At 49.7% G+C, this 534,689-nt stretch overlaps 9 protein-coding genes, 1 non-coding gene and 1 pseudogene across 19 annotated transcripts; 4 read left to right on the forward strand and 7 right to left on the reverse strand.

Moving 5' to 3' along the window:
• Positions 1-216: 216 nt before the first annotated feature.
• On the reverse strand, positions 217-8,620 carry LDLRAD1 (low density lipoprotein receptor class A domain containing 1). The gene is made up of 6 exons (XM_060005272.1): positions 8,600-8,620; positions 8,045-8,096; positions 5,297-5,425; positions 2,843-2,980; positions 966-1,094; positions 217-365 (listed from the first exon to the last, which is right to left on the reverse strand). Exons 1-6 carry the CDS (start codon positions 8,618-8,620, stop codon positions 217-219), a joined length of 618 nt encoding a protein of 205 aa, XP_059861255.1.
• A 9,519-nt stretch (positions 8,621-18,139) lies between these two features.
• On the reverse strand, positions 18,140-43,170 carry TMEM59 (transmembrane protein 59). 2 transcript variants are annotated; one of them, XM_060022453.1, is made up of 8 exons: positions 42,860-43,170; positions 37,615-37,720; positions 36,016-36,110; positions 33,283-33,435; positions 31,596-31,677; positions 30,638-30,722; positions 27,922-28,030; positions 18,140-18,776 (listed from the first exon to the last, which is right to left on the reverse strand). In XM_060022453.1, exons 1-8 carry the CDS (start codon positions 43,052-43,054, stop codon positions 18,621-18,623), a joined length of 981 nt encoding a protein of 326 aa, XP_059878436.1. In that variant the 5' UTR covers positions 43,055-43,170; the 3' UTR covers positions 18,140-18,620. The 2 variants fall into 2 exon arrangements, with proteins under 2 accessions (XP_059878436.1, XP_059878445.1); XM_060022462.1 differs by having other exon boundaries at positions 30,638-30,719; positions 42,860-43,169.
• A 334-nt stretch (positions 43,171-43,504) lies between these two features.
• TCEANC2 (transcription elongation factor A N-terminal and central domain containing 2) lies at positions 43,505-80,394 on the forward strand. 4 transcript variants are annotated; one of them, XM_060005295.1, is made up of 5 exons: positions 43,505-43,621; positions 44,230-44,373; positions 57,003-57,144; positions 71,413-71,606; positions 79,385-80,394. In XM_060005295.1, exons 2-5 carry the CDS (start codon positions 44,272-44,274, stop codon positions 79,571-79,573), a joined length of 627 nt encoding a protein of 208 aa, XP_059861278.1. In that variant the 5' UTR covers positions 43,505-43,621; positions 44,230-44,271; the 3' UTR covers positions 79,574-80,394. The 4 variants fall into 4 exon arrangements, with proteins under 4 accessions (XP_059861278.1, XP_059861291.1, XP_059861282.1 ...); XM_060005308.1 differs by having other exon boundaries at positions 43,525-43,576; XM_060005299.1 differs by lacking the exon at positions 43,505-43,621 and adding an exon at positions 43,691-43,814.
• Positions 80,395-125,511: 45,117 nt separating this feature from the next.
• CDCP2 (CUB domain containing protein 2) lies at positions 125,512-144,733 on the reverse strand. Its single transcript, XM_060005320.1, has 6 exons — positions 144,655-144,733; positions 136,671-137,018; positions 133,470-133,805; positions 132,091-132,444; positions 128,549-128,727; positions 125,512-125,838 (listed from the first exon to the last, which is right to left on the reverse strand). The coding sequence occupies exons 1-6, from the start codon at positions 144,731-144,733 to the stop codon at positions 125,512-125,514; spliced, it is 1,623 nt and encodes a 540-aa protein (XP_059861303.1).
• A 9,607-nt stretch (positions 144,734-154,340) lies between these two features.
• On the reverse strand, positions 154,341-177,846 carry CYB5RL (cytochrome b5 reductase like). Of its 2 annotated transcripts, none has more exons than XM_060022477.1 (7): positions 177,830-177,846; positions 172,300-172,575; positions 171,258-171,406; positions 168,422-168,509; positions 165,084-165,188; positions 161,002-161,205; positions 154,341-157,180 (listed from the first exon to the last, which is right to left on the reverse strand). In XM_060022477.1, exons 2-7 carry the CDS (start codon positions 172,489-172,491, stop codon positions 156,977-156,979), a joined length of 942 nt encoding a protein of 313 aa, XP_059878460.1. In that variant the 5' UTR covers positions 172,492-172,575; positions 177,830-177,846; the 3' UTR covers positions 154,341-156,976. The 2 variants fall into 2 exon arrangements, with proteins under 2 accessions (XP_059878460.1, XP_059878470.1); XM_060022487.1 differs by lacking the exon at positions 154,341-157,180 and adding an exon at positions 157,916-158,904.
• A 151-nt stretch (positions 177,847-177,997) lies between these two features.
• MRPL37 (mitochondrial ribosomal protein L37) lies at positions 177,998-199,411 on the forward strand. Its single transcript, XM_060022498.1, has 7 exons — positions 177,998-178,399; positions 181,556-181,739; positions 181,834-181,949; positions 191,337-191,522; positions 193,860-194,017; positions 197,091-197,294; positions 199,171-199,411. The coding sequence occupies exons 1-7, from the start codon at positions 178,054-178,056 to the stop codon at positions 199,246-199,248; spliced, it is 1,272 nt and encodes a 423-aa protein (XP_059878481.1). The 5' UTR covers positions 177,998-178,053; the 3' UTR covers positions 199,249-199,411.
• An 8,347-nt stretch (positions 199,412-207,758) lies between these two features.
• On the reverse strand, positions 207,759-372,284 carry SSBP3 (single stranded DNA binding protein 3). Of its 4 annotated transcripts, XM_060022512.1 has the most exons (18): positions 372,106-372,284; positions 371,015-371,087; positions 370,731-370,792; positions 368,083-368,167; positions 257,738-257,827; positions 235,814-235,894; positions 234,865-234,924; positions 230,629-230,695; positions 230,438-230,514; positions 221,972-222,036; positions 221,213-221,261; positions 220,562-220,597; positions 220,023-220,077; positions 218,632-218,702; positions 210,845-210,923; positions 210,579-210,607; positions 210,363-210,464; positions 207,759-209,517 (listed from the first exon to the last, which is right to left on the reverse strand). In XM_060022512.1, the coding sequence occupies exons 1-18, from the start codon at positions 372,159-372,161 to the stop codon at positions 209,488-209,490; spliced, it is 1,167 nt and encodes a 388-aa protein (XP_059878495.1). In that variant the 5' UTR covers positions 372,162-372,284; the 3' UTR covers positions 207,759-209,487. The 4 variants fall into 4 exon arrangements, with proteins under 4 accessions (XP_059878495.1, XP_059878500.1, XP_059878510.1 ...); XM_060022517.1 differs by lacking the exon at positions 235,814-235,894 and having other exon boundaries at positions 372,106-372,279; XM_060022527.1 differs by lacking the exons at positions 368,083-368,167; positions 370,731-370,792; positions 371,015-371,087; positions 372,106-372,284 and adding an exon at positions 273,502-273,594.
• A 5,419-nt stretch (positions 372,285-377,703) lies between these two features.
• Positions 377,704-378,083, forward strand: LOC132420674 (transcription and mRNA export factor ENY2 pseudogene; annotated as a pseudogene).
• A 77,066-nt stretch (positions 378,084-455,149) lies between these two features.
• Positions 455,150-507,302, forward strand: ACOT11 (acyl-CoA thioesterase 11). Of its 2 annotated transcripts, none has more exons than XM_060022550.1 (16): positions 455,150-455,563; positions 486,142-486,343; positions 487,322-487,391; positions 493,257-493,317; positions 494,084-494,182; positions 494,650-494,785; positions 496,248-496,404; positions 497,606-497,725; positions 499,160-499,304; positions 500,739-500,798; positions 501,605-501,667; positions 502,000-502,083; positions 503,116-503,249; positions 505,197-505,328; positions 505,928-506,054; positions 506,930-507,302. In XM_060022550.1, the coding sequence occupies exons 1-16, from the start codon at positions 455,150-455,152 to the stop codon at positions 507,083-507,085; spliced, it is 2,160 nt and encodes a 719-aa protein (XP_059878533.1). In that variant the 3' UTR covers positions 507,086-507,302. The 2 variants fall into 2 exon arrangements, with proteins under 2 accessions (XP_059878533.1, XP_059878543.1); XM_060022560.1 differs by lacking the exon at positions 455,150-455,563 and adding an exon at positions 461,651-461,708.
• Positions 471,824-471,930, reverse strand: LOC132416006 (U6 spliceosomal RNA). Its single transcript, XR_009517444.1, has one exon. It is a non-coding gene; the product is annotated as a U6 spliceosomal RNA (small nuclear RNA).
• On the reverse strand, positions 507,166-520,176 carry FAM151A (family with sequence similarity 151 member A). Its single transcript, XM_069540328.1, has 8 exons — positions 520,062-520,176; positions 518,447-518,593; positions 512,865-513,122; positions 511,717-511,876; positions 510,051-510,275; positions 509,164-509,303; positions 508,276-508,419; positions 507,166-507,915 (listed from the first exon to the last, which is right to left on the reverse strand). The coding sequence occupies exons 1-8, from the start codon at positions 520,174-520,176 to the stop codon at positions 507,242-507,244; spliced, it is 1,863 nt and encodes a 620-aa protein (XP_069396429.1). The 3' UTR covers positions 507,166-507,241.
• Positions 520,177-534,689: the final 14,513 nt, after the last annotated feature.

Raw genomic sequence — 534,689 nt, forward strand, 5'->3', positions numbered from 1 at the left:
ATGGTAGTGAGCTCCCCGTCACTGGAAGAATTCAAGCAGAGGCTGAAAAACTTGAAAGCAGGAGAGGCAATTCCTATTCAGAGACAACTGTGTGTAGATCCCACTACATGATCTCGAAGGCTCCTTCCTGCCCTTGTGTACTTGGATTCATAGCACATGTGACAGGTTATCAGTGCCATTCCAAACCAGCCTCCCACTCTGGCCTGGGTGACCCATTCAGGGTCCAGGACAGGAGTACTCATCAGACCAGTCAGAGCAGTGCTGCACGTGATCACGGCAGAGGCTCCTGGGGATACAGCTGCAATATTTGAAGACGGTCGAGGGACAGCGCCACCAGCCAGGGCCACAGGGCGGGCACACAGTCACTGGGAAGACAGAAGAGCAGCTGCTCTGTCCTGGAATGCCCCATGCACCAGGGCACTCTTTAGCTCTGGGTTGAACACTGGGGAAGAAATTGAAAGGAAACTCTGGAGCAGTGAAAGAACTCGTCTTAGAGTCAGGAAACCTGGGTTTACACCCAAGCCCCCTTCCTATCACTCATCATATTAAGTCACTTCTCCTCTCTGGTCTCAGTTTACCTACATATAAACTGGGGCCAGCGATTCCTGCCTTCCTTTCCTCACAGGGTTGTTGGGTGGTGCAGAGAAGATGAAGGAAGCCCAGGTTCAAATCCCGGCTGGGCCATGTACATACTCCTTACATGACTGCCCTCTGGGTCCCAGTTTCCTCATCTGCGACCCTGAAAGCAAGTTTCCCACCACAGAAGAATAACTCTCCAGAAGGAGCCCCTTGGAGTGGTAGTGAGCACCCTACCACTTGAGGCATTCAAGGAGGAGTGGAAAACTTCTTCCTAGGATGCAAGAAGGGGATGCAGGGGGAACTTCGGAGATTCTCTCTGTTTAACTTCTGCCCTCTGGCCACTGCCTGGCCACCTGCCCCAGCCAAGCTTGTGCCCAGACCCCTACCTGGGCTCAGTTCATCTGAGCAGTCCCCACAGTTGTTGATCCCATCACACTTTTGGTCTGAGTAGATCCAGGAAGCAGGGTCTCCGCAGTGAGCCACGAGGAAGCCCGGGAAGCTCTGGGGCGTGTCTCCTATAGAGGGAGAGATGAGGCAGGAGGAAGTCCACATCTGGCTGCAGCTGCCTCAGGACTATCTGGAGGTGGATTGTCCTGGCCACGCTGGCAGCTGTCAAACTTGGGGTCACTGCCATCTATCCAGGAAGGGCAAAAGGAGGTTTCTTGGGGAGGAGGTCGTCAAGGAGAGAGGAGGGTTCTTTCCCTGTTCGCCCAATAGAATGCCCAGAGCCACTTCTCCCTTCTCAGCTCTTGCGCCTTCCCACTCCACACCATTGCTTGCTTTATTCCTCCCTCCAGAAAAGTCCTCCTTGACACTTGTCCAAAACCATTCCACCTGCAAGTCCAGGTTCAAGTTCCTTCACCTCCAGGAAGCCTCCTCCGACTGGAACATAACAAGAATAAATATGAAGCCTTGCACTTGGGTCCCAGAACTCAGGGAATGTGGGATCACATGCTTTGTGAAAGAGAGTCAGAGTATCTTTCTTGAAAGTGGGTTCTGTGTTAGACAGCAGTGTGACAGGTATACCAAAAATTAACACAAACTCAGGCCACATCATTAGAGGTATAACCCAGACTTGGGCGGGGAAAAGCCTTTGTTCCTTGGACTCACCAGAGCCAGCCAGGAGTGTCATGGATGCTTCTGGGGCCAGTCCAGGGAGAGGGACATGGGCATTTGGTATGTGTTCTGTAGAGTGCTGGTGGAGTGGGGAAGACCAATCATAAGGGGGTGACTGGGAGTTCAGAGGGTGGCCCGGGTAAGAGGACACTCATGGGGGACAAGAAAACAATCTCCAAATCCATGCAGTGACATCATCATGGGAGACAGATTGAAATGTGGTTCTTGGGGGGCAGGGGTTAACGAGAGGGCAGAGTTGGAACCAACCAAGGATGCTACTGGGAGGCAGCCCTAAACTCAGTACAAGGGAGACGTTCCCATGGAAAAACCAGGTAATGACGGGAGCAGCTGCTTCAAACTGTAGTGAGCTTCCCATCCTGGGAGTGTAAGCAGAGGCAGAGGGGATTTGGGCATGAGCTGGGACATGGACTAGATGACCTTTAAGATCTCTTCTGGTCTTGAGGGTCCATGATGCAATGACCCTTCCCCCGTAAGCTACCCCATCCCACCACTCCGACTCACCAGGCTCTCTCCCTCCTCTGTGGCAAGTGCCACACTCCTCTCTCTTGAGAACTGTCAGGTCTCTAAGGTCTGGGACTAGACCTTCCCATTCATTCACTCATTTCATCATTTATTCAGCAAATCATTCTTGATACCTCTCTGTGCAGTGCCCTGCACCAGGCACTGGGCCCCAATATCAAGCAGATTAGGTTTGCCCCATAGGAGTTCACAGTCTGATGGGGGTGGCAAACATGCCAATTGAGAGTGACAACCAGTGTGACTAGGGCTGGGGTGCAGGGAAGCACAGGAGTTGTGAGAGCCCAAACGAGGGAACGTAATTTAGTTTGGGTGTCAGGGAAGGCTTCCTGGAGGAGGTAGCACTTGAAATCTGCCTTGAGGGTTGTACACAGGTTCTCTGGACACGGAGATGCACAGAGTGGAGGCATCTCCTAGTGTGGGTACATGTGTGTGCGTGTGAGTGGGACGGGGGGGGGAAGATGTTCCTGGCTGAGGGCAGCATATAAGCAAAGGCCTGAGGACATCAGGGTACCTGGTATGTTCAGGGGTGGTCGAGCTTCAGTATGACTGCAGGGAGAGCTGGAGTTGGGGGAGGCAACTCCCAAGGGGCCCTGGAGTAACTACTCACGGCACAAGGCCTCCTCCTCGTCCTCGCCGTGGGCACAGGTGTGGACGCCATCACAGACCCTGCTGGCTGGGATGCAGCTCCTCCGGTCGTGGCATAGGAAGCCCGTCCTGTTCATCTGTGTCACACAGGGCTGGGCCCCTGAGTGGGCAGGGCGAGCCCCGGAAGGGTCAAGGGTGGTGTTTACAAGGGCATCACCAAGTTCTCCCCACTGAGCCCCACCTGAGCTGGGGTGAGAGGCTGGGGCAGTGGGGAGGACACTGGGCTCAGCGTCAGAGATGGGGTCCAAGCCCCAGCTCAACCACTTGCCAGCTGTGTGACCATGGGCAAATGACCCAACCTCTCTGTGCCTCAGGTTCCTTTCTGCAAGATAGGGATCATAGCACACACCCCACAGGACAGTTGGGGAGATTACATAAAAGCCTCTGTGTGTGGGCTTCCCTGGTGGCACTGTGGTTGAGAGTCCGCCTGCCGATGCAGGGGACACGGGTTCGTGCCCCAGTCTGGGAGGATCCCACATGCCGCGGAACGGCTGGGCCCGTGAGCCACGGCCGCTGAGCCTGCGTGTCCGGAGCCTGTTGCTCCGCAACGGGAGAGTTCACAACAGTGAGAGGCCCGTGTACCGAAAAAAAAAAAAAAAAGCCTCTCTGTTTGAATAACCCTAGAGAGAATGCAGAGAAGGTCATGGTTTATTGAATGACTGTCTCACGGGGAGTTCCTGAGGGCAGTGCTCAAGTCAGTGAAGTGGCTTTCACAGTGGGGCTCCTGGTGCAGGTGAAGGTGTCAGAGGCAACGTCCTGGGGCTGGCTGGGGACCGTTATGCCACAATCCCTTACATCTGGGACAACTTTACGGGCTGCAAAGCGCCTTCACATTTTTATTCTATTGTTTCCCCAAAAACTTCTGTGAGGTGTCATCATTAGCCCCATTTCCTAGATGAGGAAAGTAAGACTCAGAGAGGTGTGACATGCCTGGCCACACGGCTAATAACCCAGGCTGCTGCCTCTGCTCTTTCCTGAGGCCGGGTCGCCTCCCCAGCGTCCAGGAATGGTGGGGACCATCTGAGTGTCTATCCTTCTGAGAGTCTGCCCTTCCATCCCACTGCGGGGAACACCCAACCCTGGGGCCTCCCCCAAAGAATTAGGGGAGAGAAACCGACAGACGGACTGGGAGGTCCGGCTCTTCAGGCTGTGCATGTGTACACGCATGAGTGCAGGTTGGACGTGGGAGCGGGTTTGTGCCTGTGTGTTTGTGCACATGTGAACCACGGCTCATCTCCTGGAACTGCCTCAGCTAGTGTGAGGGGGCCGACCCTCAGAGACAGTTACATTGTCACACACACACAGCTGCTCACACAGACATACATCAGTACACTCGCACATATACAGACATGTACACACACGGGCACACACACACAGATATGTACCTGCATACACAGACGTGTGCATAGATACCTGCACACACACGTACACGCACACATAAACACACAGACGCACAGGTACATACATGCAGGCAGCTCCTTGCGTGCTCATATCTATCCCCAGCGCCCATGCTCAGGCATGTGGGGTACTGTGGATTTTACCCCACTCTACCTGTCCCCTTAGCACCTCCTGCTAGGTGACAGAGGCATCTCTCAGAAAGGTAGGCCTGCTGACACCCTGCCCCCAGCTTAATCCCCGCCCATGGCTCTCCGGATGGTGACCTCGCTCCCCAGTGCAGCCTTTGAGGCCCTGGACCTCGGCCCCACCCACTGCTCTGTCCTTCGTGTCCACTGACCTTCTCCTCACATTTCCTCCCATCCCAGGGACTCTGCACAGGGTGTTCCCTGTGGTTTTCCTGCCACCCCTTCCACTAATCAATCCCACTTTCCCTTCATGCCTCAGCCCCCTTTCACTGCTCAAGGAGCCCTTCCTGACTCCTGGACTGGGTCAGAGCCCTGCTCCAGACTCTCAGAGCCCCCACTAACCCTGCCTTACTGTACTTATTGGATTAACATCCGCCTCACTCTCCAAACTGTTAGCTGTGTGATGGCAGGGTTGGTGTTGGGGCTCACCACTGAAGTCGGGCCTCAGGGATATGTCGGACAGGTCCCTGTCCTCTGTGGCGAAGGCAGACATGCAGATGGATGGCACCACCCAGGGTGAGCAGACTCGGGGAAGAGGAAGTGTGAGAGTTATGGGAGCTGAGACAAGGCTCCTAAACCAGGCAGGCAGGGAGGTCTTCCTGGAGGAGGTGGCATCAGAGCTGGGTCCTCTCAATAGCTCATGCTTATAGATGTGCAAACGGAAGCTCAGAGATGTGTATATGTCAGTGTCTGTGTGTGTCTGCACATGCACCCTAAGGAACTGTCCAAAAGTCATTTCATGGAGAAGCCAGGCAGGGTCAGTTTTCCCCCATCTCTCTGTGTCCCCCTCTCCTCCCAACAAGTCTGACCCACCCTTTCTTGCCCACCCTGACCTGGCGTGCGAGGTGGGGGTCCAAGGATGGCGACCAGGGCAATCAGGGCTGCAAGAGTTGCCAGCAGGAGCATCAGGAAGGCTGAGAGGCAGGCCCCTCGGCACGAGCAGCAGAAAGGGCTCCGGTCTGCTGTGTGGGGTGGGAAACCAGTGATGGAGCAGCCAGTGCTGGGGCCCAGAGATTCCCTGCCCTGACTGCTACTAGTGGTCCCTACCCACTGGGGTCCTGAAGGCAGGACAGGCTTCCCTGGAGGAGAGGGCTCCCAAGTCCACCATTATGTTCTCGGCTCTGCCTGTGGGCCACCCCCACCAAACACCTGTCTCTGGCCCAGGTCCAGTTGCTGGTGAGTGGCAGTCAGGATGAGGGTCCCAGGTCTCTGCTCCACCCCCCTCACCCTCCTGTCCTTCCATGAGGCTGTCTCCTCAGGAGGAAGAGAGAGACGTACACCTGCGTATCAAGCCCCTACCGTGGGGCAAAGACCAAAGCAGGCCCTTCATAGCCATTATTTGTAGTTTTCAAGACAACATTTATTTTATAAATGAGGAGACTGAGGCTCAGAGAAGAAAAGGTTCAGGTCACCTTGTGTGGAGCTGGGATGTGAATCCACACTTATTTGCTGCCCAAACGGGTGCCCTTTCCACATGCCAACTGATTGCTCATTCTGGAGCCCGTCAGGATGCTGATTGGAATCCCAGCTATACCACTTTCCAGATGGGCCACACTGAAAAGCCACTTTACTTCTCTGTGTCTGTTTCCTCAAGTGGAAAATGGGGGTCATAATGCCTACCTTAGAGTTGTTGAGTGGATTAAGCTAGGTATTGTATCAGAACAGTGCTTGGGACATAGTAAGTGCTGTAAAGGTTTTAGCTACTATTCATATTTATTGAGCATCTACTATGTGCCATTCTGTATCTGAAGTACTGTGGAAATAGGTGATGTCCTCCTGCTTTAACTGATTTCGATCCTTTAATATTTGCTTGCTTGTGAAATAATGAAACAAAGTCTTCTTCGGATCCTACTAGATGCCCTGCTCTGTAGAGGACACAAAAGCAGTCACAGCTCTGATCCCCTTGCCCTCCAAAAGCTTGTAGTTGCACTTAGAAGACAAGATGTAGACAGGTAAAAAGAAGAGTGTGGGCACTCCTGCTGTCCTCTGGGGCACAATTATCTCAGAGAGGGGGCAGGAAGGGGTCTGATGCATCTACGTCCCCAGGATCCAGCCTGGGGACATAGTAGGCAGGCACACAGTAGGTGCTTTCTGAATACTCTGATCTAGAGATCCAGGAAACAAGGGAAGGGCCCAATTCAGGTTAGTTCAGGTCATTTCCATATAATCCATTCACATTTCCAGAGCTGCCTACTCTGTACTCAGACTATACTTGTACACCAGCTGCTCACAGAGCCAGGCGGCAAGTGTGGTTAAGAAAGCGTGAACAAGGTGTCATGGTGCTTGAAGGCGGGTGGGATTTCCACAGGCAGGCGAGGGGAAGGTGCGAGGAGAGAGCACTCCAGGCAGAGAGCGCCTGGATGGGATATGGGGGACAGCAAGTGGCCCTGTGTGTCCGGAGCCTGGAGTGGGCATGCACTGGGAAGGGAGACGATAGCCGATCTATGCTGTAGGAGATGCAGCATAAATCTAAAACCCATATTCCCTGCAGCCTTAGTCCGTGGCTCCCTTGTAAACTCAGGTAACCAGGGAGACAGCGGGAAGGCTGGCAAGGAGCAGCATCCTGGTTGGCCAAGCAGCCAACTCCTCAAACATTTGTGCAGCACAGGCCGGGTGGGTGGGGTCACGGGAGAGCCTCGGGGCCCACGGCCAGATGAAGGCTGCACTTCAAAGCCTGAAAGCCCTTAGGTGCCGATGCCCCAGGGGACAGATGGGGAAAGGAGGCCATTTTCCCACATCATGCCCACCGTGAGCCAGGCTTGAAATAGACAAGCGCCAGTGTGGAGCAGCAAAGGCACCGGGGCTCTGCAACCAGAGGGACCCTGATTCGAATTTGAACCCTGCCTCCCTCCTCCCATCCGTGTGGGACCCCAGCTTGGCTGAGCTACCTTCACCTCCCTTCACCTCAGCTGCCTCATCTGTTATTGCCCCCTAAGAGGAGCCCCTCTCAGAGCTGTCCTGAGGGTTGAAACAGGCCCTGCGATGCCGCGCACATAACAGGGCCTTGATCCTCGATCCTTGATAGTTATTAGTAGTAGCTACCTCTCTGGGGCTGTTTCCTTAAGCGATCAAATGAAGGCCAAGATTGGAAACACATAGCAGTTCTTAATAAATGTGTTCTTTCCTTCCTTTATTCCACAGAGGTAAAGCAAGCTGTCCTGGTCGCAAGGTGAGCCAGTGGCCAAGAGCAGGTGCTAAGTAAGTGCATAATCCTGCCTACTTTATCCCTCAGAGGTAAAGAGAATCACCAGGCCACCCTCTGAGCCAGGGACTCGACTCCAGAGCTCTTTCCTCTATAGGTTACCGGGGGCGCTGTATGTGGCTCTGTGCCTGTGAGGTGGGCAGCACACAGTAGGTGCTCCACACATGCTTGTGCAAGGAGAGAATGAACCACCCTGTTAAACAAACGGCTGTCATCATGGTTGGCCAGGATGCTGGGAGCAAGGGGACATCAGCAAGGGGACAGAGGTCTGAGAGAGCGGGAGCCTTAGGGAGCCCCCTTTGTGTCTCTGTAGCAACGGCCCAGCTTCAAGGGAGCCCCACGTTGGGGAGGGACTGGCCCCAGGCCCTCCGTCCTTTACCTTGCCTTCTGGGGAGGGCTTTGCTTCCAGCGGCAGCAGCATTGCCATCCCCCTGCCCAAGAGAACAGAGTGAGGGGTGGGCTGAGGTGAGGCGAGGTCCAGCCTCAGGGAACCAGACTGAAAAGTCTTTCAGATGTGTCACCAAGAGCCTCGGGGGAAACCACGGGCCCTCCCACTCCAGCATGCTGAATGCCCCAAGCTCATCACGTCCACTTCACGTTCCCACACCCATGCCTGTACTGTGCCCTGGAAGGCCTTTTCCTCCACTGTCCACTTGGCAAACATTCATCCTTCAAACCAGCTCAGGCGGCTCCCCTTGGAGAGGATCCCTCTGATATCCCCTCCCATAATGTCGATCGTTCTCTCCCTTGGCCTCTTCTCCCCTCCCAGCACTTATCACCTGAACCGTGTTCCTGGTTCACCTGTTGGGTCCCCGTAGAGAGCCTCCAGGGTGGTGGAGGACCGGAGTCACCTCAGTGTCTCCCCTCTTTACTGCCCACCCTTAGCCTGAGGTTGGCTCCCCCTGGTCAGGAGCTGTCTCAGGGCAGCTCTTACCTGGGGGAAGATCTTGTTCATGTCTCCGGCTCCCGGCTCCAGTCTCCGGGCCCTGGGTGGGTGCAGAGAACTCAGCGCAGGTTCCCTACCTGTCACCAGGGGCAGCCTGGAGGAGGGATGACAGCAGGCCTCGCCTGGCCGCACCCTCCCTGTGGGCAGGCCCCTCCCAGGCTGCCTCCCAGGCTGCGGAAAGGGCAGCAGGGCCCTGCTCCTGCCTGGCCCTTCCCCACTCTGCAGTCTGACAGCGACACTCCAAGGTTGGAGTTCTCATCCCCATGTTATAGGCGGAGAGTCTGAGGTTCATAGAGGGAGAAACTGCCCTCAAGTCACACAGTGTGGGTTTGGTGGGGGCATTAACCCAGGAATTTTTCAGGGTGTGATTTTTCCTCCACATCAGTTATGAGACTGGAGGATATCAGGCCCCGCAACTGCATGAAGATCCAGGCAGAAATACGCAGGATTAACGTTCCAGTGGCTAAAAAGCAGGGGTCATTTTTTTTCATTGATGTTTGTTCAATTAAATATGTAACCTAGGTGGAAAGAATATGCATTTCCCACTAAAATTATAAAGCAAATATAATTTTAAATTATTTTCTTTAAAAAAGTGGCCATGTACTTTAAATTTTTCCGGAGATGATGCCTGTGATGGGGGAGGGGTGGGGGCAGGTTGCTTCCCTGAATAATGCCTTCTACCAATTCAGCTCATCCCTCTGCTGAGGAGACCAACAACCTGGGAGCTTAAGGGTCTGGTTGGAAGCCCTGGACCAAGGGAGGAGTGGTGTCCACTTCCAGAAGTGAGCTTGGGGGCTCCAGGGAGGGTCCCTCTGTACGTAGGCTGCCTCTGATGCCCATGGGTTGCCTAACCTGTAACCAGCCTTTTCTTTTTTGTTGGGATATAAACTACCAAGTCCAAGGGGATGGGGGTGGAATGGACAGACTCAGCGGCAGCGCTCAGAAGGCGGCAGCGCTGGGAAGGGCTAAGCTATAGGTCAGGGGAACACGATTCTCACGCGGGCCCTGCCACTGGCTCTGCCGTGGGCAAGTCATTTCCTTTCTCCGAGTCTCAGTTCTCTTGTCCAGAAAAAGAAGGAATTGAACTGGATGAAGAGGATGTCTTAGTTTGGGGATCCCCATAATCAAACCTAAGACCAGTTTTGAAGGCAAGCAGATTTAAGAGGGAGCAATCCCAGGAAGCACCGGGGGAGTGAGGGAAGTGAGGCTCCAGTAACAGGAGTGTTATCACACTCATCCCACTGTGGGCAAGAGGAACTTTCTCTTGCTAAGGATTTCGGGAGAAGATGCACATCAGAGTCACCCCACCCGAGGGTAAGGGAACTGAGGTGTGCATTTGCCAGTTCTTGCCAGTCACTGGCTGAGAACTGCTGGAGGGTATTTATTCCTGGCACCCCTTGGCCCGCCTTAGGCAAAGAGATGCCAGTGTTGGCAGCTGCAAGCTAGGCTGATGTGCCCTGAAATGGAAAGGGCTGAGGGGTACGGGCAGGACCCTCATGGCATGTGCTGAAGATGCATCGACATTTTACCTTGCATGCCAGCTCCAACTGATTGTTGAGAGTGTCTGGAACATGAGGTTCAGAAGGATTATGAGGTCAGGACTCAGGATTTTGTGATTGAATAGTGATGTCTGCCATGGGTATAAGAATGGAGAGTGGTATCATGCATGATGACCATTTTGCCATTCTGGGACCAACACATGTCCTTCAACTCTGGCTTTCCTTTTTTTTTTTTTTTTTGATAAATTTATTTTATTTTTATTTATTTCTGGCTGCATTGGGTCTTTTTTGCTGCTTGCGGGCTTTCTCTAGTTGTAACGAGCGGGGGCTACCCTTCGTTGCGGTGCACAGGCTTCTTATTGCAGTGGCTTCTCTTGTAGCGGAGCACGGGCTCTAGGGCACGCGGGCTTCAGTAGTTGTGGCACACGGGCTCAGTAGTTGTGGCTTGCAGGATATACAGCGCAGGCTCAGTAGTTGCGGCGCACGGGCTTAGCTGCTCCTCAGCATGTGGGATCTTCCCGGACCAAGTCTCAAACCCGTGTCCCCTGCATTGGCAGGCAGATTCTTAACTACTGCGCCACCAGGGAAGCCCTGGCCTTTCTTGACTGTGATTCTTTAGTGTTCTTTTATGAAAAGACTCTTCAGGGATATGAAATTTCCCTTCCTCTGGACTCCTGCTCCAGTCCAGGTACAGCCACACCTGGCTGTGCTGGCAGCATTGTATCTCTCCAGGGCTCAGGCTGTCACCAAGAACCCTTGAGTGAAGGGCAACAGGGGGTCCTGGAAAGATGGAGGAGAGGCCCTGGTGCCTCAATCCCTGAACTTCCTGGTGTCACAGCCAGGTTATATTGAGGAGAAAAAGGACTTGGGCTGCATTGTACAACATCCACCTCCACCCTGCTGGGCTCCCTTCCCTGCTTGGGCCATGGCACACCTGGGTAAACTTCTAGCAAGAGTGGGAACTTTGGAGCTGATGGTCCAAATGGTCCCATCACTAGTTGTGTGACCTCTGATACGTCACTTAACCTCTCTGAGCTTCAGCTTTCCCATCTACCTCTCTAAACTTCTTTTCCACTCATTCCTGAAGAAAGGTGGTGCCCTAGTAGATGGACCTCTTCGTCCTCCCCACTCAATACCCAACACTGCACCAGGCTCCCTTGGCCCACCTGCTCCAAACTCTCCCTTCTTCCCCCCTCCCTTTCCCTGGGAAAAAAGTTTCAAAAACTTAATACAGAAAACTTGGAAGAATAATGTATCCACCATCCAGAGATAAAAATCGTTAAAATTTTTGTCATTTTTGCTTCAGACTTCTTTTTCCATCAAGTATAGCAAAAATTGAAGGTCTCTTATTTCCCCAGTTTTATTATTCCTTCCCTCCCTCCCCAGAGTCAACCAGTTTCCTGAATATGCCTTGCATGGTTCTAATGGCTGGTTTTTACACACTCTCTAGACACACACATACACATACATCTAGAATCACAGTGCAGGGGCCCCTCAACTTTACCAGATATGGCCAAACTGCTCTTCCAGGTGGCTGTACCAATTTGCGCTCCCATTAGCAGCATGTGAGAGTTTCTGTCTCCCCAGTCTGTCTTGAAAGTGTCAGACTTTCCAACATCCATCTCAGTGTGGTTTTTTTTTTTTCGCTGTGTTGGGTCTTCGTTGCTGTGCGCGGGCTTTCTCTAGTTGCAGCTAGCAGGGGCTACTCTTCACTGCAGTGCACGGGCTTCTCATTGTCGTGGCTTCTCTTGTTGCGGAGCACAGGCTCTAGGCGCGCAGGCTTCAGTAGTTGTGGCATGTGGGCTCAGTAGTTGTGATTTGTGGGCTCTAGAGCTTAGGCTTAGTAGTTGTGGCGCACGGGCTTAGATGCTCCGTGGCATGTGAGATCCTCCTGGGCCAGGGCTCGAACCCATGTCCCCTGCATTGGCAGGCAGACTCCCAACCACTGTGCCACCAGGGAAGCCCTCGGTGTGGTTTAATTTGCGTTTCTCTAGTAATTCCTATGGCCACCACCAATTGCTAACATTTATTGAACACCTATTTTGCCACATGCTGTACTACATGTGTTACGTATATTAACTCATTCAGTCCTCCCAACCACAGATGATGGGAACTATTATTATCTCCATTTTACAGATGAGGAAATTGAGGCACAGAAACAATAAGTTACTCGCCCAAGGTTCACAGTTGAAAGGAAGCATAGCTGGGATGCAGACTTGGGTGGCTGAAAAGTTCACACTCTACTCCTACTTATCCCCTCACTTCTCAAAAGTGTGGTCTTTGGACCAGCAGCATCCTCATCATCTGTGAGAGATGGGGTCTCACCCCAGAACTACCAAGCCAGAACCTGCATTTTAACAATGTTTTTCCATGTTATGGAAAAAGCCAAACGAACTTTTTGGCCAACCCAGTATATTGGTCATATGGATTTCTTCCCTGGTGAATGGCTTTTTCCTATCTGTTGCCCATTTTTCTATGGGTGGTTTATCTTTTTCTTATTGATTTATGGATTTCTTTATGTTGGATTTGAATCATTTGTTGCATGGATCATACATCTCTCTCCCAGTCTGCAGCTTGTCACTTGCTTAGAGTGATTTTTGCTGGCTCCCTCCACTTTTCTAAATCCATCTTTCTTGCCCAGAACCAGGCAATAATCTCACTTCATGAAGCCTTCTTCGACTCTCCCCCTTACCCTGGATTTACCTTTCCCTATATTCCTTATGGTCAAGGGCCCCATCTTACCCTGGCTGTGGCTAGCGGAGACCCTCTGCACATGAGATCAGTAAACCTCACCTTGAGTCAGGCAAACCTGAGTTTTTATCCCGATTCTGCCAAATTAATGCCTACCTGATTTAAGATGGCAAGTCACAGCCTCTCTGTTTCCTCATCTGAAGAATGGGGATAAGAATACTTACCTCAAAGAGTTGTGGTTAGAACGAAGCGAGTGCACATATGTGAAAGGGTTCTGCACCCTGGGAGGGTGCACTATTGTTTCTGGATGACTTGGTTTGTTTATAATTACAAAGAGATCTGCTTGGGGGCTGGGACTGCTTCATAGTCCAGTGCCCGGCTCTGGGTTGGACAATGCTAAGTGGGCACCACAACTAGATTGAGCCAGGGACCTGAGAGATCAGCTTCCGTAACTGCCTAGAGGTGAGGCCAAGTCCCTGCCTCAATATTTACCACTCCTCCCCTGTGCCTTCCATAACTCTGAGACCCCTGGCTGGCCACCTCTCCTCTCTGGGACTGTTACCTCAATTCTAAACTGGAGATATTAAACCCCATCCTGCTTTCCTAGAGGGATGCTGTAAGGACCCATTTAAAATGACAGAGTGCTATAAAGGGCTTTGCAAAAGTTATGGGGAATCAATAGATAAACTTCATCATGAAATATCTAAGTAGACACTTTTACAAGACAGCTTATAATATTGCTTAGTGCAGATGATTCAAATTTTATTGATGCTTACAGACTTAAGTGTTATGAAATATTCAGATGTGGGGCTCCAATAATGACTGCATGGTGGTATATCCTGAGGTAACATTATCAAGAGCTTTGGTTGAAACCTCTCATTTCTAATCAGTTGTTGATTTCTTTCCATCCAAGCCTTCAATTATTGCTGCAACGTTGCAAAATAATTCAGGTATGAAAAACATACAAGAAACAGTAAAATGAACCCAAATAATTTAGAATTGAAGAGGCAAACAAAAATATTTTTACTCTTAAAACGACGAAGTAAAATTAGACAACCTCTAAACCAGGGGTTCAGTGAACTTGGATGAGAAAAAAATTAAATATTTTCACTAACGTCTAACTGAAATATAGCATTTCCTTCAATTATGAACATAGGCAATAAATGACAGGACTGTTAGCAGTACTGTGACTTTATCATTAATAGAAATCAGATTTAGATATCACAGATGTTGCAGAGATTTCACAACAGTAGTTTGAAATTACTTTGAAATTCCAATAGATTTAGAACCACCAGTAGGCCTTATTTTATGTGCTAATAAAGAAGTACATATATATATAATTGCAAAATTTTGAAAATACCTTAATAACTGTATTTTAATATAGTTTATTTTGCAATCCTACATACTTAGTTTTATGCATGTGAAAACATTATTCTGAGAAACAGTCCATAGGCTTCACCAGATTATCAAACGGGTTCATGGCATGAAAAAGGGTTAAGAACACCTGCTCTAAACAGATAAGTCATTAACATCACAGGAAGAGAATACTTAATAGTGAAATATGTAAAGCTGGCTTCGACAATTACACATTTCAGAAAAGGTATATAAACTGTACTTCAGAACTTACAGTATTGCAAGGAGTCAGAAAATCCACACTAATTGTACCATCTAGCTTTCCACAGAAGGCTGCATTTCCCACTATCTCAATCTTTTATCTCTGTCACTGTACATACCTCCACCCCCAGACTCTAGTCTAGAACAAGTAGTCAAAGAAAGAAAGATAAAAAAGGTAGCTCATACTGATGATACTCATATGCAAACATAACCTGCTCAGCAGCTGGAAATGTGGTGGGAGGGGTTCAGGAGCACCTGGGTTAGTTGAGGCTGGGCCGGCAAACCTAGAATTTGAGGACGGTGATAAGTTGACCAAGTATTGTGGTTTAAAAATTTAGCCCAATGTGAAATCTGGTAAGAAGCTTAGGAATGCATGGGACAGCCTTCCCAGTTTGCTTGGAAATACTCAGATTGTGACTGTGACCCAAAGACTAGGCTTACCATCCAAACAATAAGGTGGAGGAACAGACAGCCTTATACATAAAAGCTCAAAAATACACGTGAAACACAATGAAATAGGATTACTGGGCGTTCAAAAACAAAAAGAAAACCCTGGGAAGGGACTGGAATTTCCCATTTCTCTGTGGCTGGATAAGCACAAAATTTAATAGACCCTGGTGGTTACCGTAGAGCTAAGACATTGCTGGCCTCTGGACTCGCCCCTCTGGTCTATCGTGCACGCTGCTGCCACGTGCATCGTTCTAAAGCACTGCAACTCTTGCTTAAAACCTTTCTATGCTTTCCACCTTGCTCAGGACCAAGTCAGGTTTAATGAGGTCCTTTATTATGTGATCCGCCAAGCCCTATCTATAGCTATACCTTTGTATGCTCTGTGTCTGCCTGCTAAACAATTATTGTTCCCCACCCTCCTGCCTCTAGGTCTTTGAGCATACTGTCCCCACTGCCTGGAACACTGCTCCTTATATTTTGTTTGGCTTCCCTTTTCCCTCTAGGTTTAAGCTTGGTTATCACTTCCTCCCAGAAGTTCGGGGTCCCCTCACAGTACTCCATGCTTATCTGGTCACAGCACTTACCACATTAATAATAGTCTGTCTCCCTCTTTAAAATCTGAGCGACCAGAGTTGGGCACTGGGTCTTGTTTGTTGTTGCAGTCCCATCTCCCAGCATGGGGCTTGGCACTCGGGCTCTCAAGTGGTTGCTGAATGGTTAAACTGTGGATCTCTAATATGGTATCTCGGCAAAAATCACTACCGTGGTGTGGGGACTCAGCTGAGAATGTTATATAGACTGCACCAAAGGTTGGGGGGCCTGATTAGCTTTATCGAAAAAGGTCTAGAACCCTCTGATTCTCCACATGTAGTCCTAAGATACTTCAGAGCCCACAAAAATTATAATATATTTAAATATATTTAAATATACATTCAAATATATTTAATATATTATATATTTTAAAAATCATAATGGAAATGGCACATTTACCTAAGATAAAGCCACACAGACTAATAATAAGGGATAAAGTTTTTGCTTTTGGCTCAGAGTGAAAGTACCAGGTTTCACACGCTAATGAGCAGCTCAAATTCACTGATAATACATCATATGAATTTCTGAGATAAGATTGAGACCAGATAATCTGGTAATTTCTGATTTACAAAAAATATATCACATATAAAAGGTATTCATGAAGTTTTGTGAAAAGATTGGGAATCTTGGGCCTAAATCATTCATTATGGTGATTTCTACTGTTTGTAATTGCCTGAATCAGTGTATCTCTTACACCAGGGACCTGAACCAAGCAAGAAGGACCTTAGGAGTCTGGGAGGTTTGAACCAGAGACTCAAGGGTCTTGATAATTTGCCTAGAACCAAGGCAAGCTTCCCAAGAAGATGCTGTGTGGTAGGAAAGAAGGTGATACGTGTCTAATGGAAACAAGTAAAGTTGGGTCCACCCAAAGGGCTAAACTGTTACTTTAGAAGGGGCCAGTTTCTTTGCTTTTGTTGCAATTTTCAAGTCACATATTTTTATGCTGTATACCTTTGGGGGGTGGTGGTGGTGGTGATTTTTCTTTTCTTTTTTTTAAAAGTAAAACTGGGGCTTCCCTGGTGGCAGAGTGGTTGAGAGTCCGCCTGCCAATGCAGGGGGCATGGGTTCGTGTCCCGGTCCGGGAAGATCCCACATGCCGCGGAGTGGCTGGGCCCGTGAGCCAAGGCCACTGAGCCTGCGTGTCCGGAGCCTGTGCTCTGCAGTGGGAGAGGCCACAACAGTGAGAGGCCCGCGTACCGCAAAAAATAAATAAATAAATAAATAAAAATAAAAGTAAAACGTCAGTCTGGTTTAATCATGTGAAAATAAAAAGGCAGGACACAAATATTTGAGTGCCTGATAAATAACAGGAAAGATTGGGTATTTCCTCACACAAGGAATTGTCTCTTACAAACAAGAGGGGAAAGTTTGTCTAAACTTGGATCAATGCCTTCAAGAGGATTGAGGGTATCTCAGGGGTATCTCATTCGGGAAGCAAAGAGAAACAAAACCAAGGGAAGGTGGAAGAGCATAGGACAATTATACAGTTGCTCTTTCTTATCGAGATATTCTTTCGTATTGTTTTGTTTTTATAAGGGAGGCCTTTCCTAATAGTGGGCTCTCTGACTCCTATAAATCTGCAGCATTTTGAATATATTCCCCTCAGTTGGCCTCACTGGGTGCATTGCAATTAAATGTGTGTCTGATTAATGAACGTAAGTGTATACCATGGGTGGTAAATAAGACAACTGGACTTATTTTTTTTAAGGTAAATCCAATCCATTTCTCATGTTTTATAACTGTTTTCTCAGAAAAAATCAGAAAGAGACTGCCTGACATACTTTCTAACCCTCTATCTTCCAAATCTAGACAACCTACTATTTAAAAAAGCAAAACCTATATTTTGTGACCAAAGCCTTACTTGATTAGTTAATTGTATTTTCTTTTGACTCAGAGAAAGCTAATGACTAGGCTGAAGGCAAGTGTGTGACTCACTCTTTATTCAAACAGCACTACTGCAGTTGCCAGTAATGCCCATGTGAGGAAAGTATTGGTTAGCAAAGTCATTTAACATTTCACGTCTAATGACACTGAATCACATTAAGACTGTGGTGTACTATGTTACTTGATGTCACTCTTATTTTTGTATCTGTATTATTGACAATAATAATAAAGGAATGATAATAACAGTTTTTGCAAAGTGAATTCTATACTTAATTGTACAACATGAGAGTCTAATTCTTACTATCAAAATGAAAAGCTTGGGGCTTCCCTGGTGGCGCAGTGGTTGAGAGTCCGCCTGCCGATGCAGGGGACACGGGTTCGTGCCCCGGTCCGGGAAGATCCCACATGCCGCGGAGCGGCTGGGCCCCTGAGCCATGGCCGCTGAGCCTGCGCGTCTGGAGCCTGTGCTCCGCAGCAGGAGAGGCCACAACAGTGAGAGGCCCGTGTACCGCAAAAAAAAAAAAGAAAAGCTTTCTCTGATAATATCTTTAACTTATACTTGATATGCTTTCTAACAGAGAAAAATAGTTCTTTGGAAAGATCCATCCAACAAAAAAATCTATAGCCTGTGCAAAATAACATAAAATGCATTTGTGAATCATTTTTGCTTTAATTTGCTCCCTGATCATCATATAGCAATAAACAGACATAGAACATTTCCTCATTATTTTCTGGGTTGGGTAGGGGTGAAAGAGAAGATCTGGAAAATTAGTATATTAACTCAAATTTCAGCACATAATTATTCAAATAAAATTTTAATGATTTCAGTTCAATACAACTGAAAATGTAGTGTATTAAAGGGCATTTTCTACTAAATTTCAAATTACAGATTGTGGGCCATTGCTGAGCAGGAGTGTCATATCCTACTGAGTATTCAACTTATTAACTAAGGTGACTGACATGGTAGGAGGTGGGGAAAAACAATGATCAGCTCACAGAATTTGGCTAAGAAAGGAAACAAACAAAAACAATGCAAATAATAATTAAAACAGCACAGATATTAGTAAAATAAAAATACAACCCCAAATATCCATCTCTTAAATTACTAGAAAAAAATTACAGGTAATATTACAGCAAATACAGTCGTCACAGATTTCGGTAACTTTATTTGCATTTAATAGTGATTTTTAAGTCCTATAGCCAATGAAACCATTTTAAAAAGCACTATGAGGAATGGAAATTTAGATGTCTATACACTTTTCTTAAAAAAAAAAAAAAGCTTATATTTCTGAATGAGCAAGATTCACTTTTGCAGGTAGAGGCCCTGCTTCTTCATGATCTTCACCTTTAGATCTAACAACCACAAGAGAAGAAGCTGGATATCTGTTTAGCTTTTGTTCATTCACGAATTCCAAGTCACCATAGATACTCAGCTTCTGCAAAAAACAATCAATGAACATTAGCAATTTGGATAATTAGGAACCTCTCCAAGTAAGTCTTCAAAAATAGCAATTTAATCTGTGGGTATCTGGTAAAAAAAAATGTTCTATAAACGTCCTCAAGAATGCTTTTACTCAAAGTGTTACAGATATGTGATTCAGTTCCCAGTGGATGGCCAAAGAAAACTTTTCCACATGTACTGACTTAAAATACTTAGAAGTTAACAACTGAGCATCAAGAAAAATTGCTCAGGTTTAAATGGAGTAAGTGTGGTCATACAAGAGCATGGATTCTGGATGTTTGATGCCTTAAGTGATCAATTCCTTTAAGATCTTAGCTCTCCAACCAAGTGGTCAAATGATTTGGGGTTAAGTTTCTCTGCTACTAAATGTTCTAAATTAACATATATGGAAAATGGTATGTACTATTTTAAAAGGCTGTGAGTAGAACAAAGAATGCACATGAAATACTTTAACACTGATAGAAAGGTCTTCATCAACATATAAAAGCTCAAATTATTACTAACATATCCAAGAAGATAGATACTAAAACGAAAGAATGAAAGCATAACACAGAATCAGTGCAAATGTCATAAAATTCACTGAAGTATAATGGAAATGTCTAATATCTTTTGAGAGTAGGTCTATTTAGATATAGGCCTATCTCCTAAAGGAAAAAATAGAAAAGGAAAAGTTTTTACTAACAAATGGGATAGATTTTGTTGTTAATGCATATGGCAATAAATCTCTGATTCTGTGAAGTGCTGACATTATTGACAGGGAAACTGACTATATTAAAAAGATAGACCGACACAGAAGTACCTGATGTTGGAAAGGTGCTTTTAGAAGAGCTGAATAAAGAGCACCTTCAAAAGTTTAAGTATCTACAATACCAATACATGCTACAACATGGATGAACCTTGAAAACATTATGCTAAGTGAAAGAGGCCAGTCACAAGAGACCACACATATTGGTCGTCTATGGCTGGTGAAGATGCTTGGGAGGAAATGGGGAGTAACCACTAGTATGAGTTTCCTTTTTGGGGTGATAAAAAAGTTCTAAAAGTGATTGTCATGATGGCTGCTTACTTGAACACATTTCAGATGTGGTCTGCTGTCTACTGTTTCAAGGCAGTAACTATCCTGCACCAAGGAGGTGGCCCAGTACCTGACACTTTTCCAGTAAGAGAATATTTTCAAGACAAATTCAGTGGTTGATGGATTGGACATGGATCTGATACACTAAGTCCTCCTTAAAACCCAAATTAACATGTGATAATTTGCTCTGGGGCACAATGAAAGAAAAACTTTCACAACTCTATTTAACATTTAAAAACCTTGAAACAGTGACCAGGAACTGTTTAAATTATTTCAAACATCTATATGGAAGAAGCTATCTAGAAGATCAGGGAGAAAGAGCAAAATTCGTGCAGGGAAATGGATGGGAGCATATGGATAACCTCTAACCAGTATGTTTAGTGATTCTGTGGCTACTCTGTATTCTCAAATTACTAACCAAATACAAGGGTACAACAGAGGTATTTTCAAAAGTGTTACCTTGGGAAGTTTATTGCTCAAGTATCCTTTATGAAAAAAATTACTTAATGAGGTCCAGCAAAAGTAAAGAGAAAATCAAGAAAGAAAATAACATACAAGAAACAGTAGCAACTGAGATGACTTAGAAAATGGGAAGAAAGCCAGAACAAAATAAAAATGGGTTCCATTAAGCAGAGATATATGGAAGATCCTCCTGGGAACACTTTTAAGTAATTCAGTTTTATATTTGCCAGTGTTTTAATAGAACCAGTGTTCTACTTTGAATATTTATATAATCATAATACTGTAAATGCTGCCTAGTGGATTTTAATTTTTCAGATCAACCTATGAAAGTATATATACAGAAGAATGAGTATATTTTATTGTCAACAATCATAATAATTAATGAAAATTGAGACAGTATAAAAAGGGAGAAGGAAAGGCAGTAATGAGGAATCAACAGAAATTTGTAAAGCACTCACTAAATGTATACAAAATAATAATATACATTATAAAAACCAGCAACTGAGGGCTTCCCTCGTGGCTCAGTGGTTAAGAATCTGCCTGCCAATGCAGAGGACACAGGTTCAAGCCCTGGTCCAGGAAGATCCCACATGCTGCAGAGCAACTAAGCCCATGCGCCACAACTACTGAGCCTGTGCTCTAGAGCCCGTGAGCCACAACTACTGAGCCCATGTGCCACAACTACTGAAGCCCGTGCGCCTAGAGCCTGTGCTCTGCAACGAGAAGCCACCCCAATGAGAAGCCCGCCCACCGCAACGAAGAGTAGCCCCTGCTCACCTCAATGAGAGAAAGTCCGCGCATAGCAATGAAGACCCAACGCAGCCAAAAAATAAATAAATAAAAGAAATAAATTTATATATATATATAAAAAAAAAAACCAAAACCCAGCAACTGAAGAGATGGAAGTGAGACAGTATAAGGGAACTAAACTCATCCTTTAGTAGGAGGACATCAGATAATGTCTAAAATTGATAAAACAAGAAATAAAAGATAAAATTTTTAAATGGCAACTGCTTGGAAAAATTTTTAAAAACTATTGACTGGTTTATCTGAGAAGTGAGGAAGAGGAAGTCAATTTTATGTCACATGTATTACTTCTAAAAGTTAAAAATAAACTCAATTAGTATGTATTTGGGCTTTAGGCCTGCCTTCGCCACTAACCAGTTATGCAATCTTAGATGTACATAAATCTTTTCTAAAACTCATTTTCTTAACAGAATTTAGATTAAAAAGCTATGGCATTTACATAGTTTTCTGATTGTCTCTCTTGAGACTTAAAGCTTCTAAACAACAAGATTCTTGGTCTTTTTTTTTTTAGACAAATAATGTTTATTATAGTTTAAGACATGTTTCACCTACTATTTAAAAAAATTAACCTAATTTATTTTTGGCTGCATTGGGTCTTCGTTGCTGCACGTGGGCTTTAACTAGTTGCAGTGAGCGGGGGCTACTCTTCGTTTCAGTGCACAGGCTTCTCATTGTCATGGCTTCTCTTGTGCAGCACGGACTCTAGGTACGTGGGCTTCAGTAGCTGTGGCTCATGGGCTTTAGAGCGCAGGCTCAGTAGTTGTGGCGCTTGGGCTTAGCTGCTCCACAGCATGTGGGATCTTCCCTGACCAGGGATCGAACCTGTGTCCCCTGCATTGGCAGGCAGATTCTAACTGCTGCGCCATGAGGGAAGCCCCCACCCTACTTCTTGAGTCATTGCAGCCTTTAACATTCAACTTTGTTCCACCTTCATGTTATTCTTCATTGTACCTCTAATCTCTTGAACAGGGCCTAGCACATCATATGTTATCCATAAGTGTCTGTGATTTACTAACATGAATGTTATTTGAAGTCTTCTAAAACCTTTCTTAACTAACCATTTGAAATCAGATGACCATGGTCTTGACAAATAAGAAAAAAGGATGCAAACAGATAATGAGATAACACTGAGGCAGCATTTGTATTATTATTTGTGGCTTTGGCAATTTTCTGAGGCTGCCTGGTCTCTAGAAAGGAATATCCAATATTGCTGAACCCTGTTTTTATAAGTCAGGTTTGACCTGCCTGACAAGGACCACTATGAATGACAACTCTTTATTATCTTAAATAGACAGCTCAACAAGAGAAAAGCATTATTTCATGAAGTTTCAAAAAAACATCATAAATGTGAAAGAACAGGGAAAAACAGTGGAGAAAAAAGGATCAAAATCTTTGTAAGTCACTCAAAATGATACTGCTTTAAGATCAACAAATGCCAACTCTTTCTGGCATTACTATCAAATGGTATATGATGAGTACCTACTATATACAAAACAGGCTAAGGATAAATTATTTCAGAACTTTCCTAAATAAAAAAAATAAAGCTGCTCATAAGTTTCCAAGACCACATTCCTGGCCCTTATTAGCACCATTTTAAGCTTTATTTGTAGTGAATGAAAAGGAAGCTTTTTATATTTCATGTTTGAGCTCAAGATACCAGGTCCATACTGAAGAGAAACATTCTCTCAGCAGGTCTATGATTTCCTATAAACACATAGGATTATATATATAAATAATATAACAAAATATAAATAACATTGCTCATTGCTTGTATTACTTAACATGGAGTCTCATGTTACTATGGAGAGGGGTCAGAAGTAACTTATGTTCCAATAATAAAATCAATGAAGAGGTTTTATGAAAGTAAAGTTTAAAATAGGTGGCTTTTGATTAAGAAAATGTGAATAATTTCCTAATGCTAAATTCTCAGTTACTTTTACAATAAATAAAGGAGAAAATACCAGGGAAGGAGTATTTACACTGCTATATTTTACAATAAGAAACAAAACATTAATATTGAAATAGTTTATACAGCTTGTTTTTTCTCCTTTTTGTTTTGGCTGCGCTGTGAGGCATGCAGGATCTTAGTTCCTCTACGAGGGACTGACCCCACACCCCTGCAATGGAAGCATGGACTCTTAACCACTGGATGGCCAGGGAAGTCCCAGTTAATACAACTTTTTTTTTTTTAATATATTTAGTTAATTAATTTATTTATTTTTGGCTGTGTTGGGTCTTTCTTGCTGTGCACAGGCTTTCTCTGGTTGCGGCGAGCGGGGGCTACTCTTCATTGTGGTGCACGGGCTTCTCACTGTGGTGGCTTCTCTTGTTGCGGAGCGTGGGCTCTAGGCACGCAGGCTCAGTAGTTGTGGCTCATGGGCTCAGCAGTTGTGGCTCGCGGGCTCTAGAGCGCAGACTCAGCAGTTGTGGCACATGGGCTTAGTTGATCCACAGCCTGTGGGATCTTCCCGGACCAGGGCTTGAACCCATGTTCCCCGCATTGGCAGGCGGATTCTTAACCACTGCGCCGCCAGGCAAGTCCTATACAGTTTTCAACTGTGAAAAGAAATCCACTAAAATGGCAATATGAAATAAGTTCTGGATGAGTGATTTTTTTCCTGCTTCTTTATAGATAACTTTATAAATTCTATACCAAGTATGTAGAATTTTTATAATTAAAAATACAGTTGAGTGCTTCCCTGGTGGTGCAGTGGTTGAGAGTCTGCCTGCCGATGAAGGGGACACTGGTTCGTGTCGCGGTCCGGGAAGATCCCACATGCCGCGGAGCGGCTGGGCCCATGAGCCATGGCCGCTGAGCCTGCGTGTCCGGAGCCTGTGCTCCACAGCGGGAGAGGCCATAACAGTGAGAGGCCCACATACGGCAAAAAAAAAAAAAAAAAAAAAAAAATACAGTTGAAAAAACATTATTACTTAGCTAAAGTGTGGTTTCAGATACAAAGTAAAGCCTAAAAGCAGTGAATTCAAATAAGTGTTTTCGATATATTTTTCTAGAAGATGTATCTTAGGAAAGCATAGGCTCTTTGAGGGTGTCACCATACTTTTGATTGTTAAGGACAGGAAGAAGAGTTCTAGAGAGGGGAAAGAAAGTGACACCCATATGCAGACATCAGGAGGGAATGTAATAGCTGCCAACAGGACTCCATGTGTGGTTCTGACGCTTTAGGCTTTATGATCCAGGGGCCTGGGCATATGTGGGAACAACGAGGTGTTCTACAAACAACTTGGAAATAAGGGGAAAGAACTTCTCACAGAATTAAAGCTATACAATCAAGACAAAATTTATCACAGCAGAGACAACATCTAAAAGGAAGAAAAAGACCAAGAGTATTCTGAAAGGGAGGGACAGGTCCCCAGGTCTGTAAGATGTAACCAAAACCACAACGTGAAGCACTGTTATGTCTAAACAACACCAGAAGAGGAGATCAATTCCATAAGTCAAGTAAGGAGATAAGAGAGGAAAAACCATGAAATGTCCATCTAAGAACTGTTTCAGTAAGAGAGTTTGAGCATCCTGACTCAAAAACATGAAACATGTGGTCCCAGTGGTGTTCAACTTCCTAGTGTCAAAAGAGGTTACACAGAAGATGAGCTCCTGATACAAGTAACATAATCAACTTCCCTAGTGATGACTCCAGGTTAACTAAAAAACTTAAGGGTACTGGCTTTGGAGTCAGATGACCTGGGTTTAAATTCTGGTTCTACCACTTACTAGTTATGTGACACTGGGGCAATAATACATTCTCTCTTTCAGTTTTCATATCTGGAAAAGAGGATAATAATAGTAGCCATCTCACAGAGTTACTGAAAGGACTAAATGAGCTAATTCATATAAAATGCTTAGAACGGTGTCCAGCAGAAAATGCTCAACATTAGTCAGTAGTCCTGGGAACCAGAAGCCAGGTAGTGGTGATTTTATCAAGGTAAATTCCACCTGAGGCCAGTAATTCAATCTTTCCAGGAAATAACCACACCAATCTCTACGCGTATCTTTCTTTTACAAGGGGCATCCTAGAAGTAAAGAGAAGGAATTGTGCTAATGGAAGGAATAAAGTACCACAGTGTCAATAAAGATTTACTACTCTGCGTTTGTAGCTTTGTTGTCATGAGGATTTAGAGTGCATGGGGCAGTTCAAAAGCAAGTAATAGGCAAAGGCAATCCTATGTAAGATGTGTAATTTCAACTTTATCAGGAACAATAAAATGATTAAAATATGGATATCAGAACTAAACAAGAACACAAATAGGTAATTAGCAAAAGGATGTTCAGATCATATCATAAACAGATGAGTTCTACAGAAATTTACCCACTGTCTAACACTTCCACAATTCAACGTTCTTCCCAATCCTGTCTAACTTTATTCATTTGGTTTAATTTCCTAATTTAAGTTCTTTTAATCAAGTCAGCTGCTTACAGTCCTCCCCTGATAGTAGCTTATTCTTGTCTGTACCTGGGAATATTGTCCACCCTCCTGTCTCTGCCAATCCATACCATTCTTCAAATTTCCCTCTTTTCTTCTTTTCTCTCTTTTTCTATTGCATTCTGGAGGCATATGAGAACTAAAGTTTATTTCAGTTGGATCTGATGTCAATAGAATTTATTATCTTATGTTTAGTTATATAATTAATTTTCCTTCCTTGAAAGCTAAGTTGAATCATCAAATTAGACTTTTTTTTTAAGAGCTCAAAAGTCATTGTTTTTATTTATTTCTATTTATTTATTTAAACATCTTTATTGGAGTATAACTGCTTTACAATGGTCTGTTAGTTTCTGCTTTATAGCAAAGTGAATCAGCTATACACATACATATATCCCCATAACGCCTCCCTCTTGTGTCTCCCTCCCACCCTCCCTATCCCACCTCTCTAGGTGGTCACAAACCACTGAGCTGATCTCCCCTGTGCCATGCAGCTGCTTCCCACTAGCTATCTATTTTACATTTGGTAGTTTATATATGTCCATGCCACTCTCTCACTTTGTCCCAGCTTACCCTTCCCCCTGCTCACATCCTCAAGTCCATTCTCTACATCTGCGTCTTTATTCCTGTCCTGTCCCCAGGTTCTTCATAACCATTTTTTTTTTTTTAGATTCCACATACATGTGTTAACATACGGTATTTGTTTTTCTCTTTCTGACTTACTTCACTCTGTATGACAGACTCTAGGTACGTCCACCTCACTACAAATAACTCAATTTCGTTTCTTTTTATGGCTGAGTAATATTCCATTGTATATATGTGCCACATCTTCTTTATCCATTCATCTGTTGGTGGACACTTAGGTTGCTTCCATTTCCTGGCTATTGTAAATAGAGCTGCAATGAACATTGTGGTACATGACTCTTTTTGAATTATGGTTTTCTCAGTAGTGGGATTGCTGGGTCATATGGTAGTTCTATTTTTAGTTTTTTAAGGAACCTCCATACTGTTCTCCATAGTGGCTGTATCAATTTACATTCCCACCAACAGTGCAAGAGGGTTCCCTTTTCTCCACACCCTCTCCAGAACTTATTGTTTGTAGATTTTTTGATGCTGGCCATTCTGACTGGTGTGAGGTGACCTCATTGTAGTTTTGATCTGCATTTCTCTAATGATTAGTGATGTTGAGCATGCTTTCATGTGTTTGTTGGCAATCTGGATATCTTCTTTGGAGAAATGTCTATTTAGGTCTTCTGCCCATTTTTGGATTGGGTTGTTTGTTGTTTTGATATTGAGCTGCTTGTAAATTTTGGAGATTAATCCTTTGTCAGTCGCTTCATTTGCAAATATTTTCTCCCATTCTGAGGGTTGTCTTTTCGTCTTGTTTATGGTTTCCTTTGCTGTGCAAAAGCTTTTAAGTTTCATTAAGTTCCATTTGTTTATTTTTGTTTTTATTTCCATTTCTCTAGGAGGTGGGTCAAAAAGGATCTTGCTGTGATTTATGTCATAGAGTGTTCTATGTTTTCCTCTAATCCATTTTCTTTAATCCATTTTGAATTTATTTTTGTGTATGTGTTAGGGAGTGTTCTAATTTCATTCTTTTACATGTAGCTATCCAGTTTTCCCAGTACCACTTATTGAAGAGGCTGTCTTTTCTCCATTGTATATTCTTGCCTCCTTTATCAAAAATAAGGTGATCATATGTGCGTGGGTTTATCTCTGGGCTTTCTATCCTGTTCCACTGATCTATATTTCTGTTTTTGTGCCAGTACCATACTGAAATTAGACCTTTTTTCTGAAACAAAAATCCTTTACCTTAACAGTATGTTTCTTGAGCCAGTTAAATTTTAATTACCAAGAAAGTCAAGACAGTTTTCCATCTCTCTCAGGGTATACCAGAACACATTACTCAAAATCAAAAGCTCTAGTCTTGCTGCTTCTAAAGCAGCAATTATTCCTTAACATTTGTGGCAATGTTAAATTTAAAACTTTAAGTAGTTCTACAAGTTTTCTTTCTTATATATCACCTTAGAAACTGATGTCACTGGGTTTTTTTCAGTCTCAAAGGTCTAGGGAGAAGAGAGACACTGTACTCAAACCAGGCGGCATACACTGGTCATTATGGTAGTTAGCACCACAGAAAATTGGAAGGTGATTCTTGTGCTGAGAACCTGTAATTCTTATGTGTGCCAATCTCGGTGTGTGATTAAAACCACCAAATCTTCTCTCATTCTATTAATAGAAAGGCTTTGCGTTTCTAGCTAAACCAATAAGGCATTAAAAAAAGTAAATCATATGGCTCAGTCTTCAAAAGGCCTAAGAGTTAGAATTAAATTTACCTCAGAGGGAACATACTGCTCCACAGCTGTAGCAACGGTTGCACAACAAATCCAGAGCAATACCATCACGGAGAGGACAAGAGTCATGGTTAAAATCCACCCGGAGTTACTGGGGGGGGAAAAAAATCAACAATTAGTTATGTTAAAATTGCATAATATAAAAAATAGGAGGCTCTTAACAATTACAGGCAATCAATCTTGTGTACTTATTTAATAATATAATTAAAACTTTATATGTACTACCTTTAAAACTATTTTAAAAAACATACTTAGAGAAGAAAATATTATAATAGCTATTATATTAGGGTGATATGATGTCCTTTCCTCCATTACTCAAGTTTCTATAACATGGCTATGTTACTTTTATAAATTAAAAAATCAGACATACTGGCTTTCTGCTAAATATATGAAATTAAAGCAAATTACTGTTAAGGGTATTTTTAAATTACTAAATGAGATAAGGCAAATCAAAGTGTCCTATAAACTGTACAGTGCTACACAAATGTCATATATTATTTTGCAAGGTATTAAGATAATACTTGCTTTAAGAAAACCCAATGTTCCAAAGAATTAAGGTACAGAATAGGTAAATTATGAAATGATCATTTGTCTTATAAATGGATTCACAACAGGCTTCCAGAAGTTAGCTTCTCTACTACATTTCAAATATTTAACTTAGCACAATTTACTTGAATTTCAACTTACAAGAGCATATCTGTTATGAAGCATTCTGTATCCATTAGCACATATCTTAAAAAGAGATAGTTACATTTTTCTTATGATTAAAATATCTTAGGGTAGAAGGCCGGTTACAAGAATCAGCAACTGGAGTTTTTTCCATAAGTGCCCTATTGTTTACTAAACTATAGATTAAGATTTAAAGAACAAGTGAAGCTATTTTTAAAACGTTAGATTTAAAAGAATAACATAAAACATGACAAAATGTTAAAAGGCAATAAGGCATCAATAAGATGCCAGGTAATGCAGTATTAAGGATAAACTGTAGGGAATTCCCTGGCAGTCCAGTGTTTAGGACTCAGTGCTCTCACTGCCGGGTCCCCAGGTTCAATCCCTGGTTGGGGAACTAAGATCTGGCAAGCCGCGTGTCATGGCCAAAAAAAAAAAGAATAAACTGTAACTTAAGATTAGATAATTATTTAGGTTCCATAAAACTTATCAAACTGCAACAAAAATCCAAAATACTGAGAGAGAGAAAAATTGCCTTTTTTTCTGTACAAGGTCAAAAGCAAGTTTAGCAATGAAAGGAAGGGAAAATTTTAATTCTCATTTTCTTACCCAGTCTTTAAAGAGTTTATTCAGTAAAAAGTATTAATTTTTAGGTTCTAATAGAACCCTACTGATATCTGATAAAACCTCTCAAGAAACTATTTCTACTCTAAGAAATTACAGGAAGCATGTAGCGTGGGCTACTGAAGTGTTACACTTGAGACAGAATAGTCCACTAGAGTATATACACACTTGTTCACCTCTCTACTCAAGTGCTTGGTCTGGTATCTGACACAGAGTAGATAATTATCACCAAGTGCTATGGCCTACCGTCTCTTTCTCTCTCTCTTTTTTTTTTTTGGCTAGGGGTGGGGGGTGGTTGCAGGGAGAAGGCTCTTATCACAACTCCTTGGAGGAGTAGAAGCATGCATACTTTGATAAAACCCTCCTCATCCTCAGAAGGCCTGATATTCCTTCCCAGGAGGGCACAAGGTAACAATTACCCTCGCCTGCCCACTTTCCCTTGCCACCCTTAAGAATCCTTGGCATGGGTACTTCCCTGGTGGTCAAGTGGTTAAGAATCCGCGTTCCAATGCAGGGGACGCGGGGTCAATCCCTGCTCAGGGCACTAAGATCCCACATGCTGAGGGGCAACTAAGCCTGCGTGCTCTAGAGCCCGTGCGCCACAACTAGAGAGAAGCCCACGCCGCAACTAAGACCCGACACAGTCAAATAAATAATTAAATTAAAAAAAAAAAAAGAATCCTTGGCATGGAGATGACACTCAGTATAGAACACAAAGCCCTCCTTTATCTGTAGCCCTTATCTACCTCCCCTAGCCTCCTGTGTGGCCATATAGATAAAACAAAAATCCAACCCCCAAACCATTTAGACACACAGTCATCCCTTGGTATCCCCAGGGCACTGGTCCCAGGACTGCTGCCCCCTCCCATACCAAAATCTGAGGGTGCTCAATTCCCTTATATAAAGTGGTGTAGTACTTGCGTATAACCTATGCATATCTTCCTGTATACTTTAAATCATCTCTAGATTGCTTATAATACCTAATAAAATGTAAATGCTATGTAAATACCGTTGACCCTTGAACAACACGGATTTGAACTGTGTGGGTCTACTCATATGTGAATTTTTTTCAATAAATATTAAATTAAAGCTTAACTGAGATGCCTGAAGAAGCACATATCGTAACATAAATCAAAGACTCCCAATAAGAACAAAGATGCTTTTGTGCTGTGAAAAAAACTACCCGCTTGGGTTTGATTAAAGTAGTATGAGAATTACCTTTTAAACAAACTAATAAAATATCCAAAAGTACAACTTTGGATTTGGTAGGGAAAAGGTAAAAGGTAAAAAAAAGTTTTCTACTCTTGAGCAGCTAATATAACTTTAAAATAATAAAAAGGACTGCATCTCTCTAATACAAGCCAGATTTTATCTCCTATATGCATAAGTGAAGATGAATACATACAGAGAGAGACATCTTAAAAAACCGTCGCGTTCTCCATCTTCAAGATAGTTCCTATGTGCATGTGAACTTCTCATATGAAGATCTGCTGAAATAATAAGGTACAAGTTTATGATATCCTATATTCCAAAAGCTAGTCTCAAATGACTGCTTCTAGATATATACACTGTACAGATATCCAGCTGCTTTTGTAAATGTAATCTGACATATTTTATAATGAATGCAAGTTCCTCTGGCACATTAAAAATCAACTGGATATTATACAACATTATGAATTTCCTATTTTACTTTCAAATTTTTATTGACATTGATGCTTTCTATTTAATTACATTTCTGAATGTAATAATAGAATTTGGTTTGTTCAAATCTAAAGATGGCCTTGTGTTATGTTCTGTCATTATCCACCCACCAAAATAATTAAAAAGTTAATAAAATCAGTATCTAAAATAAGGTATGAGCTAGCACATTTTAAAAGGTAAGCAGTTTTAGCCTGATGTTTTCTATTCCTATAAGTTTAAATTCACTTCTAGCATAGAAATAAAAATAGAATAAAAACATATTTTCAAGGTAGTTTCACTATTTGGTTAGTTTGTTGGGAGATACCAGAATCTCTCATTAGTTCACACTCAAAACATCCTTCAAAGCAAACTAAATGTTTTTAGAATAGTGATTCTAAAGTGTGGTCCCCAGACCAGCTGCAACAGAATCCAGGAATTTGTGAGAAACACAAATTCTCATGTCCTATCCCAGATTTAGTAAATTGGAAACTTTGGAGGTGGGGCTCAGAAATTGCTTTAACAAACTCTACAGATCTTAATGCATATTAAAGTTTGAGAACCACAGTTTTAAAAATTATTTATTCACCTTCCATTAGTGTAAAAACAATCATACAACCAATTCTAACACCACCAGATTTGACTGTTAATGTTTTTAATCCCAAGCTACTTAAAATAAAACTTACAGGACATTTTGCTTAGTGACGGTTCTTTCAAATTTGTAGGCTCCTGCTCCAACTGTGGTGCATACTGGATCTCTGGCTTAGACTAAAATGATAGTGAAAGCAATTAAGTCATTTGTACTTCTTCTTAAGCTTTTCTCAGTAGGAAGTTCGATAACATATCATCTCTACAAAGATTCAAATTGAGAAAAAGTAACAGAAGTATGGTATAAAAAATAAAACATGTTAACCACAATATATTTTAATTGCACTTGCTAAACATTAGATCCAGTGCCTTGCAAAGAAGCAGACTTATAGCATCATCAAGAATTTAGTCAGTTTAATTGCCTGACAACATAAAATATATAAATAAATAAAAAAAGAGGGACAAATTACAACATAGTACATTAAGTATCATACCACGCAAAACTGAGTTCTAATTCTGGTTGATCAGGAATAATTTAGCAGACTGCCAAAATTTCTGGTTAAACACATATTATCTCTATTCTTTCTCATCTGAAACATTCCATTCTTCCCTAAGTATGAGTAATTCATAAATTATAGCTCAGTGCTCCATACTTTACATCTCCTATGTAGCACTGATTCTCTGGAGTGGCGTTTTCTCCATCATAGTCACACTTAAGTTGACATAAAGAGAGGAACAGAGCTAATCTCACATCTAGTCAGGAATGAAGGAGGACTCCACTCTGAGAGTCAACTTAAGCTTTAACTTAAGTAGCTTTCAGACACAGAACTTCTTCATGAACTTAAAGAGAGAAAACTCCTTCTGTGTTTTACATATTACCAAATTAAGTACAGGGTACCCAAGACTCAGGACAATGCTAAAAATCACAGACTAGCCTTATAATAAGCCACTCAATTGGCAATAATAATTAAAGGGTTTACTTTAATTATTACCTGAGAGAAAGCATCACAACATAATTTGTTGGCTGGTAAGTTTGAGGAATTTAACAACCAAATTAAGAGGAAGACAGCATGGTAGGGTGGTATATGAGCCTTGGAGCGAAAGTAACCCAGGTTTGAAGCCTAATTCTGTTATATTGGCAGCGTGACCTTAAATAAGTTAGACTCACAGTTTCTTCATCAATAAAATAGTGATAATACAACCTCATGAAGTTGTTTGAAGATTGGAGATAATATATGTAAATACCTAGTACACATGAACCTTCAAAGACAGCAGCTATTATTATCATATCACATGGTAAATAATGAGGTAGGAGAAAAGTTACCTCTCTAGAAGGCAATATGCTTCTTCAACAAGCTCTCTTATAAGAGTTATGAGAAAAAGCACTATTAACAACTAAAAATTATGTTCTATTGCTTTTCCCTAATATCCATATATGATATAAATACACACCATTATTTATATTCAAACTACATTAATTTTTCTTATGTTTCATATCTAGAGGTTTCATTTTTATCAATTTAACCACTCTAAAATTTAGCAGATTCAGAGTTCTTATAAGATAAGGAACAACAGGCTTTAAATAGGTTTCCAATGGGCAGAGGGAGGGGTAAGTCAAATTGGGTCCTGATGCCCAATGTTTTAATGTAGGTTAGTAAGTAATTATTATTTGACGATAAATATTTGTAAGGGACTAAGTACATGGCCCTATACTAAGACATTCATTTAAGACATATACATTACTACTGTTGGTATTTAAATGTATCTATGAAGCACAGTCATCACCTGGAATATAACTATTTTTCCATCATCAGCTTGAAGATAAAAAGTCCACGAAGAGGTTATGAAGCTCTGTGCAGAGTCCATCATATCACTCCAGAATGACCTTACCAGAGTTAGAGGGAAGAGTAGATGCATTTTTGGCATCAGGGACATGAGCTTAAAAAAAAAATTAAACCATGAGAAATATATTATTTTTTTATATATGTATATTCAAGAGAGCAACATAATCAAATCCTTATTGGGACAGAATATAAACCATTAAGTGATTCTACCACAGTCATCAACATTAGAGTAAACTCTTCATTACCTATGCAAATTAACTATGAGAAGCTTAAAATCACAGGATCTTTTAATTTGCGACCAAACACACTTTAAGCTACCTGTCACCTCTATCAAAATAACAGGCTTTTGAATTAGGTCCAAAAATGTGGAGAATCTTAAGATTTGATTAAATAAGGATTAGCAAGTCCTCAAGAGGTAGAAGGGGAAGGGACAAATCATACTATTCTCATCTTTAATGCTTTCATGTAAAATAATCCATGCTATAATGAACACCAATGGAAAAAAAAAGAATATATGCATAAAATGTAAGGTACCTGATAACAGGGCAGAGTGAGGGAAGTATTTATGGGCTGACTATATACAGTAAGCTACTGATGAGATTTTTACATTAATTGGTATCACCTCCCCTCCAATTCTGACTTCTTGACTTATTTAGCAGCAGTGGGCCCCTCTAGAGCACAAGTGTGGGATACAACTTGCTGAACTCTAGGGATAGCTTTGGTTCTGCTATATTCCAAAAGAGAGGCAGTATGGGGTATTAAGAGAGAAGAGTTTTTAGAATCAGAAGATCTGTATTCATGATCCAATTTTCCCACTTAATAGCTGTGAAATCATTCATTGATTAGTTCACTAAACAAGCATTCGTTAAGATTATAAATTTTAAGATGTTTAAACCATGTGTGTTTATTTATCACTGTATATCTGTGTTTAATCTGTATAGGACAGAGGTGAAACACAGGGTGAAACATGTGTATGGGGAAAGGCACATAACCCAAACTGGGGTCAGAGGTGGTTAAGAAGGCTTCGAAAAGGACACGACACCTGCCCTGAATCAAGAGGATTCACTGAGCAGATGGGGAGTAGAAGGGACAGAGGCAAGAAATAATGTCATATTACAAACATTAAGGACTGTTCAGTATGTACATAATTAAGAGAAAAGGAAATAAATATGGGTCTTAAAAATTAGAAATTATTTTTAAAGTTACTCATAAGAAAAACACAAATTAAAACTGTAATAAAAGTTGTACATTGCCAAGGACTGGGAGGAGGAGGAAAGGAGAGTGACTGCTAATGGGTATGAGATTTCTTTTTTTGATGATGAAAATGTTCTGGAATTAGGTAGTAATGATGGTTGCACAGTTTGTGAATATACTAAAAACTACTGCACCGAATACTTTAGAAGGGTGAATTTTATAGAAATGAATTATATGTCAATTTTTAAATCTGATACAAATTCCATGGAGGGCAATTTTGCTCTATTTCTCAAAATTAAAAATGCATATACCTCTTAACTCAGCAATTCTACTCCTGTGATTTTATTATAGATATAAATGTGAAAAATATGCAACATCATTTATAAATTTAAAAAATTAGAAACAACCTACATGTCCACAAATAAGGGACTGCTTAAATGATACATCCATACAATGAAACATGTATGCAGTGAAAAAAAGTGAGTAGACATTCTTTATTACTTATATTTTAGAAAAGAAAGAATACATGTATTCTTGTATATATATAAATTACCTCTGCATTGGTAACCCTGGCTACATTAATGGAGCAAAATGGAGTGGCTAAGAGATACAGGAGTAGGAGACTTTTCACTATACAGCTGATCCTGGAACAATGCAGGGGTTGGGGTGCCGAAATCTGTGTATACACACAAATTATTGTTGGCTCCCCATATCCGCGATTCTGCATCTGAGAATTCAACCAACTGCAGATCATGTAGTGCAGTAGTAATATGGGTCAACTTTTTTTTTTTAACCTTTTGAGTTTTGTGCCATGTGGCTGTACTTCTTATGCCAGAGTTAATAAAATTAAAAAACTTTTCCCAGTATGTTTGGATAGAGTATGAGGGGTGGGGAATTATAAGAGATGATATAGAAGAGGTAATCAGGAGCCAGGCTGTGATAAGTGGTTTGGACTTAAACCTGTATGTCACGGGGAGCTACTGAAGTATATAAGATAGGAGAATGACATGACGAGATTCCCATTTAGAAAATAAATATCTGGACACAGAAAATAAATATCTGGACACAGACTAAAGGATGGACTAGAGGGGGCTGAAGTGGGAAAATAGATCGGAAGTTAATTTAGTAATACAGATGAGAAATAATGATGATTTGCGTTAAGGCAATAGCAGATGGGATGAAAAAAAGGAACTCTCAATTTTTCTGAGCCTCAGTTTTTTCATATGCAAAATGGGGATAATACCGTCACTGGACCTAGAAAAAAACCAAAATGAGATTATAGGTGTGAACATACATCTTAACAGTAAAGCATTATACAAAAGTAATTAATCAATTGACTTTTCTATTTGCAAACATATAATTTGTTTGCTGAAGACTAATTATAAAATATAACACTAAAATAGGATCATGTGGGCAATATACATTTCAATACAAAGTGCGATCTAAGCAGGCATTTCTGAAAGGCAGAATTGTTTCGTACTTGTTCTTGTCTCAATTCAGCAAATGGCAGCTGATTCTGGCAACCAAGGTGACAAGCATATTGCTCATCAGATTGGGAATATGCTTCTGTACATGCTGGAAGAGAAAAACAGTCAAATTACAAGAAAAAAAAGAGAAGGAGAGAAAAAAAGGGAGAGAACATTGGCATCTTATAAAGAAATTTTATAAAGAAATTTATTATACTTAAAAAATATTTCATCAATATGAATTTCCACATTTGGTAACGGTAGCAAATGTACTCTTTTAATAAAACCCCATATCTTCTGCCTCCCACAAGTCAGATCTTCCAGGTATAAATCTATTAATTACATACTCAGGCTCCGGCTACATGATGACATTCATATGAGGTGATCCTCACAGCTAAGGTTTGCATAGTGGAAAAAACACTGAACTGGCATCCTGAAATTCTGGCTTCACCACTTGTTGGCAGTGTATGTGACTTAGGTGGAGCTATTTAACCTCTCTATTGATTTCTATAGGTCTAAAACTGAACTACCACCACCTATTTCATGGGGTTGAACAAAATAATATACTTTAGTAATTTACACAAATATATGATATTACTGTTAGGAACTGAATCACTTAGTTGAGAAGCAAGGGTATTCACATGGCAAGGAAAAATAAAACAAAGCAATCAGTCTAACATCCTAAATTCTGAGAAAACTGAACTTAGAAAATGTTCTACAGCAGGATTCTAAAGTTGGAATGAGTCTCTACCATATATACTCTTCATTTAGTTCACTAGAGCCATTTCTTTCTTGTGATATAACACTTTACCACTATAACAATTTTATTTTTCTTTCCACCCAGTCATGCATTTATAATATACTTCCCAAAGGTGCTAGATAATAAACTGAACCGCATTATGCACATATAAAGATGGCCATTTAGGAGACTGAGCCATAAAAAAAGTTTATGATATCACAGAGGCTAAATGTGAGTACTGGCATAGTGATAGGGAGAAAGGCACCTCCTGCTACACTGAATAAACAGTGTAAGGTAATGAATGGAGAAAATTCCATTACAGTTCTTTAAAAAGCTAAATGTCATTTTTGTCCTGATTACAGGTTTATTTTATTAAACACATCACTTTTGGCAAAAGGTAAGAATAGTGGTTTAAGAGACGACAAAACTCTGGTTACTTCTTTTATTGGCATGACCCACAAAGAATACACTATTAAATACTGAGTCAAAGGCCTGATTCAGTAAAAAACTTGGAGCTAAGTCAGCTAGCCTATGAATGAAAGGCTTAGGAAAATTATACCATCCATTGAAAAGGTAGTGATGAATTATAAGAAGGGTAATTACTATTGCAATTGTCTAAACCAAATGCTTACTTAAACAAAGGTGTCCTATCCACAGCATAAAATAAACATTGTCTCAATAAACAGATGAAATTTAAAACCCATGAAATTTCTAGCAGTATCTACTAGAAGTTTAACTTCATAATAATTAAAGTATGCTGGATGAATAAACAGTATGCCTGTCATTTTCTGAGGAAAACACATAAAAAGCATAACACAACTCAAAGAAAACACCAATGTTATATACTGCTGATGTCATTAGCATAGCATCTTACCAGATTCACATTCCAATTTGGTCCGATTTAAATCAATTCCATCATCCACAAATTGACAAATTGAAAACAGCCTGCAACCTCTCTGACATGCGTACAACTCCTCTTCCTAGGGAGTTCAAGAACAGGGAGGATTACCAAAAACTAGCATCTTTCCTTCGGGGGGAAAATAGGTCAAAAAGAAAGCAAAGTTAATAGGGTTTATTATAATTGTCCAACAAAAGATTTATGACTGAAAGAAAAATGATAGGAGCCAGGTAATACCAAGACCTTTGCCATACAAAGAAGTTTTAGTTCCTTATTTTTTTATTTTTTGCGGTACGCAGGCCTCTCACTGTTGTGGCCTCTCCCGTTGCAGAGCACAGGCTCCGGATGCACAGGCTCAGCGTCCATGGCTCACAGGCCCAGCTGCTCTGCGGCATGTGGGATCTTCCCGGACCAGGGCACGAACCTGCGTCCCCTGCACTGGCAGGCAGACTCTCAACCACTGAACCACCAGGGAAGCCCTTAGTTCCTTATTTTAACAGTGACATCCAAAATAAATAAATAAACTAACAAATAAATAACAAAAGTGATATCCAAGAAACAAACCTAGTGGGTTAAAAACATCACCCTTTTCCCATATTCCATAGTCATATTTTGGGGGGAAAAGTTGAAAATAACAGTGACATAATCAGAACTATAATAGAGGTATAAATGAGTAAACAAGTACTTTAGGGACCAATGGTGTACTTCTGCCACATAAATATTTATATGAATCATCAGGCTTATCAGGAAAAGTATCACGACTAGCTTCACATGGCAAATAGTGCCATAAAGGCCCCCATAAAGTGAGGTATACATCTAAAAAAATGCTTAAGTGAAAGGATTTTTTTAAACTTGGTTTACCTGAACTGAGAACACAAACAAGGCCAACATGTGACATATGGGAAAGGCCACTGGAATCAGCCAGACTTGGAATAAAACCTTTTAGGTCAGTGTGTACAAGTTATTTTACCTATCTAAATCTCAAAAAGGAAATAAAAACTATAAATTATCTCCAAACCCCTCAATAATGCCAGAAGACAGCTATTCCTAGTGCAGTGCCTGGGACATTGAAGGTGCTCAATAAATGGTAGTAGTGTCAATCATAATAACTGGTTTTAAAAATAGAAAACAACAGTTATAAGCATCATTGTATATGTGTGAGAGCTCAAGATAGGAAAGACTCGTCGCTGGAAAATGTGAACTGCTTAATAAGACTAATGACAACGTCTTCAACAGGCTTTTCTTTGGTTAAATGTATAGTATTTGAAACAAACCAGTACATGTGGGGGAGCCCCCTCAACTTACTGTGTAGTTCACTGTGTACAAACTGGCAGGCACCTAATAAGGAAGGAAATAGCATGTGCATATACCAGTTAGCAACCAACGGAATACAAAGGTATGCATTTCTTTCCAGCAGGATTAGTAAAATTTATGTAGCAGCAACAATCCATTAAGAGGAGATGGCTGCAGTCTAATATTAAACAAGTTTTATTACACAACTTTGAAGGTAGTGCATTTTTGGACTTCAGTTCTAGCTGCATTTATTGTTACAGTGAAATTGAAAGAGTTAGCAATTAAAATAAATTTCATACCTGAGTAGCTTTTGCAGGCTTTGTAAAACAGTGGAAGAATTCTCTTACGTCTTTGGAGCACCACATATTTCCTTATATTGCATAGGGGAAGCATGAGCTCATTAGTATGAGCTATACTGCATACCATTTCATTTTCAGATATGTTTTCATGTGTTAAACCAATCCAATAAGCCCTCCAGTACCATTTTCAGAAGAGACTGTAGCATGGTGAAAGAGCCTAGGTTCAGGAATTAGGCCTGGTTAGAAGCTCAGCCTCACCACTTATTCTGTACAACCTTGGGCAAGGGACTTAATCTCTCTCAGCCTCAACTCCTTAGTTGTAAAACAGTGACCAATACTCATATGCCAATCTTGAAATATGATGAGGATTTTATTTTATACTTTATTATTTTATTTATATATCTTATATCTACAACATCATTAATATTATGCTATACTAACTAATAAGTAGACATAACATTAATAATATATTTCATGAGCACCCATAATGTGCCAGGCATGGTGCTAACACTTAATGTATCATAGGATACCTGGCACAGAGCAGGCACTCAATTGGTAGCTATTAAAAATCATAACCTTATTCCAAGTAAGTGTTTCATGTTCTAGATAATATTTCATGCCCTATGTATCCAAAGTGACTGGCAAGCTTATATAAAATAGACCTTCCCTAATTTAGAGCACAAGGAAATGGTGCTCCCCACCAAACTGAATACCAGCTAAATAATTAGAAGGAAACTTAATGAATCCTCCTTAAAGAAGGAATCCTACTATCTATAGATTTTACATGCATATTCTTATCCTGAGCTAAGTCAGGCTAACTATTCTCCCTCTTATTCAGCATTACTAATATACTGTATGTACCAAATTGGTTTTATGACATTGGGCAAAGGAAATAACTATCTATTGCCATGTGTTAGGCACTGTGCTAAGAGTGCCATGTATACTATCTTTAATCCTCACACTTGCTCTGCAAGGTGTGAGGTGTTTTGTTTGTTTTTTTTTATAGTTGACAAAATGAAGTCATGGTAAGTTAAGTAATCAGCAAGGACACACAGATAGTAGAAGTGAAGCTGGGGGTCTTCCCTAGTGGCGCAGTGGTTGGGAGTCCACCTGCTAATGCAGGGGACACGGGTTCAAGCCCTGGTCCAGGAAGATCCCACATGCCACGGAGCAACTAAGCCCATGTGCCACAACTACGGAAGCCTGCACGCCTAGACCCCGTGCTCCGCAACAAGAGAAGCCACCGCAATGAGAAGCCCACGCACCACAGGGAAGTGTGGCCCCTGCTAGCCGCAACTGGAGAAGGCCCACGTGCAGCAACAAAGACCCAACTCAGTCAAAAATCAATCAATCAATTTATTTTAAAAAAAGTGAAGCTGGGAATGGAACCCAGGTTTGTATGGTTCCAGAGCCCACACACTGTTAAAAAAATGACCAGGCTAGCTCTATAATTATCTTTGTTATTAACATGACTTATGTCTCCTGCATTTGGACCCAGACAAGTTAAGCAATTATACTTTTGAAGAAAGTTAAAGGGTAAAATATAATAATTTTAAGTATCTACTTACAAACAAGTAAAGTATCCTACTTTCTTGCAACAAATAATTAATTCTGAAAAAGAGTCATTAAAATGAGAGTTCTATCTGCCAGTCACAAATACCAGACCAAGAGAGGGTACAGGACCTTGTAAATTCATCTAATTTCTTATAACACACCCTGCTTTTTCCTGAACTGTAAAGCACAATAATTTGAAGGAGGACTGACAGACATCAGTGAAATAAGTAAATTAAATATTTGTAATAATATAACTTCATTAATAGAAGGCAGCATAATACAGCCAGTTTTAGGACTGAATTCCTATTACTCCACTACTTCCTGGCTATGTGACCTTGGGCAAGTCACTGAACCTTTCAGAGTCTCGATTCCCTCAACTGTAAAACCCAACTTTGCAGGGTGAGAATTGGAGATAATGGAGGTAAATCTCCCATCACACTGGCTAACAGAGAGTAGACAGTTAATCAATTTTAAGGCCAGGACACACAGGGAGCCAGATGATTTAGAGTTCCTGGGGAGAAGAGCTTTACTGAATAAATAAAAAACACTTAGATATCACATCAATTGTTAGAAAGTAGTGGATATTATAAAAATACCTAGAGGTTCCAGAAATGTTTATCCTTTTGAATTGTTTATTCAAATATGTATTCAAATAACTACAAATTTGCTAGGAAAATCTCAGAAAAAACAAAACAAAACAACCAACACATCCAAACACTAGAAAGATACAAAATAAGTCTCTGCCCAATTCCAGGACAAATCAATATTAGTTTCCTCATACAATCCTCTTACTTATGAGAGGTTTATAAAAAGAGAAAAAAATAATGTATCCAGGAGCAGTACACATGGATTTGAAAATCTGGAAGTCAGAATTCCTCATTTCTCTCTCTTGACTGCTATATTTGTCTCTGACTGAAAATTTGATAATCCCCTCTCCCACACTTTTTCTTGAAAACTGATAATCCTCAAGCAATGTAAAATCCAGCAGTAAACAAACATACAGGCAGTGACAGCATTTAGAACTTCAGAATTTCAAAAGCCTGAAAGCACTTGCCAATAAGGAACATCCTAAACCTGTCACTTTGTAGTTTGAGAGAGCAAAGAGGGCTAGCCACACAGTTAAGCATACAGCATAGGGAAGATGAAGGAAAAGCAAGGGCAAAAAGACTAGCAAAAGCTCTCATAAAGAAAGGCGGGGGAGGGAGGATGATATACCCAAATTATATATTTGGAAGGGTGGGGGAGTCACCACGCAATTTAGGATGTTGAGTCAACAGTTCTTTAGAAGCTGCAAAACAACTCGATTAGTGGAATGGAATTAAAGGAAAGGCAGCACTTGAGGGTGGACAAGGAGGGGAGGAAGGGTCACTCTGTCCATAAGTTGTGATCCCCCTACTAAGGGCAGTCTCATTTCTTTCCCACTCCACTTATTCCCTCTGTCTTCTGCTGCACTGAATGGTAAGTTCTCTGAATGCAGCAACCTAACTGCTTTTTCTCTAAGCCATTCCAGTCCCAGTGTGAGCGCCTTGTACAGTTACTCAACACAGGCGGAAAGCCCTCCCTAAGCGTCTCCCAACTCCTTGATGTATTTCATACTATGGTGGAATTGTCTACTTGTTTGACTCCAGGAACAGACTGCAGGGTCCCAGCCCAGAGAGGCGCTCAGGGAACAGGGGTTAAGAGTTAACATTTTGTGGGCTGGCGTATCTGCAACTGCCCCCCTCCTCCCGCCGTCCCTGGAAGGTGAGGACCCCGCATTAATCATCTGGATACTCCTCCCCCTCCGAGTGTTCGTCTCCCCTGCTGCCCCTCAAGGCCCCAGAGGAAAGGGGTCGTGTCTTGCTTATTTTTGTGTCCCCAGCCTATTACAGGGTAGGTGCGGCACAAACTTCCGGTAATTACAGCAGAAGCGCGGTGCGGGTAAGATTAGGGGAAGAAAACAGGAGTTACACAGATGGGAGACAGCGGTTGAAGGGTGGATTCAACAGTCAGGTTTCCAGTGCCGACAGAGGTACGGGAGAGCGGAGAGATGGGAGGCCACGGAAGGGTTGTAGCCCGGTTTGGACGGGCCCTACCTTGGGGTAGGTGTGCAAGGGGTAGGTCAACTGACAGGCCCGGTGACAAGACGCCGTATCACCCAAGACCGAGTCAAAAGCTTCAGCCGAAGCGGTCCCCGAGCCTCCGGTCAGGGCCATAGTCAGCAGCAGCAGCAGCAGCGGCGAGAGCCCCAGTTGGGCCCTGACCCAGAGGCTCCCCTTCGCCGCCGCCATCTTGTTTGCCTCTGTCACAGCACCTCAGCTTGTTGCTGTTTTCTTTTCAGGTTTCCTCCTCCTTCCGGGACCAGCCCCTTCCCTGTCCCGCGGGCCACTGCTTCCGCCTTTGCCGTCCTCTTAGCTCCGCCCTGACCCGCCCGAAACTGCCGCCTCTCGCCCCACCTCTAGGACTACGAACTTCTAGATTGGCGAGAGGAAGTGGGTCCAAACATCGCGAGTACTAGAGCGAAGCGACTCCTTAGCTTCGCGAGGCACGCTGGGGCATGTGGTTCTCCATAGGCGGGAGGCGCACGGTGGGTTGGGAAAGTTGGTCTCGGAGAACTACAGCCGCCCTAGGTGCGCCCGAGCCCGCCCCTTCGCGGTGTATTCTGGGGAATGTGGTTTGGTTCACACCCACCTCCTCCACCCACTGGCGTCGGTGTTCTTCCGGCTGGCTGAGCCTCTAACGAGAAACTGCAGCAGTGGAAGGAAGCGTCGTTTAGTTCTGACCCCCGAGGTCTAGGCTTGGGCCCTCAGAGGGTGCGTTCTGGAGAGGCCCAGCTGCTGACAGGGCTGCTTTTCCTGGTGGGTCTCATCTCACATGACATCGTTGTTAGGCTTCCCCTTCCTGGGCTCCTGAGTGCTGAGGGCAGAGGAAGGTGGTGGTTCCCTTTGCTCTGGGATCAGAGCAGGACAGTCGTGGTTAGGGTCCTTTGACCACGGAGTAGTTCCTGGAGATGACTGGTTGCTGAGAGGACCATGCTGAGATCTGGAGGAGGTTGTTGGTTATTGGTTACTAGGGGAACCCTTGGGGTTGTGGCTATGGTGCGGTAATTACAGCTTCATTGAACCCGGGGGAACTCTAACCCTGCCACAACCCAACCTAAGTTGGAAGAGGCTTTAGAAGTCACCAGGTTCAACGCCTGGCCCAGTATTGGAAGCCCCTCTACAGTGTGCACTTCTGAAAGCTAGACACCTCCTAATTCAGGAAGTAGACCCATCATTGTATACAGTTTTCAGTTTTTAGGAAGATGTTTCTTTTTCAGGAGGAAATCTTCCTGTGAATTTCACCCAAGAGTCCTAATAATTCAGGAATGCTTCCAGAGTGTGTAGAACCCAATTGTGTCACTTTAGGGAACACACATCACAGAAGCTTTGATGACGTTTTAGAACCTGCCCTCTTTCTTGAGCAGAACACGGTGCAAACACGTGAAGGTAGTTGGAGTCCCCTAGCAATGGATAAATTCGTCCTTCGAACACCCAGAATCCAGAATAGTCCTCAGAAGAAAGCTCCTGGAGGAAAGATTTACAAGCAGGCCACGATTGAATCTCTGAAGGTGAGAGGGGATCTGGGAGTGGAGAAAATGTGCAAAGGACTGTGATAGCAGGAGGTCTGGAGGAATTCTACTATGGAAGACCTATGAATTACCTATTTCTGTGCGTCCTCCCCAGAGTGTTCCTGACCACTCCAGGTTTGTTTCCGTCATACCCTGTTTATCAATTCCTGCGCTATGTTACACTCTTCTAATTACTTTGGCTTTGTGGTATGTTTTGCTAGCTGGTAGGATAAGCCCCCTAAGTTATTCTTCTTTTGCAAAATTTTCTTGTCTATTAAATGGAATGTTAAAGTACCAAATATGATTTTGTGTTCCCTGTACAAACTCAGTAAGATTGGGTGATGATACCATACCCTCATATCCTATTGACCAGAACCGTATCACGTGGCCTTTACAGCGACAGCTGAGATTGGAAGAGAGACTGTTAAAATAGACTCTTTGCAACCTCAAACTGTCTGATTTCTGTTAGCAAGGAAGAAGCAAGGAATAGATACAGGATAGACAACCAACACTGAATCAATGGATATAAGTACCCAATTAATGGTAATTATTACTTCACTAAAAACAAACAAAAAACCGTTTGTAATTAGTTCCCTTTGTCTTCTTGAACCTCCCCTCCTACATTACTGACTTTTTCTTTTCGGTTCCCTTTATTGCTTCCTATTTTCTCAACTAGACTACTAATGTTTGTGCTCCCCAGAGCTTTGTCACATTTTATGTGTTTGGCCAGGGTGATCTTATTCATCTTAAGGCTTCCCATGCTGCTGACTGCCAAACTTGCACCTCTAGACTAGATCTCTGAAGGTGAGAGTGAGATCTGGGGCTAGAGAAAATGTACAAAGGACTGTGATAACAAGGTGGCCTCCTGAGTACTTGACTGATATACTCAGTTGGATTTCTCTTCTAGATGTGCCACAGGCTTACCAGACCCAGATTAGAAAGCAGTAAAGGGGAGTATAAACAAAAGCCCTGGGTTCTAGGCCCTACTGTGCAGCTGTGTGATCTTCAGTAAGTCATTTCCTCCTCTGGGATCTCACTTTGTCCTCATCTAGAAAATGTAGTGTTTGACCTACAGCAGTGTTTCTTCAAAGGAACACTGTTGTCCTTTGAGGCAAGATAATTGTTCATCATTTGGAACTGTCCTGTGAGTTCATCATTTGGAACTGTCCTGTGAGTTGCACAAAACACAGTTTACTGTCTGTGCAACACTGTCAGTTGCACAGACAGTAAATGTCAGTAGCAATGTCCCATTGTGATGACCAAAAATGCCCTACATATTTACAAGTACCCCTTGGTTGAGACCTACTGAGCTCTAGATGGTCTTTAAAATCTCTCCTAGTTTTGCAGTTTTGTGACTTCCTGGAACACATTCAAGGTTTTCAACTGTTTGTCAGGGTATCCATGGATAACTGTACACAGTAGTGATTCTCAGTGAGGGATGGTGGTGGGCAGGATTGTGATATCAGACTGTCTGGAAGAAAAAGAGGATGGTAGTAATTGAACTACATGTACACTCACATACAAATACCCAGATTCTAATATACCTTCACCTGACCCTTCTGCCCTTTGTGTCCCCACGTGGGCCCCAGTTGAGAATCACTGTGTGTGATGATGAGAAAGAGCCAAGTGAAGATTATGGAATTAGAATAAACAATAGGCATATGGAATAACATTCTCTTTAAATGCAATAGTTTTTCTTCCAAACCTGTTTTTTATTCTCCTGTATTTATTTTATATCCATATACCAAGAAACTGGAACTAGAAACTTAGAAACGATCCTTAATTCTTCTCTCTTATATCTAGTTTTCAATTCTGTCTCCTAAAAATCCTTTTTGCCCTTAACATCCCCCACTTTAAATTCAAAATCTTGTTGAGGGCTTCCCTGGTGGCGCAGTGGTTAAGAATGCGCCTGCCAATGCAGGGGACATGGGTCCGAGCCCTGGTCCGGGAAGGTCCTGCATGTCGCGGAGCAACTAAGCCTGTGCGCCACAACTACTCAGCCTGCGCTCTAGAGCCTGCGGGCCACAACTACTGAAGCCCGCACACTTAGAGCCTGTGCTCTGCAACAAGAGAAGCCACAGCAATGAGCAGCCCACGCACCGCAACCAAGAGTAGCCCCCGCTTGCCTCAACTAGAGGAAGCGCTTGTGCAGCAACAAAGACCCAACTCAGCCAAAAATAAATAAATAAGTAAATTTATTTAAAAAAAAAATCTTGTTGAATTTAGACCAGTGCCATGGTCTGTTAACTTGTCTCTGTGCCCTTGGCATCCCCTGTCATTCCAGCCTCCACACTTACGCCAGAGAAATAAGTCTTTAAAAAAAAAAAGAAAATCTACTCAGGTCACCTCCCTGCCTGAGGAAACCACTTCCCTTAGTGGTTTCAAATTACCTTTTGATAAAGACATTTCTTTACGTGGTACCCAAGGCCCTCTTGTGACCTGGTGCCTGCTTGCCCTGCTGCTCTTCTTATTTACATTCCATGCAGTGTCAACCACTCACAATTTCCCAAAGATGTTGTGTTCTGTCATACCTCTGTACCTTTGCTTATGCTGTCCTGTCTGCCTTGAACGGCTTTTTTCTCTTGTCTTGGAGGCAATATAGTATAGTAATTAAGAACACAGACTCGAGCCAAACTACCTGTGTTAAAATCCTGGCTCTGCCACTTAAACTACCTGTGTGACCTTGGACAAGTTAACCTCTCTGTGTCTTTCCTCATCTATAAAATGGGATTAATAATAATATCTATTTTATAAGGTAGTTATGAAGTTTGAGTAAGTCGATGTATGTAAAGTGCTTGGAACAGAGCCTGGCACATACTAAATACTATGTAAGTGTTTGCTGTTATCAGGTACTTTATGAAATCCTTTGTTCGCATGACCTAGTCAAGAGTTTCCTCTGCTATAAGGTCTTTCCTAACCACCCTCTGTCCCCCAGATACAGAGCCAATCTAATCTCTCCCTTCTCTAAGCCATCCCTATATCTTAACATGCCTCTACCATCGCACTTACTTGTGCTATATAATAAGTGTTTCTTTACATGCCTGTGTCCCGCTACACTCTCAGCTTCTTGAAAGACTATGTCTTATTGGTTTTGTGGCACCAGTAGCTGGCATGGGGCTTGGCATATAGAAGACCGTGGTGCATTTTTCTGAATGACGAAATGGTTAGTTTTTGGTTTTTGGTTTTTGGCTGCACCCTGCGGCATGCTGAATGACCAAATGAATTAAACTCTAAAAGCCTTGGCATGGCATGTGAGACCCTTTCTATTGTTCTGTCTGAGGTGCCATCTCACCTCATCTCTTATAGCTCCCCCTTCACGGGAATGCATTCCAGCCACACCCCATTTCCTGCTCTTCTCTATCTAAGCTATTCTCTTTCATGTCTCCAGGGCTTTGACTTGATGTTGGTCCCCTTTCCTGCATCTTTTACAGAGTGAATTCCTACCCATTTGTCATCCCGCTCAAGTGAATCTTAGATTGTTTCATGAGTACAGGGACCTTGGGCATTTCATTTACCTCTCCATCCTTGGACCTGTCACAGTGCTTGGCACATACTAAGTGGTCAATAAATATTTGTTAAATAAGTGAATGATGAAATGCTTCCTGGGTCCTTTGTGGGGAATTAATCTTTCCCTCTTCGATACTCTCTTGGCACTTGGTTCAAATATCTGTTGTAGCACTTACCTTACTGTATTGTAATTATCTGATTACCTGTAGTTTCCCCAATCTATTATGAACTGTTAGGACTGGGACTGCAGTCTCTTATGTTCTGATTCTGCTTGAAGACCTAACACAGTGCCTGCTACATTGTATGTAAAAATGTTTTGAATAAACAATAATCATTATTTGGGGATGCCCTTGCTGGGTCTGGATAGTAAGCTACTCCACCAATGTTACTGTGAAACAACTTTATGCTCAGTACTGTGCTAGGTACTTTAGGGAACATAAGAAAAATTTAAGATAAAAGTATGAGCCTTAAAATAAAAAGAACCCACCTGCCAATACAGGGGACATGGGTTCGAGCCCTGGTCCGGGAAGATCCCACATGCCGCGGAGCAACTAAGCCCGTGCACCACAACTACTGAAGCCTGCACGCTCTAGGGCCCGCGAGCCACAACTCCCGAGCCTGTGTGCTGCAACTGCTGAAGCCTGCGTGCCTAGAGCCAGTGCTCCGCAACAAGAGAAGCCACTGCAATGAGAAGCCTGCGTACCGCGATAAAGAGTAGCCCCCACTTGCTGCAACTAGAGAAAGCCCACATGCAGCAACAAACACCCAACGCAGACCAAAAAAAGAGTTAAGAGAGGAAAGAGCTCAGCATCTGTTTTAGTGGTCAGAGCACCTTAAAGAGATGGAAAGATTTGGCTAGGTAGAGGGAAGTAGCGACATATAACCATTCAGTAAGTGGTACTTGCTGTTCTCTTTCGTTTATGCATGCACACATGCTTACTTTCCTGTGTATACAATGGCAAATTAAAAACAAGTTGAGTTAAATATGAATTCTAGAGAGTTAACTAGGTCCACGTTCTGCCAAGTGACTATTCTCACACACCACTATCATGTTTTAATGACAAGAATCTGCTGAATATTCAAGCCTCAATTTCCTCATCAGTAACATCAGAAATAATATTTAACCTGCAGGGTTGTTATGAGGGCTAAATAAATAAATGCATATTGAAAGGGCTAAGCATTGTGCCTGGCACACAATAAAAGCTAATAAATAGTTCCCTCTTTTCTTGTATGGAAAAAAAGAGGCTGTGTAGTAAAACTAGAGCTGAGAATGATGATGATGATGATAGTAATAATGATTCCTGCTTACATTTATTGAGCCCATTTCTGTGGGCCAGGCATTGTGCTAAGTGCTTTACATATATTAACTCTTTAACTTCTAATAATAGCTCTGTGAAATGGATGGTTTTATCATTTATATTTTACAGATGAAAAATCTAAGGCACAGAGAGATTAAGTAGCTTGTCCAAAGTTATGAAGCTTTCAGTGGCAGAACTGGGATTTGAACTAGAAAATCTGGTTCCACAGTCTGTGAACTAAAGAAAAGTGGAGGTTTCTGAATGCCAGCAGAGGAGGTATAAAAATCTTGGAATATTAGGACCATTGTACTTCTGTTATCAGCATATTACAAGTAATTTTGCCATAGCCTTATCACATTCAATAAAAGTGACACTCAATAAGCTCATGTGGTGTACATTTGAATAGTAAAGGTTAATTTGGTTAATCTCTTCTTTCTTCCTAAGGGAAAGTGATTTCTTCTGTTGGTTGCACTAGGAGATTTTTTTAAATGCAAAGATTCTGAAAAGATGCTAATTATTTTAGGTTCTGCACTTAAGAATGCTTTATAAATCTTTATACTCCCTTTGTAGGATTGACTAGCCAATATGTTGTCCCCTGCCCCCACCAGTGGAATGGTGCCCATTTTATTGCTTATGAGCGAAGCATTTTCCTTAATTGGTTTTACCAAACCTGATATTCCAGCTATCCACAACTGTTAAGACCAGATGGTATTTTGGAGAGCACCTTTTCTTTCTGGCAGTAACCATTCCACTACTCATTATAGCTTCCCCATTCATATTTTATTTCCACTTCCCTTTTTCCTCTAAATAATTCAGATAAGAACTTGCAGTATCCATTTTGGGGTCCATATGTGGACAAAAATAGGGAAACATTCTTTGTATGTATATGGAATTCTCTGGAACGGGCTGCTATATTTTTCTATTTTTGCCCTAATATTTCAGATCTGAATACTGTACTTAGTCCTTGAGGGTAGATATAACTTTGTTCAATTACATCTACTGCACACTGGGGATAGAGAGACAAGTAAGAAATTGTTCTGGCCCTCAAGTTGTTCATAGTCTAATGGAGAAGACAGCCTTGTAGATAACTATTTGCAGAAAGTACAGATGGGGCAATTGAAGCCTGTGCAGATTACAAACTCAAAAGGGAGTTTGGTCAGATGCGGTTGGAGAGAGGCAAGCAAGGCTTCATACAGGAGGTGATTCTTGAAGAGTCTTTCAAAATAAGTAGGTGTTATCATGTGGTTCAGGCAGAGGAAGAGCATCCCAGGCAGAGGATGTGAAATACTGTGGTTGTTTAGGCAGCTTCAAATAATTTGATGTATGTTGAGCCAACGGTGAGGCTGAAAAGGATTTCAGGAGCCAAGTCATGTTTGTTAAGACCTTTTATGCCATACTAAAGAGCTTAGGCTTCTGTAGTTCCATATGCTGGAATGATCGGATATGAAAACCCCAACCTCATTCCAGCCATGTAGAAATGCTCAATAAAAAGTCTCCTGTACAGGGACTTCCCTGGCAGTCCAGCAGTTAAGAGTCTGCTCTTCTACTACAGAGGGCATGGGTTCCATCCTTGGTCGGGGAACTAAGATCCTGCATGCCGCATGGTGCAGCCAAAAACGAAAAAAAAAGTCTCCAATACAGAACTGAGCTTGAAAAGAAGAAAGAGAAACACTCAGGTGCCAGGAAGAAAGAGGAAATCCAAACCCAGAGCTGGAGATAACAGGCATACCTTGGAGATATTGTGGGTTACGTTCTAGACCACTGCAATTATGCGATTTTTTTTTGGTTCCCAATGTATATAAAAGCTACGTTTCTGCTATACTGTAATCTGTTAAGTGTACAATAGCATTATGTCTAAAAAAATGTACATACCTTAATTTAAAAATTGCTAAATAATTATTGCTAAATAATGCTAACTATCATCTGAGCCTTCAGCGAGTTGGAATCTTTTTGCTGGTGGAGGCCTTGCCTCGATGTTGATGGCTGCTGACTGATGAGGGTGGTGGTTGCTGAAGGTAGGGGTGGCTGTGACATTTTCTTAAAATACGACAATGAAGTTTGCCATCAATTGACCCTCCTTTCATGAATGATTTCTCTGTAGCATGCAGTGCTGTTTGATAGCATTTTACTCACAGTAGAACTTCTTTCAAAATTGAAGTCAATCCTACCAAACCCTGCTGCTGCTTTATCAACTAAGTTTATGTAATCCTTCATTGTCATTTCAACAATCTTCACGGCATCTTCACCAGCAGTAGATTCCATCTCAAGAAACCTCTTTCTCTGCTCATCCATAAGAAGTAACTCGTTATCTATTAAAGTTTAATCATGAGATTGCAGCAATTCAGTCATATCCTTAGGCTCCACTGCTAATTCTAGTTCTCTTGCACGTTCCACCACATCTACTGTTAATTCCTCCACTGAAGTCTAGAACCCCTCAAAGTCATCCATGAGGTTTGGAATTAGCTTCTTACAAACTTCAGTTAATGTTGATATTTTGACTTCTAGTGAATCATGAATGTTCTTAATTGCATCTAGAACGGTGAATTCTTTCCAGAAGATTTTCAATTTACTTTTCCATCAGAGGACTCAACTATCTATGGCAGCTATAGCCTTACGAAATGTATTTCTAATCTATTTCTAGATACGTGTATCCTAGAAATGTGTTTCTAGGACTTGAGAGTCAAAATTACTCCTTGCAGCAGAATGGATGTTGTGTTAACAGGCATGAAAACAACATTAATCTCGTTGTACATCTCCATCAGAGCTCTTGAGTGACCAGGTGTATTGTCAATGAGCAGTGATATTTCGAAAGGAATCTTTTTCCGAAGTAATAGGTCTCGACAGGGGGCTTAAAATATTCAGTAAATCATGTTGTAAACAAATTTGCTGTCATCTAGGCTTTGTTGTTACATTTATAGAGCCCAGTCAGAGTAGATTTCACATAACTGTTAAGGGCCCTAGGATTTTCAAAATGGCAAATGAGCATTGGCTTGTACTTCAAGTCACCAGCTGCATTAGCTCCTAACAAGATCGTCAGCCAGTCCTTTGAAGCTTTGAAGCCAGGCATTGATTTCTCTCTAGCTATGCAAGTCCGAGATGTCATCTTCTTCCAATATGAGGCTGTTTTGTCTACATTGAAAATCTGTTGTTTAGTGTAGCCACCTTCATTGATTATCTTAGATGGATCTTCTGGATTACTTGCTACAGCTTTTACTTAGGCACTTGCTGCTTCCTTGTACTTGTATGTTATAGAGACGGCTTCTTCCCCTAAACCTTATGAACCAACCTCTGCTAGCTTTAAACTTTTCTTCTGCAGTTTCCTCACCTCTCTCAGCCTTCATAGAATTGAAGAGAGTTAGGGCCTTGCTCTAGATTAGGCTTTGGCTTAAGGGAATGTTGTAGTTGGTTTTTTTGTTTTTTTATGATTCTGATTTCTCTCCTTTCTTAACTTATCAATTATACTTCTTTATTTTTTTTGAATTTTATTTTATTTATCTTTTATACAGCAGGTTCTTATTAGTTATCCATTTTATACATATTAGTGTATATATGTCAATCCCAATCTCCCAATTCATCACACCATCACCCCCCCTCCCCGGGAATGTAGTTAGTTTGATCTGTGCAGACCACTAAAACATTCTCATATAAGCAATAAGGCTGTTTTACTTTCTTATCATTTGTGTGTTCACTGGAGTAGCACTTTTAATTTCCTTCAGGAACTTTTCCTTTGCATTTATGACTTGGCTAACTATTTGATGCAAGATGCCTAGCTTTTGGCCTGTCTCGGCTTTCAACATGCCTTCCTCACTAAGCTTAATCATTTCTAGCTTTTGATTTAAAGTGAGAGACATGTTTCTCTTCCTTTCACTTAAACATTTAGAGGCCATTGTAGGGCTATTAATTGACTTAATTTCAATATTGTTGTGTCTCAGGGAACAAGGAGGCCCAAGGAGAGGGAGAGAGATGGGGAAATGGCTGGTTGGTGTAACAGTCAGAATATTTATCAGTTAAGTTTGCTGTCTTGTATGGGCATGGTTTGTGGCACCCCAAAACAATTACAATAGTAACATCAAAGGTCACTGATCACAGATCATAACAAATATAATAATAATGGAAAAAGTTTGAAATGTTGCAGGAATTACCAAAATGTGACACAGAGACACAAAGTGAGCAAATGCTGTTGGAAAAACAGCATCTGTAGACTTGCTCGTTGCAGGGTTGCCACAAACCTTCAATTTGTTAAAAAAAAAAAATGCAGTATCTGCAAAGTACAATAAAGTGAAGTGCAATAAAACAGGGTATGCTTGTATATAGTTCCATGCAAACCAGGTACAGAGTTTAGGGGCTGGGGTTTTAGGGCCAGTATGGGGACAGCAGATAAGGCTTCAGGCCACATGAAGCTGGGAGTCAACACAGGGCTACTATGCTTTTGAAAAATGAACTAGAAAAATTCCATCCACCAGTCCAAGGAATCAGCATGAAGATTGTATCATCTCAGGGTTTGAGTTCAAAAAGAGTTGACCATAATAAATTAGAACCTCACACTTATTACTATGTGTGTATGTATATTTTTAACTTCGTGCTATCTGCAAAGCTGAAAAATTAACATGAAAACTGGCCCAGAACCAGGGAAATCCAAAGGCCTTGGCAAAGGCAAAGGTGAGATTTCCCTGTTAAGACACTTCACAACCTAGAGTACACAGGACTCCTGTGGAAAACAGTCTCCATTAAAGATGAATTCATGGTCAAAAATTACAAAACTCTACAATAAAATAAATTACCAGGAGGGAGGATGAGCAGGCAGATGTAAATAATAGAATTTCTACTCCAAGAAGCGGAGATAACAGTCTGAAAGAGACCTTAAATATGTTTAAAATGTTCACAGGATAATGAAAGTAATAGAAATGATAAGAATAGGATAGTATGAAAAGAAAACAGGCAGATTTAGAGAAAAAAACAATTTGTCCAATGAAAAAGCATATTTGTTGACAAAGAAACACATTGAACAGGTTAAAAGTAGGTAAGTCATAGCTGTGGAGAGAAATGCTGAATTGAAAGCTAGATCTGAGTAAATCACTTAGAATGCATCCCACAGAAATAGAAATATGACAAGTTAAGAGACTTGAAGGACAGGCAGAGACCATGTATATTTCTAATAAGCGTTTCAGAAGGTAGAGACTTGTGAGGAGGATACTGGTATAGATTTCATTGAGTATCTTAAAACTTGTAAGGGCAAACACTAAAATGATAGAAATAGAATGTATAACTTCCAAGCCATAAAAGAAAAAACAAGATTAAAGAAAACTCAGGCTGTTAAATAAAAGATAAGAAAAGAAGAAAAAAGCAAAGAGAAAGTATGTCCAGTGTATCAGTAATCATAATAAATGCAAATGGATTAAACATGCCTATTAAAAGATAGAAACTCTCAGATTGGATAGGGGAGGAGGAGCAAAGTAAAGCAGCCATAGGCTATTAAAGCATAATGACCCAGAAAAAAGTTGAAAGTAAAGGATGGAAGACATATGAGTGTATAATAGGCAGGAGTTCATTGAAGCAATGTTTATAATAGGGAAAATGTGAGGGGGGAAAAAGTCCCTAAATATCCATTAAGGGACTAGATTTTAAAATTCTAAGACATTGTATATAAAAATAATGGAATAATAGTCAATACTATTAAAATAGATCAACTGGGTTTATACGTATCAGTATGGATAAATCAAGAAATTATACTGAGTGAAAAAAGCAAGCTGCAGAATATTATATTTACACCTTCTTCCTACTGAAAATATCCCTTACCTGGCTTCATCGATTTATTTGTCATACCATTTAACACTAATACTATTTTATATTGTAACAGATCATAAAAAAGGGCTCTGTCTCAATTTTGGCTAGGGCTCCTAAAGGCTGAGAACAAAGGAATAGCTATAAAATGGTGTTCCCAAATGTTATTCTAGACCATCTATACAGAACTTGTGAAGGCAGATAAACTTGTGAAGGCAGACCAGTTTTGGAATCCTGAACCTATCACCTACCGTAGGCAATAAAGAAAGTTGAAGGTAAAAAAAAAAGAAGGTTGAAGGTAAAGAAAGAGAGGAGATAGAATTCCTTTGGATAAAGTGGGAGGGCTATGGTATTTTCACTTGGAGAACGTGACCTCAGTTCCTGGAGTTGGTGGACACAGAGACCAGACCTGTGCCTGGGAAAGTCTAAAAACAGGGTGGCAACTGATGCCACAAGAAGGAGAAGTGGCTGCTGTGGGAAAGCTGTTATGCACAGAGTTTTTCAGGGCAAAGATGTGGGCATAGTGGAGAAAATGCTAACTGGCCTGGAGTTGAATTAAAGGCGCTCAGTTCACAAGGATCCTTGGAAGGGCAGTGGGACCCCTACAGAGAGAGTGGGTGAAACAGTTGCCAGAAACTGGAGACTTAGGGTGGACCTGTAAGCCGCTGGCTGGAAGAGGCCTTGCTAGTGTTGTGGGAACTGCAGGTGAGATCTCAACCATGGGAGCTCTCCACGGAACCACAAAAACGTCTCATGAATATCTGCCAAGTCTAGAGAGCACTGAAACCTGATGAGCGTAGCATCACAACCAAAAATAAGGCTTCTGCTTTCCCTTACTGCTGCTTTTTTTCCCAGTTTCGAACCTGGAAGGGCCAAAGACCAAAGCAAACAAGCAGATGGGGGAGGAGGAGAAGCAGAGGTGGGGAAATAGAGAAGTCCCCAGACATCCCCTTCTCCCACCACGGGCAGCTAGGCTAGACCCCAGCCAGGGAGGGAGTTGAGACTTTTTGGGTTGCTTTTTATTGAACTATTACATGCATGTAGAAAAGTAGACAAATATGTACGTCTTAACAGATTTTCACAGAGAGAACACACCTGTGTCGCCAGTATCCAGATCGAGAAACAGGACATTTATCAGAGGCCCCTGTGCCCCTTCCCAGTCCCTACCCGGGCCCACCTCCCCAGGGTAATATTGATAAAAGCAAGAAAAAATTTTTTTGTGTGCAATTATAAAAGCGACTTTATTTTTTTGTCTCCCTGTTTACTTAAAAAAAAAATTCTTAGTTGAAATAATTTCAAAACTACAGAAAAGTTGCAACACAGTACAAAGACCTTCCTCATCCCTTTCACCCAGATTCCTTAATTGTTAATATTTTACACTTAATGGTAAGATTCGTGTCAACTTTAAGATAGTGGTTTCTTCTAGAAACGGAAGGAAGGGAATGAAGGGCGAAGGGTGTAAGGAGACTTGAACTTTACAGTGTTTTATTATTTTATGTGTAATGACAAAATGTTAACTTTTTTTCATTATAAATAGTGAGTTATTCTCTACCTTTTTATGTGTTTAAAGTTTTAAAAAATTCTTCAAACGAGAAGGTTTGAGTTTTACCATCTAGGAGGTAGGGAGCTGTTGAAGTGTGCTTTTTATTGTTGAAATAAATATGTCTTTATGACTTCTCTGCTCTCTGTCCTTGCCTATGAATTAAGATACTTAAGTGAGCTATAAGGTTGATTCACCTCAGCATCGTTTTTCTTTTCTTCCCCTCCTTACTGCCTCTCAGTGCTAAGTGCCCAGTGGTGTCTGACATGGTAAGATTAAAACTTGCACTTTTCCTAATAGATGTAACCCTCTTCCTGGTTTGCAGTAAGCAGGAGCTGCTTTTAAGCAATTACCCATCATTTGGGGCCATCACATATATTGTGCTTTGGTTCAGGTCATAATCAATAATTCATATGTCAATAGGAGCCCCATTAGCTCAGGTGAAGGCAGATGTCTTTCTAATGAAAATGTTCCATTTTCCAAATGACTTTTCTTTTTCTCAGAGAGTTGTGGTTATAGAAGACATAAAAAGATGGAAAACTATGTTGGAGATTCCTGATCAAACCAAAGAGAATCTAGTTGAAGCCTTAGGAGAATTAAAGAAGAAAATACCCTCCAAGGAAGTGTTAAAATCAACAAGGATAGGTATGTTCCTTCCGAATTTTATAAGTGCTTATATTTTATCTCCTTCTTTCTCCTTTCCTCCCTCCCTCAGACATTATCTATCATATCAGTGCTTCTCAAACTATCTGTGGTAAGAGATCATTGTTTAAAAAATTCTCCATTGGTTACAGACTAATACTTTTAAAATATAATAAAAATTACCAGAAAAATGAAATTAAAATATACAAAATGTAAGCCCTACTTTTTAAAAAAATTATAACAATTTTTATAGAAGTAGAAGTAGAAGTACTTTGTAGAACAAAGTAGAAGTACTTTGTCAAAGTTTTAAATGCTTGCTTCAGTTTCTGTACTTACTGCATGAACTTGTAACTAGCGTGATCTGTGGATAACGTTTTGAGTGTGCTTGATGCTTGGGTGTGCAAAAATGAAGAAGACATGATTTGTGACCTCAAGGAACTTAGGGTTTGGTGGAGAAACAAGCAGGTAGACAAATGGGAGTAGTAAAATAATATAGGTTAAAAATAAAAGCATATAAATACTGTCCATGGTACCATTCTGATCTGTACAAGGTATATGCTGGCACAGAGGACAGAGTAGTCTTACATCTGGGGAATTCAGAAAAGGCTCCATAGAAGAGGCGACATTTCACTTAAATCTTGGCTTTTCCGTCTTGAGTAGAAATAACTTCCAAAGCATGGTTTGTAAAAACAAAATAATAGCAACATTTGCTGCTACATCATTTATTACAGCATTGGAGATATTTTAAGAGGTAAGTCAGGAACTACGTTGAATTACCATTTTAGTACAGTACACAACTGTGAATAATATGCGAGGGAGGGCCAACATGTGTTCCTCAAGCTGCTCCCAAGTCCCCAGGGAGTCCAGGGTAGTCGTTCACAGCTGCTGTTCTTGCCCTCACCAGTGCAGCCATTGCCTTCTCTGCCTCCCCTTGACCTCTTGTTCATGAGAAGCAGGAGAGAAAGCAGCTTCAGACTGGCGCTAACAGCTGGCAAGAGCTGTGTGAAATTCCCCAGAGGTTCCCCCAAGAGTCTTGAGAGTTGCACCCCTGTAATATAAACCAGAATCTGAGAAAATTAGATGCTTAAAGAACATAAAACCCTATCATTATAGCCAAGGAGAGTCTCCCATCTGCTGCTAGATTTTCTCTTTATAGGTTGTGGTCACTAGAGGGCAATAAGACCATTCATACGAGCAGACAAGGTATTTCCACCAGTAGAGGGTACTAGTGGTTAATATTTTATGACATGTATACATGTACATATGTGTATGTATATGTTCATATTTAGGCACACCACAAATACCACTTACAATCAGATCTTAAATATCAACATAATAGTCTGGAATTGTCCTACAAATACAGAACAGATGACAATTTTTAAAAAATCATTTCTGTTTGTCCTTTGAGTACCATTGTGAATATGCTTTCAAGAAAGGGTGTGTCTGATGTTCAGAGATTCCAATTCAAGAATCATAATGAAACCACAACAAGGGGGTATAACTTAAGAGGAGCTGGAAACCATCCAACTTTTGAGTCTTGACCCTATCCCAGGCCTTTCCATAACCTGAGGTTGTGTGGAATATACGGGTTCCTTGGTCAGTTGCTAGCCTGAAGATTCATTTGGATCATTGCCTGAGAATGTTTATATTCTTCCACCTTTAGCCTCCTGCCTGTCCCTATCCTGTGGGCTGTAAGGGACAAATATTTACTGAGTACCTTCTTTGTGCTAGGAACTATGCTGGCATAATGATGAAGGAGACAGATACTGTCCCACCTTTTTGGAGCCTGCAGTCTAATGGAAGGACAGGCAATTTAACAAGACTTTATCATACAATGCAATGAGTGCTCTGATGATGAGGAGAAGTTAGCCCAAGGAGTATATGTGTTGGGAGTAGAAAAGATGTTAAAGAATGTGTCAGGCCTGGGTATATCACGTGAGCTGTACAGAGGGCTGGAGGTGGGAGAGAACACGGTACACTGCAAAAACTAAAAGAAGTTTTGTGTACTTGAAATGTAAGAAGCTGGAGACAGAGTCTGGACCAGATGGAGAAGACTCTTTGTAAGCCATTCAAAACTGTTTGGTCTTAGCATGCGTATTAGTTACCTGTCCCTGTGTAAAAATTATGCCCAAATTTAGCAGCTTAAGTGTCTGTTATCTCACACAGGTTTTCTGAGGGTCAGGAATCAAGGAGCTGCTTATCTGGGTGCTTCTGGCTCATGGTCTCTTAAGAGGTTATAGTCAAACTGTTGGCTGGGACTGTAGTCATCTGAAAGCTTGACCAGGGCTTGAAGATCTGCTCCTAACTCCTCACTTATGGGATTGCTGGTAGGAGGCCTCAGTTTCTCATCACCTGGGCCTCCCCATAGGGCTGCTCATGACATGGTGGCTGACTTTCCCCAGAATAAGTGATCCGAGAGAGAATAATCAAGATGGAAACCATAGTGTCTTTTATCATCTAATCTTGGAAGTAACATACCATCACTTCTATTATATTCTGTTGATCACACAGACCAACCTGTGTTGGTACAATTGGGAGACAACTACACAGGGGTTATGAATACAAAGAGGTGAGGATCATTGGGGGCTATCTTGTAGACAGGCTATCACAGCATGTATTTCTTTTAATTTAACCTAGATATATTTTACTTCCTGGACCTGCAGATTTATGTTCATTTGTAGAAGTTTTACAACCATTATCTCTTCAAAAGCACGTCTCCTTTATTCTCTCTATTTATTTGTTCTGGCATTCTACAATTAGAAATTTGTTAGATCTTTTATTTTCCATGCCCCTTAGCTCATATGTCTCCTTGTCTCTCAAAAAATTCTGGGCAGTTTCTTTAGTGTCCCACTATTGTGGGACATCCAAGAGGAAATGTCCAACAGAATGTTGGATGTACAAGGCTAAAGCTAAGGAGGGACAGCAAATATATACTTGAGAGTCATCATCAGCATATAGTTAGAAGCTGAGGCAGTTGCCCAGGGAGAGTATGTAGGAAAAGCAAAGAGCCAAGTCCCAAATCCTGAAGCACATCAATATATGAGGCTCACAGGAAATGGAGAAGGTGTGAGCAGGGAAATGGGAGAGAACGCTGTCATGGAATGGGAAGGAGGGCTTCTGAGAGGGGATTCGTCAGCAGTGTCCATCGTTGTCAAAGGGCCAAAGAAGCGAATTCTAAAAATTGCACGTTGGATTTTACAAAGTAAGGTCATTAATGATTTTTGGTAAGGACAGTTTCAAAGGCAAGGTTAAGGGCAGAAGCTTGAGGAGTGAGAAGGAGGTAAGGAAATGAACTGTGAAAACAGACAACTCTTTCAGGAAGTTTGGTATTGAAAGGAAAGAGAGAGGTGGCAATATCAGAAAGGAATGTGGAATTGAAGAAAGTTCTAATTTTTAAAATAGGAAAGAACCTAACCTGTTGAGTGACAGGTTCGTAGGGAGACCTTATCAGGGAGAATGGACCAGACTTGGTAAGGATTGACTGTGGAGATGAGGTTGCCATGATGCCTCTCATTTTGTTGTCACCCATACCCCCTTTACTGGCTCTCTCTTTCTACCTTCGGATACACTTAAATCTTCTCCTTTAATTGTCTGCCATCTTTTCCAGATACCTCGTTTCACTTCTTCCTTTTATAGCCAAATTCCTTTAAATATGATTAATAATCACAACTCCCATTTCTGCCCCTTCCCCTCCTTCATTAAATTATTTCCATGCTGGCTTCTGCCACAAACACTATTCTTCTCTCTAAGGACACAAGAGATTTCATTCTATCCAAATCCAGTAGTCTTATCTCAGTTCTCATCTTCCCAGAACTGTGAACTTGAGACCATTGATTACTCTCTTTTCTGTCAATATGAATGATACTGAACTTGTTGCCAGTTCTTTATCTATTTTTTAAATGTTTATTTCCTTCAAGCCCTTATCTGAGTTTGTAATTACTTATTTAATTATTTACTGAGTTATTTTTTGTTTACTGTACAGTAACTCTATGCCAGCAAGACCATGCAATATATTTTATTCACCAATGCATTTCAAGCATTAGTGTGGCATATAACAGATGCTCAGGATATGTTCATCAAATTAATGAAAATGACAGGGTCAAACAAGATTTTCTCCATGGCGCTTTCTAGCTTTCTTTATTCCTGTTTCTCGCCTTTCTCTGTTTCTTCCGTCTTTGTCCCCCGTCCTCTCACAGGAGGTACTTTTCCAGAAAGCTCAGACCTCAGTCTTTGGCTGCTGCTTTAGAGCACTTAGCCAGAGGCCGTCCACTTCTCCAGCTTAACTGAGGCCTTAATTCAGAAAACTCCTGGGTGTGCATCTCCTGTCCTGATCCATTTCTGAATCTTAGATTTTTAGAAATACTGTTCCAATTTACATTGCTACAGTTTTCTTAAAATCTTACTAATTTACTGGGTAAAAATAGCATCTTGTTTTCATTTGCTGTATAGAATGGATTGTTTTCTGTTTGTTTATTGGCACTTTGTCCTTTTTTTGTGAATTGTTTGTGTTTTTTGTCCATTTACCGTTGAGATCTTATAGTTTTTGTTTTCGGTTTCTGAACTTTATAAATGTCAATGTCATAAACGTTTAAATCCATTTAGCTACCTCAGTTTATAAACAAGGAAATTCAGACTCAGAGAGATGAAGTGACTTACCCAGGGCCATATAGTGAGTTAGCACCAGAGATGTAATGAGAATCCAGGTCTCTTGGGGCAGTGTTCTTTCTTGGTTAGCAGACTGCCATTGTGCCCTGAATCCCAGCCATATGTGCCTTAATTTTACTGGACCATCTCTATGGGTTCTGCCATCTGCTCAAGCTCACCTCTTTTAAATCAGAATTTAGTGCCTTTTCTTGTGTACTTGAAATGGGAGTTTTCTCCTAGTATTTTCAGTTTAGTCAGTGTTTGCTCTGACATAAACTCTTTAGGTGCAAATGTCCAGCAGGCAGTTGGAGATGTAGGACTGAAACTCAGATGAGAGACTAGACTAAAAATATGTATTTGGAAGACGTTCGCCTGGAAGCATTTGCTTAAAATCACTTAAGTGGATGAATTCTCTGAGTAAAAGAAAAGATTAAAGGGCTGAAGGATTGAGCTGGGGAGAATATCCGTGGCAGGGAAATGGGAAGAGGGAGAGGAGCCGGTGAAGAGGCAAGAGTGTAATTAGAGAGAGGAAGAGAACCAGGGCTGTGCAGTGACACGCGGGCTAAGGAGGAGAGTGGTTTGTTTTTTTTTTTGTTTTTTTGCGGTACGCGGGCCTCTCACTGCCGTGGCCTCTCCCGTTGCGGAGCACAGGCTCTGGACGCGCAAGCTCAGCGGCCATGGCTCACGGGCCCAGCCGCTCCGTGGCATGTGGGATCTTCCTGGACCGGGGCACGAACCCGTGTCCCCTGCATCGGCAGGCTGGCTCTCAACCACTGCACCACCAGGGAAGCCCAAGGAGAGTGTTTTGAGAGGCAGGGGAAGTGAGTAACCTCACTGTTCTCAAGTGGTCTGGGAAGTTGAGGGCCAGCTGGGCAAAAGCCTTTGGATCTAGCACCTAATGGGGCCTCTGTGTCTGAATACCTTTATTATAAAGGAAACCAGTGGGTGGGGATATTAAGTAAATGGCTGATGAGGCGGTGGAGTTAGACCTTGCACTCAACCTGGTAGGCAGGCATGCCCCACTTCTGCAATACTGTAGGTATAAATATTCTGGGAGAAGTTTTAAGTCCATCATATTGATCTGATTTTCATTTATAATTGATTAACAACAAAAAACCTTGTACTTACAAAGTGCTTTCACATCTACGACTTCATTTGATCCATATAACAATTCTATAAGGTAAATATTATTATTTCTTCGTTTTACAAATGAGAACACTGATTTCCTCATTTTACAAATGAGAACACTGAGGCTTAGAGAGTTTAAAGTAACTTGCCCCAGGTCGGGAAACCAAATAATAAGCGACAAAGCTAAGGTGGACTTATGCCATGTCATGCCACCTCCTGAAACCCAAAGATGCACCTTTGTCCACGGCAAGCTCTTACTTGTCCTTTAAGACCCAGATGAAACATAATCGTCTTGGTGAAGCAAAAAATGTTTGTTGAATGAATAAATGAGTTAGTGAGTGAGTGAATGAATGGGTATGTGATTTGACTTGCCCAAGTTCATGGGATAAGTTAGTGGCAAGGAACTTTCAAATGGCCTTCTGTTCTTAAGTTGTCCCATAGATTCAGCAATCCTGAACTGCTGATAAGCTCCTGTGTTCATTATCTATGAATAGTGCCATAACAAATCGCCAGAAAATTAGTGGTTTAAAAAGCACAGATTTATTATCTTACATTTCTATAGGTTAGAAGTTCAGTACAGGTCTCAGTGAGCCAAAATCAAGGTGTTGGCAGGGCTACATTCCTTTCTGGAGACTCTAGGGGAGAATCTGTTTCCTTGCCTTTTCCAGTTTCTAGAAGCCACCTGCATTCTGTGGCTTGTGATTCTCTTCCTCCATCTCCAGAGCTGGCAATGGTGGGTCGAATTCTTTTCACACCTCATCTCTCTGACCCACTCTTCTGTCTCTTCTGCCTTTAAGGACTCATGTGATTAGATTGGGCTCTCCTAGGTAATCCAGGCTCATCTCTCCATCTCGGGGTCCTTAACCTGAATCACATCTGCAAAGTCCCTTTTTCCATGTAAGGTAACATATTCAGAGGTTCTGAGGATTAGGGCATGGATGTCTTTGGGGACTGTTATTTTGCCTACCACAGCCCTCCAACTACTCTGTGCTCTTTCAGGTTCTATGCTCTTATTCATTCTACTGCTTGTCAAGACTCTGGACGAGAATTGCCTCTTTCATGATATTCCCTGGCCCGTTTGCCAGCCAAATTGACTCCTCTGTCCTTTTGGCCCTTGGTTTCCCCCTTCGATACTATCTTAGGACCTGTAACACTTTGGTGCACTGTTTTTGTTTAGGTGTCTTCTCCTGTGCTTAGACCTACCTGGAGCTCCTTGAGTAAAGGGCTGTGTCTTGTTCAACATTCTATCCCAAAGTCTAGCACAGGGCCTGTTACTTACTAAGTATTTGATAATGTTTGTTAAATGAGCAAAAGACCGCTTCCTGCAGGGAATTTGTCTTAATGTGCTGGGATGCAGAAGCCCCGAACTCTTAAACCCAAGGGACTTGACCTAGATCATAAGACCAGCCAGAGGCACTGCTTGCTTTAACATAAACTTCATGGAGCAAATAATGACTTTTTGCAGATCATTAACTTCCTCGATGTAGCTACTGACCAACTTGTGACCTTGGGGAAAGGTCATGGAGCCTCATTTTTTCCATCTGGATCAGGAGGAGGTAGGACTGTATGATCACTGGAGGCAACAGTATAGGGTTAATACTTGAGCTCTGCAGCCAAACTGCCTGCATTTGAAACTTGTCCCTGCTTCTTACTTGCCATGTCCTGCACAAGTTTCTTAACCTCTTAGTTCCTTAGTTCTTTACCTGTTAGACGGGGAATCATTATAGCACCTCATAGGGTTGTTCTGAGAATTCATTGACTTAAATGTAAAGCATTCAGTGCAGTGGCTAACTGTCATTATTGTTATCATGAAATTCCCTTTTTCATTTAAAGTTTGTCATTCTGTCTTGTTTTTTATAGAAGAGGGTTCCCTAGGCCTCCTCTCTCCTCTTTTCCTGCCCCAGACTCAGTGCCTTCCCTGCTGTTACTCTTCCTTCTGTCACCCTCTTGCTTGCAAAGCTTGCATCCCCCAGGTCTCCTCATAGCCCCCTGCCCTTCTTGGGGTGGTTTCCCTGGTGCTGGGAGAGCCTCCTGACCAGTCCAGGTGGGGCTCCTGTGGGAGTATCTGTGAGGTGTACTGCCCCCTGCAGGCCAAGAGCAGTGATTCCTTTGCCCTGGCCTGAGAGTCGAAGACTTCTGCCCTTTGGCTCTTCTGATTTAGGAATATCAAGAAGGTGAACAACATTATCTTAACAGAACTTTATTGGACACTCTCTCTGTGTGCCAGTCCCTAATAACAGAGAAGGACAGGGTGTTGGGGCATTAAGTATGCAGGCTCTGGGGTCAGGCTGCTGTGCTCAGGTCCTGGCTTCCATGCTCACTAGCCATGAAGCCCTGGGCAAGTAGTAAGCAGGAAGGGTTCTTAGCAATGGGTAAGAATTAGAAACTTTTCATTCAGTTCTTTACAGTATAGTTCCATTATTTTGTTTGCAATTGTGTGATTTTCCCAATCTACTGCATCCATATTGAAATGTTAGTACAAAGCCAATTTGAAAGCCAAATGTAAACTTTTTTTTCTTTGTAATGTAACTGTTTGATTCAGTTCCGCAAACATTTCTTGATTGTTTTGTGGTAAGGCACTATGCTGGGAGCTGGGAATCTATCTTGGAGTAAGGAGTAAGGTATGGGGCTCTGCACCCAAGATGTTTACATCAAGTTTAGAGGGAAAAGTGGCATTTAAACCTTCTAGGCAGAGAGAGCAGTGTGAGCTAAGTACAGAAATGTAAGAAGGCCAGACAGCCTGACCCTATCAAGGACATGCAAACTGCTTTCTATGGCTAGAACTTAGCACCTGGAGGCCAAAGGGGTAGGAGGGCTGGGACTGAGGAGAGGAAGGAAAGAGAGAGATATGGTGAGAGGTATGGCCAAAGAGGTTCCAGGTCATCGAGGGCTTGAATCTATACTTAGAAATTAACTTGAGGACAGAGGAGAGAACCATTGAAGGGCTTCTGGTAAGGGAATGATGTGATTAAATTGTGTTTTTAAAAGGTTAATTTGACTTTAATATAGAGGATGAATTGGAGAAGGCCACTCTGGGGACAAAGATTGATTAGTAAGTCATTGCAGTAGACGTGTGGAGAGGTGATGAGGACCTGAATCAGGGCAGCAGGGAGAATAAAGAGGGACATGAGGAAAAGGAAAAGGTGCAAGAAATGTTAAGGAGCCTAGGGACTTCCCTGGTGGTCCAGTGGTTAAGGCTTCGTCTTCCAATGCAGGGGGTGCATTAGCTCCCCCACCTCTTTGATCCCTGGTGGGGGAGCTAAGATCCCACATGACTTGGGGCCAAAAAACCAAAACATGAAACAGAAGCAATATTGTAACAAAGTCAATAAAGACTTTAACAATGGTCCACATCAAAAAAAAAATCTTAAAAAAAAATGTTAAGGAGCCTAAAATAACGGGTGAATGCTAGTGCCATGTGTGACAAGAAATACAGGAGGAGGGACTGAGGGGGATAATAATGAATTCCATTTTCCATTTTAGAAATGTCGAGCTAGAGGTGCTTGCAAAATAAGCAGGTAGAGATGTCCAGTAGGGGACTGGATATTTGGGTATTGTGCTCAGTGAGAGCCTTTAGGCTAGAGATATGTATTTGGGAGTCATCTGCTTGCAGATGGTAGTTGGACCACAGGAGTGGGTAAGATTACTCAGGGAAAACAGGTGAAGAAAGAAGAGAAAAGGCCAAGGACAATGTCCCAGCTGGGGTTCACAGGTAATTAAAGGTTGGGCAAGGCATGTACAGCCAGCAGAAGAGATGGAGAAGGAAGAGGAGAATCAGTAACAGGTGATATCTCAAAAAGCAATGGAAGAGAATATTTCAGAAGGAAAAAGGCAGCAGTGACAGATGCCACAGAGGTATCAAGTAATGTCACGATGGAAAAGGTCCATTGGATTTGACAAGAAGAAGGACTCTCTGTGGGACTTGTGCATCTTCATTTCTTGTATATAAAGGTGGATCAACAGTGCCTGTCTTGGGGAGAGAAAAGGATAAGGTGGGGAACACATGAAGGGAAGGATCTCTATTCCAAAGAAACCTGAATGCACTTCTAGTATAGCATATCCCGTGCTGTTAGGATTGCTTACAGGTTGAGCCAGCCCATGAGATTGTGAGCTGAACTGCATAGATACATACAGTCCCACTGCTCAGAGGAGACCCTTGTTAATAATTTCATTATAAATTCTTTTAGACTCTTTTTCTCTGTGTATAAACAAATATATGTGTTTGTTTATATATATATATACACACAATTGTAATTTTAAAAATAAATATTGGCTTATACTGTGCATGCTCTTCTGAGAATCTGAGTAAAGTAATCATCTTTCCATGTTACTACACGTAGAGCTATTGCAGTCTTTTTTTCCTGTATTTTTTTTTTTTTTTTGCGGTATGCGGGCCTCTCACCGCCGTGGCCTCTCCCGTTGCGGAGCAGAGGCTCCGGACGCGCAGGCTCAGCAGCCATGGTTCACGGGCCCAGCCACTCTGTGGCATGTGGGATCTTCCCGGACCAGGGCACGAACCCGTGTACCCTGCAGCGGCAGGCGGACTCTCAACCACTGCGCCACCAGGGAAGCCCGCTATTGCAGTCTTTAATGGCTGCCAAGTATTCATTGTTTGAATGGACTATAATTCATTTAACAGATTGGACCCTTAATGGTGAGCTTGTAGGTTGTTTTTAACTTTTTGCTGCTGTACACAGTACTGTAATGAATATTTTTATACATAAATCTTCTTTGCACACTTTGGCAGGGCGAGTGTAGGTTAAATTCCAGGGACGATGTCTCATTCATGTCTGTATCCTCAGCACCAGGCATTAAGTAGGTGCTCTGTAAAAGTATTAAAATGCCCTGAATTTAGGTCTTTGAGGTCCTGCAGTGTCTCATTTACCTTTGTGTTTTTACCATCCACAACAGTGACCAACAGCACAAAATATTGTTTTCTGAGTGAATAATCTCAAGGATATGGAGAACTCCAGCCAGAAAAGGAAAGTGTTGAGTAGTGACTTCAGCTTTAAGTGGCATGTGTTTCAGAAGCACCTCACTAAGCATCGCTAACTAGGAAGCACCTTGAGATATTTCTAATGAGGGCTCTGCATTCCTCCCCTTCACCTTCTTCCTTGTGATGAGTATTGATGTACTTCTTTCCCTGGTCAGCAGAAAGACTAGATAAAAATTCCTGGGAGATAATGGGATAGAGAGAGAAGTTAAAGAATCTTGTCTTCCCTTCAAAGTTACTTCCAGGATGCTCTTCACAGAACCTTTAAAGCAGGGACAGTTTCTTGTTCAGCCCTGCATGACTAGTACCTAGCGTACCTAGTACAAAGAGTAGGCCTTCAGTCGACATGTGAGGAGTAAATAAATCAAGCAAGTGTTGAGCTATGCAGTTGGTGTGATCTGAGAAATTTTCTAAATATTTTGACCATTTTCCCAAAATTGAATTCTTTTCCATTTCCTTTTGTTCATTGATGCCTCTTTTATTATATATTAATTTTTATATACAATAGGGTTTGTTCCTGAGCTTAATTAATTAATTATGGCCGCGTTGGGTCTTCGTTGCTGCGCACGGGCTTTCTCTAGTTGTGGCAATCAGGGACTGCTCTTTGTTGCAGTGCGCAGGCTTCTCATTGCGGTGGCTTCTCTTGTTGGTAGAGCACGGGCTCTAGGCGTGCAGGCTTCAGTAGTTGTGGCACATCGGCTCAGTAATTGTGGTGCATGGGCTTGGTTGCTCTGCAGCATGTGGGATCTTCCTGGACCAGGGCTTGAACCTGTGTCCCCTGCATTGGCAGGTGGATTCTTAATCACTGCACCACCAGGGAAGTCCCCTGAGCTTCACTTTTTATTCCACAGATCTATCCATCTGTTGTTTTGGTGCCAGTCCATATAATTTTAGTTGCTTTATAATATGTTCCAATAGCATATAAGGCTAGTTATACCTCATAATACATAAGAGTTTTATGCTATTACTCATTTGTTTTATGCTATTACTCATTTGTTTTTCTAAAATAAGTCTAAAGCTATTTGGATGTATTCTAATAAAAGCAGCCTTCTAAGATTTTTTATTGTAATTACATTAAATCTACAAATTAATTTCTATATTGACATCTCTGTACTGGTCTTTCCATCATATAATATGGTATATTTTCCCCTTTCATTCAAATTTTCTGTTATATATTTTAGTCAAAACATATGTATTTCCTCATCTGGGTTTCTCATTCCCCAACATTTACCAAACACCCACTCTCCCGATCCCCTCTCCTGCCCCTGTTTTCTGCTGGAGATCCAAAGATAAACGTGTCACAGCTCTTGCCCTCAAGGAGCTCTCTTTGGTGGGCAAGAAAGATAACTGATCAGATAATTACAACTAATTATAATAGTTATTGTGATGAACAGGAGCATGAGGTGCTAAGGAAGCACAGAGGAGAGGTACCAGCCAAGACTGGGGGTTATTATATTAAGGAAGACTTCCTGGAGAAGGGGACTCCTGAACTGAGTCTTAAAGGCAGAATGTAAGTTAACCAGATGAAGAGAGAAGAAGGAATATTCCAGGCAGACAAAATGCTCATTGGAGTATATGTTCAAAAGTAAAGAGGTGAGAAAAATATTGAAGTGTCTTAGGAGCTGCAAGTAGCTAGAGTATCGATGACAGTGGGGTAATAGCTGGAAATGAAGCTAGAAGGTAGATGGGAAGGTGGCAGATAGTGAAGGTACTTGTGTGACTAGATAAGAATTTGGATATAGGATTGAAAGGTTTAAGTGGTGGAGTGTAATGGTCAGATTAATGTTTTAAAAAATATCCCTGAAAGAGAAACGAATAAAGTTAAATAAAGACCACTCTGGCTGCAGTGTGGAAGGTGGCATTAAGAGGCCAGTCAGGCTGCTGGAGTCATCTGGAGGCGACATGCCCTAAGGCAAGGTCAGTGGTGACGGGATGGAGTTTAAGAGTGGTTCCAGAGCTATTAAGGAGATAGGCACATACACAAACAGCACATGGGCATGCAACCCCCTCTTGTTAATGAGTTGCTAAGTGGTTTATGGTTTTTACTAGTTTAAGCATGATTTTCCCCCTATTATACTGACTGTTTATTGCTGACATAAAAAAGCTATTGATTGTTTTTAAAAGTATACCTACCTTATATTCTAATACTTTTTGAACTTTAATTCTAAATGTTTACTTGATTTCTTTGGCTTTTCTATGTGTTTATTTTTATCTAAGTACTTTTGCATATGATATTTTTTGACCCTTTCCTCTTTTTCCATTTTTATTATGAAAATCTCAAACATTCACAAAAATAAAGAGAATAGTACAAACCCCCATAGGCCTTTCACCTACATTCAGTAACTATTAAGGTTTGGTCGCATTCACTTTATCTTTCCCTTTTTTGTGTTTTTGTGCTGTTACTGAAGTATTTTAAAGCGGAATCTCAGACCTTTTGTCATTTCAGCTCTACATACTTCAGTATGCATCTCTAAAACATATGGATCTTTTCTTACATGGCTACAATGCCATCATCGTGCTCAACAAAATCAACAATAATTCTTTGATATAATTGAATAACCAGTGTATATTTGTATTTCTTGTTTATATCAAAATATATTTTAATTGGTTTATTCCAGTCAGGATTTGGATCACACATCACATTTGATAGTTTGGACTCAAAAGACTCTTTTAATCTTTAGCAATCCATAACCTTACTCCCATTTTTTTAAAAGTGCCATTGATGATTGAATGTTGTCCTGTAGAATGTCCCACATTCTGGATTTGTTTCTTACGCTGTAATTTAACTTATTCCTCTGTCTCTCATATTTTCTATAAACTGGAGGTTAGCTTTGAATGACTAGTTACTAGGGTTATGGTTCATCTTTTCCTTGGGAGGAGGGTGTAAGACTACTTCATAGGTAGGGCTGTGAAGTGCTACCTCTATCTGATAGTGCCACTCTTAGGGATGCTAAGATTGATCAGTGGAGATGATGACACCTCATCTTTCCATTGTACATTTCCCCATCAACTTTTCATTGACTGATTTCATCCACTGTTGATTGTCACCTGAATGAATTATTTCATCATGGGCCACAAAATTTTTTTAAATTCTGTCAATTTTATCACATTTATTAGCTGAATAAAGAATATTCTGTCAATAACTTAGGACTGTTTGGTTGTCCTGAAATATAATATGTACTGAAAAGACAAGATAAATGCTTAATTCGTTTTCTTTTATTGCAATTTTTGGATTAAGGAGTTGGTACCTTAGGTGTTCCATTTTAAGTATCTATTGATCGTGCTTCTGTTTTATGACTTATTTCATTGGCTAGCCCAGTGATTCTCCGCCAGTGATTATCTTGTTATCTCAGCCTTTTAGAAACAGGTCTTCATTTGCACAAGAGCCTTTACATCCTTAGGTGTGTGAATGACTTGCTAAGTGCCACACATTAGTCCTTCCAGTTCTGTACCTTTCAGAAGAATACAGAACAACCTTTTCTTTGGTTTCTGTTCTCTTGTTCCAGGTCACACTGTGAACAAGATGCGTCAACACTCAGATTCAGAAGTGGCTTGTCTTGCCAGAGAAGTTTACACTGAATGGAGAACTTTCATTGAAAAACACAAGGATAGACCTTCTATAGAAGTCCGAAGTGATTCCAAAACCGAGACATTTAGGAAAAACGCCCAGAAATTACTCTCAGAAGCCTTGGAATTGGAGGTAATGTCCTGGTTGGAATGTGATGACTAGGTACTCTGGGTTAAATGACCTTCATATTTTCATAATGAGCTTTCATAGTCTTAAGTGCTATGGCTTTATTCTAACTTTTTTTTTTTTTAAAGATTCTGGATTTGTAAACGTTCTGGGGGACAGTATTGTATAAAGAGTACAGGCTTTGGAATTAGCAAGACATGAATTAAAACCCTGGCTCTAGTATGTGCTGGTTGTGACACCTTAGGCAAATCTCTTAACATTTCAGAGACTTGATTTTTTATCTGTGAAATGAAGATTATAATTCCTACTACCTAAGATTATTGGAAAGATTAAATGAACCATATATACAAAAGAATAGGACAGTGCCTGGTGGTTAGAAGTCACTTAATGAATGTTGGTTCCTTCCCATTTAAAATTCTTACCCTAACAAATACCATATGATATCACTTATATATGGAATCAAAATATGACACAAATGAACTTATTTACAAAACAGAAACAGACCCACAGACACAGAAAACAAACTTATGGTTACCAAAGGGGAAAGGGGTTAGGGGAGGGATAATTAGAAGTTTGGGATTAGCAGATAAAAACTACTATATACAAAATAAATAAACAACAAGGTCCTACCGTATAGCACAGGGAACTATATTCAATATCCCGTAATAAACCATAATGGAAAAGAATATGAAAAAGAATATATAAAATTGAATCCGTTTTCTGTACACCAGAAGCTAACACAGCATTGTAAATCAACTCTACTTCAATAAAAATAAATAAATAAAATTCTTTCCCTTTCCACTGAAGCAAAAATTCTGAGATGGACTCTGTTACGGAATATCAATGGCAAAATACATAGCTGTCTTTTGAAAAGACTGTACTCCATTTTCGGTCAGCACTCATACCTTTAGTTCTAATGTATATAGTCAATTGCACAATCCCTATCATCTTCATGACCAACAGTTAGAATGGTGTTAGTGGTTTGAGGTACACATGCTGGAAGAATTTTTGCTCATTAGCAATAGTATTAATCATCATCAAATAAATCTTATAGGTCAATTAATATTCTGTAAAAATCAGACATATAACATCCATATTTTTTCCTCTTAGGGTATCCCTAATAATGTATCCTTAAAGAATAACTTAATATTATTAACAAAAGAAGCAATTCAGAAGTCTGATTTAAATACCTGATCTGTCACTGCATTCTCTGAAAAAATATTTTAACCTTTCTATCTGTTATGTATCCACAAAAGAAAGGCAAATCGGCTTGTGGTATATTATTTACTTTTAAAAAATAAAGTTTGGGGTTTTTTAATACAAACTTATGATAGAAAATGAAAAAATATGGAAAGGAAAAATAAGATCACCATTGAACCTACCATCCAGACATAGTCTTGTTAACTTGTTAATTTTGGTGCATTTCCTGTTTGGTAAATTATTGTAGCTCTTTGTTTTTTTTTTTTTAAATAAATTTATTTATTTATTTATATTTTTGGCTGTGCACGGGCTTTCTCTAGTTGCAGTGAGCAGGAGCTACTCTTCGTTTCGGTGCGTGGGCTTCTCATTGTGGTGGCTTCTCTTGTTGCGGAGCATGGGCTCTAGGCACGCAGGCTTCAGTAGTTGTGGCACGTGGGCTCAGTAGTTGTGGCTCGCAGGCTTTAGAGCGCCGGCTCAGTAGTTGTGGCACACGGGCTTAGTTGCTCCGTGGCATGTGGGATCTTCCCGGACCAGGGCTTGAACCCGTGTCCCCTGCATCGGCAGGCGGATTCTTAACCACTGTGCCACCAGGGAAGTCCCTGTAGCTCTTTCAATGAATACTGGGCAAGTTATGATTATCCCAGACTTATTAAGAGCCAATTATGTACCAACTGTTCCATAAGATATTTTTATTGATTATTTAAATAACGTTGCAGAAAATTGACAATTATCCACATTTATGTTGTATTTTTAATCTTGATCAATATCAGCTAGTGTCATTTTGTATATACTTTTCTATATATTTCTGTTCTTATATTTATAATTTTTAATGTCTATTTGATGGTTCAGTGAATTAATATACTGTGTTTGCTTAACTTTTCCCAAGGAAATATTAATATGAATATTAAGCCCTTGGAAGAGAGAAAAAAAATATGAAGGTTGTAAGTCTAATTTTCTGGAGTATCGATTAGCCAACAAGACTCGCTATTTGATGTTTTAAAAGAAGTTTATTTTTAAAATAAACCAAAATTATTGCAGAAACATAGAGTGTGGGTATATAATATGTAGTTAATGTGGTGGTAAATACCAGTTCCCTGTGGTATCTTTTTAAGTAAATGATAATAATGAAGCTATGCTTGTAAGGATTAATGAGCAGTTTGCCTGCTATATTAAACTCAATAATAATTATCCTTTTAGTTTATCCATTAATTATCCTTTAACTGGCACATCAAGTGGTAAGCACTCAAGTGTTACAAAGCAAAGTTTAAAAAGTGATACATTCGTTAGTGCTTTCCAGTGTAATTGGAAAAAATATCAGATTAAGCATAGTTGAATGGTTTTGTTCCCAAAGAGTAAATTTTAAAAATTAAAAGTGTGCATCTTAGCCATCTTCCTTGGCCGAAGAAAATCAATCTGTTTTCCCTGCATAAACAACATTTTATAGTATTTTTTTATCAGTTTGGTATGTCAGAAAATACAAATACAAACACTTTTTACATAAAGTTAACTCTTAGCACCCATCATCATCCGAAATATTTTCATATTAGGGAACCATCTAATCCAGTATCTGGTCTTTGACAGTAACCAATGTTGAGTGCATTCAAATCAGACATCAGATCTCCATAAATGTACTATATCAGGCAGTAGTAAACCATTGGATAAGTTATTGGCCCAATAACTAAAAAGCTTTTGCAATTTGATCTTAGCATGTGTTTTTTCAAATCCACTCATTACATTTTTATAGAAAATAATGTTTCTATGTTATTTGTTTGGTCTTATCCTTTAGTAGTGAAAGCCACAGATAAAGAATATACACACACAGCCCAAAAGTGCATCTCTTTATTACTCTACACATCTTGCTTTCCAGATTCATGGATTGTTTCCTTGTTCTTGGAATAAAGGAATAGATGAATAAAATCTCCATTGTTGAGACCCACACTCCATTCCCCTTTACTTTCTCCCTTCCAGATCTTCTTTGTTCTTCCCTGTCTTTTAGATCTTTCCTCATATGAACGTCCCCTGTGGTGTCATTCTCTTACTTCCCCTTCCTCATTATCCACTCTCCTTCCTACCTCACGGCCTGTGATCATTTTCCTATTATGTCATTTAAAAAAAATGAATCTGATTCTCAAAGTGAGCCTGTTATCGTTAAGAGTTATGAAACACTGGCTGGTTGGCCCAGTTGGTTGTCAGATGGTGCTAATGAGATCCAGGTCAGGGGTACATCCCCATATGGGACTGTTAGTTTTTTCTTTGTTTAATGGCCTCAGACTGTACCTCTGGCTTTGACCAGCTCTTTAATAAATGTATTCAAGTGGTCAAAAAGGAGTGTGGGTATATATGTACAAATCCAATCATGCTATTGGAAAACTCATACAAAGTTTGCTTCTAGTGGGTATTCAGTTCACCAAATGTTTAGTTCTACTACTACTAGTGCCAGAGGAGAATGAAAACATGAATGAGTTGCAGTCCTTATCCTAAGAAAGCTTACTGTCTCCTGACTAAGAGCCTGTAAATGACTGACTAAGTACGAGGCAGGATGAAATATGTCTGAAATAGTGTTACTAGCAAGTGGTATAAACACACAAAGGACAGAACAATGAAATCTGATGGGGAAATCTGGGAAGCTTTCATGAAAAAGCACTTGAACTAGCCTTTGTAAGAGTGGTTGGATTTTGCTAACTAGAAAATACATATAAAATAGAAACATATTTCATATGCTATGTATAGGATGTTACTAAAAGAGCAGAAAAGGAGGGAGGTATACATGGGGAAAGAGGAAATTCATTTCACAGATATTTACTGAGCACTTAATATGTGCCAGTACCTATGCTACTAGGCATGGGGAATTTAGAAGTGGATCCAAAATGGTACCAGCCCTGGAGGGGCTCACAGTCTCTGAGGGAAGTAGGCAAATGAATAGTCACAATACAGTGTGGGAAGTTCTGCACTTAAGGTATACACATGAAGAAGAGCTTCTTCCCTTGTTTTTAAAGAGCTTAACAGATGTGGCAGACATCACTAATTGATTATGGCAGCATTTCTTCTGAGTCCAGAATCCTTGACAAAAGACAGCTCTGGGTGGATGTGTTTTATATCTTCACCCAGCAATTGCCAGTTTGTCCAGGATTGGACAACTGAATAACACATACTCAACGCACAGGTACAAATAGATAAGGAAGGCAAATCAGATTCTCTGTCTCTGGGAAACTGAACTGGGAAATACCAAGAAGCAACAGTGGGAGTTTTGAAACAGAAGAGATATTGGAGGAGTTATGAGGAAGCAGAAGCTATGGGTAGAGATGTGTAGAATAGGGGGAGAGAATAAGGCAGTTAGAATTGATAAGTAAGGCAAATGGAGAGGAGGAAAAACATTTGAAAAAGAGACCAGGCAAATCATGAGAGACACAGAGAAAGGATATGGTCCGTAAATAAATCCCTAGGTTTCTTACAGCATTCTTGTTTCCATTCATACACATGTATCTCATAGTAAAACCCCTTTTTCTCAAAGTCTCAGTAAGACTCTGGTCCTTTCACCCAAAAGGGCTTACCTAAATTACCCATTACCTAGATTAGAATCCATTGGGAAGGACTCTCAACTTGGGTAGGTTTGGATTATCCAAAGGCAGTTATAAGGTAGGCATTCTTCACTTCGTTCAATGAACATGTTACACACAAGGATGCATGATGAATCATTTTCCCTTATGATTTACATTTTAATATTACAAATGTTTTTCTTCATTTCTTCATTCCGATTGACCTTCATTTAACAAGAAGCATGCATGAGAATTGCTAGCTACTTGCTTCTTATTCCCATCACATTGCTGGTATAGCACCTATCCTGCTGCCCCTTGGTTTTCTGTGTACATGCCTCTCCTTTCTAGGCTGTGACTTCTTAGAGGGTAGGGGGTCAGGTGTTTTCTGCTTGGGTATCTCTAATACCTAGATCAGACCATACTCAGAGTAGCGACTCAATAACTATTTGCTGAATGAAGTATGAATAAGTATCCAGTTCTGTGAATTTCAAGGCACTCTCAAGGTTCTTTTTTATATATACTACAGTTTGATGGAATGGCCATGACTTATTTTTGCAAATGTACACATACCCTTCTTCCCCTAACAACCACTCCCCTCAAAAAAAGAAAAAAAATTTTTTAAAAAGCCTTTTTTCTTGCCTGTCGTATTAAGTGAATCTCTAAACAGTCAGTGACTAACCATCCTCACACTGGGACGAGGAACCCTCATTGGGGTGAGGAGCCTCTTTTGCAAATGTTGCTGGACAAATGCTGGGCAGATGGCCAGCCACCCTTATAGCCTTGTAAAGTAGTCTGGTACCTGGGCTGCCTCAGGCTGGGGGCTAGTTCAGTGCCCACCCAGGAGGCCATGAAAAGCTCAAGGAGTCTGGGTTCTGGAGAGCCATGGCACCACGTCCACTCACTCCAGCACCAGCCTTGGAGATAATCAGTCAGTCATCAGGACCCCAAACTTCCCTGAACACCTTTTGTCTGTTACACCTAGGCAGATGTCTGGACCTGGATATTCATTCTCTCTCTCCCTTTCTCTTTCTCTCTCTCTCTCAGTCCTGTTCTGTTCCCTGCGTGGTCCTCATTTCTTCCAGGTTTCTTTATTATATTCATTTTGGTCTGCTGGTCTCTCTCTTTCGTTAGGACACTTATCAAATGTCCGGTGATCCTTTTTTTATTTTGGTGCATTTTTTCCTTAAACTTTTCCTTTTTAAAATATATGTATAGGGCTTCCCCGGTGGCGCACTGGTTGAGAGTCTGCCTGCCGATGCAGGGGACACGGGTTCGTGCCCCGGTCCAGGAGGATCCCACCTGTCGCGGAGCGGCTGGGCCCGTGAGCCATGGCCGCTGAGCCTGCGCGTCCGGAGCCTGTGCTCCGCAACGGGAGAGGCCACAACAGTGAGAGGCCCGCGTACCGCAAAAAAAAAAATAAAAATAAAATAATAAAATAAAATATAAGTATAGTACATATATGGAAAAGCACACAAAAGATATATGTACAGCTCACTGAATTCATCACCAAGCAAGTGCCCACCTCACCTGGCCTGATCCTTCTCATTCTCCAGCTCTCACGTCAAATGCCGTTCCCTCCTGAGGCCAGGAGCTGCCCTCCAGGGTCGGGTCCCTTTGCTGTAGCTCTGTGCCCCAGAACTCGCTCATATCCTCTTTCCCAGCCCTCGGTACACTTGCAGTCCCTGCTTCTATCTGTCTCCAGCCAACCCGTGCTCTCTGTGGAGTCAAGAGCTGTGTTGACCTTGTTCACTGCTCTTTCCTCAGCCCAGGCACATAGTGCTGAGTAAGTATTTGAATGTGTGGTAGGGTGGGGAGGGAAAGAGTTGAAGGGAAAAAAGCAAATGAGAGAAATTTGTTTCCTGTTTTCAAGGAACTCACTCTCAGGGAAGACAAACTCAAAAAAATAGATCATTATAATATGTTATGAAAATGACTAAGGGAAGCTCGGGACACTGTGGCAGCCCCAAGGGGAACTTTCAGTCCTTTAAACTAGGATTTGCTTTTTTGCTTTTTGTTTTTTAGCTAAGCTTTGACACACAAATAGGAATGAGTTTCCTAGGGAAATTGCACCTTGCTGAGGAAACGTGTACCTGCGCAGAGGCATAGAGGTGTGTAAAAGCAGCTGAGGTTGTTCAGGCTGGGCCAGGGTCAGGACCAGGGAGGCGAATAGTGAGCGACGCACCTGGAAAGGAACGAAGTGAGGGGGTCTCTGACCAGCAACCCGGTCTGGCCTGGATCCAGATCGTGTGGGCAAAAGTCTCAGACCTGTCCTGCTTTCATTAGGCCTGTGACTTCAGGAGGGCTTGGGCCTGAGCCAGACCACCCCAGAATTGCCACAGGTCCTATCCTCTAGGCCCCTTTCTGCTTAGCTGACCCTGCAGAGGTCTCTCCAGACTCAGCTGGTCTCTCTGAAGGTTAAGGGGGCAGTGAGTATGGTGAAAGGGAAGAAACATGGGTGTTGGAGTCGGGGGCTCCGAGTTAGAGTCCCAACTCTGCCTCTTAATAGTTGTAAGATCTGGAGCACTCCTTTACCTTTGAATCTGTTTCCTCATCTATAAAATGAGATAGTAGGAGTTGTGAGCAGTAAATGTGAAAAGTGATTTATAAACTGCTTTACACACATATTAGGATCCAGACCCATTGTTTTTAAAATGCTATAAGGGGTTAAAAGTCACTTAAAAAACAAACAAAAAAGTATAAACTGTTATACTGATTTATTATCCTTGGTCTTCGTTTCCTGGTTGGTAAAGTACAGGGCCCAGGGCCCAGAACCCATTGCTTGGTTCAAGCCAGTTTCCTGTTATAATGGCAAATATTACCACCCGGCAGGGGTTGTGAATGAGGTCCCTGTCACAAAGCACATGGCCTTGTTCCTTAATTGCCAGGGTGGAATTAATTTGCTCTTCCTGTTTCTTTTGTGACAGGAAGTAGATGTCTTTGAATTTCAGTTGATTAATGGAGGCCTCTGAGCAAAGTGCTCCAGCCTCCCTTGCTTTTAATCCTTATGCAATGCAAGGCCCTAATTTGATAATTTTGCTGTTTTTTCAGATGGATCACCTACTGGTTGAAAATATTGAACGGGAAACGTTTCATCTCTGCTCCCGCCTCATTAATGGGCCATACCGGCGGACAGTGAGAGCCCTGGTCTTCACATTAAAGCATCGAGCTGAAATCCGGGCTCAGGTGAAGAACGGCACGCTGCCAGTCGGCACGTTTGTACAGACCCACAAAAAATGACCTGAGCATGGTTCCAACCCTGGGCTGGGCAGAAAGGAAAATGGGCCTTTCTCTGCCATTCAAAGACTCTTTTGAGTTTGGGCGATGGCTGATGCTGGCGGTGCTGAATTTTCCCATGGTGCCATTCCTTCAGACAGAGGATACAGAGAGCCCTGGGAGACAGACCTGCAGGAAATGCTTCATTAGCTGGAGTGCGCGGGTGCTGCCTAACAGGATGCGCGCTTGCTGTCGCTAGGAAGCGCAGTACGGTTGCCATCACCCAACACAGTGAAAGGGTGACGGATTCCACTGTGAATATGCCAGGGACACCTCTAAACTTCCTCCGTGTCAGGCAGATGAAGTTACTACTTTATTTTGCCACCCTGCAGGTAACTGAAACTCAATTACCACAGCTGCTCACTCAGTTCCGTCCCCCTGAGTTTAGATAGCTCCAGTGCCTCTCAGAACTCCCCTGTCTGTACTCTTTGCTCTACCCCAGGGGTGAGCCTGCCGGAGCCCGCCAACTACCCCTTCTTTCCAGAACTCACTTATCTGAACGTTGCAGCTCTCCCTGGAAGACCTGCGTTGGTCTCCAGAGCCCCCATGCTGAGGCTTCTAATGAGGAACTGTCCTGAAGCATCCCCACACCTTGGGGTTTATTTGAATATGTTGGCTCTCTCGGTTTAGGGCTCTGTAGAAGATACATAATGAAATTGCTCTTGAAATGAATTACTGTAGGAGAAAAATTATATACATATGTATTTTCAAATGAAATACCCGTATATAGACTTGCTTGAACAATTTTGTAAGTGATATTTGCTTTTTTAAAAAAGTAATAATAAACTGGGGCTTTTTTGTCCCTAAAACCAAAGGTATGGCTTGTTCACTGAAAAGTGTTTTGGGTTGAGAAAGAGTATAGTTGGTGAAAATAAAGAATGATTGGACAGGAATCTGAGGGAGATAGCAAGACCCAAAGGTTTTTTAGGTTAGGGGAGACTGGAGCATGTTTGTAATCTGAAAAGAAGGCGCCAGTAGAAAGGGAGAGATTTAGGGAATTCCCTGGCAGTCCAGTGGTTAGGACTCTGTGCTTCCACTGCTGGCGGCCCGGGTTCGATCCCTGGTCGGGGAACTAAGATTCTGCAAGCCTCGCAGCGTGGCCAAAAAAAAAAAAAGGGGAGAGATTTAAAATCCAGAAAAAGAAGAGATGGATTAAAAAGGAAGGACACCCTCTCTCTCACACTCACACACACACTCAGCTTTTTTCTGACACTCTTTTGACAGTAAGTTGCATACATCACAGATCTTTACCCCAAATGACCAATAAACAAGAAATGATGCTTAGGGACTTCTCTGGTGGTGCAGTGGATAAGACTCCGCTCTCCCAATGCAGGGGGCCTGGGTTTAAGCCCTGGTCAGGGAACTACGTCCCACATGCATGCTGCAACTAAGAGTTCACATGCCACAACTAAGGAGCCTGCCTGCCGCAACTAAGACCCGGTGCAACCAAATAAATATTTAAAAAAAGAAAAAGAAATGATGCTTAACCTCAAAAATATTCAAGAAAATGCAAAATAAAGCAATAATACAATGCCATTTTTCACCGATAAAACTGGAAAACATTTTAAATTAGGACACAGGGAGGGGGAAGGGTAAGCTGGGACAAAGACAGTAGCACTGACATAGTATATATGTCATAGTATATGTACTACCAAATGTAAAATAGATAGCTAGTGGGAAGCAGCTGCATAGCACAGGGAGATCAGCTCGGTGCTTTGTGGCCACCTACAGGGGTGGGATAGGGAGGGTGGGAGGGAGACACAAGAGGGAGGAGATATGGGGATATATGTATACACATAGCTGATTCACTTGGTTATGCAGCAAAAACTAACACAACATTGTAAAGCAATTATACTCTAATAAAGATGTTAAAAAAATAAAATGCCAACTTCTGGTGAAGATGTGGGGAAATGGTCACTTTTATACACTGATGGTGGGAATATGAATCACCACACCCTTCTTGGAAAATAATCTGCCGATATTTACAAATATTTAAACATATATGTACATTGACCCAGCAGAAAGTTTTCCTAAAGTAATACATACAAGGATGTTTTGTGCAGCATTATTTGTGTGTGGGGAAGACTGACAATGACTAGTCATTAAAAAGAATGGGACTTCCCTGGTGGCGCAGTGGATAAGAATCCACCTGCCAATGCAGGGGACACGGATTCGATCCCTGGTCCGAGGAAAATCCCACACGCCGCGGAGCAACTGGGCCCACGTGCCACAACTACTGAAGCCCGCGCGCCTAGAGCCCATGCTCTGCAACAAGAGAAGCCACTGCAATAAGCCCGCGCACTGCAACAAAGAGTAGCCCCTGCTCGCCACAACTAGAGAAAGACTGCGCGCAGCAACGAAGACCCAACGCAGCCAAAAATTAATTAATTAATTAATTTTTAAAAAAGAATGAATGACTGCTGTATCCATTGACCTGAAGGGTTGACTAAGATGTATTGTTAAGTGAAAAAATAAGAGATTTATAGAGAAATGTCTTTAATAAGAACCCAGTTTTATAAAAAGGAAACAAAAAAATCCTATATATGAATGTGTGTCTTTGTACAGGATTATATGGACACAGAGAAATGTATGAAACGATATATATCAGGTCATTTCCATTGGCTGCCTTAGGGAGGAGAGGGGAGTCAGAAGATGGCATGAGAGGAGATAGGAGTTGGGGAAGAAAAAAGTGTATCAAGATGAAATCTGCCAATGTAATGATGTTGAATATACTTGTATGATTTTGTGTGTATTTATGTTTATATTTTTGTTCTTTTAATGGATTAAGCTTATCAGAGATTTATTTTAGAGAAATTTAAAAAAAGAAGCAAGGACAGAAAGAAAGGAACTAACATTGTCTACTTTCTAGGTGCTAGATACTTTTTCTAAGATAATTTGTTAGCATTTACATTGATCTTTATATAGTTTTTTAAAAATCCTGTTGAATCATCTTGTTGTATTAGTAGGTATTGTTTCAGTTTTTTAGATTTCTTTTATTCAGCAACCATTTGCTGAGTACCCATTCCATGAGGCCTTGTGGATACCTGGCAGGAGCTACAGATGAGACCCTGAGGCTCACCAAGCAGAAGTATCTTGTTCAGTTTCCCACTGCTAGTGACTACGGGAGCTGGAATAATGATTGCTCAGCACTGTGCTAGACATTTGTAAAAATACCCAATTAAAGGTGAGAAAATTGAGGCTCAACAGTGGTTTAGTAACTTACTCAAGGTCACACGGATAGTGAATAGAAGATCTAAGATTCAAAACCCAGGTCTATGCTCAACATCGCTAATCATTAGAGAAATGCAAATCAAAACTGCAGTGAGGTTTCACTAGGTCCCATTTGTTTATTTTTGTTTTTATTTCCATTTCTCTAGGAGGTGGGTCAAAAAGGATCTTGCTGTGATTTATGTCATAGAATGTTCTGCCTATGTTTTCCTCTAAGAGTTTGATGGTGTCTGGCCTTACATTTAGGTCTTTAATCCATTTCTTTTTGTAGTGAGGTGGATGGACCTAGAGACTGTCATACAGAGTGAAGTAAGTCAGAAAGAGAAAAACAAATACCGTATGCTAACACATGTATATGGAATCTAAAAAAAAAAAAAAAAAAAATGGTCAGAAGAACCTAGGGGCAAGACAGGAATAAAGATGCAGACCTACTAGAGAATGGACTTGAGGATACGGGGAGGGGGAAGGGTAAGCTGGGACAAAGTGAGAGTGGCATGGACATATATACACTACCAAACGTAAAATAGAAAAGCTAGTGGGAAGCAGCTGTATAGCACAGGGAGATCAGCTCTGTGCTTTGTGACCACCTAGAGGGGTGGGATAGGGAGGGTGGGAGGGAGGAAGACGTGAGAGGGAGGAGATATGGAGATATATGTATATATATATATATATATATATATAGCTGATTCACTTTGTTATAAAGCAGAAACTAACATACCATTGTAAAGCAGTTATACTCCAATAAAGATGTTTAAAAAAAAAAAAACTGCATTGAGGTATCACCTCACGCCAGTCAGGATAACCATTATCAAAAAAGCTAGAGGGGCTTCCCTGGTGGTGCAGTGGTTGAGCGTCCGCCTGCCAATGCAGGGGACATGGGTTCGTGCCCCGGTCCGGGAAGATCCCACATGCCGCGGAGCGGCTGGGCCCGTGAGCCATGGCTGCTGAGCCTGCGCGTCCGGAGCCTGTGCTCCACAACGGGAGAGGCCACGACAGTGAGAGGTACGCAGGGTACGCAGGGTACGCAGAGGTACGCAGAGGTACGCAGGGTACCTCAAAAAAAAAAAAAGCTAGAAACAATAAATGCTGGAAAGGGTGTGGTGAAAAGGGAACCCTCCTACACTGTTGGTGGGAATGTACGTTGATACAACCACTGTGGAAAACAGTATGGAGGTTCCTTAAAAAATTAAAGATAGAACTACCATATGACCCAGCAATCCCACTACTGGGCATATACCCTGAGAAAACCATAATTCAAGAAGAGTCATGTACCACAATGTTCATTGCAGCTCTATTTACAATAGCCAGGACATGGAAGCAACCTAAGTGTCCATCGACAGATGAATGGATAAAGAAGATGTGGCTCATATATACAATGGAATATTACTCAGCCATAAAAAGAAATGAAATTGAGTTATTTGTAGTGAGGTGGATGGACCTAGAGTCTGTCATACGGAGTGAAGTAAGTCAGAAAGAGAAAAACAAATACCGTATGCTAACACATATATATGGAATCTAAAAAAAAAGGTTCTGAAGAACCTAGGGGCAGAACAGGAATAAAGAGGACATGGGGAGGGGGAAGAGTAAGCTGAGACGAAGTGAGAAAGTGGCATGGACATATATAAACTACCAAATGTAAAATAGATAGCTAGTGGGAAGCAGCTGCATAGCACAGGGAGATCAGCTCAGTGCTTTGTGACCACCTAGAGGGGTGGGATAGGGAGGGTGGGAGGGAGACGCAAGAGGGAGGGGATGTGGGGATTTACATATACATATAGCAGCCAAAAATTAATTAATTGTTTGTTATACAAACAATTTGTTATACTTTGTTATACTTTGTTATACAGCAGAAACTAACACAACATTGTAAAGCAATTATACTCCAATAAAGATGTTAGAAAAAAAAAAAAAAACAGGTCTATTTGCCTGTATATAGCCTCCCAGGTTGATTTCATCCACTCTCATGGTTTCAGGCATCTTTTACATGCTGATGACAACTCCAGTTTGTATCTTCAGCCCATCCCTGTCCCCCAAGTTTCAGACCCTGGATGACCAGGATCAAATTTGAAGGGCCTTTTGAGCACTAGGCGAAGGCGTTTGGACTGATTCCATGCAGGAACTATGCAGTTAGTTTTCTGGTTAAGGGGCTGTGTAGAAGAGAAGCTGGAGCAGGGAGAGAGACTGGAAGTGAGAAGCTTCATTTTTAAACAACCAAAAGGTTCTGTTAACTTAGGAACCTGGAGTAAGTTGAAGACAAATTGCTCTCTGGCTGAAAGCCTTCAGTGGTGATAGTTGGAAACTACAATGATTACAGAGATGTGCTTTGGAGATTTGGAAAGCAGACTATGTTATTTGTGGCTGTTTTCTCCTTGATGCATGTGCAGAATTTCCATGAACACTAATGGAGCTATTCTGAGTGCTTGCTGAAGGGAAGGAGGCTTGCAGACATCCATGCAAGCTTGCCCACCCACTAAGAAGCACCTCTGAGTTCCAGCCTCTTAAAAATGAAAGGGTCAGCTCGTGAAATGAGGTGAGGGAAGTTCCTGGGACCTCTGAGTTGCCTGTAAGCCTAGGCATGAATACGGTTTCTAAATGTGTTCAGTTGCTAGGGGAAATTTGGGAGACTAAATACCATTAGAATCTGCTCCAGCAGCTTATTGATCCTTTTCTTGTGGTCGTTAAATTGGAGGTCCTGGTCTTTGGAGTAGGGAGCTTGTCTATTTTCATTCACTCAACAAAAAAATGTTGCCCAGCTCCTGTGTTCCAGGGACTAGACTGGCCCTGGGGAAACTGCAGTAAATGAGATACAATTTCTACCCTTCAGGAACTCTTAGTTTGGTGGGGAGACAGACAGGTAGGAAAATAATTACAGTATAGCCTATTAAGTGTTTACTGTAGATATTTAAAATGTTGAGGAAGTGGAGAAAGCAGTGATTAACACCATTCTAAGGGAAGGAAAGTCTTCACACAGTTAACGTTTGAACCACATCTCGAAGGGCAGTTATGAGATCAGCACAGGGGTCAGTATGTGTGCAAAAGCACAGAGGGGTGAAGTGCATGGCTTGTTTCAGTAAAGGCAAATAAAATGGATGGTCGAAGCATAAGGGTCTTAGGAATGGAGAGAAATGGGATGAAAAAAAGCCTGGAGGGCTTGTGAAAGAGTTTGGACTTTGGCCTTCAGATCATGGGAAGCCATGAGAAGTTTCTGAGGAGGTGAGGGACCTAATAAGATGTGTGTTTTAAAATGATAAAAATGTTCCTGTATAAACAGATATTTAAGGAAAATATTTAATGAAAAAAAACACAACTATTTAAGGCAAAGGAAAGAAACACTTGAGATTCAGTAAATGAGAGATTTTTTTTTTTGACAAATGAAGTTTAGAGTTGACCAAACAGATATCATTAGAGTCCCAAGTTTGAAAAATGGCAGAAAAATGAAAAAGCTGAGATAATGCATTTACTGTGTTCAGTGGTGAAGGAACAGGCAGCTGGCCTTCGTTCATTTATAGAATATCAGGTTTTTAAACTTGTGCTTGTCAACCTTGGTTTTCTTTTGCTACAGCCTTAGGCCTCAGAGCCTCACTCTGAGATTTGTAATGTGTTTTGGATGCGTTTATCACAGCCAGATGGGCCAAGGGCTTAGCTTGTTACTGCCCATTATTGCTATCGAAGGGAGTCCATCCAGAAAACAAGACTTTGGAGCTTCGATTAGTTTAGTGACACTGCCTTGGTTTCAGAAGAGAGATGATTTGATTGGATGACTTTGTATTTTCTTTTAAATCAACCAAAATGATACAATTGCTGCCAGGAATAGGCTTACCCATAAGCTAAGGAGGTTGGTCTCAAGATCCAAGAAGACCAGGATGTCCAATCAAATGCTACTTTTTCATCTTGTTAAAATCTTTGATTTAGGGAATTCCCTGGTGGTCCAGTGGTTAGGACTCGGTGCTTTCATTGCCGAGGGCATGGGTTCAATCCCTGGTCGGGAAACTAAGATTCCACAAGCCACACAGCATGGCCAAAAAAAAATAAGAAAAATTCTTGGATTCAGGGCATATTTACTGAGTTCTCATGTGCCAAGCCCAAGGGTCAAAGGGATAAATAAAACAGTCTCTGGCCCCAGGAAGCTCACAGTCTAGTGAAGGAGACAGATAAACCATTTTTTAAAAGGCAGACAATTATGAATTATGAATTCAAAAAGTGGAAATAGGCCAATTAACATATTAGAAGATGCTCAACCTCACTGGTAATCAGGGAATGGCAAAGATTAATGCCATCTTTAAAGACCTAAAGGATGCAGGGATAGTGTTCCCTTTAACTCTCTATTTAATTCACTGGTCTGGCCCCTACAAAAATCAGATGGATCCTGAAAGACAACAGTGGACCACAGCAAGATCAACCAAGTGGTAGTTCTAATTGCGGTTGTGGCATCTTTCCTAGAGTACATTAACATGTTCTCAGGTACATAGTATGTAGCCAATGACGTAGTGAATGTTTTTCTTTTCCTTCCCTATCAGAAAGGAAGATCAGAGTTCGTATTCACTTGGAACAGACAAAAGTATACATTTAGTCTTGCTCCAAGACTGTTAACTCTCCCGCTGTCTTACAACCTAGTCTGGAAAGACCTGCACTGCCTAGGTATCTTGCAGAACATCACACATGTCTACTGTGTAAAGACATCAGCTAATTGGACCAGACGAGAAAAAAACAGCGAGTATATCAGAAGCCTTAGTGAGACACATGCATTTCAGACAGTGGGAAAAAACCCTATGAAGTTTCAGGGGCCTGACATATCAGTGAAATCTTTAGGGACCTGTCATTTGGGATAGGCCAGGCACATTCCTTCCAAAGTAAAAGACAGTATTGCATCTACTCCCCCATTATGAAGGAAGCACAATGCCTGGTAGGCCTCTTTGGGTTTTGGAGGCAGTATATTCCTTCTATACCTGGGAATACTGCTTCATCCCATATACTGGATAACACAGAGGTTGCCCATTTTGATGGGGACCCAGAGTGGGAAAGCTCTCAGCAGCAGGTCTAGGCTGTAAGACAAGTAGCCCTGCTGTGTGGACCATATGATCTGGCAGAACCCATGGTATCTGAGGTATCTGTAGTGGGAAAAGATGCCTATGGAGTTTATGACAAGGCCTAGTAGGAGGGTCACAGTCTAGACCCCTGGGGTTCTGGAGCAGGGCCATGTCATCTGTAGCCAGGAATGACACACTTTTCAAAACACAGCTCCCAGGGACTTCCCTGGTGGGCCAGTGGTTAAGAGTCCGCCTTCCAATGCAGAGGACGCAGGTTCAATCCCTGGTTGGGGAACTAAGGTCCCACATGCCACGGGGCCTGGTTCGCTGCAGGGTTTTGGTAGAGACAGATCGTCTGACCACGCATCATCAAGTTGACCACGCAGCCGAAGCTGCTCATCGTGAGCTGGATTCCTTCAGATCCACCAAGTCATAAGTTCAGACAAGGCCGGCAGCAATTCGTCATGAGATAGACCTGGCACAAGTGGGATTGGGCACAGCAGGGCCACAGGGCAGAAGGTAGCTGCATGAAAATGTGGCCCAGACACCTATGTCACCCACCACATTTGCACCAGTGTGTCTTCCTCAGCTCACCTGTGATTGTCTGGGGAGCTCCTTATATCCAGCTGCAGGAGAAAAAAAGCCAAAATTTGTTCATGAGTGAGTCGGCTCAGTACATGTGAGCAAGCCAAAAATAGACCATTGCTGCACTGCAGGCCCCACACAGGGGTGTCCTTGAAAGACAGGGGAGGAGAAAATAGTTTCAGTGGGCAGAGCTTTGAATAGAACGTGTAGTCGTCCACTTTTTGGAGAAAGAAAAGGGACCCAAGGTTAGACTATTACTGGATCTCATGGGCAGCAGTGAATGGCTTGGCTGTTTGGTTAGGGATCTGGAAGGATAAGACTGGAAAACCGGGGACAAGGAGACCTGGGGTAGAGCATGTGGATGGACCTATGGAAACGGGCACCAAGCGTGAAGGTCATTCTATTCCATGTTAACACCCACCAGACAGTGTATACCATGGAAGAAGCATTAAAAAACCACGTATGTGCAGTCGATATCAGCCAGCCTCTAAGACCACCCCAGTGCTGGCAAAAGAGGTGCCTATAAACAGAGTAACCATGATGGCATGGAGAAAGGGCAAGTATGGGCCCATTAGCATGGGTTCCCTCTCACCAAGACTCATGTAGCTATTGCCGATGCTAAGTGTTCAACCTGCCAGTTACAAAACCCAACTCTGAATCTCAGATATGTTTCCTTCCCTTGAGGAAAACAAGAAGCCACTTGACAAGTTGATTATATTAAACCCCTTCTACCCTGGAAAGAGCTGTGATTCATCTTCACTGAAATAGACATATATCCTCGGTATTGCTTTGCTTGTAGGGCTTCATCCTGTGTAACTCTCCAAGGGTTACAGAGTGTTTAATCTACTGGCATAGGATCCCGCATGACTCTGCAGCAGTGGGCACACGGCCATGGAGGCAGCTCATCCCTTCAACATTCTGCACTATCCTTAAGCTGCCAGCTTGGAACTATCTGTAGAAGGCACAGCTGAGGTACCAGCTCAGAAACAATACCCTGTGAGGACAGGATGTCGTCCTCCTAGAAGCAGCATATATTCTAAATCAAGGACCATTACACAGTGCTTTGTCTCCAATAGGTATTATAGAATACATGGGTCCAGAAACTAAGGGATGAAAGCAGGAGTGGTCTCTTGCTTACCATCACTCCCAGGAAACATCTATGCTTCCTGTCCCCACAGCTCTGGGTTCTGCAGGTTTAGAGGCCCTGGTTCCCAAAGAGGCAACTCTTCAGCCAGGGGAAACATCAAGATGACTCTTGAACTTTTCGCCGTGTCTGACACCTGGGCATTTTGAGCTCCTGGTGTCAAGGGACCAGCAGGCAAAAAGTAGAGTCACCATTCTTTCAGGCATAATTAACCCTGAAAATCCAGAGGAGGTAAGGCTGTTGTTAAGCACTGGAGAGCAGGGAGGTATATCTTTGGTACTCAGTCGATCCATTTGGAATCTTTTTGGTACTCCCTTGCCCAATACTTACAGGAAATAGACAAGTGCAGGGTCCATGGCCTGAGACGGATAAGGTGACCACAGGCTCAGACGTCTCAGGGTGGAGGGTCTATATCATGCCACCATGTAGGTCACTGAGACCAGAAGAGGTGCTAACCAAGGGTAAGGGGAATCTAGAATGGATAACAGAAGTGGAAGATGATGTTAGTTGTGGTCTCAAGACCAGTCACAGTGGTGAGGGTTGCAGTTTGTTCCACTAACTTTCCTCTGTAAGTTTCCCCCAGGAAAAAAGGCCCACCAGAATCCTGGAAGAGATGCTCCCAGAACTTAAATGAAGAAGTGGGGCTGGATGCACAGGTGTGGGCTCTAGAAGATGCTGTTCTATGCTGCCCAGACCCCCAACCCTATGACCGATGCACCCATTCCCCTTCAGCTAGCAGCTAGCGGGGGATTCCCTCAGCTGAAGAGAGTTACCTCACCCCAGGTCAGACCCCTCCCCCAGGGCAGGTTGATTAAGGGTTATAAAGGCCTATTTCCGCTGCCCCAACTCAGCACAGCTCTGAAGGACCAGGGCTTCACAGCTCTGTGGCACCAGCTGAGGTCTTACTACTGCGGTGGCAAAACTACTGCACCAGGTCTTACTACTACTGGTCTTACTATTGGTCTCTGCCTAATCTTGCTCCTTTCCCTTCCACCACCCAAGAGCAACCCCTAATAACTCCCTGTATGCTAATCTCCATCTCAGAGACTCCTCCCTAGGGAACTGGGCCTGCAACATGTCTCTTCTAGTTGTTGGTAACAACTCTTAGAGCAGACGTCAGCAGACTTTTTTAAAAAAGGACAGATAATAAAGATTTTAGACTCTGTGGGCCATATGGTCCTTGTCACAACTACTCAACTCTGCCCTTGTTGTGCTAAAGCAGCCATAGACAGTATGTAAATGAATGGGAATGGCTGTATTCCAATAAAACTTTATTTGCAAAAGCAGGCAGTGGACTGCATTTGGTCCATGGGCCTTAGCTTGCCAGCCCCTGCTCTAGAGAAATAGTTTTACATGTGCACAGAGTAGGCAAGTACAAAGATTTTAATTGCAACATGGTTTGTGATAACAAAATTTTTGGAGCAAGCTAAATATACATTAGAAAAAGAAAGGTTAGAACTAACTGCTGAACAATCATCAACAGGAAGACACAGGAACTTACCAGAAAAGATACCCCACATCCAAAGACAAAGGAGAAGCCACAATGAGACGGTAGGAGGGGTGCAATCACAATAAAATCAAATCCCATAACTGCTGGGTGGGTGACACAAACTGGAGAACACTGATACCACAGAAGTCTACCCACTGGAGTGAAGGTTCTGAGCCCCACATCAGGCTTCCCAACCTGGGGGTCCGGCAATGGGAAGAGGAATTCCGAGAGAATCAGACTTTGAAGGCTAGCAGGATTTGATTGCAGGACTTCGACAGGACTAGGGGAAACAGAGATTCCACTCTTGGAGGGCACACACAAAGTAGGTGTGCATCAGGACCCAGGGGAAGGAGCAGTGACCCCATAGAGACTGAACCAGACCTACCTGCTAGTGTTGGAGGGTCTCCTGCAGAGTTGGGGGGTGGCTCTGTCTCACAGTGACGACAAGGACACTGACAGCAGAAGTTCTGGGAAGTAATCCTTGGCGTGAGCCCTCCCAGAGTCCATCATTAGCCCCACCAAAGAGCCTGGGTAGGCTCCAGTGTTGGGTCACCTCAGGCCAAACAACAAACAGGGAGGAGACCGAGCCCGCCCCATCAGCAGACAAGCGGATTAAAGTTTTACTGAGCTCTGCCCACCAGAGCAACAGCCAGCTCTACCCACCACCAGTCCCTCCCATCAGGAAACTTGCACAAGCCTCTTAGATAGCCTCATCCACCAGAGGGCAGACAGCAGAAGCAAGAAGAACTACAATCCTGAAGCCTGTGGAACAAAAACCACATTCACAGAAAGATAGACAAGATGAAAAGGCAGAGGGCTATGTACCAGATGAAGGAACAAGACAAAACCCCAGAAAAACAACTAAATGAAGTGGAGATAGGCAACCTTCCAGAAAAAGAATTTAGAATAACGTTAGTGAAGACGATCCAGGACCTCGGAAAAAGAATGGAGGCAAAGAGCGAGAAGATGCAAAAAATGTTTAACAAAGATCTAGAAGAATTAAAAAACAAACACCTAGAAGAATTAAAGAACAAACAAACAGAGACGAACAATACAATAACTGAAATGAAAAATACACTAGAAGGAATCAATAACAGAATAACTGAGGCAGAAGAACGGATAAGTGACCTGGAAGACAGAATGGTGGAATTCACTGCTGCAGAACAGAATGAAGAAAAAAGAATGAAAAGAAATGAAGACAGCCTAAGAGACCTCTGGGACAACATTAAATGCAACAACATTCACATTATAGGGGTCCGAGAAGGAGGAGAGAGAGAGAAAGGACCCAAGAAAATATTTGAAGAGATTATAGTCGAAAACATCACTAACATGGAAAAGGAAATAGCCACCCAAGTTCAGGAAGCTCAGAGAGTCCCACACAGGATAAACCCAAGGAGAAACATGCCGAGACACATAGTAATCAAATTGACAAAAATTAAAGACAAAGAAAAATTATTGAAAGCAACAAGGGAAAAACGACAAATAACATACAAGGGAACTCCCATAAGGTTAAGAGCTGATTTCTCAGCAGAAACTCTACAAGCCAGAAGGGAGTGGCATGATATACTTAGTGTGATGAAAGGGAAGAACCTACAACCAAGATTACTCTACCCAGCAAGGATCTCATTCAGATTCGATGGAGGAATCAAAAGTTTTACAGACAAGAAAAAGCTAAGAGAATTCAGCACCATCAAACCAGCTCTACAACAAATGCTAAAGGAACTTCTCTAAGTGGGAAACACAAGACAAGAAAAGGAGCTACAAAAACAATTAAGAAACAATTAAGAAAAATTAAGAAACAATTAACAATTGTTAAACAATTAAGAAACAATTAAGAAAATGGTAATAGGGACATACATATCGATAATTACCTTAAATGTGAATGGATTAAATGCTCCAACCAAAAGACATAGGCTTGCTGAATGGATACAAAAACAAGACTTATATATATGCTGTCCACAAGAGACCCACTTCAGACCTAGGGACACATACAGATTGAAAGTGAGGGGATGGAAAAAGATATTCCATGCAAATGGAAATCAAAAGAAAGCTGGAGTAGCAATACTCATATCAGACAAAATAGACTTTAAAATAAAGAATGTTACAAGAGACAAGGAAGGACACTACATAATGATCAAGGGATCAATCCAAGAAGAAGATATAACAATTATAAATATATATGCACCCAACACAGGAGCACCTCAATACATAAGACAACTGCTAACAGCTCTAAAAGAGGAAATCGACAGCAGCACAATAATAGTGGGGGACTTTAACACCTCAATTACACCAATGGACAGATCATCCAAACAGAAAATTAATAAGGAAACAGAAGCTTTAAATGACACAATAGACCAGATAGATTTAATAGATATCTATAGGACATGCCATCCAAAAACAGCAGATTACACTTTCTTCTCAAGTGTGCATGGAACATTCTCCAGGATAGATCACATCTTGGGTCACAAATCAAGCCTTGATAAATTTAAGAAAATTGAAATCATATCAAGCATCATTTCTGACCACAATGGTATGAGATTAGAAATCAATTACAGGGAAAAAAACTTAAAAAACACAAACACGTGGAGGCAAAACAACATGTTACTAAATAACCAAGAGATCACTGAAGAAATCAAAGAGGAAATCAAAAAATACCTAGAGAAAAATGACAATGAAAACATGGCGATCCAAACCTATGGGATGTGGCAAAAGCAGTTCTAAGAGGGAAGTTTATAGCTATACAAGCCTACCTCAAGAAACAAGAAAATTCTCAAATAAACAATCTAACCTTACACCTAAAGGAACTAGAGAAAGAAGAACAAAGAAAACCCAAAGTTAGCAGAAGGAAAGAAATCATAAAGATCAGAGCAGAAATAAATGAAATAGAAACAAAGAAAACAATAGCAAGAATCAATAAAACTAAAAGCTGGTTCTTTGAGAAGATAAACAAAATTGACAAACCATTAGCCAGACTCATCAAGAAAAAGAGGGAGAGGACTCAACTCAATAAAATTAGAAATGAAAAAGAAGTTACAATGGACACCGCAGAAATACAAAGCATCCTAAGAGACTACTACAAGCAACTCTATGCCAATAAAATGGACAACCTGGAAGAAATGGACAAATTCTTAGAAAAGTATAACCTTCCAAGGTTGAACCAGGAAGAAACAGAAAATATGAACAGACCAATCACAAGCACTGAAATTGAGACTGTGATTAAAAATCTTCCAACAAACAAAAGTCCAGGACCAGATGGCTTCACAGGTGAATTCTATCAAACATTTAGAGAAGAGCTAACACCCATCCTTCTCAAACTCTTCCAAAAAATTGCAGAGGAAGGAACACTCCCAAACTCATTCTACGAGGGCACCATCACCCTGATACCAAAACCAGACAAAGATACTACAAAAAAAGAAAATTACAGACCAATATCACTGATGAATATAGATGCAAAAATCCTCAACAGGTCTTCCCTGGTGGCGCAGTGGTTGAGAGTCCGCCTGCCGATGCAGGGGACACGGGTTCGTGCCCCGGTCTGGGAAGATCCCACGTGCCACGGAGCAGCTGGGCCCGTGAGCCGTGGCCGCTGAGCCTGTGCGTCCAGAGCCTGTGCTCCGCAATGGGAGAGGCCACACAGTGAGAGGCCCGCGTACCACAATCAAAAACCAAAAAAAAAAAAACCAAAAAAAAAAAAAAAAAATCCTCAACAAAATACTAGCAAACAGAATCCAACAACACATTAAAAGGATCATACACCATGATCAAGTGGGATTTATCCCAGGGATGCAAGGATTCTTCAATATATGCAAATCAATCAATGTGATACACCATATTAACAAATTGAAGAATAAAAACCATATGATCATCTCAATAGATGCAGAAAAACTTTTGACAAAATTCAACACCCATTTATGATAAAAACTCTCCAGAAAGTAGGCATAGAGGGAACCTACCACAATATAATAAAGGCCATATATGACAAACCCACAGCAAACATCATTCTCATTGGTGAAAAACTGAAAGCATTTCCTCTAAGATCAGGAAAATGACAAGGATGTCCAGTCTCTCCACTATTATTCAACATATTTTTGGAAGTCCTAGCCATGACAATCAGAGAAGAAAAAGAAATAAAAGGAATCAAACTGGAAAACAAGAAGTAAAACTCACTGTTTGCAGATGACACGATACTATACATAGAGAATCCTAAAGATGCCACCAGAAAACTACTAGAGCTAATCAATGAATTTGGTAAAGTTGTACAATACAAAACTAATGCACAGAAATCTCCTGCATTCTTATATACTAATGATGAAAAATCTGAAAGCAAAATTAAGGAAACACTCCCATTTACCATTGGAACAAAAAGACTAAAATACCTAGGAATAAACCTACCGAGAGAGACAAAAGACTTGTATGCAGAAAACTGTAAGACACTGATGAAAGAAATTAAAGATGATACCAACAGATGGAGAGATATACCATGTTCTTGGATTGGAAGAATCAATATTGTGAAAATGACTATACTACCCAAAGCAATCTACACATTCAATGCAATCCCTATCAAATTACCAATGGCATGTTTTACAGAACTAGCACAAAAAATCTTAAAATTTGTGTGGAGACACAAAAGACCCCGAGTAGCCAAAGCAGTCTTGAGGGAAAAAATGGAGCTGGAAGAATCAGACTCCCTGACTTCAGACTATACTACAAAGCTACAGTAATCAAGACAATATGGTACTGGCACAAAAACAGAAATATAGATCAAGGGAGCAAGATAGAAAGCCCAGAGATAAACCTACACACCTTTGGTCAACTAATCTATGACAAAGGAGGCAAGGATATACAATGGGGAAAATACAGTCTCTTCAATAAGTGGTGCTGGGAAAACTGGACACCTACATGTAAAAGAATGAAATTAGAACACTCCCTAATACCATACACAAAAATAACCTCAAAATGGATTAGAGACCTAAATGTAAGATCAGACACTATAAAACTCTTAAAGGAAAACTAAGGAGGAACACTCTTTGATATAAATCACAGCAAGATCTTTTTTGATCCACCTCCTAGAGTAATGGAAATAAAAACAAAAATAAAGAAATGGGACCTAATGAAACTTAAAAGCCTTTGCACAGCAAAGGAAACCATAAACAAGACAAAAAGACAACCCTCAGAATGGGAGAAAATATTTGCAAATGAATCAAAGGACAAAGGATTAATCTCTAAAATATATAAACAGCTCATGCACCTCAATATTAAAAACACAAACAACCCAATCAAAAAATGGGCAGAAGACCTAAATAGACATTTCTCCAAAGAAGACATACAGATTGCCAAGAGGCACGTGAAAAGCTGCTCAACACCACTAATTATTAGAGAAATGCAAATCAAAACTGCAATGAGGTATCACCTCACACCAGTTAGAATGGGCATCATCAGAAAATCTACAAACAACAAATGCTGGAGAGGGTGTGGAGGAAAGGGAACCCTCACACACTGTTGGTGGGAATGTAAATTGATACAGCCACTATGGAGAACAGTATGGAGGTTCCTTAAAAAACTAAAAATAGGGGCTTCCCTGGTGGCGCAGTGGTTGAGAATCTGCCTGCCAATGCAGGGGACATGGGTTCGAGCTCTGGTCTGGGAGGATTCCACATGCCGCGGAGCAACTAGGCCCGTGAGCCATAGCTACTGAGCTCGCGCGTCTGGAGCCTGTGCTCCACGATGAGAGGCCATGACAGTGAGAGGCCTGTGCACCGCAATGAAGGGTGGCCCCCGCTCGCCACAACTAGAGAAAGCCCTTGCACAGAAACGAAGACCCAACACAGCCAAAACTAAATAAATAAATTTAAAAAAAAAACCAAAAATAGAATTACCATATGACCCAGCAATCCCACTACTGGGCATATATCCAGAGAAAACCATAATTCAAAAAGACACATGCACCTCAATGTTCACTGCAGCACTATTTACAATAGCCAGGTCATGGAAGCAACCTAAATGCCCATCGACAGACAAATGGATAAAGAAGATGTGGTACATATATACAATGGAATATTACTCAGCCATAAAAAGGAATGAAATTGGGTCATTTGTAGAGACGTGGATGGATCTAGAGACTGTCATACAGAGTGAAGTAGGTCAGAAAGAGAAAAACAAATATCATATATTAACGCATATATGTGGAACCTAGAAAATGGTACAGATGAACTGGTTTGCAGAGCAGAAATTGAGACACAGAAGTAGAGAAAAAATGTATGGACACCAAGGGGGGAAAGCGGCGGGGGTGGTGGTGGTGGTGTGATGAACTGGGAGATTGGGATTGACATGTATACACTGATGTGTATAAAATAGGTGACTAATAAGAACCTGCTGTATAAAAAAATAAATAGAATAAAATTCAAAAATTCAACAAAAAAAAGAAGAATGGTTAAATAAATTGTGGTACATGCAGATTTTGGAATACTATACAGCACATAAAAAGAATGAGTTTAGATCTATGTAACAACATTGTACAATAGAAATATAATGTGAGCCACATAGGTAATTTAAAATTTTCCAGGAGCCACTTTAAAAATGTAAAAAGGAACAGATGAAATCAATAATAGATTTTGAGCCCTATACACCCAAAATATCATCACTTCAACATGTAATCAAAATAAAAATTATTAATGAGATAGTTTACATTCTTTTTTTGGTACCAAGTCTTTGAGATCTGATGTGCATTTTACACTTAGAGCACATCTCAGTTTGGGCTACCTGCAGATGGTCTCCTACTTACAACTGGCTGACTTAAGATTTCACGACTTTAAGATGGTATGAAAGCGATACATACTCCGAAGCTTGAATTTTGATCTTTTCCCAGGCTGGTTATGTGCGGTGGGTCCTCTCTTGCGATGCTGGGCAGCAGCCGCAGCTCCCAGTCAGCCACACGACCACGAGGGTGAACAACCAATACACTTACAATCATTCAGTACCCAGACAACCGTTCTGTTTTTCACTTTCAGTATAGTATTCAATAAATTACATGAGCTCTTCAGTACTTCATTATAAAATAGGCTCTGTGTGAGGTGTTTTTGCCCAGCTGTAGGCTCATGTCAGTGTTCTAAGCACGTTTAAGGTAGGCCAGGCTAAGCTCTGATGTTCGGTAGGTTAGGTGTATTTTTATCAGGAAGCAACCCCATCGTTAGTCAAGGAAGATCTGTACATGTTCAAGCACTCAGTATCCACTTGTGGCCAGTGGCTACTGTATTATGACAGCACAAGTCTGTAAGTACCGACATGGAGACACCACTGAGACATATTGTTACGTGACAAAGGGAAGTTACAGAATAATATGTACAGTATGATGCGTCTATGTAAAGGGAAAAAAACTATTTCTATAGGAATATATTGAAAAAAAAGAGAAAAAAGAAAAAGATGTATACAGCTATATACCCTAATTAGGGAGAGGCTTTGAATGGAGTGGGGCTGGTCTGGGTGCGGGGGCGGGGGGGGGACTTGCTCTCTCCTTACAGATTTTTTTTAAAAAATTTTTATTCGGGGATAATTTTAGACTTACAAAAGGTTGCAAAGATAGCACAGGGAGCTCCTATCTGCTCTCACCCAGTTTCCCCTCTTGTTAACATCATACATTAATGTAGTGCATTTGTCAACATTAAAAATCCACTATTGATACATTACTGTTAACTAAACTCCAGACTTCATTCGGATGTCGCCAGTTTTTCCCCTCATGTCCTGTCTCTGTTCCAGGAGTCAGTCCAAGCTTGAGTTGCGTTTAGTCATGATGCTGCTCCAGTCTCCCCTACTCCATGACAGTGTCTCAGTCTCTCCTTGTTTCCCATGACCTTGACAGTTTTGAGCAGGGCCGGCCAGGTATTTTGTAGAATGTTCCTAAATTTGGTTTTGTCTGATGATTTCCTCATGACTAAACTGGGGTTATGCGTTTGGGGGAAGAATACCACAGAGGTGAGGTGCCCTTCTCGTCACGTCACTTCCGGGGGTACATGATATCCTCAGACTTTATCACTGGTGATGTTAACCTCGACTGCTTGGTTGAGGTGGAGTTTGCCAGGTCTCTCCCCTGTGAAGTTTTCTATTTTTCCCTTTCCATACTCTATTCTTTAGAGGCAAGTCACTGAGTCCAGACTCTACTCAAAGGTGGTGGGAATTAAACTCCACCTCCTGGGGGAGGGTGGAGTGTCTACTTATATTATTTGGAATTCTCCCCTATTTATTATTTATTTGATATGAGTATGGACTTTATACTTTGGCTTGTAATCCAATCTGACTTTTTTCAGTGAATATCAACTCCTGTATTGTATTTCTTTTTAATGCAGAAAACATAAACAATGATGCTGTGTGAAAAATAAATTCTATGACTGGTGAGACTTTTTTCCTCCAAAGCACTTCATGACTGCCTTTGAGTAAAATAGTCATTGGCTTGTTGCTGTTCAACTAACAACTTTAGGCAAAGCTATTTCAACTCTCCATGACTTAATTTCTGCTTCTGAAAGAGGGAATGTTTCATGAGATGGAGTCAGAGGCCAAGAAAGGGATGATTTTTTATGTTTATAGGTGTACAGGTGTTTTGTTGTCTATTAATAGACCTTAAGTTCTTAATGGCAAGGGTTATCGTCTCTTATTTATGTTGGAAAATGGACCCAGAGCTAACAGCCTTTGACAACATTGTGTAAACATAATTAATATTTATATCCCCTATCATAATCCCAAGTAGTTCTCCTTCCTTGCTCTTTCATCTCTCTAAGTGGGATTTGGTTTTCCTGTTTTTCCTCAGCTTTTTCTCCGGTGGCTGAAATCCACCCCAAGGCCTGGCATTCAAGGCCCTGCCCTAGCAGGCGTCTGCTGGCCTCTTTGGCCTCATGCTTGTTCCTCTCATCCACCTATAACCATGGCCACACTGATGGGCTTATCACCCAACAAAAATGCTTACGGACTATCTCCCTCCTCTACGCCAGGCCCTGTGATGGGCCCCAGGCCACAGAGGTGAACCGGATAAGGGCTCTTTATCACAGCTCACAGTCCAATGCAGGGACTGAGTCATTGACCTGTAGCAATCTGATGTACTAGAGCGATGAGTGGAGGACTGTGGGAGCATCGTGGGGAGGGAGCTAACTGTGCCTGTGGAGTGGCCTGGTCTGGAGCCAATCAAAAAGGCTTTGCCAAGATGCTAATTTTGGAGCTGGGCTTTGATGGGTGTATAGGAGTTTACCAGGTAGTGAATGGGAGAAGTGGTATTCCAGGTACGAGGAAAGGTAGCTTAAGCCAGAGAAAGATCAGAGAACAGGGAACAATAATAAGTGTCATGTGGCAGGAGGCAAAGTGCATGAAGAGGAAGAATGGCATGGAGTGAGACTGGCGAATGAGGTGGGGGCCAATCTATGAAGGGCCTGGATTCTGGGCTGGGAGTTTCTACTTGGAGAACTTTAAAGATTTTGAGATGAGGAAATACCGAAGTAAAATTATAGGTACAGGGGACTTCCCTGGTGGTACAGTGGTTAAGAATCCGCCTGCCAATGCAGGGGACACGGGTTTGAGCCCTGATCGGGGAAGATCCCACATGCCATGGAGCAACTAAGCCCGTGTGCCACAACTACTGAGCCTGCGCTCTAGAGCCCGCGAGCCACAACTACTGAGCCCATGTGCTGCAACTACTGAAGCCCGTGTGCCTAGAGCCCATGCTCCACAACAAGAGAAGCCACCGCAATGAGAAGCCCATGCACCTCAATGAAGAGTAGCCCCTGCTCGCTTCAACTAGAGAAAGCCCGCGCACAGCAACGAAGACCCGACGCAGGCAAAAATAAATAAACAAAATTTAAAAAAAATTATAGGTACAGTATCAGGGGCTTACTGCGTGGGTAACTGTTAATTAACAAATACTGAGCACCTACTAATATTGACCACCATCAGGCACTATTTGTTTCCCCCTCCACCTTAATGCGAGCTCCAGGGCAGGGACTGTGTCTGGTTCCTTTCTGGGCCCTCAGCATAGTCTGCTACAGAGCAGGAACTCAGTCCACATGCACTGGATGAGTGTGATTGGAAGACCAGGGGAGATCCTGGCCTGGGTCCTGCTTGGGATCTCCCCTTGCAGGCCTGGGGCCAAACCCTCCCTCAGCTGTGGATTTCTCTTGCTTCTGACATTTGTGCTGGGTCAGTAAATCTCTCTACATTCCAGAGTCGCATCCCCTCCTGCCTGATGCAGAAAGCAAGTCTCCCTGAGGAAGCACTAAAGGTTGGATTGCTTCAGAGCCAGAAAATGATCGTATGGCCCCTGGGAGGTTCACTTCAGAGGAAAGCAGCCCATGTGGCTTTCAGGGACATGATTTGAGGCCAGCCCACCAGGGAAAATGCCCAGAGCATTGTCATGGGGGCCTTGGGGCCAGTACTTGAGCTAACCAAACATCAGGATTTTTAAAGCGTATTATTTTGGAGAGGCTGTGTGGCAGAGGAAAATCAAAATAATCAAAACCCCAGTCGTCATGGAGTGAGCTCCTGCTGCATGCTAGACACTGCTATGTACGCCACACTCTGTATCTTTTTCACATTGTTGCCTCCAAAAGGTAACCCCGATCCTAACTCTTCCCCCATCTCCAGTGCCAGAGCCTCTTACCTGGTCTCCTGGGGGCACTTTTGTCCCTCCTGTAATGGATTCTCCACCCAGCAGCCAGCATGAACGTCTAAAACAAACTGTAGGTCGTGCCACTCAAAGCCCTCCAGTGGCTCCTGTCACACAAAGTCCCTACTGCAGCCTACAAGGGTCCCACGTGACACCAGGGGTCTCCATCTTGTCTCCGACCCTGGCTCCAGTGCTCTGGTCTCTGTCCCTCAAACTCGCTGACCGTGGCCCTTCCTTGGGGCGTTTGCATCCGCTGTTCCCTCTGCCTGGCGCACTCTGACAGGCCCGGGTGACTCACCTCCTCAGTGAGGTCTCCCCTGGCTACCCTCTTGTTAGGTCACTCTCTGACACATTTTTTTCTTCATGGGATTTAACCCCATCTGAACTTACCTTAGTCACTTATTTATTCATTTGTGTTTTCGCCTCTCCCATCAGAGCGCACGCTTCATGGGAGCAGCGACCTTGTCTGTTTTCTCTCCACCGGGTCCCCTGCGCCTGGCCCAGGGCTTGGCCTCCATCAGGGCTCCGTACATATGTGCTCAATGAACGGCACCTCCAGGCTGGCCCATGAGGGCTCGCGCAGCCCAGCGGTAGGGCCCTTGTTACCCAGGAAGAGCTCCTCTTGAGCGAGACTGACAGATGGAGTGGAGCCCAGAGCCAAGGCGCCGCTTTTATTAGTGAGATGCTTTTGCTGGGAATAGGATTAGCATAAATACCGTCCGGGCAAGCGGATAAGGAAAAGCTCTCTTAGCTATGCTCCAGAACTCTCCTTCTGCGGGGCGAGTCCAGTTCATGGCTGGGGGTGCTGCTCAGAGGGGTCAAATGTGGTGGGTGTGAGGGTCACAAGCAGAATCCTTTTCAGTCCCCTCCTCGCTCTCCCCCTCCAGTCCCCTCTCCACACTGACCTCCAGAGCAACCTCTCTAAGAATGCTTAAAATCCAACCTTACCGCACCAGGGGGAAAGCCTTTTACTGGCCCCCACTGTGCCCGGGGGGAAGGCCAAATGCCTCACAATGATAAAGGTGAAGAGGTGATGATGGTAGGTACCACATAATTCTCTCAAAACCCTCCCAACGGCCCTGCAAGGCAGACCAGTCTCATTGCCCTCATTTGTCAAATGAAAATCTGATGGCTCAGAGAGGTTCCTTGATTTGCCCAAGGTCACTCTGCCCACCAGCCGCAGAGACAGGTGCCAAGCCCAGGCCTGTGGACGGATGGCTTGACACACATTCAAGGCCAGCCTCCCCCTCCAGCGAAGCTGCCGTGATCCTCCAGGTGCCCAGGTGTCAGCCTCGCCTGCTTCAGCAAGAAGTCCAATCAAAGGTAGACATTTGCCCCGTGAAACTCCTGTTTTCTGGCTAAGAAGCATCCCTAGTTTTAGCCTCTTCCTCTTCAGCTCCATCAAGGTTTTCACCTTTGGTGGGGAGGGAGTCATTTTCCACAAAGAAACAGAGTTCATAAAAACTGCTTTATACTAACATGTATAATAACTATAAAAGCTAACATTTATGGAGGATTAAATGTCAAGACTGTGCTAAGTACTTTATATGTATTATCTCACTTTTTGAAATTCTATTAATGTATTTGAAAAGGAACCCCCTACACATGATTAAAACAAAACAAAACAAGAGATTACAAAAGAGTATATGGGGAGAAGAAAGCCTCCCTCCCTCCTCTGCACCCATCTCCCACTTCTCCTCCCAGAGGCCACACTGTACCACCCAGTTCCTTGATTATCCTGAGAGTTCCGTCAATTACTACTATCTCATTTAGTCCTCTCAACAGCTCTTGGAGGTAGGCATTATTATCCTTGTATTACATATCAGGAAACAAGTTCAGAGACAGGAAGCTACTTACTCAAAGTCACACAGCTTCAAGTGGCAGAGCTGGGACTGTCTCTAACCCTGTGTGCGTTCAACCCCAGGCCACCCTGCCTCCCACAAGGAGAAAACCGGAAAGTTGAGCTGAGAAGCGTCCACTGGGCAGTCAGCTGGACGGGCCCACTGACAGGCTTTTGCCCCACTTACTGGTCTTGCAGCAAAGAATTCAAATTTGGGCCTCAGTAAAATGACAAATTATGACCTGTCACAGACCTTCGAGGTTACTGACCTATTATTCCAATCCTGAATAGCTCTAGTCATCAGTCCTTGCTGTTTCCTGCCTCCTTGTACCTTCAGGCCCTTGGTTTGCCCTTTGGAAGTGTCGGCCCTGACAAGCTGCTCAGTATAAGCAAGGCCACGTGAGACAGTGAAAAACTCAACTGTGCAGCTTCAACCCCAGCTTGTGCCTCAGCTCTGCCCCTGACCTGCACTGGGGCGGGTGACGTCACCTCTCTGTGCCTCAGTGTCTTCACTTGTAAGATGGGAATGATTACATCTAACTTAAAAGGTCTGAGGATCCTCAAGTGAGGTGATAAAGGTCGAATGGCAAGTAGCAAAGCCTCATGCAAATGCTGTTACTTTTAATAACAATAAAAGCTGGAGGCAATCTGGTAGTCTAGATAAAAACAGCTGGCTACTTTCACAACTGCTGTCTGTTCACTTCTTTTCATCCCTCCCACCAACCTGCATCTGTCAAATCTGCTACAGCTTATAAAATCCTTTTGGTCTATTGTCTTATTAGTCCGTGCCCAAGCCCCGAGAGGCAGAATGCTACAGGAATGATAACCCCCAGTTTACAGATGAGGAAACCGAGGTTCCAAGAGGGGTAGTGCCTTGCCTGAGGTCACAGAGCTGGTGAGAGGAGGTCCTCACACCCGGCCATGTCTCTGCCCCACCCTTGCCCACAGGAGAGAGCCTGTGTTCCTTAGCCTGGCACCAAAGCTCATCTGGATCTGGACCCTGCCCTCCCCCAGCACATGCATCTCTCAGCACACCCCGTTATCTTCCAAGTGTACCATTGTTCCTCAAACATGCAATGACCTTTCTCAGTCCCTTGTCTTTGCATCCAGTGTTCCCTCTGCCAGGCTGCCTAGGGGACTCCGGCCATCCTTCATCAATTCCTCCTCTAGTCCCTGTGATGGGTGCCCCACACAGTAAGTTATCACTGTTGTTAACATCACTACTGGATGGACCATTTTGCAGAGCGATCCAGCGCCCAGGCTTCGAGCCAACCTACCTGGGTTTAAATTCTGGCTCAGCCACCAGCTAGCTAAGGGATGCTGGCAATTTACTTAACATCTCTGTGCTATATGTTCTCAACTATTCTCATGAGGGTAACCTCTGGCACTGTTGTGAGGAGTAAATAATATATGTAGAACAATAGGCACAGGGTCTGGCACAGAATAAACACTCAGTGTTAGTTATCATTGTTATTGTCTATTATTGGTATTCAGCTATGCCTACACTCTCCCTGTCCCTGTGCTGAGCACAACAAGCTGACTCACACACCGTGTCTGGCTTCAGAGCCCAGGGGAGGAAAGAGGCGTGTAAACACTCCATGACAAAGCATTCGTTCTGACCAAATCGCTGTTTTGCTTAAACCATCCTGTGTCCCTGTTCACGGGCCCTGAGTAGAAAAGCATTCTGCAACCACTCCTTCCCCGCTGGCAGTGGCCTGGGTCCTCGTGCCGCCCACTCTGTTGGGTGTCTCATCCATGGGGAATGGCTTTGTCAGCTCCCCTTCTCTCCATGTTAACCCCAGAGCCAGGCTGCCCCCAGAGCCAGGAAAGAGCCACCCGCAGTACAATTTATCTCCTTGGGCCGCTTCCCCAGCTGAGATCTGAAGGCTGTGCCTGTCACAGTGACCCTGCAGGCTCAATTACAGATCTGCTTCTAGGCTAGACGGGGGGCAGGAACCTGCCTAGATTTGCCAAACAGCCCCATGGGAAAGCCACGGGCCCTATCAAACCTGGGACCTCAGAGAACTTGGGGCTCATTTGGCTGCCTCACTTGTTACACATCAGGAAACTGAGGCCAGAAATGGGGGGGGGCTTCCAAGCTCCTCTTGGGAAAATGGGCCCAGTGTGAAGTCTAATGTGGGCCCCTGAGTACTGTCAAGGGAGCTTATTTTACTGTACGTGAGCGTATGACTTCATTATTACCCAAATATCTTTCTTTTTTTTTAAAATTTATTTATTTTTGGCTGCATTGGGTCTTTGCTGCTGCGCATGGGCTTTCGCTAGTTGCGGTGAGCAGGGGCCACTCTTCGCTGTGGTGTGCGGGCTTCTCATTGCGGTGGTTTCTCTTGTTGCGGAGCACGGGCTCTAGGCACGTGGGCTTCAGAAGCTGTGGCACGCGGGCTCCAGTAGTTGCAGCAAGTGGGCTCTAAAGCGCAGGCTCAGTAGTTGTGGCACACAGGCTTAGTTGCTCCACAGCATGTGGGATCCTCCCGGACCAGGGATGGAGCCCATGTCCCCTGCATTGGCAGTCGGATTCTTAACCACTGCTTTACCAGGGAAGTCTCAATAGCTTTCTTTCTATATAACAAAATATTTTATATGGAACCATGCTTTAAAACTTAAACCTAAAGCAAGACATTGACTGCCATAAACAAAGACCATATTCTGTCCACACAAACACATTAAGAATGTATTAGACACTGAATTGGGCAATTGGGATTGACACGTATACACTGATGTGTATAAAATTGATGACTAATAAGAACCTGCAGTATAAAAAAAAAAACCAAAAAACAACTAATACTAAACTTTCTTTGGGTTATTTGTATGGGAATATGTTAATATAAATGTTTCAGACATTACATGAAATTTCAAAAAATCTTATATGTTCTGGTATAATGTTATAAGTCATAATTTTAGTTATAAGTCATAATTTATGACATAAAAATATAAGTCATAACTTTAAAATGTATATCTCAGAAAAGACTAAATTTCCTTATCAATTGCATTATTATAAACTTTCATCAAATCTTTAACCGTGGTCATTTTTAAGTCTTTTGTCATTTATAGACAGTTCTGGGTGTACTCTGATGCTTTTGCAAAAATGTTCCTATTAAAGGTTTTCATTTTAAGGAATTCACAGAAAAGACTCTGACAAGTACAGGTTTCTGGTAGCTGACTATACTGCTGAGCTGAATGAATGAGCATTTTCAGAACTCTAATGGAAAACTGATGAATTCATAAAAGTGCTAACAAAAGATCAAGATAAAAAAAATTAATTACATGGGACTGAGTGAACTGATGAGGATGACTATAATTTTTGTGACTTTCTGTTTGAATAAAATAAATTAAAAAAAAAGAATGTATTAGACACAAACTAAACATTGCCTGGCTTCACCGACCTGTGATTACAGAATGGAGTCCCATTTTTGTCCAAAGGACAATGATCTTGAGCCTCCTTCTACATAAGCGGGAACGCACCCTTCTCAGAGGGTCCCCCGGCTATTCCTGGGAATCCCCAAGAGTAGCCAGAAGACAGCCTGTTGATGGCAGTCATCATAAGATACTTGCCTGTTCTTCCTCTGCAGCTCAGGGCTACATCTTCATCAATATCCTCAACTAGTGACACCCTTGGAAGGAACCCACTGCTGCCACTCTTCACGGCGCCTGCCGTGAGGACTGTGTCAGGCCTTAAAAGTGCCCCACACTGCCTTTGTTCTGGGTGCAACCAACCATTGGGGCTGGGCCCCTTGGCCAGGTCCCTTGGCACCCAGTCCTACCAAGTGCAGGGAGTGGACCCCCAACCCCTTGTGGATTGAAAGCTTGCCAGCTAAGAGTGCTTGGTCAGGCCACCTCCCCTCTGAACCTGAGCCATCTCAACAGTGGCATAGAGGTGATAATGTCCACCTGGAAGGTTTGTCAGGAGGATCACATGAAGCCTATATACATGAAGCCTGGCACATAGTAGGTGTTCAATAAAAGGCAGTTACCATTATCATTATTATACTGTCTGAGGCTGGGTTTCCCCAGGAACTGTCCCTGAAACAAGGATTTGAGACGAGAGGAAGCACCTGCCGACATGTTGGAAGGTGAGACAAGGAAGGGAAAGAAGTGGAGGATGTTATCAAATAAGTTTCTGATAACCAAGGATTCCACCAAGGGATTCTGGATGATAGTGTAGAACGCGCCTCAAAGTTGTCCCAGTCAAGGAGCAAGGGAGCTGGGATGTGTATTCGCCACTCATTGGCTGCGATCTGCTGTGCTGTGTCTGTGTTGGTCTCTGTATGGCAGTTTGAAGCCCTAGAATGTCAGGGCATTAGACAGTCAAGTGAATCCATGGTAGAGACGAGAAACAGCTCTGGAACAGAGGAGTCCTAGCCCGCAGCCACTCAGTGAGGAAGTGAGAAGCCAGACCCAGAGCCCCGGTGTCCACATTCTTCCCTCAGCTCCTACCACCGATGTGGACATCACCTCTGGGCTAGCAGCAGGTGGGAGTGGGGGTCCTGTGAGCCATCTGGACTTAAGGCCAGCCCTCCCTCTAACTTTAGGTGCTCCTGGGGTCTCTCGGCCTCTCCCAGATGCCTTTCCTCTTCCCATCTGATGTGCCTGGGGCTCATGAAAGATCTCAGCTTCAGAGAAGAGAAGGAAAACTATTATGGATCCCTAGAAACTCTGGCAGAACAGGCAGAAGCTTCTAGTTCTACCTTCTCCACTTACCTGCTTCCCAGGGCCACTTAAAGACAGGGGACCCATCAGTGTTCCCTGAGGTAGGGAGCTCTTCCCTACGCAGAGCCAAGGGGCCTGGGTCACATTCACAAGTAAGGGGGTCCTGGGGAGAGTCGGGGGGTGGGGGATGTGCAGCTAGTGAGGATGCAGTAGAGTCACTGCAGATTCTCCAGGAGCAGCTGTTCAAATGCCTGAGAGCGGAGGGGACTCAGCCAAGTCACTCAGTCAGATCCTGGCTTCCTGACCAGGGCCTAGGCTGACCAGATGGGACCTTGCAGCTCACCCTCTCCACTCCGAGCACCTCTCCTGCAAGGGCTCTCGGGATTGCCCCAACTTTGCACCACTGCAAATCTGACTCCACGCTCACTGGGCATTGACCTTCGCCTTCACCATGTCACTTGCCTGTGTCACCAGTGCTCTCCTCCTTCCTAAATATAAGTCAAAGCTGTTGGATCTTAACAGAATGATGGCTGGCTGCAACATCAGCACCGCTGACCACTTCATCCTTGAAACACATTCCTCTCGATTTTTCCAACATCATATTTTTCTGGTTTCTCCTCCTGGGTCTCTTGGGCTTCTGTGGATTCCTTCATTCATTCAGCTAGGATGTATGTGGTTATTTTTATGTGTTAGTCATTGTGCTTCAGCCTGGTGAGTCAGTGGTGAGCAAGATGGTCAGGACCTGCCCTCAAGAGCACACAGTATAACGGGACCCTCAGGGTCCTGTTCTGAGCCTCCCCACATCTGCTACCTCCCCACTCCCTCCTGTTAATCTCAGCTACAGGTTGATGACTGTCAGACTCCAATCTTCTGCCCAGACCTTCTTCTTGAGCTCCAGGCCCACACCTCTCACTGCTTGGAGGACATTTCCATCTGGTCCATAAGCAACTCAAACCTGCAAGGTCCAAACCAAATTCATGACCTTCTCCTCAAAGTTCTCCTCCCCTATAGCTTGTCTCACAAGCAATGAACTGGGGAGTCATTTTGAACTCCTCCCTCCAGCATCTTACAACCATCTGCTCTCTATACCGATGCAGCCCTTCTGTCTTCTCACAGTCAGTGACCTAGGTCTGCATCACAGACACAGCCTCCAGCCCATCTTCCTCATCCAGTCTTGTCCCCTCCAAACCATTGCATGGACATAGCTAGAGGGATCAAAAGTAAACCCAGACAGCCCAGAGGCCCATCAGTGGATAAATGGATAAACAATCTGTGGTTTATACAGTTGGCCCTCTGTATCCACATGTTCTTCATCTGTGAATTCAGCCACCTATGGATCGAAAATATTTGGGGGAAAAAAACTCCCAGAAGTTTCCAAAAAGTAAAACTTGAATTTGTAGAGGGCTGGCAACTATTTACATAGTACTTACATTGTATTTACAACTAAGTCCATTGGATTAGATAATATAAGTAACCTAGAAATGATTTAAAGTATACGGGAAGATGTGCCTAGTTTATATGCAAATACTAGGCCATTTTATATAAGGGACTTGAGAGTCTGTGCATTTTGATATCCACAGGGGTCCTGGAACCAATCCCCACAGATACAAAGGATGACTGCACCTACAATGGAATTTATTCATCCATAAAAAGGAATGAAGTATTGATAGATGCTATAGCACTGATGGACCTCGAAACCATTAAGCAAAGGGAAAAAAAGCAGACACAAAAGGTTTCATATCGTATGGTTCTATAAATGAAATGTCCAGAATAGATAAGAGTCCATAAAGACAGAGTGCAGGTTGATTGTTGCCAGAGGCTGAGGGGAGGAAGAATGGGAAGAAACTGCTTAGTGCGTAAGGGATTTTACTTTGGAGTCATGAAAATGTTTTGGAATTGGATGTTGGTTGCACAATAGTGTGAATGTACTAAATGTCACTGAATTGTTCACTTTAAAATGGTTCATTTTATGTTATGTGAATTTCACCTCAGTAAATTATTTTTTAAAATACCTCCTCACACACATTAGGATGGCTAATATCAAAAAAGCAAAATAACAAGTGTTGGCAAGGATGTAGATAAATTGGAACATTGTGCATTGTTGGTGGGAATGTAAAACGGTACAGCTGCTGTGGAAAACAATACGGTGATTCCTCAAAAAATTAAAAATAGAATTACCGTATGACCCAGGAATTTTACTTCTGGGCATATATCCAAAAGGACTGAAAGCAGGGTCTCCAGGAGATATTTGTACACCCATATTCATAGCAACATGATTCACGATAGCCAAAAGGTAGAAGCGACCCACATGTCCATAGAAGGATGAACAGATAAACAACATGTGGTACATACGTACAGTATTCAGCCTTACAAAAAGAAGGAAATTCTGCAATATGCTACGACATGGATTAAACTTGAGGACATTATACTAAGCAAAATAAGCCAGTCACAAAAAGACAAATACTGTATGATTCCACCTATATGAGGTGCTCAGAGTGGTCAAACCCATAGAGACAGAAAGCAGAATGGTGGTTGCCAGGGGCTGGGGGCGGGGGGGGGGGGGGGGCGTGGCAGGGAGAATGGAGAGATCTTGTTTAATGGGTACAGAGTTTCAGATTTCCAAGATGAAAAGAGTTATGGGGATGGATGGTGGTGATGGCTGCACAACAATGTGAACGTATTTCATGCCGTGAACTGCACACTTAAAAATGGCTAAGGTGGGGCTTCCCTGGTGGTGCAGTGGTTGAGAGTCCGCCTGCCGATGCAGGGGACATGGGTTCGTGCCCCGGTCTGGGAGGATCCCACATGCCGTGGAGCAACTAAGCCCGTGAGCCGTGGCTGCTGAGCCTGCGCGTCCGGAGCCTGTGCTCCGCAACAGTAGAAGCCACAACAGTGAGAGGTCCGCGCACCGCAAAAAAAAAAAAAGGCTAAGATGGTAAATTTTATGTTATATGTATTTTACCACAATAAAAAAATTCTTTTTTTTAAAAATTCTTTAAGTAAATCTGACCTTGTCAGTATCTTTTCAGTTCCCTGCAAAGGCCCCATTGTTCTGAAGACTAAGTCCCAGCTCCACAGCTTGGCAGCCAAAGCCCTCTATGACCCGGCTCCCTACCCACTTCTCAGGCCTCATGTTCTGCTTCTTGCCACACACATTCTTTAGTCCACATTCTAGTTATAGTTTGTCACACCAGCCAACCATTTTCTCTAACGCTCTGGGTGCCCTGCACATGCTATTCCTTCTGCCCGGGACACTTTTCCCCATTTCTTCAGGCTCACATGCCATCCTTTAAATTATGCTTGGGGATTATTTTCTCTAGGAAGACTTTTTTTGCTCCACCGGTCCCTGGTCCAGGGCCTCTGGGCTCCCCTTCATCATACGATACTCATATCACAGTACCATCCATTTGTGTGTCTATCTCCCCCTGCCCCCCGGCTTTGTGCTGAAGGAAAACCCTGATGAAGTTTTGTTCACCTCTGTGCAGGAGTCAGCAGAGAAGAAGGAGTATTAGCGTGGAGATTACTGAGGCGGTAAGCTCTCAGGCTAGGCATGTGAGTAAGACAAGAATACAGGAGGTGGAGCCAAGCAGGGTGTACAGAGGAGGGAGCAATCCCGTCCCTGCCATTGAGCCCCGAAAGCTTCTTGGAGGTAGGGGCGTTTGAGAGGGCAGCATTTCTACAGACAGAGATGGAGGTCTTCGAAGAGTGTGGGTAAAGCACAGCGATGGGAACCCGCTTGGCATGGAGGAGCAGAGAACAGCAAGTCATCTTAGGGCAGCGATTCTTCATAAGGCTTTCAGAGCTGCAAAAGTCTCCTTACAAATGAAGTCACGTGAGAAACCGATACATTAAAACAGATGCAAGTGGATCAGCTCTGGTTGAGGTAGACTTGAGGGGTCTGAAAGCCCTATTCTTTACCCTCACCACACACACCATCGTCCCAGCCACTACACACACCATCGTCCCAACCACCACACCATCATCACAACTATCACATACATAAATACCACCAACACACACACCATTCTCACACACACACACACCATTACACACATATCCTCTTTCTCTACAGAACGCAGTTAGAAAATCAGCAGCAAACCCATGCACCTATGGTCAACTAATCTATGACAAAGGAGGCAAGGATATACAATGGAGAAAAGACAGTCTCTTCAATAAATGGTGCTGGGAAAACTGGACAGCTACATGTAAAAGAATGAAATTAGAACACTCCCTAACACCATACACAAAAATAACCTCAAAATGGATTAGAGACCTAAATGTAAGACCAGACACTATAAAACTCTTAGAGGAAAACATGGGCAGAACACTCTTTGACATAAATCACAGCAAGATCTTTTTTGATCCACCTCCTAGAGTAATGGAAATAAAAACAAAAATAAACAAATGGGACCTAATGAAACTTAAAAGCTTTTGCACAGCAAAGGAAACTACAAACAGGACGAAAAGACAACCCTCAGAATGGGAGAAAATATTTGCAAATGAATCAAAGGACAAAGGATTAATCTCTAAAATATATAAACAGCTCATGCAGTTCAATATTAAATACACAAACAACCCAATCAAAAAATGGGCAGAAGACCTAAATAAACATTTTTCCAAAGAAGACATACAGATTGCCAAGAGGCACGTGAAAAGCTGCTCAACATCACTAATTATTAGAGAAATGCAAATCAAAACTACAATGAGGTATCACCTCACACCAGTTAGAATGGGCATCATCAGAAAATCTACAAACAACAAATGCTGGAGAGGGTGTGGAGAAAAGGGAACCCTCTTGCACTGTTGGTGGAAATGTAAATTGATACAGCCACTATGGAGAACAGTATGGCGTTTCCTTAAAAAACTAAAAATAGAACTACCATATGACCCAGCAATCTCACTACTGAGCATATACCCAGAGAAAACCATAATTCAAAAAGACACATGCACCCCAATGTTCATTGCAGCACTATTTACAATAGCCAGGACATGGAAGCTATCTAAATGCCCATCGACACATGAATGGATAAAGAAGTTGTGGTATATATATACAATGGAATACTACTCAGCCATAAAAAGGAACGAAATTGGGTCATTTGTAGAGACGTGGATGGATCTAGAGACTGTCATACAGAGTGAAGTAAGTCAGAAAGAGAAAAACAAATACCGTATATTAATGCATATATGTAGAACCTAGAGAAATAGTACAGATGAACCAGTTTGCAGGGCAGAAATTGAAGCACAGATGTAGAGAACAAATGTATGGACACCAAGGGGGGAAAGTGGCAGGGGGTGGTGTGCTGAATTGGGCCATTGGGATTTACATGTATACACTGATGTGTATTAAATTGATGACTAATAAGAACCTGCTGTATAAAAAAATAAATTAAATTAAATTTAAAAAAGAAAAGAAAATCAGCAGCATAGCAGGTACAGGTAGAGCAATGGATGTAAGCATCACTCTGAGAGTGATGCGAGCTGGTCATCAGGGCCTTGTGGGCAAGGTTGAGGAGCTCCACCTTCATCCTGAGGACAGTGGGGAGCCATGGTGGGGCCTCAGCAGGAAGATCTCCACTGCAGTGTGGGGATAGAGTAGAGGGTCCTGCAGCCAGGATCAGCCTGCCCAGACAGAGGCCCTAAAGGACGGAAATGGGACCCTCACAGCCCTTCCAGTGCAGGGTAGGTAAGGAGTGTCCTCAGGCTGGCATGGCAAGAATTCTCAGGACCCAGAACTTGGAACCAAGTCCAAGCTAACATGTTTACTCATCCTCATGCTGTGTCCAGACTCCATGGTCTGCCCATGGTCTAGATGAACCCCAGGCAATAGCTGGAGGCAGGGGAGGCTAATGATGGCAGTGTAGTGGCATTGGGGATGAGAGAGACAGGAGCAAACTGGAGACACGGGGACATGGAATTGACAAGCCGGATGTGGGAAGTGAGGGAAGGGGAGGGATCAAAGATGAGCCCAGGTATCTGTCGGGTGACTCACTGAGATAGGAGCACAGGAGGAAGAAGAGGCTCGGGGAACGTAATGATTCCATTTGAGGCTTACGGGGTGGCTTTGCCTGTGGGGCAGCCTGGAACTGTCATCTAAAGCAGCTCATGAGGGGACTGAACCCAGGAGAGAGGTCTGGATGGAGACACAGGCTGGGAGTCACCAAATACCACAAAGATGGTACCAAAACCCCCAGGAAAAACAAGATTGTCCAAGACCCTACTGGGTGAGGGCAGAGGCCTCCTCTCACCCTTCAGACTTAGCTAAGCTCCTGGGAAGTTGTCTCCACTACACTGGCTGTTTCCCCTTTGACACACTCATCTAGGAGACTAGCAAGTCCAGTTTGCCCAGGACTTCCCTCATTCTAGAACTGAAAGTTCCACATCCTGGGGAGCCCCTCAGTCCTGGCAAACCAAGGCAAGCCAGCACAATTGGTCAGCTTTCACATATCCCAGTTTCAAGGATTTGGTCAGTGTAATAGGATTTAAGAGTCAGGGGAAGGAGAAGGATGCCAGGAGGATTCAGGGCTGTGTTTGGGATGTTGGAGAAAACCCTCTAGGAGGCATTTCAAACCTTTTTCCTTCAGGGAAACTGGCACAACCCGGATGTAGTGGCTGGGTCTGGCTCCAGGGGTGGTTTGGCCTTCCTGGTCCCCCAGGCCACGCTTCCCTATCACCATTCGTCCTCCCCAGGGAGGCCATCAGTTTCCTGGTGATGCCACGGATCCCTCCTTGCGGCTCCACAAGGTGGTGCTGTGCCCAACGCCAGCCCAGGACTCTGCCGGGTGGGCAGAGGGGCTTCCCGCCCACCCTCTGGGCTGGCTCCCCCATTCTCTCCAGGCCTCGGGCCCTTAGGAAACGTCTGGTGGAGGAAGACACCCCAATGCACCCACAGTGCACACAGGGGTTCTCTCTTCTCTCTCACCAGGCATGTACACCACACTCTCCTGCCCACACAGGCTCCCCAAATACCCCAAACCCGACAGCCCTGCGGGAACATGCTCGGCAGAGCCAGGAGGCATCTGAGGGATCACCACTTCCGGTCCCGTCTAGTGATGCACGCACACACACACGGGAACACCCCTGTACGTGAACACATGTAGCTGTCTCCTGCAGTCAAGTGCCCCTCCCCTCGCTTCCCTCTCAACCTCCCTTTCTCCACGACCCCCTCACAGCCCTTTGGTGGGGATCAAATGAAACGCTGGAGGAGATGGAGTTTCATAGAGCGAAGCAGGTCGGGCACACATGAGAGTGCAGTGGGGGTAATGTTAGACACACACATATATTTCCAAACACACCTGCACACGCAGCAACATGCAGCCTCTCGCACCTGTGACCCAGCCACACGCGAGGGGAATCCCGTCCAGCCGCACGTGTGAAGGGCAGCACAGGGACTCAGACACACAAAGTCGCCTGCTGCTCAGCACTGCAGGCCTGGTCTGGACACCCGACACCCAGCGGGCCCCTCCCTTCCAGGGTCCCTTTCAGGTTTGAAACGGAGCTGGCAAAGAGAGCCCGTGCCCAGGCAGTGTTTCCCCAAACCTCCAGACAAGCCCCCAGCCAGCCTCAATTTCAGCTCTGCATGGACACGTGCTCTTGAGACCTGTCCCCCACCGCCAGCCCTTGTTCTAGCTCCCTCCACTGGCTGTGTGACCTCAGGCAAGGCCTTCCCCTCTCTGGTCCCTCCTCTGTTCCCTGAGACTGGATTGCCCTCTGCAGACCTTAACGGGGCTTGGGGGTCCTGGTGAGAAACTTGGGCAGTGGGGGACACATTGCTCTGGAGGGTCCCATCCACCTAAATCGGAGCTCCCTTTCCACCTCTGACTCTGGGCGACCTTGGGCGTGCTCTCCAGGGGTGACACTGTTAGCAAGGAGTCTGGCACACGGCCTGGCACGCCAGAGGCAGATGGGAAATCTTTGCTTCCTTCATGATAGGGAACCAGCATTTTGTGTTGGGGTTTGTGCGGACAGGGACGACTGTAAAGAGAGCATTTCCACAACCCTGCCAGAACTAGAGTTGCCTAAGGACAGGGAGCTGCAACCCAAGGAGAAGTGGGTGAGAGACTCAGAGCCCACCTGAGCATGGGGCTGTGGCCTGGGCGTCCATGTTGTGTGCATCCATATCTGTGTATGTGCGTGTGTGTGTGCACACACGTGTGCAGGAGGACATCTCTCCGCATGCCTGAGAGCGTGTGCAAAATTTCTCCAATGAGCCTGTGGCTTGGGTTTGAATTCCAGAGATACTTCTGGGCTTTGTGCCTTTGTCCAAGTTACTTCACCTCTCTGTGCCTCTGGTTCCTCATTTGTAAAATGGAGATTATTAGGATAATACAATTTAAATGCTCGCACAGGCCTCAAGGGATTAAAGAGAAGATACATGTAAAAAGCAGTTTTTAGCCAAGCACCTGGTGGCACACAGTTGGTGTTCAAAAAGTTGTTAGCTGCTATTTCATACGCAGCCCCAGCACTGTGAACTCATTCATTTATTCATTTTTATTCATTCGCTGACTCCATCTCTATGCCAGGCCAGCCCTGTGCTGGAGGCTGAGGACATAGAGATGAACTGGACAGGGTCCTTTGACCTCCAGGACCTTCCAGAATGACGGGGGAGACAGATCTGAACACTGACAGTGACAGCAAAGCAGATGTTGAGAGAGGCAACTGGAGACAAAGGAAAGGAGAAGGGGGCCCCTGGGATGGAGGGAGAGCACCTCCCACATCCCCACACCCCCTGTGCACCAGCCCCCTTGGAATACTCCCTGTTCTGGAACTGTCCACCTGCTTTCCTACCTCCAGGCCTTTGCTCACTCTGTTCCCTCTGCTCAGAAATCCCTTCCCCCCGTTCTACCTGCTGACTGCTGTGCATCTTTGAAGGACTCGGCCTCAGTGGCACCTCCTCTGTCCCACTCAGACCAAATGCCTCCTGGCTTTGCCCACCACCCTCATCAGGGACGAGCCATCTGGTCGATGTGTGGGCAGCAGATGCAGCTTCCTGCGGCTGCTTGTTTCTAACCTTAGATCTGTCATCAACTCTCAGTGTGACCTTGAGCACATCACTTCACCTCTCAGGCCTCAGGTTCCCCCTCTGCAAAATGGGCAACACCTTGGGACTTCCCTGGTGGCCCAGAGGTTAAGAATCCGCCTGCCAATGCAGGGGACACGGGTTCGAGCCCTGGTCTGGGAAGATTCCACATGCTGCAGAGCAACTAAGCCCGTGCGCCACAGCTACTGAGCCTGAGCTCTAGAGCCCACGAGCCACAACTACTGAAGCCCGCACGCCTGGAGCCCGTGCTCCGCAACTAGAGAAGCCACCGCAATGAGAAGCCCGCGCACCACAACGAAGAGTAGCCCCCGCTTGCTGCAACTAGAGAAAGTCCATGCGCAGCAACAAAGACCCAATGCAGCCAAAAATAAATACATAAATAAATAAATGAAATTTTTTAAAAAATGGGCAACACCTCATTCTCAGGACAGGTGTGAGGATCAAAAAGACAGAATATTTGGAGAAAGCACTTTGCAAACTGTTAAATGCTGGGCACCCATCCAGGGGAGTTTTTATTCAAACAGCTTCCTTCCCTCTCCTGGGTGTGAGCCAGAAGGTGTGTACACCCCACAGGCTTGGGCTGTGACAACCTGCAGCTCAGGTGTGGGGCAGATTCTGTTTGGGGTTTGTTTGTGTTTGATTTCAAAGACAGGGAAACTCCCTCACCCAGGTGATATGGGTGGGGCCTGGTCAACAGAGTTGCCAGGGGAATCCCAGGGGTTGGGGGCCCTGATCGCCCCCACGGTGATCAGGTGGAAACTCACCCCCCAGGATGGAGAAGGGCCATGAGACTGCGCTGCGGGGATAGAGTGTCCCTTGGAGTCAGGCGATCTGGGTGTGATTCTGGCTCCTCAGGGTAACCTTAGGCCAATTGCTTTCTCTCTGGGCTTCGACTATAAAGCCAGTGCACAGGCTTTATGATTTGGGGATCCCCAAATGGGGACCAAGAGCTGACGTGGCCCCCCAAGATCCCCCAGGCCTTGGCCTCGCTGTGTGGGAAGAATTTCAACAGCCAGGCTTTGTCCCCACCTGCCTTTCTGGGCTTGTCACCTCCATTCTCCGCTCCCACTCTGTGCTGTCCCACCTGGTGAACTTGGGGTTCCCTCGAGGCTCCCAAATCTCTGATCTACAGCCGTGCCCTGCCTGCCTGAAATGCCCTTTCTCCCCTTTCAGCTGTTTTAACGCCTCCTCATCCCCCAGGACCCTGCCCAGGCATCACTGCCTTCAGAGGACCCTTCCTGCTTCCAGGCAGTGTTGGGGCCCCTCTTCTGGCCCCAGCGCTCACCTGCTTTGTGTCACTGTTGGTTTAGGAGCAGGTTACCCACACCACTCACATCGCCCTGTCTCCCCAGCAGCCGTAAGTTCAGGGCCAGGCACCCAAAGGCATGAATAAATATCCCTGAATTGTCCGCTCGGTACAAACAGCAGGAGGACCATCTGGGAGAATCCATATGGTCTGGTTTCATGGAAAGATCCCCCAGCAGGAGCTGGGCTCAAGTTCCCCCTCCACCACTTACCAGGCAGGTGGTCTCTGGTAAGCTCCTCAGCCTGGCTAGCCTCAGCTTTCTCATCTGTAAAGTGGGATAGTCATGAAGAATAGGGTGGTTGAAGCACCCATGTCCCTGGGGGGCTCAGTAAGCAGGAGCAATTGCTACTATATCTCCATTTCTGCAGCAACTCTGAAAGAGATGGCGTCCAGGCTCTTTGCAGTGCAGCTCCCAGAGCTGTAGCCAGGGATGTTCAGTATAGCCGTGGGGTCCAGGCCCAGGTGGAGCCAGGGTGCTGAGATCGCCGGAGCGGCCTTCTCAGAGCCTGGGTGGGCCTGGAGGAAGCCAGCAGAGGGCAGTGAGCCCACTGGTTTTCCAGGAGGGAGGCCAGCTGGGGCGTCGTTGACTTTGGAGGGGAATGTAGAGTGGTCCTGGGAGGCCCTGAGGCTCAGTGTCCAGGACAGCTGGGCCTGGCTTCGGGCGCTGTGTGTTCCGGGGCCTGCAGGGACGGAACAGCAGGCCAGGGTAGCCAAGGGCTCCTGGAAGGCTCCACCGGGAGCAGCCTTTGACGAGGCAGCCATGATGGGGCAGCAGTTCGTCAGGACCTCTCTGGGACCTCAGGAGCCCCAAGTCGTTTTGTAGCTTCAGGCTGGGACTGGTCAATACTTACCGAGTACGTGCTCTGCACTAGGCACTGTGCCCCATAGTGTTAGTCTTGCTGGACTCTGAAATCAGAACTCCTGATCTGAGGCCTGGCAGCAGCACTAACTAGTGATACGACTGTGGGTAAGACACCCACCCTCTCTGTCCAAGCTCCTCTCCTGTGAGGCCTAAACAAGTTGATCCATGTGACGTGTCTAGAACAATTCCTGCTGTCAGTATTAGCCTTCACCTAATGAGAGCTACACGCTGTGACCTCAAGCAAGTTACTCAACTCCTCAGTGCCTCAGTTTCCTCATCTGGGGAATGGGCCTCATAACAGTACTCATGCCTCATAGCATTATTACAAGGATCAAAGGCACTAATTTATGGAAAGTGCTTAGATTCTTAGAAGAACGCCAGGCACAAAACGCTCAGTATTAATATCTAAAATGTGTTTTGTTACAGCTACAAGCGTGAGTTCCAGTTGTTATCTGTTTTTCTCATTGACTCTCCTCACCTTCTCTACTGTAAGGTCTGGGCTCTGCAGACAGACCTAGCGCCTGGGTTTCAATCCTCCCTCCACTGTTTCTTTGAGGAAATAATAATAATAATTACTGTTTAGAGAATTAAAGGAGAAAGTAAATGCAAAAAAAAAAATCTAGAAAAATGCCTGGAATAGAGTAAACTCCAAAAAATGCTTCTACTATGATTCCCAATTCACAGATGAGGAAATTGGGATTTGGAGAGGTTGTGGAAGCTAGTGGCAGAGCTAAGATGGGAATCCTACTCCCAAGTCCAGCTCCTGACACCACCTGTGCCTCATTCCTCTCTGGACACCAGAGCCTTGGCCCAGGTCCTGGCTTGTGGTGGGTGCTGGGGAAGTGCCTCTTGAAGGGGACCCAGAGAACTGGTGGATGGACAAACCAAGGTTACTTGACCAGGAAGCGGCAGAGACAGCCATGAAGCTAAGGTTCAGCTCACGGTGCTAAGCTGGTTTACCCCCCAACAACCTGCGTGGTGCCAACAGATTAAGAGCCCTTCTACGTGGTGGGCTGTGTCCCAGGAGAAGACATCAATGACAGCTAAGAGCGTCATTGATGAAACCAGTGGGTTTCATTCTGAAGCCAAGGACACAGGGGCTGCTTCCATCATTGTTCCGAGAGAAGCAGCTGGTGTCATCCAGGTGCCCTAAATAATAACTTCCCAGCTTGCCTTTCCAGCTTCGCCCCCCGGCATCCCTCCCAGCCCCTGCCCGCCGCACCCTTCCTGCCTCCCAGTCATGATGTGCTCCTTCATGCCTCTGTTAGCACATGCAGTTCCCTGTGCCTGGATGCCATTCCTCCTCCTCCGTCTGTTGAGCCTCCTGGCGCCATGAGTCTCTCTGGGCTCCTCTAGCACAAGTTTAACCCTGTCTTGTTCCCAAAAGGCTTTGAGAGGAAAGTACTTGGCTTATTTCTGTGCTAGTCTCCAGATCCACTGTCACTCTTCTCCACCCTGCTCTGTTCCCCTCCCTCTGGGTTCAGCCAGTGAGGAGCCCACAGTCTCCCGGGAAGACTAGAGGGCAGGAGGAGCCAGGGGTCCCCTGGCTGGCTGTGTCCCTCCAAGCACAAGTCTCCTCTCCTCACCTTTCAAGCCAGAGGACAGTAAGGACCCCACGGTTACCTAGCCCCAGGTTCTGCACACTCCCCTGTGGTTTCTCTGCACCCGCCCGCACATCTGTAAACAGCCCCTTTATTAAACACGCTTCAGACTCCTGAATTCAGTGGGCTATCCGCTGGTTCCTGCCAACCCTGACTGACATAGCTGGTACCGTCCCTTTGAGCACTGTGTGCCTTACAGCTGGCTCGTCCCCCCAGATGTGAGTTCCTGAAGGGAGGAGTCGTGTCTGAACCAGTCTTCATCTCTGCGCCCAGATGCAGTACACAGAAGACATGGGAAGTGTCCTTGACTCAGAAAGCACCAAAGTACCCGTACTGCCACACACGTGGGGTCGAACGAAGGGAGTTGTGTGAAATCGTCCATTCATTCACTTGTTTGTTCGCTCATTCAACCACAAGTGCTCACTGAAGGCCACGTGTACCAGGCTCTGAAGAAGACAGACTTCACGGAGCTGGCGTTGCACTGAGGGGAAGCGGGCGTAAACAGGCAAAAGTAAGCGCACTCCTCACATCATTTCGGGTGACAGTTCATTCTGTGAAGGAGACAAAGCAAAGCAAAGGGGTACCAAGTGACGGGGTGGAGGTGCAGTTTTAGATACATGGTTGGGGGCCCACTGGGCAGAGAAGGTTGTGCAGGAGCCAGGTCAGGGGGCGTTCGGTGCAAGGACTTTCCACACAGCGGGACCAGGAGCGAGCAAGGCTGTGGGTGGGAACGACCTCGGTCTATTGATGAACAGCAGGGAAGCCGGGAGGCCAGGGCAGGTTGGGTGCAGGGGAGACTCCTAGGAGTGGGTGGGAACTTGCTTTCTTGTAAGGCCCTTCCAGCTCTGGGATGTGAGAAGAGCCCAGGGCCGGCCAGCAACAACTTCCTGAAAGGTCCAGGAGGAGGCCCCATGTGGGGCACACCCCCTTGTTCTCTCAGTCCTCACAATGGCCTCATGAGGAGGGTTTTTCTACCCCCATTCCACACATGAAGAAACTGAGGTTCAGAGAGGTTAAGCAACTTGCCCAAGGTCACATAGAGTCAGAGAAAGAACTGGAAAGGAACCCAGGTCTGCCTGACCTGCAGGCCAGGAGAGGTTTTCCCAGGACCAGCACAGCCATTTGCCAAGGGCTTCCTCATCAATAATATCGGCCCTACAGGGACAGGCTGGCAGGAGAAACCAAAGCTCCAGGCTGGGGGGAGGCACATCCCAAGGCCATACGCCAATAGAGAGGGACCTGGGGTCTAAGCCTGGCTTTTCCCACAGCCCCCTACCCTCTGAAAAGGGGAAATGGTAGGTGAGCTGGAAACCTGCGCCATGCCCGCCCCCTCCACCCCCCGTGCCCGATACCTCCAGGGCCAAGGCGCACTGGCTAATGGGTATCATTTCAGCCCTTTCATTTCTGGAGACACTATGCTGTCATAAAGACTGTCATTTCCTGCAAGATGATCAATGCACTGGCTGCCCAGAGGGCTGGGAACGGCAGTATCTGGGCACGATCGGGAAGATAAAACCATCCTCTCTTTCTCTGCCATTCCAGTCCTTACCCAAGCAGGTACAGCCCTCGTGTTTCAGAGCATTGGCCTGGGGTCCCAAGAGGCCCCAGATCGCTGCATAGTCCCCCCAGCACAGGGAAGAACTGTCCCTCTTAACCTAGTTTCAACATGTCATAGCCATGTGACCTTGGGCACAGCACTTTCCCTCCCCAAACCTCAATTTCCTCATCTGTAAAATGGGGGCAACTATGTCTGCCTCACAAGGTGGCTTAAGTGGGAGGATATATCTTAAACCCTTGCCATGTAGGGGTGCTTAAGAATAGTAGCTATGAAAGTGATGGTGCTGGGGGTGATAGCGATGCCTGCCACATTTTGGAAATAGGGAAACTGAGGCCAGAGAAAGAAATGGGCTCCCCCAAGGTCACACAGCAAGTCAGTGGCAAAGCTGGGCCTAGAACTTGGGTTTCGAGGCCAGAGCCTTTGCTCATTACCATTGACTCATAGGTCAATGGTAATAAGTGAGTTTTGCTGACTCCTTCCATGGGCGGGCACTGTCATGCATTATCTCATTTAATCCCCACAATGGACTGATGAAGTCAGTGTTATTATTATTCCTACTTTGCCGGTAGAAGGCTGCAGCTCAAAGAGATGAGGTGACCTGCCCAAGGTCACACAGCTAGCAAGTAGCGGAGCCTGAGTTCAACCCGGGTGGTCTGTCCGCAGAGGCGCAGCTCCAGCCTCCGTGCTGGGGCCCTTGAAGATCAGCTGCTGAGGGTGGAGATCGAGTCTCCCAGCTTTGTGCGCAGACGCCCTTGGCCCTGCCACAGGCTGGCCTATCGTCTCCCCCATCTGATGACCTGATGAGGACAAGGCAAGCTTAGTTCCCGCTGCCACCCCAAAACCCAGCTCATGGGCCCGGGAGGCAGAACCCCACCCAAGGTCATCCTCAGAGAGTATATGCTGTGTGTCCAGTCCTGCCCAGACAGGGAAACTGAGACCTGGGAAGTTTATGAGGTGTTCACAACTCAGGCTGGTGAAGGAAGCCTGGCTCAGCGGCTGGAGGAGTCTGAGAGCAAGAAGTGGATGGGAGAGGAAGAGGCTGGGGCCTCTGTTCCAAACACCCCAGAGTCTCCTGCTGGCTCAAGACCCTGACAGACCTCTAATTCATCATGTTGCTATGCCCTCACAACAGACCTGGAACTTTGGTCCCATTCTGCAGGTGGGTATATCAAGGCTCATAGCATCAAAGTGGCTCGCTCAGGCTCACTCAATTAAAAAGAAGAGTGTGGACTTGAACCCAGTTCTCCCAATGTGCAGGCTACTCTTTTTCCCTTGCTTGATTCATTTCTTGCTATATCAGCTCTTTTCTCTCTAGGTCTTTTCTCTGCAAATTACCAACTTCTCTGCCCTCCCTGTCCCTGATTTGGCTACACTTGACTGTAAGCCTCTTGAAGTCAGCAATCTCTCTTGACTTGCTCCCCTCTGTATGCCTGGAGCCTGTCGCAGCAATAGGCACAAGGCTAGAAACCAGTGGATGTTTGTTGGATTGTTGAAGGGATTGTAATTGGACTACAATTTTTTAAATTGATGTCAGTGGTCGGCACGGTCAATTTGGAGATTTTTGTTATTATGAAAGTGATTCATTATGCAAATATAAAGGTGAACAGGGGAAATTCATGTATTATAAATGTATTTTTTGTTTATTTTTCATTAACAAGACTGCTCCACTTCTTTGGCCTCTCCCCTTGCAGAGCACAGGCTCCGGACGCACAGCCTCAGCGACCATGGCTCATGGGCCCAGCCGCTCCGCGGCACGTGGGATCTTCCTGGACCGGGGCACGAACCCGCATCCCCTGCGTTGCCAGGCAGACTCTCAACCACTGCGCCACCAGGGAAGCCCTCCACTTCTTGATATATAGGGCTCTGGGGAGTGCTGGACCAATTCGCATAAGGATGCCAGAGGTCTTCTCACAGGGAAGCATTGGAAATCCAACCCCTGGTCACTGTGGTGTGAACTTAGAAAAATGTGGGTGGACTGGAGTAGCTCTGAGTGAAGTCCAATGGCAGGAGAAAGTCCAGAGGGCTCAAAAGAGAGCTCAGCTGGAGGAGAAGGATGGGCTAGTAATCTGGGCTCAACATCAGGGTGAGGACAGAGACACATGGGACTTCAATCAGTTTTTCAGTCAAGGATCATGGTTTATTTAAGGAAAAATACCAACATGAAAGAGACACCAGTCCTCAGCCTCCAGCCTCACTACTGAGCATAGTATGGGCCTGCCTGTGGTTTATACTCTAGGGGTCTGTCCATCCGGTGGACAGGCATCCACCAGGATGCCCAAGACCAGTCTTCAACAGCGCCACCATGTGGCAGGGGCTAAAGCAACAGCACTAGGTGGGGTTTCAGCTTCCTTTCTCTCTGTTCCTGGAGTTTGGAGGCAGGACTAATCTGCTTTAGATCAAGTCCTCAGGGTTCCTGGATCAGTTCAGGAGAGTGGAGGCCCCTGGATGGATACCGAACTTCCTGCTAATGAATGCTTAAGATGAACAATTAGTCAGAACATTAGGAGGGGTCTTATTGGTATCCTGAGCTGGTGAAGCAGTCATACAAGTTATAGAACAAATCAGTTTTATCAACTCTGTCGCCAGTGACCACAACTATCTATGCTGACAAATACACACAGCAGAGTTCTTTTCTATAGCAGAAAATCTTCAAAATTAATAACAACAACAACAACAATTGCACACACATGCATGGCATGCTATAGTTTACGCAGCTCTTATCCATCCTCTTCTCTGAGCCTCACGCCAGCCCTGTGAGATAAGCAGGGCAGAGTAAAGGTCCCCAGGAAACTGAGGCTCAGAGGGGGATAGTGACTTGCCCATGGTCATCATAAAGTCAGCAAGGCCTGGTCCTGCCCCTGTTGTAGGGTGCCCAAGCTGCCTCCCAGGGATGCCAGATGCCACTTCCCTACCCTCCCTGCTTACAGCAGCATCAGGACCACTATGGCAATGACCATGAGGACTCCAGCCAGGATGCAAAGGCCCAGGAAGATGATGTCACTGGTGTCCTGGGCCACCATGGCCACGGGGCCCTCCAGTGCCTCTGCCTCGTCCCTGGGTGGTGCCTCCTGAAGGTGCTCTGCCGTGGCAGCATAGGGCCCAAGCCAGTGGGAGCCGGACAGCAGGTGGACAGAGGCCTCCTTTCGCCTCGGCTCACAGCGGACCTCGTATTCGTGGATATCCTCCTGCCCACCGGCTGAGAAGTCGATGTACAGCACGCTGACGATCACTGAAGTGTTATTTCTTCTCTGTGGGGGTCAAGGGGCACTTGCTCACACCTGAAGGGGCCAGGGCTGACCCTGTTCCCCTGGATGTGTAGGCACTGAGTGCCAAGGGGGCACAACTCCAGAGCCTGGTTTCCAGTCCCAGCTTGGCTACTGACTCCCTTCCCACTCAGAGCCTGTGTCCCCACCTGTAAAAGAGGCACTACGACGGTGTCTGAAAAGACAATATATACTTGATGGGTCAGTGCTTGCTCTGGCTTGAAGGACGTGGTGTCTATGAAAGACAGTAACAGTAACAACAGGGACATTCGCCATGTTCCAGGCTCTGCATTTTAAGGGCATTATCTCATTTAATCCTCACAACAACCTTCTCTTATTGGTACCATTAATACCCCCATTTGCCAGATAAGGAAAATGAGGCCCAGAGGTTAAATCCCTTGTCTGAGGTCACGCAGCACACAGTTGACAGGGAACGTATTCTCTTCCAGATCTGCCTGATTCTTAACTGTGCTCTTAGCCATCACACCTCACTCAAACCAAAGACTGTAGAACCAAAGGGGAATTTCAGGACATCTAGTTCAATCTCCCTTCCTTGGCAATTTACAGATGTGGCTACTGCAAAGGCAGTAATTTGCCCAGAGCTAGATCCAGAAGCCGAGTCTCCTGCCTCCCAGTTAGATGCTCTGTCCCTGGTGTTACTTGACTTTCCTTATGGAATCGTTTTGCCCAATTATGTCTGCAGCAATTATGTGTCCCTGTGGCTGAGTGCTGTTCAGCCCAGTAGCACCACCCTGGGGTTGGGAAGAGCCATTGAGGAGTGTGATGTGGGGAGCCCGTCACACTTCTGCCCTCCCCACCCCCATGGATGAAGGAGGCAGGACTTAGGACGCCCTGAGACAGTGGAGTGTTTGGGCTGGGGACTGAGGGACAGCATTGTGACGGGCAGTCTGGTGTGGTCTGGATCGGGTGCTGCAGTGATGCTGGGCTACTCTCCCCACCCACCCCTAATCTAGAGCAGCCGTTACACTCCTCAGGCCGCCCAACTGCCCCGTCCAGTCATGGCTCTTCTGAGCTGAGGCTTCTCTAAAATCCAAAGCTGCCCAGAACAGAGCAAACGGGCGTGACCTGCAGGAAGCTGCCATCGTTGGACGCTGGGTGGTCCTTTTGGGGAAGGCAGTGAAGGGGAATCATGGATCTGGAGTTTCATGGACCAGATGACCTTGGGGGTCTCTCCCAACTCTGGGCTTCCCAAAAGCTCTGAGTCCATGTCCCCAGAGGAGCCTCCTGCATTGTGCCCTCAGCCTGTCTACCACCACACCCTCTGAGGAGAACCGGTGTCCTGGACTTTTGTGACACAGAATCGGAAAAAGAAAGGCAGAACCTGGGAGTGGAAGGGGACCTAGCGAAAGGGCCGAAGTGAATCCATATAATAAAGAAGGGAGGGAAAAATCACACAAAACAGGTGTGCGGGGAAGTTTCATGGGGTTTTGATGAGTGAGACTTGAGGAGGAAAGAAAGTCCACACGAATGTGGTGTTACGGTCATGAAATCAAGTCTCTGTGGTTCTTAAGAGATGCACAGATAGGCTGTCATGGCTTTTGGCCATTTGAACTGTGCATCTTTGAAAGCAACTCAATGCAGAGACTGGTCCTCATGGGTCTAGGACTTACAAGTGTTACACTAAGAATCCATGAGTCTGAGGCTCTCAGTTTTTATGTTTCCATGATGTTGATGCCAAGATTCTACGATTATGTGGCTCCAGGTTCTAGTGGTGGTTCTGTGACTTTGAGACCTTGAGTGTCTGTGAGTTCTTTGTTCTAGATTTCATGATTCCTTGCTTCTGGGGTTCTCTGTCTCCATCATTTTATGACTCTATGGAACGTGGTTCGGCCCCCAGAGAAAACCCCAAGGGGACTTAGGGCATGGTGTAGAGGTGAAGGCAGATTATCCTGGCAGCTAAGACTGACTCCCACTTCTCCTCTGCTCAGGTGAAAAGGATGATGGCCGCCAGGAGGCTGGGGAAGCAGAGGGTGGACTGGAGGGGCCAGAGGCATACATTCGGTTAATGTTGGGTGGTGGGGAAATACGGTTGCTGGAAAGCACGTGATTTCTGCCAAGACAGTCTAACGAATCCCCAGATTCGTCACCAAGGCTGGGGTGTTGTCCCTGATGGAGACCACTGTGCCTTCTCCGCCTTTCCCCTTCCCAACCTGTCCCTGAGAATCCAAACGTCCAGGGTTCCCGGGCCACTACCAGGTGACTCTGAGGGCCCCAAGCCTGGGTTCTAGGCCTCCGAAATACAAGGCTAGTAGAACTTCATTTGTACACCTCGTTGCCTTTGGAGGGAGGCGGATCCTGTCTCTTGAAGGGCCCCTTTGTTTGGCGGAGCCCAGCGAGGGATTTGGATCGCAAGGTTGGGGGGGGGTGGGCAGGAGGCAGCAGCACCCAAACAGCTCTGTGCGTTAGAGGGGTGGGGGCCGGGTGGCCCTGGGGAGCTCCAGGGGGGAGGGGGGGCAGCAGGAAGGCCCCCAGGAACAGTCAGTTCACAGGACCTTGAGGGAGGGGCCTCCAGTAGGGGCTTTTGGTCGTCACCAGCTTGTGCAGCAGGACACCCCTTCTCTGTCTCCCCTGAGTTCTTTGCTGTGTCTACACTGAGCAAGCGTGTTGAGGTAAAATCAAGAGGGGCTGAGTTCTGCATCCAGGCTCGTGCACGCCCTCCTCCCCCAGCCCCTACCTGAGACTCAGTGCCGCAGGTGTCAAAGCGGGCCTGGATCCGGAAGTTGCTGCCGACTTCCTGAGCAGCGCAGCTCCGGCTGCCCAGGTAGACTTTGGTCCGTTCTAACGGGGCCACTGCCTGCGCGGAGATCAGGATCTGGAAGTCCGTGCGGGAGCAACTCACGTTCATGGGGACCACTGAGGATGGACGGGAGTGGGGAGCTGGAGGCCATGGGGGCAGGCGGTCTGACCCCCACCCTCTCCAAGCCCCTATCCAAAGGGTGGTGGGTGGAAAACCGAGGCCCAGAGAGGGGATGGCTCTTAAGCAGTCCTACGAGGACGTTTTACACGCGTTACTCCATTTAACTCCATCAAACTATGAGTTCCAGGGCAGGCCCCCTGCCTACTTCTCAGCGCCCTCTGAGCCCAACACAGGGCTTGGCAGGTGCAGCGAATGCTGAATAAACGACTGACTGACTGAATGAATGAATATTCTTAATCATAATGAAAGCTATTATTGGCTGATCATGTTTGCCATATACCAGGCAATTCATTCAATCATTTAAGAAGTATTTATGGCCCACTATGTGCAGGCGCTATTCTAAACACAAGAGAAAAACCAGCCACAAATGCCTACCCTCTTGGAGCTCACATTCTAGTTGAGTGAGGAGGCAGTAAATATGTAATATACACCTAAGCGTCAGAGTAGTCCGAAGGGAAATCAAGCAAAGAAGAAAGACGGGGAGCGAGGAGAGCAGAACGTGTGTGGGTGAGGGTTGCAGTGGCTGCAGTTTGAAAAGGGTGGTGAAGGAAGCCCCACTCTCCCTCCTCATGATGACGCCTTGAGGTGGACATGACTAAACGCATTTGAAAGTTTGGGAACCCGGAGCTCTGAGAGGTGAAATTGTCGGCAGTGGCTAAGCCAGGATGTTAATCATTGCGTCTGTAAGATCCCACAGTTCCTGGTCTCTCCACCTTATGTGGTGGCTCCCTGCAGCCCCTCCCAGCCAGGCCTGTGTGACTCTAAGTGTCTGGGCTCGTGCGAGCCTGTGTGTGCGTGCACGCGTGTGTGTACGGAGGCAGTGCGTGCTGGGGCAGGGGGGAGGGTAGGGGGAAGGAAGCTGGGTGGCTGGCAGGAGGAAAAGGAAAGAGCTGGTAGGCAGAGGCCTGGAAGTCTCAACCCCTCTCCGGGAAATGCCTCAGACATATATCAGCCTCTGGTGTCTGGGCAGTCGGGGATTTATGGGCCTGCCGTCTCCCACGATGATCTTGGTGATGCTGAACTGTGTGTCACCCCTGATTGATGCCGAGGCTGTCCTCCAGCTGGGAGGCCGCCTGCAGCCTGGGCCACATCTGGAGCCTGGCCCAGCACTAGTGCAGTGTCTGACCCTGGGCTCCCACAGCCATCGGGGAGGTGTCTCTGGAGGCACCAAAAGGAGAAGGAGCTTGTCCAAGATCACACACAGCTGGGAGAGGACCCAGGACCAGAAATAAGATCAGCAGAGTAAAAGGGACTTCTCAGCTCCTTCAGTTGATATTTTCATTTTACTGAGACCCGCAGAGAGAAAGCGACTTGCCAGCTAGATGGGGCAGAGCCCCATGGCACCTGGCTCTCTGAGTGCACTCTGGGAAAGGGGTCACTCTAACAGAGGGACAGCTCTCCTCCAGGTTTATGGATGGAGATAACTGAGGCCCACAGAGGGAGCGTCTGCCCAGGTCACTTTGCTGCCACTAGCTTGCTGCAGCTCTACCGTTTCCTTAACCATCCCTGGGCCCCCAAACTCCTCTTGCACATGGGTAAGGAAAGAGGAAGAAGGACTTCCCTGGTGGCACAGTGGTTAAGAATCCTCCTGCCAATGCAGGGGACACAGGTTCGAGCCCTGGTCCAAGAAGACCCCACGTTCTGCAGAGCAACTAAGCCCATGCACCCCAACTACTGAGCCTGCATTCTAGAGCCCGCGAACCACAACTACTGAAGCCCGCACGCCTAGAGCCTGTGCTCCGCAACAAGAGAAGCCACTGCAATGAGAAGCCTGCGCACCGCAACGAAGAGTAGCCCCCGCTCGCTGCAACTAGAGAAAGCCCGTGTGCAGCCACAAAGACCCAACACAGCCAAAAATAAATAGAAAGAAAGAAAGGAAGAAAGAAAGGAAGAAAGAAAGGAAGAAAGAAAGGAAGAAAGAAAGAAGAGGAAAGACTTTTTTTTTTTTTGGTTGCACTGTGTGGCATGCAGGATCTTAGTTCCCTGACCAGGGATCAGACCTGTGCCCTCTGCATTGGGAGCATGGAGTATTAACTACTGGACCACCAGGGAAGTCCTGAGGAAAGATCTTTTGAATGCAGACCAGGACTGAGACACATAAGGGAAAGAAATCCACACTCATCAAGGATGCCCTCGGAGGCAGGCACTGTGACCTGTGTTACCTCATTTCATCTTAACGACCGCCTATCTAGAGCATCCATCAACTCCTCCCACAGGTGAGCACCGTTGGATGGTCAGTAAATGGCAGCATTTGGCTGAGGCCCCCGTCCGTCTGAGCTCAGTCCTGGGCCTCCTCCCCAGGCCCTGCTTAGCCACACAAAAGGCAAGGGTGTGAGTTCTAGCCTTGGCTGTGCCACTACCCGTGTGACAGCAGTGAAAGTTGTTTCCTCTCTGCACCTCTGTTTCTGCACCTGCACAACAAGAGGCTCTAGCCTCGTCAGGCAGAGGGCAAAATGGGTCCAGAGCACAGGCATTTCTGGGACCGTGGCCCAGGGAAGGATGATGAGAGGAGGGGATAGATGATAGCTGCTGTCAGCTGGCAGATCTAACTAGCACTATGGAGGATGGAAAAGCTGAGTGCCAAGTTCCCTAGCTCTTCAGCTAGGCATGGCCATATGACCAAGTTCAAAATAATGAGAACAAGAAGAAGTCTTTTGAGGGCTTCCGAAAATGCTTTTACTTTCCTGATAAAGGAACATTTGTGGCTGGCACCTCCCTTACCTTCTTCCAGCCTTGAACATGGACATGATGTCTGGAGTTGTGGCAGCCATCTTGTGGTCATGAGGTCAAGAGAATCCCAGACATATCAGCTGGGACACTGTTGAGTCCCTGAACCAATACAGCAGCTGCCTAGCTCTAGGCTTCTTGTTGTGCAAGGAAACCAAAGGTCATTTTTTCAAACCACTGTCAGTCAGGACTTATGACTGTACAAGCAAGGTTGGTCAGCATCTCCATGATTATATCAATTGTTTCCCATAAATAGTATTACCATATCTTGTGTATTATCCCTGGATACAGAGGATTAATCATAGTACAAGAGAGGCCAGGGGCCCATGGAGGAAGGTGACAGATAGGGAGGAATTAGGAATTGTGGATTTAGAAGCTGGAAAAATAGGGCACTGTAATAGTGAAAATAAGCAAGGGCCACGTTGATATAGCCTCAGAGGTCCCAGGACGGGAGTCCGCAGTGGTGCAGCCAACCGAGAAGTTGGTGAGATGGAGGAAGGAGGCTGCAAAGACCAGGAACCCCGGCCTCACCTTCCCCCACCAGCACGCCCATACCCTCAACCCCAGCTGACCTCCAATGTAGGCCACAGAGAAGCCCCTGCGGGTGGTGCTACGGTCTGTGTGCAGCAGAAGCAGGAGCTGGTTGTGGCTCGAGGTGACCGGTGGTGGCAGGTGGTGGCCACACCAACTGCCCAGCAGGGGCGCCTCCTCGCTGGCCCCGTCGAAGGCTGCCAGATGGTCAAAGTCACAGGTCTTGGTCAGGCTGTTGGGGCCCTCCAGTTCCAGGTCCAGGAAGAACACTTTGACCCGGTAGCCAAGAGGCAGGCGGATGGTCCAGTGGCACCGGATGTGGTTGGGGTAGGAGCTGGGGTACTGTGGGCTGGAGAAGTTGCCCCGCACTGCCGTGTATACCTCCTGGCATTCTCCTGGGTTGGGGAGAGCAGGACAGAAGGAGCAATGGTGAGAAGGGTGGAGACTGTCACCCTCTGCAGCTACAGCTTGGGCAGTAGGCGCTATAGGGTCCTTAAACCACCCTGGCAGGTTGTGGGCACCATGGCCAGAAAACCAGACAACTGATCCCAAAGCCTGCTTTAAACTGAAACTAGCTGAAAGCGGAGACTGTCATTCCAATTGGTAAACCATTTCATGAGTGTTGACCCTGATAGGAATTCAATAACAATGCCTAATACCTCTCCTCGGAGTTGAGTCCAACTTGGACTTGACAGACAAGGTGGTTCATGACCTGACCTTGCCCTTTTTCTCCCTGCCCCTCATCCAGCCCTACCTTCCAGCCTCACCAAATATTTCCTAGTAGTACAAGCACACAAATCCTCTCTGTCCTCCGTGCCTCTGCACATGCTCATCCCTCTGCTTGGAACACTCTTCCCTTTCTTCTGCCACTGGCTAACACCTTCAAAGCACTGCTCAATTCTCTCCTCCTCCAGGAAGTCATCCATGATTCTTACTGTTAGACAGCACAGATTACAGTGCATTGTCATTGTCTGTTTCCTTCTCTATCTCCTCCACTAGACAGTTTAATTCCCAAGGGTTCATTCATTCATTCATACAGACATTAATTGAACACCCTCTATGTAGCAGGTACAAAGATAAGTCCATAGGAACTCACAGTCAAGCAGAGGAAATCAGCATGCAAACCAGGTACAGAAGTGATGTGTTAGATCATCGCTATGAGAAAACTTCTCTAAGGAGTTGAAGGAAGGGAATAATTCTGAGTGAATCAAGGAGGCTTCCCAGAGGAGGTGACATGCTTGTGCCTTGGCATCGGCCAGACGGGAGAGGGTGTGCTAGAACATTTCAGGCAGAGAAAAGCAGGAAGTGTAAGGCCCAGAGGCAGAAGAGTACAACCCCTCCCCACCCTGCCACAGGCGTGACGGGGAGGCAGGAGCCCGGCACACACAGGGCACTCAGCGTGCAGCTCCGGCCCTCCTACCTGAGAAGTAGTAGGCCTTGAAGCCCCGGCCCCCGATGTTAAAGTCAGACTTGAAGACCACCTGCAGCTCGTGGCCCAGCGACACGAGCGTGGGGGGCCTGGAGTTGCCGCAGTAGTGGTGCCCATGGGCGGGGCCGGGCCCCCCAAGCACAGCCACGTAGTCGTAGGTGCACTGCTCGCTGCCCTCCACCTGGAAGTCCACGAAGACCAGCTTGACGGTGGCGGGGCCAGAGGCTCGGATCACCCAGCGGCACTCCACATTGTTGGGGTAGTTGTTGGGGTGCTCGGGGCTGGTGAGGACCCCCGACAGGCCCGTCAGGACGCCACCACACACATCTGCAAAGGAGCCCGCTTGAACCAAACTTTCTCCCTCCCTGTGGCTCCCCCATCTCCTCCCTTGGGAAATGCCACGCCCACAGGTGTTCACGGGATTCTTGTCACCACCCACTGAGCGCTTGGTAAGCGACAGGCACAGGCCATCTTTCTAGGCCATCACCATAACCCCATGAGGAACGCACGGTGGTTTCCCCCATTTTACAGCTGAGAGACTGGAGGCAGAGAGAAGTTAAATAACTTACTTGTGCGAGTTGGGCTTCACCTAGACTGAGCCCAAGACAAGGATTTGAGCCCAAGTAGTTTATCTGGGAGAGACAGAGGACCTCAGATGGGCAGCGAGGGAGAGAGGGTGGGGGAGCGGGGGCATTCCCCAGAATCGAGGCTGAGGGCCGCTGGGGGTAGAGGTGACCTGCCAAAGCTTCGGAAAAAGCCCTGAAGCAAAGAGATGTGGAGATTGGCAAGAACCATTGCAGTGGCAAGGCCCCAAGGGACAGGGCAGGACCCTGACAGCAGGTCACCCCCTGGTATCAGGGAGGGCAGGATTTGACTAACTTCAGAGTCTGTGCACTTGACCTTATCAGTCTCACTGTCCCCTCCTACCAGGCTAGTGGAGCATAGAGGCTGAGGTACCTGAGACCAGGAACATTATCAAATCTCCCGAACAGATGAAGAAACTGAGGCTTAGAGGGAGGATCTAAAGGAGTAGAGATGGGCTTGACGTCTGAAGACAGGTCTCCTCTCAGCTCAGTCTTCTATTGCTGTGTGACCGTGGACAAGTAACTCAGCCTCTCTGAGCCTCATGGGAATATTAGAAATCATAAGACCTGTTCAGACGGATCCACCAGGCTCAGACGCATGCAGAGTTTAATAAGTTTCTGGCGAAAGCCCTTTAGAACCCAGTGTAGCCAGTACAACTGGGAGCTAGGTGATAATGAATGCCAGGACTAGCTAGAGGCCACCAGCAGGGAGGGGCACACTCGGTTGTGTCTCCTGAGACTCCAGAATCCCACTCCGTGGCATGGCTGTGTGAACGGAGCACTGTGCTGGGCGGCTCAGGCCTTGACCTCTTGTCCCAGTTTCCCCTTCCCAGATGTGTGACCTTGGGAAGGCACATTCCCTCTCTGGTCTCAGGTGTATTGTTTGTCAAATGAGAGGGCAGGTTTTGACAGTCTGTGAGATCCCGTCTGCTGTCAATACCCTTAGCAGAGACTTTCAAAAACGTGTTCTGGGGCTCCACGGTAGCCCCAGGGCATCTATTTGCAGACATCTGGTGTAAATGTCCTTTTTCTGTATTCAAACTATTTTTTAATTCAATGAAAGATAGCATCCACAGTCACATATCTTATATGTAAAAATTTAACTAATCGGAGGCCATCAATATGTACTTATGTTTTCAATGATTGGCTTATAATAAGTAAATGTTAAAAATATGAACTTATAAATGCTTACAACAAAAATGCTGCCTTTGGGACTTCCATGGTGGTGCAGTGGTTAAGAAGCCGCCTGCCAATGCAGGGCACACGGGTTTGATCCCTGATCTGGGAAGATCCCAAATGCCACAGAGCAACTAAGCCCGTGTGCCACAACTACTGAGCCGTCGCACTACAACTATTGAGCCCTCGTGCCACAACTACTGAAGCCCATGCGCCTAGAGCCTGTGCTCCACAACAACAGAAACCACCGCAATGAGAAGCCCACGTACCGCAAAGATGAGTAGCCCCTGCTCACCACAACTAGAGAAAGGCCACGCACAGCAACGATGACCCAATGCAGCCATAAATAAATAAATAAAATTTATTTTTTTTAAATGCTGCCTTTATCTCTTCTACATATCAGGGATTAACATAAGGTTCCATTTGATATAAGGGTACTCCTGTTTTTAAAAATATTGGAAAACATTGCACATGGTATTATAACTTTGATACCCTATGATTCTAAAAATCTAGGGATCTAAAACTGCACTGCTATGATTAGATCGGTCTGTGGTTCTTGTGTTTTACCATTCTACAATACTATGCCTCCAAAGCCAGTGGGAGCTGGTGTCTGGCTTTGGAGGCATAGAACTGTGTGCACCCTCGCCCCGGCCCTGATTCCTGTTGGTGAACCCTGCGCACCAGGAGCCTCTGTGGAGCCTATTGCTTGAGCTGTTGTGAGGAAGGCCTTTGGTTTTGGCCTTGGGAGAAGGTAGGAAGTCTGAGTCTGTGCAGAGAAGCCTGAGGAAAGAGGAATGAGTCAAGGAGAAAGAAAGGCAAGGAGGGTGAAGCCTCTGCTCCCCTCACTAGCCTGAGGGGTAGGCTCCAAGCCTGGCTGGGGGAGGGAGGGGTTAGGGATCGCTATATAGGAGGCGAGCTCAGGAAAGGCTTTGGGAGGGAGAGCGTCACCAGCTCCACGCAGACGCTCATGCACCTTCCACTCCGAGGACATGATGGGGAGGGGGAGAGAATCCTGTGCCTGTGACATGAGATGCCACAGAGGGATCAGCAGCAGTGGCAGTACGGTGCCCCCTCCGGTGTCCCCTCCAGTGTCCTGATGTCATGTATGGGGTGAGAAGGACAAGGATAGGAGAGCGCGAGAGGCCTCATTCCTGAGCACAGTGAGACCATCCGAGGACTCCCGGAATAACGGAGGGATACGTGGGGAGTGTTGCCATGAAGGTGGGAACACACAACCACCAAGACTACCAACAGAAAAAAAAACCACTACCAACAGAGGCTGCCTTTGTCCCATGAGCTATGAGAGCAGGGGCATCCAGATTACAGAGCAGCCTACACGCTAAGATGCTGAGACCCTGCCCGTCACCTCACCCCGCCGCCCTCCCCCCATCCCCACCCAGGGCCACCCTCTCCACTGCCAAATCCCCCTTGCCTTTCTGGTAGCCTGCGGAAAAGCCTCGGCTGGCCACATGCTTGTCTGAGTGGAAGACCACAGACATGACGTTCCAGGAGGAGGCGAAGGGCGGTGGGGGCACCTGGCCGCAGAACCTCCCCAGCAGGTTGCCCTGGTCCCCAGAGGCCCCATTGTAGATCTCCAGGAAGTCGAAGCTGCAGGTGTCATGGTACTCCAGGTCGAAGGCGTGGAAGGTGAGCAGCACGGAGGAGCCCTCAGCTACCACAATCAGCCAGATGCACTCCGTGTTGTAGGGGTAGAGTCTGGGGAAGTTGGGGCTGGAGAAGTTTCCAGAAGGTGCTGAGAGCACACCCCCACATTTGACACCTGTGGTGAGAGGCAAGAATGTCTCAGAGTCAGCCCTGGGGTTGTGGGTAGTGGCCCAGCTCCAAAGCGGGTTCTTTGGGATGGGATGGGTTCTTTGGGATGGGATGAGGGAGCATGAGGTCATGGCCCTAAGTCAATTCATTTATTCATGTAGCTGTTCATTCATTTACTTATTCTTCAAATACTTGCCAAACATTCTTTTATTCATTCAAGAAATATTGTTTGAGTGCTAAGCATTGTTTTAGGCGCTGGGGTTACAGCAGGAACAAATAGACTAAAATTCTGGTGGGGAAGACAAACAATAAAGATAATAAGGAAACTATAGAGCATATTAACTAGTGATAAGTGATCTGAAGAAAAATAAAGCAGGGAAAGGAGACAAGAAGTGTCAGGTGAGACTATAATTTTAGGCAACTGCTAGGCACTAGAGATGTGCACTGGGGAATTCGAAAATTAAAAATAATATTACCTGCTCCCATCCTGAGTGAAAATGTGCACAGAGTACTACAAAGTTAAAACTACATTATTTTTATTATTATTATTATTAATTTATATTTTTGGCTGCGTTGGGTCTTTGTTGCCGCGCACGGGCTTTTTCTAGTTGCAGCGAGCAGGGTCTACTCTTTGTTGCAGTATGCAGGCTTCTCATTGCAGTGTCTTCTTTTGTTGCAGAACCCGAGCTCTAGGCGCGCAGGCTTCAGTAGTTGCGGCACGTGGGCTCAGTAGTTGTGGCTCGCGGGCTCTAGAGCTCAGGCTCAGTAGTTATGGCATGCGGGATTTGTTGGTCCGTGACATGTGGGATCTTCCTGGATCAGGGTTCAAACCTGTGTCCCCTGCATTGGCAGGCAGATTCTTAACCACTGCACCACCAAGGAAGTCCCCAAAACTACATTCTTATATGTACATATTTGCTTATATTTTGAAAACAATGGAAGGAAACTAATAAAAATTGTTCTCTGACACAGGAAGATGTAAGCCAAGGGGAGGAAACAGGCGCGACTGCTAGACCTCTTTAAAGGCAATTTATTTGATAATTTTAACTTTATAATCATGAGTAATTTTTAATATAATTTTTAAATTATCGAAAATATTTAAGTAACCCATATGCCAAACTAAAACAAATAAGCTTAACTATATGTCAAGTTGGAGGCACATTCACAGGGGAAAAATGATTTCAAACGATGTTGAAATACACTATTTTGACTGTACCTTCCTAGTGGAATAGATCCCAAGAACAAAATGAAACACAAAGAAATATTAAACTATATTCAGTAGACTTACTATTAGTGGTAATAGTGAATACTGTTATTTTACAATATTTTAAATATTGGAGTAAAGGAAGTATGTTAATGTCAATAGAAACTAAGATTTGCAGTGTAAGAGGAGAGCGATACAAGTATAGAATTAAAAAACTAAGCAGAACTCTTGAGATCCTTAATTTGAATTGAAAACATCAGTACGGATTTGATTTATTTTTATTTCTAAAAATACTAATTTCCTAGCTTTGTTCATTAAAAACCCTAAAAGCGGGGCTTCGCTGGTGGTGCAATGGTTGAGGGTCTGCCTGTCGATGCAGGGGACACGGGTTCGTGCCCCGGTCCAGGAGGATCCCGCATGCCGCGGAGTGGCTGGGCCCGTGAGCCATGGCCGCTGAGCCTGCGTGTCCAGAGCCTGTGCTCCGCAACGGGAGAGGCCACAGCAGTGAGGGGCCTGCGTACCGAAAAAAAAAAAGAAAAAAAAACAAAACAAAACCCTAAGAGCAATGATATCCTGGTAGTATTTGTACCACTTGGACTTAGATTAGGATTATTATGTCCAACTAAATTAGCTTAGGATCGTTATGTCTAACTAAAATGAAGCAGGGCTCCTTAAAGAAATAGTTAGTCTAGGGCAGTAAATATACAAAATACACTTGGGATATCTTGTCACACCAGAAAGTAAAGAAACTATTGGAACTGCTGGGATTGTGTCAAAAGACACAGAAACCTTCTTGAAGGGGCTCCCACTGGCTAAAGAAGGTATCATTTGAGCTTCAAAAAAATTTATTGCAGGGACTTACCTGCAGTTCAGTGGTTAACACTCTGTGCTTCCAATGCAGGGGGCGCAAGCTCGATCCCTGGTTGGGGAACTAAGAGCCCACATGCCGCCGGGAGTGGCCAAAAACAAAAATTTATTGCAGTGGCTTGAAACCCATCAAATATATAAAAATGAATGAATTCATAATACAACTAAAAGAAATTAAAAAGGAGCTTATTGATTTCCTTTAGAGATTGCTCGGGCATGAACTCGTTTTCTTCTTGCTACATGAAGAAAGAATTAAGCATTTACTTTGCCTTTCCTGTTACAAACTATATATATCAGGATAACCAAATAGCTGACGAAGAAAAATTGTTATTTAAAGAAGACTACAGAAAGAATAACAACATTAGAAAAATGTAACTTTGCAAACCTTAATGGAATCATCATTATCGTTGCCTGTTCTAATCACTGAGAAAAAAGGTAAATGATGAGAGGTAAAACCTAGTTGGTTGAGTAGGTAAATATTTTCTGTAAAATTCTTTCACCTTTGCTAATGTTTGTAAATTTTTATAATTAAAAAATGCCAAAAAAGTTACCTTTATAGGGAACTTTATAATGGATGGATCAGGCTAACAACCCCTGAACTCACTGACCAGTCTCAACGTCAAAGTGAAACACTGAATAATCGGTGCCCTAATGAAACACCTGTAACATCTTCTTGGGGGGAAGAAAAGGAACCTTAATCTAATGGAGTCTCTGGATCTGTCTATAAGTTAGAGTGAATATGGAAGCTAGAGGAACAATCTAAATGACACCGTGAGGACACATTCAGTCAAGTCCAGAATGTGGGAAATTCTAATGACCCAGGTGCTTCAACAGTAAATAAGGTGGGGGAGGGGGAGACACAACTGTTATATTAAAAAAGACTCAACTAGAAGGAAACATAGGAGGTAAGCTCCTTGACATTGGTCTTGGCAATAATTTTTTGGATTTGACACCAAAGGCAACAAAAGCAAAAATAAACAAGTGGGACTACATTGAATGAAAAGCTCTGCACAGCGAAGGAAACCATCAATAGCGACTTCCCTGGTGGCACAGTGGTTAAGAATCTGCCTGTCAATGCAGGGGACACGGGTTCTGAGCCTTGGTCCAGGAAGATCCCACATGCCATGGAGCAACTAAGCTAGTGTGTCACAACTCCTGAGACTGTGCTCTAGAGCCCGTGAGCCACAACTACTGAGCCTGAAAGCCACAATTACTGAAGCCTGCGCACCTAGAGCCCCTGCTCCACAACAAGAGAAGCCACTGCAGTGAGAAGCCCGCGCACCTCAACAAAGAGTAGACCCCGCTCGCCGCAACTAGAGAAAAGCCCATGCGCAGCAGAGAAGACCCAACACAGCCAAAAATAAATAAATATAAAGAGGAAGGCTTTCAACGCTTCTCCATTAAAAAAAAAAAATGAGTAGAGGACTTCTCTGGTGGCACAGTGGTTAAGAATCTGTCTGCCAATGCAGGGAACATGGGTTCGAGCCCTGGCGCAGGAAGATCCCACATGCCGCAGAGCAACTAATCCCATGCTCTACAACTACTGAGCCTATGCTCTAGAGCCTGCGAGCCGCAACTACTGAGCCCATGTGCTGCAACTACTGAAGCCCGCATGCCTAGAGCCCATACCCCGCAACAAGAGAAGCCTGTGCACTGCAACAAAGAGTAGCTCCCACTCGCCGCAACTAGAGAAAGGCCGTGCAGCAACGAAGACCCAACGCAGCCAAAAATAATAAATAAATAAAATAAAATAAATTTAAAAATGTAAAATAAAAATAAAGTGAGTAGAGAAATTGAATAGGCAGTTTTCCAAAGAAGGCATACAGATGGCCAACAGGTACATGAAAAGGTGCTCAACATCACTAATCATCAAGGAAATGCAAATCGAAACCTCAGTGAGATATCACCTCCCATCTGTTAGGATGGCTATTATGTAAAAGACAAGAGAGTAACAAGTGTTGACAACGATGTGGAGAAAAAGGAACCTTTGTGCACAGTTGGTTGGAAGGCAAACTGGTGCAGCCTCTATGACAAACGATATGGAGGCTTCTCAAAAAATTAAAACTAGAACTCCATATGATCCAGCAATTCCACTTTGGGTACATTTCAAAGGAAATGGAAACAGGGTATCAAAGAGTCATCTGCATTCCCATCTTCATTGCAGAATTATTCACAATAGCTGAGATATGGAAACAACCTAAGTGTCCATCAACAGATGAATGGAGATACATATGACATGGAATATTATTCAGCCTTGAAAAAGGCTGCTATTTGCAGCAACATAGATAGACCTCGAGGGCATGATGCTAAGTGAAATAAGCCAGACAGAGAAAGACGAATACTGCATGGTATCACTTATATGTGGAATTTAAAGCGTCAAACTCATAGAAACAGAGAGTAGAAAAGTGGTTGCCAGGGGAGAAGTCGATTAAAAAAGAGAGAGAGAGACTGAGAGAGAGAGAGAGAGAGTGAGGGAGGGAGACTTAAGTCAAATATCAACTGAAAGCAATGTGTGGACCTTGTCTGGATTCTGAGTTGAAAAAAAAAATCGCAATGGGATTTTTTTTTTTTTTTTTTGCCGTAATGGGGAAAATTGAACATGAACTGAGTATTAGATAAAATTAAATAATTATTATATCATTATAAAAATATTGGGAATATCTATATCTATATATCTATATCTATCTATCTATCTATCTATATATCTGTTAGATATACTCTGAAATATTTATGGGTGAAATAGTGTGATATCTGAGATTGTCTTTAAGTTTCTCTGATCTGCCCCCCTAAAATGGGGGTAGGGGTAGGACAGAAGAGCCAAGAAAGGCAGAATGTTGATAACTGTTGAAGATGGTTGATGGAGACATTGGGATTTATTATACTATTTTCTCCACTTTGTGTGTGAAAATTTTCATAGTTAAAAGTTGAAAAAAATGACCTTCTCAGTGAGGCTTTCCCCAACCATCATATTTACAACGGAAATCCTCTCTCCATCCCTGTACCCCTTCTCTCCCTTTTCTGCTTTATTTTCTCCATAGCACCCATCACTGTCAAATGTACTATTTATTTCCTTATTTGTTTGGTTCACTGCCAAGTCTCTCTCCACAAAACTGTAAGCTCTATGAGAGCAGGAATTCTCGTCTGTTTTATTCTCTGCTGTCTCCCAAGCACCTAGAAGGGCTCCTGGTACAAAGCAGGTGCTCAGTGTATATTTGCTGAGTGAATGAATCAGTGAACAATCTTATATCATCCTCACAATATCCCCATAAAATAGGCAGCGCAGGTGTTATTGACTCCATTTAACAGATGAGAAAACTGAGGCCCAAAAAGGGAAGTTACTGCTGTAGCTGACATCTCCTGTTTTGTTCCACCCAGCCCTCATTCCTTCACCTCTTGCGAGAACATGCCCTCAATTTTAGACACTGCTCCCTTCCCTTGCCTCCATGTGGTAACCCTCCCTCATCTTTCCCAGGCCCACAGGAGGACACAGGATCCTAGCTGGGCAATCGGGGCCCTCAGCACTGCCACAGTGACTGGCCTGTGGGGTGCGCCTGTGCCACCAGAGTCCTGCTGCTGAGTGCCTGGATGAGAACCCTTTCCTCCCTGGTACCTAAGCTGGGAGTGAGAGCCCTGGGTGGACCCCGCTCAGGGCCCATTGAGAGAGCTTGTCAGCAAATGGCAAGAACCATGTGAAAAGAGGGAATGTCCCAGAACCCAAGCTGCCCAGCTCAGCTATACTCCCGCCTCCCTGGCACCAGCCACTGCATTTCTCTTCTTGCTTAAATTCATCCAGATTAGGTTTCTGTCCCTTGCAACCAGAAGCATCCTGAAGAATATACTTAACCGAAGTTCCTGTAAGAGACACATTTGCCAAGCATGTGCCCTGTACAGGCCTGTGCTGACTCATAACGGGCCCCTTCCTGGGGAGTTCCCAGTTGTGGGGTAAGATGGGGGGAGTTAGGCAAATGAGACAAAGCCATGTGGCGTGATTGTGCTGGGGCCACACGGGCTCTGGGGTCCAGAGGGAGCGGGGGCGGTCTTGCCAGGGCCAGCACTGTTGGGGGAGGGACACAGGGGAGTTGATGTTTGAGTTTGGCTAGAAGGAGCAAGAAGGCTTTGTGAGTTGGGGAAGATCTGGAGGGAGGAAATGGCATGAATAAAGGCTCAAACTCACAATCACTTAGCCTACCTGAGCCTCACGCATCTGTGAAATGGGGATAATGACCTTGCTGGGCGGCTGTGAACACGGATGAGAGAAAGCAGTGCAGAGGCTACAAGATGCACACCCAGCTCACATCAGGGCTCCCTGCCTGGCCCTGGGGACAGGCCAGGGCGGGAGCAATGTCTGATTCATGCCTCTATGGCAAGAGGACAGAGGGACATCCTGTTCATTGCCTGTCCTTGTCCTTCCCCCAGCCTTGCCCACTGGACGGGAAAAGCCGTGAGAAGGTTGGAGCAGAGCTCCTGGTGGCCCAGGAGGCCCTGGGTCCCAGCACAAGTAGAGGTCTTGTCCGGCAGGCACCCTGAACTCCAGGGTCACCCCAAGGCCACTGAAGCCCCAGTGGCTAGAAATGGGAACAGTTAGCTTCTCCCACCACCCAGGCATGGGGTGAGACACCTGGGTGCCCAGGCCATCTCTGCCACCAACTAGGTGACTGGAAAGTTACGTGTCCTTCCTGAGCCCCCCTTGAACCTGCAGGAAGACAAGGCACTGGCAACCGCTGGCTGAGCCCCCGCTACACACACACCCCTTGAAGACGGCCCCGGTTTCCCAGACAGGCACACAGTGCTCAGAGGGCTGGAGCGGCACAAAGCGACCCGGGACCAGGGTGCCAGCAGAGGGTTCTAAGATCCCCAAGGAGGGAGTTTCTGAGGCTGATGAAGGGATACGGAAGTCTTCCTGGAGGAGGTGGTGTTTGACCTGAGCTTCATGGATGAGCCAGATGTTCTCAGGTAGAAAAAGAGAAAAGGGACCTTCCAGGCAGAGGGCACAGCGGGTGAAAGCCCTGAGGGTGAAGCATCTCCAGGAGGGGGTGTGATCCTCTGCCAGAGTATGGGATGCCCGAGGGACTCTGGGAACCGAGGTTGGATGTTATATAGAAATTGGAGCCAAACCTGGGAAGGCACTGAATGCCTTTGATTTCACTTGGCTGGCGATGGGAAAGTACATCAGGCCCTCAGGAGGAAAATAAGGACTCATTCCAACAACAAATCTTTAATCGTTCTCTGAGCCATTCCCTTCGTCCTTGGTAAACATGTAATCTTGGACAGGTTACTTAACCTCCCTCTTCCTCAGTTTCCTCCTCTGTAAAAAGGAGGACTAATACCCACTTTGAAGCTGGTTGTGAAGGTTAAATGCATTCATACGTGGAAAGCACCCAGCACACAGTGGGCACTTGATAAATATTGTCTTTCCCCATCTCAGAAGCAATACATCTTCAACTCGGCCAACTGCCCCCAAAAGGACCTTCCGCTTTCTGGCCTTCCACATGGAAACCTCCTGAGACCCCGCTGCTACCTGCCACCCCTCTGCCCCCCTCCAGGTTTCCTGCCTGTCCCCAGCAGCTCCTACCTTCCATGGCTTGGGCCCTGGGGACTGGGCTCAGCAGTGTCACTGCCAGCAGCAGACAGAACTCCAGCTCTGCCAGCATCTCCTCGCTGGGGGCCCCGCAGGTCTGCCGAGCTTGGGGCAGGCCAGGACCTGAGGGTCTGGAGCAGGGGAAAGAGAGGTGAGGCTGAAAGGGCCTCCAAGTTAATGGTGGTGTGAATAATTCATCAGCACCTTGAATTAGTAAGCTGATCCCCAGGTGCTTCCCTCACTCCACCCTAAGGTGACGGATCTAGTGTCACCAGGTTGACACTTCGGAGGTCTGCACTGGCCACACTGGATGGGGAAGGGAAGCAACTTAGGGCTGGGAGGGAATTTGGTGGTGGAGAAAGGGCACGAGTTTGGGGGCTAGGCAGACCTGAGATCATCTCCCGTCAGCCTCCAATTGGCCAGGTGACCTTGAACAAGTCATCCAACTCCTCTAGGTCATCTGTCCAGTGGTACCATTCAGCCCTGCCTCTAGGGCTATTGTGGAAATGAAATGTGGTAACATTCGCTAAAGCACACAGTGAGCGCTTGCTCTAGGTTCCCCTACCCCCACCGATGGGGGAGCGGGACAGCGTCCCTCAGACACGCTTAGATGAGCTCAGAGGGAGAGCGAAGGGAAGAATGCAGCAGCGACAACAGAATGGGAAAATCGTATAGGATAACTCCTAACGCGGTCATGGATCTGGGCCATAGTGTAAATTCTGGCCAAGGATATTAAATGTTCACCTTTTTATTGATCCACAAACCTGGCTTGAACATCACTATGTGCCAGGCCCTGTGCTAGGAGCTGGGCCGCAGCAATACCCTCAGGGGCGCCGTGTCCAACAGGAAACAGGATCTTTCAATTTCCTCTAGGAGCCCTATTTGGTTCAGTCCGGCCCAAGGCTCATTTCCTAAGCTCCTTCTCTGTGCAGAGCCTGTACCAGGCACAGGGCATCTGAGGTGAACATGGCATGTTCGTGCCTCCCAGTGAGGAGTCTGGGCTCTGGCTTGACAGACAAGGGCTGAATCCAGGCTCTACCCGTCACTGCTGGGCTGCGGGGGCCTTTCTGAGGCCCAGTCTCCTGGACCATGACAGGAGAGCAGGGCAGTGCCTGCAGTTTGTGGAGAGGATTAGATGAGATAATGTAGGGGAAGCCCAAGCCAGTGCCTGGCTCAGTGCATAGGAGGAGTTTTATTGACCTCTGAGGAGCTCAGACGTTCATCTTCCAGACCACGTGTTGCCTCTGGCCCAACCTTGTGTCAGGAGGTCCCCAGGGAGCCCTTTGCTGCCAGCACGGGAGGGAGGCCACCTGGAAGATGTTCAACCAAGAGCATCGGGAATGGTCAGGCCTGAGGGATTGGCTTACTGGTGGGGCCTGATTGGCAGGAACAGAGGTTCTGTGTCCTGAGCTGTCTGAGGGGACCGGAGCTTTTATTAAACACCTACTGTGTGTATGAGTAAGGGCGCTAACCCAGCACCTGCTGAGTACTGGGCACGGTGCTGAGCCTCCCAGACCTGTGCTTGTGTCCCCCAGTCTCAGAGGCACATATCAGACTCTCCATCTTGCGGAGGAGGAAGCTGAAGTGCAGAGGGTTTGAGCCACTGTCGTGGGTTGAGTTGCTTCACAAGAAGACCCTGTGGCAGGGAGTTGAGGACAAGGCGTTTATCTGGGAGGTGATCCCCAGAAGCACAGGTAGGGGAGGGGGGCAAGGAGAGGGGAGTGAGAAGAAGCCGATTCAGGGTATGTTAGCCAGCAGCTGACCACCGTGGGCAACCGAGGCTCCACCCCCAAGGGCACCTCTGGGAGATGGTGTTTCAGTGAGGCAGGAGGAGGCAGCATGTTTGTCCACCACTGCCAGCTGCCCCTGGGGGACGGCCGCTCGAGGCCATCCTCTCCCAGGCATTTCCAACCTGCCTGTGAATGCCCCAGTGTCCAGGGGTCGCAGCAGAAGCTTGGGAATGGTGAAGGCCACAGGGTGTGGGCAGGGCTGTGACAGCATCCACTTGTTACCCCCTGAATCCCTCATCTGTTAAGTGTTTGTCCCACCCCTGGAACAAGCGCCTCTCTCCCTGCCCGCCCGTGAAGCTCCAGTCTCCTTTCCCTGCCGTTCTCCCTGCCCCACCTCGCGTATTCCTCACCCCATCTTCCCCCTTGGGCTGAGATTCCAGGCTCAGGGTCATCCTGCCCTCCCTTCATGACATCTGCTGGACAAGCCCCTCTGGCCACACTCTCCGCCGGGTGTCTGGACCTCTGGGCGCTGCTGGGCAGAGTCCCGTCACCATGTAGTCAGCATTAGCACCCATTGTTCATGGTCTCCAGCCTCGTCTAGGGTCTCAGCTCCGCCCCCCAGCCTTTCCATGTTTCCCCAGGTGACTCTCTCTGTGACTCTCCACAGACACCATCCCAGGCGGTCACCCGTCTCCCCGAGACAGTGCATCTCCACCTCTCCTGCAGATGACCCCCTCCCTTCCCATGGAGGGAAAAAGGGAAACAGTAAAGCAGGAGCCCCTTCACCTTACAGACCTCACCTTATGCTCATACATCCCTCCCCGCAGCCTCTGGGGAAGGTGTTCCCACCTCCTGTCCGAGGCCAATCCCTCCAACCTGTGCCGGGAGCCCAGCCCTCCCACTGCTTTGGGCACCTAGCTCTCCAGTAGTTCTCGCCTCCCCCACATCCTTAGAGCCTCTCCTGCCCAGCTGGCGTTCTCCATCCACAGTTAAGCGCATGCAGGTCTCCCCACCGTGGCTGGGGATACAAACCGTTTCCATGAGCCTGTGTTTCCCTCCAGCTCTCACCCTACCCAGCTGCTGGCTTTCACTGCCAGGCTTCTTGAGAGCAGTGTCTGTACTTCTCTCTTCCATTTCTCCCCTCCTCTCCCTCTTCCAAGGTTTGCTGGGCTGCATTCCCCTGCTGCAGTCAAACTATGTGTCCTGGTCACCAACAATTTCTGGCCACTAGGTCCCATCAGTGTTCCCCCTTTCTCCTAAATAAACCATGTGCTTTCAAATCCTGTCTCAAGGTCTGCTTTTGGGAGAGCCCAAACTGGGATGCACGCCCACTCCTAGAACATCACTGGCAAGAGGAAGTTAGCATGATTCATCCCCAAAGACCAGGCATTTCAATTCCACAGTGCTCCAGAATTTGGGTTAGCAAGAGCAAGGATGGCCGTTGGGCTGGCAACCACCATAGCGCCCCTCGGGTTCCCCACAGCTCCCAGCTGAACTTATCACCGCCCCTCCCCCAAACTTGCTTCTCCCTCGGGTTTCCTATTCAAGGTGGCGGCACAACCAACCCACCAAGCCAGAAACGACGCAGGAGCTGCCTCGACTTCCCCTCATCCCCATATTGGCAGTCACACTTGAGTCTGGTCACCACTCTAGGCCCTGACACAACTTCTGAAACCATCACTACCCTCTCCCCATCTCACCGGCCTGTGTGTCTCCACTCTTGCCTGTTCCTTGCCCACCCCACCTACTCTCTACTCTGATCTTTCTAAAATGCTAATCTGACCATGTCAGCCCTCTGCTCAGGATAAAATCCAGAGTTCTCTGCTTGGCATTCATGCCTCTTCAGGACACCCCCCACCCTCCCACACATGGAGCACATCTCAGACTTTGTCCTCATCCTGAGCGTCACATCCCAGCTACCTGCATCTCTCTCACTTCTCCTACACACTGTGCCCTGAGCCTGGATTGCCTTTCTTTCTGCTCTATCTTCCCTTGACAGACTTACTCATCCTTCAGAACATTGTCATCTCCTCCAGGGAGTCATCCTGACCCCACCCCAAGCTGGGAGTGTGCCCCTCCCTGCGTGCACCCCTAGCACAGAGAGGACAACCCATGCTCTGGCCGCCTGGTTTTTCTGTGAATACCCTCCATCTACTTGGGTTTTCATCCCACTGCCCAGCACAAGCTTCACCCAGAGCACATCCTTTCGTCGTCTCCGTCCCACTGCATGTCCTCCCCCAGCACATGCTAAGTGCTCAGCAGCCATTCATAGATTGAACTGCTCAAGGACACACAGCTAGGAAGTGTCCTTGTCTATTTGAGCCCATGTTCCTCTATGTCCAAAGCGTATGCTTTTAACCCCGCCCAGTGGAGTGGCAGGGTGGTCTGGTGTTGTGTTTAAGCCCGGAGCCCCTAGAACCCGGACCATATGGGTTCAGATCACAACTCTGGCAGTTACCAGCTGTGTGACCTTGGACAAGTCACTTTGCTTCTACAGACATCATTTCCTTGCCTGTGACATTTCTGCCAGGCGTTGTGAGGGTAGGTGGGTGGGGACCTCTGGCATGGGAGGAGTGCCAGCACACAGTAAGCTGGGAATGCGTGTCTTCCCTTATCCTGTGTTCCAACTGTGTGAATGCCAAAGGCTGCACAGAGGACTTCCCTGGTGGCGCAGTGGTTAAGAGTCCACCTGCCAATGCAGGGGACACGGGTTAGAGCCCTGGTCCAGGAAGATCCCACGTGCCGTGGAGCAACTAAGCCCCTGTGCCATAACTACTAAGCCCGCGTGCCACAACTACTGAAACCCGCATGCCTAGAGCCCATGCTCCGCAACAAGAGAAGCCACCGCAACGAGAAGCACACACACTGCAATGAAGAGTAGCCCCCGCTTGCCATAACTAGAGAAAGCCCATGCGCCGCAGTGAAGACCCAATGCAGCCAAAAATAAATAAATAAATAAGAAAAATATTTAAAAAAACAAAACAAAGGCTGCAAAGAGGCTGCACAGACCCCAGGTCTCGCACATGTCTTTCTAACCCATCTCTCCTTGAAGTCACCTCTGGGTGGGGCCTCCCCTGCCTGGCTGCCCCTCCCTCCAATCAGCAGCCTGGCCTCAACTGCTCTCCCAGTCCCCAGGGGAGGTGGTGGAGAAGGAACAAAGGCTGCCCGCCGCCACCCCACCAGGGTCACTGGGGAGTGCCTGTGTCATCCACGGGACCGTCACCCTGGGCAGTCGGGGGCCTTCCAGTGTCTTGCTGTGCAGACTCCCACGGCTGAGCCCTGAGGACCCATCTCAAACTTCCAGGGGTGTCTTGGCGTAGAGAGGACCCTCCTTTCTGCAGCAGCCTAGAGCTACTGGACACGGAGCTGTCCCTGAAAGGGCGTTGTGAGTATGTCCGGGGGTGGTGTGCTGCCTTGCTGTTTCTGTCGCTGCGCATATTTGTCTGTCTCTGGGTGCACCTGTGTCGCCATCTGGTCACGCTGTTTTCTTGGGCTCATGAGCCCACGTTAGTGTCTATGCATGGGGCACCACGTACGTTGATCTCTTTGTGGGTGACTGTCCATTGCTGAGTGAGAATATGCCCTTTTGTGACTATAGCCACTCATACCTGTTCCTTTGCACACATCTCTGATGCCCCTTCAACACTCACTGGCCAGATGTTGTGCTGGATGGGGTGGTGGGTGGGGACGGCGCAGGCTACAGTGCCTGCCCTCATGCAACACCACTTTCTCCACCAGCTGTTCTACCCCGTGAGCATCCGTTTCTTTGCCAATAAAACAGGGAAGCTACTGCTCTCAACATGGTGAGAATTAAGTGAGATAACTTAGTGGACACTGTTGATGTGCCACCTCTGTCACCCTGGCCCGGCTGGAGGAACACGCACCGGGGGTTTCCTGCGTCTCCCTGCCTGGGGGCTTCTCTGGCTGCCAGGCTGAGCCCACACCTGGGAGGCCACAAGAGTAGGGAGTTGGAACAAGCCTCAGCCCCAGAGAGACAATGGCTGTTGGTGGATAAACACCCCAGCTCCCTTGTCCCTGGGTCGGGTAGTTCTGAGTGCCTTCTGCGGTCGGTGGCAGGACCCCGGCGGATGAGCTCCAGCTGTGCGCGGGAAAGCTGCCCACCAACACACGCTGTGCTGACCTCCCTCCCCACTCCCTCGCCGTGCTTCCCTGGATCCCCTCCCATGTAAACTTCTTGCATCCACATCACCGCTCAGAGTCAGCTTTGCGGCACAACCAGCCTGAAACAGATGACTCAGACCTGGCGCTCAGGAGACCTTCAGCAGGTGCTACTTACCTCCATGCTCACTTTTCCGGAATTGGACATCTTCGAGAACACAGTCGCGACTCCAGCTGAACCGCCACCTGCGCATCAGCATCATCCAGGAGCAGGTGCGGACCAGAGGCCTGGGGATGCAGGGAGTGGGAGGGGAGTCGGGGCCGTGGGCGCTAGGGCACCTACCACAGGCTGAGCCCCTTGGAAGCACGGGACTACAGAGTTGTACAATTACGTTCTTGTGTCCCAGGTTCTACATTCCATTGTCCACCCCACTGTTCAGACTCAGGGCTCTATGTCCAGCATACAGGCTTCAAGCCCCAATTCTGTGTGCGCTGTTGCAAAGACTCCCCACCATCACCCCCCTCCTCCCCTCCCTCCATGTCCTCTTGTGGGTGGCCAGGCCAGAGGTGAAGTTCCTCTGGGTCCGGGCGCGGGAGTTGATACAGGCTCACCTGCCCAACAAGCTGGCCGGTGTGGTCTACCATCCGGCCCTGTGTGCCCACCTGTGCCGAGATCCAGGACCTGGTCAAGACTGTCACCCCGCCCTGCTACAGGCTGGTGGGGAGCAAGGGACAGGACGGCGTGGTGGTCTCCAGCGGGTGCCTGTGGGACCCGCATGCAGACAGCTTTGCCATCTCCCACTACGTGAACCCCACGCTCTTCAGCATGGCACTGGTGCATGCCATCTATTTGGAGTGAGCCCTGTGGGATGAAGGGTCTGGGACCTTCATGGGGCCCTGTACTAGAGCCTGGCAGGGAAAACTCGGTCCCATCAGTCAGTGACCTGGGAAAGCAGCACCCACCCAGGCAAGGCCAGCCGCTTCCACAGCTCTTGGTCAATGAAAAGAAAATGAGTCAGGTGCCTCTACATCTGCCCTCCTCAGGCCACCCAGACCACACACACCGCTGAGTTCTTTTGCGTCTGGCTGGAATTATGTCATCCACGTGCGGCTCCTGGCGGGCTGTACAGATCAGAAGCTCTGAGGGGCAGCTATCTATGTCTTTGATTAATAAAAAATGGGAAATAAAATAATAATGACTTAATACACGCAATTTGGGATCAAAATCTTCCAAAGCATGGGGAAAATAATGAAAAAGGGAGTTCTTTTTTTTTTAAATAAATTTATTTATTTATTTTTATTTATTATACTTTTTTGGCTGCCTTGGGTCTTCATTGCTGCACGCGGGCTTTCTCTAGTTGCGGCGAGCGGGGGCTACTCTTCGTTGCAGTGCATGAGCTTCTCATTGCGGTGGCTTCTCTCGTAGAGCACGGGCTCCAGGCACGTGGGCTTCGGTATTTGTGGCTTGTGGGCTCTAGAGCGCAGGCTCAGTAGTTGTGGCGCATGGGCTTAGCTGCTCCGCGGCATGTGGGATCTTCCCGGACCAGGGCTCAAACCCATGTCCCCTGCATTGGCAGGTGGATTCTTAACCACTGCACCACCAGGGAAGTCCAAAAAAGGGAGTTCTTGATAGTGAAAAGTTTGAGAACAGTGCTGTCGTCCAGAGACCAGCATGAACCAGGCACTGCTGGGGAGGGCCTCCAGGGAGCGGACAGGAAGGGGGCTGGTTCTCACACTCGCTCCGGGCCAGGCACTGTGCTTGGGCATCACATACGTTTCCCTCATCCTCACACAGTCCTGGGAGATGGTGGTACCATCTCCACTTTATAGATGAGTAAGTAAACTGAGGCCCAGAGAGGCCAAGTTACTTGCCCTGTATACCTACAGAATCACTAAGAGATTTGAACCTAGGTCTGCCTCACTTAAAAAATGAAAACAAAACACAATAAAACAAAACAAAAAGTCCAAAACTGTGGTGTCTGGAAAGTCACTCTGGTTTGAGTTTACGAGGAAAAGAAGAGGGACAAGCAGAGGGAACAGCATGTAGCTATGGCTGCTGGGCACGGTTTATACCATTGACTGTTGTGACTAATCAGGGCACAGGGGAGGTACTCACTGTAGTTTCAAATGAAAGACTGAAAAGCTTGGAGGCATAAAAAGGCACAGCCTATCCTGAGGTGGGAGAGAAGGAATGAATGTTTTTAAGCCTCTAGTTTCTGAAGTACTTTGACCAGGAATATTTAATCTTATTTTAACAAATCTCTAATTATGGAACTATTTCAAACACAGACTAAGATAGAACATTAATAAGCAGACAACGGTGAACCCATCACCCAGATTTACCAGATGATCGTACTCTGCTGTATTCATTTCAAATATTTATATAGTAAAGTGACACAGATAAAAGCCCTCATCCCGTCCCCTCCCCCTCCCTTCTCTCGGTCAGAGGTCACCACTATCCTTGAAGTTGGTCAGTCTCCTTCCTGAGCATTTGGTATTATTTTGTGTTTTTAAACTTTCCAAATATGGCTATCTTACTGTGCCTTTCCTTTTACAATTTGGTTTTCACTCAATCATTATGTTTTTAGGATTTAGTCTATGTTGATACATGTAAATCTAGTTTACTTACTTCAACTGTTGTATGGTATTCCGCTGTGAGACTACATAGAACAGTGCCTTTCTCCATTTTCTTACCGATGGACATATAGGTAGTTTCCATTCTTTGCAGTTTCAAACAGTACAGCAGTGACAGTCTTTAAACACGTCTCCTGGTGCACCCTCGTGTCACATACAGCCTTTATAACAATTGCAGCATGTACCCCTGCGTGACCTTGGAGAATTGTTTAATGTCTCAGAAGCTTAGTTTCCTCATCAGTAAATTGGGGTAATAAAATAGCATGCATTTTGGTGACAACTGCATGCTTCAATGTAGGTGAAAAGCCTTTTGCAACCTGTAAAGGACTCCATGAAATGTTAGCTGTTTATCATTCAGGTGTTTGACATCCAGGATGTACTGAGCACCCTTCCACGCTGGGGACACAATGAACAGGGACGACCCCTGACGTGCTCACATGCATAAGAGACCGCTTGATGGGTGCAGCAACAGAAGAACGCGCAAGACTCTACTCAGTAACCTAGCCTGGAGTATAGAGGCAGGCAAGGCTTCCGAGAGGCAATGACACTAAGCTAAGTCCTCTAGAGACAAGGAGGCTTAGGCGAGTGGAAGATGGGAGGGTGGAAGGCTGGCCCAGGCAGATGGAGCAGCAGATGTGAAGGGACTGAAGGACGCAAGAGAACGTGCTTGGAACGTAAGAGTTGAAGGGAGGGGTAGTAAGACAAAATGAGCCTGGAGAGGTAAGCAGAGCCACGATGCTGTACCCTGAGGGCAGCAGGGAGCCACTGAAGGATTTAAGCAAGGGAGTGATAGGCTCAGATCTGCGTGTTAGAAGAAGCAGTCTGAATAAGCTCTGGAGAGCTGCAACACTGGACTCACACTCAACAACTATCCTACACTTAGATCTCATGTTAAGTATTGGGTTGGCCACAAAGTTCGTTCCGGGTTTTCCATAACATCTTACGGAAAAACCCGTATGAACTTTTTGGCCGACACAGTGTTACCACTACAATTTAAAAAATTGGGTCTGGTCACAGTGTGAAAGGGGGTGTAGGGGAGAGGCCGGAGGTTGGAGGCTGAGGATGGGAATGCTGCAGGCAAAACATGATGAGGGCGGAACCAAGGCAGCCACTGATTTTGCCACCAACACCCTGATAGCATCACCAGGAGAGATGGGAGGAATGGGCCAGCTCACCCTGAGCTGGGAACCTCACCCTGATTCAAAGAGGTTCATGCGCACACACTCCACCTAGTCCCCTTCTTGGACTCACTTATCATCTTTCGAGGCACAGGACCCAGCCATGAGCTCTCAAGTTTCCGGATGGTATGAGCCCTTTGGCATCTTGGCACCCAGGGCGTGGCTGGGTCTTCACCAATGTCCCATACGGAACCCCACCAGCATCTAGACCGCACAGATCCCACATGGAGTGAGGGGAAGGGGAGGGTGACACATTCTAGGGTAAGAGGGGCTGTTGGTTACCGCTGGATAGTAATAGCTAAACATCAAATATCTAAAATGGGAAAAGACAGACATACAAGAACTGCCCCAGACCCCTCACTCCCTAAGTGGGGACCACCTACCACGCCTAACTGTGAGAGGCCTCTACCCTCAGTGCAGCGGTGCGTCCTGGCCTCCCCTAGGCCAGGCTAGAGCATTGGCATCCATTCTCCTAGCGCTCCATACTTCCCTTTTTAGCACACTCATCCCTTTAGAATTACAACTTTAATTTCTGCCTTCCTTGTCGGACTATAAGCTCCCCAATGGAGCTTCCCAGAACCGCACCCACCTTGTTCATTGTTCTTCCCTCAGTGCCTAAGAGTCTGGCTCCTAAGAGGCCCTCCAGGAGTATTTGTGAGTATAATCTATAGGACGTACTGAGGGAGGAGAAAGGGTGGAGGAAGATGCATAGATTCAGAGGCCCTGAGAAAGAAAGTGCCTTGCTCAAGTCACAGGAGAGGCCGAATGAGATCACAGTTCCTGCTCGGGACCTCCGCCTCTCAGGGAAGGGCCTCCCCACTGATTATGCTATTCTGCAAAGAGGCTTTGCAGCAGACCAGCATCTCCTGAAGCAGTCCATGGAATGCTGGTCTCAAAGTGTTCTCTAATTAAATAAGCTTAGGAAACTCTGGGTTAAACAAAATGGAAAACGTTTCTTCACCACTGGACTTTTCAGAGCCTTTAATATGCTCGTGTGCACGTGATTCCTGGTGAAGGTCACATGCAGTATTCCCCACATCTATTTGACCATGGAATTCTGTCTGTGAAGCTTGGTTTCAAACCTTTGGCACCATCCCCCAACTGCTTGCCATAATTATTTATTGAACATGGCACAGCAAGGCGATTTGTTGCAACTTTTTGGGCAGTGCAGGAAAACTCTGTTTCACAAATGAAAATGACTCCAAGCTCCAAGATATAAATGGGATAAAAACAAAACTGTTCTGGTCGGAAGGGGGCCTGGAGATCCCACCTGGCCATTCCTTCACTGCTGTCAGGCCAGGAACTGTAGTGTCCTGCAGAGCCCAGTTTAAAAATCACTGGTACTGAACTCTGAGGACAAGGCTCACATTAGAGACCTGGCTTCTGACACTGGCCTTGCCATGAGCTGTTTTACCTTGGGCAGGTCACGTGGCCTAGCTGGGCCTTGGTTTCCCCATTGATACGATGAGTCTGGTAGATGGGATACTTTTTGGAGTCCTGAGCTTTAACCTCTGATATGATGAGGGCTGTGATTCTATGACTGCAAAATTCCAACTCTACGATTCTATGGTTCTTTGATTCTGAGATTCCACGGCTTAATATTCCAACTCTGGGACTGCCTATAGCCAGCCTGAGCTGGTGCAGCATACTGGAGCCCAGGCTATAGAAAGCAGAATTCATGAACTGCGGTGCACTGTCCAGGATTGCTAAGTTCCCTGCGGAGGGCATGCCCCATGAAGGACGGAGGGGGTGGGGTCTGGAGGAGGTGGGGCGGGGGGAGGGGGTGCCTCAGAAACAGCAGCAGCTCAGTGGGCAGAGCAGGGAGAAGGACCCAGGTCTCCGGACTCCTGCTCTATCTTTAGATCTCCATGGCAACCATCACCAGGGCGCTGCAGCTGAAGGCACGGCTGAGCTGGCTGCCTGCAGGAGGGGGAGGCATTTGCTTCCATGGCTCTTTTGCTGGGGAAAGGACTCTGGGCTGGGCTCTTGAGCCAGGAAAAGGAGACTGAGAGTGAAGCCTTTTGCAGCACAAAAGACCTGGTGCCAAAATAAAGGTAATCTAGGGCCCCACCTTGTTCTGAGACATGCTCAGGTCGCAGAACCCACGGCCTTCATTGTGTCAGGCTCACGGCACTGGAGGTACATACAGCAAGTGCCTCCTCTAGCCTCCGCTATGGTCATTCCCTAACCAGTGAGCACCTCACCTGAGCCAGCCCTGAGGTCACAAGAGACACACATCTCCAGGGAAAGCAGGCTTTGGCACAGGCATTACAGGGCAGGGCCCAGTGGGAGCCCCTCTCAAACCCTTGAAGCTGAGGAACCAGGAAAGCCCCTGCTAGTCCTTCTCCTGCCAACTCCTACCCAGCCAGGACCTGGCTCCCTCCAGGGAGTGCTCCCTGACTCCCGGCCCGATACTCTCCTCCCCAAGGTTCCTACAGCTCCATCTCCCTCCTCCCAGTAGGATGCCTGTTTGAGGGAGTCAGGAGCCGCGTGGGGTGGATGAGAAACGGAGGTGTGCAGAGGTAAAGACATTTGTCCCAGGTCACCTGGAGAGTTAGCGGCAGTCTTCCATTCATGTCTTTGGATTTCAGTCTGTGTCCCTTCCTGCGTCCCAGTGCCAGGTCCCTGGCCTGAGCTTTAGAAGGGAGGCCAGGCCTAGAAGAGGAAGTAGGAGTCCTCGGCCAGGCCTGCGCTCAGCAAGTACCCAGCCACGTCCTTGGTAAACTCAGCTGAGCCGCAGACCAATGCAAACGGCTTTCTCCGACAGGAGCCGACCAGCTCTTCAATCAGGTCCTGGCCCAGGCGGCCAAAGTGGGTCTTGTCCCGGTAACTCCAGGGAAGCTGCTCTAGGGAGTTCTCCTGGGAGGATGAGAAACAGTGGGGGTGACTACTGGGGGTCCTCAGAGTTCACATGGCCAGCTCCTCTCTGGCCAACAAGGACACTGAGGCAGAGGGGGTGGGAAGCCAACCTTCACCCAACCCCACCACGGGCCAGGCACTTCCTCACACTGGGACTCACATCACCCTCACGGAAGCCTGTGGGTAGGTAGTCATCCTCCACAACAGCTGATGCACAGGGAGGAGGGATGCCTCTCAGGGCACACAATGACAGGGGCAGCAGCAGGACCAGAACCTGGGGCCACTGCACCTGTCACTCAGGGGGGATGTTTTCTCACCATGACTGTGGGTCTCCTAGCATCTTTCCAAGGTTATCCATCACCATCACCCTCGGAGCATAACTTTTGTTCATTTAAGATTTCAATTAGCTTGTTGAGTTAACAAATGTTTACTGAGTGACTCTGTGCCTGGCCCGGTGCTAGGCAATGGGGATACAGCAGCTGCCCTAAACAGACAGGGTTCCTGGCCCCATCTGGCTGTGTGTATCAGAGATCCCGGGCTGCAGTGCCCTAACCAAGAGAAGGGTTTATTTCTCTCACATGAAAAGGCTAGAGGTAGTATTCTGGGGGTGTGCAATGCCCCAGGCTCCTTCTCTTTCTGCTTCTCTAGACTTAGCTTGTGGCTTTCATTCCCAGGGCCACAGAAGAAAATCTCCACTACTTGGAAGAATATCTTTTAAGTAAACATTTTATTGGAGTATAACACATGTATAAAAATCGTAAAGTTTATATAGTTTGGAGAATTTTAACAAAGAGAATAAACCATGTAACCAGCGTCCAAAACAAAACAGAACCCGCAGCAGAACAGGACCATCACCTCTGCAGACCCTATCGAGATGAACTTCTGGTTCCCGGGGCCAAGCAGCGAGACAGGATGGAGAGAGAGGGGTTGGGGTTGGAATCCAAGCTTTGCCACCATTTTCTGGTGAGGAGCCATGACTTCTCTGAGCTACTGAGATGAGCGCAGCGGACGGGGAAGCGCTGAGAGGGCCTCCATGAATGCAGGCCTCGAATCTCAGGCGCACTCACAGAGCTCATCGGACCCCGAGGGCCTCTGAGGACAGTGCTGTGCTGCTGACAGGGGACACTCTCTGATGATCTGCATCTTCTTGCATGCCCTTCGTGCTCTGACCTGCCCAATGGGCCCTCGAGGGCAGGAACGAGTAGGGCCCGTTGGCCTTGCCCCTCCTTCCCAATGCCCGATCCCCCTAGGCCAGTTAGGTTCAGTGCAGCTGACCTTGACTGTGCACCCAGAGATGCATGGGGTCTGGTTGCTGCTCAAGTGGGGAGGGGACCCATAAACAATGATGATGCAGTGGGGTGGGTGCTAGGAAGCAGAGCCTGGGCCGTGACAGCAGAAACACCTACACCAGCCTGGAGGCTCAGGGAAAGTTCCCAGGATGGAATTACACCTTAGCAGAGAGATGCGAGGGATGAGTGGGCGTTAGGTGAAGAAGTGGGAAAAAGTGTGCCTGGCAGGGGGAACCATACGAGCAAAGACCCAGGAGCCAGAAAAGCACAGAGCACTTGCGACCACAGGCAGACCAGTGACACCAGAACGCAGCATGCAGCCGGAGTGGGCCGGAAGGCGAGGCCGTGGAGGGCTGGCACATAGCCTTGAGAGCGGTGGGGAGCTAGGGAAGGACAGGAAGCAGGGCAGTGATGTGGTCAGAGCTGCCCTTCCGGCTGCAGGATGAAGGACAAATCGTCAAGGAGCGGCTGGAGCAGGGAGATCCTTGATGATGCTGTCGCTATGGCCCAGGCAGCACCCGGAGTGGAGGAAGCATGGACAGGCAGGAGGCACCCCTCACTCCACCATCCCTCACCTTCCCCAGCTATTGACAGCCAGCCCACTCACCTGCCCAACCCCAGGGCACTGGCCTCATCAAAGCCCCGGCCCAGGGTAGAAGGTCCCCTATTGCTGGTGAACTTTAACTCTGCCCTCAAGCCTGGGCTCCAATGCCATCTCCTCTGTGAAGCCCTCTCTGCTTGCCTCCAGCACCCTGAACACCCTCCACAGCACCTATCCCTGTGCTGTCTTACACTGACAAGCAATAAGAGCATGGCCTGGCCACCAACTTGCTGTGTTACCTTGGGCAAGCTTCTTAACCTCTCTGTGTCTCAGTTTCCACATCTATTAAAAGGCAATGATGGCAGTATAAGCCTCCTAATATGGTGGTGGGGATTAAATGAGTTAGTACACATGAAGTGCTTAGAACAGTGCTAGGCACAGAGAAGGTGCTCGATGAAGGGGAGCCCTTGTCAGCTATCTCCGTGGCTGTCTCCACACATATAGATGAGCACCTGGAGGGCAGTAAGAGGTCATCTTCATTTTTATTTATTTATTAAAAAAAATTTTTTCGGCCGCCCTGTGTGGCATGTGGGATCTTAGTTCCCTGACCAGGCATTGAACCCCCGTCCCCTGCAGTGGAAGCACAGAATCTTAACCACTGGACCGCCAGGGACGGCCCATTTTCATTTTTAAATCCCTGGCACCTGGCACGTGGTGGGGGAAAGGAAGGCTGGCCAACCGCCAGGGCAATTCTGCCAGGTGCCTGCCTTCCTGCCACCTTCCCCGACCAGCTCTTAGGCAGGGCTGAGCGTGCTCCCGGCAGGAGTGGCCCTTCCCTCGCCCCTCTCCCCTCGGCTGGACCTTAGCCCTCTGCTTCATCCCTGACCTTGGGCGCTGCTGTCGCTGCTAATGTTCACCAAGCACGACCCTCTCGGTGTTCACGCCACAGAGCATTCTGCCCCGTGCACAGGCCTGTGGACTCTGGCCCCGGGCACCTCAGGACCTCTGGTTTCCTGACACCCTCCCCCACCCAGCCACAATGTCGAGGATCGTGTAAGTCTTTAGGGACACTCTAAAGCTGTCTCAAGAGGAAACTGATGACAAGGGTGCTCCAAAGTACAGGGTAATGAGGCTGACCCTGACCAAGAGAATGGAGGGGAGGCACCGGCAGGGAACCTCAACCCAGGGCATGCAGGAAAGAGAAATAAAGCTACAGACCAGGCGAAGGCCAGTGAACAAAGATAGCTGAGGGCCTGGCTTGAGGTGAGGTGCAAGACAGCCCTCCACGCTGCGGCCCTGTGGGGAGGGCCCAGAGGGGCGGCTTGAATGAATGGAGGGGATGGGGAACCAGAGGGAAGAGGGCTCAGGAGGCAAAGCCGCTTCCAGCTAGAGTGGCTGTAACTTGGAGGATCTGAAAGCAGCTTTGTTCCCAGGTGGGAACAAAGTGATGTGGAAAAGACCCTAACAAATGCAGTGAACTGGACCCGGTTTACTCCACCAGCCATTGCCCGGGTGAGTGCCTACTCCATGCCTGGTGCTGTGCAAAGCACTGAAAGCAGGGTGATCCAGACACGTGGTCCCTGCCTCAAGGAGCTACCACAGCCAGAGGACGTCTGTGCCTGGCCCACTGATTCTACAGCCAGGCCCCCCGCCCATACAACAGAGGATGCCAGAGGGTGGATGGCAGGCAGCAAACCATGGTGGGTGAGAGCTGGCGCTCTGGAAGCAGACAGTCTCGGGTTCGTATCCTGGCTTCACCCTGTCTGGCAGCACGACACCAGCTGGTGCCTTCACTTCTGAGCGTCAGTTTCTTCATCTGCATAATGAACACGGCAACACCTGCCTTCCTTGCCAGGCACACACTGGGGGTTCCACCAGTGGCAGGGATGACTATTACAGCACAGGGCAGAGAGCCCACAGCATGTCCTCAAGATGGGTGCAGGGGACAGTAGAGTCTCAATCAGGGAAGGAAATCATCCTCCTGGGCTCACCTGGCTGAGTACAAAGAAGGTGCGGACATTCCAGAAACGAGCCTGCTCCCGGAGGAAGGTTTTCAGGTAGATGCCCTCAAAGGTCTTGAAGCAGCCCACCAGGGTGATGAAGGTCTCATCCTCTGCGTTGTCTGTGATGCTCTGCAGGATGGGCACCATGGGGGCCAGGCCAGTGCCAGCAGCCAGCATGAGGAGCTCACCATACTAGGGAACAGGACGGTATATGACAGGGGTGGGCTGGGAAGGGGTCTGACCCCAGCCATCCACTACGGGGGCTTTTCTTGGGCTTGTCTGAACTGGATGGCACTGCCCTTCCTGGGTGTCCCACCCATCTGAGTTCGCCTCTCTACCTCCTCCAGAAAACCATCCTTGCCTGTGAAAGGCTATAGCTTATGAGGTCTATGGAACAGAAATCATGGAATCTGGAGGCTGAAAGGGAACATGATGGTGCAGTCATCCTGCAAGTGGCTTGGCTGCCTTCTGAAGCATCCCCTCGGGACTCTGCTTACATACTTCTGCTGATAGGTAGTCCACTACCTCCCAAGGAAGTCTGCTCCATTACAGACTGACTCCCCTTGCCAGGGAAGGCTTCCCACCTGACACTGAGCTGACACCTGTTCCCACCAAAGCTTTGCTCTCCCACCGCCATCCCAGCCCTGCCCTCTGGGCTGCTTCCTCTGCCCCAGGGCAACCCTGCAGAGATCGGAGGCCCCTGGCTTGGACCCTGAGCCTGCTCATCTCTGGACTAAATGAGATACTATACCTCAGTGCCTGGCACAGAGAGCCAGGCAATCAAAGTGAGCTCCCAAGAGGCACCTGTTCCATCAGCTCCCCATCACCAAACCTGTTTCCTGGCTCTAGGCCTCTTTAAGATCAGTGCCTAGAAGGTTAGTGCCTGACCCGCACAGTGTGGTATTCACCGACATCCTTCTAGAGATTAGGCCTCTGTGCACAGTCTGAGTGTTCACCAGCTTTAGTAACAGCCACTGCACACCACACTACTGCATGGAATGCTTCCTGGACTATCAGGAGCCTGGCAGATCTGCAGGAAAACCCCCAGTCACGCGATCTGGGCACGTTCTTTCACCTCTCTGAGCCTTGGTTTCTTCACTGGTAAGAAAATAACAGCACCTCCCTAGAAGAGCACCTATCTCAGAACTGTCATGAGGATTAAAGAGATGACATAAAGTGTCTGGTATGGGACTTCCCTGGTGGTGCAGTGGTTAAGAATCTGCCTTCCAGTGCAGGGGACACAGGTTTGATCCCTGGTCCAGGAGGATCCCACATGTCGCGGAGCAACTAAGCCCGTGCGCCACAACTACTGAGCCTGTGCTCTAGAGCCCACGAGCTGCAACTACTGAGCCCGCATGCCGCAACTACTGAAGCCCGCGCACCCAGAGCCCATGCTCCGCAACAAGAGAAGCCACCACAGTGCAACGAAAAGTAGCCCCCGCTCACCGCAACAAGAGAGAAAGCCCACGTGCAGCAACAAAGACCCAATGCAGCCAAAAAAACCGAATACATAAAATAAAATAAATTCTAAAATAAAATTAAAAAAATAATCAAGTGCCTGGTATGGAGCATGGGGCTTAATACAATTAGATTCCTTCCCTCACTGAGCCCTACTGCTAGCCCATCATCCTGTCCTGTGTTCATGCTCTCCCAGCCTCCCAGTCACGGGGTGTGCCATGCTCCCCCTTTCTCCCATCACTGCTCAGGCTCTCCTCTGGGGAGCCCTCTCTGAGCCAGGGGCAGGTGAGGGGTCCTTCCTGTGTTCCCACAGCCCTCTGTGCATCCCTCTTCACACTTGTCACACTGTGTTGTTGTCATTTATTTGTGGGCCTGTCTCCCCATCAGACTGTGAGCTTCTGGAGGACAGGACTCATCTGACCCATCTCTGAGCCCCCAGGGTCCAGCACTGGCCTGGCCCTGGGTGAATACCTATGATAAGTCTGTGGAATGTCTCAGGGCTGACGTGATCCATCTGCATTGAAGATGACTGCAGAGTGGCAAGACTGGGCTGCATCCCAGCATCCTCACAGGAGCAGAGCCAAGCCTTAGCCACAGTTTCAGCAGCCAAGTGTTCATGTGTGACACACCATGTCTTTTCCCTCATGGCTGGGCCCTACACCCTCCCAGACAGGAAGTGCAGGGCTTTCCAGTGGGGTCTGTGGATGCCAAGGTAGTAAGGTATGCCAAGGTATGTCCAGGAAGATGGCCTGCAGGTATTCTTTATTTCTTCTTTTAGCTTCTTTATTTATTTTTTTTATTTAAAAATTTTTTTTTGCCTGTACCAGGCAGCATGCGGAACATCCCCGACCAGGGATCGAACCCGTGCCCCTGCCAGTGGAAGTGAAGAGTCTTAACCACTGGGCCACCAGGGAAGTCTCTTTTAGCTTCTTTATATCTGCTGAATTTTTTTTTGGTAATGAACAGGTACTGCATTTGTAGTAAGGAAAATACCAATAAAAGCTATTTTTAAATTAAACAAAAAGAATGAACCCACAGACATAGAAAACAAACTTATGGTTACCAAAGGGGAAGGGAGAGGAGGGATAAATTAGGAGTTTGGGATTAACATATATACACTACAGTATATAAAACAGATAACCAACAAGGACCTGCTGTATAGCACAGGGAACTATACTCAATACTTTGTAATAACCTATAAGGGAAAAGAATCTGAAAAAGAATAGATGTATATGTGTGTGTGTGTGTGTGTGTGTGTGTGTGTGTGTGTGTGTGTGTACATATATATACACACATATATATGTATGTATAACTGAATCACTTTGCTGTACACTTGAAACTAACACAACATTGTAAATCAACTGTACTTCAATTAAAAAAAAAGAATGGAGAGGAAAAATGATTTGTTCTTTTCCATTTGTTTTTGTTTTGCTTTGTTTCCCTAATTATAAAGGTAACAGGTACTCATTATGGATAATTTGGAAAACATAATGAAGAAAATAAAAATCACCCATAATTTCACTACCCAGAGCTGCTAACATTTTATTGTTTTTTTAAAAAAAATATTTTTTCTGGGGACTTCCCTGGTGGTCCAGTGGTTAAGACTCTGCACTTCCACCACAGGGGGCCTGGGTTCAATCCCTGGTCAGGGAACTAAGATCCTGCATGCCATGCGGTGAAGAAACAAAAGAAAAGAAAAGAAAGAAGTAGGAAGGAAGGAAGGAAGGAAGGAGGGAAGGAAGGAAGGAAGGAAGGAAGGAAGGAAGGAAGGAAGGGAATTCTTTAAAAATATATATATATTTTCTGTGCAATTTAACTTAGTTTCCTAACATTGTATATTCAGTTTACCTAGTGTTTGTCACTTGATCTTACAGCTTAAGCATTAACATCATTTATAAACATAATTTTAAAATCCAAGATAATAGTCTATCACGTATCTGTAACCCAGTGTACTTAACTGTTCTGTTGTTGGATGTTCAGTTGTCTCCAATTTCTTGCTTTCATAAATAAAGCCACCATGAACATGTGCAAGAGGCAGCATTTTGGATTCTTTCCATAGGACAGACTTCAGAAGTGGAAGCACTGGGTCAAGGGTGTGAAGATTCCTAAGACTCCCAGTGCATACTGTCAAACTGCTTTCCAGATATGCACCAACCGATGAGAAATTACTGATTCTTCCTGGGAATGTCAGGGGAGGATGTGAACATGCCGTGAAGATGAGGGGAAGAGCCTTTGGGTTGGGAAGCAGGGGGTTCCCAAGCAGTGAGCCACAGGGTGTATTTAGGGAGCGGTCTCATAGTCTTGTAAATGGAACGTGAAACTGGAAAGATATCTGAGAGTCAGATGGCATAAGGGCCCTAAATACCTAGCTCATAGTCTGAATTTTTCCAAGCAATGGGCAGGCAAGGATGGTTCTGGAACATGGGCAGGCAGTTTTGTTTCTTAGCACCTATTCCCATCTCCTCCCATGTCCAACCCCAAGGATACTCTTGGGATTAGGTTTGGGCTCAAGAAGAATGGCACAGTGAGATACTATGGCCTGAAACATGAGAACCACATTCCTGAAAGCTAAGCTGGGAGGGGTCTCCTGAGGACTCAGTGAGGGCACTGACCTGGTTTGGTTTATAGAAGAAGCCTCCAAAAGGTCCTCGCCAGAAAGCCGTGTCTCCTGCTTTCCAGGACTCCACATACTGGGACATCAGCCCTGTCTGGTAGCACTGGGAGGAAACGAAGGGAGACCTCATTAAGACAGGCACATGTTGCCAATACAAACCACATCAGCCTCGAAAGTGGAGCCCTTCCTGCACTCCCAGTGCTTTCCACGTGTTGTGTCATTTAATCCTAATTATCCATGAAGTTGGTACTGTCGTTCCCCGTTTTCAGATGAGGCCAAGAAGCTTACACAGAAGGTAAATGGTAAGACTGGGATGAGAATCCATAAGACCTACGGCCTTAACTACAGAGGTCTCAAACCAAATAACTACAATGGCCATGTGGGTAACAGAACTGAGTGAAGAGCTGGGTATGAGACGATTGATGGCAACTAGCAGTCTCAGCAACAGGGAGACAAGAGTGAGTGGTGGGGACTACAGTAAATTGGTGAGTGAATACTCTTTCTAAAGGAGGAAACCACTCTGCAAATTCCAGTACACAGTCCGTGGGGCCAGCGATGCCAGATCTTCTGACTCTCTAAGAGGGGCAGGAAATCCATATTTTTGTGAAAATTTTCCCATTTTTGAAATGTTGGCAATTAATTCAAAATTTTAAAACACCGTGCAGGCCAAGACCAAATATATTTATGGGCTAGAGTCCGCCTCATTTGCAATCTCTGCATATCCCTGCACTGTCTTCTGGCTGGATGAAAAAAGTGAAGATTGTGGAGGGGATTCCTCCACGGGGGAAGTGCACACTGCCCTGACTCTGTCAGGCACCATGCTGGGGCTGCAGGGGAGACAGCTGGACCTTAAGCTCCATGGAGGCAGCCAGTGCCTGAGTCATGGAAAGGACTTAAACATCTGAATGAATGAATGAACCCAGATTCAGGCCCTCCCTTTAAGGAGCTCACAATCTAAGAGGGACCTAAGTCTCAGGCATATAAAATGTAGAGACCACCTAACCCCCCGTGAGAAGGATGAAGTGCTAGGAGAGCCCTGAGGAGGTGCAGTCACTTCCAATGGAGTGGGATCGAGGACAGCTTCCTGGAGGGGAAAGCTAAGCTGGACCTTGAAGACTGGGTAGACTCAAACTCACTGGGGATGCGGGAAGGAGGGCAGAGAGAATTCTGGGCATCAGGTGTGGTATGGTCAGGGGTAAGACAGCCCAGGAAGGGTGTCTGGAGAAATTATAACCAGGCTTGAAGGAGAGACTGGGCTTTGGTCACCAGACATGCTTTTAAGCACCCACAGCTACTTCTGGTACCATCCCTGCCTTCCTTGGGCACCACATGCATAAAGCAAGGCAAGTCTTCTGCTTACCTGAAGAGGTCTGGGGGGAGGCTACAGTTTTTCTCCTAAGTTGCTGGAGGCTATATTTCAGCGCACACCTTGTTTTGTGGCCCCAGCCTCAGGGAGGCACAGCCCCAGGGGTGGCCTTAGGGGCCCTATGCACAGAGAGCACTCAAGGAGAAAGGAAGGATTTTTCTGTGCCTCTGGCACCCACACGGAGCCTGGCACACAGTAAATGCTCAATACACACTTGTTAAACAGAACTGACACTGAACTTGTTCTTCCACTTGAGATCATATTACCCCAGGGACCTTGGGACAATGACATCATCTCTCTGGGCTTCAGTTTCTTCATCTGTAAAGTGGGGAGAATATGATCTACTCTGCAGGGTGATTATGAGGTTGAAACGAGATAATTAAAATAAAGAGCTAGAAGCAGTACCTGGTGCCCAGAAGGTGCCAGAGAAATGAGAGCTCCTCCTTTCCATCTACATGGGAGGGTAAACCTTACAAAACCCGCCTGCCTTCCCAATTTGCAAAGACATTTCCAGATCTTCCCAGCCAGCGGCTTAGGGATAATTAAGCATCTCTCTAAAGAGAGGCTTTCCGGTAAATGAAGGAGAAAATCAGCCTTGCAGCTGGGAGAAATCCAGCTGCCCTGAAGAACTGTCTCCAGGCTTATCCTTTCAATAGAAACACACCCAGACAAGCAGCTTGGGGAAGCAGGCCATTTGGAGAGGATTTGTGGAATCTCCCAGACAAACAGTTGCGTGGAAAAGGGATCCCATCCAAGCTTATGTGTGAGGGAATAAATACTCCAGCTCTGAAGGCAGGCGGGGATGGTTGGGAGCCAGAGACGGTGCTGGGGACCTGGAGTCAGAAGGCCAGGGCTCACCTTCCAGCTGTACTTCTTACTACCTGGGGAGCCTCAGGCCCTCCTGGGGCCTCAGTTTGCTTATCAGTGAAATGGCGATAATTCCTGTCCTACAAGGGAGACAAAGGATGTGAAAACTATTCCTAAATATAGGTGTTCCCTAGGATTCCATTTGGGAAATGATCTAGAGCTATGTATTAGGCTGACCCATATGAAACTGCTGTTTCTGTAAGTCAAAAATGTTAGCATGTCAGCAATTTCATGTAGTTCAACCTCATTGTTTTTGCACATAATTGGACCTTCATGACGTCTTATACATTTGTTGCCTATTCCTTGGGTCTCTGGGATATTTTGCATCCAGCCCACTTTGTTCATCTCATCTCTGCCGATTTCCCCACCCATCTCGGCTGCCCCTACAAGCAACTCTCCTCCCGCCACTCAGACTGGGTACAGTTCCCAGAAGACCCTGCTCTATTTCACCCCTCCCTGCCTTCGGTTATCCGTCCCCCTGGAATGCCACTGCTAACTTGTATTCCTCCCTCAAGGCCCAACTCAAATGCCCCGACCCCTGCCAACCCACCTGCGAGATGATTTCAGGTTACTTTGGCCCCCAAGGTCCTCCATGTCCCATCTTTTGCCTACAAAAGTGTTCCAGGACAAATGACTAACAGTTCCCCAAATCATGCCTCCTTTGCCGCCATCTACCACCTTGTACTGTCCCAGTCTGGCCCCTATCTGAGGGCGGGCACCGTGTCTGACTCTCCCTGGACACCCGTGCCCAGCACACAGTAGGTGCACATGACGTGGTTCCCCTTTTCCCGGTTCAGTGCTTACACTTCATCAATAGGGAAGAAGGTGAGGAGGAATGGCTTTACTTTTCTCAGTCCAAGCCTGTTTTCCATAAAATCTATCAGGAACATGCCCTCTGTTGGTGGACCAGTGGCCTCCTTTCCCCAGGAGAGGAGGAGATGAGAAAAGGTCTCTTTCATTGTCCTTGCTCTTCCCTCAAGCCAGCCTCCTCCCATGTGAGCGCTGGCTTTTCCCATGTCAGAGGGCAGTGCCCCACCCAGACCAAGCTGGCAAATGGAGGTCCAGTCCACAGCCTCTTAGAGCATCCGTGTGAGTTGGCTCACCTTGATTAAAACTTCAAAGTATCCTTTTGCGTTGGCAGGGCTGATGGGCGTATAGGCTCTCTGAATTTCTAAGCCATCTACTATCCCTCTGGGAAAGAGAAGCACTCAGTCAGGCAGTCAGCCAGTTATTCAACAAACCCTTAGAGTACCGAATCTGTGCCAGGCTGGTGAGAGTGAAGGTGGGGGCCCAGTCATCCCCAGGGGTCCTCATTGAGGGGCAGGCAAGATGGAGCAGAAGAAAAGAGCACTGGGCTCCCCCCACTGCCACGTGCTGGCTGTGAGACCCTGGGCAGGTCATTTAAACCCTCAGCTGCCCCTTCTGTAAAATGGGGACAACTGTCTATGCCCCTGCTGTGTAGCTCCACAGGGGTCACAGATGAAAAAGTGCTTCAAAAAGTACACTGATGGGCTTCCCTGGTGGCGCAGTGGTTAAGAATCCACCTGCCAACGCAGGGGGCACGGGTTCAAGCCCTGGTCTGGGAAGATCCCGCATGCCATGGAGCAACTAAGCCAGTGCACCACAGCTACTGAGCCTGTGCTCTAGAGCCCGCGAGCCACAACTACTGAAGCCCACGCGCCTAGAGCCCGTGCTCGACAACAAGAGAAGCCACCGCAATGAGCAGCCCGCGCACCGCAACAAAGAGTAGCCCCCGCTCACTGCAACTAGAGAAAGCCCGCGCACAGCAATGAAGACCCAACGCAGCCAAAATAAATAAATTAAAAAAAAGTACACTGATGATGTGAGCTATTTTAGGACATCACTGGGGTTTTTCCTGACCTCTCCTCGACCACAGAATGATCAAGATAAAAATAACTATATTTAACAAGCGTTTAACATTTATCAAACACGACCGCATGCCAGGAGCATCAGAAGTGAAAGGATCCTCAAGGGTGCCCTAGTCCAAAGCCTGACCGCATGCATGAATCCCCTCCAGTGTTATCAACAAGGGGGCCGGGAGCACGACCGTGAGTGATAATAAGAGCAGCCATGTTGTAGTAAATGCCTAAGATGCACCAAGTATACTATATGCAGTGTCTCATTTATTTCAAACAATAACCCAAATGAGGAAACCAAGGCTTAGAGAAGGGATGTCACCTGCCTGAGGTCACACAGCTAGAATTCATCTGTAGCTGTGTCTGCCTCCAGGTCTGGGCTCCTTACCACTACTCAGAGCTTCCCTGGAGCACCTAAGCACTCCTCTCTTGAGCCCTACTCTGTACAAAATTTTCTTCTTTGAGATATGCAAAGATTAAAAAGGCCTGTCCCAATGTATCAAAAGTTGGGCAGAAATATTCAATAAATGCTTACAGAAAAAACAAGGAAATAACAAACAGAACATATGGCATGGCTCAGATGCAAAGGGCACTGTGACATTTGCTATGACAGGGGTAAAAGTGACAGGCACTCTCACCTAGGGAACCTCAGAAGGCCTTGAGCTCAGAAGGTCTTAAAGGACAAGCAGGCCACTAACAGGTAACAATGGGCAGGAAGTAAAGTAATTCCAGGCAGAGGGAACAGCCTGGGCAAAGGCTTAGAGGTAGGATAATGTAGGGCAAGCCAGGAACTGGCGAGTGGACCTCGGGGCTGGAACAAGGGGCATGTATGGGGGTGGTTGGGGGGGTGTGGAGAAGAACTTGCTGGGCAGGAAGGCTGGGGTCTTGGGTTACAGTGCCACTGGGGAGGCACTGTGGAGTACCAGAAGGGGGCTGAATGAGGAGGGATGTGGTCAGCTGCATGTGTTAGGAATGTCACTGGAGTGACAGAGAGGGGCCAGACTAGAGGCAGGTAGTTCTGGGCATCCCTGACTTATGGATGGAGGGTTGCTTGGGGCTGTGACCTGTCCTGTGGCCCCTCTTGTCCACTGGAACAGTGACCTTTAAGGACCGTCAGCCAGGCCACAGGCCAGAACAAGCTGGGCACAAACACCAGGGGTCAGTGCGAGGCAAGTACTGGCTAGACTTTCCGTCTCCTTTGATGGCTCTGCCTCCTCTTGCCAACACCATAAATGCTGGAGTTGTCAGGGTTCGGTCCTACCTCCTTCCCTCTTTCCATGCCCCACATGCTCCCAAATGCCATCCAGGCATAACAATATACCTGGATGATTCCCAGATCCACGTCTGCAGCTCAGATTTCTCTGCTGAGCTTCAGACCCAGAGAGTCAACTGCCTGGCAGCCACCTCCATCTGGAGGTCCCAAAGGGTCCTGTCCCTGTGTAGGTGGAGGTGGGGATCAAGGTGGGAGAAGAGTACAAAAGTAAGCTGGAAGGAAGAAGGAAGTTCAGAGGAATGAAGGGTGTAACTCAGGAGGCGGGCTGTTTGGGTTTGAATCCTTATTAGCTGTGTGATACTGAGCAACACTCTTATTTTCAACAACAGTGTCTTCTCTATCAACTGGTGCTAATCATATGAGGTTAATACCACAAGCTCTGGAGCCACACTGCTTGCTTTCAAATCCTGGCTCCAACACTTCCTAACTGTGTGATCTTGGGGAAGTTACTAAACCTCTCTGACTTCAGTTTCCTCTCGGGCATGACACTGGTGTCTACCACACAGGATTTTGTGAGGGATGAATGAGCTTATACATATGAGCACACAGAACTGTGCCTTGGATACGAAGTGCTAAAAAAGTGTTTGCTGTTACTGTTGTTATTATTTATTATGAAAATGCATTATCTAGTTCAATTCCAAGAGCCCTCTGAGTCACGTACTACTATGTTTATTCTGAAGATGACAAATGGAGGTTTAAGGAAGGTTAAGCAAGTTGCCCTAGACCACACAGCTAGCAAATGGCAGAGCGGGGCTGCAAAGCCTGGGTCCTCCCACTACCTGAGTGTACCGTAGGATGAGGTGCTGGCCAGGCCGCAAGCCGAGCCGGCTGTTCCCAGGTAATGCAAACCGGACAAGGTAGGTGTCCTTAGTGAGTCTGTCCGTGGCACTGATGCAGAAGGCTAGGAAGGTCTCTGGGCTCAGCTTGGAGGGACAGCTCTGCAACAGGAAAAGATTCAATAGCTAGAAGCTGGGACTCAAGAGACATGCAAGCATCCATGGGCAACCTCCCCACAAGGAGAGGCTATCAAGGCCAATAAGTTTTCTCTGTAGTAGCGTAGTCCCGCCTCACTTCCTTTCAGGCTCTAAGAATGCCAGAACACTTTACATTGAGCTCACCCTGCTCTGAAGCCTTGTATGGCTCCCCTCAGCCCCAAGATAAAGTGCAAGGTCCTTAACTGGACACTCAAGGGCCCTGTGGATGGGCCCCAAGTCTCATTTTATCTCCCAGGCATCAGACACCAGACTTTTCTCTGTACCCCAAGAATACCCTGCGGCTCCCTACCTGTGAGCCTTTATTTGCTCGAGCAGTGCCCTCTATCCAGAACACTCATCTCCAATGTACGAAAGACCTACCCATCCTTCAAACCTGCTAAAATCCAGATCTGCACAATTTAGAAATTGATGGGACCTAATGGATGATCTAATCCAATATCCTTATTTTATATGTGGGGAAACTGAGGCCTGAGTGGTAGTGACTTATTTGTACAAGGTCACACCATGAGCAGGGACTCAAATTCATGTCTCCCAAGTCTCAGGCCACTGTCCTTAATATTCCACCCTACTGCTACCTCCTCCGGGAAGTCTTCTCTGAATGCCACGACTCACAGATCTCCCTCTCCTGTAAAATGCCCACACCCAATTCACTCCTGGGACCTCCCCTAGCCACCTGCCCCATTCCCCATTCACCAGCTCAGGACCAGGCTTTGAACCTGGGTCAGTCTGCTTCCATTAAGCTCACTCTTTTCTCTCTGCTGTACAGAGTCAAAGGAAGCTTCCGCGAGCAGGTACACTGCACAGGGCTGAGGCCAGGTGACGCTGCTCCCCCTCACCTGTGTCTCTTCTCCACTCAGCAGGCTCCTGTCCTTGCTGGCTCGGGCTGCCTCCCAACTTGCTAGGTCTCGCTGGTAGAGGTCAAACACGCAGGGTGAGCAGCCACTGCCGCAGCACTGGGAGGGCAGGGGCTCCACCGGCCGAAGCTGCAGCCAGGCTTCCTCGTCGTCATCTTCCTCCCCCTTGTCCATTGTCAGTGGGCCTTGGTCAGGCAGGAGGTGTGGGCAACTGGGTGCTCTTCCCAGAGCAGGCCCAGGTCCTCCTCCCTTGCCAGCCTGGGAGAGGGAAAACATGTGGTTACACTCTGGTCACCTCTATTCCGCTCATTCTCCCTGAGGCCTGCAGGTGCCAAGCTCTGTGTGAGCACTGGGGACAGGGATGAATCAATCCTGGGATCTGCTGCCTGGTGGGGGAGGGAGGGAGACAGGGCACAGCGATCGGAACGGGCAACCATGGTTTCTTGACCTCTTCGTGTGCTCTGAGGACTGCTGGATTAAGATTACATAGAAAATCGCATTGAATTTTTAAAATATTTTAAATGATGAAGTACAACATTTATGTACAACTTAATATTTATAAAAGTTATAAAAATAACTTTTTATACAGATAAATTATACAGATAAATTATAAATAAAAATAAATAAAAGAACCCTTTCGTAAGCACCACTCGCTCAAGTAAAAAGAACCTTGCTGGCATCCCAGAAGCCACACATTTGTGTTCCTCCCTGATCACACCCCCGCTCCCCATTAACCACCCTGACTTTTTTTTTTTTTTTTTTTTTTTTTGCGGTACACGGGCCTCTCACTGTTGTGGCCTCTCCCGTTGCAGAGCACAGGCTCCGGACGCACAGGCTCAGTGGCCACGGCTCACGGGCGCAGCCGCTCCGCGGCATGTGGGATCCTCCCGGACCGGGGCACGAACCTGTGTCCCCTGCATCGGCAGGCAGACTCTCAACCACTGCGCCACCAGGGAAGCCCCCCGCCCGACTTTTGATATAATCATTCCCTTGTTTTTCCTTAGTTGTGCCACCTTTATTTGCAACCCTATCCACTATTTATCAGGTTTGCTTAGTTTCTACCTTTAAACAGAATCATATGAATGCATTCTTCTGTGTCTGGTTTCTTTCACTCACCACTGTTGGTGAGTCACCTGTCAAATTGCTGCATCTCATTTAATCTTTACAACAAGGCCAGTCCTGGAGGTGTCATTTTATGGATGGGAAAACTGGGGTCTGGAGAGGTTTAATAACTTACCCAGGGTGACAAAGGTCCCCAAATGATGGCACTGGGACTTTAATTCTGCTCTGTCTGGTCTCAGAACATATTGTTCTTCAATTACAGGAAAACAGGAGGAGGAGGAAATCATGATGGTCCAGGTGAGAGGTAATGAGGACCTGGACCAGGGGAGCTTCAGGGAGGATGAGAGGACAGTGGTCAATTAGAGAAATCCTGAAGCAGTAATTAACAGGACACAGAGACTGATGGATGTGAGGTGAGCAGGTGAGGGGGATAGAAGGGACATCCAGGTGTCTGGCTTGGATCCGTGGGTGGATAGTGGGTCCAAGAGAAGCTGAGTTTTAGGGGAAAGAGGAAGTGGGGGAAATGGCTAAGTTCAGTTTGAGGTACACTGAGTGCCTGTGGGACATCCAAGGGCAAAATCCAGCTGCCAGTTGGATTAAATAGGTCTAGGTACCTGAGTCTGGAGATGGAGCTCTGGGTAACTGACAACAAGGGAGGGATGAGTGGGTAGAGGAAGAGAACAGGCTGGAGCCTCTGAAGGCCTGCTTGGCTTCCTGCTTCCTGCAGCACTCACTGCACTTGGTCCAGCCCTGGTCACTGTAGGTGCTCAATAAATGCTCTTCCAGTGAATGAATCTCTACCCTATAGCATTTCACACTGTTCAGAAATTACATGTTTACGTGGTTTTCTCTTCTTTTGAGACTGTGAACTCCTTGAGGGCAGAGACCTGTTTTTTATTCATTTTATGAACTAGCACAGTGTACATTTAAAAATATGGATGTTATATGAAAGGAAGAAGGAAAGGAGCTTGGTTTCAGGGCCATTAGGTAAACATTGTCTGAAAGAAAGATCAGGGAGGAAAATTTAAATGGTTATGATTTATTTTGAGATGTTTCTGTGAGGGCAGTTTGGGATTTATCAAGGTTCTCTGTCTTCATATGTGGAACTATACAGTTTATATAGAAATAGACTTGGTCATCTCACCTGTAAGGAAACTACTCATTGAAAATTCCACAGGCAGGGACTTCCCTGGTGGTCCAGCCGTTAAGACTCTGTGCTCCCAATGCAGGGGGCCCGGGTTCAGTCCCTGGTCAGGGAACTAGATCCTGCATGCTGCAACTAAAAGATCCCGCATGCCACAACTAAAGATCCTGCACACTGCAATGAAGATCCCACACGCAGCTATGAAGATCCCGCGTGCCGCAACTAAGACCCGGTGCAGTCAAATAAATAAATAAATATTTTTTAAAAATCCACAGGCAAATCAAAGTAAAAGAGGGTCTTCTCTCCCTCTTGTCTGAGAACAGAACTTAGGGGAAGTCTGATGTCCCAGAGCATTATTTGATGTAAATATCACTCCTCCAAAAGCTCCAGTCTTAGACTTCCCTAGTGGCGCAGTGGTTAAGAAGCCGCCTGCCAACGCAGGGGACACAAGTTCGAGCCCAGGTTGGGGAAGATCCCACATGCTGCGGAGCAACTAAGCCTGTGCACCACAACTACTGAGCCTGCATTCTAGAGCCCGTGAGCCACAACTACTGAGCCCGCGTGCCACAACTACTGAAGCCCATGCGCCTAGAGCTGGTGCTCTGCAACAAGAGAAGCTACCTCAATGAGAAGCCTGCACACGGCAGCGACGAGTAGCCCCCGCTCGCCGCAGTAAGCCTGTGTGCAGCAATGAAGACCCAATGCAGACAAAAATGAATTAATTAATTTAAAAATATAAATAAATAAAATTTAAAAAATAAAAGCTCCAGTCTTTGATTTCCTCCTATTCATTCCTGCCTCTTAGACACTTACTGGGCAGGGGCTGCTGAATGAGGTGCTGGGACACAGAGGTGACTGACACTCATCTCTGTCCTGGAGGAGTCATCCACTAAACAGATAAGAACCGGGATAAGATAGAGGCACTGCCTCACTCAGTCCTCTCGACAGCTGTACATAAGTAGGCCATGCTCTTCCTCATTTCACAATGGAGAAAACTGAGGCCAGGAAGCAGGAGTGGTAAAGTTAGTGCACATACCTGGTCTCTTAAGACTCCAGGCTGCTCTTTCTCCCTGGATTTCATGCTCTAGAGGGCAGAGGAGAGTGTCTTCATCTCCAATTCCCAGTGCCTGGCACTGGGCTGGCACAGAACAGGGACCCAACTTGCCAAACTGCCACGGAATTTTATAGGCACCCTGGAGCTTCCCAAGGGCCGTAGCTTCATTCGTGCATAAAGTGCTAGAATCAAGGTGTGCGCCAAGTCTGTGCAAAAGCAGAGGAGCAAACCACCACACCTACTAGAAGACAGTGAAGTCCTGTTTCTTGGTTACCAATCACTTCCCAGGAGCCCTAACCTTTAAGATCTTTCCCACTTTTCCTGCTTTCCACACCCATTTACACTGGAGCTTCCCATGGGCCCAAACGATGTGCTTCCAGTCTCCCCCTACACCATCAATCAGCACACCTCCCACCAGCTCTGATCACAACAGTCCCCTGCTTAGCAAGCTTCAATAGCTCCCCACTGCCTACAAGATACAATCCAATCTCCTTGTGTGGTGCCCAGTGTTCTTCTGATCAGAACTTGTCCAAATTCTCTTACCACTTACTATCATTGGTTTTAGAAGGGTAGTTCCTCTGTGTGCAATAAATCTTTCTCTTATAGAGGAAAGGCTGCTCTTTAGAGAAAAGAAAACCTGGTTCTACTGCTGGTTCTATGATTTCAGGAAGGCTTAGCAGGTTGAGAACCCCTTGAGGGCAAGCAGTTATCTTATTCTTTCTGTATTCTACCACCAAGCACAGGCCTGGCATATGCAAGGCTCAGGTGAGTGGTGAGTACTCAGTTTACATATAAGGTCTGGGAGCCAGGCGCAGTGCTAGGTGCTGGGATACAGCAGAGGTTAATAAAACAGGGGCTCTACCTTCACAGAGCTTGCAGCCTAGCTTGGTGTCACATCAGGTCAACCCATTTTTCTTGCATGTTATGTACCAGGTTTGTATTAAGAGTGAATGAGATCTGATTCCCTCTTTATGCTGACTTCTTACTCCCAAAAGGTATTTCAGAGATAAAGTGAGGTAAGTGAAGGAGCCCTATTGACTGTAAACTGCTGTACAGTGTGAGGGTTATTTAGCCTTCTTTGCCTTAAATTTACTTTCTCCATGTTTTACTAATCCCACTTTCCCTAGTATTTTGGAAATTAGTAGAGAAGCTGGCCACGTCAGTCATGAATTTTAAAGGCCAGGTTCACATCTTCTCTCAGCCTCTACTTTTTCAGTCTAAGAAGCCAGGCCTTGACATGTTGTTGCCTCTGCCTGGATGACACTCCTCACCCTCAGGCCTTGCTTCAAGGTCATCTGCCCTCAGAGCCCTCCCTGAACCACCCCCTTCTCATTCTCTAGAAGGTACCCTATTTGCTTATTCATCACATCATTATGTATTCATTCATTAAACATATATTTACTATGTGCCAGGCACTGGTCTAGGAGCAGGTTTCACAGCAGTGAAGAAACAAAATCCCTTGCACGCATGGATCTTATATTCCAGTGAGAGCGTGATTAAATAAAATCAAAATAGAAAACATGTTATGTTAGTGTTAAATACTGAAGAGAAAAATAACTGGGGGAAAAGGCATATGAAGTGTGTGTGTGTGTGTGTGTGTGTGTTGCAACTGCTATTTATTTACTTTACTTGCTTTCTGTCTGCATCTCCCACTAAACTGTACGCTCTACATCGCACACCTGTTTTATTCACCAGTGTAAACCCGATGCTCAGCAGTGCCTGACACTCAGTGGGCATTTGATAAATACGTGCTGCGCAAGGAGGAAGGTACACCTCCGCCGCTCTGGCCCTGCTTCTAGGAGGCGAAACGCGACATTCCGAGGAAAGGAACTCACTTTGGGCGCTTGGGAGGAGGCGTGCAGTGCAGCGCGGTCGGTGCGGCGCCGGCGTGGTGCAAGGGCCACGCTCAGGCTCCGCGTGAGGGCTGGAAAGGCAAGGAAATTTACGGCGTACCCACCGCGCGCTGGGTGCTGAGCTAGTTAGGCGCTAGTGTAGACGCTAGTTTAGGCGTTTCTATCGCTATTTTTACAGCGAGTGACTTTAAGGCTCAGAAGGAAGTGCCCTGCCCAAGCTAGTTTAGGCGCTAGTTTAGGCGTTTCTATCGTTATTTTTACAGCGAGTGACTTTAAGGCTCAGAAGGAAGTGCCCTGCCCAAGCTCCAATTGCTCGTTAAGCGATCAAGGTTGTCCCGAGTTCAGGCTTGAAGTCCTGAATCTTTTCTCCTAGTCCCCCTGCCCATCACAACCACTCACCTACCCTCCTGCGCTTCCCCGGGGAGGCAGGCAGGGTTCCACCTGTGGGAAATCGCTGACGGCCTGCAGGGTGGGGCAAGACGAGGATGCCCGGACGATGATTGGTTAAAGTGGCTGCCACTCATAAAACGAGTCTGGGCGTTCGGCTCCTTTCGTTCCCAGCAGGCCTTGAGCGCGGGAAGATGGCGGCGTCCAGGTGGAGGTCTTGAAGAGATCGGATCGGTATGGCGTTGGCGTCGAGGTCAGCAAGGCTGGCACTTGCTCGCCCCGGGCGGCTCGGTCTTGGGAGCTGCGGGGCCCCAAGACGCGGGGCGTACGAGTGGGGCGTGCGCTCCACGCGGAAGCCCGAGCCTCCTCCCCCGGACAGGGTGTACGAGATTCCTGGGCTGGAGCCCATCACCTACGCGGGGAAGATGCACTTTATGCCCGGTCTGGCGCGGCCAGTCTTCCCGCCCTGGGACCCTGACTGGACGCCCCCGAAGTTCCGCCGCTTGCCCCCGCTTCACGAGCACCCGCTGTACAAAGACCAGGCCTGCTACGTCTTCCACCAGCGTTGCCGCCTCCTCGAGGGTGAGGCCCCAGGACGGGCGGGAGGGGACCTTGGTCCTCTACCCAGGACTGACCCCGACCTTCTCTGGCCTTGGGCAAGACGTTGAAACTCAGTGGGTCTCGGTTTCTCCGTCTGCAAAGTGGCCCGATATCGATTCTCATCGTCTGCGAATTGTTAGGATTAAGTGAGATGTAAAGAGCAGTATGTGTGAGGGAGTATTAGAGTTTTAGTGGCCAAGTGAAAAGATCTGGTTTCTAGGCCTAGTCCTGCCCCTCACCCTCTGTGTGATTTTGGGCAAGCGACTGAAGCTTCCTGAGCCTCCATTTCCTGTGAAATGAGTGGTTTTGACTAGGTGGTTCACATTGACCCAGCTCTTGCACCCTGGAGATGTAACTATGTTTGAGAACTAGTTGGAGGGGGATTATAGTGCAAAGAGACAACAGAAACGGTACTTAATCTGCAGGTCTATCGCCTCATTTCAGGCTAGTCAATCAAGTTGATTGGTAATTAGGATTGGTAATTGTGACAGAGGGGAAGTGATTTGCCAGTGATCTGCTTACAGGTGCACTGTGCGTTACTAGTGAAGCCAGGGCTACACCTCTGGTTTCCCAGGTCGATGTCCTTTGTCAACGGTCAGAGCTGAGATGTTTTCAGGGAAAGGATCTGGGCCTAAAATCCATCTAGTCCACTTCTGCTCCCTTTCACTCTCACTAAGAACAGGTCAAAATGACTTTAGCCAAAACCATCTGTATGTCTGGGGCAGTACCGGAAATTATGTTCCAGAGTCCCTGGAGGGGGTTGTTTATTGAGAGTCCTCTTAACCCATTTTTTCCTCCTCATTCTTCCTTAGTCCCTAAATCAGAGTGGGTTTAGGACAGGTCCTGAAAACACAAAATGGTCCAGGTAAGTGGGAGCAGAATTTTCCAGTAAGTAATTAGGAAAGAAAGAGACCTGGCAGGATTTGGGGACTAAGCCAGATAATAAATCCTAGGTTTGAAAAAAACTTGTCAACTGGCTAGCCTCTTAAGCTGCTCAAACCCACTCCTGAAAGCTGTTTTTTGGCCTTTAAATACTTCCAGTATCCTCACAGGGTGCTGTGAAGGACCTCACAAGACTTGGCACCCTTGAGTGACCCTGGTAACATTACCATGTGGATGAAATGCATTAGCTGTGTCTTAGAAGTTAAGGTTAACTTGTTTGACTAGGCTGAAAACATACCCTATGCTTTCACCATATGTAGAGAGGTTCTGTAAAGTCTGTAATAAAACTGCAAGATACAGGGCTAGAGAAGCAGATTGGGGTAATGGAGAGATCATGGGCTTTAACATAGACAGACTCAGGTTCTCCTCCCAGCCCCATCGCTTACAAGGTTTGGGACTTGAAACAAATTCCTTAGTCTCTTGAGTTTCATCTTCCATTCCATAAAATCCCATCCAACTTGTAGTTAAAGCTCCTGGCACAGAGTAGATGGTAATGTTCAGTAAATGGCAGCTCTTACATATTATTCATATACTAGTGAACCATAAATTCTTAGTATTTTATCCATTTTCAAGTTTAAGGAACAATGGCAGTGTTGGGACTAAAAGTCAGGTTACCCGACCCCCAGTCCAGGGTTCTTTCTGCTGCACCACAAAATCCAGAAGTTAACATTTCTAAATATTTGTGTTTCTGATGTCTTATGAGCCTTAAAGTGAAAAGTCTCATTACCTTTCATTTATCACCACAGAAGAAATTGTCTGAGGGTGTTTCCCTCAAAGTGTGCTAAGTTTGCTTTGATCCCAGACATAGTTTTTCAAATGAAGATATATCTCTGCGTCGAGTGATGTTTTTTCAACTGGGATGAGTAGCCTGCACCACAGCCCATCCCGCTGAGAGTAAGGGGGTTAAATTAGTTTTTAGAGACTAAGCACTCTGAATCAGATCTTTTAGTTTATTTATACTCCTTCTTTTCCTAAAAAGTATTTTGGGCATCTTACAGAAATTTTGTAGCACAGCCAGATTAAATTAAAAATAGGTGAGGGGATCAGCACAAAGGAAAAATGAAACAGTGAATACAAAAAATCCATTCTGTGAGGTTGTACTTGTCCAGGGGAGCCCCAAAGTTGACTCTCAGCTTGCTAGCAGTCAACAAATGGTACAGAGATGGGGTCTGCTGACTAGGCCAGTTGCCTGTTTCTATAAATAGCTTATTATAGTGAAACCATGCACACCTGTTTACTTATTACCTATGGCTGCTTTCGTGCTACAGTGGCAGAGCTGAGTAGTTGTGATAGAGACACTGGCCCAGAAGCTGAAAATATTTACTGTCTGGCCCTTTAAGAAAAAGTTTGATCCCTGGTATAGAGAAACATTGTGAGTTATGCAATTCACCGTGTCCAAAAGACAAAACAGTACTCTACCCAGGAAAAGCCCAACCTTCCTGTCAGAGGCCAGGGAGAAGTTCAGAAGGTCTCAGGGAGGACCCTGCATAATAAATTGAGCAACATCCTCAGTATGATTCTTTTGACAAATACAGCAGTACATTTCATAGGGCTTCATACAAAAATCTGCTTATAAAATATCTTGTTACAGAATCTCAGAGTCAGATGCGAAAGATTATCTCGTGCTCCCAAACTCAGGGCTCCTCAGGTTATTCATGATCCAGAAGTTATTTCCATTATTTCCAAAAGCTCTTTCCCTTGATAGAGCAGTATGCACTTAATCCTGGGCCCATATCTATTAAATGACGTATATTTGGCAGACATGAGCTTTTCCAATCAGGGACTAGGGTGTCGGTTAATAGAAAGGATCTAGGTTTTGAGAGGTTGGCATCTATTGATGTAGTCCTGTAACCTGGGGTCTGAATTCTGCAGGTAACAAACAAATCCTTGCCTGCAAGATTCAGCCTCATGATCTCAGCCATCTTAGTGGCTGTTTGAATTCCTCCTGAGGCAAGTACTCACTGCCTCAATCAACTGTTAACTTCTTTAGATGGTCATTCCTGAAGCTGAGTTGAAATCTGGCTCTCATAGCTTCTGCTTTTTATTTTAGTTCTGACCCCTCAGATGTCGGAACAAATCCCATCTCTCTCTCAAGGCTGCTCTTTCCCCAAAATGCTACCCGGCAGGGATAAGCATCTCTTCCTGAATGACTTTTTTTTTTTTGGTTTTGGTTTTTTGTGACTGATGACTCTAAAGGTGTAAAGCAGGCTCTGTGGCTTACCAAGACCAAGTTAATAGAAGGCCTTCCTGAGAAAGTGCTTAGCCTTGCTGACGATCCAAGGAACCACATAGAGAATCAAGATGAATGTGTTCTGAATGTGATCTTTCACGCTCGTCTCTGGCACTCTACTGAAGACATCCCCAAGAGAGAGACGTACTGGTAAGTCTCCCCCAAGTCAGTAAGGTTTCCAACTGATGGATCTTGGAGTCAGCCTGTTGCTTTACATCTCCAAATGTCTCTTCTTTTCTCCAAGCCCAGTCATTGTGGACAGTCTGATACAGCTGTGTAAATCCCAGATTCTCAAGCATCCTTCTCTGGCCAGACGGATCTGTGCCCAAAACAACATGTTATCCACCACCTGGAATCGAGGTTGGTCCTCCTGTATAGCAGAAAGCCTTTGTCTGTTCATTGTCTTTCTGCTCTTAGCCCCATCACCAGCTTATATTCCCTTCCCTGCTGCCATACCTATTCTCACTCCCATCCTTCATGGTCCAGTTTTGTGGCTCAGACATTGAAATGACATCCTCAGTGTCATTTCATTAGCCATAACCCAGCCTTTTTCTTTTTTTTTTTTTTTTTTTTGCGGTACGCGGGCCTCTCACAGCTGTGGCCTCTCCCGTTGCGGAGCACAGGCTCCGGACGCGCAGGCTCAGCAGCCATGGCTCACGGGCCTAGCCGCTCCACGGCATGTGGGATCTTCCCGGACCGGGGCACGAACCCGTGTCCCCTGCATCGGCAGGCGGACTCTCAACCACTGTGTCACCAGGGAAGCCCCAGCCTTTTTCTTTTTTAATCATTTCTTTTCAAGACTTAATTCAAACCATATCTGTTGAGTGCCTCTCAGTGCCTAAATGTTGAAGATAAGGAAGTAATAAAACATATAGTCTGCACTCCAAAGCTCATATTCTACTGCAAGAGCCTTCTTACTCCATTCATGCTTTTCTCATTTTCCAAATCCATTTTCCACATAGCTGCTAGAATGATCTTTCTAAAGTGCAGGTTGTCTTATGTCCCCTTCCCTGTTTCAAATCCTTCATTGTCTAGCAATAGCTTGACCATTTATTGTGGTATCCAAGGCTTTCTGTGATTTGGCCACCACCTGGTCTTTCTAGTCTTATCTCCTGCTCTCCTGCTCCCACCTCCATTCCCAATTTACACTTAGCCACTTGCAGCTTTTTGGCATCAAGCTTTGCCTTTGCATGTGCTGTACGTTCTGTCTGGAATGCTCTTTTCTTCTTTCCTCATTTGACTAAATTCTATGTGTCTGCATGACTCAGCTCAAGCCCCCTTCCCATGTGAATCCACAGGTTAGTTCTGTGCTCCTTGTGTCCATATGCCTACTTTTATCATAACACACATTATTACTATATTGTGATTATTTAACATCTGTCTGCCCCACTAAACTGAACTTCTGATGATAGAGACTGTGTCATATTCATTTTTGTCCACAGTGTCTAACAGTTCATGCCACACAAAAGGTGCTGACTGAAGGGACGGGTGAATTAATACCAAACCTCAGATGTTTTAGACAGGGATGTTCTGAGATCACAAGTTCTGTCTTTGGTGAATGCTGGAGCAGAGAAACCAGCTGTGGAGTAATTTGGGGTTTTCAGGACATCTGCTTGGTCAGGTTTCTCCAACTTGCCCTTTGAGTATGGACTTCCTGGCAAGGAGTCAGCTTTGTAGAGGTAATGGCACCACTAAGGAAGTTAGTGAACCTCATTAATAGAGGAGTACTTGTTGGCCCATTATCAAGTATTACCTCTAATTAAACTGCCCCATTTGGAGCTGTTGCTGGAGGAGGGATGTGGAGGGAATTGAATTGGAAACCACAGTAGCGTGGTCTGTGGGGAGAACCTAAAACCCAAGGTTAGGAGAGGTCCAGGCACATTTATCTTCCTTTGACATTATGTGTGAGGAAACAGGAAATACTTGAGAAAACTGTTCTTGAGGTGTGGGTATGATGTTTGCATACCCAGTAAGGGAGGACACATGCTAATTAAATGACAGTGCTGTTGGCCAAACCAGTTTTTTTTCCCCACATCTTTATTGGAGTATAAATGCTTTACAATGTTGTGTTAGTTTCTGCTGTACAACAGAGTGAATCAGCTATATGTATACATACATCCCCATATCCCCTCCCTCTTGAGCCTCCCTCCCACCCTCCCTATCCCGTCCCTCTAGGTCGTCACAAAGCATCAAGTTGATCTCCTTGTGCTATGCAGCAGCTTCCCACTAGCCATCCATTTTACATTTGGTAGTGTATACTCTCTCACTTCATCCCAGCTTCCCCTTACCCCCCACCCATGCCCTCAAGTCCCTTCTTTTATGTCTGTGTCTTTATTCCTGCCCTGCCACTAGGTTCATCAGTACTGCTTTTTTAAATTCCATATATATGCGTTAGCATGCTGTATTTGTTTTTCTCTTTCTGACTTACTTCACTGTATGACAGATTCTGGGTCCATCCACCTCACTACAAATCACTCAATTTCATTCCTTTTTATGGCTGAGTAATATTCCATTGTATATATGTGCCACATCTTCTTTATCCATTCACCTGTTGATACACATTTAGGTTGCTTCCATGTCCTGGCTATTGTAAATAGTGCTGCAGTGAACATTGTGGTACCTGTATCTTTTTAAATTATGGTTTTCTCAGGGTATATGCCCAGTAGTGGGATTGCTGGGTCATATGGTAGTTCTATTTTTAGTTTTCTAAGGAACCTCCATACTGTTCTCCATAGTGGTTGTATCAATTTACATTCCCACCAACAGTGTGTGAGGGTTCCCTTTTCTCCACACCCTCTTCAGCATTTATTGTTTCTAGATTTTTTGATGATGGCTGTTCTGACCGGTGTGAGGTGATACCTCATTGTGGTTTTGATTTGCATTTCTCTAATGATTAGTGATGTTGAGCATCTTTTCTTGTATTTGTTGGCCATCTGTATGTCTCCTCTGGAGAAATGTCTATTTAGGTCTGCCACCTATTTTTGGATTAGGTTGTTTGTTTTTGTGATATTGAGTTGCATGAGCTGCTTGTATATTTTGGAGATTAATCATTTGTGAGTTGCTTCATTTGCAAATATTTTCTCCCATTCTGAGGGCTGCCTTTTTGTCTTGTGTATGGCTTCCTTTGCTGTGCAAAAGCTTTTAAGTTTCATTAGGTCCCATTTGTTTATTTTTGTTTTTATTTCCCTTGCTCTAGGAGGTGGGTCAAAAAGGATTTTGCTGTGATTTATGTCATGGAGTGTTCTGCCTATGTTTTCTTCTAAGAGATTTATAGTGTTTGGCCTTACATGTAGGTTTTTAATCCATTTTCAGTTTATTTTTGTTTATGGTGTTAGGGTGTGTTCTAATTTCATTCTTTTACATGTATCCATCCATTTTTCCCAGCACCACTTATTGAAGAGGCTGTCTATTCTTGCCTCCTTTGTCAAAGATAAGGTGACCATATGTGCGTGGGTTTATCTCGGCTTTCTATCCTGTTCCGTTGAGCTATATTTCTGTTTTTGTGCCAGTACCCTACTGTCTTGATTACTGTAGCTTTGTAGTATAGTCTGAAGTCAGGGAGCCTGATTCCTCCAGCTCTGTTTTTCTTTCTTAAGATTGCTTTGGCTATTTGGGGTCTTTTGTGTTTCCATACAGATTGTAAAATTTCTTGTTCTAGTTCTGTAAAAAATGCCATTCGTAATTTGATAGGGATTGCATTGAACCTGTAGATTGCTTTGGGTAGTACAGTCATTTTCACAATACTGATTCTTCCAATCCAGGAGCATGGTTTATCTCTCCATCTGTTTATGTTATCTTTGATTTCTTTCATCAGTGTTTTACAGTTTTCTGAGTACAGGTCTTTTGCCTCCTTAGGTAGGTTTTATTCCTAGGTGTTTTATTCTTTTTGTTGTGATGGTAAATAGGATTGTTTCCTTAATTTCTCTTTCTGATCTTTCATTGTTAGTGTATAGGAATGCAAGAGATTTCTGTGCATTAATTTTGTATCCTGCAACCTTACCAAATTCATTGATTAGTTCTAGTAGTTTTCTGGTGGCATCTTTAGGATTTTCTATGTGTAGCATCATGTCATCAGCAAACAGTGACAGTTTTACTTCTTTACCAATTTGTGTTCCTCTTATTTCTTTTTCTTCTCTGATTGCTGTGGCTAGGACTTCCAATACTGTGTTGAATAATAGTGGCTAGAGTGGACATCCTTATCTTGTTCCTGATTTTAGAGGAAATGCTTTCAGTTTTTTACCACTGAGAATGATGTTTGCTGTGCGTTTGCCGTATATGGCTCTTACTATGTTGAGGTAGGTTCCCTCTGTGCCCACTTTCTGGAGAGTTTTTATCATAAATGGGTGTTGAATTTTGTCAAAAGCTTTTTCTGCATCTACTGAGATGATCATATGGTTTTTATTCTTTAATTTGTTAATATGGTGTATCACATTGATTGATTTGCGTATATTGAAGAATCCTTGCATCCCTGGGATAAACCCCACTTGATCATGGTGTATGATTCTTTTAATGTGTTGTTGTATTCTGTTTTCTAGTATTTTGTTGAGGGTTTTTGAGTCTATGTTCATCAGTGATATTGGTCTATAATTTTCTTTTTTTGTGATATCTTTGTCTGGTTTTGGTATCAGGGTGATGGTGGCTTCGTAGAATGAATTTGGGAGTGTTACTCTCTGCAATTTTTTGGAAGAGTTTGAGAAGGATAGATGTTAACTCTTCTCTAAATGTTTGATAGAATTCACCTGTGAAGCCATCTGGTCATAGACTTTTGTTTGTTGGAAGATTTTTAATTACAGTTCCAATTTCATTACCTGTGATTGGTCTGTTTATATTTTCTAATGCTTCCTGGTTCAATCTTGGAAGGTTGTACTTTTCCAAGGATTTGTCCATTTCTTCCAGGTTGTCCATTTTATTGGCATATAGTTGCTTGTAGCAGTCTCTTATGATCTTTTGTATCTCTGCAGTGTCAGTTGTAATCTGTCCTTTTTCATTTCTAATTTTATTGATTTTAGTCCTCTCCCTTTTTTTCTTGATGAGTCTGGCTAAAGGGTTATCAATTTTGTTTATCTTCTCAAAGAACCAACTTATAGTTTTATTGATCTTTGCTATGGCCGAACCAGTTTTTAGACAGATAGGATCATCAGCCTTGGTCAGTTACCATCACATTGCGCTTTGTAGTATTTGATTTGTATTTCTCAAAACCCAAGCACCACGAGGAAGGTTTGACCCCATGGAGAATCCCTAGGAGGCCATTCTCCGGGAGTCTTTCCAGATGGCATTTGGCCTCCTGTGGGGACCTCTGTGAAGGGCATCTGGACACATTCACAGCGTGCAGTCTTGCTGCTCAGTCAGATGTCAGTTCATTTCCTCATACACCTATGTGTCCCTGTGGCAAATATGCTAATCTGACTTAAGTGAGGCTTTCTGACTGGCTCTATTTTTTTTTTTACTCTGAGCTGTTGAGGGCAATCTGGCCCTCTTCCTGGATTTGGTAGCCTTTCTCCTTAGCCTGTAGTTTCAGTACTTCTCTCTCTCCATCCCTCCTTCCTACCATATCATACTCCAGTTATCTGGATTTATTTCCCTAAGCGCTGCCATGGAGCAGCATGCTCTGTGCTTTGGAACATGTTACTCCTCGTTCAGTAGAACAGTTTCCTCACTTTTCTTTGCCTGGCAAACTCTGACACAGCAGTTTTCAACCAAGGGTGGTTTTACCCTCTTGGTATTGTCTGGAGACATTTTTGTTTGTCATAACTTGAACCAGACCTGGGGCTGGTAGTGGAAGTTCTATTGGCATCTAGTGAGTAGAGGCCAGGGATGCTGCCAGATACCTACAGTGCATAGGACAGCCTCCCTCACCAAAGAATTACCTCATCCAGAATGTGAAGAGTGCCAATGTTGAGAAGCTCCGCTCTTATCCATCTTTCAAAAGCAAGTTTAAAGGCATTGCTTCCCTCAGGAAGCTTCTCAGGTATCCCAGAAGAGGTCCGTTGTCCCCACCTCTGCTCTCTCTGAGTGTGGTTCATACTCTTGTTGTACTCCCTCGCCAGCTCCGTGAAAGCAGAGAGTTACTCTCACTCATTTCTGCGTCCCCAGCTTAATGCAGGTGCCTGGGAGGGTCTGAACCCACAGCCTCTGAGCCCACAGAGATCCCCAGGCCTCAAGGCTCACTGGAAGGAGAACACAGGAAGAAGAGTGCATTGGTCAGTCCCTCTCTCAAGAAACCCGGGATTAACACCTTAACAAATGTTTTTTTTCTTTTAGGATAAAAACTATTCTTAACTAATCCTTTTTTTAAAAATTTTTAATTTTATATTGCAGTATAGTTGACTTACAGTGGTGTGTTAGTTTCAGGTGTGTATCAAAGTGATTTAGTTATACATATATCTATTCAGATTCTTTTCCCATATACGTTATTGCAGTAGGTCCTTGTTGATAATCTGTTTTTCTTTTTTTCTTTTATGGAAAGAATTGAGGGAGGCTTCCTAGAGGAGGTGATGATTGAGGTGAGGTCTTTTTTATTTATTTATTTATTTATTTTTGGCTGTGTTAGGTCTTCGTTTCTGTGCGAGGACTTTCTCTAGTTGCGGTGACCGGGGGTCACTCTTCATCGTGGTGCGCAGGCCTCTCACTGTTGCAGCCTCTCTTGTTGTGGAGCACAGGCTCCAGACGCACAGGCTCAGTAGTTGTGGCACACGGGCTTAGTTGCTCCGCGGCATGTGGGATCTTCCCGGACCAGGGCTCAAACCTGTGTCCCCTGCACTGGCAGGCAGATTCTCAACCACTGCACCACCAGGGAAGCCCCTGATTATCTGTTTTATATATAGTAGTGTGTATATGTTAATTCCAACCACCTAATTTATCCCTACCCCCCACCTTTCCCCTTTGGTAACCATTAGTTTGTTTCTAAGTCTGTGAGTCTGTTTCTGTTTTGTAAATAAGTTCATTTGTGTCATTTTTTTAGATTCCACATATAAGTGATATCATATGATACTTGTCTTTCTCTGACTTACTTCACTTAGTATGATAATCTCTAGGCCCATCCATCTTGTGCAAATGGCATTATTTCATTCTTTTTTATGGCTGAGTAATATTCCATTGTATATATGTACCATTATTCCATTGTATATATGTATCTTTTTTATCCATTCCTCTGTTGATGGATATTTAGGTTGCTTCCATGTCTTGGCTGTTGTAAATAGTGCTGCAGTGAACACTGGGGTGCGTGTATCTTTTCGAAGTATGATTTTCTCTGGATATATACCCAGGAGTGGGATTGCTGGATCATATGGTAGTAGCTCTATTTTTAGTTTTTTAAGGAACCTCCATACTCTTCTCCATAGTGGCTGTACCAAGTTACATTCCCATAAACAGTGTAGGAGGATTCCGTTTTCTCCACACCCTCTCCAGCATTTATTGTTTGTAGACTGTTTTTTTAATTTACTTATTGTATTTATTATTTATTTTTGGCTGCATTGGGCCCTCACTGCTGTGCGCGGGCTCCCTCTAGTTGTGGCAAGCGGGGGCTACTCTTCACTGCGGTGCACGGGCCTCTCATTGCAGTGGCCTCTCCTGTTGCCGAGCACAGCCTCCAGGAGTGTGAGCCTGAGCATTTGTGACACACGGGCTCAGTAGCTGTGGCTCGTGGGCTGCAGAGCGCAGGCTCAGCAGCTGTGGCGCATGGGTTCAGTTGCTCCGTGGCATGTGGGGTCCTCCCAGACCAGGGTTCAAACCCGTGTCCCCTGCATTGGTGGGCAGACTCTCAACCACTGTGCCACCACTCTGCAACCACTGTGTGAAGTCCCTGTTTGTAGACTTTGATGATGGCCATTCTGACTGGCGTGAGGTGATACCTCTTAATAGTTTTGATTTGCATTTCTCTAATAATTAGTGATGTTGAGTATCTTTTCATGTGCTTTTTGGCCATCTGTATGTCTTCTTTGGAGAAATGTCTATTTAGATCTTCCCATTTTTGATTGGTTTTTTTTTTCGATATTGAGCTGCATGAGCTGTTTGTATATTTTGGAGATTAATCCCTTGCCAGTCGCATCGTTTGCAAATACTTTTTCCCATTCTGTGTGTTGTCTTTTCGCTTTGTTTATGGTTTCCTTTACTGTGCAAAAGCTTTTAAGTTCGATTAGTTTCCAATTTGTTTGTTTTGTTTTTATTTTCATTACTCTAGGAGGTGGATCAAAAAAGATATTGCTGCAATTTATGTCAGAGTGTTCTACCTATGTTTTCCTCTAAGAGTTTTATAGTATCCATTCTTACATGTCGGCTTGTGCAGGCTTCCTCGTGGGAGGGACTGGTGCTCGCCCACTGGTGGGTGTCGCTGGGTCTTGTCCCTCTGGCGGGCAGGGCTGTGTCAAGGGTGTGTTTAGAGGGGGCTGTGGGCTGAGGAAGACTTTAAGCAGCCTGTGTGCTGATGGGCGGGGCTGTGTTCCCGCCCTGTTGGTTGTTTGACTGGAGCCATCCCTGTCCTGGAGCCTGTGGGCTGTTGGGTGGGGTCAGGTCTTGGCATCAAAATGGTGGCCTCCAGGACAGTTCACGCCAATGAGTACTCTCCAGTACCTCTGCCACCAGTGTCCTTGACCCCGCTGTGAGCCACAGCTGCCCCCCGCCCCCCCCCCCGCACTTCCCCAGGAGACCCTCCAAGATCAGCAGGTAGGTCTGGCCCAGGCTCCTATGAGGTCAGTGCTTTTTCCCCTGGGTCCTGGTGCACACAAGACCCTGTGTCCGCCTTCCAAGAGTGGCATTTCTTTTTCTCCCAGTCCTGTCGAGTTCCTGCAATCAAGCCCACTGCCCTTCAAAGCCAAATGCTCTGGGGATTCCTCCTCCTGATGCCAGACCCCCAGACTGAAGAGCCTTTTGTGGGGCTCAGAACTCTCACTCCTGTGGGAGAACCTCTGTGATGTAATTATTTTCCAGTCTGTGAGTTGCCCACTCAGTGGATGTGGGATTTAATTGTATTTCGAATGCACCCCTCCAACCATCTTGTTGTGGCTTCTTCTTTGTCTTTAGAAGTAGAATATCTTTTTTGGTACGTTCCAGTCCTTTTTTGTCGATGGTTGTTCAGCAGTTAGTTGTTTGTTTTGTGTGTGTGTGTGTGTGGTACGCGGGCCTCTCACTGTTGCGGCCTCTCTCGTTGTGGAGCACAGGCTCCGGACGCGCAGGCTCAGTGGCCATGGCTCACGGGCCCAGCCGCCCCGCGGCATGTGGGATCCTCCCGGACCGGGGCACGAACCCATGTCCCCTGCACCGGCAGGCGGACTCTCAACCACTGCGCCCCCAGGGAAGCCCAACAGTTAGTTGTTTTGGTGTTTTTGTGAGAGGAGGTGAGCTCAGGTCCTTCTCCTCCACCATCTTGTTCTCATGTCCCCTTCTATTCTTTAGAATGAAGATCACTAGATTAGGAATGATGTGACCTTCATTTCAACTCCAGTCCTGTTACATGCTTGTTCTGTGACTTCAGCCAGGCCACTCAGTCCTTTGGATCTGATGTTCCCTTGTCTACTCCAAGGCCCAGCAGAGGCAGAGGCAGAGGATGGCACCCAGACATCAAGTGAAGGAGGCTCACCTGCTTACGTGATAAGCGCAAGGATGAATTTCCAAAGTTCTGTTTTCTGTGATGAGGCAGATCAGATAGTAAAGCTGTGAAAGACTTGAGGAGCATGGCAGGATGAAAGCTTTAGACTTTGCCTAGCTAAGGCTTTAGACCAGGTTAGACTAATCGTTTTTCTCCCTCTTTAGAGTCTACTCTTATTCAGGTCCATGGTTCCAGTGGAGCCCAACTGAATGCCAAGGATCCTCTGCCCCCCATAGCCTCCCAAGAGGAAGTAGAAGCTACTAAGAATCATGTTCTTGAGACCTTCTATCCCATATCTCCCACTGTGGGTCTTCAGGAATGCAATGTTTATGATGTGAACGATGACACAGGTAAGTATCAAAGCCTTTGACTTTAGGCAGTGTGCAGATGAGGGACAAGCTTTCTCCAAAGAGAAAGGAAACACTGAGTACTTAGTATCTGCTAGGCACCTCATGTGTATTTTCTCCTAAGAGCCGTGTAGCAGCCCTGTGAGATAGGTACCAGTAAACCCCATTTTATAGGCAAGGAAACTGAGACTCAGGGAGGTTTGGATTGGCTCAAAGGCTGACTTTACTTTTGACCCCTGAGAAGTAATTCTGTTACATCAGTTGTAATGGGTAGCTTGAGGGGCTTTTGACCAGGCATCAGGTGTTTCCTTTATTCATAGTTCCCTTGAAAGGCACCCCCTCTCTGTGTACCCTGTAAACTCTGCCAACCTCCTGCTAGGATGGAGGAAGCCCCACAGTCCTTGAATGGGGCTCTTCATCCCACCTCCGTCAAACAAAGCACCACCACCTCCCCAGTGAGCCAAGACAGAAACTAGGGAGTCAGGCTGCGCAGGCCTGCAGTTCCTGCCATCCACTCAGTCATTAAGGTAGCACCTTTCTCCTTAACCTCTCTCCATTCCCACAGCTACACCTCAGTCAGTCCCTACTGTCTCTCATCCAGCCTATTACCACAACCTCTCGACAGGTTAGTCTGACCCAGGCTGTTTTCCTCTCTGGTCCCTCTAGTTCACAGTTCCAGAGTAGCCTATTGTTTGTTTGTTTTATAAATTTATTTATTTATTTTTGGCTGCATTGAGTCTTCGTTGCTGCACGCGGGCTTTCTCTAGTTGTGGAGAGTGGGGGCTACTCTTCGTTGCAGTGGCTTCTCTTGTTGCAGAGCACGGGCACTAGGGCGTGTGGGCTTCAGTAGTTGTGGCACACAGGCTCAGTAGTTGTGGCTTGCAGGCTCTAGAGCGCAGGCTCAGTAGTTGTGGCTCATGGGCTTAGTTGCTCCGTGGCATGTGGGATCTTCCCGGACCAGGGATCGAACCCGTGTCTCCCCTGCATTGGCAGGCGGATTCTCAACCACTGTGCCACCAGGGAAGCCCCAGAGTAGTCTTTATAGAACACAGATTTAATTCCATTGCTCTCCATGCCCACCTCCCCATTGCCTGTTGGATAAAGTTTGAACTCCTTAGCTTATCACATGAAGGCCTTCACATCTGACCTCTGTGCCTCTCTCCAGCCTCATCTTTGTCTCCTCCCCCACAAGCCCCCTGTATTCCAACTGTGGCTTTTCTCACCACCATTCTTTGGCACTTCCTTTTCCCTCTGCCTGCACTTTTGACCATTCACCTCTTTTTGTCTTCGTTTAATGACTACTCATCTGTCACAATTCATCTTAGGACTCACTTCTTCCCAGAAATGCTCTGCAACCTCGCAGTCTGGTCCGGGGCCTTTCGTCTGTCCTCACACAGCCCCCTGGCTTCCCTCATGTCTTGACATGTCCCTCTGTGTGGGTGTGATCAGTTTTCCTGTCTGTCTCCCCTCTAGACTTGGTGAGCCCCTCAAAGGCAGTGCAGGGACCACGTGGGCTCTGTTCCTGGTTCCTGTGTTAGAGCTTGGCAGAGAGTGAGTGCTGAGTGTTGGGTACTCACACGTGCGGAGGAACTGAGGCAGACAGGAAAGTCATGTCTCTTTTTCTTAAGTAGTGCTCTCCTCTGGGATTTTCAGAGCCCACACTTTCCCAGCCTCTTTCTGCCTCTGTTTCACCCACTTTCGCTAATCCAGGTCAGTCATTCTAGAAGCCCCCAGCCTCCGAGGGTTTGCTCATGGCCATGTAGGGGAAGCAGTGGTGACCTGGCAGGGTTGTGGGTGAGATGAACAAGTGCTGAACTTTGATGCTCAGCATAGTGTTGTGAGGTATGAGGCAAGTCATTTGTTACTAATAATCAAGTATTGAATTTTGCAAGTGATGTGCTTTTTAAAAAAATAATTACCATAGATTTCAGGTTATCCTTCTAATATCACTGTCATCTGTGTGCTTGAATGAGCGAGAAAGGGGGGGAGTTAGAGCTAGCCTGCAAGAATCACCTGGAACAGGTTGGCAAACATTTTCTGTAAAGAACCAAATGGTATTTTAGGTTTTGCAAGCCACGTATGGTCTCTGTCACAGCTACGTAATAGACATATGTAAATGAGTGGGTGTGGGTGTGCTCCAGTAAAAATTTTATTTTCAAAAACGGGCCAGATTAGGCCGGCAGGTTGACGTTTGCCCGCCCCTGAGCTATAGTGATAATATCTACCTCTACTGAGTCTCTGTCGTGCCTGGCACTAAGCTGAGGTCGGGTGACTTTCCTGAGGCTTTGGGGCAGGCTGATTAATCTTTTCTACCCCTCCACATGATGGCATGTCTTGCAGGATTCCGGGAGGGTTATCCTTACCCATATCCCCATACCTTGTATTTGCTGGAGTCAGCCAATTTACGACCACACCGCTTTCAACCAGATCAGCTGCGGGCCAAGATGATCCTGTTTGCCTTTGGCAATGCCCTGGCTCAGGCTCGGCTCCTCTATGGGGTACGTATGTGGAGAAGACCACCGAGCTGCCTTACATTGTGTTGGTTTCCTGCCTTACACTACTCAAAGGAAAGGGGGCATGGAGGGATTTATTTTTTTGCTTGACTGAGGAGTTTTAGGGAGAGGCACTTCCACTCACCCTACAGAGATGAGCTGCCATCTGCTGGGGGCCTACGATGTGCTTGTCTTTAACATAAGATGCCTCATTTTTTGTATCACAATAACCCACAAAGTTTCATTGCGATCTCCATTTTTCAGATTATGCCTCTGAATCCCAGGGAGGCTTGTCCAGAATTACACAGCAGTAAGTGGTGGAGAAAGGATTGGGACTAGGTAGACCCAACTCCTAAGGCTTCAGCTGTCTGCTCCAGCACACTGCCTCTGTTCTGTACTGTTGGAGCCCAGAGCACAAGGCTCCATCGGGCAGGCAGGAGGAAGTGAAGCAGGAGATGGCCCTGCCCGCCCACTCAGGACAGGTTCTGAGGACCCAAGATACCACTTGGATGGTAGCCCTTTGATTCTAAGAGGAGGTCTCAGGGACCTAGATGTTATAGAATGCAGACTGAGTGGTTGTCACACAGTGCTGTCCCATGATTGGAGGAAAGCCTGGCGGGGGAGCAAAGGCCTCCAGGAAGGGGATGACAGTATGGGAGTCCCCAAGCAGGCCTGGGACACCAGATCCCTGGCTTTTTGTGTGTGTGTTGTGGGGCGAGAGGGGAGGGATGATGTTGAGGGCTGCTGTCGGGCTCCCAGGTATTGGTTAGAGCCTAAGGCCCTCCTGGAGGAGTGATGAACTTCAGAATGTTCTGTTTCCCATCTTACTTGGTCTCAGTGGGGTTGGTACAGTGTGGTTAGCCTAATGGGATAGAGAGTAGTATGGACCTTGCCTGTGTTGAGCATCTGCTACGTGCCAAACATTTAGTTAGGGCTCCTTACAGCAGTGGTTCTCAAAATATGGTCGTGGGTTAGCAGCATGAACATCATCTGGGGACTTGCTGGAAATGCAGCTTCTCAGACCCATCCCAGACATCCTGCATCAGAAGCTCTGGGGGTGGGGCCTGGCAGTCTCTTTTAACAAGCCCTCCAGGTGATGCTGGTACAAGCTCAGATTTGAAAACCACTCCACTAAAATTTGAGAACCATTATTTAATCCTTGTAGCAACCCCCCACCCCGTGGCAGATACTATTAGCTTCATTTTAGAGATGAAGAAACTGAAGCTCAGGGAGGCTCAGTAACTTCCCCAAGGTCACACAGCTAAGAGATTAGCAGCTGTCACATCTTTATGTGACCTTCTTGTGTCTTTCCAGTCTTTGGGAGGTTATCTTAATTCCCATTCTCTGACATACTTTCTGAAGGCTCTGGAAGGTTTGGTAACTTGCCCAGGATCCCACAGCTAATGAGTAGGGAAGCAAGCATTGGAGCCCTGATCTCTCCAGCCTCAGAGGACATGCTGCCTCCTGACTCTGGGCAAGGATAGGGAGGCAGAGATAGTCACATGCCAGGTTCCAGGCCTGCAGGCTCATTGTAGCTTCTGTGCCAGCAGAGCATGGGTAGCATTGCTGTCACTAATTGCCACCCAGTTGGGTAGGAGAGGAGGCCTCCCCCAACCCCTCCAGGTACAAATTATTCCTGGGGATGTGAAGTTGAGCAATTACGGGAAGAGCCTCTGTGTAAAAGGTAAAATTGCTGAGAAATTTATGTACTACCTGCAGTTTTATTGATCTGTAGAGGGAGATAAGAGTCAATACAGAATTCTCAGCTAACACTTAGAGGTACTTTTCTTTTTTATTTCTCATGCAGCTAAAAACAGGTATTTCTAAGGCCAACAGTCCCAGTGTGGCCTACACTGAGGTCTGACATTAGCTATTCCTAATGTCAGATTCAGCCCTGGAGCAATGAATGTAGGCAGCATCTTTGAATCAAGGATGCTTTGCTTCATGGGGCCTGCCTATTGAATCTTTGTCCAGTGGATAGCAGTCACCACACTGGATTCCTGCAGGCTCAGTAGGGTGAACATACGATTTGTCATCCAGACTGGTATACTTTTGAGAATGGCAGAGGAGCTACTATCAGATACAATGGGACACTAGGTGTAGACCAGAACAGTAAGATTCCAAGTGATTTAATAGCCTGGGGTCTGATCCTGGGTAACCTTGAGCAAATTGTACCACCTCTCTGAACCTCAGTTTCCTCATCTGTTAAGTGGGTATATACCACTGGATTTTTGAGATTAGAGGTGACTTTATATAAAACTGGTGTGATACCTGGCACATGAGAGGCCTTCAGTAAATGGTTGCTAGTAGTATTACTGTTACCAAGTGGCACTAATTGAAAGAGGTGATCAGCAAATGTGCTGACTGGTGGAATCCTGGGGCCGACACAGCTGGAGTAGACACTCAGGAATCTGACACATACTCAGAGTTGCACTGAGGGGCTGAAGCTCGGGTGGGGTGCCTGCCAGTGGGCTTAGGGCATTCCAGATGCCCAGCGCTGAGGAGTAGAGTAAGGCAGATGGAAAGTGTGACTGGTCTAGCACCAGCCATTGTAGGTGCTGATGCCACACATCGTTGTGACTTCAGATGAGTCACTGCCTCACCCCGTCTGTTTCCTCAACTGTCAAATGGAGTGAGAACTGAATGAGATTATATATATTATGTGAATTGACCCTCCAGGTTAACATTTGATAGACGTCACTGTTGTCACCATCAGGTTACGGCCATGAGTTTGAGGGGTTCGCCGTCATTAACCTCCCAGCTCATCCTTCTGTGCAGCTTGCCTGGCAATCACCTCTCAGTGGTAGGAATTAGTACTTTAATGTGCTCAAGTTGAAGAGCAGGTACCCCGGGGCCACGAGGCATCTGAGGCCAGGCAGAGCCAGGCTGGGTGCGGGCGAGAAGGCCTGGCCCTGGACAGTGCCCTCAACTCCGCATTCTCTTTTCAGTGTCCTGCGGGGGGAACCACTAAAGAGGGGTGGGTTTATTTCAAAGACCAGAACTAGAAATTGCCTGGTTTGTGCTGCTCCTTTCACCCCACCATTTCTGATTTGATTTACTTGTCCTCTTTTCCTCTTAGAACGACACTAAGGTTTTGGAGCAGCCAGTAGTCGTGCAAAGTGTGGGCACTGATGGACGTGTCTTCCAGTTCCTGGTGCTACAGCTGAACACCACAGATCTGGCCTCTGATGAGGGTGTCAAGAATCTAGTCTGGATAGACTCGGATCAGCTCCTCTATGAGCATTTTTGGTGTCTCCCGGTGGTCAGAAGGAAGGCAGTTGTGGTAAGTCCAGCCGCCTCTGGCCTGGTGATGGGCCCAGGGCCAGGACTCACCCTCCCCAGAGTGAGCCTGGCTTGGGGTTGACGGGATGCTTGTGAGTGGGGCCCCGGCTTTAGGGTCTTCATGCTCAGGACCTCTGCCTGGAGGGATACTTCAGCCCTGCCCATTACCTAAAACAGTGCCTTCCACCCTGGGCCCCAGCCCGCTCTTCACCTCACCTCCCGTGCTCCCCAGTGCCCACCATGCCCAGCTCCTTGTAGCTGTCCAGTACGCGCCGCTGCCTGAGTAGCTCAGGATCCCAGTAGGTGCTGTTCCCTTTACAGAGGAGGCTGCTTCCTTCTTGCTCCCTCCTCCCTCTCCCCCACCCAACCTCCCCCATTTCTCTGTCATCTGCTTGTCCTCTAATTGTCATTCCAGGTTTAGCATAAAGACCCACCATCCCAATCCCAGCCTTGCTTAAGTACCTTGGGTGGGTTCCCATAGCCCCTGGGTCCCCCCAATCACAGCGCAGTCACGCTGCTGTTCTATAGTTATCTGTTTATGTGTTCTTCTCCTCTGCTAAACCGAGCACTGATTTCCTCAAAGGCTGAGTCCATGAATGATGCGTTCATTTCATTCCTCCATGGCGTTGTCGCTCACTGCTGCACCTTCAGTGCTCAGCTGACAGAGAGCAGGCCTGTGTTCTGTGTAGTGGGCAGTGGCAGTATCTAAATAGCATCATAATGTAGTATCAGGCAGTGATAAGCACTCTGAAGAGACAAAACAGGACTGGAGGATGAGACAGAACAGAGTGGGGTGCTGCTGGATCTGTGGCTGACGAGCCATGTCCCACACAGGGCCTCAGTAGATTTGTTGAAATGTAGTTGTTGAGCCTTTGAACATTATCTGTATGTTAGTGGAATGATGAGTTCTCCAGTGTCTGTCAGTATTGTCTACCCTTGAAATGCCTACTGGTCTGGTCCCTTCTCTTTGGCCCCAGACACCATTCATTGTCCCTCACCTGTGCGGCCACACCAGCCTCCTCCGCGTCCCTCTGCTCTTAGTTGTGCTCTCCCTCTCCCCTTCACGTCTTCAGGTCCTCTTCTTTCAGCCTCTTCCTTCCAAAATAGTGGCTTAGTGCCAGGCCTGTGCTGGTGTGGTCACGTGACTCCTCCTTACCTGTCTCTTCCCGCACCCACCCCACCTCCACCATCACGGACCCTGGGCTCCAGCCTCACCCTAGCTCTTCCCACCTTCATTTGTGCCTCCGGACCAGTGCATATACTGGCCTCTTTGAAGTCTCCTTTTTTCTTTCTGGCCCATTCTGTTGTACTTGCCCTTTAAGACTCATTCATACATGCTCTCTTCCATGTATGGAAGTCAATGTGTTAGTTATTTTCTCCCCTGTTTTCTTAGCATCTTTTTCCTACTTCAATTATGAGGCCCATCACCTTGTATTATCACTATTGCAAACCTGGCTGGAAGCTCCTTGAAGGTGGGAGCCAGATTGAAGTCATTATTGGGTTTCCAGCACTGGGCACAGCTCTGATACAGAGAAGGTGCCTGATAAATGTGTGTGGAAGGAGTGAGGGATTATTGTCCCTGGCAATTAAAAGGGGCAACAGAACATTTGTTTGTGGTGGTTGAGGTGAGCAGGATTAGGGATCAGGGCAATGTCAACAGACGATTTGGCTGAAAGGTTCTGGGATGCTTTGTATCCTCCTCGCTAGTCCAGCGCCCCCGGCATCTCTTGGCGGCAGCTCCCCAGCGCTCCTCCTTGGTCGTGAGAGAAAGAAACAGTTATTATCCAGGCACTTAGGATTTGCATGAAACCTACCTTTGTTTTAATTGCTGCCATTAAACCTAGTAGCAGGATCCTAATGGGCTGTGTTCTTTCCAGGAACCTGTTGGGCCGACTGGTTTCCAGCCAGAGACATTCAGGAAGTTTTTAGCTCTGTATTTGCACGGTGCTGTGTGAGTCAAGGACCGTTCTGAGGCCTGGAGCTCCCTGTGCCCCTCTCCCCCTGAGGGTCCTGCGGCCTGGGTGGTGCCTGGGGCCTGCTCGGAGCCCAGTGCTCCTCTGGCTGGTGGTCTCACTGACAATAAAGAGCCTTCTGGTGCACTGGAGCCTGTGCTTGTTGTGGGGGTGCCATCGGGGGGGGGCACCCACAGATGCGTGCGGGCCCTTGCCATGAGCCTGCCTCCGCACAGGTGCTGGCCCTGGAGCCTGACCTACCCCAGCTTTGTCCGTGACCCATCTTGTGACTTTAAATAAGAATCTTCATCTCTCTGAGTTTCAGTTTCTTCATCTGAAACTTGAGGCTAATGTGACCTACACTGTTTGCTTCATATTAGGTGTTCTGTGATGGTCGCTAGGTTCTATGGCATTACTTAAATTGTGGACACATTCCACAATGACTGCAGAAGATCTGAATAGAATATTCAGTGTAAATTTCTCACTAGTACCTTGGTTAATGGACTGAGTACATCCCTGGTTCAGCTGGCCTCTGTTCAGATAGCATCAAGTCCTGCTCTGGGCCAGGCAGCTTATACACAGCATCTTGTTCAGTCCTCACAAAACCCTTGCAAGGTAAATGTTTCCATATTCAAGAGAAGTGTTGAATTCCTACTGTGTGCCGGGCAGCATTCTGGGCCCTGTAGATGAGGAGGTGCAGATAGTGTAAGGAATTGCTGAAGGTCACGCAGCTGGTGTTGTAGGTCGACTCCCCTAGGAAACCCGGAGATGGAGATTTGCAGGTGAAAGCTTGGGGAGAGCCTTGAGGGTCAGCACGTGCGGGGAGTGATGATAGCAGCACCGGGTGGAGGAGGGACTGAGCTCAGTGAGTTTGCACCTGAGGCCTTGGCTGGTTCCCGGCTCCGTGGGCCCCCTGGAACAGAGTTGTCCTCATGGAGCCGAGGTGCTGAGCCTTTCTACAAACACCAGTGACTTGTCAGCAGTCACTGGATAACACTGCTCCCAATTCGGGAGAGACCTCGGGTGAGGTGGCTTTGTTGGGCTGAGTGCGATTCCCGAGGGACTTTACTGAGAGCAGGCAGCCAGGACACTTCCTGCTGTGGGAGGATCACTCTGAAGAGGGGTCCGGGAGCCCATGTCACCTCCATCCATAACAGTGCTGTTTCCAGCCCCGTGTCCCTGACTCCCAGGTTGTACTCCTTCCACTTTACAAGGTACCTTTTAGGCTGGGCAGGGCAGGGTTTACTGGGAAAAGGACAGATTGGGCTGGTGGTGGTGTGTGTGAAGGGGTTACTGGGGAAGGCGGCGGGTGTGCAAAAGCAGGGGGGCGAGAAAGATCCTGGAGCACTGGGGAGTGGTTGGAAATGGGGAGCGCAGGGAGGGTGGGGGTGAGGCTGGAGGGGCAGCTCTCAAGGGCCTTGAATGCTGGCGCTTCAGGCTTCCCCAGATAAAATTTGTCCCCCACCCAAGGCAACTCTGGTCCTTTTCCCCAAGGGTAACCACAGCTTAGAGTTTCTCGTGTAGCGCCATTAAAATGTATATGTATAATAAGGATGTATATATGTACATTGCTTAGTGTCATCCTATTTATAGACCATTCTGCACCTTCCTTTTTTCACCTAATACCTTGGCATCGCAGGATCTTGCCCCATCAGCACATATGAGCTATATTGTTTTTTTGAGCAGCTGCATTAATACCTGTCGATGGACATTCGAGTTATTTCTAGTTGTTAGCTATTACAAATAATGCTGCAGCGAGCATCCTTGTTCACGTATCTTAGAGTACTTCTGCCAGCGCAGCCATTGGATAAATTCCTAAGCAGAATTGCTGAGTCAAAGGGATTTTTTTAAAGAACACTCTGTGGGCGTGTGGAGGGCGAGTTGGCAGGGCGACTGTACCGAGTAGAGCTGGAGGCCACTGCGGTCATTCTCGGGTGAGTGGTGGTGGTGGCTTGAAGCCAGGCTGAGGGGGCGGAAGCCCCCTTGCTACTGGTGGGAGAATGGGGAGTGAGAGGGCGAAGCCAGCCTGGGTCTTGAGCGTGTGGGTCAGAGGCTGCAAGTAAGTGGGCCGTCAGCAGGTGACCTTGCAGCTTGAGAACTGCCCTGATAGGGTGCCAGTGTTACAGGGCAGGCCTGGGTGCTCATCCCAGCCCCTGGAGTGAGGACAGCCCTAGTGGTTGGCCTTCGTCTGTCCTCTTGGACCTTGCAGCTAAGCTGTGGAGCTTGGCACCCTCCGCTCTCTCCCTTCAAGCACCTTGCGGCTGGTCTGCAAAGTGAGGCAGGCAGGACTGGCGTTTCTATCCTCCCCATGCAGGTGAGGAGACTGCGGCTCAGACACCACGTGGTGTATTGTGAAGAACTGGGAAGTTCATATGTGATGACAGCTGCTTCCTCCATAGAGTTGTGCCTACCTCCCCAAATCCCAAACGCCCACCTACCTCATCCTCCCCACCCTCTTACCTTCCTCGTTAAACACAGGGAGGGAGGAAATACAGGATGATTTTCAGGCCCTATTTGGCCTTAGACTTGAGAACAGAGTACTCACCTAGTCAGAGCCAGTCTGGGAGAAGGAAGCAGGAGGACTGTGTGAGGAGGGTGGACGGGGATGTCCCACTATTAGTATAAAAGTCGCCCTATAGGGACTTGGACTTTTAAGCAACAGGCATTTGGAACCAAAATTTTGACACTGGCATTATGAGCACGTGTGAACGTGCTCTCATTTGGTCATGTATTTAAGTGTCATGTTGATCCATTAGAAAGCTCAATTCATTTCTGGCAGGCATCAGTGGACTGGGGAACGCCATTTCCAAGAGTCTCCTATATTCTACCTTCCACTCAGATCCTGAGTTTCCTCATCTGCAGAGTGGGAATAAAGCACCTCCCTTTCAGGTTTTCCCTACTTTGGGATTAACAGGCTGCATTTGACCAGGAGGTTTCAAGTAGATGGGTCTAGAGGTTTTCAGAAGCTCCGTGAAAAGGTGGGATTACTTCGGGGGGCCCTTTAGGCCGTCTCTGTCCTCTCCCAAGGCTGACTCAGGCTGGCTGTAGGGCAGGTGCTCGCCAGAGGCTCTGTGACTTGCTGGGCTCTGTCCTTCAGCAGCAGGCCTGAGACTGGCGTAGGAGCAGGCCAGGGTCACCTCAGGCTTTAGACAGCATCTCCCTGCTTCCTCTTTTGTGGCGGGACAAAGTCCCTTAAAGTGTGTATGTGACCTGGGTGTCTCATACCATCTTCCCTTTAACATGAATACACAAATCACTGTGACTTATGGGGCCTACCTGCTTGGCTGCTGGAAGACCACCCTGTTATAGGGACTCTCTCCCCAGAGATGTCTGGGAACCTGCAGAGAATCCCAGTGTCCACTCCTCAGCTCAGGATGATAAGCTCTCAGCCACTTGGTTCGTTCCACGGGTGTCTGTGAGCATCTAGTATGGGTTAGGCATGAGGCAAGGCCCCAGGTAGAGAGCATGGAGCAAAACAAGGTCCCTACTGTCATGGAGTTTACATTCCAACGTGGGGAGACGGTGCAGAAAGGAAGGTATGTCAGAGGATCCGAAGGCAAGACTCTGAGACGGAGAGTTGTGGCGGCAGGCTTACTGGGGCACACTCCCCAGAGACCCATGAGCAAGGGAGGAGGGCGTGACTGGGCAGGGGGAGCTGAGACCCCCGCGGGTCCTCTAGAGAGCTCAGTACCGGGTGGCCCTTCAGAGCCATCCCAAATCGAGGCCAAGTGGTCCCACGTCAGCCATTGGCCACTGGCCACCGCCTGGGAGGAGGTGAAACCTTGGGTGAGGCAGTCCCCTGGGGACCAGGGCAGCACCCAGGAAGGGACACCGAGCCACCAGCAGCTGGGGACGGGGTGTGTTGGCCCTTACCTCACAGGGTGAGGCCTCTGTGAGAAGGTAGTGTTTGAGTAGAGGCTGAACGAAGTGTGGGGCAGGCTGGGAAGGCGCTGGGGAAAACGCGACCGCTCTGAGATGGGCGTGCGGTTGGTGTGTTTGTGGAGTAGCGAGGAGGCAGGGAGGCCCTGCTGGAGCACTGGCTCTGCCACCAGAACCCCACCCCGAACCCAGCCTGCAACCGCCAGCCCGCCCTTCTCTGCAGAGCTCGCAGAACCGGGCCTGGGGTGGTCTTTGGCAGAAGGAATACGAGTCACATCAGCAGAGTCTATGGAGATCTCTCGTAGAGGTCATGGAACAGCTGAAAAGCTGGGAGGGACTTAGAAGTCAGAGTGAGCTGGTTCTGACCCCATTTCTGCTCCTGAGAAGGGGTTTGTTTATCTTTCCCTCTGCCCTCCACCTGAGAGCCCGGAAACCAACGCCCCCTTGCCCAACACAGGTAGCCCCCTCTTCTTCCCCTCCCCACTGGCTCGCACAGTTCCAGCGATGCGGAACTTATTACCTCTCGAAGCAGCCTCTCACTGGCTGCTAAGCATTCTCACACTCGGGAGGAATGTCCTCCTTTAGCTTCAGTTCCGGGGTCCCAGCTCTGACTGCTGGGGCCTCACACCCCATCTGCTTTCTGAGCCAGGGGAGATTTGAAGCTGGGAATAATAGGCCTCAAAGCCAAATAGCCCAGTGTCTACCTCCCACTGAGCCTCTAAGCCATTTCTCAATCCACAGCGTACCTCAGCCACCTGCTCCAGGCTGTTATCACAGAGCAGGGACCCAGTGCTTCAGCTGGGCTGAGGATGGCAGGGTGGAGTGAGGCCAGCCTCTCCCCTGTTCTGGACACTGCTTTGGCTGTTGCCACCTGAGATCCTCAGTCTATCCCATGCCAGATGACCTGGCCATGTCTCCTCAAACCCAAAGCCTGTATCCAGGGGGCGGGCTTGTTGCCCCGGGCAAGAGTCTAGCCTGTCAGGAGCAGCGTAGCCCCGCCCAGCTTTCTGTCACCCACCCCACAAAACACATCTGTCTCCTCATCCTCAGCTGGGCTGATGGAATCCAAGAATAGGCTAGAATTGGGGACTGAGCCCTGAGATTCCCCACTACAGACCTCTAGGGGATCCAGCAATTCAGCTCCTTTTATAAGTCCCTAGTGTGTGCCAGGCCTTGTGCTGGGAGCCAGAGATACAGAATGAGACATGGTCCTCCAGGAGTTCCCAGCTGGCGGGTGGGCAGTGACAGAGTAGTCAGTCTCCTTTGGATCTGCTGAAGCCATAAAGGCCACCTCTTTCCCCACACCTGAGTACCTCCCCACAGGTGACAGCATGCAGTGGGGAGGAGTGCAGAAGTGACTGTACTCAGCAGGCATCCACTCACTCTGTGAACACTCCCTGAACACCTACTGGGTGCCAGGCCTCGTGCTGGGTCACTCACTCTGGGGACAAACACTCAGGCATGGTCCCAGGCTTCGAGGAACTCCCAGTCTGATGGGGGAGGCAGACGTTGAACCATTACAGCATAGGGGTCGTGGGGGCTCAAAGAAAGCCTTCACCTCAGCCTACAAGGCTTCCAGAAAGGCGGCCCACGTAAGCTGGATTCTAAAGGGCAAGTAGGACAGGCGTGCCGAGAGGGAAGAGCAGGAACAAAGGCCCCAGTGGGCAGCGATCCCTAAGGAGTTCTGCATCACTGGAGCATGCAGTGCTGAGGGTTGAGAACGAGCAGGAGAGGCCCGCAGGGCCTGAATGAGGCGAGGAGCGCGCCCCGGATCCCAGGCCGTGTGCGGCACTCTCCTCTCTGCAGCTTTCTTCCCGTGGTATCCGGGCACCTCACTCTCCTCACTGCCTCCTTTGCTAGTTCTTCCTGTTTCCCAGGGCCCTGGGCCCTTCTCCGTTCACTCTGCAGATGAGCTCAGTCTCATGGCTTTCAAGAGCATCTGAAGGCCAACAACTCCCCATGTCTCTAGCCGGGACCTGCCTGCTTGACTTCTTTACCTGGATGTTGAACAAGTGTCACCTCAACCTGCTCTTCCCGCAGCCCCCCTCACCTCGGTGACGGGCATCGCCAGCCTCCCACAGCCGTTTCGTTCCCCGCTGTATCCCTAGTGTTAGGACAGTCCTGGCATGTAACAGGTGCCCCATAAATATGTGAAGGGATGGATGGAAGAGTTTAAGGATGCTCAGGAGTGAGTGAGTGAGTTAGATCTTTGTGGGATTGGAAGGGCTGAGATGGAGGCAGGAAACCAAGCTGGTAGCTGAATGTCCAGGTAACAGATGCCAAAGACTGGGGCTCCATAGACACCTGCGAATGGAGAGGAGAGTGCCAGCACAGGGCAGGATGGACCCTCTTTCAGCACCCCGTCGCTTGGTCTGGTCTTCTGTTTCCAGCGCTCCCGCCCAGTGAGCCCAGGGAAGCCCCAGCTCCACTCAGTTCAGGGCAGAGCCCTCACAGAAGCCTGGGATGTACTCTGGGCTCAGGCCCCTGGAGTCTGTGGAATCCTCAAGGGACAGCAGAGGCTGGGAGTCAGAGATTACCCAGGGTCACCCAGGGCATCAGGCTGAATGGCCCCAGCTGAGCCCAAACTGGAGTCCTGCTCTGGCTCTGTGCCTTGGTAGTTGCTGACCCACCCCTTCCAAGCCCCCTCCACACACACCTGTCCCCTGCCCCAGGCAGGCCCTGCCGGCATCAGCTAGTTTGCCTCAAGGCTCTCCTTTTCTGGATCCAGGGAGGGGTGCCCAGCCAGGAAGGACAGGGCCCTCACTTTGACCCCCAGGCTGGCTGGCCTCTAGAATTAGGCACTTGTGGGTAGTGATGAGTAGTAGGAAAGCAGCTGCTAAGCTGGGGCCTTTGGCCTGGCTTGTCCACTCCTGCCCAGGTTTCAGTGATGGGCTAAAGCCCTCCTCTGTGAAAGCATAGGAATGACACCCACCTTCTGCCTCTCACTCCAAGACCCTCATCCTGGCTGCAGAACCTGGATCTGGCCCGGCCCTGCTCTCAGTCAGGCCTGGACAGGGCAGGGTGGTGAAAACACTGGGGGGAACAGGAGCCTGTCCTCTCCTCAAAGACCTCTTGCTGAGAAGGCCAACCCCAAACCAGCCCTCATCAGGGCCATGAGTGTGGCAAAGGCAACTCTGGGGGTGCTGGGGGGAATCACAGGCTGAGGGGTGTGTTAGGGTGCCTGGTGTTCGAACCCCGCGCCCAGCAGAGGTGGGCAGTGAGGCACACAGCAGGCTCTCATTACAGGCTGGGGGCCCTTTCCTTCCTCTCTGCAGGGGCCCCTGTGACCTGGGCTCCCTTCTCCAGGCCACTGCTCCCACCTGCGCCTGAGGCCTGCTCTGGGGAGCACAAGGGCAGCGAGGGTATGGAGTGGGTGCTTGCCCGTCATCTCCACCTTCTTTGCTCAGCACTGGGGCTGGCACGTGGCAGATGCTCAGTGCTGGTGAAGAAACACCTCTTCAGGACTGTCAGTGCAGGTCAGTAACAGCTTGCGTCTCCTCATCTGTCCAACAGTGATGTTTTCCCAGTAGTTCAAAGACGTCTGTGCTGAGGAAGAGCCTAGGAAGCCTTATTCCCCGATGAGGACGGAAGGACAAATGGAATTTTCTAGGCCCTCCCAGCTACTCCTCATACCCATTTAGATGCTCTCCAAAAGAGCAGTACCACCAACAGCTAACACTGCTGCTCTTACTACTTAAAAGGCACTGTTCTAAACACTTTACAAATGTCAACTTATCCTCACAACCACCACATGATAGGTAAACCATTATCCCCATTTTATAGATGAGGAAACTGAGGACAGAGGTTATGAACTAACTAACTTGCTCAGGGCCACACAGATCCTGCAGGATCTGAAACTGGTCCCTTCAGACTTCGTAAAGGCGGGCTAAAGCCACACTTTGCTCAGACATCGTGTGTTTCCCTCCCCTCCTGCTGCGGGCCTGGCCCAAGAGCTCCAGGGAGGCAGAAAGTTCTACTTTCTAAATGTTGTTCAAATCAGCATCCACAGCTGCTGACTTGGTGGGCTTGCAGTAGTTCTTGCCTAGACAGCAGCTGGGACTGGGTCTCCCCAAATCTGTCCAGCCCCACTCAACCATCTTCCAGGATGTGGCCTGCACCGTTTTCAAACATTCAAGTCAAACTGTGCCACTCTCCAAATCTTTCAAGGGCTCCCTGTTGCCTTGGAGGTGAAAAAATAAAACTCAATGCCCCTGTGGCCCGGCACCCTAGGACCTGTGAAGCAAATTCCACCTGAAGGGAGAAAGCAGGGCATGGCTGCAGCCCATGGGGCCAGCCTAGCCGATGCTGACTCTCCACTGAAAACAGCACACCGGGAACCTTATCCAGAAAAATATACTCTGGCAAACCAGAATGCGTTTGTGAGATGAGAAACCGCACTGCCTTTTAGAATGTCCCCGAATATTTGAAGTGAGACAATGTCCTCCCAACCATCTTCCCCAACTCTCCACAGAAGATTACCATGCCCAGGAAAAGAAGGCCGACTCCTGAAACAGCACAAACCAAAATCTTGCCCTGCACCAGGAACAAAAATTCTGCCCAACCAGTTGCCTGGCATTTTGTAATCAGTATAATGAACTCCAACCCATGTTCCCCCCAAACATGTCAGGAAGGGCTGCGGAAAAAAGATGTCCCTTTAATAAAACGTTATCAACATATATCGTACACAAACTACAATGTATCATAATTACTTTTTTTTCCTCTCTTAATTCAGAACCAGACTACAAGGTAAGAAAAAACACAGAAACAGCTACAATGTTCCCAATAATCCGCACAAGGTCTTTTTTCAGGCAGATGATATCTCACATAATATGATATACATGGATCAGAAAGGGAGGGACGAAAACAAAGACCAGCTACAGGGGGGGAGGAGGAGGAGGAGGGGTGTAAATGTACAAAGAATTCTGGTGTCTTCAGGGCAAGACACAGAGGTTTCGATGGGGGGTGGTGAGGTGAGGGAGGCCACAAGTCACCCCTCCTGGGAGGGGACAGGCTCCACTGTTGCATTTGTTGGTTTTTGAAAATAAAAACAGGACCGGAAACAGCACATCTGTTTGGTTGCTGGCGTCCCCCCTGCCCCCCACAGCTATTCCAAAGTCTCTCTGTCCAGTTCCAAGCGCACACAGAGCAATTCTGGTCAATATCCCATTTTTGAAAAAGAAGAATCAAGAGGGGAAAAAAAAAGAAAACCCAAACTCCAGCCCTCCACTGCCCGCACACAGGAGGACGACGATTCGAGGAATGAGAACGCGGAGGTCACAGTTTCCATGTCCCAGGTCATAGCCATCCTGTCGGGGCGGCCTCCCCCACTCCGCTCCAGGCCACCACCCCGCTGGCAGGATTCTCACTGGGAAGACTGGGGTGGGGGCTGAGGAGGGGGCTGGAGGGCGGGATGCTGGGCGGGGAGAGGTCCAGAAGAGAGAGGAAGCAGTCCTGGGAACACAGTGCATGCCACTGGGTCGCAGCACAGCTCCGCTGGGGCGGGATCCTGAAAGCGGTCGGTGGTCTGGCCCCTCCGGCCACGTAACGGGGGAGGGGGTCTGGGGTCGAAGCTGTGCAGCTGCTGTCGCCACCTCGCCAGGAGACCAAGCAGAAACAAGACAGGTTCCTGCCCTTCCCTTGCCCGTCAGCACAAACCAAAAACCCCAAGTGGAAAAGGGTGACTCCTTTTTTCTTTCCCAAAAAGGCCGTTTGAAAGAAACCACCGATTGTAAACTGCCCAGTTTATTATAATTATTATTATTATTTTTAGATGGCTACAAAGACAGGTGAGATCTCACACCTAGACTAGCTTTCCTGGTGGAAGGGCTTGGGTACAGACAGACAACAGGGCTTGGGTTTTTGTTTTTTGTTTTTCATTTTTTGCTTTTTTTTGTCCTTTTTTTTTTTTTAAAGAAGAAAGCAAAGAGGTTGATTGGGGTGGGGGGGGGGCTTGCTAGAAGCTTCCATTTTTAAAAATTTTTCCCCCAAAAAACCCCCCTGAAAACAAATTAAAAAAATCCCAACAACGGTAAAACCCCCAACAAAAAACAACAAAAATGTGTCATGTACATAAAAGGTCCTTTTGGGAAAGGGCAAGGGGTGGGATTTTTCTGGTCATTGACTTGAAATGTATTTTTGAGTTTTGTCCTTCATGTTTTATGGAATAAAAAGTTCGGCCTTTTTATTGCATGAAACTAAAATTGAGAAAGGTTGGGGGAGGGGAGGGGGAGGGTTGAGGGGGAGCAGGAGATGCCCCTCCCCCAGCTCCTGGGTAATGACACCTCACTTCTTCTTGCATAATTTCTGGCACCTTCCCGCCTGCAATGCCGGCTCTCTCAGCGTCTCAGAGAAGAGGAGGGGGGATCACACACTCATCGTCATGCTTGGAGAATACTGGAAGGGGAGAAGCAGAGAAGGGGGGTCATGAGGGCCAGGGTGTGGGAGAGCCCTGTGGAGATCTGACTGCACAGAGCTGGACTGGGGGTGGCTGGGCTGAGACACCCATGGTGGCACTGGGTGGGCAGGGGGCCAGCAGGCGGGACTTAGGAGCCACCTCTTGGCACCAGCCTGTGTCCCTGACTCCTCTCCCCTGGCCCCTTTCCCTCTCCAAATCACCCCTTCTTTCCAAGCAAAGCAGCAGCGGCCCCTGCCGTCCCCTCATGGGGCCACAGACTGCAGAGAACCGGGGTCTGACGAGCCGGAGCACAGACAGGGTGCCCTGGGGTGGGAGCCGGCCTGGGGTTCTCAAAAGCTGCTTAACCATGACATCGTTTCTTCAGATGACACTGTAAATAGAGGCCCAATGTGAAAAAGGAGACGGCCAGCTCCTCTGCACCGAGACCCCCGGAAGTCACTGGTTGCGTGAAACTCCTTCCCCAGGACAGGAGGAAATAAGACTGGGACAGAGACCCAGTGGGCCAGAGCCCAGGGCTCGTCCAGCCACGTCAGCTTCTTCATTGCTGGAGGCGCTGCGCCTCCATGTGGATGCTTCGGGAAGGTCAGACTCAGGTAGCAGGGGTCAGCGCCAGGCAGTGGGGGAGGGGGGTGGGGGAGGTGAGGGCTCTGCACTTTGTGTGGAAAAATAACCGAGGTGAAAGGCCCACGACACAGCTGCCAGGACACTGGCCCAGCAGGCAGGTCTTGGTCAGGAGACTGAAACTTAAATCAACAGTCCCCAGGCCCCAGGGGATACGGTGAGGACCCAGGGGTGAAATGAGGGTGGTGGCAGGCACACTTACATTGTCGTTCTGGAAGGAGTGGAGGAAGTTCCCTCCTAGCTCACCGTCGTCTCGAGGGGTGCCTGGAGGATTGCTAATGCCACTTATGTTGTTAGGAGAATTCTGCAGAGAGAGCAGAGGAGGTAAGCCCCCGTGCCCCCAGCAACCTGCCCCCCAGATGCGGGAAAGGCTTTCTGGGTGGTGCTGTCAGGGAGGAGACATGGAATACACACTCACTTTTGGAAGTCCATCTATGTCACCTGACCCTGAAAGGAAAAATGAATCCAGTTCAGTTTCTTGCCCACCCTTCTGTGCAGGGGCCTCCAAACCCTTCCGCCCAAGCCCAAACATCTCTGCAAAGAGAATCTTCTACTTAGGCAACATCTTCCTCTTGGGATCTTCCTGTGGGGACCCGGCCTAGGGGAGCCAGGAGCCAAGGCAGAGAAGGCTTCCCGGGAGGGTCGGGCAGGGGGCAGCATGACGAGGTCAGGGCGCTGACTCACCTAACGAGCCGTTCATGTGGTGTGGCTCCATGCCACCCATGCCCCCCATCGGGCCGTCCGAGCCTGGACCCATCGGGAACTGTGGGAGAAGCACAGAGCGTGGCAGCTGAGCGGGCCCTCGGCTCGGCCGCAACCCTCGCAGGGCTCCCATGCCCAGCTGCATCCCCAGGGAGCTTCCATTCTGGCGGGGCCACTCTCACACACTCAGGCATTTAACACCAGGAGGCCGGAGCTGGTGCCTCCCCTCGGCCCTAGGAATTGTGCAAGGCAGAGGCGCTCACTCCTATGCACCACGGGAGGAAACCAACCCAGAGAGAGAGAGGGACTGGTCCAAGGCCACCCAGAGACAGCTCTCAAACCAGGCCTGCTGGATCCCATCCCGGGCTCTTTCCATCCCTCGGGCAGCGTGCGGGGCTCGCCAGTGAACCTCACCCAGACGGAGTGACCAACTGCCAGGCCAGGAAACAAAAACATTTGTGCTTTTCCTCCCCATTTTACAGATGAGGAGACTGAAGCACAGAGTGGACCATGCTTTGCCCACGATCTCCCAGGTAGGAGAGATGGAGAAGCTGCGGCTGGACCGTGGGCAGCCTGGCCCTGGAACCATCACACTAGCCTCCTCCAGGCTCTTCCTCAGAAATGTGTGGGGAGCTGGGGCGTGGGTGGCAGGACCTCTCTTGCTGGGACTGTGTGGGGGAGCTCACTAATGAGCAGAACTGACGGCGCAGACAGACCAGACACCAGACGTGTAATCTGCTCTACCCGCCTTCTCAAATCTGTCTGGAACTAACCCCCCGATCTCAGCAAAACAGCAACCAAAGGCCAGAGGTCACATCACATGGCCACCAAGGGATGGCTGAGCCCAGTCTGGAGAGCCAAGGCCCAGGGATACAGACTGGATGCCAGGGTGGACAGGGGATGAAGTGGCAGAATGGAGGCCTGTGCCAGGCACTAAGGACACAGAGCTGAGTCACACCTGGGCCTCAGTCTGAAGGAGGAGCACAGCCACGGACACCCAACTTCCCCACAGGATGCTGAGATCCAAAGAGAGCTGCAGACAAAGCACGGCTGCAACTTCAGAAAGAGGCACTGAGGAAAGGGCAGAGAAATCAGAACAGGCTGCATGGAGGAGGAGGCAGAGCGTCAAAATAATTGAGGGATAGAATCTGGGCAGGCAGAGATGGACCATGGCCTTGTTCTCAGCAGGGGTCCTGCCTGAGCACAAGTAAGAGGCCTCCTAGCAGGTGCCAGCACGGAGTGGCTGGAGCAGGAACTGATGTGACGAGACTGCAGGGGAGGGGCTGGGGCACCAGCCGCTTCCTCACTCCGCCTCCCACTCACACACCCCGTGGGTGCAGGATCCTTGCCTCCCCAGTGGCCTCCCAGGGCCACTCACAGGCTTTGGGGCACATTTTGCCATCTGGCAACCAATTTCATGCTTATGAACCCAAGTGATAGGAGGATGAGGGTGACCAACTTTTTAAGGAGTCAAACCCAGACACAGTCACACCAGAGCAAAAGAATCCCGAAATGTGACAATAAACAATTATGCACATGTGTCATTACTGTAACATACATATATTTAAAAACAGGCATCTCTTAAATAACATGTCAGGTGTATTTTTGTTGATCTTTTTAACAGCTTGAGATATAATTCACATACCATACAAGTGACCCATTTAACGTATGCAATTCAGTGGTTGTTAGTGTATTTATATACACTATATAAAATTGATGGTGCAACCACCACCACCATCAATTTTAGGACGTTTTCATGACCTGCATCCATTAGCAGTCACTCCCCACCCCGCCCCCCTTGAATCCCCAGGCCCGCTCAGCCATTAATTCATTCTGTCTCTACAGATTTAACTATTCTAGACACTTCATACAAACAGAATTATATGTGACCTTTGTGGCTGGCTTCTTTCACTTAGCAAAATGCCTTCAAGGTTCATCCATGTTGTTGCATGTATCACGTACTTCATTCCTTCTTACGGCCAGGTAACATTCCATTGTATGTATATACCACATTTAATTACCCATTCATCAGTCAATGGGCAGCTAGGTTGTTTCCACTTTTTGGCTATTATGACTAGTGTTCCTGTGAACATCTGTGTACGATTATTGTGTGGACATGCTTTCATTTCTCTGGGGTAGATACCTATGAGTGGAATTGCAGGGTCACAGGGTAACTGTTTAACCTTTCGAAGAACTGCCAGACTGTTTTCCACAGCATCTGCACCACTTCACGTTCCACGTTCCCTCCAGCTATGTGTGAGGGTTCCAATTTCTTCCCATCCTTGCCAACACCGCTCACTATGTCTTTCTGATTCTAGCCATCCAAGTGGGTGTGAAGTGATAGCTCACTGTAGTTTTCATTTGCTTTTCCCTAATAACTGACGCTGAGCATCTTTTCATGTGCTTATTGGCTATTTGTACATCTTTGGAGAAATGTCCATTCAGATCCTTGGCCCATTTGCTTTTAAGTTTATTTTTTGGCTGCGTCGGGTCTTAGTTCCGGCATGTGGATCTTCCGTCGTGGCGCGTGGGCTTCTCTCTCGTTGTGGTACGCAGGCTTTTCTCTAGTTGTGGCACGTGGGTTTCTCTCTAGTTGTGGGGCGCAGGGTCCAGAGTGCGTGGGCTCTGTAGTCGCGGCATGCGGGCTCTGTAGTTGTGGTGTGTGGGCTTAGTTGCCTCGTGGCATGTGGGACCTTAGTCCCTCAACCAGGGATCAAACTGGCATCCCCTGCATTGCAAGTTGGATTCTTAACCACTGGACCACCAGGGAAGTCCCCTTGGGCCATTTTTAAGTTGGTTTGTTTTTTTATTATTGAGTTTTAAGAGTTCTTTACATATCCTGGATTCAAGCCCCTTACCAGACATATGACTTGCAAATATTTTCTATGGGCTGTCTTTTTACCTTCTTGACAGTGTTCTTTGAAGCCCGAGTTTTAAATTTTTTTTTTTTTTTGCGGTACGCGGGCCTCTCACTGTTGTGGCCTCTCCCGTTGCGGAGCACAGGCTCCAGACGCGCAGGCTCAGCGGCCATGGCTCACGGGCCCAGCCGCTCCGCAGCATGTGGGATCTTCCCGGACCGGGGCATGAACCTGTGTCCCCTGCATCGGCAGGCGGACTCTCAACCACTGCGCCACCAGGGAAGCCCCTTGAGTTTTAAATTTTAATGAAGTCTAGTGCAGCTACTTTTTTTCTTTTGTCCCTTGTGTTTCTGGTGTTGTAGGTAAGAAGGCTTTGCTAACCCAGGTCACAAAGATTTACTCCTACATTTTCTTCTAAGTGTTTGATAGTTTTAACTCTGACATTTAGGCCTAGGGTCTACACTGAGTTAATTTTTGTGTATGTTGTAAGGATGCAGTCTAACTTCATTTGTCTGCACGTGGATATCCAGTTGTCCCAGCGCCACTTCTTTATTCTGTATTATTTACTTTTCTGTTACTTAAATGCTATTAATTAAAGAACAGCTGAACTAGTTAACAGGGGCAACAGTAGGACTAGTTAAACAAATGACGTGTGGAAAAAACACAACACTTTTATAATATTTCTGTGTTCTGACACAGCAAATTATTTTAACTCTTTACTGGATATTTAAATGTTGTAGGCTGTATTACTGTGTATTTATTGAACACACACGTTAAGAGTTTTTCAAAAGAGAACCTAAATACAATAGGACTGATTAAACAGATACTACCTATATTTAGTTTCTAAAAACTGACACTTTTTTCTGTCCTGTATCACAATAGGATATTTTTGCTCTGCTTTTTTTAAAGATTTAAAAAAAAGTTTTACGTACAAAAAGCTAGCATTGTTTCTTTCATTGGGTAGATGTCTTGGATAATCCATTCAAGGAAGTTCATTCAGTCCTATATCCTCTGTGTACTGATGGGAACACTCGTGGCACCTCCTGAGGCCACGCTTCAGGACCAGACCATGCCAGTGTGAGAAGACATGGCCAAAGCAAGAGCCTGGCCGTTTTTTTTTTTGTGGCGGGGGTGGTGTCCATTAGAGCTGCTGGGGACCCGTCTTGCTTTCAGGGGTCCAACAGGGCAAATGGTGCTTGCTTTTCTACTAATACTTCCCTGAATTGCCTGCAGGTTCTTGGGCATCCTTCTTTCCTTTCGTGTAGTGGCAAAACTGAATACAGAGTCAAATGGAAAATGTACCGACGTGCCGCTCTGCTCTTATCAAGCCCTGGTGTCAGTCCAACGTGGTAACACCAGACTATCCTCTCCACAAACACGTCTGCACGGACTTCCCTGGTGGCACAGTGGTTACGAATCCGCCTGCCAGTGCAGGGGACACAGGTTCAATCCCTCGCCCGGGAAGATCCCACATGCCGCGGAGCAACTAAGCCCGTGCGCCACAACTACCAAGCCTGCGCTCTAGAGCCCGCGAGCCACAACTACTGAAGCCCGTGCGCCTAGAGCCCATGCTGCGCAACAAGAGGAGCCACCGCAAGGAGAAGCCCGCGCACCACAACGAAGAGTAGCCCCCGCTTGCTCCAACTAGAGAAAGCCCGCGCGCAGCAGCAAAGACCCAAAGCAGCCAAAAAAACAAAACAAAAAAACCACGTCTGCACATGGAGTGCTTAGGATTTTGCTTACGTGCTCAGGTTTTTGGATCTGTAGGAATCGCTTCCAGCTCTCCAAAGATGTCCAACCACTTAGTATCTACAAGCGGGTTTTGGAAGATCAGCTGCTTGTCAGTCAGGCCCTTTTCATCTAGGAGCTCATCAGATGGGCTATGCCTGCCTACGATGGCCATCATTTCTAAACATTCTGAGCACACTGGATATCATTATCGATTAAACCTCTCTTAGGGAAACTGGTTTTAAAGCACAAAGGTAATCTGAACTTGTTGAGATCTAAGTTGGATTCTAAATAAGTTACAGTTTTAATAAAGAAACTGGGAAAGTTCTAACTTGGCTGCCCTTACCGGTGACACTCTGAGTCCTCAAGCAGCCTCACTGCCAAAGGTAAGCCATTACTTTGGCTCTACGAGGCTCTATCACAACCCCCTACGAATCTGAACAGCTCAAGTGCCGGCCACTCAGCCTCATCTAGGTTCCTCATGGCCTCTTTAAAGATCATCAAACGGTTCTGGAGAAGCAGCAACTACATTTCTATTTTCCTGTCATTCCTTTCTGCATTCTCATCTCATCGTATTTCCAAATCAGAGAAGAGCATCACAGCAAGCTGACATTTTAACATCTTCTCTGTGGCCAGCAACAGCCATCTGTGGGCGTGTGTCCAAGGCTCTCTCCATTTCTATAAACTCAAAAACCTCACTGAGTGCTTCTGCACGTTTTGAGCAAATTGACAATTAAACGTTTCATTATGAAAGCTGGATTATCAAAGGTAAGCAAATCTCCCCCCTTGACAGCAGTGTCGGGGACCAGGTGTGTGGGGCATTTAGCAGGTAAGAAGTTTATAGACTAAATGAAACTTGCCAAATTAACTGCACTGTCTGCCAAATATGCAGATAAACGAGCGAAGTCTGGTTTGCATTTGGACAAGGAGAATAACAATCTTTTATTTGTTTTCTGCAGTTTCATTAACATCTTCTTTGTAGAAATCAAGATTATGATTTGAAGCTCCAGTTTTCAAGTCAAAGTACCTAAAAGCTGGGGAGACTTCTGTTGCCACGGTGTGATGAACCATGTGATATGATGAAGGAAGCTCCCTGACTTTCTCGAAGATGCAATAGAATCAGCTGCACACTGTAAAGGACCAACACACTTGTCATCAAAATTCCCCCTTCTGTTCACCCACAGGACTTAGTTGCAGCCTCTGAGTCAGGAAATGTAACCTTCTCTGTTCGTGGAGCCATCTCAGTTCATGGACCAACATGGCGACGGTGTTCATTCAAGGGCCAACGGTGTTCATGCCCCGGCCAACGTGGCAGCCGCTGTTTTGCACTGAGCACTGGTCTCTTTGGAGGATGCACAAAACTTTTGATTGATTTAAAAGGATGTGCCTATCTCGTCCTAGACTGTGCAGTTCTGTCTACAATGCGCTCTCCCGCCCTTTTTCCACCCACATCCCTTCTCATCTTTTCAGCACACTTGCCGGTATGTTCTGGTTTGGTTATTTGCCTCCCTGACCCCGTTGTATGTGTCCTCACACCTGTCATTAAAATTCATTCAGTCCCCCCTTTTTTTTTGGAGGTGTCGGGGTCACGCTGGTGCTGGTGGTCTCATCGTTCTCATTTTCATTATCTGAGCTCTTAGAAAACATGATCGTGATACTCACAATGTGAAAAATGAAAACTGCACTATCTTGACACAAACAGTTAAGCCGCAAGCAGAGTCAAAGGTGGACTCCGCCAGGGCCCGGATGCAGCGCGCTCGAGTCGTACCCCTCGGAATGATGCAACACGGATGGTCCATCATTGAGAGCCACAGACCACGACTGCTGGCATCCGTGCTCAGGAAGATATGGTGACGGCAACCATGGGAAGTGGGGAGTCTATGCCACTTTCATGTGCTCAGTCCTGTCTTTGGGACCACTATATGGGTCTTACACTTTTCTGCCCAACCTGCATCCATTACCAAAACCCAGCATTTTTGTGTCCTGGGAAGTCATCTCCCAAGACACAGGGCTTTCCGTGCTAAAATCCAAATGGCTGGCCACCCTAGGGAGAGGCAGGGGCTATGGGAGATGCTGGCTGCCCAGGAGAGGGGGAGAGATGGTGGTGGAGCAGCAGTTGAGGAGCGAGGTTCCCACACTTCTCGGTCCCAGGACCCCGGGTAAGGTCCCTCTCGGCACCCCCAGGAGGCAGGGCAATGACCCTCACCCAGAGGCTGCTGGAGGATGAAACACGCGCAGCAGCCAGCACAGGGCAGCCCATAATCAGGATTTAACACATGGGGTGATTCAGGAGGCACATCAGGAACCGAACTGGCAAAACCAAACTGTGCATCCCTAAGGGCCCGAGCCAACCCTGGGGCCACAAGCCCACCCTCTGGCTCTGCAGCCCACAAACTACTGATGTGGTCACATGACAGCCTCCTTTCCAGACCCTGAGCTCCCGGAGGGCAAGGCCAGTGGGACTCGCCTCCCCCACCTGGCAAGGAAGGGTTGTCTGTGGGTCAGACCAGCCCTGTCCTTAGGGAGCTCCCAGCCGGGAGAGGGAGACAGGCCGCCACTGCACAGTCCAGTCCTGACATGGGCGCGGGAACACGAGAGGGAGTAGGTGAGCAGGAATCAGAACAAGTGGAATTTGAGCGACAACATCATTACAGGTTGGGACTTCCGAGAGGCCAAGAAGGGAGCAAGTGGCTTCTAGATGAGGGAAGGGCCCGAGCAGAGGCAGAGAGGTTACAAGATGGGGGGTCTGAGGGCTCCCAGAGGCACACAGCAGGCAGGCCCCCGGGGGCCTCCCCGCAAAGCTCCACGGCCAAGGATACGGACCTGAGACATCGCCCAGGTGCACAGACAGTCGGCCGAGCAGGGGCCGGCCCAGGCCCACCTGCAGCCTGCTGCTCTTCCCCGTCCACAGCCGGCTCGGGCCAGCAGGGGGCCCCACCGTGAGGCTGGGTGCCCCGCTCTGACCAGAGGTGTGCGCATCAGCCCACCCGCTTCTCTCCCACCCGCTGCCAGCTATGAAATGGGAACCAAGCTGCCCAAGAGTCAATCACTTTTCTGATGGTTTATTTTATCCATCTTTGGTAACAAATGGCTGCCATCAGCTAAGCCTGTTTCCGCTCAGCCGACGAGGTCAGTCGGATCTGTCGCAGTACCTGATGTGTAAATTATTAGAAGCTGACTTACGTTGGACCGGCTGCCTCCAGGCGGCACCGGGTTAATCATTGTGTAGATGTTGTCACTGGAATTTGTTGAATCTGTAGAACAGTGGAAACCCGCAAGTCGGGGTGATTAATTCACTTCTTAATTAAAACAAACTCATGGCACTTGAACTCATTCTTTTGTATTTTATCACCTAAAATTTCCTCTAAGTACCACCATTTTCTGGCTAATTTGTATTTAATGAAGATTCACAAAGTTTTTAATCGCAGAAAATTCAACTGTGAAAACCACTCGACCCTGAAAGGAAGGATTTCAGGGTGCCTGGATAGCAACGTGGACGTGGCAAAGCCGTCTCCCCCATCTCAAACCAAATCTGGTCCCCAGACACTGCCTGGCAATGCAGGGGCGGCCAGACCACCACCTGTGCTCTCCCCCCAACCCCGCCCGGCAGTGTTAGTCAAACGGGGAAAGAGAAACACCACAAGCTGATGGGGCCGCCCTGCCAAGCTGATGGGGCAGGAGAGAGAGGCAGGGATGGTGCTGGCGACGCAGTAACATATGGAGTGGTTTAATGTGACCCAGTCTGAATGTAGGTCATGCAGCTCATAAAAATGCAGCAGCAGAAAGAGGGAACAGGAGCGGGAATATCACGGTCGCCGCCAGAGCCACCCCTGCCACTGAGCAGCTGCCCTGCTACAGGGAGCTGAGGGGATGGGAGAGAGGGACTCCTCCGTGTCCCCAATTAGCCAGCAAAGTCTCCTTAGGAAATCAGCTAACATGTTTATATCAGGAGCAGGCACCAGTATTTCTCGGGCAGAGATCCAACTACCTCTCACTTTTTATTTTGGGGGTGGGTAAAGATAGTATGTTGAATTCCTTCTAGTTGACGGTACGCTACTCTTAGCTGGGAAAAAACACAGTTGTGATGCTGTGTGTGTGTGTGTGTGTGTGTGGTGTGGGTGTGCGCACATGCCCTCTTCTGATTAAAGAAAAGGGAAAAGGGATCTTTGATACAGAGGACCAGAAGCCAATAGCTCTAGACACTCAAGAGGCATCATGCTGTAGAGTCCTGGTCCCAGGATGCCAGAACCCAAAAGCCCCTTCTCAGTCATCTAGAGAAATGACAACCAGGACAGGATTCTCTCTGGCCAGCGGGAGCCGAAAGCAGTGAGACCCCTTGTTTCCGGATCTCCTTGCTCTGCCCTGTCCTTTCACTGGAGATGAGGAGTGACCCGGCTGAGGCCACATGGCAGGTTGGTGGCACCGGGGCCTCCTGCCCACTAAATCCCTGGTGCCAAGATGCCGGGTGGGGGGCGCACTGCTCAGGAAGAGCAGCTTGCAAGCCCTGGCTCTGCACCCAGGCCCCTCCAGGACTCCCTACTCCCTCAGCGGCACCCCTCCCCCAGCCTTCTTACCTGCAGGACTAGGCATGATGGGTGTTCCTGGGGGGCCGCCACCACCAGGGGGTCCCTGGAGATGAGATAAAAACTGACATCAGAAACCCACGGTAAAAAGCCCATGGTGATGACACACGTGGGGAGAGGCCACTGAGCTCCAGCCAAGTCAGCAGCCAGCGCTCACCCGGGGCCCGGGTGTTTAAGGCTTGGGGCAACTGGGTTCCCCCTTTCCTTTCTTTAAACCAAGAGGCAGCTGTGGGCGTGCGTGTGTGCTCATACACATGGGGACCGGTGAAACCAGAGGCCTGTAGTGGAAGCTGACTGGCCTACTGGTCAGTCCCCCGAATGGGGGTCCCAACTCTGGGTCTTGTTTGGGGACTTCTGGGCCACCAGAAAGTACAGATACCTGTATATTGACAGCAAGTACTAGCACAGTTTGGAACCTGTGCTCAGAATATATTGTGAGAGGAAAGAGACAGGGCCCCCCCACCCCACGTACTCTTGTACATACAGTCACGAGGTTAGACACGCAATGCCCCAAACCTGCACACACTTACCACGTAGGTGCCGGGTGATGAGGAGGAATATGGAATCTAGAAACAAGAGGGGGATGACACCTCAGACACCTCCTCTGACAGGCAATGAGTGCTCTACCTTCCAAATCCTTTGGGGGACACAACCCCACTCCTGATGGGAAACACACTGAGCCACCTGGTTAGTGTCTCTAGGGGGCCAGGGATGTGAGCCAAGTCCAGTCCCTATGCTGAACCGATCCTGAGAGCCTTGGCAGGGAGCCTTGGGGGGCCATAGGCGCGGGAGACCCTCCAGTTCTAGGTCAGCAAAGTGAGCGCTTCCCCCACCCGCGGCCTCCTGCCCGGCACTGTCTGTGCTAAGCCCCTTCCCAGCTCCTTCCTCTGAGCACTGGAAGCCAGCCCTGCCAAGGAAGAGGAGGTTGGCAGGACAGGGCTCTGAGCCCGGCTCGCAGCTCACACCTCAGCTTCTGCAGAGCAGCGGGGAGAGCCCCTGAGGGCCCCAGCATGATACTCCCACGCTTCACCTTACAGGTGGGCTTCTCCTTGAAGGCATCAGGTGGAATCCTGCTGCATCCCACTCCCCATGACACCTCCAACCTGGGACAGGAACCACCCTGCTCCCTAGAACGCAGTCCCTAGCAGACAGCGCCTCCCCCCGCCAACCTGGGTACTCACTGAGTTAGCACTGTTAGGATTGGGCCAGGGTCTGCCAGCTCCCGGGCCCCTGAGAGAGAGACAGAGAGATGGAGACAATGAAAAATGATGCTATAAGCAACCAAGGGGGTAGTGCCAGCAGGCTCAGAACAAGAGGGCTGAAATCACTAACAGGAAGCCTTCATACACTCCTAGAGCTGTTCTGGGGTAATAATGTGTAGTTCCGTGGGCAGAAATCTATAGATTCCTATAAATTATGTGCAAAATTTGTGAAAATAATATTTCCTCTGCACATGCATTTTCCTAGAAAGGGAATACAGAGATTCTCATAGGGATCAACTACCACAAAGGGGCTACACCACTGAAGTCCCTGAAAGAGTGATCAACCGTACAGGGCTTCAAATCTTGACCCTGCCACTTAGAGCTGTGTGAGCCTGGGCAAGTTACTTCACCCCTCTGTGCCCCCAGTTACCCCACCTCTCTGTGCCCTCAGTTACCCCATCTGTCAACAGGGGATAATAGTAAGCACCTCATAGGGTTATCATGAAGATTAGGTGAACTGATCCATGTAGCAAGCTTGGAAGACTGCCTGGCACAGACAAGCACTATAGGGGGGTGTATGAGGTCTCATCACCGGTATGCTCAACATCCTCACTTTACTGATGAGAGACTGAGGTCCAGAGAGGTGCCAGTAATTACTCCCATCACAAGTCTCTCAGGGGGAGCAAAGGGCGGGGAAAGCCATGGGCTCTGAGCCGCCAGCAGGGTGGTTGGCCTTACATGTTAATCCCGGGCATGGCGGGGCCAAGGGAGTTGGGTGGTGGTCTCATGCCGCTGCCGTAATTCTGCAACGATAACCAAGCGTCAGTCTATGAGAAGGAGAAGGGGAACCGGAGAGGGAAGGAGGGGGAAAAACAAACAGAACATAAGCGAGAGAGTTAGTCTGTGAAAAGGATCTGATGAGAAAGTAATACATTCATTAAAAAAATGCTGGGTGGGGGCTTCCTGGAGGCGCAGTGGTTGAGAGTCTGCGGCTGCAGGGGACACGGGTTCGTGCCCCGGTCCAGGAGGATCCCACATGCCGTGGAGCGGCTGGGCCTGTGAGGCATGGCCGCTGAGCCTGCGCGTCCGGAACCTGTGCTCCGTAACGGGAGAGGCCACAGTAGTGAGAGGCCCGCGTACCGCAAAAAAAAAAAAAAAAAAAATGCTGGGTGGGAACCAACTGAGGGAACCACAATGACAAGCCAGCACAAAGGAACAGTCCCAGCTTTAGATGCAACTTCAAGGGCTTCAGGATGGGTCTCCCGAAAGCACACAGGCATCCAGGAAGCAGCTCATGATGCTGGTTGGCACCTGCCCTCAGGATTCAGGCAGGAAAGGGGAAGAGACTCAGTAATAGGACCAGCTGGTGACCACCACCCACCTTAGAAATCTAGGGAGAAGAAACAGCCAGCAGGCTGGGGGCAGGGCTGAGTCTGCACGTGGGAGGGGAGGCACACTCCCAAAAGGCCTGTCCCGCGGCCGGGCATCTGCAGACCCCACCCCGCCCCGGGTCTGGGCTGTCCCTCCATATCGTCACCCGATGCAGGTGTCAGCACGTGCGGCCCTCAACAGGCACAGTACTGGAGGAGCAGGAGGGAAAACTCTGTCTCCCTGCTCAAGGGAATCACTGTTCCATTTAAGAGAAGAGTCTACACAAAACTTGGAAACTTGCAGGAGTCCCAACTCAGCTCGGCACAACCCCCCACGGCAGTGGGATGGGTCAGAGCCACTGAACCAGGCACCCAGGCCTTTCACCTGGCTCATCTCCTTCACCACTGCTCCCCGACTCGCCTCTTCCAGAGCTATTTTCTTCACAGGAATAAATATCTTGCCTCCCTTCTCCACTTGGCAGGCTCCTACACATCCTCCAATACCCAGCTCAAACAGCACCTCCTCTGTGAGGCCTTCCCTGCTCCATCCCATGGGGTTAACTGCTCCATCCTAGTCACTCCCAGAGTGCCTTGTAATGTCCTCCCCCAATGGCCTGCAGCACTCTGGCTTATGATCGTGGCCACATGTCCATCTCTCCCACTGGACTCTGAACCCCTTTGGAAGGCGGGAACTCTATCCTACTGATCTTCATATCCCCCGTCACTGCACACATCAGCTGGCACAGACTGGGCGCTGAATCATCAACGGAGTGAAGAAGTGAATGAATGGAAAGTAACATGAGGCTGGTTGTAGCTTGAGCTCTGCCTTTGTAGGAGAAAGTAGCAGGCTGGTGGAATTTTGATGGCAAAGGGACAGCCAGCATTGGCCATTTTTTACTGAGCACATAACACATACAGTCTCTGGTTTGGACCTTGTAACAATGCCATGAAGCTGGTATTATTCTCATTTTATAAAAGAGGAGACTGAGGGTCTGCGGGGAGAAAGATGTGCCCAAGTTCACAGTCAGCTAATGTCTCTGCTGGGGTTTAATCCTGGATCTGCGAGCCTCAGGGTCTGCTCTCTACACCACACATCTGGGAGGTGGGGAGGAGGGTGGGAGTGGGGACACAACAGGAGGCTCAAGGGCCAGAGCTGACAAACAGAGCCGCCATCAGGCTGGTGGCAGGTTCTCCAGCCGGGGACCATCTCAGGACCACCTCCTTGGCATGGTCACCCAGAGAGGGGTTTGGAGTGAGAGTGTCCAGACAGGGTGTGCACAATGACTGCAGCAGCGCCAGGCTGGCTGGCAGACAGCAAGGCCTGCAGTAGGGGGAGGGAGGGGAGGGTGGCCGCGGAGGGCTCCTCTGGCCGCCAGCATCCCCCGTGCCTGCTCAGGGCTGAGTCCCTGGGCCGGAAGACACTCACCTGCCCTGGAGCAAATATGCCGCAAGATCAGTGAACAAAGGGGCCAGTCCCTCCCTACGGACAATGCCACGCGTGGTGAGCAGAGCCACCGATTTGAGGTCAGAACGCGGAGAGCCTGCCCCAGCACAACCTGACTCTGGGCAAACCACAAAAATAACAATGCTTCCTCCGTGCCAGGCTGTGCTACGGGCTTAGCATCACCTACATTTAACCACCACCACCTCACTACTATCCCCACTTTAAAGATTAAGACACTGAGGCGCAGAAGCAGAGTGATGGCCCCTCGTGCAGCTATGATCATGGCTTCAGAGCTGCAACCCCTCCACTGTGCTGCCTTGTCCATAAGATGGGGACAAAGAGCCCCCACCCTTACAGGGCCGTGTGAGGATCAAATGAAATGATGGCTCTGAAGTGCTCCCTCTGCCCTCAGAGGTGTATACTGATTTGGGATGTTAGCAGAGCAAACGCCAAAGCCTTTAATGTTGCCTTAAGCATGAGGTCTTAAAGGGCCCTTTCTAAGCCCACGTGCAGTTACTAAATCCCCTGTACAAATCTCAGCCTCGCTTCCGCTGCTCCAGAACAGGAAGCTCACCACCTCCCCAGGCAGCCCACTCTTCCACTGCGTGCAGCCTGGCCAATCAGAAAGAACTTCCAGAGAGAGAGTGAGATCTCCTCCAGGGGCTGCAGCTGCTTCCTGCTCTCTCTCACACCCAGGAGAGCAGCCGGCACTGTGGGGATGGAGTGGAAGGCTGGCCTGGGGGCCGGCGGGAGCCCAGGACGTGGCAGCAGAGTGTGGTGAGGAGGAGATGAAGCAGGGTGCTCACTCCTGAAAGACATCTGGACATGCAGCCCCTCAGGGGAGGCTCCGGGGGCACCACCTGCTGCCCTAACCTGACCCCCTCAGGAGCCTCCTGAAAGCCAGCACGGCCGCTGCCCAGGAGGGAGCAGGCCTGCCAGGTCCTCCCTCTTGCAGAGGCCCAGACCCCGATGGCCACTTACACGCCCCCACTTCACAGATGACAAGCTGGAGGCCCAGAGAAGCCCAAGACTCACCCAAGGCCACACAGTAACTCAGGGGGAAAGTAAGGCTGAACGTCAGGTTCTGGAGGCAAGTTTTCAAATCAGAGACCCTGGCCTTTCCACAGAGGATGGGAGGGCTTAGAAGCACAGCCTCACGGACTCAGTAGAAACGGTTCTCTCTTCTCCCAGTGCCCACCTGCCCGCAGCACTGGGTTCTGAGGTGTGGCCGTAGCCAGACACCCTCTTCCTGTCCTCAGCACTACTCTGCAGGGACGGGGCAGCTGGAGACCCGGGAGGAGTCCCTGGTGCAGCCAAGGAGCCGGCCACGTCCACAGGGGTGTGTGCGTGAGTGTGTCTGTCTACCTCCCCACACCCACACCTTGTCCCGACGAGGGCGCCCCAGACCCTGGGCAGGGGGGCTGATCCATGGTCAGGAACTATAAAGGGTCAGGCCCCACCCTCTTGGTCTCAGTTCTGCGCTCTTGGGCAAGGTCCACGGTGATGCAGAAAGGCACCCTGCAGCTGGCAGGGGCTGGGGCCTGCTTCTGCTTCCTGCAACTCCTCGGCACAGGGGCTCTTTTTTGATGTTGCCTGGGGCCCCAAAGAATAGACTTTAGGACAGACCTGTCAAAGGGGTCTCCAGGTTGCTGGGCAGTTTCCTGGGCTTTGGGCCGGCCCTCCACCACCTCTAATCATGTAGCAGCCTAGCCAGCCCCACTGGGAGGTCTCCGAGGAGCCACCGGGGAAGTGCCTTGAGTGGCTCCACTCTCTCCTCCCCAGCCCAGGGTGCCCTGGCCTGGCTTACGATCCTTCCGTCTCCTTCCGGGGTCTCTGCTCAGAGGCACTGAGCTTGGACTGTCCTGGCTCAGGGGGGAGATGCAGCTTCTCCTGGTGGCACAGGCCTGTCTCTAGGGATGGTGGATTATCCTTCGCCCGAACGTTCTCAAACGCAGACAAGCCAGGCTGGCGATCTGATTCTAGGCTGTGCTGACCCCACCCCAACCGGAATCCCAGACGTGCTGCAAGTGGCATCCGCGGGAGCCCTCAGAGCCCTGCCGGCTTCAGCCTCACACCAACAGGATTCACTTTTGAAACACTGAGCCAGAAGTTCCCGCCTGACACAGGCACAGGCATAATTCGTTAAAGGAAGAATACAATTAAGTGGAAATACTACCTCCTTTTCGCCACTGGCTGCTTCACAAAACCAGAATAAAATCTGCCTGAGGAACTGAAGGCAAAGGGCAGGGTGATGCCTAGTTTGCTGGTTCCTTTGTGACATTTAGGCCAAAATGATACACAACCTCAGAAAGTATGATGTTACTCCATTCGGTTTTGAAACCTATAAAGTAACCCCAAGACCACACTGTACCTATTCTTTGTTCAGAAAGTTCTAGAGTGGTCCCACTATTAGCAATGTTATTCTCCACTTGGAATAACAGGCTGAAAGTTTCCCACCTCTGTGTCCAGTCTCAGCACGGCCCCGTGCATGCAGTGGTGCTTACTAAAGACTGCCTGAAGGGGCTTGGTCACCTTTCTTAATAGTCCAGGCATGGCAGAGACAGGGCTCCCTCCCTGGGCCCAGGTTCTAAGGAGGGAATGGGATCCGTGCAATGCTTTGCGGAGCCTTGTGCTGCGGTCTGTCTCACAGCTGCTGTTTCACACAGCCCCACGGTGAGCCCTGTGAGGTCATCACCCGGACACCCATTTTGCAGATGAGGGACTGGAGGCCCAAACAGGCTGAGCTGAGGCCAGGACGGTGCTCCTAGCACTAAGCTCGTCCCTCTCCTGTCCACTCTGAGTGATCAGGGCAGCACCCTCAGGGGACAGAGAGAAAGGGCTTGGGGGGTAGGTCCTGTCCTCTCCCTACCCTCAGCTTGGGGGTCTAAAACTTCCAGGCTCTATGATGCCCACTCCTTGGCTGACCCCAGAACCTGCAATCCATCTCATACCCCAATCTTGCCCAGGCCCAGGCTCACTCAAGGCCAGGTCTTTCTGCCCCCAGTGAGGGGCTGGTGAGGACGTCCAGATGCTCTAAGGGAGGTTTGGCTCTGGAATTTAATACTGCACCCTACCCAGAGGGGCACACGTGATATGGGAAAGGAAGGAAACAGAAACACTAATTAGAAAAGATACATGTACCCCTATGTTCATTGCATCATTTTTTACAACAGCCAAGATACGAAAGCAACCTATCCATTCATCTTGGATAAAGGAAATGTGGTACACACACACACACACACACACACACACAGGAATATCATTCAGCCATAAAAAAGACTGAAATCTTGCCATTTGTGACAACATGGATGGACCTTGAGGGCATCATGCTAAGTGAAAAGTCTGATAAGGAAAGACAAATACTGTATGACTTCATTCATATGTGGAATCTAAAAACCAAAGCAAATGAACAAACGTAACAAAACAGAAGTAGTTACAGATACAGAGAACAAATGGATGGTTGCCAGAGGGGAGGAGGGTGGGGGGCGGGGGGAGGAAACAAATAAGTGAAGGAGATTAAGAGGTAGAAACATCCAGTTGCAAAATAAAATGAGTCATGGGTGTGAAATGTATGGTGTGAGGAACAGAGTCAGTAACTATATAATATCGTTGTATGGTGACACCATCATAGTAACTAGACTTATTGTGGCAATCATTTTGAAATGTCCAGAAATACTGAATCACTACGTTGTGTAACAGGAACTAACACAGTGTTGTAGGTCAATTGTCCTTCAAAAACAAATGAACTCACAGAAAAAGAGATCAGATTTGTGGTTACCATTGGCAGCAGGTGGGGCTGAGGAGGTGGGGGGAGGATTGGATGGAGACAGTCAAAAGGCACGAACTTCCAATTACAAGATAATTAAGTACTAGGGATGCAACATACATCACGATAAACAGAATGAGCACTGCTCTACATTATACGTGAAAATTGTTACGAGTAAGTCCTAAGAGCTCTCATCACAAGGAAAAAACATTTTTTTCTATTTCCTAATTCTGTATCAGTATAAGATGATGGATGTTCACTAAACTTATCGTGGTAACCATTTCATGATGTATGTAAGTCAAATCATTATGCTTAAACTTACACAGTGCCGTATCTTAATTATATCTCAATAAAACCAGAAAAAAAGAAAAAAGAGAAAAAAAAAGGAGAGATGTTTTCAGAGCCCCTGAGGTTGGCTGGGTGGAAAGGGTCAGCTGGCCTCACTGCAGGGCTAGCCTCTCCCTCCCCTCTGGGCACCAACCTCCGAGCCTACGAGAGCTCCACCCCTGTACCCTGCTTGGTGAGGCCAGGAGGGCCCTTTTCAGCAAGACCTTGGCCTTCAGGACCAGCCTCTTTAAACGTGCCATGAGAGTGTGCCAGACTGCTGCTCGAGGACATGGACACGACGAAACTCCCACTAAGCCAGGAGGAAGCCCTAGACTTCGGGACACTCTGCCCTCGGTCCGTCTGGTAATTACCCATTCCCAGCTTCCGGAACCTCAGTATTACTACAGACTTAACAAGCTGTTAATGGCCTTTGCCAGAAAAAATAAAAGAAAACACGAAGCAATCACCAAACCCAAGCAGCTCGAGTCCTGAACACTGGTTTTAAGGCCTCAAGTTGGAAAACACGAACTGCTTCCTAAGAGGCTACCCTGGGCCAAGCATCAGGCCAAGAACTTGAGCCTCCTCCTCTCAGCAACCGTACAAGGAAGTACTGGTCTCCTTCCCATTTTACAGATGCACAGTCTCCAAGAATCAAGAGGGGTGGGTGGTGGGGTACTCCATCCTCTTGTGTCCCCTAGACACCCCCCCGACCCCCCAGACATCCTGGAAGTCCAAGGCCACTGCTGATTTCCACACCAAGAGGATCTCTAGTGTGTGGCTGAGGAATCTGAGAGTTTCTGACTCAGGAGAGGGAACGCTTGGCTTTCAGACCCTGCCACCCCTCCCACGGGTTCCTGCGGAGGTCAGCTCAAGCCGGCCGCCCGGCAGGAAGGGGCCACTCCGGGAGCTTAAAAGGAGCTGGTGAAAACACAAGCTCTGGGGGATTTGAGGAAAGAAAAGAACTGGAGCTGCAATTGGTGTGGGCTTGCTTCCTCTTAGGATTAAGGGGCCGACGAAAGACAAGGACCTCCCTAAAAATCTTTCAACGCCACAGATGTTGCAGCCATCGCCGAGAAGACCGCGGCAGCTGGGTGTGCTGTAAATACAATTCCAGACAGAGTGGAGGGCCGTGGGGTGTGGCAGACGCCTCTTCCTCCAAAAGGGAGGCATGTGTGCGTGAGTGGGGGCATGACCTCACGCCCAGGGAACCGGAAACCTGTGCAGGGGCCCAGAGCATCCCAACACTGACACACAGGAGTGGGAGAGACAAGCAGGCCTCCAGGCAGGGCAGAAACGAAGGGAAGGAACACCCTCGAACAAAATCCTCCTGCTCTCACTGTGAAATGCCCCTTCTCCTTACTCAGACTTCTGGCTTTAGATAGTCAGATAACGGAGAATTCCCAAGGAGGGCAGAGCACAAACTCTCTGCCACGGCGCCTGCAGGACCGAGAGCCGCGTTCAAACACTCAGAAGAGTGGGAGCCAACTGTGAGAAGGTGCTGGGACAGGGATGGCCTGCCAGGCCCCTGCCCGATGGTGCTGTGGGACCCGGGACCTGTGGGTGTGGAGCTGCACCCCAAGGAGCGACCACTGTGTTGCTGCTATAAAGGGGTGGGCGGGGCACTTGAGATAATTTCCTCTAGAGGTTTCTAAACTGTCCTTTTTGGCAGTGGAGCCCCTCTGGGCAAAAGAAAGCTTAGGCAGGAGCTTGGTGTATGAAAATGGCAAAAGCTCTGAGTGGAAGGGAGCACCGGGGCCCTGGCCGGCCTGGCTCCTCGCAGCTGGGTGGTACCACCAAGAACCACGGCTACAGATTCACCCCCCACTGGACTGGGGGGGACGCTGAGCCTGCTGGGGCCACCGAGGTGAAAGTGATTCGTCCAAAGTCAGACAACTGGTGAGCTGCAGGCAGAATAATGCAATATCCTGCCTTGGGTCCCAACAAACTGTGACCGTTGAGCCAGCTCAGGCCCACCCTACCTCCCAAAGGTGGGAGGAAGCTTTGGGGACCCACACTGCTGCTCGCGGACATAGGCCCCTGCCTTCCAAATTCCTCAAATCCCTCCCATGGAAGGCTCCCAAATGCTCCTCTTCCCCAGCTCGCTGGGGGTCTCCTCAACTCTGCCAGGTGGGCTGCCCAGCTGGGGGCAGAACGGGCCGCTGGGGCCCTGGTCACGCCCTCTCGCCTCACCCCTCCAAGCTGCGAGACGTGGAAAGACTAACAGACTTGGAAAGAGGAGAGAAGGTGGGTGCACACAGATGGCCGGGAGATGGACAGACAGACAGGCGGTCAGTTACCTGTGGGCCGGGCCCCATAGGCCCCATGCCTCGGGGAGGGTTCATTCTCTGCATTGATCCTCCCATGTTGGGGTGCCCTGCGTGACAGAGCGGGTAAGCCGTGAGTGGCAGGAGGTGGAGGCAGACAGTGGTGGGGGGAAGCCCCTCCTGGTGCCCCCCCCCCCACCCATGGCCCACCCTGCCTTGTCTACCTTGTTGTCGCGTGGGATCCATAGAATTGGGCAGCAGTGGCTGTGTCCCAGGAACTCCTCCCGGAGGCTGAAAGAGACGTAAGACCCGAGGTGAGTGGCTGCTCCCTGGAGCTGGGGACAGAGGGGAATGCACCTGCCTGCCCAGGCTCCCCACCTGACCATTTAGGGCCACTCATGGCCTCCCCGAGACTGCTCCTGCTGCCCGCCGGCTGGGGGGTCCCCGGGCAGCAGCAGTCAGCTCCAGCTGGTGTTATGGAAAACTGCAGCATGGGTGGGTCAGCATGGGTGCTTCGTCTCTGGGAGAGGAACCACGGCCCAGCGCTGCCGTCTCGGCAGGTCTGCGTACCTGCCAGAGCCCAGGCACACTCTGGCCGGGCCACCAGCCACACCACCCTCAGAGGCAGCACTGCTCCCTCCCTCCCTTTTACCACCCAAACTCCAGCTGATGCAGTTTAGGCCAAACCCTGTCTCTCCTTTGCCTCGTGGAGAGTGGAGATGTAACTTGTTTTATCCCCAACTCCCAACTGTGGGGACCCGTGAGACCCACTAGCTAAAATCCTGCCACCGTGGGAGGTCCTTCTTCAAGGGGGCAGGGGAGGAGGTGGCTTTTGAGATTTAGATGAGGGAGCTGAGGTCCAGAGGCCTGAGGGCCCCCAGTCAGCCCTCAGTCACCTGCCGGCAGAGCCAGGAAGAACACCCAGGACTCGGGACCCCAGGGGTGGAGGAGGAGGCCTCTAGGAGAGGGTGAGCAGGATGCCGAGTGACAACCTGCCACCCAAAGCCTGGTGCCCGTGGCGCGTGCTGGTGTGACTACTACAGAGAAGATGAGGACGGGGCCAGCGGTCTCCTGAGTGAACGCCTGACACACCGGCTACGAAAACCCCTTCAAAGCGATTTATTTGAGACTGAAGTTATTTCAGCTGCAATATGAAAAAAGAGGAAAGCAGAGCTGGGGGACGGGGAGGGAAAGGGAACTTCGCTTTTAGAACCCCACGCCTTAGGACTAAGCACGGGCCCTCGGCTTGGAGAGGAAAGCCTCTGTGAAAGCTGGGCACCTGTGACGGGGACCTCCACCCCCGCCCCCTGCTTCGCCCGGGTCCCCCAGCCCCGACTGTGCTGTGGGGATGATGGCCGAGTGGGGAGCGGATGGCCCAACAGGAAACTCCAAACCAGTTCTGGAATGAGGTGGTGGGAAACAAAGGGACAGCTTCTCACTGTTCAGCTTCAGAACGGGGTGTGCGCGTGTCTGGGGAGGGGAGGCTTCTGGGAGGGCCACGCAAGCCTGCGGGTACTTGCTGCTTGAGCAGTGGCATCCGGCACCTGCCGCTTCCATCTGCCTGGGGCTGCGGAGAGTCTCTCTCTGTGGCCCCGGGTTTCAGCTGTTCCGACCTCCTGCTTTCTCCCAGCTCTGCTTCCTCCCCCGAGTTCCCAAGCTCTCAGTCACCTGGCTGGTTTGTGTCTGCCCACTTGGGGGTTTGGGATACTTCTCGAGCCTGGTTTCAGGACTCCGAGAGGACACAGGAAGACCTGCCACTGAGGCTGTTTGGTTTGGGGGCTCTTGGGATGTTGAGGTGCCGGGAGATCCTCACCCCGGGCCTTGGTAAGCCCCCATCTAACTCTGATGGAGCGGCCGTAGGGGGTTGGACAACCACTTCCTCTCCAGGTAGCCCAGTGTTGACCACCAGCTCTGGCCGGAGGCTCTTCCTTGGGTTCCCCCAACCCTGCTGTGTGTCAGAACTCAGGAGCAGAGCAGGGCTTCCCGGAGGCCCAGAAGGGACCCAGGAGTCACTTCCTTCACTGGAGTGACCCTGAAGTGAGGCAGTCTGGGCCTCCTCTACCAGGGAAGGAAGGAGTGCAACAAGCAAGGTAAAAGGGGCCGCACTGCAAGGGCTGAAGCCCTCAGGCGTGAGAAAGGAGAAAAATAACGGCTCATACATGGGACTGCAAGCACAAGCCGTGCACACACCCTGGGGGCCTGCTGGGGAGAGAGATGCTCTGGGGCCGTCCCACAGGCTCCTGGAACTAGGCCAGCGCCTCGCTTACAGCACCACGGGGCAGGCGCAGGAAGTGTCTGCCCAGTGAACGGACAAATCCCACCAGAATCTGCTGGGTCATTCAGCTGTGTGCCTGAGTCCATGGGTTGGGTGCGGTAGGGGCTCCGCTGGGATGTGATGTCAGGGCTGCCTGACAACCCCAGACTCTAGCCTTCCTCTCCTTAACCCTGCTGAACCCCACTGCTCACCGCCTACCCATCTACCCTGGGTTGAAACACCACAATGCTCTCTGTACAAGGCTCCAAACCCCTAGCCAGGGAGGCAGATGGAGGATGGCCTTGCAAGGCTTTAGGGCCAGGTCAACGACCCTGAGCTCCCAGTCTCCCTAAGTGCCCTTCTCATTGCCCTAACCCAGGAGGTCACGTGGGCCTGAGCTGCTTCTGCTTCCTCCTCCTGCCCTGGGGAAGGCTGAGCTAATGGGTGGCATAGAGGCTTCTGTGGAACCAGCAGCCCCAACTGAGGCACTCTCCAAGAGATGCCCAGGGGCAGTTCCTGGGACAGGGACACATCCCCACTTGGAGGAAAGAAATGTCTTGAGTCCACAGGAAGCTGGAAATCGGTATAGATTTCCAATGGGGGAGTGGTGGGGAGGCTGGCCCGACTGATTTGTAACGCGAGGTACAGATGATGGATTTATTCTCCATGTGCCCTCTTGGGTACTTGCTCATGCTTAATTGATAAATAGAAACAAACGTCTCCTCTCGTGTCCCTTAATTGCTGGAGGAAGGGCCACAATTATGATAAGGAAGCATCTGTTCCGTCCCTGGGGCAGAGGCCAGTCTGGGCTAAGGAGAGCCCTGGGTGGGCAGGAGGGAAAGTTGCTGCTGGGGTCCGTGCATGTGATGGCGGAGAAGGCCCACTTGATGGCCTGTTAGAATCAAAGGCAAGGGGCAGCACTTTTACACCTACGAAAGCTAACTGAACCTGGCGAGGTGGAGAGGAAACAGCACTGGGCCGGGAGCTGCAGACTGACATGAGCCCAGCTCACTGAGATGCTTAAGGAAGTCACTGCTCCACCCTGAGCCTCTGTTTCCTCATCTATGATATATCCTAGGGTCCCTCTTTGCTCAAAAAAGCTGGGTCTCTTAATTATTGCCCGAATTTTTCCCCTTTATGTCAGAGAAAACGGGAAAGAAAAGATTTTGGGAGAAAAAAAATTAGTGGAAACTGGTAGGCTATTTAACTTTAAAATTGGAGTCCCCTGGTTATGAGCATCTCTCCATAGTCCCTGTATTGTCTCACTCAGGAGTTTTCTTGCAGAGCCTTGAGAATGAAAGGGATCACATCCAGGTCATGCCAATCTAGCTGGTGACCTAACTCCCAGCTCCAAAGGCAACAGGGCTGGATGTACTGGCACTGCTGGTCAGACTTTCTGAAGGGTTTCTGCAAGGTCACTCTAAGAATTATGTATACAAAGATGTATGGGCATGGAAATAAATTTCCCTGATTTTTTATTTAAAGTTTCTTTTAAGTCTGTCTACCCTAAAAATAAGATAATTCATCTTTACCTCTGCAGCTCTCTTCCCGCCCCTGGATGGGCTGAATCAGGTAGGGCAGCTGGGGACCGATTTCTCCAGACCACCTCGAATTGCCAATCCTAATGGGCCAGGATAAGGCCCACAACTCCAGGCTGAAAACCCCTCCCCGTAAGCAGACCACTTTTCTAATTACATGAACAAATCCTTTCTTATTCTGAGTTGGGTCTGGGAAGCAGGCAGACGTTGCTTAAAAACTTACAAACGTCCTCCTCGCTGCATCCAGGCTCCTGATCTAAGCGTTCCTACTGGCCATTTCTCCCCTTAATAGCAGGATTGTATTTACCAGCCTTGGCAATTCTCAAAAGCTTCCAGGAAAAAATGCACGTTGTCAATTAACTTCATTAAGAAGGAAGACCCTTTTCCAAGAAGGGGCTGGAAGGGAGGGGCTGGGGCGTTACCACCTTCTCTAGAATAGTGGAAACCCTGCATTCCCCGCCTGCTGCTCCAGAACTGGCTGCCCAAAGCCCACCGGTAGAGGCAGGTGAAATGTTGAGAGGGGCTGCATGGGGACCTGTTTATAAGCCTCCCACATTAAAACTGTCCCTCCACCTCCCAGCCCTTCTCTCAGATTGTGATCTGAGTCCGAGTCCAGCCGGGTTCACGGGTGGCCGAGTGAGGGGAGAGAACATGAAAAGGTACAGTACCTGGTTTCCCATTCTGATCGGAGGCCGGGGGCCGCCTGCGTATCGCGGTGACATAAAAGGCTGCAATTACAGGGCATTAGTTCAATGACAGCCTGCACTCAGCGGTGACAGACAGAAATGCGCTCCTCTCCACAAAGTCCAGTTTTGTTACAACTAGTCATCTTTTAAACTCTCTTCCTCCCGGTGGCCTCTTCCCTCCGGGCAAAACTTCCTTTGGGTGGAGGGAGTGATAGGTGCATACACCCTGCACCTGTTGGCGGAGGTCTACTCTGGATGCCTGCCGGGGCAGCAACTGGGACCCGGCACAGGACGCGGAGGAACGGTTACAGCAATGCAGGGCAAAGGAGGAGACCTCTGCTCTTGGTAAGGGCAAGTGAAAGAATCGGAAAGGGACTTGTACAGAAAATTTTCAAGCGTGCAAAGCTGGACGCGCGCTCACACGCACTCACAACACTGACAATGGGGGTGGGGAAGGGGAGCGCGGGGGAGGAGGTACACAATGAAAACAGTGAGGGTACAGCGGGCGCCCTAACTCAATGCGGGGGGTGGGGGTGGGGCGCAGGGGAATGGGCAAGAAAGCTTTCTCAGCAGCGAGAGTGCACAAAGAAAAGGCCAGGGATGCAGCTTTGGTTACAAACAATGGTTAACCAAACTCAAAAACCAAACCAAAAGTGAGAGGAAAAGACAAAAACGCAAAGGCCGCTGACAAGGTCACAGAAATAGTTTTCCTTTTCTTTTGGTTTCATATCCAAGCGGGATGTGATGTCCAAGGAATGAAGACTATCTTTAGGAAAAAAAGATATATTTTGGGGGGGAAAAAAATCTCCTTGGTCAAATCTCCTCAAAGGCAATGGCTAGAGCACATTTTGATTTTTGTTTTTCCTCTGCTGGCTCTGTCCTCCTGGTGCCCCGCGCCCCCCGGCGGGCGGGCGAGCCACAGTGCGTTTACCTGACTGTGGGGTCCCATCATGCTGCTGGGATTGTGAGGTGGAGGCTGTGCGTGCGGCGAGGGCTGTGACCCCGGAGGACCCTGTGAGGCCAGACAGTAGAGGCAGGTTATAGATCACAGCACATGGAGAAGCGCAGGAGAAGCTTAAAAGAACAAAAATTAAACCAAAACGAAGGGCGGGCGGGCGTGCAGGCGGAGGGCTCTGGTTGGCGGGGAGGTGCAAGCTGCTGCTTGGGTCGCCGGCTCAACGGTGTGAACGGCGGGCAGGAGGGAGAGAAGCTGATAAACACATTCACGGGGGACTTACAGGCACGACAAATAAAATCAAGCTCCTTTGTGGAAGCACACGGGGGCGGGCCGTTGCAGCGGAGTTTGCCATGTTAAATACGTTGATTGAGATGGGGGCGGAGTGCAGGGACGCACAGAAACTGACCCACCCTGCAGGGCACCCACGAGCCGCCCCCGGGGAGGGGGGCTGCGGCTGCGGAAGGACCGGGAGGCCCTGCCCTCTGGGAGCTCCCGGGCTGGGTAGATGGAGACGGGTCCTGGGTCGTGGGCCAGGACCGGGTGACCAGTCTACCGAGGGGAGGGGCCCTGATGGATGAATGGGAACAGACAGGAGGAGCGAGGTGGTGCCAGAGACTGAACACATGGGGGACAAGAGGAGGAGACGGTCACCGGGCGCCCACTCAGCGCACTCATTAACACGCCTTCACTTGCAACTGGTCCCGTGACATGGGTTTCGCATTCCTATTTCCACCAATGACGAAACTGAGTCTCAAGGGATGAGGAGATTTGGCCATGGCCACATAACCGGTAGATGGTAGAGACAGGAGAAGCCCAATGGGTCCAAGGCTGACCCTGACCCCTGCAGCCAGACCTGAGCGGGTGTGTGCGGGAGCAGTGGGACAGGGCTCTCCATTCCAGCAACCCCCATCCCAAGCTGACCCCTGAAGCCCTGGGCTATGCTGGCCTCGACTCCCCACAGAAGAGATGAGCAGATGAGTTCCCTTAAACCACGGAGTTGGTCAAACCGTGGGCTGCAGCTCATTAGCGGATGGTGAAATCAATTCAGTGGGTTGCAGTCATTGTTTTTAAAAACACGGAACACGATAAAAAGCAGAATAGAGGGCTTCCCTGGTGGCGCAGTGGTTAAGAATCCGCCTGCCGATGCAGGGGACACAGGTTCGAGCCCTGGTCCGCAAAGATCCCACATGCCGCGGAGCAACTAAGCCTGTGTGCTGCAACTACTGAGCCTGCGCTCTAGAGCCAGCGAACCACAACTACTGAGCCCGTGGGCCACAACTACTGAAGCCCGCGCACCTAGAGCCCGTGCTCCGCAACAAGAGAAGCCATCGCAACGAGAAGCACCCCACGCACCGCAACAAAGAGTAGCCCCCGCTCGCCGCAACTAGACAAAGCCCGTGTGCAGCAACAAAGACCCAACACAGACAAAAATAAATAAATACATAAATTTTAAAAAAAGAATAGAAAATATTGGACAGCCTTGTGTGTTTTAAGGCAAATACTTTTCATTAATCTCTGTTTATAAATATACGTGTGTGTGTGTGTGTGTGTGTGTGTGTGTGTGTACTGGGTCACTGTGTCAAATGTATTTTCTACTGTGGGTCACAGTCAAAAAGCATGAAAATCCAGTCAGGGAAGTGCCCTGCTGCCCACTCGGGACGTTGGGAGTGGGGGGCCGTCCTGCTGATGAGGGCACACCCTAATTCACTCTTTGCACTGGGGGCTGTGCTGCTGCCCTTGGAAATTGAGAAAAATTCAAAACACGCATGGGGGATGAGTGTGGTTTCATTAAGAAAGAGAGGGAGAAGGGCTCTTTGAGAGACCCAGGCAGGGTTTTCTTCCTCAGCCTCCTCCCTCGAAGCCAGGCTGCGCAGCCTGCTGCTGGCTCAGGAAGCAAAGCCCAGAGCTGGGAGAGGGCGGAGGGGTGGGCTCAGGCCGGCGGGCATGGAGACAGAGAGAGGTGTGCAGAGAGAGGCGAGGGGGCCATGCCCAGGACAGGCCTGGAGCTCCTCGGCCAAGTGAGGGGCTGCTCACTTCCCAAAAGCTCCGCGGAGCAGATGTTCCCCTACCTGCCACGCTACTAATTTCAACAAGTGTGTGTCTTTCTAGCGGCTGCCAGCAACGGCATGGTTTGTTACCATGAGCAATTTTCTTAATTAACAGACATTAATTAGCCATTTAGCAATTTTGCAAGCATTTGTTTAGCGGCTTTCCTAAACATGAATACCACTGTGATAATGGCACTGATTAGAGGGTCCCCTAATTAACAGTACAGGGAAGGAAAATTGAAATCACATAAATTAAAAAGGGAGGGGAAGTTAATGAAGGCGGGACATATTTGCACCTGCAAGTCTTTTGTACCGTGAAACTTGGGTGCAATGTAAACAAAATAAGATAATTTGAAGCCAACCCCCAAAAAAAGGAAAATGAAAAGAACGGAGGAGGAGGGTTCAAGGGTGAGGTCCAGTCTCCAAGAGGGGGCAAAGGCCTTCTGTCAGGTCCTCAGTTCTTGGCAGGAAGGAGTGCCTCCTCCCTCCCAGTCCTTCGCCGCCCTCCCTGGTAACATCGTGATCCTCAGGGCCAGCGGTGTGGCTCGGGCAGGTCCCTCACACCTGTGCACCCCGGCAGCCAGGGGAGATGAGGAGCAGCTGACTCGCTGAGTGGTCAGAGAAAAAGTAAGTAAAGCCCCTCAGACAGCCACAGACAGGGCCCTCGGTCAAAGCAGTCCTTGCTAAGGGCCAGCACTCAAACCCGAGTCTTGTCATTCCAAGCTGCCCCTTGGCCCTGCGTTCCGGCTGCCTGGGCCCCCGGAGGTCCAGGGGGCAGGGCTGGCGTGTGTGCTTCACCTCTGCACCTCCCCCAGAAGCTCTCTGCAGGACCCTGCTGCCTGGGCCCTAATGAGTGGACAGGGAACAACTTGGCCTCCCTGCCGCTGCTTCAAGACAAACGGCAAGGAGTAGCAGTAAGGGAGTGTGGCTGGTCCCTTACTGCTACTCCTCTAGCTAGGGCTAGAGGCCCTAGCCCAGCAACTTCTCTGTCCTGGGGGGAGCTGTGGGGAGCAGGCTGGTAAGCCCTGAGAGGGGGCAGTGGTTCTGAAGTCTCTCCTCTGACTTGGAGCTGGGGTTTGGAGTGCCGAGGACACGGGAACCCTAGCCCAGGCCAGCCGGTCACCCAGAGAGAAAAGCCCACCACAGTCTGGACACAGGCGAAGATACAGCTCAGCGTTCACCTTCCCGGGGCATGAAGCTCCTCTCCCAGGCCCAGTCAGGGTGCCCAGGCTCTGCTTATGTACCTCCCAGCACGGTCCCCAGCACTACTGGGAACATCACAGCCAGAAAGCTTTTATTCCGTGCAGCCAGAAGCCCACCTTTGCCAATGGGTCACCCACATCCTCCCAAATCTCCATCCTCTGTACCTCTGCTGCCTCCACTCAGCCTGACAGCTCTCCGTCACTGTATCTGTGTCCGGGTTCTGTCCCTGAGACTGGATGCAACAGCGCAGGGAGGGCCCGGCACACTTGGCTTGTTCTCAGGAGCTGAGAATGGGGCTCCACAGTGGGAAAATGCTCGCTCGTGTAAAGATGATGACAGCCGTGTTGCCCACCTCCACGAGGACGTATGGCATCTGCTGCCCTGTGCTTTATTAAACCACAAAAACGTGTTCTTCTCTTTCCAGTCTGCATTCTCAACAAGAGACTGACAGGCAGGTTTAGAGAAAACAGACCTTTAGTCTTTTCAACTTGTTACCCACTCGAGCAAAAGGCTATGTAGGAGGCAGACAAAAAAAAAAAAAGAACTTGTTTTAAGATTCTGACCTTTGTTGGGATGTTGGCTTTTCTCTTCCCCAGATGCTGCACAGATCTGGCAGGCAGGTGGAGAGGACGGAGGTGGAAGGTGAGAGAGGGCGGGAGTCTTAAAGCTGGTAATACCGAGTGTTCTCACACAGGACAACTCTCCCCCCTCCCACCCGCCCTCACACTGCCAGTGGGGCCTTCCCTGGCTTCTACTTGCTGAAAGCTTTAGAAGAACCCAAAATAGGTGCATCTGGAAGCCTGCTTGGCCAGGATGACCCTCTGCATCCAGCTCCATTTAGACCATCTCCCTCACAGACCTTGGAGGCTTTTCATCCTAGGTGCTGCCCAATCAACCCTCCTGACATGCCAGAGAGATGGATACGGGCAGACATCTGAGGTGAGCAGAATATAGGGCTGGACCAGGCTGGGGGTCCCACCAGAAGCTTGGGGAGAACCATACCTGCCCAGCAGTCACCTGTTTGTTGGCAGCCCTGAAAGATCATCACTGCTTCCAATGCTCGTTCATGGGGAAGAAGAGAGGCGCAGGACAGGGGTGTGATCTGTCCAAGGCCACACAGATGAAGCTGGCAGCTGAGCCACATCACCTAACTCCAGCCCAGGGCTCGCTCTCTTCATGGTATCACGTCCCCATCCATGCAGACAAAGAAACAGGGTTTGGAAAGAACTGGGTTCAAATCCTGACTCTGCCACTGACTGCGCTTCTCTCATCAGTGAAATGGGAACGATTACAGTGATAATAACGAAGCCACACCTGCCACACGGTACAGATGGCCTTCACTTGCATCAGCTCATGTCATCTCAACTCCTCACTGGAAGGGCTCTTAATTGCTCCACTTTATATAGCCACAGAACTGAGGCTCAGCAAGGCGAAGCCACTTGACTTGGATGACAAAGCTATGAAGTGGTGGGTCCAGGCTGATTCTAGAGTCCTGGGCCGCCTAGCTGGTCCACCATTCTCCAAGCCCGTGAGCAGTGCTCCTAGAGGCTGAAGGACTTGTGGGTGCACCCAGCCACTCACCCACATACATATCCTGGGTGCTGACCTTCCATGTGTCTGGCCAGCCCATGCTGGGGTGAGGGAGGGTCACATAAGTGCAGTGGACTCGTCTTGGCCCTGAAAGCTCCCAGGCTAGCTGGGGAGAAGGATGAGGACACAGTGACAAACAGGCTGGAGTGTTGGTTTAAACTGCCATGGGTTCCAAGAGAAGGTGACAGGTAAACCAAAGCTCAGGGAGGCCACAGAACGGAGGCCAACAGGGAGCTGGGATGAGAACTGGGGGCCCCTGGCGGGTCAGAACTCTTTCCATCGTACAGTCCTGCCTCCATGGGGTGACGGCAAGGAGACCTGTGCCGAGGGGACACCCCAACTTGGGAAATCCCTGCCACTGAATCTGGGAAAAGGAAGGTGACTTGCCCACTTCCTGTCTGGGCCTCGGTCTGCCCCAGAACCTGTTACTGGACTTGCCATTCCCCTCAGACGTTACGGAAATACGTTAACTCCCGCACTTCCTTATTCTTTTTCCTGTCACTTCGGCACTGGGTGGCAGCCTCCGAGAGCCACTTAGGCAGGGCCCGGGGAGGCTCTGCTATGGACCATTCCACTAAAACCCTAGATGCTGACAGTTGAGTGAAAGTGCCTTTGCCATCATCGACGTGGTGGGGAGCGGAGTACAACAGATCCAAGGTCTCTGCAGAAAAGCACCTCAGAACCGTCTGCAGGACCCACCTATGCACTCCCCCCTCCGAAGCTATCCTTGAGAGACATGCTTGTGCACAATGGGGAAAGCTTCCTGGCATCCATCCCAGCTCCTCCAGGACATGTGAGTACGGTTTCCTCATAAGGAAAATGGGATATTCTACAGGTATTGCAGGGAGGTGGTACAGCTGACGGTGCTAGGCATAGGTCCCCAAGCTTCCACAGTCCCCACGCCTGCTGCTCCAGAGCCACTCACAGCCCATTTACAGGGCAAGCGAGAGCTAGACTTACTCTGTGGGATCGCCCTCCTCAGCCTGTTGAAAGCCCACACATCTTCCTTTGCGAAGCCTGGCCTATTCCACCCAGCCAGGTGCACTCCAAACGTGGTGCATCCTCTTTGGACATCCTGCCTTATTTGTGGATGCCACGTGGGCTCCTCCAGGGCAGTGACACAGTCCCCACGTGGATGTCCAGGGCAGGGCCTGAGCAGAGCAGTGAGGCGTGGCCAGCAGGCGGACCCCTCAGCCACAGTCAGCCAGCCCCTGGGTGGGCACATCTAACACTTTTGGGTTCAAGGAACCAGGAGGAAACGTTAGTAACAACAGGAATGACCACGCTGGTCCTCTGAGCTAAAGACTCTTGGGAGTGAGGGAGGACAGTGCCATAAAATTAAAAACCAAATAAAAAAGAAAATCTGTATTAATTTTTTTTTTTTTTTTTTTTTTTAAGGAGAAAGGTAATAAAAGCTATATGCTAAGTTTAGTATTTCCAAAACTCACGGCTCCTTCGCCAAATGCCATCCCATACTCCCCAAAGCTGCCTTCAACCTGCCTGGACATCATGGACTCTCAAGAGAAACAGAGATGAGATTGAGTCGCAGGTTTTCTGGGTGCAGAGGTGGGCCAGTGGGGAGAACTTGGCTGTTAGAGCCCATGGCACTGGGGCTGGAGTCCTGCCTGACAGCCCCGGGCATGGGGCTGCTCCTCTGTAAGGAGCGAAGAATCCAGGTGACACTCTCCTTGAAGAAAAGCTGTGAGAGTGCTCTGGGAACAGCTGAACACCCCGTCATTACCATCAAGGCCAAATCTGCCTTTAGTCAGAAGGCCTTTGGGGAAAGGGGACTTGAAGTTTTAGGTTGCTAAGAAACAAAGCGCTCCACACATCCCTGTTCCCCCCAGCCCCCGACTCCTGGGGATACTGGCCAGTGGTCTGGCAAGAATGCAGGGGTGGGTTTCATCAACTGGCAGCAGGAAACGGATGACCCGCATTACTGGTGACCTGTGCAATACGCCCATTGGGCGTGTTACTGTAACTGAGTGAATATAAAATTACGTTAATTATACACATGGCAACAGGCATGCAACAGACAATCCAATTTGCTCCTTGGACACGAATGCTGACAGGAAATGCCATAAGCCCATTCTGGGGAGAGGGCCAAGGTGTGCCCGTGTGCCACTGACATCCCAAATCTGTCAGCACGATGTGCCTCCACCCATAGCCTCCCTGTGGCAGGAGGCTGACCACCTGGCGGGGTCAAGGAGCTGCTGACATGCAGTTCATCTCAGAAAAAGTTATTTCTCCATTTCGATCCATGGGAACGAACTTGTCAGGGGCTCGGACAGTTGCCTTCCTATCCTGCTTCTATCTGTCCCCTCTGGGGAAGAGGCATCTTTACGTGTGTACGTGGGCAGTAGAGGCTGGAGACAGAGCTAAAGTTACCAACTCAAGGCTACAGGGGGCTGAGCTGGGCCACACCCAACCGTGGAGCTATGGCCAGGCTGCAGCACAGCCCTGAGAGCTCACAGTCAGGGGGCTGCCGGCCTCCGGGAGATGAGCCCACAGCAATCACGGCCCTCCGTGGGCACCAGGTAAGGTACGTCTGAGAAGTGGTGGTGGCCCATCTTCCTGGGATGGTGGGGAAGTTGTCAGTGAGAGGAGCAACAGTATATGACGTGTCTCCCTTGGAGTCACCTCGGCATAACCTCAGGAATCCTCAAAGCCACTGGGGTCCACTATGTGCAAGGATCAGCAAAAGACTCATTGATTTCCGGCTGAGCAAAGGCCCCAGCTGACCTCTCCTCCTCCCCGTGCCTCTCCGAGGAGCCAGGACAGTGCTGGGCAGGTGGCGAGGGCAAGAGGTCTGTGCGCTTGTGAATCTGGCTTCCCGGGACGGGCCGCCAGGACACACCGCAGGAGGCACTCAGATCATGTTTTACTCAAGAGGTCCCATGGAGACAGAGACGCAGAATCAGCAGGCGACGGTTTTCAAAACAAAGGGAGGAAACATGGCAAATGAAAGTACAGGCGGCGTCCAAGACCTAACCACAGTCCCCCCCAATGCTGCTCCCTGAGTCTGCCCCAGCCCCGCGCACAGACGGGAAAGCCAAGCCCCAGGGACGTGGGCTCACTGGTCCCAAGTCCTGGCTTGGCGCCCTGCACCACACCCAGAGTGGAGGCTGGGGTCAGCAGCCGCACGAGGATCCCAAGAGCACGGCCACCACTGTGGCTGAGCTACAGGAAAAATCGGCAACCTATGGCTCAGGGCCAAATCTGGCCTGTCACCTGCTTTTGTAAATAAAGTTTTATTGGAACACAGCTACGCTCATTTGTGTACCGTCTGAGACTGCTTTCACGCTGTATCAGTACAGTTGAGCAGTTGTGACAGAGATCAGATGGCCCACAAAGCCTGAAATATTTACTATCCAGCCCTTCACAGAAAAAGTTTGCTGACCCTTGAGCTTAGTAATGGTTTTCAAGACTGAAGAGGGAAAAAACTGGAGTCTTTTTAAATTCTCAAGGAAAAGCAAAACAGTGCTAGATTTACTTTCTGATTTTAACCTCACATCTCTTTAATAAGATAAATGAAGCAAAAATTAACCCCATTTTACAAAGGAGAACACTGAAGTCCAGCGACACAGCATTATTTACCAGAGCCAGGATCTATCCCACTGACGACAAGAGAATGAGTGCCCGGATCCGGGGTCAGCAAACCTGAGTTCTGGTTCCCCCACCAACATGCCATGTGACCAATCTCTGAGCCCCGGTTTTCTGGGCCATTGGTCTTAAACAAGATGATCTTTCACTACTATAACACAATAACCAGCATTCATGACCAGTTGTTTGGCCCCAGAGCATCTCCTTGCTAACCATCTTCCCCGCGTTCATTCTGGCCACAATGCTGGGGAACACACTCTTCCCTCGCTCGCCAGCACGAAACATTCTGGGGACTTGATTCCAACCCTGAATTCTTTCAGCAGGTTCGTGCTGTTTGACCCTCGCCTATGCAGTGAATTCAGAAGAATTCTCTAGGGTTACCTCAGGAAAGGGTTCTATCTACCTTGAAAGGCTGTGCTTGGGGTGGGGGAGGGGCAAGGAGAGGCGACTCTGCTTCCAGCTGCTGCTGCTAAACCCTTGAGGCCTCCCTGCTGAAGATTCTTTGTATGTACCTGTGTCCACAGAACTCAGCACTCTTTCCAGGGACACAGGAAAAAGCATTAATACGCAGAACTTATGAGCAGAACCCACGTCCACCTGGCAGTGCACCCAGCCACTGGGTCCCAGCACCCTGGGCTGAGTGTGCGCTACGCGCTGGAGACACAAAAATAAGCAGTACTCTGGCCTTCCCTGAGAGAGTCCCAGGCAGTGTGGAGAGAGCAAGGTGTAACTGTGACCGCAGCAGCATTCCAACAGAGGCAGGTACCAGGTGTGCGATTACAGAACCATCACATTGCGTAGGCAGGGCATGGAAGGATGAACAGGCGTCCTCTGGCAGAGCAGAAATGAAAGGGGCTTCTGGGCTGAGACTGGCATCTGTGTGGCAGAGGCAAGAGTGGGCGTGGTGCTGGGGGGGGCCTCATGCACAAGATGGTGACCCTGGGGCTGGGACCTTCAGGCTGAGGAGTGGGGTCATTCACCTTTGGGAGCTCGTGCAAGGGAGTGGTGATCAGACCTATGTCTTGGGAAGCACACATCCATCCCACTCCTTTCCAAAGATGCTTCTGTGCCCTTCCTCGAGTTAGAAATAAAGACCTGTGGCCACTGGAAAACAGTGAGTTCACAACTGGGGTGCTAATTCCCATCTCTTGCTAACTACACATGGAGTGTGTACCTGCTCCGCCACTAAGCCACACTACAGCCCTGAACAGCCAGCCCTCTTTAATGTTGGCGAGGGTTTCCGAGACCCAGTCCCAGCCATGTGGGTTTCTGGCCGACATCCGGATAGCACACTCTCTCCTCCCAGACGTCTACTGGTTGCAGTAGAGACCTGCTCTGTGGGTAAGTGGGAGAGGCAGAGACACACCCAGGATCCAGAGCCATGCCAATCCCGCAGAACACAGGGAGGACACGCCTACCTTGCCAAGAGAACCAAATCTCCCCCCCCAGCCCCCAACAAAAGACTGCCTTTTGCTCTGAAAGTGGACAGGGCTGAAAAGACGCATCCCACTCCTGCCCGCCAGCCTCCACGCCACCTCTTGCCAACACTAAGGCTCCACTGTTCATCACGGCAGCGCAGTGAAGGCGAGGTGCATGCTAAAAAGGCACTGCCTCGTCCACCCAGATAATTCCTGCTCGACTTTAAGCTCTCCGGGCACATGCGTGCACACAGCCTTCCTGCCCTACCCCCTTATGCCCAGACAGACGATCCAAAAAGTAGAGATTCGTCCTACCAACTAGGACAGGGAGACCAAGGCTGTGGAAGCTATAAATCCAGATGCTAGAATTCAACCCCAACTGTCCACTGGGCAGAAGAGGGCTGAGAAGGAAAACAGGAAAGTTGGCCAAGGTTTCCCCTTTAGTTTTGTGGCTTCCAGGATGACTGGGTGGTTTCTCGTGCCTCTTCTCCCCTGAGAAGCTTGGGGAATGGCCCAAGGTCTTGTCTTCCTTCCTTGGCTAAGGAGAAGCAACAGGATGGGGTGAGGGAAAGAACCAGGACACTGGGGAAAGACGGGCTGAGGAAGCCCGCCCACTGTCACCCAGGCAGTGGGCTTTGAAACCTGGAGCACCTCAGTGGCAACACGAGGGGCAGCCATGTGGAAGAGCTCTGGATTCATGGGCCAGGGGCACGTCTGCAGTCCCCTCCCAAACTCCCCAACCTCACCCGTAAAACAGGCCACCCCACCTCCCCACAGACAGCCACAGATACCGAGCGTCCAGTACTTCGTCCAGTGCTGGGGACCAGCCCTCACCACAGGGCAGCTGCCGATACACAGAGCTGTGCTCAGATCCTCTCCGCCCCAAAGAATCCTTCAGGAAGCCCCTCTTTCCCTGACTAGACCTTCCTATTACCCCACTCCCAGGGAGCTGCCCCCTTGCCCACTAACATGTAACCTGTCCGAATCTGAGTTAGTCTCAGGCTGGACTCACGGCACTCACCAACCCCACCTGATGTGGGGTGCTCTTCAGCCAACTCCACAAAAGTCATCTGGCCCCTGAAGTGCCCCCCAAAGCCCTTGATGCCCCCAGAGGACAGGGCCTTGGCTGCTTGTTTACCACTGCACCTCCCATGTCTACTCCTTCTAACGTTACATTCTTCTGATGGGCAGACTGAGGCCCAGAAAGATAAAGGCACCGCCCCAGAACAGACTGCAAGTCTCCAAACTCTTAGACCCTTTCCATAACTCCAGAATAAGTCTCTCGGAGTTAGATATTATAATTGATCTGACGAAGGGGCACTTAATCAGATTCACATTTTGGGTGTACATTTTTTTACCTTGAGGCATGGATGGGACAAGACTTTGTCAAAGTCTTCTTGAATAAAAATGACTCGAGATTGAAGAGGCTTCAAGGAGGGGAGGGGAGAATTCTGCAATCTGCAGAAGAGGCCCTGCAGACGTGCTGGGCGGGGCAGGGCTGGGTCTGAGAGCAAAAGCTCTGGCCCTTGTCCCAGGAACCAAGAGCTGGTTCAACAACAGGGTGAGGGTAGCAGGGGCTAGATCACAAAAGAGGTCTGGATGTCGTAAAAAGAGCCTGGACTTTATTCTTTTAACGAAGGGATACCACTGACAAGAAGAAGACCACTTGACGGAGGGGATGAGCCACTCCACTGACCTGCAGAGAGCCCAGGCTGGAGTCTGCCACGCAGACCAGGAACACCTGGAGCCAGGGACTGCCTTGCCTCCCAGCCCTGGGAGCCGAGCAGGGCCAGGCGGAGAGCTGTCCCTCCTGGATGTATGTGGAACGGATGCCCAGAAACCAGCCCCTGGGAAGGAGCCCTTGTGAAGACACCTGATCTGCCTTTCATTCTGAACACATTCCCAAACTCAGAGCTGGTGAAGCAGGTAGAGTTGTTCCTGTTTCACAGGTGAGGAAACTGAAACTCCAGTGATACCCAGGTGAGTCACTAGTGACAGAACTCAGGAGTAGTCAGCCCTCCACATCCACGGCGGCAGAACCCGACGACAGGGAGACAGACTGCACTTGGCCATTTGATATAAGGGACTTGAGCATCCACAGACTTTGGTATCGGCGAGGGGTACTGGGACCAATCTCCCCGTGGGTACCGAGGGACAACGGCAGAAGCAAAGACCCAGCCCCCTGGGCGAAGAGCTGACAGTAACTCACAATAGCAAGCTCACCCTGATGAGCTTGGCAGGAACAGGGCCAGAGGCTTTTGGACATACAACCTGCTTTCCTGCTTCCACCTCCCCTGTCAGCTCCTGTCGGTGGACCAGGGACAAGGAGTCAAGGTGGCAGGGCCCAAGGGGACCGCCACGTGGGCAGGGTTAAGGAAGGTGACACGTTAGGGGACCAAATAAGACCCGGTGCTTAGCAGGTGACAGAAACGTCAGTCTAACCGAAGGGTTAAGCACTAAAAAGCCAATCAATCTCGAGAATACCCCGAACCTCTCCCACTCACTGCCACCAAGGCTGTACTGAGCCCGAGATTCCTTATGGAAAAAGAAGAAAACTCACGGCGACCCTTGCTCCTGGTTGAGCTGAAGACCTACCTCCATCCTGGCCTCTAGCTCGCAGAAAAGAACAGCCCAGGACACCCCCGCCTGTATCCACAACACAGGAGAGCCAGTGTTTACCCGCGCCAGGCAGGGCTTCACAGGCATCATTTCGTGGTGTCCTCATATCCGCCCCAAGAGGTAGTGGGTATATCTTCACCCCAACCTGTCAGGTGAAGCAGCTGAGGTTCACAGAGTTTAACGGACTTTCCCAAGGCAACCAACGTGCCAACCCAGGCTGCATGACCCCAGGGCTGTCAGGAAGCACGTTTAGAGAGGGTGAGGGAGGGATGGGACACACAGGGGGCAGAGGAACTAACAGGCACGTGGAAGCTCCAGGGGCCCAGCCGCTGGGCTTCTGACCATTGGTCAACACTGGGTCACGTTTCCACGGCAGTAATAAACCATCACTGAACATGAGTATATGTGTATGTGTATAGTCAATCCTCACCAGTGCTCTGAAAAGGAAGCACTGCAATGTGCCAAACAACTGCTTCCCAGCACAGCCGAGGAGATCAGTGCCTACAGAGCTCGGATAACCCGCCCAGAACACGTCACCAGGAGCAGCAGTGGACTGTCTTGCTCCAAAGCCCCTGCTCACAGCCACTGAGCATTGACAACCCTCTTTGGCCAGGCCTCTCCTGCAGCTGGGTGCCCTCTGCTCCCCTCCACTGCAGACACAGCTGAAGTGGTGTCCCCAGGGTCAGGGAGCCCCTTAGAGAGCCCAGCACGGAACAGACACTTCATGAAAGCCATGGCCCCACCTGTGCTCTTAAAAAGTCTAATCCCACCCTTTTGGTCTTAGCAAGAGATGGGGCTTCCTGGAAGCCAGGGGTGGGCCTAGGCCAGGGGCGTCACTGATTCCAAGGCCTTCGTTTAAGGGAAGGAGCTTGTCAGGGAAAGGTCAGCTGGGGAGTTAATCTAGGCAGAAACAGGACATGAACCCAAAATCCACACTTTGGGTCTCCTGCTATGTCCCCAGCTCTTAGAAGAGCACCTCCGCAAGATGAGAGAAAGCCCTCTGACCACCCGGTCTGGGCCCAAGGCCCCGGGCCCAGCCCAGACTCCTCAAAGGGCACTTTCCTTTCAGGGCAGCACGATCTTATTCAGGGGGTCTATCTCAATCCACGTAATGCCAAGGTGTGTTAATTCCAGGATTCCGCTGGAATTCCCTTCCTCAAACCTCTTCTGCTACAGGGCTGAGAAATTTGATTTTTTTTTTTTTAAAAGGAAAAATACCCTCAGCATGATTTGTGGAGAAGGAAGCAAGAGCTGAGGAAGGTCTACCCCCCCCCGCCCCCACCTGTGAGAGTTGGGGAAATCTTCTGGGGGAACGGAGGCACCCACGGCAGAGCAGCTCTCCAGCACGGGGGGGGGGGGGGGGGGGGATGCAATTCTAAGAGAAACCCAGGTCCAAAGGGGAGAAGGATAAACCAGCCCAAGCTCTTAACAAACCAGAGGTGAAGGTGCTGCTGACACCAATCCTCGGGCATCAGATCCATAAAAGTCAGAGATTCGGGCGTCGGTTTACAGCTCAAGAGAAGAGGCCCAGAGCCAGGGCCGGGGGGTGGGGGGGGGGTCGTGGCCCCGGGGGTCTCCCGGGGCGGGAGAAGCAGCAGCTGAGCACGGCCCCCGGGCCTCCCACGTCTGAGGGTCCCTCCGGAGCCTCTCCCCTGCCTCTCCCTGGAGAGGGATTGGAGCCAGGACGGGTCTGGGGCAGCAGGGGCAGGCGGCACGGCTGGCTGCAGCCCACGCGATCCCGGGTGTGGGGCTGGCTCCACGACAGGGGGCGGTCGAGGCCTGAGGAGCCGCCGGGTGCTTTGTTACTGAGCAAACCTCCCAGGCACTGACTGCTGATGCATAGCTAACAGGGTGGCAGACACTGATTTATGTTCAACTCTCCATTTCATCAGCGAGAGTGGAGTTCACATTTTGGGGAGGGGGAGGCGGCCTGCGTGTGCAGACGCAAACATGCCCACGCGTGCACTCAGGCACAAGCAACGGTCACGGCGGCAACTTTTTTTCCCCCTTTTTAGGAGGAAGGGCGAGGGGGCGAGGCAGCCTGGCACGTCAGGAGTAACCTTTTGTCCACGGTTGCTAGGAGCCCCGGCCGGTCATCTGCCGCTGGGCAGACGTTAGGCACCAGGCTGGTTGCCGGGCGGGGCGGGAGCACAGACTGACCTTTGTGGAGGTAGTGTTGGCAAGAAAGAAAGTCTTTTTTCCCCCTCTCTCCTGCCCTGGCCTTTCCGCACAGGCCGGGTGAACGTGGGGCAACGTCTGCGAGTGGGTCCACGGCAGGGAAGGGAGGAACAGCCCGGTGCACGACGCTTCAGAGTGGCAGGGGTTCATAAAGGCCTCTTGGGCACCCCTCGCTAGAGTGATGAGCAAACTAAGGTCCAGACAGGGGAGGGTGGCCCCCCAAGGACACACAGCAGTTTGGCAACAGCGGGGCTGGACTCAAAGCAGGCGTCCACCTCCCAGGGTAGGGGTCTTCAGGCTTAAAGGCTGCCCCTGGCTTCATCTCAGTAACGGGAGGGGCGGGGGGGGGGTTCCGCTGTTGCAGGCAGCAAGTCAGTTTGGAAGAGGCGGGGGTTCGGGGTGGGAACAACAAGCGCTCCCACCTCCAGCCGTGGCCCAGGGCCCAGCGTTTGCGGCGCCCCGCCTCTGCTCTAATCCTTCTCAGCGGGGGTGACCCTGCCTTCTGTCAGTCTGGAGGCAGACAGCAGGGCGAGGGGCGGGGACGAGGGGGTGCTTCTGTCCCCCGGAGGACCCCGCCTGCTCACCCGGGACACAGCTCCTCTGTCCGCTCCCATGGACCGGTGCACCTATCAGATCCCCTCCGCCCACAGGGAAGCAGACAGGGCAAGGGGCTGGGGTCAGAGAGCCGGCCCAGAAAGGGGAGGAATCTGCTCCCCAGCAGACAGGGAGTTCCTCAAGAAGCTCCGAACCCCACCACCCCGCCCAGGCCTCTCTTCCCTGAGCAGCACTCTGGCCAAGCTGAGCCTCGCGTTCCTCTCCCAGACAGTGGGAATGCTAGCAGCTCTCAGGCCTACCTGACAGGCAAATGAGATCACAGACGGGGCGCCTTCGCTGACCTGGAGGGTGCTCCACCAGCAACTATGAGAGGGCTTCAGCCAGTTCCACTTTAGGACCTGCGAGCACGGCTGGGGAGGCCAGGGAGGGCTAGCCTGGGCAGCCACGGGACCACATACGGGGTCTCGTCCCCTGCAGAGGGAAGGCTCCAACAGGGTAGGAGGTACCGGACACTCGGCAAGAGGCTGACTCTCAGCCCCACACCTGCCTCCTGCTCTGCCCTACCCCGCACCTCAGGCCAAAGCAGGCCTCCTCCTGGCCCTGCTCCCTGCGCCCCCCGCCCCAGCTAAAACATCCAGCGAGGGGTCACCCGTCGAGGGCAGGGGGCACCAGCCACCGCACTCAGTCACCACTCCAGCTCAGGCCTGGCCACCTCCCATGGGGACCACAGCCTGGGCTTCACACCTCCATGCTGGCCATCCTGCCGTGAGCCCAGCCCCTCTAGGCCACTGGTGCTCTTCCTGGGACCATGTCACTCCCCTTCTTAGGGACCTTCCACGGCGCCCCTCTGTCTTTAAGTTCAAGTCCTTCATGTGTCTGTCTGGACCTCCTGCCATCCCAAACTTACCCTTTCACATCCACGCCCAGGCACACTGGCTCCTCTGTGTAATCACCCCTGCCTCCTTCACCAGACAGTCTGTGTGAGCCACTGAGGGCAGGTTCCCTGGCTGCCTCCTTAGTCTGCAGTGCTCAGCATGGCTGGGTGGCTGGGAGGTCGCTGAGCCCTTAAGAGACCATGTCTGGCCGATGAGCTAACAAGAAGCCGGGGCCAGGCCTCACATGGTTCTAGCCTCAGATTCACCAGTTGTCCAGTGGGGATCTGGGCCCTCACCCATCAAGTCCTCCCTAGTAGCAGGCTTTGAAAGCCACAAAAACAAGGTGGTTTAATTCTCCCAAGTCTCCCCTAGTCCCAGACTTGCCCTCATCAGCACAGAGTAGTCCTTCCTGTTGCAGCAGCTTTCTGGCAGGAAGAATGTCAGCTCACTCTGCTGCTGCCTGCTTCCCGCTGGACAGGAAGGCAGGAAACGGCCCAGCTCTTGCGAACTGCCCGAGCTGCTGCTGCCGGCATGTTCTCATCTGCTGGGCTTTGATCTTCCCTGGAAACACATCACCCCACCCCAAGGCTCACAGTCCTCAAGGATCTCTGCTGGGCATCTAGTCTCTGCTTGGTTACCACCAGTGTCAAGGAGCTCACTACTTCATCATTAAATGAGCAGGTGGTAGAAATGTCTTCCCTACAAAGACTTCAAGTGGTCTCCCTCTCCTTTTCTCAGAAGGATCTGCGATCTACGGGGCTGACCTCACAGAGGCAGGGCTGAATATCTTCTACATGGCAGAATTTCAGATACTTCAAGTCAGTCATCAGAGCCCTCCTGAGGCTGCTTCTCTCCCAGAGAAACACCAGCTACTCCAGTGGGAGATAAGCAGAGAAGTGTATCCTATAATCTCAACAGCAAAGGACCAAGGTCACGTGTACCTCCCTCCCTCTTATTTCTGGATCATTTCTCTGCTTCCTGGGCTATACACATCATTTGTTTCTTCTCCTCTCTCCCCCTGTAACCGATGGGGAGGGGTTCTCTGGGACAGACCTCAACCTCCTTCAAAGGTGGGTGGGCTGGCCCAGCAGAGACGAGGACTCACTGGAACAGGGGACATGTCAAGTCCTCCATGTCCCCCACCGTGGCGGAAAGTCTCTAGGCATGTTCAGAGCAGGAGGGGCTGGGCTTGGCAAAGGGAGCTGGGTCCCCCAGGGCTGCCTTTTCCAGAGAAGGCACAGTCTGTAGACCTATGACTTCTGCTGGCATCTGAATGGAAACATTGGCGCCTTTTGAGAGAAGATGGCTAGAGTTTCTCCTTCTCCTTCCATTATTTTTCCCCCCTTTTCTCTTGTGCTCTATTCTCTCTTCGTCTCTTAGACAATCAGACATGTACCTACATTAGGACCCTGACTGCTGTGGAAGAACACGAGAATCAGGAACCAGGAACCTGGGTTTAGGCTCTGATTCCAGCCCTCGGTTGATAACTTTGGGCAGGTCATTCACCTTTCTGAGTCTCACTTTCCCAATCAGCCATGCCTCCTCTGCAGAAACGCTGTGATCAGAATGAAAGCAGGCTGCATGTCCAAAAATACTTCATAACTGAAAACAATTATTGGAATTTAAAACAAAACAAGAACAAAAACAGCCTGTACCCAATGCTCCCTTCTCCGTGACCCCCTGCCCTCCTGCAGTTCTCCAGCTCTGGACCTAGAAATCCTCATTGGATGGTGCCTCCCTTCAAACCACCTTAGGGCCAAGGAGCTGGGGACCCACCCAGACCAGCAGGCCTGGCCAAAGCCAAGCTGAGTTTGCCAGATGTGCAGCCCAACTGACTTCAGCTGCGTGAAAAAAAATGCCACTGCTTGATTATGTAAAATCCATCTGGATCCAAAGCAGAAAATCCAAGTGGGAAGGGCCCTCAGAGACCATCTGGTCCACCCTGCTTTGTCTACTGCTGAAGAAACTGGGGCCCAGAGATGGGGAGCAACTTGCCCAAAGTCACTCAGCAAGCACATGGACAAGCAGGGGGCTACAACACGTGTCCTCGGGCTCCAGAACTCCAAGTCCTTCCCCACTCTCCACACCACCACCCCTGGACCCGCCTAGCCTGGTCAGAATGCTGGACCTAGAGCTTGGGGGCCGGTTGGGCTCCACTCCTAGTAACACGAGCAACACAAACTCAGTTCAAACATTTCCTGGGTCCCCAGTGCACACCAGGTGCTGGGATGCCAAGATTGAGGCGGTCTTTTTGTAAGGAACACAAAGAATTAGAATGTCCTTGCTACGGTCTCCCATGACCCGTAGAACCCCACAATATTCCCCAATAGTGAGGTGTGGCCAGGTCAGGTCCCAAAACATCTCCCCGTCGGCCCTCAGCTTGCTACCAAACACATCTCATGCCACAGGACCACGGGCACTGTCCGCCTCGGAAACCCCAACACCGAATAAGGAAGAGCAAACAGATGGGACCTAATGTGAAGATGGCCAAACCTTCTGACCCCAAGTGGAGCCTTGCAGCCTGGCAGTCAGAGGCCTGAGGCAGTAAGTCCTCTGTGTTGCTTTCTAAGGGGCCAGGAGTGGGGGTGAAAAGCTGGTCCCTCACACCCACCTTGGAGTCCTCAACTAAATTTAGCACCAACTAGGGTTGGAATCCTGACCAGAAAACCGGGCTGGCCACCTTGGGACAGGGTTTGGCCAAAGCTGGATCAGCCAAGCCAGGCTGGCTCCTTGGTGCAAAGCCCCTCCTGCAGCAGAGCTGCCTGCCAGGCCGTGACCAAGCAGGGGAAGAAGTGCAATTGTTGGCAGGAGATAAAACCCTCGATACCATCTCTACTTCCCTCCTAATATCAGAGTGGCTGCCTGCAAGGTGCGCGAGGGTCAGGGCCGGCAATCAATAGCTAATACTCCTGCTGGGAGACGGCCTGCTCCGGAAATGGGCAGCCACTACCTCCTTCCAGAGAGATATCCTTTCCCCGCAACAGTGACCCAGCCTGAGCAGTTCAGCACCCTGACTAGGGAAGGACCTCGTCCACCTTCATCTGACTGATGGAGAAATGATGCCCCTTGGGGTGGGAGTAGGGGTAGGGGTCTAGCCAAAGTCACCCAGGAAGCAGAGAGGCTGGGACACAGCCCCCTGGTTCAATGATCCAGGAAGCTCTTGATGGTTCACCCTGCCTGGGGATCAGAGAAGACCTCAAGTCAAGAGGGTGGGTCCAGGAACTCCCCTGGCGGTCCAGTGGTTAAGAATCTGCCTTCTAATGCAAGGGATGCAGGTTTGATCCCTGGTCAGGGAACTAAGAACCCACATGCCGCAGGGCAACTAAGCCCGTGCGCCACAACTACTGAGCCTGTGCGCCACAGCTAGAGAGCCTGTGAGTGCCGCAACCACTGAGCCCACATGCTCTGGAGCCCGCACACCACAACTAGAGAAGCCCACACCCCACAGCGATGAGCCCGCACGCCGCAACGGAAGATCCTGCATGCTGCAATGAAGATCCCACGTGCTGCAACTGAGACCCGACACAGCCAAATAAATATTTAAAAAAGAAAAAAAAAAAGGGGGTGGATCCGAAAGTTACCTCTGTTTGATGGTAGCTGGTAGTGGCTAAATAAGGACAGGAATCAGTCTGGGCTTTCTGACCACACACCCCTGAACGTCACATGGGAGGGCCGAAGAAGTATGTCTGGAATTAGGCCTTAACCATGGACAATTGTACCAAAGCAGGAAGTTGGGACCTGCCCACATATCAGGCAGACCTCTCCTTGCCCCAGACTCAGGCCAAAGAAGACGACGACGGCCTATTTAAAAAAAATACAGCTGGCTGTTGTCCACTTCTCCTGCCACAGTGGCCTGCACTGGGCACCCAGATGCCAGCAAGCAGCCTCAAGAGGGATGCACACAGGTGGAGCCTGGTACCTGGGTGAGCTCTGCCCACTAGGCAGGAGAGCCACATCCGCACTGTATGAAGGGCAACCACGGCATCATTGGTGAGGATATGTGAGCCTGGGAAAGAAGTCCCAACCAGAGAGAACACCATGGGAAAGACCACCAGCTGGGCGCAGAACACCCGTCTGCAGTGGCCAGGAAGACGGCTGCCCCTTGGCATGGATGGCCTTCTCAGTCAGTAGCCCCTTGGGTTTCTCCTCTGGGGGAAAGGGAGAAGCCTGTCAGGCTCCTGTCTTTCTTGGGTTCATGGGTTTCCAAGGCTTTGAACGTCTCACTCTCTCTTGGAAGTCTGGCCCCTCTTCCCAATGTCTGTGGCCTTACCCCAAGCCTCACCCGAGGCAAGGCCTGGTCTGGTCCAACCTGAAGCCTATACACCCATTTCCATCCCCGGGACAAGGTCCCAGTGTGGACCATATGCTAGGAATGCATATAGACACATGCATGGCCATCCAATGTCTTGAGTTTCCATCCCTAAATCCCTCTTACTCCTCTCACTGCCATCTTGGTAGGCGACCTGCTGTTTCTGTTGGAGAACACCCATATTTCACTGATTCCCTTTCCTGCCTGGTATGTAGCATGTCCTAACCCTCCTCTCGGGGGAGTTAACATCAACCATGATGTGAGACCTTGCAAAGCAGAAGTGTCTTCCAGGTCACCTCCCATCCTGGGAGGAGGTCACGTTAAAATCCCCAAGAGGTGCCTGTCCCATTTTTGCTAAGATACCTCCAGTGCCAGGGAGCCCCTGCCTCCTGCGGCCCACGGCTCACGGCGAGATGCACACGGCGCGAAATTCCGGCTGTAACCAAGCCAAAGGCTCCTCAGACTTTGCCTCACTGGTCCCAGTTTTGAATTCATGAGCTACACAGAGAAATCTCTGCCTTCTCTTCTAGACAACAGCTCTTTCCCAATTCTTATCTGGAGGAGCTAACCTTTCAAAAGGTGTGAGGAACTCAGGCAGATTCTCAAACCCAGCCTGAGACAGGTTGGAAAGAATGTCACACTCAAGAGCTTCATCATAAAAGTTCCTTCCAGCCCCAGACACCGATCTCCCTCTGACAGCCTTTCCCAGTCTCAGTCTGGTTTAAATCCAAGGAGTTCCCGGAGGGGACAGCGGAGATGTAGGAGGAGGCAGGGTGAGGGTGAGGCAGGTGCACCCACCCCAGCAAATCAGAAAGCCACCTCCCCACACCCCGCACCCAGACAGCCCAACAAGGTGTCTTTCAGAGAAGACCAGGCTCTCAACCCACATGAGAGCTGCTCCTGCCTTGGCGGGCAGAGCACGGGCACAGATGCTTGTGGGACGCCGTCTGTGATCACACTTGGAAAAAATCAAGTGGTTAACCAGAGGGAAAGGATTCCCAGACCTGCCAGGATGGTGGGTTTTTTGTTTTTTTTTAGATTACGCCTAAGGTTTGTAGTTTGGACAGGCAAAGTAAACGATGACAACGACAGCAGCAACAAAACAGAAACAAAGAGCAGTTTACTTGTTTAAAAAAGGAAAAAAAAGCCTTTTGTTAAAAGACAGCTCTACACGGACTTGGAAGCAGCCCGCCGCCGCCCTGACCAGGGGCGGGCTGTGTCGTGAGTGCGAAGCTGGTGTGAAGAAAACAAACTCCGGCAGAAGTGACAGAGCACATGCAGGAGGGTGTCTGCTCTCCATCTTTCTTTTCTCCCCTCCTCGGTTTTTGGAAGGGGTGGAGAGAGGGACAGGATGGGAAGGGTCTGAACCAGCATAAAGCAACTGTATTTAGACCATGGCAAACTGAGCTACCACTTACTTCTCTCTCTCTCCCTCCCTCCCGCCTGCCCGGGGCCTGGCCTGGAGTGAAAGGAGCAAAGGACGGAGGCCCAGCACGTACCTGAAAGAAACCTGGCGGGATGGGGCCTCCCGGCATCCCATCGTTCGGGGGAATGTTGCCAAGCACCGGGCTCGGGGCGGCGGCTGCGCTCTGTGGGGAAGAGAAGGTGGAAAGTGAGAGGCTGCACCCACATCGAGAGACGGGGAGTTCCCACCCCCACCCCACTGCCATCTACCCACGTCCTCCACAGACTCCCCCCCCGCAAACACCACCTTCCCAGGTGTGTCACTCAGTGGGCGAGGGATGAACTCTCTGAGCCTCCATTTCCTCATCTCTAAAATGGAAGGACGATGCCCACCACGTGCACACACCCTGCCAGCCAAGCAACAGTAGCTGTTATTAACCAAGGATGCCCTGGCTTCCCCCTTGGCTGCTTTGTGAAGCTCCTTCAGGGCAGGCGAGGTGCTTCCTAAATGCCTGTGCCCTCTCCAAGAGGCTGGCATGTCGTACAGAGGAGAAGATCAATAAAAACCCACGACGTAATGAATAAACAGACAGCCCAGCTGGGAAACGTCCCCAGAGAGGGTGGGGGCAGACAGGCACGTTTTTGGCACCGTCTGGGTCCTGGGTGCTGTAGATGAGGTAGGCCACACGATGGGGAGACTGTCATTACTTTTCCTTTTAAATGCTGCTATTCTGGCATTTACCTGGTACATCTGCCTCAACAAATGCCTCCCGGGGTGAACAGACGTTGCTCTTCCCAGCCTGGCCTCCTTCCAGACAATCTGTGTCCCACCTGTTCACGTGGCCGGCATGTCTGTGCCTGGCCCTGTGCTCACATGGGAGGGTGAGGCTGATCAGGAAGCCCCAGGCCTGACTGGCCCACCTGGGCCCTGCTCCTCCCCACTGACTCTACACCTCCCAGGGGCTCCTCCTGCAGGAAGCCCGCCTCCAGCCTTGAAGGTTCCCACACCCCACCAGGACTGAGCCTCTGAAGCTGCATCACCAAGCATCTCCCAGGGGTCTGACTGGTTCTCTGGGATGAGAGCGAGCCCCTCGGGGTCAGGAAATGAAACGAATGCAGCCTGCCATCAACACCTTGAAGGAATCACTTCTCTTGTCCCCTCCTCAGCCAGAAAACAGGACCCAGAACTCCTAACTTTCAACTTGGGTGGAAGGGAATAAGGGAATATGTGAATCTCCCAAACACACTGCATGCAGCAAGAAAACGGACAGCCCTGGGAATCAATACATTGGGGTTCAAGCACTGTTGCCTGTACTAGCAAGGGACGACGATGGCAAGCCACTCTGCCCTTCTGCACTCGTTTCGTGTCACTGTGGTCCTGCCTGCTCATAAGGGTTGGGGAGGATTAAGCAACGGGATGGGCTGTGTTTTGTAAGCCAGGAAAGCTGGTAATGTGGAAGCAAAGAGGATTCAGCAGGCCCACAGTGGCTGTTTTAACAGACCCCAGGTAAAAAACAGGGTGGGATGGGGCTGGCTACTCCGGCCCAACCTTTCAAAATGATTCGGCGTACAGAAAAGCAACACTCCCTGTAAAGAGATTCTGCCAACTATCCTGTAATGTGTTACGAACACCCCAAAACACCAGGATCAGGTCTTCCCGTTCCCACCTCCTCAGCTTGGAGGAGAAGCCACACGTAGCCAGGCCGAGCCCCTGCCCCAGGACTATCCAGTATGAGGGTCGCCTGGGGGAATATGCCAGGTTATCCATTAGCTGCATTGTTTGTTTGTGGTTGGTGGTTCTGTGAAAATGCAACTTTTTATGATTTACAGCCAACGATTACTCCCCAGCAGCACAGGCAGAAAAGTTTTTTTTTTTTTAAATAGGGTGAGGTAAACATCCTCTTATATTTTCTTCAAGTTCTTTCAGAGATCGGTTTTACGTTTAACTCTAATCCTTCAGGAACTTATTTTGGTAAAGAATATGGATTTTACTCCTCAGTCAGTTGGCTCAGTACAATTTTTCCCACTCATTTGAAATCAGAGACAAAAATTCTTACACAGGCATGGGTCTGTTTCTGAGCTTTAAAAATTCTGTCCTGGACTTCCCTGGTGGCGCAGTGGTTAAGAATCCGCCTGCCAATGCAGGGGACACGAGTTCGAGTCCTGGTCCGGGAAGATCCCACATGCCGCGGAGCAACTAAGCCCGTGCGCCACAACTACTGAGCCCGCGTGCCACAACTACTGAAGCCCACGTGCCACAGATACCGAAGCCCGCGTTGCCTAGAGCCTGTGCTCAGCAATAAGAGAAGCCACTGCAATGAGTAGCCCGTGCACCGCAATGAAGAGTGGCCCCCACTTGCCGCAACTAGAGAAAGCCCGTGTGCAGCAACGAAGACCCAATGCAGCCAAAAATAAAAAATATATAATATTTAAAATTCTGTCCTAATTCTGTCTATTCTAATGATCAGAGTTTTACAATGTATTTTATCATCTCCTTCAATTCTTTAGTGGAAGTTTTCTTGTTTATTTTTACTTACACCCCCCCAAACTTCCTATTGTTTATAAAAGTCATCTTCCTACCAAAAGAGTTTCTTATATATATAAAAATTTGGAGGAGAACTGACACCTTTCCCAAACAGAGGCACCCTCCCAGGATGTGATCTTTCTCCAGTTATTCACATCTTTGTTGAAGTCACCAGTCAAGCATGGTGACTGGACCAACGACAATGATCAGAAAGGCGGGTGAGTGTAGGCGATACGTCTGGGAAAACCAAAACCTTCTGTTGCACTGACTAAACGTTTTATTCGGCAAATGTGGCACTGACTTGTTCTCAGGGTGAGGATGAAGAAGATGGAGCTCCTGACAACAGTGTGAGAAGGATGGAGTGGATGGCCCAACCCTGGGTGGGGTGGATGGCGGGGGCCATCTGGCCTGATGCTCAGAAACGAGCAGGGTATTTTCACACCATCTCTCCCTGAACCCCCAGGCGGCCTTCTGAGGCAGACACAAGAACCCCTAATTTACAGACAAGAAAACAAATATCTACATGGAGAGCAGGCTGAAGGTGGCCTTTTTCTATCTGTCCTCCTTAGAGTCCACATCTACTCTTCCTCAGCCTTCAGCTCAGAAACTATGCTTTGTTTTTAAAGAAAGATCTGAAAAGCTTCAGCAACTCAGTTCTTTAAATTAGCATTTAACGTTTAATATAAAACATTTGCCTATTATAAAACATAGCAAAGTAAAAAGAAAATTAGTCACTGTATTTTGTTAAATAATGTCATAAGCACTTGTCCCCCTCTCATTAAATGGCCAAAGAAAACATGATTTTTCAATGAGCCTAATATCATTATTCAACCAATTTAATTAACAGGGCATTGCATCCGTGTTTGCTAACTTAGTAGATACAAAGTCATATCTCTTTGATCTCTGGTATTTTTGACTTATCTTTTGGATCACTAACCTTTTGAAACGGTTTACACTGGCCATTTAGTAAAACAAATGGCAAATCATTCATGTCCTTTGCTATTTAGTTATTTGACTTTTTTCCTTAGTGATATATAAGAGCTCTTTATATGTTAAGGGTATGACATATAGATATCTTACCAATTTTTTAAAAACCTCTTAAATGAAAACCTGAACCTGGGCTCATGACTTACTAGGCTCCCTCACGCCAAGATCTCATTTTCCTACGAAATCAGGAGTGAGCCCATGGTCCTTTGAATATCAGGGCTGGAATAACCATGGTTCTAGTAAATGGATAGTATAATTCATTGACATCTGGGTGGAGGATGGACTTTTGCTATCCTCCAATGAAAGGAAGCTCATGTTAATGGTGACTCAAACGTCAGGAAGCTGAGGAGATAACTTATCCATATCCTTTAAAGGCTCTTCCAGCTGCAAAATTAAGTAGCTCTGCCATGCTTAACTCTGTGTCCTAAAGTATGACAGTCACTGCTATTCTTTGATTTTGAAGTGAACATGTGCTCCTAATGGAAAACTTTCAAAGGAGCAGAAAAGGACAAAGAACAGAATGAAAGCAGCAACCAGTGTTATAGGGTGACAAAAGGGTTAAGAAATAATTCTTGCACATAAAACCCAATCCAAGGGACCCCCCCTCCACACACACACATCCATCAACATGACACTGCCCTCACCCCACTCCTCAAGAGCAGGGGCTGTTTTACCCATCTCTAAGACCCAGCACAATGTGAGGCATACAGCAGGTGTTCAATAAATGATTACAACTTTTTATTAGTCAAAGACCGGCTCAAACCTGGCCATCTGAAGCCGAGGCCTTTCCGGATTGCTAGGAATTGGCCTCTCCCTGTGGTTTCCAACTTGGAGTTAGAACTCCATTAAAGCACTCAGCAAAGCGTCTCATGTGAGTTTTCTCTAAAAACACAAAACCCAAACCGAAACCCCATGACACTCACTGAGGCCTACACATCGGGGCTGCGGTAGGTGCCCAGGATGGAACTCCCCAGCTGGAGCAGGGGAGGAAGGAGTCAGAAGCCAGAGACCACCTGCGTGGGCTCGGGTCCTGGCTGGGAGCCCGTGGGCAAGTCCCTTCTCTCTCTGGTCCTCAGTCTTTCCACCGTGTCGAATGGTGGAATTGGAGAAGGTGACCTCTAGGGCTCTTCTTCCAAGGTGCTCTCCCCAGCCCAGTCCATACACCCAGGGCGGGGCAGGGACTCGAAACAGCAGTTCCTGCATGAACAGGAAGACCCTGAATTTTAACTCTTCTCCATTCGTTATAGAACACTTAGAGGTCAAAATTTAAAAACTGCCTAGAAACCTATTGTTATCGAAGTTTGCAGATAACAGCTGATGACACTTGGGCTCTCCCCTGCACCAACCGCACCCCCTAGGAGCCCCCTCACCAATCTTTACCCGTACATGCATACGTGCATACATGGACTAAAATAAAAAAAGCAGAATCAAATAGGGCACACAGTTTGGTAACTCAGGCATTTTTTAAAAACTAACTAAAATTCTTTTCTAAATAGAAAACAGGCCTTGCACCGAGCGGTGTGGACCACTCCAGCCAGCTGCCTCCTCCAAGCCTCCAGGATACTGTCCACTTGGAAAGCCCGAGGTGCCTTCAGACATCTGCCTGAAGCTGTGAAAATTCCCCTCCCTGTAAAGTATTTTATTTTTGTTCACAGCCAGGGAGACTTCCAAGGAGGGCTCATCCTACAACTTTCTCCCTGAAGAGTAGCGTTTCTTTATGATCCCAGGGCGGTTACACAGCCACCGGGGCTTAGGGGTTCTCTGCAGCCCCTCAGCTCTGTTTGTGTGCTCCAGACACACATCAGCTGGTTTCACACATGCCACTCCACCTATAGGCCTCCCCTGCCATCCAAATATGGTTGTCAATAGTGAGGGGAGATCCAGACACCTCCCCTGGAGGTGCGCCCCAGAATAAGCACGTTCTCCCCCCACCCACCCTTCCCCCCCGTAGAGATGCAGGGCTCAAACCTGGGGCCTCAGGATCTGACCTACTGGGAGGAGGCTTGAAAGCTGTGCTAGGGAATCTGGACTTGCTGCTCTAGGCAACGGGGCAGAGTTCCCAGCAGAAGAGGCCCAGGACTTCTGAGAATCCCACCTGACCCCATCTTACCCTGTGCCAGGCATCCCAATGCACCACTGACAACCCACCCACCACCACCAGAGCACCCAAGGCTCCACAAACGAATGGAGTTGGCAAGTCCTGGATGTGGTGCTGGGCCTTTTCCTCACTCCGTAGCAAGGAGTCCCCTGCGGCTCAAGGAACAACAGGGTCAGTCCAGAGGGACCAAGTGACAAGCTCCCAGGAGCCTCCCACCTCAGATCTTGTAGTATCTTGTGGTAGGCGACCAACATTCATGCTTCCTTCAAGAAGGGGAGACCTGGGGGATGTTCCCTACAAGATATTACCTTCCAGCCTTACCCCGAGACCCCCAGTTAGCCCCACTCACAAACTAGCATGGGAATCCCCCCACCCATTCTTATTCTCTTTTTAAAGTAGTTCTATGCACACGAAACTCCTGGAAAACTGAATAAAAACATGCTCAGAGTGAACGGCGGGACTCCTGCCAGGTTGGCCAACCCCTCCTGACTGGTTTACAAGGCTGCAAAATGGAACTTTGTTCCGCAAATCCCCTCCCTCCTCGCCCCACCCCAATACTCAGGCATGTAGCAGCACGGGGCCCACATGTGAAACCACCAAGTGTAGGCTTCCTTGACTGAAACTCAACACAGGCCACGTGGCCAGCACTCAGGACACCAGAGGCACGTGGTGTGTGGTGTGTGGCTGTGTGCTCGCAGCTGGGCAGTGGAGGACTCTCACGGGGGCGGGGGCACTCCTGCACTGAGAAATGAGGCCCTTTGAGGGATGCTTGTGTCCTGGGGAAGGAGGGATGCTTACACAGGTGTCATCAAGACAGAGGCTTCAGCATTCTGTGCAAAATATTGGAGTGACCTGGGGCCCTCTGGGCCAAGTTTCCTAGAGGGAATTTTAGCAGTATCAACCGACTGAAGATGTAGCTGAGGGAATGGAGTGAATCTCATCACCCAGACGGAAAGGCCAAGACGGACAGAAGCAAGGTCAAAAGGGGAAGGTAAGGAAGAGGCCTCTTGCTTTTGTGTGCAGACCACAGAAGGGAATGTGTTTGGAGAACAGAGGCTCTAATTCTGCAGCTTGGAGAAAACACAGAGCTGTTGCTACGTGAAGAGACAGAACGAGCTGGCATTAAAAATAGGTTCGGATGACACACGGGAGTGAGCGAGACAGGGTCCCTGCCTCCAAATAGCCAGGGGGTCGTCACGTGCATGAAGGAATGGGCGTCTCTCCCGTCGCCGAGGGATGGACCTGGGTCCAGAGGTAGATGCTCTGAGCCACAGAAAGCACAGGAAGCAGTGGGCCACGCCACCTCGGAGTGGCTCAGCGGGGACAGGGCACAAGCGCACTCCAGGCCAGAGTACCTGGGTTCCATCTCTACTCAGCCACAACAGAGCCACGGGGACTGCCTCAGCCTCCCCTCTGAAAAGGGGAGAGCCAAGTTACCCAGCACTGCCTGGTGTTTTCTGGGGATTGTTAGGAGAGGAAAGAGCCCTGGACAGAGGGTCCTGGGATCAGGGTTCCAGCTCAGGCTGCAAACCACCTGCTGTGTGACTAGGGCTAGCCTTCCTGCCCCCGGGCCTCTGCTCAGCTCCAAGCGAGGCGGCTGAGGTCCTGCTGCTACAGCGAACCAAGTGGGCATCACATTGAGCTCTCAGCCAAGCAACCCGAGAAAGGGTGACAAAAGCCCCACAGCCAGGCCATCAGGCCCAAGTGAGGGCTGTCCTGACACCAGAGCTTCTTCCCCTAAGTCCTCATCTCACTTCTGCCTCCCCTGAGCAGAGAGGATGGATGCAGGAACGCAGAGAGGGCAGAGAGAAGCAAACGCCTTTTTATCCTGATCCCAGAGACCAGGGGAGAGGGAGGGGGGTACGATTTACTCCTCAACACCCCTGGGAAGGTGTCACTGCTGTTTACCGGTAAGAAAACAGGCCCAGAGAAGTGCATTATCCTAAGTGTTCTAACTTGAGTCTCTCTGTCCCTCCACCTCCAATTTCGGCCTGAGAAACCCAAATAATGCACCCCTCTCACTCTACCACCAACCCCTGCAGTTCTCAAGGAGAGTTCTGTGTGCTTTTTGATGCTTATGAAAAGAAACGACAGGCATCATTACAAACATAAGGTAAGCACAAGGCATTCTCTACATCTGAGATCATCCACATGTTTTTCTCTTCCCAAAGCAGACTGGCCTTCTAACTCTGCTCCTTCTGGCAAATATTCCACTGAGCTGGCCTCCACTAAGGGTGTGTGTGTGTGTGTGTGTGTGTGCACGCGTGTGTGTAGGAATGCAAGATCTCGGTGAAGAGTCTGTTGGATCTAATAGGCAAATTACCCTGGGAAGAGAAGGAGAAACAAGGGAGGTGGGGAGTTTAAAAAGGTTACGAGTGCTTTATACATGTCCATGCGTTCAGCAGACACTGGCTCCTGGGCCGCCAGGGATGCACTGTGCCTGCCGCGGTGGGAGATGACAGAGGCTCAGCTCTGCCCTTAAGGTCTAAGGGATGAAATGAGTCTCCGGAGAGAACTGTGGGACGTGGGAAGGTGCTCCAGGGGCAGATGCCGCGAGGCGGGGATTAGGGGGATCAGGGAGGCTTTACGGAAGAGGTGGCACTCAAGCCAGGGCCTTAAAGGACGGCAAGCCTCGGAGATGCAGGAGGTGATAGGGAGGTGAGAGATTACTGCTGTCATCTTAGCCCTCCCCTGGAACCAGGCCTTCTGACAGCTTCTCCTTCAGAGCATAAATCCCGCCAGGACTCCGCCCTCCCAGAGCTCCACTCCATCTCGTTGACGGGGTGGGCGTGGGGCTTACCCACTCCCCCCCACCCCAGAGAGAGGCTCTTCCAAGGAAGGGGGGCCGGCTGCCCACCCAGCTCGCCAGCTAACCTTAGTGCAGCTCATCCCCATTCTCTCAACAACCGGGCAGGGACTACAGATGAGAAAATAGAGGCTCAGGGACTTGTCCAAGGTCACTCAGCTCGGAACAGGCAGAACTGGAAGTCAAGCCCAGACCTTTTAGCCATGTTCCAGCTTCTCTGGTCTGTTTTGAAACTGACGCTTAAAGATGCTGCCCAAAGGGGTGGGGGGAGAGGTCCAGGCTCTAGGCCCAGCCCCTCCATTCTCCAGCAGCCGGGGTACACAGGCACCTCACTTTACCTTTCTGAGCCCTTCATCATCGTCTATTAAGGCGGGGGTCTCTACCCTGGGCAGGGGTGTGGGGAACCTAAATATGACTCTTCAGATAAGGGGCTCAAACTCCTGAGCCAGCGACACAGCACCAGATGGAAGACAGGCACACTTGTTTTTTATGATTCCATGAACGTGGGGCAGGCCAGGGCACAGAAAGGGTCAGGGCCATCAGAGGACAACGTCCTCGGCTCGACAGAACCCGGTCTTCTGAGAAGCAACCTCTACTTTTTAAAAAAATGAAACAAAGGCACCCCAGTGGGAACATTTCCAAGAGGAAGAGGAGCTGGCTTCTCTGTGCTGAGAAGATCACGGCCATGAGCCCACCGGGCCCCTCCCCATCCATCTCAGGAAGCACTCAGCTTCTTCTTGGAATTGGATCAGAGGGCATCGCTTGTGTGAGAGGTGGAGCCCCGTGTAATTAATACCTGGTTATGCTGTGGATGCCGGCCAGAGTGCCCTCCCCCGTGTGCAAACACCTCCCCAGCTGGGCCGCGTGGCAGAGGGCGCGGGTCCTAGGCATGTACACGTGAGACAAGGGAGATTAAGGGCTATAGGTCCCCCCTGCAGATGAACAGTGAGGAGTGGATCAACAGCACGCTGTTTGTACAACGCTGATTTTCTTCTTAAAGAGAGATGAGCTTCAGGCCCTGGTTTACACCATTAGCAAAACACACACACACACACACACACACACACACACACACACACACACACACACACACACACACACACACACACACACACACACACACACACACACACACACACACACACACACACACACACACACACACACAGTCTTAAAGGAGCCTCTTACAACTGCAAACATGTCATAGTGGCCAGTGACAGCTCCTTAACAAGAACACTGGCAGCTGCTTCTGTAAAGTGGAAAATTCCCTCGCATGGGCCTGCACACATGCTCAGTTCCAACGACAACTTAATCCTGCCAGGACTGAGGTGTGCAGAGAACAAAAAAACCACCCACTTTAGAAACTTTCTCTTTTTAAGTTTAAGAGAAATCGTTAAAGGTGTGGCCCCTGGAGCACCTTTCAAGGATGGGGACCCACACTTTGCTCAGCTGGCGCCAGATTCAGTAGGGACAGAGTCACCTTCCCTCGGCTCAGCCTCTGTTGTGACAGGACAAGGTGCACAGTCTGAAAAGTTCACCCGGGTCCCCTGACCTCAAAGTGGGGAAGTTTACACTTGGCTGGGGAGGGGTGTAAACGAAGGAGCCGGGAATCCTTGGGCTCTCTTGATGGGCCAGGAAGGTCTGCAGGCGCACGGGCTCAGCGCTGAGCAGATGCCGCCTAAGCCTTTAAAGCAAGTACTAATTGCGCTAATTTAGCTAACAGTCTCTGTTTCATCCCCCATGCCAGTCAACCAGGGTCCTTTGGTACTGCTGGAGAGATGCAAGCTGTTGGCCTTACTGTTATTTTGTCAGCCACTGAACGACTCATTGGAGTCATTAATTGATTTATTACTGCTGCCTGCTCAGAGGGTTTAGCAAATAAGGATGATGTAGGTCACAACACAAAGGAAACTGGACCGAACAAGGCCACGAGAAGCTGGGCGCTTAAGAGTCTGCCGCTGTCCACTTGGGCAGCCCTCCATGCCCAACTGTCACATGGGGGACAGAGCTGCTGGCTCTCCTGCCTGCAATCCGGGTGCCAGCCTGCCTCCAGCTCAGGTGTCAGTACTGCCCAAGAGGCAGAAGGTGGAGAAGCTCATCTGGAGGGCTCCTGGGCATCTGCCAGGCGAGGTCACCAGCAACTGGGTAGCAACAGCTGGGCCTGTGGCTCGGCCCTCCAGGACACGGGGAAGCCAGGGAGAGGGCCCCAGCCGGGGCTCTACTCCTCCGGAGATGGCATGCTCTGGCCACACCTTCCCTCTCTCCCTGTACTGCTCACAGGAGTGACAGGACAGCAACAGCTGACAGTAACACGTAACTCCTAATGCCTGGCCCTCTTGTACTTATCTCTGATCCCCTCAAACTCCTGGGGGCGGGGGCGGGGGGCAGGTGGCATTATCATCCCTATGTTACAGAAAAGAAAACTGAAGCTCAGAGAGCTGATCTGCCCATGGTTCCACAGCAGGCCAGGAAGTTAGCAGTCCTGGGATCTGAACCCAGGTCTCGCTGACTTCAAAGCCCACACTGCTTCCCCTCTGTCAAATTCTTTAGCTGACACAAAACAGCACTACAGCTTGACCTCAATGATAACGCCCCCAAAACTAGCTAGGTGAATGAGAACAGGGCGACCCCCGTCCCCTTCTCGGAGCCCCAGGTGCAGGGTTAAGGTGGGTGAGCCCTGAGGCTACACGAGGAATGAGATCACAGAACTCAGCCCCTTTACTCCCCACCCGCCGCCCTGGCCCCCTGTGATGCTGACGGGTTGGCTGTGCCAGCAACACACGCCTAGCGCTCCCTTCCTTCTGCGAAGGCTCCTGCCTTCCCTATGGTTTCCCCTGCTGCGCTACCTGCCCTTCAAACCTAAACGCAGCAGGTACAGGAAGCCTTCCCAGGACGAGGCCAGTCACCCAGCAGGTGCACAATGAAGGTTCGCTGCACTGCATGAGACTGGAGAAAAGTACCCGTGTCTTGCCCTGCTCCCAGTCCCCGGGGCTCTGAACAAACACAGGGAGTGGTGTTGAGACGAGGGAGCCAGGACGGGCATTTACAGAACTGTTAACACCCCCAACAGGAGGATTCACGAGGTCACAGATCCTGGACACGTCTGTGTGTGCACGCGTCTCTCTCTGTCTCTGAGGCAGGAACGGTGATAGCTCTGAAACTCAGTGTCCCTAAGGAACCAAACACAGCCAGTCTGACTGACTCAAATTCTGTGATTACAGGTATCAGCCCCTCAAAGACAATTCATCTCCCACGCTGCCTGGTGGCATTCTAGAACAGAGCCTACCCTGGCAAGCTTGCAGGAGGCCCTCTAAGGGTGGTGGACTGTTTAATTTGCTCCAAAAGTGACGCAGAGGGGCTAAAGGGGTAGGTCCTGCATGAACTAAGACGCACGCTACTTCAGTCCTCGACACAGCCCGGCTGGCAGAGCGGGTTTTTGCGGCCTGTTGAGGCCTGGCCAGAGCGCTGCAGGGCAAGGTGGGGCTGCCCTTCGGAGGTCGTCACAAAGAGGTCCACAGATATTTGTTGAGTGTCTACCAGGCACACAAGGCAGGGCTTTCTTGTTAGCATCCCCGCAAAATGGGGCCAGAGCGTGCAAGGGCACACTCAGCCTTTTGGATCCTAGTGAGAAAACTGATAAGGGGGTAGGGCCAGGAGCCCAGCCTGGAAGGACCAGAGATGATCTGACCAGTCAAAGGCTTCAGAGGGGCCAGGGGACTTTATCTACTGCGACTTCTGACCCAAACTTGGCTTCTGAAACATACACGAGATTTCCCACAGTGGTCCACCCCCAACTCCCCCCATCAATCCATACGGTATCGAAAGCACAAAGGAAGGTCTTTATATAGAGAGACCTTCATCAGGGTCCAACAAATTAGATCCTTTAAGTCCCATTGGAAAAAGAATAACCTATCACTACTCACATATATTTAGTACTCTCTAGCTTACAAGGCCTTTCTTTCACCCAAAGTCACTTGATGGATACGCTCAACCACCGCACCGCACAGGCCAGCCCCTCTCTCTGGAACACTCACCTCCACTCTCTCCCCCCAGGTGACTCCTCTTCCTCCTTTATGTGTTCCTCATCACTGCACTTGTCACATCTGACTGTTAATTCCTTACTAAATTAGCCAACTGTCTTTGCAGGGATGGGGGCCGGAATGGTGTGCACAGCATAGAGAAGGTGCTGGCTCAGTAAATATTTTTTGGATGAATCAAGTTTTTGCAGAAATCCTGCTTATCAAGAATAGTCGCCACATCCACAAGGTCAAACTGCAAGACTAGCTAACTCAGTCAGCAACTAACTTACCATTTGGCTACATCCACACAATTACCTTCTCCCCTCCAAACGATGATCTCACACACACACACACATACACGCGTGCACGTGCGCGCGCACCCCACCATCCCCACACACATTTTAAAACAGGCTGTTTCCTCTGCCTGCAGAACCCAAGCTTTGGGTGTTCAGAAAACCTGGGCACAGGTTTTCTGGCAAACCAGAAGTCATTGGCCTTTCTGGCAAATGACTTGGGTGGCCACTTCTCCTAGAGTCAGGTCAGTAAAATGAGATCATCATTATACCTCCCCTCCCAAGACAGCTGTGGAGACAGCTTAGGTTAACATCTGGGTAAAGCATCTGTAGTTCCAAGAAGGACAAAAGCAATGTGAGGGAGTGGGGTGGCCTCTAGGAGCTAAACTGCCATTGTCCATCCTTCCCACTCTGGAAGGAAGCCAAGCCTGGGCCCAGTGGGCTGGGTGCAGTTGAGGGTACCACGTTGGTCTTCATGAGCTGCTGAGACCTAGCCACCTCTCCCAGCCCTCGGAGTCGAGCCTCCTTTCCATCTCCAAAGCAGAGCCTGCTGTTTATTCTCAGACAGGGTGGATGCCCCGGTTCTCAGCCTCCCTGAAGGCAGATGTCTGCTCCGCTGGCCCAGGGAGAGCCACTTTTTCCACAGGCTTCTTAGAGGGGCCAGAGAACTGGCCCACTACCTCAGGGCTTGGGGACAGGTGGAGGTGGGAGGGGTCCCGCCTGGGCGGAAGGTGAGGAAGACATCAAGGCAGAGTTCTCACCCTGAGATGCCTTTCTCTGTGTCCTAGAAAATGCACCCCACAGACAGAGGAATCCTCTGCCAATCTGAGGACTGCCCTTCGCAGCTGGACCCTCCAAGCCACAGGTTTAAAAAAGACGTGGTTCTTGGAATCAGAGACAAGCCACAGAGCAAGCCCTGAGCTCACTCAGTAGGAATGCGTCTTCCTCCTCCTCCTCCTCCTCCCTGATTCAACCCCTCACTTGACAGGGCAGAGAAAAGAGGAGGGTAAGAGGCAGAGAGAAGGTGCGGAGGGTGGGCAAAGACCACCCCCCCCGCGACACTGTATGTGCTACTTTTACTTTCTCTGCTCAACAAGCTCCTCCACCACCTTGCCTTTATCTGCCTGCAGAACTCCTAGTCACCTACCCATGGCCACCTCAAATGTCCCTCCTTCCCAGCCCAAAGCAAGCACGGCAGTCCCTGAGTAGGTTCGTGAGCTAGAACTCAATGTTAGAAGATACCTGCTTCCACCTGCAACTCTCTCAACAAGGCGTCCAATGGAACATTCAATACCAATGAACTCCTAACCAAGGGCTGCCATGGTAAAGTGAACAGAGCACTGGACCCAGGGGAGGAGCTTCAGCTCCCCAGCTCCCTGGCTAATTCAGAGGCAGACACTTCACTTCTGTCTTGAGATACTCTCCCCCGATACAAGACAATACCTCTACTGGGGTTGGCATGAGTTAATGCAAACAAGGAGATAATGAAAGGGCTATGATCCCATCTCAGCCTCTCTCTTCCTCCCATTCCAACCTCCCACTTTTCTCGTTCCCCAAGCTTCAACCATGAGAAGCACATGTTGGTCCCCAGCCTTTGCACATGCCATCCCTTCAACCAGAATGCCCACCTCCCTGCTGGTGTCTGCCATTTAAATCCATCCATCCCTCATGCTGCCCTGGGCACCGGACAGGATGACTTTTTCTTCTTCCAAGTCCACGTGAAATTCTGTGACTCCTCCAACACTATCTACTTGGCCTTATTACAAGGACAAAGGCTATCTCCCTGCAGGACTACTGGTTCCAAAAAGTAGAATCCAAATATTTACTATGTCTAATAATCAATAACTGCTGAATGACTCGGGGCTGTGGGAGAGTTTCTGGACAAGGCTAGGTCTGGCTCTTCTGGGAAATTTCTTCTTGTTTCTTTCCTTTATAAAGATGCAACTTTAAAGAACAGAACATACTCTCATAAACCCAAATGTCAAAAGGGACAAAGGGGTCTTATCTTCCAAAAGTTTCCATGTTTCTCTTCTCAAGCAATCACTGGAGAAGAGAAACATGGAAACCTTGGAAAAGGGCTGAATATGAATCTTAGTTCTGTTCCTAGCTTGAAAGGTGCAAGTCACATAGACATGGCAGGACCAGCCTTAAAGGATGATGACCAAGCTTCCCACTCTGCTGCAAATCTGGTCTAAAAGAGTCTGGTTTTCTTCTGTCTGCTCTTCTCCCCTGAAGACAGGAGTTTTCAATCACATTTGGGTAATCCACAGGCCTCCAGAAAATTTGAATCTAGAACCTCATAACAGGAAGGAATCCCCCAGCCCCTCTGCTAATAGACACAGCCTCGGGCCCACGGACCTGGGTGGAGGGCAGGAAAGGTCTAAGACCTGGGTCTCCCAAGATGTCATGCCTTGGCAGTCTTACCTAGAAAATGGGAATAATACGCCCTGCTTCACAGAGCTTGTGAAAGTAAAGTTTCTGCTTCCCCCGGACAGTGCCAGGCCTACATCCACCAGGTGCTCGATAATTACTCTGTTGAACGCACACTCCTTCTAAACTCTCCTCTCCACTATTTCTCCACCGAGGAAGGCCCACGCCCTGTAGGGACCAGGTGGGAACCAGAAGGAAGACTTCAGTCATGGAAAGGAAAGACTTTAACCCTACAATCAGGCCCTCCAGTGCTGGAACCAGTGTGAGGCAGGTCTCTTCAACCTTAACGTGCCCATCTGTGAAATGGGAAGTCACCATTCCCCGCCTGGCCTACCTGACACAGGAGTGTGAAGAAACAAACAGGAAACTGGGTGTGAATGGAAGGGCAACTGCATCCCCTGCCCCCAGACAATCCAAGGGGCTGGAAAGGAAGGAGGACACTATAGTGACAAAGGTTTGTAGCTAGGAGTCACTGGCTGGTTGCCCCCATGAGTCCCTTCCCCTCACCTATAAAACAACGGGGGTGGATTCAACTCCTGGTTCCCAAACTTGGCTGCATATCAAAATCACCTTGTGGGGAGACTTCCCTGGCAGTCCAGTGGTTAAGACCCCCACGCTTCCACTGCAAGGGGTGCGGGTTTGATTCCTGGTCAGGGAACTAAGATCCCACATGCCACGCGGCACAGCCCAAAAAAAAATCACCTGGGGACTCTCAACCACGCAGCCGCTGCTCTCCTGAGGTTGTAGGGATCCAGCTTTGGGGAGCTCCTGGATCAGATGTCCCAGAATATCCCTCCTGGGTCTGGCCTCCGCCCTGACCAGCCGCCGGTCTGGGGGTGGCTAGCCAGATGGGCAGCCTCTTCTGCCCCTCACCCTCCCCAGCCAGGCTCCCAGGAGGCCTGCAGGAAGCCTCCGGATGCAGGTCGGGGCTTAGACAGCCGCCCAAACAGGTACGGGCCCAGATTTAATTGGCCTCTTGGTTAAGCTTTCTAATCTCATTAAAGCTGCCTCCATCGTGCAGACCATGGCTCTGAATTTAATAACAGAAGAGCACTGCCCCGCCCCACTGTAAGCTGATCAGGTCTGGGGAGGTCCGAGAGGACCGCTCTGGACCCAAGGCCCCCCGGCTGCAGTCGGACCCCTCTGGGCCCTACCATGCCATGCTGCCATGCGGATGGCGCACACTCAGACTGAAAGAAGAAGGGCACACTGCAAAGGGGGCAGGAGGGAAGGAAGTGGGAGAAAGCGCTTAGAGCAGGGGTGCAGGGCCAGACCTGCCTACCTCACCCTGGAGAGCCGGCGCTGTCTCCACGACTTGCAATAAATACAAACCACCAAGTAATTGTCTTCATCTTATCGGGGCGCAATAATGGCGTCCACCCCACACCAGGAGACAGCAGCCCTTCTGGGCAGAGTGCAGGCCTCACAGCTGCCATCCCCCATTCGTTCTGCAGCTCTCAACCCCGACTTCATTCACAATGGGAGGGAGAGAGCAGAGGCCTGGGGTTTGGGGTCCACATGGCTTCTCTGGAAGAGAAGGCTTGTGCTGCCCCCCATCCTTACACCCCACCCACCCCGTCCCCCTGAAAGGAGGTACGCACAGCCCTTCCCCGACAAGTATGTGAGGAGGGCTGAGCAAGGAGCCAGCTCTTGGACATCGGCTCCAAAAACACCACGGTCAACGTGTGCAAACATCCCTGTGCAAATACACATCGCCCACTTCTCGCTCATCTCGCGCTATCTAAATATATCCCGAGGAAGTAGCTTGGCAGTGATGAGAAATTCTGCAGTGGCTCCAAAGTAGCAACAACAAACACACACACACACACACACACACACACACGCGCGCGCGCGCGTGCTCTGCTCTGTTCTGGGTGCCATGCTGGGTCAAGGACAGGCGTGGAGACACATACACACACAGGCGATAACCGCCCAGATTGTGTTGGGGGCTCAGTCTTAGTGGTCAGTTATTATTAATGTTTAACAGGGAAGACGAGATTTTAGAAGGGAAGGGACTCCGTGTAGGTTCCAAGCTGGATGAGCACAGATGCCCTGTCCAAGGGAGATGCTTGGGGGCACACCTAACCGAGTACACACACACCCATCCCTACCCCCTCTGGAACTCACGTTAAGACACTGGCATTTCCCACTCCACTTGCCAAGAACGGAGCCACCCTGCCCTGCATGATCCTCCAACCCCTGGAAACAAAGGTGGCAGTCATGGGGGCAGGCTAGCACACTGCAGGCACTGGTCCCACGCCTCCCCCACCCCTGCCATCTTCACCAAAGGGGAAATGGAGCCCCACAGTAAGAGACAGACACGCCCAGGACCAGGCCAGGGTGCTCCTTATTCCACCATGCTTTTGCTCTTTGGATAATCTAGACAGAGGTGGCTTTTAATTTTTTTCCAATGCCCTCAGCAAATCCAGGCTGTTTACAATCACCCCTAAGCCCACCATCTTGGGTACAAGGGCACCAAATTATTAGGAAAATGTGTGAGAGTCGGGGGGTAATCCTCCCAATTCTCCATAGGCCAGGTTGACTCCCAGCTTCCACACGATACCCCAGGCCATGTCTTCCCCACCCTTCAACTGGACTCGCTCCTCAAGGCCGGATCAGTGCACCAGCCTCCTCGCTGGTGGATCTGCCCCAGTCGTCCCCTTATCCCTCCTCCTTTCTCCAAGCAAACCTAACCGGGCCACTAACAGGCAGGCTCACAACCTCAGAGGAACCTGCTCCAAGCTTCACGCGGCCCAGCTGGGCCCTTCACAGCTCTGGCTCCGCCCCCCCCCCAAGCCTTCCTTCCTGAATGCAGCAAGTCTTTTCAAGCTTCCTAGCGTTTATACAGACTATTCCCTTACCCTGGAATGTTCTCATCACACTCTTCCCTTTCAGTCATCATCTTCTGCTTCTTTTTTTCTCTTGGGGACCCACACAAAATGCCACCGCACCCAGGAAGCCCTCTGGGTCGAGCCAGGAGAGCCTTCTCTTGGGACATGCAGTGACGGGACCCTGTACAGCAACATCAGCATCTGCTTACATCCGTCTTTCTCACTAGACCATCAGATTCCAGGAGGCAGATGGCCTCTTAGGCATCTCCAGACCCAGCTAAGGGTCCGGCACACCAAAGGCATATCCAGGCCAACACAACTTCCAAAAGAAACTTGAAGTCTCAGAACCAACACCAGAGACATGGTTTACTCCAACTCCAGCTTTTTAAAGTCAGGAGAACAAAGGCCCGAGGAGGATAAGGGAGCGTCGACATCACACCACTGGCTGGCAGCGCTGGACCGGTGGCTGGCCAGGGTCTTCATCGACTCCTCCAGGTCGGCCAGAAGCTCCTACAGCAAGACCCAACTCAGGAGATGGCTACCAGGATGAAACATCCAAGAAAGAGGGGCACCAGACAGGTCGAGAGGCAGCACGGGAAGAGCCGGCTCAGGGGCTCTGGAGCCCAGCAGCAGGGAACGCACAGGGCAGCCTGGAGGCCCCAAGCAGAGACACTGGCTCAAGTGTCCTGAGCAGGTGCTTAACCAAAACAGGAGGAAGGACTGAGGACAGGACCTGGCACGTGGAGCACTCAACAAACATGTGCTGCTGCACTATTAATGGCACGAACGACCAATTACACACCAGCGCAACGCAGGATACCGCGCAGGCCTGCACCCAGTTCCGGGATCCCAGAGAAAGGAGGATTATCTCTGCTGGGGTGTGGGGCAGTCTGGGGCGGTGACATCTGATCAGACACCATCTGTTATTTTTCTCTAATTGTTCTACATGTGTAAAATTTTGATTCTAAGCTAGAATCATGGACTCCAAGAGGCCGAGACTACGGCTGTTTCCCCTGTCTTCCCCAACCCCTCTCTCCAAAACACCCATTCCACAGCAGGGCTCCTAGTAGAGACTGAGGGACCCCGACAAGATGGACGGCCCTTCTACTTCAAAGAGGTAAAACCAGCACTGGTTCCCCACAAGCCTGCTTTACCTGCAAAAGCTCCCTGAGCCCAACGAGAAACCCAGCAGCGTCCACGGGCACTACCAACACCCCCATGTGCCCTGTGTCCCTGGAGTGGCATGAAGGCATGGGCACTCCTAGGCTCTACCGAACACTTCTCTGGTCTGCCGGGTCTTACACACTTACCTACATCCCCCCTGAACAAGCCTGCACGACAGGAATCACCATTCCCACTTGACAGACTGGGAAGACAGGCTCAGACAGAGGTCCCTTGACGAGGTCAGTGGCAGGCCCACACGGAGTCTCTTAGCACATCACACAGCCCATAGGACCCATTCTCTGCGAGCAGCTGCCTGCAACAAAAGCCTCACCAGGGTCGCCTGGTGTGAAACAGAGCCCACTCAGACACCCGACTTGCAAGAACACCAGATCAACTTTGCTTTCCCAGCACCAACTAACCTGAGGGGCACCCCGTACCAGGTGGGGTCATTCACACAGACCATACCGCACCCCAGTTTCTACGGCCACTCCCACCTTCTCACTTTCCCGAGGCCTCACTCCCACCCGCCCCCAGCCACATCCCAGTTTCCAAAGAAGCCCAGAAGAACACAAACTCCAATTATTCCCTTTCTTGTTTGAATAATGGCCACTTCACAATTCTCCCTTCCGCGCCAGGACCCTCACAGCTCTGAGCGGGCGCTCGGGCCAGGGAGAGAGAACAAGCGGGAGGGGGATGAAAAACACACACAACAGTAAGCTCCAACCCAAACAGAACTAATCCATTCAGAGCCAAAGGAGGCCAAGCAGATGGGAAGCTGGCATCCCCCGGCCGCCGTCACCCCGGGTTCCGGGGCCTTCACCGCAGTGCTGTAATTATAAAGGGTGACCCAGCCACATGCTCCCGGGGCCGTCCCCAGCTCCCAGGCACCCGTAGGCACCGCCTTCATCTGGTTTGGGTTTAGAGCCCTTCCCGAGCCTCCCCTAAATCATACATGCAAGGCAGCAGCAAAACACCCCAGCCTTAGGACGCTTCCACGGGAAGCAAGGAGGCGCTGACTTTGTGCTTTTCACTCCGGATTCTGCGACACTTAGGACGCTGGGCAGGAGGCGCAAACCCCCCCCAGGAGCCCCCCACCTCCATTCTTCTAGCCTGGTGCCCCCGACCCTTCCCACGTGCGTGACGACATCTTCCTGTGCATGTGTCCGTGTGTCTGTTTTCCCCTCCAGCCGGTACGTGTGAGGGCACCTCCAGTGCGTAGTACGGGGCAAGGCTCTGCAAAATGTATGCAGATCTTCTAAACAAATACAGATCAAAACTCTGATTAAATACAATATGGACATTTTTACTCCTTTAAATCTGTTCCCTTCTCTAAACCGTAAGCATCCTGAGGGTAGAAATCTGTCTCGCTCATCATGATCTTCCCAACAGCTGGCACTTCGTGGATGTTCCATATTTACTTGTTAAGCAAAGGAGGACCGTGCACCATTTTGAGCACATTCAAGATCAGCCAGTGGAGGGATACCCACTGAATCAGAGGATGTTAGGGCTGAATGGGGCTTAAATATGCCCGTGTTACCCTGCTTGTTTGTAAAAGGAGGGAGAGTGACTTGTCTGCAGCCACAGACCAAATCAGGGTGGTAGATGCAGGACTCGAACCTGGGCCCTGATGCCCAGCCCTCCCTGGCTGCGGAGACAAAAGCCACGAAGACGGCGCAGGCCGCTCAGAAGGAGCAGGTAATCTGGCAGGGCAGACGAGACCGACACGTGAAACAATTAGTGAACAAGATAACTGCCAGCCTCACAGTGTTATACCCTGATATAATAGAGTACATGCCGTACAACAGAATTAGAGACAAGAGGGAGGCACACCGCACTAATTACACAGGACGAAGAGTTAGCAAACAGGAGCTGCAGGGGCGCCGGTGTCGTCACAGAGGGCTCTGGAGGCCAAGGGACAGAAGGTAAGCTTGGGGTGGGGGCGCCTCCACCAGGAAGCCTCTCCTGATTACCAACCCCCTCCTCGATGCTCCTGCTAGCTCCTGTCCTGAGCGGGCCCATCTCCCTGTCCCTCATGGCCCTTGTGTAGGCAGTTCGGTATCGACCACCTTGATAGTCAGCCCAGGGGCCAGGGGGTAGGTCCTGGGACCAAGCCAGCCCCTGGTAGTCACTCAGGAGGTCATTGTTTCAGCAAAAACAATCATCAATACTATGTGCTGGGCACTGTGCTGAGCCTGTGAATGCACCGTCTCATTCAGTTCTTCCGACAACCCCATGAGGTGAGGGTGCATGCTTTTGCAGATAACCAGCTCAGAGAGCGGACGTCACCCTCCAAGGCCATAATGCCAATAAATGGCACAGTCAAGAGACAACATAAAACAAGCCCACCACTCTACAAACCTCGTGCTCTTAACTCCCCACACCCACAGGTCTAGCGTGGAAGCCCCAGCCCCAAGGGGCTACTGAGTACTTGAAACGTGGGCAGTTCTAACTGAGATGTGTAAAATATGGACCAGATCCCAAAGACTTGGTATGAGAAGAAAGTATGTAAAATAAGTCCAATAATTTTTATACTGATCACTTCTTAAAATGACGATATTTTGGACATGTTTGCTTATGACTAAATATATTCTTAAAATTAATTTCACCTGTTTCTTTTTACCTTTTTCTATGTGTCTACCAAAACATTTAAGATGACATCTGTGGCTCCCATTCTATTTCTATTGGACAGCACTGCCTCCAAGATGTTTGCTGAATGAATGACGATGTAGACAAGAGAAAAGGAGAAAGAAGAAGACAGGGCAGGGGGAAGCTTGGGGTTGGGGTGGAGGGACCCTGAGCCTGTGCAGGATGCCTGGGCAGGGGTGAGATCTGAATATAACTGGGCGAGGGCATGCTGGGGTATGTGGGAGCCCAATGACAGAAGGCATGGGAAGTGGGCAGGGCTCTGACCTGGGCCTTCTACTAAGAACAGGCAGCCAAGCTGTTTACCGTGTGGAACTGGGAGCTGGGAACAATGACTCCATGGAACTCCAGGGGCCTAGAACCAGTCACCCACCTAGCTGCCTTCCAGAAAACAGCAGCAATGCTTCAAGTTCCTGAGCTAAAGAGCTCTAGAGCGGGTCTCCCCTGAGGACCAGGAAACATACATTCTAACTGAGCACCAGACGTGTAGGCCACAGCGGTGCTGAAGAGGCCTTTCAGAGGAAGCGGGCCCTGAACGAGGGTTTGGGAAGTAGGGGTGGGCAAACGGTACAGCAGGTGGGGCTCCAGAAAACCAGATCATTCCAGGCAGAAGGTCCAGCATGTGCAAAGGCCACATGCACAGGGGGCAGGCGGCAAGAGGGCAGCCGGGGCAGAGCTGGAAAAGCAGAGTCCCGAGGGGTCGCTGGAGCCAGACCCCAGGATCTTCTGCTAATAGGGAATACTGCTGGTACAAGGCTGAAGGTTGAACTTGGGGATGCTCTCAGAGAACAAGCTGGTCCTCACTCATGGGAACAACCCCTGGGCCTGAGCTGTCCTCTGCTGAGATGGGCCTTGGTCCACTACAGCAGCTGCTGAGAAGGCAACACAGAAAAACCCATACCACCACCACTGTGAAGGGGCGAGGATGTGTGGGACCTGGTGCCGCTCTCAGTGGAGGACTCTTAGGCCAGCACGTACACAACAGGAGAAAGACAGGGCAGAGAACAGGGCTGAGTGCATCTAGGGGGAGGTGTGGCCACGGGAGCACAGCTAGAGGTAACATATCCCAGCTTTGATTACGGTTGCAAGCTGAGAGACTTCAGGCTGTTTACCGAGTAAGAAGGGAACTGCTACCTTACTCCACAGGGTCCTTATGAGGAACCAAGAGATTCAGTAAATGTAAATTACCCAGCACAGAGCCAGGACCTTCCCTTCCCAGTGTCACTGGTCCCCCAAATGCCTCCCTTCCCTAGTCAATGGGGTCACAGCAACTGCCTAGCACAGTGGGCAGCACACAACAGGCATTCAATAAAGAGTCAAATTTCTATTATCAGATGTCACGGCTGAGGAACAGCAAATTAGATCTGGTTAGGAGAGCAGAAAGTTACCTTAGTGAGCAAGCACAGGCCGATGGAAGGTTCCTAAAAATGGAAGAAAGCTTCAAGCCGGGGGCCACTGGCTTCCTTTGCAGGCAACTGGGAGACACAGAGAGGCAGCAAGGGGTCTCAAGTTTGGATATTTTTATAAAAGATGCACCATAGGCAGAAGGAAACTCTCATTTGGTCTTAGGGCACAAAGAGGGTCATTACTATCTGGTTCTCCATCTAGCAGACCTTTTTTTTTCTCTCCCAGTTTTGTCCCAAGCCCAGTCACCCTTACCTGCTAGCTGTTTCCTCTCTTCCATCTATCTTATCTTCTACCAAGATACCCTCCCATCCTCCACATGTGTGCAAACTCCCTAACCTTCAAGGTCCTTAGAAACGCTACATTCCTCAGCAGCCTCTCCCAGACTCCCCCCTACTTGAATGGATTCCCCGCTCCCACCCTGTCCTCAACTCCTGGCACCCTTCTGTCCAGTCTGGCAGCTCCTGGGTTCCTTTCTTATTCCTCCTCCTGGAATGGGAAGCCCTCCCAGGACAAGACCAAGTCTTGCTTGCACAGAACCCAAGGAGCCTTCCCAAGGAGGCAGTGCAAAGGGGAAGAATGGGAGGAAGACGATAATGCACATCTTGGTGCGATAAGCCCCAGCCCGGTGTCGGCCGTGTGTCACAGAGCGCATCCACTGGAGGACTGGGGGAAAGCTACAGGCCCAAACAGGCATAGAGTTTCAGGCCAGGACACCAGGCTCATTATCGGCAAACATCAGGTTATTCGAAACCAGGCTGTGTAACAGAAGGAGAGTGCCACGGCCACAGCAAGGCCTCACCCGACCATGTTCACCCCTGACCTGGGCTATCCCTAGGATGAATGGGAAAGACGCTGGATGGGCAGAGTGAGGCCAGCACCCTGACATTTCTTAAGAGCTCTTACTGGTAGTATCATTACATACATGATAATCACAGTACATGTTTATTTGGTGCTTCCAGGTGCCAAGCACTTATGATCACTTCTCTTTATCAACCTTCCCACCAACCTCAAGATATACTGATAAATACTTCAGAAGATCCATTTCACAGAGCAGGAAACTGAGGCTTAGCTTACCGAAGATCACACGGTGGTAGCTGGCAGAGCTGGGGTCTACCTGACACCCACAGGCTTTTCCACTGGGGCCCACCACCGTTACTGACCTTGACACTCAACCTCTGGACTCTAATGCTGAAATAATGAAGACTCAGACAGGATTCCAGCCGTTCCCTGTTCCCACAGCCCCCAGGATGAACGAAGCCCAGGCTTTAAGAAGCCACGCGGGCCCTGCTACCTCAGGGTACCCTACACTCCCATCACATTCTCCTCCTGCTCTTCCATCTCCAGAATCGAGGGCACATTGCCTCCCCACCGTCCTGGCTGCTCAGCAAACACCCACTCTCAACTCTTAAGTAATTACCTTCTCCACCAATCTTTATACCCACCCCACCTCTCCCCCGACCCTGCAGAACCAATCTTCCCCATCCTCCCTGCCCGACATAGCCTGGCCCGGACCCTGCATGGAACCTACACCACTGTACTGTGTTCAGTGCTCTGTCTGCCTTTACTTGATGGTGGGCTCCTTGAGGGCAGAGACCCTGTCTTCATTTATCTTTGAATCCCTAGTTTATAGAATAAACTAAGCAGGGACTTCCCTGGTGGCGCAGTGGTTAAGAATCCGCCTACGAATGCAGGGGACACGGGTTCGAGCCCTGGCCCGGGAAGATCCCACATGCTGCGGAGCAACTAAGCCCGTGCGCCACAACTACTGAGCCTGCGCTCTAGAGCCCGCGAGCCACAACTACTGAGCCCGCGTGCCGCAACTACTGAAGCCCGCGTGCCTAGAGCCCATGCTCTGCAACAAGAGAAGCCACCGCAATGCAAAGCCCACGCACCACAACGAAGAGTAGCCCCTGCTTGCCACAACTAGAGAATGCCCGCGCACAGCAACGAAGACCCAACGCAGCCAAAAATAAAATTAATTAATTAATTGATTTTAAAAAGAGTAAACTAAGCAATATTTGAAAGCACATCTCTTCCCTCCCCAAACAAACAACTCCCAAGCCCCTCACCAGACTTGCTCATCAACAATTAACAGAAGAGTAGGATAGGCCACTGATCAGGAGGGCAGGGATTCACTGCTAGGTCCATTCTGAAAATTAAGAATACATAAGAAAGGGAATTTCCTGGCAGTCCAGTCGTTAGGACTCTGCACTCTCACTGCCAGGGGCCCGGGTCCGATCCCTGGTCACGGAACTAAGATCCCGCAAGCTGCGCAGTGCGGCCAAAAAATTAATAATAATAAGAGAATATCTGAGAAAAAGGCAATCTCTGCCAGTGGCTTGTATAAGAAAAATTCCACTGATCTGGAATAATGAGAGATAGGAGATGAATGGCTGGTCTGATTACCACTGTAACACAGTTATACCGCACTTTTGACAGACTGTATGAGGCACACACAGTGCATGGAAGCACACAGAACACACCGATTTTGAGCAGCGGAAGATCATCAAGCAGATTTCCTCATCTTATCAACACCACTAGTTTGCTTGGCAAACCTGCCTTCCACTCTCGGCCTGAAGGAGTGAGGCGTGAGCTCTGTCTTGAGGAAGGTTATAAAATTTCTACCCGACCCCATCAAACTGAGCGGCCCCCAAACAATACACATTTTTGCAAGCAGCCTAATGAGACTGGTTGCTGCTGCCGGGACAGGCCAGATGGAGTCAACGCCGGCCTGCGCAGACTTAACCACGACGTCGTAACCAGGTAACCAAGGAAACACCAGCATCCTTTCTCTGCACAGAGAAGGGAAACGAAGGTGGTTCTCAAAACAGTCAGCCTTGAGTTCCACTGACATTTTGGGAAATGTTCCTACTAGGATTTGAGGCCGACCGCGCTGTGAGAAATTACTTGTCCCTTACACACGTACACAATGGGCTGAGAAAACGCCAGGTGGTCAGAAAGTTGTCTTCTCTGCCGCTCACTGTTCCTGACGCCACACGGTAACTCAAAGACCCTGGAGTGGTCCCGAAAATCCCCAACTCCCCAAATGCCCTATGCTCAGAAATAACCAAAAGCCTTAGCTGCTGCCAAGAAAGGAAAAAGAAAGAAAACCCCAGGAACACACCAAATCCATGTCCAACTCCTTTGCCCCTTGGAACAAAACCCAATGCAGGCGCACACAAAGCGGGGGAGGCCGGACAAAGGAGAGGCCAGGTCACACTCGACAAGGCGCTTTCTTGTCGTTTCCAAAACAGAACTGTCCTCTATTAAAATGCTCTTGTTGCTCGGATGTTGACGTGGGAGGGAGGGGGGTACAAATCTCAAAACAAAAGGCGAGCCGTGCGGGTGGGGAGGCCCCGAGCAAGGGAGCCGCTCCCTCTCCCCGCACACTTCCCAGCCTTTGAATGCCCGCAGACCTCGGCCCAGAGCTGGCAGCTGTCTGTTATTATCCCGGCAACTCCAAGGGCCCCAGCACCAGGGAGCGCATCCCGAGCAGGTGAACGCCATCTGCCCGGCTCTGATGAGATGCCCGTCTCCGTGCCTGCTGCTGCCAGCAGGCCGCGGGGACTTCAGGGAGGCCCAGCCAGCCTCGCACCCTCTCTCCGCCAGTTCTTCAACACTCAGCCAGGCTTTCTTCTCTCTCCCCGGGGTGGGGGGATGGGGGCGGGCTCAGTCACTACCTGGCATTTATCGCAGAGGGGGAGCTCTTTTAAAAAACACTTGGTCACTTTGTCACAGAAATTTCTAAAGGCGTTGAGAGTATGGAGGTTTTGTGGGGGGCGCGGGGGTTAGTTTGCACAGAGTTGGGTATACATAGGAAAACAGAGCGCACTGACACACCTTCCAGGGGTTAATTTTAAGAAGGGTCTTTAATTGATCTACAAAGAGAAAAAAGTTTTCTACCTGCCTTTTAAAAAGCACTCCCTGCATTAGCTAAAACATCCCCAACACACCCCAGCCCACTTCCTCCTGCTCCCACTCTGGCTGTTTTAATTGGGGTAAGTGGTTCCCTGATGCGATCTGCAAAGTACTAGTCCAGACCTCAGGGAGAACGAGAGCTAAGTGGAAAAGCAGGGCTGGGGTGGGCAGTGTCCCGGGATGGGAGTCGGAAGGCCGGGGAGTGGGCCCTGCCTCTCCTACTCCTGGGAAGAGGAGAGGTCCCCCCTTCCGGTATTTTCACCGTCTGGTCTGTCAGACAACTGAAATGCCTGCAACACGTGACAGGCAGGGGAACAACTGCGCTTTACAGGACGAGGCAAGCTGAGGGAGACGGTGAGCCTGCCTGCCTGCCTGCCTGTCTGGGTCTCTGCACTGAGGGCTGATGGCAGCTGGAAGGAGCCAGGTCCCCATCCTCATCTCTCCAGAGTCTAGAGCAGTTTGAGGTCTTCCAAGCCACACGTGCTGGGGTCTGTTTCATCGACACCCACCAGTGACAGATCTCTCCCCCTGCTCCCGCCACGCAAGGTGGAGACAGGCACGGGGAGAGAACGGGCCACCCCAGAAGGGGGCAGCAGAGTGACAGTCTGGCCCTGGGCAGCCTGGGCTCAAGGCAGAAACCCACCCACAGCTCTGAGTGAGGACCAAGGTCCTCTTAGGCTGGAAATACCCACGGGAAGGGCCGAGCCGGAAGCACACTCTGCTCCTCAACAAAAGCCAGAGGGCAGTGAGGTGGTGTGGAGAACCTGGAGAGCAAAGTCAGCTCCAACCCCCACTAGACTCCCAGGCCCTGGGGGATGCGGGGGCCGAGTGAAGGAAGACAAGCACCCTGCCTAATCTGTGGGACTGTTATGGGGCTCACCAAGGAGCAAAGGCCTTGGACAACTATAAAGGACGGTACCGACAAGAGCCCCAGTCGAGTCTACCCCGCCTACCTCATAGGGCCCTCATCAGGAGCACGTGAGCCAGACAGGCAGCCAGACAGGCAGCCCACAAGACGTGAGGACAGCTGGCCGTGTCACCACCACCGTCACAGTGGTTTCTCAGGGAGGGAGCTACATGTCGGCGGGCTCAGGAAAGCAGCCCCACTGCACTGAGCCCTTCTGCCCCCAGCCCCACCGCCCTGTGCCGGTCGACAGCTAGAGAATGAGCCAAATTATCATCACTGTGAAAAGGCAAGACGACGGCACAAAGGAACAGTCCTTGTGTTACTCTACCAAAGCCCAGGGTTCTGTGGCCTCACATCTACAGCAGCCAGGCCTCCCCACAGCTGGTGGAGGCGCTGGTACACGTCTGTCTTAGCCTAAACCCAACTGCCTCTCTCCAGCACTCACTGGCCAATTGGTCTTTCTCATTCTTGTGCAACAAAGGAGCGGCCCACAGGAAAAAGGACTCCAGCACGCAGCACCAGCTCTGAACTTTGTAGTATTTCAAAAGAAAGGGAGAGTGCTTGGGGCAAGTGGTCAGAGGGGGCTTCCGTTCACAAGGAGGGTGAAGCTCACGATAAGCTGTGAAGAATGGCAGGATTTCATAGAGGACCAGAGAACCCTTTCCATGCACTCCTTCACAGACCCCACCCCGAGCCCAAAGGCGAGAGACAACCCTCCCTGGGCCCTGAGGGCTGTCCCATCTTATTGTCCTAGATCCTGAACCCAGTGTTCAGAGACCAACCCCCATGCCAGGGGCATGCCAGGGCTCACGACCTGCTGGTCCCACCTGGGGACAGCACACAGCTGAAGTCCCTGGGTGTCCCCTCCCCTCCAAGCTGCCCCTCCGGTGGGGGGGTGATAGTCCAGTTTCCTGGAAACTCCTGCCCGTTGAATCCACTTTGGAGAGGCAGTCCCAGGGCGGGCGGAGGCCTGGGAGGGGCTGGGATGGGAACATCCTGTCTGCATCAGAGCAGAGCGGGGGGACTTGAGGGCTGCCCACGTGTGCTTCAGGCTTTTTTTTTTTTTTCCTACATTGAGCAGGAAGTGTTCATTCGACTGACAAACAAGCGTCTGGGGGTCGTGGCAGGGTTAGGGCGGTGAAGCCAACCTCTGATTTGTGGAAGTGAACCATCCAAGACAATAGGTGTGTGACAGCAGAGAAATCGGCTCCAGATGCAGGCCAGAGCCAGCTGCCCAGGGACCGATCGGGTGATCAATCCTGTTGATATGTTTATTCTCAAAAGGACTGGGGGGGGGGGGGCGCTACGGTCACTGCCACATCAGACAATGAGAGGCAGCTGGGAGCAGGGTCCTATGACCCTCCGTTCTCCCGGCACAGTCTGCAGGTTGTGCAGTTCTCTCCTGCCTCAGGTTCCCTGCTCCACAGCTAGGAACTTGGGGAAGGTGGGGGGAGGGGGGAGATGACCACACCAAAGCCTGCTGTGTGCTGCTTCCTAACATCCACAGTCAAGTCCCCTGGGGTCCTATACGAACATGCTGAGGCCTAGAGGGCCCCCTCTCCCCCACGGCTGCAAACTGCCCATCACCTCTGTGCAGAGGTCTTACGTCAATGCTACTTAAGAGTCAAGATAGCTAAGCTTTCCCAAAACCAGCTTTCCCAAACCTCAGGCAGCTGGTAAGCACAAACTCCGGGATTTTCACTTTTCAGGCCTGGAAGGTACCAGAAGGGCCAAGATGGAAAATGGGGGCTGGGAGGGGCCTTGCCATCCAGTTAATAAGTAGCAGGGTTAGGACCAGCACCCAGGTTTCCCCTCCTATCCTAGGGCTCTTCCCAGGAACCCAAAGAGCACCCACCCCCAACATGTAACCCTAGACCCAGTCCGCAAAGAGAGATAGGATCACTTGGTTCTCTGCCGGGGGCAGGGGAGGGTGACCACACAATGACAAACCACACCAACCCAACGTGTGAGCTCTTCTGAGGACCTACCATGCAGCACAAACTCTGTGCAGAAGCAGAAAGAACAAAGGACTTCCCACTTCGCAGACCCACAAGGAAAAAGGGCATAAGCACACTTCTATGCGTGACAGTGTGACCAAGAGATGTGGCCTTTGGGCCTGAAACCTCTAACCCTGCTTCCCAGGACAAATATTCTATGACCTTACATTTTTCTTGAGATCCTTCCTAAAAAGGACCTCCAAGGGCTCTGGAGAAAAAGCCTGTAGAGTGAGCCTAGTTAGGTAGCAAGCACCCCAGCAGGGACTGGGGTTGTGGCTTCCAACGTCCCTTCCCAGCATGGAAATTCCAGGTGGTCGAAAGCCAGCTGGGTAGAAGCACTGGACGAGGAGGGGATACTTGTTGATTTGCCCAACCTTCCTTGCTGGTAAGTAAGGGAAGCCCCCAGTGCTCAGGAAAGGGAGAAGGGCGTCAAAACTCTGAAGAACAAAAGAACGGCAGTGCTTGTCACTCCGGCCCTGAGCATCCATGGCACCCTCTCCAGCCATCTGTCACATCACATAGAAGCTCCCTGTGTGATTCTGTCTGCCTGGAGAGACTGCTGGCTCTCATCCATCTCCCTATCCCCACTAAGCCTGGTGCCCAGGAGGCCCCATACACAGTGGAACAAAATGATGAACCAGGGCACTCCCAGAGCCTTCTCGTACAGAGCAGGCACCGGCTGTGCCCATTCCTCAGGGCCACGGCTCTCCTGGTCTTCCTCAGCCTCTGAGAGCACCGGCAGCAGCATGAGATCACGCCTTGCTCCACCTTTGTTCCCACCAGCCACCTGTCTCTCCTCTCTTGGGCAGCTGTGAGTCCCTGGCAGTCAGGGAACAGAAAGGACTCACTCACCATGCTCCCCTTGGCACTACGAGAAGCACACCGCAGTTGGACTTGGTGGTTGGTACAAAAAGTAGGAAAGTCCGGGTTATAACATTTTTCATCTAGGGCAAAAAAAGACCTTCCTTTAAAAACTTGTTTTATAATCCCCAATACAAGTAAAAATGCAGTTAGAATACCCATTTATCTGAGCATCAGTATACATGAAGATGATCCTTTTGAAAATAATCTGGCAAAGTGACACAAGGATCTTGAAAGGAGCGGTCCATACTTTCTGACCTAGTAATTTCCCTTCTGGGAATTTATTCCAAGGAAATCATCCAAAATGAAATGCAAAGATGTTCATTGCAGCGTTATATACAATGGTGGGGTAGGGAGAGGGAGGACAGGAAGGAATATCCAGTAACAGAGGAATGGTTAAATAAAGCCTATGCAGCCATCAGAGGATAATTAGGAATAACTGGAAACACGCTTATCGAAAGAAAAAGCAGCAGGCCACAAACACATGTGCAGACCGGGAGAGCGTTTTGTCCAAGTCTAGAAGTTGTGATAAGATAATGGTAGAGTGAATGTTTTCCTTTCACTTTCCAAACTTCTGCTAAAGTTGTCTTTAAAAGACAAGGGGCATCAGACCTAAGGTAGGAGGAGAGCAAAACCTGGGTCTCCACCCTGCTCCGAGCCATCTACCTCATCTCCAGGCTGGCTGGGGACTTCAGCAAGGGGAGAAGAGGTGGGGGAGACTCTGAACCATGGCAAACGAACCTGGTTTCAAGCCCTGTTAACATGACACCTCCAAGAATGACATTTAACCAACAGGATCCTTCTGGGAATATTGAAATACCCTCCAAAAAACCAAACCAGGCAGGCAGTCTTTATAAATAGTGTGCAAGCGCGTACAGAGAGCCATCATTTTCAATATAGAGAGACAGAGACACCATTCCGTTCCCCAACAGCAGCAGTGGCCAACTTTCTACACCAATCAGCCATCTGGGGCTCAAAGGGAAGGTGTCAGATTGATCACCAGGGTTGGATTAATTTTTTTTTTTCTTCTTAAATCCCCTTAACTGAGAAAGCAGCTTGAGCCAATTCTGCTTTTCTCACAGACACCAAAACACCAAGCTATAGTTACACCAGTTCATCTTCACACCCCCAGAGTTTGGGGGAGGGGGAAGATGAAGCTTTCCAAGCAGCTCTCTGCAGAGTCTCACCTCCTGGTGGAGAAGCTAGAAGCCCGGGCTTAAAGGAACAGGATGCTGGGAAAGGACCATGTCCCTAGCCTTCCCCCGCCCCCCAGGTCTCCTTCTGATGAAGAAGGTGGCAAGACCTCCCAGAAGCTTCTCCAGATCCCCTACCCCCAGTCAGGAATCTTCCCCCCCTCCTCTGCTCTCCTACTGCAAAAATTTTCTAGACTATTATACTATTTGCACCAACCTGACCTACACACCAGTTAATATATCCTTAAAACTTATTGAGGGAGTGATGGGAAGAGAGAGAGAGAGAGAGAGAGAGAGAGAGAGAGAGAGAGAGAGAGAGAGTGTGTGTGTGTGTGTGTACACATATATATATATCTCCTGTCCCAGGATATACCCAGCACCTTCCTCCCATGATCTCATTTTCTCCCCTCAGCAACCTGAGTATTTCCATTTTATAGATGAGCCAACTGAGGCTTGCAAACGCTGCAATTCTGTGGCCGAATCCTTAGTGTTCTAGGTTTTCATCACCACACTGGCTGCTGCAGACCATGCTCAATGGAGAAGAGCAGGGGCCCAACCAGTATTAGCACCGAGTCTGTGTCAAGTGCTTCTACCTGCATTTCTTCTAATCCTTGTAACAAGCAGGAGAAGCAGGGACTACATCCTCATCCCCAACCTCTAGATGGGAAAACTGAGGCTCAGAGATGAGCCGACTTCCATCTCCCAGAGCTTCCAAGTAATGAGCTGGACTTGAGTCCAGGTCACGGAACTAGATCAGAGATAAAGCCCACGTTCCCCCACATGGCGACTGCTTAATCGTGAAAAGCTCCTCCAGGAACGGGACTGTAGACCCCTGTGTGGCTCCCAGCCAGGTCTACACCAGCCACCATGTAGGTACGCAGATGTGCTTTTGTTGGGGAGGAAGGCAGGTAAAAACCAGGGCAAGGGAACCCTCGAGGTCTTCCCCCTAACAGGGGTTCTCCTGGAAGGAGGGCGCTGCCTCGTGGCTCAGCTTCCTGCTGAACCTTATAACCGCTTGGAACGCACTCTTAGCCCAGCTGTTGGAAAGGTCCTTAACATTCCCCCTCCCAGGGCAAGTCCACTCTCTGTGTTACTGCCTTTACCACCCAGACCCCGCCTGAGTTTGTTAATGATCAACCCTCCAGGCAGGCGCCAGCTTTCCAAAGGGACAATGACCACCTCCAGGAAAAATGGCCAAAAGCAGGTTCTGCATCAATTTATTAGGTTGTAAAACAGGGTCCTGAAGAACACTGGCGGGGGCGGGGGGGGGGGGGGGGGCACGTGGGCGTGGTGGCAGGCAGCTAAGACATGCTGCTTCCGGTGTTTTTATTGTTCTTTTGTTGGCCCTTCTCTTTGAAGGAGGCAGGTGGTCTGGGAGGTCCAAAGAATGAGCCAACCACAAAGACTAATGCTGGGGAAACTGGTCTCAAACTCCAGAGTCTGGAGAGACCTCCCAATTTTTCAGGCTCTGACAGGAGAAGGGGGGCTCCCTCAGTTCCCAGACTCCTCTGCAATGCAACAACCCCTGCCTCCTGCCATCCACCCATGCACTGGGTACCTGCTTCACCCCAGGCAGGTGGGAGGGAGCAGGACTTCAAGGTGACTCAGACGTGTCCCTGGCCTCCAGGGGCTTCCAGTCCAGGGGAGGAGAGATTCAACGCAAATACCAGTGACTTATGGGGGGTGGGGAAGGACCAAGTACAAGTTATGTGGAAGAAGAGCCAATTTCTGAGGCAAGAAATGCTGGCACTGCCAAAAAAAAAAAAGACCAAGGAGGGGAGAGGTCCGACTTCAAAGAAGCCAAAGACAACACCAAACAGGTTTTAAAGTTAATACCCGAGTTGCTGTGTAGTCAGTCAGGATCATGAGCATCATTCAGATGCTAAGAATCTGGGGCAGAGACACAGAGATGGGCCCCAACTTCAAGGAAACTGGGCGGGGGAGACAAACAGATAAATACCTTCGATCCACAGAGGTAAGCTCCAGAGGCTGTCTCGGTAACTCTAGCAACTAGCACCACACCTGGCATACAGGAGGCATTCATTCAACCAGTGAATTTGTGGAATGAATGAAGTACAAAAGAAGGAGCAGCTTATTCTACCTTGAGGAGGCAGAAAAGATTTGCTGGGAAAAGAACCTAGAGCCCAGCTGTCAAGGGACACTTGCCCTCCAAGCAAGCAAAAGGAGCATCGGGCATCCTGGGCAGAGGGGACTGCATGTGCAAAGGTACTGTGGTGCGAGGGAATATGGAATGTCCAGGGAACTCCAAGGAGCCCTTCTGTTCATGCCTGAGAGATGAGGGATGCCGTGATTAAAGGAGAGACTTCTGCTTCATCCTGAAGCAGAGGAGACAGAGATTCCTTGAGATATACAGACACAGGTGTAGCAGAGCCAGATGGGCATTTCGGAGAGAACTCTGGTGGCACTTGGCAGTCCCTATTCATCCCAGTGCCTCCAGTTTCCAGATGAGGAAACTGAGAACTCGGGTAGGCCCTCACTTGCCTGAGGTCAAGTGGCTGGATGGTGTCCATCTCTGGTTTCCGTCCAAGGGCTTCCATCCTGAAAGCTCTCACTGCATTACCCAAGTATACCACAGATACTGTAGTGTAGCCCTTGGGTCAGGGGCTTGCAAGGGTCTTCACCTGCCTGAGCCCCAGCTTCTTCCTCCTGTGCAAAACAGGGGAATCGACGCCAACCCTTGAGAGCTGCTACGCACACCAAATGAAGGATGTGTACCACTTCAGCACGATGACTTGCACACAATGAGCCCTTCGAGGACAGCAGACTAGACTCCTTCATTCATTCAAACATCCTGGAGTGTCTACTCTGTGCTGTTCTGATCATTCAGGGCAGGATAAGTTAAAGGCAACTGAAGTCCACCAGGGTACAAATAGATAGAACGGCCCTCACAGTGGAGGACTGGGGGGCGGACAAGGGATCTGAGCCCTTTTGTCTATAAGTGAGGGAGTTAGGTAAGCAAGGAAGAGAGTAAAACCATAAAGTTTTATGCATTGCTTGATAGCTTGGACATAAAAACAGAAAGCTGGTTGGGAAAGGGGCTGGAAAAATGGAATGCCAACTGCTCTACCGTGCCCCTTCCAAAGCTCCAGGACCAAAAACTCAGTAGGTCCACCTGACATCCAAGGCTGCAGGTGGGGAAGGGAGAGGGCACAGCTCCACAGGTGTGGCCCTCATTGTAGCCTTCCCAAGGAGCAGTTTTTAAGATCACTGCACAAGAAGGCTCTGGTCTGGTCACCTGTCTCTGATCTACCCCCATGTCCCTGGCTGCCGGGACAGGTGGACTGGGCAAGGAAGAGTAATACACAGTTCCGGCAATAGGGGGTGGTAAACAGTGTTGACGAGGACTAAAGAATCTCGTGGACTTGAGATCTTAAGCGGCACAAGGCAAGGAGAATGCATCAGTGGGTTGAGGGGTACGTGCGTGAGCAGCCATGGCCAGCAGCCACCAGCGTGGACAGGGGCCAGCCTTCTCTGATCCAGGTCCACACTAAGCCACTGCCCCGGGTCCAGGAGGCAAGCCCCTCAAGGGCCCACAGTGTAGCTCGTTCTTATCACCACCATCTAATAATGCATCTGGCACATAAATGTAAGATGGTACCTACCGAATACCGAAAGATAACGGCCAGGCCAAGTCAAGCTGGGTGTCCACTAAACAGATGCAGAAGACAAGGCCCTTCCTCCCAGGATGAAAAGAAAAAGAAGCTATGGGCTCCAAGCAACAAGTCAGCTGTCCATACCCCACCCCCAACCTCAGTACCCCAGTCAACTCAGCCAGGTTCAGGTAAAACCAACAACCCACTTATGCCTCCAGGTCAACTGGCATTACCAGGTGGCTTTGAAAGTCCAACGCAGCACCTGTCACAGGGCAGCCACTCCACACAATCACTGGTTTCCTCCAAAACTGCACCAGATACCTTACTGGGGCACTGGGAATAAAAACACACAAGATCCCTGCCTTCCGGGACAATACTGATAAATAATGACTTACACTCCACACAGTCTGTTCACTGAACTCTAGCCTAAGAATTTCAAGGAACTAAGGAGGCGACTCCAGGCTCCCGGGACAAAGAGATGGCGAGGATATTTGAATTATTAGGACACTCAGGAGGCAGGAGGGTGGCTGTCAGAGGGGAGAGGTTCTGGGTCCTTTACCCTCCCCCATCCCAGCCCCCAGATCCAATGATCAGCCCTTGAGCAAGTCAATTAAGCTCCCAGAGCACCTAAAACAACTCTTTAGTTGGGAAAGAAAAAAATCTAGGCCCCAAAACTCTGCCTCTAGGGCTTAATTAGCTTTGCAAAAGGCCAGGAGATGCACAGATAATAGGTACTTTCGCCAAAGGGGGAGGAAAAAGTAAACTACTCCAAGAAACACAGACCAAATCCGTGGCCCCAGCCCCCAGGACCCCTACAGCAGGTGGGGCTGGGAGTCAGGCCCTGGAAACCAGTTCCTCCAGCAGGGCGGGATGCCAAGGTGTCCTGCTGGAATGAGGCTCCCCCTCTTCCCTGGAGAAGGGGGTGTTCCAGCCTCCTGTCCTGGCCTGCTCTCCAGACCCTGTCCCAACAGGCAGGAGAGGACTGGTCCCGGCCTCGCAGCCATGCTATCTGCCTTCAGGCAAGCAGAGGGCAGGGAGAAAGCCTGCAGAGGCGGTAGGCACTTGGGGGAAAAGCCCCATCTTGGATTCCAGTGACAGCAGAGACATACACTGAATTCACAGAATTCTCACCTGTTCTCGAGGTGAAAAGGACTGACTCTGGAAGGAGCCAGGGAAGGCCCTGACCTACGGAGACATTCCAACTCTGCTTCTTCTACCTGTACAGTGAGACTGCAAAGACTGGGGGGAGGGCGGTGGGGACTTACCGAAAAAGAGGACTTCCTCCTTCAGGCTGCCATGGGCCCATCTCAGCAGGATGAGCAAGTGGGGTGTGGGAGGTATGCTGTGTGCCCCCCATCAGATTTACAGAGTATCATTTACAGAAAGCCAGCACTGCGCCAGATATTATCTTAGACATTTTACAAGAATTGACTCATTTAATCCTCAAGCATGCTTGCAGAATGAGCTTCATCCCCATTTTACAGATGCAGCATGGAGGAGGGGGAGACGGGGGACCTGGAGACCATTGCTGTTCCTTGTCTTCCTTTTGCTCAGCCCAGGCCCCCTCTCTTCCAAGTCACGTATCTTTTCTTTTTCAAGTGCCCCTGAATTCCTGAGGTTACTGACCAAGAAAGCTGGCATTCAAACCCAGGTCAGTGGGCTCCAAAGTCCCAGCTCATGGATATCATCTTCTTCCAAAAGGAGGAAACCTCTAGTTATAGGAACCAGAAGTGTGGATGGACCAACAAGGACCTACTGTATAGCACTGGGAACTCTGCTCAATATTCTGCAATAACCTAAATGGGAAAAGAATTTGAAAAAAAAAAAAAATACACATATGTATGTTAAAAAAAAAAAAAAAGTGTGGATGGAATCTCATTAGCCTTTAGGGCCCTCTTCAGCAATCAGGGATGAATCAGTGAAGGGGTCTGCCCCCCGCACACAGTCCTTGACAGGGTCCCATCCCCTCAGCAAGACTGAGCTCAGCTAAGCCTCTGTGCTCCCACTAGGGACCCACTGCAAGTTTCTGTAACCGATCCTGATGGCAGCCCCAAGCCTCACTCAGAGAACACTTCACTCAGGGATCCCACAGGTCAGGGTGGCCTGAAGAGTGCTGTCCATCCCCAGGACACTCCCCGGAAACCCCTCGAGGCTGCAGCTTCCCCCGCCCACGTGGCATCCCAGGCATCCCATCACCAAGGCGATCGAGGCAGGCCTGCTGGGGAGTGAGGAGAGGAGAAAAACAGCCTGATTTACAGAATTTACCAAATGGGTCCGTTTTTCACCACGTTCCAGTCCTTTTGAGAAAACTTCAGGTTTTTAGGAGGAGTAGATTAATGGCAGGGAGTTAATGGGGCAGTGATATATCCTGCCTGAAATTTTTTTGAAAAGTTCTGCATTGAGGCGTCCAAGTCCAGTGGACCTGCTGTGATTTAGGATGGCGGCCCTTGAGAACAGGCAGGCCCAATACGTCAGTAAATCTGCTAAACGAGGTCGTTTCTGGAGGGCGGTTTTCAAGATATATGGCCTGACGTGTTGCCAAACGTCCCAGCTAGCTGAGCCCCAAATATGAAGACAAAAGGAGAGTGCCCCCTCTTCCAGGATGCAGCAAAGTACGTCAGAGCAGACGGCAGGCACTGTGGAACCGAGGAGTGCTGGACTGAAGTTCTCTGGCTTTCTGCTTTGGTGGGAGAAGGGGGTTCAAGAATAAAGGAGCTTCAGAGCGTACAGCCAAAGGGGAACTGAGTGATCACCTACTGCAGCTCCACTGTATCAGCGGGAAGACAACGCCCTGGACACCAGCACACACGGCAGCCACTCTTTCAGGCCAGGACCTAACTTTACGTAGGCAACGGCACCCCACCCTCCCCTCCAAATCCCAGCCAGACCCCACAGCCCAGGTGAGCCTCTGATCTCATGGAGAGAAGGCAGGATGGAAACATGTTTTTCTAGCTCAAGTATCACCAGGCTCTCCAGCCCCTCTCGGATCTACAGACACTGCCTGAACATGGGAGCTGAGGGCGGGGGGGGGGGGGGGGGGGGGGGGAGCGCTCCCCTCTGACAAGCCCTGTGGGGTAAGGTCACACATACCTTACCAAATCTTCCCATGGGTCATTCACTGTCACTCATGATGCTCCCTTACTTTGCAGCTCCCACTGATGTAAGAGTCCGTATCAGATCAATTACGATGCCATCATTCCCCATTACCTTTGCTGGAGGATTCAATGATTGGATTAATTTATAATCTGCCTTCCTGGTTGTGTTTTGCCTATTGCTCTCTTTATACCAAAATCACATGTAAGTAGAACTTAATCGAACGGTCCAAAAAGGCATCTGAATTTGTCTTGACTGCTGATGTCAATTCATTAGAGGCATTACTGCTGCTTCTCTGGTTTTCTCCACACTCCTCAACCTTGCTTTGAAATCCCCAGAACCAAACCTCTTATCTGTGGACTTAACACAGTGGCAAAGATAATCCAAGGGAAAGTCCTGCTTGACATCAGAGGTTGCGCTTTCGGGTGGATTTCCCGGGCCCATCCCCGGCACCTGTGACCCCTTCATGCGATGGCTTTGCAGGCACAGACTGGGAAGCGGCACAGTGGGCCAGGTGCTACCGCTGGGTCCCTTTCAGTGGAGATGGTGCTGCTGGTGGCTGCCACAGCAGCTCAAACTCAAATCTCCCTCCTGGAGCTCAGGGTAATCTGATGATCGCAGTGGATAATTAGAGTCTCTTATCAAAACAATTAGCGGATGAATGAACAGCCAGTCCTGTCTCTGACACAACTGCACAGGAGCAGCAATGAGAAGGGAAGGCGGAGGCAGGGGAAATGACGAACTCCAGCCTCCCGTCATCCTGCCGGGGCCTCTAGAGCAGAGACACAGTGCTCCAGGCCCACCTCCAACTCCCCCAGCACCTCCCCCGCATCAGCATCTGCCTGGAATGCCCTCCCCTCCCCAGTGCCTTCCCTTTTTTAGCCAGGTCAGGCTCCTTTCCCTCCTCCTCGTGAGGTGTCAGTAGCACCCTCCTCCCTGCAGAAAGTCCCCAGCATCCTGAGCTGTGCCTCTGCTCCCGCAGTCCCCATCACAGAGGCTGTGTTCTCTATCTGACGGAGCTGGGACACCCCAGGGCAGGACTCCGAGAGCTCTTACTTCATGCAGCTCTTGGCACAGGGAAGGGGCTCCATAAATGTTTGTGGAGCACATGAGCAAGCCCGGCCGGCCTCTCCCTCACAGCTGACGGAGAAACGTTCCATGGGAATACCCAGGCCGTTCCACCCAGTGCCCCCGTCTGCAATTTCATTAGCTAATGTTTAAAATTCAAAGCTCCTCCATCATTCCCGTGTCTCCCCATCTGTAAACAGGCCTGGGAGTCTGATACCATTTGTTTCTACCGGTGAAAACACACAAGGATTAGCCGGGAAGCCCTCTGGAAACATAATCCGCAGTAGCCCAGATCGTATGGTGGGAACGATTTGCCCCAAGAGTTGGTCCTCCCTGTTTGGTTTTCAGATTCAGAAGATGGGGCCGAGGAGAAGGTGGGGGATGCTTACGGGGCTTTTAACAACGGGCAACGTGATGGAAGAGCCTGGTGGTTTTTAAGCAGACGCCTGCTTCGAATGGGGGTGCCCTCTTGGGTCCGGCCTCTCTAGGATCCTACCCGGCGTCACACCCAAAAGCGATACTCCTGGAGTGTGCTGATGGAGTGAGGTGCCCCCCCCCCCCACTTCCTAACGTTCAACAGAAAAGGGAAGAAAAAGGAAAGAGAGAATAAAGAAAAAGGCAGGGGCCAAAGCAGAGTTCTCCATCTGCTTTGTTTTCCACCGAGTTCCTTTCAAGGCCTGGGTTCTGCTAAGCCCTCGAAAGCCAGGGCATCATCTGTCCACTTCCCCTTTGCAATCTGCCGCCCTGCCCGCTCCTGACAGCCATCAATCACTCCGTAATGTGCTGACCTCAAGGCTCAGGGGACGGAATTTTCAAGTCAAATGTAGCCGTTAACATAAATAAAGCATTGCCCTGGATTTCTTTCTTTCTTCCTTTCTCTCTCTCCCTCTCTCCCCTGTCTCTCTCTTTATGATTCTGCAGCTGCTGCTGGGGACTCGGTAGGCAACAAAAGTGAGGGCAGACAGGCAGAGTGGATTGGCAATTCTACTTTTCTGAGTCATAACAATTATGACGTTGTGATAAGAACATTTTCTATGAATTTTTAAGTACCAGTTATCCTGTTTGGCAATTGTCCCCGGGGAAAGGACGGCAGATTCAACAGGACTGAAGACTACAACCCAAATGTCCTGAGCAAGGCAGACCTCAGTCGGGGTCCCTTCGGCACCCGCCCCCCACGTGCCCCGCTAGCTGGGGCTCACTCTGCTTCTTCAATAAAGCAGTTGTCCTTTAAGCACATTTATATGCAAAAGACTTCCATATACCAAATATAGTTCTGTATGCCAGCGTTTATTTTTAAACATGAGGAAGAGTCGCCCATAATAAAGCTCATGATGAATGTTATGCTCCTCAAAATGGTTTTCAGGGGAAGAGGAAGAGCAACTAGAGGGACTAGAGAGGGAGGACGGGGGCTTTTACCCCAGGGTCTCCCCCTTCTGTTCCACAGCCACCTCGACCTCATATCCAGGCAGATCCCACGCAGGAAGATGCCTCCCACCCTCCCATCCTCTCTCCCTGCGCCCTGACAGCAACACACAGGGGACCCAGCAGGGGAACAATGAGCACAGGCAAGGTCCTCAATGCCACAGGGACGGTCCTCAGAAATCAAACCCACTGACCCAGAACAGGGTAGGCAGCCCTGCGTGAGCCCGGTGCTGGCCAAGCTCTGTTCACGTGCTGCAGTCAGGACCCCTGAGTCACCAGTGAGGCCCACTTGAGACAGTAAATCAAGGTGATGAAAAGCATCAGACTGGGGTCAGGATACCTGGGCTGGGCTGGGCTGGGCTCTGGTTCTGGCTCGGGCGGCTGATCTGTGTGACCTTGGCCAAGTCGCTGGGCCTCCATTTCCTCATCTACATAATGGCAGGAGCTAGGGTAGAGAGACCCCTCCAGGTTCCTTCCAGGCCTAACCTTTCATGACTACCTGTCAAACCACAAGCTCCCCTGGCAGCTCTCCCCCAGGCACAAGGCTGCACCGGCCACTGAGGTTTCTAAGTTCCTCAACCAGCCTAACAGTGTCATGACATCCACACTCACATCTTGAAAAACCCTGGGGTTCCCCTCTAATTCTTTCTGGGACAAAAATCACCAGCGAGGCTGCCAGGGTATCTTGCTAAAAGCCACACACAATGACAACAGGATATAAACCTCACGACCGATTCACCTTCCAGCAGCATCTCCCTCACCTGTGGCTCAAAGCCCTTCCAAATCTGAACTGAGCTTAGAAGGCACCATTACCCCAACCACGGAAGTGAAGTGCTGGCCAAAGGCACCACCACAAGAATGGGGCTCCCCTCACACCAGGCCCACCTTCCTCAGTTCTACTGCCACAGGAGCCAGTGCACGCCCGTCTCAGAGGGCAGGGGCTGGAGCATGCATTTTCCCTCTTTGGCTCCTCTGGCTGGTGGGTTGGGAAGTGAAAAGGGTCCCCTGATAGATTAAGTAGCTAGAAGCCAGTGCCTGTTCCACAGGTCCACAGAAAGTTCCAAAAAATATTTTGGAAACTCTCTGTACACCTTTAAACTGGGGAAACAAACGTATCTCCTGGGAAGAAAGGGACTTTGAAGCCCAAACAAAATTCTGCTCATGGAAGAGAGATGGACACACCACACCATCAAAGGCGGGGTAGGGGTGGGGGTGGATCTGAACACACCTGTGACCCTGAGGATGGATGACAGACTTTTTTTGTTAAAGGCTGTTCAAGGCAGACACATAAGGAAACCTGCATATTTATCTCTCTGACATTTTAAAATATGCTGCAAAAAGCTGAATCCTAAATCAAGATGCATTTTTCAAGGCATGTTGTACCAGGGACAAATCCACTTCCTTTCTCCCTTCAAGGAGCGAGGATTACTGTATATGACTGAGTCTGGGCTTCCTGCACAATCAATATTGAGTTATGTTTTGGAGGTGGCAGACCGGCCGGCCAGGCTGGGGCTTGCAATCACACGTGGCCCATTATCAAGGGCCTCTGCCTCCCCCGGGGCCCTGAGGCTCAGCCCAGGCCCCACGCTACAGGGGAGCTGAACAAAGCCTCAAGGAAACCATAGGCTCTGTGAGGGTTCACCAGAAATGGACATTTTCCAGACCCAATTCAGGGATCCAGCTCCCCGTCAATTGTTCCGAGGCACCATCCCAAGCAGGGAGCCCCCAGCTTCTTAGAATCTGGATGCCACGGCAGCAAATGCTCTACACAAAACAGCTGCACCTCCCTGAGACCTGGGGGAAGGCCCTCCTCACCTCACAGTTCCCGTCAGGCTGCTAGGGCTGGGGTGGGCAGGGGAGAGGAACCTTGGATTGCTTTTCAGGTGGATTTTGGTCCAATGTTCCATAAGCTACGGCGAGAGCCTTCAACATTCACTAAAGGGCTGCACATCGCAAACAATCGGGTTTACACCTGCTGCCCTGACACAATGATGCATGGCGTGGCCTGTTATGAAAGTATCCTGGCTTAGGTATCATTTGGTCCCTAACGCACACCCCCACCCAGAGCCTTGAGCAGGAGGAGGAAAGAGACCTGCATTATTCTCCCCTTAGGCAGTCCCCAAAGCAGAAAGGACAGGACTGAAAATGCATAAGAAAGTGCTCTCAAGGGCTCTCATCAGACCTGAGCCAGAGGGAGACCTGGGCCAAACTCCACTGTCAACAGAAAAAAAAGCAAAAATCGATAAATGTAACTGCTGCCGCCACGGAGGGAGGCTACCCCAGGGGGCACTAGTGCCAGGGGAAAGAGGATTAGGGGTGACCATGAGGGACTGTTACCAGCCCCACCTTACCTTACACCCCCCATCTTAACCTGCAGTTCAGAGACGAGTTAATAACACGCCCCAGGCATCATCCACCGGCCTCGCTCACCTCCCCCTGCCTACTCCAAGGCCCATTCCTGTTTTATTCACCCTTGTGGTTACCACAGTCTTCCTGGCATTGAGTCTAAGAAGTTACTATAAATCAGCCTCCCAGCAGTCCCTTGGGGCAAAGAGGAGCAAGGACAAACCCTAGTCCATGGGGGAGTGAGGGGGGTGTCCTCTCCCTCCACCTTCATCTCACTCGCCTCCCCTGGCCATCCTCCACCAGATTGGACAGAGGTTCTCAGAGCTCCCTGCCTATCACCCTCGAGGTGAGGACACAGGCTCTTACCTGCTGACACAGCCCAATCTCAATACAACCCACAGCTCCAACCTTGTGCCGTCAAAACATTCCTTCCCTGAGCCCAAATCTGAGGGACACAACAGGTCCAGAAATCCCCAGGACAGGCTCCCATCCACGCCAACGCCAGGCAGCGAAGAGATACCGTTAAGAGATGGTCAACAAGGGGCACCTTGAACCATGCCATCTCTCTAGAGCACCCAACTCTGGGTGGGGGCCGCCACAGTATGGTGGGGACAGGGTTTTGGGAGGCCTGTTAAGGCAGAGCCCGGGAATAATGCGGAAACAGCTCATTACAGTCATGAAGGCAGTGCTAAATGGTTTATTAAACCTTTCAAAGAAAAATACATCCATCAGTGCAAGAGCCCTTGCACTGCACAACAAACATCAAGCCCTTGAAAATTTCCTCATTCTAAGTAGAAATAAAGGTTTATACATGTATACACACGTAAGCATATGTCCCGATATAATGACCTCCATATGTAAAGTCATCTGCATAGAAAGAAACACAGGTATATGGAGAGACAAAGGCATGTTATGTGGGTAAGGGCATGTTATATTCTAGAAGTGTGTGCATGCACGCACACACACTTAAACCAGATGCCAAATCATTTCCAGATGCTGCAGTCTAGGATATCCTTTGTTAAGGAAGAGGAGAAAAAAGCTTGCCCTTCATGGCCAGATACTTGGGTTCAGGTTACATGAAACAGGATTAGTTCAGAAAAGAGTACAACTTCACAGCCAAGGCAAAAACCAAAGAATGAAAACCATGTAAACAGCCAACACAATTGCAAGACTGAACACAGTGACGAAAGCCCAAAGGCTTCTGGTTTTACGCTGACACCCCTCCCTGCACCTCACACCTGTGGTCTAATGTGGAGTAGAGATCTCTCAGGCCTAATAACAGGGCTTGAGTTCCTCTCACGACAAAATCCAGCGGCATTCAATCCAGGTGAAAGGCTGCACGATTGGACACCTGCCTGTGCCCAGCTGACTCAGGCCATGCCCATCAGCTGGCCAACCCTCCTCCGGCAACCTCTCTACTCTGAGTGGTCACCACCAAGGACAAACAGTGTCCATGCCCACAGCATGCATGCAGAGAAAGAAGTAGCAAAGAAGGGACAAAGAATGGCAGGGTCCCTTGCCCCGATCACCCACCAGCACCCAAGGCCAAGGCAACAGTCCTCCGATGAAGCCAGAATTCTAAACGCATGCATGCCCTGTGCCTCCCAACACAGGCCTTAACCCGCTAGTCTATGTCACCTGCCCTTCCCAAGAGCCTCCAAATGCAGGTCCATGTGGGTCACACTCACTTTCATGAAAATCACTAGTCAAAGACCTGCAGGACTGGAAGGCCACTGGAGGTTATCTAGTCCAAACCATCTTAACTCCCAGATGAGAAACCAGGGTTCAGAAAGGTTAAGCAATTTGCCTAAGGTCACACAGCTCACAAGTAGAAGAGCTGGGATTGGATCCCAAAGCTGCCTGGCTAAGGCTACGTTCCCTCCACTTGGCTAAATTCCTATAAGCCAGCCGCTGCTACCAGTCCTAGGAGGCAAAGGAAGTGACAACTGGGATAATCACACACTGGCAGTCAAGGAAGGCAGTGGAAGCAGTGGGGGAAAGGAAACCTGTGTGGCAGTCACAGTCACTGCACCAGCCCTGCAGAAGCACCAGCAGAAATGAGATGCCAGGAAACCAGAAGTGGAGGAGAGGGCTGCAGAGTAAGGAGGACACGGTATTTGGGGGCAGGAGACCTGGGTCCTAGTTCTGGTTCTGCCACTGATGACCTGAGATGCCTTGGCCAGGTCAAGCTGCAAATCTGGGCCTTGTTTCCTCATCAGTAAAATCAGAGGTCTGGACCAAATGGTCCCTGTTTCAAGTCACCAGGACCTGATTACAGCGTCAGCCATACTCGCTGGTTATGTGGCTTCCAATAAGTCACTCCGCTTCTCCGTGCCTCCATTCCCTGACCTGACAAGGAGGTGCCAGGCTCCCAGGGCTCCTTGGGAAGTGCTCTGAGGAGACCATGTAAGCCGAAGGGGTGCTCCCAACTTCCCTGGAATCAGGACAAACCAGAGCCAGTGTCCCCAACTCCCTTGGCATCAGGAGGGACTAGAGCCAGCTGACTGGCTTCCCTGGCTGCAGCCAAAGCTGCAGCTGGACCAGGAGCCCAAGTGGGAGTCAAAAGCATCAGAGAGGCCGGCTGAGTGCCCACAGGGGACCAGAGGGGACAAAGTGTGTCACTGCTGGCACACAGGTCAGGAGGCGAGCAAACGCATGCACACACCTCCTCCCACGCAGCATTGTTCCCAGTGCCTCCGTCAGCAATTCTGCTGGGCTTGACAGCCGGGGCTTCCTAATAGGGCAGGCTGGACCTGGCAGACACCCGGTCACTTCCCCTCCAGCGGTCCACAGGGACGCACCACTGCCTGGGGTGGGGGACGTGCCAGGAAAGCTGGGCCTGTCCTCAACAAAAGGCTGGGAGCCAGCCAGCTACATGGGTGGGCCCTGGTGGGGTGTCTCTCGTCTCCCACACAGGTGGTCTCCTCCACCCTCTCGCCTCTGCAGGAGCCCAAACGGGTGAGGAGTCACCCAGCAGCAGGGAGCTCACTGCCTCTGCTCAAAGGGCCTACTCCACAGGCACCTGGTATCCAGATTTAGGAGAGCTGACCCTCTCGCATTTACACACTCACCCGCAGGCCCTGGTCTGCCCTGGATCCAAACACAGCAGCCAGCATCCTGCAGACAGTCTGCCGCAAAGAACAAAGAGCACAGTCGGCTCTCTCCCCACCCCAACCAGTCTCCCCAAGCCTGCATGGTCTAAAAATTAAGAACACTTATCCATGCTAGTTGGGTCTGATTCCCAGCTCAGTCACTTAGAAGCTATATCATCTTGGGCAACTCACTTAACTTTGTGTTTCAGTTTCCTCCTCTGTAAAACAGAGATAATAATGGAGTTGAGGTACGTACAAACACACACACACACACACACACACACACACACACACACACACACACACATCAACTGTTTAGAATTGTGCCTGGCACAGAGCAAGGACCATACAAAAGTCAGACATTATTAAAACTGCTTTCAAGCTAAATGCCATCATTTCCTTCAGCGTTTCTTCAGAGGCTCCACCATCTACTGACCCTCTACTTCACTCAAAATAGCACAGGCTCTGGGTTCCAGCTGATTCTGCCACTTTTTTGCAGTGTAACACTGGGCACAGTGTAACTTCTTTTTTCCTCTTCCGAAAAAAAGAAGATCCTCTGACTTACCTCAAAGGATGAATTTAAAGATGGAATGATAATGCGTGTAAAGCACCTAGCTATTATTATGAATTATTAACAATAACATCATCCTTCTCCTTATGGACACAGTCCTCATTCAGCGAGCCTGAGTCACTTTCTTTCAGTGATGGCCAACTGCTGGCACACAGAACCGACTGTCTGGTACATTCGAGGGTCACTTTCTTGCTCACCATTCAAATGAAGCTTCCTCATCCTGTGCCTGTGAAGTTGGGTTGTTTTTTTTTTAACCCACCTATAGGACTTTACATTTATGCCTATTAAATTTCATCCTGTCGTTTCCAACCCGGAATGGGAGCGGGAGGATTCACTAATCAGCTCTGACTCAACCAGCACAGAGGCGCTGTCCCTGGAAGAGCTGAAAACCCCGAGAAATGACAGGGCCCAAAGAAGCCAGACTCTCAGAACTGAGAAGGTGACAGCCACAGCTGGGAAGGTCTTGGCCAGCTCTGCCCTCTGTTTGTCCAACACCCGGATACAAGAGACAGCTCTTAGTACCAGGGTTCTATCAAGGAAGTGGGGGGAGGAGGGGTACCATGCTTTCAAAAATAAAGCCACATGTGCAAACTGTTGTCATAAACACGGCCCCCTTGCAAGGCATCTCCTGCATTCCTCCCCACACAGTAATGTGTTTCATTTCTTCAACATAAACACAATCAGATTTATTGCATTCCAGCAATATTTCCAGGATGGGGACTGAGAAAGCTGCGTATCTTAGGAATAAAAGGCACTCACGCATACGTGGGCAAAGAAAAAGGAGAGAAAGGGCAAAAACCACCGTCCAGCAGACTCTGGGGCCAGGCGAGTGTGCACCATGCGAGAACATTTATGCAATCAGCCCGCAAAAGCTGCAGGAAACAGAGGCCAATTTAAGGTTGGGGTTCAAGGTCATGTGTCGGGCCAGCCTTAAAACTTGCCCACCACAGGCTACAGAGCTTCACACCGTTTAAAGTCTACCTCCCCGATCCCAGACGCATCGATTCACAAACCCTTCCTGGGACCCTGAGAGGGCCGACAAGTCGTGAGCCTCATCTCTGCCTGTCCCCAGGAGCCAAGTATGCACGTAAGATCCAGGAAGACAAACACTCTGTCCCCTGGAATGTGGCGGAAAAGCAGTTGGGGGCGGGGTTCTCTCTCAAACTTTCAGCTCTTACTACTTCTCCCAGGCTGGATGAGGCAGCACCCACAGAGGGATTCCTGGAGAATGCAGGCAGGAAAAGGAAGCAGTTGGGGGAAGGGCAGGAGAAATGAGTCTCACGAGAAGGGAGGAGCCAATGTGATGTCATGGGACAAGCATGGGCATTGGAGCCAGAGAGACTACTCAAATTCCAGCTTTACCACTTCCTGTGTGGCTTCGCACAGATTACTTAACCTCTCTGAGCTTCAGCTACCACACCTTGCTGCACATCTGTAGAAAGAAGGCAATGACACTCCAGGTCCCAGCCAGGTACTTCTGCACCTTTGGTGAGCACTAGCTTTTTAAACCTCTCACCATCCATTCAGAGGGACTATAATACGGTAGGCCATCTACTCCCCTTTTCACCTACCAGTCTTAGCATCAGGCACCGCAAACACGAGTTTAAACAGATACTGACTGACATGTCCCCCCCCTACTTTGGGGGACCCACTCAAACCCCTTCTGAAACCTCAGAGACTCTAGCTCCTCCCCTCTGCTCTCACTAAGGAGAAGGGACTGGACTCAATTGCTGTGCAAGCTCACACCGCCCAGCTCCCAAGTACCTGAAGGAGACAGCAGCACTGGCCAGGCCCTCCCAGGCCCAGGAAGACAGTGGGTACCTGACAGATGCCCCCGCCTCTGCAGAGCAGCCCGGTTCAGCAGCTTTTCAAAGTCAACAAAGTAAGGTTTTCAAATCCTAAAAGGCTTCTCAAGCCCCTTCTAATCTGCCTGCCATTTTGTTTCGTCTGCTCAGCTCAAGTCAAGGGGAACTTGACATTTGGAATACTAACTGCAAATAATCCCACGCCAAAGACAGGGCCTGGCATGCTGCAGTGTCAGCATGTGGCTCACAAGGATGGTGGGAACACTCCAGACATTCCAGCTCTTTGCAGAGGGTCCCAGAAGGCACATGAGGCCCCTGTGGCCACCTGGGCGGGGACCACCCAGAACTGTCAGCTACCCCAGGGGCAGGGCTATACCTAATTCACTGGCTTCCTCAACACCCTGCCCTGGGCGTGGCAGAGGAGAGATGCTATGCAGGATGCTACGTTGGCAGAACCTATGTTGGATGAATGAATGCATACGCACAGAGTGGAAGTGGAGAGCGCACTGAACCAGGACATATTCTGCAAACTCCAGGTGTGAACCCTGTTCTGAAGCAGCCTCCGGTGAGCACTCTGCTTCTTGGTACTTCCACTTTGCAACAGACCCCACAGCTGGTCTAAACAGTGAGATCCACCAACCACCCTCCTCCCCCAGGGCCACAAACCCCAATCAGCAGGATATGCAGGTAGGACCCCATGCCTGTCCCTGGCATGCACACTCAAGGCCCTGTGCGCCAGCCAGGCCAGGGCCCAGGGTTTGTGGACCTGGGTGTCTTGACCCCTGCTGTGCAATAACCCACTCAGGCCTGCCCTTTAAGAGGAAGAGGGGCAGGAAGTGCCAAGAGGCCAGAGGAGGCAGAGACTTCAAGGGCAGGCTTTGCGGGGCTGAGGCTGACCTCCCATCTCCGACCTCTGAAGCAACAAGGGCTTAGCTGACACACAGTGCTTTTCAAAGGCAGCGAGCCCTTTGGGCATAAAAATAAAATTCCAGGACCTCAGCTGAATAAGATACAACGACTATAACCATAATGTCACATATGTATACCCTCAGCCCTCCACAGGCACAGGTTCCTCATCCGCGGGATACGCAGGTTTTCTGAACCTGCGGAAATGGAACCTGCGGATACGGAGGGCCAACTGTAGTAGGCCCTTTTATATAAGGAACTTGAGCAACCATGGATTTTGGCATCCACCAAATCCAGGGATCCTGGAACCAACCCCCGCAGATACTGAGGAACCGACTGTACAAATAAAGCTCAACAGCAAATAAACCCATGTACACACGTGAAACCTTCTGTCCCCCAACGCATTAGGTCAACTCCTGCAACTCATCACCTCCTCCAGGAAGCTGTCTCTGACCATGCGTGTGATCTGGGTGCCCCTCTTCTGTGTTCCCACCGGCCCTGTTCCCCCTACTATGATAGCACGGGATCCCCAGAACCTCCAACGGAACCTGGGACATATGCTCGGCTTGCATAAGCTAAAGCAAACGCTTATTTATTGTCCATTTCCCCAACCAGACTATAAAACCCTTGAGGGGGACTTCCCTGGTGGCGCAGTGGTGGGGAATCTGCCTGCCAATGCAGGGGACACGGGTTCGAGCCCTGGCCCGGGAAGATCCCACATGCCGCGGAGCAACTAAGCCCGTGTGCCACAAATAGTGAGCCTGCGCTCTAGAGCCCATGAGCCACAACTACTGAACCCGCATGCTGCAGCTACTGAAGCCTGCGCGCCTAGAGCCCGTGCTCCGCAACGAGAAGCCTGCTCCGCAACAAGAGAAGACACAGCAATAAGAAGCCCACGCACCACAACGAAGAGCAGCCCCTGCTCACCACAACTAGAGAAAGCCCACACGCAGCAAAAGACCCAACGCAGCCCCCAAAAAAAAAAAAAAAAAAATCAATCAATAAAAATAAATAAAATTAAAAAAAATAAAATAAAACCCTTGAGGGATAATACTTTATTTGACTTCACTTTGCAAGTACCTGAAAAAGATCTAGCATGTACCTCAAACTGGAAAACCATCTGTTGAATCAATAAGGGAGGGGATGAGCCTATGGCCTCTTACCTATGCTGCCCCCTCCACTCCAGGAAGGAGTCTGAAGAGCCCTGGAAAATCTAAACCTAAGAAGACAACTCCAAACTACCCAGGGTGACGGCACAGCCAAACGGGTCCCTCCGCCTTTAGCGAAATCTATGTACCCAAGGGGCATGAGCTTGAGTTTCCATACAGACCCAGGCAGCCAAGGGAATTCTCGCTTCCCGGCTGAGGCTAAACAGGGACCCAACCACAAACATCCAGTAATACTGAACATGACGTGAATGGTGTAAAAATAGCTCCTGTATCTTGTGCCCCCACCCTTCTACCCAGCAACGCAAAGGGCAGAACAAAATGACACCCCTAACAAGCCTCAGCTTGTTCCAGCACAGACAGCCCCAGCCTCCTACATCTGGACCAGCTGCTGGGAGCCAACTGGGGATTCCAAATTACATTTTAATTACCGTAATTTTTCACAGGTACCTGAAACCAGGCCGTGACAACCGTGCTAGAAATCCCCAAGTATGACGCGTGAGGTTGGTGTTACAAGTCAGTGTTCTACGCACACACCTTTTCTCCCGTGCCCTTCATTTCATGGGGCACTTTACAGTTTGCAGAATGATTTCAGGGCCCTTCTCTCACCCAGAGGCTCTGGATTAAGACAACATGGTTTAATTCCAACCTCTGAAGTATAGTGCCCTCTACAGAGACCTTGGATTAAAGGGGGGTGTGCAGATTGGGGTTGGGGAGTGCCTTCTCATCCCACAGGGTTACTAGGAATATTAAAGACCAAACAGAAACCATAATGAAGATTTTTAAAGAGAAAGCATCTATTTAGAGTACTTCACGCTGGGCAGATAGTGGATGCTTAACCGACAGACGTTCTCAGTGAGGACGTGTCTATACAGCTAGCAGTTAGGAGAGTGAGCTCTGGAATTCATCTGCTTACATTTGAATCCAGGCTCTGCAACATTTTAGCTGTGGGATCTTAAGCAAGTTAATTAACCTTTCTGGGCCTTAGTTTCACCAGCTGGAAAATAAGGACAATAGTAGTAATTACACAGGCACGTTGAGTCCAGTGAAATAAAAACAAGTGAAGTTCTAGCAGGGTGCCCAGCCCCAGCACATAGTAAACACTCAAAAAAAAAAGTATTTACCAGGGGAGAGGGGAATGGCAAGTGTCTTAAAAAAAAGCGAAAGGCACAACGTACGGTTCAGCTTTTACCTCCCCACTCAGGCACACGTCGTAAGTGAATTCTAGAAGAAAGGGTGGTGAGGGGAGCAGGACTCTGTGGCTCCCCTGCTCTAGTTCTGTCTGAAAGCTCACATCTTTCTCCCCTGACCCTGAGGATAAGTGCCTTCAAGGAAGGGACTGTGTCATGTTGCTTGTTGGTAAGCCCTCGGGTCCCTGACATGTGACTGGCATAAAACTTCGGCTCGGTCAATATTTACAAAATTAACTGAACAAATTAATTTATCTCTCTTGCCTCTGTGCATTCCTGATATCAAAAAGAAGCAGGCTACACAAAGAAAATCCTCGAAAGGTGGTTTGTCTCTTCGGCCGCGGTAATATACGCCAAGGGAGTAGACCTCCCCGGGCGGCCCGTGTGCCAGAGCGCCCGCCTGACCATGCGGCTGTTTGCTGCCACAGAGAAGCAGAGCGCTTCCTCAGAAAGGCCCCAGGGGCGCTGCTCTCAGACGTGATGAGTGGCATCAAGCCCACCCATGTCCCCACATTGTGGGAAGCCCCACACCCGCCGAGAGTCAACGGGGAAAGGGGACAAACGGAAAAGTGGCTCCCACTGAAACCCCAAAAGCAAGCCTACAGGCAGTGAGGAGCAAGGACACGTTTTATTTTTAGCCACGAATGATGGAAAGTTACTCCCGGAATGGTGCAAATTCTGCTTCATCACCCTCAGAACCTTCCCAGGATCCCCAGTGGCTTCCCAGGGAAATGGCGACTGGTAGGAGAGAGGAATTCCTGAGGCTCCCTCAGCAGAGGAGAGGGAGGACACGGAAAAAGGAGGTGAGCCAGGTGGAGGAGGAGAGGGGGGTCTCCGGGAACCACCGTTCCCCTGAGCCCAGATGGCTGGAAGCAACAGAGGCTCCTACAAGTGGTCACAACTCCCCTGGCTAGTAGGAGGTAGGGGGTCCCCCCCAGAGCCAATCCAAAACCCAAGGCTGGCACCAACCCCCGCTCGCTGGGAGGCACCGGGCTATGGAATCGGAAAGACTTGAGTTCCAATGCTGCCTCTGCTGTGTTCTGAAGCAGGTACCGAAGTTCACCGAGCCCCCATTTCCTCTTCCACGAACTGGTGTCACCACGCGCTGCAGTAAAACGATGCCTGCCCTGTAGGTGGCTGGTGGCTTGATTAATCACCTTTTAACAATTAAACCGGGGCCCAAGTAAAAGCCTCCACAGGCTCTGCTGTGTGATCCTAGCCAAGTGGTTTCTGTTCTCTGACCCCACGTCTTCCCACCCACCAAGAGAACAGGTAACCTTTGAGGGGCACCAGCTCGGGGACCCCGCACCCTAACTACTGCTCTGTTGGCAGAAGTCTCCTCCTTTCAAGGGTTGGGGGCTCCACTCTGAAACCATATCCTGACCTCAAAGTGGGCCCACACCTCTGGAAACATTAGAAAATCACAGCGAATTCTGATTACGATGTTTATTCCTTCTACCCTCACCCAAACCGTATCTATGGGCCAAATGGAATAGACCCTGACCCGCCATCCACCCATTCCGTGAGGATTTACTGCTCCTTTTCAGTGCCAAGCTGGACAGTGAATACTTAGCAAACAGGACAGACCAGTCCCTGCTTTCCTCAAGCTTCATTACTAAATGCTGTAAGATGTAAGTTAATTCTTTTATTATGCTTGTGGTAAGAGCTACAGAGGGGAAAGTACTGGGAGACTCGGCGGTATGTAACAGGAGGCCTGACCCACCAGGGTCAAGAGGTGCCCTTTAGGCTGAGATCTGAAAGATGAGTGCAGGTGCTAACCTGCAGCCCAGGGAGAAAGGCAAGAGATGGACACCCCTTCCAGGCAGCAGGCAGAGAGAACAGCATGTGCAAAGGCACCTCTGAGAAACCAAGAGAAGGCCAGTGTGGCTCAAGGGCCAAAACAGAGACCGAACTGCCCAGGTTGGGGGCTGGCAAGGCAGGCTTTCAAATATGGATTGCCTCCACGCTCCAGCCTGCCCCACCCCCAAAGGGTTTCCTGGAACCTCTGGATTTGGGGAAATTTCCTCTGCACAGACGTCAGGAGAGATGCAGATGGTCCAGGGCACAGCAAGCAGGGCAGTCCCGAGCTCCAGAATCCAGGCATGGCATCCCGGCCTGGAACTGGCATGGACTTGGAGAAGGACCCTCTCCAAACACCCTTTTCCTGTCCCCATTCCCACTTGTTTTGCTTCTTCTCTTACTTTTATTTATTTTTAAACTAGGGCCTGCTTACGGTCAGGTTAATGCATTTTTAAAAAGAAAGCTTGAATGTGCTGCGGCCCTCCCTCAGAGGAGAGGGTGGATCAATAGCCCTCTTAGTGTTTTTTCCCTCTGCCACCAGCAGGCCGGAGGGGTGGGGCGGGGGTGCAGGCCTGGAGCACGCCCTGCCAGGTGGGCCTGAGAGCAAGGCTTACCCGCTCCCTCTCCTCACTGCCTCCCTCTCCCAGGGAGCATCTCCCACCCGGCCCTGCACCACCCAGAGCAGAGAACCCAGGAAACAGGAGGAGAGCCTGGGCTAAGAGAGAGCACTGGACAGAGCCTGAAGACTTCAGTTCAATCTCAGCTTGGCCTCTTAGCAGCTTCAAAATTTTGGACAAGAGCCTTAACCCCCCTGTACCTCAATTTGCTTAAGGAACCAGTGGGGATCTGTCTAAAAAAGGAGTGAAGTAATGGGAAAAGGGATCTGTGAGGCTGCTGGCCAAGGCACCCAAGGACGCCCCACCCCTTCTCTCGGGCTCCCGGCCCCCCAGCCAGGTAGACGGCACCCTCCCTGGAGGAACAGATCCACTGGCTGTCACAGATCCTTCCTGCCCACCTCTCCGCACCCCCCGGCCCCGGGTGAGCTGGCAGGCTTTGAGCTCCGTCAAGTGAAAGCCCTCCCCAATGCTGACAGATGGGGAGTCCTAAAATACAGCGTATGGATCATGTTTCGTGACTGGCAAAACATGCCAGCCAGGACACTCTGAGAACCCGGCCGGTTTTCAGGAACAGGATTTTACACGTTTCCCAGGATTGGCGGATCTGCGCTCGCCTCCACCCGCCCCACAAACCCCGGAGCCCGGATCCTGCACCGGGAGGATACTTAGGACAGGTGGAGGCCGTGGGGGAGGGGGAGCCCCACTACCAACAGGTTGGCTGTGCCCTAACCCTCTGCCGCTTTTAATGTCGTTGATACCCTTTACTGAGCACCTACTGTGTACCTTGATGCGAATCAGGCATTCGGCACTCGTTCTAAAGCCACACAGCCGGGGTTCCAACCCTGACTCTCACCTTATGGCCCTGGGCACATGGCTTCGCCTAACTGAACCTCCGTTTTCTCATCTCTGAAATGGGGTTGGTAAGATTTCCCTCACTGGGTCACGGTGAGCACTGGGGAAAGAACTGAATGTGAGCAGCTACAACCACCACAGTCCTTGTCACAACCGCAAAACTGTCGGGTAACTATTGTTGCCACTGTCCTACAGATGGCAAAATGGACACCGAGAGGCCATGTCAGCCAGCGGCGGGCGGGGTGGGGGGCGGCACGTCTGCTTCTGAAGGGCCTCAGAGATGGGTTTCAAAGGGTCTGCAAACCCCTGGGCTTATTATGCACAGTTGCTTGTACATGTGAACGTGCAGTACCGGAGGGCACCAGAGTTTATCAGTCTCACAGGGCTCGTGGGCCCGTAAAGGTTAAAAACCATAGCGCCATACAAGCTTGTCTGCTTGACACATGAGGTCCGCCTGGCAGTCCTAGACTCCAGGATTTGGAGCAAGGATTACACCCCATTTCCCTCTCCCCAAGGGAAAGAAAGTAGTTCTTGGCAACATCAGTTACAAGAGCTCCCAACCAGAGAAAAGAGTCGGGAGAACCACAGGCAGTTAGGTGTGTGGGCAAGACCCCTGGAAGGGAAGCCACAGGCTACACAGGTTCTAGAATCTCAAGATCCGCCATCTAGAGTCTCAAGAGGTACCTCTGGTTAGGTGTCGGGCTGAATCAGCCAAGTGGACAGATATTACCTCCTGAGGGCAGGGACATGTTTAGGAAATCAGCCAGATCAACAAGACATAAACCAGGGCTTTAACAACATTAATCTTTGGAGAGTATAAGTGCCCGAATTTTATGTTTGCTATCTAATTCCCTTCACAATGAACATATATCCGTGAACTTTTTTGGAAATAAGACATGAAACTAATCTACTTACAAAGCTACCTAGGTAAAGCGCACAATCAGGCTTGGCCTAATAAATACTTGTGCTTCTGCCCAAAGCAGGTTCTTGAAGGCCCCATCCGGGAATGGGAAAGCTATCATTCTGGGGGGCGAGTGGGGAGACTAAAGCACATTCCAGATACTTCTGTGGGTCCTCTGTGGTGTGGTCATTCAGGGACACACAAGGAGTTCTGCCTCTCTGGAATGATGGCTAGAAGGGATGGCGGATCTAGCTGACCTCACATACTCTGATGGTCTGGTAAAGAGGTGACAGAATTGGGGGAAATGCCTAATTAATTTTTCTCTTTTTTTTTGGCTGGGAGGGGCAGGTCAAGGAGGGGAGGGATGGAGAACAGAACACGTACCCCTACCACCTGAGCCCTCCACAGCAGACAGCGCTCTGAACCGTGCACACCTGTAAATTTCTTTGGGTGCATGTGGTTTTCAGTCCCAGTGTCTTGAGGATACGTATAATCCAGACTTCCTATTTACATTACATTGGTTTTCACCAACACAAGAACTACAAATGCTTTCTGCTCCACTCCTGTTGCCTGTGTGGAAATCCTTGGCAGACCAGGGAGACTGTAAAGTCATGGGAAGAATTCTCCGACTCAAGTGTCAGATCCTCCTGCCTGAATGGGAAACTTCTGTGAGGGAAGACAAGGCACTGGCCTGAGCCATCAGATGCTGACCCACGTGCATCCACAGCAAAAACACAGTAGCCACTGTAAAAAAAACTTCCTTATTGACCCCGCCCAGTATCTGCCATTCCAATAAAACCGTTCCTAGCTCCCAAGGCTGCCTGAACAGACAACACCAAGAAGCACACTTCAAAGACCTTCTAAGTCCCACCCTCACTGGCAGGGAAGAAACAGAAGCACCGAATGTGAGCAGCAGAAACAAAAGGTGGTGGTTCCCGGCCACCTTCCCCATGTCCTTCTGCCAGAGGGCGGGGAGAGTAAGTCCTGGCTTGATCGAGGTGGCCTCAAAATTAATAGGGCAGGAAGGAAAAGCTTGTCGGTGTTTCTAAGGTCATCCCCGAGGCACTTGCATGAACATTTCCTTTAAGCTTTCTTTTAAAAACCCTGTTTCCACAGAAGTAGCCTCTCACCGTAAGGGCCAGGAGGCATCTCATCTCTGTGCAGGGCCAAGCCCGGAACCTGGCACATAGTGGATTCCTTACATAAATTTACTGGACTGGCTGCAATTACAGAGTCGCTTAGTATCTTTAAGGCCCCTTAAAATAGGAATTTGAATACCTCCTCCGGATACAGGTGCTGTCGCCTTGTATTGTGGGTTGAATTGTGTCCACCTAAAAGATATGTTCAAGTTCTGACCCCCAGTACCTATGAACGTGACCTTATTTGGAAATACAGATCATCCTCGACTTTCAATGGGGTTACGAGAATATCATTAAGTAGAAATGCACTTAATACGCCAAACCTACTGAACATCAGAGCTTAGCCTCGCCTACCTTAAACGTGCTCAGAACACCTACTTCAGCCTACAGTTGGGCAAGATCACCTCACACACAGCCTATGTTATAATGAAGTGTTGAAAAGCTAATTCATGTAACATACTGAATACTGTACTGAGAGTGAAAAGAGAGTGGTGGTCCAGGAATGGAATGGTGGTCAGTGTTATCTTGCTCACCCTTGTGGTTGCTGGGCTGACTGGGAGCTGCGGCCACTGCCGCTGCCCCGGCATCACAAGAGAAGATCTACCGCCCATCACTAGCCTGGGAAAAGATCAAAATTCAAAATCTGAAGTACGGTTTTTTACTGAATTTATATCACTTTGCCACCGTTGTAAAGTCGAAAAATTGTAAGTCGAACCATCAACTACTATGTTGTAAGTCTGTAGATCCTTTGCAGATGTAATCAAGTTAGGACGAGGTTGTACTGGGTTAGGGTGGGCCCTAATCCAATGACTGGTGGTGTCTTTATAATATAAGGGAAATTTAGGCACACAGACACACAGGGAGAACGCCATGGGATGACAGAGGCAGAGATCGGAGAGATGCAAGCCAAGGAACATGGAGGAGTGCCAGCAACACCAGAAAATAAGAGAAAGGCAGAGAACAGACTCTCCCCCAGGGACTTGAGAGGGAACGTGGTGCTGCCGGACACCTTGATTCTGGACTTCTAGCCTCCAGAACTGCAAGAGGATAAATTTCTTCTGTTTAAAGCCACCCCATTTGTAACAGTCTGTTACTGCAGCCTAGGAAACTTATACACCCTGAATTATTTCCAACCCGCCAACCTCCAGCTACGACCGTACCCACCCCTCTCTTCCTCCTCTGCACTGCTCCCAGTTCAGGGTAATGTGAGCCACCTTGACAACCTTTCACCAACACCATCTGGGAAAGGTCAGAGTCCCCATTCCCCGTCTGGGTCAAAGTGACACAAGGTGACCTTTACTTGGTGGTGGACTCTGCCCCTTGCCCTGCCAACTGAGAAGAGCCAGTTGAGCCAAGGAGTGTCTGAGGCAATGCACAAGGTGTTAGGAAATACAGAGAAGATGTGGGGAGGGGGTGGAAAGTAGGTGGAAATTAGGAGAGTCAGCAGAAAGGGAGAGAGAAAAGGAGAAAGTTCAGAACAGAGCCTGCAGGTCAAGGGCACAGACAAGAGGCAAAGGAAGTAGCCCATCTCCCCCGCTCCCCATGGCCAGCCACATGCCTCCCCCACTCGCCTGACGCCTGTTGGAACTTTCTACTCCAACAGCCTGCCAAGCAGGTTAACACCCGGAGAGCAGTCTACCCACACAGCTGTTGCACTTTGAGCTTCCCCAAAGAGAAAGCCAACCCGATTCCGTCCAGAAGCTGGGCTTTATTTGTTTTGCATTTTCAATACCTGGAACTTGAAGGGGCCAAGTCAACATCAAGTGGCCAAAGAGCTGTCTGGGCAGATGAATGGGGCCCAAGGTTCCACACGTTGCCTCACCTGTGCCCGCTTAAGGAGAAGAGTCACCTGGGGTCCCGGGGCATCGGGGCAGGCGCATCCCAGTCTCAATCCCCTACCACACTCACAGCTCACATGGCAGTACCAATGTGCCTCAAGTGGAGAGAGCAGGAGACTGACGGCAGTCGCCGGGGAAGCAAGTGGCCACTAAATCTCACCTCCACTTCTATAAAACCACCAGAAACAAAGCATCTTCCAGCAGTGGCAGCGGCAGCGATGATCGATAATACAGATCTAGTTGGTCAGAGACCACACCAAGACCTTGTACCACAATCTTCCTGGGCTCTGGCACTCACACTCAAAGCCAGTCTACAAAATAAAGCCAGCCTCACAGGACAGGTGCAGCACTGGAAAGGCAGCCTGTCATCTTGTTGAGAACCTGGGCTGGGCTAGAAACCCAGCTCCACTATCTGCAAACTGCACACCATTCAGCTGGCCAACAAGGATTTATCGAGCACCTGCTATGTGCTCTCTGAGGCCTCATCTGCAAAAATGGGGTGACAATACCCGCCTTAACAGAGCTCATCCGAGGATGGAACACGATGGCAAACTTAAGATGCCCCGCACAATGTGGGGTATAAAAAAAGAGCCACTATGAAGGAGAGGTTAGAATTATTACAGTCCTATCTTCCAAATCAGCTTGAGACCCAAGGTCCACAACAGATTTCTGTACCATCCACTAGAACGTCAGCCCCACGAGCACAGACAGGGGTGTCATCTGTGCTGTTCCCCACCGTGCTCACAGCACCTACAACGGTGCCTGCCACATGGTAGGCACTCAAATGTTTGTTATACGAATGAAAAAACTGCTGGCTATCCAAGGCAGAAGCATCAAAACTGCCATGACACCCTGAACATCCTGGCGATGAAAGGACAGAATATGAGGTTGTAAACAAGCAGTCCTGCCCGCCCCCAGCCAGGAACAAAAGGCCCTGGTGCCCAGTGGTTCCCTCCCAGTGAAGCCAAATTAGAAAGGGAGCCCAGCACTGCACTGCCTCAGGAGAAGCATGCTGGCTGCTCTGGGAGAAACCAGGTAAAGATGAGTGCTGCCTTCACTGTATTCATAAAATGAGGGCCAGAAACACATATCAAAATCTAGAGGTGGCGCCACTTCAGGCAGGATTCATGGCAAGTCATCTACTTTAACCTCCTTCTCCTTTACCCATTTCCATTTCAGGTTCAAACATACCTGGCGAGTGTCCTGGAACACATAACACAACATGGTGCCCCCTGGAACCCCCTGGTACATCACCCACCCGGGGGCCCTTCCGCCGTGGCTGCTGGCTGTCACTCCAACTCTAGATCTGCCCCAGATTAAACCTTACCAAACCCCAACCCTGGGTACTTCACTGGAAAGGCCTTTACCATATCCATCCCTGCTGGCTGTGCCCCACATGCCACTCCCAACCTGGGGCCATTAAGACCCACTCAGATGTATCCCATGTGAAAAAGGCTTTATGACAGAGGGACAGTGTACAGGCTGGTCCACTGCCTTCCTCGAGTGTGTGACTGGAGGACCAGACGCTTGAGCCTCTCTGAGCTCCAGGTCCGCCATTCCTGAAAATGGGCATGTATATTATAGCAAAGTACCTCCCAAAGGGTTGGTGTAGGGGACTCCAGGTAAGAACACGAGAATGGCCCCTAAACGATTCCTTTTTACAAGTGCAGTACAAACGCTGTTCCTAGGAACTCTAGTCTTCTCTTTCTCACCCGTGTAAGAATGGACAGAAGTACAAGCTAGAAAACCACGCCAAGCAAGAGGCAGCCCTGCAAAGCAGTAGTCGTCCCATTTTTCTCAAGTGATTAACAGGTCCAAGAAAGAAAGGCTGGGGTGCGATTTACAAGGGCCACAGCCAAGAGAGATTTATAGGCGTATGGCCTTCCATGGTTTTCGGAGACTGTGCACAACCCTCCTTTGGCTGCGGATCTCAGCAGCAAGTAATTTTCTAATTGATTCATTAGCACTCCAATCAACTACTGCTTTAGACACAAAGGGCCCTGCTCGGGTCTGAATGCCTGAGCCAGGGATGCTGAGCTGAAAGGAACACTCCGGCTCCCCGGTGAGCTCAGCCCAGGGGCACGGAGACAGCCCCACATAGAGACCCTCTGAAAAGCACACCAACACCGAAAATGACTCAGAGCCTGGAAACAGAAACAGAGCCTACACAGCTTCTTAAATGTTACTTTTCGCAATGAGAATTTTCTGACTGGAACATGATTATGCAAAAATGCTAAGTGAAAGAGGAGGAAAAGAGCCTGAAAGGAAATACTCCCCCAAAAAGTTAGCACAAAGTTAGTCTTGGTGGTGGAAAGACAGGTAACTTTTTCTTCCTTCTCCTTTTCAAAATGAGCATGTACGGGACACATCATTTCTTCAGTTCTCTCAGGTGTAAAACCACAACAATGATGCCCGATTCCCAGGGTTACTGTCAGGATGAAATCAGATCATGCATGAAATAACCAGAACCCAAGAGCTGTGGGCGCAGGACAGAGCACCAGGCTTCCCCACCAGCTCTGCGACTCGTGAGCCCACCTGCCACTCTCGGGCCAAGAACCAAAGTGATGCTCAGGGAGGTTACAAATTACTCCTGTCACTTGTGAATTGTTGAAGCTACAAATGCTAAAGTTCACAGATCTCAAGAGCAATGCTGTAATAATTTAAATATAAATTAAGCTTTAAAAACAGTCTTCCTTCATTGTTCCATACTCCTTTGGCATGTGGGATATGCACGTAAGACAGGGTTCCTCAACGGACCAGGGCATTAGGAAGGAATCTCCAGCAGATACCCTAAGGGAATGATCAGAAGCTGTGCTGGACCCTCGTGGGATTGGGGACCTGCTTGCTGCCTGTACATCCAGCTGTACAGAAGTCCTCAAACAAAACATGGCATTTTGGAAGGACTCCTGACTCAACCCAGCCTGGATGAGCACGCTCCTCTACCCAGCCAGCCACCCACTCACCCATCCACCCAATCTATCTATCCACCCACCCATCCATCCAAACATCAAGTTTATTCTCCATAAGGAACTCCGGGTGAGCCAAGCAGTGGGAACTCCCAGCAAACTAACAGTCTTCCTTATTATGAAAGACAAAACACATCAAGTAGCCTCAGTCTGCACAGCCTTGGGCTAGACAGGGCTCAAGGTACATAAAAGGACCAAAGGCCTAGAGACGCGACTTTGCTCATCAAAGCCCAAAGCTTCAGAACTAGCAAAGGACGCCTTAGGAAGCCTGAAGGGAACTGATTCAAGCCCTAGTTCCCCTAGCAAGGAATTAACTTGTTACCCTATGAAGTGACATCCTCCAGAAAAGCCAAATGGGTCCAAATTTCTTGGCTGGTAAGCAAGGTGGCTTCTTCAAGTGACACAGTGAAAAGAAGTCAAACTTCCACAAAACATCCCTAGGGAACCTTTGTCAGAAACTGTCCCACCAGGTCTCCCCCACTTCCTATGAGGCTCCATTTCTTCTCCAAACCCTTTCCCCCCTTCCCCTCACCTCCCACTCTCTAGAGTAGAAAGTCACCCATGTCGTGTCTTACTATGGCAACGTTAACACAACAAGGCAAACATAAAATGTGGGTGGCTACCATCTGATGAGTCTCATCTCGCTAGGATCCGTAGCAGGAAGCAGCTGCATTTCACTCCTCTTTTTTACCATCCAAGCATCTACCATGATCAGCATTGTACTCACTACTATTATTACCGTTAACAGAAATGTGCGAACAGTATAACTGCTCTGAATTTCAATACGGAGGTAAATTCTTTGTCAATTTTTCCTACTCTAAAACGGAAGATGGGGACTTCCCTGGTGGTGCAGTGGTTAAGAATCCGCCTGGGACTTCCCTGGTGGTGCGGTGGTTAACAATCCTCCTGCCAATACAGGAGACACAGGTTCAATCCCTGGTCTGGGAAGATCCCACATGCCACGGAGCAACTAAGCCCGTGCGCCACAACTACTGAGCCTGCGCTCTAGAGCCCGCGAGCCACAACTACTGAAGCCCGCACGCCACAACTACTGAGCCTGTGCTCTAGAGCCCACGAGCCACAACTACTGAGCTGGCGCACCACAACTACTAAAGCTCGCGTGCTTAGAGCCCATGCTCTGCAAAAAGAGAAGCCACTGCAATGAGAAGCCCGCACATCGCAATGAAGAGGAGTCCCTGCTCGCCACAACTAGAGAAAGCCCACACACAGCAACGAGGACCCAACACAGCCAAAAATAAATCAATTAATTTTTAAAAATAAATAAATAAGGGCTTCCCTGGTGGCAAAGTGGTTGAGAGTCCGCCTGCCGATGCAGGGGACATGGGTTCGTGCCCTGGTCGGGGAAGATCTCACATGCCGCGGAGCGGCTGAGCCCGTGAGCCATGGCCACTGGGCCTGCGCGTCCGGAGCCTGTGCTCCGCAGCGGGAGAGGCCACAACAATGAGAGACCCGCGTACCACACTAAATAAATAAATAAATAAATAAATAAATAAATAAAATTAAAAAATGGAACAGAGGATGGCTAATGGTAGAAGAACCTCAACGAAACCCATGAGGCTCAACCAGGACCCCCCAGAGCAGAGCACAAAACTCATCCACCCGCACAAAACATAAGCAGACTCTGAGGGGCACTCTCTGAATGGCAGATCCTAGAACTGCAGGAGAAACTTGAGATTTGGGTGAGAGTGAGGAGCTGACCCTCAGGAGCCCCAGGTTTTGCTGGCGGCCCTGCAGGTAATGCATCCCCAGGTGGTCGACCATCCCATGCGGCCCTTGGTTTCCTCATCTGTAAGGAATCCACTAAGGTTCCCCCCACACGCCCGCAATGGTGAAGGCAGTTCTCCGAGGGCTTCGACTAACTTTGGAGCGGAATACACATTTTATTTTATCTATTTTGCATCTAATGAGACCTCGGCCCTCTAATTAGAACAGGGCAGATCCATTCCTTCCTTTGTGAGAGGAAGAACTCTGGGCCAAAATCTAAGCCAAAGTGGGAAAGATGCAGGTCACCTTTACTTTTACATCCTAAAGGTCCCAGAAATCTTCAGCTCAAGCCACCCCTCCCCCCCCACTTCACCCCGTGACTTACACACACACACACAGAACTAGCCCAATCCCAGAGGCTTCAACCTTGAAGACCTCTCCTTTTAGCTGTTCTGAGATGCTTCCACCTGTAAAGGCCCTGTGTACTTGCTACACTCGCCACCACCACCACCCCAAGCCAAGAAGATCTCTCCCCATAGGAAAACTAGAGTTTGGAGGATCCAAGTGAACTATACGCAGAGTCGGAACCCAATTCCAACCACCCTCTCCCAGGCTCCATGGAAGTCAACAAAAATGGGCAGGGTCCTGACGCTGCCCCCAAGGTATGGGCTGACCCCCATTCTCCCCTACGCTGCAGCTCAAAGACAAAGGAGGTGGCACTCAACAAACCCTTATTGAAATGTATTGAATTAGATGAAATTACAGATAAAAACTAGACAAAACCCTAAAGCCACATTCTACACTGAGAAGCCAGTCTGAGGTACAGCAGAGCAGAGAGACTTGGCCAAGATGCTTTTTCCATCCACGGAAATGGACCGAGGGACCCAAGGGGCCGAGGATGCTGAGGTTAATTCCTGTGTTTTACAGACAGGAGACTGTGCTGCAGAGGGAACCAGAAGATGAGCTGGACCCTGTGCCTCGGCTGTAGGTGGCAGACCATGTCCCCTCCCAAGAACACTGGTGCATCCCAACGCCAGGCCAGGCTGGCCAGCAAGGGGTGAATCTCCCATCCCACTGCCCCCAGCCCCATCCTCTGAACCCAGAAAGCTGAAGCCCGCAGCCAGTGCGTCCCGCTGTCCGTGGATACCCCTGGTCTTACAAGAGGGCACGTCCCTTTGCCATCTGCAGTGTAGGTGCACCTCCTAATCCCCCAAACTCCCGCCCATCAAGAATCACATTCTGGCCCAACCTTTTCCATGCACCTGCCACACACATGGGTGGGCAGCCCATCAAGGGCACAGTACAGTGTGGGGCAAGTCCTTGCCTGAGATCCCAGAGCCCTGAAGATAGACACCCTCTCGCCTCTCTGGTCCTCTGCTTCTGCATCTATGAAGTGGAAGCAGTGATCCTCCAAACTGTCCACTGGGCCTTTAACCCACAGACCTCTCTTCAGAGAGCTCATGACTGCGATGGGAAGAGGGAGTAAGTCACATAAAATTCCCTCACAAATCCCAGGAACCCTCAACCTCTCCAGAAGGGAAAAAATTCGGAGAAGCGAGAAACCCAGGAAGCCACCAATTGGCAATACCTCAGAACCTGGGCATAGGCTAACATAGAACTCTGCATGTTCTGTGTTTAGGAAGGTCTGGACTTCTGAACACGCCATCCACACGTACCATTTATCGGGCCCATGGATTTCCGGGTAATTACAGGCAAGAGGAAAAGGGGACAAACAGAGCAGACCCCTCGGAGAAAGGCGGGCTGAGAAATGTGAATGCCTCTTGCCTTTCCAAGCCAGAAAACCCCTCCCTGTCCTCAATATAAGGTCCCTCTAAAAGTAAGGGGCAAGGTAGGCAGAAGCCCCTCACACACCCGGAGCCCCTCATGCCAGGACAGTGATCTGAGCTGCCCCTTCTCCCAAATGCGGCAATCCAACCAACATGTGCCGAGTGAGTGAATGAAACCAGGTATTCTGTTCTGCGCCTCTCTGCTCCAGGCACGGGGCCGGGTCCACAGCAGACACGCAGTTAATGTGCTGAACTGAACCAAATTTCTGGACAACATCCAGCTGAAGGTAAATAAAAGAGAAGGGCATCAACTGTAGAAATTGCAATGGGAGTCTCCCCCTACTTTAAACAGCCCCGCCCCCCCACCAAATCTAAGGAGGATTCTTGGCAAACTAAAGTTCTCCTAAAATCCTCCTAAAAAGTCAGTCCCTCTCAGGGCACTAAAAAACAGGATTCAGTTTACACGGTGGTGTTTCAAGAAGGCAGCTATTGTGTGCAGAAAGCGAACCTGAGTGCACACCCTTTTACCCACACCCCCCTCTTTGTGTGAGGGACACAGTCCCATGTTAGCGCTCCTGGAACCCAGCTCCCTCTCCTCTGCCCACCCGGCCTGGCCAGACCCCCATTAATGCACTGCTCGAGCCATCAACACTGTTGTTTTGGAATGTGCCAGTAATTCTAGTGGCAGGAACAGCAAGCTTTAAGCTCAGCAGAGAAACCAGCTGGAGAGGCAGCCTCATGAAATAATGAAATGCCAAACCAACCCCTACATCTTCTCCAGTCTTTCAGGTCACCTACCAGATTAGAAGGCCTGTTGCCACGGCAACCATATCTTGCAAGTGCCGGCTGAACTTCCCCATAATTTTTAACCCTTTAACTAGCTTGGAGAGGGTGGTGTGCGGGTGAACCCAAATGGCGGGAGAGTTGGCCTGCTCTAGGCTGCGCTTTTACAAATTAAAGCAAGAAAAGAGAAAAACAGCAGAGGGAGAGCAAGGGGTGCGGGTGCGGGGCGAAGGTCCCCAGTTAAGCCAACAGACAAACCATGGAAAGGAAGCGCGGCACATATCCACCTTTCCTGTCCACCTGCACGCCACAAAACCGTCGCGATGCGGTCGCGCAGCAAACTTTTCACGCACCTGGCAAATCATCCAAAGCGCAGGAGCCGAAAATTAGATGGGAATAAACAAAGGCAAGATGGGCCTCCGCCTGCCCCTCCCGGCCAGGCTCCGCGGCCTCGCCGGCAGACAACTGCGGGCCTTCTGGGGTAGGCAGAAGGCGGCCAGGAGCCAGGCGGATGGGGACAGATGGCCGGGCAAGCACTGGCACTTTCCAGTTGTCTGATAGGCGCCTGCTGCCAAACAAGCCCTCCCCAGCCCCCAACCCCACACACAGCTTGGGGGTGCAGTGCGGGCTCTGAGGGACACAGACGCCAGGCCAAGCGCCAGGGCTCAGGGGAGCAGGCTTCTCCCGCCCTGACACCCACATCTGCAAGCCCTGCGAGGTGCGCCCGGGGGCCCCCCTGAACTGCCCCGTACTCCCTCTCCATTTCGCAGGAAGTCTTCCTCCCCGCCAACCACTCAGCCCTCTCTGTGCTCAGAGACCAGAGTTCCTGGGGTCTTCAAGGATGTATCTTTAAAACGACTTTCCTCGGCCTATCGGATTTGACGGGGACACTGAATAACACCACCCAGAGGCAGAAAAACGCTGGCCATGGCTTCACCACTGCGGGTGAAGCCCCCCAGCTCACACCTCACCTTCTTGGGGTCAGGGGGGAGTTGGGGGAGCGAATGGGCCTCCTGGTGGGAGCAGAGGCTCCTGACTGACTGGCCTAGGGACAGACCAGCGGGAGGCCTGTGTGGCTCCCCAAAGGACCAAGCAAAGGCCTCTGGGAAGGAGGGGAGGCAGAGAGGAGAGGCAATTTAGAGGAAAGAGATGTCAAAGAGGACAGGAGGAGGGGAGGAAAGGAAGCAGGCAGCCAGGGAGCGAGGAAGGTTCAGGGGCAAACGGGGCTCCAGAGAAAGCCCTGGCAGTGGTGGCAGGGGGGCAGCCCACCAGCATCTCCCCAGACAGCCGGGCACGGTGCCTCCCCCCACGCCCCCGGCAGCAGGCCCCTGATAAACGAGGCCGCTGGGCCGCACACAGCTCACAGCCCTGCTCCCAACAGAGGGCTCGGGATCCACTGAGAGTGGGGCAGGGGGACGTAGGGCAGGATGGGCCATGCTTCGGTAAGGCTGGGGGGAAAGATAGAGGGTGCTGACACTATTAGCAGAAAAAAAGGAGCAACTTCAACCCCGCACACCCCTCCACACCCTGCTGCCTGGCTGGCCTGGCCACCTCCACCTCTCACCCGTGCAGGGGGACACCTGGGAGGAAGGCCAGTCCAGCGAATTATAGTCCTAATGTTCTCTCTGCCAAGTAATTAACGAGACGTACCACAAACGGCCCGGCGCCCGGAGAGGAGTGATGACTTTTATTAGCATGTTCACGGGTCACCCAGCCCTTCTGCATGCCGAGAGGTCAGTCGGGTTAAAGAGGAGCCGAGGAGGGGCCATGGGGTGGGGGTGGGGGTGGGCCCTGCCCTTGGGGAGAGGGAGGGCGCAGCTTCAACTGGAGTATTAGCCTCAGGCTGCACGCTTACAGGCACCTATCTGGGCACCATGTTACACATGCGACACTGATAAAAGCAGCTGGGGAGGGACCCTCAAGGAAGGACCCTCCACAGCCAAGGCCGGTGGGCAACCAGCGCTTACAGGGGACCTCCTGTACCATCCAGGCATGGGACAGTCCTTATCTTAGGGTCTCCTTCCCTAACCTACTCGAGGGCAGGGCTGTGACCGTACCTTTATATCCCTCTGTAGCATCTAGGACAGGGCAGGAGCTCCAAGAACATTTGCAAGGTAAAAAAGAATCTGCTTTTTCCATTTTAACCCACCAGATGGGAAGGCTGCCACCAAGCTTATGCATTGTTTGGTCTCATTTATACAAATCCTTTGGTTCATTCAACAAATCCTTATTGGGCACTTACTATGTGCCGGGCACAGTGCATTCAAAAATGAAGACTCACACACCTGTCTGCCCTCAAGGAGCACCTCTTATCTGACAGCTCACCGTCGTGCTCTGCCAGCTCTCCACTCCCGCCTCGTGCACGGTAGGCCCTCAGTATACAATGGATACCCTGAACTCTTGGATTCTCACTATGTGTGCCCCTAAGGTCTGGCCAGCACGCCAAGCTCGGGTGGAGAGGAAAACAATGGCAGAGTCTCAGGGCTTCTGTGCACATCCCAGTCCCACTGCTAACCAACCAGAAGCTTCATAAGCAATTCTACAACTGCTAAACTAAAGCCCCAATTTTTTAGGGAGTGCAGCTGGGGGCTCACTGCAGGGCAGAGAGAGCACCAGCAAAAGAGACAAGCCTGGCTCCCAGCCACAAAGGCTAACCTGCTGTGTGACAGGAGAATAGGGACAGGTGGACTTTGACCCTCTGGGCCTCAGTTTCCCCTGCTGGTAAACCGAGGAGGTTGTCCAGTCTGATCTCTAAAGACATCCTAATAAACAACAACAGTAGAACAGTACCATCCGAGCTGGACAGGGCTCCGGGAACAAAGGATGCAGGAGGAGGATTCCAAGCAGAGCCGGCATCCTACTGGTACGTCCCCACCCATGTGCTCAACGACACAGGGAAACTCTACCCACGGCTCTGAATAATAATAGAAGTAACATTTAGGTAAGGTTGGGCATTAAACTAAACCTCACTTAAGAGGCAGAGTTGTTGGCATTTGGGAGTAGGAAACAGGCCTGGGAACGTACTTGATACCTACCACAGAGTAAAGCGGATCACAGCCAGCTCTTGACTCAAGAGCATCTTCGGCCCCTGCCACACTTTTCCCTCTTGCCAACTGCAGATACTTCGAGGGTGCCCAGCCAAAGCGTAGGGGCTGGAGGTCAGTTCTGGAAGCTACGCTTTCAGAAGAACACTGGCAAGCCAGAAGCCAGGCGAGATGTCTTCCAAAACACAACAGGAGCTATTTTAAATGGAAACCCATTGGTGGAGGCGGAGGAGTTTTATGGGAAGAACAGAGAACATGAATGAGTTGCTATAATTAACCCCTTGAAAGAGCTGTCATAAGGAAGAGGAAGTCTTTCCACTTGATGGTGGTAATACCAAGAATACAGACTTCTAATCATTCTAACCATCTAAAACTGAAATGTGCTGTCCTGTCAGGTAATGAGTTCCCCGTCACTGGAGGCGAAGCAGAGGCTGTAGAGGAAACCTGAGCCAAAGAGACTCTCATATTCAGAAGGGACTTTAAAGGTTATCAACTGATAAAATGCTGATGAGAGAAAAATACAAAGGGGATCATTCAAGTCCTTCATGTTTTAAAATAGCTTTTCCTTTAAAAAAAAAAAAAGAGTGGAGGACTCCTAAGGGGATATGGAAATGTTCTTCCTGCCTCTCACTAACCTGCAGGAGGGCTTTTGATAAACAGAAGGTTTCCCCAATATCCTCGGTCAAACTCCACCCACACTTCTTCCCGGCTGCAGAGGTCACTGTGTTTTTGTGGCAAAAGCTGCAGGTGGTGACGGAGATGCTGGATAAGTAAGAAAAGCTCCATTATGTAAAGACTCAAATGTTTACGCCGCTTCTGTGGAGCAGAGAATCAGATCAGCAAACAAGTTCCGACAGCAGACCCTATGTAAGAAATGTAGTGGGTCAGCATTCATCATCCTGGGAGGATGAGCTGGCCCCGGTCCTCCCACAGCAGCAGCACCCAGCCTGGCCTGCTGATGTGGACGGCAGACCACAGCAAGCGCTCACCACCTACCCTGGGGAAATGTTCAGATCGCAAATCAGTGGTCACCACGCAGGCAGAGGGGGACCTCCGACCACTACCAGGTTTCCAAGAGAATCAAGCGCGGTGTCCTAAGTGGCAAATCCTGCAGAGCTTTGTTTACTTGCTGAATTCTCAGGACCTAGAACAGGGCCCAGCACGCAACTTGTGCTCTGTAAACGAATAAGTAATCCAAGTATCTCTTTTTCTCTTGTTTTGGAAGCAATTACATAACTTCTTTTTCTCCAGCTGATTCACCCATCTCTTTGCATTCAGCTCAAAATATTGCACTAAAATTATTTTGCCTTCCCCGAGTCCATGGCGGGATAAAGGAGCTAGCTATCTAGAAGCTTAGGGAGAAAAGTTGTGGTGTGGGAATATGGAACGCTCAGTTTGAGCTCCAAAAGGGTAGGAATTTTTGTCTGTTTTGTTCACTGCTTTATCCTCAACTTTGTGGTATAATACTGGCGCTCGGTATGCACTCAAGTATCTAAAAAGAATCAGCAAGTATATCCACTGTATGATTCTGACAACTCACTTTTCTCTCTAGGCCGTCTTTTCTCAACCATAAAATGACAGCGCTAGAGGGGCTCAGGGGTCCCCAGCCAGTTCTAATGCGTTTGAAAGTCTCTGATCCAGGTAAGCTGGCCTAGGAATGGCTTTGATCAGAGAAAGCCTGCCTGGGTCCTCGCCCCCGCCTCCCCCCACACCCCGTGTTTCCACAAGGGAGGAAGCTAGGAGGCAGTGTGGTCCCACAGAAGAAGCACCGGCTTTAGAGCCCAAATATTTCAAGTCCCAGCTCAGCTTGGGATACGGAAACCTTAGGGATGTCACTGAATTTCCCTGAGCCTCAACTTGCTCTTCTGCAAAGCAGGGGCCATGCCTAGGTACCTCTGCAGGTTGCAGCCTGGATTACACGATGATAATGCATAGAAAAGCACCTTGCAAGGGTTAAGGTTAGCAGAGCGAGGCTCTACAAACCCTCCCATGAAGAGGCACCCATGTCACTTCCAGCTCTAAACCTTACAATTTACTTGGGAGAAGCCAATTCAAGACAAAGGGTGATCAAGACCAGTCCACAAAATATCATTATTCAAAGATTCATGATCTGTAACTTGACCTGTCCTAATGACGAAGACATAAATTTTTATATAATGGTTCATCTTCAGCTTTTTGCTCCCTTCTCAGAAGACTGAACAGACAGAAGTTTAAAGCAGAGAAGGAGAAATATTTGAAAATTGAACACCCTGAAAAAGAAGACAAGAGCCCTTCTGAAGCTGCAATTCAACCCACACTGGTGGCCAGCAAGGGATAAGCAGAGACTGACTGCTGCCCCCAATAGAGCTAGGCCCTCCCAGGAGGCGTGGCATTACGGAAGAGCCTCTAGGATAGCTTTGGTCCCAGTGTGGCCTCAGAGAGGAGGTATGGAGCCTGTTCTCAAAGAGCAGGGGCCGTCCCACCCTCCTCCCCACAGCCTGGCAGCCACGCAAACAAGCAAGGCCCTCATCAGTGGTATATATCAACACAGCATCTATGAGCAGCAGAAGTGACAGCCAAAATCAAGATAACTGACCCTTCTGGACACACCGGATGCATTCAGGACCACCACACCACAGTGATGCTGCCAGGCAATGTGTGTTATCATTAAAAAGTGAAACGCCTCATTTTTAATGCTCCCTGACTGGGAGGTGTTACCATCCCCCCAACCATGGGTTCAGTTCTCCCTTCCTCACTAAAAGAGGGTATCACCAGGAGTTCTCCTGTAAAGAGACTTGGGGTGGGGGGGGATAATTAAAAGAGCTCAGGAAAAAAAGGGGTTCAAGGCCTGACAAAGGTTTCTCGGTTGGCTTAAGGCAAAATTTAGAATGTACATCTTTTCATTCGCAGGCCGGCATTTTATTTAATCATGTTCATCCAGGTCTTCATCTCCACGGTTAGGACAAGCAGAGCAGACCACAAATAAACACACCCACAAAAATATCCTAGCAAGGAAAAAACCCTCTCTCTTTTCTCACTACTCATTTCCTCACTCTACACCGGGAGCTCCCAGGGGCACACGGGGAGGTTACTGCCAGCACTGCATCCCCTAGACACACCGAGCACCAAGTAGGTGCTCAAGTAAGAACAAACTTCCTAGGAACTTCCCTGGTGGCACAGTGGTTAAAAATCCACCTGCCAATGCAGGGGACACGGGTTCGAGCCCTGGTCTGGGAAGATCCCACATGCCGCAGAGCAACTAAGCCTGTGCGCCACAACTACTGAGCCTGCGCTCTAGAGCCCGCGAGCCACAACTACTGAGCCCGCATGCCTAGAGCCCATGCTCCGCAACAAGAGAAGCCACTGCAATGAGAAGCCTGTGCACCGCAACGAAGAGTAGCCCCCGCTCACCGCAACTAGAAAAAGCCCGCGCGTAGCAACGAAGACCCAACACAGCCAAAAATAATTAAAAAAAAAAAATTTTAAACCAAAAAAAGAACAAACTTCCTCATGGTCAAGGAGTGCAGACTCTCTATACGACAGTCCTCATGTCCCCAAAACAACCTGGCGAAGAGTGGGGGTCACCAGGGGTTGCTTTGTGGAAAGAGTGACTTAGCTAAAGAATGGGGGAGGGGCATCTGGGCTCAGACCCACCCCTCCCCCTCTTAAGGCCACAAACAGTGGCAGTCCACTTGGTGAGTGAGGACACAACAGGTGGAAGCTCCACCCCACCCCTGCTCCTCTAGGTGGCCCCTGCACAGGCACAGGCTCCAGAGATCCAGGGAAGAGGTTATTCCATCGGGAATGGCAGGTTTCCTACCCCATAAGCTCCTGGCCTTGAAAGCTTCAGGAAACAGCAGGCCCCCAACTCTAATTTTTCATAGACCAGATAGGGGGTTTTATTTCTTTAAGTTCTAGTTTATCTTCTTAAGCTGTCCAAACATTCGTCAGAGCATCTCAGCCACATGCTAGGCTGCCCCAGAGGTTAGTAGTGCTTTTAGTGTGGTGAATTTTTTTTTCCCCTCATTCTCTTCCCCAGATAACAGCAATACCTCATATTTACAAGAGCTGTATGCTTCCCAGGGGTCTTAATTTTATTGGATGGGGGTGGGGGAACAGAGTGAATTGTCTCAAAGTGGGTTTGCAGAGCACACTGTTGTTTTACTTAGACTGCATATTTACACGGGGAGTCTGGAAAGAGGGGCGTGGCATAATCCTCCCAGCCACCACCTTCAGGATACACCACTCTCTGGAGGGCATTCCTGGGAAGGGAGGCACCAGGCCTTAGGAAGCCCCCGCCAGCACAGCACCCCTGAACGCCCAGAAACCGTTTGCTAAGACACGGTTCTCTTTCCACAGGGAAAATGATAAAGACGCTTTGCTTATCACAGTGAGATTTTCAATCCAGAACTGCAAACTGCCTTTTCAATCTTAACTGCATGCTGCCTTGTTTTATCAATCTGGGAAAAGGGGATAAGTGTTCCTTCTCCCCAACACAGAGGAGGACACACAGGGCCTTCAGCAATAATGTGAATAATGAGCATTTCTTCACCTGGAAGAAAAGTATTTAGTACAACTCAAGGAAATGAGAGACAATCTTACTACCAAATCAGCCATCTGATACCACATTGAACAGTTACAAAGAAGAGGGATAACCTTTACTTAGACTCCTTTCCCCCCACTAACCAGTTTTCTCTTGCTCTCAAAGAAAGAGCCTCTTAAAAAACCAAGAAGGGCTTCCCTGGTGGCGCAGTGGTTGAGAGTCCGCCTGCCGATGTGGGGGACACGGGTTCGTGCCCCGGTCCGGGAGGATCCCACATGCCGCGGAGCGGCTGGGCCCGTGAGCCATGGCCGCTGAGCCTGCGCGTCCGGAGCCTGTGCTCCGCAACGGGAGAGGCCACAACAGTGAGGGGCCCACGTACCGCAAAATAACAAAACAAAACAAAAAAACCAAGAAGTTATGTTGGTTATGTGGGGGAGAGCACAATACAACTGCCCCTGAAACCACCTTATGCACCACCAATTTTTTTTAATGTCAATAAAACCACAACATTGACAAGAGCAAAAAACAAGGTTTGATTTTTTTTTTCTCCCACTGTACAGGTATATCCCAGGGAAAGGTATATTATTTTGTAATAGTTTCCTTAATCGGACTTAACCTGGGATTTACCAAATCTTATAATCCTTCAGGAAACGGAGATTTGCGTAGAGGTAGGCACACCTCCTCTCTAGAGATGTCTGGATGGGCAACCTCCCCAGCTACCAGAAGAGGAAACACGGGCGAGAGACCAGGTTCCTGGCAAGGTCAGCCCTCAGGAAGGCTCAAGCGGTCGGTCCTTAATTCAAGTACTTCTTTCCTACAGACTAGCCTGGTGTATGAGAAGATGTTATGGCAACCAAAGAGAACACGTCAGAGCTGCGATTGGCAAGCTAAGGTCCATGAGCCAAATCTGGCCCACCACCTATATCTGTAAATAAAGTTTTATTGGAACACAGCCACACCCATTCATTTCTGCACTGTCTGTGCCTGCTTTTGTGCTACAATGCAGAGCTGAGTGGTGGTGCCAGCGACCATACAATCTACAAAGCCTAAAATATTTACTATCCGGCCCTTTACAGAAACAGTCTGCTGAACCCTACACTCCGGAGTCAAATGCACTCCGTTATAAAGGATATAGTAGTAGACGGGATTCAAAGAATGCAGACAGGTAGTCCAGCATCCCCACTTTACAGATGTAGAAATTGAGGCCTGGAGAGGAGGAGGTACCTGCCAGGGTCCAACTGCTGGAAAGACAGGTCCCACCTGCTCTTCAGCCCAGACTCCATTTAACACAAAGTGTGAGCCTTCTCAAAAAAAACACCAGCAGCAGGGAAAAACATAAATAGAAAACCAAATCCTACAAACAAATATTAATGCTTGACCCAAGCTTAACATCAGAAATGTGAAAAATGGGGAGGGGCGCACGACAACATGGGATGCACTAAGCAAATTAATATCCAATAGGACAGACTATTTTAAGCCCTTAAGAAATACCCCTTCCACATACCCGAAGCACATATGCTAATCCAGCCCAGGCACTCCGCCTCTCCGCAGATAATGAACTTGGCAGTACCAAACCCAAATAGACTTTTTTTTTTTTTACCAGTTGTCTACAATTTCAGTTTTTTCCTGGTTCTCACACAACTCAGCCCTCGAAGAGACCAAATTAGTGAGGTTTGTGCTCAATTTTAACACCCCCCCAGTAATTAAGACCGCTCCCAAAAGGAGTGCCCAGCATTTCCCCCAAAACAGCTGTAGAAAATCAGGCAGAGAGGGAAATGCAGATGGAAAGGACCCCTCTGGGTCCCCTCACAGAAGGGGGAGGAGGGGCCCAGAGGGAGGGTCAGAATCCACATCCTCCATTTCCAGACCTTTCCTCGAATCTGCACCGGGAAAACACCAGACAACGTGAACGGTGCGTGGAGACGGAGCAACATCACAAAGTTAAAATTAATTAGCTGGCACGTTGACAGAGGCTCCATTGTGCTGTGCGGTGAAGCAATCAAAGTGCAAGGGCATCACACACAATGCTGAAAGGGCCATGACAGCCACGGGTACAAGAGGTGAGGACATGCTCTGTCGTGTCACCAACATGGCACCCTAAACGAAGGCGAGGCATGCTTTCATACGTGTGCGTGCGCACGTGCAATGGCTAGTGGAAAGACAGGTCTGGAGTTAAGATTTTCTTAAATACTTTCAAAAAAGCAATAACCAAAATGCCGATAATAGTTACTCTTCTATCGGAGAACTTGAAGTGAAAGACAACAGCTCAGGAACTGCGCAGCCCAAAGCTTGCCTGTAAGCTCCCGAGTGGCCTGTGGGAGGAAGCCAGGCATTGGGAGTGGCCACTCCCATGGAGGATGCCAGGGAGGGCAGGTGCCCTCCACTCAAGTGACGGAGCTAGCGTGGGATGAGGCCCAACGATGACAGGAACTGGGGACTCTGGACGCCCCCTGATCTGCTTGCGATCACCCCATCCAACCGCGTCATGAACCACCACTCCCATGCGCCTGCACACCCTGCTGTTTCCCAGATCTGCCAACAGCTGCCTTGCTCCCCGGCCTTGTTCACACTGTTCCTATACTGCTCTGGCCACAGTCTCCTTGAAATCCGGTGGGCTGTGCAACCCAGCTGTTAAGAGCATGGAATGCCTATGCTCGAATCCCAGCTCAGACATTTACTGCTGTGTCACCTGGGGCAGGTTACTTAACCTCTCTCTGCCTCAATGTCCTCATCTAGGAAACTAATTCTAGTTCTGACCTCATAGTTATTGGTGTAGGTTAAATGACTTAATTTACACGGAGCACTGAGAACACTGCATGGAACAAAGCGAGAGCTAAATAACATTACTAAGGTCCCCACCCCTCCTTCTTGGAGGGCACTTCCTCCAGAATGCCTTCCCGAATTCCTTCTGTGGGTTAACTGCTCTTTTCTGGAGGCTGGAGCTCCAAGTGTCACTAATACCTCTCTGATGGCACTTATAGCTTATTTATAGTTTATTTATAAATAAATAAAAGACCTTGAAACCATTCAGATTTAATTCTAACAAAACTTTAGAAGTGTTCAATTTTCCTGTACAAAAAGCATGGTAAGAACTGACTTTGGGGAATTTCCTGGCAGTCCAGTGGTGAGGACTCCGCGCTTTCACTGCCGTGGGCCCGGGTTCGACCCCTGGTCAGGGAATCGGGGAACTAGGATCCCCCAAGCCACACGGCTCAGCCCAAAAAAACAAAACCAGAAAAGAACCGGCTTTGGATTCGGACAAACGTGGCTTCCAGTCCCAATACCACCCCTCTCTTTACAGCGGAGGGACCCTGTTCAAGTTTCTAAACCTCTTGGAGTCTTGAATCCCTGTGCAGAAAGGGACAGGGACCCAATTTACCCTTGGATTTCCATGAGGCTTCACTTGAAGTCCTGCTCCGGCACTGGGCCACAGGAGGCCAGAGTATGGCTGCCTCCCCCTGGTTGTGAAGGGTTAATCCTAGTCTATTCCTAATCTATATCCATGAGTCTGTCCCTCTCCAAAATGATCTACTTGGGCAAAAGAAAGGAAGAAAAAAAGAATGCCACCAACCACTCCTGCCCATAAATCCCCACCCCCAAGACTCCCCTTCTGAGAACACCAGCCCTCACTTCAGAGTCAGGCAAGATTCAGGCAATAAAAGTGGCGACAGAAACCTTGCAAGTGAGGTCCCCGATGCCCCATTGTCTCTGCAGTCCAATCTGTGCCTCTCACGCAAGGTTTCAGGGATGTAAAAAGCATTCAGATAAATGGGTCTCCACTACCGAGCTCTTACACAGGGAAAAGCATCTAAATCTAAATCAATTAATACGTATGAAGTCCCCACAGAGCCATGCCCCGGAGACAACATCGGAAGGGTGAGAGCACAAAGAATGAGCCTGATCCCAGCCTTCCAGTGCCAGACGGGCCAGACAGGGCAGCACAGCCAACGACAGGAGGCCGGCTCTGACTTCCCAAGCACTGGATCCTGGGCTAGGCCACCTCTGCAGTCGGCCCTTCCAAAGGCACTCATGAGTAACTTCACCAGGGACAAAGCCGGGAAGTGAAACTCAGCTTGTGAAGCAATGTGCTGGCAGTTCCGACAGGATTTTGTTTTTTTTCTTTGTTTTTTAAATACTTATTGATTTAGGCTGTGCCAGGTCTTAGTTGCGGCAGGCAGGATCTTTGTTGCGGCATATCGGCTTGTTAGTTGTGGCATGCGGACTCGGTTGCAGCATGCGAACTTACTTGCGGCATGCAGGCGGGATCTAGTTCCCCAACCAGGGATCGAACCTGGGCCCCCTGCATTGGGAGCACGGAGCCTTACCCACCGGACCACCAGGGAAGTCCCCAGGTTTTTGTTTCTAAAGTGTGCTGTATATACCGTATGACCCAACCACTCCACGTCTAAGAATGTCATCACATATATGTGCACAAACCCTTAGCCACAAGGGTGTTCACCACAATGCTGTTTACAATGTGAGAAAATTGGAAACAATCTTAATGTTCCAGTGAGGGACTGATAAATTATGTCACATCCAAGAAGCAGAATACTCGGTGATCACTGAAAAAGATGGAAACTATCTAATGACATGGAAGTGCAAAGGCTTACAGGAGTCCTTCACCCAACAAAACAGGTGCTTTAGTGAAGAAAGACAGACGGCTCTAAAGGATGGAGATACAACCCAGGAAAATGTGAGTGCCGACTAGACCCACAGTTGTCCATATCTCGAAAAAAATCGGGGACTAACTCACAACCCAGTCATCTCCCAGCCTGCACTATTTATGAAAGTTTTAGGATTCCTCAACGAGATGAGGTCCTATGGTCAAATAACTGTCAGACTCGTCGTATTTTACACTGTTTATCCACCCTCTATGTCCTATCCCACTTCTGAGATCTGCAATGCATCTTAATGCACTGCAAACTCTTGAGAAGCCCTACATTAGAGAAACTGCTGAACCCTGCATTTCCCACAAGATCCGGCTGCAGCAGGCCCTTTACTGAAACATGTCTGAACATCGCACTACAGAGCTGGGGAAGGCTGACAGCTTGACAGCACCCTGGATGTGGGTGGGAGGCCTGGGGACGCCCGTGCCTCTCACTTCCTGGGGAATCTTCAGCCAAGTCATCTCCTTATCCTGGGCACAACCTCTCCATCTGGGAGCTGGACTAAATCAGAGGGCCACGGGGGCCACAGGGGGATGCATAAAGGTGGGAAGCTCAGCAGGCAGGACCCTTTGCACCCTCCTCCCCTTAAACTGTTACATGGCTCTGTTTTTCTGTTTTATTATTTGGCCTTCCACCTAAGATTTCATTTAAAGAAAGGGCTCTCCAGTTAAAAAGAAAAAAAAAGTAAGTTAAAAACTCCTGAAGCCTATGTCCTGTAAGGTTCCTCTAACTATTACAGTTGACTTTCTTTAAATCTGTATTTCAGGTGGGAAAAAGTCCTCTCAAAGGGAGCGGACGAGCCAAGCCAGGCTATCTGGAAAAGGCGAGGGTTTGAGCTGAACTTACTGCAAAAGAGGCTCTGCGGGTTTAGGGCTGGGATGAACCAAGGAGCCTGCCTATGGGCAGGAAGGCAGGGAGCAGTGGTGACACTGCTGGGGGAGATGAGAGGGACCGTGCAACTAAGTGGATGGATGAAAAGGCATCTTGAAAACCAAGGTCAAGAATATCCATGTGGAGGCTGACAGCAAGAAATCAGCTAACGTTTGAAGAGTTACACGATCAAAACAAGAGAGCCACTAGTTAGGTGACCGTGGCGCACAGTTTCTGTGACTCAGCGTGGAGGAAAGGCTGAGGAGGAGAAGCACCGCGGTCACCTGTGCTCACGGTCCAGCTATACGAGGGCAGCTGCAGAATCCAAGGTTCAACTTGAATGAGGACTTCAAACTCAACCTAAAGCTCGAACCTGGTTCGTGAAGATCACCAGAACAGGATTAGAACTCAGACTCGCCCACCTGTCTCAGAACTTGACCTTGTCATTCTGGCCAAGGTAGGATTCCCACGGATGGTACCTGCAACGCCATGCCAGCCACACACACCCCGACTTTCTCATTCCTCCACTGCTCGGATCGCCACATCCTAGGAGGGTCTTGCGTGGTTTGAAAGGTCATCCTGGGAACATCCGAAGAGAAATCATAACGTGGAGTGGAACTCAGGGTGTCTGGAAGAGAAGGGCATTCGTGCTTCCTCCAACGAGGAGGGTTCAATCACATTTTGGCAATTGGCCCGTCTCCCCCCTCCGTTCGCTTCTGGCTGGACAGCGGGCACTCCAATTCAAGCAGCTCTTCTCCAGTCAGACACCACACGCCCTACGAGATCCTCCAAGGCCCTCCTGGAAGCTGGTGCTTGGCTCTGTCAGACAGGTACAGGGCTTCCAACTGGAATTCAGTGACGCTCTGCATCCAACTTTCACCTATCTGGAAACTCAAAGAGCCAGGAAACTCGCACGTCATCACTGGCCAACTTCCAGCCTGGAGTGTGACACCGATGACAAGGAACTCATCTCGCATGCCGGTGTTGTCTGACTGATGATGACTGACTAAAATGCTGTATTGAAAAGAATTCTGAACACGGGTCGGAAGGAAGAGAGTTCCTGTGATCCACTTGCAAAATCTGACGTGAGTGCGGAGCATCGGCCTGTGTGCCAAGCATCTGCCGTCTGTCCTGGATGCCAGGACTAGCCTTCAGGTTGGATTCTGACTCTTAGCTTCGTTATATACTTGGACCTGTGACTCTGGAAAGTCACAAAAGCCACCTACCTGCCTTCTCATCAACAACACGGGATAACAAGCCTGGTCCATCACCCCCGGGAGGACTGCTGGAGGGAGGGTGCCAACGGGCTCACGCATAGGAGGCTGTTCTTAAACATGTCCAGCGCGGGGGATTATTATATTTAAGGGATTACAGCTCCTCTCCACAAGAGTGGCCCCGAGGCACTACACGATCCTGAAGAGCTTTCTAAATCAACAGAGAATTAGCACGAACGAACGCGGTGGCTGCGAGCAGTGGCAGCCCTCAGGGAGGCGAGCCTCGAATCTCCCCTTGGGAACGGGCTCAGGGCCTGGTTCTCTGCTGTGTCACACAGGACCAAGGGATGCTGGGATCCCTGTGTCTTCACCGGTTCTTCCCACTGCTGCTTGGCACAGGGCTGTGGGCACACAGGGCCCGAGATGGGAATACGCAAGGCCACGGGGCCCAGTTTGCAAGCCGATGGGACCAACCACCTCTTCCCAGCAGGGTGGGGTGGGAGGAGAGCAATGATGTGGCTGCCAGAAGACCACCCACAGGTGCACCAGAGGGCCAGGGGTGGGGGGGTGGGGTGTCCAGGCAACCCCTAAGCTATGGGCACTTCTCCCACTGCTTTGTTTTTATAACCACACGGGTCGCCCTGCAGGTAAACACCGCACTATCTGGGCCGGAGCAGCCTGTTCTTGGAAGACTTAGTACCCAGGGTCCGGACTGGGTTTAGGGTGTGCTCACACACCAGCACACAGGACTCCTGTGCTGCTGGTGGAGCAGAGACACTCTCACGTGCTCAAGCGCCCAAGTGAGAGAAAAAGTGTGTGTGCACACCACATGCCGTGAGCATGCTTCACGTTCCACAACCAGCGTGCTTTGGAAGGCCGTCTCCGAGGAAGCCCTGTTTGCTGGAGCCTTCCCGTGATGTACCACAGGACAGGGGTGCGAAACGCCCAACTGGGAGGCTCAGTGTGTCTGCCAATTACTGTGACTTTGGAGGCATTATTCACCCACGAAGCTGTTTCCTCTTCAATAAAGTGTGGCTAAAATCACCCCACAGGACTGATGAGCGGACCATCAATAGTAATTACTAATATGAAGAGATAAGACAGAATCATGAAAATGACTACTGTTTCCAGGGGCTATGGCCTCCCAGTGCTGTGCTGGGCACTCTGCCCACGTTCCATCTAATCCTGCCCCAGTCCCACAGGCTCCTGAACAAGGACAGCCAGCAGGGGCTGGGGAGGGGGCTGCCAGAAGACTGAATATCGGCTACCTTGCAACCATGGCCTGCTCAAGCAGCTGGGGCTGACAGCAAATGTAGCCCATAGAGCACACTCCACCCAAGAACCTCATCTCATTTCACGGAAATGGGCGATTCTCATTTTACAGATAAAGAAACTGAGGTGGGGGACTCCTCAACCTGCCCAACTAGTGGGTCATACCACTAGTTAACGAGCATCTATCTCCCAACAACCAGTCCTGGGTCCTGTAGGGCAAGGCAGTGACTCAAGCAGCCTGTGTGTGGGCTCTGGAGCCTGAGTCTCGGGCGTTGAACACTAGGTCTTCCATGCTGTGTGAGCCTGGAAAACGTTTTTAACTTCCCTATGGCCCAGTTTTTGAACTACAAAAAGGGATCACATCTGCCTCACAATGTCCGTTTTGGGAATTAAATTACTTCACACATGCAAACCACTCAGACCAGGGCCCAGCACAGACTAAGAGCTGAAGAAATGTCAGCTGCTATCAACGTCCACTGTCCACATCTTTCAAGACGAAGCTCTGCAGCTGCCTCAGAGGCCCTCCTCTCCACTTTCTCCTGTGTTCTTTGAGGCCCAGCTGCAACATCCCCTCCAGGAAGCCCTCCCAGCCCCTGAAACAGCCAGCGACACCCCTTTCTGGGCTGCCTTCAGATTCTGCCTGTGTCCCCTTCCCAGCACTGACCATGACCTGCCTATTCAATCGTCAATTGATCTGTCTGCCCTTCTGGACGACAACCAACCTGATCCTCACCCAGCTTTGAATCCCCTGGGTGTCAAGCCTCTGGCAGGACCTAGATGTCACTCAATAAACGGTAACCCACCCACCACAGGTTGCCAATTCTTCTTAGAGTAGCAACCCCTTACTGAGGGCTCAGGGGTGTCAGGCGGTGCTAAGCGCTGCTAATGAACACCTGTGCCTTGATCCCTGTTTATGGGTGAGTAAACGGAGGCTCAGCGGGGCCAAGCAATTAATGCAAGTCCACAAAGCTAGAGAACAGCTGGACTAGGACAAGAGCAAAGTCTGCCTGACCCAAGCAGACCTTACTTTAGCCTTTACTTTGTCTTTGCTTCTCTCCAAATTTCTTTTGTGTGTATAAGGGGTGGGGGGGTGGGGGGGGAGGAAGGCATCTTTTTGCACAAAGCAAGGCGTCCCTGCATGTAATTTCCCCAGTACTGGGAACAATTAGTAGCAAGACCTCGCCTGTGCACTGGATGACTCTGGTATGCCCCGGCCCTCCGCACAGTATCACCAGCCCTAACCCACTGACACAGACACTCAAATGTCACCTGACTGACTGACAGCCTGGCTTCCACCTTCTTCCCTCTTCCCCTCGAGGGCCCCCAGAACCAACAGGGGAAGTTGGTTGCTAATGGTAACGGCCTTGGGAGCAAGGTGAGACCTACCAGCCCGCTGCTAAGGGCTGGAGGGAAATTTTCAACAGCCTCTGGGGCCCCTTTCTGTCACTCAAGGCAGCCTCTTCCCCGCCTGGGCCTCAGTTTCCACTTCTATAAAAAGCGGGTGCCGCTCTCCATGATTCTGGTTATAGAGCTGAGAAGGGTTAAGGGAATCCAGTCAATCAGGCCTCTGCGGGTGCCCGGGATGGATTCAGATGGCCCGGCAAGTGTTTTTAAAAAACAAGAATGCCTCTCAGCACCCTAGCTCAGCAGACCCCCTCCCCCACCAGCCTATTTATACCTAGGGGCTGTACACCGAGGTGTCCAGGCCGAGTACCCTGGGCTGAGCCAGTTCCGGGGTGTGTGGGATTTGGGACCACTGGAGCTGCAGCGACCATTAATTGCTTTCATTCTGTCATCTCTACTAGACTGTAAGCCTACTCGACAAGAAAGACAGGCTAATACTGATGCCTCCCCTGAGAGCCGGCACCTGGGAAGTTCCCAAGAAAAGCTGCCTGGAGGGCTCAAAGGGCCAATAGGCATGGGGCTGGGAGCCCACCTTCGGAGAGTGCCAAGCCATCCAAGCAGCTTTCTAGGAGCAGCTAAGAGGCAGGAGAGTGGGAATGTGTGAGGGCATCGGGTGGTGGGCAGCAAATGGGGTGTCTGGAGCCAGTGGCCAGAGCAACCAGGTGGCTGGCAGGCCTGACCCCTCACTCCTACAGCTACTCACCAGGGGGCACAGGCTCCAGGAAGATGGCCCCTCTGAGCAAACACCCTGGGAAAGCTGTCTCATCCCAGTGACCTTTGTTATTAATCCCGTTGACAAACCACAAAGGGCAGCGTCATCAATTCCTTCAAGCGCCACTGGCCCTACCCCTCCCACCCATCAGTTCTTGACCTGTCCAAGCCTTTCCGGGATTATCAATGCCAAATACCTACCGTTTTCCGGAGTGAAATTTGTTCACCAACCACCCTCAACCCATCCTGCAATGGATACTTACATTCTCTCCATCTCACAGGTAAAGAAGCTGCGGCTCAGAGAAACCAAGCAGTCAGTGAAACTGTACCGCGTGGAGCAAGCTTCCCCATCCCTCTCCTCCATCCTCCACCCGGCCTGGCATCAAGGATGCCAAGCAACCCCACACTCCCCGCAGGGGACCTGCCAGGAATACCAAGCACACAGCCCCAGCCCCACAGGAACCCAGAGGGGTTTGAAGCTGATGGCTCAAATACCATCCCCACCCAACCCAACTTGGGGTGTCAGGGAGCTAACTGGCTGCTAAGGCATGAACTTGCTTTAAAACGTTTTCAGTCCTCACTGTGTGAAAGGACCACAAATTGAGCATAAATACAAAGATCAATCTTGGGGTGGGGGAGGGGGCACCCCCGGGGAGATGTCAATGGCAATAGGTACCTACCTCCTCAGTACAACCTAGGAGTCTGACCTCACAACACATAACCTTGTCCTGAGGCAAAACAAACAGGGAGGCAGAGGATGCTGACCCCGCCTGCCCCTTCAGGTCATCTTCCCGCACTGCCAGCAGCTTTCTGCCACGTGGTTCTCTACTTGTTCGGGGCCTGCTTCTGTCCCTATGTCCCCAGAGGATGGGGAGGACGCTCTGCTCACAGCCTGGAGGGCTCAATGTGCTCAGCATTATGGCAATAATCATCATGGGGCATCTCAGTTGAGTCTCATGACAGCCTGAGCAAGAAATATCACCACCATCTTACTGATGGGAAAACTGAGGCCCAGGCAGGGAGACAGGCCTCCCAGAAGGCACCTGATACACAGACATGCTAAACAGAAAAGCCCAGAAGTGGATGGCAAACTGCTAGGTAGTATTTATTTTTGTTTGGGGTCACATGACATGTGCCCATTCGTTTACTGGTTTAGCAAAGGTGCGTGGTGGACCCACCAGATATTACTGTTTAGGGTCTGCAGGAGTGAGTCTCGCGTCCACGCTGGTACACGGGTCTCTACCTCATCTCTGTGGGATTCCCTGAGGCTTGGTTGAAGCTGCTACGGGACAGCCCAGCTACCAGCCCCCTTCCTTTCCAGCAAGTATCATGCTGTGGGTCACAGGAAATAGCCCCGGAAAACCACTTTATGTGAGGGGACACCAAACATGGTCTCCCTCCAAAAGCCTCCAGCCTCCAGGCAGAAAAGATGATGGGGGCAAGAACTTGAGAGCTCACACAGAAACCGTTTTTATAAAGCACCAGTCTTTAAAGAGAGACGTGCACAGCCAGAGGCCTTCCTTTTGGACTTTATCTTAACTTGACAGGCGTCTGCGGTAGCCCTGCCCGCAACTGGAGACGGGGCAGTAAAACCCTGTCCACTGGGCAACAAAAGCAAGGCCAACCCTGTGCCATTAGCGGGGGTACAGGTGGTGCTGACCAGGCTCAGGGGCCTGGCACGGGAAGGGGCAGGGGAGGGGATGGAGGGGAAGAAAAGGGAAAGAAGCACGGCAGGGAAAGGAGGGGTCAGGGAGGGGAGAGGGAGGAAAGTGCCTTTGTGCTAGCCTCCCATCCCCCATCACAATCCCGAAGAGCAACAGTTATGCAAATAGTGACCCCTCCCCCGAGCCTGAGCCGCCCACCACTCCTAGCTCTGGGTCTCTAGGTTTGCTCTGCTGTCTGTCGGTCTCTCTCCCTCTCTCTCCCTCTCTCTCCCTCTCTCTCCCTCTCTCTCCCTCTCTCTCCCTCTCTCTCTCCCTCTCTCCCTCTCTCCCTCCCTCCCTCTCTCCCTCTCTCTCTCTCTCTCTCTCTCCCCCTCTCGCTCTCTCTCTCTCTCTCACACACACACACACACACACACACACACACGGACCCTGAGGCCTTACCCACTCAAAAAAGAAACAGGCCCCTGCCCCCCACCCCCTCCTGTAAGACCTTTAGTCTTTTGACATTAAGTTTACCCTGGTTTTACCCTTGCCAGCCTCTTTCTCCATTTTACTTTCTCACTTTGGGGCCAGCAACAGCTAACCCAGGGACCGAGTTCACAAATGGAAGAAGGGATGCATTGCTCAAAGCTTCGCAAAGTAACTAAACACACGGCCCGTTTCCGTTTCGTTTCGCCAATTCTCCCAACGAAATACAATAATCTGAAGAGGGAAAACTGGCTTCAAGGTGGCACCCTCCACATGAGCTCAGTCTGGACCCCTGCCATCCACCTGGAAAGTCGCAGCCAGGTGACAACTTCCGGCCCGAGCTGTTAATAACCCCCCTGCTCTTTTTTTCATGAGATACACACTTCTGATTGTTTCAGTTTCAGATTACCGTCAGCGTCTAAATTGGGAATCCCAGCTCCTCCACCAGTGGCGCATCAGAGGTGGATATTCAAAGCAGGACTTATTGACAAACGGCGATGCAAATCTGCCCCGTAAACCTGGGCACGCATGACACAGGCACCGAGGCCACTGTCCATCCCAGGAGCTTCCATCCCAACCAATAACTGGGGGGTGTGAGTGTCATCTGTCACCCGCAGCCCCAAGATGGCAAACAATGACTACAACAATGATGACAGACATCTGTGGGCACACGCAGAACCCAGTGCCTGTTACACCTCCAGCTGAGCTTTTGCCAGCTTTGAAATAAAAATCATTAAAAGACAAAGCCTAAATGTTTTCTGAGTCCCAACTACAGACTGGTAAAGGCTTCTCTTACCTCCTGGGCACAGGGGCCCCAAACCAAGGACTTTTAAAACATTCCACTCTGGGAATGCCAGAGGACAGGACACAGGGACGATTGGAGGGGTCCACAGGCCTCACCTCACCCCATTGCTGGGTTCTCATCAGCTGAAATTGCAACCCCTTTCCTTTTCCCCTGGAAAGTTCCCACTCCCAAAACGCACAATGGTCTGTCTGGCTTTCCCCACAAGGGCTGCCCCCAGGCCTCGCCTGATAAGCCCTCAAAGTCACTCTACAAACCAGAAGGGCCAGAGTGCTCCAACCAGTCCAACCTCCAACGATGCGTCTGCTGAGTGCTTGCTGTATACAGGGCACTGTTCTGCGTTCCTCACGTACTTAACCCTGAGAAGCGACCCTTAGGCACTGTCATCCTCTGTTTTTTACAGAGGAGGACACCGAGGCTCAGAGAAACAGCAAGGTCACACAGGGACGCTCAGGAAGGGTGCCCCCCTCTCACTCTCCAGCATCAGAACTGGGGTCTCCTATCTGCTGGAGCATTTCCAGCAATAGAATTAGGAGACAAATCTTACAAATTCAACTGTCTAAACTTTATCATGAGTCCCTGTGGCTTTCGGATAAAATTCCTAGCGACAGAAATCATAAGTAAATTTGAAAACACATTATCTCAAACAACTTAGATGGAGTGTGGATGATACACATTAGAAAGGTGGGTCAGAAGATAAGAAGTGGCTGTGGTGACAACATTTAGGATACTGATGCCAAAAATGCATGTGAAAACTTAGAAAAATACTTTTTATGCAAGTTGAGGGCAGAATACAATATTTCTAAATTTACGCATTCTCTTCTAGGACATACTTTAAACATGTGTAATTAAATTAGGAACTCCAACATTCTAAGTAGGGAGAACCACGCCAGCAACAACGAAGCCACACCGACCAGCCACAGTTCTGCTCTGCATCGCAGATGCACACAGACTCCAGCGACCCCCTCTGCAGGCCTCAGGCCCCTCTCTCTCTCCCGCGCTGGGCCACACCACCCAGGAAGCCATCAGGTTAGAAACCAAGCGCTGAAGTTCCCATTTTCATCATGAAAAATGAAATCAAGCCCATCCTTTCCCATAGACTCAGCAAATTAAGTTACTGGATAGGGTTTTTCCCCCAACATTGTTTTTCTCCCCCAATCTTTGCTTAACCCCCCAGGTGATTGCTAATGCTTGCTTAAAGATGATTAACACAATCTTTTAACAAAGGTGGGTGTTTCCGTACCCAGAAGTGTAGGTTTGGCTCTTTCAGAGTTCAGCAGGTCCTTATTTCTAGGGGCTGCACACAGAACTCATGAGTGAAAAGGCCCAAGACCACTCAGAGCAGGAGAAAGAGGGGCTTCACCAGGAAGAGGGTCCCCCAGCTACAGCTGCAGCCCCAGACCGCTCTAACTAGGGCAGCAGGTGCCCCCAGTAACACTGCTCCCTCCGAAGGGGCGGCCAACAGCCAGTGGCAACCTTCAAAACTAACCACCACCTTTGGGGGCCAAGGCCCCTGCCTGGTTCCTTTGAGTCCTCCTGATGACAGCCAGGCCAGGACCTACCAGCTACTTTTGTTTCATGGGGAGCAGAGGAGGCAGGGGCCTCAGGCAGGCTGGAGGCCCGAGTTAAGTTTCGCTGGTGAGTGGCGGGGGCACAAAGGAAGGAACCTGGTGGGGGGGGGAGGGGAGGCCTCAGAGCTAGAGGGCTGGGACAAAGGCGACAAGAGACAAAGGGACAGGAAAAGGGAGCCCGCTTTCTCCTCTGAGGAAGGAACTCTCCACTGAGCCTAATATTTCACTCACACATCCCCAGGCAAGAAATGCATGATCACAGGTTTTAGGAGGTGGTGGCGTCAGGTGTCACTCCTCCTGCCTCTGCAGTGTGTTGGCTTTCCTCGTCATCGTCCCCCTCCCCGCCCTGTCCAGACCCCCTCCTCAGCCCACTTGTTCAAAGTCAGCAAGGCTGCCTTTGATCGGCTGCCTCTCTCCAGCCCTGATCTGCCACCCTGAAGAGAGACAAAGAATTATTTATTTGGAGAAAAGAAAAACCCTCAAAGTGTCAGCCAGTGACAGACGTGATACTCTCTCTACAGGAGCAAGATGGCAGGAGCAAGGTGCCGGCTCTTCTAGTCTGCGGGGGCTTTCACCAGCAACACACACCGGGGCCCCTCTGCACCCTCAGATGCTTTCTAAAATCCCATGTGCTCGGTCCTTTGGGGTTTTTCCCCTTTACACCACTGCCTACCTCACTGGGAGGTTGTAATGATTAATCTGTAGTGACGGTGAACGTGCCAAGCACCAAGGCGAGGTCTGCAATAAAGATGGCAAAATCTGAAACGCAGGCAAGGTCAGACCAGAAAGACCCTGACTGTCTGGTTCTCAGTGCCACAGTCAGGGAAACCTCGGGGCTGTCTTCCTTGCAGCTCCTGATTTGTTTTATTTCAATTTGCGTTTGATTTTGATTTTAGTAAGGGAGAGACAGGACGCCCCCGCATTTTACATTAACAAAGCAGATCTGACATCCACACTGAGGTCAAGCCAACCAGCCAACCAAGGGGCCGTTAAAAGGGTGAGGCCAGGAGGCTGTCTGGAGGGACAGGCGGAGAGAGCCAGGAGCCACTGGAGCAGCCCCCTCCAGAGACCACAGCCCTCCTATGCAAACAAGCTTGGCTCCTTCCCTCCATGCTGCTGCCCACGCCAGAGCCCTGCTTCTCTGGACACCACTCCATTCACCCAAAGAGTGGAGGACCTGCGATGCACCAGGCACGACACGTGGCAGTACGGTCCCCGCCCTCCCAAAAGACCATCACTCGTAACGCGTCAAGTCCTTCACGCACGCTGTTTTAAACCAAGACTTTTACGAGTACCGACTGTGCGCCAGGCACTGGGGGCTCACGCATCTGTTGGGACCTGGGGAGGGACACTCCTAGGCTCGCAGTGGGGACAATGGGGCTTGAGGAGTGGTAGAGCCTGTACCCAGAAGAGGAAGAAGGCAGCCGGGCCAATCAACCAGAGAGAGGCTGGGAGAGCTGCTCCAGGTTCCTCCCTCCTGTGTGGTCTGGTCTGGGGCTGGGCTGGACGGCCAAGCTGGTGGTGGCCGTGGCTCCTGCATCAGGGTCAGGGGCAGATCCTCACCCAGAGCAGCAGATGCTGCTGTTCTGGAGGGGAGTGGCGCTGTCTGTGGCCTGGACAGGCTAAATCACCCCTCCCCCGGCCCTTCCCTTCACTGTCACAGCAGCTCCTCCCTACGGTTCCTCCTCACCTCTCCCCACCCACCCGCCCAATGCTGAGTCCCATTTACACCCTGGTCAAGCCCCAGCAACTGCCCCGCCAAGTAATCAGACCAAGGATCAGGCCACAGTCGGCTCTGGATCAGAACCAGCTTTTGTCCTTGTGAAAAGAACTCTGCGGTGACACATGCTCCGAGTTAAAAAACATTTTCAGGAAGAAAAAAGGGAGTAGGAAAGAATCCATGTGTATCTCAAGTCTGAGAGGCAGTTCTGGATGGGGCCAACACGGCTTCCTGAGAAACAGCGGCCCAGAGTGGCCCCAACCCGTGACCCTGGCCCTCCCCAGGGCGGGATATTCCAGGATAAACTCACTGACTCACCCACCGGAAAGGGTGGCACTGTGGCAGGCACCTGTGCCTCGGAGGTGGCCTGGGCCTGGCTGCAATGCCCAGCCCCCAACCGCAAGGAGAGAGATTGTGTTTTTGGTAAAGCCTAGGAAATTTAACTCAGGTTGGAGAGAATGTAGACCCCTGAAAGCTTCCTTAAAACCAGCGTACCTTTCATTCTTTTAGTTTATGTCCTTGTGGATTTGTGTTTCCAGCAACCAATTCTTCAAAAATTTTCACTAGAGTAACAGCCGTACGTGAACGTTTTTACTCCGACTCCTCTCCTGTCTCCAAGGTGCAAGCAAATCATCGCCTTCTCCCATCTCTTAGCCACACCTTGACGAGGTCCTGGATGGCTTGGCTCCGTGGAGCCACACACTAGACACCGGGACCACAAAGGTATCCTTTACCATCACTTTACAGACAAAGAAGCAAACACTCAAGTTCTCTTCAAGTGACCAGTCCAAAAATCAGAGCCGGCCGGCACGACACAGGGGGCTGGGGCAGGTGGAGCCAAGGGCGACCCGGCTGTTTTCCGGTTGGGGGCAGCAGCGGCAGCCGAGGGGAGGCTAGAATGCATTCCGGTGCCTTCTTGGGGGAAAAGCCCATCTGAACCTGCAGGATATGTCTCCCATTTAAAGATGCTCGGTTAGCATCTTGAAACACATGAGCCCCAGATAAAAGGCAAGAGTAGTCTGTAAGCTCTCTGAGGACAAAGAATTGGCCCACGTCCTTTTGTCTGGAGCCACATCTCAGGGGCATCAGCTATTCAAAGGAAAGACTAGACTGACCAGATGAATACCTGGGAAAAACAAGTATGTGCACTGACCCCTCAGTGGATTCTGGATAAAGTGTTCTCCTGAACTGATATCATTACGGTAGCCTCACTAGAAAGGGGTGATTTAAAGGGAGTGAGCATTTCATGTTCTAGGAAAAGCCTGAATGGCCAGCTTGGAACCAAAGAAGCACTCCCCCCACCCCGCCCCTGACAGGGTGTGGCCAAGACCTTCCCCGAAGCACAGATAGGAGCCACTGGCAATTAGAAGCCACACTGCTGCTGCACAAAAAACCCACAGCCCAAGTCTTGAGCCGCCCCCTGGAATCTTGTTTATCCTCCGTGGCTAAGCAAACACAAGTCTTCTCAGATAATGCAAAGGTCAACTGTAGACTTGTGTGGGCTGATAAAATCGCCACCAACCCTGAATTACAGGGGGTCAAATCATAAAATATTCCTGCACAGATAAGCAGGGGGAGTTAGAGGAATCAGAACCAGGCTGTTTCCCATCATCTGAGGTTAACATCCCCCTAAGACTCCAGCTGAGTAACACCGTTCAGGATTCCAGACCACACCCCTGCCCACCCACTCCTCAATCCTCTTCACAAAATGCAAAAACCGGGCAAGAGAAGAATCACGGGGCTTTCAGTCTGAGAGACCTCAGAAGTTGGCAAAAGTTGGGATAATTCAATACTGGTCATTTTTGCACACATCTCTGAGGACACTTCACGTCTAAGGCTCCATCAACGTCAAAAACCTATTTCAGAAAACACAGGCAGGGACTTCGCTGGCAGTCCAGTGGTTAAGACTCCACGTTCCCAATGCAGGAGGCACGGGTTTGATTCCTGGTTGGGGAACTAAGATGCCGCATGCCACACGGTGTGGCCAAAAAAAAAAAAAAAGAAAGAAAGAAAGGCAAATGCCAAGGCCAGGGCTCAAAGCAGGCAGCCACACTTGGACATGTTCTGAGGGCACTGAGGCTTCAGGGAGCCGTTCAAACACAGAGTCAGGGCCCTGGGAGGTGGGGGTTCTTCCTGGTCACTCTTCCAGTCCACAAATATGAACTGGGTATCAAGCCAGCAGGTGTCAAGCCCCCAAGTTTACAGGTCCTAGCCCATGGGCTCAAAGATGATTGTGAGAATTTTCTTAAAGTCAGGTGATGTCAGGGACTTCCCCTGCTGGCGCAGTGGATAATACTCTACGCTCCCAAAAAACAAATACCGTACGCTAATGCACATATATGGAATCTAAAAAAAATGGTTCTGGTGAACCTAGTGGCAGGGCAGGAACAAAGACGCAGATGTAGAGAATGGACTTGAGGACATGGGGGGAAGGGGAAGCCAGGACGAAGTGAGAGAGTAGCACTGACATATATACACTACCAAATGTAAAATGGATGGCTAGTGGGAAGCAGCCGTGTAGCACAGGGAGATCAGCTCGGTGCTTTGTGACCACCTAGAGGGGTGGGGTAGGGAGGATGGGAGGGAGGCTCAAGAGGGAGGGCATATGGGGATACATGTATACTTACAGCTGATTCACTTGTTGTACAACAGAAACTAACACAACATTGTAAAGCAATAATACTCCAATAAAGATTAAAAAAAAAAAGACTCCACGCTCCCAACGCAGGGGGCCCAGGTTCGATCCCTGGTCAGGGAACTAGATCCCACATGCATGCTGCAAATAAGAGTTTGCATGCCACAACTAAGGAGCCCATGTGCCGAAACTAAGGAGCCTACCTGCTGCAACTGACACCCAGCTCAACCAAATAAATACTAAAAAAAAAACAGGTGACATCTAAACTGAGACATGAACAATGAATAGGGATCCCCCAGGGAGAGAGAGAATGGAGAGAGGTGCTCCAAGCAGGGAGAACACCTGTGCAAAGGCCCTGAGGTAGGTAGCCTGGCCCTTCCTTTCCTTAACTATAGCCTGGCAACATTCTGTATCTAAGTCTCAGGGTTCACACTCTACCCTAATGACAGAAATACACAGTCATAACTTTTATTTTCCAACACAGAAACATTCCAAATTACCCAAATTTTTTTCCCAACATACAAGGTCCACCACCTCCTCAGCTCTCCCTGCTGACCACCTTTCCATTTCTGCAGTGGCTTCTTGGGAGCAGGAGCTTCTCATTCCTGAACAGCTCACACAGACCTACAGTTCAGGAAACACCCTAGCTCCTCACTGTCTAATGGTCACCCCAGCTGCCCGTCCATGTCTCCAGAGCAGGCCTGGGCAGGGAAGGGGGAGGGCATGTTTCCTAATCCAAAGAAAAGAGCGAATCCGATCTGTTCTGGACAGCGTAGGCCAGGAAGGAAGTAGGAAGTCATCGCAAGTGCAGGAAGTCCTCGCTCATCCCTAGATGAGACCAGAGCACAGCCCCGCAACCGGCACTCCGTTCCGCGAAGGGAAAGATGGTCTGGGGGCAGGGAGCAGCGGTGAGAACAAGGCTCTTGGCCCTGCACATGCTGTGCACTGGAAACACACAAACACTTCTAACTTAAAAGCACTTGGAAGCTCCATCCTCACCCCCAGTCCCCACCAAAAACAGACTTTGGGAAGAAAATGAATCAAGTTTTACAAGCTTCCCTCTTTACCCAGAGCTACAAATCTATCAGTGGGGAAGCTTTTAAAATAAACTCTCTCCCAGCACTGTCACTTCCTTTCTTCTATTTGCTACAATCCACTCCCCCATACACACACACACACACACACACACACACACACACACACACACACACACACCTCTTTAACCTTGGCTGTGGATCCTGAGTCTGAAAGAGAAATTCCAAATTCAGAACACACACCAATCCACCACTTGTAAATGCTTCCTGCTTTTTATTCTGTTCCTCTCATTTACTCACGCGTCTAAACATACCCAGCACAGCTCCCTAAGAAGGAATACCTTCCCAAGAACCCTGGCTACCTTTCAGTCTCTCATTCAGGCATTCCAGAAATACCTCCCGGGCATCTTCTAGGGCACTCTGCACCACTGCCACAAAACAGTACTGCAGGTTGAATGCAATCTCCATTTTACAGATGAGGACACTGAGGCTCAGAAATAAAGCAACTGGCACAGGTCACACTGTGGTAAAGGCCCAGGTAGGGATTTGAACCCAGGTGGCTTCACCCAGTTCTCTGTACCCTGGTTCCCAGCATCCCTGCCATATATCCATCAGACACAAAAAGCAAAATTGCTTCCTTTAAAAACAAAGAGAAAAAATGACTCATTCTAGATCACTAGCAGCTCTAATACTAAATCTTGAAAACTGGTGCTTGAAAAAGGCCATTTTAACTGGTGCTTCCAAAAAGGATCATGGAAAACCCAGCCAGCAGAAAGTCGAGCCTGTGCTTCAACACTGATGACACCATTCATGTGGCTCCTGGACGCACAGGGTCTAGGGCGTTGGGAGGTTTCCCCAGGACAGGGAGGTTGCCCGAAGGGCTGCAAGGAGCTGGCAGCCCAGCAGCCGAGGTTAACCTCTTGCTGCCCCCAGAACTTAGGGAAGGAGAAGCGAGGGCTGGGTGGCCTTCCTGCAGTGATCCCTAGACCTCCTCTGAGACTTGAGGTTCTCCAATTTACGTGACCCACGGCCCTAGCACCTTACAGAGCAGACCATGTTGTGAACTCCCAGGAGCTGGGGGGTAGCGGGGGAGAAGGGAGGGCCCCTCTGCAGATGAAGGGATCCAGTCTATACATTGGGGTCTGTGGCTAGAAGCAGCTCAGACCTCACTCCCAGTTCCGAGGCTGCTTACAACCCATATTCCAGCCTCACAGAGGAGGCAACAACACAGCATCCCCCAGAAAAACAAAACAGAAGAAGGGCTCGCTCCATTTTACAACTGGCCTACCCAATTCGTCCTCAACTCTCTGGCTGGCTTTCTGTACCCTGAAATCCATAAACAGGCCCTACTTTCTGATTCCATCTTCCTCCCCGGCAAGAAGCCCCTCTCCTCTCTGGCCTCTGTCTGTCCCCAACCACTACCTAACAGAATTCCCTTCCTGCCTGTCTGCTGGCAACCCTCCTCCCCCACCAGCCCCCAGCCCATTCCCGCCTGGACCCGCCACACCTGGGCCCCTCCTGCCCCAGCTCTCAACTTGCCTCAGTTCTAAAGGAGAGCAGTAAGAACTTTCATTCCTCCTGTCCCTCCCACTGGGTTGCTCAGCATATCAGAAAATACTTTATAAAAAGTCTGATGATGTTATTCACAGGTGCTCGTGGTGTCTCTGCGGTCCCACTGTGCTTCATACACACAGTAGTGTCCTCACTGGATTCTGTCTCCTATTGCCTCTCGCCTCCAGGACGCCGGTCAGAAAACCCCCTTTAGGTGAGAGACTGGGAGAGACACTAAAAAGAACTCTAACTCAATGACTGAACTGCTTGAATGTGAAATCCAACTTCTCATTCAAAGCAAGAGCAAAGCTGCCAAACGCCGGGCCATCCTTCCTTCAAGAAAGGAAGGATTTCCAACTCACCCTTTCAACCAAATCCAATGTGGCCTCTTAACTAAAATCCCTCTACTCTACAGAAGGGCCTTCTCGGATTATTTTCCTTCAAAAAAACATAATTTACACATCGAGTGTCTTTACTTTCCAAACCATTCAAAATTAGGAAAAGGGGGGAGAAACACGTCTGTTTCTCTTTGAAACTGTCAAAATTAGCATTCAGTAATTAAAAATCACACCCTTTCTCTTAATAACCTAACCAGCATGATACAATCAGGTTGTGCCAACTCTTTAATCCAATTGACTAATTACAGATTTTAATTTAGTCAGTTACTGAACAACTGTTGACAATTTGTTTTCATTAGGGACAGAACAGAATAAATATTTAGGCTTCTAGTCACAGAGACTCCTGCGATCAGCTCTCCACCGTGACCCCAACTTCGGAGTGAGCTCTGGCTCCAACGGCACCCTGAAACTCAGGTAAGCGCGTGGCTGGGAAGCCACTTCTCAGCTCCACCCTGCGCCCGCACAAATCCTCCCCCGAGTCGCCCCTCTTAAGGCAAAATCCTGAAGTGCGAGCAGCGGCTTCAATCCCCAAAGTACAGGCAATTCCCAGATTCACACACGTCACTCAAGAAGGGGCAAACACTTAAACGCTGTGAAGAAAAATAAATTCAACGCTACATGTCACTGGCTTTTAAGCAACAAAATAAGTTAACAGTCAAAATAGGTTTATCTGCATTCATCTCACTGGGAAGCAAACTGTCACTAACATCTTTTTTTTTTTTTTTTTTTTAAGACACATGTTTACGGGTTTCTACAGAAATGATTCAATTCTTTCTAAGAACATTTTTTTTCCCCAAGGTTCCTCATCTCTCAAAGTCATCCTAAAGTTTATTAAAATAACGGTGTGGCTCAAAGACTAGGAATGGGGCCCTGGGTTCAAATTGTGCTCCGTTATTTAATGACTTCATAACCAAGGCTAATGACTTCATCTTGGAGCCTCAAGTTTACTCATCAAAGGAGTGGGATAAAAACAGCCCCTGCCTTGTAGAGTTACAGGACTAGACGGCATGCCCATGCACGGCGCCTAGCCCAGGGTAAGTGTGCAATAAAGGCTGGTCACTGCTACATCAGAAATCGCTTCTGTATCCCTCCCTGTCCCCATGCTACAAATGGGGAAACTGAGGCCCAGAAAGAAGACAATGGCCACTCAAAGGTTACAGCTAATAAGTGGGGGAGCTTGGTTGAGAAGAACGATTTCTGGACTCACAGTCCAGTCATCCATCTCCTCCACTGGCTGCCAGCTCAGAACAGCAGGGAACATGGTACTTGAGTGTAGGGGTGGGGGCTCTGGAGCATCCTCCAGAGGTGGGAGCTCTCCACCCAGGAGCTTACACCTGTGGTGTCCATCTTCCAACCCACATGTTCCCTCACAGGGAAGCCCTGCCTGAACTTTGGTAGATGACCTAAGAGCAAACTCTGACCTCTGACCCTCCTGACTCTCAGGGGAGAACGTGAGGGCCTTTCTTCCACCAGAGCCCAACTCTGGCCATTCTAGAACACAGCTAGAAGGAGCCACCTACACTGCTAGGTAGGTGGGGGAAGCACAGACGTTAAGTCAGAGGTTCCCAGCCTGAGGACTCCAGCCAGGTCTCTCAAAAACTTCACGGACTCTGGAGTCGGGCTGATATTTTTTTTTAATTCAACACCAAAATCGGGTCTACCTCAGCTGAAATAAATCCCAAATTCCCAATTTTTTCTGAGCTGATGAAATGCTCTAATCAGCAACTATATAGCTCTTGTTTTTCCTATGTCTTCAGTAAAATTAATGGTCACGATGTATATAATCTATTTGTAAATGAAATATTTTCAAGCATGGAGTCCACACAGGGTGGTAGGGGATTAATAAAAGGGAGGCTTAAAAGTGAAGAGATGGGGAAACTCTTCCTTAAGGTATATGATGAGCCTGAAGCAAAATATCTCCTTCCTGGGTGAGGTCACTGAAAACCAGCCCAGCCCCTCTGCCTCTGGGAAGCACAGCGCTGATAAGGAACCACACGACCCACAGACAGGGCTTCGGGTCATCTGCCCCCTTGGGACCGCTCCCACCTAGTCCTGCCACCTAGACCCACCAGGGCTGGGCAGTGGGTCACCAACTACTTAAGCAGCAAAGATGCCAAATCTGGTATTAACTCTTAGGGAAACAGCATGGTAGAGCAGTACAGAGCACTTTAGTTTAAGTACACCTTCAACATTCCTGAATCCCTCTATTGCCTCAATTCCCTCTTCTACAAAATAGGACAAAAAAACAGAACTTAGGGACTTCCCTGGCGGTCCAGGGGTTAGGACTCCGTGCTTCCACTGCAGGGGACACAGGTTCGATCCCTGGTCGCGGAACTAAAATCCCTCATGCCACGCAACACGGCCAAAAACAATAATAATAATAATTAAAAGGAAAAAAACCCAAAAAACAGAACTTGATCCACGGGGCTGCTTTGAGGACAACATGAGATAAAACCCAAAGCACTTAGAAAGGTGCCTGACATACAGTTAGCACTCAATTATTGTTTGTTGTTATCAGTTCTTCCTTCATGAAATGGGAGGAATGTCCTGTCCCCTACCCAGCCTGAATAGGGTGAGAATAAGAACACTTTAAAAAAAAAAAAAAACTTGGCACATAGTAAGTGCTCAATAAACACCAGTTTCCTTCACTAGAGAGTCATCATTATTAAACCACGACGCTGTAGTTTAGTAACTCATCCCTCACCAGGAAACCACCACCCCGACTCCCAGCGGCTCACTCCCCCGGAAGATTTTCGCTCAAATCGGGTGAGGCCACAGGCAAACACGGTGATCTGTACCTGCTCTCTTCCATTCCAGTTCCCTTTGACAAAGATGCTGCTAGCAAAATAATGCTGAAGAAAGTATGTGGCGACAGCCCACTAGATTTAAGTTCATTTTCCGTAGCTTGGGGTCAGAATCGACTGAAGCACTCCAGTGATCAGGTTTTCTGCGAAGCCCTGTGCTGCGCGTTAGCCCACTGACGGAAAGTCAGTGTGGTATTTAAAGTGGCAGCCATCACGACTAACTCAAATTGTATTGGCTTCCCCGATGCTGAAATGCTCTGCTGAAACCATCAATTGGCCAATTCGGAGATAACACAGTGGCTGAAATTCCCTGTCATGCTGTAAAATCCCCTTTTGAAGTGGCTCCGCAGCCCGGAGACCCGCAGGGAAACCTGCGCCCAGAGCTGTGGCCAGAACCGCTCGTGTAACACCAGTGGGCACTGCCAAGAGAAAGGGCCTCCAGAGAGAGGATAACATTTTCTCCTGGAAGCCTTCTAAAAGACAGCAGAACAGAGCGGCCGCGTGCACACGCCCGGCACCAGGCCTGCCCACTGGGCCGTCTGCCCCCTCAGCACTGGCCGCATGGCCAAAGCCACGGGAAGCCCACGACATCTCCCAAAAAAAGCTGCAAACTCCTACCGAATGGCACAGAGGCAGACCCAGGCGCCAACCTCCCAGGTGCAGGTTTTCTAAAGTCAGTGGCTGCCACAGGGATCAGGGGCCCATCCAGTCACAGATTTGCTACCACTCTACCCCAAGCTTCAGTTTCCCCCTCTGTAAATTGAGAGGCTCTTTCTTGATATACGTTCTATGATTTGACGATTTGTTCACATTTGAAATAGACCACAGTTTACAAACCATTCTTATATGCTCTCACCTGGCTTCAAAGAAAATCTTGAGAGGCAAAAAAAAAAACAAAACCAAGCCTTGTTTCACATCATTTGTTATCACAGATAAACCAAGCCTCAGAGAGGCCAAATGACTTACCCAAGGCCACCTGGAAGAATCAGAACCTGAACCCCGGTTATCCAAGTCCAAATCCTCTGTGCTGTCCGCGACACTGCCTTAGTCCCATCACCAACCAGCACAGGGCCATGCATGCAGCAGGCTCACAGGAATAACTGCCCACCAGCAGACTGCTATCCTGGGCCAGTGTGCAAAGCCACACTCTGTCCATCCCAAGAACTCGCAAAGCTGCAGCCAGCATCCCGGGCAGTGGGGAGGGCTGCCACCCTAGAGCCTGTTCTCTCAAACAGCCTTTTGTGACTGGGAGAGAAGGATCAGAGGAAAGCCTCAGACGGGGGCCCCAGGGAGCAGCTGTGCTTCTTAAGGTCAGAGGACTATAAAACAGAAGTGAAATGTCAGGCGCTTCACCCAAACACACAAAGAGCGAGGGACACAAAGCCTGCCTCGGAGCTGTGCAAACAGCTGTCACCAGGAGGGGACAGGGAATTTTGAAAGCTGGGCCAACCTGGGTCAGACAGGATGCCCTGAGACCTGTTCTCAAGATTCCTGCCGCGACCAGAGTCTGAGCCCTGCAGATGTTCAGACAACCACCACCACAAGGGGCTGGAGACCACCACCACTACCCACGCCCCCGCCGCCACCTCAACTGCAGACAGGCAGAGGGAGCTGCCACCCAGCAGAAACAACCGACGGACTTCAAGTGGGAGCCACTGCTTGTTCAGCACTCAGCAAGCATCTGCTGGGCACCTCTCACAGGCTCCATGAACTAAGAATATGGCAGCAAAAACGAAAGGCAAAGGTCCCCAGGAACCACCAGGCACCACCTGGAAGCAAGGCAGGGAATCAATTCTCCCAAGAACCCTCAGAGGTGGGAATGACGCCCTCCTTATTACCCATCAGGAAACTGAGGTCAGCAATCGCTTGCCACTTGGCCAAAGTCACACAAGCCTATAAGACCCAAGATTCAACTTCAGCCTTTTCTGGGTAAGCAGCTTTCAAAGTTTAGACTGAGGGCTTCCCTGGTGGCGCAGTGGTTGGGAGTCCGCCTGCCGATGCAGGGGGCGCGGGTTCGTGCCCCGGTCCGGGAGGATCCCACATGTGGCGGAGCGGCTAGGCCCGGGAGCTGTGGCCGCTGAACCTGCACGTCCGAAGCCTGTGCTCCGCAACGAGAGAGACCACAACAGTGAGAGGCCCGCGTACCACCAAAAAAAAAAAAAAAGTTTAGACTGAGACCCGCAACAAGGCAAATTTTACATTGAAAACCCAGGGCACGTGTTTATTTATAGGCACCCATAAATTGCTGAAAACAGAAGTTTCCCGAAACAATGCTTATGTTTACTCTTTGCGATACAGAGTTTCTTTTTTTGATTTGATTTTTTTGGTTGCGCTGCTCTGCTCGGCATGCAGGATCTTAATTCTCTGACCAGGGATCGAACCCGTGCCCCCTGCAGTGGAAGTGTGGAGTCTTAACCGCTGGACCGCCAGGGAAGCCCCAGAGTTTCTTTTTTTTTGTAATTGCCAGTTCGTGACCCACTAAGTTGATCTCACAAAGCACTAACGGGTCATGACTCACAGTTACCATTCACCACTTGTCCATCTCCATTAAAACGCATATTTAACATACTTGATCCCTGGGCAGGGATCAAACCCTTCTCACTTCTCAAGGCCCAGAGCCTAGCTCACCACCCTCAGGATTTACTCAAAACTCTGCAACAGGCCCCAGGAGCAGGGGCAGCAGAAAGGGGGTGGAGATAAGAGCTCCTGCCCTCAGGAGCTTTCGGTCTAGAAGAGGGAGAGGAAGAGATACAACCTTGACCCCCATCACTCTACTTCCAGGCAGCAAATAGCAAATGAATAAAAGTCACAGAGCTCCCGGGGGGGAGACAGAAGAAAAGGCGGGTGTTCCCCTAGGGGTGGTCCTGGCAGGCCTGGTAGAGGCAGCCACATTCCAGGTTGGCATGTGCTCTACAGCAGGGCTGGAGCAAAAAACCCATCTTAAGTACCAAGGAGAAGCACCAGGGACGGGTCAGAGGGGCCTGGGGAAGTTCCAGATTCCCAGAGCAAGGGAAACGGCTACAAGAGTAGGGAACGGACACTGACTGAACACCACAGGCCGGCGCTGGCCAGGAGCGTCCACGCGTCGGCACTTCATCCTCACGAGCAGCGGGGCTGGTTTAGAGGCTGCGTGTATGAACCCCACCCCCAGTCACTCGCGGTTGCTTGAAGAAGGTGGATGCAAACCCAGGGGTCCAGAGTGCTAATCAACCAACAGGTGGGTCACGTATCCCAGGAGCACACCTCTCACACCAGCATCATTCTGCTGCTGCCCCCCCTTTCGGCCATCAGAAAGCCAGGACTCATACCAGGCCTGAAATGAGATAATAAGAATGAGAGCACAGGGGGTTCCCTGGTGGTCTACTGGCTAGGATTCGGTGCTCTCACTGCCATGACCCAGGTTCAATCCCTCGTCAGGGAACCGAGATCCTGCAAGCCGCGTGGCATCGCCAAAAAAAAAAAAAAATAGCACACGTTTACGGCACTTACGCTGTACCAGACACAATATGTATTGTGTGTGTGTGCGCGTGTGTGTGCGTGTTTAATGTGTGTGTGCGTACATAAACTCATTTAATCCTTGTAACAACCTCATGAGGCAGGTATACTTTATTAACCCCATTTTCCACCTGAGGAAACTGAAGCACAGAGAGGTTAATTAAGGTCCCCAAGTTCACACAGCTTGTAAGTGCAGCAAGACGGCATAGGGCAAAGGAAAGAGTTATGGAATCTGATACGGTTTATAGGTTTGAGTCCTACTGATGACTTCAGGTGGGGCATCTTTCCCCTCTGGGCCTCAGGGTACCTCCTTGTAAGACGTGACCTCCCATTCTACCACCTGCAACCCTGCTACCTACACATACTACATTAAATACCCTTCCCAGCCACCACACGGGAATGGGGCTGTTTACCTACTCCCATGACCAGTCGTGATGTTCTGCATCCTGGGCTCTCCAAAGAGAAGGTTTTTTAAGCACACAAGCGCATCCTGGGCAGCATCTGTCTCCTCCACTGGACATGGAGCAGAGCGGGCACTCGGTAATTGGACTGAATCAACACCTCAAAACTTGGCAGTGTCTTCTGCTCCTGGTCTGGGGGCCAGCTGACCAAGGCCTCGGGCACCCAGAACCAGCTTCCCGTGGACCTGCAATGGCTGACACATCCCTTCCTCACCTTCTCCTTAAGGGTCCTTTTAGGGACTCCTCACTCAATTCAAAGGTGAAGTGAGGCCCGAGGCCGGCCAGGGCAACGTATGTACCAAAGAGGACAAAGAAGGCTTCCCTGGTGGCACAGTGGTTGAGAGTCCACCTGCCGAAGCAAGGGACACGGGTTCGTTCCCTGGTCCGGGAGGATCCCACATGCCGCGGAGCAACTTAGCCCGTGAGCCATGGCCGCTGAGCCTGCGCGTCCGAAGCCTGTGCTCCGTAACGGGAGAAGCCACAACAGTGAGAGGCCCGCGTACCACAAAAAAAAAAAAAGAGGACAAAGACAAGACCCCAACTGCGGGGCTTTCGAGGCTGGTCATCCCTGCAAATATTGACACAGCACTGTCCCGCACAGGTAACCTTCCCTGGACAGTTTTCCACGCCTTTCTCACTGTTACCCCCACAGTGGGCTGAGCAAGTATGACCCTTGTGCCAACCTTACAGTCAAGAGAACAGACCTTGAAAAGTGGCGGCCCCCCGCAGCTGACAAGGGGTGTGAAGCCGAAATCTGCATCTAGGTTTCTGCACGTGCCAAGCTGCATGCTCTTCCCATTCAGCAACGCGGCAGCCACACACGGGAGTGGGACAGGACCACTCTGTCCGACACAGATAAGGGGCACAGACGTCTCAGGGGAGCATTTATCAGTGCCAGCCTATGCCAGGACCGCCTGCTCTGGCCCTGGCAGGGGTCTGGGGGGTGGGGAGACAAGACACTGGTATTTGGGGGAGGACTCAATGACACATCGGAGGAGCCCAGGCACCGGAGGGCATCATCGGGAAATTAATGTATCCAGTTCCCTAGGGTCAACTTGCTCTTCCAGAAAAACATGCTGTTATCTCCATCATATTAAAAGGTTCTGGGGGAAACTTTGGGGATATAAAAAGAAAGAAGGGCTTCCCTGGTGGCACAGTGGTTGAGAGTCCGCCTGCCGATGCAGGGGACACGGGTTCGTGCCCCAGTCCGGGAGGATCCCACATGCCGCGGAGCGGCTGGGCCCATGAGCCATGGCCGCTGAGCCTACGCGTCCGGAGCCTGTGCTCCAGAACGGGAGAGGCCACGACAGTGAGAGGCCCGTGTACCGCAAAAAAAAAAAAAAAAAAATTAAAGGAAACAAACTCACCAAGCACTGGCCACAGAGAGACAACCATTTTACGTATATAATCCTACTTAACCCTCACAACAAACCCATAAAGGATTCACCATTTCCCCATTTTACAGATGGCGAAACCAAGGCTCCGAAAGTCCACCCTGCCAGGAAATGACAGAGCAGGAATTGGAACTCAGGTGTGCATCCCAGCCACCAGTCAGAACCCAAACCCTTCAAAATCCAGAGGATTCAGGGTCCAAGGGGGAGAAAAAAGTATAACATGAGAGAGAAACATTCCTAAAACTCATCTTGCCCAGTCTACAAAAAACCCCATTACCCTGGCGAATCAAAAACAAACAATCATTATTGTCTATTTGCTGTAAGCTCCCAGCAACATGTATTAAAGAAGTTTATGTGAATCGTCTAATGCACTTGTGCCGTGGTCAGAATTATTACCAAGCTAAAAAAGATTAATTTTTCTAAATACTCTAAACCCCAGACGCTATTATAAAGGCTACAGCTAGTGTAACATTTCTGTTATCTTGGCTGACAGGCCCTCAAGCACACACACCTCCCCTCCACCGCTCCCTCTTAAGCTCACACACACACACTCACCCACAGAGGCGGGAAGGTCAAGAGAAGGGGCGAGGAGGCTCTGGCCCGAGGTCCCCACTACAGAAGCAGCTTGCCTTGGAAAATCGAGCTGGGTGTCTCCCGGCTCCCTCAGAGCGGTGAATGGCACACAGCTAACTCTTGGTCCAAGTCTGCAAAGGCTTAGCTAACAAAGATGGCATTATGCACAGACTGGAGCGCACGGCTGGTCTTGGAGTTCAAATGAAGTGACCACTGCCAAAAACTTTGTTTGGGTCCCCCCTGCTCCCCCCGCCCCACCTCCCGCCTTGAAATAAAGGGCAAGGATTTGCAATTTGGGGTCTTGCAGCCACTTGAAACCCATTAAGATGGCCACACTGCCCGGGTTCTGGCAAAAAGCAATTCCAGTTACTCATTTAGTGTTTAATTAGCTACCGATAGAGGAGGCTGGCAGCCTCGGGGGTTAAGAGGAGCTGCAGCAAACAGGGTGGGAGTCCGAAGAAAGGCCACGACACACAGTCTGAGCTCCAATGGGGGGCTGGGGGGAAACAACCGTGTGTATGTTTTGTTTTTATAATCCGCCACACAAGGGTGCCAAGGGTCAGAGCCAAAGGCAACGTCGTGAACTTGCCAGGACCTCTGGGCAGATAGCTAGAGCAGCTTATCGCGGGGGAGAGCACACCCCCAGCTCCTCAGAGCCCAGCTGCAGCCTTCTCCCGCTCCTGCCCACGCTGCCACCCTCTCACACCCCTGCCCCCAAAGGGTTCTGGCAGGCGGGGACGCTCCCCGCCTGGCAGGAACCTTAGCTCGGCACATCCAAGGAGAGTCCTCTCAAATATCACTTTGCTATTTCAAACCCACCAAGGACGCTGGACCCCTGCCACAGAGCCACAAATACCTCAGCTCCCGTCCACGCCCAGGACTCTGGGGCGCTTTCCGACTTTAACCAACCCGCCTGAAGACACAGGCTCACAGCTGGGAGTGGAGGGGGGTCAGCTGAGTCCTGCTGGGGGAGCACAGGGGTAAGAGAGCCAGCCCCACTGAGGCTGACCTGAAAGGGACCGCAGGTCTTCAGAGCAGGGAAACTGAGGCCCACGACTCGCCAAGGTCAGGGGACTCCACATCCACTTGGCACCCCACATTCTTCATTGGGGATCACAGAGGGGACAGCAGCCATGAACCTCCTGAAATCATGTACAAAGTCTCCCCAGTGGGGATACATGCGTTTTCTGGAAGGTAAGGCCATAGCTTTATATCACATTTTCCCTGCCAAAAGAGCCATCGCACCACAACAAACTCCCTTCTCAGAGGCCAGGTCCCACCTCTGCCAGTGACTCTGCAATTCACCTCTCAGGGGCTTCAGTTTAATTCTCTGCTAAATTTATTTCTTCAGTGACTATACATGGGCACACTTTGGGTCAAATGATAATATCTTCCCTCTGTTTTGCAGGAATTCTGTATCAAATGACGGTTGTCAAAAGCTCAGAGGTGGAATTTGGAAGAGTGGGGTCTAGTCCCAGCTCTGCCACCTCCTGGCTACATGCCCTCAGACAAGCCATCTAAACTCTAGGCCTCAGTTTCTTCATCTGTAAAATGGGAGTGAGATTAAATAATAAAACCTGACCAACAGACAGCTGTGAAGCCAAACCACAACCATGTACTGAAAAAGCGTTTTGAAAAGTACAGCAATGTGAGGGTCACTGCTCTCCAGCACCTTCAACTCAGAGGCACTGAGCTAGTAGGAGGGACTGTCCACTCCACAAAAGGCCAGGACCAGACAGACATCGGCATCTAAGAGAGCCCAAGGGGACCCAAGGGCTTTACCAGAGAACCTCTGCCCTGGCCGGAGGGGAACAGCAAGGAAACCACAGGCAGGGTCCCTGCGAGCCTCTTCCCATGGCCTCTGGGCAACAGCAAGGAAACCACAGGCAGGGTCCCTGCGAGCTCCTCCCATGGCCTCTGGGCTCTTCTGACTTCAGGTAAACCAATTTCTCAGAAAAGTACATTCTGGGTACCAAACCCTGCATCGCTCTTCATTACGTGTGGTCAACATCAGGGTGCTCCGGCTTACACACAATGAGCCAAGCAAACTGAAGTTTCCAGGTGTGTGGAGGAAAATAGACTGTGACTCAAATAAAAACTCACCAATTCAGAGAAAATTTAAACCCCCTCTCCCACCGCTGAGTCACCTGGTTCATTCCCGGCCCTGTAGCCTGGCTTGAACTGACCCACCACCAGGAAGGAGAGACCACTGGCCAGGGACACAAATTCATTTCTCTAGGAGAGCTGAGACCAGGATCTTCCCGAATGAGGACCTTCCCAGCCCCACAGGAGTCCCTCCTCACCCATGCCCCACACACACTCACTACTCACTACCCACTGAGGCCCAGGCGGGTATATCTGAGCTGCACAGACAAACCATGAGAATCTTTGAATCTCCTTGATTGAAAACAGGCCAGTTACCGCATGCTCTTATTTACACTCCACTTTATCTTCTAAAAAGGATTTAAGGTAACTAGTCAACCCACATTAAAATCACCTGGCTCAAGATGACCCAGCAAAAACGAGTCACTAAAAGAACATCTTCCAATATTCTACTGGCTATCCAAATTACCAAAATGCCCAAAAATGAGTATTTTTTCTTGCCCATAGTTCCTTAATACCTTCATTCATTTAGCATGCGTACCTACTATGTGCAAGGTATTGTGGGAGCTACAGAAATGAATAGCTCTTAGATGAATGGTCTCTGGCATGGAAAAAATGAATAAGCTGTGGTTAGAAAGACAAACCTGACTGAGAAGTTAGCAGGAATAGGTGCAAACGGGTGACATTTGCCACGGACCTGTGCGGCCAAGTCTCGACAGTGTTAGGAACACAGATTCTGGAGTCAGTTATGACCTGAGTTTGGATCCTAATTCTTACAACTATGATAACCTCTCTGTGTCTCAGTTTCTTCATCTGCAAAATGGAGTTAGCAACATGTCTTCTCTCCCAGGGCCACTGGCAGCTTGAAATGAGAGCCTGAACCTAGAGTGCCCAGCACATGGAAAGCCACCAACAAAGGTTTGTACAGGTGGTTTGTATAGCCACTGAGATGAAGGAGTGATCAGAGTGTACAGCAAACTATCACCAAAGTCCTCCACAAAGAAGCTGAAAAGTGGACAGGATGTGACGGATAAGAGAGGCATTCACCCCAGACAAAAGGAAGGGAATCCAAAGAGGCTTCAGCAATAACTCTAGCAAGAAAGATGAGGGTGAACAAGATAGTAGCCATGAGAATGGAGAGAACACACGAAAATTTGAGGAGGACAAAGAGACAAAGAGGGTTCCTTTTCTTCATTTTCTTAAATATTTTTTCATTTTCCCATTGCTTCTCCTTTACCCCTGCAACTCAATACCCACCCCCCCTTAACTCCTTCACAATAGAGACGTTCCCTACCCATCCCCATTCATCACTCCATCCCTCCTTTCACATGACCTGACTCTCAGGCCACAGGACACCAAGTGGATCCCAATCCAGGAGAAAGGGTTTTGATCCCAAGATCTGTGAATCCTAGGCCTCAGGCACTGTGATTTCAGCTCTTGGTAGCTTCTTCTAAATGTCTACATCAACCTCAGCAATCTCTACACAATTCTGCTGCCCTTCCTCAGCAAATTACTGAAAGAAAACCCATGTAAACTTTCACTACCACCGTACTGTTCCAAGATGGCAGACCAAACCACAAATTGCCAAAGAGAGTCTCACATTATGTACTAGAGAGCCAAACTTAGTTAAAAATTATTAACTTCTCCGAAAGATAGCACAGACATCCTATATCAAGAGAGTAACTGGAAATAGGTACGTCCCCCGCCCCACTCTAAAATGAAACCATTTTGCATAGCTGTCAGATACAGGCCACACAGGAATTGGCCATCCACAGGTTAAAACACACACACAGACACACACACACACACACGATTTTTTACTAGGTAGAAAAGTCAAATTCCCCAACTATTTTTATATGGCTAACGTAACTCTTAGCCTCTACCCCAGGAAACCCTGTGATCATCACCACCGATTTTCCCAGAAGAACCACATCACAAGTGAACCAGCCCTCTCACCTTGTACTACTAAAAGTTCACCAGGCTATAAGTACCATTCAGCAGCTTCTCTTTTTCAACCCTGGAGAGGGCACAAGAACTGGTCAATTTCCTCAGCATTCCACTCCAAGGGTATTAACCTTACAGTCATAGCAAAATTTCATCGCACTGAATGTTCTCAAAACCAGGGAGCCCCCAGGGGAGTCTCTTAAGTCCTCATATTACAAGGAGAAATTTTCACCAGAAAGATACTTGTGGCATGGGATCTGACCACTTGTGAAACTCAACCAAATGGGTTCTGGTCTCCCAGGCCAGTTTCAAACTGCATGCAGGGGATGCAGATGGCCCGGCCAAGTGGGTGGGCTCTGATGACATTCAAAAAACCAACTTCCATGCCCTAGAGCTTTGGGACCATTTCTTCCCACCTCATGCAGAAGTGCAAAATCCAATAAATGACCTCTTAAGTGCACATGTATGTGCACACATACAGGCACACACACACACTTAACCTTCTACAAGACCAACAGGAAGCAAAGGAGGCTGGGAAGATCTTCGGACACTTCCCCTTCCATCCCCCCGCAGAAGATCCTAACCTGTTTCATCTGATCATAAGTCCGACTCCACCCCAACTGTAGTCCAATTTTTTTTTTTTAAGGGGACCTTGGTGGGATATGGACATGTGACAGACACCTCTCTTACAATCTTAAGAAACTCATCCAAGGAGAATGAGTGATAGGGTAGAAAGCACTACAATGTGATGAAACTATCTTCACAAGAACATTTTCAACACAGGTTTATGGACCAGCCAAGGACCTCAAAGTACACACTGTCTTAATGGACAACACAAGCCCCCCCCCATAAACAGACACACGTACCTCCCTCCAAAAACATAATTTGGAAGATCCCTCCCTGGAAAGTAACCTAAGAATCTATTTCACCAAATTCTCACTCAAACACACCTTCTACTCCAAAACACAAGTTTCATATTTACTTTTCATTTTTCTTGGTTGTGGTCAACTTCTTCATAAACCAGCACCGAAGAGGCTCAGCCCCACCATCCTCCCAGGTGACTGCCCAATCAGAACATAAACCCCACATGGTTGAGCCCCGCATAACACCATTTAACTCTCCAGATAGGTATCTACACTCTTCTGCATGATTATAACATTATGAAATACCATTCACCAAGTCAGACAGCTGCCGGAGGAGAGTACGGGGCGAGGGCAGCAGGGAGGTGGGCAGGACAAAAAGAAAGGCAAGGAGAAAACAAAGACCACTGCCAGTTGGCTGTGTATTTGCTTTTGGTACTAAAGAAGTTCAAGTTATCCAACCCTGCAATTATCGCCAGGATTAAAAATTTGTTACTCACGTAATCATGAAAGGCTTTTGCTTCACTTGAATGTTCACAAGTGTCTCGCCTTTCAGGAGCTGCACAGTAAAGGTCCCAAAATACGCTGCAAGTTGAAAAATAAAATAAGATCAGGTTACTAATTATTACTTGTGTGCCCAACAGCAAGTGTACAATGCACGGTGCTAACAGCACCACGTCTCCCCAAGGCTCAATCCCACCTTCCCAGTCTTCACTGGGCATACTCAGCCTAACAACAAAATGGACCCAACCTCTTCTGACAGCCTGTCATTTGTAGTAAGAGTAATAGCTCTCATCCACCAGACACCTACTATGTGCTGGATGCCTCACGCCCATGACACTGCTTGTAACTACCACAGCACTGTAAGGTAGGTGATTTTATCCCCACGTTATACATGGGGCAACTGAAGCTCCAGCAGGTTAGGGTAACCCACCCACTGATGCCCACATGGGAGACAGGAATCTGGATGAGAAGCCATGCCTGTCTCTTCGGTGCTCCGGTAACCACCCCCCACCTCCACCCAAAATGGCTGCACTTCATAAAAAGGTTAAATTGTCAAAGTCAGGACTATGACTCATATGCACAGCAAACTGGGTGACTCTGGCAATAAAGGGAATCTACAGGTTCTTCATCCCAGAGCCCACATCCCCATCTCCTGCCAGCCCACCCGACTCTCAACCAGGCCCTCCCCCAAGGTGTTCTCATACAGAAACCATTCCCCCCCTGCCCACCAAAAAACATATATCAATTAACCAAAGGTTATGTTATGGATAACCAAGTATCTCGTTCTTTCACGTTGAAAAGAGAGCCCTCCTCAGACAACCACCTGTCCAGCAAAAGGAGGGGGGCGGATTTCCCTGCCTAACCCCCCTCCATGATTCTTGTATGGTCACCCCAACACTTTGCATTATGTGAAAACAGACATACAAATCCTCTGTCAACCAGTAAAACCCTATACAAACACAGGATAGCTACTGCTACCAAAAAGGGGCCTTAAAAACCCTCTCCAGGTCGGGAGCCCAAGGCCCAGGGATAGGAACCCGCTTGAAGGGTAAAACGTGCACCAGAGCGGAAGTCTGACTACCAGACCAGTGCTCCTGTCACCATCAGAAACAGCCAGCCCTGCCAGTCACCTGACAAGCACCTCACTCCAGGTGCGTGAAGAACACAGCCTGGCCCTCTTCAGATCAGCTCCACCACTTCCTGCCACCCCAAAAGCCACGGTCGGTGTCAAATCACAGAGCCACCACTGCCTGCGCCCAGCACGACGCACTCTTAGTTCCCGGAGCTGAGATAAGGCTGGAGAAGTTGCGGGGGATTAAGAATAGAACAGGATAATCGGGGACTTCTGCTGACTGCAGAGGGAGGCTCGAGAACATTTCTTTCTGTGCTCTGAGGCTGCACACATCCGACTAACTTCCTCCACACACTGAAGATTTCTAACACTACAAACTCTCCAGTCCCTTCTGAGTAACTTTTACTCAAAAGTCTAAATTTCTGCAAAATCCACGGTGGACAGACCCGCCAGCTCCAGCCCCACACTCCTCTCCAAAAGCCACCCCAGAAAACCTACCACCCACTCCTACAGACAAAATCCTTACACCACACCGAATGCCTCCAACTCCGCAGTTCCGAGGTTGGCAAAAGCAATTAAAACCTCATTTTCTCTGTGCAAGTTAGAACAGACACTTCATCCCCATGCATTTCAAAGGCACTTGAAATAGTTACCCCAGTGAGCTGGCGGTCAGGTAAACGCGCTAAGATCCCAAGACAGGGCACTCCGTTTTCCTGAACTTCACCAAAATATCAAAAGCCACTCCGCTCTCTTTTCCTTTTGAAAAGAATGTCAAAGACTCCACCAATCGGTCCCACAAAACACCCAAGACTTACACTCACAGCAACTCCTTCCCGTTGACCCTAAGCCTCCCTCCTGCGGGCTGCAAACCGGGAGCACACCGGCGGTGGTCCCACCCGGACAGGGCCCAGGGGCCTGGGAGAGGGTCACAGACAAGAGAGAGTCCCCATCTACCAACTACAGGCCCTCTGCCAGATTCTCAGTAAAACGAAACTTGGTGGTTTTAGGGATACTTAGAGCAGTGGGGGGAGGGGGGAGGTCCAGTAGGTCTGAATCAGTATCTTTAAAGGAAGTGGCAGTCCCTTCTTGCTCTTTCTCAGGGTGCCTGGAAAAGGTCCCCATGGATTTCTCTCTCAAGGTTTTGAGCTCACAGAAGAAAAAGGAAGGGGTAGGCCAGTTGTAAAACAGACCTGGTGCCCCTCCACCCACCCCACCCCCACTCCCTCTAATTAAAGCAACGTGCAGAATTGACAAAAACCCATGCAGGTTTTTTTTTCAAGCCCATGCCCAGCGCCTCAGAGTGAGATGTAAAAGTACAGTTTCCATGCAAACACCAGGCACGATTAGTAGGGTTCTCAACAGTGGGCAAAGAGGAGGCAGAAACTTAGGCACCGACCTCGTCTGCCCTTCTCCTCATTTGCCAGTCCTGAGGGCCCCACGGCACCCTGCTCTATGCAACGCTGGGGACTAAGGCATGGAGGGACCCGCTCAGATCTCCCATCTTTGTTCACTTGAAGCCGGGGGCTCAGAACAAAACAAACACACACACACAAAACTATCACACAAACTTACCACCACCACGAGTGCAAAAACCCAGGCGGTTCTCCCAACGTGATGTTTTTTTCCCATCGAATCTAGAAAGGAGAGAGCAGAGACAGCTTAGAGGAGCAGAGAGAAGGGGTGGGCTAGGGGCTTCCCAGAGCCAAAAGGCTGTGAAGACCAACTAACAATAAATGCCAAAAGGTGATAAAAATTCAAAATGGTGGCCACAGTGGCTGCTCCAGAAAACAAAGGCTTTAAGAAGAGTGAGGAGGAGGGGTGTCAAGAAACTGGATGATGGGGGGAGTTCCACTCACCTCCGACAAGAAGGTCTGTGCAGATTTCTGTGCTCCTACGTGCAGTAAATATTCGTAGACGTATAAAGCTAACCTGGAAAGTGGGTAGCAGGCACAGAGAGAGAGAGAGAGAAAGCGTCAGACCACACCGGGCGCTCGCTCCTGGACCTTGCCAGTTGGCCTCCAAGCCTGTCCTCCAACCCTGTCCGTGCTGTGCCATTGTGGCCCCAACCAGAGGTGAGCAGCTAACTCGGTCCTGCCTGGGGCCACGGGTACGAGCAGTTAGGGGGTGGGTATGAGGAAACGCGTTTACTTCAAGCCGCGAAGGCTGGAGAGCAGCCCCCGAACTTGAACTTCCAAGTAGCGTCGGGACCAAACCCACCTAGGTCTCTCAAACTCGCAAGCAACCCAATCCCCCGAGCCTCGCTCCTTTTCCCGATCCACTCCTTGCCACCGACCCACCCTCTCCCCACGTTTGAGAGTCCGGGGAGACTCAGTCCTGGACTCTGGAGTGCTCCGCGAGCTCTGGAGAGGGCAGTAAAGCGCCGCCCTCACCACCTCCCCCCAAAACAACTGTCCCCCAAGCCTAGGGCCAAGCCGGCGCCGCCGTCCCTGCCCAGCTCGGCGCCCCGGAGGGCGCGGGGCCGGCGGCGAGGCCAAGGGCAGGGAAGGGAGAGCGCTCTCGGCCGAACAAAGCCCCCGGCACGCACTCCTCACGCCGCGGGCGGACAAAAGGAGCCTTCGGGGCTGCAGAAGCCACGCGCCCCCTGCCCGCGCCCGGTGGGCAAAGTGCCGTCAGCGCGGCGAGCGCCCCGGCTGGAGCGAGCGCCCAGGCTCGCTCGCGGGACCTCGTCCATCCCTCACCGCGGGCCCCCGCGCCCGGCACGCCCCAAGGCCACCAAGTGCCCCCTCCCCCGGCGGCGCCCCCAGACCCCAACCTCCGCCGGCTCCCAACAATGGGCTCTCCCACGCCGCCCGCCGCGGCCTCGGGAAGGGGCCAAGCAGGCGGCGCCGGGGCCCGGGGCTCAGCAGCCCCCGCCCGCCCACCTGCCTCCCACCACCCGCCCGCAGCCCGGCAGCGGCGCGGCCGCCACTTGGAAAATAGGGCTTACTTTTCCCGAGCCTGCCCGTCCGAGGGCACCGCCGAGCCTTTGCCTTTGGCAAACATGGTTTGCAGAGAAGAGGGCGCCGAGCCTCGCCGCCGCCGCCGCTACCGCTCCGGCTGCTCCCGAGCTGCCCCCTCGCTCCCGGCCCCCTCCCCGGCGTTCGCTCGCTCGCTCGCTCGCGCTCTCCTCGCCGCGCTCCCCTCCCTCCCCCCCAGGCGCTGGCTCCGCGCTCTTTCCAGCTGTCAAAGCGTCAGCCCCGGCCGCGGCCCCATCGCCCTGGAACTCCTCCCGCGCCGGCTCGGCCTGGGGTGCCGGTGCCGCCGCCGCCGCCGCTCTCCCGCCGGCCCGGCTGCCCACTGGCTCGCTCGCGCGCCCGCCCGGCTCCGCCTGCGCCTCCCTCAGCGCCTCCGGCACCGCCGCCGCCGCTGCCGCTGGTCTACTTGGAGCTCAACCGAACGTGGCTACCCGGGCGAGGGAGCAAGGCGGGCGTCAACGTCCCGTGATTGATATGCGCCTTGGCCAATAGGCGCGCGGGGGAGGGGCCGGGGCGGCCCGGGAGGGACGCCCTGTCAGCGCCCGACCGCGGCAGTCCCCGCTGCGGCCGCCACCGAGGAGCCGCTATTCCTGCTCCTGCGGGCCAACGGGGTGGGGGGGGCCGGGGGCGCGAGCCTCCGTTTTCTCTAGATGTGGGGAGGGGACACGAATCGGGACAGGGAAGATCTAGTCCCCCGGCCCCCGCGAGAAGAGGGTCCGACGGGCGCTCTCCGCGGCTTGGACCGCTGGGGAGTGGGGGGGTGGTGCTGCGGCGTAGTCTGAGGGGAGGGGGCGCGGACCCCCGAGCGGAGCACCGTCGGCTCCCCCCCGCCACGTCCCTTTCCCTTATCTGCCCCTCACCTCCCCCAGCCTCAGCCCTGCGCCGGCCCAGCCCTTATCTCCCCCTCCCCCTCGCCTGCCCTCCCCTTGGGCTCCGACCTCGGCCCCCTCCCCAGACTCCCACCCGTCCACCCCTTGGCCGCCCCGCCCCCGGTCCTCCCTCTCGCCCAGTCTGGCTTCGGAGCGCCGGGCCCGGGGCTCCACGCTGAGAACTGGGCGGCTCGATCCGGCGCCGAGCCGCGAGGCTGCGCCTTTACTAGATCATTAAAATACTTTGGAAAACCCCAAAGTGGAGTCGCGCGAAAATGGCCCTTGGACTGCTTTGGGGAGCCTGGGGGAAGGGACTGAGGACTTTGGCTAAGAGAACGGAGAGTGATTGCTCCCAAATTTCCAAGGTCTGCCCGCCCTAGCAAGTTAGCCCCTCGGCTTCTCCACGAGAGATGGTGCCATTCCGGGGTAGGGGGGCGTCACCTGGGCGCCCCGCTACGCGGAATGCGCGCCACAGAAATCTGCGAACTTCAAATAAACGGAGCTAAATTGGGGAGCGGGGGACGAGAGTCAGGCGTGGGGGGAGGGGAAGCTTCCATTGTCAGTGACCCAGGTGTACAATGGGAGATTGAGGGGGGGGCTGGCAGAGTGACCCAGCTATTTGCTGCTGACTCCTTTCTGCCCACGGCGAGAACCCGAGGACACACTGAGTGTACCTCATTAGAGACTCTTTAAGACGAGAAACCAACCAAACGGGAAGACTCCCCCATTTTCAGACTGTTTTTAGAGCGCGGTTCTCTTTAAATGTGATAAAACACTGTCGGCACTGTCTCTTTAAAAGAGTCAAGCAGAAAAAGCTGTGTAAGCGCTGATTGGCTGCCTGTTTGGATACATCTTTAGGGGAGCCTTGAAACTGTTAGCCTAGGTTGATTTTTTTTTTTTTTTAACAGCGCTGTTCCAATAAACAAGTAACGCCCCTCCCCCTAACATGCCTCGCACCAAACAATTAAAGGATAGGTCAGTGTCCTGGGGAAACACGTTTCAAGTAGGAAAACTCAGAACTAGATTCAACAAAATCAAGTATAATTCACTACCATTAAAGTTTGCTTATTTTGATTTGTCGAAGAGAGAAAAAGGGGCTTTAAAAAGAAATGCCCCGCAGCAAACGGATCTGCATTGGTTCAGGAAGGAGACTCTGGGTGCATTTTTGGAATAATGTTCTGCTCAGTGTAGCAGCCTCCCTAAATTAGAATATAGCCAGGCCCTACCACCGCTTCTGGACGCGCTGTGTTCTCTGTTGGGACCTAGCGCTGGAAGGGGAAGGGGGCAGAAAAAGGAAAACTGAACCCTAGTCTCTGGTTGTCTGTGCTAGCTCCCAGTTTAAAGGTTGTTTTGTGAATGAGAGAAGCATGGAGGTTGGGAGGGAGTTGAAATACAACGATAGGGGAGAGAAGGAAATAATTACAGTTATTTTTTTCCCCCAGGCGTTTTAATTTAATAGGGCTAACTTAAGGTACCTTAGAGCCCACACTAATTAAATTGGCCTGCTCATACCCTTCCCCTGGACTTCTATTTTTGATGGGCTAGGAATGGCCAGGAATGGCTTGTCAACAGCCTGACTCACAAAAAGCCTGACTCATCTTGGGTCTGCAAGGCCCACAAATTATGAGTGTCATGAGTGTGGGTTAGGTCCCAGCTCAAGGAAAACACTGCCCTTCTCTGGCCCTACTGCATCACAGCTCTACCAAGTTGGCCATGCTGTGTCAGAGTTAGGGCTGCAACACAGGTATATCTGTTTGTGCGTCATTTTCCTCATCTGTCAAATGGGAAGGGGGATCTTTAATATCTCTTGAGAGTCTGATGTTCTATGATGCTAAGATTTCCTTTCTATAGTTTTCTTTCCCCACACCCCACCCTGAAAACAGGACAAGCACCTCCTTTCCAAGCAGGTGTGGCATGCATTTGGGGAACCTGTGCCAGGCTCTCTGTCCTTGTGGTCTTCCCTTTGCTGGGGCTTGACCCAGAATGTTGGTAGGTTCATGGTGGACCTAAAAGAGATAGTGGGAGGGCCCAGGCAGAGCGAGAAGGGAGGGTGCCATAACCTCCCAGCCTGCTGGACAGAGGGGAGCTGATGGGTTCCCAGGAAGTAGGACCACTGAGCAGCCCCAGCTAGGTGTGCAGTTGCTAGCACAGTGATCCAAAATGCGGTCAGATCAGAAGCAAGCACCCTACCCCAGAAGGGCACTTTCTCTGGAGAAGCCAAGGGACTAACATGATAGGCGGGCAAACCTGGGAAATTTGGGCGCAATCACTCTCTCTTCACTTACCCCAAGTCCCCCACCCATTCCCCCAGGCTATCTTTCCCCACTGGATCCCCCAATCCCCACCTTCCCCACCCCACCCCCACATCTTCTGGCCCGGAGTGCCTCCCACCCCAGCCCCCTTCTTTGCTCATTCTTTAAGGCTTGCATCCCCTCCAATGCCTCCTCCATAACATCCTCCCGGCTTTTCACTCCTGGAGTAAAACCCATCCCTCTAACCCTCTGCTTGGTCTCATTTTGCTTGAACCTCCAGAATAGCTCTCCATTCATTCTGCCCATTGTTGTGGCCATTTGTTTACTGTCTGTCTCCCCAGCCAGAGGTGGTTGGGGGGCTGGGAGGGCAGGAACTAACTCTGAGTCATCTGTGTGTCTCCAGCACCCAGCACAGGTTCAGTACCTGTGTGCAGTTAGCACTCCATGTACGCACCAGAGGCTACGGGGAACAAGAAAGGAAAAAGTGAGCTCATCCCCAAAGTAGCTCTGGGACGGGTAAGGAAATAGGAAATGCACACCAACAACAATAAGATTAGATAAGGCCACACCCCCAGCTCAGCCCCACAGCCTAAACTATAGCAGCTTGCAACTACTGTACTTTCAGTTCCCAGAATACACCAAGCTATTTTACACATCCACCCTATACTCATTCTTTCTTCCTCTCCCTCTCTCTCTCTATTCCTCCCTCCCTCCCTTCTTCCCTCTTTCCTTCCCTTCCTTTTTTTTCTTTTAGGACATGTTTATTGAGCATCTACTATGTACCAAGCACTGTTCTAGGCACTGGGTAATAATCTAGGCAGAAATCCTTACGCCATGTTGCTTACACTGGTGTGAAATCCTCTGCCCTAAAGGCTCTTCCTGTGACAGAGTTCTAATATTCTAAAATCCAGCCTGGGAAAGCCTTCCCAGGAAGCCATCTCTGGGCTCCTGGTCTGGGCTAGGAATCCCCTGGTGGCCCCTCTGCCTCTCCCTGACCATGACCTATTGCTGTTGGCCTCTGTGCATGGGTGTGGTCCTGTGTGCATTTCCCCCAAGGGAATGTGAGCACCTCTCCTCCGGGTCAGGGAATGATCATCATTCACCTGTGGACCTCCAGTGCACAGCAACAGTGGTGAAAGGAACAGAACAAGTGAGTACCTGAGTGACCAGAATGTGGAGGGACAGGCAGGTGGGGTGGAAGAGGGGAAGGAGAGGTGAATTACAAGTTTAGGCTAAGATGACCACTCCTTCACTCAGGTGCCAGAAACTGGGGGGCAGAAATCCTGGGCTCTGGGATCAGGTTGGTGGGGGCCAGGCCTCCAGAAGGTGGCACTTAAAGGAATGAGGCTTCAGGTCCATGGGCTCAACCCAGGAGGTTGTGCTTGCCAAGGATGCCAGAGGATCCCTTTTCCTCTCCCTGGTTTGCAGCTCTGTTTCTGTGTTCCCCACAGCTGCTGGGAGTCTGGGGGCTGCCCCACTGTCCTCCACACCACGCCCAGGGACGTTCGAATGGATGCTGAGCACGCAGCCCATCCCCTTCCTGCCCGCTGGGTCCTGGGATTTTGAGGAGGCACCTCGGGTCAATACCTTGGGTAACTCTGCCCAGGGAGGCTCAGGCCCAGGCTGGTCAGCCCCAGTTTCAGCAGAAGTTTCCTCAAGGGCATTGGGGGCTTCCATGGGAGGAGTGCAAAATCCAGGGCCTGGAGACTTGGCTTCAGCCTGGCTCAGGGCCTCGCTGCTGGACCTTGGGCAGATGATATTCTGTCTCTGAGTCTGTCTGTGAAATGAGGATGTTAAATGAGGGAACTGACGGGGAATCCTTTGCTGGGCTGTCCGTAAGTGTTGGCCGAGCCCACGGTTCTGACACCTCTGGACAATGGAGAGTCACTACTGTGAAGGTTGTGTGGAGGCTCTGAGGAGGTAGTAATTGGGGTAACATTTTGTAACTCGAAAAAGATGATTACTCCTGATGTTATAGCATAGCAGAGCCAGCAAACAGAGAGGTTCTCAGGAAGAAGGAAGAGGATTTAAGTTTAGAATCAAATGTGTTTTTACATCTTCTGATGATGCCTTCCGATGTCCTGAGCCACCTTGTAGCAAAATGGGTTTTAGGCAATTTCTTGGTTGGGTTTAGTTCTGTCTAGAAAGTACCTACTATGTGCTGAGCCCTGAGCCAGGGACACTGACTGGGAAGTACAAAAACATACAAAGCAAGTTCGTGCCAGGGATGGCTAGGGCGAGGACGCTGACGCTCTGCCCCTTCCCTGGTGCCTGCTACACCTCCCTCACCTCCTGTCCAGAGTGCCCCAGCCTGGAGTTCATTCTCATGAACTCAAGGAGAAGTCTCCATGGAGGGTCTAGGTCCGGGCAGCTGAAGAGTGTGGTAGGTAACGGTCATCAGGACAAGGGTCATTTTGTCACTGGGAAGGGACAGCCCTCGCCCGCGGTGATGGTGGTTAGTAAAATGAACAAAGATGAGTAGATGATAGCAGCGATTAACCAAAAGTGGATAGAAACTGGAGAAAGAGAACACGTCAAAAAATTGCTAGAGCTAAATTAATTGAATGTGGCTGGAAGGATCTGTAGAAGGCACACTGTAAAGAGGTAATGAAAGAAAAAGGACTAGAACACGTTACTGTTGATGACTTGGTGGCTGAAATCACACCAAAAGGCAGAGCCCTGGTACCTGACAGTGTAAAGAAGGAGCTCCTACAAAGAATAAGAACATCCCTTGCTCAGCATGCCAGCCTTTAAGATTGAATTAGAGGGCTTCCCTGGTGGCGCAGTGGTTGAGAATCTGCCTGCCAATGCAGGGGACACGGGTTCGAGCCCTGGTCTGGGAAGATCCCACATGATGCAGAACAACTAAGCCCGTGCGCCACAACTACTGAGCCTGAGCTCTAGAGCCCGCGAGCCACAACTACTGAGCCTGTGAGCCACACCTACTGAAGCCCGTGCGCCTAGAGCCCATGCTCCTCAATGAGAGAAGCCACCGCAATGAGAAGCCCACGCACCGCAACGAAAAGTAGCCCCTGCTCTCTGCAACTAGAGAAAGTCCACGCGCAGCAGCGAAGACCCAACGCAGCCAAAAATAAATTAATTAATTAAAAAAAAAGATTGAATGAGATTGTGTTGTTTTGTGGTTTTATTTCTGAAAGTAAAACTCTGTCCAGTCCCGTGACAGGGTTCCTCTCTGCCTCCTCCACCCTGCCTTGGACCAGCATGTCTCTGTTTTCACTCACCTGCCATACCTTTGCCCCTGCTATTCCCTTTTCCTGGGACACTTTGCCCCAGATCAAGGCTTCCCTCATTCCTTTACTGCCTCTAGGTCCTTGATCAAACATCACTGGAACCCTCCCTAAAGCACCTCTGTGGAATGGCTCCTGTCCCCACTCCTTATCCTGTTCTATTTTTCTCCATAGCAACCATTACCACCTGACATATGTTTGTTTATTTTTTTCTTACTATTTCCCTCATTAGAATTTAAGCACTGTGCATGGGAGTTTTGTTTTTGTTTTGCATGCATGGGAGTTTTATCCCCACTTTTAGAACAGGTTCTCAATAAAAATGTCTTAAATGTTGAATAAAATAATTCACTTGGGCTTCCCTGGTGGCGCAGTGGCTAAGAATCTGCCTGCAGTGACATGGGTTCAATCCCTAGTCGGGGAAGATCCCACCCGCTACGGAGCAGCAAAGCCCGCACGCCACAACTACTGAGCCCACGCACCACGGCTACTGAAGCCTGCGCACCTAGAGCCCGTGCTCGGCAACAAGAAGCCACTGCAATGAGAAGCCTGCGCACCGCAACGAAGAGTAGTCCCCGCTCCCCATAGAGAAAGACTGCGAGCAGCAGAGCAGCAGTGAAGACCCAGCGCAGGCAAAAAAAAAAAAAAAAAATGGTGGGAGGCATTTAAACTAGCCCAGTGTGTGTATGTGTGTGGGAGGGATGAAGTGGGAGGTGGTCAGAGAAAGCTGGAGGGGGCCAAGTTTGAGTGGGAGTTAGGCAGTGGGAGGCAGGTGGAGGATGTGTTTCAGACAGAAGGGACGACATTCATTAATTCATTCAGCTGACGCTGGACCATTCAGGGCCTTGGGTGTCATGCTAAGAAGTTTGGTCTTTGTCCTGCCGGCAGGGGCTTTAACCAGGGGGTGACCTATTTCTGCTTCAGAAAGAGCCCTCAGGGGGCCATTGTGGAAGAGCCAAGCGCGGAATGCAGTGAGGGACCCAGCGGCAGCTTCAGTGAGGGGTGCTAGGCCAGCGAGGTGGAGAGAAGCTGATGGATGGGAATCTGCTGGGCTCGGTAGCTGACAGGATGTGAGGGAGCCGAAAATGACTCCTATGCTTCTGGCGTGGGTGACGGGGCTTCCAGTCAGGGAGTCCAGGTGGGGGAGCAGGTCTGTGGGTGGGGGAGTATGAAGAGCGCAGTCTGGGATGTGATGAGTTTGAAAAGCCCATTGGATGTCCAGATGGAGACATCCAGGAGACAGGTAGGTAATGAGCCTGGAGTCCCGGAGAGCAGCCTGCCCCGGAGATGTAGTTGGGAGAGTCATCAACATCTGGAATTTAGATTCAGGCCTGGAAGGGTAGCTAAGGTGATCTGGGCATAACCTGTCCGGAAGAAGACTGGCGTGGTGCAAACAGTGCGGACCTCGGAGCATCCGCAGTCCCGATGCTCCTGAAACCTGCTCCTACCACAGTTTCAGGAATGCAGCTCTCTCCTGATTTCCTTCCTTCCCCTCTGACTGTTGCTCCTGTTATCCTCTGAAGGATTCTTTTTTCTCCAGTCTCCTCTCAAAATTTTATTAGTCAGCCTATTGCTAATCCAATGTTACATAACAAAGAGCCCCCTTATCTCAATGGCTTATAATAAAAGCCGTTTATTTCTCACGCACAGGTCCGCAGTCAACTGGACGGCTCTGCTTCAGGGTGCAGTTCGAACCTGCTCCGTGGGTCTCCCCTGCCCGGACCCAGGCTGAGGGGCAGAGGCTGCCTGGCATGATTTTTTTAGAGTGGGTGAAAAGAGCACCAGGAGCCAAGCCAACCCATGCAAGCATCGCATCTCCTCCCAAGTCACATGGCCAACCCCAGCCTCCGTAGGGAAGGGAAGAGTGTGCCTCCCACAGAAAGGGGGTGGATGTTTGCGAAACAGAAACACAGTCTACCGCAAATGAGCATCTCTCAGTCTCTGTCCTTGACCTCTTTCTCGCTGGGCAAGTTCAGCCATGCACATGGCATGGACAACACCTAACCTCTGTGACGATGACTCTTGCATCTGGCCCAGAGCTTTTTCTCAGCACCATGTCTGTGTAGTTACAAGGCATTCCCACCTGGATGTTCCTCAGGTGCCTCAAGGTCCAAGTATCCAGAGCCGCACTCCTTCTTTCTCCCTATCTGGTTCCTGTTCAGCGCCTATTTCTGTACACCACACCAGCACCTGGGCCAGAACCCTGAGTGGATCTCTGCTCCTTGTCTTCCTCACCCCCAGCCAATACCAGGGTTGGTCAGCTGTATCTAATAAGCACCCCACGTTCTGTCCGCTCCCCCCAGCCCCTCCCTGCACTGTCATCACCGCAGTCGAGCCCCGGATTACAGCCCCCGTGGATCTCCCTGCCTTCAGACTCTCCCCCAACCACCCGCCCTCTCCTTGACAGCCAGAGGGATGCGTTTAAGGCACAGATGTGGCCATGGCACACTCCTGCTTAAAACTCCTCAGTGCTTAAAACTCTTCATCTCATGCAGGATGAAGCCCAAGGTCCTCAGTAAAAAGTTCAAGGTCCTAGGGCTTCCCTGGTGGCACAGTGGTTGAGAGTCCGCCTGCCGATGCAGGGGACATGGGTTCGTGCCCCGGTCCGGTGGGCCCGTGAGCCATGGCCACTGAGCCTGTGCGTCCGGAACCTGTGCTCCGCAACGGGAGAGGCCACAACAGTGAGAGGCCCGCGTACCGCAAAAAAAAAAAAAACAGTTCAAGGTCCTTCACGATCTGGCTCCTGTCTCCCTCTGCAGCCCGTCGCTTACCAGTGTCCTGGGCACCAGGGGTAGACGTGATCCCCGGGACTTTGCAGTCTATGGGGGCAGCAGACAACTCCACTGGTACTTACGATACAACATGGCAAGTGTCACAACGGAGGATACAGGCATTTTACATATTACAGTGGTGCTCAGCTGGTCTGGGGGGTCAGGGATGGTGGCCTGGAGGAGGTGGCCTTCCTTGGACCCCAATGGGAGTGGACAAGCACTCTCAGGGAGAAGCTGGAGATGGAGCTCTGAGGAGCACCAGCAGGTCTGATGAAAGAGGAGCTGGTGAAGGAGGCTGAGGAGGCCTGTCCAGAGGGGCCAGTGGGGAAGAAGCCTGGGGAAGGGTGCCAGGGAAGACAGTGCTGCAGGGAGGATGTTGAATGCCTGACAGTGGTTGAGTAGCAGAGTGCATGAACATGGCTTTCAGACAGCGCTCTGCAGAGGGCATGGTGGGCTGGTGAGAGCAGCCTTAGGGGAGCGATGGGAGCAGAAGCCAGATCATGGCGATGGACATGTGGGAGCGGAGACAATCAGTGCAGACTACTCTTTCAAGAAGTTTGGTTGTGAGGGGTAAGAGACAGACGAGCACCTCTGGGTAAGGAGCTTTGCTGTATTTGGGTTGAAGACAGGAGAGACTAGACCTGTGTAAATGCTGACTGGAAGGATGGAGTAGAGTGGGAGAGGCCAGAGGTCCTGAGTGGAGGTCCAGGATGACGTTAGAGCAAAGTCCCTAAGAAGATGGTAAGGTAGCAGCAAACACAGATGGGAATCTCTCTGGGAATGAGATGAGGAGACTGGGCCTGGGCCCTCGAGGTACTTACCGTCTAGTGGAGGGGGCTTTGCAGAGGACCTAAGCTTGGAGCTGGGGCTTTGAAGTTTGAGTAGGAGTTTGCTAGGCAGCCCAGCAGTGGTAAAGGGATCCCAGGCAAGGGAGCAGCATGATGCCGAGGACAGCTAACAGGTCAGAGTGCCACAGTTGGTTCGGGAGTTTGAGGGGGTGGCATGGTGCAAGGACGGGACACCCGGGAGCTTCAGCACCTTCTGCATTGACTTTGTGAGAGCCTGGGAACTCGGGGCCCAGTGTAGGCACCCGTGGACCCTGAAGGAGGCCAAGGACTGTGTCCTGTTCACCTCTGTGCTGCCCAGGACCTAGCTTACATGTGCGTTGAGTGAACAAAGGATCTGTGCTCAGACAGAATACGTCCAGCCTGAGGGTGAGTGTTGTGTAGACCACAGGCTTTCCTCATCTGAGTCATTCATGACTCTGGGCCGGGGCACCCAGTGAGCATTCAGTCAATGTCCCTGGGAGCCACCCCTCCCGTGGGGTCAGCCCCTGGGGCACTGAGGACTCCAGAGCCCACAGATGAAGGAGGGTGTGGTGGCTGCCCTCTTCCCCAGCTATCTGGGACACTCAGAGCAGAGCTCTCCAGCTCATTCTCCCATTCTGAGCTCTGTTTCCACGGAAACAGACATCAGCAACTGTCAAAGTCCCGGCTTTCAAACACGGGTCTCTTCCAAAACTTACTCTCACGTGATTCATAGACTCCACGGGGGTAGCAGCCCACCCTCCACCGCTCTGTGAGGAGGAGAGCCAGGCGTCACGGGCAGAGCCAGACTCAAAAACGGGGCCCTGGCTCCCAGGTCAGCACTCTGTCCTTTGTCTAGCGCTGGCCCCAACCCAGGAAGCCCAGCAGTCCTCCTGCCTCATTAGCCTGGGCCTCAGTTCACCCATCCATCCGTATAATGAGAAGATAGTACCTGAAGTCCACACGTGCTTGTTGGGCATCTCAGGGTCAGACTGGGATCCTGACCCTAGAGCAGCCCACAGTCTCCAAGGCTGATGTCACTGGAACCCGAGATCTGCTTCCTGCTCACTGAGGGCGGGGGACCTGCCCCCAAGCACACTGGGAGTGGGGAGGGGAGCACAGAGCAGCCTAGCACGAGAAAGGCTTCTCGGCACTGTCCACTGGGCTGTGCCCTCTCCACCCTTGGAATGCTGTCCGTCCACCCGCACTCCCAGCCTACACCTTCACGTCCCTCTGCTCTGTCTCTGTCTTGCGGTCCACTGCTCTCTCCATCTCTGCACTCCTATCCTCTGTGCCTCTTCTGTCTCTTGGTCTCTCCATACAGTTGCCTCTTGGTCTTTCTGTGGGCTTCTCTGGGTTTTTATCTGTCTCTCTTGGTTTCTCTATTTCTCCCACTAGAGAGACCCACGAGGACAGGGTTTTTTCTTTTGTCCATTGTTGCATCCACAATGCCTAAGGCAGCACCTGGCACGTAGTAGGTGCTCAGCAAACATTTGTCGAATGAATTATCTTTTTATATGTCTTTTTTTTTCTCTCTCTCTCCCTTGCTGCTTATCTTTTCCTCCTCTCTCTGTCCTCCCTTGGCCCAGCTACTGTTTTTGTGTTTCTTTTAACTTCTGCTTCTCTCTTTTTCTGTCTTTGTCTATCTCTTTTGCTCAGTCTCTCTCATTCTCTCTCTCCCTCTCTCCCTTTTCTGCCTCGCAGTTGCTGCCGGCCTCCCTCTCCCTCCCTCCCTCCCTCCCTCTCTCTCTCTCTCTCTCTCTCTCTCTCTCTCACTCTCACACACACACACACACACACACACACACACACACACACACACAACCATCTGTGGCATTCTTTCCTGTAAACGTTTCCTAGGTTGATGTGGGTTTAGGAAGTCTAACTTTAAGCTTTCAGCTTCAACCCTCAGATAGCTGCCTACACACATTCCCCCCACCCCCAATTACCATGATAAACAGGACCAGGCACTGGGGCAGCTGACAGCAAAACTGGGAGGTCAGCGATTTGTTTCTATTGCCCTCACCTGGCTCCTGAGTCAGTCTTCCTCTGCCCGGTGCCCCTCCTGACCAGTGAGACCCTCCCAGGGCCGAAAGACTGCGCCTCCCAGTAATCCGCTGTAGGGAAAGGTTGTGAGGCAACCACTCACTGCTCTGTGGGACCCCAGTCACCACCAGCCTTCTTCAGAGGCCTGTCTAAAAGTTTCTTCTTGGGGGCCTGGGGGAAGACGACGGTTTTGCCCCAGGAAGAGGTGTTTTAGGCCCCTAGAAGCATGAGGGAACAGTGTGTGGTGGGTTCAGAGAAAGAGGCTGTATACCCCTAGGTAACCAGCCTTGTAGACAGCCCCTACTTGAGAGATAGTGGGATGTGATGGAGGAACACCCCGTGGAGTCCCACAATAGATCTGGTTCAACCTCAGCTCTACCCCTTCTTCTCTGTGTGGCCTTGGGCAAACTACTTGACCTCTCTGAGTCTCTGTTTCCTCATTTGGAGAATGGGGGTCAGGATACCATCCTTTTGGGGTGAGATTTAGAGTAAAGTATATCAAGCACTTCACATATAGTACATGCTCAGTGAATACCATTTCCACTTCTCTCTTAGGACACAGGATATGCCAAAAAAAAAAAAAATGGAGTAAAGATATATGAAATATGTGCTATGCTGGGAGTAAAGGCCGGTCTTATGTGGTTAAGAGCTCCAACTTTGGGGTCAGAGAGGCCTAAGTGTGAGGCCTCGTTCTGCCCCTTACTGCTGTGTCATTGATCTGCTGTAAGCCTGGGGTTCCTCGTCTGTAAAATAGAGGTTGTCACACCAACTCTTTAGGTTTGTTGGAGGATTAAATGAGATAATAGCTCTAAGTGCTTGGCCAAGTACCTGGCCTGCTGCGTGATCAGGAACTATTAGATGATACTAGTTTTCCAAATGTTAGCTCATTGACTGTCACAGCTGTTCTAAAAGTGGGTGTTATTTCACCCATTTCTGGGGAAGGAAGCCAGGTTTGGAGAGAAGGAGTGATTTACCAGGTGACCCAGCGGGCAGGAGGCAGCGTGAGGACTGGAACCTGGGTATCCTGACTCCAGCCATTTTCTTGGCATCATCACCCAAAATTTAGAAGTTGAGCCCTAGCCCATAGGTCTTCCCTGAACAAGCTCAGGCACTCACTCTTGCTAGGCAACGATGTGATTGCAAGAGGAAGCAAGTTATAGGAGCAAAACCCCTGCTCTGGGAGGCTAAATACCCAGGCTCATCCAGGACACCCCAAGCTCTTGAACTTGACATAGAACCACAAAGACTGGGAGAGTGGTGGGGAGAGCCAGGAGCCAGGAGCAATGGAACATGTGAAGTCCTTTAGCAAAAGGGTGTCTTCTGATGTGAGTTCCAGGGAAGTGTTATTCATGAATGTGGTTCATCTTGTATAGTGACATGGAAACAAGAATAGTAGGTGTGGCACCCCACTGGCACTCCAAGGCCTCCTACAGAGGGAGGGAAGAGACGAGGCGTTTGCTTACAAGAATTATCCTGGGAGACAGTGAAAGGATGTCATGGCAGAAAACAAGGCCAGGCACACCTGGAGCCTACAGACTCCAGGACGGAGCCCCCCAGATGCCTTGGGGCTGGGTTCAAACCCAATGGATAGCCTGGATGGGAGGACCCAGCTCAGTCACAACATCTGGGCCACATACGCCCCATTCTATTCTCTACATAGGTCAATTCCGAGAGCAGCATGGGACTGCTAACTGAGCCATCTGAGGGTGAATGGAGGGTTCCTTCTGGAAAGAGAGTGGGAATAGAGATTATCAGCAGTGACTTTAGCTGATGAAAGTGCCTGATAACACTAATCCCCCCATTTAAAATTTTTTTTTTCAACTTGTCAGAGCTGTGAGTCACCCTCTAAGTGAAGGGATTCCCACGCCTAGGTGCTAGTTGGCTGGCAGATGCCAAAACAAAGACCCAGCAGCAAAGTGCTTGGCTAGATTTGAGCAAGGTGCTGGGGCGGTGTTGTAGGTGAGGCACTGTAGGTGAGGGAAAGAACTGTCTTCAGAGCAGCAAGTTTCTCTACTAGGCATTTATTTATCCTCTGCCACTTTGCAAACATGATTCCAGTTCAAAAAGCTTGCAACGAAGGGATTGTGTTTGAGGTTAGTTAAAGAGAGAAAAGAAAGCAGGACTAGGGAAATAAAAAGAGAATAAAAATGAATGATACATCTACTGGAACTGAGTACCAAATAAAGCTATAAGCTCCTCACGGGCCAAGGCAAAAAGGGAAACATCACTTATGGAGCTCTTGACACAGAGGGGATAGAAACTACATTTGTTGAGTACAATCTGGTATTTTTAACATATATAGTATTATTTCCTCACCAATACACTTGCCAATAAGCCATTGTTATTCCCATTTTCTGGGAAGGAGAATGAATCTCAGATGTTGCAGTGGATACTGTGATGGTGCTTCACTGAGATGTCCTCTCCAGGACCAATGCACTCATCCCTCAGCTTCCGGGAATTGGCTGCCAACAGCTCACAACAGCATTCCTCCCTGGGAACTGACTTTGGCCGCAGGGAACTACTTCACCCAAAGTGACACCCTCCCCCCTTCCCCTTCAAGTAGAACTTCTTAGTCCTGCTCTTAGGGTCTAGAGGTTCCCAAATGGGGTAACATTTCCATCGGGGACACGGGAAGTGTTACAATGAACTTCAAATATGGCTGCTACCCGGTTATTTTGAACTCCTTGACCTAAAGCTCATCAGCAAGGAGAGGAATCCCCACCCTGGCAGAGGTGATTGACCCTGGTCATGAGGAGGAGGTACGGCTGAACAGTAGGAGCAGAGGAGAATCCGTGTCATGCTCAGGTGATCCACAGGGGCTTCCTGTGTGCTACATGCCTGGCTTTCATGGTACATGAACAAGACAGGCAGAGTGTGGTAAGGTGGGGTTCAGACCCTTTATGGTTGAGGGTCTGGGTCTCCACCAGGAAAGTTGCCTAGACCAGAAGAGATATGAGCAGGTGAGGAGACTCCAGATCAGGTGGTAGAACAGTGATTGCTAGTATCAGTTGTAGTCTTGAGATCAACTTCCACAGCTGGTGCTGTAGTTCACCCTACTAACCTTCTCTTTCAAGTTTCCCAGGAAACAAACCCAACTGGAATCTTGGAGAAGTGATTCCCAAATGGGTCAAACTTCACGGAAGCAAATGGATCAGGACAGTGCAAGGGGACACTCTGTAGTGGACACTCTGGTCCCCACCTAGATCTCTTCTTTAAGGCTGACCCACCCACCCTAAGCTGCTTGGAATATTGCTGCAGGGGTCCTCACCCAATGGTCTGCCCCCTCCCAGGGGTGGCTAATGTGGAGCTGCCGTGCCCAGCTACCTCGCTTCAATTTGGGACACCTCTGAAGGGCCATCCCAGCTCCAGAGCTTTCTGTAGGATCAGCTGAGGCCTCCTTTACAGCCACATTGCAAGTCAGCTTATACCTGTGACCGATCCTGCCTTCCTACCTTCCTTACAGGCATATCTTCCAAGAGCACTTTCCAATAAACCTTGAGCTACAACACTCAAAGTCAGGGTCAGTCGGTTTGCAGAGAACCCAATCAAAAGCATGTTGGTGTAGTCGCTCAAGATATCAACCCAGATATACATATGCCCCCTGTGTCATAGACGCACTTTCTCAAAGGAAGCAAAAGTGTTCTTCCACTGAGTTGTAAAATTTTATTAAGCATTTAATAAAGAATCAAAAGTTTTAAAATGTGTATGCTCTTTAGAAGAGGAATTTCCAGTTTTCTGAGTACTATTGTTGTATGATCAACAACCTTAAACTTAGTGGTGTAAACAACAGCTGTTTTATCATATTCAGGGATTCTGTGGACCTTGGGCAGGGCACAGTAAGGATGGCCAACCTCCGTTCCATGGTGTCTGGGGACTCAATTAGCAAGACTCCAACAACTGGGGCTAGAATATTCCAGAGTCTTCTTCTCTCACACATCTGGTGCCTAGGCTAGGATGACGCAAAAGTTAGCTTTGGCTAGGATTGTTGTGGCCTCTCTGTGTGACTTGGACATTTCACCATACGTCACCTGGGTTTCAAACGGGAGAGACTTGAGGGGATGCTTTCCAAAATTCCGAGGCGGAAGCTGCATGAATCTTTATTTATTTATTTATTTTTGGCTGCCTTGGGTCTTCGTTGTTGCACGCGGGCTTGCGTTGCACGCGGGCTTTCTCTAGTTGCGGTGAGCGGGGGCTTCTCTTCGTTGCGGTGCATGGGCTTCTCATTGCGGTGGCTTCTCTTGTTGCAGAGTACGGGCTCTAGGCACGTGGGCTCAGTAGTTGTGGCGCACGGGCTTAGCTGCTCTGCGGCATGTGGGATCTTCCCAGACCAGGGCTCTAACCCGTGTCCCCCGCATTGGACAGCGGATTCCTAACCACTGCGCCACCAGGGAAGCCCAGCTGCATGAATCTTTATGACCTGGCCTCAGAAGTCAAATAGCATCACTTTTGCTGTATTCTAGTGGTTAAAGCTGCACAAGTTCTCCCAGATTTCAGGTGGGAGAACTTGATAGGAGGAGGATCAAAGAATTTGCAACCATTTGCTTTTTTAGACTACACACCACTTGTGGGGATTTATCATAGGGAACTATGGGATTTATCTTAGTGGCTAAGATTTATGTGAAATGAAGTTTACCGCAACATTGTTTCTAATGCAGAAAAACTGGAAGCAATCTAAATGACCAAAGACTCACAGGGGTTGGTTAAATAATTTGTGGTACAGTGTGTCAATACTAGGAAATACTATGTAGCTATTTTAAAAGACAATATAATATGATGGAAAGATTTTTATAATGTATTGTTAAATGGAAAAATTTGGTTGTAGAGAGAATATATTGTAAAGTACGTTTTCATTTAAAGAACAGAGTTTTGGGGAGGTCCCTGGCGGTCCAGTGGTTAGGACTCTGCCGTCACTGCCATGGGCCTGGGTTCAATCCCTGGTCGCGGAACTAAGATCCCGCAAGCCGGATGGTATGGCCAAAAAAGAATAGAGGTTTTTAAATTACAGAAATATTCAACAAATTAATTGAGGTTTTCCTATGCCAGCCCTGAGCTAGGCACTGGGGATACAGAGTAAATAAGAACGCGCTTCTTGCTGTGAAAGAGCTTACAGTCTGAGGGTGAGGATGGTAGCAGTGGTGGTGGTGATGGTGACAGACACATAAGAGGAAGAATGTTTCTATTTGGTGACTTTCCAGAGGAGATAACACTTGAGTTGAGTTTTGAAATAAATTGGCCAGACACATTAAGTGGGGAGGTGTTGTAGTCATGGAGGTTGACCCCCACCCCTGTCTCTTCCACCAATTATAACTTCATTTCTGTTGCTGGTGATTGGTTTAGAAATGGTGTTTCCAATCCTGAACGATGTGAGGTGAGGGGGAGTCTGCTAGGGGGCTCCTAAGAAGAGTTTCCAACTGCCTAATAAAGAGACACTCGGCATGGTCTCTTTCTTCCTGTCGATGTTGTCATGTCTAGGAGTGAAGTATGAATCTACTGCCATCTTCTTCCAACCTGGAGAGGATTCTATTTTAGAATGAATCTACTCCCAAGGGTGGCAGAGAAATGAGGCCGAAAGAGCTGACTCCTCCACATTTTTGAGCTGCTAATTGTATAGTGCCTAGGACCCATCTTGCCTCCATGGCAAGTGAGAGAGGCATTTCCTGATTGTTTAAGCCAGTTTGAGTCAAGGTGTTCTGTTACTCGCAGCTGAAAGAATCTTCACTATTGCAGAAGAGCATTCTAGGCACCAGGACTAGATGAGAGAGAATGGCTTGTAGTTCAGCGTGGCTGCAGGGGAAGCTGTATGGGAAGGAGGAACGGCAAGGGCTGACAACGGAGAGGCCAGTAGGGCCAGGTCATGACAAGATTGTGCCATGAGGTTTCCAAGACTTCATCCTGAGGGCAGTGGGGAGCTGGCCAAGAGTTTTTAGCAGTGAAGTGATGTGTTCAAATCTGTATCGTAGGAAAATCACTCTAATAGGTAAGAACAATTTGCAGGAGGGAGAGAGAGAGAAAGAGAGAGAGAGAGAGAGAGAGAGAGAGAGAAAGAGAGTGTTAGGGTAGGGAGATCAGTTGGAAGACTTATGCAGGTGGGAAGAGATGATTGGGCAATGGCAGTGAGATAGTTGGAGAGCAGGAGAAAGTCAAGACACAGTAAGAAGGCAGAGTTGGGTACCAGGCTGGGTGATGAACTGGCTGTGGTGGACAAGAGAGGGGATGAGGCAAACCTCCCAGGGCTCAGGCTTGGGCATCTGGGAGGATGGTGATACCATGTACTGAGAAGGCAATGCCAGAAGAAGCTTTGTATGGGTGTTCCCAAGCTTTGTTAAGAGCTCGGTTTAGACATAGTATGTACATGGTGCCTCAAGATACTAGTAGTGTAGGCAAGCTTACTAAAAACGTCATCTCTCACCTTTCTTCTTCTTTTTTTTTTTTTGCGGTACGTGAGCCTCTCACTGTTGTGGCCTCTCCCGTTGCGGAGCACAGGCTCCGGACGCGCAGGCTCAGCGGCCATGGCTCACGGGCCCAGCCGCTCAGCGGCATGTGGGATCTCCCCGGACCGGGGCACGAACCCATGTCCCCTGCATCGGCAGGTGGACTCTCAACCACTGCGCCATCAGGGAAGCCCTCGCCTTTCTTCTGATAACCATCTTGATTGGCTTTGGGAAACTATCCCTCCACCACTGGATAGAGTCTTGGGGGGGCTGCCATCATTCTGACCAAAGGATGGACCATGATCTAAGCCTGGACAATTAAATGCTTTCTTTGGAATCTGAACCTTGACCTGTCTCAAGCAAAGTAATCAATCATCCATCCCCCAATATGAGGTTTTGTCATGGTCTGGGCTCCCCTGAGCTTAGGGCCTGAGCAGTGCTTTTGTGCAGGAAGTATATTTGGGAAGTGATTCCAAGGAGCGGGAGAGAGGAACTGGGGAGAGAAATCTGACCCAAAGGTTATCACGCTGGATGCTCCAGTCCACTGGAACCTTCTGAGGAGTGGAACGTGAGTCTCAGAACAGCCTGCAAGGGGGGTAAAGGGAGACACCCGTGTCCACTGACTCCTGACCCTACTGGGTAAAGATGTTCACCCCTGCATCCCTGGGTGGCCCCTGAGTGCATGCCCACCAGGTTCCCACAGGCACCACAAGTGGCAGCCTGAGAGAAGCTTGGGGCAGGAAGTGAGAGGCTTTGGCGCATCTCATTTTGAGATGAAGTACTGTCAGTGCAAATTGGGTCAAAACCCTTGCAGAGAAGACCACAGTGGCAATAGAAGGGAGCCTGAGAGGATGTGAGCCAGGCAGAGAGATGTCTGATACACACCTCGGAGGGCTGTCTGCTGCCTCCTGCTGCCGGGATCTCCAGAACTACACCCACGGTGTCCTCTCCAAGGCCTGATGGTCCACCTGCATGCCACATCATAGCCTACCAGTGGACTCCTTTCAGGCTCACGTTTGTCTATTTCTGTTGCTTAAGATTAAAAAAATGCTAATGGTTGCAACATGTGACATCACAGAGAGCAAACTCAAATACTGTCACAGAGCAAATAACAAGACATTTTCCTGTGGTGTTCTTGAAATGTTCCTTGGTAAAGTTGGAGGGCTGAGGCATGCCTTCTGAGGGTGCTCCCCCCCCACTGTCCTCCCTAAATCCAAGAGAGCACTTGGACTCCTAAAGGGAGGGGTTCACACACTCTTGCCCTTCTCAACCATACTCCTGTCTGAGAACAGCACAGACATACCTATGACTCATCAACAGCCCTGGCTGGGTGTGCTCCCAGGCTAAAAGAGGGTCCTTAGGGCTTCCCTGGTGGCGCAGTGGTTGAGAGTCCGCCTGCCAATGCAGGGGACACGGGTTCGTGCCCCGGTCCGGGAGGATCTCACATGCCGCAGAGCGGCTGGGCCTGTGAGCCATGGCCGCTGAGCCTGTGCTCCGCAACGGGAGAGGCCACAGCAGTGAGAGGCCCGCGTACTGCAAAAAAAAAAAAAAAAAAAAAAAAAAGAGGGTCCTTAATGTACCACAAGTGAGAGAGGGCCTGCTTAGACCAAGGTGTCCGCCCTGGGTGGGGGGGCTTCATGAGTTTATGGGCACAGAATGGAATCACACTGTAATTAAAACATATGAATTTCTCTCTCTCTCTGTGTGTGTGTGTGTGTGTGTGTGTGTGTGTGTGTGTGTGTGTGTGTGTTTTGCATATACATTAGGCCAGCTTTCTTCAGCAGAGATAGTACTGATGGTCACTGACCAGGTATCCCTTTTAGGGAACCATGACGAAAAGGCAGGGAGAGAACAGCCAGTAAAGACTTAAGAGTCTTGGAATAGAGACACTCCAAGTGGTGTGTTCATTTGTTCAGTCTATAAACATGAACTAAGCTTAGATATTAGGTACCCGTGTCTAATAAAGCTGACAGACACAAATATAAAGTTTAATAGGAAATTATAAGAGCTAAAATAAAGGGATGTGTAATGTATCACAAGAAAGTGAGTATTTTATTATGGGAAATCTGGAAAGACTGCCCAGAGAAGGAAGTGCTTGGGTGGGTCTTAAAGGATGAGGAGGAGTTTCCAGGCAGATGATGGGGGAACAGGGAACGGGAGACAAGCAGTCAGCATAGCAACATCACAGAGGTGTAAAGCAGCATGGCGCATAGGGGACACGGTGAAGAGTAATGGTGGCAGTTAGCTAGGAGGGTCGTACTTGATTGTACAGGAAAAAGGAAGCCGCTGAGGATTTAATTCGGGAAATAATATTCCCGTATGCATGTTTTACATACTTTAAATAAAACATATGTGTGATGTAAAACATAGTTCAAATAGTACAGAAAAAAAGTAAAAGCCCTCATTGTCCTTTCCTCCCACCTAAACCCCCTCAGGTAACCGTAACAGCTAATAGGTAGAAGTTTCTTCTGTATCCTGCCAAACATTTCTATATACCTCTATACCTCAAATTATGTATGTCTCCTTTCTATCTCTAACAAATGAATTCATGTTATATATCCTATTCTGTAGCTTGCTTTCTTCTCTTAGCAATATGTCCTAGACATCTTTCCATATTACATATAGGGACATCTCATTCTTTTTAACAGCTTCATAGTATTGCATAGCATAGGGGAACAAATTACCCTCCAAAATTACTATGCCCATTTATATAGTCGCTAAGTGTGTATGAACGTTCCAGTTAGCTTTCCTCCTTGTCAACATTCTAGCCATCTTTTTCATCTTGATGGATCTGATATCTCATTGGGATCTCATTGACTATCTTGACAATCTGGTATTTCATTGTTTTAATTTGCATTAATTAATTGAATTATAAGTAAGGGGCTCATTTGTTACTGTGTTTATTAACCATTTGTTTTCATTTTTATGCAAACAGCTTGTTCATATCCTTTATTTACTTTTATGTCTGTTAGTCATTAAATTATTAAAATTATTTATATTTTAATGAAATTAGACTTTTGTTTATAAATAAGTTATAATAGTGCATATATATTATATATATATATATAAAATGTATATTAATTGTCTTTTTTTTTTTTTTTTTGCAGTATGCGGGTCTCTCACTGTTGTGGCCTCTCCCGTTACAGAGCACAGGCTCCGGACGCGCAGGCTCAGCGGCCATGGCTCACGGGCCCAGCCGCTCCACGGCGTGTGGGATCTTCCCAGACCGGGGCACGAACCCGCGTCCCGTGCATCGGCAGGCGGACTCAACCACTGCGCCACCAGGGAAGCCCTATTAATTGTCTTTTGACTTTGTTTACAGAGTTTTTGCCACATGGAAATTTTAATTTTTTTATGTTCTCAAATTTATTATTTTTTTTCTCTAACAGCTTCTAGGTTAGTGTCATGCCTGAAAGTCTTTGCCCTCCCTAGGTTATGAAATAATTCATCCATGTTTTCCTCTAGCACTTTTTCGATTTCATCATTTATGTTAAAATCTTTTAAAAAAATATTTATTTATTTGGTTGCACCAGGTCTTAGTTGCGGCAGGCGGGCTCCTTAGTTGCGGCTTGCAGCCTCCTTAGTTGCGGCTCCTAGGCTCCTTTGTTGCAGCTCGCCAGCTCCTTAGTTACAGCACATGGGCTCCTTAGTTGTGGCATGTGAACTCTTAGTTGCGGCATGCACGTGGGATCTAGTTCCCTGACCAGGGATCAAACCCAGGCCCCCTGCATTGGGAGCGTGGAGTCTTATCTACTGCACCACCAGGGAAGTCCCTATGTTAAAATCTTGATTCTATCTGGAATTTAATTTAGATATGGTTATTCCCGAGCGCACACTTTGCTAGCAACTTGCTCTCTTCATGGTCTTGTATATTCCCAACTACTTCTTCCATTTGTTTAATTATGTTTGGGTTTTCTTAACCAAGAGAGAGTCTTCTATTTCCAACCTAGAGGAGAGGCTTAGAGTGAGGACCTGTGACCAAACTGCAGGTGATAAAGACAAAAGTGATAGGAAATTCTGAAGTCTGCTGTCCTGTTGGTATCTGAGACCTTTCACATTCTACACAAGAAGGGTAAGTGCAAATGTGGACACTTGTTATGTCATGGAAATGGGGGGTGGGTGGGCAGGTGAGTAAAATAGTGACTTGTGCTAGTGAGGATGTGGTGGCCAGGACACGCTCAGGCTCACGGCTGCTGCTGGGACTGTCCCTGGGAACAGCCCTTCTGGAGAGCAGGGTGGCAGACAATTCCTGTTCCTTGACCCAGTAAATCTGCTTCTGGGGATTAACTTGAACAGATAACCAGAGAAACCAGCTTTCACATACTAGAGAGTTTATCACAACAAAATGAATAAGAAAGAAACATTGAAACAGTTGTAATAGCCAGAGGTTATGGTGAGATAAAAGTAATAATGCTTCAGCCATATCAGAGAATATTTTGCAGCCATTAACAATCATGTTTTAAAGAAATAGTCAATGTCATGGGGAACGTTTATAGTATAACTTTAAGTGAAAAACATAAAATCTAAACTACTTATATAATATGAGACAATTTTTTCCTCAAATTATGTGTGTGTGAGGTGTGTGTCTGTGTGTCATGTATCCACCAGTTAGTAGCTCTGAATAAGGGAGCAAGTCGCTTATCCTCTCTAAGGGTCAGTTTTATCCTCTGCAAAATGGGGCACTTGTGGTTCTTATCTCATGGGGTTGCTATAGGGATTAAATAAGACTGAATAACAACAAAACATGAAAATTAATTAAAGACCAAAAAGAAATATCTTAAAATGCCAACCATAGCAGGGTTACAGATGCTATGATTCTTTTCCTTTACAATATTTTGGTATTTTCAAATTTTCTAAAATGGCATAATATAACTTGGAAATAAGGAAATGTGTTTAGGTAAGTGAGTAAACTATTACTGTTGTTCTTTCAACAACAAGCTATATGGCTTGAATGTAAACAATTGAATTTTTTAAACAGAAAATACAGGGAATTCCCTGGCAGTTCAGTGGTTAGGACTCCATGCTTCCACTGCTGGGGTCCTGGGTTCGATCCCTGGTCAGGGAACTAAGATCCTGCAACCTGTGCAACATGGCCAAAAAACAAAAACAAAGATAAACAGAAAATACATTCTAATTGTCAAAAAATTAAAGGCATAAAACTGGACAGATATGAAGAAAGTAAATCTTCTGCCCAGTCCTGTCCCACAGGCACCCAGGGACTCTCTGTGGTGACCCCAGTATCACCAGTTTAATTGCTTTTTCCTAATGTGACTTTTGAGAAATAAAAAGATTCCCACACGTAGTGACTTAATCTGGATTTGACAGCAACCTAACTCGAAGTGGCTTAAGCAAAGCAGGGAATCTTTTGGCTCATGTAGCTGAAAAGCCCAGGGGTGGCTCTGGCAGTAGGCTTGGCTGGGTCCGGGCCCTCAAACACCACCATTAGCATGTGTTTCTAACTCTTGGCTTTGCTTCCTTTGGTGTCAGCTTCATTCTCAGACAGGCTCTCCCTAAAAAGCCTCCAGGATGGCCACTGATGGTTCCAGCTTGGTAAGTCCCACAACAAAGCAGCATTCCCTTCTGGTAGCTCTGCCAAGAATCCCAGATTTTCCTCTCATTGGTCTGTTGTGGATCAAGTGACCACCTCAGGCCCCCACCTCTGTGCTCAAAGGCCACAGATCAGCCAGGCAGCGTGAGGTCAGCCTTGTCAAAACCAAGAGGAAGGTGGAGCGAGTTCCTCCAAAAGGAAAAGCAGGCTTTGCCACCAAAGAAGGGGAGTGAAAGCTGAACGGGCAGAGTAAGCTAGGTGGCCCCCACCCTACCCTAGTGCTTCTAGAAGAATAGTCCATTTGCTAAGCAAGTTATCCTCTCCTTTTCAGAGATCCATGTAAAAAGGGAGGTTTCTGCATTCCTGCTAGTGGCTTCACATGTGCATGGTGTAACCACCCCTGGGATGCCTGGTTGTTGCTAAGTCTTCTGCCCAGCTACTCACATGGACTTTGCTTCACCCTGGGGAGTTAGCGTCTTAAGGTACTTTTTGTATTTCAGTGAATTCAATAAACATTTTAAAAAACACCAAAAGGGAGGTCTTCCCTGGTGGCACAGTGGTTAAGAATCAGCCTGCCAATGCAGGGGACATGGGTTCGATTCCTGGTCCGGGAAGATCCCACATGCCGCAGAGCAACTAAGCCCACGCACCACAACTACTGAGCCCACGCACCACAACTACTGAAGCCTGTGGGCCTAGAGCCCGTGCTCCGCAACAAGAGAAGCCACTGCAATGAGAACCCTGCCTACTGCAATGAAGAGTAGCCCTCACTCAATGCAACTAGAGAAAGCCCACATGCAGCAATGAAGACCCAAGGCAGCCATAAATAAGTATATAAATAAATAAATCTATAAATGTATAAAAAAAAATTTAGCAAAGTTTCTAGATACAGGACAATATACAAAAATAATTATATTTTTCTACAGTAGCAACAAACAATTAGAAAATGAAATTTAAAAATATAATTTATAATAACATCAAAAAGCATCAAATACCTAAGAATAAATGCAATAAAATATGTGCAAAACCTTTACTCTGAAACTTTAAACCAGTGCTGCAGAAAGTAAAAGAAGACCTAAATAAATGGAGGGATAGGCCATGTTCATAGACTGGAAGACTTAGTACTTTTCTTCATTTATTGTGGTGATAGGACTACAGCAAGGGGACAGTGAATGTTTCATTCCTATTCCTATGAGGCATTCAAATAGGAATAATTCTCATATCAATGATAAGCAGCTTTATTGCTAAGAACTGCCATGGAACGTGCCAGGGGATCACCCCATTTCTAATGAGGTCCATATATGGAGATGCTCTCACTAACTCAGTGACAGTAGGGTATATAGTTTGAGTTCTATCTTTAGCTGTGGCATTGAATGGTTGAACTGTCCACCTGCTCTGTCTCCAACTCCATTCCTTACTTTGATGAACTGGTCAGATTGCAGAATTAAGAGTGAAGGCAATGGCAGAGATTAAAGTGAAAACCTCTGAGATGTAAAGTGACTTGGATTCTATCCATCCACTCATTCATTCATTCAATATAAGGTATTTAACCTTATATTAAACACTTACCATATACTATGCATTTTACTAAGTATTAGGATACAAAGATGACTTGGTAGCCCAAGAGATCACCTCTTGGGAATTCTGTGGTGGTCTAGTGGTTAGGACTCCATGCTCTCACTGCTGAAAGTCTGGGTTCAATCCCTGGTCAGGGAACTACAATCCCACAAGTCATGTTGCACAGCCGAAAAAAAAAAAAGGGATCACCTCTTAAGGAAGATACAGACATCTAGTCAGTTTACTACGCAGTCTACTAAGTTTATACACAATATCAGTATACCTAAATGTATAGGAAGTACAATGAAAGTTCAGAAGGAGCAGCATCTAAGTTGGCCCGAGGGTCAGATGGAGTTTAAAGGAATAGAGAATTGTCAGGTGAATGGCTGGGGATTTCAGTATTGTTAAGGTGCTGATTCTTCTCAAACCGATGTAATTCCAATAAAATGTAATGTAATTCCAATAAAAAATTTAACAGGTTTTTAAAATGTAACACTGATTCTAAAATTTATTTGAAAATGCAAAGAACCTAAACAGTGCAATTTTGGAGAAGAACAAAACTTGAGGACTTAGACTACCATACGTAAAAACTCATTATAAAACTTTAATAATTAACACAATATAGTATTGGCACAGAGTAGACAAGCAGACCAATGATACAGAACAGAGAACTCAGAAATAGGCTTATACATACATGAACACTTGATTTATGACAAAAGGGCCATGACAATTCATTAGAAGAAAAGGGGTATTAAAAAAAAAACAAACTGATGCTAGGACTTCCCTGGTGATGCAGTGGTTAAGAATCCGCCTGCCAATGCAGGGGACATGGGTTGGAGCCCTGGTCCGGGCAGATCCCACATGCCTCGGAGCAACTAATCTCGCACCACAACTACTGAGCCTGAGTGCCACAACTTCTGAAGCTCACGCACCTAGAGCTCATGCTCTGCAACAAGAGAAGCTACTACAATGAGAAGTCCACGCACCGCAACAAAGAGTAGCCCCTGCTCACCGCAACTAGAGAAAGCCCGCACGCAGCAACGAAGACCCAATGCAGCCAGAAATTAATTAATTAGTTAATTATTTTAAAAAAAGAATATTCATAGCATTATTTATAATAACCAAAGACTGGAAATGACCCAAATGTCTATTAACAGTAGAATAGATAAATAAAATATAGTGTGTGTGTATATATATGTACATATAGAGAGAGTGAAATATTATGTAGCCATGAGAAAGAACAGGCAATCGCTACATGTAGCAACACTTATGAATCCCTTGGACATGATGTTGGGCAAAAGAAGCCAGGCACAAACAAGTACATACTATATGATTCCATTTATATGGAGTTCTAGAACGGACAAAATGAATACGTGGTGACAGAGATCAAAATAGTGGTTACTCTGTAGGTGATATGGCTGGGAGGCACATGAAAGAGCCTTCTGGGCACTGGAAATGTTCTGAATCTTGATCTAAGTGGTGGTTATAATTCATTAAGAATTGCACTTAAGATTTGGACAATCTACTGTTTGTAAGTAGACTAAAAAAACCCCCACAAAACATAAAAAAGTTTAAAGCATCAGTGTTCATCAATGTCTCCCCATCGCTTACAGGAGGAAATCCAGATTTTTCTTCAGAGCACTGATCCCAACAGCAATTAGTTCCTTGTTTGGCTTCTACTCATCCCCACCCCCACCCCCCGCAGACGGTAAGCGTCGTGAGGTCAGAACCATGGCTGTACTTTTCACTGCTGTAATCCCAACTCCTAGCACAGTCCCCAGCAAAAAGCAGATGCCCAATCAATACATATTTTAGATAAACGAATGGATGAGTAGTGGCTTTATCTTGTTCCAATAGCAACACTTCTGAGTTGTAACACTTCTGTTGCTCAGAACCTCCCCGCCCCCCAGAGGTTTCTGGAAGTTTCCCAGCACTGCGCAGTCCTGGCGAGTAGCTTACTCCCGCCCGTCATAGTTAAACCACCAGCGGCTCTCACCTGGACCCTCCCACAGCTTCCCAACTGCTCTCCCCGCCCACCTCCCTGCCCTCCCCTTCTCCACCCAGAAGCCTGGGTAGTGTTAATAGGTAATTATCAGATCGCTCTCTTCTTAAAGCCCTCCCGGGGTGACCCTTTACACTTAGGATAAAGTCCCACGGTTCACAAGGCCCTTCTGGACTGGCCTTTGCCTGCCTCTCTGACTGCTGTCCTGTGACGCCCCCTTCACTCAGGCACACTCTGGCCACGCTGGACTTCCTTCCGTGCCTCAGTCAGGCTAAGCTCGCTTCTGCCTCAGGGAGTTTGCACTTGTGCCCTCTGTCTGGAATGTTCTTCCTCAAGATCTTGGCCCACCTAGTGGATACTGAGGTGTGCCCCCCATGTCTCCCTTCGGGGCTGAGGTCCTCATTCCCCCAGCTGCTGGGAGTGTTGCTGGCAGCAGCTGTCAGTGGAAACTCTGGTAACGACTCTCTGCTGAAGACAGCTGGCTTGCTCAAAGTCTTGCCCTTCCTGGGGGCAGCTACCCCATGGCTGGCTGGTCGGTGTGAGGGTACAAAGGCCTGTCCTGGTTGCCTGGAGCTGGGACAACTCTTAAAGGCTATCCTTGCTCCTTGATCCATGGGGTGAGCGGAGGCCTTTGCTGTGACTGCAGCGTAGCCCAGCTTCTCCATTAAATCTGCACTGCCTCCCTCCCTGGCCCATAGATGTCCAGCCTTGAGCAACCCAACAAGCTGCCTGAATGCAGATCTCCATCTCAGCATCTGCTTTCAGGAGTCTGATCTGAGCCACCTGGTGGGCATCTCATCAGCATTCCAGTTTCAGCTAAGCATCCTCCCTGGCCAACATGGGCAATGCTGCCCCGATCTGCCACCCTACCCTATTTTATTTTTATCACCTTTTGAAACTACCTCTTATTTTTGTTCATTCATCTGTTGTCTCTCTTCCCCACTAGAACATTCATTTCCACAAAAGCTGCTGTCTTGTCCTCACAGTGTCCCCATGTGCCGATGACAGTGCCTGGTGCATAGTTGATGCTCACTAAATATTTGTGGACTGAACATATGTGGGCAGAGGAGTGAGTAGGTGAAGGAATGAATGATTCTGTGAGTGATGCCTGCCTTTCTTGCTCTCCCCTGCCCCGCCCCGCCCCACCCCCCGGAGTCCCTGAGCCAGGCTGCAGCCCCCTCCCCCATGTGACCCCGGCTGAGCTTGGAGCCTCCTGGGAGGATGGAGCCTGCAGCCGTCTTGGCTGCTTGCCCTGTATTGATCAAAGCTGGGAGGCCTGCTGGCTGAGGTCTGTCCCAGCCCATGGGGGCGGGGGAGTGGGAGGGGGTTTCTGGCTGAGTTTCGAGCAGGGCTTGCCTGGGGCAGAGCAGTGCTGGCTGAAGGTCCATCTCCTGACAGCACCCTTTCCCCACACCTCTCAGGTGGACGGCTGGGCAGGAGAGTGGGTGGACAGGGGCAGGGCTGCGGCGGGGCTTGGGCAATGCAGGCTCCTGGCCTCCTGCAAAGGTGCACATTTGATCTCACATCACTGTTTACGGAGCTCCTACTAGGCACCCTCTCTTGGGACCAAGGAGTAGACATTTATACAGACCTGTTGAGCACCCCCTGAGCGAGCAGAGAGTGCTGTGTAGGACCAGGGGTGAGGTTCTCAGTGAGCTCACGGTCCAGTGGGAGTCATACTTGTAACAGCTCACTGTAATCCAGGGCACAGAAAAGGAAATGCTGAGTGAGGGGAGGTGCCAGGGAAGAAGCCCAAGGATGGTCCCTCCCTTCAGAGTCCTGACTTGAGAATGAACAATGGAGATAATTCCCATGTGGCCAGAAGGGACCTTTATCCAGAGAGGAGAAGTGACTGGCCCATGGTCACAGGGCTGTTAGCAGGTAAGCTGGGGAGGAAGCCCAGTCTCCTACCCTGTAGGTGGACTCAAGGAGTAGGGTGTTCTGGCATCCTCAGTCCTCTGCATGTACTGAGCACCTCCTCTGGGCCAAGCCAGGTGATGGGTGCTGGAAATGATATGGGAAGGGACGGGGCACCCACCCTGACCTCAGGAGCTCACAGCCCAGGCAAGAGTGCACACACATGCATGTACACAAACACACACACACCAATAATTCAAACATCCCATGATGAAGGTACGCAAAGCTAGGAAACTGGATGGCAGAGGAGGAGTTCATTAACTGCATCAGAGATAATCTGAGAAGCCCTCATAGACAAGGTGGTCCTTGAACTGTGTCGTAAAGATGGGTGAGTTTTAAAAAGCAGGAGATATTGGGAAGAGGCAGGGCAGCCTAGGCCTGGGGCATGGCATGAGGAAAGGCATGGAGGCTGCTATCTTCTGCTGCCTGTGCAAAGGCAGTAGCCCCCTTCCAGGTCTTCAGACCCCAGACTCCTCACCGTTCTACGCATAAACCATATCACTGCCAGAGTGAGTGCTCTGAAATACGACTCTTAGTATATGGCACTGTCCTGCTCAAAGCCCATCAATAGCTCTCCACTGTCCTCTGGATAACGTCCTGTCATCATAGAACTTGAGTGCTAGAGGTCACTTCAGGCACCCTGTGTCCACTCACACCCATTTTACAGAGAAGTAAACTAAGGCCCAGAGAAGCTCATGCCGCAAGTCAGGGCCCAAGCCGGAACTAAAATAGTGCCCTTCTAAGCCCTAGGCAGGGCTCTTTCCCTGTCACCTCACCCTCTTCCCTTCCCCTACCACCCAGCCGATATTTAAGGAACCTAAGAAAGTTTGGGCAACCTCATCACTGGCGAAAGTCTCAGAATAGCATATCAAAGCTGGGAGAGACCCTAGCTAGCGCTTAACTCAGGCCCGCATTTTACAGATGAGCAAATTGAGGCCAGGAAGGCAAGAATTGAATCATTGTGACTCATCAGCTTCGCGGTTCGTAAAATCTTGCATAAAGATTCTCACTTAACTCTCACAACTCCGGAAAGTAGACTGGGTTAAAAAGTTATCGTGCCCATCTGATAGATGAGGAAATTGAGTCCCAGAGAGCCAAGCAAAGGCTCACGGTCACATGGTGGCTTCATCTGTTCATTCTGCGTGTATACACTGTGCATTCGCTCTGTGGTAGACCCGATGCTGGGGACAAGCAGGCTCAGGACCATTCTGTTCTCTGGGTGCTCACAGCCTACTTGGTGATTCCGGCAGGCTGCAGCTGCGGTACCCTGCAATGAACACCAGCATAGGAAGCCCGGGACCTGGGAAGCCCACGGCAAGACTTTGGGGGCGGGGGCAGGTGGGAGGTAGTCTTTCGGGGGAATTCAGGGTGGGAGCAGAGAGAGAGGGAGCTCCAGGCAGGGCCCTGGCCAGCCTCATGCTTCCCTCCTGCCAACTCCAGCTCCTTCCTGGAGGATTTAAGACTGTGTAGAGCAGTTGTTTTAAATTTCCGGGCAGGGGTCTGTAGGGGGGGAGGGGGGCTGCAGGCTGTCTGGGGTGCCGGCTGCTATTTCCCAGGGCCCTTTGTGGGATGCAGCTCTCCAGGCTGGAGGCTCCCACAATTGCTTCCAGCTGGGCTGTCAGCCAGCCTAGAGGAGCTGGAGGTAGGTGAAGGGGAGGGGGCAAGAGAGGAGCACTGCAGCATGAGGGCTCTCCTCCAGCCCCGTGTCCCCTTGCCTCCCTGGGTGGCTGCGCTTGCAGGGGTCTCAGGCCTGGCTGGGCATCCTAGAACATAAATGTATCTATAAACCGGGAATCCATCCAGCCTGGACGTTTCTGAGCCTTATGGCCTTTATGCGCTTAATCTTTCATTTCCTCTCCCCTGCTTCATCTCCCCACTCACTTCCCCTCTTTCCCGGGAGGAACTGCTCCGTTCCCCCTCCCCCCTGGCGTGTTGAGGCTCCTCGGGCCCCTTTGTCAGAAGGTACCTGTGTGTGCAGCTGTCCCTTGGTCTCTGTCTGGCCCCCACCATTCATTCCCTTTACTACAGCAGTGGTGAGCAAATACCTCCGGGTATAAAATCCCCCCTTAGCTACTCAGCACCCAGAGGACAAACTCCTAAGCCGGGCAGCCAAGCCCCCCCAGCCTCCTCTTTCTGCTCTCCTCCGGCAAACCCCAAGCTCCAGCCAAAGGAACCACAGCAACTTGTGTCAGTGCCTCTCCCTTGCTCATCGGGTCCCTCGACCAGGATATCCATCGCCCATCTCTCCCCACTGGGCTCCGTGCTCAGGCATCACTTCCAGACACCAGCTCCCAGGGCAGGTCGGGGCCTGTCCTCTGTGTGCCTTATTTTCTGTAAAAGGAGAACACTCTTCGGTTTGTCTCTCAAGCCTATTGATAGATGAAGGGGCGGGGGTAGCTTGGGAGGTCTTTACAGGACTGTATCAGTTTGAGGGAAGGGAGGCTAGTTCTCCTCTACCATTTGGCAGTGGGGATGGGGGGGTGGGTGGTCCTCTTTTCATGGAAACATATTGCTTTTACCTTAAAAGTCATTTTGTGGCTCTTGCCGGTGGAATCCTAGGACTAGATTCTGGGGGCATGACTTGTCTTTGGTATTCCAGCACCTGGCCAGGGTCTGGCTAAGGAAATCTCTCATGTGAGAGATCCTCCAGTTCCTTCTCTTCTTTTATACAAGGGAGACCAAGGCCCAGAGAGGGAAAGGAACTCACCCAAGGTCACACAGCAAATCAAGGCAGGGTTGGGACCATTTCCTTTCAAAGATACTAAAAAAAACTGTTTAATGGAAAGAGCCCTTCGGTGGGAGCCAGGAGAAGAGTAGGTTTTAGCCCCAGTTTAGGCCCCTCTCCAATCCCAAACAAGTCACATGCCGGTAATCTCCTTGGACACCTCTCCTGTCCCCCTCCCCCACTTGGTTTCCTTCCTGCCAGTTCTGATGGTGGGGGTGGGGAATACTTTCTGAGAGCAGACTGCTCCTTTAAGGACCCTCCCTCCCTCTCCTCTAGACTCTTGGGAGAGCTGGGCCAGGACTGGGGGGGAGGGGGGGTACTTGGGGGAAGTGGGGAGGCGGCAGGTCCCAGCTGCAAGGCCTGGTAGGTCCTACACTCAGAGAATGAGTCTGCACAGGACAAAGAATGTCAAATGTCCCTTTTGTTCTGGGGGTAGGGTGGGACTAGAGCCTGGGCCAGCATGGGGAAGGACAGAGCAGGATGGATGTGTACAAGCCAGGACTGCGTAAGTTCTCTGAGGGTCCAAGAGCATGAAAGGTCAGACAAATGAGTCTCTAGTCTGCCCTCCCAGGTCCAAGAGCGCTTTGGCCTCTTGTGGGGGGAAAGCCACTTGCCTGGTCCCATAGCAAGGAGGTGGGAACTTGGTAGGCCTGGGTCCCACACATCACAGTCACTAGGCTTTCTCACTGGGTTCTCTCCACCCCTCGCCCACCAGCTGAGGAGCCCTCAAAGGTGCTGAGCACTGTGCTCTCCCAATGTTCCCAAAACCCCATGTAATGGTCTCATCACTCCATCTCACAGGGGTGGGCAGTGATGGTCAAGGAGGGCAGTGACTTGTCCCTGGCCACTCAACTAGGAAAGAGCAGAACCAGGATTTGAAATCAAGTCCAGTTCCAAAGCCCAGGAACCTATCCCCTTTCCCTTGAGGGCAAAGGTCACTCCAGGACAGATTTCAACTGGACAAAGGGATCTTCCGAAATGTGAAGTAACTTGCCTCAGGTCACCGAGCCTGTTTGGGACAGGGACTGGCCAGTCCAGCCCTCCTGCCTGCTCAGACTGGCTTCAGACCCGAAAGACCTAAGTCTCACAGCCTCAGGATGTGGGAGCCTCTCTTCTTCCTTGGGGTCAGTTGAAGCACCTGGGTTTCACCTTGGAAACCTAGGCTGAAGGCTGGCTCCTTATCAGCTGTGTGTCTGTCACAACGTTGAGGCTCTCGGAGGCTGAGTTTGCTCCCCTGTACGATAGGTTCTGTCATGTTGGGTGGCTGGAGCCCTAGGAGACGGTGGCGGCAATGGTGAGCTGCGTTGACCGGGGTTCCCTGGAGGCCAACTCCCTCCTTCCCTTCCTTTCTTCCTCCCTCCCTCCCTGCCTCCTCTTGCCTCTTTGGTCTTGAGATCAGATCAGGCCTGACTGATGGGCCACAGGAAGCTAGTTCAGCAGAGGCTGGGAGAGACGGGCCGGGGAGCAGGAACTGGAGGAGAAGGAGGTGGCATGAGAGAGCCTTGTCTTCAGATTCCTGTTCAGAGGCAACAATTCATTTCATGGCGGCTCATAGCTCTTGAGTTACTCACTGCTGTCTCACCCCCCAGAACCCCAGACTGTCCTGGAAGGGAGCGTCCCTCTCCTTGCCCCAAAGTGTCCTTGGGAAGGCCCTGTCCAAACACTAGGAGAGCGCGTCCTAGAGCTGGGTGGCCCCGGGGCCTGCCAGGAATTCCCCACCTCTTGGGTCCACCGCTCAAAAGGGGACTGGAATGGCGGTGGGGGGTGAGCTTGTCTTGAAGCCAGTGAGCACCCTGTTCTCACTCAAGCTGCATGTTTATTTGGGGTGGCCTGGGGAGTCCAGAGGAGATTGAGGGAGCTCTAAGGCTGCGAAAGCCCCCCACCTTGGTGTCTGCCTGGACCCAGGTCTCCCAAGTCTGCTCCCCTTACACCCACATGTTCCCTGCCTTCCACTTAGGCTGAAAAATTCCCCCCTACCCACAAAGGAGTGGGAGATTGATTGACTTCAACTTGGCCCCCTCTGCTGGGCTGGATTGATTTCTGAGTCTTTCAGGGAAGATGCTCAGGCCCTTTAAAAATAAATAAATAAATAAATTGAAGACCAGATTTAAAGTCTTGCCTGAATGCTCCCAGCCCAGCTTCTTCCTCCCTCCTCCCCCTGGAGCTCCTGCGGCCCCCACTGCCTGAGAACCTCCTGGGCATTTAGGCCTTCCAATTGAATGGGAAGAGCAGGCAGGAACCTGGTGTTCTTTGAGGGCCTCCAAAGTGCCGGCTTTGGCTCTGTGCTGCAGGCCTTACCTCTCTGACCTCTCTGACTTCAACCTCCTAACAACCCTACAGGCAGGCGGCGTGATCTCCACCCCACCCCCCCCCCCCTCCATAGAGCCTGGCAGAGGAGAAAAGTCAGGCTGAGAGAGGGTGGGGAACTTGCCTGAGGCAGCAAACAGGCAAAGATGGGGCTGGTCTTCAGGTCTTCCCAGCTGAGTCCAGAGTTGCCCCCTACGCCACCCCTGCCCATGATCTCCAGGGTCAAAGTGCAGGGTGGCCGAAATGGGCAGGGATCAGAGCTGGGAGGAGCCTCACAGGCCGTTTTAGGGGGACTTGTCTCATCTGGCTAGAGAGACTGAGGCCCAGAGAAGGCAGTGGGCTTAGCCAGGGTTCCACAGCAGTTATTCTTGGGGCCACACATGGTGCTAGAGGCTGGGGAACACCGTGAACAAAAGGACAAGGTGCTGGTCTCATGGACCTCTTACTGATGGGAGACAGCAGTGCACTTAGGGCTCTGATAAGGGAAGTATGGGGGCCTCTAATTGCACAGAGCAGCCCCTAACCCAGTCTACAACTCTTTGGAAGGCTTCCTGGAGGAGGTGACTTCTGAAAATTGAAAGGTAGCTGAAGGTTGGCAGAGAAGGACCAGTGCGGAAAAAATGCTCCAAACGTGGGAGTTTTCTCCATTCTCTGCCCCCAGGACACAACTGGAGAGTTTTAAGTGGTGAAGTACACACTGGCTTAGGGTTGGCAGGTAAAATACAAGATGCCTGGTAAATTGCAGAATTTCAGATAAGCAACAAATAGTTTGTTTCTAGTATAAATAGGTCCCATGCCATATGTGCGACATACTTATACTAAAAACATTATTCATTGTTTATCTGAAACTCTAAGTTCACTGAGAGTCCTATATTTTTATTTTCTATATCTGGCAGGTCTGCACTGACTGCCACAGGGAGATGGGTTGGAGGGTCTGAGACTGGAGGCCAGAGTCAGTAAGGAGAGGGTAGAGACGTTAGGAGATTGAGTTTGGATGGAGTGAGGAGGAGAAGGGAGAGGCAAGGCTCGCACCCTGACATCTGAGCAACCAAGTTGGGGCAGGGAGGTGGCATTCCCAGGGAGGATGGTGGGAAGAAGTCAAGGAGCACGGTGAGTTTATGGCTTAGATTCCCCAGGGCCCTCCAAGTAGAAATGCTTAGGTGACAGTTGGGGACACGGTTAGAGGCACAGTGACTGAGGTGTCATTGGCAAAGTAGGAGAAAGGAGATTCCAACTGAGGTCACAGCAGGGGCAGGGGTATGGCAGTGTCCCCAATCACATGCCCCAGTTGGAACTACTGGCTCAGGGGGCCAGTGCCCGGCTGCAGCTGGCCCTGGTCCCTGGCAGTACCACCCCAGCTCTCCCAGCTCTGCCTCTGCTGGTCTCCTGAGTACTGGAATTCGACTTTATCTCCCCAAAGGTCACTTTGCCCAGGGCCTGGACCTGGGGGTGGACATTCCTCACATTCCGTGGCCCTCACAGGAGCCTGCAGGCCCAGGTTTCCAGTCAACCTTAGCTCCTCGTGGCAAGACTTACTGAAGGCCTACTATGTATCCCTGGGTCTGGGCTCGGGGGTCTGACCAGTTTGAGTCTGAATTCTCACTCTGCCTCCTACCAACTGGGTGACCCTGGGCTGGTTACCTCTCTTTCCCGAGCCACAGTGTCCTCTCCTGTAAACCGGGGATAATTCTGACAGGGGCATTGGGTGGTCATGTCTTTAAAACACCTACCTCACGCTTGGCATTCAGTAGGTGCTCTATAATACTAGTTGCTCCTTTGCCTTCTCTGATCCTCTGTTTCCTCATTTTTAAAGGAGAACAGGGACTTCCCTGGTGATCCAGTGGTTAAGCATCCACCTTCCAATGCCAGGGACAAGGGTTTGATCCCTGGTTGGGGAACTAAGATCCCACATGCTGCGGGGCAACTAAGCCCACGCACCGTAACTACTGACCCTGTGCGCTTTAGAGCCCATGTGCCACAACTAGAGAAGTGTGCACACTGCAACGAAGAGCCCACACACCGCAACTTGAAAAGATCCCACAGGCCACAACGAAGATCCCTTGTGCCACAACTAAAGCCCGACGCAGCCAAATAAATAAAAATTTAAAAAAAAATTATTTTAATAAAGGAGAACAATAATAGAACCTCCCATGACAAGCCAGGGACTGGTCATGTATAGGCTGTGATGGCCCACAAGGTAGCTATGTGGGAGGCCTCAGAACCCCATACTTCTCAGGGTCAGCAGAGGCTGGAAGCAAAGTCTGAGGTGACCTCAGCTGGGCAGGGAGCAGGCAGATGGACAAATGACTGTAGCCTCCATGATCTGGCTGTTGGGAACCACTGGGCTGGCCAGGGGCCTTGGTGGGAAAGGTTGATAGAAACTGAGGTAGGGGAGCCCACAGACCTGGGCAGCTGGGCCTCTGCTCTGAACTCCGTTATATAGGGCTCCCCTCTGCCTTCCTCCAGCCCCACTCCTCCCTGCAAGGTGAGGTGTACTTGGGGCCAAGGGGACATGCCCACCTGGGATCTGGAATTCCCTGCCCGAAACAACCTGAGCCCACTCCCAGGACCTGGGTCTGTCCTCCCAGTGGACCGTGCTGCAGGTGTATGCAACCCTAGGCCTGAGGGGTGGACAAGGAACCTGTTTGTGGGGGTGGAGGGGAGGTGCCCCTGCGAGCTTGGACATGGGGCTGAGTCCCCAGGTCTGAACACAAGGACTCTTGCAGAAGGGAGGAAGCAGGTAGGGAGAGGAGGAGGAACCTGGCAGGTGGCCTGCCATTTGAGCTCTTGTCTCAGGCCGCAAGTGTTAGGGGTGGACTGCCCTATGGAGGGACCATTGCCAAGGAAGTCCCGGGGTGGTAGGTAGAAGCTTTGATCCAATGATGGGCCAGTTTTGCCTGCCGATTCCCAGACCCAACACCCCCTCCCCCATGGAAATTCATATTCCTGGGTCTTAGAGAAGTTCCTGGAATTTGCATGTTTAACAAGGATGGCCAGAGGCCACGCTGGGAGCTTTATGTCCAGAAACCTGTTTAATTCTCACAATAACCCTGCAAGGGAGGTAGCTAGGAGGAAACCCAGCTGGCAAGGAGACTTGCCTAAGACCTCACAGCTGCTATACGACAGAGCTGGGACAGCTCAGCACAACATGCTATCTCCTTGGACTCTCTTGCCCCTCCCAAACCCCACAACCTCAGAAAGAGATAATGGCACACATAGAATTTGGGTCAAAATTCTGAATTTCTTTTGGTCAGATTCTACTTGGTCCCAGGGAAACAAAGCTTAGAATTCAATCATGAAGCGAAAGTCCTCTTCTCTGTGCAAGAGGATGTGGCCTGGTGAGGGTCCTTACCCCCTGCTGCCTCTTTGTTACCATCCAGGCACTGGTGTCTCCTACGCTGGTCTCTCCAGCCCAGGTGTCTTGGCTCCCAAGTCAAATGTTCTCAAGCTGGGCAGTACCTCCTGCGCCCTTGTTCCACACTCACAGCCCATCATCTTTCTCCCCAACCCCAGACCTGCCCCTCTTCTGGCCCTGCTGCCCTCCCAGTGCCCAAAGCAACTGCCTGAGTGTCCATGGCCATCCTTAACTCTGCCCTGTCTAGCCACATCGGTCCACAGGTCACCATCCTGCCATGTCTACTTCCGTAACAGCCATGAATCGGTCCCCACCTTCCATTGACCTTGCATCTCCCCTTGTTCAGGCCTCACCATCTCTCAAAAGGACCACTGGCCCCTCCAAGCCATTGAATGTATGGCAGCCAGAGTGATGTCTAAGAAAACAAGGGACACGTCATGCCTCTGTTCAGACTCCTCAGTGGCTCCTGTCTTAGTGCCCTTAAGACTAAAAGCCAAGCCCCCATCCCAGGCTGGGTTAGGTCCCTTACCCTGGGCTCCAGCTCTCTCTTGCTGCGCTTGCCACCTGCAGTAATAACAACAGCTGATAGTTATTGAGTGCTAACTCCATGTATTTTTCTTCATTGAACCAGTTAACCCTCAACACCACCCTCTGAGGCAGGTTCTATGATCACCTCCATTTTTCAGATGGGGAAAAGGTTCAGTAAGTTGCTTAGGGTCACACTACTGGGGGATCTGAGCCCAGGGTGGCTGGCTCCAGAAAGCCGTCCTCTAATCCCGTGGCTGTCTCTCCTGCCACACTGGGTGGATATTTTGGGGAGGGTTCTCTCTGGAACGTGAGGTCCTGCAGGGTAGGGTGGCTTCTGACCCATCAGGATGAACCCAGCAGCCAGCCCAGGTGCTGGCATGGGTAGTATGAGTGCTGTCGCTCCAGCCCTGGTCTCCGGCCCCTGGGGTGTTGTGAGGATCCCCCGGCGGCCGAGGCCTCAGGCGACCCAGCTGGGGAAGGCTTGGGGCCAGATGGGCTGCGCCACGGCAAGGAGGCCAGGGCGGCCGGCCCCGGGGGCGCGTGTTGCCATGGGGACGGGGGGGGGCGGCAGCCCCTCCCGTCGGGCGGGGGAGCAGGTGGCAGGACGGTGCGCAGGCTGGGGGAGGGGCCGGAAGGGGCCCGCGGGGCCGGGGCGGCTGGGCGGCACCCCCAGCTGTTCCTCCTCCTCCGGACCTCCCGACCTCCCGGCTCCTGCTGCCTCTTTGGCGACTCGGGCTCAGCGGAGTAGCTGGAGGAACCCCCTTTGACCAGGGGACCAGGGCTCCAGTCCTGGCTCGGGCTCCCAGTCCCTGTACATCTCGGGCAAATCATTACCTTCATCCTCCACCTCCCAGACTCAGTTTCCTCCCCTGTGAAATGGAGGAGGTGGACCAGGAAACTTTCATGGGCACTTAAGCGCACCCTACTTTTTTGTGGTTCTGGGATAGGGCCAGGAGGATTCAGGGCTGGGTAATTTCTGATCCTCTTCCAATGGAGACATGTTCTCATCGCATGATGCCCGTCATAGGACCCAGAACCAGGGAATGTCAGAGCCAGAAGAGCTGGTAGATTCTCTGAACCCAATGTCTGCATTACACAGAGCAGGCAGCGGCTGCCCAGAGAGGGTAGGGGACCTGTCCAGGGTCAGGCAGGCAGTCGGAGGCCAAGGCAGAAACCGGGTCTTAGCCTCTCAATGCTCCACCCATCACCTCCTGCCTTGGAGCCAAAACCCTGTGTGAGCATGGGGGGAGGGGCAGGTTGCTGTGGGAAGAAAACAAACACCCCTGCTCTTGGTTCTGCACACTCCAGCCGCCAAGATGGCAGGAAGGCTGCCTGACCTGAGAGGGGGCCTTCTCGCCTGCCCTCGAGGGTGTCCTGCCACCACCCATATGCCATGGTCTCCATCCGGGACCGCTGCACAGTTCTGTTCCGAGTCCCCGGCCTGTGAGAGAGTGTGGAGGTTGTGGCCTCCTTCCACCCACCCTGCCCTTAGTAAGTGAAGAGCTGGGACCCTTAAGCAGGCAGTCTTGGCCCAGAGCTGGGCCTCCTGCCCACACCAGCGCCCCGTGCTCTGGGAGGCCCTCCTTTCCTTGGGGATAAAGCCCCTCTCCTCTTCCTCCTGGAGGACCTGTGTCTGAGCTCTCGAAGCCTCAGCCAGGGAGCGGGGCTTGCTTCCCTCCTCTCCGCAGGAGTCACTAGGGACTGGCTGGCTCTGGTTCCCGGCTGATGGTGGTGGGAGGTGTTTCTGGCTGGGGTGGAGGTGGAGTGGAGCAGGGCAGAGGCAGGGTCTGTGCCTTTAAGGTACAGCCTGCTGCTGGAGTGACACACACACACACACACACACACACACACACACACACCCCTGTCTCTCTTGCACGTAGTCACGCAGTCACACAGCCACACACACACTCCCAGGCTCTGTTCTCTCTCCCTCCCTCTCCCTCTCTTCACACAGACATACACACTCAGTCACACACACAAAAGCATCCACACTCTCCCCTCTCCCTCTCTCCCCAAGGTCTAGTTTTGAAAAACATGGGTTGGGGGAGGAAGGGCAAGGACAAGGCGTTCTGACCTAGAAAATGGGCCCTGCCTCCTTCTGTCCCTCCCTGGCCCAGGAGAGGGGGCTTATTTTCCAATTTGGTATCACTGCCCTGGATCAAGGCTGCAGGGAGAAATGAAGGAGCTAGGCAGTGTGGGGATCAGGCTCTTGGAGAGGGAGGGAAGGGGGCTGCTTGGCCCTGGGCCCAGACTGTTGGCTATAAACCCAGGAATCAGAGGGGAGCCTCCTTCTTCTTCCCCTCCTCACTTAAGGAGGGACTCCCTTCTAGCACAAAGGAAGCAGGTTTAGGGACAAAGTAATTGGGTGGCTTAGCCATAGGGGGATGGACAAGTTGGCCTTTGACTTATGATGAAGGGGCCCTTGACCCTTCTTGGGCCACTTTACACCTTTAGTCAAATCTGGACTAGAATTGTCCCCAAGCTCTGGAGTGAGAAGTCCTTTCTTCTTCTTAACTAAAATTCTTCTTGCTGTAGTTCCATGTAGAGGCTGGGAGTGCTCTCCCTATGTGACACTTTGCCTTTTCATCTCAATTTCCTCTGTTTATGGGGGACTCGTATTCATCCTTCAAAGCCCAACTCAAAAGTCCCCTCAAGTAGAGAGCTTTCCCTGCTTCAGTCCCTTGGGCAGAATGAGTTCCTCCAGCTGTCTGGGCTTTCTGCACTTTCTACAGTTCTAACACTTCCATGTTTTAATAAGCAAGTGTGTCCCTGACCCGTGGATGTTGCTCTTCTCACATTGTTTCCTGTATTCATCATGCCCGATCTTCCTCTGTGGTAGGGATTAGGATCCCCTTTAACAATACGCTGGTTCAGCTAAATCAGTTGAACAGCAAAGCAGGATTTCAACGCACATCTATCTGATGTTAGATCTTGACCTTTCCCCTGCCTCTCACTACTCTTCACGGGCAGCTCTCCCTTCAGGAGACTCAAGAGAGGAAAAGTAATCCCATGAAAGGTCCCAGAGAGATTGGAACTAATGTCAGCACCATGCACACTAAAAAAAAAAAAAAAATGTCAGCACCATGCTCTTCAACTCAGCAAAGCTTTATTGAGCATCTGCTTTTCCAGACCTTGTGCTGGGCGCTGGAATGTAGAGACAACGTAGGCACTGTCTCCCCCCCATGGGACAGTAGGCACACACACAGGCAATGATGACTTAGGGTGCCTGGGATGCTAAGGAAGCTGGAGTCCCACAGGAGGCCCTGACTCAGGTTGGGGGATACTGGGGGATTGAGAAAGGGCTCCCCAGCAGGGGAGTAGGAATCAGCCAGGTAGATGGGACACACAGAAAGACAGTTCCCTCCTTAGACCACCCCCAGAATCATGAGAAGGACATTGACAATGGCTCAGGATTGGCTACCTTCCTCATCCCCACCTTCACGGAGGGCATGGTCAGAGTGTTGCAGCTGGCATTGAAGTGTGCTGAGGGAAATTCCTCGGTAAATAGAGTTAATTCCATTGTGAAATGCCCAGTGAAATTCCTACCTTCTCCTTTTTATATTTTTAATTTTTTTTTGGCCGCACACACGTCATGCGGGATCTTAATTCCCTGATCAGGAATTGAACCTGTGCCCCCTGCATTGGGGGTATGGAGTCTTAACCACTGGACCTGCAGGAAAGTCCCATTCTCCCCCTTTTTAAGAAAGATGGGGACTTCCCTGGTGGTCCAGTGGTTGAGAATCCGCCTTCCAGTGAGGGGAACGCGGGTTCAATCCCTGGTCAGGGAACTAAGATCCCACATGCCGTGCGCCACAACTACTGAGCCTGTGATCTGGAGCCCGTGTACCACAACTAGAGAGAAACCTGCGCACTGCAATGAAGAGCCTGCACACTGCAACGAAAGGTCCCGCGTGCTGCAACCGAGACCCGACACAGCCAAACAGATAGATAGATAAATAAATAAATAAAATAAAAAGTAAAAAAGATGAACCGGGGACTTCCCTGGTGGTCCAGTGGTTAAGACTGTGCTCTTCCACTGCAGGGGGCGCGGTTTCGATCCCTGGTCCATGATCCTGCATACTGCATGTACCTAAACTCTAAGTTTCCTAGAAAAATGGCTGATGTCAGAACTGAAGAGTCAGAGATGCCCCAGACAGGATGTCCCTAAAGCCTGGTCATTAGTACCGCCTCCATGACTTTTGCTGTATCTTCTTACCTCATCTGCTTAAATTAACTCACTTTTACCAAACTTTAACAAAAGAAACTATTTGTACTGTTTTGGCTTTCCAAAAACAGAAGGTAAATACAAGAATTAATTCAATGAAAACAAAGCAGTTCTAGCTTAGATAACTTTTGCTTGCTAGGTAGCCTCTCTCTTTGCTATGAAGGGAATTAGCAAGCATCAGAGAGGCGTTAAAGACATTCCAGCCTCAAAATGGGCTTTTCTCCTTCTCCTTGACTTAGTCAGGAGCAAGAATCAAAAAGGAGTAGCTTTCCTGAAACGAGCTGAGGTTCCGTGGTCTGTGGCCAGGTCTGCGTCCTCCCTGACCTCATCCCCCATCCCACTGGGTGGACCTGACCCACACTTTGGAAGACTCTACGTTAGTCCAAGCCCTTTGGTCCAGAGAGAGGAGGAGAGGTACCCAGAAAGGGAGTTAGCCAACTGGAGCCAGAGACCCAGGATTTTGACTGAGGGTGGGGCTGGACTGGGGGAGAGCTGAGAGACCTGGTACAGGAGGCTGAGCCCTGGGTTGTGGGACTCCAGAGGCCCGGCTCTGCTCCTGCCTACCTAGCTGTCCGTGAGCAAGTGCCAACAGAGCTCAGAGCCTCAGCCTTCTCATCTGCATGGTAGGACTCCTCCCATGCTCTAGTCCTATATTACCATGATTTCTTCCAGAAGATATCAACCTCCTCAGGGCCCCACCCCCGCCCCACCCATACCTTACAGGGCAGAGTCCTGACTCCCTTACAAAACACACAAGCCCAGTCCCACTCCTACCACTGTGGTCTGGCCCCTGCCTCCTCCTACAGCTCATCCCCTTCCAGTCTGGCCACAGCCATCTGCAGAGCACAATGCCTGGACCGTCACAGGCGCACCATCAATATTTGTTTTTTTTTTTAACATCTTTATTGGAGTATAATTGCTTTACAATGGTGTGTTAGTTTCTGCTTTATAACAAAGTGAATCAGCTATACATACATGTATATCCCCATATCTCCTCCCTCTTGCGTCTCCCTCCCACCCTCCCTATCCCACCCCTCTAGGTGGACACAAGGCACCGAGCTGATCTCCCTCTGCTATGCGGCTGCTTCCCACTAGCTACCTATTTTACATTTGGTGGTGTATATATGTCCATGCCACTCTCTCACTTCGTCCCAGCTTACCCTTCCCCCTCCCCGTGTCCTCAAGTCCATTCTCTACGTCTGCGTCTTTACTCCTGTCCTGTCCCTATGTTCTTCAGAGCCATTATTTATTTGTTTGTTTGTTTTAGATTCCATATATGTGTGTTAGCATATGGTATTTGTTTTTCTCTTTCTGACTTACTTCACTCTGTATGACAGACTCTAGGTCCATCTACATCAATATATATATGTATATTTTAAAGAGTCACACATTTATTTATTTATGGCTGCGTTGGGTCTTTTTTGTTGCACGCGGGCTTTCTCTAGTTGCAGCGAGCAGGGGCCCCTCTTCGTTGCGGTGCGCGGGCTGCTCATTGCAGGGGCTTCTCTTTGTTGTGGAGTGTGGCCTCTAGGTGCGTGGCCTTCAGTAGTTGTGTCACACGGGCTCAGCTGCTCCGTGGCATGTGGGATCTTCCTGGACTAGGGCTCAAAGCCATGTCCCTTGCATTGGCAGGCGGATTCTTAACCCCTGTGCCACCAGGGAAGCCCCAATATTTGTTGAATGAGTGAATCAATGAACACTTTGCCACGTGCTCCCTGCTGCCTCATCTCTGCATCAACTATTTCCTTTGCTTGGAATGCCCTTTTTCCCTTTCTTGGACTCCAAGCTTTGATTCATTTCTTAAAACCCTGCTTAGATACATTCCTCTTCTAAGAAGCTTTCCCTGAAATTTCCCAGAACGGTTCATCCATGAATTCAATGACTATCTATTGGGTGCTTTCTCTGTGCCAGACATGATGCTAGGGGCCGGGGACACCAGCATAAACAGGACAGATGAGGCTCTTTCCCTCTTGGATCTTCCATTCTCCTCTGAGCCTCCAGAGCCTTGCTTTTGGTGCTGTTCTGATGTTGGCCACGTGGCACAGCAGTTATGTGTACCCGTCGCTCCTGGACTGTGCACGAGCTCTCAGCTTCAGTCATCTGGGGGCCCCAGGGCCCAGCCCTCAGCTTGCCATGCAGCAGATTGCATCGTCAACCACCGGGCACCCTTCCCCACGCCCAGAGGTGGAACGTGGAGAACAGTGTAAGCATGAACAGAAGCTCTGCTGGCCCCCACTTCCTGGGCCCACAAGAGCCTACTGGGTGCCAGGCACCTGCCCCATGTTCTCCACACCCCTGATAGCACACTGCAAGTTGGCAGCCATGAACTGGGACCTCAATCGGGCCCTGGGGGCCAGGCTTCTTCCCCAGCGGGCCCCTCACCCTAAGGGAGCCTCTTCCTGCGGCCAGATTCCAGGGGCCTCCTCATTCTGAGCCCTGCTCTGAGCACCCCCCGCCCCCAGCACTGGCCTGGCTTCCTGGAATTTGTCCTCCTAATTGAAACCAAACACCGGGGCTCCTCAGGGCTGTGCCCCAGAGGCCCCGGTGGGTTTCTCTTTCTCTCCCTCCTCCCTTCCTCAGCTGGGGGTGGGGTGCTCAGCCCCGGGCGGCCTTTGGGGGGAGGCATTTCCCCTGCACAGGGTGTGGGGTAGGGGCCCTCCCTACGGCTGGCGTCTGCATTAAACACAGCCTTCTCACAGGCTGGAGACACAGAGGGAAAAGGAGGAGAAAGCAAGTAAAGGGAGGGGGTGAAGAGCAGTCTACCGGGATAGTACCAGGAAAACCCTGCATGAGCCCTGTCTTAGGCCGTAGGCCTGGGGATTGGAGGGTGGATTTGTGAAAGTCAGCTCCGTCCAGACCTACCGAGTGACCTTGGTCTTAGGCAAGTCACCTCACTTCTCTAAGCTTCAAGTTCCTCACCTGTACAAAAATGGGGATATAGGGAATCTATCTCACAGGATTATAGAGAAAATGAAACAGGATAACCTACATAAGTACTGTAACCATGGTCGGTGCTCAGTGAAACCCAGCACCGTCACTGTTCTGGGCAGCAACGTGGGTTCATACGGTTGGTTGGTGGGAAGGCACGTTTCAGGATGTGTGGGGTTGTGGAAGGATGTAGTTGGAAAGGTCGCTCAGGGCCAATGGATGTTTGTTGAACGAAGGAATTCATTCAACTTTCAACAAACATTCACTGAGGTCCCCCCCCACCCCTGTGCCAAGCCCTGGGACACCACTGTGAGGACGTGAGGTGCCGCCCGCCCTCAGGCCTGAGCGGGGAGGGTGGGCAGATGGTCACACGCATCAAAGGTGATGACAGCGCAGACTGCTCAGTGCTGTGACCGGGAAGGAAGCAGAGGGGCTGCAGGAGCCCTCAGGAGCACTCACCCAGGCTGGGGCACGGGACAGGGGGGTCAGGGATGGCTTCCAGCGAAGGTGCCTGGGTGGGAGCTGAGTGAGCTCTGAATGTACTCCTTACCTCCCTTTCTGCACTTGCTTCTGCCAGCACTTGTCCTTGTGTGCCAGCTGGACCAGGTGCTGTCTGAGGACACGGCCGTGCTGGCAAGCCTAAACTCACCACCATCAGATGGGGGGCGCTGCCTTCACCTTGGCCTCTAGCACTCTGTGTTTCCCCCCATCGTCACTCCCCAACATCATCATTCGAACCACTGGTTTCCACGTCTGTACTCCTGGCTGCACTGGCTCGCAGACATACCCCTCAAGTCACAAATGGGAGGCGCACCGGTACTTTAGTAGCCACGTTGTAAAAAGTAAAAAGAAACAGATGGAATTACTTTTACTAATATATTTTATTAAGCCCCAAATATCAAAAATATGATAAACATGGAATCAACATAAATTATTAACAAAAAATATTTACATTACTATTATTATTTTTGTAATACGTCTTTGAAATCTCGTGTGTATTTTGCACTTACTGCTCACCTCCGTTTGAATTAGCCACATCTCATAGGCTCAATCGGTCCGCATGGTGAGTGGGTATCATAGCGGATAGTGCAGCTGTAGAATGTGGGTTCCTCTAGGGCAGGGACCCTGTACTTTTCATCTCTTTCTTCAATGCCGAGAGCGGTGTCCTAGGTGGAGGGCACTGCATGGACAGAGACACCGGCATGAAAGAACGAAGTGTGTTCAGGGAACAGCGCGCCATTCGGTGTGGCTGCGTTGTGAGGTAAATTTGCCGGGAGGAGTGGGCGATGGGATCTCATTGTGTCTATACCACATCGAGAAAGGCGTTGAATACTGTGCTAAGGAATTTTGGAGTTTGGTCATGTGGGCAACTCAAGTCATCATTTATTTATAAGCAGAGGAGTGTCACATTCAGGTTAAGGGTTTAGAAAGAGCCCGCTGGTAGGCAGCATGGAGGGTAATTTGGATGGGACTAAACAGGAGACAGGGAGACCAGCTGGGAAGCAGGTGCTACCACAAAGGTGAGTGATAAGGAGGCAGTGGGGATGAGGAGGTGGGACTGACTGGAGAGACAGTAAGAAGGCTGAATGTCAGGACTTGGGGACTGACTAATTGGAGGGGGAATGAGAAATCAGGAAGAAGTCCTAAGTTTTTAGTTTGTGGTGCCAGTTGCCTGTGCCAGGATACGTGGGAGGAAGTGGAAGAGGACCAGGTCTATCGAGGACAACATCAAGAGTTCAATCCTGGTACCTGCTGGCTGTGAAATACCAGCAGGACCTTGTGGTGGACAGGAGCAGTAAGTGGTACACTGTGCTGGGGTTCATAAGTGATAGTGCGTTCCTTGTCACGCGAGGCATTCAAGCAGGGGCTGGACAAACACAACTAGCCTGGGATGTTGTAGAGGGCTTATGTGCATCCCAGGTGAGCTGGGCTTGGTGACCTATCAGCCTAGATGGTGTCTGAACCTAGGGTTTTGCTGCATCTGCGTGTGGGAGACAGTGTCTATGGGAGCTTGGGCATGTCTACAATTTGGGAACCTTTGTGGTCTCAAGGTGGTTTGTGTTTTTGGACCTTGGCCCACAACTGGAACTGAGGGCAGGATACAGGCATGTTGACTGCATGGGGGCAGAGGTTCCATCCCAACAGACCACGAGGGAAGATAGCCCTGAGGTCCTGTTGGACCCATATCTTGGAAGCAGAGAGCGAGAAGGATCCTTAATCTTCAACCAACCTCCTTTCCCTTCCTCAACTTAATTTGTGGGAAAACTGAGAGCCTTGCTCCAGGTCACACAGCAGGTCATGACACATCCGGTCCAGGGGTATGGGTGGGAAGTGGTGGGGTGGGTTCATGCTGGATCCGGGTACCCCCTCCCCAAATCTCAAGTGCCCATAGCATCTGCATCTCCTCGCCTTTCCTTGGCGCAAGAGACGTCCTTTCACACGTGTGGTAAGGGATCCTGGTCCCTTTTAATTAGGAGGATACAAAGAGAGGAGTCAGACAGCCGCCCCCACCCACGGTTGGGAGAGTCAGTGCTCCCCAAATTACACAGCAGATGCCAGGACTCCGGGAACAAGACCCAGCTTGATAGCTTTGTGGTAACCTCAGCCAGCACAATTTTATTTTTATGTTTTAACTCCTTGGTGATATATAGACCTCTCACAGGCAGGAGAAATGGCATCCAGAACTTCTCCCTTGAAAATAAAATATTTTTGAACTTGCGCAACACACACCCAGTTTAATTAACCCTTTTGTCGCGAAGCTTGGTCTGCCCTGGGCTGGGTGAGAAAACTGTTTCTCTCCTATGAGGTGCAGGTAGTGCAAATTACTTGAGAAGGAGACAAAAAACGTGGAGTGATATGATAGCTGGGCTACGGTCTTGCTGTGGGACCCCCGACTAGCCCCTGATCCTCTTGGGGTCGCTGCGTCCCAAATGGTAATTCCCTGGACAAACAACCTGATGGGCAATTAATTATATGTGCCTCCTCTGGGGTCTCTATTTTTTTCTGTTTTTAAAATTTCAGTCTAAGGTGACTCTTCTATAGCAGTCCTTGCATTTCATCTCTGCACCCTTCAAATCTCTCTTTCTATACAGACTTGCTGTTTAGAACTGGAACCAGAATGTTTTGAATCAAAGCTCACCTCTGACTCCTCCCAGTCCCTCATCTCCATGTGCTAAAGGTAGGAAGCTACCCCCGTATCCTTTTCTCTCTAGCCATACTGACTCCGCCTAATGACGCCTGTATCTTTGCACCTCTCTCTGGTCTCCCTCGCTCAGATTAGTTTTTTAATGCTCAGCTCTGCTCTGTCACTTCCTGGACCAGAAATCTGGAGGGGCAAGCCCCTCCCCCATTGTCTGAGGACTAAAGCCCCAACTTTTATGCATTCAAGGCATACTGCCCCAAGACCTAGCCCCTGGCCACTGTGCAACCATTCCCCACCCGGGTATGTTCTCCAAGCTCCATTTGTTCAACGTGCAAATATTTGTTGAGCCCTTACTATGTGCCAGGAATTGCGCTGGGCACCCAGGAAAAAACTGATGCACAAGTGCGCAGAAACCCAATGTGTTTTGAGAGCTCAGGGGTTTGGGGGCTCTGAGGTGGGGCACGGATTTGGGAGAGGGACTGGGCTGCAGCCAGCTCTCTTCTTGCTGGTTTCCTGTTTACTATTAACAGCTGCCCATCCAGCCTAGCACACAAACGCCCAGGCGAACCCTGGTATGTTTTCAGACCAGCAGTTCAATCACAAACATGAGCAGGCTACTTGAAATTCGCCTTCAGCTGCCTTGAAAATCTGCAAAGGGACCCCCTTTAATCCCTCCCTTTCTTACCCCATGCACTCCCCAACTTCTGCCTTCCTCTCCCTTCCTTGGAGGACATATGGCCCCTTGAAGTTTTTGCTTGCAGGGAGGGAAAAAAAAAAAAAAAAAAAAAAAAAAACACCACAAAAATACCCAGCTTCAGTGTGGAGGGTTTTTCCTTTTTTAAAAAAAAATATTATTAAGCATCAAGAGACAGAGCAATCTGCTTGCAGATACTATACGTGCATAATTAATAAAAGCTCATTATTTATTTATAAAGAGACACGCGAGGAACTGGAGAATTAGGGCTATCCCCATTATATATGAAGAGAGGGAGACGGTCAGTGGGGGAGAGAGGCAAATACTTTTTAAGCGTTAGAGCCTTCCAGAGAAGTGAATCTCTCAGTAGGCAATGAATAAGAAGGCATCTTCTCCTCATCCGAGTGCTGCTCCGAGCTCAGGAGGCACCAGAAAGCAGAAACCTGGTTCAGTTTAAAAAAGGAACGGGACCAGCTCGGTGCTCGTAGTGCCCAGGATACCGGCTTTGGGTAGCTGGCAGGAGAGCAGGAGGCACCGCAGAGGGCCTGGCGGCGGGGAGAGAGGCTCGGGAGCCAGCCCGGGGCTTCTAAAGGAGGGGGACTTGGGCACAGACTCCCTCTGGTAGATGGGGGGAGAAGCGGGCACGGTCACCTCATGGGCACCACATAAATAACCCAGACGCCGGCCGAGAGGAGCCCCTGGTTCCTCTGGTCCAGTATAAAGCAGGTAACAGTAATTGGAGGGGGACTTTTCTAAATGCCAGCCTTGCCCTTGGACCTCTGCATGCCAGATGCCCGGCCAGGGCCGCCAATATCAATAACCCAACTTATGTAACAGCCCCTGCGGCCAGGCAGGCAGGGGTCAGAGCCTCCCAGGCTTCTTGAGTTGGGGTGGATCTTCGCTCTCCCCGTTCTCTCTCTCTCCTTTCTCCCTCTCTCATTTTTTCTTTTCTATGCTTTAAAATAGAAAACAGGCTTGTGCAGGAACCAACCCCACAGAAAGGGGTAGTTTGGAGGGATTTTTTCCCCCACCTCCCTCAGCGGCAAGCAACTCAAGCAGCGGAACGCTCAGTCTTCCCGGGGCGGTGGGCTCCGGGAGGGGGGCGGGGAGAAGGGCTGGGGAGGGGGTCGGCCTGGGCAGCAGCCCCCGCAGGGTTACCCGGGCGCGTGCAGGGAAACGTCTCAGCAATTCCAGCGCCCGAGCGGAGCGCGCGGGGGGGTGGGGTGGGAGGGGGGTGGGAGGGGGTGGGGGCGCGCGGCGCGGGGCACCTTGAAACCGCCGGCGGCCGCGCGCTGATTGGCCGAGCCGCCGCCTCGGCGTTCCAGCCAGGCGCCCCTCCCCCCGCGCCGTCCACCCCGGAAGGAATTTCCTCCTCTGGCGGCCGCTATTGTTGTCCGCCTTCGCTGTTTGGGTCGGATCGCGTAACCATAGTATCCAAACTGTGTCCGTGCGGGGCCCCAGCCTGGGACCCCGGTGCCCCCAGCCCCTCCAAGCCACCCCCCCACTTTTTTTTTTGCAGCCTACTTATCATGACTTCATCGGACTCCGGGGAGCAGGAGAGGGGGATGGGGCGGGGGGGGGGAGCTGGCCCGCTCCTGGCGGCCCTTACTTCGAGATGTTTTCAATTATAATTTTTTAAAAAGTCTGTTTCGTGGGTTCGGGGCTTTTAAATTCTTCCTACTCCCCCCCCCCACCTCCATTAAACCGTTGGACCAAACTTGAATGGGGTTTTCCCTGCGTTTCCCCTTTACCGTCTTCACTCCAGACCCTGACTTTGCTGCTCACAGCTGGGGCTGGGGGGTGGGGGTACTTAGCAGCAGAAGTCACCCCCCCCAAACCAAGCCCCTCAGACGCGGGCTGTGTCCCGGCCCCTGGCCCTGGGCTTGAGCTGGGGAAGGCGAAGCTAGTGGTGGGGTCGGGCACATCGGACCCTGCAGCCCCGACCCTCCGCCTCGGGCAGCTTCCTGGCGGGGTTGGGGGATCCTTGCAGAAGAATCTGGGGGAGGAGGTGGATGCCCGCCAACCCCTTATCAAAGGGATACGTGGTTGATGGGGGAAGCAGCTGACAGGTTCTTAGGAGAACAAGCCCCCTCTCCCCACAAATTTCTCCTTCGGATCTCTGAGCACAGAGACATCCTAGTCCGTGCGAGCAGCCTGAGACCAATACCTGCCCCCCCCCCAATTCCTGCGAGAAAACAAAAATAAAAGCCCTGTTCTTGCGAAGTGTATTCTGCTGGGAGAGCCAGCAGCTAGCCCGCACCGGGGCTGCAAGCGGCGCGGGAGCCCCCGGGGCTGGGGCTGGCAGCGGGGGTCGGTGTGTGTGCTGGGGGGTGTCAAACATTCCCAGAACTCAAGTATTCTCCCGGCGCCCGTTGGGGCGGGGGCAGCAGCCGCGGCGGCCGAAGTTCGGGGCAACACTGCCCCCTAGGGGCCACCGCTGTAGGCTTGCAGCCGGGGTGGCGAGGGGCCTTGAGGACGGACCCAGTAGTACCTGGGCAGGGGTGGCAGTGATTCCCCCGGTGACCCGTGACAGGCCTAAAGTGGGCTTCCAAGCGCCAGTCTGCGGTCGTGAGGTTTTATGTTGGCTCTAGAATTTAAAACTTTGGCAGACAGTGGGTGCGTCCTACCGGCTTCCAGTGATGGATTGGACCTTTAAGATCAATGAATCTAGCACCCTTTTGAGCAGTTGGGGAAAGTGAGTCCAGGAGAGGGGAGCGACTTGCTAAGGGACATGGCTTTTTGCCCAATCCTCCTGGGGTTCTGTGGCTTTTTTGGATTCACAAAGTCTTCCTTCATCCCTCAGTGGCTCCTTGTAGAGAGGTTTATCAGAAGCAGTATAGGGCGTTTTACAGATGAGAAATCAGTCCTACAGCAGAGTGAGAACTCAAGCCCCCTGTCTTTCAGTCCAGCCCTCTATACCATGGGGACTTCAGGGGGACTGAATCATAGGCTCAGCTAGCTGGCCAGCCCTCCACTTGAGGGGTTGGCTGTGGTGCTCTATACCCAGACTAGGGTGGAGGTGGCTGCCCCAGGCTGAGGGATTCCAACAGAAGAGTGTGGGTCTGCTGAAACTTGAGTTCTAGGCTCCTAAGCTGTTGCCATCTCTGGGCCTCAGTTTCCCCATCTCTAAAATGGGGGGTGGGCAAGAGGATCAGGAAGGCATCTAGTGTCTCCGGTGTTTGGTGCTGCTGTACTGCTCCTCCTCTTTTGTCTGTCACGCCCTCTCTTCTTGGCTATTCCTTGCTCCTCAGTTGGGGGTCTGCTGGGCTGGTTTCCTCAGCTCGCCCCGTCCTCCCTCCCAGCAGGGCCTCTGCAGCCGCCCCTCCCCTCCAGGCAGGCACAGAGCATACTGCGGGAGGGAACGGTGGGCAAGGAGCCAGCAGAGCATCCAGTCAACCCCTTGGGAAAATAGGGTGAGGGGGGGCACTGTCAGAGGCTGCAGCTCGGCGCAGCGGGGGCAGGGTCCCTGGGGGTTATTTGTGTCCAAGGTGACTGGTGTCAGAGCTGGCTGCTAGCCTCCTTCCTCTCTCCCTAGAGATGAGGGGAGCTGCACCAGGAGTCATTGCCACTCCTTCCTCTCCCTTGTCGCCCACGAACAATCGGGCACCAAGTCTGGTCCTTTCTCCCAGTTGTTCTCTCTCCCCGTCCCTCAGCCACCACCTTAATCTACCGGCCTGCTGGTCTACAGGGAGCTCTAAACTGGCCCCTCTGAGCCTTCCTCCACACTGTCCCCTGCACGAAGCCTTCTGAGCCACAAAGCACATCCTCCCCTGCTTTAGTCCATGCCCTGGGGATCAACCCCAGGCTGGTGAGACCCTCTGTGAGACCCTTCCCACCTTGACAGTCTCATTTTGAGCATCTTTTGTGTCCTAGCAATACTGCATGTGACTTCCGGAGCCTGCCCTGCTCCTTGGACTTGCACAGGCTGTCACTGTCAGGTCCTGCCAGGCGTTGGGGATACTGAGGTGAACAAGACCACCCTTCCCTGCAGAGAGCACACAGAAGCACAGTGGTATAATGACTGTTGGGGTCTTAAGAGAACCCTCACCCAACCTGGAGGGAAATCAGGGAAAGCTCCCTGAAGGAGGTGATGCTTGTGCTAAGTCCCAAGGGAGAAGTAGGAATTGGTCAGATACACAGAGGCAAAGGGAGAAGACAGTCCAGGGAAAGGCATGAACAGGCAACAGCATGGGCAAGCACAAGTCTTCTTATTTATTTATTTATTTTGGCTGTGCCGGGTCTCAGTTGCGGCATGTGGACTCTCAGTTGCGCCATGCATGTGGGATGTAGTTCCCTGACCAGGGATTGAACCCAGGCCCCCTGCATTGGGAGCGTGGAGTCTTACCCACCGGACCACCAGGGAAGTCCCAGGCAAGCACGAGTCTTGAGAGAGCATGACCCTTAATGAAACTGAAGATGGTGTAGCTGAAATGTAAGGGGAGAGGGCAGTGGGGAGAGATGTGGCTGGAGAGGAAGCCAGATCCAGGTGGTCCTTGTGTGCTGGCCTAAGGAGCCGTGATTTCCACGTGCAGTCTCTGGGGAGCCCCAAGAGGCTTCTGAGCCCTGGGCTGGACTGCACGTTGCGAACACCCTCCCTCTTGAAACCAGGCCCTGGGAATGCAGAAATGACTACTTTTATTTACCTGCCTCATTCTAGAAAGGATCTAAAGAAAAATCAGATATGGTTCTTGCCTTCAAGGAGTTTGTAGACTGAGGTAGATAAAGAATAAACCGGGGCTTCCCTGGTGGCGCAGTGGTTGGGAGTCCGCCTGCCGATGCAGGGGACACGGGTTCGTGCCCCGGTCCGGGAAGATCCCACATGCCGCGGAGCTGCTGGGCCTGTGAGCCATGGCCGCTGAGCCTGCGCGTCCAGAGCCTGTTGCTCTGCAACGGGAGAGGCCACAACAGTGAGAGGCCCACGTACTGCAAAAAAAAAAAAAAAAAAAAAAGAATAAACCGGGTCAAGGCAGAATGAAGACGGCGCAGTGAGGACTTCCTAAAATACACACTTAGTGGCCCTGCTCTTAACCTCTTTGTTGACTCCTGGGTGTCCTGAGGGGCAAGCCCTCTCCTTTGTGTGGCATTCAAGGCCTTTGCTGGCCTCTCCAACTCATCTCAGCCCAACCCTCACACTCCCATTACTCCAGCCCATTGAGTTATTTGCAGTCCCCCCAGTACACTGTGTTCTGTCCAACCATCAGAGCAGTGCCCATACCATTGGCTCTGCCTGGAATCCTATCTTCGTTCAACGGTTAACTTTTTCTTTTTTTGGCCATGCAGCATGCAGGATCCTAGTTCCCTGACCAGGGATCAAACCCATGCCCCGTGCAGTGGAAGCGTGGAGTCTTAACCACTGGACCGCCAGGGAAGTCCAACTGTTAACTTTTCAAGATGCCACTCAGGCATTACTCCATCTGGGAAGCCCTATTTGATCCCCAAAACTGAACTCGGTTCCTCCTTTCAAACCCCATTGTCCCTTGTGCTTTTTTATTTTTTTTTTAATCACAGCACCCATCTCAGGATAGTTTAATAATCCATAGGAGGCTGGTAGCCTCCATTTCTGATTTCCGCTGGGTCTCTAGGTCATACATCCCCAGGGCACAGAGTAGATGCTCATTTAAGTTTTTGTGGTTGAAGACTGGGTACAAGCTGCTTGTGAAGAATAGTAGTAACAGACATTTACTGACTGCCTGCTGTGTGCCAGGTACTGTGCTGGCCACTTGTCATATTACTGTTCCCTCTTATTACAACCCTATAAGGTTGACATTACCCCATTTTGTAGATGGGGAAACTGTGACTCAGGAAGGGAAACTATCAAACTGATGAAGGTATTTGTCAAAACTCATTGAATTTTTTGAAGTTAAAATCTGTACATGTAAGTTACACACCAATTTTTAAAAATAAAAAAGAAAGCAGCCAGAGCACATGTCATGTCTGAAAAGACTCTGAGAAATGTTTTGTTGTTGTTATTACCAAAGAGATAGAGGGAGGACACAGCTGGTGAGAGGCAGGGCCATGTGGTCTCTCTCTAAGCCCTGTTGGTCTGCCATCACTCTAGTCCACTAAGCCATCAGGAGGCCCCAGGAAGGCTTACCAGGAGAAGGTGGTTCCTACAGTTTGCAGGGTCCCCCTGGCAGAGAAGGGCTGAGCAAAGGCATTGAACGTGGGTGTGAAAGGCCATGGCATGTCAAGGTCAGAAGCTTGGTCCGATGTGGAACCAGCGTCAGAAGCATGTAGGGGAATAATGGGGGATGAGGCTACCACGTGAGCGGGGTCCGACTGTGGAGGGCTTTGAACACCCGGATAGAGCTGGACTCAGTGTCCAGGCAGTAGGGGCCATTGGCTTCTAGAGAGTGCTGACCTGAGCTTTTCTTGGAGGAATGAATACATTCTTGGGGGAGGGGGGCGAGGGGTGTTGTTTGCCAGCTCATGTGAGGCTGGATTTGGAGGGGCCAGAGCTGGAGGGAGGGGGAGTCCCAGGGTATGGAGACACACAGAAGAAAGGCAGGGTCTGAAGGAAGCTGGGGTTTGAATGCCAGTGACCTAGTGCACACCCCCAGGCCACAGCACCAGGTGGAGGAGCAGCGCCGGGCTCACGGAGCTGAATTCAGAGTTCAGCAGAGCGTGGACTGGGGTGAAGGCAGGCAGGGCAGGGAGGAGGTGAACACTATGGCCAAGGCCTGGGGTCCAAACCTGGCCCTTCTACTCGCTTCCACAGCGGTGTGACCTTGGACAATATAACGATCTCTCCAAGCCTCAGTTTTCCCGTCTGAAAAAAATGGTGCTATTAATAGTGCCTATCTCATAGAATATTCCGAAGATAAAATGAGATGATACGTACACAGCTCTGAATACTGGGCCTGGCTCACAGTAAATACAGAACATGTGTTGGGTTTTTCCCTTCTTATCACCCTCTATTCTCAGTCCCCTCCCCCAGACTCTTCTTTCCATGAGCACCCACTCCAGTGAATTCCATATATGACCCTAAATATATATGTATCTTTGTAAAATTTGTAGAGTTGTTTTGGGTGCCAGAGGTCTCATTCTGTGTCTTTCCTTCCCCCCCCGCCCCCGCACATACTCAACACTACATGTTTGAAGAGCTCTTTGTTGCCTCCTGTTACTCTATAGCTTTCTGAGCATAAATCCACCCCATTTTACTCATTCATTACCCCCTGGTGATGGACACCTACATTGCCTTGAATTTCTCCCTCTTATAAATAATTCCTTGACAAACACCCTTGTATACATCATGGATGAGTCCCTTGTGGACCTGTGTGAGCATTTCCCTGGCATACCCAGGGGTGCACCAGGGGTGCAGTTGCTACCTTATGGGACACACGCCTACTTAACCTTACTAACTATTGTCAGGCTGCTTTCTAGGATGACCCAGCAGCAGCATGTGAGAGCATCTACCTCCTGCAGGCCTGCCAGCACTTGGTATTACCCACCGTCCTAATTTTTGCCTCTATGATGAATGTAAGGTGCCCACACTTTAATTTGTGTTTCTTGCGTTGTTAGCGAGGATAAGCAGCTCTTCACGCGCTTGTCGGCCATTTGGGCTTCTCCTTCTGGAAATTGCTTGTGTCCTTTGCACATGTTTCTGCTGGGTTTCCTGGTCTGTCTTCCTGTCAGGGGCTCCACAACCAGCATTGAGGACAGCCTACAGCACTTTCCTCAGAGCAGGTCTGTCCTCTGGGGATGGGGAGGTCAGGTTGGCGTGAAGGGCCTGAGCTCTGGCAAACCGTTGCCCTTGGTCCCGGGTGGCATTGTCATCCAGTTGCTGTCATTTCATAAGTCTTCCTTGAGTGCTTACCCTGTTTGGGCTCCAAGGACCCAAGCAACTTGTGCTGCTCTTGCTTCTAAGGACTCATGGTACAGTGAGGGAAGCAGACTAGGCAGAAGAGACTTATTCCAAAGATTAAATGAGGTGCTGCATATAAAGTCCTTCCCTGTTAGAGCCCCCGTCCCGCTAGATGGTCCTGGCTTGGGTAATGGAGGAAAAATTCATCACTGCGTCATGGAATCCACAGCTACCTTCTAGGGAAGGCAGCTCTGAAAATGGAAGGCCCTTTGGGCCTCCAAAAGGATGCCTGGGGCCAAGTTTAGGGCAAGGGGTCTTGGAGAACTGCTTAGCTTACCTGGGGAAAACTTGGGAGAGGGATGGAGTTGTGAGGAAGGGCTGAGGAAGAGAGAAGAGGGGAGAGGAGAAGGGAAGTCCCTGGTGGCCTAGTGGTTAGGATTCTGGCCTTTCACTGCTGTGACCCAGGTTCAGTCCCTGGTCCGGGAACTAAGATCCTGCAAGCTGCGCGGTGTGGCAGAAAAAAAAAAAAAAAGGGAGGAGAGGAGATAAGAGATAGGGTGAGGTCTGTAGAGTGAAGAGTCCCAAGCATAAATCTCAGTTATGCGCAGGGATGTCTAATGTTCAATTTCAAGTCATTGGAACTACTCCTCGGTTTCCTTAACCCTTAGCAAAGCCCACCATGTCCTCATTTGCTGTGGCTGAGTGTTTTGTGGAAATGGAGGCAGCAGGTGAGTTTCTGGCCAAGTTTCATGGCTTATGACAAAAGTCTGCACCCACAGGCCAGTGAGATAGTCCAAAAATTGAGCAAATACAGCCAAAGCAAGAATTTGGGATCGGGTGATCATGGAAATACAAGTCAGTCCCTGGGTAATGTGCCGAAATGTGAAATGTGGAGGAGTTAACTTCCAAGGGTGAATGGAGGGTGGGAGGCGATCTTATTTAATTCGAAGAGGGTTTTGTAGCAGATTGTATTTTCCAGAAATGATTCCAATAATATAATCCCCTCCCATATGCTCCTCTTTTAATATGACTTTGACCCTCCTAATATCAAATCAAGAGATGGGGTCATCTGTGTGTCCTTTCTTTGAACCTGCGTGGACCTTGATGACTGCCTTGACCTACAGAGTGTGGCAGAAGTGACACTATTGGGGACTTCCCTGGTGGCATAGTGGATAAGAATCTGCCTGCCAATGCAGGGGACACGGATTCGATCCCTAGTCCGGGATCGAACTAAGTTGCCACGGAGCAACTAAGCCTGTGCGTTACAACTACTGAGCCTGCGCTCTAGAGCTTGCATGCTGCAACCACTGAGCCCACTACTGAAGCCCACGTGCATAGAGCCCATGCTCCGCAACAAGAGAAGCCACTGCAAGAAGATGGCGCACTGCAACAAAGAGTAGCCCTTGCTCGCCACAACTAGAGAAAGCCCGTGCGTGGCAATGAAAACCCAACGCAGCCAAAACTAAATAAATTTTAAATATTAAAAAAAAAAGTGACACTATTTTTATGACTAAGTCTAGGTCATCAAAATGCCAAGCATGTCTGCTTTGTTCTCTTGGAGAATTCATTGTCGTGCAAGCCAGCTACCATGACTGCCCTAAAACTGCCATGTTGTGAGGAAGCCCAAACTCTTTACGTGGAGGGATCATGTGGAGAAGTCCAGAGAAGGGTGCTTGGCTATCCCCCAGCTGCTCAGCCCTCTGCTGTTCCGTCTTCAGCTGCTGTCTAACTACATCACATGGGGGACCCTGAGCCAGAACAGCCCAGCTGTACCCTTTCCAAATTCCTTGCCCACAGAAGTCACAAGAGGGAAGCCAACGATTGCTGTTATTTTAAGCCAGGAAGGTTTGCTTTATTGGTTACACAGCAATAGATAATCCAAATGGGTTTATACTTATTTTATTATCAGTCTTTCCTGGTAGACTGTAGTTTCTGTTTTCTGCTCTATCCCCAGCAGTTAGCCCGTAATGTACTATGCTCCACAGATATTTGTTGTATAAATGAAAGCTAACAGACCATATCAGCATGGTGTTGGGGGAACCAAAGGGGTGTGGGAGCCCAGGGGGGCTCCTAACCCAGACTGGGAGATCTGGGAAGGCTCCCTGGAGGAAGCGATACTGCTCTGAGTCCCTGGGCAGGGCTTGACACACAGGAATATTATTCCTCATCTCTGGTGCTGCTTGTTTGTTCTTGGCCCAAATGAGGCTTCCTGGCTTGATGTGCATCAACTAGGCCGATCCCTGAGTCCATTTGCAGGCTTCCTCTTCCCCCTCCCTGTTGCAGTTGCAGTTCTCTTTTCTCCCTCCCTTGTTGGGCCTGTGGGCTCACTCCTTCTGCCTCCTCTGACTCCGGGTCTGGCTGGAGAAAATTAAGTCAATGGGGAGGGAGGAGTTGACAAATAGATGGTCTAGTAATTGAATTTTTTTTTTTTTCGGCTCTAGCCCTTTCTCCACCCCACAGAGAGCAGGAGGAATTAGCTCTCTAGACAGTGGTTTTTCCTTGCTGGGGAGCTCTGGTGTTGCCTTCTCTGCCTAGACCAGCAGGGAGGAGAGGGGAGTGGCAAGCAGGAGCCTTCTTAGGGTCCTCTAGGCTAAGCCTTGCACGGAGAAGGAAACTGAGGTCCAGGGAGGGGAGGGATTCTCTGAAGGCCCTAAGTGGGTTAACATCTGAGCTAGGACTAGAAGGGAAGGCAACTGGGGCCAGCCCTTGAACTGCCCCAGGATCGTGGCGGGGAGCAGAGACTGCAAAGGCCTTGGTGTGTAGCAGGGACACAGGGGCAGCAGGCTACAGGAAACCTGGGGCTCCTGGTCCCTGGCAGTCCCTATACCATTGGTTGGGGTTTCCTTGTCTGGGAGGGCGTGGAGTTAGTAGGGTGGCCAGGCTGCTGGGCACCCAGGAGGTGATGCCTGTTGCCCTGCAGGTCCAGCCACCCTGCAGGACCTGGCTACCTTGCAGGGCTCTCTTCATTGTAGAGTACCCTCTATGGGCAGAGGTCGGTGCCAGGGGGTCGGTAGTGACCTTGGGCAGAGGGTTGGCAGGACTGGAAATAACCCGGCCACGTGCTCTAAATCTCACCATTCTGAAAAATGAAATGGCCTCTTGGATCTCACGCAGCTGCAGTGAGTTATGGAGGGCACTGCTCATAGAAGCCCTCCGTCAATAGGGCCCGTTACTGCCTCATCGTCCAGATGATGACACTGAGGCTCCAGGAGGCCCTCCCTGGCTCTGGGTTGCAGGCTACCAAGTGGCAGCCCTGGAACTCAAACCCAGGACTGCCGAGCTCCCAAGCCCTCTGCTCACCCAGGATTCTCAGCTCCTCATCCTCCAACCCTGCGGGGGTGGGCGGCGGGCGGTGGGGTGGGGTGGAGGGGGATGGAGGGAGGGCGGGGGGCCCGCCTTGCCCGGCGGCGGCTGCCGGGCCCGAAGCGCTTGATTTATTTAGCTAATGTTCTAGCGCGTTTACCCCATCCCGTAATGAGCTGTTTCCACCAGGGGGTGTCTGCAGAGCGACTGCAGGATTCCAGCCGCTCCAGGAGGGAGGCAGGGGTGGCTGGCGGTGGGCTGTGCGTGTGTGGGCGTCTGGCCGCCCGGGGAGGGGTGAGATTGGAAAGTCCGGGTTGAAAAATCACCCCGGGGTGCGGGGCGTGCTGAGGGGAGGCGGGAGGCTGGTGCAATCTGGGAGCAATCCAACATTTCTCCCTGGGCCAGCCTGGTGCACCTCCCAGCGACCCAGGGGCCTGGGAGGGAACCCTGGCCCCAGCATTCTGGCCTGGTTCCTCCCTGCCTGCCCCTCTTCCTCAAACTTCTGAGGCTTCTGAGCTTAGCCTGCCTACTGTCTGCTTGTCATCCCTACAGAGCTGGCATTTCTGTGGCTTGATGTGACAGTTATGTACTTTGCAGCCAGACAGATCTAGGTTCAAATCTAAGCCCCCCTGTGACCTTGGGGGGGAATCCCTGACCTCTCTGAGCCTCAATTTCCCACTTTAATATGGGGATAAGAAGCTGTGTTTTGTGGGGTTATCACTGAGGATCAGTGCTAATGCACGAAGAGCTGTGTACAGGGTGATAAACCCTGCCTTGGCCGCCCGGCCTGCTGACAGCGGGGCAGACCTACTGGGCCACATAACCCGGACCCGGTATGCCCCGTGTACAACAGATGCCATGATCCTGAGATGGGCCCCTCACACGCAGCAAATGCCTGCTGACAAGCCCATGCTGCAGGCAGCTCAGAGGCTTTGCTTTCCTCAAGCAGGGCAAGCAGTGCTTGGTATTTGGCTTTAAAAAGCCTCATTCCTGGACTTCCCTGGTGACGCAGTGGTTAAGAATCTGCCTGCCAATGCAGGCGACATGGGTTCGAGCCCCGGTCCGGGAAGATCCCACATGCCAGAGAGCAACAAAGCCCGTGTGCCACAACTACTGAGCCTGTGCTCTAGAGCCCGCGAGCCACAACTACTGAGCCCACGTGCCACAACTACTGAAGCCTGTTCACCTACAGCCCGTGCTCGACAAGAAAAGCCACCACAATGAGAAGCCCGTGCACTGCAACGAAGAGTAGTCCACACTCGCTACAACTAGAGAAAGCCCGTGCGCAGCAACGAAGACCCAACACAGCCTAAAATAAATATATTTATTTTTTAAAAAACCCCCAAAATACCTGATTTGTTTCTCCTTCACCAAAGTCGCAATCCCTCAGAGCCTGGACTCTGTGCCAGATTGGGTGACCCGCTCAGTGGTAAAACTTCCACTTGGCACTCATTTATTTTTTCTTTAACGGGTTTATTGCTATTTTTTTTCTTTAGCATGTGCCTGGTATCCAGAAGGCACTCATCAAGGGGTAGCTATCACTGCTCTTCAGATTGGAGAAGATGCCGTCCCACTGACTGTCCCCTAGGAGGGAAAATAGGACGACTAGCATGGGTCTTTTTAGGTGGATACCTTCTGGCATGGTGTGCAAGGCCCGCTCTTCTTCCCCAGGAACTGTCACCCCAATTTTCCACAGCACGGCAGTTGAGAGACTTGCCCAGGCATCTGGCACACAAGTGGCCAAGCAAAGACTGACACCCAGTCTGCTGGACTCCCAAACCAGTGCCCCTGCCTCTCCTCACTAGAGGTCACTGAGGGAGCAGACCTGCTGAAAACAGGACAAAGGTGAGTTCTCTCAGCTTCTTTCTTTCTTTTTTTTTTTTTTGGTGTACACGGGCCTCTCACTGTTGTGGCCTCTCCCATTGCAGAGCACAGGCTCCGGACGCGCAGGCTCAGTGGCCATGGCTCACGGGCCCAGCCGCCCCGCGGCATGTGGGATCTTCCCGGACCGGGGTACGAATCCGTGTCCCCCGCATCGGCAGGCGGACTCTCAACCACTGCGCCACCAGGGAAGCCCTCAGCTTCTTTCTTGCAGCAGGTTAACCAGACTTGGGCTCTGGGTGAATATGGGATTTTGTGGAGCCTTTTTAGGAAGGGCTGAGTTTGGAGGAAGAGAGTCTTGGAGGGCCCTGCCCCACTACTGGGTACCTTGCCCCTGTTGCCTTGGTTTCTCTCCCTCGCTCAATTCAGAACCTCCCCTATTTCCTGAAAGAGAACTGAACCGCCCAAAACTGTTCATAAGCAAGTGGGATGGACTGAAGTTTAAGGTAGAGATGGACGAGGCTGTTTCTGTTCCTGCTTTATAGCAAAGAGCCTAACAGAATCTATACTAGATGTTCTGCTCCCCATGCCCCTGCCCGGCCGCCTGCCCGGGGGCTCTGCCCCATCTTGCCCTCTCACAGATGGCCTGCTCACCTTCACCAGCCTTGGTACTGCTGTTCCCTCCTTGCCGGCTTCCCTCTGCATGGCCGGTGCCTGGAATGGTTAGTCCTTTTTCAGTCCCGGCCTGATCCAGGGAAGCCCTCCAGCCACCCAGCTCTAGCGCCCACCCCCGCCCCACCTTCCTGGCTTCTGTTGTCTTTGTAGTTTTTATCTGCAGGGCCTTTGTTGATTGCCTGTCCCCTTCTAGAATGGAAGCTCTGTGAGAGCAGGGACTTGGGCTGCTCTGTGCGCAGGACACCCCCAGGAACGCAGTGGTGAATAATCCACTTTAAGCTCTTTTTTTCTCAAACTCACCTGTGCCCCAGATCCTGGCTTAAATTTGCACACCTGAGTTTACCTCAGGACTCCAGGCACTTTATAGCCACACCTTCTCCCACTTTTGCTAACACTTGGTGTTTGCCGTAAACAGACACTACCATGTGCTTTCCACATATTAACTTAATTTTCACAAAACCCCCTTGAGGTAGGCACTGTTATTATCAGCACGCCCGTTTTACAGATGAGGAAACTGAAGCTAGAGAGAGCTGGTCCAGTCCTACACCGTGAGCGAGTGAGTGGCAGGGCTGGGGTTGAAATGGAGATGGTTGGTTCTCCGGAACCCCTACTGCAGACTGCATCTAGAAGCAGCAAGATGCTCTCACCTGCCGCTCAGGGGGCAGCATCCCCACCACCCTTATCCCTACTGCTCCCTAGATGGCTTTTCAGAGTATTCCTTCCAAATACATATGATGTTTGTTCCACACTGTACATGTCTGGATGAGCAAACTTTCCTCCATCTTTTACACATTTAACAGAAACCAGCGTGAGGAAAAAGGACAGTGCTTAAGGAGATGGGAGCCTCTGCTGGAACCCAATGGAACTGGGTCTGGGGGAGGGATGGGCGCGGTCTACAAAGCCTCCTGGAATCTTTTTGTGTCTCTGAACCCCTCATCTGCCCCTTCCTCATGCTCCTCCCTTTCATTTGTCCTCTCTGGGCTCCAAGTGGACGATAACCTCCCCATGGCTCTGAAGCACTTATATACCTTTCAGTTCCCAGGGGAAGAGAGAGAATCTAATTGGCTGAGTTTGGACCAGGTAGGTCCAGTGGGGCCCTGTCACCTGTGACTGGGGGAGAGGGTGTGAGGGACACACATGGTGGTCATGGCCTTGGCCTGTGTGTGGAGGTGTAGTCTTCAGAGGAGAGGGGTGGCAGTGAGCTGTTCAGGCAGCACTAAAAGTACCTGCTATGGCCGTGAAGATCCTTGAAGGCTAAACTAAGGGACTTATCCTCCAGGGGTTGTTGAAGCCAAGGAGTAGCAGACCCTGATTCACAGCTGAAGGCTTGCTTTGGTTGCTGGAGGTGGAGGTGGGCTACGGGGAGAGCAGGGAGGGGCCCATTACTCCTGCGTTAGGTGGTGAGGGCCTGGGCGTGGGCACAGCGCCCCCGAAGAGGAAGCCGTGGCACATGCTGCCTCCTTCTCTGGGCCATTTTTATTTCCTCCCTCCTGGGCCAGCTCTAAGACCCGTCCATTGATTCTGAGCCCTTACTCCACGCCAGGCCCTGTGCTGGGTGCTGAGGCCCTGCCCTGAGGTGCTCACTGCTGTGGGAGAGACAGGACATGGACACATACCTCACTTACACTAGGGAGTCGATGTGTGGGAAAGGAGGGTCAGGCGAAGTGCTTCTGAAGATCCCAGGAGGCCAAAATTACTTGGGGTTGGGGCCTGGGGCGGGAGGGAGGATCTGGACCATATCCTGCAGAGTTAGCATGAGGCAGGCCCGGAAGAACAGGAGGAATTGAATGCATGGAGCTATGGGTGAAGGACTTTCTGGGTGGAAGGGACAGCGTGGGCAAAGGCCTGGGGTTGGCAAAGTATGCGGCGTGGCTGACACTTCTATGAGTGGGGTGTGTGGAGCTGAGTAATGGGAGGAAGGCAGGAACCTTCCTTCGTGGAACATTTTAAATGCCAAGCTAAGAGGTTTAGACTTTATGCTGCGGCAGTGAGGAGCCCTTGACCTCGAGCAGATAGTGATGTGGTCAGTGTTTCCCTTCAGGACTCTGATAAATTAAACCGGTGAGGAAGGCACTCAGGCCTTCGGAGTGCCAGGGTCTGGGGGACACGCTGGTGCCTTGAAATCCTCCTCTGAAATGCCCATCCCCACGTCCCAGGGCCTTTGGGAACACAGCAGGGTGGTCGATGAGGCCAGGAGAGGTCTGTGCAGGCACAGGGTGGCCGTGGTAGCCGCCGCATGGCCGAGGGCCTGCAGAAGCTGCTGATGGCTGGAAGGTGATTAACAATTGTAATCACTCCTGTCATGACATCATTAAACTCCGATTGCACCGGCTGCGCAGCTGATGGATGGACTCAGGAGTCACAGCTCGTGGGAAGGGCAGGATCATTTGTCAGTCGGCAGAAGATCAGCAGTGGGGCCCAGGTCTGTGCATGTGAGGTGCTGGTGGGGCCCCGAGGTTCTGGCTGCCATCCTGGGCCAGGTCAGGGCAGGTGAGGCTGGGCCCAGACCCCGAGCAGGTCCAGATTCTAGCATTTGACACTAGGTGTGAGCTGGGGGATCTTGAGCCATCAGGCAGTGGAGGTGCCCCAAGGCCCTGTGATGGGGGCTGAGTCCGGGCACAGGCTGTGGGGCTCTGGGCGTCCCACTCCTTTTGCTTCAAAGCTTTTCTCTCTCTAAATGGAAGTGTTATTTTTGTTGATTATACATGAGTACTGAGAAAGAAATCCAAACGATATGGAGGAAGTCTGTCTTCCACGATCCTGTTCCCCAGACATCCTCATTCTTAAAAGTTTGGCTTACGTTCTGGTTCGAGGCCCCTGCCAAGAGTCTACCTGCTCCGTGGGCCATCCTGGTGACCTCCCAAGAAATCCCCTTTTGGGCTTAAAAATAGTTTGATGCTATTCCTTCCAGGTGTGGTCAAACTCAAGGAATAGAAAATTCCTACCCCCTCCCCACCAACCTGCGGCCCCCCCCAGCCTATCCCCCTCACCCCACTGCCAGGGCTGGTTCCTAGGGTGGTCTGCCACTTTCATTCAGTAAGCTCAGGAACAAGCTGTAATGTCCCAGCTTCTGCTGGTTCGTTGTGTTGCCCAGAGCAGAAGCTGCATGGAAGGCTCTCGTTTAGCCAGGCCCTGCGTATTTGCAGATGCTGTCTCGAGGCCTGGGGCGAGGGTGGAGGGGAGAGGAGGAAGGGCTCAATTGCTTGAAAAAGCAACAGGAATTGGGGTTGTGCATGGGCAACTGGGCACAGGGGTGGAGAAAAACAAGGCCCAGGTGTGTGGGCGTGGGCTGCAGGAGTGTCTCCTCCTGTCTGCACTTCCCCTTGCAGCTGAGGTTGAAGGTGTGTTGGAACGAACACTCTTGGCCTCCCTCTCCACTCCTCTTGCTTGTTCCACGTTGCATGGGAGGAGGGGTGCTCCATCTGAATGATACGATTGCGGGGAGCCTGACATGTGTGGACCTGGTTAGCCTGGGGCAGAATCACCGCTTTAAAACGCAGTGTCTTTGGAGACAGGGGGAGTGGGCTGTTTGATGCTGCATATCAAATTATCCCATGACTAAGTGGCATAAAGCAACCCTGTATTCTGCTCACAGGTTCTCTGCATCACATTCTGGGAAGTTCTTGTTCAGGATCTCCTCAGGTGGAATGCAGGCAGCCTCTGGGGCAGATTCTCTCCTTTTTTCCGGTGGTTGTTACGGGGATGGGAGGGGGATCATCTTGCCAACAAGTAGGGGAAGGTAGAAGGCCCCCCCCACCCCGTTCCCCAATCTTGCCTCCCCGGCAGTAAACTGAGTCTTGCTTCTGGCCCTCCTGGGGCTTCTGGTCCCCACGGGGCAGCAGGTGATGACAGGGCTCCCCTCCCTGCCCCCAGGAGGCCAGTGGGCTTGTAAGAGGAGCACGGCCTGAGGGAGGAACGCCGAGGGGAGCGGCTGACGAGTGTCAGGACAGCGATGCCTGACGTGGGCTTTGGAGCCGTTTCCTGCTCTGGCCCGTGCGCCTCTGCTGCCTGAGTACACATTCCTAGACACCACAGTCTCGTGGTCCGGGGACTCAGGGTGCTGGTTGTGGAGGGAGGGGTGCATCGGGGCGGGACCAGAACTCAGGGAGCAGGCAGTATAGACCGCCTGGGGGTGGACAGGCCTCCAGTGAAGCATCCTGTGGTGGCCAGCCTCCAAGGTGGCCTGCTGACCCGTACCTCCTGTGCGGCTCTTTCCACACTGAATCCGGGCTGGCCCCACGTGGCCAACAGAATAAGATGAAAGTGACCATGTGGCTCCCGAGACTGGATCTCAGCAGGCATTGCACCTTCTGCCTCGGGTTCTTGGCTCTTCTGCTCTGGGGAAGCCAGCTGCCGGGCCGTGAGAACACTCGAGCAGCCTGTGGAGAAGCCCACGTTGGGCAGAGCTGAGGCCGTGGGCCAACAGCCAGCACTCCCGGCTAGCCACGGGAGCAGCTCAACTCCAAAGTGGATCCTTGGGCCTGGTCAAGCCATCAGATGACTGCAGCCACGTGGGAGACCCAGGTGAGCATGGCCCAGCGTCCCAAAATCTTAACCCAGAGAGTTTGGGAGCATCATAAAGTATTGCGTTGGGTCACTAAGTGTCGTGTGATTGGCTACACAGCATATGATAACGGATAACTTCTATCTCCAAATACTCCCTAGGAAGATAGGAAGATGATCCTTGAGAGGGAGAGGGTGAGGAGGCCGATTAAACGAGACAGAAAGATAGAGCTCTCCCATCCCCTCAGGAAGATGGGGGAGAAACCAGCCTGGACCCTTCAGCATGGCGCTCTCTGGGGTAATGTAAGGATTTTGTACAGGTTTCCACAGTGAGTGGCACGAGAGTTATTGTAGCATACTTAGGCCAGAGTTATGTTATCAGAAAGAATATGTAGACACAGCGAGGGTTTTCGACAAGAAGCCAATCTACTAAAAACATATTTGACAATCATTGATTTAGCCAAACCCCCTCAGGTGTCCTGTACCCTAATTTTATACAAGAATGGGGGTACCTTAAGTTGTATTTTCCTGTAAGCAGATCCTGAGACCAGGGTTCGAAGGCAAGCCTGTTTGAGAGGTGACCCCAGGAAGCAGGGAGGGGAGCAGGGGAGTGAGACAGGGTGGGGAAGGCAGCCAGGAAAGGGCATGTTATGGCCAGAACAGGCCCCACTGTGTCGTGCCCTCCTGGACTGTCCCCTACCACACCCGGGTGGAGAGAAGCCTGGGGAGAGTTGCGCTGAGGCTTTCCGCCTGTCCTGGAGTGAGTGCAAAGGGGCATGGGGGGGGGGGCCCCCATGGATGGAGCAGGTGCCTCTCACGGAGTCCCCAGCCTGGGAGGCCTTTCCCAGGCAGTCGGGAGGCCCTGGTGGCCCAGACTCCTGATTGGCGGACAGCAGAACAGAGGAAGGTGATTCATTGTAGATTGGATGCCTGGAGAGTGCTGCCGGGTGCTTGTCTGTGGGGGAAGGGCTCAAGGAGGAAGTGAGAGGAATTGGTTCAAATCCTGGCTCACTGGATAATGTTTATTAGGCTTATCTCCTTTCTCAGCCTCAGTTTCCTTAGCTCCAAAACGAGGCTGATACTTCCTACCCTTCCGACCTTGAATGCTTAGAACGGCGGTCCCCAACCTTTTTGGCACCGGGGACTGGTTTCGTGGGAGACCATTTTTCCACTGAGGGGGGGTGGGGGATGGTTTCAGGATGATTCAAGCGCATTACATTTATTGTGCGCTTTATTTCTACTATTATTACATTATAATATATAATGAAATAATTATACAACTTACCATAATTTTGACTTGAGGTGGAGCTCAGGCAGTAATGCGAGCGATGGGGAGCAGCTGTAAGTACAGATGAAGCTTTGCTCGCTCGCCCACCGCTTACCTCCTGCTGTGTGGCCCCGTTTCCCAACAGGCCATGGACTGGTACTGGTCTGTGGCCCAGGGCCTGGGGACCCTTGGCTTAGAAGAACATTGTAGTGGGTATTGGTAGCTTGCCTCCTAGTCCTCTGTCCATTCCCCCTTCTTCTGACAACATTTGGGGCTCTACCTGTCCCTACTCTGTTCAAGAGGTTTGGCTGGAGCTCCACCCCTGGATCCAGTCAATCTGAGCATGGCATCCCCCTGGCTGTGGAGACTGGTTCAGAGATGGGCATGTGCCTGAGCCCATCCAAGCACAGCCAGTCCCAGTGCTTCTGTAGGAGCTCTTGGAAAAGCTTCTCTTTCGTGGAGGACTAGAATCTAAGAGGAAGAGAAGCTTATCACCAAGTGCAGCTTTAGAACAAAGCCAACACAAATGGGAGAGACTAAGAACAAGAGACAAAGAGAGGCAGGTCCTAACGATGTTGCTTGAACCCCTGAATCAAGCTGTGCCTGAAGCTGTGTTACCCCTTGCCTTCTCTGTATCCGAGACAATATATTCCCTCTGCTGAAATTTGTTTGTGTTGGATTTTCTGTCACTTGCAACAGAAAGACTCTTTTTTAACCATTAAAAAAAATTATTTTATTTTATGTATTTATTTTTGGCTGCGTTGGGTCTTCGTTGCTGCGCGTGGGTTTTCTCTAGTTGCGGCGAGCGGGGGATACTCTTTGTTGCAGTGTGCAGGCTTCTCATTGCAGTGGCTTCTCTTGTTGCAAAGCACGGGCTCTAGGAGCTTGGGCTTCAGTAGTTGTGGCGCACAGCCTCAGTGGTTGTGGTGCACGGGCTTAGTTGCTCCGCGGCATGCGGGATCTTCCCAGACCAGGGCTCGAACCCATGTCCCCTGCCTTGGCAGGCAGATTCTTAACCACTGTGCCACCAGGGAAGCCGTAACAGAAAGACTTTTAACTGATAGAAATTGCAGAAGCTGCAAGTTTTTGTTTGTTTGTTGGCTTAAAAGAGTGTTTGAAACCATACAGTCCTAGCCCAGAGGAATTCTCTGAAGTGTTTATCGAATAGGTGGATAAATGAATCACCTAACTGTGGTCTCCTATTATTACTTTGGTCAATGGACATGAGAATTGGTAAACGGAGACGCTGGAAGAGGGGTGTTGGAGAATTTTCTTGTTTTTCCCTAAAATTGGAGAAACTTTCATTCTTGTTTTGTGGGGTAGGCCAAACCCTGCCATTATTATGAGGATGACGAAGGGTGTGAAGGGCCAGGGCAGGACCTCAGGGAGAAGGCCTGAGAGAGGAGGCCAGAGTCCTTTGCAGGGAGTCAAGGGGTTCATCTTACGCTTTGGGGCCCAGCCCCTGGAATGCAGGAAGAAAGAGGGAGCGTGGAACATGGGGAAAGTTTGGGCTCTCGATCCAGACAGCCAGGTTGAATGCTTGCTCTTCTGGTGAGAGCCTATGTCCCTCTGTCTGCCTCACCGAGCTGTGAGCTCAGATCTTTACCTTGTGTCCCGAATGCCAGGCTTGGCACAGAGGTGGCCTCAGAGCAGACTCGTGGGACGAAGCCGAGGATGACAGGAGATCCCTTTCCCAGTGAGAATGACATTTGTCGTAGAGTCCCTAGCGTGTGCCTCCCTCTCCCCCCATCAATGCTCATTCTCATCAGTGTTCGATTTTGCTTCTCATCTTTGTGGCACAAACGTTCTCCTCACTCCTTAAGCAGGTTGTTTTCCCAAGAAACAATTGGTTGTTTCTACCAATTGCAAACAGATGAAAACCCCCCTTGCCTGGGACTTCCCTGGTGGTCCAGTAAGACTGGGCGCTCCCAATGCAGGGGGCCAGGGTTCAGTCCCTGGTCAGGGAACTAGATCCAGCATGCATGCCACAACTAAGAAGTCCGCATGCCACAGCTGAAAGATCCCGCGTGCCACAACTAAAGATCCCACATGCCGCAACTAAGACACGGAGCAGCCAAAATAAATAAAATTTAAAAAATAAATGTTAAAAAGAAAGAAAACCCCCCTTTCTCTTCCCCTGACCCCTGCTGCATGTGGTCATGGAGGTGTAGGGATTAGCCTCACCTTTGGTACTTACAAGCTGTGTGGCCTTGGGCAAGTGTCTTGGCTTCTCTGAGCCTCAGTTTCCTCATATGTGAAGTAAAGATAACTCATTCTTTGTGGGGTTATGTGAAGATTAAATGAAATAACTTATGTGGAAGGGCTGAGCACAGTGCTTTCCATTAAAGTTGGGTGCAGTAAGAGAGAATTCCCACCCTCCAGCCTCCAATGAAGGCAGGACTTGAAGAAAATGTCTGTGCATTGATTCCACATGACCCCGAGTGTCCGTGTGTCCACGTGTGTGCACGTGCACTGTGCTTATGGGTATGTGCATGCTGTGTTTGTGAGCACGTAAGTGTGTGTGTAAACAGAAATGTGCATATACGAACGTGTGCTTCTCTGTGCGCATGAGTGTGTGTGGGTGTGCGTGTGTGTTTTCCCAGCACTATTAGTGGAAAGCCGTAAGTATGCTTTATGGCAGCGGCAGCAGCAGCTCCGTCCCCCCGGCCATTAAGCTGCCTCCCTCCTCTCATCTGGGGGTGGGGAGCTGCTGCAGCCTTGGTGCCCTCCCTCCCCCACCCCTACATGCTGAGTGAGCACCGTAGCCCCCCTCTCTCACCATATGCCTGTCTTCTACAGTTCTTTGGTGCGTGGTGCCCATCGAGTGGGTAATTAGCTAAATGAATTAATTGACATCCATACACGTAATTAGCAAATGGTTATAAGCAGCTATTCTCCTTGGGATGTCTAAAATTTCTAGGGGTCAGACGCTGGGGTGGGGGAGGGGAAGGGTTTGTGATGTTTTAAGGAGGAATAAAAGCAGCCAGTGTGAGTGTCAAGGACCAGGATGGGCCTGGGGTGCTCTCCAGGCTCAGTGGCCTGGCTGTGGTGGGGGAGAGGGGCCAGGAAGGAGGGGAGAGGGGTCCATGAACTTGGTCAGGGGAAACTGACTCCTAAGGCACTGGGAGTCAGGAGGCCTGGGTTCCCACCCCATCCATGTGACTTTCTCTGTGACCTTGGGTAAGTCTCTTCTCTCTGGGCCACAGTCTCCACTTCCAAGAGAAATGGATGGGACCAGGTGTCTCTTAGGACTCTCCCAGTTCTGACATTCTTCTCTACTTTAAGCCAAACTTTCTAACAGCAAACAGGGCTATGCAAAGATGGAGCCATGTGCCCCCTTCTTCATTCCAGAGCACGGCGTCACCATGCTCTCTCTCACCTGTAGGTTTGGGTACCTGCTGTGCCCTTTGCTCCAAATGCCCTTGTCCACCTTCTCTGCCTTTAAGGTCGTCCAGAGCAGCGCGGTCCAATAGAACTTTCTGAAATGATGGAAATACCCCATACAGTAGCCACGAGCCACATGTAGAGATTGAGCACTTGAAATGTGACTAGTGCAGCTGAGGAATTGGATTTTAAATTTATTCACTTTTAATTTATTTACATTTAAATAGCCACAAGTGGTTCGTGGCTATTGTATTGGACAGCACAGCTCTAGGTCTTTTAAGATCTAGTTGATTCATTTATTTGTTTACTAAGTCATTCATTCATCCAACAAATATTTATTGAGTGCCTGCTGTAGCTAGGCACGGAGGAGACTACCAAGAATAGGCAGTCACGACCCCTGCCCTCATGACGCATTTGTAATGGGAAGGAATAGGAGGGAGAGAAGAGAGAAAAACAAATGGACAAAATAATTGGAAATTATAGTAAGAGCTATGAAAGAAATCAACTAAGGGTTGAGACAGAGACTAGAAAGCCCAGGGAAGACCTTCTTTAGTTGGGGTGGTCAGAAAACGTGTTTTGGAGGAGGTGTCATTTAAGCTGGGACCCAAGGGATGAGAATGAGCCCTCCAGGGAGAGAGTGGAGGAGGGATGCTGTAGGCACTGAGGTCAGGAGGCAGGAAGAGCTGGTGAGTCTGCAAAAAATCAGTGGGGTTGGGGTGTGAAGAGTGTCAGGGTGAGGCCAGGAAGTGGGGGCAGGTGCCTGACGGAGAGGCCACAGGAGGGCTGTGGATTTTGTGGTAACAGTGGCGGAGGTCCCTGAGGGGGCCTCGGCAGAGACGTGGCACCATGAATGAGCATCTTCAGAAGCTGACACTGCTGCTCCAAAGGGGCCAGTGGAGGGGGCCCTAAGGGAAGCCAGGGGATGGTCATCTAGAGGAGGGCACCTGGCCAGGGTGGTACAAGGACAGCTCATAGTCACTTCCACCAGGAAGCTTTCCCTGGCTCCCCCAGGCTAGACCAGGCGCCTCTCTGTGATTATGTCACCCCCAGGCCTCACTCCGCCACGGCACTTTCACCACTTGTCATCACCTGTTATGGCCGGACCTCCCCACCATGGGATCACATCTGATTCTGCATCCCCACCTCAACAGAGGGCCTGGTGCAGAGTGGGTGCTCAGGCAGGACAGCCCCTCCCCAGCTCAGCCGGGGTGTCCTCCATCTCCTGGGAAGAGGCCACCTGGGAAGGTGACAGTGGTGGTGGGAGAGATGCCTGAGCCCCTGCCTTCTCTACTATCCCTGCTGCCTCATGTGCTGCATTTTGCGGTTTACAGAGTCTCTTTCCCATCCATGCCCTCAGCTGTCTCTCCAAACAGCCCTGAGAAGTAGGTGGAGCAGTAACCCTCATCTACCCATTTTATAGATGGACAGACAGGAGCCTGGGGGACCAAGTACCTTAGCCTGGAGCAGAAGTCCTCAACCTCTTTGGAAGTTACAGATTACGGAGGTTCAGTGTATAGCTTTCGGGTCAGACAGCCTGGGTTTGAATGCTGGCCATTAATTTCTTAGCTGTGTGACTTCAGGCAAAGTACTTAACCTCTCTGAGAATTAGTGTCCTTATCCGTAAAATGGGGGAATAACTGCATCTATTTCCCAGGGTGATTGTGGGACTTGTAAAGTGCTCAGGGGAGTGCCTGGCACGTAAGAAGCATTTAGAACTCTTCGCAATGGTTGTTTGGGAATCTGATGGAAGTTATGTACATCCACAAAATGCATGTACAGTTTCAGAAGTTTCACAGAGCTCCTGGAGCTCAGCCATGCATGCCTTGGTGACCATGGACCCCAGGTTAAGAAAATGTAATAAGAAAGACCCTAGTAGCAAGAGAGATATCTAAGGAATAAAGTGTCTAAGGAAAAAAAGATATGTAAGACTAACATGGAAAAGATTTTTAACAGTTAACCAAGGGACATATAAGACTACTTAAATGCAAAGACTTAACATTGATAAGGGTATCAGTTGTCCCCAAATCAATATATTAATATATAAATATATTTAATGCAACTCTAATGTTCAAACAGGGATTTCTATGGAATTATATCTATCTACCTATCTATGTCTATCTATCTATATAGATAGATATAGATATAGATATAAAGACCCAAAAAACAGCCAAGCCCTTTCTGAAGAAAAATAAGGTGGGTAGACTTGCCCTACCAGGTATCAGTATTTGTTATAAAGCTCTAATAGTTAAAACAGAGTGGGTAGGCTCAGGAATGGACAAATTGACCAGTGAAATAGAATTGAGAGCCTGACATAGAACTCCTCTGCATTTAGTGTGCATGACGGAAGCAAAAGGCAGTTACCAGCGTGGTTCAGACTATGGCAGATTCCAGAGCCAGACTGCCTGGCTTTGAATCCTGGCTTTGACACTTACTAGCTGTGTGATCTTGGGCAAATTGCTGAATCTCTCCGGCATCAGTTTTCCCAGGGGGGAAAGAGGGGCTATTCAATAAGTGGAAGTGGACAACTTAGTTGTAGATGTGGAAAAATGAAACAATTCATACCCAACTTCTTACCAAAATGTCAATTTCAAATGAGTTAAGTACTTAAAGGTCCAAAGCAACACATTGAAACACTGAGAAGAAAATGTAAGTGAACATCATTCTGACTTTGGGGTAGTTTTTTAAAGAGACCTCAAAAGCACTAACCATGGGACTTCCCTGGTGGTGCAGTGGTTAAGAATCCACCTGCCAAAGCAGGGGACATGGGTTCGAGCCCTGGTCTGGGAAGATCCCACATGCCGTGGTGCAACTAAGCCCGTGCGCCACAACTACTGAGCCTGTGCTCTAGAGCCCGCGAGCCACAACTACTGAGCCTGCGTGCCACAACTACTAAAGCCCGCACACCTAGAGCCTGTGCTCCGCAACAAGAGAAGCCACCGCAATGAGACGCCTGTGCACTGCAACAAAGAGTAGCCCCCGCTCGATGCAACTAGAGAAAGCCTGCACGCAGCAACAAAGACCCAATGCAGTAAAATAAATAAATAAATAAAATTTAAAAAATAAATTAATTAAATAAATTTAAAAAATAATAAATTAAATTTTTTTTTAAAAAAACACTAACCATAAAACACTGATGTATTTGACTATATTAAAACCCAGAACTCCTTTTTCTCAAAAGAAATCTTAAAGGAAGTAAAGTACTACAAACACAAGAACATATTTTCAATACATATAGTAGCTAAAAGATAAGTATTAAGAACATGCAAAATTGGTAAGAAAGAGAAGCAAGACCAATCAAAAAATGGGAAAGAAACACATGCCGTGGAGCAGCTGGGCCCGTGAGCCATGGCTGCTGAGCCTGCACGTCCGGAGCCTGTGCTCCGCAGCGGGAAAGGCCGAAAGCCGCAACAATGAGAGGCCCGCGTACCGCAGAAAAAGGAAAAAAAAAATGCGAAAGAAATATATGGCTAGGTATTTCTTAGAGAAGGAAACATGTATGGCCAATAAACAACTGAAGAGATGCTCAACTTACTAGTAATCATGGAAACAAAGGTCAAGACAACAACAAAATGTCATTTTACAACATTTGATTGGCCAAAATCAGAAGCCTGACGATTGGAGTGAGTGTGGATCATGGGATTGCTTACGTGTCACTTGTGAGTACACAAATTGATACAACCACTTTGAAAAACAAGTTATTATTATTTTGTAACTTTGGACATTTTCATACCCTATACCCCAGCAATTCTAGTAGGTATATACCCACTCCTAGGTATATACTCCTTGTATTGCACCAGGAGTCATGTAGGAGAATATTCATAACAGCAATCTGTAATAGAAAAACAACAACAAACCTCCTCCTCCAAGCAAGGGAATGATAAATACAAAATTCAGGGTAGGGACTTCCCTGGTGGTGCAGTGGTTAAGAATCCGCCTGCCAATGCTGGGGACACAGGTTTGATCCCTGGGTCCGGGAAGATCCCCCATGCCACAGAGCAACTAAGTCCGTGAGCCACAACTACTGAGCCACGTGACACAACTACTGAAGCCCGCGTGCCTAGAGCCCATGCTTCACAACAAGAGAAGCCACCGCAATGAGAAGCCTGCACACTGCAACGAAGAGTAGCCCCCACTCGGCCCAACTAGAGAAAGCCTGCGTGCAGCACCAGTGCAGCTAAAAAATAAATTAATTAATTAATAAAAAAAAATTCAGAATAGTGATTCCCCGAGCTGGGGAGGGACATGGGATGAGGAAGACAATATAGATAGATGAAAGTTATCACTAATGTCCTAAAATTTGGGTGGTGGGTTCACAGGTCTTGATTATATTATTAAAAATAAATTGGTGAGAATTAGAAGACAAGCCACAGACTGGGAGAAAATATTTGCCAAAGACACATCTGATAAAGGACTTATCCAAAATATACAAAGAGTTCTTAAAATTCAACAATAAGAAAACAATCTCATTATAAAATGGGACAAAGGCCTTAACAGACATCTCACGAAAGAAGAAATACAGATGGCAAATAAGCATGTGAAAAGAATCTCCACATCATATGTCATCAGGGAAACGCAAATTAAAACAACAAGATACTACTGCACATCTATTAGAATGGCAAATCCAAAGACTTTTTTTGATTTGGCAAAATCCAAAACACTGACAACATCAAATATTGGGGAGGATGTGGAGCAACAGGAACTCTCATCAATTGCTGGTGGGAATGCAAAATGGTACAGCCACTGTGGAAGACAGTTTGGTTTCTTACAATACTAAACATACTCTTACTGCATAATTCAGCAATCATGCTCCTTGGTATTTGCTCAAAGGAGCTGAAAACTTATGTTCACACAAAAACCTTCACATTGATGTTTATAGCAGCTTTATTCATAATAGCCAAAACTTGGAAGCAGCCGAGATGTCCCTCAGTAGGTGAGTGGATAAATAAACTGGTACATCAAGACAATGGAATATTATTTAGCACTGAAAAGAAATGAGCTATCAAGTCATGAAGGACATGAAGAATCTTAAATGCACATTACTAACCGAAAGAAGCCAATCTGAAAAGGCTACGTACTTTATGGTTCCAACTATATGACGTTCTAGGAAAGGCAAAACTATGGAGGCAATAAAAAACAGTGGCTGCCAGGGCTGGGGAGTAGGGAGACGAATAGGCAGAGTACAGAGGATTTTTAGGATAGTGAAAATATTCTGTATGATATTTTAATGATGGATATATGTCATCATACTTTTGTCCAAACCCATAGAATGTAAAACACCAAGAGTGAACCCTAAGGTAAACAATGGACTTTGGGTGATTATGATATGTCATTGTAGGTTCATCCTTGGTAAAAGTGGTACATTACTGGAATGGTACATTCTGGTGAGTGATGTTGATAATGGAGGGGGCTATGCATGTGTGGGGATAGGGGTGTATGGGAAATCTCTGTACCTCCCTCTCAATTTTGTTGTAAACCTAAAACTGCTCTTAAGAAGTCTTTTTATTTATTTATTTGGTTGAGCCGGGTCTTAGTTGCGGCAGGTGGGCTCCTTAGTTGCGGCTTGCCAGCTCCTTAGTTGTGGCATGCATGTGGGATCTAGTTCCCTGACCAGGGATCGAACCCAGGCCCCCTGCATTGGGAGTGCAGAGCCTTATCCACTGCGCCACCAGGGAAGTTCCCAAGAAGTCTTAAAGTAAATAAATAAGTAAACAAACAGACAAATGGTTGTTTGTCAAAACCCCCAGAATGTACAACACAAAGAGTGACCCCTAATGTAAACTGTGGAATTTAGTCAATAATAATTTATCAGTATTAGCTCATCAACTTGTTCTGCTAATGCAGGATGTTAATAATGGGGGGAAAAACCTGAGGGAGGGAGGGGGCAGGTGGGAATTCTTTGTACTTTTTGCTCAATATTTTTGTAAATCTGAAACTGCTCAAAAAATAGTCTATTAATTAAAAAATAAATAAATGGATGAACAAATGAAGAATAAATGAATAATAAATATGTATAAAAGATAGCCATGGTGTCTTGAGCCAACTATTATCATTAATCCAGTTCTGCACATCTGAGAGTTATTAAAAAACAAACAAGTTAATCAAAGACAAATAGGTCCTGGACTAGAACCCAGACAAATCCAACATGATGAAATAAAAGTAAAGTCCTATGGTCTGTGCCCAGCTATCAACCTTATAAACAGAATGCAGAGATTAATAGGAATTCAGATAGGGCTAGGAGTTTCTGTTGGCTGTCAGCTCAAAAGGAAACAACAGTGTAATGCCATGTTCTTTTAAGACAACAAAAACATAATCTTAGGATATTTCAATAATATTATTACTAACTCAGGGTTTGAGATGGTGGACTGACCATTTTAATTTATTTTTAAAATGTCCCCTCGTTAACAAGAGTCCATTAAAATGCCAGTAAAGGAAATAAAAAGGTACAAACCCACAATAATGAAAAGGCTGGAAAGAAGGAGCATCAGCACATGTGAAATTTTAGCAATAGACCGATATGAAAGACAATTGACAATATGGTCCTCCTCAGTATCCTCAGAGGACTGGTTCCAGGACTCCTGCGGATAACAAGATTTGTGGATGCTCAAGTCCCTTATGTACAATGGCGTAGGATTTTACATTTCGGCACATCCCCCCATATACTTTATAAATTTATTCATTTATTTATTTATTTTTGGCTGTGTTGGGTCTTCGTTTCTGTGCGAGGGCTTTCTCTAGTTGTGGCAAGTGGGGGCCACTCTTCATCGCGGTGCGCGGGCCTCTCACTGTCGCGGCCTCTCTTGCTGCGGAGCACAGGCTCCAGACGCGCAGGCTCAGTGGTTGTGGCTCACGGGCCCAGTTGCTCCGCGGCATGTGGGATCTTCCCGGACCAGGGCTTGAACCAGTGTCCGCTGCATTGGCAGGCAGACTCTCAACCACTGCGCCACCAGGGAAGCCCCCCCCCCCCATATACTTTAAATCATCTTTAGATTACTTATAATACCTAATACAATATAAATGCTATGTAAATAGCTGTCAGCAGGCAGCAAATTCAAGTTTTGCTTTTTGGAACTTTCTGGAATTTTTTTTGAATATTTTTGATCTGCAGTTGGTTGAGTCTTCAGGTGCAGAATTCACAGATACGGAGCAGCTGACTGTATTTATTAGATATGTGAATAACTCTTATTTAAAACATTTTTTAACTGTGGTAAAATATACATAACAAAATCTACCAACTTCATGATTTTGTGTTTTTTTGGCCACACCATGCTGTTTGCATGATCCTAGTTCCCTGACCAGGGATTGAGCCCCCAACCTTGGCAGTGAAAGTGCAGAGTCCTAACCACTGGACGGCCAGGGAATTCCCCAGCTTCACAATTTTTTTTTTTTTTTTTTGCTGTACTTGGGCCTCTCACTGCTGTGGCCTCTCCCGCTGCGGAGCGCAGGCTCCGGACGCGCAGGCCCAGCGGCCATGGCTCACGGGCGCAGCCGCTCCACGGCATGTAGGATCTTCCCGGACCGGGGCACGAACCCGCGTCCCCTGCATCGGCAGGCAGACTCTCAACCACTGCGCCACCAGGGAAGCCCTCACAATTTTTAAGTGTTCAGTTCAGTAGTGTTAATTATATTCACATTGTTGTGCAACCAATCTCCAGAACTTTTCTTCTTGCAAACCTGAAACACTATACTCAGTAAAACAACTCATTTCCCCCTTCCCCAGCCCTTGGCAACCACCCTTCTATTTTGCTTCCATGGATTTGACTACTCTAGGTAACTCATAGAGTGGAATCATACAGTACTTGTCTTTTTGTGTCTGGCTTATTTCACTAATCATAATGTCTTCAAGGTTCATCCATGTTGTAGCATGTGTCGAATTTCCTTCCGTTTTAAGGCTGATTAATATTTCATTGTACGTATATACCACTTCTTGTTTATCCGTTCATCAGCTGATGGATATTTGGGTTGCTTCTACATTTTGCTTGTTGTGAATAATGCTGCTGTGAACACGGGTGTACAAATATCTTTTGGAGAGCCTACTTTCAATTCTTTTGGATATACAAAGAACTCCTATGACTCAATAATAAGACAAGCAATCCAATTTTTTAAAAGGGGGAAAGATTTGAATAGACATTTTACCAAAGAAGATACAAAGATCATGGCGAATACAAATACAGAAAGATCCTTAACAACATCAATGAACAGGAAAATTGAACTCAAACCCACAGTGATACTGCTATGAATCCACTGAAATGACTAAGATTAAACTGACTGACCAAATCAATGCTGGTGAAGACATAGAGGAACTGGAATTCTCATACACTACTGGTGGGAATGTGAAATGATACCACTGTTTTGGAAAAATTTTGGCAGTTTAAAAAAATGTTAAACCTACATCTATCATGTGACCTGGCTATTCCACTCCTAGGTAAATACCTAAGAGAAATGAAAGTATACGTGCACACCTAGATTTGAACATGAATGTCCATACCAGCTTTATCTGTATAATAGTCAGTACCTAGAGACAACTCAAAGTCCATCAATAAGTAAATGAATAACCAAATTGTGGTACATCCGTAAGATAATATTCTACTCAGCAATAAGAAGGAACAAATTACTGATGTGTGCAACAGTATATATTCACTGCAAAATAATTATGCCAAGTGAATGAAGCCAGACAAAAAGAATAGTATATGATTCCATTTATACAGAATTCTGGAAAATGCAAACTAATCTAGAGTGACAGAGGCAGATTATTTGGTGCCTGGGGGGTGTGGGGGAGGGGCAGTGCGGGGCAGAAGGGAGAGATTATAAAGGGCCATCAGGAAACTTCGGGGGTGATGAATATGTTCATTACCTTGATTGTAGTGACGTTGTCATAAATATATATATATTACATATATGGCAAAACTCATCAAGTTGTATACTTTAAATATGCGCAGTTTATTGTATGTAATATTTCAATAAAGCTTACAAAAGCAAGCAGGAAGAGATTAGTTAAATAAATTTGAGTAGGGACTTCCCTGGTGGCGCAGTGATTAAGAATCTGCCTGCCAATGCAGGGGATGCAGGTTCGAGCCCTGGTCTGGGAAGATCCCACATGCCACAGAGCAACTAAGCCCCTGAGCCACAACTACTGAGCCTGCGTTCTAGAGCCCAAGAGCCACGACTACTGGAACCCCCGCACCTAGAGCCTGTGCTCTGCAACAAGAGAAGCCACCGCAATGAGAAGCCCGTGCGCCGCAACGAAGAGTAGCCCCCACTTGACGCAACTAGAGAAAGCCCGCGCGCAGCAGTGAAGACCCAACGCAGCCAAAAAAAAACACAAAAAACTTAAAAGTGATTAAAAACAATAAATTTGAGTAGACCCATAAGGAAAGAAATACTATGTAGCAATAAAAATTATGGAAAGATGTTTATGATAATTGTTGAAAGAAAAAAAAGCAGATTACAAAACAGTATATCCAGTATGGTCACTTTTTATTTTAGATAACCTGAATATCTACAGGATTCATCATTTGGTTACGAATAATGTCTCATTAAAATTAAACCATGCGGGCTTCCCTGGTGGCGAAGTGGTTAAGAATCTGCCTGCCAATGCAAGGGACATGGGTTCGAGCCCTGGCCTGGGAAGATCCCACATGTCGCGGAGCAACTAAGCCCGTGCACTACAACTACTGAGCCTGAGCTCTAGAGCCCGCAAGTCACAACTACTGAGCCCATGTGCCACAACTACTGAAGCCTGCGTGCCTAGAGCCCGTGCTCCGCAACAAGAGAAGCCACGACAATGAGAGGCCCACGCACTGCAACGAAGAGTAGCCCCCCACTCACCGCAACTAAAGAAAGCTTGTGCACAGCAATGAAGACCCAACACAGACAAAAAAAAAAAAAATTAAACCACGGTTTATGTCAGCCCAGAGCCATCCTGCCTGTGTGGGAATTCCCTTTCCCTGCAAAGTCCACCTGTCCCATATGTTTCTGGGTGTTCCCTAATGTGTCTCACTGCACTTGGAAAGCAGTCTCGAAGTCATTTGCTGTTGCTGGCACCTGGGGCCCCTGCTGAGTTGAGGCTCCTGCATTAATGTCGCTAGCAGAGCTAGAGATTGGCCTGTGTTATTGCCCAGGCTGCTGCCAAAGCGCCATGCATGGGGTGCCCACCATTCCTGTCCTGACACTCACACCTTAGGGTGCTCCAAGAGCAGAATGATGAGGGAAGTCCCCCATCTTGTTACCCAGCCAGGGGTCCCCACCAGAGGTCTGCTTGGGCCCCAGGTGTGGTGAGCGCAGCATGACAACTCTCTTTGTTGAGAGAGTCTGGGGCAGGGTGAGTTCAACCACCAGCCCCTGTGAGGTGTCTGGAATGACTGATCCCTCCCACTTTCTGGTCCTGGTGTGGACCAAGTTCCTCTTCCTGTGACAGTTGTCTTTCAGGGACCACCAGCATCCTCTGTCAGGTCTCTTCCAAGTCTGCCAATGAGCCTGTATCCCAAATGTGATTACTGATGGAGATTCTTCTAGGCGGCTCCTTCATGCCTATGATCACATCATATATTACATCATATTATATAACATAACATATGCACTTACACATGGGGGAGGGGGAGGGGAGTCCGAATCTCTCCCTGTCAGCATATTTTCCTCTTTCAGCTCTAGTGTAGCTGGAAGCACATACCCGGAAAATACTAACAGTGATTCTCTCTGAGTGAAGAGATCATCGGTGGTATTCATTTTCTTTGCTCTCTTCTGAACTGTCCATTCTTATTTTTTTCTACCACTGTCCATAGGCCAGGGCCAGTGTGTCCTGCTCAAAACCTCATCCCAGCACCCAGCTCTGTGTTTGGCACACAACAGGTGCTCAATAAGGTGTGAACGACTAGCAGGTATTACTTTTCAAAACTGTGAGGGGCTGGTTTAGCAATGACAGGGAGACGGGTTTTGCACCCCGCCGCCCGCCTGGCTCCACCTCTAGCCTGTCAGGTCCCGCCACCGGCGTTTCCGCCTCTGCCGCCTCGCGGCGCGGAGTGTCTGGCGCGCGTCCTGCAGCCCTGGCGCTCTGCTCGGCAGCCCGGGGCCCCCTCACCCGCACCGGCGAGGGGAGGGGAGGGGACCAGACTCGTCTGGGAACTGGCCTGGGCCGCTCCTGCCTGGGCCTCTGCCCGCTTCCTGCGCCTCCCTCCAGCCTCCCGCAGCCTCCCCCATCAGGGTCTGCCCTGGGACCTCGGATGCCCAGTCGCTGAGCCTCGCCCCACGGACCTGCTTCTCCGACGTCCCCAGCAGGCTCCCCGGCCGCGGCTCTGCGAGCTGTTGGGTCCTGAGCGCCCCACCACTTGGGTAAGACCCGTGCCGCCCGCAGGTCCGCCCCCACCTCCCCATCTCGGAAGGGCCCAATTCCTTGAGATCCTCCTGCTGCTGGCTCTTCCTCGACTCCAGCGCCCTCTACAGGCAGATCTGCCTCTACCCCAGGGGCGGGCTCCGGGTAAGCCAGGTGGTGCCTGGCAGCGCTCTTGCGTGGGCAGGCTGGGGCATGAGGCATCCTGGGATTTGAGCTGGGATGGGCAGGCCTCTCACGAGGATGAGGAGGCTGGCCCTTGGCAGTGCCTAGGGCCACAAGACTCACAGTCCAGAGGGTGCAGCCAATGCTGACTCACTCAGGCCAGGCGTGGGGGTGGGGGGAGCACCAGCCCGTGGGTGAGCCACTCCCTGGCAAGGGTCCAATCCTGGAAGTCGGACTGGGTTCAGACCCGCAGCAGCTGGGCCAAGGAGGGGGTTCAGCTCCTGCAGGAGGAGGTGGTGAGAGAGAGAGAGGGAGAGCACACTCGAGCCGCTAGGCAGGAGAGAGTTCAGGGCTGGCTGGGCAAGTCCAGTGCTCTGCTCACACATCCTGAATCTGGCCTCCACGACTTGTAGGCATTCCCTCCTCTCCATCCCCACCATGCTGTATCTTCTCCCCTCTGGACCATTCACTGGGCTTCTCACTGCTCTCCTTGCCCGGCTTCTCCATCAATGGCTGTGGTTCTAAGGGGGGGTCCTGGCCTTGAAGCAACGATGAAGTCATCTCTACTTCCTCTCTTGCTGGTATCACTACCTACTTCCTTTGTTCCTCCCTTCTGCCCCCTCCCCATTTATCCCACAGCTTCCTTTATTCTGCCATGCCAAGCCCAAGGGGGCCCCCAGAAGGAACTGAGAGTCTTAGCTTGGAGAACAGGAGAGCATGACATTCTTTCATTCACTCATTTGATCATTCATTTACACATGGATTTACTTCCATTCACTCACACATTCCCTTGTTCTTTCCCATTCCATTACTCACTTCCTCATTCTGTAGACGCTTACTGAGCATCTACTGTGTTCCAGTAACTGAGTGTTTGGTAGGAGAGGGGCAGGATGCTCTGAGGAACCAACACCATCCCTTCTACCTGCTTGTTCAAGGTCAAGAAGGAGAAATGGGCACAAGTCAGTCCAATTTAAGAGAAAAAGCAATGTGAGAGAGAAATAAAGAGCTGTGAACTGCGGCTGTGTGTTTATGTGTGGGGAATGAAGATACAGAGGAGGAGGATGTAATTTCCACTTAGGAGGAGCCCAGAAGACTTCCTGGAGGTGATGCCATTTGAGTCGGGCCTTGACTGGAGGGAGGGTTTGGATGTTGAGTTATTAGAGGGCATCAGAGTAGATGGAATAGCAGGAACAAGGGAAAATCCAGATGTGTGAGGGAACAGTGGGAAGCTTTGTTCATGACTTGAGAGGATTAGAAGAAATAAGTCTGGGACTTCCTGGCGATTCAGTGGTTCAGACTCCATGCTTCCACTGCAGGGGACTCGAGTTCGATCCCTGGTCACGGAGCTGAGATCCCACATGCTGTGTGGTGCAGCCAAAAATTTTAAAAAAAATTTTAAAGATTAAAAAAAAAGAAGAAGAGGGGCTTCCCTGGTGGCGCAGTGGTTGAGAGTCCGCCTGCTGATGCAGGAGACACGGGTTCGTGCCCCGGTCCGGGAAGATCCCACATGCCGCGGAGCGGCTGGGCCCGTGAGCCATGGCCGCTGAGCCTGCGCGTCCGGAGCCTGTTGCTCTGAGACGGGAGAGGCCACAACAGTGAGAGGCCAGTGTACCACAAACAAAAAAAAATACAACAACAACAAAAAAAGAAGAAATATGAACAGGGAGACTAGGAGCAGTAGAGGACAGGCCATGTGCTCCCATGTCTCTGCCAGCTGTCACAGGCTAGGGGAGCAGCCTTGTTCTGGGTGACACAGAGCCTTGGTCATGAGGTAATGGCCTTATCCTCATGGCTAAGGATAATGGTAACATCCTTGTGGATATTAGAGCTCTTTAATCGTCCAGGCAACCTTAGATGGAGTGAGCTCTTCAATCTTAGAGGTGTGTAAATGGAGGCTGGGACACTTGGCATGTGTGTGGAGATGGGAGGGCTGCAGGTTCTGGCCCCTGGAGGGGTTCGGCTAGGGCAGTGCTGAAAGTGGGAGTTGGAGTGGATGATGTCAGAGGTCCCCTCCCACCTACAGAGTCTGTGGTCCTATCTGGGAAGGCTAGAAGGTCCAGCAGAGGGAATCCCTGGGAGTTTGGTCATTTATTCACTCATTTATTCCCTCATTTGCCCCTATACCCAATCATCCATTCATTCATTCATTCATCACTTAGTCACTAAACCCTTGGTCTGGGCAGATCCTGTGCTGAGGACTCAGATGAGGTCTCTGCGCCTGTGAGCTCCCAGTCTGATGGGGGAGCAGACCCACACTTGACAGTGACAACCCAGTATCATCGTAGGAATGGAGATTGTTTTATTGTGTTTTGTCACTGAGTGGGAGGTAGAGCTGGGACATGGACCTGAAGAATTAATGCAGATGTTTGTCCTCCAGCCAGGAAGGCCCCATCAGTGGGGCCAGATGAAGGGTGTAATGTGGGAAAAGAAGTGTTTGAGGGAGAAAATACTCTGGGTTCATGGGGCTTAGGAGGTAATCTTCCTCCAGTCACGGGCCACTCGAGAACCAGGCCTTTGGGCTGAGGGCACCACAACCTCATCCCTCACCGGAAATGAGCCTGCTGGATTTGAGAACCTCTAGATAATTCCTTGGTCAGCATAAGCTGTAAGCAGGTTATGTAAAGTGGTGGTTAAGCTTCTGAGCTCTGGACCTAGATCAGAGTGCAAGTTGTGGTGCTAACTATTATCAATTGTGTGACTTTGGACAGATGACTCTGCCTCTGTTCTTTCCTTTGCAGGAGAATATTAATCATAATATTGTCCTCTTAGAGTGAGGCCCAGAGATGGTAACAAACATGAAGTGCTTGCACAGTGCTGGGCAGGTGAGAAGGGCTATGATGACAGGGCTAAAATGACAATGATGACGATGACAGTGATTATGATGATGATAATAGTGATATACAGTATAGTGATATACTGTCAACTGCTGCCTTTAAAACCTCTGGGCCTCATTTTCCCCAGCTTAAAATGGGAGGACTGACCTAGCTCACTGGTTCTCAAAGCGTGGTCCCCGGACCAGCAGCATCAGTATCACTTGGGATCTTGTTGCAAATTCTTGGGCTCTACTGCAGCTCTGCTGGAGGTAGGTCCTAGAAATCTGTATTTTATTTTTTATTTAGTTATTTTTGCGGTATGCGGGCCTCTCACTGTTGTGGCCTCTCCCGTTGTGGAGCACAGGCTCCGGACGCGCAGGCTCAGCGGCCATGGCTCACGGGCCCAGCCGCTCCGCGGCATGCGGGATCTTCCCAGACCGGGCCACGAACCTGCGTCCCCTGCATCGGCAGGCGGACTCTCAACCACTGCGCCACCAGGGAAGCCCTAGAAATCTGTATTTTAATAAGCCCTCTGGGGACTTCCCTGTCAGTCCAGTGGTTAAGACTGCGCTTCCACCGCAGGGGGTGCTGGTTTGATGCCTGGTGAGGGAAGTAGGATCCCACATGCCTCTCGGAGTGGCCAAAAAAAAAAAAAAAAAAAAAAAAAAAAGCCCTCTGGGTGATTCTGATGCAGGCTGAAGTTGGAGAACCGTTGACTAGCTATCACTTAAGACCTCTTCTGGATTCGTCTTTCCAGGACTATGATTCATCAGGTGTGTTTCATGCCTTCTGCATTTAGGGCCCTGGTCTGGGGGCTCGTGGTATAGGCACAGAGATGAGTAAGATGTGATATCAGCCGTCAGGGGGCTCCCAAGTGAGTTGGAAAGGGGAGACAGACACCCTTGGAAATATTCATTGGAGTAACAGACCAAACAGAGCTGCTAAAGAGACACAAGAGTCAATTCTGTAATAAATAGCAAAGGGGAGGGAGACCTTTGTGGGCTGGAGGGGCCTCTGCAGAAAGATCTAGTTCCTGATAGTATCTTGATTCAGCCTTGCTGGAAGTCTTCTCATAAGTCTAACTGAATGATGTCTTTCATATTTTATGCCTTGTTGTGGTGTGGCGTGGACAGGACTCTAGACTTGAGGCCAGGAGTGGTGATTCTAGACAACTTCCTTGCTCTATGACTTTGGTTGGCTCACTTTTCATCCCTGTGTCTCGATGTGTTCATCTGTAAGACGGGGACACGAGATTGAGTCCAGTGAGTCTGAGTCCAGACAGCTCTGGAGAGAGGGTAGGGTTGGGGACCAGAAGCTCTCTGGGTTTCTATCCTCTCATCTGCATAGTGAAGACCCTGAAATGGTCCTGACTGCATGCCTTACCCAGTGAGATTGGGGATCCAGTGAGTTGAGCTCTCCCCTTTCTAGGCCAGTTTTCTTACCTGTCCAGAAAGGTCTCATGACACCTGTCCTCTTCACCTCGCATGACTTTTATCACACTGAGCGTGTTCTTCAACCTCAGAGCCTCCCTGATGCCTAAACCTTGTTGCCTGGCATTCAACGTCCTCCACGATAGACTCCCAGCTTTCTCCTGCAAGATGGGGGCCCTCACTGCCTATGACTGCATCCTGTTCTGTTCCCATTAGGCCTCCCACCTCACCCCTCTTGTCAGCCTATTCAGTCTTCAGTCCGGCTCTAGCACTACCTCCTCCACAGAGCCTCCCGGCTTGCCCCAATCCTCAGTGCCATCCTTGGATCATCTTGCCATTTTTAAGGCGTGACTTTAATTTTGCATTTGTAGACACTGAAGTACTGACAGACCATAAACTCTTTGAAGGTAAGGCCTGAGCTCACAGTGATGGACATTAGAGTCCTTGACTCCTAGAACAGGGCGGCCCAGAGAGAGGAGAAAACTTGCCCAAAGTCACATAGCACATTAGTAAAAGAAACAGGCCCAGAAACCAGTTGTCTTAGGCCCAAGAGGAGACATTATTAGGGATGTGGTGAGTGGACTAGAGGGGCAGAGGAAAGGGCAGAGACCTCAGAATTGGACTGACCTCTGTTCCAGCACAGATCTGCACTCAATAGCTGGGCCACCTGGGGCACCTCACCTACCCTCCCGCAGCGACCTTCAGGTGGGGTTGGAATGAGGACATGGTGAGGCCTGGCACACAGTGGGTGCTGGGTTATTGTGAGGTGCTCATTATTATTTGCCATCCACTTGTCAATCCCAGCTCCCCTGCCTGCATTCCACTCCCCTCCTTCTTTCCTTAAACACCAAGCACTTGATTTTATTGCCCTGTCGTGAGAAATCCAATGTGGGTGTCCAAGCTGCCTCGCCATGTGCCTTGCAGAAGTGAGAGGGAGAAGGGAAAGTCCTGATGGTCTTTTAGGGGCTGGGGTGGGAGCCCAGGGGGATGAACTCTGTGGAGCGGATGGGTGGAATTTGGCAGGTGTCACTTTTAGAAAAGTCACGCCACCTATTTTAAGGAAGTGAGGGGGGTGTGCCCCATCGCTGGCCAGCAGCTGCTGGATGCCGGTGGGCTGGAGCGTTGGGCGGCACCTCAAGGGTGAAGAGTCCTAGCAGGTGGGTCTGGTATCTCTCTGGGAGGCTGCTGGCAGCTCCCCAGACTCCTGTCACCTTCCAGCCTGACCCCTTGTGGACGGATGCAAAGCCGGTGCCTGTTTTGCCAGTGTCGCTGGCTGGGGCCGGGAGCCATCCCAGAGCCAGAGTCCCTGTGGGGAGGATGTCAGGGGCTGGAGGTGGGGGTGACGAAGTTTGGCTGTGGCTGGAGGTGCAGTGAGTGTCCGGCTGGGTGCGCAGTGGGTGGGCATAGGGGCCCCTGACATGGCTGTGGCCCAGCTGGCAGCCTCCCTCCGTGCTCTGCACTGGGCAGGCAGGCGGGCTGGCGCGGAGCCTCCGTGTGGGGCGCTAGGGGAAGGGCAGCCCGAGGGCAGTCTGAGGAAAGGCCAGGACACGGTGATAACTGATAACGGCTGGCTCAGGAGGGGCGGGAGCCGGGGAGGAGTGCGAGGAGAGGCGGACCGGCTTCATTTGGAGCTGGAGCCGGGCTGTCGCTCAGGTGACCGGTGTCTCTCCGAGGAGGGTGCGAACAGCTAGCGGGGTGTCGCAGCAATGATCCAGAATGTCGGAAATCACCTGCGAAGGGTATGGAGGGTGGGCTGGGGGCGGGTTGGGGGCAGAGGGGAGGGGACTGGAGGCTGGGGATCCCGAAAGAGAACTGAAGTTTCCATTTTAAGTCAGAAGTCCTACATCTTCTCTCATTTTCCATGGGCCATTTTCTAGCTGTCTTTGCAAGGAGAAATCACAGAACTCCTGGGCTGGTTTATTATAAGCAACAATCCCCAAACAAGCCCCAGGGGCCGTTAGGAGGGCTGGCTATGTTGAGTGGAATCATCTTCGGCAAGTTCTTTGCGTCTGGAATTCTATTCTGGGGGTGTGTGTCTCTCCCCATGGAGTTCTGTGCCGGTTTCTGCCTGACGGCTGAGCTCTGTGGCTCTGTAGTGTTTAACTCTTAGAGTTCAGGGCTTGAGGGCCACGGAGCTGCTAGAAGATACAGGCTAGGGGTGTGCGTGTGAGTGAGTGTGACAGGCTGAAGCCAGTGTTCTTGGGGACAATTACCTCTTTGGGAGAGCACGTGCAGGATCAAATGAGGGCTGTTGGAAAGGTGTTCTGCAAGGTGACCTCGCAGAGAACGTTTCCCTGGAACCTCCCAACAGGGACTTTGGAGCTGAGATTAGATGCTGAGGCACCAGACAGACCCAAGTGCTCAGCTGTCCCTGTCGGGAGCCTTTGATCTGGGGAATGGAGAAGCGTTCAGGACAGACCGGCGTGCTATGCTGGGTGTAGAGCTACCATCCTCTGAAGACATTTTTGAGAAAAGCCTTTTAAAAGGGGCAGGGGCAAATAAAGACATCTCTTCTCCACCCCCTCCCTCTATCTGTATAACTGGCCTTGATCACCACCTTTGGATCATTGCCTGCATGGCAGATCTCCTTGGACTCCCCTTGTTTCCTCCTGAATTCTCCAAATTCCCCTGGAATACAGGAGGAGACCATTTTCTGGGTTGTTACCAAAGCTGCTGTTAATGAAAAGCAAGCAAACCCACCCGCCAAACTCTTCACTGGGGACCAAGAAAACCGGGTTAAAGGGGGGCCTCAGATAACCCACGTGCCCTGCTTTACAGGGTTTGGGGGCCCTTGTCAGTATCCCATGGCACTGCAGACAGTGAGCATTTTGGAGTCGGATGGTTCTTGCTTTCACCCATTACTGGGTAACCCAGCAAGCACTCGGCACATGTGAATGAATGAATGAGGTGGTGAGCCTCCTGCCAGGCTGGGGTGGTTGGAGGAGAATTGAGTGCCTGTGTGGTGGTGCTGGAAGGGTCACCTGTCCTGTTTCTGTCAGTGGAGACCCTTCTCCTTCCCCACGCAAGCTGTCAGAGTCCCGCACTCCTGGGCTGGTACCCTGTGGGAGGCTGGGAACCTCTGCTTGGGTTCTAGCCTGGTCCGGGCAGCTCCCAAGGGGGCCCAGGAACTTCATTTACTCTGGGAATGAGGATGGAGCTCTTTGTCCCAGTTCCCCCTGAGAAGCTCTGCACCCGGGTAGTGCTGCCAACAGGGTGGCTGAAGGTCAGAAACAGACGTGAGCCTCTGTGCATGTGTTCACGCACCCACAGACTTCCACATTGTTCCTGACCGCCTGTGGCGATCCCCCTGCTTCATCTTGAACCCGAGGACAGCTGGAGATGCTGCTCCCCAGCCCCCCGGCGCCGGCCTCAGTCAGGGTCTAGTTCAGAGTGTGGGGAGGCTTAGGGTATACCATTTGGCCACCTCTGGATTAGAATCTCTTCTTCACCCCATCGTTGACATGTAACCTTGGGCCACGCGCTCCCCCTCCCTGGTTGTTCTCTGAGGTCCCCATCAGCCTCGACATCCTGGGGGTCTGGATGTTCGTGAAGGGTTTGTGCACCACCTTGAGGTTGGTCCTGACAGTGAAAAGTAGGGGCCCAGCTCCCTCAAGGACCCTGCTGTGTGGTGGAGGAAGGGAGACCCTTAGACGTAAAATAGTGTGCCTCTCATATAGCAGGAACACAAAAACTTGTGAACAAATGGGCGGCCATGGGAGCTCAGAGTGGGCTGAAGGGGTCCCAGCAGGCTTCCTGGAGGAGGAGATGAGACTCAGACACTTAGCTTCAGCCCGTTTGGGAGCCACATTTGAAGCCCAGTCTCAGCCATGGGCAGATAGCCTTGGTGTTCTTAGTCTGGAGGACTCATCTTCATCCTTCAAAACCTGGCTCAGCCATCGTTCCCCTTCAAACCCCCATCCTGCTGCTCCCAGAATTAACGGTGCTTCCTCGGGATGTTATACTGGCCTCAGTTTTTCCCTCTACAGGGATTAGCCTGTGTCAGCGCTGAGTACTCTGTGATGAGCCCAGGCTATTGTGTGGAGCTGATGGCTAATGAGGGAGACACAGTGAAAAGGTAGTCAAAGAAACATACAATGAAAATCTGTGATAAGAGCTGTGAATAGTAATAATAAATGTCATATAAATGCTAGCTATGTGCCAAGCATGCATTAATTCATATATTCCTTATAACAACTCTGTGAAGTAGATAGTGGTACCATGCCCAGATTAAAGATGAAACTGAGACAGAGAGGTTAAGTAACTTGCCCAAGGTCAAACAGCTAGTAAGTGGCACTGCTGAGATTAAACTCGGGCTGTCTGGAGAACAGAGAACTGTTAGAGAATAATGAGAGAGGTCACAAGAGAGCTCTGTGACCAGGTGACAACTGAGCGGAGACCCAGCGGCTGAGAAGGAGGCAGCCCTGGGAGGAGATGGGGGAAGAGCGTTCCAGGCAGAGGGAACAGTATTCATTTATGGGCTCCAAGGTGGGGGGAGCTTGGTGCATCTGAGCTGCCGAACGAAGGCTGGCGTGGCTTGGAGTGGAGTGAGTGAGGGCGGAGCAGCTGGAAGGGGCTGAGACATGGCTACGACGTGCTGCAGGCTGGGGGCCTGGACCCCGGAGGCAGGGTTTGGGGTTTGGAGTGCTGTGGGCCCTATTGTTCTGCCCACCAGACTGTGTACTCTTTGGGGACTCTCTGGTCCCCAGTCTCGGTGCCAAGGTGTGCAGTCCCTGCACACTGAACTCAGCAACCCGGGAGAACACATCATCAGAGTTCCTCTCCTCCAGCGCCATGAAGGTCCCCACTGCTTTCCCATCTACCTCTGACCCCTCACAATAGGGAGGTGGGCCATAGGATCAGTGCCCTGGTGCAGACAAGGCACAGAGAAGTGAGAGGATGTGCCTGGGCTTGTACCACTGGCGAGAGACTCGGAACCCCTACCTGCTAGGTTGGGACCCCCTTTCCAGTCCTTGTCTTGGCCACCGAGAAAGTGGCCTCGATCTCACACCCAGACTCACCCCATGCCAGCCTCCTCTGCCCACCTTCACACGCTGACAATGCAGATTCAGGGCTGACCTCCTGCCTCTGCCTCCTAGGGCCTAGGGGAGGCTGCACCCCTGCCCTTCACCTGTGCCTGGTCCAGGTGGGTCCGAGCTGGACAGTGGTAAGAGTCCAGATAACTGCCTTAGAGACACTCACACACTTCACTCCCTGTAGACCTGTTTCCTCATCTGTGAACCAGGTCTGTTCCTGCAGATCTTGTTAAAGACAGTGGAGGACTGTAGATCCCGGCACATAACTGGCCACAGTAAATATTGGTTCTTTTATTTCCGTCTCATCTGGACTTCAGTTTCCTCAGTGGGTCAATGACAGGGTCCGTGGGTCGGATGAGATGGTCAATGCTAGCTTTTTGTTGAGCACCTACGGAGTGTCCGGTGTGTTTAAACTTCCCAACAGCTCTGCAAGGCTGCTGGTATCCAGCTAGCTTTACAGCTAAGAAAACCAAGGCTCTGGCACTGAGTCACTTTGAGCTAGTTAGAGAATTGGAAGTCTCGGCTGACCCTGAGCTACAGCTGGGCCTTGTCCTGGGCTGACCTGGCTGAGCCGAGGAACTGACACCTCTGCCTTGTGCCTGCTCTGTCCTGTGCCTCCAGGGACAGATGGTGCTGCTGGCTGGGTCCTCTGCCAGCTCCCTGGCTGCAGACCTGTGTGTTCCTGCCACTCCCAGAAGCAGCCTCCTTGTGGGTAGGAGGTGGCACAAGGGCAGTGATGGAAAGGACCAGAGTCTGGCATTTTGGGAACACAGGGATGAGTCAGACTGGACCTGTCCTCAGGTTCCCCCAAGCTGATGGGGAGACAGAGAGTGGTAAAAACCAATGATGAGAGCACAGTGTGGCCAGGCTGTGACAGAGGGAAGCCCAGAGGTGGCCCCTCATAGCCTAGGGGACAGGGCAGTCTCCCTGGAAGAGGTGATGGAGTAGCTCAGCCTTGAAAACTTTTCCAGGTTAGGAAGCATGGTCCCGGCAGAGGCACCTGTGTGTGAGATGTGGGAAAAGCTCTTTCCGCAAGGAAGAGGGAGAACATTTGGCAGTAACCCCTTGAGGTGTCTCTCCCTGGCCCCCTCCCATGTAACATGTGTATCCTGCCTGGGCCTTCTTCAATAGTAATAACCTTCTCTCAGCAAATCAGACATTAATTAATTAATGGCAGTAGACATTAAGTATTAAGCACCTCTTTTGGAGAGGAAGCCTAGTGAATGAGTAGAAAGAACTGTGGTAGTGAGAAAAGCAAAATCCCAGCTCTACCACCTGGAGCAACGTGGCCCTCAGACAGCCCGGTTTCAGTTCCCTTTTCTGTGCAAGAGGGATAGTTGTCCCTCACAGGGTTTAGTGAGGATTAAATGGTATTATGGATACGAAGCCATTATATAATGTATATAAATGCCTGGAACATAGTAGGTGCTCCAAAAAGTATAGTGGGGTGATGGGGGGGTGGGAAAAGGGAGATGTTGGTCAAAGGGTACAAACTTTCAGTTATAAGATGAATAAGTTCTGGAGACCTAAAATACAGCATGGTGGCTGTAGTTAACCATAATGCCTTATGTACTGGAACTTTGCTAAGAATGTGGATCTCAAGCATCCTCACCACTCTCCCCAAAAAAGGGTAACTGTGAGCTTCCCTGGTGGCGCAGTGGTTGAGAGTCCGCCTGCCGATGCAGAGGACGCGGGTTCGTGCCCCGGTCTGGGAAGATCCCGCATGCCGCAGGGCGGCTGGGCCCGTGGGCCATGGCCGCTGAGCCTGTGCGTCCGGAGCCTGTGCTCCATAACGGGAGAGGCCACAGCAGTGAGAGGCCCACGTACTGCAAAAAAAAAAAAAAAAAAAAAAATGAGGTGATGGATGTGTTGATCAGCTTGATTGTGGTAATCATTTCACGATATATACGTATATCAAAACATTGTGTTTTGCAACCTGAATGTGTACAACTTTTATTTGTCAACCGTATCTCAATAGAGCTGGAAAAAAAAAATAGTGAGGCCCTGGGACTCTAGAGAGACATGGGCCTGGCTCCTGTTTTCAAGGAGTTTATCTCCTCATATGTACACCCACTTTACAGTCTAGAAAGTGGTTGTATGTGCTTTACCTTGTCTGGTTGTTCAAAAGTCCAGGGAGTCAGCAGGCTGGCTGGCGGCACCTCTGCGGTGCCACAGAGAGGCCCATCATTTGGAATGGGATGCTCACTGCTGGTGGCAATGCTGAACTCCACCTCTGGAACAGGCTGTGATCCGCCCTGGGGGTGCGGCCCAGCCAGGTGTGGCCCTGCTCCTAGGCCTGGAATCCGTTCAGAGATCTGGAAGGGGAGTGGCCTTCAAGTCTTCCTAAAGCAGCCTCAGATTTCCAGCACACTCCAGGGCTGAGCCAAACCAGGTGAGTCTCAATTTCCATTTGATCCCTTAGGGAGGGTATGGAGAGACCCAGCTCCTCTCCTTCTCTGGGGATACTGCCCCCAGAGCTGTGGGAGGGATGGTGTCTGGAGTCAGAAGTCTCCGGCTCATTCTGGGCTAGTGGCTAGCGGCTACCTTTTCCCAGCCTCAGTTTCCTCATCCGAAACATGTGGACACGGGGGTAATAATGGTCCCTGTCATTTGAGCCCGCTTTGTGCCAAGGAGGTTAGTGTCATGATGCATTTACGTAGAGATTGGACGGCCTGCCTACAGGCTTTGAGAGCAGTGGGGCACGTGGGACACATGGGCCTGGGGAGAGGAGGGGGCCCAAGGACTGAATGACTTTGGGGCAAGGGAAGGGGCAAGTACAGCATTGCTTCCTCCACCCCTACCCTGAGGGCCTCTTGGGACTGAGATTACCTGGTCCCCACCTGCCTGCCCTTACTTTGGAAGATAAAAGCAGAGCTTTCAGGCTGCAAGACTAAGAGAAGGTGTGTCTCACCCCTGCTCAGACTGGTTCTCAGGGAGGCAAACAGGAGACTGGGAGGGACTTCTGAGCCTGCTAGGCCCTCTGCAGAGGCATGGGAGGATGGTGATGGTGGGTGGTGGTGAGATCCCCACAGCCCAGTGGGGGATGGACTGGCCAGGGACCACTCCCGTCCAGCTCTTTCTCTGTATCACCTGGAAGGCAGGAGAGCAGGGAGGAAACCGATGGAAGGTCTCCCAAGTGCCAGGCTCTGTCTCATAAGTCCCGTGGGCTGGGGGATCTGATCTCCCTCCAGGACTGGTCCCCCTGCGGCACCCCTGCCAGGCTCTGGAGTCAGAAGAGCCCACGTCCAGTCTCTGCTCTACCTTTTACTGGTCATGTGTCTTTGAGTGGATCTTTCCCTGTTCCCCGAGTTTCCTTTTCCTCAGCCGTAAAATGAGGGCTCCTGCTTCAGGGCGGACTTGAGAATTAAAGGACCCTCAAGAACTAGGCCTGGCACATAGTAGGTGCACAGTAAATGGCAGCCATAGATTTCTAAAAAGGGATTTTCTGAGCTTCTGGGAGAGCAATTCTTGGGCAGTCCCTGTGCTGTAGGCGGTTCTCAGGCACACAACTGGCTCTGTCCCATTAGCACACAAACGAGCTCTTTGTTCTCCTGCCTCTAGGCAAACAGAACCCCTCCCTTGTCCCCATGTCCCCTCCCAGATACTCCCTTGTTTCTTTGCTCCCCATTCCCACAAGAATCTGAAAGAGTTTTCTGTGGTCCCTGCTTCCACTTCTTTCCTCTCATCCTTTTCCTAATACACTCTAATGGGCTCTTCTCTCACCCTTCCTCCCGCCCCCTTAGAGCTTCTCTGACCTTGGACCCACAGGCGCCCCTCCTCCTGAAGATCCTCCCACCTCAGGGCTCCTTCTCTGGCTCCCTTGCAGGCTTCTCCTTCCCAGCCGACCTCTTTTGCTCTCTCCTTGGATGATGTCTGTTCTATTACTATGACTGTGTGGCAAACTATCCCCAAACTTAGTGGCCTAAAACAAGAACTGTTTTATTTATCTTGAGATTTTTGTGGGTCAGGGATTTGGGCAGGGCTTGGCTGGGTGACTCTTCTGCTCTATGTGGTGTTGATGGAGGTTACTTGGTGGTGTTCAGCCAGTGGATGGGCTGGACTATGGAGTCCACCATGGCTTCACTGGTGTTTGGCCCCTTGGTGGGAATGGCCGGAAGGTTGGTTCTAGCTGGGACTGTCATTCTGAGGAGCCACATGGGGCCTTTTCCATATGAAGGTCTCAGTGGGAAGTCAGACTTCCCACCTGGCAGTGGGCTCCATCAGAGCAAGAGTTCCAAGAGGCCTGGGTGGAAGCTGCCAGGTTTCTCATGATCTGGTCTCAGAAGTCACCAGTTGAGGACTTCCCCGGTGGCACAGTGGTTAAGAATCCGCCTGCCAATGCAGGGGACACAAGTTCGATCCCTGCTCTGGGAAGATCCCACATGCCATGGAGCAACTAAGCCCGTGTGCCACAACTACTGAAGCCCATGTGCTCTAAGCCCTGGGTGCTGCAACTACTGAAGCCCGCGTGTCTAGAAGCCACCGCAATAAGCCCGGGCACCGCAATGAAGAGTAGCTCCTGCTTGCCGCAACTAGAAGAAAGCCCACGTGTAGCAACAAAGACCCAACACATATAAAAAAAAAGTCACCAGTTGAAATGTCACTAAGGGGGATCCAGATTCCAGAGGAGGGGATTAGACCCACCTGGGGTCTAGGGAGGAGTAGGAAAGAATTGGCAGCCACCTTTGACCCACCACAAGGTTGCAGAGTCCTGTGGATTCTAAAGCCCAAGTATTCTCATGTCCCCAGGTGCAGCCTTTTCTCCAGCAGACTCCAAACTTGAACATTCATCCTCCTTGACATCTCTCTTTAAGTGTTTCATAGGATCTCAAAAATTTTTGATTCCACCCCTACTTAGTTCTCCCCTGGTCTCTCCCAACTCAGTAACCATCACCACCATCTACCAGCCATTTGTCCAAAGTCTGGATCCTCCCCACGACCTCCTGTTCTCTCGCTCTCACACGGGGAAGCCTTCAGCATGTAGCGCTGGCTCCACCTCCCATACTCCTGGGTCCATCATCTCTCTTCAGACTGCAGGGGCCCACGGAGGAGTCTCGCTGCTTCTCTCTCACCCTGCAATCCGCCCCCGCACAACAGCAGAGTGATCTTTTTTATTTTTTAAAGATATTTTATTTATTTATTTATATTACTATTTCTATTTATGTTTGGCTGCGTTGGGTCATCATTGCTGCGCGTTGGCTTTCTCTAGTTGCAGCGAGCGGGGGTTACTCTTCGTTGCGGTGCACGGGCTTCGCATTGCTGTGGCTTCTCTTGTCACGGAGCATGGGCTCTAGGGGCGCAGGCTCAGTAGTTGTGGCTTGCAGGGCTCTAGAGCGCAGGATCAGTAGTTGTGGAGCACGGGCTTAGTTGTTCCGCGGCGTGTGGGATCTTCCTGGACCAGGGCTCGAACCCGTGCCCCTGAATTGGCAGGTGGATTCTTAACCACTGCGCCACCAGGGAAGTCCCCAGCAAAGTGATCTTAAAATGCAGGTCAGATCACTCTCTCCCCACTCATAGACTTCAGTTTTTCCCATCACACCTCGAGTAAAATCCAAACTCCACTGAGACCTTAGGCCTTGGGTGACATAGGACTCTTCCCGGTCTCTTCCCTTCTTCCTGACACTGCCCTGCCTACTCTGGCCCCTCTGGCGGTCCTCTGGCAGCCAAGCTTGTTCCCATTCCTCCTTGCGCTCTTTGCACCCTCTGCTCGCCTGCCTGGGACCCTGTGCCCCCAGAACCTTGCCCAATCTCTCCTGCTTGTCATTCATTCAGATCTTGGCCACGAGTCTCCTTGATGAATCAACCTAAATTAGTTCCTTCAGGTCCACCACCTTCTCTCTCTATCACATATGCTGTTTTTCTTCTTTCTAAAAAATTCTTTTAAATTGAAGTATAGTTAATTTACAATGTTGTGTTACTTTCAAGTGTACAGCAACGGGATTGTTATACATATATATATATATATTCTTTTTCAGATTCTTTTCCATTATAAATTATTACAAGATATTGAATTTAGTTCCCTGTGCTATACAGCAGGACCTTGTTGTTTATTTTATATATAGTAGTGTGTATATGTTAATCCCAAACTCCTAGTTTATCCCCACCCCCTCCCCCATCCCTGTTGGTAACCATACGTTTGTTTTCTATGTCTGTGAGTCTATTTCTGTTTTGTAAATAAGTTCATTTGTATCTTTTTTTTTTTTTAGATTCTACATATAAGTGACATCATATGATATTTGTCCTTCTCTGTCTGACTTACTTCACTTAGTATGATAATCTCTAGGTCCATCCATGTTGCTGCAAATGGCATTCTTTTTTTCCTTTTTATGGCTAACATTCCATTGTATATATGTACCATATCTTCTTTCTTTTTCTTTTTTTTTTTTTTTGCGGTACGCGGGCCTCTCACGGTTGTGGCCTCTCCTGTTGTGGAGCACAGGCTCCGGACGTGCAGGCTCAGCGGCCATGGCTCACGGGCCCAGCCGCTCCGCGGCATGTGGGATCTTCCCAGACCGGGGCACGAACCCGTGTCCCCTGCATCGGCAGGCGGACTCTCAACCACTGTGCCACCAAGGAAGCCCCCTTTCTCTTCTTAGGATAAGTCCCACTAAGGATATACAGTCAAAATCATGAGTTTTAAAGTCAGTTTCTTATTTTTCCATGCAGTTATGCCAGTAACTTGAAATATACTTTGATTCATTCATATACTTTGACTTTCTTTTTCTTTTAGGAAATACTTTTCATTTTCTTTTAAAAAATAATTATGTAAAGTACTTAATTAATTTTTATTGGAGTATAGTTGCTTCACAATGTTTTGTTGGAAAAATATGGAACGCTTCACGAATTTGCATGTCATCCTCGCGCAAGGGCCATGCTAATCTTCTCTGTATCATTCCAGTTTTAGTACATGTGCTGCTGAAGCGAGCACAGTACCACGTCTTCCTTATCCATTCCTCTGTCGATGGACATTTACGTTGCTTCCATGTCTTGGCTATTGTGAATAGTGCCACTGTTTTCCTTCTTACAGTACTTTTCACTCTAAAACAATCTCGTTCCTTTGTTTACTGTCTATTCCTGAGTGGAGAGTCTGGGTCTTTAAAAATGTTGATGCTGATCCTGGGCCAGAATTAGCCTCTTTCTAACCTTGTCCACTCCTGTTTGGTCTTGGTTTTATTCCTTACCAGGACCCTCCTGTCCTCTGACCCCGCCAGCCCTCACATTTGCAGCCAGAGGGCTGTCACCCAAGCCACAAGTAGCCTGGCCCCCTCGCTGTCGCCCCTACTCCCTGGCTGTCCGTGCTGTGCCACTCCCTGTCCGCTCTGTCTCCCCCTTACAGAGCTGGGCCTCACACTGCCTGCCGTGCCTCAGCTAGAGGCTGTCTCTTCCCTGCCATCCAATCCCTCCTGCCCTAAACACGTCCCCACCGCTCACCTCCTCAGAGGCCTTCAGCAACCACAGGGCGCCCTTTGGATGCAGCGGGAGTTGCCACTGTTGTGCTTGTGGTTAGGGGAAACCATGAGGCCGTTTTTGCATAAACAACCATTAAGCTAGAGCCACGCCAGCACACATAGAACAAAGTGATGGCAACAGAAAAACTTAAATGCAGCCTGACAGTGTGAATCGTGTTCATTTTCATCTGCTTGGTTTTATGCTTAAAAGTTACAACCTTTCAGGTGGCCATCCATGACCGGGTGTGTCTTCATTCAAGCCCTTTGACCAAAAGTTGAACAGAGCAGACAAATGTGGGAGACAGCTCCCAGGTTCAATTTAACTCATGTCTACTGAGCACCCACAATGTTCTGGATCTGTGCAAACGCAAAATATGTCTATTCCTGCCCCAGTGAGCTCTTCCCTTGTGCCTGGAATGCCTTGTTCCCTGTGAACCCGAGCTGGTTTCTTGCGATCACTGCCTTCTATTCCAAGAAGCCATTTCCTTAGTGAGGCGTCTTGAGACTTTTGGGGGCCAGGGAGATGAGAAGTTGCTGAGTCTGGCTAGACTGTGAGTGATCGTCCGTGGGAGGCCTCCTTGGAGTGCCACAGACTCCAGCCTGTTCCACATCTTGATCCATGGATGAAATGAAGCCCTGGTGGTAGACAGTTGGCGTGTTTACCTGAAGTGTCTGTCCTGGAATTGGGTAGAAAGGCCTGTCTGCCACCACTGGGAGCTTCCCGCAGCTCTCTTGTCCACCCGAAGCCTGGGTCCTCGTCCTCAGGCTTGGCATGGGCTCTGCCAGGGCCGCCTGGCCAATCACGGCGGGGATCTCTTACCCCAGGGACCAGTGCAGGCCCTTCCAGGTTAGGATGATTCCCTGTGTCCTTCAACAATGCCTTGGCTTTTTTTTTTTTAATTGAAGTATAGTTGATTTACAATGTTGTGTTAGTTTCAGGTGTACAGCAAAGTGACTCAGTGGTGTATATATATATATATATATATATATATATATATATATATGTATTCTTGTGTGTGTATATATATATATATGTATGCTTTTAGATTCTTTTCCATTATAGGTTATCACAAGATATTGAATATAGTTCCCTGTGCTATATAGTAGGTCCTTGTTGTTTATCTATTTTATATATAGTAGTGTGTATCTGTTCATCCCAAATTCCTAAGTTACCCCTCCCTCTCCCACCCTTTCCCCTTTGGTAACCATAAGTTTGTTTTCTATGTCTACGAGTCTATTTATGTATTGTATGGAATCTAAAAGAATGATATAAATGTCTCAGCTTTTTTTTCTTTTTTTAAAGATTGATTTTTTTTTATTTAGGCTGTGCCGTGTCTTAGCTGCAGCACGCGGGATCTTTGTTGCAGCATGCGGGACTTTTAGTTGTAGCATGCGGGCTTCTTAGTTGTGGCACGCAGCCTTCTTAGTTGCCGCATGCAACTCTTAGTTGCGGCATGCATGCGGGATCTAGTTCCCCAACCAGGAATTGAACCCAGGCCCCCTCCATTGGGAGCGTGGAGACTTACCCACTGGACCACCAGGGAAGTCCCTATGCCTTGGCTTTTTAACAACATGGAGAGCTGACACTTTTCAAGCATTTTCTATAGGTCAGATCCTGGTCTAAGCACTTTGTATATAATCTCATTGAATACTCACTATGATATTATTATTCCCATGTTACAGTTGTGGAAAGTGAGGTTCAGAGTGGCTTAAGTATGTGACTAAGTTTATCCAGGGAGACAGAGGCGGTGCCAGGATTCCAATGCAGGCTGTGTCCTGCTTGCCAGCCCCCTATGCCTTCCTGTTTTTCTTTCTTCTCTGTCTGCCCTGCTCATCACCTCTTCAACAATCCTTTCTTGCGGGCTCAGATTCCTCTGAGACAGTTTAGAGCACGTGGGGGGTGGGAGTGGGACTCGGGCAGGAATGATAAGGCCACCTTGCAGCCAGAGAGCTTGAGGCCGAGGAAGGCCCTGGAGCATGGTGAGTGCCCAGCAGAGAACCACTGGCACATCTGCTCAGCTCAGCAGCCCCTGCGAGGGAGCAGGCCAGGCCCAGCTCCGGGTCCCAGCCTTCCACCTGGTGACTCGGGGCCTTAGAAGCAGCCCGTCGAGGGTTGGTTTCCCCTTGCTGGGCCTCCTGAGGCCCACTCTTCCTGCGGAGCAAGGAAATGCTTTCTGTGGGTGAAGTCACACCCACTCTCGCCACTCTGCTCTGCTTAGGAATGACTTCTTGAACACTTTGGAGGAAAGAAGTTGGTGTGTTGTATGAGGGGAGGGGAACTGGGCGAGAGGACGGGAGAACTGGTGACCGGTGACCAGCTGGGGCCTTGGGGGAGTGTGGGGACCAAGCAGGGGACTGAGCCTCTAGGTGCTGCCTGAGGGGTTGGGGCAGGGGCCCCACCTGCTGGGGAGGGCAGACACCGTCCCTCAGTGGAGGGGACTGCAGGGACTGGAGCAGCGACTGGGGCCTCCAAGGGGCCACGGGGCTGCCAGCTTCCTGGGGCAGGAAGTCCCAGCTGTGGCCAGAATCCCAAAGGGCTGAGACCAGCTCCAACCTGAGGAATGTGAGCAGTGGGGGAGTTTGGGAGGGGGCCCCTTTCCTGCCTCCTCACTTCTCTCTCTCTCTCTCTCTCTCCCTCTCTCTCTCTCTCTCTCCTCTCTCTCTCTCTCTCTCTCTCTCTCTCTCTCTCTCTCTCTCTCTCTCTCTCTCTCTCTCTCTCTCTCTCTCTCTCTCTCTCTCTCTCTCTCGGGGGTGTGTGTGTGTGTGTGTGTGTGTGTGTGTGTGTGTCCTCTCTTCCACTTGCTCTGTTCCCTACCAGCGTCTATTCTTTGACCTCATGGTTTTTCTATTCCCTTTCTCTCTTTCCCTTCTTTCCCTCTTTCTCTCTCTGTAACCCCTCTCTCCTCCCCCCTCCCCTTTTCTCTTTCTCTCTCCCTCTCCCCCGTGCTCTCCTGTGGTCCCTGTAACTGTTTCCAGCTCCAAGGTAAATGGACTTGCTTGCAGGATGGCCAGACCTGGCCCATCGCCTAGCCACCCGTTGCCATGGTGTCTCAGATGCGGTGTCAGGCAGCAGCCTTGGCTGTCTGACAGGCAGGGCATGAAGGGCTCTGATGAAGAGAGAGGCTGGCCCTATTCTTCACAGATCCTGAAGGGCTCACCCCACTGCCAGGGGCTCGCATGGCGGGGGGTTCCCCGTGAATGTGGGTTCCATGCTGGATACTATCAGAGGGGCTTGCCCGAGGGACCAGTCACACTTGGGGTCAGACTGCCTGTGTGCAGACCCCTCTTGCCCCTTTCTGGGGTCTGCTGGACGTAGGGGGTGAGAGGTGTCAAACAGCTCCAAGGAAGGAAGCTGCAGGGAGGCAGCTGTCAGTGGTGGAGGGGCAGGGGTAGCTGGACATGCCTGCGTCTGAGAGGGACCTATCTAGCTGTCCATGAGGTTTCCTCCCACTCCCCAAAGTTAAGGATTTAGAAAGTACGGTTTTCCGCTGACAGACAGCTTGCAGTTTCTGCACTGGTGGCGGCACCTCACTCCCTCACAGGCTGCTGGCCTTGAGTATCCAGTAGGACAAGTGCCTGGACCCTGGACTGTGCTGGGAGGAGCTCCTGATACCATCACTGTTTCCTGCAGAGGATGTGAGGGTCGATGGGGAGGAGAGCTTCCCTGAGGGCCCTGCCTGGCATGTGTGGGTAAGGAAGGGCCTGTGCCTGGCACTAGTGCCTGGGATGCTGCAATAACTATCCTGCCTGTCAGACAAGAGAGAGGCAGTTACAGCAAAGCGCCCAAGCAGAGGGCCCAAGAGTGTTTACCTCAGCCCTTGAGGTAAACACACTTGGGTTCAAGTCCCAACTCTGCCCTTTACTGGCTGTGTGTGTGTGTGTGTGTGTGTGTGTGTGTGCATGGGTGTGGGTGTGTATGTGTGTACGCGCACACGCGCGTGCACCATACCCTTTCTGAGCCTCTGTTTTCCCATCTGTAAAATGGGAATAACAACAACATTTGACTATTAGGGCTGTGTGAGGATTGAAAGAGAAAAGGCACAGAAAATGCTTAGCACCACACCTGGAACATAGTAAATAATTAAACAAGGGAGCACGATTGTTTTCATTCTCACTTGCATACCTACCCTTTCAGTTTGATAAAGGAGGAAGCTGGGGCCAGAGACATTTAAAAACTTGCTCACGTCCCATCGGTTATAGTTCTGCAACACTCTGTGGGGACGGTGCCCAAACGATGCAGAGAAGCAGAGCTGAGGATGAGGCGACTTTGAATCCCAGTCCCACACAGCCAGTCCCTGCAGGTTCCGCCTCATTTTCAGGCCCCTGCTGCGCCCGCTCTGCGTGGCAGTGTCTCCCAGGTAACCCCTGTCTTGCTCTGTGTGGGGATCCACTCGGGCTGTCCTGTCCCCGTGGGCAGGCCCTTCGCAGACTCAAGAAGTGCTGGAATAAAAGGAGGGCTGAGCCACTGTGGTTTACACGGCACTTTCCATACATTTCCTCCCATCTCCACATTCTGGTTTCCAGGAGTGAGAAGGCTGCTGGGGGAAAGACAAGTCTGGTCCTGCCCAACTGCTTCGTCATCTCCAGCCTCCCTCACATCTGGCAGCACTTCACAGTTAGTCGGGTGCCCTCAGTTTCGGGATCTCCTTTAACCCTCACAAGTCTTGGATGGAGATGGGATGGGGATTGTCCTCACCTTCTCAATTACTTACTCAAGGTCTGCCCCACTTCAGGCCCTTTCACTTAAGACCTTGGACAGACGGCACCCACTGCCTCAGTTTCCCCGTTCATACCAGCAGGCAGTTGTATTCAATCTCTAAGCCCTTTTCAGTCTTGTGGTGAGGAGGCAAGAGCTACCTTGTAGATAGAAGCAGGAGGCCTGCACTTAAGCCCTGGCTCTGTGGTTTAGAGCTGCGGGACCTTGGACTTGGGACTTCTCTGGGTCCTCTGTGTACCTTGCCAATGATAACACCGCAAATGTTTCCTGTGTATCAGATGAGATAGGAATGGTTAAGCATTCAGGAAATGCCCTCCCTGCCCTCTCTGGCCCCTGGCTGGCTCTTCAGTGGGGCGGGAGGAATTCTCCAGATGACCCAGCTGAGGGCAGGTATCAGATTTCAGACAAGCTATTTTTACCCTCGGGGAGTGGCTGGAGGCAGGTGATGTTCAGACTCTCTGTTCTAGAATGGGGTGAAGGGGAGAAAAAAGACAGGGAGAAACAGGACTTCTTTGGTGGTCCAGTGGTTGACTCTGTGCATCCACTGCAGGGGGCACAGGTTCGATCCCTGGTCGGGGAACTAAGGTCCCACGTGCCTTGCGGCGTGGCCAAAAAAAGGAAAAAAAAAAAATAGAATGGGGTGAAGGGGCAGGGCCTCTAGTGGAGAACTTCTCCTGACCTCATGGCCTGTATTCTCCCTGCCTACATAGGGTGACATCAGAGGGAACTGGAGACCCTCTGAACAAACTCATTCATTTGGTCCATGGTGAACCAGGCTCCGTGCTGGGCCCGGTGGACACCAGGTGTAGAGAGAGAGAGGGCTCCTGCCTGGTGGATCTTCTCATCGATGTCCACCAAATACTCCCACAATTAAATGAATGTTGTCACAGTGGAGAGCATTTAGACCAGAGGTTCATGGGGCCAGGAGCATGAGGATGGCGGGAGAGAGAATGGAGCTGAGGGATGAGAAGGCCTTACGGAGGTGGAGAGGAGAGGGAAGACTGCGCCAGGCAGAGGGGATGCCGTGAGAAGAGTCCAGAAGTGGGCAGTGGCCTGATGGGTATGAGGAACTGAGAGACGGCCAGTGTGGCTGGCGGTACGGGTGTGATCAAGACTGGAGGCGTGGCCGGCGATCTGCCGGGGGGCCTCGTGGGTCTTGTCAAGAAAGTCCTCCCATAAGCCAAACACTTTCATGGTTGAAAAGAGTCTTGGAGACTCTCTAGTTAAATGCTCCATTTGACAGATGAGGAAACTGAGGCACAGAAAGGTAAAATAATTCATCCAACGTCTCCTGGGAGTGATGAGCTGATACAAATTCCACTTATATTCAGTTTTATAGGAAGGCACTGAACTGGAAATGCCTCATGAAGCTCTACCTCCAAAGGAGGCAGGCTTAGCTCAGAATTTCAATTATGCCCACAACCCCACTTCCCTTCTTTAACAGATTTAGGGTCAGGGGCAAGATGAGAAGGTTGGAGACTCTCCCATCCCCCTCTGTCCACACTGGGAGAGCACAAGAGTTGGCTGTCAGAAGGGGAGTGCCCACCGCCTGAGCAGCCTACCCCAGGCTGTGGGCTCTGGGTGGGGACTCAGGGCACTGGCCTCTGTTCTCTCCAACGTCACTGACCGGCTGTATGACGTGGGGAAGTTTACGTCCCCTCTCTGAGTTTCGGATGGAAGAATTTCTTCCATCTTCTCCATCTCTGAGGCCTATGGAAGTGCTATAGAGATATAAATGTGGGCTTTGGCTGGTAGGTCTGGGATTGTTTGTGGGTTTTCTTGGGTCGTGCTGCGTGGCTTGCAGAATCTCAGTTCTCTGACCAGGGATTGAACCTGGGTGACGGCAGTGAAAGCCCAGAATCCTAACCACGAGGCCACCAGGGAACTGCCCTGGGATTGTCTTAGACTCTGTCACTTCTCAGGTGTTTAGAAGCAATGTACTAGCTCTCAGCCTTGGTTTCCTCATCAGTAAAATGGGTAGAATAACAGTGCGTTGTAGGATAGATATGAGAGTTACTGAAATAATACATATGGAAGCTTCTAGCATAGAACTTGGTACATAGTAGGTTTCAATAAGTGCTAACCAAATGAATGGCATAGAGGAGGTGCTTAGTAAAAAATAATGGTTTAATTCTCTACCTTCCTCACCCCCAAATCTTGAAAAATGTCAAGTGCCAACACACCCTGTAGCTAGAAATAGAATGAGGATGTGTGCCTAGGGTGCTGGAGACCATTATTTATCTTCTAGAATGAAGGTATGATCTGATATGTATGACTATCAAAAGCCTATGGAACAGGCCACCGACGTCCTCCCAGTCCTCTAGCTGGTGTCACGGCCGAGTGCATCCACTACTGTCCTTTATAGCCTTGTCTACTGGGAATCTCAAGGCCAACTGCAGTTCTTTATGGCAGCATCTTTGTGCACCTGAATTCCTAACATAATTGCTCCTCCCTTATTTTGTTCCTTAGCTCTGTTTGCATCATGGAGCCCTGTGTGTGTGCAGTCTGTGTGCATGCGCAGGCTACCTCAGAGCCTTTTCTGGGAAGAAGACGGAATAGACTCGAAGGGGTGTTTAGGAGGTTGACAGATGCTCCTGCCTTGCTGGTGAGAAAACCACTGGGAAGCGGCTGGTCGCTCTGAGAGCCTGGAGCCACCTTTGTGGGGACAGGGCACCAGCTGAGGCAGCTCCCTCATGCTGCAGGAGTGCCTGGTTTTCATGAGGCCTGGCTGGCGGTGGGCCAAGGCACTTCTCCCTGCTGCCTGCCTGCCTTCCAGTCCCCACCCCCTGGGGAGAGGCCAGGCGGGACAGTGGGGCGGGGCAGGGCCGTGCGGGGTCTTGCACCCTGCACTTGAATCCCTGCTCCACTATTGCTGGCTTTCTGAGGTCTCACAGAACCTCTCAAACCGGCTACCGGTCTTGCCTCCTCATGGGGTTGCCGTGAGCCTCTGGTGAACTCATACATGAGAAAGTACTATGTAGACAGTCTGGTTTGAGCTCTCTTTAGGTGTCTCCCAGCTATATTTCTGTAGGAAGCCCAAACTCAGTTTATAATGCTAACCTAAGTGCTCAATAAGTGTTAGCCACGTGGCAGGCGTGTGCTAGGAGCTTTGAACACTTGATCTTGTTTAACTTCATCCCCATGATGACCCTGGATGTAGGTATTATAATCCCATTTTTACAGTTGAGGGAACTGTAGGTAGTCCACAGAGGTAGGCTGAGCAGCCTGCCTGAAGTCACACAAGTTAGTTGTGGAACCAGTCTTGGGTCCAGGCCAGGCTGATGCCCAAGAGCAGCCCCGTGTCATGGTGGGTGAGCTGAGCGGTCACCCAGGCCAGTTTCTCCCCTCCAGGGTAGGTGGGCCTCCTCTGCTCTAGGCCTGCTCTTTGAGATGATTCTTTTTTTTTTTTTGGTTGCTTTGGGTCTTTGTCTCTGTGTGTGGACCTTCTCTAGTTGTAGTGAGCAGGGCCTACTCTTTGTTGTGGTGCGGTGGCTTCTCATTGCGGTGGCTTCTCTTGTTGTGGAGCACAGGCTCTAGGTGTGCGGGCTTCTGTAGTTGCAGCACGCGGGCTCAGTAGTTGTGGCACGCAGGCCTTAGAGTGTGCGGGCTTCAGTAGTTGCAGTGTGTGGGCTCAATAGTTGTGGCTCACGGGCTCTAGAGTGCAGGCTCGGTACTTGTGACGCACGGGCTTAGTTGCTCCGCGGCATGTGGGATCTTCCCGGACCAGGGCTCGAACCCGTGTCCCCTGCACTGGCAGGCGGATTCTTAACCACTGCGCCACCAGGGAAGTCCTTCAAGATGGTTCTTGAAGGCACTAAGATATCTCTGCTGGCTGGTCTCTACGTTTTCCCACTAATCATTGTAGGCCGTGCCCTTCTCCAGGGGTCTTCCGTGGTTTCTGGGGACTCCTTGGCCCCTCCCTCTGTCTGCACCCAAACAGGTACCTAGTACTTTCCCCACCTGCTTCCCTTTGCCCCGGCCACTCCCGTCACTGGAGTCCCTGCTGTTCCTGTGTCTCCTTTCTGCTGTTCTGCAGTCCTCCCTGTACCTCAGATGGTCCTCGTCATCAAGTCTCAGCTCCTAGGCCGCCCTTGTCATCACCCTTTTCCTCTCCCATAGGTGTTTATTTGGCACCTGTTCTGTGCCAGGCCTGACTCCATCCCTGTCCTGTGGGAATGCCTGTCTGCTGGGGCAGGCGGCTCTGAATCAGTGACTGCACAGCTCGGTCAGTGCCGTGTGGAGACAGTAAGGCTGTGGGGGCCAGGGAGGCCCTAGCTCTCCCTGGGGAAAAGGCAGGGGGAGGTGCTGAAGAGGGAGGAGGAGGAAGCAGTCACTCGGCAGGTAGCGCAGGTGAAGGGATCCTAGGCAGAGGCAGTGCCCATGTGGCAGAGGAACGGAGGTGGGGTGAGAGCGTGCTCTGGGGAACCGAGCGTGGTCTGGAGCTGGGAGAGCAGCTGCAGGGACAGTGGCAGCAGCTACAGAGTAGGGCCTCGATCCTGAGAGCGGCAGGAAGCCATCGAGGAGTCTTGAGCAGGGGAGATGCCTGCTCAGGCTTGCTCTTCAGAAAAGTCTGTGTGGTCCTAAGGCACAGAACGAAGTCCCAGTTGCAAGGACTGGGCCCAGCCTCCCTGCAAGGCAGGACGCTGTAGGTTGTGGTTGTCTAGTTGGTGGCTTTGGGTTTTGGAAAGATCCTTCCGGTGTTGCATAGAGGCCTGGAAGGAGGTGGAGAGCTACTGGAGGCCTGTGGACTGGCTGTGGAAATAACGCAGTGAGTGAGCAGTGCGGGGGCCTGAACACATCAGGGCAGGGGGGCTAGACTGAGAGTTTAAGGAGGTTGGGTCACTGAGACTGGCTACTTGGGGGAGGGAGGAAATCCAGATTAAGTCTGTAGTGTGGCCTGTTGTTAAATTGCCCAGAAGGAGCCCTGGCCTAGGGGGCTTTACCAGGACCAGCCTTTCCCTCTGTGTGCCTCAGTTTCCCCAGGTGTGAAGGGATTGAGCAAAGTGGCCTTTCTTGCTCTGACCCAGCAGTTCTGTCCCATGCCTCTGGCTGAGGAGCAGGGACACAGAGACCACAGTGTAGCCGGCTGGGGCCTAGTCTGGGATTATCAAATCTGGCCGGGTCTGTTGCAGCTGGAAGCCAGCCCCCGGCATGGCTGCCGTCTGAGAGCGCACGTCCCTGGCCCTTAGATGCCCTCTCCACCTTCGTGCAGGCTCTGTCCCCCCTGTCAGCTGTCTTGGCGCAGCCTGGCCGCCCCAGGCCCTAACTCTGACCAGGGCCTCTGCTCTCCCCGTGACTGGCCCTGAGAGGAATGGCTCGGCTCTGGGGCCTCATTGGCAAAACCCTGCCTGGGCCACACACGCCCCTGCCTTCCGGGCTGGATGCCTGCCCACCATGGGATTAGAAGGAGGCCTGGCCTTGCCTGCCCTGACGTGGCAGACTGTCTTGGAGCCCAAGGAAGGAGTTGGAGTCTGAGAGGCTGTGCTTTGCCTCCCTGCGCGTGCTCCAGCCCGGGAGCTCTGCACTCCTCTCTTTGAGGGAAGTGGGAGCACAGCACAGTGGGGCTTGTTCCTTAGCTTGCCAGGGGGGAGTGGGGTGGGAGCTCAGCCCTGCTCAGAGTACAGTATTTCCTGCCTGACAGGTAACCGGGCTCCTTAGCTTCCTCATTGGAAAGCTCAGCTGGCCATGCCAGAGCCCTGCAGGATTAGATCCCAGAATCCTGGCATCGAGGGTGGGATATCTTGAGGACTGGCAGTCTCCCCCTGCCCCTGCCTGGTGAGTGACAGATGAGGTTCAGGAGGGAGGGGCTTGCTCAGGATCACACAGCACATGAGGGGCAGGGCTAGGATTTGAACTCAAGTCTGCCTCTAGACATTCCTTTACAAACCTTTGATGAGGTCCTACTGTGTGCCAGGTACTTCTTTTTTAAAAAATTTAATTAATTAATTTATTTATTTATTTTCTTCTTCTTCTTTTTTTTTTTTTTTTTGTGGTACATGGGCTTCTCACTGACGTGACCTCTCCCGTTGCGGAGCACAGGCTCCGGACGCGCAGGCCTAGCGGCCATGGCTCACGGGCCTAGCCGCTCCGCGGCATGTGGGATCTTCCCGGACCGGGGCACGAACCCGTGTCCCCTGCATCGGCAGGCGGACTCTCAACCATTGCGCCACCGGGGAAGCCCTAAAAATTTAATTTATTGATTGATTCATTTTTGGCTGCGTTGTGTCTTCGCTGCTGCGCACGGGCTTTCTCTAGTTGCGGCGAGCGGGGGCTACACTTTGTTGCGGTGCGTGGGTTCTTACTGCTGTGGCTTCTCTTGTTGCAGAGCACAGGCTCTAGGCACGCGGGCTTCAGTAGTTGCAGCACGTGAGCTCAGTAGTTGTGGCTCACGGGCTCTAGAGCGCGGTCTCAGTATTTGTGGCGCATGGGCTTAGTTGCTCTGTGGCATGTGGGATCTTCCCAGACCAGGGATCGAACCCGTGTCCCCTGCATTGGCAGGCGGATTCTTAACCACTGCACCACCAGGGAAGTCCCTGTGCCAGGTACTTCTAAGCATAAGCACTAGAGTAGGAGCTTCGCAAAGGATTGGCCCAATTTCTCTTATATGTTCAGTGTTTGGGGGACAGTCCAATACAGAGGAGGTGCTCGGTGAATGAATGAGTGAATGAATGAATGAACAAATGGGTAAGGCAAAGATCCTGCCTCCAGGCATGTAGACTCCAATGGATGGGACTTTGGCTTTGCACAACAGGAAATAGGAGGCTGGTAGGAGTGGGTATGGGCTAGGTGGGAAGCAGAGAGGATTGGAATTCAGATGTCCTGACTGCTGGTCTAGGGCTTTTTCCAGCCTCACTTTCCTCATCTGTAAAATGGGGTAAACGGTTTTCACCCTCTGCCTGCCTCGTGAGGATCCAGTGAGGCAGTAGACGAGAATAGGCTGATGAAGCAGGGACATTGTGCTGGGGGGGCTTCCCTGTGTGCACATACAGAACCGCCCAGAAACTCCACATGCTCTGCTTTTCTTCTGCCCCCTTACCCTCTGCATTTTGCCTCCCCCATTGCCCTAGCTTTCTCCAGGGCTTCTTTCTGGAATGTTCTGCCCAGAACCTCTAGCCATGGGAGGGGTTGGGAAGAGTGCGGGTGAACAGAGTCTGCCTGCCTCCTTCCTCTACCGTCTCCCACACCCAGAAAGCCAGCCACCCGCATCCACATCCAAGCAGGCCCCCAATGCACACCCGGCCGGAAATGCCTTGGCAGTGGTTACCATGGTGACGGGTCCTGATGCTTGGACTGCAGAGGCCTGGGAGCTGCCTGCAACAGCCTGGCAGCCTGGCACCCGCAGGCCCCCACCCAGGCTGCGAGCTCCTGGCGCAGCTGCCCTCCTCTCTCTCCTTTTGGTGCCTAGCACTGAGCCTGGTACCCAGGGACTCTTGGGAATGAGCTGCCTGTCTGGGAACCCACAAGCTGTTCTGGGTCAGACTGGCTTGGTTCAAATCCCAGTTCTGCCTCTTAGGAGGGTCAGTGACCTAAACAAGTTAACTCGGTGTGTTTTGAATTGACTGAATTAGCTACGGGATCCTTGTGAAGGGAGTTATCCAAAGGGTATAGACTCCCAGAATGAGACCCATCCTTGCCCCGAGCCGTCACTGCCCCCATCCTGCGGCAGTGGCAGGGTCAACATTGGATCACAGCACTCTTTGCTGCTGAATCCGCATCCAGGGCCCTAGATTCCTCATCTCGGACCCCAGGAGGTCCTGCAGGCAGTGTAGTGTGATGGGTAGGACCTCAGACTCTGTGGGTCACAGCTGGGCTTGGCACTTACTTGGGCTTCAGTTTCCTCATCTATTTTTTTTTTAATCGAATTTGTTACAATATTGCTTCTGTTTTATGTTTTGGTTTTTTGGCCACGACCCCCGCCCCCCCGTCCCCCGCCCCCCCCCCCCGACCAGGGATTTAACCCACACCCCCTGCATTGGAAGGTGAAGTTTTAACCACTGGACTGCCAGGGAAGTCCCAGTTTCCTCATCTTTGAAATGAAGATAATAATGTACCTCTTTCAGAGGTTTGTTGTATGGATAACATTTGACTTAGTACTTGTAAAGTGCTTAGACGAGTATCTGATACTTAATAAGCACTTTATAAACGTTAGCGGTGACTTATCGTCACCACAATTGGCATTGGCCATGAAAATTGGAACCCCTGTGCCCGTCCCTCCTGTCATTTTTCTCATGCAGGCAGGCATCCCCACCTCTGTTCACAGTGTCATGAGAGAGATAGGACGGCAGTTTGGCTGCCCTTCCTCATCCCGCCCCATCTAGGGGACTGCTAGGCACTCCCCACCTCTGCTGCCTGGCGAGTGAGACAAGCTGGGCCCTGGGCAGAAACTCCTCCTCTAACTCATGCATTTGAGGACTTTCTCTGCTGGTTCTCCAGCTGGTGGCTGTTCCAGCCCTGGTCGGGATTAGCCAGCTGGTCAGTGACCGCCCAGAGCCCTCCCAGTCAGTAGAGCTGATGACGAATGAGCACCCAGCAGAGATGCTGCTACTGATGTCATCTGAAGAATGAGGGGCCCGAGGAAGGGGCTCTTATAGGATGAACTAGGAGCAAATCCCCAGGCTTGACTGCTGCAGGGCTCACTGGGCCTCCCTGAAGAGTGAGGGGGAATCTTTCCAGAATGAAGGAGAATCTGAGGCAAGATTTGAATAAGCTGGCCCACCAGCTGAATTAGTTCTCTGCTGCATCCCTCTCTCCCAGCCCCCTCCTCCGGGTCCAAGGTTATGTTAACACAGAATTGTTGGCCAAAAGGAAGCTGGGCATAAGGGCATCCAGAGAGCCCCTGGGGGTCTGAGACCCTGGGCTGGAAGGTGGTGGCCACTCTTGGAGTTGGGGTCTTATGGCCGGTGGCCCTGGGGTCTCAGGGACTGGCAGATCTGGGAGACCCTGCTGTAAGCTGACCACCTCTTCTGTTTCCCAGGGCCTGGCCTCCGTGTTCTCCAACCGTGCATCCCGGAAGTCGGCCTCACGCACTGAGAACAATATGGCAGAGGACGAGGGCTACCGGAACCCCACGGAGGTGCAGATGAGCCAGCTGGTGCTGCCCTGCCACACCAACCAGCGCGGCGAGCTGAGCGTCGGGCAGCTGCTCAAATGGATTGACACCACCGCCTGCCTGTCCGGTGAGGCCGCGCCCGGCACAGCTGCCCTCCCAGCCCCGGCACCACACACCCAGAGGAGAGGCCCCAGTTTACAGAGACGGTTGCCGTCCCCGAGTGCCACCCTCCTCCCTCCTCCCAGCCTTTGCTCAGGCTGCTCCACCTGCCTGCGATGCCCTCTTCAAGTTCTCCATGCTCTGCTCGGGCCCAGCCTCTTGCCCGGAGGCGCCCAGAGGTCTGAGTACTATAACCTAAGGTCCCTGCTCTGACACAGCGCGGCCTTCAATGTGGCTGCTCTGAGACTGGCTGTGAGCAAAGCCTGTGGCATTGAGTAGAGTTGAGTGGAGCTGGATTGAGCTCATTTTGTTGCCTGTGGTGCCCCAGTATTCTCCAGCCCACAGGGAGTTCACAGTCTGATGGGGGGGCCAGACAGGAGACTGACTGCCCCCCAGCACTGTCTGATGGGAGCTGGGAAAGGGAGGTGGAAGCAGGGCTCTGGGAGAACAGACCAGAGGCTCTGCCCCAGCCCTGGGGGCAGAGAAGGGATTCTAGAAGGACTAAGGCCTGGGAGCACAGTCCTCAGAGGAAGAATGACTCAGGCAAGGAGACAAAGGTGGGTGAGGTTGACTGGACAGGGGTACGGGCACTCTAGGAGGTCAGGAAGTGGAATAGCATGGCGTCGTCATGCATTCATTCGACAGCTGCTCATTGAGTATCTCCTGCGTGCCAGGTGCTGCTCCAGGACTGGGGCACAGCAGTGAACAAGACAGGCAAAAATCCTTGCCCTCAAGTGACATGCAGTCTAGCAGGAGGGAGAGGCACTAAGACAGACAAAACCCAGATATGTAAGACAGGGTCGGGGTGTCGTAATCACGGTGAGGAAAGTAAAGAAGGGTGGGAGCACGGGCGAGGAGGCAGGCCTTAGCTAGGCAGTCTGACGTTTGATCAGAGGCCTGGGTCACGGGGAGGCTGCTAACGCATGCTTTCTTCTCCTGACGCCAGCGGAGAGGCATGCTGGCTGCCCCTGCGTCACAGCCTCCATGGACGATATCTATTTTGAGCACACCATTAGGTAAGTGGCCCCTCCTGCCCTTCCTTCTGGTCTCCCCATCACGAGCCCAGAGCCCTTCCCCCATCTACTGCCTGCTCAGCCTGTGTGCTGCCTGGAACCTGCCTCAGCTGACTGAGGGCCTCTGCAGATGGAGGGGGGGCAGCCTTTGGTGAGCAGTGACCCGTCTCGTCTGCAAGGTCTCTGGGACGGCGGTGGGCTGGAAGCTGCCCTGTGGCTGGCAGCTCCCTCAGCCAGGCTTGGAGTTGGGTGCTGCTGAGGCAGTATCATGGGGTGCTGTGTGACTTTGGGGAAGGCAGTCTCTTTCTCTGGTCCTCAGTTTTCTTATCTTCAAAGTGGAAGGGCTTAGACTTAATCAGTGAATGCCTTTTTGAGCTTGGACATTCTCTGTGGGTCATTGGTCATCAGACTGTAGGGAGGTCCCTGGATAAGGTGCCTTGGCAGAGTCTGACCCAGAAGTTTGGACCATTCAGCCTCTGCTCATGTACCCCCAGGGATGAGGAACTCATTACCTCCTGGTTTTTTGGGTTTTTTTTTTTTTTTTTAACTGTCTATACTGGTTAGAAGACTCCTCATTACACTGTGCTGAGCTTTGTCTCTGCACAGCTTTGCTGGGACCCAAGGAGCATGCTGAGCCCTCTGCCCAGGACAGGCTGCAGGGCTACATACAGTGCTTTGGCCCCCAGGTCTGCTCTTAAACTCTCTCAGTGCCTAGGACGTCAAGTGCCAAGGACTCATTCAGGACTTCCTGGTGCCCCACGAGTTGTGGTTAAGGAAAAAGTTTGGCTAGTCCCTGTATCCACTTATGTAGTCATTCATCACTGCTTGTGGACCAGGGCCCGTGCTGGGTTTGGGGTCCACAGATTCAACTGGAACATAGTCCCTGTGCCCCAGGAGCTCCCAGAATGCAGGGAGGCAGATAGAGAAACATAATTTCAATTCAAAGCAGTGAATTCCAGGGTAATAATGATCTCTGCATATGGTTGCTTTGTAATACTTTTTCTAAATGTCTTTTATTTTAGAATGGTTTTTGATTTGCAAAAACACTGTAGATAGTACAGAGTTCCCATATACCCCACACCGAGATTCCCTGTTACTAACGTCTTACATTCATATGGTACCTCTGTCACCATGAGCCAATATTGATGCGTTATTGGTAATGTCTTTTTAATTAACTTAAGTCCTCAGAACAACCCTATGAGGTCGTGGCTATTAGTACCCTCATTTTACAGGTGAGAAAACGGAGGCACAGAGAAGTGAAGTAACTTGCTTCAAGTCATACAGCTGGTGGAGAACCCAGGACATACAACAAGCCAGGCAGTCTGGCCCCAGAGCCCTTGTTCTTAACAAACAGGCCTCATTGCCTATATGTCTGGGGGTGGGTATAGTGAGTGGCACAGAGGGTATTCAAGGGTGGCTTCCTGGAGGAGGTGTTTGAACTGGGTCCAGTACTGTGTGTAGTGACAATTTGTAGGCCAGTGGAGCCGTGTCCGGGCCAGCTCTGGGTCTCTGTTGCCAACACGAGATCTGGCAGTTGGAGGAGCAAGGGATAGAGAAGGCTGGGGTGGGGTGTGTACATGATGGATGGACACGCTGCGGGACCCAGTGGAGTGGAGGTGAGTCTGGGAAGAGAAGGGTGTGGGTGGGGGAAAAGCTGGAGAGGATCCTGGGAAGGAGGGTAAGCTGGGGAGAGGCCTGGAGCATGATTGGTGGCCAGGAAAGGCCTGACCATACCTGAGGAAAGCTGGAGAAGGTTTTTTTGTTTGTTTTTGCTTTTGCCATTTAAAAATATCTCAAAGGACTTCCCTTGTGGCGCAGTGGTTAAGAATCCTCCTGCCAATGCAGGGGACACGGGTTTGAGCCCTGGTCTGGGAAGATCCCACATGCCGCAGAGCAACTAAGCCCGTGCACAACAACTACTAAGCCTGCGCTCTAGAACCTGTGTGCCACAACTACTGAGCCTGCGTGCCACAACTACTGAAGCCTGCACGCCTAGAGTCTGCGCTCCGCAACAAGAGGAACCACTGCAGTGAGAAGCCTGCGCACCACAACCAAGAGTAACCCCTGTTCACCGCAACCAGAGAAAGCCCACACGCCACAACGAAGACCCAACGTAGCCAAAACATAACAAATAAATTAATTTAATTTAATTAAAATTCTAAAAAAAAATTAAAATATCACAAAATGTATCTCTAATGGATAAGAACTTTTTAAAACATAATTTCAATACCACTACCACACCTAAAGAAAATGAACAGTTTCTCACTAACATCAAATATCCAGTCAGCATTCATTTGCCCACAATGTCTCATGAATTTGTTTTTTAATTTTGTTTTGCTTTACAGTTATTTTTGTTGCTCAAGTCAGGATGCAAATCAGGTTGCAATTGGTTGCTAGGTCTCTTAAATGTTTTTTTTTTTTTGGCCATGCCTTGCAGGATCTTAGTTCCCTGCCCAGGGATCGAACCCAGGCCCTGGCAATGAAAGTGCCGAGTCCTAACCACTGGACCACCAGGGACTTCCCTCTTAAGTCTTTTTTTTTTTTTTGTGGTACGCAGGCCTCTCACTGTTGTGGCCTCTCCCGTTGCGGAGCACAGGCTCCCGACACGCAGGCTCAGCGGCCTAGCTGCCCTGCGGCATGTGAGATCTTCCCGGACCGGGGCAGGAACCCATGTCCCCTGCATCGGCAGGCGAACTCTCAGCCACTGCGCCACCAGGGAAGCCCCCTCTTAAGTCTTTTTTTTAACCCTTAGGTCCTACATCTCCCCACAACACCCTCTCCAACTACCCTCTCCTCCCCGCTTCCTCTCCCTCTGTCTTCTCTTGAAGTTTGTTTTTTTAAATAAATAGATTTATTTGTTTATTTTTGTCTGCGTTGGCTCTTCGTTGCTGTGCGCGGGCTTTCTCTAGTTGCGGCAAGTGGGGGCTACTCTTTGTTGTGGTGCGTGGGCTTCTCATTGTGGTGGCTTCTCTTTGTTGCTGAGCACGGGCTCTAGGTGTGTGGGCTTCAGTAGTTGTGGTTCACGGGCTCTAGAGCACAAGCTCAGTAGTTGTGGCCCACGGGCTTAGTTGCTTCATGGCATGTGGGATCTTCCCGGACCAGGGCTCAAACCCGTGTCCCCTGCACTGGCAGGTGGATTCTTAACCACTGCGCCACCAGGGAAGCCCAAAGTTTATTTGTTGAAAAAACCTGGTTATTTGTTCTCTAGAGTTCTTCATCACCTGGGTTTTGCTGTTAGCATCACTGTGGTGTCATTTAACATGTTCCTCTGTCCCCTGCTAGTAAATTGGTCTTGGGGAAGGGCTTGAACAGGGGTCACATTTGTTTGTTGGAGCTGCCTCTGGAGGGGTGTTGGGAAATCAGCAGCCTGAAGGGGGCCCCAAGGAGGCTGGGCACTGACCCTGGGGATGGAGCCAGTTTGGGCCTGAGCTGTGAGATGGAGGACAGTCAGGAAGGAAGAGAAGCTTGGGAGTCCAAATGGGTTACTGCTTGGCTTTGAGGGGGGGCTAGAGAGGGGGAGGGGAGGAGGAGGAAGGGGAAGGGTCATACACTTCTTTCTCTTTTTTTTAGTACTGCAAAAAATAGACTTATTTTTACTTGGGGGATGAGGGAAGTTTTTTTTTTTCTACTTTTTTATTATGAAAACTTTCAAAATTATAGAAAGTTGAATAGTGCTGTGATCATCCCTACTGAGAGTTAATAATGAACACTTTGCTTAATTTGCTTTATCTGTATGTGGATAAATACAAGCGTACCTCATTTTATTGCACTTTGCAGATATTGCATTTTTTTACAAATTGAAGGTTTGTGGCAATCCTGAATCAGGCAAATCTATTGACCTCATTTTTCCAACGACATTGGCTCATTTAGTGTCTCTGTGTTACATTTTGGTAATTTTTGCAATATTTCAGACTTTTTCATTATTATTATATTTTTTATGGTGATCTGTGATCAGTGATCTTTGATGTTACTGTTGCAAAAAGATTACAACTGGCTGAAGGCTCAGATGATGGTTAGCATTTTTTAGCAAGAAAGTTTTTTTTTTAATAAGTTTATTTATTTATTATTTATTTTTGGCTGCATTGGGGCTTCATTGCTGCACGCAGGCTTTCTCTAGTTGCATGAGCAGGGGCTACTCTTTGTTGTGGTGTGCAGGCTTCTCATTGCGGTGGCTTCTCTTGTTGTGGAGCACGGGCTCTAGGCACACGGGGTTCAGTAGCTGTGGCATGCGGGCTCAGTAGTTGTGGCTCGCGGGCTCTAGGGCACAGGCTCAGTAGTTGTGACGCACAGGCTTAGTTGCTACGTGGCATGTGGAATCTTCCCAGAACAGGGCTCGAACCTGTGTCCCCTCAATTGGCAGGCGGATTCTTAACCACTGTGCTACCAGGGAAGTCCCAAGAAGGTATTTTTAAATTAAGGTATGTATATTGCTTTTTAGACATATTTCAATTGCATACTTAATACACTACAGTATAGTGTAAACGTATCTTTTATATGCACCAGGAAACCAAAAAAATTGTGTGACTCGCTTTATTGCGATATTTGCTTTACTGCCATGGTCTGGAACGGAATCCACAGTATCACTGTTGTGTGAACTATTTGAAAGTAAGTTGCAGACATCATGACACTTCATCCCTCCATATGTCAGCATGCATCTCCTAAAAGTGATAGTCCCCTACCTGACTATTAGAACTACTAAAAAAAAATAATAATAACAGAAATGAACAAGTCAGGGCTTCCCTGGTGGCTCAGTGGTTAAGAATCTGCCTGCCAATGCAGGGGACATGGGTTTGAGCCCTGGTCCGGGAAGATCCCACATGCCATGGAGCAACTAAGCCCGTGCGCCACAACTATTGAAGCCCACGTGCCTAGAGCCCGTGCTCCACAACAAAGAGAAGCCACCATAAGAAGAAGCCCGTGCACCGCAACGACGCGTAGTAGCCCTGCTGGACGCAACTAGAGGAAGCCTGCGCGCTGCAATGAAGACCCAACGCAGCCAAAAATAAATAAATAAATAAATAAATAATAATAATAAAAAAAGTCAGCACAGGGCAGCAAAGTGGCTCGCTCAGGGATTCTGATGTTCATCTGGACCTGGGAGTCATTCCAGAGGGACAGTTGCAGCTGGAAAGAGCAGGGTGCTCAGTAGAATCAGTCTAGAATCCTGGCTCTGTCCATCTTTAGCTGGGTGACCGTAGGCAAATGGCTCACCCTCTCTGATACTCAGTCCCCCCTAAACCTACCTGCCGAACCTGTTCTGAGGTTCAAATGAGGTCGTGCAAAGTACCTGGCACGTAGTAGGTATTCTTTCCCTTCCTACCCTGTGTTTATAGTTATCTTGTGCTTAGTAGGCATTCAATAATTGTGGAATTCATTAATTCAGTAGGCCACTATTCATGGCTTACCTTGTGCCATGTGCAAGGACTTGAAGATTCAGTGGTGAGCAAAACAGACATGATCCTTGCCCCAGCAGAGCTTAAGGACTGTGGGGGAGACAGAGGTCAATCTGTTGGAAGAAGTGTTAGGAGGGTGAACCTTATGGGGCTCCAGGAGGGTAGGGAGAGCTTTCCTTAGGAAGGACTGTTGAGCTGAGAGCAAGGAGACGCTTGAGCATTCATTGGACAAGGGGAAGCGGGAGAAAGGGGGAGATGAATGACATCATGCCACTTCTCTTGCCCCAGCTTCCCCACCTGTAGAATGAGGTGCTAACACTGTCTTGCCGGTTTGCTTTGAGGACTCAGTGACGTGGTAGATGTGAATATGCTCCGTATGCCATGATGTTCTCCTGCCAGTTCCTCTCAGCAGAGACACCTGTTCTCTCCCTCTGTCCCCACTTGGAAAGCTTACCTCCTGCTTTTCTCTCCTCAGTGTTGGACAAGTGGTGAATATTAAGGCCAAGGTGAACCGGGCCTTCAACTCCAGTATGGAGGTGAGCAGGTGGGTGGGTGGGTTTCTACCTCCTCTTCATTCTCAGCCGCCAGCTCGGGCACACTCACATTCACACTCACAGTGCCCCGATTGAGGCAGCAGAGTTCTGAAACAGCTGACAGGGTTGGGGGGATCCTAGGGCAATGTCCAATATCCATAATACAGAAGGGAAAACTGAGGCTAGGGAGGGGAAGGGATTTGCCCCAGGTCACCAAGCCATGTAGATTCTGATGTGAGCCTTGACTTCCAGCCTTCTGGGTCTTCACACCTAGTCTCAGACCCTCTCTTCAGCAGCCAGGTGGTCTCAGGAATACAGGGAAGATAGCCACTGTGCCTGACCCTGAAGGCAGTGGTCTGGAGGAGGGTGCTGGACTTCCGTCCATTAGCTTACCTCCCACAGCCTCTGTCTGCACATTGTAGAATGGGAACATGATTCCTATGCAGCAGGGTTGTTAAAGGTTTAATGGGAGGACTCTTTGGGGATGCACGGGGCTCTGTGAGCTCTGGAAGAGGGCCTCATCATTCCCATTTTACAGATGAGGAAACTGAGGCCCAGAGAAAGGAAGTGACTTGCTCAAGGTGTCCCAGGGAGCCAGGGGCAGAATCAGAACCTACCCCAGGTCTCTAGCCCCCTGGACTTGGTAGGTGACACAGAAGCACCAGAGGCCAGGCCTGGGGTGGGACTTGCTGTCTCCACCTGCGGGCCCTCGGGTTGGTGAGCTCTGTTTCCTCCCTCCTCAGTCGTCCACCTTGCTCTTCCTCTCCAGGTGGGCATCCAGGTGGCCTCCGAGGACCTGTGCTCTGACAAGCAGTGGAGTGTGTGCAAGGCCTTGGCCACCTTTGTGGCCCACCGGGAGGTCTCCAAGGTAGGTGGCTACACCTGACCACCCGATGCTGCTGGACCACCTGGGCGCCTGTCTACGTGGTGATTCTGGGGGTTGGTGGAGGGGTAGAGGTGGAGGCACAGCAGGGAATCCCCAGAAGAAGGCCCACCCTGTGCTGTGGTTGAACCCCAGGCGCCTCCCCACTCTGCTTTTCCCCACCTCTCCCTGTGCACCTCGCACCCCAGGATCCTCCAGTTCTCTCCATTGCCTCCCATGTCCTGCGTCAACACCCCCCATCCACAGTGCCTTTGCCCAAGGATGGGGACAGGGACACTGGAGGATGAAAGTGATGTATCAGTCAACAGGGAGATGGAAGATGGGGACAAAGAGGGGGCAAGACTTGTAACCATCCAGCAGCCCCAGGCGTGAGCTGGCCGTTTGGGGGACAGGCTCTCACGCTATTCCAGGAAACTTGTCCTGAGCACCCCCCACCTCACCCCCTGCCACAGGTGAAGCTGAAGCAGATCACGCCGCGGACCGAGGAGGAGAAGACAGAGCACAGCGTGGCAGCCGAGCGCCGGCGCATGCGGCTGGTCTACACAGACACCATCAAGGACCTCCTGGCCAACTGCGTCATTCAGGATGGTGAGCGCCGTGCGTGGGGAGGGCAGCCCATGTCCTGCATGGCCCCCTCTGTCCTGGGCCCTTACTGAGCAGAGGGAGGAAGGGAGTCTCCTTGGGGTGTCCACCCATGGGTGGCCTCAGGCCTGGATGGCCCTCTTGCCTCAAGGTTCCTTTGGGGAAAAGGGAGCGTTTGGACATCTCGCCCAGCTCCCAGGAGCCATGAAGATGGACCTGGGACATACAGAAAACCCTTTTAATCCGCTAAATGCATTTGGGTCTCTAGGAGTCAAGGTATTTGGGAAGGTCGTGTTGAGCTTGGCCTTGAAACCCTAGGACTTTTAAAAAAACAGATAGGTAGCTAGGTAGGTAGGTAGATAGAGATAGGTGTAGGCATAGAGATAGAGTAAAAAGCAAGACTCTCTTCTACCCCAGAACCAAGGCTCCCTCCAGAGGCAGCTACTGTTCGTCATTTGGGGGCATCTTTCCAGAGTATTCTCTGCATATTTAAGCACACTACCTACCAGTTTGCCCTCTCTTTTTACCCAAAAGTAAACATACAGTACATACTGTTCTGTATCTTGCTTCTCTCCCCTTAAAGCATATCTTGGAGAGTGTCCTGTACCAGCACACAAAGGTCCACTTGGGACTGGGAGGATTTTGACAGGTGGAGAGGTGAGGCAGGGTTTTCTGACAGAGGGCACAGGCTGGGCAAAGGCCTAGAGGGGAGACCTTGGATTTGTTCACTGATGTCCGGAACACTAGAATGCAGAGTCATCCTTGAGACCTAAAGGAGGCAATTTTAGGACCAACCAAGGGTGGTTCAGCTGCCCAGAGTGGAGAGAGAGCAGGCGGAAGTAGCAAACACCAGTGAAGGCAGTGAGCTGTGCTCTGAATTCCGTGTGCTGTTATTTATGCTGGGCCCGGAGGCCGTGGCTGGGCAGGCCCAGCTCTTTCTACAGTTGTCAAGGCCCACGGGAACCATCCATCCCACTGCAGCCCCTGTAGATCCCTCCTGTCTTGACAGCCCTTCTACCCAAGCGTCAGTCCAAATGCCTGAGCCTGGCATCCAGGCCCTTGGCTGGCCATTCAGCCTCATCGGGTGCTGTCCCTTTACTTGCCCTCAGCTCCAGCTAAGCCAAAGCCTCGTTGCTCCCTGTGACTGTCCTGCCTGTCTGGTCTCCAGAACTTGGCTCAGGCCTTCAACCTCCCCTCCTCCCTGCCTGTGGCATCTCTGCACAGCCTGCAAGCCAGGTGAAAGGCTACCTCTTTCACAGGCCTTCCCTGATGAGCTCTCCCCGCCCCCCCCCCCCCCGCCGCCCCAGGAGATGGGAGATGCACGGCACCTCCTTGGTGCTGAATAAATAAAAGAATCTGTGTGGGGTGGACTGGTGGGCATGGGGGTCCTGGGCTGCGCATGGGGAGGGTTTGCCCTTGGGAATTTTCTCACCTCCCCGCCTCCCTCCCTCTGCGCCTCTCTGGTCAGATCTGGAGAGCAGAGACTGTAGTCGCATGGTGCCAGCCGAGAAGACCCGAGTGGAGAGTGTGGAGCTGGTCCTGCCCCCACACGCCAATCACCAGGGCAATACTTTCGGGGGCCAGATCATGGCCTGGATGGAGAACGTGGCCACCATTGCAGCCAGGTGAGGGAAGTGGCCTGCCTGTGCCTCCCCTCCTTTCTCTTCCTCCTTCCCTCGGCCACTCGGCCAGCTCTCTCCGCGGGAGAAACCCCAGCTTGGTACTGGCATTCAAGGCTTCAGAAGCTTGGCTCTTCTTTCAGACCCAGAGAACCAGAGAGGAATGATTTTCTGTGAGCTCACCATTCCTTCCGTGGTTCCCATCATGGCATGGGAAATGCCAAGCCCCCCGGCTGGCACCAGGGCCTCCCCTTGCCCTGGCCCTACTCGCTTTTGCTTCCTGGATCTTAACACTTCTTGCAAATCAAGCCATTTGCCTTTCCCCTTCCAATCCTCCATGCTCCCATCCCCCGCCTTCACTCCTGGCTGGCTTCCCACCATGCCAACTCCAGTATTCTTTGTCTGCTAAAATCCTGCCCATCTCCTCCATGAAGCCTCTTTCGCTGTTTCCTTCTCCCTAGAGGTGGAAATAATTACTTCCTTTTCCTATAACCTCTGTGCCAGTCCAGGTCTTGTTCTGCTCCAAGTATCGGGGCTTGTTTTTATAGTTATGATAACTGACATTCACTAACTGGCACTCTCATACCTCCATGACTTTGTACTTCCTGTTCGCTCTGCCATGAGTGCCCTCCCCAACCCACGTTCTCCTCAGCCAGGCACATTCTTCCTCACCCTTTAGAGACCAGCTCCAATGGCCCCTCCTCTGTGTTTAACCTGTGGACGCAGTACATAAGCAATGCTATTTTGGGCAGACCAGGCTATGAGAGTGATAAGATCTCAGAGGACGGTCAGAGTGTGGATAGTCAGGGAAGGCTTTCTGGAGGAGGAGTACTTCATCTGGGCCTTGAATGACGAGTAGCTTTGGGTAAGGGAGGGCTTCCAGATAGTAGGAAAAGCAGGTGCTAGGGTGTAAAAGTTAGAAGGAAAAGGTTTACCGCAAGCCCTGCCCTTTCCTATGTCACCTCAAATTCAGCTTTTTTCCAGCTACGCACGTAGACCTCAGTATTCTAAGCTGTGATATTGGACTTTAGTTCTCTTCCTCTGGGCAGAGCTGTCACTGGGTTGGGTGGGAGTGGGTGGGCCAGAGGGTGGTACGTGTGGTTCTGGGCTGGGTCTGGGGATGGGGGCAGCAGGAGAAGGCTGGCCCAAGCCAGTGGCTGAAGCACTCGAGGCCTTTGTCTGTCCCCCTGACTCCTGCCTCTTCCAGCCGTCTGTGCCATGCCCACCCTACGCTGAAGGCCATTGAGATGTTCCACTTCCGGGGCCCGTCCCAGGTTGGGGACCGTCTGGTGCTGAAGGCCATCGTGAACAACGCTTTCAAGAACAGGTATGGGGCTGGGATGGGCGAGATGGGACCTCTTGGGGTTGAGGGCTCTTCCTGACATAAGAAGGGACCTTCCTGCCAAACTGCAGGAACTGTTTCCCCTGTAGACGAGGTCTATGAGATCTGAACTCTGCCTGGCTGCTGGGTCCCTTTACCATCACCAAGATTCAGCTCTGATGTTCCTTCTCTGGCCTCCCGAGCCCTGTGCTGCCGCTGTCACAGGTCACACCATGTGCTTGGTGTGTCTCTGTCTCTCTCCCCGGCTCCTGTCTCTGGTCCTGCCACACTGTGGATGCTCAGGTCACAGGGCCACCTCTTGCCAGTGTTCCCTTGTTTATCAAACCCTTTCCTACCCTTTTCCTAAAACAGCAGTTAGTTCCCAGAGCCCTTACCTTTGGAATGAATTCTGATACCCCCATGAAAGCTTTTTGGTGATTTCAAAGATTTGGTCATTTTCAATGATAGCGTAGTTGTTAAAAGTGAGGGATCTGGAGCCAGGCTGCCTGGGTTCAAATTTGGTTCATGGCTTATCAGCTGTGTGACTTTGGGCAAGTTACTTAACCCCTCTGAGTCTCATTTCTTTCACTTGTAAAATGGGGCTCACCACAACTACCTCGTAGCTGTGAGGATTCAATGAGGGGTTACTGGTAGAATGCCAGAGAAAACGTTCAGTGAAGGTCAGCCATTCCTGCTGCTTATTATTAAAATTATTATTATTATTTTACTATTCACAGTCTGACTATCACACATTCTACTGTCATGCAGGGGGAAAGCCCTGAACTAGGTAGGAGCCGTGAGGCCTGGTTCCTAGTGCAGGTTCTCTTCCTTCCTGACTGTTGTGTGACCTTGGGCAAGTTAGCGCCCTGTTCTAGGTCTTGATTTCCCCATCTGCATAATGTCTACATTCTGGGATCACAGACCTTCCTAAGTGAGGGGGAATGGAGGTGGCTGCTCTTTTATTATTCATAACGACAGTCGGAGAAACAGAAACAGCAGCGACCGAGCTGTCAGGGGCATGGCTACGGCTATTAGAGGGCTGGTGAATAGGCGTATGATGAACATTTTCTCAAATTAGCCTCTGCCCCTCCACCTCCTTTCTTATGTCTTTCCATCACCCTTTGCAGCTTACGTGACGTATTTTGTATAGACGTTTGTTGCCCCATCCCCTATCTGTTAGCCCGTGAGGACCTGGACTGGACTGGTTTATTCATTTCTGTGACCCCAGTGACAAGCATGGGGCCAGGGGTGCAGTGGGCACTCTGTAAACATTGTTGAAAGGGAACAGTTCTGGGTTTCCTGCCCATCGGACTCTGATCTGGGCTGTGGGAGGAACTGCAGGAGTACGTGTGTGCCTCTGTGCATGTGTGCGTGCGTGTTGGGGAGGGGGTGGCCTCGGGAAGGTCTTTCCAGCTGAGACCAGCCCTCCTTTCCCCTCAGCATGGAGGTGGGCGTGTGTGTGGAGGCCTACCACCAGGAGGCCGAGACCCAGCGGCGGCACATCAACAGTGCCTTCATGACCTTTGTGGTCCTCGATGCAGATAACCAGCCTCAGATGCTGCCCTGGATTCGGCCCCAGCCTGGGGTGAGTGCCCCACTACCAGCCCCCCTCCCTCTCTGCCCAGGGTGATAGGACTGGGGAGTGGACCCAGCTCTGTCCTTCTGCCGGGGCCCAGCCAGCCCCGAGTGCCCCGGTATAACCCACCCCCGGGGATGCTCCTTGTGCAAGGAAGGCACCCTGTGCTTCCTGGAAGAACTCAGACCACGTGCTGGGTGTTAACAGGCATTCATGAGCCTGCAGAGCTGTAAGAGCACTGGCTTTGGGGTCAGAGGTGGGTTGGAACCCCACCTTGGCCACGTTCTAGCAGGTGCCCTCTGTGAGCTTTCACTCCCCATCTGTAAGGAGGGTGTATCTGCAGTTCCTGCCTCGCAGGGCTGTTGGGGAGATACTGACCTTGCTCCGGGCTGAGTATGTGGCAACTGCTCTGACCATGGTGACAGGGGAGCAAAAAGCATAGAAATGAGAGTCAGGGACCTGGGTTCAAGGCTGGCTCTAAACAATGTTCCCTTGTGCCTCCTTTGGGCCCGGCTCGGGCTTGCTTCTAGGGGGCCAGGGAGTGACCTTGGAGAGGTTGCCCCTTCTCTCCAGGAAGGTCACCCACCCAGCCCACCCACCTTACAAGACTGAGCATGGGCTGTGAAGACCCCCGCTCCAGAGCTGGGCAGTCAGGATGGGTGGTGGCCGGAGGAGCAGGGAGCCTGGCAGGCGGTGGGACTGTAGACAGTCCACGAGGCCCTTTCAGGCTTTTGCCACTTAACGTTCACGAGTCGGGAGACGTTAGAAGTAGTGGTTCAGAGGGTGGGCTCTGGGTTCAGGCCGTCTGGGCTCTGTTCCCGTCCCCACTCCTTAGCCCTGTGACCTTGGCTGAGCCACTTAGACTTTCCGTGACTCAGTTTCCTCCTCTGTAAAATGGGGATAGTACTGGGAGTTCCCTGGTGGCCTAGTGGCTAGGATTCTGGGCTTTCACTGCCGTGGCCCGGGTTCAGTCCCTGGTGGGGGAACTGAGATCCCGCAAGCCGCACAGCGCAGGCAATTAAAATAATAAAATGAAATGAAATGAAATAAAATAATTGGGGATAGTACTAGTGCCAATAATGTTTAGATGCAGTTTTGCATGGAAAACACTTCAGAAGCATGTCTGCCCATAGCAAGTTCTCAATAAATGTGGGTTCTTAGCATTGTAAGTGCCCTTTGGGGATCCCCTTTTACGGAGGAGGAAGCAGGTACAGTGAGGGCAGGTGGTGTTCCCAGAGTCACTCAGGGAGCCTCAGGGGAAGCTGGGGCTGGAGCTCAGCGACGGGGCACTGTCCTGTGCAGGCTGCCCCAGTGAGATCTGAACTTCACTTTAGGGCTGCAGGGAGGGTCTCCTTGGGCCCTTTGGGGAAGGGGGCAGGCAGTAATGGGGGCGGGGGCAAGCTGTTTGTCCCTCCTGCACCACAGTCTGTCTCCTCTCCCCAGGATGGCGAGCGGCGGTACCGAGAGGCCAGTGCCAGGAAGAAGATTCGCCTGGACAGGAAAGTGGGGGCCGGGTGGTGAGAGTGGACACGGCTCTAGGGCTTCCCTGTCTGCTCCCTGGCCCTGGGAACTTGTGTTTCTTCGGTGCTTCCCCTGGGCTGGGCCTTTACATCCAGGCAGCCTCTGGTCTTGGCCTCATGACACAGTGGTCTTACTGGCCCCTTGTACAGGCGAGGACAGAGGGATTAGGTGGCCACGGGCACTCAGATAGGAATGATGGGCAGAATGAGAATTTGAACCTGGCCAGGTGTGACCAAATTTACTTCTTGTGTTCCTCCCATTGAATCTGATGCCTGTTTGGCAGATGAAGAAAGAAAGGCTCTGAGAGGAGATGCAATTGCTTAAGAAGCAAATCCAGGTGTGAATGACTCTGCTGTGAAAGCACTTCACAAACTTGAAAGGGCTGTCAACGCACCAGGATTCACCCTCCGATGTTAATAAGAAAAGTGCGCATATGTGGAGGGTTTACCATGTGCCAGGCACTGTTCTCCCTGTGACGACCCCATGAGGAGGCAGGTGTGACCACTGATCCCATTTTACAGCTGAGGACACTGAGGCATAGGGTGAAGTCGCTTAGCAAGGGTGTTGGGGGTCTGCACCTTTCCCCCAGCCCGCCCCCGCCTCTGAGTGTGTATGTCCTCAGCTGCTGTTTTCTGTGTCCCATCCAGTCTCCCTGGCCAGACAGGCGTCTCTCCCACGCCGCTGGGCTGAGCACAGGGCCTGGCACACAGTAAGCCAGCAGTGAAGTCTGTGGAAAGAGATGGGCTCCCAAGGGAACAAGGTTGTTGTTTTCCCTCTCTCCCAGGAAGTACATTGTGTCCTGTAAGCAGGCGGAGATGCCCCTCTCTGTCCCCTGGGACCCTAGCAACCAGGTAAGGCCTTCTGCTCTGAGCGGCCCGTTCTCAGGCCCGTTGGGATCCCCGATCCTCCCCTCTTGTGAGCGGGTTTGGAGGTAGGCCCGGAGGGGACAGGATACTGCTGCCTCAAGACTGGCACAGGTAGCCCAGGGCTTTCCTGTGTCCCTTTGCTTGGCAGGAGGGAGCTGGGGCCCCAAGAGGAGGAGGAGTCTGCCAAGCCCCGGCCTCCTTTCCCAAAGCCAAGGGCCCCTTCCTTCACGTCCAGTTTCCTCTCCCCGCCCCAGCGCAGCCCGGCACGGAGCCCCGAGGAAGGCGGAAGTTGAGGCTTCTCTGTGTGCTCTGTCCAGGTGTACCTGAGCTACAACAACGTCTCCTCCCTGAAGATGCTCGTGGCCAGGGACAACTGGGTGCTGTCCTCAGAGACCAGCCAGGTAGCTGACCCCACCCTCCCAGCTTTCCTTCCTCCTCGGAGCCACCAGAGGTGGCTGACTGTGAGACACAAAAACCCTCTCAAAGCACTCCAGTCAAAGGGAGTTTCCTTAAAGGGAGCTGGATGAGGTCACGAAACCAGCCCAGTTAGAGAAGCAAACCTGCCCCGCCAGGGCCTGGAGTGGGGGTCCCCCCTCCGGATCCTCTCCTGCCCACCCACCTTCTTGCCACCCATTTCATCCTCCCCCGCTGCGTCCTCCCTCTCTCTGCTCCTTCTACAGTGACGCGCTGCTGGGATGGGGGCCTGGGGCAAGTGCGGGCTGAGGGAGGACTTGAGCTCTGCCACTTTGGCCTGTGACTTTAGGGGGCTGGACGGCACCTGGCTCTGAGGATTCGTTCTGTTGTTGTGTCGGCCCCTGCTTCTTTATCTCCTTTTAACAAAATTTTTCCACATTAAGAAAATTGAGGTATAATTTACATGCAGTAAAATGTCCCCTTTTTACTGTATAATGCTACTAGTTGGGAAAACACATAAAGTTACAGAATCGCTACCATAATCAAGATACAGAACATTTCCATAATCCCCCCAGTTTCTCTCATTCCCCGTGGTGGTCAAGCCTCTTCCCACCCCCAGCCCCAGGAAACCACGGATCAGTTTTCTGTCCCTTTAGTTTTGTCTATTTTGAGAATGCCCAATACGGGGAGTCATACGGTATATAACCTTTCAATCTGACTTCTTTCTCTTGGCACAAGTCATTCACTCGTGTTGAGTGCCTGTTTGAGTTTGTTCCATTTCGTAGTGAGTACCGTTCCATCCTGTGCTTATGCATACAGTCACTGCTCCTTCAGACACCTTCCCATCCACTTGTGCTGAATCTCCCCATTTACATGGGAATGCGACCGAGGCTCAGAGAGGTTGAGTCGCTTGTTCACAGTCACACAGCAATCAGTGGCAGCCCTGAGCTTCCAGCCCCGGTCCCCAGCATAGGCTGAGGAGGAGGCGCAGGAACGAGGCTGCCCTCTGGCCCACGCAGGTCCGCCTGTACACTCTAGAGGAGGACAAGTTCCTCTCCTTCCACATGGAGATGCTGGTGAACGTGGACGCCGCCCAGGCCTTCCTGCTCCTCTCAGACCTCCGTCGGAGGCCCGAATGGGACAAGCACTACCGGTGAGGGCAGCGGGGTGGGATGCAGAGGTGGGCCCTCAGGTGTCTCCTCCTGAGCCGTCCCCCCACTGTGCTCAGCGCCTGCCGGCCTTTAGCAGGGAGGATGGGGGTGGGGCACTTGGTTATGTGTTAGGTGAGCATCAGAGTCAAGGGTAGTCTGAGCCCTCAGGGAGGAGAGTGAGCCTGGAATTGGAGTCGGGGGCCTGGGTTTAAGTCTTGTTCCTGGCCTAACGAACTGTGACCATGGCAAGTCATGTCTTTTCTGGGCCTCAGTTTCCCTCCTCTTAAAATGGGTACTTGAGGTGTGGGTTGTAGATTTGCACCCAGGGATAGATCAGTGATTTTCAAAGCGTGTTCTGTGGAGTTCTGCCTTCCCAGAAGGGGCTCAGGGACTGCTTGGGGAGGTAGTTGGAAGTGGAGGGGGTGGGTGGGAACCCCTCCCAGACTCATGGTAACTCAGAGAACGGCCAATTTGCTGAATTTACCAAGTTTGCCAGTTCTTCGTGTGGATATGTACAGGAATGTACAGGAATGTTATTTTTTAATGTAGTGAGTTCCTGAATATAAATGTTATTCCTATAAATGCACTTGTTCCCCAAATTTATTGACTCTCCATGTAAGTTTTTGCTTAGGAAAATAGCCAGAATTTCAGTGTTTAATATGGGAATGTTGAAGTTGAAACTGGTATTTTTTCAAATCCCTTTCAAGTCATTTTCTGTTATGCCAACGCCCTCTTTTGGGGGTTCTTTGATCATTTCTCCAATGACTTATTAAGAGGAGCCTATATTCCTCAGTGTATCCATAAGGGGGACCTGTGCATTTGGAAATTCAGTAAGCAGGTCATTTGGTGAGTTGATATTTGACAAATTGGCCTTCCCCTACCTTTCCCCATCTCTCTTCACCAAAGCAGGCCCGCTTGTAGCTGTTCACACACAGGCTTTCTGCATAAGGTTTCTTTGCAAGAAGGGCTGAGTTGCTTTAAAAAGCCCTGGTCTAGGTTTGCCTCAGGCCTGCTGGCCATGCCATCCTGGAAGCCTGAGAGGTGATTTGGTGGTGGATGTTGGGGAGAAGGGGTTGGGCATGTGGTAGGAAGGCTTCTTGGAGGAGGTGGGCTGGTGTGGGCCTTCAAGGCCCAATCATATCTTGATGCTTGATGGGATTGGGGGGTGTGTCCTGAGGGGAAGGGAGGCCCTAGCAGCTTTCCTCCACCCTGCCCACAGCTGCCCTGTTCCTGAGGCAGCTTCCAGGGTGGGCGGGAGAGCAGGGAAAAGGTGGCGGGTCTGGACGTGGCTGTGTGTGTCTCTGCGTGGATGTCCTTGTGTGTGTGCGCGTGTTGGTGTAAGCCTACGTGTGTCTACCTGGGCACACGCGTGCAGTGTGCCCGGGCCTGAGGGGCACAGCTCTGGCGCCCAACAGCCCAAGCACGTCCCACACCTGCTTCCTTATTAGCTCTGTGGCCGGAGGTGAGTTATTTCTCTGAGTCTCAGCCCCCTCATCTATAAAATGGGGATACTAAGAGTACCAACTGCATGGGCTGACGTGGGGTTAGGTGAGATAGTACCCGTAACGCTCTTAGAACAGGTCTGGCACACAGTGGGTGCTCACTGAATATTCAGTACAACTCCTAAGTCATCACACATCTGCGTAGGGCATGTGCATCTGCATAGACAGACACCCATAGTTTTGTGTGTGCATCGGGGGGTGTCTATCTATGCGTCTGTGCGCATGTGTGCCCACGGGTGTGTGTGTTCATTTGCTTGTGTATGTGTCTGTGTGCCCGTGTGTGTGTTTATCTTGACAGCCTTTTCTGCCCTCCTGTGGTCCCTGCTGAGCAGTGTTGGGGTGAAATATACCCCAAGCATCTGCTCAGGGCAGCTGAAGCACGGGAGGGCCTGGGTCAGACCTGCTCTCCCACGAGGAGCTGGTGTGACGCCCCTGGGTTTTGCACAGGACCGTGGAGCTAGTGCAGCAGGTGGACGAGGATGATGCCATCTACCACATCATCAGCCCCGCCCTCGGTGGTGACCCCAAGCCCCAGGATTTTGTGATCCTGGCCTCTCGGCGGAAGCCTTGTGACAACAGGTGCGTGCCTGCCTTCTGGGGTGGGAGGTGGGCAGGGCTCATCTTCCTCCCCAGGGAGGGGACATCAGCCTAGAGTCAGCCCTCTGCTTCCTACTGGCCGCAGTGGTCTTACTGTGGGTAGAATGGAGGACATGGGGATGCCTGGCCCCTCTAGTCACTCATGCTCTAAAGCGGGGTGGTCTCTGTCCCTGGGATAGTGAGGGCGCCTTGTCCCAGGCCACAGACAGGCCAGTTCTCACATGGCTGACTCCTTGGCCTCCAGCCTCTGAAGGCCCTGTGTTGGCTGAAGGGTGGTGAGGCTGTCAGCTGTGCCATGGTGGGGATGCCAGAGAGACGGCATCACTTCTGCTAGAGACAGGCAAAAAGATGAAGCACAAAAATCCCAAAGAGCAACACTGCTTCCTGAGTGTCTGCAGTGGAGGGGCTTTTCCAGAAAGTCCACAGTGCAGTCACGCTGGCTCCTGGTGAGTTCAGAGCTGCTAACCCACAGGCATCTCCTCTTTCCAGCTTGGCCCAGAGCCAGGCTCTGTGTGCCTCAGACTCTGGAACCAGGCCCTCACCCTCTCCTGTGTCCCCTCCACCCCCTTCCTCCATTCCAGGGACCCCTATGTCATTGCGATGAGGTCAGTCACGCTGCCCACGCACCTCGAGACCTCGGAGTACAGGCGTGGGGAGACCATCTGCTCAGGCTTCTGCTTCTGGCATGAGGGGGATCAGTTGACCAAGGTGAGGCTGGGTGTCTCCTTTCCCCCTCCCACCCAGATTCACCCCAAAGCCACGCTTGTGTCCAGAACTCAGCACCGTCCAGCTCAGACAGTTCCCGACTCAGGCTCCCCTGCCTGCCAGCAGTCTCTCTCTTCCAGCTCAGGGGAGCCTAGGAGTGTCAGGGGCTGAACATGAGCCTTCATTAAGACCTGATCTGTGCTAAGCCCGAGGCCACTGCAGGGTCTTGGAAAAAGCACTGGACACAGAGGGCAGAGGCCCCGGGTTCTGATCTAAAATTCTATCTCCTCGTTTACATATTGTCTAGGAAGGCTTTAAATGGCTCTCAGCGCCCATAAAACTCAGCAGGGCAGTCAGTGTTGACTAACGCGTAGGGGAGAAGGCTGAGAGTGGCTGGGCTGCGGATGCCCACTGCCCCTTCCCCAGCTCACAGTGGCTCTGAGACTCCCCCCAGGTAGGGACTTGGACAGGGCTAGCTAACAGAACACATCGAAACTGACGAGCTCCTCAGGGCAATCCTTGGGCTTATTCTAACTTGCAGATGGCCCTAGAGCACCTTCATTTAAAAAAGGGATTCTGTGCTGGGCTCTGGAGACCCAGCCCCCGTCCTCCAGGGCCTCCCGGCTGACAGGGGAGACACGTGATGACAGTGGTGTGTGGTGACAGAGGGAAGCCAGGGTTGTCAGCACCCGGGGTGGGGGTGAGGGGTGGAGGGGGTCACACCCGCCAGTCACGCAATCTTCTAAGGCCTCAAGTGCCGACGGGTATTTGCTGCCTTCCTAGCAGGCGGCAAGGCTGCCTCCCGCCCGCCTCACGTCCACTCAGCTCCCACCCCTCCCACTGCCCCGCCTCCCTGAGTGTGGCTTCCCACCCTGCAGGTGTCCTACTATAACCAGGCCACCCCAGGCTTTCTCAAGTACGTGACCACCAATGTGACTGGCCTCTCGTCTGCGTTCTACACCACCTTCAAGGCTTGTGAGCAGTTCCTCCTGGACAACCGGAACGACCTGGCCCCCAGCCTCCAGACCCTCTAAGCATCTTCAGCGGCCACCTCACGCCCACCTCCCACTCCATGCTGCCCTGTGGACACACACGCAGGGCACCGAGGGAGGCAGGGGCATTTATTCCTTCCTGCCACCCCCGTGGGAAACCTGGACCCAGGGCTCCACCAGCCCAGCTCCCCTGGGTGGTCACTTTCTGCCAACGTCCACCAGCAAGTCTTGGTAGGAACTCTGGGGTAGCCTGTAGTAGACTCGGGTCCTCTCCACGGCCCTGGCTGCCAGCAGCACTGCCCGCACAGATGCATAGCTGCCCCAGCCAGGGCTGTGTTCCACTGTGACAGTGGCCCGGGGGGAGGCTGCCAGCAGCCTGGCCACGACTCCAGCCACGCTCTGGCCCAGCGGCCCAGCCTGAAGCTGGAAGGACACTGGTTGCCAGAGGCCCTGGCACAGCTCCAGCATATCTGTGAGCAGCTGTTCCCTGTAGCCACTGCTCAGCACTTCCTCGGGCCAGCCTGGTGCCACCGTCACATGGGGGAAAACCTCGGCCACAGCTGTAAGCAGCTCCCTGCCAGCCACGTAGCCAGGGACCACAAAACTCCCGTGGGAGATTGTGGCCCCGACCCACACAGGCCTAGGCAGGTGGCCAAGGGTGGAGAGGGTGGCCAGTGTGGCCAGGGATGGCCGGAGGGCCGTGGGCTCTGCTATGTGCACATGGATGCCCCAGCGTCCGGTGCGCGTGGCCAGCTGCAGCAGGCAGAACTCCAGTGTCAGGACACGGCCATCTGGGGCACGTACGATGGGCACGGGGTCCCCAGCTGCAGGCTCCAGGAGGCCAGCTTCCAGCAGGATCATGCCTTCTCTGTCTGGAAGAGGCAATGGATGCAGCAGCGGGGCAATGGGATCTGTCGATCAGATCTGGGTTCCAGGTGGAAGGGCTGCCTTATGAATGTGCCCGGGGCTCGTCAGAATGATACAATGAGTTGCTAGCTCGGCTCTGGGCCCTTGCCTGTGGCTCAGCCCTGGGGCCCATGTCCACCTCTCTTGCAGCGTGTTGTGACTGAGGGCTCACGGGTGCTGAAGGCCCGGAGCCCCGCACTTGTGACAGCGCTGTACTCCCTACCTTGCAGCCGTGTTGCTATGGTAACGGAGATCTGAGGCAGCTTCCCCAAGTGTAAGAAACTTGTGGTTGAGCTAGGAGCACAGGGGCTGCAGGTGGACCTTACCTGGGAGTCGCACTGTCGCTGTGCTCCTGTTGCCCTGGATGTCAGGAACCAGCCACTCCACGCTCAGACCCTCATCCCCAGGGAGTTGGAGAAAGGGGATCAGGCTGCCTCCCGTGTAGTAGCTTTGCTTCCGTGAGGCGTTCACTGTGGGGCAAATTGCCAGGATGAAGAGCCCTTCTGTGCACCGCACATCCTCTCTAAGCCTCACAGCAAGCTTCCTGGGAGCTGTAATTCCCTGTTTTCTAGATTACAGGTGATTTGCCCAAGGTCCTACAGCCAGTAGGCAGGGTTGCTGGGATTGGAACCTGATGGAGCCAGGTCCGTCTGGCCCCAAAGCTGGTATTCCTCCCCCTCACCAAGATGGCTCCCAAGGCAGGAATGTTGGGTCTGATGGGTCCCCTTTGAGATGGGCTAACTGCAGGCTGTCCTAGGTTTGGAGTCAGGGGAGTGAGGTGTTTGGACAAGGTAGTGTCTGCATCACTGATTAGCAGGTACAGTGGAGGGGCCATTCTCTGAAATGCTAGAGTAAACCTTAGAGGAACTGTATTACAAGGGGAAGCGTATGGGGTTTGGAATTTGCTGGTTCCAGTAGGAGCTGTGCCACGTTCAAGCTGAATGACTTTGTATAAATTACCTAACTGTTCTGAATCTCAGTTTCCCTATCTGTAAAATGGAATCCCTGCTTCACAGATCTATAAAGCTTAGCATACTGTACTGGGGTCTGGCATACAACTGGCGCTTAAAACGATTCCTTCCTCCCATCCCTCCTAGGATTTTCCCCTTCCAGTGCCCCATCCCACCTAACTCTGCTGCCGTGTCTACCAAGTGCTGCCCTGTGCAGAATCCGGCCCCACCGCCCTTTCCCACGCTGCCCAGACCCCTCCCTACTGGCGAGCTGCTTGAACTGGGACAGGAGAGGCTCGAAGAGGTCATAGTAGACTTGGTGGGTGGCGGTGTTGTCCCGGACGTAGAGGAGATCGTCCACTGACACGGGGTCTGAGGTGGCCTGCCACAGCGTCAGGCTGTACCTGGGGTCCAGAGAGCCAGCTCAGTGCCTGCCTGGGCCCAGCAGCCCTCAGCCCCACTCCTGTGCTCAGAGCCGGACCCGAGCTGGGCAGCGGGGGAACACTACCCTGCTTCCTGGGGGCAAAAGAAGCCACAGAGGCCTCGGGAATGATGACTGAGAGTAGAGGCTGAGAAGGAGGGGAGATAGACTGCCCTGCCTCCTCATTTGGAGTGTCTATTTCTGGGTCCTGTCTTAGGAAGGAGACAAGGACAGAAGAGATGGGCGCAGGGGGTGGGGCTAGAGGTCAGGTATGAAGAGGGGAGGGGGGCGGCCTCCAGTGGGGAGAGGCTGAGGAAGGTGGGGCAGCTGGGGACAGAGTGCAGGGGTGGGGATGGGGCTTCCTCAATCCCTACAGAGCTATCTTGGGGCAGAGGCTATAGGTGCAATCTGGGCAGCCCCAGGGAACAGCTGGCTTCCATGGGAGGAAGCTGTGGGAGGCAAATTGTGTCTCAGTGTAGACACTTTCCAAAGGGCAGAGAGTTGTCTGTCAATGGACGGGCTGCCTCAGATGATAGTGAGCTCCCCATTACCGGAGGCATACAAGCAGAAAGCAGGGACATTGTAGAGCATGTGAGCACCAGCAGAGGTTGGACCAGATGATCAATAAGACCCTTCTAGCCATGAGCCTCTGGGATCTTCTGGGGGCATCAGTGCCTGGGAGCGGGTTTGGAGGGAGTGGGAGCTGTGGCAGGGGCCTGGGAGTCCTCACCTCTCAGATTGGCCCAGCAGCCAGCTGAAGTGGGGCCAGGCAGCCCGTACCATGACAGCCCGCACAGGGAAGGTGACCTTCTGTGGCAGTCCTCCCACCAGCCCCTGCATCTTCTCTACCATGGCTCGGGTATATGTCCCGTTTGGGAACAGGGGCAGGTAGAGGGTGGTCCAGCCTGGAGACAGGGTTGCCTTAGAGTACTTCTCCTGGACCAAGGCCAGGAACCTGCAGAGAATCAGAGATGCTGGTCTTTTAGAGCCCCTTCCTCATCTCCCAGGTTCCCATCACAGTGCTAAGAAGAGGCAGGATCTCTTGCATCTATGATATAAGGGCACAGTCCTAAAGAACAGAAATGGCTTGCTCAAAGTCCCACAGTAGGGCATGGACTTTGGTGTTGGGGAGGTCTGGGTTTGGGTCCTGATTCTGTGACCTTGGGCAGCTCACCCAGCCCCTTTGATTCTCAAAGATGGCATCCTTTCAGGCAGGACAGGCCTTCGTAAACATACCCACATGGACGGGGGAATCTAAAGCCCCAGGTGTGGGATGTGGGTTCTCCCAGCTGTGAGAGTCTCTGAACTTTCATATTTTATTTAAAAATTTCATTCAGATTTTGCCTTAATGCAAATTTTAATAGGCAAATAATGTTACCCTCTCCCTCTCCCCAAATTATTGAGTAATTTTCTTCACTCCAAGAAGGTGAACCATTGTTTATCTTGGGCCACTGACTACATTTTCAAACTGCTGCTTTCCAAATGCACCTCAGTTTGAGAATCGTGATAAATATTGGACAGACGGATTGTTGGCTGACTGGCTGCAAAGATGGATGGATGGATGGATGGACGGTAAAGAGCATGGAGGTTAGAGTCAGATGGGCCTGGTTTTGAATCTTTCCTCTGCCAATTACTAGATTTAGGCAAGTCATTTAACTTCAGTGAGATATTTCCTGTATTAATAAAATGAAAATAATATTACCTACCTCATTCTCAAGTAAGAGTTAAGTGGTATTCTACAACTAGAGTACTTGAAACAGTGCCTGTGACACATAATAAACATTCAACAGATTGTGCCTCAATTATTGTCAGCTTTCTCATCTGCAAAATGGTGAGAAAAAATGCTCCTAACCTGGCATTGCTATGTGAAGATCAACTCAGATGTATGCTCTCCTTTTAAGTGGCCCTTCGTAAACTGGAGCACACCATGAAGCTGGTGTTACACGAGGGCGGTTGGTGGCAGTGCTGGGATTTCATGTGGGGCTAAGGAAGGAGTCAGTGCTTTAGACTTTTCTAGCAGGCCAACTGTTGCCCTTGTCACTGGACCAGGCCCTGTTTGCCCTCCAGGAATAATCACTGTAGTAAGGGTGCCAAACCTGTAATCCAACGGTGATAGTCCAACGAAATCAGGACTGTTAGGAGAAAGTGTGAGTGAAGGCCCTCAGCGGCCTTGGATGTCAGGGAAGTTTCTGGGACAGGTAATGACTGGGCAAAGGTTCATCAGGAAATGGGGGAAAGGCATTTGAGGCAGAGGGAATAGCACGTGTGTAGGCTCAGAGGTCAGACTACATGGTGTGACTGGAAGCAAACTCAGCAAAGGTCCCCTGAGCACCTACTGTGCCAGATGTTGACAGAAGAGGATTGGACACAGCTGGGGCAGAGAGGCGAACACTCACTGTGTAGCGTTGACTTCTATCGGGATGACCATGTTGGGGCCCCTCAGGATGTCGGCATTGATCCACACAGGCCTCCGAACTCTCCCCTCCTCGGTCAGCCGCCGCAGGAGGTCCAGGGAGGGGCCCACGGCCTTGATGCTCTTGAAGTCTAGTTTGATGCCTGTGGGGAGAGGGCCAAGCGCTTGGGGAACTGGTCCCTCGTGCTCAAGGAAGAAGGAAACAGAACACATGACTTCCTGGGACAGAGAGAGCAGGTATGGTATGTGTGTTGGGGGCAGGGAGGGAAGACAGGGACCAGATTCTCGCTGGGTGTGAAGAAGGGTTTTCAAACAGGCAGAGCTAACCTGGAGAGAAAGGACTTGCCTCTGTAGGAATGAGCTCCCGTCCCCCATCATCAAGGGGAGGAAGCAGATGACGGGTAAGGGCTTGGGACTTGGGGCAGGTTCAGGGGTTGTCAAGCATCGGATGAAAAGGGACTGTGATTCTTGGACAGGCAGGCTCAGAGGGTCCTAAGCCACCTGAGCCTGAACAGCAGGAGATGAGGCTGAGAAGTTAGAGCAGGATGTTGCAAGACAGGCCAAGGAGATCACACTTTGTCCTGAGGACAATGGGGAGCCATGGAGGGTTAAAGCAGGGGAGTGACGTGACAACTGGCATTTTGGAAAGCTCACTCAGGTAGGGGCTGAGTTTGGAAGCAGGAAGCCAGTGAGGAAGGAGGTCCGGGAGAAAGATGATGTGACTGGGACTGGATCGGGGGTAGGCTTCAGGGTTAGAATTGGCAGGTGCAGCAGCTGAGCGGATGTGGGGGATGAGGGAGAGACATTAGGGTGATGCCTGGATTCTGACTATAACTGGCAAAGAGACATGGGAGGGGAAGGTGGAATTTGGCTTTTGAGCATGTTGTAACCAGTTCCATGGATTCAGGGCCCAAACATGTTTGGCCCTTTGCAGCTTACCCTGCACTTTTATATCCCTTGTCTCACTGATCTTCCCCGAGCCCAGGCCTCTAGAGCGGTGGGCTGGAAAGCCAAGGCAACGAGCAACTCCTGACGAGCACTGGACTAGCTTCCTAGTGGAAGGACCCCTGCACATGCGGCCTGAGGACCAGAGGGCTGGGCAGCTGGGGAGGGGCTGAGAGAGGTCCTTACCCTTCTGGGAAGAAGCCAGCACGGCCTCCAGCCACTGCTGTAGGGTGTTGTCACTGTAGATGGCTGGGGGGTGCGCCATGATGGGGACCCCTGTCTCATTGACTGTGCCGAGCCCTTCTACCGTGACGTCTGCCTCCAGGGCCACAGCGTCACCTGTGCAAGAGGACAAACTCCATCTTGATTGGTTCCTTTTTTTTTTTTTTTTTTTTTTTTGCTGCACAACTTGTGGGATCCTAGTTCCCCGACCAGGGATTGAACCTGGGCCCCGGCAGTGAGAGGGCCGTGTCCTAACCACTGGACCGCCAGGGAATTCCCAGATCATTTCCTTATTTAAAGCAATTTTTCTCATCATCAAAGTATTACACATCTATTACAGAACATTTGGAAAATACAGAAAAGCAGAAAGAGAAATATTCGCCCACATTTCTAAATTTTTGCTACGAACAAATAATGGTGCATATTTTATTCTGATTTTCTGATTATTTTTTATCCTGACTTGAGGAAAGCATTTCCATCATAGTTCATTTTTTAATGTATTTTCTTCCACTTTTATCTATTTATAGTTTTTACACAGTTGGGAATACTCTGCATTTATAATTTTAATCTTTTTCTTTCAATAGTGACACATTTTTTACAATCTTTTCTATGTTTCATTAAAAAAAAAAAAAAGCTGCAAAAACCCGATTGAGGGCACTCACCCTGCTTTAGTTAGCCACTCTCCCATTCCTGAGACATCCTAGTAGTTTCTAAATTTTTGCTACTAACAAATAATGATGCATGTTTTATTCTGATTTTCTGATTATTTTTTATCCTGACAAGGAATTTGAGTCAGGGCCACGCAGGGTGATTTTAAGGCCCATACTAACAAATTACTGTCTAGAAAAATTCTTCTGACTCATGTTCCTGCCAGAAATACATACGCTGGCCCATCTCCGGCACACTTACAGCACTGAGCATCGTTATTTTTATCTTTTAAATGCACACAGTTAACTCCATCAGGTGGCTGTGTGATGCCTGTTCCGAGAGTTCAGTCCAGGAGGGAGCTGAGGCCTTTCCGTGAGAAGCAGGCCAGAATAGCCGGCCAGGGTCTCTGTCTAAGGAATGGAGTGGAGGGCAGGCGGGGTCGCTCTCAGCTCCTGCCCCATCACAGACAGTTGGCATCAGAGGGCCTCTTGTGTTTGACACTCACAGCCTCGTGACTTGAGCTCTGCTCCCCTCCAAGTCCATTCTGCACACGGCCACTAGGGTGAGTATTCCAAACACGTACCTGATCGTGTCACTTCTGTTAAAAAATCAAAACGTCCCTGCCCGTTGTCCTAAGAGTCCAAGCTAAATGCCTTACCATAGTCTGTGAGGTCCTGCATGACCAGGCCTGGCAAACTTTCCCATCTCATCTCGAGTCCCTCTCTCCCTCAGTCTCTAGCTTCCAGCCACTTCTGTTTCTCCAACATTAATGTGCACACAAATCACCCAGGAACTGTTAAAATGCAAGTTGTGCTCAGTAGGTCTGGGGTGGGGCCCAAGGTGTCTGACAATCTCCCCCGTGATGCCCATGCTGCGGGTCCGTGGCCCACACTTCGAGTATCGATGCTCAAATATCTTGTCTTCCCTTCTCTGGGCTCTTACACATGGCTGTTGTCTTGGCAACACTTCCCTCCGCAGCTTTACTAGGCCACCTCCAGCTCATCCGTGGGTGTTGGCTTAAAATATCAAGGAGGCCATCCCTAAACCACACATCCAGTCTAAGTTAGGTTGCCAGCTTCTCCTCTGAGTGCTCAGCCCCCATGTAATCACTCATTTAGCACCAGCTTTCCTGAGTGTTAGTGTCAGGGAGCAGGATCTGGGTCTGTGTTGCCCATCACTTGGATTTCCAGTGCCAAGACAATAATAGGCCTAAAAAAGGAGCTTCAGAAATGTTTGCTGGATGATAAAAGACTGAATGAATGGGTGATAGAAAAGTTAAGGTCAACCAGCGCAGGTTCAGAAAGGTGATAGCGCTTGCCCAAAGTCGCAGAGAATTTTTGCAGATTTCTTTAAAATCTAGGTGTCTGGATTTCCAGGAGGGGGAGGAGGCTGAGTGCCAGGCTGTCCCCAGCGCTGAGCCAGGCACTTTGCATTGTCCCACTTCATCCTCATATTATACCTCCTGCCCAGAGCTCTGGACTTTCTGGAGTCCTCACTGGCCAGATGGGGATGAGCCTCCCTGGACCGTGGCTACAGGACATGGACATAAAGGCACGTTGTAAACTGTGAAGGGCTATATGAAGGTAGCCTTTATGTTTATGGCTTGAACACAAAGCACTTTCTTTTCTTAACTTTCGGTTACCTGGGAATGCAAAGAGAGGGGTCCAAAGAGTTTGGGGCCCATCAAGGCCCAGAGAAGCCAGGCCCGAGGGGGCAGCTGGGCAGATAAGAGGGTAGTTCAAGAGAAAGAATACTGGCCTTCCCTGGTGGCGCAGTGGTTGAGAGTCCACCTGCCGATGCAGGGGACACGGGTTCGTGCCCTGGTCCGGGAAGATCCCACGTGCTGCAGAGCGGCTGGGCCCGTAAGCCATGGCCGCTGAGCCTGCGCGTCCGGAGCCTGTGCTCCACAACGGGAGAGGCCACAACTGTGAGAGGCCCGCGTACCGCAAAAAAAAAAAAAAAGAAAAAAAAACTGCTTAAAAAAAAGAGAGTGGGGGCTTCCCTGGTGGCGCAGTGGTTGAGCGTTCGCTTGCCGATGCAGGGCACACGGGTTCGTGCCCCGGTCCAGGAGGATCCCACATGCCGTGGAGCGGCTGGGCCCGTGGGCCATGGCCGCTGAGCCTGCGCGTTCGGAGCCTGTGCTCCGCAGCGGGAGAGGCCCCAACAGTGAGAGGCCCGCGTACCGCAAAAAAAAAAAAAAAAAAAAAAAAGAGAGTGGATACTGAGGGGTCTTCTTCCCCATCTAACGGGAGCCAGTTACGGTCTGGGGAGGGTGGGGGCACGCTGGGCGGGAGCCAGGGCTGGAACCCAGGTCTCTGCGGCCCGGTGAACCTCCGATGCTGCTGCCTTGCTTGACTTTCACCAGCTGCCTTCCTTGAGACACTGTGAGCCCCTTGAACACAGGGCCACCTCTCACTCATTTCTAAACCTCCTCCTGAGCTGGGTGCAGAGTAGGGGCCCAGCAAACGCTCAGTGAGGTGGACTAAAGACTGATGGACCTAACCTGCCTCCTTGCGATAGCCACCTGGATCCAGCTTCCTCCCGAAGTCATCTCCCTTGTCATTTACACCTGTTGTGTGCTTTCCAGATGCTGAATCTGGGGGGCCAACTCACTTGGTTGGGGGTGTGAAGGAACAGGAGATGAGGAAAGGATCAGGTTTCTGCAGCCACAGTAAGAGTCCTGGTCCTCAGGGGTGCAGTCAGGTGGGAAGGAGTGATGCTCTCCAGAGGGAGCCCACAGGAAGTTACCAGACCCCCCTTCCTCTCCCCCACATGCCAGGAGCTCTATGCATTACGTCTGGCAGGAGAGCGCTGTGGCTGAGTGTGCAGATCCTGAACCCAAGGCTGCTAGCTTCCAGTCCCAGCTCTAACACCTGCAAGCTGTGTGATCTTGGGCAGGTTACTGGACCTCTCTGTGCTCCCTGTCCCCTTGTTTACTAGAAGTAAATAATAAAATATCTTTTGTTAGGCATTCACTAAGTATTAATTATCATTTACGTGGAGTAGCTCACTTAACTAGGGTGAGCACATGTCCCCATTTGCCTGGGAGAGTCTGGTGTATTCCTGTTGTTTCAGCATAATTATTAATAATGACCTCTTTCACTATCAAAAGTGCCCTGGTTTGGATGATAAATGATATGGTCACCCTACCAGCCCACATTTTGCAGAGGGAAAAACCGAGCTGCAGATGGGTGAAGTCACCTGTCCCAAATCACTCCTCTGGTAAATGATAAAAGGTAGAATTTGAACCCAGTCTGTCTGCCTCCTAGGCCTTTGCTGTGGCCCCTCCCCTCCACATGGGTGTCCAGTCACGTTCAAGGTGACTTCACCGGCCTAACCCTGGCCTACCATTGGCTCCCCCGGAGGGTCTCCACCTCAGTTGTGGAGCCACCCTCCTCCCAGAGACCTACCTCAGGGACCTAGCAGGACCCTCAGGGAGAAGACTGGGCCTGGGGCCCTCCGCACCCCTGCAGCTATGCTAAGGGGTGTCTCTGCATGCTCCACGCTGTTGGGCACTGCCTGGTTGGGGCCCTTAGCTTTCTTCTTGGCCAAGGTCCCAACTTGGTGGGGCCTGATCCCTTACCTGCTGCCCCAGGGCTGACCTGGGATGAGCCTGGGGCTGGCAGATCCTCTTTGCTTTCCCTCAGGCCTTATCTGCCAGATAAGAGCCCTCCCTCTTGCCAGGGAGTTCTCTGGCCTCTTATCACCCAAGTCTGGCCATTAGCCTCCCGATCCTGAAGCAGCAGCAAACTGGCTCCACCCAGCCTGTGGTGGCCTCTCCTCTGCTGACCGCCAAGCCTGCCTCCTCCAGGAAGTCTCCCTAAGGACTCATTCATTCATTCAGCCAACCTTTCCCAGATGCTCATTCCCAGGCTCTCTGCTGGTGACTCTGCTGGAGTAAGAGCCAGAGGCCTGGCGCCTAGGTCTTGCTCTGCTTCAGACCTACTGTGTGACCTTGGACAAGACCCTCTGGATCTCACTTTCCTAAACTTGAGGGATTTTGGTTGAGCAGTGGTTCTCAAAGTGTGATCCTGGGGCCAGCAACATCAATGTCACCTGGGAACTTATTAGAAATACAAATTCTCAGGCCCCACCCCGGAACCACTGAATCTGAAACTCCAGGGGTGGGGCTAGCAATGTGTTTTCTGAAGCACGCTCAAATCTGGGGACCCTTCCTTTCGCCTCGAATAGTCACTGCTGTAGAGTGTACAAGCACATACATGAACATGATCTAATGAGCTTCCCCATAGTCCTGGAAGAGTGATCTTCCCTTTTGAACTGGGCCAGGCATAATGCAGTGGTTTAGAGCGTAGGAGCTGACCACTGGGTGCTCCAATGCTGGCTTAGCCACTTTCAAACAGTGTGACCTTAGTGAAGTTAGGTAAGTCACCTAACTTTTCTGAGCCTCCATTTTTCTCCTGTCGAATGGCACCCACAAAACAGGCTGCTGGTAGTCCCAGGAGACCCACGTGGAATGTGAGTGTGTGTCCCCACCGGGAGTGGTTGCCCACTGGCTGCCGTAATCATTCTGAATCAGAGGCTCAGGAGTTACACAACTTGCTCAGGCTTCCACAGCTCGTTTTTGGTAGCGCTGGCACTCAAACATCTTCTGGCTCTTTAGACTTTGAGGACAAAGGCCTCCTTAGCAGGGAAGCTGTCTCCTGACAAGGCCTGGGAGGAAGGGCAGGATGTGACCTTGGAACCAGACATCTCTGCACAACCTGAGCCAGTCACTTAACCCCTGAGCCCCCACTTTCTCAAGTGGAGGATGGCAAGAACGCGGCGATACCCATCCTAATGCCACCGCATAGGTAGTGCTGTCTTAGCCCCACCTCTGCTCTCCCTCCATTGCCTCCACCTCTGCCCCGGCCTGCCCCAGTTCTGGCAACTGGACTTACTGCTGAGGGCAGCCCTCATCTCCTTCTGGCTGTTGGCAGCATGGTACCAGGTGACCAGAAGGCCGTCGTGTTGGCTGATCTGACCCAGGCTCAGCAGGTAGTCCAGCATGTCCGCGTCGGAGCGGCAGACCGCATCCTGCTCACAGCCTGCAATCAAGGCGAAGGGAACTGTCAACATCAGTTCTTGCCCCAGACCAAGACTCTCATCCGTACATCCTACTAACCCTCCTTGGGCCCCGGGGAGTGTCTAGCACACCATCTAGCAGAGACAGTGGACCCCAGATTCATCAGTGCTGGGAGAGAGAGAAATATGTGGGGTCCTGGGCACAATGATGCTCTGAACCAGCCTGCAGATGTTGGGAAGTTCACTGATAAGGGAACATTTAAGGGAGACCTAGAAGGATGGGTGTGTAACTTTGACCAAAATAGGGGCCTAGGTTATTTCAGACAGAGAGAACAGTATAAGCAAAGGTTTGACCATAGGAAATATATGGTTGCCTAAAGGAATGGCCATTGGCCTGGTACAGAATGCAGAGAAATGGAATAGGGCAAGATGGGAAGAGGGCTGTGATCCCGTTGTAAATGGCTTTGGGCACCAGCAAAGGAGTTGGGTGTGTGCTGGAGACAGCAAACTAGGTTTATGTTTAGAAAGATCTCCTTACACAGTGGCTAAGAATCTGCCTGCCAATGCAGGGGACACGGGTTCGAGCCCTGGTCCGGGAAGATCCCACATGCCACGGAGCAACAAAGCCTGCGTGCCACAACTGCTGAGCCACGTGCTGCAACTACTGAAGCCTGTGTGCCTAGAGCCTGTGCTCCACAGCAAGAGAAGCCACTGCAATGAGAAGCTCATACACTGCAATGAAAAGCCCATACACTGCAACAAAGAGTAACCCCTGTTCGCCACAACTAGAGACAGCCCACGTGTAGCAATGCAGACCCAACACAGCCAAAATTAAATAAATAAATAAAAATTAAAAAAAAAAAAAGGAAAGATCTCCTTGGTGGCAGACCGAGCATGGGCTGGTGTGAGCAGGCTGGCAGCGGAGACTGTGTGGGAGGGGGAGGGCTGCTGCAGGGGTCCAGCAGGAGACAGAGGCTTGAGAAGTCATGGTGGGCAGGGATGGAGGGTAGAGGATGGGAAGGAAGAGCCTCGAGGCACAGGACTGAAGATACAGGCATGAGGCAGGAGGAAGAGAGGAGGCTGCTCCCAGGTCCCCGTGTGGATGGAGGACCCTTCACCGGGAGAGGGCGCAGAGGGGAGAGGGAAAGTTCAGCTCAGTCAGCTGAATATGAGATGCCTGCATGACCCTCTAAGAAGGAATGTTCATCTAGGGGCACAGAAGGAGGTCTGGGCTGAAGACCAAGGTTCATTGGTCCTCAGGTAACTGAAGCCTGGTAAAGAAGGAAGGGAAAGTTAATGGGACTGTCTGCTGGGAATCAAGTCTTGGTGGGGTTGGTGATGGGAGGGGCAGGTAGAGCTGTGGATGGAGGAGAGTCTTGGTAGGGAGGGGAGAGGAGGCCATCAGGGCTGTAGATGAGGACAGAACCTTCTGGGGGCAAGGAGTGAGGGATGGGGGAAGCCGATCAGATGGCATGACTGGGAAGCTCCTACCTGGCAGGATGCCCTGCTGCAGAGAGAAGAACAGGATCATCCCGATGGTGAACACAAGAGCCACACTGGCACTGCTGACAAGGGCCCACTTCGAGCACCCCTTCTTGTAGGCCATGATGACCCTCTCTGGGAAATGCCCCACACTCCTTGCGGTGCAGAGTCTCCTGAGGCTCTCAGAGCTAGGATCAGATGGGAGGCAGGAGCCTTAGCAGCACCTAGTTGTCCCCCAGCGGGCCAGGAAAATGTCCCAGAAGACAGTTCCCGAAGTCCCTCCTACCTTCCCGCCCTACTCCTCCTCCTCTCTCTCTCCCAGGATCTTAACGGGTCAAGCAGAAAATCCTGCCACCTTCAAAATAACCTTTGAGCACATTAAGAGTCAGCAGAAGATGTTAGACTGAGCCCCACCTGCTGCCTGTCTGCCCCTGCCTGGTAGTTGGGGGACCAGGGATCTAGATCCAGCTTGACTTTGCTTTCCTGAAGACCTGGAGTTTTTCTGCCCCTGCATAAAAGGAGATACCTAGATGGTTCTTCCCTCTTTGTGCCCTGCCCCAGGGAGTCACAAAGGTCAGGCAAGGGTGGGCAACAAGGACAGATTAGATCTGCCTGAGGAATATGAATTTTCCTTCTATCCCAGATAGATTATCTACCTGAGATTGAAAGTGGTAGGCCTGGAGGGCAGGGGGGAAGATGGCAGAGTAGAAGGACGAGCGCTCACTCCCTCTTGTGAGAGCACCGGAATCACAACTAACTGCTGAACAATCATCAATAGGAAGAAACTGGAATTCACCAAAACAGATAGCTCACATCCAAAGACAAAGGAGAAGCCACAAGGAGATGGTTGGAGGGGCGCAATCACAATAAAATCAAATCCCATAACTGCTGGTGGCTGACTCACAAACTGGAGAACACTGATACCACAGAAGTCCACCCACTGGAGTGAAGGTTCTGAGTCCCACATCAGGCTTCCCAACCTGGGGGTCCAGCAACGGGAGGAGGAATTCCTAGAGAATCAGACTATAAAGGCTAGCAGGATTTGATTGCAGAACTTTGACAGGACTGGGGGAAACAGAGACTCCACTCTTGGAGGGCACACACAAAGTAGTGTGCACACTGGGACCCAGGGGAAGGAGCAGTGACTCCATAGGAGACTGAACCAGACCTACCTGCTACTGCTGGAGGGTCTCCTGCTGAGGCAGGTGTGGCTGTGGCTCACAGTGGGGACAAGGACACTGGCAGCAGAAGTTCTGGGAAGTACTCCTTGGCGTGAGCCCTCCTGGAGTCCACCATTAGCCCCACCAAAGAGCCAGGTAGGCTCCAGTGTTGTGTGGCCTCAGGCCAAACAACCAACAGGGAGGGAACTCAGCCCCACCCATCAGCAGACAAGCGGATTAAAGTTTTACTGAGCTCTGCCCACCAGAGCAACACCCAGCTCTACCCACCACCAGCCCCTCCCATTAGTAAACTTGCACAAGCCTCTTAGGTAGCCTCATCCACCAGAGGGCAGAAAGCAGAAGCAAGAACCACAATCCTGCAGCCTATGGAACAAAAACCACATTCACAGAAAGATAGACAAGATGAAGAGGCAGAGGACTTTGTACCAGATGAAAGAACAAGATAAAGCCCCAGAAAAACAACTAAATGAAGTGGAGATAGGCAACCTTCCAGAAAAAGAATTCAGAATAATGGTAGTGAAGATGATCCAGGACCTTGGAAAAAGAATGGAGGCAAAGATTGAGAAGATGCAAGAAATGTTTAACAAAGACCTAGAAGAATTAAAGAATAAACACCTAGAAGAATTAAAGAACAAACAAACAGTGGTGAACAATACAATAACTGAAATGAAAAATACGCTGGAAGGAATCAAGAGCAGAATAACTGAGGCAGTAGAACGGATAAGTGACCTGGAAGACAGAATGGTGTAATTAACTGTCATGGAACAAAATAAAGAAAAAAGAATGAAAAAAAATGAAGGCAGCCTAAGAGACCTCTGGGACAACATTAAATGCACCAACATTCGCATTATAGGGGTCCCAGAAGGAGAAGAGAGAGAGAAAGGACCTGAGAAAATATTTGAAGAGATTATAGTTGAAAACTTCCCTAACATGGGAAAGGAAGTAGCCACCCAAGTCCAGGAAGTGCAGAGAGTCCCAGGCAGGATAAACCCAAGGAGAAACAAACTGAGACACATAGTAATCAAATTGACAAAAATTAAAGACAAAGATAAATTATTGAAAGCAGCAAGGGAAAAATGACAAATAACATACAAAGGAACTCCCATAAGGTTAACAGCTGATTTCTCAGCAGAAACTCTACAAGCCAGAAGGGAGTGGCATGATATATTTAAAGTGATGAAGGGGAAGAAACTACAACCAAGATTACTCTACCTGGCAAGGATCTCATTCAGATATGATGGAGAAATCAAAAGCTTTACAGACAAGCAAAAACTAAGGGAATTCAGCACCACCAAACCAGCTCTACAACAAATGCTAAAGGAACTTCACTAAGTGGGAAACACAAGAGAAGAAAAGGACCTACAAAAATAAACCCAAGAAAATTAAGAAAATGGTCATAGGAACATACATATCAATAATTACCTTAAATGTGAATGGATTAAATGCTTCAACCAAAAGACCCAGGCTCGCTGAATGGATATAAAAACAAGACCCATCTATATGCTGTCTACAAAAGACCCATTTCAGACCTAGGGAAACATACAGACTGAAAGTGAGGGGACAGAAAAAGATATTCCATGCAAATGGAAATCAAAATAAAGCTGGAGTAGCAATACTCATATCAGATAAAATAGACTTTAAAATAAAGAATGTTACAAGAGACAAGGAGGGATACTACGTAATGATCAAGGGATCAATCCAAGAAGAAGATATAACAATTACAAATATATATGCACCCAACAAAGGAGCACCTCAATACATAAGGCAACTGCTAACAGCTATAAAAGAGGAAATCAACAGCAACACAGTAATAGTGGGGGACTTTTAACACCTCACTTACACCAATGGACAGATCATCTAAACAGAAAATTACTAAGGAAACACAAGCTTTAAATGACACAATAGACCCGATAGATTTAATTGATATTTATAGGACAAAAACAGCAGATTACACTCTCTTCTCAAGTGCACATGGAACATTCTCCGGGATAGATCACATCTTGGGTCACAAAATCAAGCCTCAGTAAATTTAAGAAAATTGAAACCATATCAAGCATCTTTTCTGACCACAATGGTATGAGATTAGAAATCAATTACAGGGAAAAAAACATAAAATCACAAACACATGGAGGCTGAACAATATGTTACTAAATAACCAAGAGATCACTGAAGAAAACAAAGAGGAAATCAAAAAATACCTAGAGACAAATTACAACGAAAACATGACAATCCAAAACCTATGGGATGCAGCAAAAGCAGTTCTAAGAGGGAAGTTTATAGCAATACAAGCCTACCTCAAGAAACAAGAAAAATCTCAAATAAACAATCTAACTTTACACCTAAAGGAACTAGAGAAAGAAGAACAAACAAAACCCAAAGTTAGCAGAAGGAAAGAAATCATAAAGATCAGAGCAGAAATAAATGAAATAGAAACAAAGGAAACAATAGCAAAGATCAATAAAACTAAAAGCTGGTTCTTCGAGAAGATAAACAAAATTGATAAACCATTATCCAGACTCATCAAGAAAAAGGAGAGGACTCAAATCAATAAAATTAGAAAAGAAAAAGGAGAAGTTATGACAGACACCACAGAACTACAAAGCATCCTAAGAGACTACTACAAGCAACTCTATGCCAATAAAATAGAAAACCTGGAAGAAATGGACAAATTCTTAGAAAGGTATAACCTTCCAAGACTGAGCCAGGAAAAAATAGAAAATATGGACAGACCACTCACAAGTAATGAAATAGAAACTGGGATTAAAAATCTTTCAACAAACAAAAGCCCAGGACCAGATGGCTTCACAGGTGAATTCTATCAAACATTTAGAGAAGAGCTAACACCTGTCCTTCTCAAACTCTTCCAAAAAATTGCAGAGAAAGGAACACTCTGAAATCCATTCTATGAGGCTACCATTACCCTGATTCCAAAACCAGACAAAGATACTACAAAAAAAGAAAATTACAGAGCAATATCACTGATGAACATAGATGCAAAAATCCTCAACAAAATACTAGCAAACAGAATCCAACAACACATTAAAAGGATTATACACCATGATCAAGTGAGATTTATCCATGGGATGCAAGGATTCTTCAATATATGCAAATCAATCAATGTGATACACCATATTAACAAATTGAAGAATAAAAACTATATGATCATCTCAGATGCAGAAAAAGCTTTTGACAAAATTCAACACCTGTTTATGGTAAAAACTCTCCAGAAAGTGGGCATAGAGGTGACCTACCTCAACATAATAAAGACCATATACGACAAACCCACAGCAAACATCATTCTCAATGGTGAAAAACTGAAAGCATTTCCTCTAAGATCAGGAACAAGACAAGGATGTCCCTATTATTCAACATAGTGTTGGAAGTCCTAGCCACGGCAATCAGAGAAGAAAAAGAATTAAAGGAATACAAATTGGAAAAGAAGAAGTAAAACTGTCACTGTTTGCAGATGACATGATACTATACATAGAGAATCCTAAAGATGCCACCAGTAAACTACTACAGCTAATCAATGAATTTGGCAAATTTGCAGGATACAAAATGAATGCACAGAGATCTCTTGCATTCTTATACACTAATGATGAAAAATCTGAAAGAGAAATTAAGGAAAAACTCCCATTTACCACTGCAACAAAAAGAACAAAATACCTAGGAATAAACCTACCTAGGGAGACAAGAGACCTGTATGCAGAAAAGTATAAGACACTGATGAAAGAAATTAAAGATGATCCAAACAGATGGAGAGATATACCATGTTCTTGGATTGGAAGAGTCAACATTGTGAAAATGACTATACTACCCAAAGCAATCTACAGAATCAATGCACTCCCTATCAAATTACCAATGGCATTTTTTACAGAACTAGAACAAAAAGTCTTAAAATTTATATGGAGACACAAAAGATGCTGAATAGCCAAAGCAGTCTTGAGGGAAAAAAACAGAGCTGGAGGAATCAGGCTCCCTGACTTCAGACTATACTACAAAGCTACAGTAATCAAGATAATATGGTACTGGCACAAAAACAGAAATACAGATCAGTGGAACAGGATAGAAAGCCCAGAAATAAACCCATGCACCTATGGTCAACTAATCTATGACAAAGGAGGCAAGGATATACAATGGAGAAAAGACAGTATCTTCAATAAGTGGTGCTGGGGAAACTGGATAGCTACATGTAAAAGAATGAAATTAGAACACTCCCTAATACCATACACAAAAATAAACTCAAAATGGATTTGAGACCTAAATGTAAGACCAGACACTATAAAACTGTTAAAGGAAAACATAGCAAGAACACTCTGACATAAATCACAGCAAGATCTTTTTTGATCCACCTCCTAGAGTAATGGAAATAGAAACAAAAATAAACAAATGGGACCTAATGAAACTTCAAAGCTTTTGCACAGCATAGGAAACTACAAAGAAGACGAAAAGACAGCCCTCAGAATGGGAGAAAATATTTGAAAACGAATCAACGGACAAAGGATTAATCTCCAAAATATATAAACAGCTCATGCAGCTCAATATGAAAAAAACAAACAACCCAATCCAAAAATGGGCAGAAGACCTAAATAGACATTTCTCCAAAGAAGACATACACATGGCCAAGAAGCACATGAAAAGCTGCTCAACATCACTAATTAGTAGAGTAGTGCAAATCAAAACTACAATGAGGTATCACCTCACACCAGTTAGAATGGGCATCATCAGAAAATCTACAAACAACAAATGCTGGAGAGGGTGTGGAGAAAAGGGTATCCTCTTGCACTGCTGGTGGGAATGCAAATTGATACAGCCACTATGGAGAACAGTATGGAGGTTCCTTAAAAAACTAAAATAGAATTACCATATGATCCAGCAACCCCACTTCTGGGCATATACCCAGAGAAAACCATAATTCAAAAAGGCACATGCATCCCAACGTTCACTGCAGCACTATTTACAATAGCCAGGTCATGGAAGCAACTTGAATGTGCATTGACAGACGAATGGATAAAGAAGATGTGGTACATATATACAATGGGATATTACTCAGCCATAAAAAGGAATGAAATTGTGTCATTTGTAGAGACGTGGTTGGAGCTAGAGTCTGTGATACAGAGTGAAGTAAGTCAGAAAGAGAAAAACAAATATTGTATATTAACGCATGTATGTGGAACCTAGAAAAATGGTACAGAAGAACTGGTTTGCAGGGCAGAAGTTGAGACACAGATGTAGAGAACAAATGTATGGACACCAAGGGGGGAAAGTGGTGGTAAGGGGGGTGGTGTGATGAATTGGGAGATTGGTATTGACATGTATACACTAATATGTATAAAATAGATAACTAATAAGAACCTGCTGTATAAAAAAATAAATTAAATAAAATTCAAAGAAAAAAGAACAAAGGGCAGGGGGAAGTTGGTAGGAAAATAAAATGAAAAGAAAGGGATAGGCCTGGCATGCTGGCCTGGGTTGCTGCAGGCCACTCCTGAGTCCACAGGGAAGGGACTGAGTCGCCACCTGGCACAGAGGGTGTCCTGTGGGCCCCAGTGTGGGAAGGCAGTTAGAGACTGTCCCTATTTCAGGGACCCTGGAGTTTAAATGAGTCCAAGAATCACCTGTAATGTGCACAGGGACTTGGGCTTAGAGAGGTGCACAGAGAAATCCAGCAGGGTCCCTGGTGACTGACTCGAGTGTATGTGTGCAGGAGTGACTGGAAGGATGCCCAGGTGGGCAGATGGAGGGAATCTGGGAAGCAAGCAGCAGGTCAGGAGGGAGTTTGGTTCAGGCCTCCTGGAGTCCTGGGGGCTCTGAGTCATCCCTGAAGAGCTGTCCAGGAAGGAACTAGATATAGAGAGGTCTGGGGCTCTGGACCAAACATGAAGGTGTGAGCACCATTTCCTGCCCAAGGCAAAGAGAGAAGGGGGTGGAGGTAGACCTTTGGAGACCACTGACTTTAGGGATGATGGGGGAAGAGAAATCAGTCAAGCATAGTGGGATAGAAGCAGCGAGAGGTTGGGGAGGGGTCCCGGGAGCCAATGGAAAGGTCACTTTGAGAAGAAAGGGGTGGTCATCTGTGCCTGGAGATGGAGGCCCATAAGGACAGCAAGGTGCTGCCAGATTCAACAAGAAGAAGAGTAACGGTGATATTGGAGAGGGCAGCGTCCACGGACTCCGTTTACAACGGGATCGTCACTCTTTTTGATTACAGGATCTAATGCCAATGCTGGACAAATCTCTTTTTCGAAAGAAAAATCCAGAACTTAGCTCTTACAATTGACCAGGGCTCTCCACATACAAACAGCCCTCGTTTTAGAATTGTGTGCTTATTTAGTCTTTGTGACACTCTTATGGGGGAAGCATCACCCCCACTTCTCAGATAAGGGAGCCGGAGTGGGTCAGCAGCAGAGCTGGGGGATATGAGCCTGGGTCTTTCCGCCCAGCAGGCTGTGTGTTGCCTGCCCCTGGGAAGGATGCTGGTGAGTTCTGAGGCTCTGAGCTTTGCTGCCTCTCTCGGCTCTGAGGCCTCTGCAGGCTGCCCTGGAAGAAGAGGAACTTTATCCAGCTCTGGCTTTTGGCAGGAAGAGCTCTGGGATGGACTCCAGGCTGCAAAGGACTCTACTGCCCATGACACTTCTCATAAGACAGATAAAGGATGCCCCACTCTGTGCCCGGCACTGTGCTAGCTCTGGAGACCCCCTGGCCCCCCATGACATTTAGTAAGAGAGGAGAACCTGAGGGTTGTCAGGGACTCCAGCATCTGAGAGGTGGAGCCGCTGTTCTACAGCTGGCGCTGCAGGAGCGGGCTCACAGCCTATAAAGATGTGCTATTAATAGCAGGGCCTCCAAGGCAGGGCATGATGGATCAGGAGACACAAGGGGATTGGGAGCACAGCAGAGGAGCCCCGACCTCCTGGGTGGGCCAGGCGGTTTTCAGGGGAGGCATGGAGAACTTGGAGAGCCATGCGGGACTGGGGCTAGGGAAGGATGTCCTAGACAAGGGGGTAGCGTGTGCGGAGCGAGCAAGCCATGTGGGAGAGGGACTTGCTTGGGAGGGCAGTAGTGCAGTGGCACTGGATCCCACCAGGTGGGAGACAGGGGTGCTCGGGAGGGGAGGCTGGGGAGGCGAGCAGGTCTGGGTCACTGATAAAGAGCTTGGCACCTGGAGGGCACCTGTGGGACAAGCATGAGAAAGACACGCTCAGCTTTGATTTCAGAGAATGATTCTGGAAGTTGGTATTGAGATATGGCTGAAGAAGGCCTGACGGTCCCTAGCACCGGGGACATCCAGTTTTATCATCCCCTATACCTCCCCATCCCTCCATTCCCTGCATGGAGCCACAAGACTTCCCATGCCATTCTCCTCAGAACAACCACAGGCCCACAGAGGCCCAGCCTCTGTTACCTGATTACTTCAATCCCCCTGCCCTTACCCGAAAACTGGGTTTACCTCTTGTCGGTGTAAAGTCAAAAGACACAACCAAGCCAAACATCCGGAGAAGGAAGGATTTATTACTTGCAGCAAGGAGAACACTTGCTTTCCCAAAGGAGTGTTAAGCTAAGGGTACATGCATATTCATGAGGGGCTTGAGCAGAGGAGAATTCAGCATTGAACAGAGGCAAAGGTCAACAGAGTCCAAGCTTAAACTGTTTGAAGTCATGAAGGTCAGGAAAGGTCAACATCATCCCATCCTCCACCTGGGTGGGGGCCTTAGTTCCTGCAGAACTCAAAGATTGTTACTGTATTCCTTGAGGAGGAACTAGGACTCTGTTTTATCTGAACTACTGTTTCTTTTTTTTTTTTTTAACTTTTTATTTTACATTGGAGTATAGCCGATTAACAACGCTGTGATAGTTTCAGGTACGCAGCAAAGCGACCCAGCCTGTTTCCTGACTGCTTTTCCTTTGTTCCTGCATTCCCTTACTTCCCTTAAGATTGTTGATTACTGAGACCTGTTCAAGGGCAAGCATTGTGGCCGGGCTTAGATCACAAAATGGCTTAGGCCAAAATGGCTTCTCTCATGTCAAGAAAGCCGTGCCTGGGATTCCCTGGTAGCGCAGAGGCTGAGAGTCTGCCTGCCGATGCAGGGGACGCAGGTTCGTGCCCCGGTCCGGGAAGATCCCACATGCCGCGGAGTTGCTGGGCCCGTGAGCCATGGCCGCTGAGCCTGTGCGTCCAGAGCCTGTGCTCCGCAACAGGAGAGGCCACAACAGTGAGAGGCCCACGTACCACAAAAAAAGAAAAGAAAAGAAAAGAAAAGAAAGCCATGCCTGGTTCTGTTTCTCTGGGGCTCCCCTCACCTATCTGCTTATATCCTCCACCTATATGATAGGGAGAAAAAATAGAGGTTATTAGGAAGCACCCACATTTCAGATATATGGAGCAGCGGTCTTCAGAATCTTTAGAGCTGGTGCTGCAGGAAGTTCTGCCCACTGTGCCCTAAGAGCTTCTGTGAAGCTGTGTCGCCCCACACAACCCCACCCTCCCCACCCAGAATCCCATCAGAGTGTCGGGAAATACAACCTTGAAGTACCTCAGTCAGGAAAAATGATTGATTGTTCCTGAATCCAGGGCCCCCCTAGCACTAGCCAGGGCCCCTGAGCTCAGGGGAGAATCCCACCTGAGGCATTTAGAATCCAGATGTAGTGTTAAGGCCATGGGAGAAGAGATGCCACCCCTATCCATGGGTAAAGCGTCTGGGAGGCTTCCTGGAGGAGGCGGCATTTGACCTGGACCTTGAAGGATGGGTATGATTGCTTAGGGAGAGTTTTCCCCTTACAAAAATGGTACAAAAAAGATATTGGAAAATTTGGAAATATGGAAAAAGAAATTATCATTCTTTAAAAATAAACAAAGAGATTCACCAACCAGATGTAACTGATTGTTTTCATTCTATTGAAGACCTGTCCAATCTTTTTCAACGCACATTTATTACTGGAACTTTTGCTTTGCTTTGCTTTTTTGGTGGGCGTGTTTTCTATTGCTGCTGTAACAAATTACCGCAAATTTAGTGGCTTAAACAACACATCTTTAATCTTACAGTTCTGGAGGTCAGAAGTCTGAGATAGGTTTCTCTGGGCCAAAATCAACATGTTGGTATGGCTGGAGGCTGGAGGCTCTAGGGGAGAATCCATTTCCTGGCCTTTTCCAGCTTCTAGAGTTGGCCTGCATCCCGCGGCTCCTGGCCTCATTCCTCCATCTCCATAGCCAGCAAGGTTGGGCATATTATCATCTCTCGGTCTCACTTTCTTCTGCCTCCCTCTTCCACTTATAAGGAACCCTGTGATTACATTGGACCTACCCAGATAATCCAGAATAATCTCCTCATTTTAAGGTCGGCTAGTTATTAACGTTAATTCCATCTGCAATCGTAATTCCTTTTGCATATAAAGTAACACGGTCACAGGTCCGGAGCTTAGGATGTGACTGTCTTTGGGAGGCCATTATTCTACCTACCATGGCAAGGTTTGGCTGTTACTGCCCTTTCAGTCTTTGGGGTTCCACTCCTTGTAGGGGGCAGCATGGCTAAGTGCACAGGCCCTGGGCTGCCTGCACTCCCTTCCAGCCCTGACACCCACCAGCCGTGTGATCTAGGGCTTTCTGTGCCTCAGTTTCTCCATTTATTAGCTTGTAGGACTGTTGTGAAGCTTAAATGAGTAAATCCATGTAAATTACTCGGGACAGTACCCAGTACAAACCAAATGCTTGATAAAGATGATGTGCTGTTGCACGTGTATATACAATTTAACAAATATGAGTTTGCATTCTGCTTTTTTTTGTTGTTGTTGTTTTTGTTTTTTTTTGTTTTTGCAGTACGCGGGCCTCTCACTGTTGTGGCCTCTCCCGTTGCAGAGCACAGGCTCCGGACGCTCAGGCTCAGCGGCCATGGCTCACGGGCCCAGCCACTCCGCGGCATGTGGGATCTTCCCGGACCGGGGCATGAACCCGTGTCCCCTGCATCGGCAGGCGGACTCTCAACCACTGCGCCACCAGGGAAGCCCTGCATTCTGCTTTTTTTCACATATATAATATGAGCCTTTCCCTATACGATTGTAATTTTCATTTTCATTTTGTCCCCCCTTTGGTCTGTTGGCCAGACTTTTTTTTTTTTTAATTACTAGTGTTGTCTAATATGCAGCCCAGTGTTGTATTTTGGGCTCAGGAGCTGAACCTGAGTGTCCATCAGCCTTCTCCATTTTTATTTTATTTTTAAATTTTATTTTATTTATTTAGGCTGGGCTATGCGGCACACGGGGTCTTATTTCCCCGACCAGGGGTCGAACCAGCAACCCATGCACTGGAAGCGCAGAGGCTTAACTGCTGGACTGCCAGGAAAGTCCCTGTAACTTTCATTTTTAATAGATGCATAAAATCTCATTCAGTGGCTGTTTCCATAGTTTACGGAGCTATTGCCTTCCATGTTGGATACCTGGATTGCTTACAATCTTTTACTAACAGGCAAATGCTCCAGTGAGGATCTCTGGCCACATTCCTGATTATGTTCTTAGGCCAGATCCTCAGAAGTGGGATTGCTTGGTCAGAGAGTAAGCACATTTTGAAGGCTTTTGGAATCTGCTGTTAAAATTTCATTCCAGGGACTTCCCTGGTGGTCCAGTGGTCAAGACTCCACTCTTCCACTGCATGCGGCGCAGGTTCGATCCCTGGTCAGGGAACTAAGATCCCACACAGCGAATGGTGCGGCCAAAAAAAAAAAGAAAATTTCATTCCAAAAGATTTACGTGGATGTGGAGCCGCAGGGCTGGGTGGGGTTTCCGCTGGAGGAGATGCAAAGAGAAAGTACCATTCCAGATAACGGGCAGGACGACCCAAGGCTCAGAGTGAGAGAGCACAGGACGCCCTAGGGGAGCCGGAGAAAAGACTGACTGGTCATGAGGTCTGAGTGAGCAGCGGTGGGGCATAAGGCTGCAGGGCGGAAAGAGTCATGTTTGATTCACCAGTGATGGTCAGGTCGTGGTGTAGGATGATTCAGGGAAATGTTAATGGAAGCGGGGAACCTAATGAAGAGGCTCTTGTTAGAAGCCAAGCAAGAGAAGAGGAGATCTGAATTAAGTGGAGGTGGTAAGAATGGAAAGGGGGGAGGGTATGGGTATTTTCTTCAAAGAACCTTTTGGACCTGGAAACTGACACCACCACATGGAGGAGGGGGGAGAAGGAGGGAGGAGTCAGAGGCCTTGCTGAAAGCTTTCAGCCTGCCTCTAGGAGAATCAGGGGCGACTGATAGAAGGATGCTGGGTGGAGGAACATGTTTTGTGGGAAGGAGATTCAGCTGAGACATGCTGAGTTACAGGTGTCCCGTAAGTGGTGGGGCATGCAGATTGTGACCAAGCTGGGGCAGGAAGTATAGGTAGGGGGCTGTGTTAATCTCAGATCCACTCCTGGCTCTTCCCTTGCCCTGCACTGCGTTAACCCCTGCCTCCCTTCTCACTGCCTTCCAGCTGCTTCAGCCAATGGCAGGCACTGGCAGGAGCATGGCGGGTGGAAGGGGAGAGGCAGTGTGTTTTGTCATCTCTCTCCCTCTGCTTCAGAGAACGTGTCCAGCAATGAATTGCTCTGTCTCCCTATGGCACTCACTTCGGCCAGGTGACCCAGGAACCTGGGCTCCTGTGTCCCTTCCTACTGCCCATTTGGCTTCTCAGCTTTCACTGTGGAACCATGTCCCTGGAATAAATTCCCTCTGTTTTAAATACTCAGTATGGTTTGCTTTCCTGGTTGGACTCTGACTGATCTAGGAGCCAACTGCATGGATGCCATAATGAAAGCAAGGAGTGTGTGTGGAAGAGGTCCCAAGTGAGAGAGATGAGACCCAAAGCCAGAATCCTGGGGGACACAGATGTAGGTAGTGGGGGGTGGGGGTGGGGACTCTGAAAAGGACACAGGAGAAAAAGAATCTGGGGCAGGGAGAGAACCAGCAGAGTGAAGTGCCCCAGGGGCCAAGGAAGGAGAAAGTCTTAAGTTTGGATCATCGTAAAGCAGATGTTCCAGAGAAGGCAGAGAATGAAGAGGAAGGACAAGCCTTTCAAGTCAGCCATGGCCTCAGAGGCAGAACCTCAGTGGAGAGGAGGTGGCAGAGATTAAATGTTTAAGAACAGGGCAGGGAGTGAGGTGGAGGAGGCCAAAGTGAGAATAAGACATTTCTTCAGGAAATACTTACTGAAGTATTGAAATGCTGACCCAAGTATACTTGGTACCAGGTATGGGTCAGGCCTTGGGTACCAGGCATGCAAAGATGAATAAGACATCATCTCTGTTCTTAAAGCGTTCTCAGATTAATGGAGGAAATAATCACGTTACAAGAAATGGATAGCACACTGTAATAAGGTATAGTAATGCTGCAAGAGCAGAGGAGAAAGTCCTAAAACAGCTGTGGGGAGGGGCTCATGACAGACTTCCTAGAGAAGATACCACTGGGTTTTGACAGATGAGTAGGAGTTATGCAGATGAAACGGGGAGGAATGGGAGGGAAACAGCATTCTGCATGGAAGGAACAGCATGAGAAAAGGCACAGAGGCAAGAAACATCACTGTGAGTTCTGGGAAACCACTGTGTTGCTAAAGCAGAAATTGTGTAGGAGGAAATGGTAGGAGATGAGACTGGGGAATGATTCCAGTGGAATAATGAACTAGAAACGTCAGTGGGGGCCAGAAAGCAGTGGGATATTCACTTTGATGTGCTAAAATAGAATAACAGACACCCTAGAATTCTACATGCAGTGACAATATTTTCAAGAATGAGGGCAAAATTTTTTTTGTAAACAAAAACTAAAAGAGCTTATCACTAGTAAACTCTTATTAAGGAATTTATCAAGGCTCTTCTTTTTTTTTTTTTTAAGGCTATTCTTTAGGCAGAAGGAAATGGATCCCAGATGGCAGGTCTGAGATTGAATTAAAAAAATGATTGCTACCGAACCAAACATCGGTCCACTTGCTCGCCCGTGTGAAGTAAAGCCAATCTACCGACACCAGGCTGTGATAAAGGAAAATGCAGCATTTATCGCTGGGTGCCAAGCAAGCAGTTTACGCAGCTAGTGCTTAAAAGATCCGAACTCCCTGATGGCTTTAAGGAAAGGTTTTTAAGGACAGTGTGAGGGAGGGAGGTTGTGGGGTGTGTGATCAGCTGGTGGACATTCTTCTGATTGGTTGGTGGTGAGGTAATAGGGTGTCAACATCATCAACCTTCTGGTTCCAAGAGGTCCGAGGTCTAAGTGCTGTGGGTGACATACAGTTAACATCTTCCCCCTGGTGGGGCTTTCAGTATCTGAAAAATAGCTCAAAGGACGTGACTCAGGATATTATCTATAGCCCTTGAGGAGGAACTAAAGGTTCTTGACTTTGTTTAATGGTTACACTTATTATGTTGTCTTGCTTAACTCTGACTCTTTTCCTTTGCTTCTGCATTTTCTCACTCCTCTGATTAAATTTATTCTTTAGAACTTGG

The sequence above is a fragment of the Delphinus delphis genome, chromosome 1, assembly GCF_949987515.2.
Source record: "Delphinus delphis chromosome 1, mDelDel1.2, whole genome shotgun sequence".
In the NCBI taxonomy this organism is placed as follows: domain Eukaryota; kingdom Metazoa; phylum Chordata; class Mammalia; order Artiodactyla; family Delphinidae; genus Delphinus; species Delphinus delphis.

Bases quoted from the DNA above. Each gene is read 5' to 3' on its own strand.
- TCEANC2 (XM_060005285.1), top strand. From the start codon at position 44,131: ATGCTTCCAGAGTGTGTAGAACCCAATTGTGTCACTTTAGGGAACACA. The intron at 57,145-71,412 runs GTATGTTCCTTC...CTCTTGTTCCAG, and splicing joins GTTAAAATCAACAAGGATAG to GTCACACTGTGAACAAGATG. The intron at 71,607-79,384 runs GTAATGTCCTGG...CTGTTTTTTCAG, and splicing joins CAGAAGCCTTGGAATTGGAG to ATGGATCACCTACTGGTTGA.
- MRPL37 (XM_060022498.1), top strand. From the start codon at position 178,054: ATGGCGTTGGCGTCGAGGTCAGCAAGGCTGGCACTTGCTCGCCCCGGG. The intron at 181,950-191,336 runs GTTGGTCCTCCT...CTCCCTCTTTAG, and splicing joins ATCCACCACCTGGAATCGAG to AGTCTACTCTTATTCAGGTC. The intron at 194,018-197,090 runs GTACGTATGTGG...TTTTCCTCTTAG, and splicing joins AGGCTCGGCTCCTCTATGGG to AACGACACTAAGGTTTTGGA.
- LDLRAD1 (XM_060005272.1), bottom strand. From the start codon at position 8,620: ATGAACAAGATCTTCCCCCAG. The intron at 8,097-8,599 runs GTAAGAGCTGCC...TCTCTTGGGCAG, and splicing joins TGAACAAGATCTTCCCCCAG to GGGGATGGCAATGCTGCTGC. The intron at 366-965 runs GTAGGGGTCTGG...CTGTCTTCCCAG, and splicing joins CTCAGATGAACTGAGCCCAG to TGACTGTGTGCCCGCCCTGT.
- TMEM59 (XM_060022453.1), bottom strand. From the start codon at position 43,054: ATGGCGGCGGCGAAGGGGAGCCTCTGGGTCAGGGCCCAACTGGGGCTC. The intron at 31,678-33,282 runs GTGATGACTGTG...CTATCATTTTAG, and splicing joins GAAAAATAGTTATATTCCAG to TCTAAGCCAGAGATCCAGTA. The intron at 28,031-30,637 runs GTATGTATTCAT...TTCCCCCCCCAG, and splicing joins TTTTTAAGATGTCTCTCTCT to TAACTCCGGGTGGATTTTAA.
- SSBP3 (XM_060022512.1), bottom strand. From the start codon at position 372,161: ATGTTTGCCAAAGGCAAAGGCTCGGCGGTGCCCTCGGACGGGCAGGCT. The intron at 230,515-230,628 runs GTAGACAAGGCA...TCTGTCACGCAG, and splicing joins GGATCCCACGCGACAACAAG to GGCACCCCAACATGGGAGGA. The intron at 218,703-220,022 runs GTAAGAAGGCTG...ACTGTTCTACAG, and splicing joins CATCATGCCTAGTCCTGCAG to ATTCAACAAATTCCAGTGAC.
- FAM151A (XM_069540328.1), bottom strand. From the start codon at position 520,176: ATGGCCTACAAGAAGGGGTGCTCGAAGTGGGCCCTTGTCAGCAGTGCC. The intron at 511,877-512,864 runs GTAAGGACCTCT...CTCTCCCCACAG, and splicing joins GCTGGCTTCTTCCCAGAAGG to GCATCAAACTAGACTTCAAG. The intron at 509,304-510,050 runs GTGAGGACTCCC...TCTGGACCCCAG, and splicing joins CTGCTGGGCCAATCTGAGAG to GTACAGCCTGACGCTGTGGC.
- CDCP2 (XM_060005320.1), bottom strand. From the start codon at position 144,733: ATGCTGGCAGAGCTGGAGTTCTGTCTGCTGCTGGCAGTGACACTGCTG. The intron at 133,806-136,670 runs GCAAGGGGGATT...GCTCCTTTGCAG, and splicing joins TTCCGCAGGCTACCAGAAAG to ATGTGTGTGGTGGCGTCCTG. The intron at 132,445-133,469 runs GTAGGAGGGCCG...TCCCCAACCCAG, and splicing joins CAAGGCCTACTACTTCTCAG to GAGAATGCCAGGAGGTATAC.
- ACOT11 (XM_060022550.1), top strand. From the start codon at position 455,150: ATGACAGGGAGACGGGTTTTGCACCCCGCCGCCCGCCTGGCTCCACCT. The intron at 487,392-493,256 runs GTAAGTGGCCCC...TTCTCTCCTCAG, and splicing joins TATTTTGAGCACACCATTAG to TGTTGGACAAGTGGTGAATA. The intron at 505,329-505,927 runs GTGCGTGCCTGC...CCTCCATTCCAG, and splicing joins CGGAAGCCTTGTGACAACAG to GGACCCCTATGTCATTGCGA.
- CYB5RL (XM_060022477.1), bottom strand. From the start codon at position 172,491: ATGGACAAGGGGGAGGAAGATGACGACGAGGAAGCCTGGCTGCAGCTT. The intron at 171,407-172,299 runs GTGAGGGGGAGC...TTCCTGTTGCAG, and splicing joins TGAGTGGAGAAGAGACACAG to AGCTGTCCCTCCAAGCTGAG. The intron at 161,206-165,083 runs GTCAGTGCCCTC...CCTGTTCCCTAG, and splicing joins TCTTCTATAAACCAAACCAG to TATGGTGAGCTCCTCATGCT.